The 445,689-nt window shown below is 40.1% G+C and overlaps 3 protein-coding genes and 1 long non-coding RNA gene across 13 annotated transcripts; 3 read left to right on the forward strand and 1 right to left on the reverse strand.

Moving 5' to 3' along the window:
• Positions 1-8,638: 8,638 nt before the first annotated feature.
• CDK1 (cyclin dependent kinase 1) lies at positions 8,639-17,215 on the reverse strand. Of its 3 annotated transcripts, none has more exons than XM_079313106.1 (8): positions 17,117-17,215; positions 16,258-16,308; positions 14,704-14,860; positions 13,527-13,650; positions 12,961-13,131; positions 12,251-12,414; positions 11,962-12,103; positions 8,639-8,979 (listed from the first exon to the last, which is right to left on the reverse strand). In XM_079313106.1, exons 2-8 carry the CDS (start codon positions 16,292-16,294, stop codon positions 8,866-8,868), a joined length of 909 nt encoding a protein of 302 aa, XP_079169232.1. In that variant the 5' UTR covers positions 16,295-16,308; positions 17,117-17,215; the 3' UTR covers positions 8,639-8,865. The 3 variants fall into 3 exon arrangements, with proteins under 3 accessions (XP_079169232.1, XP_079169231.1, XP_079169233.1); XM_079313105.1 differs by lacking the exon at positions 17,117-17,215 and adding an exon at positions 16,816-17,049; XM_079313107.1 differs by lacking the exon at positions 17,117-17,215 and adding an exon at positions 16,820-16,934.
• A 126-nt stretch (positions 17,216-17,341) lies between these two features.
• On the forward strand, positions 17,342-22,387 carry LOC306804876. 2 transcript variants are annotated; one of them, XR_013775018.1, is made up of 3 exons: positions 17,342-17,430; positions 21,048-21,233; positions 22,254-22,387. It is a non-coding gene; the product is annotated as an uncharacterized lncRNA (long non-coding RNA). The 2 variants fall into 2 exon arrangements; XR_013775019.1 differs by having other exon boundaries at positions 21,048-21,220; positions 22,254-22,377.
• A 2,920-nt stretch (positions 22,388-25,307) lies between these two features.
• On the forward strand, positions 25,308-374,124 carry ANK3 (ankyrin 3). Of its 5 annotated transcripts, XM_079313271.1 has the most exons (47): positions 180,039-180,468; positions 235,215-235,316; positions 235,768-235,866; positions 236,243-236,341; positions 239,674-239,772; positions 243,083-243,268; positions 245,053-245,151; positions 254,955-255,053; positions 263,174-263,272; positions 267,871-268,068; positions 269,817-269,915; positions 271,602-271,700; positions 272,971-273,069; positions 275,036-275,233; positions 275,726-275,824; positions 276,545-276,643; positions 280,357-280,554; positions 282,970-283,068; positions 292,401-292,499; positions 292,588-292,686; positions 292,972-293,067; positions 296,061-296,133; positions 296,324-296,386; positions 303,404-303,527; positions 306,498-306,600; positions 311,784-311,890; positions 318,714-318,938; positions 321,992-322,146; positions 329,406-329,617; positions 330,314-330,521; positions 331,053-331,149; positions 332,344-332,572; positions 333,149-333,274; positions 334,013-334,135; positions 334,631-334,657; positions 336,376-336,457; positions 339,733-347,424; positions 348,060-348,134; positions 348,957-349,088; positions 350,090-350,233; positions 353,039-353,711; positions 355,614-355,992; positions 359,677-359,775; positions 367,593-367,676; positions 367,801-367,860; positions 369,670-369,762; positions 372,723-374,124. In XM_079313271.1, the coding sequence occupies exons 1-46, from the start codon at positions 180,355-180,357 to the stop codon at positions 369,736-369,738; spliced, it is 13,839 nt and encodes a 4,612-aa protein (XP_079169397.1). In that variant the 5' UTR covers positions 180,039-180,354; the 3' UTR covers positions 369,739-369,762; positions 372,723-374,124. The 5 variants fall into 5 exon arrangements, with proteins under 5 accessions (XP_079169395.1, XP_079169398.1, XP_079169394.1 ...); XM_079313272.1 differs by lacking the exons at positions 180,039-180,468; positions 334,631-334,657; positions 339,733-347,424 and adding an exon at positions 81,514-82,459; XM_079313268.1 differs by lacking the exons at positions 180,039-180,468; positions 296,324-296,386; positions 334,631-334,657; positions 339,733-347,424 and adding an exon at positions 81,514-82,459.
• Positions 374,125-382,889: 8,765 nt separating this feature from the next.
• Positions 382,890-431,115, forward strand: CCDC6 (coiled-coil domain containing 6). 3 transcript variants are annotated; one of them, XR_013775225.1, is made up of 10 exons: positions 382,890-383,269; positions 402,088-402,237; positions 409,236-409,364; positions 414,283-414,386; positions 416,069-416,229; positions 418,733-418,889; positions 422,167-422,267; positions 426,013-426,137; positions 426,499-426,593; positions 428,419-428,546. XR_013775225.1 is itself a non-coding variant. In XM_079313278.1 (9 exons), exons 1-9 carry the CDS (start codon positions 382,958-382,960, stop codon positions 428,608-428,610), a joined length of 1,431 nt encoding a protein of 476 aa, XP_079169404.1. In that variant the 5' UTR covers positions 382,890-382,957; the 3' UTR covers positions 428,611-431,115. The 3 variants fall into 3 exon arrangements, 2 of the variants coding, with proteins under 2 accessions (XP_079169404.1, XP_079169405.1); XM_079313278.1 differs by lacking the exon at positions 426,499-426,593 and having other exon boundaries at positions 428,419-431,115; XM_079313279.1 differs by lacking the exon at positions 428,419-428,546 and having other exon boundaries at positions 426,499-427,478.
• The last annotated feature ends 14,574 nt before the right edge of the window (positions 431,116-445,689 follow it).

The raw sequence follows: 445,689 nt of genomic DNA on the forward strand, positions 1-445,689 counted from the left end.
CAGCCCCTGCTACTGTGAACAGGGTTTGCTCACTGGGGTAGTGACCTCCTGTCTTGGTTTGAGAAGACAGATGTCTGCTAGGGAAAGCAAGGGCCTCCCTTGAAATGGGGAATGTAAACTGCCATCCCCAAGAAACACACCATGTGCTCAGGAATATTATCCAAATGCTTCTTGAGCTATGTCAGGCTTGGTGCTGTGACCACCACTCTGAAACAAGGAGCCTTTTAAATGAGAGCAGACACACTGATAATCCCATGTAGCCACAGGACATTAAGCTTCTAGTATTGATGTCTCCCTTTGACTCATTTATCTGGTCAGAAAGTCTTATGGGACCAATTTAGATCACATAGCTCATAATTTTATGGCCAGAAATTATTAAAATAATAACAATAAAGTAGTAATAATAAACCACTTACTTTAATGACAAATCTTTATGACAATTCCTTGAGCTTGCATATAACTCCCATAGCCTGAAACTCTTCTGTATGAACTCCACGCTCTTGTTCCACAATCTCAAGGGTAAAATCTGAAAAGCTGACTTGAACTCCTCAATAGGTAAAAGTCTTTCTGGGCCCTTATAAGAGAATTTAGATTTTTTTTTTTCCTTTGGAAGCCAGTTTATTAAAATGGCAAAGTCAGGCACTGTCAAAATCATGGCAAATGCTTTGAGCCTGTAGCTTTGAAATTGTAGGGCCAGACAGTGAAAAACTTCCCGCTGGTCGGGGAGTTTTCTGAATGCTACTTAAATGTTACTTAAAGACTGTTTTTTGGGTGTTTTTTAAACTATGTTTTCTGCAAGAACTAAACTTGTATTACCTCTCATTTGCCATAGTTAACAGCACATATCACCTGGTATAGGCCAGCTGCTTGAGGGTAATGTCATGTCCCAGAATAACCTTTCCATTTGACCATGTCTTTGGTAAATGAAGGAAGCCTGTGAGTTTATTCCTTCTTGTGTGTTCCTCCTCAGTCTTAGCAAGCCACAATTGTAAGGCAGTGGCATGTTAGTTTTGGTTTGTTTGGTTGTTTTTTCCCCAGGAGACCTGATATAACAGAATACTTTCAGTACAGGGCTTAAGAGCCAGACAGCAGGACAATCTTTTTGTAACACAAGGAATGACTGCAGAATAACTAGTGCTGGTTGTGGGCTGGCTACTGAAAACTACTGGAGATGTGCCCTTAACATGCTCTGAGGCTGTTCACAATTTTGGGGGTTTGGTTTTGTTTATCTGGTTGCTGCTGAAGAAGCTTTTCTTCCTCTGGTATTTTAAAGGCATGTGCTGTGACCTGTCACTTGCTAAATTTGTTTGATGTGAAATTTGAGTCTGGCTGTGGAAAAACACACTGCAGGAATGTGTTTATTTTACTCTCTGCTGGAGATAACACTAGTTTCCAGTTTTCTTGAAGTTTCAGCTGAGTGTTGTGTTGTAAATGTAATAATCACATTCAGGAGAATAACTGGCATGTGAGATCTACAAATGGGAGGCCCAAAGCCTGCAATTTTGCTTTAGCTTCTACCATGGAAACAGCCACGTTCACACAAAACTCATTGTGGAAATGGTGCTGGAATCACCAAAGTGCAAATTCCCAGCTCTGTCCATACTCTCTAGACATGAAGGCACATCCTCTGAGCCTGTTGGCTTCATCAGCTGGGAGATGCTCTCCCTATTTCAAAATACCAAATGGATTTTAAGGCCATTTACTCCTATCCTAAAAGAAATCAAGTCAAACAAGCAAAACCATTTTTAATGTTGCCTGGCTGCAGAGAGATTGTCAAACACAATCATTTGCTTTGCAAATGCTCCCTGTTTAAAATAACTGATATATGTATGCAGAGTATTCCTAGTTCATATGACAATATAAAGGTGTTGAGAGCTCATTAAAACACTTGATACTTGTTTAAAGCTTGGAGGAAGGAAAACTTGGATGAGCACTGCTCTTTGTTATCCATAGAATTGTCTTTTTCTAAAGTCAGGGTTATTCCTAACTAGGAAAGCATTACATGAAAAAATTATTTTACATAGATTAATAAAATGATATGCATAATTTTTTCATTGCATCAAACCATAATATCAGAGCTATTTTTTTTATTCTTACTGACATGAGAGCAAATTAAACTCGACCTTATTTCTCTAGCTTTTTCTTCAAGGGGACCAGTCTAGTTTTAATTGTACATGGAAGTAGCCATCTGATGACATCTAGGATACATCTAATAATTTTCTAAGGAAATAAAAAATAAAAGAAAAAAAAAAAAAAGCATTTTTCCTAGATTTCTTTCCTGTAGCTTTTCAGCAAGGAGTGCTGTCTCAAGCTCCCCCAGCACAGGGTCATTCAAGCACTGCAGTGCTTGTTAGTGCCTGTCCTGCAGCTGGCAGTGTGTGTGCATTGCATTGCAAGCCATCCTGAACCTCCTGAGCATGAGGTTTAGCATTCCTGGTGCAAAGAAGCACAGCCTGGCTCATGGTCTGGGTGCTGGAGATGTGCAGGAAGAGTTAACTCACAGTCAGTCACGGGCTGGGGTTTCCAGGAGTTGAACAGTGATGTATGGAGACTCTCAGAGTTAAGTCAATGACAGATTCTGCTAAAGACTTTCTTTTTCTTTGTGCTCAATCTCTGTCTATAAAATTAATGTTACTTATGGAAAAGACTATGTTATGTGTGATTCTTGCTTCTCTTTCAAAATTGCTCCAGTACAGAGCAGCTGCTTTAGTATTTTTCCCTATTTACCAGAACAGGTACTCTGACAGGTTCACATGGCGTAAGAGAGGGACACCTGCTATGTTTTTGCTTTTTTTTCTGATCTTGTACTATGTGCAAAATGCAATTGTACCTAGACCATATTATGAGCACTTGAATGAGAACTGAAGAAGTACTAGTGTGTTTTTACATTGCCAAGAATAGCTATCAAACATTAGCACTTGCATTTCTGCCTCAAGCAGCTCAGTGAACAGAATTATTAGTGTAAACTGATGGTGGTTATTTAGCAGTACATCACTCTGTGCATTGAGAGGAGAGAAGAAAATCCTAATGCTTCATGTACCAGCACTGGGGTGAATTTTACTAGGCATGTGACTGTATAATCCCATGGCCCTAAGAGCAGATCAAGTCATCTAGGAAGTATTTGACATAGTTCTGCTTTTAGCTTTTGCATTTAGGTGAACACATATCAACAAGTAAAAATAAGACCTTATATTTGAAATCAGTGTTGAGGGCCAGATTCTAAACTGCTGTAAATGTTACTCTATTTTTATTATCTCTACTATTATCTACTACCAGAGAATCTAGTCAAGCTTATGAAAGGTACTTAAAAAAATGACAGACTGCAAAATAAAACCACAGGCGCAATTTTGCACACACGTAGCAAATCCAAGATGGAAAATCTGGAGATTAAGCATACCGACCTAAAAAAAAATCCACTGCAAAACTGTCCACTGTGGACAATTGATAGTGATTTGAGAGACTGATTATAAGCCTGTTGTAGTTTAACTATATTGACTGGCACTCCTGTGATAGTTGCTTTATTAAGCATAGTCGTTTTGATCATTAATTTCAGCATGAAACGGTTTTTACAGAGGCTTTTGTGCATTAGCCTAAGTGATTCTTCACTAAAGAGAGAAATCAGTATGTCAGTACGGTACTGGACATCTTTGAAGTTTGCAAAATTTAACTGCCCAGATGTTTCATGAAAGGCTTTCAATTCAGATATTATTTTCAGCCTGGCTGCCTACCAGAAAATAAATACCCTTCAATTTTTCATGGAGCCAAGCGAGTCCGAGAGAGTTATTCTCCTCTTCCCTGCCCCCTGCCTGGTGCCGGTACCGAGGTGCCAGAGTGACACCGCGTGGCCAAGGGAGAGGCAGCACAAACTTTAGGAATAATAAGAAAATTTAACTTGTATCCCAAATACACATCAGGACTTTACATGTCTTGTTGCAGCTCTTCAGAAATAATCTTTGCTACAGTTCCATTATTTTTTTTTTCATATATTTATATATTAAGTCCCAAATACTAAGAAAGAAAAATCAGATTTATTTAATTACTGTTCTAGGGAAAAGTACCAAATTTACACCATGAGATTAAAAAAAAAAAAAAAAAATTACACTTTCCTGAAGTCTTTTAAATGCTGTTTTACTATTCATGATAATATCTTGACAACTTTTAATAAATACTTTTTTCCTTACAGAAACACAAAATAATTCAAGCTTTCATATCCATCTGCCAATTTTATATATTCTACAGTTTTTATTCCTCTTTTTATCCTTTTGCCTGTCACCAAAGGATGCTGAGTAGCTTCTCAGGAATTCAGTATTTTCAGTACACTTCAGGGAGATATTCTGAGGTGGGTGAAGTTAATTAATAGAAATTCTAATTCCTCATCCTCAGATGATATTTTTAAAATCAAAAAAGATCAAGACAAATGTAAGAAAAGAGAGCCCCCACTCCTTTCTTGCAGCCAGTGAGTTAATGGATATTTCAGAAACATATCTGGGTTGTGGGGAGAATAATTGACAGGTCTCATGCACATTTGTAATACAAAATGTTATATGTTCAAATCCCAAATCAAACACAGTTCAGCAAATTACTGTGAAATATTTACACTCCTGTCCCCAGCTTACATGGCAAAGGGTTGAAATGAAGAACAAATACTCAAGGATTGCTCACACTGAGGGAGTTCTGAGGTAACACAAGAAAGGTTGAGATCCTTTGGGGAGCTGCCAAAGATGACCCACCCAGAGGGACATTGGGAGACATGGTCTTTTCCCTGCCTGCCTTTAACTAGTTAAATCCTTCCTGATCTCCACAGGGCTCTGAAAACCTGCCAGACCCCATCAGGAAGCTGTTCACAGCAAGATCCATGAGAGACCCTACAGGGGGAAGGAAAAGGACTGACTTCTCCTTTCATCCCCCCAATGCCACCAACTGGGAGAATTTTGGAGTCCTCTTCTTATATGAAAGAGTCAAGACGGGCTTTAGCTAACCCTCAGGTGTTAGATAACCCTCCTCCTTGTCTTTAGTCTCCACTGGAAGCAAGACATGCAGAGCCAGCCCTTGGCTAAACTGTGATGTTCTGCGTCTAGGGGAATGGCCTTCAAAATCGTCAATTTGTGATGCCTCTTAAGGCAGTAGATGAGATAAAAGAGGAGAAAAATAGCACTGAAGGGTAGTTGGAAATGGCAATGAGCATTGTTAACGATACAGGCATAAAATCTCTCCTTTTTTAAACAAAAACCCCAACCTCTTCTGAAAGACCAACAATTAGCAGGAAAAGTGATAATGTGTTTTGTGCAAAGAAAAGCAGTAGATAGTAGATATAGAGCAAATTCAAAAAGGCTGTCATGGGAAAAACATGTTCCTCAGACCTAATGATCTGGGAAAGTACCCAGATCCCTGGTTTTGGCTCCCAGTGAAACACTGCCTTGCATTTGGCCAGGTATTTTGTGAGTTGTATGCAGGCTTTTTTAAGAATTCAATTAGTTGCCCCTTAAAATAGTTGGAGAAAAATATTTTTTTAAAAATCCACTCCCAGTAGTCTAATCTAAACCCTTCAGAGGTCACCAGGAAGGTTTTAATTAAATTCAAAAAACTGAATATAACTGTTCCTGTAAAGTTACTAATTATTCCACAGGGCATGCTGCCTGTCACTTTAGCATTTGGAGAGACCAGCTCTCACCTCCAGTTTTTCCATTAAATGCAGACAGCCACCTGTACTGGAGATGTATGTTTAAGATCACTCAATTAATCAGTTAGCAGCAGCATCAATAGCCTGCTATTGATTCAAACACAACAAGAATATATTGAAATAGCCAGCTGAAAGTAAAATATGCCCAACAACAGAGAACACCCAGCACCCTGCTGACATTTACACACGAGGAGACAATGCTTTATACAGGAATACAGTGGGAACAAAATCAAAAGCTATTACCTGGAATGAGCCATTGATGCAGCAGATGTAAACCAGAGCAGTTTGTTATGGGAAAAGCAATGGGAAATTCTTAGATTACTCCATAAATTGATGCAGCTTGTCAGAAAAATAAGGCAAGGAGCTTGCTGCAGAATAAATAGTCAGGCTTAATGAAAGTAGGGCCTGTAGATCAATGTTTCTGTATTCCCACTCAGTCTTCACCGACTTGATATAAAATAAAATCAGAGCCAGTGGTAGTGCTGTGCCTTTGTGCAGGTCTGTAGGCACCAAGAAGAAAATAGTGCTGTTCAAAACTGGCTATTCAGAACTAACCCCCGATACCAACATGGGAACACTGGTAAGTTCCCAGTCATTTGCTGCTTTAAAGTAATTTTAAGAGTAGCAAATGCAATCAGACTGAATAGGTGTCTTCTTTCTGACTCCAGCAGGTACATTTCCCATCCCTTCTGGACCAATATAAAACTTAAACCTACCTCACATTTCAGCAGCCCACCAGCACTTGGCAATTTAAACAACACCCAAACCACTGCTAAAACCCCAGTTTTATCTTGTGTAAAATCCCATTCTTGTATACGTGAAACTTTTTCACCAACACTACTTTTTAATGGTATGTAGGACAAGCAAGTGAAGTCAAACACCCAAGTTAAGTTTATCATTTTCAGCTGGGGTTTACTTGTGTTTTAGTAGAAAACAAGATCCTGAGCAGCCATAGTATGAGGCAATACTGATGCAACATTACATTATAGAACTTCATTTTAGACAGGAGCAGATTGCTTTTAAATAAGGTAATTTCATCCCCAGTTTTTACAACATTCAGAAGAAAGCTACTGCAATAGGTAGAAATAAATAGATTTCCTGATTAAATCCAGTGCAGTGCACACCCAATTTTCACTAGAATAAAACTGAGTTTGAGGTGGCCAAAGCTTGAACATCACAAACCTTCCACATGCTAGGTGCAGGCAGCAGGGCAGTTCCCAAGAGTAGATGTTATTTTCCATAAGAGAAGCACTTTGCCTCACTGATAACTTGACCTCATTGATAACAGTGGAGCTGTGACAGTGAGTCAGGTGTCTCAGTATGATATTCAGCACCTGATCTCACCTGAGGTGCAGATAGACAGTATTGTGTTCCCCTGCCTTTCCCCTTTACTAGGAGCACTATAATAGCTCTTTCAGAAGTAGCAATGTCACAGCAGCTGTTACAGTGCCTGGCTAAACAAGAAAGATTGCAGACTTGGAATAAGTTATTGTTTGAAAAGCTCTCCTTGGAAATTTTAGTACTTAAGTTGTTAGTTAAGATAGCTAAAGCATTCCCTGTATCACATTAAACTGAGACAGACATGTTATTCACAGAACAAAAATAAGGCTTTACCAGTATTGCAACAAAATATTTAGTTTGCCCAGAAGTCTTTACGTAGTCTATGCACTAGCTTCTGATTTTTAAGACAGTCACTGGCAGATTCCCCTCGTTTTCTACACCAAGGTAGCCAACTAGCAGCAACCATTACAAATCTCTTGGCCTGTAAAACATGTATCAAGTTACTACATGCAAATAGAGACAAATTAGGTCCCTGCTTTGTCTTGAAATTGCATCCTTTCATTGGTGTAACTAGAAAGGAGTCAGCCATCACAATCTTCTCCCCTACTGCCTTCAGTTAAGTAACTTATCTGTATGATTTCAAAAAAACCTCTCCTCCTCAGTGCTCTGCTATCAAATGACTCCATTATGCCAAGTCTCCAACATTTCTGGAGATTAATGACAGTGGTAGTTTGCAGAGAACAATAGTAACACCCCAAGTGGTATTTATCTCTCACCATACTGCTTGTTTACAAAAGCTAGGTCTAACACTTTCAGCTACTCATGGACATACTAAATATCTGATGAACTAGAAGGATGTCATCATTTCCACTACTTTTAGTGTCCAGATTGAGCACCTGTAGAACAGGGCTTCTACAAACCTCACTCCATGGAGTTTTTCAGTGCTTTCACACATCTGATTTAGAAATCTAAATGCTTTCAATACTACTATTCCCTACTGTGCTGCAAGCCTTGGCCCCTATCAAGCAAGGAAAGGAGCACTATAGTGCCTAGAGCCTATAAAACTTGCACCCCATCCCTACTGGATGGTCTGAAGGCTAAGAATGGAGGTTGCAAGTGGAAGCTAACACACAATCCATTATTAGTACACACCTTTGAACTTTATTTCAATTTTGACAACACTCTCACCTGTTCAGTTAAATGCCAGGGAGTTTTAAAAAGCTTCTGCTTTAATTATGGGAAAGTCTGCAGGCACGTGGCAGCTCAGTTTATGATTACAGTTCCCAGGAGTTCACACACCACCATCTTGGTAAATTCTTGGGCCACCAAAATAACAAAAGCATAGATGCTTTTATTAAAACAAATCATCAAAAATGGAATTCTCAAATAATGACTCACAGGTACATTAAAATCCATTTGGCCACTCCATCCACGCTTTTATTCTTCAGCATTTGTCACAGTTGATGTCCTTTGGCACATCAATTGCCATGCTCAACTAAAATTGTAACTGACATGACACATACAACTCAGAGAATTTCCTGTCATATCAGGAACAACCATTTAGAAGTTTGTGTTGGCAGCTTTTTTAGCCAAGTGGTACCTTTCCAGTGCATTCCAAAGAAAATAACAGTCCATCTGTAGAGCAGCCACGGGCAGGAAATAAGTTCAGTCCTTCACTGGGGTTAAAGCTTTATTTATAGAAAGATGACTGCATTAATTGCAGCAATATTTGCATTGTATATGAACACAGCACTAACAGGTTAATATTTACATTTAGATAACACTTAAACCAAAACAAACAGAATACAGCCAATCTTAAGAGCAAAAAGACAGACATACAAATTGAAGACTTAGGAGTAAAAGTAATCACAATTATTTCATCCTGGATAATTTAGTCCAAAGGTCTATTTCTTAATCAGATTAGCAGGAAGAGTGGATTTATCCAAGTCATCAAAATATGGATGGTTCAAGGCCATTTTGCCAGAAATTCTTTTTGCAGGATCATAAATTAACATTTTCTGAAATAAAAAAGAAACACATTTACTTATTCATGAAATGTGAACTAGAATAATGTTAAATAAATATACATTTAACCATAACAATAATAAAGTAACCATAAAGACATTTTCCCCCTTTGCTCTCCTAGTTGGAAAGATTATTTCCCCTACAAGTCAGTAGAAGTGCATAACATCTTAGAAAATGAAGAATCCCATTTACCCCCCTGTTCAATAACCATGTCCTTGCATGTGCCTGTCCACTGACCTAAATCCAGAACCAGGCACCAAGTACAATAATTGTTTCAGCTTCTTATGGAGGGAAGTGAATAAGCTTTAGGCTTTTGAAGCTCTAAATGGTTACAAGGACAAGTGGTCTTATATTTAGTTTTGTTACTGATACTGAACAAAGTGATGTCAAGTTATTTCTGCTCAGATTGGTGACTTTACAATTAAAATAAGAGAATGCTCACTCAGTTTCAAAATCCAAATTGGATTTTGACAACAAGCAGGTAGAACTGAATAAAACAGTTAAAACTTGAGTCTCCTTGCAATAAAATACTTCAATTGAATACCTCAATATAGGTGATGAGAGCAAAAAGAAGGGTGTCACAAACAACATTAAAATAACCCTCAGAAGTTTCTAAAACAGGAGGAATTTTTTCCCCCTCAGTCATAAAAAAAAAAATCTATAGCTTATATCATACAAGGAATCAAAAAAGGAAGGAAGCATTCAACAGTTTTGTATCAGACCCAAAATGAGCAAAGTCTTTATTTCTCCTTACTAAACAAGAGACCATTTCAAATTCAATTAAATTGGGATTCCACCAGATGCCTCTTCACTGTCTGCACAAGAAATCTTTCAGAACAAAACTTAACCAGTATTACTCTGCCCAGTATTCAGTCTTCACATTTAACTATCTTTACACTTCATTCTACAAGGAGTCTTCCAAGTCAATTTGAACCACTGAATTTGCATTTATATTTCTCTGAATTTCTGCCAAATACAATGCTGCCTCTAGATTTAACCTTGCATGTCCAATTTTACCTTGTGGCAAGTTCTCATTACCTATACCCAGAACAGTGTCCTATAGTTAATTCTGATATCAAATGTTCTCTCAAAATTGATTCAAAGAAGGAAATTTCTCTGAAAAAGGGGTGTTGTGACACTGAGACTACAGTACCACAAGTAAATGCAGGAAATGTCTCTGAGATATCTGGAACATTAGCTTTTTCCTGGCACCTACTGTCCTGATAATTCAAAGACATCAAGTGCTTTGAAATGCTGGCCATAGAAGTCATTTAGCTTCTGAAGTTCTTAAACTCAGAACCTCAATCATGCAATTTGAACTACACATTTTTGTGTTAAGACATTTTCAAAGACAGCTCCTTTACATATTGATTCCACCTGCAATAGTCTATAGAAAAAAATTAAACATTAAAACATTTTCACCAACATACATGCATTTGTGCTCTAGAACAAACTATTCAGTTTTGTTGCCTTTGAAGTTATATTATGGGTTTAAAAGGCTTAAAAGTGCCATAGGAAACTTAAAGGGATTCCAGTCAGGAATAGGAAACTAAAATGTCAACATTGATTAAGGCAGAACTATACAAGACTTTAGAGAATTTAATATGCTTGGAGACTAGAATTATGTTAACACCATGAAGAGCTAATACATTTTTTTTGCCTTTATTAGCAGAAGCCCCAACCATTAGCTTCACACTGTGAAGCCCCACCTAAGCTCAGATAAGCCCTTGACAGGTCTTTTTAATACAGTTGCTTTCAACAATATTCTCTGCCTGTTCCATTGATTTTTAGTTTGTAAATACAGCAAGTAACATTCTATTTCAAACTGATTTAATAAAGATGCTGTCAGGGGTCTTATCTCTGTAAGACAACTGTGCTGCAAGGTTCAGAGCTGTCCAGGACAACTACACGTTCAACAAATGTTCAGGCTGTCAGTGTGAACTGGGGCTCTGTCCTAGAAGAAAAACTCTGAGAAATTGTGATCATTTGAGCTCTTTGGGTAACACTGCTTCATTCAGAGTATTCTGCCATACAACCAAGATGGGTGGTAAACTGCTTTGTGTCTGCTTACAGCCATAAACCAGGCACTGTACAAGGAGGTTCTGAAGTGTCAGCTGGTCTTTAGACAAAGCACCCAACCCACACCCCCAAACATAAGTCTACACTGTACAAATGCAGAACAGCCAAATGGTAACCAAGGTACATTATTACACCTCAGGACATCTAAGAGCACACCTGAGATGTGACCTAGATTAGCCCACAGTGGTTGTACATGATATGGAAGAGCACTAAATGGAAAAGGTTGATGAAGAGCTCTCCAATTAAAAGACTGGTGTGGGAGTTTAACTGCCTGGCCACAGAACTAAAGGAAACTCACACTAGACACAAAAGATACCAATTAAAAGTTAATACAGCCCAGCTAAAAAGATTTAACTCAAAATTTAAGGGCAATTGAGACAGACACTACAGATAGACTTGAACTAAGTTTCTTGTCTCAGTTAATCAATACATTCAGCTGTTTCTATCCCTGCTTGTTCAGTTAAAACTATCGTGAAAGTTTAACCAAGATTAATCCACATGCTACCATAAAATAAACACTTACAACTGGCTCAGCAGTCATACAGGCACAACTGGTGCTGGCAGCAGAAAGGTGACAGCTACTTTATGGGGAGAAGCCTTCACTTAAACCCCTTTGTAGCTCATCCTCACTTTCAAGTTGTAACTGGCTTATTATTATAAAAAAAGCTGAGGCATAATTGCTTCATGTGAAAAATAGTCTGGTATTACTTGTGAAAGGAGTGAATATCACACAAGATGTTCTATAAGAATGAAGGCTCATACCACTGCTGGTAGCTTGAAGATCTCCATATTTTCCTTCTAACCCTGACTAATTAAGTTCAGCTTTGTGTATTCTGGAGTATTTCAAACAGCCCACACCCAGTTTCTTAATCAGCAGTTTAGGACAGACTACTTACAGCCAGCAGATCAAGTCCATCTTTATCCAAGTTTTTGACATGTGTTTCAAGGCTGACAGGTTTCCATTTTGGGAATGTGTTTTTATAGTCTTGAAGGGATTCCACCTCAGGCCATACCTCATTGTTAGGGGTCCCTAAAGCTCTGTGCAAGCATAAGCAAAATATTAGGCAATTTAGTCTGAAATACATTATGTGCTATTACACTTATAATTATACAAAACTGTTGTTTTGTTTTAAACTTGCACAGTGGTGCCACAGAGGTAGCAAGGAAAGGTTCAGCCTTAGATACCTGAAGATTCTGAAGATCTGGTCAATCTCTGAATCCCCATGGAAAAGTGGCTTTTTAGTTGCCAGCTCAGCAAATATGGTCCCTATGCTCCAGATATCTACAGGAGTAGAGTAACGAGCAGATCCCAGCAACACCTCTGGAGACCTGTACCAGAGCGTCACTACCTGTGGAGCAAGGAAAGGTAAAGTTTGTGGAATTTGGTCCTTTAATTGACTGCAAGATAAATGACTCATTTGTTATTAAGCAGCATTCACAGTTCTTTGCTAAAAGTAGCCAGTACTATAATTTTTAGTGAAAGTGTAACACTAGTTTTAAACTTCATTTGTAGACGAAATAACTTCATTGCAGTAGCTTCTACTTCAAGAAAAGCAGCTGCCTGCACGACTTCCTTAAGAGCAGGAATCCTTTGGCAACCAGCCACAAAACCCCTCAAACCCAAATTTTTGCAAAGCAAAAACATCTTTATGAGACAGTGAACAACAAGTGAGTCCATCTGACTGTGAGCGGAATTCATAAAATCCTTTGGAACCTTAGAGTGAAACCACAGTCAAAGAGGTGGAAAACTGTTTTGGAAAACAAAACATAACTTTTTCATAGTTTTGTTAGCTTATGGCTTGAAAAAAATTATTATTTTTATCTGTTTCAGAATCAGTTCTTAGCAGGAAGCAAGTACACACTATCCAAACCACCAAAACTATGCCCCAACTCACTTCATGAGTGTAGACCCGCACTGGAATTCCAAAGGCTCGGGCCAACCCGAAGTCTGCCAGTTTAATCACCCCCTTGTCATCTATCAGGAGATTCTGAGGTTTCAAGTCTCTGTGCAGAACTCTTCTTGAGTGGCAGAAGACAATACCTTGCAAAATTTGGTACAGATAACTCTAGAAAGGATGAGGTGGTAGGAAAGAAAGAAAGGAGTTACCTTTAGTACATGTCAGTGTCCTGCAACACACAAAAGATGTTCCATTCATTAGCTCTCCCCACAGCAGCAGGAAATGGAGATCCAAAGCATGGCAGATATTGAGTTAATATCAATCAAAAAGCTACACAAATTAATTCTGAACATTAGTTTAAGGCAGTTTAATCTCAGTAATTAAAAGATTTTCAAGTGGCATTTGAAAGCAAAACTCACATTCATCTTATTATCTACAGCTGCTTACTTAACCTTTCATTTCTCCTCAAGGAGTTAATTATACTAAAAATAAAAGTTGCTTGTGGCTTAGTAGGTCATCTTTAAATTAAATTCCCTCTTAGGTTTAGATATTGTCCTCATTACCTTAACACGTGAACGCTCCAAATACTGGCCAGATGGAATACTATCCAAGTATTTCTTGAGATCCATGGAAAGGAATTCAAAGACGAGGTACAGTCTTGAATCCTGCATGAGAACATCCTGAAGGCTAAAAATTCAGTATACAATTACTTCCACAGCAAAATGCATGAACTCACATTTCTTCTCTCAACAGGGTTACAAGCTGATATTTCCAGGTTCCTATTATAGAAGTCTAAAAATTCTATAAACAAGAGACTTAGTGAGTTACACTTGATTTTCCAGGCAACAGTGTATCTGAAATAGTGTCAAACTGAGAGAAAAGCCTGAATGCTTCCTCAAACTTTTGTTCTCTCAAGACACAGGAGTCAGAAGAAAAGATACTGTTGCACTTTAAAAAAAGACACGCCTGTGGGTGTTGGTGCCTAGCTTCCTTTTTGAAGCTGGCTTGTCACAGCAGAGCCTGAATTACTAGGAGGGTTTGGGGGAATATTTAATAGGAATCTAATAAACACAGCAGGATTTGCAAACAATTTTACATATCTTCTTCATTCTTATTAGAGTACAGGGGGTTCTAAACCCAAGCATACATACAATGAGACACTACCTGGCTGGAACTTGGCCACTTTTAAGGCACATTAAAGATCAAGTATTTTGCTGCATCAAAGAGCAACATATATGTTATGGGAAAGACAATAGCTGCAATCATTTTTACAAGTTAAGTAGTCACTGATGGAAGTCTCAGTCATAGCTCAGGTGTGCCAGCTAGGACAGCAGCAAAACACATGTAAATTCCTGCTACAGAACAACAGGGAGAAACATCAGAACACTTAAGTCTAATGATCTATTCCAAGGTGGTAAATAAACTTTTGAGACAGCCTGAAGTAACAGCCAGTTTTTATGAGGTATGCTGCCTTCATTCTCACAAAAACCTCTCTGAAAAGAATTTACAGAGATTTCTAAAGTAACAAAAATTTTTTAGATTCGTAGAATGAAAAGAGGCAGCAAAAGGAAGGCTTAATTAGAAAAGTAGCATAAATATGGAATTTAAACTATTTGCTGCAAAGCAGCCACTGTATTAAGCAAAGAGATTCTCACCTCACTAGATGAGTGAAAATAACTTATGATCTGATGGGACCTAGTGCCCCTCCAAGAGTTTAGCTAAATACCACTATATGCATACCAGACTATATTGGGATGATTCAGCTCTTTTAATAAAGAAATTTCTCGGATAGCAGTACTTGGAACACCTTCCTCCTCACTTTCTAGACGTATTTTCTTCATTGCAACCACTTGGCCTGTGATTTTGTGACGACCTTTATACACAACACCATAGGTACCTGAACAAAGAGACAGTGAAACAAATATAGGAAGCACCAGCTTCAGATACAAATTGCAAACATGAGCTACTAACATAGGAAAAGTCCTTACAAATGGAATAGTGGTTTAAATTATGAGCTACTACTTAGCTGTGGAGTTGAACTGAGCAGTATTTCTGCTTGTTTAAAGCATGCCACCCATGAAGTGTAGCATTTTTTAGGATAGGGTACTTAGAAGCCTAAGTGTGAAAGGAAGATGTAGTAACAAAATCAGATACTATTTGAGTTTTAAGTATATTAACTTTCAGGCAAGATCATTATAAAAGGATTATGATTTTGCCATTGATACATCATATTAAAATGGCAAAGGTTTAGCTGCAAATGGAAGCAGTGCTCCTTCTGCAGTCAGATTCAGCCATCCATGGGTGTGAGCTGTAGAAATATCTCTGGCACAATCCTCAGTGAAGGAGAGAGGATAGTGGGTCTCAGCAGAAGCTGAAATCTGAACCAATAGTAAATCTGAAATCAATCCATCTTAATCATCAGTGTTCTCAGAAGTAGAACCCTCAAACCAAGACAGCATAAGCCTTCTCTTTTTACCCTTCTTGAAGCATTAATCCCTCACCTGAAGCCCAAGCTAGTTTATTTCAGAAAGATTCACACACAAATCTTTGGTTGCAAAGCTTTGTTGCAAGAACCAAGCACACCTTTTGCTATTGCCTCAGAGTGTGCAATCTCAGAGCAATGTACTTCGAATTTTCAAGTCTACAATAAGGCTAAAGACTTATGTAGTGTGTTATAAAACACACTGACTTCTACAGTTAACACAGGCTGGATTCCAGTAACAGGGGGCTTGTGACAAACATTGTCACTGAAGCCATTTTCTTAGTGCCTCAATGCAAAGTAACGGTTAAAAATTAATTTCTCCACAGAGCTTTACCATCTTACTTTCCCTTGACACCAGCACTGCCCATATATAATCATAGAGCAGAGCAATCCAAAAATACTATTCCCTAACAGGAGCTTCAAGCAAAACAACACATTGCACAACTTCAGGAGCAACTGGTAAGTTCACAATCAGATAAATGGGGGAGCTTCCTAAACTGTAAGCTGTTTTCAGGACTCGGAACATATTTTTTCTCCCTTTTGTAGGCATGTTACACCATTAGTCATCAAAATGAAGGCAGACACTTTACAACACTGGTAAGTTGTTTTAAAAAGACCATGTCACTTTCAAAAAAGGGGTCAGGCTGAAAGTTTTTACAGATATAGATATAACTACAGAGTAACTAAGCCATGGCTTGTTTAGCCACCGAGTTGAATCTCAGTGGTTCCAGTAACAGAGTGCACAGTGCTTCTGGGACACTTCATAGCTTGGACTGTGGAGCATTTAAAAACTCACTCTTCCCCATACTTACCTTCCCCAATCTTCTCTATTTTTGTGTAATCGTCCATTGCTGTGGTTATCCCTGAAATGGACAGGAAAAAAAGAAACAGAAAATGAGGGTGAATGGTTGCTGTCCTGAACACAGACAAGTCACCGAACCTATGCCAACTCTTTAGAAGTTGTGCCTCACATAATTAAGATGAAATATGAAACACTCAAATGTTCTCATCAACAAAAATACACAATATATTTATTCAGAAATCCAGTTAGAAAAACTGCACCACAAAGTACGAGTGGGCAACAATTCCAAGGAGGAATCTTTACAGAAATCTCGTCTAGGGAACTGAAAAAAGTGCACCCTACTCATATTTTTTTCCTAACTACTCACTCAAAAGGAATAAGCTAGAGACAGGTAGGGGTGCCACTATGTAAAAATCCGGGAACAAGAGGGTGTTAGCCAAGCCGGGCACAGCGGCCCAGAGCGCCAGCGGGTGAGTGCCCCGCGCACCCCGGAGCTGGCACGGCACACGCCCCGCTGCTCCAGCGGCACCGGCTTCATGGGGACAGACACCGAGCAGAGCCGGGTTACCTACGGCTCCGGGAGGCTGCCAGCTCCGGCCAGGGCGGGCAGCGCCCGCTCGCCGCGCAGGCCGCGCTCGGGGCAGCCCAGCCCCTGCCCCGCTGCCGCCGGCCCGAGGCGCTCTCCCGCTCCCTGCCCGGCTCTCCGGGACGCTCCCCGCCGCGGACCGGGAGGGGCCGGGTGGCCGCGCTGTGCCCCCGGGCTGGGGAGCGGGACCCCGCACGGGCTCGGGAGCGCGCATCGCTCTCCGCGGCTGCCCCCGACCCTCACGCGGCCGCGCGCGCCAACGGCCCGGCCGCGCGCCCCTTACCTGCGGAGCCGCTGCGCGCGCGCGCCGCACGAGCCGGAGCCGCCGCCGCCGCACAGGCACGTCCGCAGCGCCGCGCGAGCTGGAGGCGGGGCCGCCGCGCATTCGAACCGGCCGCCGGGCCCTGCCCGCCAATGGCGCCGCGCCGGGCCCGTTCAAAGCGACCAATCAGCGCGCTCCGCGCCAAAGCGAGGCCCAAAGGGCGGCTTTCGGCTCCGCCAGGGAGAAAAAAATAGAGAAATGCTGCGCGGCCGGGCACTGCAAGCTGAGGATACTCCGGATGTCGCAATGGTTCACGGACGACGCAAGTGGAAGCAGTCTGCAGGGCGGGCGGGTCGTTGCGCGCACCCTAAACCGGGGATACGGGGGCGCTGGGACGGCGCCACTGGGCGGACTGGTCACGATCCCAGAACCACGGAATGGGTCGGGCTGCAAGGGTCGCCTGGTCCTATCGCTGCTCATGCAGGGCCGCCCCCGAGCACACGGCACAGGATCGCGTCCAGACGGTTTTGGAGTATCTCTAGCGATCCTCTCCACATCTTCTCTGGACAATCTGTCCCCCAGTGCTCGGTCACCGCACAGTAAAATTCCTCCTCGTGTTCTGCCCAGGAACTCTTGGGCAACTTCCTGCCAATTCCTCTCGTCCATTGCTGGTCCCAAGGAGCAGCGCCCAGTCCCTGCTCTGAGCCTTCCCTGCAAACAGGGATGATGTTCCCTCTCAGGGAGGCACGGGGATGATGTTCCCTCTCAGGGAGGCACGGGGATGATGTTCCCTCTCGGGGAGGCACAGGGATGATGTCCCCTCTCAGGGAGGCACGGGGATGATGTCCCCTCTCAGGACGGCACAGGGATGATGTCCCCTCTCAGGACGGCACAGGGATGATGTCCCCTCTCAGGGAGGCACAGGGATGATGTTCCCTCTCGGGGAGGCACAGGGATGATGTCCCCTCTCAGGGAGGCACGGGGATGATGTTCCCTCTCGGGGAGGCACAGGGATGATGTTCCCTCTCGGGGAGGCACAGGGATGATGTTCCCTCTCAGGGAGGCACAGGGATGATGTTCCCTCTCAGGGAAGCACAGGGATGATGTTCCCTCTCGGGGAGGCACAGGGATGATGTTCCCTCTCAGGGAAGCACGGGGATGATGTTCCCTCTCAGGGAGGCACAGGGATGATGTTCCCTCTCAGGGAAGCACGGGGATGATGTTCCCTCTCAGGGAGGCACAGGGATGATGTCCCCTCTCAGGGAAGCACAGGGATGATGTTCCCTCTCAGGGAGGCACAGGTATGATGTCCCCTCTCAGCTCTCTGCTTCAGCTGAACAGCCCCGGCTCTTTTAACCTTTCCTCCTCGGAGAGATGCTCCAATTGCTTGATCAACTTTGTATCTCTTCACGGGACCCTGGGTCACTGGAATAACACTTGGGGCTGTTGGAACGGTTTGGGGAGTGTGTTTGGACCAGGCTAGGTGTTGGCTGCAGCTTGTCCTTTTAATCAAATCTGTTAAGATTTGGATGCCATGGTAGGCCAGAGCATAAATTCATTGTTCCTGGCTGCTGCTGCTGCAGCCTTGAGAGCTGCCTTTAAGGTAAATGCCTTAATAGAAGGTCATTAGGTAACTTATTTCCCCAGAAGCTGGGACATGTGTCTGTAGGCAAAATAGAGTTCTGCATCCCTCCTCCCAGATTAATAAAATTTAATCGTTGTGCTATCCCAGTTTCTGAAAGAAGGCTTGTGGATGTAATTAGAGAGGTACTTGTGGCCCTGCTCAGCGGGTGCTCTGCCAGCTGCAACATTCCTCCACTGGTGCCTAGGAAAGTGGTACTAAGAGTACATGAGTTAACAAAATCCTGGGAAAATACTACTCTAAACAAATTTTGTTACTGAGAAATCGAAGTGCTAAATAGATCAGGAAAGGTCACGTGTTTCTAGTTTTACAAGATATTCCTGTGCAGGACAGTTCCACTGTGGATTCTGTGGTGCTGCTGACCCACTCTAGCAGCAATTTATCATCAGCACTGACAGTCCTGGACCAACAGCTCCTGTGGAAACCTACAGTCCCTGCAGGGGTGAGACAGGCACCACTTCACACTGCTGATGTTATTGCCTTTTTAAATTACTTCATTGCACTGGTTTACAACATTCTTGAGGACAACAGCTTTGCTGCTTGTCTGAAATGTAAGCAGGGCAGGGTGCTGCAAACAAAAACATGCAGCTTCTCCCTTAAAGCATTTCTTTGGGATGGTGATTCCAGGAGGCAGGACTATTTATTATTTATTATTACTACACTTCCTTCTCATCCCTGCACCGTGGAAAGGCGAGACAGCCCAACTCCTCCCCCTGAATGTGTTTCAGGGATAAAGCCCCTCTATTTTCCCCGCCCTCCTGGAGAATTTTTGCAGCATATCATGCGCATGCTCGCAGGTCTCTGTTTACTTTGAATCCTGTATTCTCACCACTTACTGGGGCTTTGCCTGCCTGGAACAAGGCTTTTGTATATCTGGGAAATTCCGTATGGGAATGTGGCCTTACATCTTGTGCAGTTCATAGGAAAAGAGCCACAGTGACAGAGAATTACTACTCCGTGTGTGTACCAAGTCCGAAGCAGCCAGGACAGTCTGGGCACATCAATGCCTGTGGATCAGCTGCACAGCTCAGACAGAGTATGGAACACATCCCTCAGGCCTGGCTCTGCACCAGCTGCACTATCAATGAATGTGCTCTGCAGCTTTGGGGGAGTCGTTTTCTGATGCCAGCACAGGGCTGGAGCTACTGCTGCTGAACTAGTGCTTTCCTAGGGACCTTAGTGGGTGGCCAAAGTCCAACTTTCCCTTCAGAGGAAAAGAAAACATGTCTTGGAAGTCCCAGATATATGGTAACCTTGGTTAATTTACAGGGGTTGGTGATGGTATAATAATTATTCAGTACTATAAATTATTATAAGATATATTAAAATATAGAGAGATTGTATATAAAATGTACCATGTCTGAAAGTACTGAATACACTGATCCAAATTTGCTTGATAGTGAGGTCTTTTTTTCCTAGCTTTAGTTTAAATATAGACAAGTATTTCTTAGCTGTGCTCAGACTGTCCTTCCTGCTGGACGCTAACTGTTCATTCTCAGAGCACTCGCTGAATTTTCAAACTCTTTGAGAATGTCTTTTTCCATACATCCCATTGTGTCATGGGCTTTGAGTGGGAAAGACCAGGAGGCACCAGAAGGAAAGCTGGTTAGATAGCAGCTCTCTCTTGTGAAGGAACCCTGCCTGTTTTCATATGTTTTTTCTCCATGAGCCAGCTGTACACAGCACTGTGATCTGTTTGAGGTCATTGGTCATCCCTTTGGTCAGCCCTAAGGTCACAAGTTTAGCCTTTTCTCACACCTTCAGAAAGGTCTGAAAGGTGGATGGGTTTGAGATCCATCTGATCACTGTTGTACTCGGAGCCCAGCATCGCTGCTCCTGCCTTTTAGTCAACTCTTGTGTCTCAGGGCCCAGGCTGTGCTGGATTAATCAGGTAGGCGGCTCAGGGACATTATTTTCCTGTGGTCTCTGTATTGGGTGGACTGCTGGCTGTGCCTGTTGCATACAGGTAAAGATATTGTAAAAGAAAGGCCTTATAAAATCAGGCCTTGCTCTGCTGAATTACCAACTAGCCTGTAAATTCCCAGAAGAAAGAATCAAAGAAATGAGAGGCAGTTAACATCACAATCTATTCTAGTAAGAAAAACTAAGTTTTCACCTGCATAAACAATAAATCTATCCCATAGGAATCAATGAAGAAAACATATAAACCACCTAAGAATAGAGAGATTTGATAGACAAGTAGAATGACATTTACTAACCAACAAATTGAGAGGCAAGAAAACCACTAGCCAATTGTAGTTAAACACAAGGTCTGTGAAAACTGTATAAAAATGAGTTATGTTTATAAAGAATTGGCTTTTCCATTAGGAAGAAACTGTCTGCTTTACTGCAGCATGTGCCAACACCTCAGAGCAATAGGGAGCATGGTTGTGTGCAGTAGTTTCCTTCAGGAGCAGCAGAGGCTGCGTTGCCCTCAGCCTGTGGCCCTCTCTTAGAGCTACCTTGATTAGGAGGCTGAGTGAGTAAGTAAGGCATGTAAGTATAAACTCAACATGTGGTTAATTTGTCAAACATTAGTCTGACAGTTACCTTGCGTTTTCCTCCCTCTTGTTGTCTGCATAGATTTATATCCTCAGGATACAAATCACATCTTTCTGGCTGGATAGTGCTTATCTTGTTTGATCATTGCTTTGGACATGGCAGGAGCTAATGATGCTGCTTGAGACAAGTGACACAAGTACATTTGCAGCGACTTTTGTGTTTGAAGGGGTTTACTGTTCTGCTTGAAGGAACAGCAGCAGTGACCCTGCTGAAAACTGAGTCACAGATGGACGCATGTGGGATTACCTAGGACTGCTGCTCCTCTTTACAGCAAAACATGATAAAATGCAGAACTGAGGGAAAACTCCAATGCAAACAGCAAAACAATTTATGTCTACCTCGACAATACAATGTGAATTACATTTTATTTATATAAACGACCAAGAGGCCTGTGTATTCAAACCTCTTTGGCATCCCAGACTTCCACTTGCCTGAACTGCAGTGCTGTTTGTGCAAGGCACGCGGGATCAGACCGACAATGCTGAGCTTGGATTATGGCATTACAGTTGTATTCATGGCTGAGAACCCAGTGTAATGCTCTGAACAACTCGTTCTCTGCTGAGCAGAGGGCAGCTGCAAAAGTCAATATCGTCTTGTGTTTTGTATATTAATCATATTCTCCTCAGCAATAACTTCACTGTAAGGAAGAGAAAAAGTGTGTTCTGTCATTTACATAATGATGGGTCTAAAAAGGTCAACTGGTATGTGAATACTAATGAGAGTGTCTAAAATAGGTTGTGTTCACTGTGCTTAAAAGCAGATAAGTATAAACATTGATTGGCTTCTTTTAACATTTTTTAAAACTCAAAGATTATTTTGTTAACATGACAAATGCAAAAGCACATTAGGGCAGACGTACTACCACTTAGGAATGCAAGATAATATTAGAGGGATAATATCTCTAATGCATATGTCAGATTATACATTTAACCTGTTAAATCTCTTGTTATGCAGGACAGTTCCCACTATCATGAAACATGGAGAACTTCTCTGCTGCTCTCCTTCTGCATTAGCATTTTGATAGGATGCCAGAAAACAAAAAGCTCATCAGAACTGTTTGAAAATGAAAGGATGGAAACTGCTTAAAAAACCCCAATTGTTAATATCTCCCTACAGGATTAATATAAATATTTTAAATGCACTTAAAAAACCTAAATTGATTTTAGGTTCAAATTATTTTAAAGATTTTTTTGTAACATGCACTAAATTGCTTTACCTGAAAATCCCAAATACTGACATGATTGCAATAATGAAAATATCATAAACCATCCCTTCATTTCAAATAAGGAGATATTGTAGAGAGAATAACTCATTATTCATGGGTTTGTACCTTTCTGGAGGAAAATTCAGCTTAAAATCAGGGAAAGTTTTACAGTGAACATGGTGGCACAGGAAGAGGAGTGGGGGGACCTTGTGGGAGGGAGCAGAGGGGGGCACAGAGTCCCCTCTGAGCTTATTGGGGGTGGCTTCCAGGGGCTGAAACCTGTGATTGCTGGGCTGAAATCTTGCCCCAGGTCTGACTTTGGCAAACTCCTTTCCCACAGTAGGGAAAGCTCCACTGCCACTGTAGATTTTCCTTCATCATGGGGGACACAGTGATTTTCATATAAACCTTTACAGAAATACCTACAAATGTCCAACCTGGTTTTTATTTCAATAATTGTAACTAAACGAGAAAGGTGAACAGCATATATGTATCAAATCTGGAGCAGAGGAAAAAAGGTGCTTTTTGCTTCTTTGGAGCATCTGGGCAAAAGGCAGGCTCCACCAAAGTCTTTGGCAAAACTCTCATTAACTTCAGTGTGGCAAAGCTTTCACTCTTAACCACAGGTCAGGTGGCTGATTCTTGATTTTAGTTTTTGCATTTCACTTAGCTTACAATTCTACAATTAAAATGGTAGAACCCAATAGATTGCTTTTTAACTTCTGTTTGGGCACATGAGAGCAAGGGGGGTGCAGTCAAGGTCATGCCTGGGGCTGCCTCAGCCTGGATGCAGGCAAGCAGCAGCTGGAGGGGGCTGGTTTTCAGGTAGATGTGGAGGGCTGGATAGCAGTACATCCCTCCAGGGAACAAAGCACAAATCCCGTTCCCCGAGGCTGTGCACAAATGTCTGCGGCAGCAGTGTAACTTAATCAGCAACATTCCTCACCTGGAGACAGTTACATTAAAATCACTTTCCTGGAATGGCTGTTTCATTTCAGCACATAATATTCTTTTTTTCCAATTTACCTCCGGTTTTATCTGTTTATTCTTTTTCATCTTACAACAACCACCCACTACTACTGTGCTTGATCAGATCAAATGCACTGCAATAGCACATTTAAGTTGCAAACCTCTGTCAGGCAAGCCTGACCTGAAACCTCTCCTGAAGTAAGGGAAGTCAACTTTTCCTTCCCTCCAGGTATAATTTCAGCTGCCAAAAAATAAGAAAAGCTGTACTCTTCCAGGTGAGAGTGTAGATGAGACAAGTGAGGTTTATAAGCCTGTGGAAATACAATATGAATTTACATGTACACATCACACTTGACTTTTTAAAAATATTCTTCCTCCTAGCAATTGTAAGAGTAGATTTAAAAACCGCTTTTCATTTCAAGTAAACTTTTTTTTTCCCCTTAAGGTGTTATTTTCTTTTTCAATCTGCAAATCCCATTTAAATCTCTCCAATGGAGAGATGGAAGACGGCATGCAGTATAGGTGTGGTACATGAGTTGTATGAAAGCAGAGTGTGACCCAGCCAGAGAACTGCTAATTGTCGCTGCCCACCCGTGAATGTGACCAGCCTTGCTTCACACCTGCTTTTAGCCAACAGGGAGCTTGTGATCCTTTTTCCGCCATCTCCTCTGGCTCCCAGTTCTCCAAGTGGGCAGAGGAAATGAGTCACATCCAGAACAAGAGGGATAGAAACTTTCTGGGGAATTACCTTCTCCATGTGAGACACAGCCAAGGTCTTTGGTGAAGTATTTTTATTTGGCTCTGTATACAAAGGAAAAGGTTTACACAAGAGAGGGAGTGACAAGCAATTAGTTACAGAGTATCCAAAGATGTATAAACATCTATAGTCAGTTTATGCAGCTGGGGATGTGTTTTGTAAGTTGCACGTACAGCACTAAGGCCCACGGTAGAACAACTGACCGGATTAAGCTGTTATCACCAATATTTCTAGGTAAATTAGTGCTTAATAGCATTTGTTGTTTCATCACTACAAGTGAGATCTAATTAAAACAGGAAAAGGGGTTGATGCACCAGGACAACTTGTAAGAAGTAATGACAGGATAAAGTAGTTTAAGTCAAAACTAGAGTAATCGTAATTGTTTTTACAATACTTTCACATTTCTGTGCTGTGATAAAAAACATTTTAATAAGATTGATTAAAACAGTTTTTAAACTGAGAAAAAGTACAAGTAATTGCTGGTTTGATCACCGTGGAATCTCAACTGGGAGGTTTGCACAGCCCTCTTCTTGGGCTTGGAGAGGGAGAAAATCAGGACTGACCCCCCCCCCCCCAGGCTCAAGCTATCAGCTAATCATTGTCCAGGTGCAGCTCCCGATGGCCGCTCTCCCGCCGCCGCTCGTGTGCGAGAGGTTTCGCGTTTTCATTGTAGCGAACACACGACACCGGCGGCACTCCTGATGGAATACCAGCGGGAACCGCGGTACGGAATTCACCAGCGCCCAGCGCGAGGGTTGGTTGCCTTTGCAGTTTTGTTTAACAAACTTCGGCTGAGCCTCCCCCGTGTCCCGCGGCGCTCCGCGGGCAGAGCGCAGCCCGCCGTCTCCAGGTGAGCCGCGGTGCAGGTGCGGGCGGCCGGGGGCGCTCCCCGGCCATCCGGAGCCTCCCTGGCAGCGGCCGCTCTCCCGGTTTTCCAGCGGGGCGGACTTCGGGGCGCTGTCCCCGCCTTGTGGCACCTCCGGCGCGGCCGGCCCGAGGCACGGGGCGGGACGGGGCGGCGGCGGTCCCGGAGCCAGGCCGCCGCGGGAGGGGAGCACGGCGGGCCCGGCCTCACCTGCGGGGGCGGCGGCAGGACGGCCCGGCGCTGGCGGGAGCCCGGGACGGCTGCGAGGTGAGGAGCCTGGGAGCGCTGTAACATGGCCTCCTCCTCCTCCTCTTTCCCCTCGCGTCCCGCGGCACCGGGCGGCAGGGACCAGGTGAGCGCTCTGCCCTCGGGCGGGGCGAGCCGGGAGCGCGGGATCGGCTGCTCTTTCTGCTTTTCCTTCTTTCCCTTCCCTCCTCCTCGCTCTCGCGGCGCTCCGGGGCAGCGGGGACCGGCGGAGGGGAGCGGGCTGTCCCCCCGCCCGCCAGGTGCGGGGCCGGAGCCGGGAGCGCCTTTCCCGGCCCCGCCGCGAGGGCCGCGCGGCTCTGCTTCTGCCGGGTCAAGCGACGGCCAAACGCTTCCCAAAATAACACGCGACCCCGCGTTCATGCCCCTCGCCGTGGGAATGTGGCGCTTTGGGGCGCAGGTGTGTGCCTTGCGTGTCTGCCTTGCTTGTTTCACACCTCTGTCATGAGGCAGCGATATGCTTTTGGGACGAAGGCTGAAAGCCCACCCAGGAAAGGGCTGGTGGCTCCCACATCCCTACCTGGCCCTGCCTGCACCCGGCTGCCGTCCCCAGAGTGTGGCTCGCTGTAGGGCACCGTGAGCTCCCATCCCGGCACCTCGGGGCTGTGCAGGGACATTCACATCAAGCCACCTGCAGCGTTGCTGCGGGGCAGATGAAGAGAAGATGCTGGTGCAGGCTTCATTTCACCGTGGCACAAGTGGCCGCAGGAATTGTTTTTCTCCCTGGCCTGCCCTCCTCCGCGTTGGTTAGACCGAGGCCGCAGGTTGGGTCAAGGAGCTTTGCTGCTGTGGTCTGTCTCCCCAGGTATTCGATGTGATCGCTGCTTATTGCGCTCACAAATGCTGCCTTGTGTTGTGAGTGGACTGGTCCCACATTCTTCCTGCTGAACACAAATGACATAATCAATTTTAACCGTGAAGGTTTGTGTTCTCAGGGCAAAGTAAGAGCATATTTTGGTTTGTTACTGGCAAAATGACACTTCTTCCACTAGAAGTGTGTTTAGTGAAAAGGGGTTGGGAAAGCGTGAAAACTGAATTATCTCTCACCTGCCTTTTTTCTATTTTTTTTTTCTTTTTTTTCTCTCTCTTTTTTTTTTTTTTTTTTTTTTTTTTTTTTTTTGGGCTAGATGCCCAGAACTCCTGAAACTAAAACTGAAAACTTTCAAGATTAAAGCTATAATTAATCAAGGCTGAATAAGCTTTATTCTCTGTTCTTTTTTTTTTTTTTTTTCCTGAAGTTGGTATCTTTTGAATCATTAAACTTTCTTGCTTTTAATACCACTTTTTTCTACTACTTGAAGCACTTAACTGGACATGTAAGATGGAATACTATCAGTTTTACTGTAGGTTGTTATGGTTTCTCATGTTTCTTCCTCAAATCTGTGTGGTGTTTGTGCTTTGAAATGGAATGTAAATTAACACCCCAGGAGAATGATCAGCTAGAAATAAATCACTGCTCTGGCAGTCAGGCCCTCCGAGTTCTGGTTGGGCAAGATACTGTTCCCCCTGCCCAGCACCTCTTCTTTTTGTGAGCCCTGTGTTTTGAAAGAGAGTTTCCAGAACAAGAAGACAGCGCTTCTCACTGTGGTGTCAGAGTTCCAGGCATTTTTGCCTCTCAAGAGTTGTCTCAAGGATAAAGAGAGAAAATGTGACCCTGTGTGTTCACAAAGTCGGTAGCTTAAAAACTTATTCTCTGAAAGGTTTGTAACCTATGCTGGGCTGGAAGTGTTGGGTTCTTCAAGAGGTTACTGTTCCCAGTCTCCAAATTGTGCGTGTTACAGTCTTGGGCTTGGAGGAACCTCAGAATCAGTAGAGACTCAGCTTTGTGCTGTGATTGTTCAGTCCATCAAGGGCAGCCTATTTCCCATTGGTTTGAGGAGACTTAGATCAGGCTCTGAACTTTCAGGGTGTCTTTTTGTGCGGTGGGTATGTAAGAGCTCAGATCTTGGGATATTTAATACTCAGTGCTGGAAATGGGGACAAATTGACACAGTGTTGGTTAGTGTGTTCCTTACAAAAATATTTCTGCCGCCATGAATGTATCTCTCGTTTCTGTGGGAATTGAGTAATGCTCATTGCATGATTTTTGTTCCAGATGATATTGTGCTATCATGTGCTGTTACTCTGTTGATGCCTGCCAGAAGATAAGGCTGGGGATTTCTGTTATTGAAAAAACTGCCACCTCTCCCATCTTTTCCAGATCCTGATTTGCTGCTCATGTTCTTTTTGGAGATAATTTCTGTTATAATGCACTTATTTGAAAAATCATGTGAATAATTGTGTATGGCTAAATAGTTTCCTTTTTTTTAAAGGAAAACAAAAATCTAGTTCCAGTTTTTCCTAAGACAATTTCCGGGCTTTGCAAAATTGTTAATGACCTAAGAAAAGAAAATAATTTACTATTCAAAGTTAGTTATAATCCTGCAGTACTTTGCTGTTGATTACTTGGATGGCCCTTTGATTTTTTATTTCACTTCAGTGTTTTCTAAAATGCTTTGTGAAGAAACTTGTGTTTTTAAAACATGATAGGAAGACTAGAATGCACTTTCTTGTTTTAGTTCTTTTGTTTTGACAGCTCTTGGCCTCAACACTGTGAGTACTACTAAGTCAATGTCTAGAAGTTAATTATGCTTGTAGGTCACCTACAGTGCTGTGTTTTATTCTGAAGTGTTTCTATTTGATATATTTAGGGAACTGAAAATTTGGGTATTGTCTACAGCTTGTAGGAAATCTTTGAACCTTAGAAATGAAAAACTTTTGTGCTTTTTGACACTTAGCTTAAAACTGGGGTATTTTGGGGAAGAGAGGAGACGGTGGTCAAGTTGGTATGCAGGGGGAGGAAAAAACCAAATGCAGTTCGAATATGGCATCTATGTTGTTATCATATAAATAATAACAACAATAATTTACTGCTAAAGTGGAAAGTTTATTTCACAGAGTAAGCTTTCAAGTGCGATCTGTGAGACTGCAAGTCTCATAATAACTGCTCTGGAAAACACTAATACATGCAAATGTTATTCAGTCATTGAACACTCTGGGAAAAATGGCAGTTAAGCAGTTAAAAAAAACAGCTAAACAACCCCTCCAAACCCCTCCCTGTGTAGCATACAAATCAGACCACATGAGCCTCAATACAGGCAAATTCCTGTCCCTGCTGTTTACTCTAGTTTTATCCTAAATTTTTATCAGCTTATTTTTTTTTTTCTTCACTCCAGACTCTTGGGGTTCTGTTCTTATGTACTTTATGTACTCTGTTTCCCAAAATTCAGTGCTCTTGACACCATGTAAAAACTATTGACATACTAATCCAGTTGGTGATTACCTTTTAAAAGTTGTTTTTACCCCTCTTTTCTGCCTGGAGTGTGAATATTTCCCATATACATATTTTTTGTGATAAGCTGTTGACATTTGCTCCTGCTGGCATGGCTTTTGGGATGACAAAATAAGACCTGGCAGTAATTCTGTTGCAGTGATTCTGAAAAAAGAATGGTTTTGTAGTCTTTAATCAGGCAAACTTCCATTAGCTCTTCGTGGGGGTTTGACAGCGCCTTGGCCTAAGGAAGACTTTATTTTTTTCTTTTTTTTTTTTTTTTTTTTTTAGCATGGAATGATGTAGAATCAGAGGCATGGGGTAATATTTTATATTTCTATGGATTTTGTGCTGATATATAGTATTAAATAGCTATTTATGGTGCTGACATGCCTAAGAAGGAGAGTTTTGAAGCTTACATTTTCCAAAACAAATCCTTAAAAGTAGTTTTAAACCTTTTTTGTCTTCATATTGATAAACCTAGTTTGGATTCCATTCCTTTCTTCTCTGAAAAAAAATCTTGGAGTTGGTCAAACATGGGAAAGGAAGTGTTCCTTTTTTTGTTTTTTAATCGAGTGAGGAGCTGGGGGAAAAGTAGTAGGAACTGTTACTCCCATATTCAGTAGTTACTAAGTGCCAGAACTTTGCTACTCTTTTGATGAGTTGCATGTGCTTCTTCTAGTTGGTTCTGGTCACTTTTGCTCTCTCAGCTCTTGAATTACATGAGGTGCACATAAAATACATAGAAAGTAATAGTTGCTTGCACTGTGTGTTTCTGCTGCCCTTGTCATGGGGATACAGTCACAGGCTCTGTAACTCTGAGGAGGATGAAGAGGACAGAAAGAAAATTGCTCCAATAAAATATTTATTAGCGTGGTTGTGAAATTCTGAGAAACCTCAATCTGCTTGTGTGAGCCATTGCCTCATTGTTCATGGGATGGTTGTGCACTCCTAGGGCCTTGCCCAGTTTTAGTAGCCTCTTGAGCAGTGCTCACCCTGTTTAGTCTTGGAGCAGTGGCTGTTCTTTCTTCTCTACTACTCTGGGATATCCCAGAAAAATTGATCTACTGTTAGCTACTTTATTATGTTGTAATTTCTTAGCTTAAATGCATTTAAAACTTCAGTTCCCACTGACTCTTTGAAGAGGAAAAGGTACCATACTTCAATCACTTTTTAAAATTCAGGAAGTTGTTCTTTTCCAAGGGCATGCTGAGGTTGATGCCCTTCAAGGGAGAAACTATTCAAACTTTCCATATAATATCTGGAGTATGCATCATGACTTTATCAGGAGGTGTTATTGATCCTATCTGATCATGACTTGGAAAAAGCTAATGAAAGGAGTCCTGCATAGCAAAACTGAGTATTTCCTTTTGCCCTATGTCTTGCTGCTAAAGCAGGGCCTGTCTGAGTTTCAGCAGTGACCTGCTGTTACTACTTTAACAGGCTGTGATGACAGCTCCTTTTAATTGGAGAATCTGAAGCAACAGTCTGCAATGACAGGGGAGTTGATGGCATATAAATGTCATTGAGAGCTGGTTTCTTACCAGAGTCTTCATGAAGACTGGATTTTTAGGTTTTAAAATCTCTACGATATTTTCAGTCTGTTTTGGAAAGTACTTTTAAAGGAATTTTATTAAAAGTAATTTTCAGATGACATGCACAGAACAGGTGCAAGCTGCTTTTATGATCTTAGCATCCTGTTGTTACTAGTACCATATTTTAAGCATGTGTTTATTTTAAAGAAAGCAATATGGATTTTCTAGCTTCCATAACAATTAGTTTGCTCTATTAAAAAGGCAGAAATCAACAAGCTTATGAATGATCACACCCTGGCCTAATAACCAGCAGAAGTTCCTCTGCTTTTATTTCTGTGGAGTCAGAATTTCTGCCTGTTGCTGTATTGAGGGTGCTGATGATGTAGCTTGTGAGGAATTCCTTAGCACTAGGAATACATTCAAGCGACTCTGTTTTTCTTCTGAGTTTAAAATTTAGAAATCTGAAGCAGTCTGTGGTGGGAAACTTCCATGGAAACCTCCATTTTCATAGAAATGAAAATTTCTATGCAAGTAGCTCTAACTTGGTTTTGACCCAGTTTACTAATCTGTAGATTTTTGTTGCATGTGTCTTACTCTTAGAAAGATTATCTGCTTTTCTGTTTCTTGCCCTCTTTTTTTTTCTATTTTTTTTGTTTGTTTTTTGTTGGTTTTTTTTTGTTTGTTTGTTTGTTTTGTTGTTGCTGTTTGTTTGTTTGTTTGTTTGGGTTTTTATTTTTCATCCTATAATTTCAGACTTTTTTTCTCTCCATTTAATAGTTTAGTGCTTCCTTGGCCAACACAGTTGGTTTCTGTTCAGCTTTAGGTCAAAGAAAATTCATCTTGAGGTTGTTGAATTTAGCTGAGCAAAGAACTCCTGGTCACACCACAGAAGGGATCTGACAATGCTGAAAAATGATAATTACTTTTTAGCCTTTTCTCACTGAGGTAATCTGATCTATATGTAAACCCACAGGTGATTTTAAAATCACAAAAGTTAGGGTCCTGGGAGGTGCAGTCTAGCTTATTGAGGAGAGTTAAATTAAGTTATTAAAATCTTCCTTGTTTCTTTACAACTTTCCTCTTCTTTGGGAGCTTTCTGTTTCTGTTGTGGAGGAATCCCAAGAAGCTGATTCCTGCTGCACTTCAGGACTGACCCTTTTCTGGAGGTGTTTTAGGGGCTGATGTGTGCTGCTGGGTGAGGAGGTAAAGAATGATTCATGTGGTGGTGAGGGGAGAGTGTGCAAGGTCGAGTGACGCCACTGTGCTCTTTAAATTGTATCTTTGTGGAATAACAGAACACTGGAAATGAAACAGAAGGGGTGATTCAGCTGGTCTTCTGTTCTGACAATCAGTGCTGCATTCAGGGAGAGCCTAAAGTCATCTAATTATAGGTGTAGGTATTCTATAATATTAAAAAGTAGCATATACTAGCTGTCATGTGATGGGTATTAGGGGAGAGGTTAATTAACTTGGCCAAACAAGGAGTAGTACTGATTTTATCATAATCTTTCAAGGGAGTACTAGAGGAATGAATAGATTTGGTAACTTTCTTAAAACTTAAGAATTATTCATTACTTACTCTGCAGTGACCATAGTGCTGTTCTGTAAAGGCAAGCAGTTTATTGACAATCCTAAAAATAAAGAAGGGAACTCTGTATATGTATTTTTGTATTTTATTCAAACAGATAAATTTCATTCTGCTGTATTTTGGTGGGTTTGGTTTTTGTAGATATCTTAGGCTACTTCTATAAGTCAAGATCAGTAGAGATTAGAGTTGAGGCATAGTAATTGTGTTATTACTCCATATCTTTACTCATATGACTACATTGTGCAACAGCCCAGATACATAAATTGGTATGTGTATCACCCAGAACTGTGAAGCAAGTTGTCTTTAAAGTGTAGTACAATAAAGGTAGAAAAAGATGGAAGGTGCTCTTACCAGTCTCTTACAACAGAGAACATTACATACACTTAGGCTTGCTCTCTTGAAGATCTTGGAGATTTTAGGCATAATAGTTACAAAGAGATTGTGTTCAAATTTAACTGGGCTTTAAATGAGTGGAAGTAATGACTTGTGCCATGGACACTACCCCATTTTGCAGCTGAACAATCTATAAATGTGATTCATTGATTTAAATCTCTAATAGCAGAACCAATTTCCTTTCATATTCTTCTCTGGAATCTGCTTGCTCCTGTTCAAAGAATACTGCAGAGAGAGTACATATGCATTTTTCTGAGAGGGGAAATAACTTCACAGGTCATGGCTTTGCAAATGCATGAGACAGCTGTACTCTGTGTTAGGAGTCTTTGGTGTGAACTAGTCACAGTGAAGAAGGAAAAGGCCAGAGCCTCCTAACCTGCATCTACCTGGTAAACATTTGTCATGTTAAACAGCAGCAGCCAGTGCAGGGGCTCAGCTTTTACAGCTGGGGTCATATGTGGCTCACAAGGCTGATCTTGGGGCTTGCTTGGTCTCAGACCAAGTTTATGTCCCCAGCTGGGAACTCAACCTGTGCCTTCAGCATCTCATTCAGGTGCCTTTGTTCCAAATACTCTTTACACATCAGAGAACTTTCTCTTCCATGTTGTTTGTTTAGTTGGTTTGGGTTGTTGTTGTTTTTTTTTTTTTTTTTTCCCACCTCCCTCCCTTGGTGCATCGAATCTCCTGTTGAGCTCTGTTGACCCTTGCAATCCTCTGCTAAAAAACAAAAAAACCCCAACTAGTTATTTTCTTCCATCCTCCTGTTACCATCTTTGAGTATTTTAATTCAGTAAGGTACTCTTGCTCTTGGAGTTGTTGCTTTGTCCTTCAATTGATACAGGCTAAACTTTGCAGTCTTTAGTAATTTTGGTGGTGTAGCTCACAGCACACTGCTGAGAAGTGTTTTGTTGTGGTAGTTGGGGAGAGAGGGGCTGTAGGGTTGTTGTGGCAGGGAGCAGTGGGGGAGCAGGGCAGGTGCTTAACCACTTGGTTTCACTGCTGCAGAAGGTGTTATGTAAATAGGTTGAGCTTTGCCTCTGATTTCTGTGATGTAATGTTTCATAAATAAGCACTGTGGTGTTGGAAACCAAAGTGTCAGAGGCAGCAAACCAAACACATTCAAAAATAATGGGACAAGTCTGAAGAGTGATATAGCTTTCCAGCAGTCATCCTGCAGGAGCTAATCCTGTGTTCTAGGGAAATTAATTGGAAGCAGCATCTTTCTAGAAGGGAATGAAAAATTGTGGCATGTTCACCTGCACCTGGTTTAGTGGTTGGAAAAGCCTGGGACTAACAATAAGAAGGTCAATAAGTCCCAAATGAGGCTGTTTTTATCAAGTCTTGTGGATAACAGCAATGTTTCAATATCAAGAGAAGATATACAGTCTGCTGTTCTAATTGAATCATAAATCAAGCAGGTCTGAGAAAAAAAGAAAGAGAAGAATGCTGATGCATCAGTCTGTGTCAGCTCAGCATACCTTCCTGTGGGTGGCCTGCATTTCTTTTCATGGGCTCCATCCCTGCAAAGCTGCTTTGTGATCTCAGTCTGATGTGGGTCAAAAGGGGAAAATTGTTAACATTCCTCCTGCCCCTCTCCATCACCATCAGCAGCTCTCAGTAGATACCAGTCCTTTGGGCTCATGTGGGAGAGGACAGTGGAATTCTGTGCAGCTTGTAACTGCTCTTCCAAATATTTCTGTCTGTCTCTTATCTGGGCAATAACCCAGCTTCCAGTTTTGGATGATTATTATGAATTGTGACTGATTTAGTAGTTGCTTTGCTGGTATAAAAGTATTTTAATTTTTTTTTTTTTTTGCATTCATGTGCCCATCAGGATGTTTATGATATAAAAAAGCTAAACAAGCAGCTTTTGTCCAAGAAATCATAATTCTAGGTTCTCTGTTAATGTCCTCTAAGAGCTGTCTTGTCCCTGGTTCATTGTTCATGTGGCTCTTTCTCCCCACTTTAATAATAGTGCTGCATTTTCTTTGATACTAACATAGTGAATTTTGGGTTTACAACATAGAAACAACTGTATTTTTTTTTTGGCTGAATTTAAACTGCTTTCCAAGTGATGTGTGCTTTGTTCTGGAATTGAATTCTACTGGATTGTTATGAGGAGTTTAGAATGGCTTGTTACAGCAATACAAGTAGGTAACAACATGGCTCTGGAGAGATTATGGGATTTTCATTTCGTGTTGCATTTGTTCCAACCATCATAACTCCAATGAAGTGCATGTCTCTTTCTTCCAGTCTTTCTCTTGTCTTTTATGTGTCCATCTTCCTAAAGAACTTGTCTAAGAATATGGTGTCGTCAAACAATATTCCCTTGATCAAACTCTGGAGCAAAGGAAAATACAATACTCAATGTAGTAATCTATAGCTTGAAAAGTGAATGTGCAAAGAACATTAACCTCTCACTGAGTTGAGATATTTCCACTGCTGGAAGGGGATATTCCAAATGTGTAATTACAAAAGTTTAATGTTGGGGAGAAAGAAGTTTAGAAACAGAAACAGTTTCATGTCCCCACTATAGATAATCTGTACTGAAGATGAGTATGTGTAAAAAGATATTCCTAAGCAAGAGCAAGTTTTGCAAAGTTTGTATTTAATGTTTCTTTTATGCCCTGTTTTCCCTACACTAATCACAGTGTACTGTAATGAAAGAGGCTAAAGTATTGTAAATTTATTTAGTCAGCCACATGGTATGTGTAATTGGACTGTGACATTTGCACAACAAAAATTGGTATAATTCAGATTATTCCATCTCTGGGTGCAGTAAGTGGATGGGGCCAGATGAGCAAAACTCACTGGAATATCTAATCAGGAGCAAGTGCTTTTCTTAAAAATGGAAAGAAAACTTTTACAACTGCTAGTTGTAAAAAATTAGTTTAATTTTAAAATAGATCCAGAGATTTGTTTCACTTTAATAACAGTTAAATCAATTAAGAGAAGTAATGGTCTTGGACCCCTGTAGCTTTGTCATCTCCTTATTTTAGTGCCAATTCCAAATGCTGCAGGTGATTGTGGTGGTTCAGCATGATAGTCATGTTAAGGCTTCTACACGAAGGACACTATCTGGAGAACACTTCAATAGTAGTGTCAATAAATGCCTCAAACATTGTTTTTTATTATGTAAAACCCCTTTGTTCTTGTTTATGTAAATTGTTGCTGATGTAAGTGTTGCTGATGTAAGTGTAGCACATCCAGCTACTGTAGTTGCTCAGTGTCCTTGCTAGGGTTTTGGTCAGCTAAAATTATGCACAGTGCTCTTTAGCATAACTTTAAGCACCTTGGAAAGCACTGATAAAAGCTGTGTATTTTTAAGTACTATGTAGAAACAAGTTTGACTTTCCTGGAAATGTATCCATGCATTATATTGAATTTTCTCATAGCAAATACTATTAAAATAGCAATAGCGGAACAGTTAAATATGGTAATTGATGTTCCATAAAGGATGAACAGAAAATGTGTAACTTCAGCTATGTGATCACGTTCAGCAGTTTTGAGTACACCCTCTGCTAGCATTTCTGTCAGGACCAGGTGCTCAATTGCTGGTTTTGTCAAGGTCCATCCCCTATAAATGCTGTCTTCTAAGGCTGTATGGAAGATTTATTGATCACTCTTGCTGTATGTGATGCAGATGTTGCTGTTCTCCCTGTATGTATAAATGTGTTTGTGTGAAGGCAATGAATCTGGAACAGAAAAGTGGTCATTGCAGAACAGCCTCTTATTTAATGAACCATGCCAAACAAAGCTGGGGCTCAAAATCTTGCTGACATGGATAGAAATCCTGAAGTTGATTATGGGTACAGCAGTGGCTCTTAACTGATGTTACACCAATTTATTCAACACCAATTTATTGTTCTTTTTCATAGTGGTTTGGTAGATGATGGTGAAACTTGCAGTGCATGTTCTCTGTTTGAATTAAAGAATGTTTGAAAACTGATTTTGTGATCTACAATTACCTGTCCATAAAAGGCTATAATTAATACTACAGAAGGACTATACAAGAATTTATTTTACTCAGAATCCCCAAGTTTCTAGTGAAACATAATATTTTTGTTCTAGTGGAACAAGCTGTATTCTTACCTTCTCACAACCATTGAATTGCCATCCAAGGGAAAAAAAAACCCCAAAAGCAAAACTCCAAACACCACTGGAAACCAATCTTTCATTTTAGTTCTGAGATCTTGATCATTTTCCCCGTTACAGGGAACACTTGAATCATACTGTGTGTAATCTCTATGCTTTCTGGGACTGCTGGATGCTCTGAAATCTTGTTCTGACTAAGCCAGGGAGACTTCATCCTTAGCATTGATATCAGATTTCCCCCAATGCCTAAATTTTTTTTTTTTTTAAATAAATATAATTTTCTGCTCTTGAAGATGTGCACTAATGCTGCCAATCACTCATCTGAAATTTATTTCTTCTTGTCTGTTTTAACTTGTGATTATTTCTCTTTAGACACTTGTCAACACAAATGTCTGTCATTGCATTTTCGGGTGTTTAGCACTGTGCCCTGTGCAACCCACCAGGCAGCCCAACCTGATGTGAGCATGCAGAATTTAAGATGAAGAAATGCACAGCACATCTCTGGTTGCAGTAAGTGGCTGGAGCCAGGTGTACAAAACTCACTGGAATATCTAATCATGAGCAAATGCTTTTCTTAAAGATGAAAAGGCCACTTTTGCAACTACTATTTGTAAAAAATGAGTTTAATTTGAAAATGGATCCTGATATTTGTTTCATTTTACTACCAGTTAAATGAATTAAGAGCAAAAAAAATTAGGTAGCAGTACATTGCTTAATCTTTTTTAATGTGTATCTTAATGTGGTGTAAGGATATTTTACTCTGTATTCAAACTTGTAGGTTATTCATTATGAAACATTGTAGTTTATTTTTAAATAACAATTGCCATAAACAACAAAGAATGTAAATAACAATTGTTAAATAAATAAAGTGCTGCAATAATTTTACTCATTTCTTTATTCCCTGTCACAGCTTGGGGGGAAAAAAACCCTGCATGAAAACTGATGTTGTCTTGATGCTAGTCAGCAGTAAAACTCCATTTATATGCTTTTCTTTCTTTGGAATGGGTAACTTCGAATAAATGAGTTCCCTGCTCTTCAATTGAGACTCAGTAAAGTACATATTTTTGTTTCATAATCATGTCTATGTGATTAACCAACTAGAAAATTGCATACTCAGAAAAAAATATTAATTAATGATGGTAACATTGTAATAATCTTTCCTAAATTGTAGTAAAATACTTTGAAATGGAAGAAACATGCATTTCATGGCGTATTTTAGGACTAGCAGAAAGTTCTTTAATTTGCACTTGTATAAAAATATTTTTTTTCCTGTGCTTAGGTGAGCAAGTGAAAATAAGTCTTTACATTCAGAACATATATGATGTTTGGGGACTTTTGCTCAGGTTCTTCTTTGGAAATATTTAACTATATAAACTTCAAATATCTTAAGTATTCTTTACCTTCTTGTTGCTTATCTCCTTCAATCCCAACACTTACTGATGAGTATCAGATGTAAACAAATGCTTTTGGCATTTTCCCAGTCCTTTCAGGATCTTTGTAGTTTTGGTAGGAATTATAAACTGTTCAGGACTGTGTTAATTTCAGATTTTCCACTCTCTTAGGACATGAGCATCAGCTGTGTTCTAAACAAATGACTTTAGGGTGTTTAAGGACACAAATTACCCCAGTCAGCAGAAAATGGTTTTCATGGTCACAAGTAGCTCAGGTTCATCCTCTAAAGTTCACTCTGGCATGGCTGTGGAGCTGTCTGGGCTGCTTGTTTCTTATGTTTGCATCATATATTTTTATTTTATTCCCCAGAAGGGTTTTGATGATGACTGTGGTTAGTGCAGGCCTTAATCAGTGCTGAGTTCTGATGCTGCCTGGCCTGAGAGCCCTGTGAACTCAGGTGGTGTCTGTAAATTCCTGTGAACAGGGCTTGTCTTAACACATGCCAATTAGGAAGAGATCAGTTTCAAATCGTCTTGAAAATGGGCATTCTACACTGTTATAGAGGCAGCAACAGGTCTCAAAGCCCAGGGGTTCTGAGGAACAATCTGTGGGCCTCACATAATGCTGATTTCTGAAATTGAAGGCCTGTCATTTAAAGTAGTAGTCAACACGTGCATGAGTTTTAACTTAATGGTCTTCTACTGTAGATATCTTCATTGTGATATGTTCTTGTTGAAATGAGATGTTTTGAGTAGTTTGCATTTTTAATTATGCACAGTACTGGGAATGCCAAATTTTTTCCCCCAAGTAAGCATCTTGCAATGTAAGTCAGTTTCAAATGCCAGTGTCTAGGAAAGGCATGGATTGGACTCAATGCTCTTGAAGGTCTCTTCCAACCTAGTGATTGTGTAATTCTGTGATATTTGGATGTGTTGTCAGCCAGGGAGGAGCACTTCAGTGCTTTGGTGGACTTTGTTTTTGATTGGGAAAGGTTGAGGTTTTAGGGGAGGGAAAGAATATTCTTTTAGTCTTCAAAAACTTGCATTTTTAAAATTGGTGTGATCCTGAAGAACTGTAGGTGCAGCACATGTACACAAGCCAGAAATGTGTATGATTATTAGCTTCACACCTGTATGTGTAACAGCTATACTGAAGCAATAAGGGTTGGAAGAAAGCATCACATTTAGAAAAATGATTTATTTCCTGGTGCTAGTGAAAACCCAGGTCAAAGTAGTCTAAATTAGTAATAGATAGAAAAATGTAGAACAGGCAGAAAATAGGTCTGGCTTCACATTTTTTCTAAATGAGTGGTAAATGTTTTGCTCCTAAAAGCCATATTTGTATATATAAGCACTGACTGCAATGTGTTAGGAATTGCCAAACCTCAAAACTGTTGTAGAGTTTATGTTTATAATGTATCACATGGAAGATGCAGTGAAGTAATTGCGAAACATGACAGCACGGATTTTTTTTCTCTAATCAGGCCTGAGAATATTTGTTCCTCATTCATCCTTCCCTGATCTGTGCCCTTTCAAGTGTACCTTCTTGTAAAGGAACTCTAGAGTTTCCCCATCAAAAAATGAGGTGCTATCTTCAGAGAAAGAGAAGTTGTTCTCTATCATTTTCACAAACACTCAGATTTATTCGAAATGCTAAATACAAGGACCTTCTGCTGTGGTAAGGAGACTTTGAAAAGTGAGGTGAAATGTTTTACCTGCAAACTGTGATGTCAGAGGTATTTTGTTCTGCTACCCCAATGCACTGGATGTACTGGAGGTGAGAAGGATTTACACAGTATTCTGAGAGATGTCTCTAAAAAAACTGAACGAGTAGCTGGTGACAGATGTAGCCAAGGGTTCTGTGTTTGGAAAACCCATTGCAATCCTTAAACGACTTTCACATGGCAAGAAAAAGCTTGTCATGCCCATTGATGTTTAACTATTAATGTTAACTGTGTCTGAAAAAAATGCAAATGGATCTTAATTCTGAGGTGTTTAACTCCCCTGTAAGCGACAGACACAATGGGTGTGATGTAACTGAGGAACCTGCCAGGTAACCACAACCCAAAAGAAGTGAGAAAATCTCACAGCTAGGGGTTGGGATGGAGGCTTGCATCTTTCCTTTTCCCTCTGTCTCAACAGTAAGTTTGAATTTAGGCAACCTGAAGTGAACAAGCAGGGAAAAATATTCTACTGTGTACTGAGGGCCTCCCTGATTTAGGACATGTAGGGTAGCACATGGATCATGTCCTGTGGTGGGATTTCCCTCCTTTCTCTTTGCCCCATGGTTCTGGACATCCCTGGATAAGCAGGTTTTACCTCTTCTCACAAACTGACCTTCTGTATGCATGCCTGAATAATTTAAGATTTTTTCCAACACTTCTTGCCCTTTCACTCTCTTCCTGTAGCATAGTTAGAAGTGCATTTATTTACTCTGGTGTGAGTGAGGAAGTTTCTTCTGTAGTTTGGAGCTTTGTGCAATGGTGGAAATAGAAATGGAGTTATTTTCAGTGTGCAGTAATCTTGTAGAGTATTTCTCCCCAGCTGTGTGCTTTGCTTAAAAAAGTGCTTTTATTCTATGCTATCAGGACAAGAAAAACAAAATGAAAGGTTTCCTTGTATCATCTAAATATTTCTGTAGTGTTACCAAGTAAAAGAACACCAGTAGTGTTGGTATTGGCAACTCTCAGGCATTTTCTTGGTGAATAAATGGATGAGGAAGAACTGTGGAAGGAGAACCTGAAGAAAGACTTGCATGTTTATCTAGTGAATGGAGAGTGTGTGATTGTTTGAGTGATAAAAACAACTCAGCACATTCACTGCTGAATGCCAAATTAAAGAAATGAAAGCTAAATATATTTTAGTCAAGTAACTTGGCAAAGAAGAGGCTATAATCCCTAAATTTTGACATAGGTGGTTGTACTCGATTTGTAGTGTATATCTTGAAGTGAGAGGATAAATGAGGCCTTTTTTCTTTAGACCTGCTGTAGAGTTTTTTAAATTTATTTTTCTTTAAAAGTATTTTTTCCAATCCTGAGAATAAAAGAAAACTGGAAATTGGCTTGCTCCAGAGGCCACTGAATCTGAAAAGTGAAATATTTATAAGTGAAAGTTCTTTGACTCGGATATGGGGAGTATTTTGGCATAAAAACTGCAAAGATGGCAACAGTTGCTTTATCTTAAATTTAAGAATTTGGCCTTATGGTGTTTGACTGTGGATCTTCCCAAATTAGATCTGGTTTGTTTTTCATTACATTTAATCTAATTACAAGCAGTGCTTAGAGTTCCCTCCAAGAGCAGCACAAAAGGGCATTTTGGGAGTCACAAGTGATACAAATGAATACTGTGTGTGTTTTTGTCAAGTCAGGCTCCCAAGAATCAGCTTTTACAGAAGAAAATTATAATAAATGTGCATTTCTGTACTTGTCAACAGTTCCCACCTCCCTGTTATTTTATTTGGGATAATCTGATGCCTTTTAGTCACAAGATTTTGGGGCTCATTCTTTTGAGAAAGTGAGCAGATAGAGAGTTGAGAAGTGTATTCCATACTGGTCAGTTCACAATGGTCATCAGCTGTAGACTGAAACTGTGTCTTGCAGAACTGTGAAGTCCCTGAGGGAGGAGAATAGAACAAGTTTTTTCAGGAGCTGTGTGAACAGCTCTGTACACTGAAGACCTTCTGAGCTAAGAAAATTCTGTAGGCTGTATTTTTCTTTTCAGTTTTATTTGCAGACTAATTTCTTCTAGAGAGTTGGGCTGTATTTTTATATATAAATTAAATTATCATGATTGTTTGCTGATAAAAAAAAAAATCAAGTATGGAATATCAACTGCAGAGCCACAAGCATTTTGCAGAACTCAGTCTTTAGGTAAAACCACAAAAATTAAAGGATAAATGCCTCCTCAGAGAAGTTGCATTTTTAACCTGATTTTGTGATCCAAGTTTACTACTTTGCTTCCTGAATGGCTATTTAGAGTCAGAACTGGATGTTTAATTTTACACTGAAATTAATGAAGTCTGGATGACCTTCTACCTTTCCACTGCAGCGTCCTTCAGTACAAACATTTTTATTTACTCCTTGACAAAAAAGGGAGAATAAAATAATTTCTACCCAAGTTATACTAACATTGTGCTGTTTCTCTTGCTTTTGTCTGTATTTCAGGGCAGTTCCTGGTAATATTTATGCTTTCTATTGGACTGTAGCACCTGATTAATTTTCTTCAGAACAGGCATGTAGTCCTGCACTAGAGCCAGAAATCAGTAGCACTGCTGTTATTGTGAGTCAGAAAGACTCACAGTGCCTGAAAGCCTGTGCAAGATGGAGACAACTCAATTGAAGCTTTAAAACTGAAGCTAAAAAAAAAATCTTGTATGGGTTCACTTGGTAAAAAAAAAGGCCTGTAAATCAGTTGCTGTAAGGAAGCTTGGCTCAGCTAGGTATTTTAGGTGTGAAAAATTCTGTTTTTATTATAAGAATCTTACCATTGGAGAAATGAAAGAAAAGAACTTACCCCTTTTTCCCCCAAAGCATACATACTTCCAAAGGTTTAATAGCTTCAGGATTAGGAAATTGTATATTTCTTTAATTGTATTTGCTGCTATGAGTTTTGTTGGTTATTGAGGATGCATAAAAATTGTTCCATGTGAGCACTATGGAGGTTGTTGAACCAGTGTCAACATTCAGCTAAATCACTGTTCAGCCTTGCAATTGTTTCTTTTGGGGAGGAATTGCAGGTGGGAGGTAAAAAGTTCAGTGTAATTATTTCTCTGCTGTGTTGGAAACAAGCTCTATGCCTATTGTATGCACTTGCCTCTGAAGTATAAACAGTTTATGCTGTTGGAATGTTTTGGGAAAGCAGAGAAGGTATTGGAGGAAGGGTGTGATTTGTAGCTATTTATACTTCTGCTTTTAGTCAAATGGGAATTATTATTTCATTTTCACTTACATTTAATTGATTTAGCTCCAAGATTAGATCAATCTGTACATGGGTCTAGCGTCAGTGCATGGGATTTGATATGAAAAGCACTTTTACCTGCCAAGTGCCTCACAGAGGCTGAAGCTGTACAGGTCTGAAGAGCTTTGGTGGCAACACAGCTCATGTGCAGGGAGGTGGATGAGGGAAAGCTGTGAACCTCCCTGGTGTCTGCTTCCATTCCTGTTGCCTGTGTGCAGCTGATTTGCTGTTTCCCACAGCCCCCTCCAGCTCATCTGGCTGCTGTCATCAGCTAGGTGAGGAAGGCAGAGGCACTTGTGAGAGCTGGAGGAGAGAGGAAGGCACACAGTTGTGAGTTACTGTGACCTGCTGTCCAATTTCTCCTTTTCATAGCCTCTGCTGGTTGGTAAGAACTCCAATAGGAGCTGGCAGCTGCAAGAAGTAAGGCAGAAGTTGTGAGCAGAGCCAAGTATGGGAAGAAGTCCGAGTCCTCACACTGCCCACAGTGGCTCTGCTAACATGTAATCATCTGGGGATAGCTGGCTGAGAAGACAAAGCTCCTAGGCAAATAATTTATATACTTTCATCTGCCAAGTGTGTTACTGTATGACCTATTAAATACACAACTCTGCAACAAGCTGACAGAATGCTTTTGGTGAGAGAATGTACTTTTCATCTGGGTTTTCCTGCACCAATAATCCTTTCTGTCAGTATCTCTCTACTGACTCTCAAGACATTTTGAACTTCTTGGCTGCTTTTGATTAAATTTGACAGAGCAGAAATAGTTCAAAGCTAGTTTTCCACAAGCTTCTTGAAAAGGGGTGTGTAGACAAATTCACATTCCCAGTTCATGCACTGTAGTGTGGGCTTAGCTGCATTACCACACAGCAAAGAATCTAAGCTGGGGTGGGGAGCAGGCAGGGTAAGTTGCAGTGCTTACAAAATGACTTACTTAATTGTGTCACATGCCCATTAAACAGCTTTGCCACCAACCTTTGTTAAAGTTTACTGAAAATGACGTTGAGATCCAGCTTGGAGACTGTTCAAAGATGTGGAACACGATTAAGAAACCAAAGAGGGTTTTTTGTCCCCTTTATTTTATATAGTTAGTAGGACCATGTGCCCAATGGGTATACATTTCTTATCCTTGAAAAAACAGGGTTGTGTCATAGGCAGACACTCCTAAAAAGTTTAAAAAGCAAATCATGGCATCTTCATGGTCTTACCTGTGGAATGGTCTCCCAATAGCTCTGTCACTGTAGGACCTGTGGCAGTTGTGCCTGAGGTCTCCAGATCTCCTTCTCTCAGGAGCTACCAGGTTTTGAAACAAGTGTCTGGGGGTCAGCTCTTGGGGCTTTCTGGTAATTACATTTCCTTTCCTGTTTCTGCCTGCTATTTTTCTTTCTTTCTTTGTGATATTTTGATTACAATATGTGTCTGTTTCTCAAAGAGAAACATAAATTAACCAGAAGAATGTTATGTAACCAAAGTTATTTTCATAAAAAGGCAAGCATTTGTTGTTTTCTGTGTGCAGTTTCAGAAAGGACAAGAGTTTATTCTTGCCTTTTAGGTGTACATTCTTGTTGTAACTTACAAACAACTGGTGGTTAGAGTTTCTGCCTCTGGCAATTTCAGTTTCAGTCACTTATTCAGTCTCCCAGCTGTTTACTTTTTACAAACTGAAATGACTAATTTGCATAAAGGCAGTCCATTGTAGATCTACCTGTAGATCAAAGTCATGCCAAAATTTAGTTACTTGGTTAAATGTTAATTTTAAATTGTATTGGTAGCCTTTTATTGAACAGACTTCTGTACCCATTTTAAGTATTCTTAAAATTCTCATCTAATTATCTAATATTTTAGAAAGTTCATTAACTTTGCCTATAGCCTGAGTTTCAGTCCTCTGTAGATTTACAGACTTGCTAGGCACAATCTTCATTGGAATTACCTTTGTCATCTTTGCAACCACTGGGCAAAAGCTATACAGTGGGAAAAGACAGGGTGGGTATTTTGGATTTTAACTTTTATTTGCAATTTCTGAGTTCAGTCCTAAAAAAAAAATAGTATTATCAACTAGTGCTGAAGCAGTGGACATGGCAGAGAGTCTGCTTTCACTTGAGTCTCAACCTGAGCTCCCTGGGCAAGTGCATAGGGAAGAAGGGTAGTTTTGAATTATTTGTTCTTAAAATAAACATGGTTTTGAAGTTGATATATGAAGGGCATGTAAAGCATTCAGAAAAGAATGAGGAGGAAAAACACTTTCCTTTTACAGTAAGTTATAAATAAGTGATGTATTAAAACTATAGTATTGGATCAGAACACTGTGGTCTGCAGAACTGTGTCTCTGCATAGACAAGAACATGTAAGGATGATGGTTGCAGATAATTAGGCTAATTGCATGCCCTATTTCATAACATGTGTATTCATATATTCATGCTATGTACCATTTAAAAGTCATTAATATGTATGATATGAAAATAAGGAATGATGATTTTTCTGTGCCACCTCTTGGTAGGATCTGAACTGATAGATTTGTAGCCTGCATTTTCTGCTTTGTGTGTTACTCTTAAAATGGAAAATTAATAAATTAATCTTTGCACGTACTCGTGTTTTGTATGTGAAACCTGACCTATCGATTTAGGGATATATTTAGATCTTAGTCTATTTCTTAAATATAACTACTTAGAGAATTGGTTTTTGTTGTTCAAACATGCTGAGGAATTTGATTAGAAAGTTTACTGCATGAATATCAGGTGGTGGTGGTTTCTATGGTGCTCTCAATTCTGATAACAGTTCTTCATGGAACTGAGTCTCTCTTCCAGTTTCCCAAACCTCCAAATGGCAGTGATCCCTCAGTGTCTTGATTATTAGCCTAGAGGTTAACTGTTGTTGTTTTGCAATGTTATTGCAAAACAGAAGTTTGTTGGTTTAGTATAAGAAGGCCCTTAGAATTCTGAAATTAAAAAAATGTCACTTTTCATAACAGTCATGACTGAGCTTAGTCTTGGTATGTTTAATATATGCCAATTCATATACCCAAAACCATATTCCTGTCTTGCAAGGGCAATGAATTGCATCAATTCATATTGTTTTTCAGAGAACTTCATTTTACTCGAAGTAGTACTTAACTAAATTATTTTCCAAATACTCATTTGCTTGCACATCATCAGCACCGATTATATCAGTTCTCTGCAGGAAATTTGTTCATGTGGTGATTGACAGGTTTTTTTTGTTTTTTTTTTCTTCTGGGAAGAAGGACATTATTAAATGCATTGAAACTTCTCAAAAGGCTTTTTCTAGTACAGGAAATTTCTCTTTAGATCCTCCAGGATTCTGCCCACTGAGAAAATATGAAAAAAATATACAACTCAATTAATTAATGGAAAACTTGGGATCTCTAATGCTTGTTAGTAGGAGCAGTACTAATGTCAGTAGTTGGAAAAGGTGACTCTCCTGCTAAGCTTATATTTTCATGCTTCCAACTGTGATTGCACAACACCAACAGCAAGTACAGTGTTCTCTGTGTATAGTGCAGTAGAAAGATGCTTATTTAGTGAACCATGAGACATCAACGCAGAAAACTTTGGGTTTAGACTTCCTAATACTTCAAAATTAGTACTTCAGGGGTCATCACACCAACCTATGGTGGTCTGCACTGAATGATGTTTGTAGTTTAAAGACATACTTGAGAAAATAATTAAGTTGCAGAGCATAGTCTGATACCATGTGACTTAAATATGAGAAGTCTTGGAGAATGGCAACCAACTTTTACCGTAGTAGTGATGTGGAATTGATCCTAAGGTATTAATATTCATTACCTGTCCTTGTGCTTTTAGACCTTCAGCCCACTGTCTGGTATGTGCTGCCTGATCACAGCAGCAAAGCTTACTGCATAATGACCCTGGATGTTGTGTCTTTAATCTTCATGGAAAGCGGTCAGTCCTCTCTAGGTGACCTGACTAAATTAGTAAATTTACTTGTTTAATCAATTTGCCAATGGTGATTTGCCATTGCCTTTATTGGGGATGGGGCGTGGGAGTGGAAGCAACAGAGGTGATCAGAGAGAGTTTCATTTGTAACCTTTTGGTGATGTATCTAAAGGGTATTGACTCTAGTCTTTTGTGCTGTTTTTTGGTTGAAAGATGTTTTCTCAAAACCATGGCAAAGGTCTATGGATAGGCTTGTAAAACTTCTCACGATGACCAAGAGTTTAAAATGGCTTAGCAAGCTCAGAACCCATGTCAAAACCAGAGAACAGGTCTGGGAAACATCCAACAGCTGCTGGATGTGATGGCTCTTGTGCCTTGTGTGGCTTTCCCCTCCAGTAGGAGTATGTGTGGAGCACTGTCTTCTATAAACAAACACCAACGTTTGCAGTTACATTGTTTTGTGTATTAAATCAGAGCTTCCAGGCAGCAGCAGACTTGCAGTGTGTATGTCCTTCCACCCTTCTGCAAATGTGCAGGAAGGCTTGATGCAAACCAAAGTTACAGAATTTCAGCATGCACTTGGGAAAAAGGTTTTGGTCTGTGCTGCAGGCCTGGTGCTTTCTGCAGAGCACAAAGCTTCTTCTTGCACAAAGCAAGACCAGTGAGGGAGGGCACATGTAGCTGGGCTACTCTTTGAGCTTTGTGCTGCCCTGCATTGCCATGTGGGAGAGCAAGATGTGCTTGCCACAATTTGTGTTACAGATTTTTTTACCCCTTAATTATTTTAAAATAATGCTTGGGTAAAGGTGTTGGCTTTTTTTTTTTTTTTTTTTTTTTTTTTTTTTTTTTTTTTTTTTTTTTTTTTTTTTTTCTGTAGATATCTGAATTTTCTTCTTTGAATTACATTGGTAACTCCCCCTTACTTTCACCTCTGTTTCTTTCTATGCCTGCTGTCAGTATCAGAGTATTCTGTTACCACTGTTGTTGCTTAAGTGCTCTCTCTAAATTTTGCTCCATGTACTCAGACCATTTTTGGGAGTGGAGGAAGGAAGGTACTTTAATTTTCTGCATATTTGCTAGAAGCAATCACCCATTCTATCACTCTTCCCAGCAATCATTCTATGGTATTATTTTGCCACGTTTCACTGATTCAGGTCAAGCAGAGTGGCTACAGAGATGTATATCTGTTTCCAGACAAATACTGGAATGCAATCTGGGCACCATGTCCCAGTTATTAATTATACTTATTGCTTTATTTCAAACATTCTAGCATCTTTTTCCTGCAAGACATTCAGCTTTCTGTGAATAGTTTCCTAAGAGATCAAAAAAACCATGCATGACTCATCATTTTTGTCAGTATTTGGTGAATCTGAAGAAAAAAACAGAAACAGGAATGACCAAATTCAAATTTATCCTTCAAGTCCTGACTTCACTTTTTCTCCCTCTATGTGTGACTATTTTACAACTTATTCATAAAGCATATGCAGCATGTGCTACAAACTCCTCCGATTCTTAGTCGTGTTAAAGAAGATCGACCTCTGTGCTTCCCTGCAAGGTTCTGAATTGTAGCTGCCAGTGCAAGCTTCCCACACTCACTCCCTGGAGTCTGTGCCCAAGTGTTACAAATGACACGATGGCATTGCTCTTAGAGTGCTGGGGGACAGTTGTAATTTTGTTAAATATCACTGTATTATGGGATGCTGCACAGCAGACTTTTATCTCTGAATTCTGGCAACGCCAGATGCTCACATCAAAACAAATATCCTGGAATTGGGTGACATATACTAAGAAAAAGCAAAAGAAGCCAGAGTCCTGGAGTTCCTGTAGGTGGGTGGTGTTAGTAATTCTAGTAGAAGTGTTTTAGAAGTAGTGATATCTTGAGATATAAAAGGAAAAGGTCTCATATAAACTTGCATAACCTTTGACTTTTATAATCTATCAGGAAGAGAGGAAACTTCACAGGGTTTTTATTATGTGAAATAACTCTCTCCTTTTCTCCCACCCTTATCAGTCAGTTTAATAAAAGATAACACCTCTTTGGCTTATTGCTGGAGCTTATAGCTACGTAATGGCTCTGAAGCTGATATAGTTGGGAAGCGAATGAAAAGCGTAGGGGAAAACAGAATTCATTGACTGAAAAAGTGAAAACAGTAGGCACCGACATGAACAATAAGCCATTGTCATTGACACACTTGGGCAGAGCTGCTGTATTCCCAACACCTGAGCGCGTCTCAAACAGGAGGAGGCGTTTGCCCCTGCCCGGCTTCTCGGTCCTTTGGGAATAGGAGCTTTCCCGCACCGGGGCGGCTGGAGAGCCCAGCGGCTGCGGGGAGAGCGGCCGCCAGATGGCACCGAGACCCCGCGGGATTGCAGGATCGTGCTCCCATTCCGGACACTTACGTGTTTAAGATCCGTGTCTTGTTTAAACGAGGTCATTTGAAGTGTTATACCAAGTAGTTCAGCGAGGGCATAGTTTTATTCCTAAAAGCTATTGAGCCTCATCAGTGGCTATCACCCAGAGAGAAAATTCCCTTTGGGTAGTGAATTTTTTTTTTTTTTTTTCCCTGTGCATGTGTGTTTGTTTTTTGACCTTGCTCAAAAAAAAGGCGATACTTTTTATACTAGCTGTTTTTTATAGAATATCTTGTCCAAAAAGTAGTGAGGTTGCTGTTCTGGTTTAAAGCTTTGCTCCTGAAGGCTATTCCCATATATAATCTAGAAGTGCTGAGCGGGATAACTCTGTGCTTGGAAAGGTTGTAGCTTTGTGTTATCTCCTATGCTTTCCTTTTGATGCGTTTAAACATGGATTCTTGGTAATGGAATTTACCTGAAATGCAGAGCTAATAGACTTTTTTTGGTGTCCTAATGAATAGATAGATGCTGAGCACATCTGCTCCTTTCCCTCTTTCTTCTGAAAGTTTTTGTGTTGCTCTTGCCTGACTCTTTGGTGGAAGGTGGATACCCTAATCTGCAACGAGGAAAGCACTTCTAAATGCTTTTGCTTTCTTTTTTGCTCCACGGATTGTACTAAATCGGGGCAGTAGGAGCTCTTTGTTCTCTCTGCAGTGTTATGTATGGCTCCCCAGCTTGCCTTTCTCTGGTAATTGATCCTTCCTTTCAGCATTTAATCAGTTTAGCAGGTTCAAGTGCCATCATTCACATTTATGACTGTTCCCTGAAGTAACACATCTATTCAATATCTGTAGTGTGGGGGGGCTGAGGGGGAAAGTGAGAGGTTATTGCAAGCTAAGCATATTAACTGAGAAAAAGGATTTTAAAAAAAACCCCTAAACATTCAGAAAGGTGTTGATTTTTTTTTCTGCAAGGAAGGACAAAGTAAGTAATAGCATAGAAAGGATTAAGAGGATTTAAGGCTCTAATAGCCCAAACTGACTGGACTGGATCTTAATGTGCATTTTTTTAGATAGGACTTATGGTACTTCCCATATTCTTCGGGAAATGAAACCTTTTTAGTTGTCAGTTTTGTAGGGAGGAGTTTATTTGGTTTATTTGGTAAATGGCACCTTGTTGCTATTCTTAACTTACCTTCCTTGCCTGGTTTCCATCACTGGCAGTGCCAGTCCTTCCTGAACAAGGTGGATCCTTGTATGTTTCAGAGTGATGCAGAGATGTCTGCAGCCACAGTGTGCAAGTGCATTCCACATATTAAACACTGGTTTTATTGTGGGCATATCACCACATTTTCTATTGGAAGGAAATAAAGTGCAAATATGCAATCAGGCCTCCAGCCCCAGTTATGCTGAAATTACTGTTTTCTCTTGGGACAGCTTATCCATTGACACAGTATTCATCACTCAGTGCCTATCCCAGCTTTTTAATGTATGTAGGTATTTATTTATTTATTTGTTTATTACTAAGTAGTAATTGCACCTGCTGGCCACAGATCAATTAAATTCTGTATTTTTCTTGGTAGGATATACTGTTGAACTACCTGTCATGTCTCCTGACATAATATACAATAATCCCAGAGAAAGAGGATGTAAAAGAGAGAGAGTGAAAAATAACAGCTTGGGGAAGAAAAAACCCAATCCAACAAATGACAACCCAAATTGTTAATGGAAAAATAGAGTTAGAATATAAAAGTAGCCTTTGTCATGCATGCTCACATAGGTGGTTGTGTAATCTTGAAATTTAATGTGAATGCTTTGCCTGTCTTTGTAATCTGCTCTTCTTAAAACTGGACCTTTGTACTGACAGAAGAAATGCTGGGCTGTGCATTGGGCTCTGTGGTATTTAAAGGAATTAAAATAGTTGAAGATTAATAATTGGGATCAGTCCTGTGCAGATTAGATTCAAGACAACAAATTTTGTAGAGCAGTAATGTGTTTTATTGCAAAAGTAATGCTGAGTTCTGCTCCTCATTGAGAAACTTTGCTGCTTGAAGGAAAACTATGGGCTACGTTTGTTTGTTGAATGTTTTAGTCTACACTGTGTCAGACCACTTAAAAAAGCAGCTTACCTTTTTTCTTTTTTGTTTGTGGCTTAATCTATATTGATTGAAGTTTATAAAACAAAAGTACTCATTTATCCTTTTTTTTTTTTTTTTTTTTTTTGTCTTTGAATGCTGTTTAAAGTGCCATGGCCTGCATTTTGTGTCTCTGTTTAATCTCATACCTTTTCCTCGGGTCTCTCCAGACATGCCAATTAATAGTGAATTGCAATTCACTGAAAATTCTTAATGTGATCATGGCAAATGTTTGCACTAATCTGACAACTCCGAATGTGATGGTCTTAGTTCAATATTGTGTTTGTATAAGTGCATTCAGAACATTGTGGCCTCAGCTAGCAGCATTTGGAAACAGAAGAGGGATTTGTCAGTGGTGAGTCCAGGCTGGTTGTATTGCTACTGAGATATTTCTGTTCTGTAACACTTTGGCCTTAGATGTAGTCATAGAATCATAGGTTAATTTAAGCTGGAAAAGATCCTTTAGACCATCAAGTCCACCACTAAACTGTGTCCTGAAGATGTGTCCCTGTTCACATCTTTTAACTGCCTCCTGGGATCATAATTCCACCACTTCCATGTGTGGGAATCTTCCCACCTTATCTGGTTTTGACATTCCTGCAACAAACTGGCGATTGACTTGTTTGGGTTACAGCTGTAAGAAAATTGTCAGTGATGCAGACCTTGTTTTGTGCCTTCCTGTGGGGCTTCTGAGTGTATTTGAGGTTCCTTCTGGCCTCTTTAGGCTGTCAGTAGGTGAGAGGATGGGTGGCTGTAGCTGATGCACCTGATCTAGGCCAGGAAGTTTGTCTCTTGTGGGGCTGCATCTTCTAGGCCTGAGGAGATCTGCTGAAGGGACAGGGGATTGGGGTTTTGCCACTGGGATAGCATCAGTCAAAAGCAGTGAGAATCTGGCACCTGAGCAGCTCTGAAGCCATGGGACTATTGTGAAATATCTCACAAAAGAACAGTTCTTTATCCCTTATTGCTGACTTCTGCGCTCTGTCACTGAAATGCAGGAATTGGTCTATTTACACCTGGAAGGTGTAAATACATATCACAGATGTTGAGGGAGAGAAGAAAATAAATCTTATGCTTACTAATGCTTTCCTGATTTTTTTTTTTTTTTATAACCTAATGAAACCAAATAATATGATGTGAGAAAAAAATCTTAGAATTTATTTCCTTGGGTTTCTGCACTGCTGGTGTGAGCTGAATCCTGGCTCTTGTGATCCCTGGAACCTAAAATTTTTCTGTCTCTGAATTATCACACAGAGTGTTTTTGGGACAAGCAGCACTGGTTTTCCAGCTGGTGCTGCCTCTTTTTAAAATGATATGAGATTTCTGGCAGGATGCCTGTAAATGTCTTAGACTTTGATAATCTGTATAAAATATCTAGAAAGTGTTCTGAAATTCATGTGTAGAGAGAGCACTTAAGAAAAAGGCACCAGATGTCACTTAATTGATTCTTTTTTTGCTTACAATGTCAACATTTTGTTCTGATGTGCAACTTGCTATAGTGCATCATTTTTCCGTAAACAAATAAATGTAAAACACTGCCCATGGATTGAGTTGCTGGAACGTTCCTATAAAGTAACAGTAATCTCTTGTCAAGAGCCTTTTCTGAAATACCAAGGCAATGCTTTCTGCTGCCTTCACCACACGAGCTGCCATCTGGAGAACAGATCCACGCTCAGTACAGGATTCTGCCCTGGGTAGGAAGCACCTTTTTGGTGGGCTCAGCCCAGACAAAGCATTGTGTGCAGGTAACTGCTCCATCACGAGCTGGCAATAGTGCTCATGTGCAAGGCAATGCACACGTGGGGTGTGTTGACTACAGATATTGCTGTTGTTGTTTGTGGAATTAAACTTCAGCCTCAGCATTGCCTTGAAATAGGATTTTCCATTTATAATGCAGCCACATAATTTTTACACTTTGCGCTATTGCCCCATATGTGGCGTTCTGCAGGGTACCAAAATCTGTCAGATCTCACATAGGAAGCATCCAAGTGTATTTATAGCTTTTGTTATAAATGATCCATGGAATATTTGGTCTGCAGACATCTTGTCTTTGGTTTCCCGTTGCCATGGGCACTCATTAGTATTCCAGGGAGGCCTGGTTGCCATGGCATAGTGTGTAGCTGTACCGTGTTCCCATGGCAACCTCCACATTAGGTACCTTGAGCAGATCTGCTAGCAAATCTGTTTGGGTACATCTAAGATGATCTCAGGGCAGTGTTAATGTTTTAAATGACATTGCCATGCTGTCCCGAGGTGATTCTTGCTGCAGATGTGTTTGGTATGTTAGGTTGTAACTGTTGGGTCAGTATATTGCAGCATAGTGGCAGGCTGCAGGAGGATTGTTTTCAAAAAGCAGCACCGAGGGATAGCTTGACCTCTAAAGAGGTTAAAGCAAAACTGTGGTGTTGAGACTGTTTACATTTTTCACATGGTCCTGCATGTGTCTGGATTTGAGCTTGCAGCTCCTTCCTCAAATGACCTTGAGCAGTAACCACATGCCTGTGTACATCCCTGTGCCTCTGAGAATTGTGCTCTTTGAACATAATTATTTTTTCTTATTGGGGAAGAGAAAGCAAATTACCCTCTAGCCACAGCTTGCTGTGGTTCATTTGGGGACCAAGGTGGTACTGCTGGTGTGGAACAGCACTGCAGGTGGATAGCTAAGGATCAGGGAAGTTTTCTAGCCACTGATGGAGAGAGAATCTGCTCTGGGTGTTGGGAGTTGTTTAGAGAAGTGATAGACAAATTAACATCTGTCAGTTCTTTGCTAATGACAGGCTGTTTACTTGTTTCAAATTCTGTTCTCCATTAGTACATTTTTTGGTTTATGTAATGTACACAGTCAAGAAACTGGTGAAAAATCCTGTGGGTCTTTTAAATGCTCTGAAAAATGTGGACTGCTGTATACTTGGAAGGGGAATATGTCTATGGAGCCTCTTTAAATGGGACAGTTATGGAGATTCCATCAAATTTCTGCTTTCAGTCATAGAAAAATACACAGCTGGATGGGATGTAGAAACCTGTCTAATTTGAAAAATCAAGTATCAAAAACTGACAATGCAGTGTCCTGAAAAGTGGTGATGTGACACATCTGGGAGGATTTTGTTCTGCATTGCCACAGAGCACAAGGCTCCTGCAGCCCTAGAGGGGGCTAATTCTGTCACGGTTCTGATGGTTTCTTTGTTGTGTTTAGCAGATAAAAATGGTGACTTAAATAAAGATCTTAAGGTGAATCAAATTCTTTAAAGATTTAAACACTCAAAACTACTTCATCAAGTCATATTCTTTTTTATCTTGAAGTTGATAGAGTGGGTTTGTACAGATCCCTTGGCCTCTTTCCTAACTGCATCTAGAATTTCAGATGTTTCTTGGAGTCCTTCCTGTAAGTTGTTTCACTTTTTAAATGTCTGTGCTGAAAAAGGCTTTTTTTATACCCTTGCTTAGAGAACACCATGAAATCAAATGTGAATTGATAATCAAATGGCTGAGTTTGTTTCCAAGCAATGCTGTCTTTTAACACACTAAAAGCTGAGAGCCAGGAAGGCCAACACTCTGTGTATTTTTTATGTTTCTTCAGATTGGGTTTGGCTTCTAACTGAGCCAGAAAACATGGCCTGAATCACACCAGTACTCCTGAAATTGCTTTCTCTCAGTACCCTCAAACTTGATTAAGAGCAGCATGCTTTAAGTACTTGGTTAAAAATAAACAAACCACTGTGAGAGGGGAAAATAATGTACTTTTATTTTATAAATACGCTAATCAATTTTTAAAATATCTTCAGCTTGAAGTTCTGTTTGCAGTGGCTTGCAAATCTCTTGTGATAAGCGGCTGCTATCTTTGTGTAGTAACTAATTTGTATGTGGGTGTAGCAGCAGTTAAAACACATGGCTCCTTTGAATCAATGAAGATGGGCATTTGCAATGACCAGGTCAGGCTTTGCTTTTGTCCTGACTGCAATTGATTCTTCATGGAGTCCTTTTTTTTATTCTAGCCAGGTGGTTTTTTTTTTTGTGGGGGGGGAGGTTCTTTTTTGTTGTTGTTGTTGTTTTTTTTTTTTGTTGTTGTTGGTTTTTTTTTGTTTTTTTGATAAACAGGAAAATATTTTAAAACACTGGTTTGTATTAAAAGGCAAGAGTGGGGTATGATTGATCGACACAGTGAAGAGATGTGCTAGCATGAGCAGACATTTAAGCTTCTTTATATTTATATATATGTATATATATCTAGAAATGATTTGATCAGTAAAAACTGATGGGAAGTTCATTTTTACATATTTTCTTTTCTGTCTGTCACTTCCCCCTCTTTTCCCCCTAATGCCTGGCAAAGTAGTTAAAATAAATGAAGAATAGCTGCTGGAAATCAGGAAAGAACACTTTTAAAGGAATTAAGACTGTGGAATAAATCGGCAGAGTTGCACTGGGGTTGTGGGAGTTTTTAACTGGCATTACCTGCCGTAATAATTTTGCTCTACCTAATTGCATGTTGCTGATACTGGGTGTGTGGGGCATTTCTGTGTATTTTTTTCTGTCCTTTATTCCTGATCAGATTAAGAAGAGAGAGGATACAGGAGGAGAGTGACAGCTCAGTCATTCTCATATGTATAGAAACATAAAGCCCAAGAGACACTTGTCTGTAGCCTGCAGATTTGATTTTTTTTGCTTGTAAGATGAAAACACAGCTCAAGCTTAGAGCTTTCCTGAAGAGAGCTTCCACACGTTTTTGTTTTCTGTCAGAAACACCAGAGGCATGCTCAGGCTCTGCCTGTGGGGGCCTTTCCCTGAAGCACTGGAATTAATGTGCAAAAGAAAAAGAGAATCCAAAATATCTGACATGATAACAAGAATGAGTTATGCTTCAACATGCATTCTTGTGCCCTTAACCTAACCTTGAAAGCAGAGCTGATGCTTGGCTACTTGGAGATTTATTATCTGTGGTCTTTTACATAGAAACATAACCATTGTGTAACTGAATAACCTAAGCTATTGCCTGCTAACTTGAAATTGTGAGTTTTGTTTTCTTCTGATGGACTGAAAAAAATATATTGGAAGCAAAAATCAGTCTTGAAATAGTGTTAGTCTGTAGGTGGTTCATGTGCATTTGATTTGAAGTGCTCACTCAGAGCATGAGCAGCTCTTACTGAACGGTCCCATTCTCTACTAGGAGGAATATAACTCTTAAGCACTCATATGAAAAGTTAAGCTTAAGTTACATAACTAACACTTTTTGAATAGTCTCTCATGATGGCTTTAGATGTTGCTGCAGATATCTCTTGTTTGTTGGTGGCAATCAGCTGTAAAGGAATCAGTCAACGCCAAATAAACCTGTTACAAGTACAGTGTGTGAACACATCCTATGCACTGGTTATGCATTTTCAGTATGGGCAAGAGTCTTACAGCTAACTGGATTAATTGTGGCATTTCTTTATCAGTCAAGTTTTAATAGAACTGTAAGTGTTCTGCATGTTGGTGGAATGATAGATCAGTAAGTCTCTCATGGCCTGTTTGGGGACAGCAGAGCCTAGGGTGTGTCTGTCGAGGCTACTGTTGAAGAGAGGGAAGGGGCAGAGTTGTCACTTCCATGACTTGAACCTGGAAGTCTCTAGGTAAGTCATGGATGCAGCTGAAAGTTTTGTAAGCAGGGCAACTGGACAGGAAGAATTGGCATTCAGTTATGGCTTGTTGGTTTGCTAAGCCATTTTCTGGGTTTTAGTTTGGCTTTTCCTAATTTTTTTTTCTTCTTTCTCCACCAGCAATGAATGAATGAACCATAGGCTTTATTCCTCTGATATCTGAATAGATATTCCTGATGATGAAAGTAGAGAGTTAATTGCATGACATTAGACATAGTCTGTTAACGTGCTATGTCAGCTGTTTCTTTCAATATAAATGTAAATTTTGCATGGGTGAGGGGGAAGGGATTTGGTAAAATAAACCTTATGCAATAATACCCATGGAATTTAATATTTGCCATTATTTTTGCTGTCCTAATATTGATGAGACTCTCAGACAAGTGCATTTTGAGTTGAAGTTAATTACTCTTTTCTGAAAAGTATTGGAAATAAATTATGTGGCATGGCATGCCTTTGATTCATTTTCACCATTCTAAAGTCATCAGCTTTTAAAAATAGCAAGTCTGAATGCAGATATCTGGGATATTTATTAAGAACTTTCTGATTAGATATTAATTAGCATGCCAGTAGGTTGCAATGAAATGTTAAACTGGAGGCTGAGCCTGCTTGCAGGTCTGTAACTGAGCAAGCATACAGATTGCCTAATGCACACAGTGCTTCTGTAAAAATTATTAGTACAAAGGAAGGCAGCAGCTTCAATCTTGGAGGAAATTTTTATTTTTTTGGCTAAGTAATTAAATCCAAGCCAAACAACCTAGACAAATTATACAACATTCTAGAAGTATAGTCATATTTTATGTTAAATAAGAAGCATTTTATGTATTTATTATTATGATACTATGAAAAAAGTTGCTTTTTTTCTTCATAATATTTTAATGAGAAAATTCTTTTTGCTGGATGATAATGCCAAATTATCAACAGTCTTAAAGTATTAATCATGTTTTGAAAAGCCTTACTAAAATGCAAGTTAGAATTAGGTATCAACGACTCTGAGTCCTGGCAAGTATATGAGTGTCTCTAGGGGCACTTCAGATAGTTTGGATAGTCTCCCAGTTAAGTACTCCTGAGACAGAAAATGGTTTTCTCTGAATTTGTAGCCTGAACAAACCAAGTTCTCATTTAGTCCTTGCTGGGGTAAGATTAAAATTGTGACTTGCACTGGACTTAACCCATAAATGAATTTCAAAGACTTGGACTTCAGGCTCTGACATCTGTGAAGAGTTCTATTGCATGTATATGGAGGAACAAGCAGGGCACAGAGGAGATCTGTCATTAGTTATCGTGCAGTTATCTAGAGAGAATTCCAAAACCAGGTGATTCATTTTCCTAACTTTGCTCTGTATCTCCAGCAGCAGCAGCATGCTCAGCAGTGGTGGTTGAGTGAGAATACTCTCATTTTGCAGTTGTGGCAGTAGCTGCAGACATGTGGCAGAGGAGCAATGCTTTGAAGCTGGTGTTCAGGACTTCCTGTGCCAAGGGCAGCCTTGGTAGGGTTGGCATCTCCTATTCCAGCCAGTGGAGCTGCGGGATGTGCCTTCCAGGACTGGGGTTTTAACCCTTCTTATGGCAGGTGTAGATGCAGAGATAAACTGGAAACAATGGTAATCTTGCAGCAGTGCTGCTTTAAAGCAGGGCTGAGCTGAATTGTGGGGGTGTTTCTACATCAATAAAGAGTATAATCATGCGAGGGTGGCTTTTGTTGCTGGGGGAACCCTGAAACCTGAAACCTTTTGTCTGGTAGCATGTGCTGTGGTGACTCAGAGCAGTGTGAATGCTGCACTGTGTGGGGCAGCTGACCAGGGTGGACACAAACTCAACATATTTGGGAGCTAGTGCCACATCTTGGGTGGGACAGCCCAAAAGGAAGAGCTTTTGCTGTTACTACATACTCTTTAAGTCTGTTTTTTTATCCAGAAGAACGTAGCCATTTTAAAATGGGAATAAGGACTGTAATATGAAAATGTCCATCTATAGAATTTATGGTATTGGATGTGACCTGCATTCACTTAATATTGTGCAATGCAATCTTTGTGGGAACCTAGAAATAGAAATATGTACATTGCCCCTACTTAATACTTGCAGGGAATTCTTCTTAGCCTAAGCAATGGACAATAATGAAAGGAGGTTGTTCCCTCTGGGAATTGAGCCCTTTGTTCAAAATGTAGTTCAGCAACTGAACTCAAGAAGAATATCCATTAGCAACCAATAATAGCACTTGTATCCCCTTTGCTGGATTCCAGCTATTAAATGGCAAGACATTAAAATGCTACAAAAGCCTGTGTTGAAATGGGACCAGGTACATCATTTCAACATTTAAAATGTACCAGTTCTGAGTGAGAAACAGCTCTTCAGAATTCATCCACCAGCTGAAGGTGCTGCTGCTAACTTAGAGGGAAGTAGTAATCTTCTGTAGAATGTGCAAAGATTTTTAGGAAGAATTGCTAATGTAGCAATGTCTGTTTTCTCTGGCTCCTCATGTTAGTGAGCAATGAGACTAACCTGAGCCCCCATGTGATTTCAGAACAAAGACTTAGGGGTGTGAGAGGGAGTATGTGATAGAAGAGTCCCTGGGGACTCTTAAAACCTCTCCCAGAAATGTTACACTTTTATTATTGTTGAAATGTAAAAACATTGAAATGTAAAACTCAAATGATTGTCTAAAACTTTTCCCCTAGCATGAAAATTCCAGAGTTCTAGCAATGGTACAGTAAAATATTTTGTTTAATTGGAATTGCTGCTCAAATGGATGGATATTTTTCTTGTCTGCATATTAAATAGGTGAAGCCTTACTGTTATCAATTTTGTCTCCTCATTATTGGGTTGGCTAAGCTTTTGTGTGTTATAGTGGGTTACAGTGTAACTGGTACTGTCTGGCATGTGGTGACTGTTCCAGGTAATGAGAAGCATTGGATATTTCAAATTCCTTCTGATCATGGAGCAAGAAACCGGGTAGGCCTTGTCTGGGATGCTTAACCTGGAGCCAAGTTCTTTACAGATGGAAAGTGATTAAATTTCTTTCCTCAAAAATGGTATCCCCTCTACCTGCAGAAGTAGTATAACAGACATCAGTGAAGGAGTTAGGTCAGGCTTAGAGGTTCCTGTCCCTGAGTATCAACCTAAAATCAGAATTTCACAAAGCACCATTCATAACTGTGTGCAACTCTGCATTTAACATTTAATTTAGGCCTGGGTATTACTCAATCGAGTAACCATAGGCATGGACTTGTCCTGGGTCCTCTCTGCTGCCCAGTGCCTCCACAGAGGCCAGGATCTCTACATCTGTGCTCTGTCAAACTGCTTGTCTATTGGACAAGACCCACAAGCAGCTGTGGGAAGAACAGTGTTGTAGTTCTGTCATTTACAGAAGCTTACAGTAGACTAAAAGTAAATGAAGAGAAAATTAATCAAGAAGAGTCCAGCTTACAAAAAATGTCATAATTCAGAGGACTCCTTGTACCTTACAAGTACTTTTATGTTTACAGAAAGTAAAGATGTATTCCCCTTCTCCCCTCACCACAAATCTGCATTTCAAATTCCTCAACTTCTAACTTATCAGAAGAGATTTTCTAGATGTCCATGTGATAATGCTGGGAACCTCAATTATAAAGTTGTTGAAATAACATTTTTTTCCTTAATGCAAATTCTGGGTAGTGTGGAGACTGACATTCATGTGGAGTATAAGAAACACAGTAAAGAGCTGAGTTCTTTTCTTTTTGGCCACAGACACACTGTGATGGTTTGTTCCTCTGACAGCAATGGTCCAAGGATTGATTTACTTGGTTTTGTTGCACTGCAACCCTTGAGTAACCAGAATTTTGTCTAGGGACTCAGACATAGCTACTATAAGCATTTCACTGCTTCTTTGCATATTTTACTGTGCAGCTTCTTGACTGTTAGGCCACTGACATAAGGACTGGATTCTTATACCTCTGTGCCAAGTACAGAGAAAAGCTCCAAGTGCTCACTTCAGAGAGAGGCTTATGCTAACCAGCTAGTTAAATTCCTGATATGTGTTCCCCAGGTGCTGTGGATCAATATTCTCCTTCCTCTGTGCATTCTCTTTATTGTAAGCTTTGCAGTATCCCAGATGACAGAAAGCTGCACAGATTGCACAGATTCCAGCAAACACTGAATACAGGACTTGTGTCTAGTTGGCTGCAGTTTTCTCATGCTTTTAATCATGCAGGTTTCAAAGATATTGCCATTCCTCTTTATACCTTTCCAGTCTTTTGTAGTGTTTCTTCCAGTTCTTTGGAAATCAGTCAGGAGTTCAGTGCTTTTAGCTGGTCTGTAATTTGTTCTCAAATTTAAGGCACTGCTTGGTTTACAAAAAGCTGTAATAACTGCCAAAGCAGCATATGTGAGTGACATGAACAGTATTGTAGTAAGCAGCCAGATACACAACCAGCTTAATTCATCACTCATGATGGGAGAGTGACAGTTTAGCATATGGCCAGTCTCTTCAGATGCTGGTTTATTTCAAATTTATTTAGGACTGTTTAGTTCTTCCATTTGGGAAATAGATAGTTGTAAAGCAATTTCTCCTTAAGCTTTTTGAGTGGACTTTGGTGGTGTTCAGATTCCAAAGTTAGAACTGAATTAAAGCTGCTCCTTGTATGCTGTAGGAGAATGGCAACACATGCATTATTCACTAGGGATTGTAAAGACCTCTTCAGGTACATCAAGGATGGATTGTTGAGTGATCTGTGTAATATTTTGCATAGCTTATAAATTAGAGCCAGGACAGTGTTTATAGAGGCAGAACCTATTGTTTGTTTAGAATTATAGCCAAATAATTGCTGAAAGGGTTTCTTGTTTGTCTTTGTAGTGGGAAAATTTTAATGATTTGTTCAACAATGCTATTTGACTTGTATTTTTTTGCTGATTATTAGTAAAGTATGTTACATTCAGATTTAATCTTGGGATAAAAACTCAAGACATGGTATGAAAAGGTTTCATTTTTCCTTGTTTGGGTTATTGCACATAAGACATTTATTTGCAAAAGGGAATCCCCTGAGCTACTTCTATTTTTATATTCATATGGAGAATTAGTTGATATTTAGATAGATAGTGCTAATCGTCAGTACACTCTGAATTCCCACAATTTCAAAATAATTGCAATGTTCCTGCTGTGACAAAAACAACAGCAAGTGTTGAGCTGAGTTTCTTAAAGGAGTTTTAAGTAACTTGAAGAAGAGTAGTAGAAAATGAGCAGTTCTAGGCAATGTTCTCTCATTTAGACTGTTTCTATAATAAAGCTGGGATTTTTGCTCAGATGATATTCAGTCCAGTCAATCAGTGACAGTAAAACACATCCTTGTTCCAAATAAATTTAGCCACATTGCATGCTTTTTTTTTTTTCACAATGAAAGCAGATATGTGTCTGCAATTTAAAGCTTGGCTAAGTGTTTTGTAGTGTATGTGGAAATTAAACACCTCAAAGTGAGCAGCTATACTGTGAGAATACATAAAATACTATTTAAAAAACCCTAACACAACCAAAAACCCAGAGACAAACTTCAGACAACTCAGAAATTTAAAAAAACCAAACAGCAACCCTTTGCTTTTGGTCTTAGCAGCTGAGCTAATCAAATAATCTCTGTATATTTCAAATACATTTAGGAGAGCAAGTAGAATAATGTTCTTTGCTGGAATCATGTTGGCATTCTTTTTTTATTCTTACATTTCCTTGTGTTTTGAGCCAGAGAGCTGGAACAGATGGACTTCCATAAAAAGCCAGTGCTTCATTAGATTGGCAAGTTCAACTTCCTGCTTTTTCACCTGAGGAACTGAGCAGTTGGATAGTCCTAACTCTTCACATATCCAAGAATGGCTCTGGGGATTGTGTCCTAACTCTATGAGATCTGCTGGGCCTCTTTCCCAAGCCCTGCCAAGAAATTGTTTTTGCAGTCATATCTCCGACTGCTCTCCTTGTTGGAAAGCATTTGGTCAAGCACTGTGGGTGCTCAAATGCAAAGCACAGAGATGCTTAAAAGAAGAGTGTGCTGAAGACCATGGGTCTGTCTCTATACTGTTGTGGATTTTGTTCCCTTTTTTTTTTTTTTCTCTATAGGCTTAATCTTGTAGTTTCTTTGCCTCTCTGTATGTTTTGGCAGAGCTGTTGGGATTTCACACTGCATTTCATTGTGCCTAGCATCTCAATATTTCACAACCTTAATTTTTTTCTTTTCCTTTTTGATGGATTTAATTTTTTGCCCTATGACACTACATAGATCTTCTCAGAAAAACTGTATGAACAGATTTACAGGACATACTGGTTTTAATTTTTTTTCATGTAGGACCCTGGTTTATGCAATATCCCCATGACATAATGAGACATTATCATTCACTGGGATGAGAAACACTCATTGTGACATTAGTCAGCTGTATGGTATATTTGTGCCTTCATATTTTGAATGCTGATGCTCCACACTGTATTTTCTGTAAGGTGTAGTGAGTGCATTGCTGGGATCTTTGCTACAGAGAGCTCATAGCCTTTGGATTGCTCCCCAGTAGTCCCAACTAATGTTGTCTTTGCATTTAAGCACCCTGTTTTTGTACTACTGCAAGAGATTGTTCTGTCTACCATTTTAAACTCTCTTCAATCTAATTTCTTTATTTTTAGATATACCAAAAATTCTTCCCTCTGGAAACCCTAGAAAAACCCTAGGAAACCTTAAAAATCCCACTTTTGCTCATTCCCTGGTTTTCAATGTTTAAACAAACAGTGTTTGTTTTGTTTTTATCCTCAATGTACCATTATAATGCTGAGTTTACCATTGGAAAACACAGAATGCTACACAGTAAAATTTTTGAGGCTGCCTGATCTTTTTTGAATACTTGTAGAGAATGTCTTTATCTACATTTTATACTTTTGTCCTCACTGTTTTGGAGCCTCTTCTCTGTGTTGCTGTTGTGTTCCACATCATAGATGTTGCATTGTTTATGTGAATAAACAAGCAGCAACTCTTCACATGAACCACATGGAAGATACTGTTGTTTAGGAGACCTGGTTTATGTACCTTGGATATAACAAGGACATCCTGACTGAAGACCACCTGCCATACAGTTTGCTTATTCTTAAACAAAAATCCTCTGTCAGTCTGTGCTTACCTGTGGTTGAAAGCAATTTTGTTCCATGTCCGTGCTCAGAAAATAGCAGTCATGCAGTTTTATATCTTAGTGTTCAGCTATGTCCTTATCAGTTGAATGTGCAACTATTCATCACTTTGAAATTAAATTATGTATGCAGACCTTATGCCTGTAGTAGTAATGCATAGCATTGGCATTTGGATAATAATTATTCCCTTTCCCTCCAAAATATCACCTGCAAAATGTGTGAGAAACGTATAGCTGACAAACATGCAACTTCCTCTTATTCCCTTGGGTTTAGTCCAGAAATGTTCTGGTGTACACCACTTTCTCTTATCTTGGGTTTAAATAAGATGAACAAAATCCATATTCCAGGATGTTTTGGATAGGAATGTGTTTGCTACTTCTCTCATTTTCTTTTTTCTCATCTCTTTCTTTGGGTTGTTTTGTTTTTTTCCTTCTGCCTGGGCAGCATTTACCGTAGCAAATTAAAAGACAAGATAGAGGATGATTTACTGTACAGAGAATGAGGTATATTTAATGGTATATTTCTCTTTTTTTGTCCTTCAAGTGGACAGAAGTTATTCCTCCTGGTTGTCACTGTCATCTATGGAAGCACATGTGAGCACTGGGGCTGTGGGAGTCAGATGTTTACAGACTTGTGCTCAGGGGCTTATGCTGACTGCCTATCTCAGCTTTGCCATTGTTCCCCTAGATGTGGAAATTGTTTAACAGAATAAATGCCTCTTGTTGTATTGATACATTTCTTCAATAAAAGCATTTGGCAGCACTGTCTCCTACTTAGATTTGCTGGACCTGGTGATATATTTAAACTATCAAGCAGTGCAACAAACTTCAATGGACAATGCTTCAGTTTTCCATGCTATGTTTTTATTTTGTGTTTTAAGTATGAAGGTTTAGAAGTGCTCTGAATTTTGCTGTTACAAACATTGTATGTGGTCATCCAAGCTATTCTGATTCAGCTGAGAAGGGTGAAGACTAGTCCTGCAGCTGCCACCATCTCAGTAGAAAATAAACATTCTTGATCAGTTCCAAGCAGCTGCACTCAGCTCTCACGCTGACACTGTGACATGAACTGGTACAGAAGTCGCTTGGCAACCCTGTTAGAACTTTAAAAGAGTCATACATTTAAATAAGGCAGGAATATTACAGTGTGAACTGGAGAGGAATTGGAGGGAGTAAATGGCTGAAGCTGGCGCTATTTACCTTTAATCCTTTTTCCATGTTCTAACTGGGACAATCTCAGATCCTTCTGCTGAGCTTAATGCATGTAATGGAGAAGCATGGCTCTTGTTTTTAATCTTCTTGGGGACTGGAAGCCCCTTTGAATGCTCTGGTAATCCAGTTCCCATGAGAGAAAGGAGGGAAGAAAGAGGAAAGCCTTTTTTAAACTTGTTTTGTTGGGTTTTTTTTAATGGGTTTAGATTGTTTTTTTGGTTGGTTTGTTTGTTTGCCAAAGTTTGTTGTATAATTGTTGGATTCTGTGCAACAAAGCTTTTGAATTAAGGAAACCAGCTGAATCTGGCTGTTAGCCTTGCAACTGCTGCAGTGCTGTGAAGTTGTGCTGCTTCTTCCCTGTTGTGTTGTGCTCACATTTAACCTGAAACTGAACCTTGCATTGCCTATACTGAGGGGGGAAAGGAAGGATTTTCCAGCAAACAACCAGAAAAGTTCCTACTTAGCAATAATTTGTCTTCTTTTACTTTCTGCTTATCCCCTTGTAGCACTGACCAGGGGGGACAACTGATTGGTAGACATTTAAGGTGGTAATCTCCAAGTTGTGCTGAGCAGTGATGGACATTTTTCTTCCCAAGTCTTGTGCCCACACTGTCACCATGTATGAGGCCCATGTTTATCCCAAGTTCTGCTGTAATATTCAGTTCCTATTCTTGCTCTCTTGAAGGCTTAGAGTAGAAATTCCTCCAGTATGTGAGTTACCGTGTGTCTTAATAGCTGAAGGAAATAAATACATTTTCCATTAAATTTCACTGACAAAATTTTACCTTAACAAATTAGCTTCAATTTGCTTTTGAGGAAAGTAAAATGGAATAGAAAACATTTTATAAATAAAAAAAAACTTAAAAATATATGAAGATTTCACAAAATTGTGAAAAGAGCTAAAACCATCCTAGTTCTTTATGTTATATATTTTTAAACTGTCAGTCTTTAAAAATATAATTGCTTTCTCTTTGCCTGATGTTAAGGATGTTATTTTTTATTGTTGTTGAGAAGGTTATTTCTTATTGTTACGCCTCTAACTTGTCATGTCTCAATGCAAATTCCAGCATTTTACTTATTTCAAGAACTTTGAACAATCTGATGTTTGAGACAAAGCTTTTTTTTTTTCATTACTTAAATTACATATTTGTGTGGGACGAGAATCAGATGGTAGCATTTTAGAAATGTAGTTCACTTCTTCAGTTTTTTGTGCCAGTTATCTGTCTGGTCAAGGCTGTGATATAAAGGCTGGGAAATTAGGGTTGGCATCTGTACTCCTCTCTGTTTAAAGCTAAATTGAGTTAATAGAAATAGCCAGAAGTAAGGACTGGAAAAAACCAACCCAGACTGCAAGGCTGAGAGCTGGAAGGCAGTGGCATGAGGAGGCATTTGGGTAGTGGTGCACAGCATGGAATGTCCAAAGCCATGGAGAATAAATGAGCCTTGCAGAAATGCTGTGGAATGATTGAGCACTGTTAACCTTTATATGGTGTTTGCTTATCAAGGTATATGCACTGCCAGATCCTGGAATTTGGGAAGTGCAAAAGTTGTTTTGTTGTGTTTGTATGGTTTTTCTAACCTTGAACCTAGCAGTTGTAAGAGGAACTGAGGACCCTTCTGGTGTCTCTGCATGGAAATCTGTTACATTAAAAAACCCCCACCAAAATAATTTTTAGGAAAATACAATGACTTTAAAACCACAGTATTTGTCTTTTACCCTTTTGCCAAAGAACGTGTTATAGCTATGATCTGTGCCTGTAATCTCCAAAAATAATTGAGTTTTATTGTCAGCCAGTGGAAAGAAGAAAAATTCAGTGTCAACATTGGTTCTCCAACTGCTTCTAGCAGTGTGCACTTTATATTGCCATTTTAGCTGTGTTTATCCTTAGCCTTGATGTGCATCAGAGGTCTTTTGTGCTCCTTTATGAAGATAAAAATATAATGCAACTGCAGAGCAAATTAATGGGTTTGGCCTTTTTTGTGCTTATGCTTATTAGAAGTCCCAGAGGACGCTGTTATTAACACACAGGGTATTTGCATGTTCCTGTATTTAAAAGCTACAACCAAGATTTTCAGTTGCAAAATAAACATTTATTTTATAAAGCATGAAGTTCTACTCCAGCACTGCAATCAGTGTAGCTAGAGTAGAGGTAATGCTATGGATTTAATTTGAAATATCTGAGCCTCACTTGATGTAAAAAGGACAATTTTAAAATGTTACAGAATTGTATGTAAATCATATGTGAGAATTGGGACAGATGGAGTAATTAGATGCAATTTGCTAGGTGGTAAAGCAGGGAAATGTTCCACAGTTGTGTGTGTTTAAAAGCATTATCATAAATGTGAGTTCCAATTTAAGTTTTGTCTTCTGTGCAAAGGTGAAAACTCCTCACTATGGGGGAGAAGGAAGGTATTTTTTCAATATTCAGGAGTATAAACCAGTGAGCTAGCATGGCTATTTCTGACAGCTGAATATTGCTTACACTATCCCTTTCAGAACATTTTCATAAATACATAAATACATAAGCCATAAATTGATGGTTCTCAGCAAGACAGGCTGTTCTTTCAAGTTTTAGTTAGATATGCTTTGTCTTACTCCATGCAATCAGACAATCATATAGTAAATAGGAACAAAAATTGCAAAGCCCACTGGTAATTATATACCACAAAAATGTTGTTGTGGTGGCCATTGATAACATCAGCAACCAGCAGAATTCTACAATTTATTTTCTCTTAGTATCAGTGACCTATGGTTTGGGGGGTTTTTTTAGCTTATTTGGCCTCTTGAGATTAAGTGTTTTCTTGGTTGTTTCTTGTTGGTTGTTACTTTCTGTATTTTTGTATGCTCGTTTTTTTGGTTTTTTTTTTTGTTTTGTTTTGTTTTGGTGGTTTTTTTTTTTTTTTTTTTTTTTGGGTTTTTTTTTTTTTTTTTTTTTTTTTTTTTCCCTGTTGGGCTAAAACCCCAACCCAGTAACCATTGTTAGCACTTTCTGCCTTTCTTTCAAACAGATTACCATTTTAAATTTTTCTCCTCTATTACAATAAAAGTTTGTTTGTTTGGTTTTGGTTTTCTTTTTTTTTTTTTTCTTTTTTTTATTTCCAAATGCAGCAATTTCATAAGCAAAGTAGAGGGCAGGAGGTTTATATTCCAACATACTTTCCTGGCTTCTGAAGTAACAGGGCAGAGTGATGCCCCAGCAGAAGATGGCAAAGCTTCTGGGCTTCATTTACATGATCATTTTGCTCCATCTGGGCAACACCTGGGGGAGGAGAGGTAATAAGTGAAACCTCACTCCAAGCAGTGGCTGCTCACAGAAACAGCCCTCAAGGACAGGGAAATCCCTGCACTGTAATAAATCTTGTTTTTAGCAACATCAAGAGATGACCCAAAAGGAGGAAAGAGAACTAGTGAAGGTTGCCTGAAGATCCAGGAGTGCCAGTCATTTTGGGGCAGTCTGGGTTAGACAAGCAGATGACTTTGTACTTCTTATGAATAGAAACTACCCTAAATTCTCACATCCTGCTGACAGCAGAACTGCCTGGCTTCCTTGGAGTGGGAGACAGGGAAGTCTTCTGTCAAAAGCAGAGAGAGAAGCTGTGTAACTTTTATTGCAGTTTTTTTCAGTGGTGTCAGAATTGTGAAAGGATTTCATTCCTTCCTATTATCCCTGGAGACAAGGCTGAGGAACAAGATTGCTGTTAATCTGAAAAGTATGAGAAATTGAAAAATACTGTCCCAGGGAGGTTTAAAAGAGGATGAAGCTTTGGAGCCTGTGAGAAGGAAATTCAAGCAGTAACTCTCTGCAGTGGTAGTTGTGACCAAGAAATGATCTGCCATGGAGGGCAAGAAGGTTCAGCTGCAGAAGGGACTGAACTGGCTAGAAATAGAAATGTCAGAGACACATTGGATCCCTGTATGGGACTAGAAAAATAGGATGGCAACTCTCCTTAATGCATAAAATATAATTGGGTAATCGTACAAAGGGAAAGATGGGATTGTACTTTTAGAGAAATTCCACTGTCTGTGTTCAGCCTGATAACAATCGATTAACCATCTGATAAGCGGTTACAAAAAGTGATCAATGCAGTCCTTTCTGAATTTGTTAAAAATACTGACAACATGAAACAGTTTTTACTAGCAAATTCTTGCAGCTTGAAATGAAATAGTTAAGTAAATTGGAACTGTTTCACTGTTTTAAAGGTGTTGCGTACACTGTATATGCTAAAAACTTTCACTTTTCTCTACACAGATTAGTAACAATGATGTAGCCCTGAAGCATTTATGACCACCCCTGGGGTTTTAGAATCAGGTGGAGTTTATCACATTACTGACTGGTTTTGTAAAGATTTTAAAAATGGGCGTCTTAAGAATAACGCTTCTGGCTAACGGTCACTGGGACTTTCAACGTAAGTTAAACTGCCTTTCTGGCAACAAACTTGTATAAAGGCAAGCTGAAATTGCTGTGAAGCACAAGGCCACAGGTAGATAGTGAAATATGAGCCTTACTGATGCAATTTATGGGAAGCTATTCCTGGCATTGTCTCCTGTTATCTGAACACATTGTGTTTGGTGTTGAAGACACTTCAACAAGCAAGGAGATCCTGTGAGTGTGGCTATATAAACAATATGGAAATGGCATTTGGGTAATGTGTAAGATTTTGTCATGAGGGAAAAACAGAGGGTTGAAAAGGTCCTTTAAGCAGGACTGCTGGTTCATGTGGCACAGCAAAATATCAAGAAAGTGGGAATATTTTTCCTTCTGGTAATGATCCACTGCATTGTTAGGGCTTAACTAGTGAGCTAAGTGAAAAGTAATACTCAAGCAGCATATTTCAAGGTCAATGTCACAAATTCAGAGCTTTCAGTTTTTTCTTGCTGTTCTCCTGCTTAGAATAGAAATATATCTGTAAACCAAACATTTAACTGAAATTTTTGACAGCTTTTTTTTTTTTTTTTTTTTCTAAGATCAAGCTTACTATTGAGGATTTGCTTCTTTTGAGAGCTTCAGATTAATGATAATGAAGTTCAAAGCAGTGAACAGAAATAAGAAAAATAGGGAAATAAATAGAAGGACTTAGTTCATAATTGTTAAAGTAAAAATTGTATCAGTATACCTCCTTTAATGCTCTGTGTCAGTTTCAGTTGTTGATGAATGTAGAGAGGCTTTCTCTTTCTAAGGTGCTTTCACGGCTGTAATAATTCACCTATTTTGAGCTTGAAAAAACTTCTGTGTTGATTTGAAAGACAGGTGTCACCTTGGGTGAAGGCTTGCTGCTGTTCAGGGCCCCAGTGGAAATTGTTTTTCTTGCCAGTAACCAGGTAGAGAGGGGTCACAATCTGGCTGTACTCAGGTACATGCATTCTCCAAAAGCCTATGGCACCCAGGAAAGCTTGTGCTTCCTTCTTGTTGGTCGGTGGAGACACTGTGGTGATCTTGTTGATAACTTCAGTGGGAATCTGATGCCGTCTGTCTTGCCACTTCTCCCAGGAGCTGGATCTCTTGGGCAGGCCCTTTGACTTGGCTTTTTTTGATGGCGAAGCTGGCTTTCAGCAGAATTTGGATGAATTCCTCTCCTTTCTTAAATACTTCCACTGTTTTCATGGGGCAACTGCTGCTGGCTGTGATTGCCCTTGCGGTTCAGCTAGAACCTGGACTGTTGTAATGCTTGTGTGTTCCACTGCTGCACCATTAGACTCTCCTTCTTCAAGGCAGGGGAGAGTTTCTCTTTCTGGGGAGATGTACTCCTTCAGCATCTGGCCCATCTTCTGTATCTCCTTCACCAGAACTGCCACCCAATCCAGGTGGTTTATTTCTGAGGTGGGCTGTGGAGCAGCATCCCTATCTTCTGGAGTAGATATCAGGGTGCTTATCCAAGTCAGGATCCCCTTACCTCTGAATGCTGATAGAATAGGCATATCAGCAACACCAGCCACTGTATGGTATCATTAGCATTTAGAGAAGATTTGAACCCTCCAAAATTTGGAGAGGTAGACCCAAAAATCTGGGTGAAGGAGTGGGAGAACACCCAACCTGATTTCCCCTGCTGTCTCTTCCTCACAGTAGGTACTGTTATTGAAGTAACCCCAGAAACATACGGTTAGTGTGTGATAGCCCTGAATCCATGTGCCCGCCTTCCAGAGGAAGTTAAAAAGCCATTAATTCCTCACTTTATCAACCCACAAAATAAACTGAGTAACAGCCACAATAGCCTTAGTTGTAAGACCCATGTTTAGATAAGGGCCTGCAAATGGGAGAAATATAGTTGTGACCCTGTGCCAACTGAACCAGGGTAAGCTAGACCACATGGTGCTACCTAACAAGGTTTCTAAATTCAGCAACAAAAAATTAGGTGATTCAAGAGCTGTTATTCCTTTTTCACCCTTTTCTCTCGATGGGCTGAGGCCCCACATTGGGCACCAAAATCTGTGTTGGTTTGAGAAGACAGATGTCTGCTAGGAAAAGCAAGGCCCTCCCTTGAAATGGGGAATGTAAACTGCCTCCCTCTGAATTAATGTATATTTGAAATTAAGGGGCTCTCAGGCAAAGATAAGGAGGCGCTATTGGTGGTGTTGAAACCAATGCCAGTGCTCTTACTTATGCCACCATATGGATTACTTTAATCTGTGAATTACAGGTTTTTAACAGTTTAGGCTATAAAGCAGCAAATTATGCTCTCACATGCTTCAGACTACATTGTGACTCTTATTTGCCATGGAAAATTATACTAAATGTGATGGTAAAATGCTCTTTGGAGGTCAGACGAATTGATGTTTCCAAATATTCCGTGTATGAATCTTGTTTGGTATGACTGAGGAGATACAGGTGATGCTTAGCAGCACTCCATACAGAAATGCCATGATAGAAAGCCCTTGGAGAGGTGTAGCAAGGTAAAGATCCTGAGCTGGGGAGAAGGAAAGAGCTTTTCAGCCAGTTGTTTACCTTTTCACTCAGTTTCCTTAAGTTATCTGGGAGCCAGACATTGTATCATACGCTTCTTCAGCAGACCCTTGACTTCCACTGGCACACTGAAGAGCTTAGATGATGCATGTTGTCCTTATGTTAACTTTCCTTTTTTTCTGCAAAAGCCTTCCAAAAACCATCTGTCCTTCCAGAAGATATTTAGACCAGTACAATGGCTGAGACTCCTCATAGGAGTTTAGGACTGGCACTGCAGAAAATTCCCAAGAGGGCTTCATGTCCATAAATAATAGATGATTATCCATAGATAATTGGTGATCACTGAAGTGTGACCATTTCATCACATTTGAGTAAGTGTTTTGTACAGCAAGGTAAAATACAGTTTACAGCCCTAAGGAAGAAGACAGGTTGAGTAAGATTGTAGCAGTGGATTGGTATTTGAGAAAATAAACAGTTTTTAAGTTTAAATTTCTGACCAGAAGGGCTTCCCTTTTACATTTTTGTGCCTTGAGGGGGTGCAAACTTTTCTATATCCACTAAGTGTCTGGTTACTTGGTGTTTGCAGCAGAAATAGCCATGTTTTCTTTAACCCTGAAAACCTGTTGAAGTTTGAGCTTATAATCCCTTAACAGGACAGTAAATTGACAGTGGGGTTGTAAGGTCTGGTATAATGATCTTTTCCTATCTCAAATTTTGGCTAAGGTCCTGTATCCTTTCAGGTATTTCCTAAAAGGAGTGTTGGAATCTTTTCAGAGTCTGCAGAGAGTCTGGAGTCCCAGTACTGAGGATTCGATATTACTTGTGAGTTTTGATTGCTGCCACTTGAATAATACAGTATCACAAAGGGTGCTTTTTTATATAAACCTCATCCTCCTCATCCCAGCTTCTTGGAAACATCTGAGTTGTAACTACTGGAATTTTGTATTCAGGGAACATGCTTTCATTTGTATTTTAATTCTCTGCTATCATTTACAAAGTTCTTTGAATCCTGTGGTGCTGCTCATTTATAGATTTTTAATTCTTCCTCTGCATTAGAGTTACTATGTTTTTCATATTTGTAACAGTAAAGATTAATCTGAATTGAGAAAGAACCTGAATTATTACAAAGAGCTGTTCAGCAACCACAAGGGTTATTTGTTTTGTGTGGATAATGAGAGGAGAGACCTTTCCCCCCAGGGACCATCTTCTGCAATGTCATGCTGCACAATTTCTGCTCTTGCATGGCTCTTCAGCTCTGTCTTCAGCAGATTATTGGAATACTTGAACACGAGCAGTTCTGGGAAAGGGTGTACATTAAAAGCACAGCACACAAACTAATTTCCATCAGCCTGGCAAGAATCCACACCCAGTGTCCTTTTCAAGCTGTGTGGCTGCTGTCACAGCTGCACCACGAGCATGGTGTGAATCATTTCAGTCCTGTAGTAGTAGTAGTAGTCCTGCATCTTCCCTGGTCTCAGAATCTCTTTTGCTTTCCTGCTGCTTTCATTCACTTAAGCAGTTCTGCAGCACTCTGTAAAAGTTGCAGATGTGAAGCTCTAGGCCTTAAGTGCACACTGCATATTGCTTTTGCATGCATAAGATGTACATGCCAGAATGACAAAGGGCATTTTAACATTTTAGCTGCTCAAGTAGAGGCTTCTTTCTCCCACTCGCCTTCCAACTGATAAGAGAAATAGAAAAATATATTTGAGATAAAGAGAACAAGCTGGTTATAGCCATTTTTCACTGACATTTTTCCTTTCAATTTTTTGGATCCCTCCAAAGACTTTTTTGTTCTCCCTCATGCTCAGTTGTAGAGAGCATAATATTGCAGCATAAGTATCTAGCTTTGACCATGAGGCCTGTGCAGGGGTTCCAGACAGCAGTGATTGTCCTTGGCTGGTGTTCTCCTGATGCCCACCCAGCCCCTCAGTAGCAGAGGGGGAGGAACTAAGAGGGAAAAGTTTGTGGATGAAGGTAAAGGCAAGGAGATCACTTGACAATTACCATCATAGGCAAAAAACACAAGTTGGGGAAAATTATTTTCTTGGTAAGACGGAAAATCTGTATTCTTTATGACCAATTTGATTTTTTTAATTGCAGAAACCAGACAAGAATAGAGTCATGAACACCTGCCTCCCAACATATGCTTCACTGATTTTTATGGTAGACTTTATTCCATAGTCTGAGCTTAAGGAAAATGCAGTTTTAGGTGGTGATTGTCCATGGATTAATTTGTTTAAAATTTGTACATTTTAATAGAGAATCTTTTTGTGTAGTTCCAGGTTTGAAAAGATTCTTCAAAGTTCTGTAGACATAGAGGAAGTGAATTTATTGATGGTGTTTGTTTAAATCTTTGTAATATGTGTAAGACACAAAGCTGTACATTATTAAAACATTATAAATCAACAAATTGTAGGAAGAAATTCTTAATTTTGGTTCAGGTCTGTTGAAGCAAATATTTGACAGATCTTGATAGATGGAAGTTGTTTCTTTTGAGCTGTGTGTAAATTAACTTTATAATTTCAATTAAAAGTGTATATTTTTAATTGACAGGACAGACCCAGGGCAGCCTCATATGATTGACTGTTGTTTTTTGAAACAAAATATCATACTTATTTTCCTGTTGGGAAGAGATGAAACTTCAAACTACTTTTACTCTTTACATGAGATTTAAGAAAAAAAAAATCTCACCAAGGCTAAAAACATTTGATGCTATGAGATGTTGAGATTCTCTGGGACATCACACATTATGGGCACAAGGTGAGGGAGAAAGGAAATGTAACAATGTCTCTCTCTTTATATTACTGAGTGATGAGATTTAATGCATTTTGCTGTTTCACCTCTTACACAGTCCCTCCGGTTTAGTCTCTCTTGTGTCTCCATTATCTGTGAATTTATTCCCATCCACATATCTTCTAATGAGAGAAATCTAATCATGGCTGGCATACTGGCTGGAATGTAAATAGGATATGACCCATCATCTGGTGCTCTGTAAAATAATTATGGCCATAATTTCACCTATTTTTGTATGTGTTGTAGCTGAACCAAAAAATCTCTACTGCTTCTATGGTTGGAGATGTTAAAAAACCCCAACAATAAACAAAACCCCCAAACCAATAATTAAGTTTTCATGAAAGCAGCCAAATTTTTTGGCACCTTTTCCTTCCTGAAGCATGGAGCAGGAGAAATATATTGTATGAGAGGCAGGATTGCAAACAACTCGTCTTTTATCCTCCCCTGCCCTCAAATATTTTTTCTTGGTCATGTTTTTGTCAGAATGCAAAATGACCAAAACATGTAAGGAAAATTTATTCTCTGGAGGGCAAAAAATCTAATTCAATAGCTTATATAAGCTTATTTACCTCAGGACTATATTGTAGCATAGCTGTCTATGTGCAAATATAAATAGATTTTTATAGATAATATTGCAATAACTGCTAACAGTGTAAACTGGGGTATCAAATTTGGGGGTTTTGTCTTTAAAAGGCACTTGGGCAGATGACTGTGAAACAGCTCCTATACATGCTTAAAGAACTCTTGGGCCATAATATTCATGAAACTTGAAGTAATTTTTGTTTTATCCCTAAGTGGAAACGTCAGGATTTAATTTTAAGCATTTTTCAGTTAGTGCTGTGACTTAGTGCTTCTCTTGCCCTTTTAAATTGATGTTTACAGCAGATACTTGTGATATTGTGATTTTAATTAAAAGGTAAGAAATGAAGAAATTGTCATCTAACCAAAATGTCAGGAGGACCATTTTTTCTCTGTAATTAGGCAAAAAAGCTGCTAGATAGTTTACTGCGTTATGCTCCAAATGTGCTCCCAAAGTGGAGTTGCTCCAACATTACTTTTTTCCTGCATGTTTAAAAGAACAACTTTTCTTGCTGCTGTGATTTCATCAGTGAAATTTGAAGGAGTGTCTGGCTTAAAAAAATCTTGCAGCCTGGGGCCTTAGAATCAAAGCTAAATTTGGGTTGTTCAGCACTTACTAGTTCAGTGAATTTATGAATAATCTGTCTTGAAGGCTTATACCATTTCCCTGGCTTGTGAAGGCCCTGTCCTTTTCACAGTGCTCATCACAATAAGGAGTGTCCTGGGGAGCAGAGGCTGCACTACACCTCTGTGTGAACTTGCTCCGTGTCCACCTTCCATTGCCCCACATACTTGTCTTAATGGGGTTGGATAAGGCTGGGTTAGAGAGACTCTGGCCACGGATGAGCTGTTGTGAGGCACTGCTGTCTGATAAACACCCTGGCGAAGCCCTGTGATGATGGGAGCCCTGGCCAGCCAGCCTGGTGGCACCAAGGCGAGGTGACACACACCTGCCCCTGGCCATGGACACAGCCTGTGGAAACGAGCCCTGGGTGGTGTCCTCTGGCACCCTGGATGTAAACACGGGGAGACGCTGCGTGCTGGGAAGCACCCTGTGCTGGCAGGACAACTTCCAATCCTGACAAGGTGCTGAAGGAAAGGGACATGGGAATGCCTTGGCTGAGAGATTACTTTGTAGGGTGTGGCTTCTCTGCCCCACACTGTGGTCCTGTGGAAGTTTGTCCAGAATGGGCTGGTCTCACTGCCCTCCTTCCTTGTGCAAGACTTTACTGACAGCAATATATGTGCTTACTATAAAACTTGTGATCTTAGCTTAGCAAAATGGTCTGTTTTTCTAGGCTTACACTTAGAAGAATGCTTCTAAAAACATGGTAAAAAAAAAGAGATTTTGCAAAGCACCACAGGAATGAAATCAAACCAGAATCTTTGACGAAGCATCTCAACTGGTAAATAAGAATTTATAGAGCTTGGATATAAAGTATGTTCTCTATGTAATTGTGTTTTCAAATGCAGTTGGCAGAGTGCTAACTGCTAACAAATTTTGTAGGACTTTTGTGATATGATTCTTTTTCTTTACCTAAATTTTTGGTTAGGTATTCCCTTGTTAATGGACTGCAGTTCTTGAAAATTTCAGCTACTGAAGGACGTTTTAAGGCATGCTGATTTACCCCCTGAAGGGAGAGAGGGAAGGAATTTAATCTCTTAGCTTGCTTTCTCCCTGAGAGTAATTTCCCAACCACTCTGGGCTTCACTCCCAGACTCCCTTCAGTTCTGTCCTCAAGGGATATGTTTGTCCTCGAGGCTCCTAAATTCAGTCAGCTAACATATGTTAAAGTAATTGTGAAGGCAAGACAGCTTGGTTTTGGTTCATGTTAGCATCTCATGTTCATCCCTAGTCTTAATACAAAAGTTCATTTTAAGTTGTTAACCTGAGTTGTTTTGCCATTGCTTGCATTTAATTCTCAGTTAGCTTTTTAAAGGTGAGAATTAATCTTTTATCTAATAGAAGTATCTGCCATCCCAAAGGAGTTGCAGTAACTTCTTTCCTGCTAGCACAGGAGAGTGCAGCTCTCTTGAGAGTTTGGTCAGAGGACTCTTATTTCTTTAATTGATTTCTGCTTCTACCCTGAAATATTGTTCCAGGACTTCCATTTAGAGGAAGGGATCTTAACCTATAGCATGGAATTTTAGGCCAAGACAATCTTCTTGGTTGGTAGTTGAGTCTATAGTGGACTAGAGATTGTGCCAGCAACTGGGTATGGTTGTTAAGTGGTAACCACCACTTTATTCCCATGATCTCAGCCTGAACATAAGTGGGGTTTGGGTTGTTTTTATGTTGATGTGCAATAATGGACTCTTTCACATGTGCTGCTTTGCAAGCAAAAGCAGATTGGTAAATAGGCTGGGTTAAATGTCTAGTGTAAGTTAATGGAGTCAGTAATACCAGAATTTAAATTAAACTGCTGTTTTGTTCAAATTTTGGATTTGAAACAACAATCAAGACTGAGCTGAAAACATTTTTCTTAGCTTTTAATGTTTTCCCAAAGTACTTCCTTTTGTATTTAAAAGGAAAATTGACATTGTAGATTGACTTTTGGTTTCAATTTTGTAGGGAGAAAGAGAAGTAAAGTTACTTAGCCTTCCATACTCTCAGCACAAATTCCATTCCTGTCTTAGTAATACTTGATTTAACCTTGAGTTTTGGCTGCTTATAGTGTAGGATATTGCTCAAGGAAGTACTAAGTGGTCCTGCAAAGTGATCACATCTGCAAAGTGATCCTGCAGTTAATGCTGAATGCCGTAAGTTTTTTGTTAAGTTAAGCTTGTGAGTTTCTACATATATTAGGAGCAAGCTGGCTTTTTGGCTGGCTTGTTTTCTTTGTGCCCATAGTCCTGTAGTTAAGCTTTGGAATTGCTTGGCTGTTTGGATTTGGATGGTGTTTTGGTAAAGCAAGGAGCTACCATAGCCATTCCTTTTAAATCCCACTGAACGCGGTTGCAAAACAGGTTCCCAACAACAAGTTGTGTCCCCCTCGCTTCTCGCATGCAAGTCAGTCTAACTTATAAATAGAACTGTCCTGATAGAAAGAACTTGGCCCATCCTCTTGTCCTCTTATGCGAGTTTTGATTTAAAAATAGAACTGTCCTAGAACTGATATGTATCGAGGAGGTTGAGAAAGTTCACTTCTAGACACTGCTGTGATTAAGCAGCAAGTTACAGGGAGCAGTGCGTGTGTTCTCATCGCTAATCAAAAGATTTCAAAGCACAGTAGCATTAGCTTTGGTTTTCCAAGGAGCTGTGAATTTTCTTAGGGTTGGATTTCCCTAAGAAATTCCTGAAATTTCCCTACAGCATGTTGTTGCTTTGCTGTAGCTTACCAAATCATGCACAAAATACACCAAAATATGTGCACGTCCGCAATGAAGTCAATGTTGTGAACGTTGGAAAGATGAAAATGCTTCTTTGAGCAAGGGCTACCTAGACAGTAGATAGTAGCTGTAATTTGTAATTTATTGAACTGCTGCTTTGATCATAGCATTGCAGCAGTGTTTTTAAGCATATGTTCTTTCTGAATGCCAATGCTTCCTTAGCATATTTTAAGGTAATTCTGCTCTGGTATTTGCTCTTAGTTTTATTTGCTTTTTTCCTTTAAGCTAATTTCTAAAACTTTAAATTTTCCCTATTTTCTGTTGTTTCTTAAAAATACGGAGTTCTTTTAAGTTTAGTTTTTTTTTGCTTGTGACATACTTTAATGTGCATAAGAGACTTTTCTTGGGTGTTTGAAAATCTTAATTTTTCAGGCAGTCTTGTTTGGCGTATCTCCTTCCATTTCAGTTGCCTTAGGCATTTCTAATGCACAGCTTTACACTGAACATGGTGAAAGCCTAGGGATGGAAGAAGGATAATCTGAATAATTTCCATAGTGTAATTTAGAGACGGACTGATGTCAGCAGTCGCTTGATAGTAGTTTTACGATCAAAGTTAATTTGTGGGTCTGCAGAGGAATAAAGTTGAAAGGCTTGATTTTGGAGAAGGAAAAATAATTTATTCTTTCTTCTTTTTTTCCTTCCTAAAAGCCTTTCCTAAGAAATCTGTTGTGTATTTCTATTAAGTACTCATATCTGGTGCTTACCTGCCTCTTCTGCCTCCTTACCCAGAGTATAAGAGACAAATTTTTTGAGATAAGGAGTAAATTAAAACCAAGACCTCATAAAAGTGTCTAAATGTTGACAGATGAATGATTATTTCAAGTGGTAGAAGAGAGATTCATTACATTTCTTTTCAGCAGGGTTGCTATGGTTAGCTGAGCAATATGGGAAGAGAGGAGTGTGAGAGCTTTTCCTACCTCTCTGAGCATCTTGTGACTATAAAATTCTTCTATTGCTTATCTAGATTTTTCCTTCATGTTCTAAATATACCAGAGCTTGGGAGATTACTCATTTTTGTTAAAATGAGAGAGAAAAACATGAAAAATTAAAGGGGTTCTGAAGTAGGGCACTGATAATTCAATATCTTCAGTTCTACCTGAGTTATGGACAGGATGTGATGTGTCGTAAAACCTAAAAACAGTTTCCATCTCATGGACTGGACTTGGAGGTACCCATTGGAATAACGTAAATTCAGTGGGAGCCTGTGATATTCCTCCATTGGGTGCCTGAGATCAGGGAATGATTTGAAAGTGTCAGCATTTGATAGCCAACGAGTTGCTCTGGGAAAGGGCCATTTTTTTCTTTTTTTAATCCTGAGAAAGCATGACTGTTTTTAATATTTTAATTTAAAAAGTAATACAAAATTGCTTTCTATGCATACAATCAGGTAAGCATGCTACAAATTAGAAGCTTTCTTTTAGCTAGCTAGTGTAAGGGATCCAAGCCTGAACTTATTGAGAACGCACTGTTAATTGTACTTGAACTCAACCTTTTTGGACTTAATTCAGAAAACAATGTGTTGTTCAGGCAGATGCACACATAATATTAAATCATCTTGAACAGAGGAGGTTTGCTTTGTGCGTGCATTAAGGATAGGGTGCTACTTTGACTGTTTAAGCATTGTTTTACCCACTGTTAACCAGCAGAGAGCAGTTTAGTTTGTAACATAACATATAGAAAAAGTGCAGTTGGCAAAGGCTGGGGTGCTTTTTCGTTCTCTGAGATGGCCATTAGAAACAAATTGCCTGTGATAATTAAATTCCTGTGTTTGCGTATTATTGACAGTGTTTGTGTTTTGGACCAATATCTTGTCTGTAGTTTTGCATTTCATCATATGTCAGTGACATAAATGAAGATTCAAGGTTAATTTTGAGTAGTGTTTTGACAATGTTTATTTAAATTCTCACTGTATGAGGTGCAGATCCTCAGATCTTCAGCCTTGCCAGGCTGATGTAGGGAATTGACTCCCTGGTTTGGAGCCCCAGAGTCAGGTGATGCCAGTTTGTTTCCAGCCCATGGAGACGGCGAGCTCAAGGACTTGTTGCGAGCACAGAGAAAACAGCTTCCATCTGATGGTGCTGTTGTGGTTGCTCACTGAAATTCATTTGTCGGGAATGATCCAAGGAGAAAGCTTTCAGGCAAATAGCATTATGAATCAGTGCATTACATCTTTTTCTTTTCTTAGTCTGTGGCACGCATGTTGTTTGTCATGAGTGAAATGCTGTTGAAAGGAGGGTGAAGGGTGAGAAGATCTGAAAGAGGCAGGAGGATCCTGATATGAACCTCATCCACCCCCAAAATGCATGTATTAATTGGTCGTTTTCTGTTTAAGGAAAACCTCAACATGCAGATAAACAGCCAAATATCACCCCCTTATCTCCCAGCAAAATAACACCGCAAACCCTCTCATTGCCACTTCTGTCAACATCTGATGTGACTGATTTCACCTCAGAAATGGGCAAATTAGCGTTTTGCTACTTCAAGTCTGCAGAATGAGTACAGAGGATGGGTCTGTTGCAGGATGTGTGATACCTGTTACACCCTCACCTGCCCTGAAGGGGATCCTGAGGGGCGATGCCAGCGTAGGAATCTCTGGATGTGCCTAAAGAGGTGCACAGCCTGAAAGGTGGTAATGACGTAATTCAGACGTGTTGAATGGCTGGTGCCATGGTTGTTGGTAACGTGTGGGTTGTGCGTATGTCTGAATGGGCACAGAGGGGACAGAATTACTGCTCTGAAGTCTCTGCCCCCTCCTGATTTTTATTTTTATTTTTATTTTCCGTGAGACTTGTGGGGAAGAAGCCAAAGCATTCAGCGGAGTAGGTGGCAGCATGTGGAAACATGATCTGTGACTTGCCAGTCATGCACATACATGAGGCACGTAACACTTGTGTGAGCGCTGCCTTTGCAGGGACCCTGCAAATCCTGTCATAGGAACAGGCAAACAAGGGAGGAGCAAGCTCACACAGGCACGAATAGTTGTAAATGTGTGTTTTGCTGAAATGCTGTTGATGCTTTTATGAGATGAATAATTAATATTGCAAAGCTTATTGTTCAGAGTGGCAATTTTCAGGTCCTTTGGACGGGGATATAGATCTGTTGGAAACGTAAACATCTCATCTAGCAATTTCTTCAGCAGCGTGTTGTGCCTTTTATTGTTTGAATCTGCCTGGGAGTGGCTTTAAGATCCAGTAACCTGATCTTTTATCACTCTCGGAGGCTTCCTTTTCTGGTATGCCCTGATGCATTCAACACATGTCGGTATTGTACGCGACCGGCAATCCGAGCGACTGGGGCTCGCCTTCTCTGTCTGCGAGAAACGGCGAAGGATCCGCTGCTGAGCCCTTCTGAGAGCTGCCAGCGTCGGCTGCTAATTGCTGCGTGCTCATCAGCTCCGTCCCAGAGGCTGGCAGCGCTCTGCATGGCCAGGCGAGCCAACGTGGAGATCCTGTCTCGGGAGTAAAGACTGCTTCAGAAAGACTGAGGAAAACGCCTTTGCTTTTCTTTAGAGGGATCGGACTGATGTGAGAACAGCCCATTTCTCACAGGGGAAAGCAGAGCAAGGCTATGAGCGATTCCAGGCTGTGCAGGAGGAGCAGAGGCTGCCTTTAAAAGCAGTTATTCTGTTACTGGTCTGAGAAGCGTCAGCAGATGGACTTTGGTTTCAGGGCTGTGAATACTTGAGTGGCTTTGCATGTTGGAATACAAGCAGTGATCTCTTTTATTCCCCTGTACATTTACCTGCTGAAAAATGAGTGAGGAAGCAAAGGAGAAAAATGCTAAACCGTCTCACAGGAAAAAGAAAGGAAAAAAGGTAACTCCCTGTACAGACAGTCTGCTGTAATGCTGTTTTTGACTCATTTTGTGTTCAACCAATTTGCTTCTGGGTGTGGAATGGCTTTGGTTTGATAATTTGTTTTGAATAAGGATGGTGGTAGAATCAGGATGGTTCTGTTTATGCTAGATGCTGATGGGTGTGTTCTTTGCTGGAATCAGTATTACCATTGCAACTCAGTTGCTTTGCATTATTTTAGTATTCCTGGCTTTAAATATATGTTAGTTAAAGAATTTCAATGTGATTATAGTTTTCATAGTGTATTCAAAACACAGGATTACAGATAAACAGGTATCTGAATGAAGCCTTTTTCAAAGGAGAGACTGATAATCAACATGTGCTCATGTAAATGAATATTATGGACATGGCTAAGAAAAACAAGTTTACAATAAGCATTAATCTTATGGAAGCTATGTTTTTTGCCCTGTGACACTTTGATCAGTTTTATGTATTTTTGGGGCTTGAAAATATTGTGCTCAATTAAATTCTGGAATAAAATTCCAGTTTCAGTGAGGCTAATTTCTCTTAGGGCATAAGCCTTTTGCCTGAAACTGTGCTTAAGAGACATATTTGATTATTACCTTCTATGTTGCAGTTTTTCTGCTTTCCTGATATCCATGTAATTTCTACCTCCCACTTGGAAATGGATGATTTCCATGTGTTTATACTCAAAAAACAGATTGCCAAATCTAGGAAGTACACTTGTTCAGCTTTTTCTAACTTGTTTTAAATATTAACTTGGCATCTTAATTTATAATGTGAATTTCCTTGACTACTGTAGAAAAAGGCATCTGAAAGGTTTATCATTGTTTCAGAGAATATATTCAGACTCCCACCCTTTATTTTCTGAGCATGTTTGTCTTCCTACCATATGAAAGTGTATGACAGCCTCACAGTTAATCGATTTCTTGGTGAAGGATTCAGTACTGATTGTTTAAAAAGCAAATTAAACCATATTCGCCCTTCTATTCTCCCAGAATTTCAAAGAGCAGCTTTGGAAGGAGGCATGGAAAATATAATTGAAATGACTTTTAATGTTAAATTAGAATACCTTCCTGACATATGCTTCTGTCAGGGATGACAGGTTGCCTCAGGTCTAGGAGATACATTTATACCTAAATTTTGGGGTGGGTTTTAAATTTTGACTGTTAATATTTTGCCATGATATAAAAATAATTTTTTTTGGTGTCCAACAATGTAGCTACATTCTTATAGCACACACCACTTTCTATGGCTGAAGCTCATACAGATGATTCACACATTCTAGAGGACCAACCCAACTGCCAACAAGATAGAGCAGCCGAGGGGATTTAGGATTAAACAAATTTTGGAGTCTGATGTGCTGTTCTGGCAATGGCTGGTCACAGTCTGCTTGTATTGTCACCTAGAAAAAGGTGATGCTTCTGTGGGGGCAGCCCGACCCAAATCCCCTCTCTGGTGACTGGAACAGTGTCCTTGGCCTCTGGGGGCTGGGTGGAGGAAACGGTGGGGCAGGTTTACATTTGTGAGCTCCTGCTGTGAGCACGGGAGGCCAAGGGCCCAGCCCAGCGCTCCATGTCTTGTGAGCTCATGGCAAAGACAGCCCTTCTTTGTGAGCCTTCGCCACACGAGCTGCAGCCAGTACCAGGGTGGGACTGCAAACCCTGGCGTTCCAACACGGAGCGGCTGCGGCTTCTTAAACCTGATGGAAGCGGCGTTTCCCTTCACAGGCTGATTTTTCCTTCATGCTGCTGGAATCCTGGAGGCAGCTGGCATGTGCTGTGTTGGGCTGGAGCATGTCCTTCATGGCTAGCTGCACGTTAAGGCTACTGCCATGTCAGTGTTAGGCTTGACCCAGCATGGCCTAATGGAAACTACTCTATTTTAAACAGGCAGCAATCATTTTTCTGGTCTTGGCAGAAATTTGCCCTTCTTTTCACAGTATGTTTGGTGGAAGGTTTTAAATTTATTGTTTTGGTTCAGAAGATGAATCCCTGAATGGTGTACTTGAAGAGCATTACTGAGCTAACCAACAAATGGTATTTGGCTGTAAACTCCTGAGCCAGGTGAAAACTTAACTGGGTCTGTGGTTCCAGTGAGTTATGCCACCTGTCCATCCTAAAGAGGGTATCCTGAAATGGCTATTTCCTGCCTTCCTGTTCTCTTTAGATACTTCCTTTCTTGGCAGCTGTGCTTTCTCCATATTTAGCCTTTCCATCACCTTCTGTCTTGTTTATCTCTAGAGTTGAGTGGTGGCAAGTCTTCTTTCTGCTCTTTGACTGCCATTCATATCCCATTCCCTCTTCATCCACTCTTGGTTTTTCTGTTCTTACACCATTTCTGAAACAAATATGCAGGAGGGGCAGCAAAGAAAAGATCACACCCTTTTCTATAGGTAAAACACAATCAGCAGTGTGTGTTCAATTTTTCCAGAATTATATTATTAGGTTGCGCCTCAAAAATAAGCTTTCATCTGGAAAACAGGGTCTCACTTCTGATCATAAAGACATGCACTAGCTCTGCATTTAAAACAGATTGGCCAAAGGAATAGATTTTCGGCAGCCATGCTGAAAATACCGGTTTTGGTGGGGAGGATAAAGATAAGAAACCACCCAGGAGGTGTCACTGAGATTCGTTATGAAGGATGGACAATTTAGATGAAAGCAGAACAATGCCTTGTTTTAGCACTGTGGTATTCAGTGGGGATACAGCTTTCAAAGGATGATGAAGGTACCACATCAATATTTATTGCTGAGGCTACACTGGACAGGATTAACTCTGATGGAACAGAAAGCCTAATTAGTTTCTCTGCTTTATCCTTCAGGGTTCCTCCCTACCACCAGCCTGTGCCTCTTGTGCCTGAGCTTCAGTTGTCCTGAAATTTCCAGCCACACTTTTACAGTTTCAGTGTTTTGAAACTGTTGAATCCCAAGGCATTATGGAGGGTCTTTATCCTGTATGTTTGTGTTATCACTTTCCAGTACATTTTGGAATCTCAATTATAGGAGAGTACTGAACACAGCTGTCATTAGAAATGTAAGATGTGCTTTGCTTTTTAACAAAGGAGTATTCTTACCTCTTCGCCTTTGAACTGTAAGAATGAAATTAGCCATGAAAATTCCTTGGTCCTCTGAAGCCTTAAATGATAATCAGAAATGCAGGAATTAAAAATTAATTAGACCAGCTCAAAACTTCTGTAGTAAATTTTTTCCCCACACTTCATGTCATGGTTATTTGCTGGGCATCAGTCACTTCTGAGTAGTGGGAAATTTCACATTAAACTCTTGTACCAGAAGCTTTGCTGAAAATGCTTTTTTTTTTTTTTTTGAGAAGTCTTTTGTTCCCTTTCTTCCTCTGCCTCCTCCAAAATCTTTAGAAAGCCTGCACAATTACTGTTCCTGATGTCTCTCAGTGTATATATTGTGTAAGTCAGTGATGGAAACTCCTAAGAGAAATGTGTAAATAGAGTTTCCTCTTAAAAGTACACAGGAGAGAGCTCATGCTGACCTCTTAAGGTCATTCTAATCTATTTATTAATTTACCTGTCTGCCTTGCTTAATTGATCTCTATGGCATGATTTCAGCATTGGGTTCCATTGCTTTCTATCCAGAATGAATGCCTTGTGCAGGGAAGAGCCAGCTGCTTATGCAGCAGGTGAAAAATCAGTGTTTGGGGTCAGGCTGCTTAGGGCAGCCAGCATTGTTTTTTGGACTAATAGGCGGTTTAGCTCAATCCACTTTTCTTGAGCCAACACCCTGGGCTCACTGCATTGGGAACACACTTTGCAATCTCTGCCAGGGACATTTGCTCTGTCCGAACTCCAAGGTTTGACTCAGCAGCATTAGTGGCAGTCTCCAGAGGGGACTCTTCCGTTGTGGCGCACTGCTGAAAATCTGGTCAGCAGTGTGTCTTTGGATGAGATTTCAAGGAGCAGAAATTTCAGTTTGTGTGGGGACAGATCAGAGGCTCCTGGGTGTGATGAGCTATTCCCCACTGCAAGATCAGTAGTGGTCTGGAAGAAGAGCTGTCCATGACTCTGGTGGAAGTGAGTCAGGTCCTTTATAAGCAAAGCCTGTCTCTCCTGAAATAACACTACTGATTTCAGTGGAGCCAATATCAGGGGGCTTGAGCTCTTGACATTTCATCATTATATGGTGGAATGATTCATCTCTGTGTGTACAGTGGCAGTGGATGCTCGGTGCTCGTAATTCAGCACCAGTGAACACCAGCTTTTGTCATGATGAGATGAGCAGTCATGGTCTGTTTCTGATATTTGTGGTGGTGTTACATTTCCTTCAGAGCTGTCTTTTACCACTAGATTTGCTAATGTGGTTGCTTCAGTTCCCATGCACGTTGTTGTTGTCTGGGGAGAGTATTCACTGCTGTTTGCTCCCACAGGAGAAACACTCATTGCTAATGGTAAGGCAAATCTCATGGTAGGCTTTTTTAAATAGTTTTGCAGCTTTTAATTTATTCATAAAATTAAATTATTACATGGAGTGTAAATTGATTTCTGAATTTGGGTTGTTCCTGACAACAAGGAGACTCTATAAGGAAAACATATCTATTCTTGTCTTGGTAAATAAAGTTTATATTATGTTGTTAATTTTAAGTTTCTGTGGGTGAGAAATGGTTCCTATAGATTTAAATTTAATTATATGGTGATAGTCTTAATCCTTAGTATGTCAATACATCCTATGCTGAAAATTGAATTTGGTGCATGATAAATAGATTTGGGTTGGCCTTGTTTGCAAATTTCTACTTGTTCAGCTTTAGCATCCAGTTTATTGATGTTATAGATTTTTAACCTCACATTTTCAGCAGATACACTAAAGAGGAAACAAAGCACAAAGAGCCCCTGAAACTTCTGGAATATACTCATTTGCATGGGTGTATTGCATGAGTCCAAATAGTAAATGCCCAAGAGCAGTGGAATGGAATATTTTTGAATCACTGTGGCTATTCTTAAACCTAAATGTTTCCTGAAATTTTAGGCTTTAAAAGACTTTTCTCTTGAATCAAACACATTTACATTTTCTTGCCATCTTAGTTTTCTGAACTGACACAGGAAAATTAAAATGTATTGATTCCTGTCACTCTGACTGGAATCACTTTGGTACACAGTAATACTTTTGTCTTTTATCATACTGGAACAAATGAAAACATATGTAATGGAAAGTTTAAAATTTTACTGTTTTGAAAGCACCCATTTAAAATAAAAGGGTACTTTGAAAGCACCCTTTTCTCTGGAGAAAATACTCTAATTGACATTATTCAACTTTGGTAGTATTGGTCAGCAGCTCCCAGCCCCTAGGCATATATGGTTCAGAAATTGCAGGGAAAGGTTGTTCTAGTCCATATGAAATGAAACAGCATGATGTGTTATGTTACTCATGTTTTAAACATAATTCACTCAGGATAAGTGACACAACTTGTAACTTGAGTGACAATCCTTCAAATCCTTCCATCTTACTGCTCAATTACTACTCCTGCTGAAAAAAACAAGGATTTTTAAAAACATGCTTCTTTTTTAAGAGAGGAATTTTGCAGGTTGTGAGAGAACATGAAACCTGAGTTAGATTACTGGATCATGTGTCATGAGTTCATCCTACAGTTTTGAGCTTTTCCCAGAAAATTAATGTGGAAATAGTTCTTTCTGGTGGATAAGTCTAACAGGTTGAAGCACACCTGTGGGAAAGTGCTTCAGTTGATTTCTTTATTTTCCTTCTCTTCACCAAATTCTGCCCCTCTTGTTGCAATCTCCCCTTTGTTTCAATGAGTCACATTTCCAGCAGTAGGACCACTCATTTCCCCATGCTGCTTTCTTTCTAAGGGATGTGCTGACTTCTCCCTTTTTTGTTTTTAAATTTCTCTTCCAGCATCTCCTCACTGGGTTTCTGAGCTATTCTTTCCCTTGTAATAGCCTGTCAGTGCATGTCCTCCATCTGGAAGCTGATGGCCTTGAGTCCAATTGTGGGTTGAACCCTCTTTCCTCTCAGCACTTCCCTCATGCTGCACTGCCCATTTATAGTGTGTTTTCCATCTCCAGAATGGAGCTTGTGTGTTTTCACACCTTCTGTCACCCACAGGAGTGGTCCATTTCCTTGGTGGCACTTGCTGGGTGCAGGATGGCAGAGCAGAAGTACAGTGGGGAGTGTTCCAGCATGACTTGGGTCATTGCTGGTGCCTCAGCTGGAGGACTTCCAGTGTCTCCTACTCCACAAGCTGGGCACTTACTGTCCAGGCCAGGTTGTCTTCTTTGCAGTAAATTGTTTTAAGTACAATTAGGTTGCAATTAGATTTGATTACCAAAGTGGGTTTGAGATGCGAGAGGCATGGTGGATCAGCTCCAGTTTCATCCTGCAGTTCTGCAATCATCAGTGTGACAGGGACCAATATGAAAATTTTTATAACAGTCTTTATTAACCCCTCTGTAAACTCCAAATTATTTTGGATCTATGGAGACCTTTCCCAGGTTCTTTAGAACCTGAATGTTCTCTGTTCAGCCTCGTTTTCCCAAACCCCATGACGGATGCAGCCTTGAAATTCAGTAGGTCTTAGTGCCTAGATAGGTCTGGTAGGTGTTGAAGTGCTTATCACAGTTATATAATGGTTGTCACTTAAGCTAAAAATACTTTGATCAATCAGTCAATCACAGATTGAGAAAACTAACTACATTCAAAGGGCATCCCCCTTTGAATTCCTAACAAGAGCCTGTATATCTGCATAACCCTGACTGAGCATGGGCTTGTTCCTCAGCCTCCTCACCTCATTTCCAGCTTGTGGAGGTGGTGTTGGAACCTGCAGCTTTCCTTCACCTCTGGCTGATTCCAGGTAGAGCAGGGGATGGTGCTGTGCTGAGTTCCAGTGTATAGAGCCAACACCCTGCTAAGAGGGTACTACTTCTATCTCCTCTTTTGTTGAAAATAGCAAGGTAGCTTAGTAGGGAAGAGGTAATTATAGGGGTAGGCAATTAAGGGGTTTAAGCTGAAAAAGTAGATGTTGCTGAAGCTCCCTATTAACTTCATATCCTGAAAACAGGACACTGTGCCTGGCAGTTGGATCTTTCCCTTGTCAGAAAGGTTCACCTTCAGGATTTAAATCTTAGTGCTGTATAAAAACTTTTTAATAAATTGGTGCAAGGTACTTATTTCAAGTGATGAAGCTTTTTGGTCAAGCCAATAATGTAATGAATTCTCATTGATCACTCTTCTAAAGACCTCAGACTTGAAGTTTGGAGTATGCATAATAGTAAGGTATTTTTACAGAAACGATAATTGCCACATTGTCTCCCAGTTATTTTCTAACTTGCTAATGGAGGTGCAGCTTGTTGCATCCTATTGGCTGCCAGGTGCTGGCTCAGTTGAAAAGTTGAAAGTATTTGCTGAACACATGGCAACAGGCATGAATTTTCCTATCTTTTCTTTCCCAAACCAGCACAGGGCAAACTTTGTATTTTTCCCTTAGCACAGAAGGTGAGGAATTAATTGGCTAAGTAGGGTAAAACTACATATGTGTATTTTATTTAGCAATTCTTTGTAATGTAAGATACCCCATGTCTTACTGTGCCTAAATTAAATGTATAGCTAAGTATATTTAAGACACTTAAGGTGTTACCATCAGAGACTTATTTCAGGTTTGTGCTCACAAGAGATTGTGTATGCTGAGAATTCTCTATGGCGCATTAGCAATTTGTGAATGTGAACAAGGATTGATTCATCCGAATAATTTTTTAAAGCATCTTGCATTGAGAAAGGGAATAATATAAAGAAATGTGGGGTTTCATATTCACCATTAAATCAGTTTCATGGCTTTGTTTAAAATTGCTATTTGGAAATTATACTTTTCGGGGTAATAATGTCTCTATAACCATTATATATTGCCGAGGTGTGTGTGGCTGCCTAGTTTGATGTAAGTTTATATTTGTGTCAAACAGTTCACTGCAAACTGTGTTCTTCCTCTGGTTTTGGGCATGCCATTCATGGAATAATCTGTAGTGAATAATTTTATCAATTTTAGTCTTAATTAAATAATATGAAAGACAAAAGGTAAAAGGAACACCAACAGTACAGTTTGGCTATCCTCCATGGTATTTTTGTGATGTCCCCTAATGTTTTTTTTGGAAGATCTTTAGTCCATAAGTGGCTCATGCATTTAAACAGGGTCCCATCACTGATTTCTAGTCAGTTTCTAAACTAGAAAGTAAGAATCTTTCTGAAAAGCTCTTGAACATGTTGATAAGATCTTTTTAATCTGAGTGATTCTAATGTGCTGGGAGTTGCTAATTATCTTGGAATTTGTGAGGGGTGAGTGGGAGAATCTGGGAAATGATGAAGGTGGTGGAGGGAAGTGGAAGCAAAAGGTCCATCCATGGTGGCATTTCCTTGGGGAGCAACAGGGAGATGACACTCACCCTCTTCTGTTCACTTCCAGCATTTTCCTTTGGCTGGGGCGGTGCCTGGGCTTTTTTGCCTCCTAGGAGATACAGATATACCAGTTCTGCAGCCTGTGAGAATAAATGGTGTTTGCTAAAGCACTCCAAAACAGGAGGTGCTGTGTGTGATGAGGATGAAATTCATCCTGATGGAGATGGCCCTCTCCAGGCAGAATCTCAGCCAGGTGTGAGGGATGTGAGTGCAGAATGCAGAGCCCTCAGGCAGCGTGCTTGGGTGCACAGGTACTTTCAGATGGGGCTAATGCTGTGAAGGTGATGCACAGGGCTCTTCCCTGATTCCCTGCTCCCCTAAACAGACCTGTAATTTCATTTACTTAATTACTGTTGTGTGTATTTGCTTGGGAGGCAGTATCACTACTAATTAGTAATTAATATTTGCAGTAGAATGCCAGTGTGGAATTATCACAGGGGAAAGCCTTAGCAAATGGAGTGATGTCACTTGTAATAGTTTTCCAGCTGAAAATTTCTTGTCAAAGGTGGTCTGTGTAATTCTGGCAGCTGGTTCCACTCACATTCTATTGACTCTGAAGGACACATCCCAGAGAGGGTTTTTATTTAATAGTCCTTTTATTTTAGAAAACCTAAATATGGGGATGTCAGTCAACCCTAAACCTTGGTGAAATTTAGCTATTTCAGTCATTCAGGCACCATGAATTTAAGCTTGTTTGGTACAGAGTGGTTTCTCAATCACTTTTCTTGTCTAAGTTTAGTTTTCAAGCAAGTTTCATTTAGAGCATTTCTTCCTCTTGATGTATGTTCATTGCATAAATCTTGTACAGGTCCTTCAAAAGAATAAATGAACTGTTTAGTACAAATGACAATGTAAACAATTAACTTCTTTCCTTTTGTTACTACCTATCCTGCACTGTCTCTCTTCTTGTTAGATCCCCTTCCACACCAGTTACATGCAATGTCATGGCATTCCTTGCCACTTGGTAAGAAGCAATTTTCTGTCATTTAGGAACATAAGTTCCTAATAGTTTTGAAATAGTTTTGGAAGGCAAAAATAGGTAAAGGTATTTCTTAGGCGGGCGAAATGAGTAAATGAGCTTTGCTTTTGTAGCTAGAAGAGTCATTCTATCATTCACCATTCAACCCCAACTGAAAATGAAGCTAAATATTATTTCAGAATGCATCCATGGAGCATAAAAGGATATCATTTACCTTTTTTAAAAGAAAGAAGTGTTGTAAGCATAAATGTTAATGATAGTTTTAAGTAACGAAAACCAGGCAGGTAGTGTGTATAGCAAGGAAGATAGAGACCTGAATCCAAGTACAGCTTGAGTTAGGTGATTCAAGCCCACTTATTTTACTGATATTTTAACATGAGAATAAAAGGTATTTTGAGGGGTGCTGCTTATAATATTGTAATCACCTACTAGCATACTATGTGAGAGAAAAGGTTCCCAAGTAGCTATAGCAAACTTGTGTTAAATATGGTTTATAGGGTTTTCACAGTTTTGCTCTTAAAGTAGATTTCAGCAGCCACTTTTTTTTTTTTTTTTTTTTTTTTTAATTTTTAAATATACTGTATGAGACAAATGCTCTAAAAATGTGAAAATTATGAGGAGTTTTAAAAATATATAAAATTTTTGTTATGGAGCCTCATAACTGACTAATGCACTAAATTTAGCAGCTAAACGAGTCAAATGAAAGTATTTGAAGATAACTGCTGGCAGTTAAAATAAAACAAATGAGGATGTTTGTTCATCCACAGGTATAGATGAAACTGTCAGGAATATTGAAGTATCGTATTTGTAGTAAGGGATGTAGGTGATTTGTCTGAAAGCTGAACTTTTGAAAGTGGAATAGTGGCCTGAAACATTCTAATCCATGATGCTATTGAAGAGAAATTGAAGAGAAAATCCAAGGCTGACTTTTAGAGTAGGTCTTAAACAGGAGCATAACTTCTTTTATTGAATTTAGGAGTATAGTTTAACTCAAGAACTGCAACATTTTTTTATCCAGCTCTCAGATGTGCCAGTTCAAGCAGCCACATAAGTGGTGGTGTGCCCAGATTTGTGCTGAGCCTGGTAACACTACAACATTACTTGGCAATTTAATATTCTAAAAAATAAAAAATCAAATTAAATATCTGAAAACAATAAAAATTATCTTTCAGGAGAGAGATTTGAAATTTTCTTTACAAAGTTCCCAACCCCCACGAATAGGAGCCCACGGGTGCTGCCTGGAGACTGTGGAGCAGCCCCAGGGGCTCCACATGAGTGATGCAGGTTCGTTCTGCATTGCCCTCTAGCGTTGCCTTTAAAATAAAAACCAAAAGAACCCAAACAAACCCAAATGCAGCAAAACCAAAAAGTTATTTGCTTCCACCTTAATATGTTTTCTTGCTGCACCAAACCTCCTATTCTTGATGTGATGTCTGTTATGTAACGATTTCAACTGCGTGCTTCTGTTCCCTGTTTTCCCTGTTTACTTGGATGTAAAGTAGGTGTTCACAACTACAAATAATCTACTTGTCCTTTCCAGGCATCTTTAGCCATGGCTTGAATTCCTTATACAGGGATTTCCTGTCTCTCTGTGCCTTCTCCTTTCCTTTGTGACATACACACTCACACAGGTTTAACTGAGAATGGTGTCCTTCCTACTCCTTGTCACGTTTCAGGCTTTTCAATTATGAAAATCTGTAGCTGTGTTAAATGAAAAAATGCCTTTACAATAGAATATTTCATTCTGAGCTGTACAGCTAGCCTTTGGTTTCTGTATCCACTCACAATTCTGCTTTTAGGTATTGACTGCAATAAGATCTTGAAAACAGAATTGAAATGTGGCCACCCATCATTTTGTTTTTCACTTCTCTGCACATACATATGCATTTGTAAATAAGCTCCATTGTGGCAGAACTGACCCTAATGTCAAATTTAGTGCAAAGCAGGCAGGGCCAGTTTGGAGGGACAGTCAGCAGCCCTTTGCAATGACCTTGAGAGGAAGAGCACTCCCGTGGGCTGCAGCATGTCAACTGTTCCCTGCACTGGAAACTCTTAAGTGAGAAGAAAGTAGCACAGATTCTGCCTAATTTCTGGAGTGGGTGTTTTTATCATCAGATTGCAGAGCCTGGTATTTACACCTGATTGTAAACCAGGGCTAAGTATGGCTCATTTTCTGGAAATTACATTTAATGGAAGGAAGCTATCTACTTGATACTCATGGATTGCTTCCAGAGCATACCAGCAAACCTCAGCAGCAGTAAGGAAAAGAAGGTTAGCAATCTAGAAAAGTTGGAATATGAGGCAAGCAAGCTGGCTGCCTTTAAAGAGATCTGCTGCTCTGTTTTTTGGCAGGTCATGCTGTGCAGGAGCGGTGCTTTCCTGACCTGTGAAGCTGCTGGCTGTGACTCCAGCTGCTGTTGAGGGAACTGTGGAAAAGCAGGAATAGGCACTAGCCAGCTACTAGTCCTTGGGTCTTTTGAGGTCTTCATCACTTATTAAAATGACCAAGAATAATTTGGTGGTGGGATGAGGCAGATGGACAAGAGCCATCTGTTCTCATAGTGCTCACCTTGCTTCTTTTGTTATTGCTTTCTCTTCTTTAGGTCTTGCACATACTTCAAGTTCTATAATTTGTTTTATAGTATACTCCAAAATAGAAGGGAAAATCTGCTTGCAAAGAATGTGGCTGAGGAATGGTTAGCATATCTCTTACAGATATTTTTTTCCTCGGTTGTATCTTAAGACACCAATAGATTTCAAATACTGCTGGATCAGTTTACTACATTATAGCATTGTCAGAGGTTTAAAATATATATAAAATGTATTCACAGTTATAGTAATATTGCTTACAGCAACTTTAGGAATAAATTTATATATCACATCCTAGGTGAGAAAAACTCACCTTTCTAATTTACTGTGAGCACACTGAAAAATCAAAATGGCAAGGTTGCCATTGATCCCAATCCAAGTGGTCCTGAAATAGTGTCCTTTTCTCATCTTGTTCAAGTCTCTGTAGGGCACCCTGAAGAGACAGAGAATTTCAGCAAACAGCAGGAGTATGTTGAGTTATTAAAGTCAGCATCACTTTTGTACTCATTTGAGCTTTATTTAGGGTTGGTATGCTTTTTTTTCCTTTTTTCAATCTTGACAGGAATACTGATTTTTACTGAGCAAAGTTCATAGAAACAGAAGTTCATTCTTCTTTCTGAAACAGGAACTAAGGAGGAACATATAATTCGTTTTGTTTGTTCATTTTTTGGAAGTCCTTGTAAGTTTGGAAACAAGAAAAAGGATTTTCATAGGTGCAAAAAAATACTTTGAGGTATTTGTACAGTCAATCTAGTGAGGAGTGCTGGAAATATGAGGGGGGAAAATGCCACAGTGCTTGAATTTAGGCATTTTCCTGTTTTCCAGAATATAATCTCTTTAATTGCAAATCCACACAATAAATACACGATAACACTTTGCCTGTGAGATTGTAAAATAGAGTTCGAGGGCTTTGTCAAATGCAGTTACTGTTTTGTCTTCTGATGTTTGTTACTTGTGCTTGAAGCTATTCCACAGCTGTGAGGGAGAGGACTAGTTCTAAAATAGGAAACAAAATGTTAATCTGTTCAGGGCTAGATTGTAGTGCAAAATGTCAAAAAACCCTATTAGCTGCTGTTTAAGATTTGGAACTCTAAAGGGTTGACAATTGAAAAGTCTGATGAAACAATTTTTCTGAAGGTTACCTTAATACAATGAAGGAAAGCATCCAGATCTGGGCAAAATCCAGGTCTGTAATACAGGTTGTTGATGTGAGCACTGAAATCTTTGCCCCTTACACCTGCCAGCACATTTCCTGTCAAGGCTCCAGAATTAGTTCTGGACTAGTCTTGACTCTTTTTATTTTTTACTCCTGTGGCAAGGATTAATATTGACTAAACTTTTTGTCTAAAGCCAAATTTTTCAGAAGGCAAACTAGGAGCAGAGATTATAGGGTGCTCCAGTTCTCAAGTGTTGAGCACTCAGCAGCTTCACTGAAGAGTGGGAGTTGCTTGTCTGTTCAGCAGTTTTAAAATCAGGCTACTTGTTTGGCCTGACTTAGCCTGTGAGGTTTATTTCAATGCATTACAGCACACTTCTGTGAATGACTATTAACAATGCCATTATGCAATTCTTTGCCATTCATAATGATAGGCATGCTGCAGGGTGCATACTGAGATAAATCCCACAAAAGTAAGAACAGGTTTATAATTAGAGAGGGGGAAGGGGAGAGAAAGTTATTTGAAACATATTTTCGCTTTGTCTATATTTCTGAAAATGTGTGATATGTCCATCTGGAGCTAAGCAATATCTGTGCTTGGTTGGTCGGGAAAAGAATGATGGAATGTTCTGACAAATCCTCTTCTCACAGCAGCTTCTATCCCAGGAGTAGCTCTTCCCTTGGTTGTAGCAGTCATACTCTTATGAACTGAATCTAGATCTCTGTTGCAGTTATGAGCTGGTCATGCACATGATAGAGGCTGAAATCAGTCATAATGTTGGCTTGATTTTTCTCTTTGGAATTTTTAGCAATATTTTAGAAGTATTTCACCACTGTTACGTGAAGTTTTGTAAGTGTTTTATGGTTCATCTCATCACTTGTGTGCATTTCAGCAAAAGGAATAATGCCTCAGAGACCTGGATATTGCATACAAAATATATTTTTAAAAATCTACCTCAAGTATTGTATATCTGAACTGCTCCCTCTTTATAATCATGGTGCTGAATATATAATGAAATGAAGCTGTGAAGAAAAAACCGCAGTTAGTTCTGTGGGCTAATTAGGAGCCACGAATTTAAGTGGCCACTTCATTTTAGGACTGTTCAGAAGTGAGAGGCTTTTTGTATTGCTTTTGCATGTTTCTTAAGTAAATAACTTCCTGATGCTGCATTAGTGACAACTGCATGTTGAGTGTGTGGTTTATACTAGGGGTGATGAGGGCTGTCAGTGTTCAGGAGAGTGCAAGTTCAACCTTTTAGTGCACTGTGGTCTTTACCCCAACATTTGAAGTGATGGCACCTTGTGCTGAGTTAGTTAGAACTGTCACATATAAAAGTGATGCCATGTTGGAATGTTTGAGGAGTTTGCCATTGATTTTGAGGCCAACCCTCGTGTCTAAACTGAAGCCATGAAGAGATGAAAACAATCGCTATAGGATTGAGACTTCTTGAAATTTTATGCAGTCTGATTAATTTTATCCTTGGAAAATGAACACCCTGGTGGGATTTTTAAATAACCTTTGGATTTTTTCATTAAGTTAATGCATATTAATTCATGGCAGAATTAATCATATCTTGATTCATATTGTACACTGCTTGGATTTAGTCACTAATGCAGAAATTGAAGTGGTTCGAAAAAGAAATGTCATCTTATTCACTCAGTATTGTTATACATTTCTTCTAAGGTTAGGTTTCCATATAATGGTAGTATGATGCAAATAAATACATCATTCTTAGTCCTTTATCAAATAATTCAAAGGCAAAATGTGTCTTTATCCCTAACCAGGAACACATGTCTAGCATATTACACCATGAAAAATAAAAGAAATCCTGAGCTATTATTCTGTGATTCAGCAGGAGACATGGGCAATCTGTTCTTGTTTTGCTTCCTTGGAAAAAATCAAAATCAAACATAACACCTCCCCAAAAAGCCTCAGAACAAGGATTGGATGGAGTAGATACCTGGATTTCAAACTTTGGTTCAGAAGGATGTTATTCATGGAAATCACTGGATTGTGAGGAAATTATAGAAGAACTGAGTCCTTATCTACATCTGGTTGCATTGTTGCCTGTACAAAAGCATTACCAAATCCAAACCTCTGGCAGCTGCCATGCTCCCATTGCAGAAGTGTGACTACCATTACAGCAGGGAAATGAATCTAACTGTTCCACAGTTTACAGAATGAGCTTAAATTATTATCTATAATAGATTTATATTTGTGCCACTGAGGCAAAATGAAATATGCTTTGGGTAATGTATATATGATGTATAACCTAACATATAGCATTTTGTGTTTTCTCTTCTAGCTTCAGTGTTAGTACTTGAGGCTTTTGCCATTTTGGGGAGTTTAAAGTTTTATGGGACCTTCACAGTTCACCTAAATTGAACAGAAGCTGTTACAAATCTGTCCTTACAAAAAATCAACATTGAGAAGAATGTTGTCAGTGATTTGGGAAGTGAAAAGAGGGGATTTGGGGCATCTGCCTTGAAAGTGGGTTATCATCTATACCAGACATGTCATTGTCTCTCTGTCATGTATATTTATGGCAATGAAAAGTGGATACATGCTGCTTCCAAACCCAAATTTGCCATTCATTTCCCTTTGTACTCATTCTGAATGGGTATGAACAATTACCAAATCCACCAGGCACACGAGGGCTGGCACTTCATTACTGGTGTTTGCTGCCCTGATGGTGGGGCTATGAGGAAACAAATACTCATAAAAGCAGAGGCAATGTCCTGAGAGGGTACAACATTTCAAGGCAAGCCATACTTGTTTGTAAAGTAAAAATATCTGGAAATAAAAATATATATGTGTGTAAGTTATTAAACAATCACCGTAATTTTACTTTCATTTCCTTTTTATAGTCATGTTCAATGGAAATTAATAGAGGCAGTAAAACTCTTCACAAATATTGTGCTGCAGTATTTATGTACCTTCATGCCTGCACTGTCTGTTAAAAGAGAAAATTCATCCATGAATAAAGAACAGCCACTCACTGTGTGCTGAGAAATCTGTGGGGTTTCCCTTGCAGCTTTTTGGTTCTCAAAACCCCCAGAAAATAGTAGCTTGCTTAGAGCCAGGACCTCCTATGACTTGTAAACATGATATGAGGGTGCATAACAACAGTGAGTTTACACTCAGCTGGTAGCTCATCCGGGGAGGATTTACATTTTTGACTGATCTCCAGCACTTCCGTTGCCTCCTGGGGACAGGGGTGTTTGTCTGAGGCACTGCAGGCTCCAGCCAGAGGTGTTAACCAGACAGCTTAACTCAGTTCCTCTTTCCAGGTGGTATATTTTTAGTATATTCCAATGGTTTGTCAAATAGCTGAATAGAGCTTAGTGAGTTATGCTAGTTTTGGGGAATTATGTGAATCGTGTCCTTGTTTAGAATTGCTGCATACTCATTCTGTCTCATAATGAGTTCTTCATAACTTTTCTTAAATGACTACTTAACTAAGCCCCAGGTGGATTTTAATTTAAAACATTTTGTAAACCTAAGAGGAATTTAAGGACAGGAATCCATTTTGGTTGACTATGATAACTTTGTGTTGATTATTGCTAGAAAATGTATGCATCTCCTCTCTGCTGAACAAATGATTGGCACTGCACTAATTTTAAGTAATTCAAATAATTACAGAAAGCAAATCTATTACGTAGAGTAATTCATTGCCAGGATAAGCATTAGCACTAATGGCTATCTCAGCAAAATCTTGTGTAGCAGACAGCACAAAATGGCAGTGCTGGCAGCCTTTTTTGTGATGAATTATGTTGTGAGAATAAGGTCTGCATGCTCGTGGAGCAGCAAGAAAGGTACATTCCATTTCAGTTGAAATGTAGGAATCAAAGCCCAGGTGTATAAAAAAAAATAAATCTCTAACTGTGGAAGGTATTAGCTGGACCTCAGTAATCCCTTATGCAAATGTGCAGATCTGTGCAGGTAAAGGTGTGGTTGGAGGGGCTTGACATTGGTCTGAGGCCTCAGCATGGGATTTGTAGCATGCAAATGTTCTCATCTCCTAGGAAGTCTGATGGTGAGTCCCAGGGTTTGTTTCCCTCCTGACATGACACCGAGAGGATGAGCCTGAATGATCTTTTCTGTGCTTTGTAGCAGGGGACTGTTTTACAGCTCATCGTGTCTGTTCTCACATTGGCTAACTTTAGTACAGCTAAAGAACTGGAAATGAAAAATGGAGCAGGGTTTTTTTTAGGAATTTGAAGTTTATTAGGGGAATGTACAGATGGAAGCCTGTCCCTTTGACATGGTGGTATCAGCAAAATAATCCATGTGAGCTGCTGGAAAGATGCAAGCTGGAGGGTGTGATTGAATCCTGACCTTCCAGAGTGAGCTTAAAGGAGTATGTTCACCACAGTGTATAAACACAGCAGCTACCATTCTTATCTGCTCAACTTGCTCTATATTGAAAGCTTATCATAAAGCTTGAAAAGAATAATTTAAAAAAAAAAAACAAACTTGTGCTTTCATAGTAATTTATCTGCTTGCTTTGGCTACTGGCTGTTTATTATTTATGTGCATTTCAAATACAAGAACTTTGAGGAAATACTAATTCAGTATAATACCTAAACATAGACAAGTGTTTTTGCTAGAATTAATAGCTACAAAAATAAAGCATCTCATTGCACACAAATACAAAATATATGTGATATGTGATGGAGTGCGAGATCTGTAATGTTCAGAGTAGTATATATCTTGTTTATTAAGATCTCTATAGTGAGAAGGCTTCATTGTGTGAAGAAACCATGTTACAGAACTCTTAGCTTTCTCTCTCCCTTTGCTGTGTACATATATTTTAAAAAGAGGGCATTCCTAGGTTTTGATTATTATTTTTCAGTTGTTTGAAGTCTTTTGCCCAATTACAAACTGTGTGTTACAGAAATGGAGGAAAATGTTCTCAGGTATAAGTGCCCTAGCTAACAGACCCAGACAGTTTGGCTCTCCTGGTTACTATCGTGAGAGCTGGGGAGGATGTGCCTGTAGCACATCAGTCTCTTGTGTTGTTCAGGCAGACTGTTTTTAATTTCCTGGGATTGTTTACGAGCTGCAATATTAATCTATTTGTATCCTCTTTCTGCACTTCCTTTGCTTTGCAGTGTAAGCCCCTTAATATAGATTGACTGGAGGAGAGCAGCTTTGCCCTCCTTGCTGCCTGAGGTGCCCAGTGTGACTGGGGAGTGGGGAGGGATGACCTAATGTGCCACAGGCAGGAAGCAGAGCTGATTAGTCTGCCTCGAGAGATGCCAGTGCAGGGTGTGACTGGGGTGTTATATATCTGCTGAGGAACATTTGCTTCTCTAAAGGAGATGACCACAGAAATATGTATAGGACAAAAAAAAAAAAAAAAAAAAAAATGAGCACATATTCATCCATGTTTGGTTGCCTATTGGTATGAGCACATGATAATTCCTTCCACATAGCATGATAGGGATTCTCTATTCTATTCTGGGCTCCCTAAGTCGAATGACATCTTCCCCCCACCATTTTGAAATGTTTTTCACAAAACAGAATAATCCTCACAACAAATCTCATAAGGAGTCCACCTCAAGACAGTGTTGAAATTATATGCTTAATCCACAATCTGCTGGTTCAGGAGAGAGATTTGAAACTTTTGGCTGGTGACTGAGAAATATGGGGGTTCACATTGCTTCATGGAGAGGAAAATGAGTACTTGTCTTTCCCAAATCCACAAGTAGGATGTGGAGCTGTAAGGCCAAAGGCAGACAAGGCAAGAAGAGCATGTCAGTATGGCATGATGATTATTTTTCCAGCTGAATTACTTGTGAAATTCAAAATGCATCTGTAATCAGGCTGAAACAGCCTTTTCAAAGTTGCTGTACATTGGATAAATAGTTGCATAAATTATTTCTGATGACATGGTGTATATGGCATTATTGCCTCTGTGGAAATAAGCATATTTAGTATTACTGAATTAATGTTATTTAAATCTGATCTTCTGAATGCTTCCATGGTGCTACTTTCTTCATTTTACTTTTTAGCAAGTTCACAAAGGAGCATTTTATTTTAGTTGCCAAATGCAGTAATGATAGCAAAAGCAGCTAACACCAAAGTGAAAAAGAAGAGACTTGGTTATTTGTCAAATAAGAGCTTAAATATCACAATTTGAATGAGCTAGCTTGACATCTTGAGTCTTCTAACACAAATAAGTGTTCGCAGGATTGGACTGTCAGATAGAGGTGATAGGGCACAGAAATGGAAATACTGCAGATTTCCTAGGAGAACAGAAGAAGGAAAAATGACAACAGAACAGAACACAGGAAGGCTAAAGTAGCAGGGCATAGACAGGGTTTGAGAATCAGGGGAATACAGGAGTGACAAGAGGGCTCTGATCAGCAAGAGGAAGCTTAGAGATGATGTGGTAGCAATAAAAACCGTCCAGTTTGCAATCAAAACAGAGAGGCAAAGCAGTGGGCAACACAAACCAAGGTTTCTAAATGATTAACAAATTTTCATCCTGTCTACCTTAATTGAAATAGAGGATGTGCTGGTTACCTTACAGAGTAGTGCACGTCATGCATAGGATTTACTGATTGGCTACCACAGTCTTGTGAAGGGGTAATTGATAAATATCCCTGTACTGCTGCAGCAAAGGGTTTCAATGTGTTTGACTTAACCTGCATTGCCTGACTGAGACTTAGACAGCAACAAATAGCCAGGAGAGCTAAAATCAGTTTTTTCTGCAATTCCTAGTGCTCCACAGTTTTGAGTATTGGCCTCTGTCCTCAAAGCGTTAGATAGTTTTGAGTTGCTGTAGTACTCCTTGTTTTACTGCAAATCACAAATAGAGCTGGGAATAAACCCAAGAAGGATCAATTTGTAGTCTTGTGCTGTAACTTCTGAGCTGATTTCATACGCAATATAACCAACCAGCAGGGATGCTTCATGACTGGCAGCTTGAAAGGTAGTACACAATCTTGTAGGTGATGTATTTCAGAGCTTGCAGTGAAGTTGTTTCCTGCATTGGAGATCTTCGTCCAGCGTTTTTAATGCAGTTTACTGACCTGATGGTAAACTGGTGAAATGTAAAATATTTTACCAAAGTGGTTAGTCTATAATCGGGTTGCAAATGTATACTCTAAAAGTGGTTGATTTGTACTCTAGCAAGATTACAATTGTAGCAGTAGCAAACCCCTTAAAATTTCAATGTCACCATTTCAGTCCAGTGAAGTCTGCAATAAACAGGCTGAGTTCGGTGAGTAGAAGTGTAGCAGAGTGCAAAGAAAGCTGGTCAGGGGGATTTCTGGCTGTTATCTAACTGCAGCAACACAGCGAGGCCAGCCAGGAAGACTTTTCAAGCACTGTGTGTTTCATAGCATGAGCTATCAAAAACTGACACCATCTTGGGATTAGCAGCCAAAAAAAGCTGCTGCATGTGCCCAGGGTGTGTTTGATTATCTTGCTATATCCCTGCTATGGCAGGTTAATATTTGAATTCATCCTGCCTAGTTTTGCCCTTGTTGCCTTCTCTTGTGGGTTCTACCATTTTTAAGACAGTGGCTCTGATGGGATTAAGCCTGGATGTTAGATATCTCTTCTCACTGCCATCTCAAAAATCAGTCTGGAAATGCTAGAGGATGATCTTTTCTGAGGGGAAGAAAAATGAAAAATGTGAAACTCCTCAATTTGTTCAGCACACTTCTTCCGTTTGCATTTTCTCTTTCACTTTCAATGGAAATTTTAAGGGGAAAAATAACATATTTAAAGCAACTTCAGGATAATCTGTGCTCACCTCCTCAGATACATAAGACAACGAGCACATTTTCCTCACGACCAGGGTATGATAGGTCTATTTTGCTGCTGAAAAGTGGCAATGGTTAAAAAACTGATTATTGAGGTAGTTACTCTTAGAGCTCCTTTATTCATGAGTTTGAGTTTATGCAAATAGGGACTTAGAACTGGAAGCTTCTGCATGAAATCACTGATGACAAGTCTTCAATGCTTGTTTTGTCCTTTTTAAGACTCTGCATCATGTATCTGTCATTGGGTTTTATGCTGGCAGTATGGAAGAAGCATAGCTGATGGTAAACATGTTTATTTGATGAGCTGAATCAATGGCATGTATTTAAATTATCACAGATGTGCTAATAAGCATGGATTGCTGTAGATTTTTCAGATTTTATGTATAGCTTTGAAGCTTTTTATGTGACTAATGCATATGTATTTTCTTATTTTAAAGAATTGGGAATATTAATACTGGAAAAAACTTTGTAAATGACTGGCTTTCTCTGGAGATGTGTAAGTATGGAAATGTGGGAGAGGATGGGAAGTAATTTTGTTCTTTCTGACTGATATTTTGTCAGATGCAAAGGCTTCAAAGAAGACCCTTCTCATTGGAAGCAGAATCTGTTGCCCTCTCTTGATATGAAGAGCACTTAGTGTGAAAACTTTCATACTGTGTTGTTCTGCATGCCATGAACTTGATATAGGGAGAAACACACTTGATTAATACTTGGCAGTGTTTATGTATTCATAACAATTTCCCAATTTTCTCATTACTGTGCCTCACTTCTTCTGTTTGTTGCTCTCCAGTGTTGCACACAGTTTCAATGAAGTCTTAATGTAGCACCTCTCTTCCTTTAATGTAAAGGTACTGTTTTTCAGTACAGTAAAGAGAGCTTAAATAGCAGCTTGTCCTCTTTTTCCATTGCCATGTCTCAGAGCATGCCATTCCATCTGAGAGGCAGGCATGTTAGGTGCAGGAAGCTAATCTTAGCCTTCCTGTTTAGGGAAGGGGGCTGCTCTCTCGAGCCACATGTGGCTTCAGAACAGTCTCTGAGTAGCTGGCGAGCCAGAACCCAAAAGCACATGATGCTGTAGGCATGAAGGCTGCTGAGGAACAGGAATTGCCAAGTCTGAGCTGCAGACCTTGCTGAGGCTCTCTGAGACACTGGTGTGAGGTGGGGAGGGCTGACAGGGCAGCTGGTGCTGCCGTGCTCTCAGCAGGAGTGGCTGCCTGCCCAAAGGTGCCTCCTGCTCCTATGTTGTTTATCTTTGGAAGGGCCCAGCTGTTTGCAGCCACTTATTCCATAAGTTGAGCTGGGCAGTGCAGGTAGAATTTCAGAAATATTCAGTGTTAGAGATACACTTCTCTCCCAACTCAGTCCCACTATGTCCCTGTGTGGTCTCTCTGGGTTTGGGCCTCCAGAATGGGAAGAAGATGGGAGGTCCTGTGATATTTAATCAGCAACGTGGTTTTCTGCTGATGTTTCTGACGTGGGTTTGTAGAAGATCAGCTTAACTCACAAATGTTCTCCCTCTGTTGGTTCCACAAGCCACTAGGATTTGGGAATGGGTTTCTCCATCTTTGCTGGGCAGTAGGGTGAGGGCAGATGAGAGATTTGCAGCCACGTAAAAGAAGGGATGTGTTCCTGCCTGAGATGGAAATGAATGCATTTTTGTCTCCACTTTCAGTACTGGGGGGATGACAGGCAGAGAGGGAATGCAGACTTCCAGCTGACTAGCAAATGTTCCTAATATTTGAGAGGAGGAATAATGTCACTTTGTGTTCCAGTTAATTTTCAATCATGTCCAGGCAAAATGAAGGGAGCTCAGAGAGGGTACAACAGTGAAAAAGCAATTGATGACAATCTAGGAAATTGAAAGCTCCAATTCAGTTTTTGTCGCCAGTTAAAGCTGAAGCTGTTTAATTTGAAAAAAAAAAAACCAAAAACATGACTCTGACTTATCACTCCAATTACTTTTGCATTATTTCAGTTGATTCTAAAGCTGAGTGAAAAGGGAGGGGTCGTGGGGTACTGTCTCTGTTTACTGCACAGAAACTCTTAGTTCTCTCACTGTGTTTAAATTAGCAATTACTCTGTAGGGAAGGAATATAATGGTTTAATGCAAGATGTCTTAGGGCTCCTTCAGTCTTTTCCTTTGTCTCTTGTGAGGAGATGAATTGCTCTTTCCTTTGCAGGAGGCATTCAGCCAGCCAAAAACTGCTAATTATTTGTTGTCTTGATTATCTTTTGCATACATGTCACTCACTGGACGGTCATCATGAAATATTGAATGTCAATGCATGATGGTTGTAGGATGCTTTTGGGAGGAAAGGGTGGTGTGCTTATAGTGAGAAACAGTCAAGGAAAGACAGTCTGAAAAATAACTGCCTTCAGTTTCAGCTGCTGTTTTGAGATGCTGAAGCACCTGAGCTGAGAAATTCCTGTGTATTAAAAGTATAATTTTAGGTTGTTTAGTAATAGTAGTAAAGAATCCACAGTTATCCCCAGAGGCCTTTTTTGCTGCATTCTGCATGAAGTAAGGACCTGGACCTTGTCTTCAACCTTTTTACTGTCTAAATGATAGGAAATTGGGGAGCAATTTGTGTTTAAGGAGCACATAACAACCATGATGGTTCCATTTTGTCTCTAAATTTTACTTTTTTTTGTTCTTTTGCACAGAAGGCACAAATTCAGAAGGCCTGTTAGGATGGAGCCAGTAATAATAGTAACAAAAAGAAAACCTGTCTGTGGAGCTCCCAGGAGTCAGGAGGAGCAAATGGCCAACCAGCCACTGGAAGGGCTTGGAGTTCAGCATTAGCTGAGCATGGTAGCCCTGATACTATCCTGGTGTTTTGAAAGACTGAGAGCAGTTCTGTTTCCTCCAGAAGGCTGAGGGTCTTTGAAGGGAATTTGAAGGATGGAGAGGCTCACTGGATATTTTTTTCTCCTGCTCTGTTATGCAGTTTCTAGGCAAATGCAGGATCCTGCTTATCCAGCAGACCTTGACCTGATGTCCAGAGCCCCTGGGGAAGCTCTAACCTCTCTGTCAACAGTGAGGATGGAAATAAATGGGAAATGGAAACTTTGCCCATATTGTCATTGCTGTAGCTTTTCATATGAAATCTTACATTACCCCTAGTTGAATTGCTTTCTGGCTATAAGCTGAAAAGCAAGCTGTTTCACAAGCTGTGATCAGTGAACCAGTAGCTATTAGGAGAATGGAAGTAAGTTCTTAAAGCAGTGACACTTTATTCTTTCCTGTAAATAATTGGAGTTGACTGCTGCAGTGGCATCCTGGTGTTTGTGTTTCTATGCAAGCCTTTTGCCAGGTCTCTGTAGAAGCAGCACAAGCTGGGTTTGGTATAGCCATGCTTCTTGAACATGCTGTAGAATTTCCCAAATAGTCTTTGAAACTTTTGAAAGAGCAGTGTGATGTGGGGGACTGAATCTGTGTGGCTTAATGATTTTTCTCAAGTTTCACTATCTTCTAGTTGTTCTACTCTGAAATAACTCATTTCTTTAGGATTCTATATGTGTGTGTCTGCACAGAGTGGGATAGGCAGCTCTATTCAGTCTGACCTGGCTGTGGAAATTGCAGTGTAGATGTTCTGCAGCTATGTTAGTGAAGTGCTGCACCTGGGAATCTTGTATGACTTTTAACTGTAACTTTCTGTTCCACCACATTTTCTACCACTAGCTTCAAACCATACTTCTGGCAAAACTTTTTGTCAAAGCTGCCTGGTAGGTGAAGGTCATGTGCCCTTTCTTCAGGCAGAGACCACTTGATTAGTGCAGAGCTCTTAACTAACTCACTCAAAAAAATTTGACAGTGTCAGTACCCTGTCATGTGTAGTGTGTCACCTTTTACTAATGGTGCCAATAATATGAATCTCACCTGCAGAATGTTTGTATTGATGAACTTGAGTTGCTTGCTGCTCTTGTATGAAAAACCCCCATGAGTTACAGTCTAAGTAACTTGGAGAAAGAAACTAGATAACCTAGCTGAGAGATTGAAATATGTTCATCTACACAGAACTAATAACAGCAAACTGGTACAAAAAAATCCACAGTGCTTTTCTCACACGTGGGAATGTACATCATAGTTGAAAACAGTGGTTTTCAAACCAGTTTGTTTTTAAAGGACTTTTTTGGCAAAGTTATGGTAAAGGTGCTCCAAGTAACAGAAATTAAAATCCTAGTAAATTGCAGAGCTTCTCCAGAATTGCAATTTTCATTGCTGTATGTTCTGCTTTTATTAATAGTAAAGGTCAGTTCTCTGAAAAACTCTTTAGTAGGTTTGATTTTGGTTTTTTTCCCCACTAATCTTCCCAAACAACTTCCAATGTCCTCATGTAATACTCTTATTAGTTAAGTTCATCAATATTGCATATTATCCTCCTGTGTTTCCTACAGCTCATGAGTCTGGGTAACCATGGCAAAATACAGTCAATAAATGAGTTGCCCTGCTCTGAGTGTGCTGCACAGTTGCCTTTGTGCACTTGACAATAGTACAAAAGCACAAGTGCTTTATTACTTCATAACATCTCAGCAGGATTGTTGATGTGAATAAATGTTCACACCTGAATTCACCTTTTGAAGAACGTGTAGCAGAAGGATTCTTGTAAAGTCAGCTGCAGAGATGTCCAGGTCTAATTTTGCAGGATTCTTAAATTGCTGTCTGCCTGAATTCAGCCTGTATTTTCTGTCTGATGTCTTAGTGTTTGAAATTTCTGAGATAGGTACAGAAACTGCCTGAGCTCCAGCTGGTTTCAGGTATTAGGAATAATATCTGGCAGACATTTCAGTCTCTTCCAGTAAAGCATGCTTAACTTACCTGAAATTCATGAATTCATAGCACACAGAATTAGGTAAAGGCATGGCAATGAAACACTTCCACAGCATGAGGCAGAGAATTTCACTCTGATTTCTTTAGTCAGCTCCATAATTTGTAGTTCGACAGAAGTATGTTTCTTCTAGAAGAGTGACTGATTTTAAAATTCTGAAAGTATGTATTATACTTTCTAATGAGTCTCTTCTACCAAATAGTGCCCTTAAGTGCCATTGGAGGTGGGATTTTTTTGTGTTCTGGCATTACTGTAATTCATTATGATGTGCTTATGTTTGCTGTTTAATGAGGTTGACTTGGTATTTATTGGAATAATTGTGGGATATATTACACTTGTGCATGCCATTTCCATGAGGTGAAATTTGGTATTTCTGGATAAAGTGCCAAGAGTTGACTGGATGCCAAATAAGGTACAGTGCTTCATGCAAAAGAATGTCTCTGTTGTGATGATCTCCTTTTATAAATAAATATTGGATCAAAAGAAATATCTTCTTTTTTTTTCCCCCCAGCTATGGAATTTGCTGGAATTATACCAAAAGCACTAAGGATTATTTTAGTGAAGAAAGCACTATTATAGACCTCTTGTTTTTCTGACAAAACAAGAGAGAAAGCGTAGGAGGGAAAACTTTGACAAATGTGCAAAATTTATTCTTTTCATCAAATTTTGGGCTCTGTTTTCTATCAGCCTTCTCAGGTAAATGTTGCTGTCAGTATGTGCAGCACTTGCCTGTGATTTTTGGAGAGCTCTTGATAATCCTTGGGCTGTGTTTTCAGTCTTTGCCTTTTCAAACTTGTACCTAAGGGTTACATAGTGAGAAGGCATCAGGTTTGCTCAGGAACCTTTTGGAATTCAGGCCATATAGGCAGGAATCATATGGAAAATCTGATTCCAGCCACAGCTTTCTCTTCACTCTTTCTGTTTAATACAACCCTCGCAACTGCCTCCTTTTAAATTTTTTTTTCTCCAGACTTCTGACCTAAAGATACCCAGCCAAGAGCAAAGAGAAGACAGAGATTGTGCGTGGGGGATATCTGTGATATGGTCAGATGATGAATTACTGCTAAAATGCAAATTAATGCTCACTGTGTCAGAGATTTCACTGTGAAATAAGTTTTCTTTTTTCCCAATTTCTCATCGTTTCAGTTTTTCACAATCTTGCATAAACTGAAGTTGGAGCCATTTGCAATTGCTGAAAAATTAAAACTTAAGCACTGCATTGGTTTTGTTTGTACATCTGTTCGTGTGGTGTGCCTTCACAGGATTTTGGGCAGAAAAAGTATTTAATTTTAGCCAAAGAGTAAGGACAGGTGCTTTCCTGCCTTTGTTGCTTACTGTGAATTGGGATGAGTGCATTTTCCTCTAGAAAAACATTTGTTGACATTTTTTTTCCACCCTGCCAATGGAGTAATATATATGGAGCGAGTTTCTGTTTTCAGGAATTATTCAGGCTTTTCTCTGGTTCTCTTCATTTTGGGTTCTTTCTTTTGTTGCTGTTAGGGGTTTTTTTTGTTGGGCATTTTTGAGGATTTTTGCCTTTCCCATGACTACAGCACTCATGTTCTACCCATCCCTCTTCTAGGAGGATAAAGTATCGTGTCAGGTTTCATTAATGGAGTCTTTGAGTATTTTCTTGGCTCTACGTGAACATGTTCATGTATAATTGAAAATAATATATACAGCAGATATATGTTTTAACTACAGCTTATCTTAACTGTTAAGCAGCACAAGACCAGTTAACTGTGGATGGAATTTTTTATTAAAACAGCTGCCTTGATAGTTTTCAGTTTAGTTGCTTGTATCTGATTGCAATACAATGGTTTAGAGATTTTTTTTTTCCTTTTGCTTCCAGCAGTTGTGGTCAGGAGTGACTTATGTGACCCCCAAGTTACTTTGATAAGATGAATAATGTTCATGATCTGTAGATAACCCTGCTTCTTAAAGAATAATGGGTTTTTTTTTCAAGCAAATGCAAGTCTTCCTCTACTGACAGAAATAGTTTCAACAGCTGTCATGGGCCTATTAAAACATTAAAGGTTTGGGGGGCTGTGTCTTGAAGTCTTCTAGACATCTGATTTCTCTCAACAGTCTTTCTTAACAGTGAATTGCAGGACATGGAAAATGGTGTCTGAAAGGTGCAATAGATCCTTTTATAAGTTTTGAAATATAAATGGAGCAGAGGGACACTTTACAATATTCACTTTTGTATAGACTAAACCTTCCCAGATTTTTTTCTTGACGGACTACAGAAGAGTAAAACTAGAATCATACTATGTTGATGTCATAAAATCAGAAGGCATAAACAGAAGGAAACCTAAATTACTTGGTAGAGATCAGATCCCAAATCTACTTAATGAGTCAACAGTTTTGTTGATTTTTATTAAAGCATGTGATGAATTTTATGTGAGAGTCAATGCTTCAAGGCATTTTTACAGCTTGCCCTGCTGGAGGGGCTGCCAGGCTGCTGTGGGGCACAGGGACATGAATTCACTGCTGGTGAGATCAGGATCAGTCTGGAGCTGAAGTGCTGATGCCAACCTCTGTTGACACCTTCCCTGCACACCAGAGAAGCTCATAGTCCTTTTCAGACCATTTGGTTTAGGCACAAGGTGTGAAATTATTGGTTTGCTGATGAGATTCTTACTGTATGTTTAGTGAGCTGATTCCTTTCAGTTTCTTCTTTATTGGATACAAGAGAATTTTATTCATTTTTTAAATAAAGATAACCTTTTAGATGCAGAAAGTAATAGTATCACCTGGAAAACAGAGCTCAGGACAACAGGATTACAGCATTACAGCTGAGAAAACTGATGCATAGTTTGACTGCTTATGTAAAGACTGGGAGCTGATGGTGTTCCCCTAAAGTGTATCTAGTTTTAATTTACTATTGGACTTTTTTTCTTGTTTCAGAGAATATAACATCTGTCTTTGCCAGTATTTTGCCAAAAGTCCCTATTTTCAGAATCCTGAACCCTTTTAGAGAAGGTACTATGCCATTGACAAAATTTTGACTTTTGGGTGCCATACTTAAATGGAACTGGAAGTTGTTCTGGTCCTTCACTGCACGTTGACATGACACCTTGTCATTTGACCAGACTTCTTCATGCTTCCTTTGCATTCTATTAGAAATCTTCCTCACTTACATCCTTCTAACCTCATATCCTGTCCTAGTCTATAGAAATTGTTTGCTGTAGGTTCAAATCCTGTATTTGGTTGTGTCCATACTTGTCCTCATAGATAGCCTCCTATTTTGGTGCTTTTTTTTTTTTTTCTTACCTGTATTCTGACTAGTGCTTTTCTTCTTTCTACTCCTTAAATAATTGTGCTTTCCCAATGCAGTTGCAGCTTTTCTTGCCTTCTTAATATCACTTCACTATAAAATAGTGGATTGCTCCTAAGTGAAGGGGAAAAAAATAATGCCTTCCTACTTCACACTGATCCTCTGCTAACCTTGAGTGTGCTCTGGGAAGTCTTCCTTTTCCTTTCCTTCTTCCATCATCTCTTGGCTTGGCTTTTCAATACTGTGGAGTTCTAAAATCCATCACTATCTGTTCACTTCCACTGATGTAAAGTTGGCTTATGCCATGGCTTTCTTTTGGCTAGGTTTGTTCAAAGCTTATCCCTCTTCTGTCAGCTCTGAGTACTCTATTTCCCTCAGACTTGTGTGTGTTTGGCATGTGTTTTTGTCATGCTGCTCTTTTAATCTCTTTCTTTCTGTATGAACTTAATATTCTGTGTCATGATTTCTAAGACTTTTGATCAGCTCAGATGCCGCTTCCATCCCATTCTCTGCCTTTTCAGATGACGCAGTATCTTTTATTCTGCTTTTCACACCTTTAGCTATTTTAGCATTGGTTGTCTGCATAATTTTCAGCTGATTAGGTTTTGCTTCTTTTCCTCTTAATCTTGCCTGGCTGTGGCTCAGAACAAGGGCCAACTCTTCTGGTGGTTCTCTCATCTCCTTAACAGGACACATGCAGGCAGATGGAAGCATATGACAAGCTTGAGTAATTTTTCACTGTCTTCTTGCTATGGAAAACTGGGCATTGAAAAACAAATAAAAATTCTTGGGTTGTCTCTTGTGGCAAGTCTGCTCATTTATCCTGTGGTAACTTGTCACAGCTGAGGAAATAACCTGAGTCCTTGGTTTTGTAATTCTCTACTAGTAATGAAGCCCTGGAATTGCAACTGTTATTTACAACTTCATTACTAATCTCTTTAATGAATGAGAAATGTTTGTTCATAAATTTCTCCTTGAATTAATGAGTACATTTTATTTTGTCCTTTAGAACATCTTTTGACAATGGTCTATATCTCTGCACATCTGGTTTGTGGTTTTTTTGGTGTTTTTTTTTTTTTTTTGTGTGTGTGTGTTTGTTTTTGTTTTTTTTTAACGTAAACAATGCTCTGGTTTCATCAGTTAGCAGAAATTTGATAGCAAAGAGCAACTTCCCATTCCTAAATATTTGTGGGCTTGTTCAGAAGCACTCGGTCTTAATCACTGGAGAAATGTGCTGTTATTTCTTTGGGTAGCTGCTCTTCTCTCCAGTCCAGACAGACAGACAGAGTAGTTTTCATGGAAAGGGAGGAAATAGCTTCAAGAGATGTTTGTTACTTCATCAGCTGAGTTGCTGCTTGTTCACTAATGAATGTAACTCATTTGCTCACACAAAGATGAGCCTCCAAATACTCAATAATTCCACGTGAGGAACAGTCAAAAGACAGAGTATATCTCAGACTAGATCCTCAGTTTGGCATTAGGATGCAATTTAATTCCAAATACACTGCCTGCCTCTCGCCAGGCTGTGCACCCTGTGTTAGCAGGGGTTGAACGAGATAATCCAATGGATCACTTTGGCTGTGTCTGTGTGACACAATGCGACATTATGCACAAGTATCACAAAGATCTTTGCAAGGTATCTGAGATGCAAGGCCGCTGAAAAGTAGATTGGACTGAGCTTGGGTTTGAGTGATGTCTCTGGGCTGTGTCTGATACTTGGGCCAGCTCACGTATAATCTTTATTTCTATCCTCATCATGTCAACTGCAGATAATGCCTGAACCAGGCATCTTTGTAACTCTAACTAAAAAGATAATACGTTCCAAGTTCTGGTAAAACTCCGTACTTACCTTAAACAAGACATTGTAAGACATGTTTTTTATAGTGAAACCTTGGCAGGCTTGAAAAGCTGCTTCAAGTTTTAAAATTGAACTATACATTGTAAAAACTATTTAATTGTGCCATTTATTACATAGATTTAAAGGCTGTCTTGTTGGAAGGGGACCTCAAGGATCATTTGGTCTAACCTATCTTGAACAAAGCATGTACTTTATGTCTCTATAAAGACATCTATATGCATTTTTTCGGTATTTTCTCTGTTAAGAGATTGCAGGAGGCTTTAAAATTAATTTTGACCTTGATTATGACATCGATATTTGCTAGTGGCATGCAATTTTCTTGCTTTGGTTGTGCTTACTTTGCACAGGGGATTCTATGCATGGTGTTATCTAACACATGTACTCTGTGTTTGAGTAACTCAGGGAATACCTTTTCCTGAAAGCATCCACATTTTACATTTAAATATGTTTTTAAATTAATTTGATTTGTTAGGATTAATCTTAATTCTTTCCTAGAAATTTTTCCTAGGAGACAATTAATTTTACCTGTAAAATATTTTGAAGTTATGTGTTTGTTTCTTACATATTTGTATAAAAAAGCCTGCTATGTAGATAAAAAATAATAATTATTTTGTAATACTAATCTGTTTTTTTGTTAAAGAAAACAACCTTTTTTAAACCAATGAGCTATAAAGAAAAATGCAGAAGAAATTAAAACTTATATTTAATGAGCATGAATGATTAATTGCTATTCTGGAAGTGATGCAGTTAAATAATATATGAAGTAGTTATTCAGAGCAGCTGATAGCAAATTACTCTTTCTAGGTGTTTGTTTGCTATTTATTGTCTTACTATATAAAGTACATAGGTGACCTACATTTTATAAATTTATGCTTGTATTGTAGGCTAAGCAGAAATAAGTAATCATATTAAGTCACTATAATAAATCTTTAAAATAGATGAGAATAAATTCTCCATTTCCCTGATGCTTGAGGAGCCCAAATGAGTACCTTTTATTACTGAGAAATCTGTGTGAACACTGCACTGTTGTTAATTAAGATTTCCCTTGTAAAATGGATCATCTTGGAAACCTTTTGAAAAATCATTTATTCATTTATTTTGTCATAACTGGTGCACAAACCAGGTTGCTATTTCCCCATCTCTGGCTGTAGTATATTAAGAGAGGGAATGCATATTCTTTTGAGCACCCTGCCTTGGTGGGATGGAGATTTTCTTGCTCAGTGAACGTTAGAAGTGCAAGCTGCTTTGAGACTGAGATCGGGAGTGGGGTTTACTGCTTCTATTTGTGGCTCCTTTGAGCAGCCAGTTGCCAAGGAGATCACTGGCAAAACCCCAGCAACTCCCTGTACCACTTTAGCCTATAAAGCAAGCACTGCAACAGATCCAGTGACAATCATTAGACACTTCCTGAGAAAACACCCTGGAGGTTTTAGGAGGGTTTATATTTCCACCACCTGTTTCATTGTCACATCTGCTCTTCAGCAAACAGAAAGGGAAATGTTTATGATCTCTGGATAAATATATTATTCGTTTCTTTTCCCAATATAACCAGTCAATGTCTATTAAAAACATTTCTATATCTATTAAAAAAACCCATTTCTCTGCCTGCCTCGTGTAATCCTTCTTTGTGTCAGAGATAATTAGCAGCTATCTAATAAGATTAGCCAACTAGTGTGATTAGTGAGCTCAAACCCTGTCCTTTTCCTTTTGCAGGTAAGTGAATGTGGCATTCAGCATCCCTATCTACATTATTATCACTTTCTTTGGCTCTTATTTCTGATGCCAGTTTATGGAATGAAAACAATAAAGGCAATTGGAGAATACTGACATGCAGGTACTGTGGATGCTGTTGGAGTGTATATTCTGAGAGAGATGGTAAGTGGGATGTTTTCCATCTTCACCTTCATCATGATAGCATTTTGATTATTTGCTGCTGACATGTAGCAGCAGCCTGTTGTGCTCTTGGAAGCCAGCTCTCTGTGGTGTTGCTGGAAGGAGGAAAAACTGGGAGATGTTTTGTTGGATTGGTGGATTTGTTTTTTTTTCCTGGATCTCAGGGGGTTTGGATGTACTGTCTCTGAAATGTTATTAGCATTTTCCTTTGGGTTTGGATGTTTCAGCTTGGAAACCAGATACCATTTGAGGAGATGTGCCAGGGTGATGTAATTAACCAGGGATGATGAAACTGGAAGGGGAGCGGCACAAGTAGAAATGGACGTTGTGTTCTCTGCTGAAAATGATGGCAGTTTTCAACTGAGCATGTATCAAAAAATATTCTTAGACTGCTCAGAGACTTTGTAATTAAATCTAATTTGAACAAGATAATTGCATTACTTTTTATAAATTGAAAATTAGTCAGGTTTTACAGGTATACTTTAATTGTGCTTCAGGAGATGCAAAATGCCAGGGAGATTTTTGGTGGAATGGAAATGTACCAATGTCAACTGGTGTTTTAAGGAAAAATAAAACCATGAGCTGTTCATCTCAGTGTTAAGGCAGATGGAGTTCCAAGTGAGCTCAGTGTTTTGCTGCATTTGCAGAGAAAGCAATCGTGTATTTTGCTATCTACAGCAGCACCTATTCATAGCCTGAAGTGAATGCCTTTGAGCAGGTCTACTTAAATCCTTATAAACGAGGGCTGTTACCAGCATGCTTTTTAAATGCCACGTTTTACATTAAGTATCTCTGAAAGCAGTATTATTGAGTGCCTCTAAAAGCTGATGTCTCCTTTAAAGATCCCTGTTTTGCTCATAGAATCTGGATTCTGAGGAGTTTATGCTCTCAGAGGGACAAATTACTCCTCCTCCCCTAGGGATAAAAATTCCTAGTTTCTCTGCGTTTCACACTTACAGAGGCCAGTCTGCCCACTTCTGTGATGCTTCCTCCACAGTCTAGTGGCAGTGGCAAATGGGGAGGTTTCCTGGGATCTTTAGGAGGTTAAAAGGAACTCCTGCAATGCTTATACATCCGTGTCTGTCACAATATTGTGTAGCCTCAGCAGTCACAACTGCACAAACCTTAATTTCTACCAATTAACTGAGAAGAAGTTTATCTGTTCAATGAGAATTTTGATGATGGGAAGAGTCAGTGAGTTGTACTGCATGGAGCTGCTCGTTAATTCAGTGTGTTCTGATTAAACAGTTCATTCTGGGAGACAGCCAAAATGATTTCCTTCCCTAAGAGCATAAAACCCTATGAATTCTTTGTGAATGAATTTCATCACTTCTTGTAACATCTTCTGTCATCTTCAACATATGGTAAAATAGTTGAAAACCTGTTTACAACATAAAACTACTTACATAACCATTTTCCAAAGTCATTATGGGAGATAAAATATCAAATACAATATAAAATAGGTCTGTAAAGAAAAAAGTAGAGGAACTAAATACCTGGGTTCATTGTCCCTGAATGTCTTACTGCAATTCTTATGGGGTAATTATTTGTTGATAAGTCTTTCGTTTTAAAGAATGTTTTTTCTATTGTCAATACACATATATGTGAGTATATTTGCATATATAGTCTTTTCTGTACAAATGTGGGTTTTAAGCCATCCCCTGGGATATAAATAAAATCATATTTATAGTTTTGGAATATTTAATCATATCATCTGCATCTGTTGAATAGGTGGTTTACATTATGGGGAATGCTTTGGTAATCGCTATTATAATCTCTCCTTGTTTAAAACCAGAATTATTCACAAAATGCTATAAAATGTTTAGTGCTTTGCTTTTAGTGCATGCACAAGTCATGATTGTGGCAGGATTATGAGAACAGTTAAGACTTAGACATTGATTGTAAAAGTTAATTTTTTCACTTTTGTAAAACTACCTTGATTTTATTTTTCCTGGAGCTTGGATTATTCTCACTTATTTAATATTTTGAGGGTGAGTGAAAGAAATGAGAGGTCCCAAATATAGCTAGGGGCAATTACTCTCCTGTCCTCTCCTGGAATATGTCAGGAAGTTGTGCAGTTGTCCTTTGATGTGTACATCATGTCAAGGGAAGGGTTTGTAATGAAACATGGGATGTGAGGCTGTCAAGTGTGACATCCAGCTGCACATACTTGATGGAGAAAAACAGTTTGAGGGTGTGTGTGGGAATAAAACTAGTTGGCTTCCTCTACAGGAACATGACTGAGGTAGTACTAAAAGGGGGTTAGAAGCAAGTGGAGGCTGTGGTGGGGTCCAGTCTGACAGGGCACCTTTGCCCTTGGGCACCACCAGCAGTGTCTGTTTGGCCAAGCTGATATGGCTGGTTCACAGCTTGCAGAGATTTGTATCTTGGTATTTATATTTCAGTAACTTACACTGGTGACCATCTCTGGCTCACCTGCCCAGCTGTTACATTAGAAATTCAGGTTGTCAGGAGTCTGAATTGCTCTGTTTTTCAAAAAAGGACATGGCAAAGTGGCAAATGCCTAGAACCAGTTTTGATAAATGCATTGAGTATTTTCTGGATGTATTCATTGGTTACCTCAAGAACAGTGTTCATAATTCTGGGAATAAGTCTTCTGATAATCTACTCTGGTCATGGTAATTTAGCATACAGCTCTCCATTATGACTATATATGTAAATGTGCTTGAAATGCATCTCTTTAGTACTAAATATATAATCAAGCAGACTATTTAGATTTTAAATTAGCCTATATTCATCCTCTTTGGCTTGTTTTGTGCTTGCAAGAAGTATTAATTTATTTGCTTAGCATTATTTTTTATTAAGTAATATGAGTTTAGTAGAAGCTAGTGTTTGCATTAAGAATTGTAAACGAGCACTGATTTTTGAGACTCTGCTTGCTCTTCGTCTCTGTCCATTTTCTTTTCTTATGTATGCAAATTTCTATTTGTGAGTTACTGATACCTGTGTATTGGATACCCCTTAACTGTGCATCAGAACTAACTAACTAATTTATTTGGAAATGTGTTTTTAAGGATACTTATATGATAACTTGCACATACACACAGACTTTGCAGTTGTTGGTAGAATAAAACCCTGAGAAGCTGTCATCAATAAAGATATAAAAATTGCAATTGTATCATCTTGATTTGTGGTCGGAATTTTTGGTTGGTTGGTTCCCACCCCCCTCGCAAAAAAATCAAATTTGGCCATTTATATCCAGTTATATCAACTCATAACTAATTTCCAGTGAAAATGGAAAGATTCTTTTGATGGTAGATGCTCTTTTTAATTGTTGTTGAACAACAACACTGTCTGCCTCGGGAATGGAAACTTCACTTGGGTCCCTTGTTTCTTAGCTAAGATTTTTGGTGGTGTAGCTTGTGAATTACTGTGACTGTGTGGTCATGCATGTCCTTTAAGTCTAGGCTGAGATTTTGTGTGACTCATTATTTTTCTCTCTTGCTATTTTCAATTTGGAGCTCCAGAACAAAATTTGCAGTCTGAGAACCAGACCCTGCAGATGCCGATCTTTCAAGGATAAATGAATAAATCAGTAGTTAAATTTCATTCTAGAAAAATAACAACCAGCACTCTCTATGTGTAAATGGCTGGGCTGATTAAGTAATTTGCAAGTGTTCCATTTAGCTGAATTTCACTTTAATCTTTTTTTTGAAAGTGTCTCTGCAGTTGGTTGCTTTATGATTCTTTTCTACTATATTAATGGTATTTCTATATTAAAAATCACCATTATTTATGATCACATCATAGCCACCAGTTTATATCCTTGCTATTTCATTAAAGAAATGCCCATACTAAAAATAGGCACCCTATCCTCTTGTTTTCTGTAGGGTAAAAGCAGGAGGTAGCCAATTCAGGATGTTTTCCAGTAAACTTCTAGCCTTCAGTAAAAATACATCCAAATCCTTGTTTGGGAATTATGTGGGTGTTTGCTAAAGTTGTTGAGGTGGGAAAATCTCAGCTATAAACTTAACATAATGATTATATGACTTGTATATTCTCAGCAACTTGTGTGTGTGTATTCTGCTTATTTGGGTGATAATTATAAAAATAGAAAAGTAGTTTTTTTAAAAAAAAGTACTTTTTTTTAGAGATAGGACTCTTTGGGTGGACCTTTATCTACTCAAGTGGTAAAACCCTTCCAGTCTTACCCTTTGGCCCTCTGAGATTGGGGGCTGGATAAGGTAAGTGCTTTGCTGTGTGGGCTGGGGACTGGGATGAAGTTCAGGGCAAGGCTTGGAAGACACATTAATCTGATTTTTGCCCTTGAGACTCTGTCTTATTTAAGTTTTACCCCCTGAACCTGAGGCACAGTGTTAATGGCTTCCTTGCTGTAAGGACAAGTGGGACTGAAAATGCATTTCAGGACAGGAATTAACACTCAGTCTTTGCTTTTAGCAGGAAAGGCAGTGCATTATCTGTGCTTGTGCTCTGTCATGCTCACTGTTCTGGTCACAGTTCTGTCCCAAGGTGTGCACTCAGGAGGTGCCCTGGTGGATCCCCACAGAGGAAGAGAACCACCCATGTGGCACTGCAGGGCTCCCTCACAGAGCTTTGGAAAATCCTGTCAATTCGTGTTGAATGTGTGAGAGCATTCAGCTCCAGTGCTGGAGACAGTTATGACTCTCACCCTGTTTTTGTGGAATTTTGCCTCACCTTTAACTTTTTAATTCAAGCAGTTCTTGTCTTGCTACCATATCACACCATCCTAACTTTGTGATTTACTTGGTGTAAGACACTGGCAATGGATTGATTTTTAATTAGCACAGTTTTAGGCTGCAGATGGTCTTGTCTTTTCCTCCATCATTTCTGACTGTGACAAGAATTTAATTTTATAATGATAGCATAGCATTTTCCGTGGTGGTGACATAAAACCACAATGATTTTAAATTGAAAAGTGCATTTTCATTTAGGTAATATTGGTAGAAAAGAGCCTCTGTGGCTAACACAGTTTTATATTGATTATACACTGTCTAATCTTGTTTGCAATTAGGTGGAGAAGACATATCCTTACAGATGTTTTATTTTTAGTTTGGCAGTAGTTTATATGTGTTATTGTTATTCCAGTAATATGCTTTAGCTTAGCTAGAAAAATGTAAGTTCAAGCAATTGTTCCTTTAAGGCACTGTTTTCATGACAGCACTAATTCTTAATTTTTGCAGGAAAGTAAGAGCAGCAAAACATGGGAAACAATAGTTATGGAAGAGGCATTACTGTCTTTACTGGCCTCTTACCAAAAGGATGTCCTTTACAAGAAGATGCTGCAAATAGGCTTGTTTGCTATGCTTTTGGACTACTAAAATTAATCTCCTGGTCAGACATTGGGGAGGAAGCCATACTCTAGAGGAAGAAGCCATATGGTGCTCAGACTGATGTGACAGTGTTGTTGCTACTACTAAAGTTGCAATGGATAAGATGTGCAGTGAGGTTTGGAGTGCTGTCATACTGGACAGAAGATTTATGCAAAGCTAGAAGGAACATTGTGTTTTCTGACATTTCCTCAGCTTTGGGAATGAGCTGTAAATACTGTGCAAGGTTCATTCTCAAAGAGGTTCAAATGCAGTGAATGAGGAAATAGCCCTTTTTCAAGAAGGTGCAGTGCAATGAATCTTTACTGAAGGGATCAGTGTTTATGAATGCTGAGGCTTAAATCCTCCCAAAAGAATACTGCTGGGCTTCCCAGGAGTTGAGAAGTTGATTTGTACTTTTCATCTTAAGTTGTAGAGCTTTCCTGTGATGGTGGAAAGGCCACTGAACTTTTAAACCAAACATAGAAAGATGTCTAAGGTTAAAAACCAGGTGGGCAGTGGGTCACAGCAGGAAGTGAGAAGGAAGGCAAGAGTAAACTATTATAATTGCAAAATCTGTAGTTCAGCACCTCACGCTGGAAAATAGGTGCAGCATTTTAACATAAGGTGTAACATTTTTACATACTTTTACATACATTAGGAAAACCAGTCAAAGATTGTTGTATTCAACCTGTTTAGATTTCTCTACAAAGTTGAATGTAGCAGCTGTACATGAGGCTGGTTAAATGGCAACATAATTATTATGCAGTCTTAAATTTCATTTGAAGTTTCAAGTGACAGAGTTCACTACATGGTTTGGTAAACCATTTTGTCAAAGAAATACCCTTGCTGATATAGTTTTACCAGGGATGTATGATCTGAATTGAGACATTAACAAGGTGCATCATTAATGGAAATTATCGAGAGGCTTGTGTTTTATGTGCTTTATTCCTCTGGAAACAAAAGTTTTGTGTGTGTGTGTGTGTGTGTTGGAAAGGTTGCTTTTCAGGGAAAAAGAACAAGGGAAATTTAAGTGCTCACTGCCTCAGAGGTATTATCTTAATCAAATATCTGTTTTTGCTTTAAATATTCAGCTAATTCCTTCCCTGTTTCTATCATGCTGAAGAAGGCAAATTTATTGGCAGGATTTGGCGTTATTATTTTCGTTCTCTAGAGCTTCAGGTCTTCGCTGTGAGTATGAATTCACAAAGAGCTTTTCTCACTCTTAAAAGCAGCCCTCTATTTCAGAATGCAGAATTCCTCCCTCAGAGATGCCATTGTGCTCCATTTGTGCTCAGAAAAGCTGTGAAAAATCTGAGGTAAAAATGGCATATGCAGCTTGCCTTTGAAAAAGCATGGATTCAGAATGGATAGAGGCAGAAATTATTCTCATCCCTCTGTAATAGCTCTTCCAGTACCTGAACAGTACCTGAAGTGGCAGGGATGGGCAGGCATTGCCCCCTTTTCCCCACCTGGGTCTTCCCACTTTGTTCCCAGCTCCTGCCCCTCCCTGCTCCTGCTAGGCTTTTCTCTCCTCTGCCTCTGCTCCCCTGAGGCAGCTCCCATGTTGTCAGGGGTTTGAGGGGCTGAGGGGCCAAGGGGTTGGGATACTGCAGAACCTGCTGGAATCACTTGGAACATCCATCCCCACCAGAGGCAACCCTCACCTCTCCTCATAGAGACTCTCTGCCATCCCTGGGCACAGGTGCTCATCCATCTGGGAGAGGAGCCAGCTCTCTCCTTGCACAGGGCTCTCTGCAGCACTGCCTGGAGTGAGGTTTGTTGGATCTGTGGCTCTGGGTGAGGGCAGCCCCTCGAGCAGGCTTGGGTCAGCAGCTGCTGTCAGGCTCACAGCGAATGCAAGGTGGAGGCAGCACAAACCTGACCTCTGGTTTTTGCTGTGTTTTTGCTGGAGCTTCATTTCAGGTCTGATGGGTGTAACTGAGCATCACAGATCCCTGGCCACTGTGCTGCTGTCCTGGGTGAGCAGTACCCTGAGCTGTGCCACTGGTTGCACATGGTGCCTTCAGCAGCATCTCCCACAGGAGTTATCCCTGCACTTTGCCTGAGAGCAACAGCAGGAGGTTCAGGGGGTGTTTGAGTTTAAAATCAGTACAAGCCTGGTGCAGGCAGTGGATCAAAGATAACTCTATAGCAGTTGAGGAGCTGTCCTAGGATTTTATTCTTCCCTTTGGTATTGCATGATGTTACATTTTAAGCCCATTCAGCTGCGCTTGTCATGACTCTTTTCTTGCTCACACTCTCACAGTTTTGACTGAAAAATATCTGCAGGAGAAAACTCTGCTTGTCAACCAAACTTTGGCAATGTACAGCTGGTCCCTCTTGCATACACACTCCTGGGGTAAGAAGACCCCAAGATTGCTTTCATGCCAGTCAGTACTAAGTTCTAGGCATATATATATTTAATTATCTCCACTATATATGTGTGTATTCCTGTATACGTGTTTCAGCCGTAATTTCAGGTGTTGTATTGCACACAATAGGCTGTGTAGCTGCCTCCCTTTGTCATATTATCTCTGTAACACAAATCTGCTGTGTGTGACTCACCCACTTGTTATTGGCAGAAAGATGGACAAGCTCATTTGCTGTGGAACTGCAAAAACTAAATACAGCCTGAGCTTTGTCTACTGTAATTTCTACCCTTTAGGTGGCTGAGTGGGACATTCCCTTCTTGACCTTAAGGGATATATAGAATACACAAAGCTTTCTGCATTTCTTCTTAATCCTTACTGCTAAGGATGCCAGCACATGTTGCTTTGTGCAGCCTGGCTTTAAGCTATTCTTGTCTGCATCTCTCAGCAAAAACAATCAGTCTAACAGGACAAGTTAATTGGGTCAGGATGATCCACTCTTAAAATTTGCCAGCAGATCAGAGGTAATTTATTTAGCCTATAGAACATAACTCCATGTAATTCCTGGGCTGAGTGGCTTAGACAAAGCACCTTAATTATTGCAGACAAATAAACTGAAAAAGAATCAACAAAGCATATTTGTTTGAGCATATGAATGTGGCCTGTCCAGGTTATTTAATCGAGGCAGTGAAACAGCATTTCACTGATTACCTCCCTTTGAAAGTACAAATTGTTTGGATATAACTTCAGTGTAGGCAATTACGTGCAAACATTTTAACAGGCTATACATTAAAATCCTATTCAGTTTAGTGTTCTTTTTCCCCACAGTGTCCTGGAGTTGTGAGATGGGCTGAATCATATTCTTCATTTAAGTCAGGGTATTCTCTTAGAAATCTGTGCTTTATTTGTAGTTTGATGTGAAAGCAGATATTTCTGTATATATATTTGATTTGTGCTTTGCTGTGATGTGATTTAGGGTTTTTGCTTTCATTGAACACATCCCACTACTCTCAATCCAGTCTGGCAGTTTCAAATGCTGAACTCTGATGCCGTTGTGCCAACAGGAACTGGATGGCTGCAGTTCTTTGCTAGCAAGGCTTGGTCTGAGTGGCTTCGAGGTGTTCTTGCTCTTGGTCCATAAAACCTTTTAACAACCTTTCAGCTTTCTCTTTTGTCACCCTGTGTATTTCTGAGCCCTGAGGTATTTATCACCTTTTGATGCAGTAGAAAAACACCATAGTTCTTAGAAGAAAGAAAAGTGGATTTCTGTATTTCTAGTTGCTCCCTTTAAGTTTATTATGGAGAGTTCTGTATGTAATTTCTATGCTGTATTTCTAATTCCTTAATTCTCTGCAAATTATCCTATAGCTGATTACTTCTGCATGGTGTTGAGAGGGGTGGTTTCTAATGTTTTATTTGTGGGTGTCCAATTTAAAAAGAAGCCCTAGAAAAATGTCGGCAGAGATCTGTAAATCTGAATAATGTAATTATAGAATGATTCTACTGTGTCAAATAGAGCCAAGAAGAAAATCCCTAAATCATTGTTGTGCTGGTTTTCTGTGGTACTCCTTTGAAAAAGAAATTATTGTAACACCTTCCACTTGTATTGTCCTTGGACTGGGTGCTGTACATCCTGATTGGGAGCTATGTATAGCAATGACCTCACCACAAAAATGTAACAACTGCTGTTACTCTGTGTGGCATGGAACGTGTTAACCTCAAGCAAGGAGGAAGGAGATTTATACTTCAATGAAACTTCAGTGAATATGTATAAAAATAAGATGGATTTTCCTAATCTGGCATTTATCTTGGCTACTGAAAGTGGCATTCAGGTACTGTGGGATCACAGGGGGTCAGGACCTTGCCTTGTGTTTAATTTACAGCTGCAGCAGGATAGCTATGCTGACACTGCACTGAGGAATTGCTTCAGCACGCACTCGCTCTGTTTCCTGAGTGCCCAGGTGTTCCTCCAGGCCACACCCAGGAACTAACCCAGCACAGCCCTGCAGGGGGAATAGGATCACAGCACACAGTGCTGTGCTGTTAAACATGCTGGACCAATCGCTATTTTTGGCATTCAAATACTGCTGTTCTTAAATCTTACGCTGCTCCATTCCCAGTTCAGTCATTCTGGATGAGAATGTTATTTCTGAATAAAAAAATTATTCGGAAATAATTTTTCATTATAAAAACCGGACAAAAACTGAGGTCACTCTCTGGCATTATCATGACTCATTCCTGCTTAACATTTTGTTCGTACTGTGGCTATTTTATTTGCAGATTCTGACAAACAAAGTTTGACAAGAAGTAAACCCTGATGTACAACAATGAGTCACAGTTGAAGCACCTGATGCTTTCAAAACATGTCTGAAAACTGCAGTCTTGGGGACTTTACTGATCTAAAGAAGCTTCTGTGATTTATATTTCTGGAGGCCAGTGTTACACTATTGCTATTATTAAATATGATTTGATAAAGGCTCCTGAAGACATGTTTTCAGGGCTGTAATGTTAACTGATGTGCTTTGTAGAAGGGACAGCAGCTTCAAACTACTTCAGTTATAAAGCTGTTTTACTAAAATTTTTACAGGACAAAACTAAAGGCAGTATGCTTATTATAGTGGGATTTTAGAAGTTCTTCTCTCCTCCTCCAGTCAGTAGGATTTGGTTGTGGAGCAGACAGTTCTGCTGGTATTTTTACTGCTCTCCAGTTGCTCTACACTACTGCCTTACAGAAGTTACTTCTTTAGCTAACAGAATGTATTTTTGGGGAGAATCATGTTAAGATATTGTTCTAGATTTAGACATTTTACTCTGCAGTGCATCATGTCAAAGCCTTGGCAGCTGTTCCAGCCCTCCTTGTTGTGTGTATACACCATTGAGACTTGAGCAGCAGCTTCTAACAGGAGTCAGTAAAGAGCCTCTTGTTCTCTACAAAACTAGACCAGCTAATTATTTGACTCATCCCTTAGAGAACTATACCTGAAAGAAAAGTAACATTTGTTTTTACCTTTGTTTCACTTTAGATACCCTTTCTTAGATTTCAGTAGCATAATGCTATTGTTACAATATTAAATACCATTAGTTAGCTTTCAAGAAGTGCAAATATCCCTCTGGCATTTAAGAGAAGTGCTTAAGCTTACAGAGTCCTGGTCTACCACTACCTCAACAAACAGCAACTTTTCTTTCTCCTATGTGATTTCCAGCACAGACTTGTCATAGCAATGTACAGCACGATACAAATAATAATTTTCCTAAATATACAAACTGTAAATATATACAGAGAACATTTTGCAATTTAAGTCTTATCACTGGAGGGTTAAAAAATCCCCACAATGCAAATTAAATTAAAGATATCTCACATCTTTAAGTAGACGGGAGATCCTTGCAGACATTTAAATTGATATTTTCAAAAGTGGAATATGTTCTCTATTAGAGCTAGAGAGAGACTAAGGCAACTGGTAGTGTTTATGAGAAGTTATTGTGAACACTTTGTTCCACATTCTGACATAATCTTAAACATCAAGCCATTTTATGTAGCAATTGCTACATAAATTGTTTCCTGTCCTGATTTCTTTTGTGCAGAAAATGTATGAATAACCATTTGAAATAGGTATGCTAACACTCATATTTATCCTCCCATCTTTATCTGCATCTTTTTTATTAGTAGATATGAATGGCACTGTGTCTGACTTTAGGCTTAGACTATTCATATCTTAATTTAAAAAAATTACAAAGCTTTGTCTCTCACCAAAATCTGCTCAATTAAAGCAAATGCCATAGGCTGAGTGAACCTCACTTTCACAGTGAGATGGAGAAGGAATGTTGTGCAGGAATTGTTACTAGTCCAGTGGATTTCCCTTCCAGCAATGATGACTCCAGTTTAAAACTGAAGTAAGTATCCTTAAAGCACGTGCTTTTTAAAATCAGGTCTAAAATATGGAAATAATTTCTTTTGCAATATTCTTTTTTTGACTTCTTAAAAAAATCTTCTTTTTCTTTAGTAGGCCTAATAAAATAATATATACTTGAATGTTAGTGTAGAAAGAATTCAGGATCTTTTACCAACAGAGGGCCATACAAAAGAATGTAGAAATTAATATTTTGTGAAAATATCACCACATCTAGGGGTGCAACATTGTGCTACAGCCATCATTCCTTTTCTGGAGGTAAAACTCTGAGCTGAAATCTTATCCAAGCCAGCATTTCAGTCTCTGGCTTCTGGAACAGCTTGCCTTTTAGCCCTGCACAAGAACTCTTCTCCTTTGTAAACCATGGCAGTAGGATGGATGTCCTTCAGGGGCTCCCACCAGTGTGTGGGGCACTCACTGATAGGTTTTACTGCTCCTCTCTCTCTTTCTTTGGCAAATAATTCTATCTGTAGACTTTTTCTCTTCATTGAACCCTGCCACCCTGGACCAAACCAGATTCTGGTTTATGTCCATGTATCTCACTGAAACAGCTTTGTTTTAATTGAGTCAAGTTTAGATAAGGTATGAAATTAGTTCCTTTTTCACTCCTAAGAATTCTCCATTCAAAGCAAGGGCTTGCTTTGCTTGCCTGCTGCTGTTGTCTGATCTAGGCATGGGATACTGTGCATATAATAAGAATCCCCTTGAAGCTGAATTGTTTGGATTTAAATCACCAAGTCTTTCAAATACCTTTGACTTGCTCAGCTGCATGTTACTACACTGCTAAATATGTGATATTCATTGTTACCAGGGATCCTGTGGAAGTACACAGCCAACCTGAAACCAGGAGCCAGGGATTCTTCCTGCTATTGGCAGAGTAGTTTATTCTGTGTTTTGTATCCCTCTCATGGTCAGCTGTGTACGTGTCCCTGGCACGTCAATGCCCATAGAGATAGGACTGCCAGTATCTTTCAGATGGCCTGTGAGCACTGGACTGCTTGGTTTGTTTTGGCTTTTTAAATCCTGAGAATCCTATTTTCATGAGAGATCCTTAGAAATGCTGAGAGCTTAATTTGAAGGTAGTGATCTCAGTAGTTAAATTTGAAGGGCTGGTTGGAGCGAGCTGGTAGTGGATCTCCCTGACAAGTGAGGTTTTTACCTTTTACAAAGTCTTATTTCACATTTCTTGGGTACAAACTCTCTAACCTGTGTGTCCTTAGAATGGTAATTGCCACTTATCCATTTCCTCAGGATGTTTCTGCTTTTGGTAAATTAGATTATTTTATTTTAAAGGGAAGAGCCCTACAGAACAAATGCATGGGAAGAATATGACCTGTGTCCCAGGTTTGCAAAATTAAGGCAGCACTGCTTGAGCTAGATAATTGCACTTTTGTTTTTGCAAAATTTGCAGTAGGCTAATCTGGTTTTAATATATCACCTTTTTGTGTGTGTGTGTGTGTTTTTTATTAAGAGTTGGGCCATGAAACAACATAGAGCTTTACTAAATAGCATGAAAGAGAGCAGCATGGTTTTGGTAGAAGAAATACATTAATGTCTTCTTTTAGCATTGTTAGTGGGATTGAGGGTTTTTAGGTGTGGCTTTTTTGTTTGGGTTTTATTTTTTTTATTGTTTTGGGTTTGTGAAGACAAGAGAATGCAGTGTTAAAGCAGTTGGTAAGGTGACAGTAGACTTTTGTTTGATAAATAACTGGCTTCATTTAACATCTGACACTTACTATCAGCATGGCAATTGTTTTTAAAGGTTTTATGTAAGCCTGAGATTCTGATTTTCAGAATAGATTTGAATTAATTTGTGCTTTAGGGATAACAGAAAACTGATTTTTAGATTAAGGAGAGAAAAAAAGAACTCTTTCTTGAAACACCCAGAGTTCTAGTATGTCAAAGGATATACACAGGCAGCAGAAAATAAATGTGCAGATGGGGAGGCCTGAAAAAACATCAAGTACAAATCCTGAATTTATGCACATTTCTGACATTGTTGGATGAAAAACGCTGCTCTTATCTTCTATGGGTAACCATGGCTACTGTGTGATGTGATTTTATTTTTTTCAACATGAAATTATACACAAGTGCAGGAGAGTGGTCTTGTCTCAGCTCGCACCATATGTATTTGGGTGATAAGGATTATAGTCAGTGAATGTGCTTATCAGTGTGGCACATTTGCTTCTTTAAAATAGGTCTCGATTTATGTCTTCATGTCTCCATTAGTCTGCAGAGAGTAAATGGTGCGGGATTTACTCGAGTACTGCTACATGAGGTTTAGGCCTCCTTCTTTTGTGCTAAAATGTGTCTGTTACCTCCTTGAATCTGAGTCACAAACTAATATAATTTGGGGATGGCGAGTTGAAAAGCCACCACAAACCTATATACAAAGTATTATCATTCAAATTTTGTGCTGGTTCAGTGCCATAGTCTTAATTATCAAATGCTTATTCCCTGAAGACTTATGTATGTTTTAGATTAATACTCCTCCCTGCTTGATGTGTTTCTGCTTTCATTCTCATTTTCTGCATCCTCATGAACTTTGAGGAATGCAGGGATGAGGTGGGAATTCCTAACCCCTGAAATCTCTGTAATGGACAAACGCTCTGAAAGTGCCATTTACCGTCCCCTGATCTTTGCAAATAACTAGTTCAGCAGTGGGAATTGTTTGCTTAGAATCATAATCAGGCGGATTAGGGGTGCAACTGCTCAAACTTATGGTAATGTTGCTTTGGCTGCAATTTGAAAACATCTGAATTTATACTTGTGTACTAATACTCTTGCAGTTGTTGCCACTTTGGGGGATTTTATAACAAACAGCAGAAGAAAGGCAAAACATTCTTTGAAATATTGCTAAAAACTTCTTGTAATAAATTTGCTGCTACAGCACAGCAAATGCTCTTTTTAGCTGAGATTTGGCTCCCAAAAGAGGCCTCTAAAATTAAAAAATGAATTATTTGACAAAACTTATCAATGAAATTGATACGGGCAGCATTTTGTAGATCAGACCCAGATAACTAAGTGAAAAATACAAACCACAAGAATTATGAACTGCTGGTGGATTGGGAGAAGCGGAAGGAATAAGAATAGTTTGCTAGTTGAGACGGATTAGTCGGCACGCAATTCACAAGCAGTAAACTGGGAACAGCTTTACAAAATTCAGGAAGCTTTGTGGAAATGTCTTAATATAAAAGAGAATGTTCAAAAAGCCTTATAGAAAAATTGGGACAAAACATGTATTCCTATGTAAATGTATCCAAAAGGCAACTTTTGAACTGTTGTAATCCATAAATGAGAAATAGAGTACAGCTCCCTACTCGGGGTAGAGTAGCTTCTTTAGGCAATTATGTTATCATAAAAAGTTGTAATAAGGATTAAAAATTCAAAAACATGGCTGAGAATGCAAATAAAAATCATGCTAAAGGTCCTGAGAAACTCCAGAGGAAAGCTGTAGACAAAGAAAGTGGGGACAGCATGCACAAAGTATCAGTAGCAGACAGGAATTTCGCAAGATGCTGCAGGATGAGGATGAAATTGCTGCTGCAGGACTTACTTTCTTTATGAAAGTACATGTACAGGGAAAAACAGACAAAGAACGCATTAAAGTTGGAATCTAGGTCCAGCAGGGAAAAAAGAACATAATTGAAGATAGCTCTCAGAGTGCAGTAATTGTAGAAGAAATCATTACACTGAGAAGTGTATTATTTTCAGGAGGCAGCAGCAGTGACTCATGGGGATGAGATAGCATATATGTGACATGAAAGCAGTTCTAAACAGCAAAATTAAATTACTTGTCAAGTTCAGATTAATATCAGATGCAATGACAAGTCAGTGACACACAAGCAAACAGGAAATTGAATGCCAAAAATGTGGAAGGGCATCCATGACTGTGCTGGGCTACAAAGCCTTTCTCAGCACTGGGCAAGAAAAGAAAGCAAAATTGTAAGCAAAATCATGCCAATTAAAAATGTGATGGCTTCCTTCTGCTGAGACAGTGGCAGAGTTCTGGCACAGCAGGGGCACCTCTGAACTGAAAATGGTGTCTTGGGCCTGAAAATTGAGCATAGAGATTCTGCCAGATGGGAGGAGAGAAAAAATGATATTGGAGCCACTGCTTGTGTCCCCGAATGCTGAGGTGGCCAAGTGCTTGTCTACACGTGGCCTGACCCGTCCCTATAGAAGCACTGTGACTCAGAGGCACTTCTGGGAAACATTGTCAGACAGTGACACTGAACACCAAAAACTGGGCAGACAAGTGAACTGGCAAGCAGGAAGCAGGTCTGTGAATTTGAGCATGTTGCAACATCAGTTTGCAATGACTGGTCAAACAGTTAGATAATTACCAACATTGCTCCATACTCTTCCTCAAGAAATCTTCAAAAATCAGAGAAACTGCATTGCAACCAGTCCATCAAACACTCCCTTGGGGATTTTTCTGAGTAATGCTGTAGGGAAAGCTTCATGTGAATAGCAACTGACTTTGATTGCCAAACATGAAAAACTGCTGTTGGCAATGTTCAGGAAACTTTTATGTTTCTGAATGACACCCAAAAGACACTATTTAGATCACACCGTTAATTCCAAATCTAGAAGGAAGTCCTATATGTTAAACAAGTAGATCTTAATTGATTTTAGACAACTTCAGATAGTTACACTTACTAAATCTACCTGCTACAACTAGAAGGGCCGCAGATGAAATATGTGGAAGAGTGGTGAAATATTCTAGTTTGGTGAAAATTATTATGTGGTAATCAGAAAACCAGAGAATGTATGGTGAAAATAAACTTACAAGACTCAGTGAAAGATCTAAAAAAAAACTGTAACACACAAAATTTATATATCCAGAACCACTAGCATGTAGCTGTGTCTTTTTCACAAGGAAACATTTGCTTTTGAAGTAAACCAAAAATAAACCAAAGTGTATACAAGTTATTTAGTGCAACAGAAAGGCAGGACAAATCAGATGGCTCCAACTCAAAGAAAAAGATTCAAGTTGTCATTTTAGAATTTGTAACTTTTATTTATATATGTATAGCAATGATTGATACTTTAAGACTATATAACAGATTATAAAATATGTAAGAAGATTATACTTTTCATGATTAATTTGGCAAATTGAATTAAATATGAGTGAAGGGACAATATAATAGATAGTTTCATAATGGAGGACACAGCAGGATATATATGAGGAGATAAATATGTAGAATCTTGGAAGATGTGGTGTATTCTCTAGGAGAAGACTTTATCCCTAAAGAAAGAAGTATTACCTGGGTGCTCGTTTCTTGTCTAATGCTTCAGTACTGACCACTTGCCTTGCCTGGCTCTGTTTGATCCTAATTTACCTTCAATTTTGGGAAATCCTCCCATATCACATGCTTAGGGCTCTCTTCTTTCCTATCAGGTCTGCTTTGGAAGGCGTGGTGCGTATTTTCTTTTCATTTCTGCTTAAATTGAATTATCTTTTCTTCCTCGCTATGGTTTAGCCCCACCCTGCTTTCTCTCTGTTTTGCAATAGCCTCAGGCTTCTCTCTTGTCCGCCTTTCTAGATGCAAATCCCTTAGCTGTTCTTTTTCCTTCTTTGCAGTATTTGTCTTTTATCTTCTTCCCCTTCTTTATCAAGGTTTATTTCCCAGATGTCTAGTATTCTACATCAGAGTTGTTTTCAGAAATGCACAGCATGTGTTTTATGCCATCTATTTGCCTTTTTCTAGTTTTTTTTATCTGGGGGGCTTTGAGCCTCAGCTTGTAATAGGAGCACTTTCTCTTCTGCAGTGACTGAGTTAGAGAGAATGATTTTCAGGGGCTGATTTTCAGGGTTTAAGAAACTTTGGGGATCAGTACTCTAATTGATTGTGCAAATGAAATAGAAGTTTCGTCTTAATTTGCGTGACAATTTGTTAAAATTTCCTGAGGAAGGGAAAGAGAAGTCAAAAATTTTAGTAATATGGAGATAGGTTGTCATATTGGAATTTTTTTGTGTTCTTTAGCACCAGCTAACCCACCTTCACCTTCCTCATGATGATTCTGGTGGCTCATTAAATCATATATTCCATTTATCTGGCCCAGTCCAACAGCTTTAGGGAAACAGAATGTGTATTTGGGAGGGTTGAGTGTGTGCTAGCAAGCATGCACAACAGTTTAAATGGGAAAGAATACTTGACTGACACAATACTGTCAAGTGAAGACTTACCTTGATCTTTACCTAATATTTTGGCTGTGGAGAAGGTCAGAAAATAAACTTACACAGTCAATGATTAAGCAGTTTCTGGGTATTCTGTCTGTTGAAGCCTACTTGGTAATAGGCTTTAGAGTGTAGAGGAGCTGATGTATGTGGGATATTGTGGGAGGTACTGTTTGACATCTGCCAAGGGAATATTATGCTTTGCCTCTAGGTTTTGTGAATGGCATTCAGGTTCTGGAGGCGGGACTGTGAGATACACTCAGCGATTGCCACTGTTAAACCTGAAGGCTCAGTGTGGGGGAAAGAGGCCATAGCTGAGATTGGCACATCCCCACAGAGGAAAATTGTCTTCTGTAGCTCCGGGTGACTGTGCATTTCTTCCTTACAGCTATCCCAGGCCTTGTTCTGCCTTCAGATGTGCTCAGGCTGGAGTTTCAACACCATTTTAATGAGATTTGGCTACTGTTGAAAGTGGCAGTACTTCCTTTATTCTTCCACTCTCTGGTCCCTCACTCCTGCCTTCCTTATGCTGCTTTCCCTGTTTGAGTTGTTTGGCTTATCAGGAGGGAAATGATCAGGCAGAAAGATTACTTCTCTGCTTAATTTTGAGTTGATCAGTTTATAGTTCTGATCAATTGCACATCTCATGCTGGGATAAAAGGTAGGAAACAAAGACAAAGCCCCTTGTTGGTTTTCTTGGTTTTTTTCCTGTTTTTTAGCGGGGATGTGGGGAATATGGAGGGGAGAATGTTCAGTCAAATTTAGAATACTTACAACATCTTGACATCTGTCGTGGTTTGACTTTGGCTAAATGCCAGGCACTCACAGAAGTCATTCATTTGGTCTCTTTTGTTACAGTTGGGCAGAGGAGAGGGGGGGAAAAATTAATGTAGGGCTCATGAGTTGAGATAAGGAGTGGGAAAAAAAACACTCTATGGGCAAAACAGGTTCAAATTAAAAGTAAATAATAAAGTAAATTTATTATTAACAGAGACAGAGGAGGATAATGAGAAGTAAAATAAACCTTTCAAACACCTCTTTTCCCCTCAGCCCCTCCCTCCTTCTCTCCAGCAGCACAGGGCGTGGGGGTTTTCATCAGTTTGTCACTCGAGATCTTTTTCTGTTTGCTCAGGGAGAGGAGTCTTTTTTCTGCTATGCTGTGGGGTCTCTCCCATGGGCAGGCAGTCATCCCAAAACTGTTGTGGTGTGGGTCACTTGTCCACAGGGTGTAATCTTTTAAGGATAGGCTGCTCTAGTTTGGAAGCAAGGGCTCTCTCTGTCTCTGGAAGCGGGAGTCCTCTCTCTCTATTCAGATCCCCCACTGGATCACAGATTTCTCTGACATCCACCCACTCTGGTGCAAGCACTTTTCCCACAGGCTACAAATGGATCTCTGCATCCTCCATGGATGCATTACAGGGGGACAGTTTGTTTCACCTCACTGTGGGTTGCAGAGGAATCTCGGCTCTGATGCTTGGAGCACCTCCTCCTTCCCTTCTTTCTTTTCCATTGACCTTGGTGCCTCCACCTTTTTTTCTCTCACATGTCCCCACTTTCTCCTCTGATTAGAAGAACTGTGGCTTGTAGGTACCACTGCCAACAAGTTTCACTAATTCAAAGGTTCTTGCAAGATCCTGCAGCTTCTCACAGAAGCTACCCCTGGGGCCTCCCGCTACCAAAAATCAGGCTGTGCCACAAAGTAACACACATAGTTCTTTCTTCTTTCCTGACAGTGAAATCATATGGGTTTCTTTTGGGGTTTTTCCTTTGGAGCTTCCTAAGTGACAACTTAATACCACAAACCACTGCAATCAGTTTGACACGGCTGGTGATGCATGTGATATATTAGACCAGAATTTCTGTTTGCTGCAAAAAGCTTGTTAGAGGTGATAGAGGATTTCTGGGTCTACCCCAATCAAAGGCAGTGGAAGAGCACCAGGATGATTCTTTCTCTTGCAAAAAAGTATAGCTGTTATCAGTGTCTCAGGTAATCAAGTAATTTAGTAGCACCCAACCCAATATAAAATAGTATTAATAATAAAAATGCCTGAAGCTCTTAGATTAAATTGTTTCTACCCTTCACATTTATATATTTTGAATATTAAGATAAGCCACAGCTTTGTACAAGAAATACTACAGGCCAGTAGCTAACAATGGTGCAGTATATACCATTATCTGTGAGTTAAGGTTAGTAAATTTGTTGTCATATGTGACCTGTGGCTTCCATTATGTAGCTATTTAGTTAATGTCACCTGTCTCCAGGAGCTATTTGTGTATGTAAAAGATGTAGCGACTGGAAAATAAGCACTATTTTTAAAATGTGGATACAGATGAATGTATTCATGTAAGAGGAATAAATACAATGTACAATATTTAATGTCTATAAATATATAGTTAATCACATTAATATTCCCTTGCTTCTTTTATCTCCCTGTGGAAAGGACTCTGTGAAACTGGTCCTGCAAATTACTGTTGATCCCATGCAGTGGTAGCACACATGAAATCTTCTTTTTGTTGTTCCTGCATAGGAAGTTGATGTCCTCTTTTAGAGAAGCTGCTGAAAATGCATTTCTATTCTAATCCAGGATAGTCAATTTCTCCCTTTTAAATTTGTAATTTTTATTTTAGCTTGTAGCTTCACTTAATAAATTGCAGAGAAGCAGCATTTGTTAACATACCTAGCCTAAGTCTGTTTAATTGTATTTAAATATTTGCTTCAAAATGGCTAATTTACAAATTGTTTTATAAGTATTTCTGAACTGTGTTTACATTAAAAAAGACTAAAGCAAAAATACATTAAATGGTCCCCTTCTGCCAGTTTGTGATTACTATAAAATTTGAATTTAGAGCCGTTAAGATTTGTTTTTGTGAAAATGTTTTGAGCGTTACTGTTCAAGATTTTTTTTCAAGATGTTGACCTTTCACTAAGCAGGTGTATTCACAGCAAGGTTTCACTTGTGAGGTGACCACCTCACAGGCCATACTATGGAAATTATTTGATCAAGTCATAGTTCAGTAAGCAACTTAGAGAAAGCTAAACTTTAAATCTCATCAGTGCTGGTCTGTCCAGTATTCAGCTGATTGAGCTCAGGACCAGTGCTGTGTGTTCCCCATCATGCTGCTGAGAGAAATCCTCTGTACCGTTGCTTCCATCACTGGTACATGGCCCTGAAAGCTCATTTAAGTGGCCAAGCCAAACCCAGCTTCCTTTACCACTACAAACACAGGTGTTTCATCCTGTTCCTGTTAATGTCTTCTGTGGACACTGCAGGGCCATATGTGACCTGTAAAATGATGCTGGCAAAATTAATGGCTACTGAGAAGAGATTAGAACTTGAACCTGCTTGGTCTTCATGCCTGGAATTTTCCATGACACATCACATGGTGCCTTTAAATGAAGGAACTAGTGGGCACCAAGTTGGATGGGAATATGCTATACCAGGCTGTTGCTGGACATTTGCAGAATTAACAGGTGTATGGGCACTATTTTTGTGATTTACTGCTTTAATCTACTCTCTCCAAGTGGTGAAATGTTCTGCAGTTTGATGTATTTCAGCAGTTGCACAGAGACTGAACAAACAAACCCAGTGTACTGTAGTGGCCTCAAGCATGATTTTTCCTCTGTACCAGCAGCTTTTGGTTAAGCAAAGAAATTTTGAGTGTTGGGTGAAATACAACTAACTTCATGCCTTGTTTAGGAAAATATTAATGTATCTTATGGAAAGAAAATAAAAATAGCTGTTGGTAAGAGGTTTAACAGGGCACGTTTGTATTGTCTTGCACTATGTATTTGTAAGGCTCAGCTTCCTGGTGATTTTTTCTGCTGACTGCATGCCTGTGTTTGGCTTCTTTCTCAAGGAAACCATCTCTTTATATTGCACTTTGTTTTCCAAGATCACGGATGTTTAGACATGAAGACTCAGACTAAACTGAGCTGCTTTTCTGAAACTGGTACATGATTTGCAAAGCTCTCACTGTGAGGTCAGGCTCCAGCTTCTGTCTTCTCCCTGTATCCAAATACTTTTTTCAGGGGACAATCTGTCCTGCTTAGACTGGTAGCATTTCTACTAGTGCTTGGACTACCTGATTTCAGTATGTATAACCTGTGCTGGATAAGGAATCCAAATGGCATAGAAGGTTTTACTCTTTGAGATGTCATCCATTTTTTAAGGTACTATATCATTATGAGAGATGAGAAGTATTGGCAGAGATTCAGTTTAGGGGAAACTCAAGAATTTTTGTAACTCAGATGTGTTATATTGATATCCAAGATAGACAAGGAAATACCATTTGAAGAAAGGATTAGTCCAAATGCTGTAATTAATATTACATAGCTTTGCTAGTATCACAACTACCCAATTAAATATTACTTTAGAACCCAGTTAATTATGTAATGCTGTGATGCAAAGTAGGAGTTAATTGTTTATGTGCTAGATGTAGAATGGAGTTACAAAACAAGAGTAATTACTTCACTGCTATGAAATGGGAAGAGCTTCTCAACCCTGATTTGCTAAGAAACAAAAATTAGCAGAGGCCTCTTGGCAAAGGCAAGTCACTGGAGTGCAGTGTGGTTTTGGTGTACAGTGATGTCTTAGCTCACTTAGCAGAGCAGCATTTAAAGTGTTTCAGGCACAGATTGTTCTGGGAAAAGAGTACATGTCATACTTTTTAACAGAACCAAAACCTGAAGATAAGGTTTTTATAGCAAAGAGGAGGAAGCCTGAGCTAACAAGTCTAATGGTGGAGCTCTGTGCTTTGGCAGATATGTTTCTTGGGAAACACACTTTATATTCCCTGTAGATTTCTCTCCTTTGAAGATTTAAGGGGATGTGCACATCCTACTAATTTCCAAGTACAGCATTTCCACATGAAATGCCTTATGTGAGCAACTCATTATGGGCCTAGGTTCTGCAGAACAGCTGCTACTCTTCTGTGGCTTGGGTTTGGAGAAGATCTAGACTTGAGATGTGATTGAGATGTGAGATTTGCTCTAGACTCATAGGCTTAAGTGCTTCTGCTCGGTTCTAATTCAAAATGTCAGTATTCTTAAAGGGATTGAAAGAACCTGCATGCTTAAGGTGAGCATAGTCTTATCTTGATGTCTCAGTTGTGTTTGCTTTGAGATTTACAGCTGAAGTGTTGTTATTCTGCTAAGTGCTGAATCTCATTAATAGTAATCAAAATGCTGCTGGATATGTCTCATCTAAGTGCATTGCTTCTGTATATAGAGAAATTTGCTGAATATAGATATTGAATAATCCAGTAAAATTAATGGTTACACATGATGCAAAAGTGATCTAGATGCAACTTGATCGGAGAAGTCACTATGAAGATCAAACTTTTTTTCTTGCAGCAAATTCAGGGAAAAGATGCCTTGAACAAAAATAATGGGTCTTCAGGGAAAATGGCCACATGCTTGTTATAACTGATATGTCTGTAAGTGTGCTTTTTTTTGCCTGAAGGCTTCTTTTTGCTAACCAGAAATGTCAGTGAAAATGATGTGAATTGACAAGATGCATCAGTGTATCCTGTAGTTTACTGAGATGATGATTAGGATAATACATCTTCATGTTTCATTGTGAGCCACAATCCAATGAAATCTTATTGGCTGCATTAATGGCAACGGCTGATATGTTTAAAAACTCAGTCTTTCAGAAAACACCTCAATTCTTGTTTAATGTTTCAGTGCCACCAAAGAGCACTGTGGTGTCACCTGTCCTGGCCTAGAGATTTGTATGATAGGCATCTGTGGGCTTGGCTGGGGATAGTTTTGTCTTAGTCCTTGCTGCTGAATTTCTGGTAGCTCCACAAATCTCCCAGGAAATGTAGGTGGGGTCAACCAAGAAGGATTTAGTTGTCCAGGGAGACACCAGGGTTAGTCAGAGGAAGGGCTTTTGCATTGTGGACAGATGCTGATGATGCAGGTTGGCTCTGTATGGGGGTAAGGACTCATGGCAGGATGGCAATTCAGCTGTTTTTGAGTTTGAATTCTGGTCTTAGTGCTTCCACTGCAAAGCAGTGTCTAATTTTAGGGCCATTGCTCAACTTTGGGCTGGGCACAAGGTTAGCACCTGGTGGAGTGGTCAAGCAGTTGGTGCAGCCTTTGGCAAGTGATAAGGGTTTTGAATGCTAAGGTCACTTTCTTGGGAGAAATAAGTATTTTCTTTCCTTTCTTCAGATTACTTTGCTGTAATTCTCTAACCAGGCATGAATAGAGAACCCTTAGTCTTCTAGTGTGACAGCACCTGCTGTTAAATAGGTTCTAGCTTGAAAACAAGTTCACTTCTGGCTCCCACCTTCCTTTCCTGAACTGAAAAGTACAGTCCTGTGGGAAGAGACTGGAATTCTGCTCTGCTTTTTGTCAGAACTTTGTTTTCCTTTCAGCTAGTGTCTTTCAGTGCATTGTAATTTTCACCTGTGAATAGACAAGCTGCTTTTTGCCTAATTAGGATTTTCCTGCCCTTCTTTTCACTTTGCAGATTTGTGTTTTGAAATGTTTGGGCAGCATCCTTTGTAAAGACAACATTTTTGTGAGCTGCTAATACCTTGTACCTGGTGCTGTGTAGTACAGAGTGAGCCTCTGGCATCAGTGTGCAGTGGAAAACATGAGTGTCATGAAATACAGCCAACTTTTGGTTTTCTATCTTAGCATCAACAGCATCCTTACTCAGTTGTAAGGAATGCTTAGTAAATATGCTCTGTCTTTGTGTTGAGAGTAATCAGGTAGGCCAGTAGATCAGTTCTCTGATACCTAGGAGACAAACTGTTTTCTTTGATGTGCAGCTATACACACACGATTAAGCCTCAAAGAGGAATCTTTTAAAAAAAACCAAACCATAAATTCTTCTGAACATAAACACTCACAGAGAAGTATTCTTAACACTCTTTAAACTCTGTAAACATAATGTGCAATTTATTGAACTGGATTTCAGGATATATGGTGATACAAGTAAGTCCAGTGTATTTTTGTAAGCTATGCCAGAAAATAATGCTTAAGTTTAGGTTGTGTTGTACTGTTGCTGTGTAATAAACACATAAACACATCTTGTTGCTAAAGCACTTCGCAGACAACACGAGAAAACCATTTTTGCTCTTCTTCCATGAACCATTAGTTCACAGAAGCAAGCAAAAGGGAAAGATGTAGCATTGTGAGGAGTAAAGAATTAGTTAAAGTGGCTTGATGAGGATATTATCAGACCGTTATATGTAGTATTAAAGAGTTAAGGGTAATTTGGAAAATTGGATGATATATTCTCATGTTTAGAAATAAAGCAACAGAACAAGGAGAGAGAAATCTGTTTGGTTAGAAAGGGAAGGGTTTTGACAAGAGTGGGCCCTTTCTGCCCCCCTGTGGACAGAAAATGTGGAGCCCGGTTTTTCTTATTTTTCTAAACATGAGAGAGGCTGAAATCACTGAAAATGTAAGTTACGTCCACAGATTCTGAACCACAGGCTCTGTAATATCTTAAATATCGTTTGAAATTGCAGTTGGGTGTTTTTATTTTACACAGCATTGGCAAACCTGTGAAATGTGGCTTTGCTTTTCTCAGTGGCCACTGCAAAGCAGCTCTCTCATCAGCCCAATACTGAGGGCAATTCCCTGCCGTGCTCCTTGCAGGCTTGTTCTGGCTGGTAGAACTGTCCCTGGAGGTACAGGTTAAATGCTGGTAAATGCTGTGTTTTCTCTCTTCCTGTTCCTCCTTTTTGTACCTCCCTTTCAAGAATCCCTGGTGATGAATTAACCATGAAGATCGTGGCACAAACAATGCATGAATTATTCTCCAGTGCTGACCACAGATGTTTGCAGCAGCTTCTGCCCAGCACCTGCTGCCTGCACTGGAGGACTGGGGAGGCCAGTGGTCAGCTTCCTTCTTTTGTATGGCTGATTACAGTCCCTGCCTTGTACATGCACATTTTCTTGGCTTTGCTTCTGTGGAATCAGTGCAGAATTTGCCCCAGCCACCTCTAATGCTCCCATACTGCAGCTTGTTTGTTTTACAGAAATGGTGTTTTTCCTCTTTCCCAGATTTCTGCAGGGTGTTTAAGTTGATGTTTGCACATGAAAACTAGAGTCACTCTGAGGAGGTCTCAGCTGTCTGTCTGGCTTTGTGGGCATCATACAAATACGAAGGTGGTGGCTGGACTTGAGGTCTTGAGGTTCAAAAATCTTAAAGCATTGCATATTGTAAACATATTTCTGCTTTGACATATTTCTGCCTTCTCTCCAGACCCCCGCCACAGCAACAGAATTTTCTTTTCTTTGTAATATTGTCCATTCTTATCCAGTCATTGGATTGCTATCCCTTTACAGAGTTGTTTCTCACTGACAGGGGAGTGTTGCTGCAAATTCTGTCCTGACAGATGCCTCTGGTTTTTTTTCTTATAATCATCACAAAATAGAATACTGGTTTTGTGTCTTGCCTGAAAGCAAAGAGACCTTGAATAATAAAACAAAGATGCATCCTGCTCTTGTTCATTGTTTTTCTGAAATGTGGAAGAACTGTGACAAAAATCAGGGAGAGTGAAGCAGGGTTTCTGGGGAAATGTTGCATTTCTTTTCTGATGTAATTCCCATTTGTTTATAAGGGTGTTGAGAATACTGAAGTTTGGGTGGATGCTATTTGAAGTACATATTCTCTCAGCCCAATCTGAATGATGAGAAAATGGTGCTTTTTATGATTATTTCATTTATCTGTATTGATCTACTTAAACTACTGGACTGCATCAGCAGGTGTTAAGGGAAGAGCATTGTTCAATTACCAACGAGGTATGTGCAGTTAAAGCTGTATCCACCTTGTCTCAATTTGTTAAATTTAATGTTTTCAAGCTTGATGATTAGAGCCATTCTTGTAGTTTTGGATAGGTGTTTAATACTTCACCATGATAATTATGTATATTCCCTTAATAAACCAAAGATTGTTCAAATTCTTTCCATGCATTGTTCAAATTTTGACCTCTGCTCTTGCTATATGACAACAAGTGCATCAGAATCTTCTGAAATGTAAGCACTGCTAGCCATTCTTTTTAGTTTTTGCTTTCTGTTTCCTTCTTGTGCATGATCCATTCCTGTGAAGGTAATATGGTAAAGTAGTGAGACAGCCTGTGTGACTGATGCCATTTGTCTTGTGATGGTGACTTATGGCTAATAGGAAGAGAAAGAAAAACTGTAGCTCTCGGCCAATATACAGATAAAAACCGAATTAAAATTAAGTGGGAAAATGTGTTGTGCCAGACTGCATTTCCAGTTCAGCTCTTTTGCAAGTTTTTTTTAATACTTGCAATACAAAGAGGGATGGTGGTGAAAAAGATACTTTTTTTCAATCTGTCCCAGCAAGAATTTACAGTTACAAATGCAGTTTCATTTGTAGCTCTAGCCAGAGCAAAAAATACTGTAGGACACATTTTGCATGGGATGTTCAGATCAGCCAGGAGCACAGGATTTCTTTCCCACAAATAGTTTGGGAACTGGGAAACTGAGGTGGGGAAAAGAAATGCAGCAGCAATTTCAAAATGCAAAAGCAAAGCTCAAAGGGAAATGTCTTTATTCCTCTGGGATCCTGGAGCTTAAGCCCTAGCAGGCAGCCACAGCTGGTGGAACTGGCTTGCAAGCAGCTTGAGGAGGGTTAGCAGACTTTCAGGGTAAAAAAACCCAACCAGGCTTCAAAATGTGTCTAGCACAAAGTATTCCAGCTGGATCAAGAAGTCCCCTCCTCACAGGCAATCAGAACAATAAAAGAACAGACAACCAATGGGTGTGCTCCTGAGATGTTTGCAATTGTTTAATTCCACACAGCTCTCAGGACTGAACAGCATTCTTGTGCAGTGTCTTACTCAAGAAGCTGCATAAGCCAGTGCTCAGGAGAGTTCAGAAGCAGAATGATGAGGTAATAATATATATATCTGATGTATTACTCCAGAGTAGATTTAGGTGTTCAGATGCTGCTGTTGGTACTGGTGGTGTCTAACCCCAAAAGGCTGCTATCCAGCCCACTGAGGGCTGGTGATCAGAGTGCACACTGACACAGCCTCAGCCTCCTTTGGGTTCAACCAGTGAGCACAGACACTGCTCTCCTTCAAATGTCACACTGTCCCAGAATGACTGTCCAATGTGCTTCACTTGTCAAACTGTTGTTCAGGCAGTTATTTATTTATGTGATGCTTTATTCCTGTCCAGACATCAGCAAGTCTGGCAATCATTTCAGATCCTGCAGCTGCTCCTCTCTGGTGAAGAAATCAACAACAGGGATAGTTGAAGCATGCAGTCTGGTGTCTATGCTCTGTGTAGCAAACAGTCATATTATTTATCAAAAGGATTTTTTTTTTTTTTTAATATTACTAAAGGAAAGTTCTATGACTGTTATTATAGAAAAAAAATTAGCTTGCAGAAACGTGTTAGCAGTTGAAATATCTGAGGTGAACAGTGACAGCATCATTTTAAGACAACCTGTGCACATCACCCTTGTTCCCTGTGCTATGTGTTCTGTGACAGTGAGAGCACTTTAGATGTTTTTTTCTGGCTACCTGTAGCTGAAGTCAGCAGGTAGTTCACAGAAACAAAGAAAAATAACGTGGAAGTTATAAAATATTGCTGGAGGATAAAATCTATTTTTGTGAGGTTTTTTTATTTTCCAAACATACCAATTTTTACTGTTCAAAACAAAACCTTTTGTGTGATCAGCATTCAGATTTGACCTTATGTGTAAAGATCCATTAGATAAACATAGAATCCTTTAGATAACCAACTAGGTCTGAAAAATTCAGTTCCTTTTTTTTCAGTATTTCATTCTCATTAATCCCAAGTACAGAAAAGTAATAGGCTTAAAGGGCTTATTTTGAGGCATTTGCAGAGAAACTGAGTTTCTCTAGAAATGGATGGAAGTTCTTGATTCATCTGGTTTGTCTTGCATTATTTTCACAGTTTCTCACCACTCCAATGCAATTGAAGAGCCTACTCTGCAAACAGAGAGGGGTTATAGCAATCCAGATCTTCAATTTTAAGTGCTAAACAGAAAGTCAAAGCCCATGATTGCATTCAGTAATTTTTTTAATAGTTTTTTTCCTTTTCTCAGCTTAGCCCGTGACCTTGCTGTTTGGAAAGGAATGAATAAGTTCAGATGCATTTCTCTGCTGTTTATTAGTTGCCCTTAGGTGCCACACAAATTCTTCTCCCTCCTCTTTCTCATGAATAGGTTCAGAATAGATTTTCTTGTGAACTCCTGCTGTAGGGTTTTATATGCTTAATCTGTTCAGAATCTCTGAAACATCTTCTGGTTGCTATTGTAAGCTTGTGATGTCTTTCTTGAGAGGCAGGAGTGTGAAATGACATTTTTGTTTGAATCCTGCTCAATATAAAGTTGAACATATTTATGGATATAAATATCGAGACAAAATTTGTGAAAATTACCCAAGATGAATGTAGAGGTGCGTTTTCAGCATCTTTCTGTCATTTGTAGTTAAAGATTCCAAAAATGTGCAACTATTACATTGTTTGTGATTGTAGAAATTATTCCCTTCACCCTGGATTTTTTTGATATTTTCTTTGTAATTTCTCATGTTCTGCAAGCTGTCTTGTATTTAATGTTGGCACTGATTTATCCACTCTCCCCTCTTGTTTTCCCCGTGTGTTTTTTTTTAAATTTCGGTTTTTGATTGTGATTGCAGCGACTTACTTTTGGATCAACACATCAAATACTGCAGTTGGAGGTTTTTTTTGCTTTAATCAAGTGATTTATTTTAAGAGGGGGATAGTTTCATTTTAAAAATATAACCTTAAATTTAAATATGTTGTCTTTCAGTTATGCTGGTGGCTGAGGTCCTTATTCATCAACAGTACAGCTTGGAAGGCAGATAAATAGTCTTTGCTCTTGAATGAAGCAAGTGTTAATTCCTTTTGCCACCTGCCCCCACAAACATTTGGCTCCAGCACTACAGCAAATCCCAGGAGGCCACAGGCCAGCCCTTCTGTCTGTGCTCTGAAGGCAGAAAGCATGCCACTAACATCTTGTGAACCTGATGATCGCACTCAGCTTTTTCCTCTCTGATGCTTTAATGAAAAAAAGGAAGTTTTCACTGCAGCCTAGCCAGCCATTAAAAAGAAAGTAAAGCAGCAGAAACTGTTTTTTTCATGTTTTTTGTAGATGAACATGAATCAGTTGAATGACTTGCTTCTTAACAGCACTTGACAATATTTATATTTAACTAACAGTGTATTCCATGTTTCAGTCTACTGAGTTTCTAGTTTTCTTACAATTTATTTTAGCTGTGCTTACTCAAATGCTGATCATTTCTTATTGATCAACTGCTTTCATCTCTACTACTTGGTAGGAATAATTATTAAATTAGCTTGAACATGATAAAAACAGTCGATTTCATCTATTTCTTGGACTGGCTTCCAGATTTTTCTCAGTTCATTTCCTTTTCTCCCTGATGTGTATTTAAAATACATATGTGGCTTATAATGTTAAAAAATGAAATTCTGACAAATTTTACAGACATTTTAGTCCATGATAGTGGCTTCTGTAGCTGCCCCTTTAGCATTTTTGAAAAATTTCAGGTATAATTTGCAAGCCCAGATTACTTCATACACATAAGATTTGAAAATACATTAATATCCAGGACAAGTTAAAAAAAATGTTGATTGGGTTCTCGTTTTGCATTGCCACATACTTTTCTCAGTAGCTTTTTTAGCACAAGCCAATGACAGGTCTGGGGAAAAAAGCCCACAACTAATGGATGTGCCTTAATAAAAAGGTGTTTACAGGTTAGTGAGGCTTGTCATGAAATCTCAGTGGATTGCCAGTTTCCTCAGTTCATAATGTCCTCTTTTCTGAAGAGTTTTATAGATTACATCAAGCATTAAATTCTGCTGGTAAAAACCCAGTTTGCTATTACAGACAACTGCAATAATTCTATATATGAATAATTTGCCCAGAGCTCAAAAAATGTTCTCACTTGACATATTGCCATTAATTATTCTTTATGCATGCTGGGTTTTGTGTGTGTGTATATATATGTATATATATGAAAACAAAATGAAGGTTAGTTTTTCTTCCCTCCCTTCCTTGTTTCCAATGTGTTAGATGCTTTTTAACCTAGTTTTAATTCTATCTAGAAGTAACAGTGAAAGATTATCTTTTTTTCTTTTTATACAGTTCAAACCAAATACCCTGAATGTTGCTGTTTGTTGTAGCTACCTGATGCATCCCCTTAACAGGTTTTCATGCCTTGAGATTGGGCTCAGTATGCTGTAAATATATGCCATATTTAATATATTAAATTTATTTAATGTGTATTTAATTGAATAAATGGTGAAAATAACATGGTTGAGTGCAGCAGTTTGGTGAAGTGGTAAAACAAATGTTAACCAGATTCAGCAACAAACAAAAAAAACCCACTTGCATTTTACCTATCATCATAACAGCAGATTGGTTCTTCTTTCAGAACCTCATAACCAGTACTGAGATTCCTGATTTGGGGAGTCTACTTCAAATTGAAATGGCAATTGAATCTGTTTTTTATTTCCCTTCACTGCCCCAGAATGGCTCAGCATCTTCCTTCTTCCTTCTTCATCCCTGCTCCCTGGGGGTATGTTGCACCCTTTCTGGGTACTGCATCCACAAAGGTTGTGTTCTTAGGGCCTCTCCTCCTTTTTCAGAACTGTTATCATGGAATGGTTTGATTTAACAGGGGCCTTTAAAGTCATCTAGTCCAATCCCCCTGCAATGAGCAGGGACATTTGCAACTAGACCAGGCTGCTCAGACTCCTGTCCTTGAGTGTTTCCAGGGATGGGGCATCCACCACCTCTCTGGACAACCTGCTGGTGTTTCACCACATTCATTGCAAAAAATATGTTCCTTATATCTCGTCAGAATCTGACTTCTTCTGGTTTGAAGCCATCACCTTTTCTTCTACCCCTACAGACCCTTCTAAAAAGCCTTTTTTATAAGCCCTTTTAAAGTGTTGTAAAGCTGCAATATTGTTTACAGTGGATTTTGTTTAAATCTTGTTGAATATGGAGATGATTGGATGGATTAAACTTTTCTGAGATACTTACACCTCATGAACTTTCCCACTTCAGATCCTCCACTCTTCACAGTGTTGTGGATCTGCTGGAAGCTCCACATGTTAGTATGTCTTTGCTGCTGCTAAGTTTGAAGAACTTGCAGCTGGGAGTTCTCCCTTGTTTCTAGCCATGGGGTGCTGTTCAGGCTGCTCAGGTACTCGCTTGCATTCCCAGCAGTGTAAATTTAGATAAATTTAGTTCCTGTTTCATATGTCAGTCACAGCCCTTGCTGACGTTTAGCTGCTCCTGAGCCCCTCTCACTGATTTTCTTACATGATTTAGTCTCAGAAGCCAAACCCTAAACCTAAACCTGGCTGTAGAAGGCTGGGAATAGTGTCTCAGTTCCCAGAGGAGTTGTGTTGGTGAGGGAAATGCCTGTATTTTGAGAGGCAGTTTTGGCTTGACTATGTGTTATCTATGATGTAGCATGTGTGGTCTTTTGTAAGTGCCCTGGACAGTGCTGCTCCTGTATTAAATCTGTCAGCATAATTCCACTGAAAAACGAATGTAAACAGTGGTGTGTATGGCCACTATAGCCTGTTCTTCATTCTCAGAGGGGATGTACCTCTGCCTACTGCTCTGTGACTCCCTGCCTCTCCCTGCCCTGGGGCTGCTCTTCCAGATGTTCATCTGCTAAATATGTCAGCAGAGGTGTCCCTTCTCCTTTTCCTTTCGAGGAAGCGTTTGAAAGCTCCTGCCAAACACAAATTTTGGAGTTCCTTTTACAAATCCTGGTCGGTCCATGACTCCAGCTGCCTGGAGAGCAGTTCCTGCAGTCCTGGGCTGTTGTGCCTGCCCTCAGCACTCAGCTGTGGCCCCCACCCCAAACTTGTCAGTGCTTTGGTTCCCAGGTCATTTGCAGTTCTGCTCTGCTGAAGGGCTGGCTGTGTGGACTTCCCTTGTTTGTTTTTCCAGACAGAAAAATGAGAAGGTAAGCTGCTTAGAGCTCTCTTGAACTGTTAACTGTTCTGATGTTCTCTTCAGTTTTCAGATTCAGGGCTAAAGCCAGGCTGCTGTTAGAACATCATGTCTTTCTGAACACAAAAATAAATGGAAATGGTAGAAAGTTGGTCATACAATGGCTGTCAAAACAAGCCTGCAAACAGCAACAGCCTAATGCTTGTACAGTACCAGGCCTAATGGGCCTGGATAACTTGGACATAGAGTCAAAAGTATTGAAACCAGATGGAGTCTAAACTGACAGTCTCCCTTGCTCTAGAGAAATGCACACTGTCTGCCAGTTTAGTTATTTGGAGAGCTTGAAGGGAAATAATCTCCCTGAATGTAAATTAAAAATGCCTTACATATGTGGCTCAACAAAATAATTGAAAGAGTTGAGTCATACAGGAGCATTTTATTATTCAAAAATTGTATCAACAATTTTGCTTTGAGACACAGCACCCTCTAGTGACAGATGGCAGCTGTACCAGGGGATCAAAGCAGGCTTTGTACTGTGGTGCGGCAGAGGAGAAATAGAGATTTCATGTTACAGAACAGACCACCTTTGATGGAAAAAGAGCATTAGCTATTTTTTTAAGTGTGTTGATGAGCTTCTCAGAGCATTGCTTTTGCTTTTATGGACGGCTTAGCTTGTCACTGGGTGTCAGACCATGAATTGCTATTTACGTTGAATACATTTGATTAGAAAGGAGCTGTCACATTACTTGTCAATGTGTCATGTCATGCTTTTGGTTACTGCTCAAAAGAGCTTACTTCTTGTTAGGAATATCAGTAATAACCCCCTGTATGTTTGAATGATGCAATGTGACAGTGTGTCAAGAGTGCTATAAGCAACAGTGGTTTTTCCTGTAGAGAAACAAGACATGTTTGAGTTATTTGCATGCATTAGAAATGCAGTTTCCTCTCTGAACCTATGCTCTCTGGGAGCCTACTGCTATAATGCTGCTGTAGTGAAGGTTTCACTGGAATGCTCCCAAGAACTCAGTAATTAGTTAAATGCACTTGCTGGTAGGGCTTACAGGGGGAAAGTTGAAATTCATGTGTTGATATACAAGAATATTGTTAAAAATATGCTGCTATACCCAAAGTACTAGACCACTGTTGACTCCATTCAAAGCAGCAAATATTTTGGCATTAGGTGTTTAGATAGAATGTTGGTTTTAGCTGGACTCTTCTCTCCTGTAACTTCTCATGTGATTTTGATTTTTCTTGGAAGCACTACTGACAGTGTGTTGATGTTGCTTTGCTTGTCCCCTGCTGATTTGGTGGTGTCACTTCCTGCCATCTCTGCTCATGACCACTGCCTTTCCTCTGGAAACCTTCCCTCTCCCTCAGCACCCGAGGGCTGATTTTCCTGGGAAATGGGAGCCATGTTTTCATCAGGGAGCGAGGCTTTGTGATTGTCAGATGTCAGGATGTGTTTGCCATATGCATTTCCTGTGGTCTTCCTGCTTTTTATTTGACTGAGTTTGGAAGTAGCCCTTAATTGGCAATGGGACATTTTGTGGTTTTCAACAGAGAGATAATATCACCATAAAAATAACTTGACATGAAAGTTACTTCCTTTTTTGTTGTTGTCTACTAACAAGCTCATTTCTTTTGAGAGATATTAAGTTACTCTTGCTTGTAGCAGTCAAGTGCAAGCAGTTATTTTTTCCTTTCTAAAGACAATATTACATAAAAATTATAAAAATGTATTATTGGATATCTTAACTAAATATTGATATTGTGATATATGCATGGCTAAACTTCCTAAAAGTCCAAGTATTTATTCTCTTAAAGGTATGTTTTAAAAATGTTTCTAAAAGGAAGCCATTGCAAATATGCATCAACTCCAAATATAAATGTCAACCATTTTGTTAGAATGTTGGAACACCAAAGGAGCTGAGCTCTTTGAAAACTGTTAAATGTCTTCATATCTATATTTGCATCTAGTTAATGGTGACAAATGTCTTTGCTCTGGAGCTCATAGAACTAATACCCTCCATTAAGTATGGATGCACAAAGGATACACATGCGAATTTTTATACTTGAAAATTTTCTTTGCTGTAATACAGTTATCAATTTTTCTTTACTGTAATACAATTATCATTAGATAATACTTACTGTCAACTCTGGGGTGGAAGACTTCATTCCCAGTTGAATTTCTACTTATTTAAAATACAGTAAATAAATAAATAAATAAAAATTAAGAAATATTTAAGAGAACTTACTAATTCATCAATTATGTTTTGCAAAAAGCAGGAAATTGCAGATAGCAAATTTTATCAGCGCTTTAAAAAAATGTCTAAGCAAGAAAAGTATTGGTGTTTTGGTTTTTTTAGAGTCATAGAATAGTTAGGGTTGGAAGGGACTTCTGGAGATAATCCAGTCCAACCTACCTGAGCAGGTGACACAGGAGTGTATCCAGGTGGTTTTGGAATGTCCCAGAGAGGAAGACTTCACAATCTTCCTGGGCAACCTGTTCCAGTGCTCTGCCAATCTCAGTGGAAAGACGTTCTTCCTCATGTTGAGGTGGAACTTCTTGTGGTTTTGTTTATGGGCATTTCTACATAAAATATTTTCATGGAAGGGATATTTCTTCTTAATAAAGGAATCTTATTGTCAAGAAAATTCCAAGGCTCCCCGCTATATGGGACATGTTGGAATTGCTCTGTCAGTATGAAAGGGATTAAATTAACTACTGAGATGAATGTATTCTACTTCAGTTAATTGTTTCTGTTGTTCAAGGGCATTTCTATTAACAGCTCAGTGGAACAGCATCAAAATCTGAAATCAGATCAAGACACTGGTTCAAATCCTGAACTAAAATTCACATGTAATTTTTTCATTAGATACAAGTTTAAATTCTAGCCATGTTTCCCACCATCTCTGCAGCTAAATCAAATTTAGTGACTCCCAGCTTCTGAAATTAGAAGAGGCTTCTCTTGGGCGTTCTCACATTGGTCACTGCCAGTAACACAGTTTGCTAAAGGGCAGGCCATCACTTCCACTGCAGTAACTCATGTCATGGATAGTTCAGGGTGCCCTTAAGCAACCCTCATTTTATAAATTCAGAAACCATTTCAAAAGCAGGAGTGTTGTTAACTCTGCATTAATGACTGAGCCATGGAAGCTGCTTTCAAAGGAGGGTATTTTTTAACCTCCCACATCCGTGATAGAAACCCCCATAAGAGTGTGGGTTTATGAAATGTCATGAAATATTCACAGTCAGTATTGCTGTAAATATGGGCAAGAGCAAACTTGGGCTTTGGGATTGGCTTGTCCTGCTGTGCTGATTCACAGAACAGATCCAGGACATCCAGCAGCAGTGAAGGCTCCCATGGGCTGCCCAGCATTTCTCTTCCCCTACTAACACATAGGCCCTTTTTGGATCAGGTATAAAACTGCCAACAAGAACTGTAATTTTATTTCAGTTTGGGTCAAAACCAGGCTGACTAGATCGATCAGGCACTTTCTGTTGTCTTCATGTGTGTGATTTTTGAGTCTGTAGAGCAGGTTATCTTTTCCAGTCTTTATCTGTAAGTGCTGCAGACACTGGTTCATTAAGAGCTGAATTTGAGCTCCTCCCACACCCCCTCCTTTAATATCTTTACTGTATGTTGATTACCATTGTTTTGTCTGGCTTAAGTAAGGTTTTGGAGTGAAGCTGTACGTTTTCCCCCAAGTAACAACATTGATAACTCAAGTATTTTTAAAATTTCCTCTTCCACAAAATTTAAACAACTGAAGCATCTTCTAACTTGCAGCAGAATTGATTCTTTTGGTGGTGGTTGAAAAACCAACAGGGTAGTACAAAATTCTGATCTGTGATTTCGATCTGGTCTTCAGCACTGATTGGTGCCCAGCACATCACTAAAAGCTGAAAGCCAAACTTGAGTGCTAGCCTTTGTAGCAGAAATGGTGACTCCCATAAATATCATCTGCAGCAGTACCTTAGTGACAGCTGGGGACCCTTGTAAATATTTGATCAGTTGTAGGACTTAGAAAAGCTCTTCTCACACAGAGAGGTGATGTTACACCTCCCCCTCACACCTTTCTGTTCAGGGACTCCTAACCCAAATTTGCTCTCTTTGAAGTGATTTGTTGTGACTTAAGGAAATCTGTCTGAAGGCTGTAGGAAACTGGTACTACTGCAACAGGTGATGGGATTTTTGAGGGAGAACGTTTTGGGTTGGTTTTTGTTTTGTTTTTAGTGTATGCACCAATCCTGGGTGCTCTTGGAGCTATAGGTTATCCTCATCACCAGCTTTATAAAATTTGCAATGAAAGGTCTGTTGTACTTTATTGATTAATGTGAGTTATGTAGGTCAACAGTTTGAAGGTTTTTCTTGTTTTTAAGTTCAGTATGTTCTCTTCCCCTGAAACAGGGCTTGGCAGAAAGGGAGGCATGATTGTGGCCATGGGTTTCAGGGAACAATGTGATTGTGGCAAGTAGGATGAGGGAGCACTGGCAATGGACTTTTTAGAAATAAAATAAGAGGGAAGCCAGAGAATTTATTAAAAATTGTCAGCAGTCTCAACAGTGATACTTGGAATGGCTAGAGAGTTCTTGATTTGGGAATTATCATGAAGGAATAAAGGATTAGGGTATCATCTTTATACTGGGAAAAGAAATAGCATTGTCTCTGTTCTATGTGATACTGGTTGTTAAGGCTACTGAGTTGGGAGCAGGTTGTTGGTAGTGAATATAACCAGGCAATGGACCAAAAAGTCTGATGTAGGTTTGTTCTTTATATACTTATTTCATTATACTGAGTTAAATTCTTAGATCGTGTCATTCTTCACAGTTTAAAATTTGTTAGCATATTTCTGGATGCTCACAAGAAATATCTTATGAGAGAGAGATGCAGAAGAATGAATCATCATGGAGGTTTGACTGTATTGCAGAGAAGCAACACCCACAATAAAGAGTTTCAGAAGGCAATTTATCATATATATATATGTGTTTACACACACACAACATTTATATGCATACACACATGTAAATAATGTCTGAAAATGCATTTTCATAAATATAACATGTATGCATTCACATGTTTATACAAAAGAATTTGTGGTAAAACTTTGCTCACTTAACCAACCTAGGCAAACTCCCAACACTGGCATTGAGTACCAGGCTATGGTTTTATTCTTCAGGCCTCAAAGTGCAGCTGCATCTACAGAGGAAACTCCCACACCGGTGCAGGTGAGAGCCTGCAATCGTGCAGCAGAGAATTGGAGCCAGCACTGTATTTAACTTTATCTTCTGCAGCTGCTCGTGTAAGCTTGCAGTTTTGCTGAGAGCCTTCTCCCAGGAAAGGCTGGTGACACCACACATTGGTGCTAAGCTGTCAAAAAGAAGTTTGATACAATCTGCCAAGCCCTAAGAAATCAAAGAACCCTTCCTCGTTCTATGTAATATTTACCCACTGCTTTTTTGGGGCTCTTTTCACAGATTAGTGTACAGACTCTGAATGTGAACTGGTTATATATATAAAACTCCACTTACTGTTTTTCCTAGGTAGTCCACAAGATGGTAGTGCACCAAAGCCATGTATTTGTATATCATGCTGCATAAAAATTTTATTTAAAACCCATGTCAGTGCACTGGCAATTCAACACAAAAAAAAAAAAAAATAGATTGTGGGTTCAGCTAGTTAAAGTAATATACTTTGAAAGTAGATATGCTAGAATTTATCTGGGTAACTCCTATTAATACTTGTCATGCAGTTTAAATACATCAACTCAAAAGGCTCTGTGCATCTCTGATATGGATTTCTATTCTATGCCTTTGGGAGAAAAGCTTACAGTTAAAAATTAAGCTTCAGGCACTTGATAGGACTTTGAGTAGTTACTGCCTCATTTCACTTTTTTTGCTCTTGCACACTCTGTGTGTCAACTTTGATCAGTAAATATTAGTGTTGATAATATTTTTTCCTTTATTTATATTAATGTTCATCAAAAGTATTAATTTTCAAAATATTAATAAAATTCCCTTTGAGAATGGGTATGTAAAATGTCATAGGGAATAACTTTGCTAATTTCTGTTGACTTCAGCTTCCACTTGTTGGGGAAACCCTATTGATCACTCCATGTACTTACAACTTAATTACCTATATACTGTTGTTCTGGGGTGGAAGGAATTGATACATGTAAACTCCTCTGCTTTCTCTTGTTCTTCTACACTTATTCCCTTGACTCAGCTGATTCTGGCTTCCTCATGTGATTCCTCTGAAGTTAACCAACATTTTTTATTGGTGCTACAGTTCTGTCCCATGCTGGGTTCTTGCTGCTGTAATTGTGATGCACTGGTTTACTGATCCTGGTGCAGCTCTCCTGACAGATCCATTCATGTGTTACTGGCTGATGATTATGCTTTAGATTATCACTAGAAGGAACAAGCCAAATTCTTTTCTTCACCTGTAACTCTTTGCTCTTCAGGAAAACGTGGTTTGATCCTTGAGACTGTTTACAGGTGGAGAAGGAGTCCTATGGTACCAGGAATGGTGATGTAGAGAATAATTCCTGCATTAGAAATTATTCTAAAGGTTACAGGTGCTCTCACACTTGCAGCATCTCTGTCCCTTTTTGGGCCTCCACTAGGTCTAAGGGGCATTGAATTCTGTCTAACCCAGATATGGAGAAAGGAATCCCATCTTATGGGTGGCTGGAGTTGCTTTCTCCAGCAGCTTTGATTCAGGGAGAAGCACAGCAGTGGGTGATGTTGGTGTGAATGGTCCCTGCTCTCAGCTTCCAGGCTGCCAGCTCCAAGGCTGAGCTGTCAAATCCAGTTGTCCTACAGCAGCAGGTCCTGCTGAGCCTTGCAAGACTTCCCCTCTGGGGTTCTCACAGGCACTGCCTCCCTCTCAGCAACTTGCATTTATCTCAATTCCTCCAAGCAGCTGAGCTTGCAGTTGTCCCCTGCAAGAAGAGGGTGATTTGTACGAGTTGGACAGGGATACATGTGCTGTAGGGAAACTTTTCCTCACCCTTTCCTTGAGCTGTGTGGGAGCAGCAAGAGGGTGTGCTCCACAGGCCATTCAATGGCAGAAAGGTTTTAGGTATTTGAAGTGCTGCAGTGGCAGGTTTGGGGAGATGAAGCCTTAGTGATCCCAAAGCCTGTGGACATGCTGCTGAAACAATGTAATGATTGCACATATTACTAGGTGAAGAAGAATACTGATTTGTAGACCTGCCAGAATGTTCATAATTTTAAGGGAAAATGAGAAGATTGCTGATGAATAACATCAGCAGTGAGGCAGTAAAGCTGGTTAATAAATACCAGTTTTTGTTTCTCTAAATAGGTGATAGGTGGATTAAATATCAACTTTGGTTGTGGATTGGGTTAGTGTCAGGTGTCAGATACTGTGTAAGCTTACTTACATTTCTTTTTCATTTGTTAGATGTTTTTCACTTTGACAAATCTATTAAACCACATGTTTGGCTACAGCATTTGCCTGCCAACTCTAGTTTTAAAGTAAAATAATTTTTTCCAGCAATTGAAGCATAAAATAGTCTTTAATGAAAATAGCAACAGACACTTAACTCTAGCCCTTCCAGCCAGATGTCACAATAATGTGAACCATCAAAGTGAAAAGTCATTTTTCACAGGTATCTTAAAATCTGTATTGACAGAAGGTAATTGGTATGATGTAATTTCACCATATCCTTTGTACATCTTTTTGAAGACTCTGGTAAAACCAGCTTGGTTTTGTTGTGATCTTTTTTATGAGCTTTTCCCTTAAAGAGGGTGGCATTCCTTACTTTTGGTTAATTTACAGTGCCAATTTTGTTAATGTTGTTTTTCAGTGAGTATGCCCCTGAGGCATATTTTGACATGCTTGACTCCCTTTGCTGCCTCTTCTTGCATGGCCTTGACTGTTTGCCTATGGCTTCATCTGTGCCAGGTATGACACAACCCTTTGCAGTTGCCAGTGTGAACAGCATGTCCTAAAAGCAGCATGATCCAAAAGGGGAAGAAATGTTCTGCTTGGGTCAGGTTTTGAGTGGCTTTGTTGAAATACAGTCTCTGCTCTTGCAATGGTTTTGCAGAAGCATTCAGTCTATTCTTGACAGAAGACTTTTTTTTTTGGAGACCTTTGCCTCACATTTATTCATTTACTTAATTTAAGATGCCCGGTGCTTGCCTTCTGATCCTAGGAGCTGTATTTTTATCTGCATGGTGAACAGGTGACCTGAAAATTCAAATGCTCCATGGAATTGGGTGAAGTCATCCTTTCCCATTATCATATGCATATAAGATAGTGGTAGTCACTATGTAGGGCTGCCTACATTTGTTAAGATGTCTTCTGCCTGGACTGTACTGTGCTATAATGTTATCCCCTGCCAAAAAGAAGATGATAAATGATGCTTTGGGTTATTCACAACTTCCTTGAGAAAGATTTAAAATATGAGTAAAGCGTGAAACTGTTGCTCATCTAAGTTGGGTGGATTTTTTTTAATAATAACAAAGCAAAAAACCCAACCAAATATATTGCCTTGAAATTTGGGCTGGAGAGAACTGGGTTTATTCACTTATTGCTACAGTGCTCTTTTATGAAAAGTTTGAAATCCCGTGATGAAAAGAAATTTATTTCTTTCTTTAATGAGGCCAATAAATCCTGAATTTGATTTATTAATTCCAAATACAGTGCTGAAGTTTGCCCTGTTTTGTGATCCATGATGGCTGAAGTTGGGCTTGTGGGAAGGATTCATACTGGAGAAGGCTGAAGTGAAGCACTGGGTTTCAACAGATTGGAGTGGAATTGCAAGGTTCTCTTTTGCACTTGAGGGAAGACCTAAGGTGTAGCCTCAGCAGTAATCTACTCAGTTGTGCTGTGCTATGTTTTTCCAATAATGAGTCTTAGCCCACTTCTGTTTTCACACTTGTTTTTTGTTGATTTGGGTTTTTTAAATTGGTTTTGGTGTCAGGTAACTTTTGCAATTATGAAAAGACAAGCCTCAAACCTCAAGAGAATGGCTGGTCATTAAAATAAAACTGCAGCACCTTACCAGAAGTCTCTGGAAGAAGTACGATTTTATGCTCAGTCATCCAGAAATCAGATCACTGTGAAGCAAGGAGAGTATTCATGGAATAGGGGCCAAAATGTATCACTTTACCTTTGTAAATGCTTAAATCCCCTCCCATCCAGATGTGTTGCACCCTGCCTCCTCTTTCAGCTGATCATGGGGAAAAGCTTTGAAACTTTAAGTTGACTTTCCAGCTGGGTTGTATTTAACTGATGGTTTTAACAATACAGGCAAATTTCAGCCCCTTACTGGGATGTTGCCAGACCCCTGGATGGGGGAATATCTTGCTGCTCTTGCCTCTGCCAAGCTATTAGCTCCTGTTATGTCATTTCCAGAAACTCTAACTCAGTTGTCTCCTGAAATAAATGAGCATTCATTTGTCCATTGCTCACCCTTTCTTCTGTAATGCCATTTGCAAATGGCTTTCTTAACTTGGTGGCATTTCTGGGAACATGCTTTTAGGCTTGCCTTGCTTTACTTTGTGCCCATCACTCAGCTATTACTTTATTTGCCTCGGTAGAACAACTCCTGATTTGTGCACCCATAGAGTAAGATCAGAATTGTGTCTGCTCTCCATAAAAGCATTTAAGGACTTCCAGTGATTGCAAATCCTTTGTGAAGTTTGCTACTGAGAAATACATTGTACTCTGTGGGAAAAGATGAAAACCAGTCAGTTAAATCAGAATTAAGTCAGTTAAATCAGATAAAGCAGATGAAGTGTAAACATACATAACTCTTCTTTCCTGATGGGCAAACTGGGGAAGATTAGCACCTGTCTTCCCTCATCTGATACATTTCAGTATTTGAACAGAACCTTGGTGTTCTGGATTTCTTTACTTCTTTGTTTAGTAACAACTGTTTAGAATATTTCCTTGATTTGTCTGCTCACAGTCGAGTAGTATGATCAAAAAGGTGGGTAAATAACTCTGGGAATAGTTTGGAAGAAAACAAAATGAAGTTATATTCCTTTGTTGACTCTTGAATTGAGAGGAGCTTCTGTTCCTCCACTATCCCACATCCTACTTACTAAAAGAATGTAAAATGAGAACAGGTCTAAAGGAAAGCAAAATAATCACTTCTTCTGTGAGGAATAGACCTGTACATCTTGAAGAGGAATGAATAAAGGGGAATACAATAAAATCATAATAAATATAAATTTTTTAAAAAATTATACCTGACATCGAGAAAATGAGCAGGAATGAACCATTGGTGTTTTCGTACAGTTTAAAGGAAATAACATTTCCATGTACAAGGTGCAGATAAACTGTGAAGCTTTTTTGCTATATGAGAGTGAATGCAGAAAGTGTCTGTGCTTCCAGCAGCAGTTCCTGCTTCCAGCCTTATCATCTGCTTATTTCTGTATAGTCACATCTGTCATTTTGGAGCCACCAGGTGTCAGTTCATGCAACCCTTGATAACCACAGGCCTTGAAAGTGGTTCCCAGACACCTGAGCCAAAGCCCTGCATCAACATCAGGCTTCCTTTCCCTGCAGAGTACTGGAGGCTGCCATCCCTTCTGGACAAATGGAGAGTAAAAAAGGAATACCTGCTTTCTTATGCCCATGATGGTCCTTCTCAGTTTTTCCTGCAAGATTCCCATGGGATCCTAGAGAAGCTTTTCTTTATAACCTCTGGTCCTAATCTTAGACCTGCCAGGTGGCAGCAAGTATACTCAGGTTTGTCTTTTCTGGCCTACTGGTCTTGCTGGATCCTCTCCAGTAAAACCAAAATCCCACCCCAGCCTCAAACCCCAAATTTTTTGCCTTTATTGTAGTTTATACACGTCAGGTTAGGTAGAAATGGACCAAATGTAATTTTCAGAGAGGTTGAATTCTGTTTCAAATCCTGGACATAGTGTGGTCTCTTGGCCAAACCTTTGTGAAGGGGAGGACACACTAGGTACAGGCATGTAGATGGAATTTAAACGTGAACATGGCTCCTGTTTCCTTTCTTGCAAAGGAATTTTGGTCAAAAGTGCTACCTATCTATTTCTTGCTCTCCCTGGATTTAAGGGTTTAGTTTATGCACAAAAAGCATAGCCCAGGCCTCAAAAGTTGCTGCTCATCTAAACAATTTGTTGTGAAAGGATATAAAGCTAATTTCTTTTTTGTTATTGGTAATGTTAATTGTCCAAATTTTTCAATAGTTCTCCAAAACCCAAATTCTTTTAGTCACCAGATTTTTGCCTAAGGTTTATAAAAACTGGCCAGAGCAGCATTTCGCATGTAAAATACTTTGTAGTACAAAGTATTTTGGAGCTTTGGAAATTAAGGTTCTGCAGAATTTTAGGTTTATGCTATCGGTCAGATTGCTGTGGTAATAAACTGTACCCTCATTAAACTGTACCCTCATTCTATAGTTTTAAAAACAGCTAAATTCAATAATCTTATTATAGTTTGGTGGCTACTGACCACATCTGGGTCTATGAGTCTGATGTTTTCCTCAGCAGACTTGATAACAAAGGTGAAGAACGTATTTGATTTGTGCTTGGAGCTTAAAAAAGGGAGAAGAAATTAAAACTTAACCAGTACCCCACTATGAAGCTTTAAAGATTCTTCAAATAGAATACCTTTTCAAAATGGGGTCTTCCTTCCTTCCCTTCCCTTCCCTTCCCTTCCCTTCCCTTCCCTTCCCTTCCCTTCCCTTCCCTTCCCTTCCTTCCTTCCCTTCCCTTCCCTTCCTTCCTTCCTTCCCTTCCCTTCCCTTCCCTTCCCTTCCCTTCCCTTCCCTTCCCTTCCCTTCCCTTCCCTTCCCTTCCCTTCCCTTCCCTTCCCTTCCCTTCCCTTCCCTTCCCTTCCCTTCCCTTCCCTTCCCTTCCCTTCCCTTCCCTTCCCTTCCCTTCCCTTCCCTTCCCTTCCCTTCCCTTCCCTTCCCTCCCTCCCTCTTCTTTTATTAAATACAAGCTGCAATTGGAACTTCTTTAAATGGTTTTATATGTCAAAGCATCAAGAAGCAATATGGAAAGTTATTATTATTTTCCTCTTGTGGGTCAGGCAGAGGGAGATGTCTTGCTGGATCTGGTTGATAAATCCTTGCTTTGTTTCACTTAATTTGTTACACTTTTTGCTGATGTACTTTAAGGCAGTAATTATCTCTGTTTCCTCAACTTCAGTTCATGGACAGCAGTAGAATATGGAGGGAGTGCCCTGTGTAGGTAGGCTTAATTTTTCTTACCAGGTTCTTTGTATTATCTGGTAATATTGACTGATCAGTAAATAGGGTTTTTTCATGTACAAGACAGATTGCATTATTATGAATCTCCATAGGTTTTGACTTTGAAATCCCCTTTGAGCCTTTGCAGTTTTGTCATCATGTAAGTTTTTTTCAATTTTTAAAAGCCTCGAGTACTAGAAGTTGTCCCACTAAGAGAATAAAGATCTGTCTAATAATCTGCCAACTGAAGGAGAGCATTGATGGCTTCAGCCTTACTCATTGAGATTTTTTCTAGATGCCTTGAAGATTACCCAAGCATGAAATTGAAAATTCATCTTCCTGCTTACCTACTACTGGGCTAATTAATTTTAAGTAAAATTTAAAAAGAGCAGAAAACTGTTATACCACAAACTCTCTCTGATGTTGCTGTCATTGTGCTTTGTGATGGGGAGATATTGAAGTACAGAGAAAAAGCTGGTTTTCCTGCCTTTTATAACAAAATATCTACAGCTTTCCACAGTGCTTCTGCTTTTCATTTTGGGTGTGTGTGTGCCATTGAACTCTAGTTTCCTGAGGAAATGTAAGACTATGCAATCATAAAAGGTTTTTTGAGAGCCAGAGGACAAGATGCTTTGGTGGTTTAGTGTTGTGGGCAAGGATCTTGAGGCATGGTGAGAGTGGAGACACCAGCACCAGGGAAGGGTTGGAAAGGGCTGACTGGAGCTGTGGCAGGAGCCTGACAGAAAGAGTGGGGACATAAAGCTGTTGTGTAATGAGCACTGTAGAAACAGTCATCCACAGGAGAATGGAAAATCAGACTTTATCAGCCCTGTTTTTCAGGGAGCAGCTTGTTTAAATTTGAGACTTTAAGTGGGATTTTGGACAGTTTACCTGTGGTACAGATGGAATAAATTCACAAGCACATTGGCCTTAGTATGCCATTCATGGCGCAATGATTTAGTTTTTCTTAGGAATAAAAGTGTGTCCTTCAGAGAGGTTTCTATTAATATCTTTTATGTCCTGGCAGGCCAGCCCCTACTCCAGGCAGCACGACAGCAAACTGCCAGAGAGCTTTTCTTTTTCCCATGTGCAGCAGTAGCCAGGCTTTTTTAGGGAGGTTGGGCTGTCCCAGTGCTGGCTCCAGCAGCATTCCAGGAACTGTGCACGCTGGTGCTGTGGCAGCTGTTCTGCACTGAGGCTAGGGCTGTCAAGATCTGTAAAAGCTAACTTTTGTGGAATTTTGGAGGCTGATGCTGGGTATCCTGTGCTTAAAACAGGTGGGAATGAGACTGGAGGAGTCTGTAGGGTGGAAATCCAGCTGGAAACAGTCCACAGCCTTCCCTGACACTAGTTTGTACTGATCATAGATCTTGGCTGGCACTTTTAAGTTGTTGGAAGCGCTCCTCTCTCCCTTGACCTATCCTTGTGTGTGCACTCAGTCACTTCACCACCAAAGGTATTAATATCTTACTAAGGCAAATAGAGAGAGATGCTTCAGTTCTGTAGGTGGGCTGCTTGTAATACCTTTGTCATGGGGGCAGAAGTTTCTGCCTTTTCCAGAAGAGACAGTGACAGGGCACAGAGAACACACTGCAGCAAGGGTGCTCTTTCTCCTGTCCATCAGGAATGGGAATCTCTCATCTGATGTTCTCTTTTATATCTTGGGTTTTTCCATGCGTGTTGTTGATGGTTCCATCACTGATGAATGTTCCTTTCCTTTTTGCTTGAGTTCACATGCTTAACCAGACCTGTGGCTGGTGCTAATTTTCACTGCTTTGTTAACTCAGAGAAAACAATTTAACTGTGCTCAAAAACAGATGGCGCCAGGACTCCTGTAAGAGAGGAGGGAAGGGAAGGTGGTGGCAAAAGGCACGTTTTATGCCCTGGTCTCAGTGCAAAAAAGGCTATAACTTGCTACCTTTGTGAAGCAGAAATTAAATTCTCCCCCCCTCTCTCTGCATCAAAAAAAATTCCATTAATAGATTTGTCAATCATTAGATGTATACACTGAAGCAAACCAGGCACCATTATTACCACTACTACTATAATGACTGAAATATATAAATCCATCTTCCACACTCTTTACATTGATACAAAACCCAGAGTTCAGAGTTTTTGCAATGAGGGTGAGAGATTGTAGGCACGAATATTTGTCTCTGTGTAGTTGATATCTGTGTGCCTTCTTCTTTATTTGTGGGGTTGTCAACGTGTTTTCTCATTTCACCTTCTTTGCTGGAATCCACCTGGGTCCTGTACCTGTAGAAACACAAGCAAACTCTTTTTCCCAGGTTGTTAGAGGAAATAGACCTTCAATTTGTCCCATTTCTGGATTTCTAATTAAAACTAAGGGATTTTCCTTTAATTTTGCATGTGTACTATTAGAAAAATGCTTTAAAATTGGGGGTTCAGATTCTGTAAAAGAACTGTTAAAAAAATTGTAAACATATAAGACTTTGCTTAATCACATCTATGATGTAGCCTGTGATGCATCTCCTTTTTGTTGATTTCATAAACAGTACACATGAATCTCATCACAAGTACGAAAGGAACAATACAAAATGATATATGTAGTGAAACCAGAATAATAATAATAATACTTCAGATAATTCAGGTACAACAATCAAGAATATCTCAAATTATAGACTCACATTTATGAAATTAGGCAATCGGCAATCTTTGAAACACTCTGTCGTCACCCCAGAGCCTGCAAACACCTGACAAGCCTCGATTGTGAGCAATTAGATGATCATCTATGGATAATGAACATCAAATTCACCCTAAAATTAGGTTCAGCTGTCATATTGGTAGGGTCAAATTGCCAACTCAAAGTTCCTCCAATATCATTTTGATGCAGAAAACACCTGGGTCTCTTGACAGTTTCCCATCCAGGTAGAGCTAATGCTTGGCCAAAGCCCAAACTCTAATTGGAAGGGAATTCCCTAACATATTTTTAAGAACAAAACTCTTAAGAACAGAAGCCACGATGAAAGGTCTTGGGGTGAAAAAGTAATCAAACCCATTTAACAATTGGTTCCCTCCAAAGTTTTCCTTAGGATAGAGATGCTTTGAACATGGCAAGCTGCTGGAGTGCTTCTGTAATAACAACTGGGAAGAACCACAAGACTAGCAGTTTAGAGAACGCTTTCAACAAAACTCAGATATCTTTTCTCAGAACTCTGAAAAATACTTAAAATTGTGAGACAGCAGTGGGTTGGGTCATAGTTAACCTGCTGAAACAAGAGAAGGGACTAAAGACCTAGAAAAACAAGTGCAGGGACCTGCTAGAGAGCAAAAAAGGAAGGATCCTGAAATGGCACGTGTCTTTTAGATAATTACACAAAGAGGTGTTAAAGCATGTAAGAAGCCAGCTATAAATACAGTAATAACTGTATTTATAATGCCTATTATAAAATCTGTGAATTCCCATCGTATAATCAATATATCACAGGAATCATCTTAGGAAGTTGAGATAACACTTTTCTAAACAGTCGTGTACTTATGACCAACAACAAATGAATAAGGTAATGATATCTAATGAATAAAACCTATTATAAAGCCAGTGAAGTTTTATATAATAATTATCTCTGATCTTAAATCTTATCTCTATTATGTGTAAAGTTCAAAGCTTACTTGCAAACACTACTTTTTAAAACCTCCCTCTGAATCACAATTGCCACACCTGCACAGATTATCCCTGTATCCTCCAACACCTCAGAAAATAGCATTTGACACTCGATCAAAGTTTGCTTTGAATGGAAACAAAGGAATGTTAAAATTTACAACTTAACTGATTATTTTCATACATTCTTGCTATGTTACCCATATGTAGGAAGACATCACATTCACCACATTCATTTACAGCTTTAAATCTTTTTAGCAACAGTCCTGTCAAAAATTACAATTTCCATCTATATCTGTCTTGGAGCAACATTAACTTGCATGTTTCCCTCTCCTGCATCTGGAGCGCTACCCCAGTGGCTTTATATTTTCTGGGGATTCTGAACAAAATTTGCTTATATGTCCAGGCTTTCCACATCTATGGAATGTTTTGTGCATGACTCTTGTTTGCATTGCAACCATGGAATCATTCTTTTGGGGGGTCACATTAATAGAAGGAAGGGTTTTTATAAGTCTTTGGTCTGCCACTTTGCTGTAAGCTACAAAAGTTTTTTCAAGCCTCTCTCCTATGCATTTGCTTGTATCATTGTGTTATGCTGTGGAGTACCTGTCTTGCTGCAAGCATGAGGTGCATCTCCTGCCAAATGTGCTGTTGTAAGAGCAGCATTCTGACCTCCAGCATGGTTTCCAACAATTCCCATGAGCTATTATGACACGTACACAACATTTACTTTTATTATTACATCTAAACTCTTAGCTTATTCTATACAATTACATTACTACACTATAAAACCCTTCACCATCTTATCCAATACAGTATCTTACTTACTTAAGGCATATTCTTACTTATAACTATAGAAACATATGTTTATAATTTTTCTGCTTAATGTCTGTGCACTTTTATTTTTACATCAATCCAAGCTTCTTCCAAGGCTGTAAATCAAACCCTTCAATATCTGTGGAAGTTTCTATCTTTCCATTTCCTACATTAAATGGAGAAAATGAGCTACAGAACATAAAATTGTATCTCAATTTCTTATTTATCAGGTCTATACTGCTAGTTTTTGTTACTGCTGGTAACTCTGCTATTTGTTTTGAATTAATGGCAGAATGGGAGATGTCTTCATAACAATTCAAGTTCTTGTGTATGCTTTTCTGTCTGCAAAGGAAATCTATAGGTTTAGTGGCTTGAAACAAAGACATAAAAAACCCCAAGATTACACCTTGCTAGCATTAACAGCCAAGGGTTGGAGCTGCAGAGTAGGATTTTGTTCAAATGCAAAGAGCAAGTGTGGCTTGTGGGTGTGAGAGTACCAGCAGCATTTTGGATCTTTGAGTGCACTGGTGAGATCATGGTTACCATAAAGGCTATTATCATGATGAGACAATTATTCAGCCTACGCAGTGGGAGCCTGTGAGAACTGGCTGATTCTGATTAGAGCTTCTCTTTTTTTTTTTCTTTTTTTTTTTTTTTCTTTTTTTTTTTTTTTCTGAATAGTATGTAAGTTGTTCATTTGCTGTTCACAAACACAGTTCTTGTGATGCAATCCAAAATTTGATTTTGATTATCACTGTGTCTGTAGCCTCTGCCAAACCACACAGCTATTCAAACTGCATTTGTACGGATGTGGCCTGTATAACTTGAATCTTTGTTAGTCTGTCTTTATGCAGCTTGTGAATACCTTTCAGAATATACACTGTAACTGTAGGGATTTTTCCTAGTAAAGAAATGTTATTCCTATTCCCATATCTTTGCCTGAGAGCTCCTTAATTTCAAAATTATAATAATTTGGAGGGAGGAGTTTTACATTGTCCATTTCAAGAGAGGCTCCTGCCTTTCTTAACAAACACCTGTCTTTCAAACCAAGACAATCTTTAGAAGAGATGCATTATCAATTATTCTGATTTCTTTAAATAGCTATAATTTTATGTAGTGGTTTTGCAAGTTAATTTCAAAAATGTGTCCAATTCCCTAAAGAATCCATATAAAGTCTTGATTTTGTGTGTGCTGTAAAACAGAGCATCTTAATGTATAAGGGAAAATGGTGTCTAGGACTCCATATGTTTATAAAATACTTTGGATTGGGCTGGAATAGACCTTCAAGATCTACTCTGACTCTTCTTCATGGCAGGCACTGGTATGAGGCTGATGGGTTCCTTGTAGTTGCCTGGGTCTTCCTTTCAGAAAATGAAGGTTATGCTTCCCCTTTTTCCAGTCAGTGAGAACTTCACCAGCATACCACAAATTCTTGAATATGGTAGATAATGGCTTAGGAAATTCAGCTGCCATTTCACTCAGGACTCGCAGTTGCATCTCCTCAGGTCCCATGGACTTGTGCACCTTCAAGCTCCCCAGATGGTCTCAGACCATCTTCTGTAATGGGCAGTGCCTCATTCTCCCAGTCCCTGCCTTTGCCTCCTGGGACTGGTGAGTGCAGCTGGAGCATCTGTTGGTGAAGGCTGAGGCAAAAACCTGGTCAAGTACCTCAGTCTTCTCCATACCCTGTGTAACCTGGTATCTTGTTTCCCTCCAGGGAAGGGCCCACATTTTCCTAAGTCTTCCTTTTATCATACCTGTAGGTGCTTTTCCCATTGCATTTGATGTTCCTGGCTGGGCTTAATTCTATCAGGGCTTTAAATTTCCAAACTTGATCCCTGACTGCTTGAACAATATTTCAGTATCCTTCCCAAGCCACCTGTCCTTGCTTCCATTCTCTCTGGGTTTTATTTTTTTTTTTTAGTTAATCCAGGAACTCCTTGCTCATCCACTCAGACATCCTGGTGATTTTGCCTGGCTTCCTGTTGTTAGGATGCATTTCTTCTGAGCTTGGAGGAGGTGATTCTTAAATATAAACCAGCTTTCCTGGGTCCTTCTTTCCTGTGGAGGCTTTATCCCACAGTACTCTACCAGGCAGATCCCTAAAGAGGCCAAAGCCTGCTCTCCTCAAGGCCAGGGTAGCAAGCTTGCTGTGCTCATCCTCACTGGCCTAAGGATCTTCAACTGCATTTTCTTTAGAATTCATTGATGTGCCTGCAATTTAGAGCAGACTTCTCAGCATATTCTATAGTTCTATATAGTTTATTGTGTTTGATTCTTCTTAAGTTTCAGACTTATAGAATAAAAATAGATTTTTAAAATTCTATTTTTGATAGAGAAATACTTTTTAAAGACTTTCAAACTCTCCAGAATAATTCAAACACATCATTGTTCTCTTTTGATTTGGATCTTCATTTGGAGCTCTGTTCTGATAATGTGAGACAACTAATGGTCATAGATTTTTACATTAAGAAAATATATTTCTAACTGTCTACCTTACTAAAGTATGCAACACTGAAATCAATAAAATAGTTTTGTACTGTCTCAGTAAGGGAACAGATTTTGGAAGCTGGAATAGCTCTTCTTACGGTGCTCATAGGATGGTCACAAACAGCACAATTGCAAGAACTGCCAAGTGGATCCTAATATGTATTTTACCAAGGGAAGTTATAAAGTTTCCATTCTGATCTCTTGCACCGTGTTGCAGAGTTTCCTTAGTGTTAAAAGTTCTCATAGTATCTCACCCAAATCTGGTTGCTGCAATGGAAACTTTCTACTCCTATTACTCTCCATAGTAATGTTGGAGTAGGGGCTGTTTTCTTCTGCATTTTGTCAGGTTTTGATTGACTCCAGGACTGTTGCCATGTTCCATCAGCCATCTTTTCTTCAGGCAAAAGGAGGATATGTTTTACAGACTTCTGATTGCTCTTGTTGTTTCCCAAATATTCATATCTTCCTGGCAGCAGAATAACAGAAGTCAGTCATAGTATATCTGTAGCTTTGCAAATATTAAGTAGAGGAGAAAGGTGATTTCACAGTGCAGGCTTTACCTTCTGCACACTCTGCTGCTTGTCTGCTGTCCTGTGTTGAACCTGCAAGGTTTTATACCCTGCAGACAATGCTGAAGAACAGTCCTTACTTGTTCTCTAGCCTGTGAAAATTTTATTTCCTTCATATTTTCACTGAAATTCATCTGTTTTGATTGTTTCCCCTCCCCCCCCCCCCCCCCCCCCCGGTCTTACCATTTTGGTCTAAAGTTTCACTCTTTAACATTCACATGCTCCTTTTAGTTTCACATTTGCAAGGGTAGTAAACTTTTCTTATTGCCCAAATCATTAATAAAACATTGGGTAGAAACAGATCCAGGACAAACTCTTGCAGAACATGAATCCTTTTTGACAATGAATGTTAATATCTTGTTCCTTAGTTCAGTTACCAGATCCCTCTTGGATTAATCTAACAATCTTTTCATCAACACCATGCTCCTTACCTTGCTTATGAGAATGTCAGGTACAAGTATTGCTTTTCTCCAGTCTTCAATGTCTGTCACCTTCCCATCAAATAAAATTATTTTTATATAGTTTCCTCATGACAAATCCAAATTGATTGCAGTTCATCCCAATAACTTCCAGATGGTGACAGATTCAGATAGAGGAGATCTCTAGGACACTGAAAGTTTAACCAGACCAGTGTACAATTTTAATATCTCCTGTGTTTTTGAGATTTCTTTCCTCACCCTGTTCTTTCAAGTTTAGTACTAATTTGGTCTTTAACAGTTCTATCCTGCATGCTTTGCAGGAAGTTTCAAAAAAAAACCCCCTCAAAATCAAACTCAGAGTGGCTGGAATTTTATCTTAAGCCTATGTAATTCCCATGTCCTAGCATGAACTGCATGGAGTTATCATTGTTATATATCCTTGCTGGTAGCACCCATTTCAGTAGCCTTGGAGCTGTTCTGAGCAACAGTTCTTCTATGTTTTCTTCTCTTCTGCTCTGTGAAGTATTGATTATTTAAAGTTTAGATTCATTAAACATTTTAGTCAGAATTTATTCTATCTTTAAAAGGGGAAAAATCTCTGAACAGAATTTCCCTGTAACATTCCTCCTTCTCAGCAGCTCCACAAGCTAGTTTAAAATAAAACAAATCACAGGAACAGAAATTTTAAGAGTTCTAAAGAATTGAAAAAGAGTGATCTTTAGTTTTTATGTAGGTATTCCTCCAATCATCTGGATTTGCCTATTTTGGGGGAAAGAATGAAAAGTCAGGAGGGCGAGACAGGCAAATGAGCAAGGTTCAGTGCTGGCTGGTACTTGTCTTTGCTATGGAATGCACATCCAAAGCTATTTATTACTAACCACAGATTCAGGGAAGCATTCAAGGTTGTTTTCTGAAGAAGAGTGATTTCAAAGTTAAAGCAATAAATTCTTCACATCTCCAGCTGACAACTTTTTCCTAGAAATTTAGTGCCTGAAATAGGACACAGTGTTCCAGATGAGACCCAAGCAAAGCTGTGTAGGAGAGAAAGATTTCTTTCCTTTGTCTTCCAGGCTGTTACTTTTGTGTTTACATCCCTGGTGTATAAACTTGTGTTGATGTATGTTGTTTGCCATGCAATGCAAACTAAACAACTTCCCCTCCAACTTCTTCCTCTGCTGTTTGCAGTCACCCCCTCTAAAGCAGAAGGGATGCATTCCCTCCCACCTCCTGTGGAGTGTGTGTTCATCTTGCAGCCAGATCTGGACAGGAAATGCCACATTCTCTTCTTCTGAACAGGCTACTAACATTAGGCCATTAAAATTGGGCTTTCAGGCATCACATCAATGCCTTTAATCTGTGATAATAATCATTATTATACAGGTAAGTGGGTTTTTTTCATATGCCCACTTGCTCTTGTTAGGCTAAGAAAGAACTCAGCCTCATGTGAATATTAATAGCTTTATGTGAAATTTATGAAGAAACAAAACATTTCTGACTTTTTTAGTGGCAGTGATTTTTATATTTTTTAAATGAATCTTTCATAGTTACCTTTCTTGCTGCAAGGGTTTCTTCCAGCAGGATTTTAGTATCAAAGTACTAATAGCTGGACTTTTTTGTTTGGTTTGGGATTATTTAGGTTTTGGTTGGGGTTTTCATTTCTTTTGAGGTAAAATATACATCTATGTTTCTAAAATTACCTTGAGGTGTTTTTTTATAATACTGATTGTTATTTTAAGGAAACTGAGAATTTTCATATACAATTGTTTTAAGTATAAATGTGTAGATTTTAGGACTGGTAGGTGAATTTACTTAACAGAAAGTGAGAAAAATGTCACCTGAAAAACATGCATTTAATACCCTTCTGCATCTTGTTATTGACTGCTAATGATTCTGCTTTTTTGCATTTTTTTCCTATAAAAGTCAACTTACTGCTGCATGGAGAGTTCAGAACACTTAAAGCACTAAAATCTCACTCAGATAACATGTTGGGATTTTAATGATTCCGTGACTTAATTATGGAGACAGTCCTTTGGGAATGAGGCAAAGATGGTCTTTTCAACATAGGAAAAGGAATTATGAATAATTAAAGAATCTAATTAAATGAATTTCTTATGCTGGAGTAGGTTAGAGGTTTCTTTTTTGCTTTTATATTTTCGTTTCAAATGTTTCCTTAAAGGTTAAGAAATTGTGTGTATACTGGCAGGGACTAATGTCTTCACTGAAAATTCTGCACTTAGTTCAGCTAAAGTGGGAAGTCTGCAATGAAAGTCAGAGTGAGTAATTATGTCCTCTGTACTTGCTGAGGTAGCCTTGGTCCAGCACTCAAATGTGGCAGTGAACAGGGAGAAACTGCCTTGTGAGCTCACATGTACCTGTTCTCCTTGTCTTAGGAATAGTTAGTAGCATATTTCTTTATATATCCAAGTAGTTCAGGGAAATTAAAAAGGAAAAAACCACCTACCCTACAAACAAGGAAAGGAGCCGTTTTTCTTCCTTTCTCATAATTTCTGCATTTTTGCACCACAGAAGTTAAACATAAAAGTTATACAGCTGGAAATCTTGGGGCAACTGGGAAATGCTGACAACTTCAAAGAGTCTTTCTTGTGACCTTTGCAGATGGGTCCTTTGTTACACTTGCTCAGCAACTTTTTATTTCAAAATAAAACAAGTAAACTGCTCATAATATTCCAAGCTTGGCAACAGAAAATATGCAGGCACTAGGTCACTCAGTGCAGCTCTCTACTGTTGACAGTGGATGGGGGCAATAATCCATTTCAGAAGGTGATAAAGTGCTGCCTTTGTCCAAAGTTAAAAGTACTTTTCCTTTTGGGGCTGTGTTGTGAAAGGTTAAATGATGTTTTCGTGATGACAGTATTTTGCTAAAGCAGAGAGGAAGAGGCCTGCTACCCCTGGGTACATACTGTGCAATCATTTACAGAAAGGCTGATTTGGTCAAAATTCCTTTTAGCCTGAAGTATATGTTTCTGACTCAAACCTAACAAAAATCAAAGAATATTAATTAAAGGGTATTGGAAAGTGACCTACTAACTACAGGCAAAGGTGTTGCATCTCTTTGTGACTGATGCCATCCCACTCTGTTTGGTAGCTTCATTTGCTTAAGCACATTCACTTCCTGGCACTTTTGCAGGTTCTGCAATGGTTTTTAATAAAAGCTTTTTGTGTAGCTTTTATTATTATGAGACAGCTACTGCTCCAAAAAAGAGACAGCAGGCGGGGGGGACTTGATGCTGAGAAACTTGAAATACCACAAAGACATTTTCTGCTGCTGTTTTGGGTTATTTTTAAACCACTCTGAGACAGGGAGTTTTCCATCTGAGATGAGCAGGGAATAACTTGTGTCTGTTTGGGGACTGGATGACCTGGCAGAGGAGCTTCTGTGAGCCACCTCCTTGGTAACTGCTTTCCTTATATTGGAGGAAACCCCAGCTTGGGCTCGGTGTTCAGTGGATGTGTGAGCATATTGCTTTCATGTATTACAGCAGAAGTAAACAGATGCAGCAGTGATTAATTGACCTCTCAGGGTGAAGTTTGTAGCTGAATCATAAAATTCTGATGAATGGCATTTTGCATTTCTTTTTTCAAAGCTCCCCAGGATGGAATTGATCCTCCTATCATGTCACAGACAGCGTTCAAGTTCTGCATGTGGGAGTGCAAAACTGATGCCAAACCTGCTTTTTGCACTTATTCTTATATATATATATATATATAGGGGTAGCTTTTCCTGTCTCTGTTGGTGCCATTTGTAGACACATCTAACAAAATTTCCAGATCAAAACTCAGTTTGGTGCCCTGTGGCAGCATTCCACTGACCTCCTGGTTGCCCTACTGTGGCTGGCAGTAGCTAGTGGGCATGGTGAACTAGGCAGAGAGAAATGATGAAAGTAGGAATCTGAGGGAAGTTAATATTCTGAATAGACAGTTTCAGAACACCATTGAGTAGTTCCAAGTGAGGGTTGAAAACTGTCACTGTGATCTAGTGTCAGTTTGGGATATAAGATGTGTGAACCCAGTTTAATGCCATTTCCTAGTGATCTACTGATACTCTGCATGGGAGTTTCAATCCAGACTGTAGTGTGGTGTTTAAATTTCAGGCAAAAAAAGGAGAAAAAAATTTTTTTAAAAGTGCATGCTTGTTGCACATTCAGTGGTTCCAAGTAAATATAGGGTTTAGCAATATTATTCTTGGCAGAAAACAAATGGGAAGAAAGTTTTTGGTGTGTTTGCTCCACAACAATTTAGTGGTTTGTAGGGGTTTGTAAAGATTTCCTGAAATTTTTGTCTTTACATGTATGTTTCACAAAGATGCACAGACTTTTCTCATTGGTGTAACAATGTGTCAATATGGAAAATCAGACCTAGATTGGCCTTTGTCAGGTTCAAAGGAGGCTCCCAGGTCCTGGCAGAGAAAAATTTTAGGAAGTCCTTACAAACCACTACATTCCACCCCTTGACTTTGTGAAACACATCCAAAAATTATTATCAACATTTTATTAAACGTACAACTTCTACTTAAAACAATAAGAACTACTAAATTAAATGGAGGGAAAAATTTCTTACACCTACCTCCACCCCGAGGCATTTCACCATAATTACACCATATATTTTCTCTCATCAGTCTACTTAACCTGATGACTTAATACATGCTTTGCCTATTTTCCTCCTAATTAATCTTTATCTCATAGCTTTCATCAATTGCCTGCATTCTCCACCAAAAGATGCCACAGTTTTGGTTCAACCAGGTGGAAACACCAATTCGTGAAGTGGTTTTGGTTTGCCAATTCGAGATTTCCTGGTCAACACATCAATTTATGTTGAGGATTTAGTGCTGGCCAAATTGACAGTGCACCTAGTAGAATTATTTACTCATTTCCTGCTAAGATCCTAGTGCAGCCCAATGTGGCTGCTGAAATGACTCTAGCTCCTGGCCACAGCCAGGGAAAATCACATAACCATCTGCAGGCAAGATTTAACTCTCTCACTGACCAGAATGAGACTTGCAGACACTTTGTTCTCCCTGCTGAGTGAAAGAAAAGGACCAAGATGATGATACACACAGAAACAGCGTGAAAACACTGAGGGCAGACAAAAGGAAGAGTAACGTCCCAGACAAGAGACAGATGAGTGTCATGGACTGAAATTTCTCTTTTTTGAGCTATGGAAAAGTGACTCTTGTTTCCCTATAGAGGATTATAGGGTGGGTGAATGTTTTTTATGAGCAGAGGCATTGGTGCTAGAGTAAGCAGATATTGGAGTGGCTATGATCCTGTAAGTTTTAATAGAGAGGAGATGAAAATCTCTTCTGGCCCCCAGGGAAGAAGAAAGACCTGTTTTCAAAGATGAAGAGAGTTTTTGTTTCAACTGTTATAATTCTTAAAGTGTGCCCCATAAATTGATATGATTCTCAATAATAGTGGGAAAAGGAAGGAATTTTTACAGTGATAATAATTCCATTCTCCTGGGTGGCAGTGGGAAAGAAAAGAAGTTTTGGGGGGAGGAGAAGTATTCTAAAAGTTTTTTTCTGAGTTTTATGCTTTTTTTTCATATAGTTTCTAGTAATAAAGTTTTTCTTTGTACCATTTAAAGTTGAGCCTTCCTCCTAATCCTATCTCACAGCAGGAAATTAGTAAATCATTCTAGTGGCTGCAATTTGGCCAATGCTTAATCAATGACATAAATTGATACGTTGGTCAGGAAATCTCAAATTGGCAAAATTGGCAAACCAAAGCCACTATGCATGGTTATATATATTTTTGTTATCAGTGTTCCTTGCATTGGGTACATTTCCTGGGCTGCTTGGCAGTTCCATCCACAACCCCTACAAAATCTATCTTGCAATTAGTGTGCCTCTATAAATAAGATACACCAGTACCTTTTCCTTAGCTGATTATGAGTCAGAGATGAAACTCTTTACACCATCTTTGCAGAAGAGTTAATTTGTCACTGTGAGATACCTTTCTTTGTGTAGGTCTCAAACAAAATCACCCTGTTTTTATAGTCAGGGTTGTTCATCTCCAGTCCTGGGTGCTCTTCAGCCCTCTGAAATTCTTTCTCCTCTGCTGATGCATGATCACATTGTGTCCCTCTCCCAGCCATGCATGCCTGGTGCCCTGGGACAGCTGAAGATTTATTTCTCCATTTCCCCTGCACCAGAAGCCATGGGCTGAGTGAACCTTATCTCAGCTTTTGAACTGTCCAGATTTAGAGAGCAAGTCTTAAGGGCAAACAAAAGCCTGTGTGGTAATACTGAACAAGTCTAGGCCACAGTGACATGTCTGAACAAGTCCAGGCCTTGGTCTGTATTGTGTGCACCCACCAAAATATATTTAGCTGTTTCTCTCCATATTTTGCTGTATATTTTGCTGTTTCTTTACACTCTTAGTTATTTTTCTTTATATTTCTTGGTTTAGACCAATGTTTATAACAAGTGCACAAGATGAACCGTTTTAAAGTGTTTTTTCTGTAACTTAAGACCCTTCAAGGCCACTAAAACATAAATTGTGATAAATCAAGAAAGAAGAAGCTAAGAAACAGAATACTGAAATTAAAAGACCCAAGATAAAAGTAAGCAACAAAGTTCTAAACAGCGACTGATCATCATACCTGAAGGGCAAAAAGCACATAAACCACACAGAAGCACCAATCAAGAAATGTGTGATCATGTGGACAATAGTCTTAAAATGTATAATTAGAGCTAAAAAGTAAACAATAAATCAGCTTCTACTCAATCATATTTATTTGTTATCCAAAAGTCCTGTTCTCCCCCAAACCTGTACTAGTTTTCTTTAAAAGTCATGCCTCCAGCTTGAAGTTAAAATTCACCAACATGTCAGCCATGCTCACACTATGAGTAAGCTGGACCACAGGAGGTGTAATTTCATCAAAATGTGTCATCCTCGGACAGAGAAATAGTAATTTTGCACTTCATTCTACGAGCTCAGAAGCAGCTGCTGCTTTGATCTTGTTTCAGCTCAGAAGGCAGGTGATGTGTCTGGAGAGGGCTTAGTGAAAAGCACATTCCATGATTTTGTTTTCTGTGTGGGTGTTTCAGAGAGCGTTTAAGGGGTTTGGGGATGTTTGGTTCAGTTTTAGTTTTTGTTGTTGTGATTGTTTAGGTGTGTGTTTTTCTTTGATTGTTTTTGTTTTTACAATTGTTATCATTTTTGCTTAAATTTCCAACAGGAAATTTAAGAAGTGTCATTTGAGAAGTAGTAAGCCTCTGGTCTTTATCACTACATCCCTGATTTTGTGTCATTTCCAAAGTACTTTCCAGCTCTTGTGCCCTAGAGAAGTTAAGTTAAACTAAGTTAAATTTTCTGTTAAGAAACAAAAAAATTATTAATTACAATTCCAAATTTTATACTGTAAATTCAAAGAAGGTAAGGGGTTAGAAGGTAAGGGTTTAGTAAAGTGGTACATAAAATGCAATTTAAGTATTTTCCTGCTCTTTAGATTAGTGCATGCATTCCTTTCTGTCATCTCTCCCCAGTTTCCTTGGGATTGTTATTGCCAAAATAGAATTCTGCCAGAAGAAGTAGGTGATGAGAGAAACTCAATGCAACAACATAGAAGAGCCAAACAAACCTTAACATTTCTTATTTTCCATTAATTTGCTACTTACTGGCCTTGATCTTCTGCATGTTTGGAGATCAGTTCATCCTATCCTGGACATCAAATGTGTGAACAGGAGATAAAAAGTAAAACTAGATTCTAAATAAGTTTTTAGTCCTGTTTGGTTTTGTTTATTTGATCTTGAGACACAAGGCCTGCTAGTCTAACTAATAAGGAAATGGATCTTAAAAGACTAATTAGAGAGTTTTGTATGGTGAACCCATTTTCACAAATAATTTGTTTTATTCTTTCAAATTTCTTCTGCCTAGTTTTCTCCCCAAATGTTATTTTCATGAATTTTTTTTATATTTCTAGTAAGTCTTGTTTTTCTTTTTTTCCCCCTTTCATTTCCAATGCTTTACTCGGCATAATCCAAAGCAGGGCAGTAGTGGAAAACTCAGAAATTAAGAATTTAAGAACAACCTAATAAGAATTTGGTTTACTTCTCTCCATGTGTTTTCCTTTCCTTTTCTCTCTGCTATTTCTAGTCCACCTATAGTGGTCTTTTTGTCTTTGGGAAAATGTAACATACTTTGTTTACCAGTAAAATTTGTCATAATGACCTTCTAGCACTGTGTGTGATCAGAAGCCTGTTTTGATCCATAGTGATCTGAGAAGTGTAAATATTGAATGTTTCTGTGGTGTTCCATCTTACCTTAAACCCCTCAGATTTTCATAAATATATTTTTTGGCATTTTCTCAGTAAGCCAATATTTTATTGAGTGCCTTTTTCATTTTTAATGCTGTATCATTTGTTTAAAAATCTGTAAACTGATAGTACTATCTTTGCTCTCTATGCTTCTGACCAGTTGATGAATTAACACAAGTAATTAGATTGTGAACACCTATGAATTTTTGTGTTTCTTCCCAAATCCATCTCAATGTTATATGCTAATGCTGTTTTGCAGTCTCTTGAATCTAGTTTTAACAGTGGTACTAACATCTTAAGCTAAACCAAATGATACACTTTCAAGTTAATAGCATCACTTCCAGCTATTATTATGACTTTGTGAGTAGATGAAGCTAAGTAGACATTATCCTTGTGCTAACAGAAACTGCAAATTTCCCATTGTTTAAGTAAGATACAATTTATCATTCTTTATCAGGACCCTATGGATGGTGCTGAAACACTCATTGGCATTTCATTAACTTTGTAATTAAGGGTGAAATCAAATAGCTTAATTATTTTACTGAAGTCACAAAAGAAGCACTTGATGAAGATTTCCAGTGCCCAATTCCCTTGAAGTGAGTTATGACATATCTGGCATGAAAACTTTCACACTTTTCCAGCTTTCATCTGGCAGTGCCCTATCACCTTGCAGTGAATGGTGCCAGCTCACCAAAAGCAGGAGTTATACATACACAGTTGCTTTTCCACAGGAGTCTGAATCTTTTACTCACACTTTTCTTGTACCTCCTTTTCTATTGGACACTATCCCAGCCTACAAGCTATACAAAATCTTCCTAGTTAATATCTCTCCAACTATAAGGGATCTTTTCTTTTTCTTATGTTGATTTTTTTTTTCTAATCATAGCTAAAAAATAATTTCTCAGTACCGTAGCTTGAAAAGGCATTTTCTGTTTCTGAAATCTAATTCTGGAGGAGTTTGGACTCTGTAGTTCAAGCAGGGATTGTAATCCACATAATAAAAACATCTGCATGTTATGTCCAACTGATTAATTAGCTGAAAAGATCCTTGGGATGAAGCATTCTTGGCTGACAGATAAAATCCTCCAATTTATGCATATCTCAAGGGATTGGGTGAGTTCATGTATTATCCTAATTTCTTAGCATTTATTCTCATTAATAAAAGCTTGGGCTGATTCTACCTGCATAGAATGCAACCTGTGCATAAGGTGGCATTTGAGCGTTAAAGCTGAATATGTGCATGTTATTCTCTGTGCTAGCATTTTTAAAAGTATGCTTCAAGTATTTTAAACACTAACACTTAATAATGCATTGTTTGTATTTTCATTTAATGAGGTTATTTAGGCATAAATTACAGGCTTGTATGGTTAAAAGGCTTATAGGATGTCACAGGATTAACCAGCAAGTGGTGAATGACAGCAGCATTCACTTCAGCTATGGCTGGAATAAAGTTGGTTTCCTAAGGCAAAGACTGATGAGCCTTTCAAATACAGATGGAAATGTGCTGGGAATAAGAGGGATCCAAGTCTATTGAATTTTGTTGAATCCATTTTCAGTTCTAGTTCTGCTTTATTTTTTGAGCACTTCCATGATAACTGCGTTCTGTCAGACACGGGAACTAATGTCAACTTTATTTTATAGAGAAAGATCTGAGCTTCCAAGAGGAAAACTGCCAAGGTCATGCAGGCAGCTTGTAGGCTAGAAAGTAAAGCTTTGGGTGCTTTTGCTTTGCCTTTTTTTTTTTTTTTTTTTTTTTTTTTTTTTTTTTTTTTTTTAATAGGCACAATTTCCCAGGGAATCTTGAGGTCACCGTCCTTCTTGAGGTGCCTTCTTCAGCCCCCATAGATCAGCAGTATGGCCAGCTCCTTTCTCTGGTAGGGCTCCTGTTCTAGAGCAGTCTCCTCACTGCTGCCCTGGGCTTCCTTGAAGAGCTGGGCCAAAATCCAGGTGCCTCCCTGAGCATGGCCTTTGACAGCTTGCAGTGGTGCCTTGCAGTTCAAAGCATGCTCTGAGCATCCTTGGGCTGTACTCTTTTGAAATGTGTTTATTCAAGTATCCATAGAACATAGAGAAGTGGGAGGTTACTGCTTCTGGTTCAAAACCAGGCATTGCCCAAGTGCAGCATTCCTCTTCCAAAGGCAGCATTAAATGAGGCTTCAGAAATCTTCCAGTTGTGGAGGGGGAATATGGGGAGTCACATGGTGGTGGATAGGTGCAGGAGCTTTGCTTGCACACAGAAACTGTGGTTTTACAGCATCAGAAAAAAAAATCCCTAAGGTCACACAACTGTGGCCTCCATCCTTAAACATTTCTTGAAAATTACTCCAAAATAAACAACTTTTTAAACCTGTTTTGTTAGTTTGTGAACAGGAGACAAACAGTGCAGTATGTGCTGCCCTTTGGGCAATATACAATGTGTTCAAAGTAGTTTCTGTTTTGTAGATTTAAAAGGTTATTTTTATTTTAGCCATATTATGTGAAAACTAAAGCATGTCGCTTGCTGGGCCTTAGAAACCAGAATTCAAAAAATGTCTCTCAAATTCAGGGGAAGAATACTTACTAATGTGTGAGACAGCTCTGGATTTTTTGTTGCCCTGAGAAGATTCAGACTGATTTGGCTTATTGCACTTCAAATTTAAATTTAACTTAATTTTTACAACAAAATCTGTTTTTTTCTTTCTGGAAAGAAATGCTAGTACTATGTAAAACACACTGGTTTCACTTGGAGAGACTTTTGGGCTTTATCTGAAAGAAGTCAGACTGCCTTAAAACACTGATCTTTATTACAGTGAAGCATGTTGCTAGGAGTACTGGGAAAGGTTAAAAAACATCAGTCTTGAGGCAAGCTGCTGATTGTTCATATTTGTGCAGAAAAAATATGGTTCCTTATTTACTAGATGCTTGCTCTGTGTTCATCCTAGTAAAAGATCCTCCTGCAGGCCTTAATACTGCTACTTTACCTCCCATAATGAATATTCAAAAGCTGCAGTCATTGAGGACTCAGGTGGCAAAAATAGTAAGATGATTGAAGCAAGCCTTGACATAAAAGCCTAAAAGTACATTTTCAACTACATGGAAATAGTGCTGTTTTCCATTTCTGACCACGTAAACGACCAGTGCTAGAAAATCTCCCATGAATTAAATGCCTGTTTCACACAGCACTGTGATTGCATCTTTCTTTCTGTATGATGTGTTGTAATAAGTATGTTTAAAAAAAAAAAGGAAAAAAAAATACAACAGGGCTTTCTGTAATCCTCTCTCACAAAATGTATTGGAATTGAAAAATCATTATAAAGGACACACTGTTAAGATATGGCAATGCATGCATTGTTTTCTACATAATGCAGTCAGAGTCTCCATGGTAAAAAGAAATTTTTATTTTATTTTTTTTGTCACTATCAGCAGTTAACCTAAAGTAGGAGCTGCTCCATTTCATTGTAGGTTAAATGGCTTACTATACAAAACTAGCTGAGAGACGAACAACGCTAACACTGCATTTTTTTCATAGGTTTTAAAAACATGCTTGAAGATCAGTGAAGAAAAAACAGTGCAGCATATGTTATTGTTCTGGATTTTTTTTTAATAGAAAGCGCTCCTTTTCAGCATTCCCCCTTCAGTGGAGTCACTTAGACACTTCCAGCTGGTGGCAGGGGATACAGCCATAATACAGCTTTCTCTGTCCCAGCTGTCTTTTTCATTACGTTAAATGCATTACGATGGCTGCACTGTTTTACGAAGGTTCAGGTGCAGAAAGGTATAGGAAGAAATCTGCAACTATATGTTTTTGTAGTGACTGCAAGCTTCTGCGAGATCTCTGAATCCTGAATGTGTTCCTGGCTCTGGTCACAGATCTCCTTCCAATCACTGGAACATTTGCTGTAAGGGCTGGCTAAAGGTGCCCGAGGAAATCACCTTTTACAAGGGAGCATTGTTGTAAAGGATTTTTAATGCATTATGGCTCACGCAGCATCACAGTTAAAGAAAAACAGGGATTTAGAAATAAATGCTGAGGAAGAAACTGAGAAAAAAAGAAAACACAGGAAAAGATCCCGGGATCGGAAGAAAAAGGTATCTAGATCTGTGCCAAATTCTGAACAGGAATTCTTTTGTTTTAATTTTCTTACCTTGCAATTGAAGTATTAAAAGCTTGTTCTTTCCTGTAACTTGGTAGCTGTTGGAGTAATTTGTTAACATTGTGAAATATCATTTGTAACCACGGCTGTGGGGTTTGCAAAGCAATTGAATGTTTAATTAGATATTAGTTGATTGCAGTGATGATGCAGAAGGTGGGCATTCATTTCCCACTTATGTTACTGTGATATGCAAACTGTCTGTGAGTTGAAAATAGTTTGTAACCATCATGTGAGGTTTAATGCTGAGCTTTCTCGTAGGTTTAACAGCAAAGCATAGCATGATAGTTTTGCCTTACATGCAGGCACTTAAAAGGGATGTGTGTAGAAGCAGCTATTTTTTCTTTGTGTTCAGACCATGTCACATGTTTGGCTTCGGAAACATCCATTTTTAGGATAATGTTACAGAAATAATGTGTTTCAGTGTTTCTATTTTTTCTTAACGGTGAGGTGTTTTACAGAATTGAGCTGTAACACTCTGCTATTAGCAACTTTCTTTTGTTAGGAAAATACGTGGCTGAGATTACAGAGCCTGGTTTTTCTCTGCTGTAGATTTGGCTTAGCTGCAGAAAACCCTTCAGCAAACTAGGATCTGAAAAATTCAGTAGGTACTGCATTGCTCATTGTTCAGGTCAGGAGCCTCCGTGTGATTCCAGGCTTACTGTTTCTCTCTGAGGTATAAAGCAAAATAGTTACAGTTTGTAGCATAATGACAGATAAAGAGGCCAGCTACTTTGGCAGCTCTGGGGATGTCCCTATGAATGACACCCTGTGCTCTGATCCATAGAAATAAGGCCCTGCCATGATTTTTTGTCTTTGGCTGTATTTTATGATAATTTTTTTCAAGAACATATCAAGGAGCCAGTTGCCTTTGCAGAAACCTGGGCATGTAGTATTTCTGTGTGCCTTTGTGAAATCCCCCTAAGGGGGGGACTGGATAATCTTCATATGCTCAGAGAAGCGGTGCATGTGCTTCCTAAACGACATGCAGATTTCCTCTAACATATGTGCATCTTTTGGTTGGGTGAGAGTCAGCATTTTCCTGCCCTTTTCTCTTTTTTCTCTGCCATGGCAGTACTATACATAATGAAAAGCACTGAGAAACCCACTGCCTTCTGTTCTAGTGAGCACGTTAGGAGACCTAACATGCTGCAGTACATTTGCTGCAGCCATCTACACTGTGGGTAGTTTTTCCTCTGTGAATGTATAGACCTTCTGAATCATCTTCCAGGATAAAGGACAGTATGAAGATAAGTTTCTGCCTTTGAGGTGAATTTTGAGGTGCTGCTGTTTGAAACCAGCCTTTAATAGTAATATTTTTCTTGGCTGCTGTTTAGGTTATGTGCAGATTTGTAATGTTGCTGTCAGGATGGGTTTCCCCCCAGGTGAAAATGGCCATAGCAGTAAGGAATTAATTATAGGAGCTGTCCCCTCAGCCCATATTTACCTATGGCTTGTGAGCTGAACTATATAGTCTCTCAGCTGAATCTACTCATGCTGCAGGAAGCCCACGTTGTACTTGATGTGCTCAAGTTTAACAATAGCATGCCCAACCAGATTCATGCACTTTCTTTGTGTAAGGGAGCTTCCTCACAGCTCAGAATTAGAACAATATAGGAGGGATATGGCAGTGAGAGGCTCTTGATTCAGTGAGGTGAGACAATTGCTTTCTGGACAAAAATGCTTTATTGTTTATACAACACTGCTGTAGAGAAGCAATCTCTTAGCAACCAGAGTGGCACATGGATAAATATCTGCCTATTAATCTCAAATATATGGGTTTCTTTCAGTGTTTTATTTCTGCACCTTATGAAAGAGAGAAAATTGAGACCTTTTGCTCCACCAAACGCTTTTTGGGGGTTCCTCCCCCTCCCCCCCTCCCTCCCCCCCGCTCCGACCCCATTGTGTCATACTGGAATTTGGTTGTTTATTCCAGTTTCTTTCTGGATTTCCATAGAACTCTGTATATTCAGGACAGGTAGAGGCCTTCTCTAGTAGGAGAATGGAACAAAACCCAGCAATTACTTCAATTAACTCTCATACATTGGGCATCATTCTCATATCAAAAACATGATTTTGTTATCCAGTACATCGGGCGTAGGAAGTCAAATAATTGTGGTTTGCCATTTTGTGCTTTCCTGACTATTTAAAACATTTTCCCCCCAAATTTTCCACTATGAGTAGTGAGTCACTTCTTGTTCCTCTGCACCACCCACAAGCAAGCAGTACTCGGGAATTTTTTTGTTGATCACATGATACTGCACAAAGCTTACCCTTTGCTTAAGCAGTATGCAGAAATATCCCTTGGAGTCTTCCAATCACATTGAAACAACAAAGAATGCTAATGTTTCTGGATAATTTATACAGTAAAGAGCCCAAGGCAACCAATGGGTAGAAAGTAAGGCTGGTGGGACCAGCCAGTGTCTTAGTCTTGTATGATACTAGCAACAGTCATGCTAATTTATGTTTCTGTTTAGTTGGAGGGTGGCAATCTGAGGGTAATATTTCACTGCTTTTGACTGGTTAAGCAATTTACAGTGTAATGACATTCCTGTGAAGGCTTCCTTTTAAGACTTGTATGAGAGAAATTATCTTTTTAGAAACACACAAAACAAAAACCTGTGTTATGTCCCATCCCATTTAATTTCAAGGTGAGATATTCTCAAATTGCTGTGCTTAGCTCTGTAGAGAGGCTGTGTTTCTGTGCCCCACCACACTCTTTCAGTTTGCCTGCATTCAGGACATTCCAGGCCTTTGGTGAAGGTCCTGAAATGTTCAGAGCTTAAATCAGGCAAGAGAAAGGGATAGGGCCAGCAGATGAAGGGTCTGCATTATGTGGGTTTCCCATTTACTCTGTTCAAGTTTGTATTACAGTTCTGCCTCTGGATGGTTATGCATTGTCCTACACTGAAAATAGTTTGAGTACATTCAAGGGCAGACCTGAGCCTTTAATGGTATCACAGAACAAACCAAACCACTCTTAAAAATAAGTGATTGATAGGATAACTTGCTTGATAGTTGCCAGTGCAGATCTGTCATGCATAGTTTGGTTTGTGAATTGCTTATCCTGTAATAATGTCTGAACAGAAATTGGTTGCTTAGTCAGTGCCTTTCCTAAAATAAAGGTGAAATCTCTGAAGGGTTTTTGTGTTCTCTTTTCAGTATATATATCAGAAAAGAAGGACAGGTCTTGGCACACAGTCAATTATTTATGTTTTATACAATATTTAGTAGGACTGAAGCGATTTCCATTTGTGTGTGTGCTCAGGAGCACTTGTGTTCTTTGGGAACACAGAATAATTTGATCCTAATGCAAAGCCTGGCTGCTGCTGTCCCTGAGCTGTTAAAGGCTGTTGCTGTCACAGCCTCTGCTGCTGCAAACTTGTGGGCAGCAGGAAAAGTAATTGATGTCAGTGTCACAAATCCTGCTAATTTCATCATAAGGCTCACGGTGTTTGAAGGTTTTACTTAATTCTCAGGTATGCTGGAAAAATTTGCCTTGCAGTTTCCTAAGGAAATAAATGGAAATGCTGTGTCAGGAATGATCAGCCTGTAGGTGTTGCAGCTGCTCATTGTGGCTTTGAGGAGCTTGTGCATCTTCTGGGCTGGGCTCTGCTGCCTGCTCCAAGGGCCTGTCAGAGATATCTTGGGCTGCCCAGCATAGCAGAGCTGGGAACACCTCCCAGGGGCAGTGGGACCCCAGGAGGGCATTATCATATCCTCACTGGGAGACTCCCACTTTTTCCTTTCCCCTCAGCTCTTTTGGGGCTGGCAAATGTTTTGCAGATCTCGGACATGTGAAGGTTTTAGTACCAATGTCAATTTTCTTATGCAAACAAGTCTACCAGTTACCATGTAAAGATTTAAACTCAGATAATAAGTGAACATCCCCATCCCTCTTTTTTTTAAAGTGATTTCATTATTTTTAAACAAATCTCGATTAGAGATCTGTTTCATGGCCTCTGAACAGTTGAACTTGAGTGTTGTAGAATTTAGATAGGTTGAGTACAAGTGATTGTTCTTTCACTCATTTGTGTTAAAGCCCAAAGCAGGCAGATGTTGCTCTAACATCTGGGAACATGACTTAGGGTAAGTGAAAAGATTGTGTAGATTAAGGGTCTGAAAGAAAAATTGATAAGTCAGTGGTCTTTTCTGAGTGTGAGGAAAATTTCAGTCATATCCTTGATTTTGGACATGATACTCTGTCAGAGGCAAATCTAATGAAATAGAAAAGTATTTCTGGTAGATGTTTAGGGGCACTGGTGGATGGGATATCTACTAACAATGCTGAATTCTTACCAGCATGGAGCTTGGTGGTGAAAGAGTGTTTCTATTCAGCTGGAAAAACAATTCCTTCTTTGAAGATGACCCCTAAAGGAATGAAACTACTACTCCATTGTATTGTTTGGGAACACTCCAGCATCATTTGAAGTGGGCACTGCTCAGCATTACTTTATTGTTTATAAACCCCCCAAATAATTTGCACTGTTGCTATTTTATTTAGCCAGGTTTAGAACATTTACCTTTTCCTTTTCACCTTCTTGATGCCCTGGGGTTGTGCTGTCACAAGTAATGGCCATTAGTCACTATGCAAGTGTCAGTTTGGGTTATAACCTGTGTTGTGCCAAATGCTCCCAGCTTGTGGTGGGAGGGGATGGGATGGGCTGGAGGAGGGAGGACCAACCATGGGCAGCCTCATTGTTAGAGGAAGGTGGCTCCATGACTGGATTTACAGCTGGACTCTCAGGCAGTGTAAATCAATACTGTTGCTACTGCCTGGTTTTAACACAGTCTTTTATCCTTCTGGTTCTTCCACTCAGGCTGGGTTGGGTTTTTTGGTGGGCTTTGTGGTTTTTTTTATTTGAGAGCTGAGGGAAGGGGAAAACGGGATGCTCTTGAAAGCAAAAGAAAATTCAAAGATGCTTAATGAACAGTGATTTAAGAAGAAAAAAACCTTATATTATTATGAGTGCATGAATATTTAACCCTATGCCAAAAGTCAAAACTGTTGATTTCAAGCTCTTAACTTGCCTGAATTGATGGCTTCGGTGTAAGTGATAAGTATATTTTGATTCTACTCCCTTTGGGTGTTTACTAAATACTTGTTACCTTGAGCTAAAATACTTGTCTACTACTGAAACTGAGTACCTGCTAAAATTGAGTGTTAGACTCAGACCTAGTTAGACTGGAACAGGGAACTGGGAGGAGGAGGTGGGTTGAGAACTAGGATCTTGGTGGATGTGATGGAGCATGTGTGGATGGAGGAAAGAAATAGAGAAAAAATAAAGTGTGAGTTGTAAGTTGTATTAAAAATAAAAATTGCAGAAGGTCTGATGTATTGCCACAGTGATTTGCCTGAAGTTCAGACAATTAAAGGCTGGATTTGCTGCTATTCAGAAGTCTGTTCAGCTGTTTAGGCCAATGTTAGAGTCGAATCAGGGATTTTCTGGCTGAGGAGTGGGACTAGCACAGAGCTGCCTTCTGAGGGCAGAGCACAGGCTCCCCAGGCTTTGATGGGCTCCAGTGCTCCTGTCCCATTGGAAACTTCTTGGGCCTTTTAGCACAACTGATCCCTTCCTGTTGGACTGGGATGTGCTGGGGGGCACTTCAGGTGATGAGCTCAACAGAGAGGGCACAGCTGCCCCATGTTATTCCTCACTGCAGTTACCTAACCCAGGCTATGCCCCTGTACTTTAAAGCCAAAACTGCAGGTGCCCTTAGAGGATAATTCAGTGTGTGTGAGGCAAGTTAAAGGAATGCCCTTGTTTTCAAGGTACTGAGTATTCTCCAGCCTTGCAGCTTCTGCACATCAGGCTCTGATATCTCTGGTGGATTTTTGGGCTCACATAACACTTCAAAAAACCATTTTTCTTGTGTCTGTTGCCTGGTGTGATATTTTTATGGAGTTCTGCTTGGTTGGCCAGTGCTCTACAGGGTGAATAATTACTGACCACCACGGAAGAGATCAGCTTGTCTTTTTAATTTTTACAGACATCACTATCTAGTAAATTGGAAGGGAAATTCAACATGATATTTCATTAGTATTTATTCAAGGAAGAGTAATGTGGAAGGGAGAACTAGATTGATGTAAGAAGATTGTCCTCTTAATTGAAAAGAAAATTCACTCTGGGATGTATTTTATTTTTTTTAAGAATCATAATTTTGCCAATAAGCCGAAAGCTATGACAATTTAGTAATATGAATTTGCTGCATAAAAGATTTATTGCACTGAGATTTGCAAAAGCAGTTGCCTTTGTATTGTGTACCAGAACTAAAATTTTGTTTTGCCTTTTTAGTTGCAGAAAGACACAAGACATGTTGTACTTCATAGTTGCCTTCATCTGAAAACTTTAGACAACTTCTTATGATTTTGTTTTAAAACCTGAATTATGTATTTTACCTAATGTTTTGTTTGTTCAACAGTGATCTATTCACAGTTTTCAGTGGATTTCAGCTGTATGCTGTGACATCACAGTTTATTTATCAATTTTAAATCTCAGTTTGAAAATTCATTTCAGTGTCTTTTATTTTTTCATTGAAAAATCATTCAGAATTACAAAAGTACAAGATAGAAGGGTCCACTTATGTTTCTGATACCCTAGTCTGTATTTATCCATTTGAAATTAATGGAATTTCATGAAAGGAGTTACATCTTGATAAAAATAGTGGTAACCATGTCCTCTGTTGGCACACTAATTGCTAATGAGTGCACATGGGAAATGGAGGTCTGTACCTTAACAGGTATCCACTGCCCTGCCATGGCAAGTTGCCCAGACACAAGGTCTCAATTTATTACATGGGTGCTATGAGACATTTCATAGAGCCTGCTGGAGCTACCTTAGCATCATCTCTACCAGTGGCATTAAGCCTGATGTCTCTGGTCACCCCATCTCTATCAGGAGCTGTATTTATTGTATTTCTAACCCAAGCCATTCTGTGATTCTATGAGTTGCATTCATGTATACCACACTCATTTGTAATACCCCTATAAGTACAAATGCACAGATGGGATAAGAGTATAGTATGTCAACTGTTTGTATTTTTGAAAGCAGTGAAGTATATATGCTTTTTCTATTAAATCCTGTCAAGTCAGCTCTGAGCTACAGGCCTGTCCTTAGCCCTCTGGCTGCTGCCTCTTGAATTAGATGCTCTTAAGTATCCAGGCTCTGCTGGAGAAAGAGAGGATAGTCAGAGGAGACAGGTAGTTGAATTGTGAGTGCCAGGAAAGGATTTCCTGGAGCTGCTGAAGTGGCTGTTTTTGAGTTACTGTGTTTCCAAAGCAGATCCTTGAACTCTGGTAGACTATGGGCGACTAGTAACTGATACAAATCCAAGTTTTGCATGGTTCCCTAACAGTGAGGAGAAACCACAGGTTATAACACAAGCACCCCTCTGCGCTAATGATGATCTCATCTGTCGAGCTGGGGATGGTGATCTGGTACACAGCTGCTTGTGTGGCATCCTTGTGCTCTCATCAGCCTGAGTACCAATCCTGCTGCCCTCTACAAGCACAGTATTTACACACAGCAAAACATCTGTAATGCATGGCATGGGTTTGTGTGTGTGCAGGGCGAGGCTGGTGAGGGAGATGGGGGATCAGGGGCTTGGACCCCACCTGTGTGTTTTGCAGCAGTGGATCCATAGCCCTGAGTCAGGCATCTCCAGAGTGTCCCTGCTTCCCACAGTGTCTCCTTCTGTGTTAGGGACCCACTCACCCTGGGAGAGGTGGTGTGTTGCTGCAAGGGGTTTAATTCCAGAGGAAGTGTGTTCCTTTTATAGTGGCTTCAGGAAAGACTGGCTCATCCCAACACTAGAGCTGTTGGCCAGGCTCAGTCCTTAGGGAGAAGCTGTCCACAAAGTTGTTAACGGTTTTCAGAAGTGCTGTGGCTGTGTATGAATATTTTGTTTCTTCATATGTGTAATTTATAGTGGGATTCTGTTCCATTGATGTCATTGATTCCTAAAGGGATTATAAATCCTGTTTTTAATGAATGGACAATTTGAAAAGAACAAGTTGTTAAATCAAAAAAGTTTAATGGTCCTTTAAAACTTGTTTATTTTCCTTCAAGATTCTTCAAATTAAAGTATCACCAACAATTTCTGCGTCACATTCTGAATTCACAAAGCTCAGAACAATTCACAAGTGGGTGTTAACATCTAACCTTTCAGTTAGAGCACCCTGATTTATTCTAAAGAGCTTTCCTTAAAGGCAGTGTATTAAAGAGAAATCATGTGACATTATCCTGCATGTACCCTCTAATAAAGGCTACATTTACCTGCTCTGTTTGCTCTTGTTAGAAGCTACAGTAACAGAACTCATTTTCTGTTCAGTGCATTGGTTCATTTTCTGGTGAATTGTAAATGTCAGGATGCAGAATAACTCCATCATTGAGTTCCTTTAGTTAAACAAGATTTTCACAGTTAGCTGGGCGTTGTCCTTCGCTGTGTTCTTTCCAGATGGGTGAACATGAGGACATGGTCCCTGGCGTTCTCTGGGAACTCATAGGAAGCAGCATCGCGCAATATCCATTAGATAGGTGTTCCTTCTGCTCCCAACATAAATTTATGAAACATTTTACTAACAGAAGGTAAAGGTGGAACTGAGGCACTGAGTGTAGTTAGCTACAGTCACTTTTCCAGTGACTTATAAATACAGGCATTCACAGCTTTAGATGAAATTCCTTCATAGGTTGAATAATTTTATTTTCTCCAACACAGCTTTTTTTATTTCTCCCATAATTGCATTACCACTTCTTCTGGACCCTACTAGGGTATCTCTGAAATTGCAACCATTTCCCTTTCATTAATCACTGGTTTAATGGTGAGCCTTTGCAACCATCCCAAGACCTGGATATACCATTGGCCCATGAGGAAATAGAGGTATCTGAGTGCTCTCAGCAACCTGTTCTCCTGCTCCCCTGAATTTGTATGTATCTGGCAATCACCTCTGGTGCTGAGGCCAATGTTTTCATGCTCAGATTATAGGAAGAATGAATGCAGATATTATTCACAGATAGACTCTGGCTAGACCCTGAGTCTCAGGTGACAAAGCCAAGCCAGGGTGTTCGCTATGCCCGAGGGGATAGAGCTCCCCAGAGGAGAGAGATTGGACTGTGTACCTCATGGTGCAGCAAGTCAGAAAAGAGGCTCAATCTATGTGTGAGTAAATGCAGCATTTTCCTGAAGTGCTGAGGAAGCCTTTCTCAAAACAGGCCTTTTATTTTTTTTTGGCCAGGCAGTAGCAGACAGTATGTTCTGAAGGGTGGCTATGGACGGCTTCTCCAACACAAGAAAATTTCTCCAAAATTATGAATAGTTAAAACATTGCATAGTGAAATATTGCTGAGAAGTGGGTGGCAAAAGTTTCTTCTATTACATTTTTACCATCTAAGCAGAAAAAACATCTTCAAGGAGAATTGGTGAACACACTGTATACCTGCAGTCCTAGTTTTTCTTGCCACTTGATTTAATATGAAACCACCACCACTTTGAAGCTGCTAAACATCAAAATTCTGATAACTAAAGACTGCTGTTTTTCTACCAGTCTGAAAAGATTAAAAAGATGTTGAGAGGAAAACATGTCTCATGACAGTGAATGCACAATCAAAGTTTCTAAGTAGGGCAGCCTGAGGAGCAGCCAACGCTTTTTAACAGTTATGGGAAAGTGTATGTTTTTTGATGTTCCTATCTGATATCTTTCTGTATACCTTTTTTGTACTATCAGACTGTCTGTTTATGCTCAAAGAAGGCTTAATAAATGTTTTGCACACTCAGCACACACTGCCCACATGAAAAAAGAAGAGTATGCAAGCTTCCAAGTCATCTAAGCAACAAAAAAAGAATAGGGGGTTCACCATTGACTCTTCCAGTTTGATCTTAAACAGTTTATTTAATTGCTGGGGTTTGTGTCCATAAAATATCTCCATGTTTTTGTTGTGCATTTTAAGGATCTCTTTTCAAATGTCAAGCACTGGCTATTTTTCTGTTCTTGATATAGAATGTATTTTGCATACAGTTCATGGCTACAAAGTAATGCCTATGCAGGGTTAGGAGTTTTTTAATGACCTCAGAGATGCTGAGTGCTGTCCTGCTGTGTGACCTATTGGCTATGTGTACAGCTCTCCGGAACATTTTTGCTGGTGTCTTACCATAATTCTGGAGGAGAAATATATTTTTAATGAATTTTGTGCTTTTTGAAAAGCTTTTGGTGGAGAGGAAACATGCATGGTAGCAGTTCTAATTATGGTTTTCTTGGTATTCAGTATAAATATCCAATTTACTGGCTTTTAGATTAATTTTTTTATATTATACCAAGTCTTTGATTAAAGACTGTTTTAGAAGGACTGATCATAATAGGTAAGTTGCAAATAGAAACCCATATTGTTTATGAAACTTTTTTAAAGCTCTTTAGAATTTTTTGTTTCCCATCCAATATACAGCGAAGATATCCAACTCCTGGTTTTAGAAGTGCATGAGTTTAATCTAAAACAGCCAAATGTGGTGTATTCTATAATATTCTGTGTATCATCTTGTTGGCCTACATTCTTGTTATCCTTGAAGCTAAACTCACTGAATTGTGGTCAAGTCAGAGGTCCAATTAGCAGAACCACTGAACATATGCAATAAATTCAGCTTGAAAGGCCACATGCACAATCTGCCTTGGGTTGGAAAGCCAAGAGATGCTGTGACCAAACAAGGTCCGCAGGGAAGCTGTTCAGAATTGTAGCCCTTTGTTCCCAACAGCAAAACTGCCCCTTTCTCCTTGTTTACTACCAAATGCAAATGAACAAGCAGGGCTGGTGAACTTTTAAAGCTAGTCAATTTGAAAGAGAAAAAAGGAATGAAATTGTTAGAAAGAGCCCTGATGTTGAAATGGGAGCAGCGTTTGGATGGGAAGAACAGTGCAGAAAGGGGAGGAATGACTGAGGCAGCTGATCCAGAAGGTTGGGTTTATTTTGGCTGTAACTAGGTGCTGGAAGATGAACTCTTGATTCTGAGGAGCTCCTTATTAAGTCACAATGTTTTCTAAATGCCAAGTCAGTAGATGAAACCTGGGAGAGAAGGGAGCAGAATAAGAAGGACAAAGTCTGCAAGAATTCATCCTCTGCTGGGGCCTGGGCTCCCAACCCTGCTGAGTTCAGGGAGGGCTGCAGTTCCTCTCAGGACAGTGCCAGCAGGCTCCCTGGGCAGCAGAGGTGACCCTTGGCTGATAGCATGGCCAAGGGGACTCTCTCTTGCATGAGAGCATCCTCTGCACTGCAAGTGAGCAAGCAGGGAGCTTCCTGCAGGACGGCTGCTCTAGTGCTGGGGGATTGTGGTGGTGCTTGTGAACCCCTCCTGCTCAGGCAGAGCTGCTGCCTTGGCTGGGGAAGGGGTTCAGGCCTCAAGGTAGGCAAAATGACAAAAAGCCCTCTAGCTGTGTATAATAGCTGTGAAATATAATTGTTTGGAGGACATCCAAGCAATTGCATGTGATTAAGTCCTTGAAAAGATAATATCTTTTACCTGGTTGCATGAATTTATACAGGGGATATAGAGGATAGTGCTTTGTCAAGGTCCACATACAAAGAATTAGCCACATATTAATCAGGGCTTGTCAGATTTAAGATATATCTGGTACAATGTTGAACAATTAATGTACACCCACAAAATATCAATTGTTCTCTGAAATTGTAGTCTGCTAACCAGAATATATCCTTTTTAATTCTTAAAGTTTAGGGGCAAAAATGGAATTCAGCTTAATGTCTTTCTGTGTGTTTCTTTTTCATTTGCAGTAAAATTTTCTCACATTTTCTTGACAAGTCAAAATCTCTGTCCTGGTTTTTGCAAGATATGCTCTCTGTGCCTTCCTTCTTTCCTAGAAAATAGTTGTCCAAATGAGCTGTCTGAGAAAGGAGCAAAGGTCATATCCCAAAAAGGAAAATAAAGTCACAAGTTATATTTGTATTCAAACTTAACAATATCATAAGGAAAGATTAAGGAAATACACAAAAATGAAAAATTAAACCTGAGGGGAAGCAGGAGGAGATTGGGCAATGCTAGCCAGCAAAATCCCTGCCAGAGCTTCTGGAGGCTTCTGACTGGAACTTTACAATACACTGGGTCCTCCTTTTCATTCAGTTTTGTCTTAGGTTATTCAACATAGCATTTTTTAAATAAACATGTGTGCTTAGCAATGGTAGTTGATTTTGTTAATATCAGTTATTTTATCATTTATTGTACAGATGACTATTCCATCCTCTGCCTCTTGGATAGTTTTGTTAATGCAAACAAAAATTGAATATATGAATCCTTATTAACAGGGGGTTCCCAGGAACCAGTTTTATTTTGGAGGTAGCCAGTTGCTGGGATTCAATAAATATCATTGTCTGTAGTTCTTACATTTGACAGTTACAGATTAGGGCTGCATAGCTTTAGGGAGCATTTTCTAGCAGTAAAATTTGGGTTTCGCATGTAGTGACCTTGTTTTGAGTACATCCTGCTGTTTGGTGAAGAGACATTGATGGCTGCTCAGTGGTGGCAGGAGAGGACAAGGTCAGAGGTAACTTGGGGGTTGTATTAACCAGCCTCAGGATGACCAGATGCACGTGCTGCAAATGGCAGACCCAGAACATTTAGTAGCAGAGCAGTAACAATGATGCAGGATTTTGGACTCCCCTCTGAAATGAGAAAAGGATGACTTGTTTTCTGGAGGATTCTCTGCTGGCACTGGATATGGGGAGCAAGCCTGGTCCTTCTGCCTTGCACTCTTCACATACTGCTGATATTTTAGAGAAAGATTTTCTTCACTTCAGCATCATTTTAAAGGATGCTTCAGGTCTCCTTTATCTAGTTACATTGTACTTGGAATTTTCAAAAACCTTAGAGCCACGAGCCAGGGTATTATTGCCTTTGCTGAATGATGCAAAGGCAATGGGAGTGCACATGGGAGTCCACCACTGGCAACATGGCCTCCAAAATGAGGGAAATTCACCTATCTCATCACAAAAGGTTTCCCTCTAGAAAGCCTTTGCATTAGAGCAAGGAAAACTTCTCTTTGTTTTTAAAACCCTCTAGCTGCTGAAGATGTGCATGCTATTGCAGTTGAAATGCATGGGAGAAAATGATGCTGTGTACTAGGCATAGCTTTTGGGGTTCAGAAAAAAGTATTTTGCAGCTAGATAGATTGATCAGCTTTATGTATTTAGTTGATAGCAAAGAAAAGCTTTGGCCAGCTTCTGGTTTTGAAATATTTAGTTTTTAACTTCTACTTTCAGGCAGAAAAGCATCTGATGGAAAGGTATGGTGCTGTTTCTCAGAGCTCACAAATGACTAAGCAAAGTGCATTATATCTTTGCTTTTGTTGTCATGGGTCTGGTTAGTCAAAATGCAAAATATTTATCTCTAATCCAGCCAAGTTCCTAAGCCTGCACTCAAGCCTATTTGCAATTGAGGTGAGTACAGAGGGAGCACTGTGTGCTTAAAGCTGAGCCCAGTCTGGAGTGATGTTTGATTACCTCATCAGAAGAGTTTCCAGGAGGAAAGGTCCATCCTGAAAAGCTCTGGGTTATCCCAGTTCTCGAGGATGTGTGTGAACACCTGAGAGCTGGAGTTGACATAATTTGAATAGTAGATGGAGATCTGATTAGTTCAAAACTTGGTATTTCAAAGACATTATTTTCTTCATAGATGCTTTTTGAAAATTGGTGTTATCAATATTTGTACACTGGTGGTCAAACATTGTGAGAAAACCCTGAAGACAAGAACAGTGATAAGTCCATTACATATGGCATGGAAGGCCACCTAGCACTAAGTCACAGTTGAAATTTTCATTCTTATTATTGATGTAATCATGCTTATTAAGCAGCTAGTTAACTTGTTGTATGGGCAGTGTTACAGAGGTATTAATCCTATATGTAGAATGTAAGTATATAAATTCTCCTTTGTGCACTTTTTTGTATGCCACAAATAGCTGTAAATTTGGAAGATGCTGGCCAATGCCTAGCATTCAGGCCAATTTTTTCAGCTCAGAGATTTTTAATTTGAAAAATATTGAGTTTAATATGCTCAAAGTCACAAATTTAGGCTCAAGAAAGCATTTAAGTCAGTAACAAGATGAACACATTTTGGAAAAGGGTAAAGAAACAAATATCAAACTAAACAACCCATAAAATGCTGATTAAATTCTGCAAATTAAAAATTCCATCACTTGAAAGCTTTGTTGAACCAAAGGACTTTTTGTTTGTTAGTTTTTTGTTTTGAAATTTTTTTGCAAGTGTTTTTGGAAGCTGAAAATTTTGATTGCAATATGTCATTTAAATTCAGAAAAGGATTGCTAAAATAATTTCTGTGTTATCTGATGGGGGGTTTTTTCCCAGAATTTTTTTTTTTTATTGCTGTGAGCAAAGGGGGCCTTTTCAATCACTCACACTGCTCTCTTTGTGACAGTCCTTCAAATAGATCATGACCTGATAGTGAAATAAGTCTTGTGAAAAGTATTAAGGATCAGCTTACCCTAAGTCTGCAAGTGAAATGAAACCTGAGCCCAAGGTGGTTGCATTAAGCATGTGCTGTCATTCTTCTCACATCTGTGTTCTGGAGACTCAAATAAGCAGTAAAATAGTTAAGTATCAGTGATATTTAGAAGAGTGTGTTCTTAGTGACATCGCACAAGTAGAGCTCATCTTGTAAAGCAAAGGAAATTAATTTTCTTAAGTGTTTTCACAAATCCAGGGGTGAAACATGAACATCTCCATTATCATTAATACAGGCATTTCACACTGTGTGCTCTTCTAGCACTGTTCCATTCAGCACTCACTAATTACAAGCACTAAAGTCTGGGCTGCCTGCTGAACTGGGGTGAATTATGCATCTGCAGGTTCAAGGTCCTTCACCTTCCCAGCCCCTGAGGGGAAGGCTTTGTGCAGAGGTAGATGTCAAGGGGAGGCCAAGGACCAGAGAAAAACACATCAGTGTTGTAGGCATGTCAATTTTCATTTGTGTTTCCCTTTTTTGAAGATAATACACGGGTTTTTTTTGTGTTTTGAAACCTTTTAGAAACTGATTGAGGTCAATAGAATCAAACTTAAGATGGTGAAGAAGACTGTTTAAAATCATGGCTATTATATATTTTAATTTTCTCTGCTGGAGTGTACCCCAAAACATTCATTATGTTGAGGGTATAATCTCTCAACAAATGACATGGTGGAATTAATGAACAATTAACTGTGATCATACATTATAAACAGAGCTGATTAGAATCCACACATGCCTGGGTTTTAGAAAGACTCTTTTTTGACTCTGCTTTGTGTTGCTGAGATAGGACCACACAGCTCTCATTTCTTATTCATTGTGTGAGCATAACATCATTTCCTCTGAGGTAAGGCTACATCTCTTAGTTTTCATGGCAACCAGACAAAGAATTAATTTAATCTTCAGCTTTCTATGTGTGGGGACAGTAGGGGAGAGGAAAATAATGTGTTTTCCTCAAATCCATTTGTCTAGTATGCTTAAGTTATTGACTTCCTCCTATAACTGGGAGACCATTCTCCAATATCCCATGTGAGATAAATCAGAATATTACTAAGCTGGAAGAAAGGGCATAGCTGTCCCCAGTAGCTGCAGCTGCATAGTGGTGTCTGCAGCACGGAATGCAGTAAATGTGCTGTGTAATTTACTGTCTTCATTAAGTCAGACAAGAGTAAGAGGTACAGTATAAACTCCATGTGAATTCACAGTGGCCTCCATGCATAGTATTTACACTTCTTTCTCCTCATTTTATTTAATTTCCACATGTATGTGTTTAATAAACAAATGCCATTATAAATTAGGATGCTTTCAAAACAATAATGTCAGATACTGTGATTGTGAGTATTTTCAACCTTCAAGAGAAAGTGCTTCTAGCATTTTAAGGTAGAAGCAGGCCCTGAGCTTTCCTAATGTCATTGGGGACAGGCGAGGATTTGTTTCAGGAGCTGCAGTGCAGCACCAGGCAATGACTGGACTTACAGCTTGATGATTTTGCATGACACAAAATACTGGCTTCCCTCTTATCACCTCACTGCTCTGATCATCCTGAAAAGTGAGACGAAAGGAATGGCCCAATGTATACTGACCTTCATTGTAACAGCAGAAACCCTTCATTATTTCATCACAATACATGAAAACCTCAAGGGCAATGCATTTGAAACTAGGAAATTCCATTTGCAGGAAGCAGGCATACAAAATTTCCATTACATAAAGAGAGATGGAGTTTTACATGTGTACTCTCTGTGTATTTGTGCTTCTCAAAATATGTATACTTGAGGGTTGCTTAAACAATAACTTACAGAAGAGTTCTTTAGTCAGAGACCATTTTATTTGAATAATTTGTTTTCAAGTAATAAAAAGTTGTTTTTGAAGTAGGAACGTGCCAATCAGGTATGGGGCTCTGTAAGTGGGGGAATGGTTGGTATGAATTAAACAATGACATGTTCAAATGGTACTTTTCATATGCCTAGCATGCTTATTGTGTGTTCTCTGCCAGTAGCATTCTGTGCTTGTAGGGGCTACCTGCCAAGCAGTAAATAACTGGTCTGGAGGGCTTTTAGCAAAATTATCAGGATTCTGGGGCTGCTCATGTTGATGACATGGACTGTTGGCAGTACAGGCTTTAGTCTCTCTCTTTTTGCAGAGGTAAACGTGGGGTGTGTGAAATCTGTCTGTACTTTGTGCAGGCATTCAGCAGTTCTGGGGCTGTGCATGCAGTGGCTTCGACCAAAGACTGCTAATGAGTGTAAATTGGCCCCAGCACCTTGGGGGACTGTGGTCCCGTTTGAAGGTCACAGAGCTCAGTCCCCAGCTGGACATCACAAAGGGAACACTGCAGAATCCTGGCTGCAGATCAGCTGCAGAGAGCTATAGGTGTGCCTGGCTCACTGTGTTCAGGTGAGAGGGAGGAAATGTAACAGGTTTGAGGTGGAGGTCTAGGGGAGAGCAAGACTATACATATGTAGACACTGCTGAAAGCCTAGGCACATTTTAGCCAGGCCTTTTTTAGGTTGTGAAACCTTTTGAGCTCTAGCCAGGATTTTTCCCAAGCTAGAGACTCTTTCTCTACTGTAAACACAAGAGAAAGAATCATAACAGAGATGAACACCTGCAAGGTCCGTGGGAAAGCCAGGGAGAAGAGGTGCCTCCTTCTCTGACCAATGATGTGTCTGTATTTTGTTTTGCACAAACTGCCTTATTTAAGGCAATGGCTTCCTTCAATAGATTGCTCTTTTTTGCTCTTTCCTGCACCAAGCAAGAGAGTGTCTTGTTGCTGTTTTTTCTCACCACTCCATAATCCTTCTCACGACAGCATACATACAGTAGGTAGCAGCTTTGTCCTTCTCAGTTCTTTCAGCTCTCCACAGGCTGGAGAAGAGCAGCTCCCTAGGCCTGGAATATCCCCTCCCACCTGCTTGGTTTTAGAGCTGCTCAACTGTTGGCTGCCCTGCCTTGAGCAGATTTACAGTTTCCGACAGTGGTGGTCGATGTTAAAACTTGCTATTAGAAAGGGGTTTTTTTTACCTTCAATAGGAGGGACAGTGGGATTTCGTTCTCCCATCTCACAGCATAAGGGAGTTTCAAGGCAGTGAAATTTGAGAGTTTAGCACCCAAGAATGGAAGGTTTATCCTAGTTGGTGTCTGGAGTCCCAGAATTTTATGGTTTGGCTGTGCTTTGCTTTTAGCTTTGGAGTTCACTACTGTTCCCTTGTTACTGTGGTAGATTATGCGGGTGTCAGAACTTTAAAGTCCAATCATCTTTGTTTCTCCAAACTCAACTGCAATTTTGGCCCCAAAAGTAATGGTGAAAGAGCACTGCAAGTTTTCAAAATCTGACCCTAAAAATCACGTTGTTGTCAAATCTCTGAGCTTTAACATTAAAATATTTAAATTTCCTCTTAAGAGGAAACTGAAGAAGAGCTGGTTGGTGAAGCTTTTGCTGCACATGAATCATGAGCCACAGCATCAGTAACAAGTGTGTGTGCTAAGGTACAAATGTAATGCCTGGGAGGGAGCAAAGGCAGGTGTCATCCACCTATTCCCTGGCTGGATGGGGAGTGCTGACTAACCAGGAGGTTTGAGATCCAGGGAAAGCTACAGACCTTGTAGATGTAACTTCTCCCAACCTTACTGAGAAGTGCAGTAGGGCTGAATCTTAGGACTTAGTCTTTCATGGAAAATGAAGTGAATGCTACCGGAGGCTGACTTTTATCAATACTTTCCACTTTCCTTGTGGAAAGTTGGGTACCTTTCTATGTAAGAGTTGGCCATATGTTGAACAAGTCCTCTTGGAATGCCTTTCCAAATGCCAGAAAATGTTCTGCTGTGGCAAATTGACAGGTAGACTAATGCTATTACCCATTAATGATGTTTTAACATAAGCAGAGATTTGAAGGAGGAGGGTCTTAGGTGTCTTAACAGTGGTACAAGAAAATAAATAGTCACCAGCAGTGGTTTAAAATTTCCCCCCTAACTCAGGTAACTTTTATTAAAGAAGAGAGTTTAGACTTAATTTGTTTTTATGTTGTGCCTTATATGTGTGTTGATCTGTTTGTTTGAAAGGAGTGCTCTGTTAATGTCAACAAAATTCAGCTCTGTTAATGGTTGGTCTCTCATCTCTTTTGGTTCAGATGTAAATAGTTCCATGATGTATAAAACCTCCAAGGAACAGACCCTAGTGAGGTTTATCCCATTTAATATTTCAAGGAGGAAAAGTTAAGAGATTTCCTTTACACCTAGCAGCAAGCATACACATGGCAAGGAAGATGCAGAATAACTGAACTCAGAGATTTCTTGTCATTATTTAGAATCAATTGGAATGTGTGATTTCTTTGAATACATATATTTTGCTTATAGAAGAAGTGTATTAGTTGCTTGAAGACAGAAGTCTGTGTATGAAAAAGAATCAATACATATAATTTCAGTTGCATCCTCTTTTGGTACTGAAAGTTAACATTTCTCCAAGGGAACAAGTGATTCCAGGGTTCCTCAAAGAAGAAAATTGTGTAGGTGGGGTTTTCTTGCAGTATCATAAGAAAGCACCCTTCAAATGGAAGCTTTTGAGTGTATATATAGCATAGCAGTAAAAGCAGACACATTCCTGTGGGTGAGCAAATATAAACTCCTAAAGACTACAGAAACTGAAAATGAAAGCCGCAAATTAATCTAGAAACCTTTCTGCTCCACTCCAAATCTGGCCCCAGGTCTTCACAGTAATTAAAGAATGATTTCTGGGTTCTTTTGCTTTGGTTTTTTTGTTAGTTTATTCATTTTGGAATGAAAGAGGAAGATTTTGAATTGCTGTCTGACATGCATGGCACAGATAGCGTTATTTGTTGCCTGTGGCTTCTCAGGAGACTGAGCAGAAAGTAGGAATAAGTAGCACATCTTGGGAGACCACTTTGGCTGCAGAATTTTTGTGGAATTCAGCACATTGCCGATGTTGTGGCTGTTCATGATTTTGATTGTTTGGCTTGGGGTTTTTTTTAAACTAAATTAGTGGAACTTTTTGCAGGGTGGAGTCTCACTTTTCTCCTTTATGTTAGTGCAATATTCAGTTCTCAATGTCTCAATAGGCATGGGAAGTCTAAGGCAAACCCTAATATTTATACTCCTTTTGAGGGTTGGCATTAGTTTTTTAAAAATGGTATTTTTCATGAACATATGTCCATTATAATTTGTCTGAGTTTACATGAATGTGTGTGTACACACACTGAAGTTACTGGACACCCTCTATAGTTACTGCAAAATGCCAATGAAATGACATGGCCACTGTGACACAGAAAGAGTATTAAATATTTTTCAGCACTAGATTATATTTCCCAGGATTTTTTTTGCAGTGATATCTGCCCTGATAGAATGAATAGATCATCAATGCCTTAGTAAACATAAACTGCAGCCTGCAGCTTTATTTTTCCATCACTTAACAATTGACAATGCATTCAGTATTCCATCCCAGCTGATCATGAGATAAAGTGTGACTAAGAAGTAGATCATCTGGTGGATGGTCCAGTGTTTGGTAGGACACAAAGGGCTCCTCTCTCTCCTCCAGCTTGCCCGTGCAGCTCCTCCTGCAGTCAGCGAGAGCTGTGCGTGCCTGTTTGAGGCACGTTGCTGTAGCTGAAACACTCGCCCATTTCATCACTGACATTTGCTAAGCAATAGGGACATTCCAGCCAAGCACAGCCACCTCTTCACTGCTTGTACACTCAGCTGGTTGCCATGTTAGATTTAGTGGTTGAGCCTGTCCTTCAGATTTTTGGGAGTCCTTACGTGGGGTGTCTGTGCATCATTCATGATTTCCAAGATGACTGAGGATGGTATTAGACATATACATTAACTATCCAAAAAGGGTTTTCTTCTTTTTGTGATGTGACTGCGGTGTTGTGGACACGTAAGGCTTACAACTGATGAAAGTTCAACTTGCACTGTTCACACCAAACCTTTGTTGGAAGGCCCATCCCTGGGTGGCCAGCAGGTACTACAGCTCCCATGTTCAGGTGTTGCTAGAACCACTAGATGTGACCTCTGAACAGAGCTTCATTCTGTTTTTGAATGTCTGTGGGCACAGGAGAAGGGACCTGAGCCTATCAGATCTCTTCCATGCTTCTTTCACCTACAAAATTCCAGAACTGAGATTAATTTGGACTAATGTCAGGGGGCTGAGAAGCTTCCTTTGGAAGATTCCTGCTGCCAAATGTTTAATTGCTTTTTCATGGCTGGAAATATCCTTTAGCAGTAATTATTCAAGCCTTGTGTGCTTTTGAATTGTGGCTTTTGCCCTTGTCACTAAAGGGCAATGTGGAAGGGCAGTGGAGATGACAGTGACATGTCACAGCCTCTGTGCTAGGCAGGGCTGACCCCTGTTGGCCTCTTGGTTTAAATGTTCCTCTGTATCCCAGTGGCTGGGAGCTGAAGAGCTTTGCATTTTCCTAGTGCCTGGCAAGGGACCAGAGACCTGTGGCTCACAGGCCAGACACAGCTCAGAGCTCCTGTGGACATTGTGTTGTGGGTGCCCAGGCTGATGAAGACATTTGGAAATACTCAGCCCTCTGCAAAGAGTCAGTTCCCCACATGTGAGTGGGAATTTGTTGCAGCTCTTTTCCTGGCCAACACTTTAGTAAAAAAATGCATTGGGACTGCATCTACTGCTGTCCTAGAATTGCCTGTGTGTCCAGAACTTGACTGTCTCCACATTAATTATTCACTCAAGTTTTCTATCTGTACTGTAGCCTGTATCTCTTTGGCCTTTTATCTGGGCAGACTCTTGTGTTCCTAAAAGAATAACAGAGTTAAGGTGGAGAGCCATGCTTGAAGCACAGCAGCATGTAAAGAGTTGAGATGGCTTGCACAGAAGAGTTTCTTCAGGTCCAACCTGTCAGAGCCAAAGGTGAAGATAGGTTTATTTGCAGAAGACTGCACAGTCTGTGATTGTGAGCTTAGTGCAAGTGTTGACGTGAACTCAGTTTAGAAGTAGAAATCAGGGACAGAGTACTCAGTTATGAAACTTTTGCATCTTTTATCTTATATGTCATTCATGTACAGATGCATCTTCATTGTGTTTTTTGTTCAGCATTATCTTTTTAATGTCTATAAAAGTTGATCATAACTGGGAAAACTTATTTAAACATATGAGCTTAGTACAACCAACTATACCTTTGCATTCCCAGATCTGTTCAGTTATCATCCAGTGGGCTTTTTTGCACTTTCCTCAGTGGGTGATTCTCAATTCAAGCTGTTATGGCTGATGGAGCCTTAGCCTTCTGTCTGGAGCCATAAGAGGCTGTGTGGTGTTTGGCATGTACAGCCTGAAAATGGCTGCTTTGGTATACAGCACGTGGATGTAAGAAATTACTGACAAAATGGGGTTAGGGTTTTCATATCCTGAGGGACTAAAGTGTACCCATACAGATCCAGCTACACCAGGGGTACCAGTGGCAAGGGGGGCAGTGGCAGCATGGCAGGCTCAGAAAGCTTCAGTTGCTAGTACATGCAAAAACTGTAAATGGTCTTTTTCCACAAAAGCTAAGCTTTGGCACTCATACATGTGAATTCTAAATCAATCTGATTGATCTACCTCGTAAGTGTGATTCCAGTATGTTCTCTATTCTTATAAAACAACCCCTGATAGCACTGAAGTGAATAATTCTATATTTGGCAATTAGTTGTGAACTGCAGATCTCATAAACACAGCAGATGCATTTCCTGGATGGCAGCCATTAGTGCATCTGGGGATTTATTTACTAGTTACTGAAAATACTGGACTGGAAGGGAAAAAGAAAAGGTGCTGCCTCTTCTTCCTAATTTTCACTTTATTTCTGAGGTGCTTCACAGCATTCCTTCCTCATATTTGTCATGTTAGAAACAACCCTTGACATGTCTCAAATATCTAGTTGTCTTTCAAAGTAATAGCCTTGTAGGATGTGCTGCCAGCCCCGCTTTTTGGAGATTTGTATCTGAAACCATTTAGGGTAGCAACCTCTTAATTTCTTTGAAGAAAAAGAAATCCTTGCAAAGAATTCTTAGCTGGTTATTCTTACTGTGCTGAGCATGACTAAAAGTTAGAGATAATTTTTTGTGTAGTTGAGAAGTTAAATTAGATCTTCAGTTGGATGCATGAAGATTTTCTGTGATCTACATGAACATAAAACCTGAGGGCTGTAAAAGAGCCAGGCACAATTCCCATGTGCCTTTAATATACCTGCTCTCCTGGGCTGGTGAAGGCCTCAGCTCACCTGGCAGGCACCAGCAAATTACGAGGCCCCCTGAAATTTTGTGAAGGGTAAAAAAAAATTAGCTCTGGGATATAATGGAACCCAGCTGATTTTTGCTGCTTTGCAAATGTAAGTGTGCAATTATTCCTGATTTCAAAAATAAGTAGTAATAAAATGGGGAGAAACACGTGCTTTATGCTCATCTTGAGGATTTTTTTTGCCTCAATGAAAATATGTTACTTTATCCAGATTTCTTTTGGTTTCTTTTGCCCAAAACTTGTCTCAGTACGGGTTGCATTTGATACTCTCTTGCTTCTGCCTATTCTCATTCCTCCTGTCTTCCACTGTTTCTTTTTTTCTTCCTTAATGGCTTTCTTCTGAGAAGATTTCCAGTTGTAATGAGGACAGAGCAAAAGGATGGCATTTGGATTTGTGGGGTTTTTTTGCCTCCCTGCCTGAGGTGAAAAGAGGGATGATTTCAGGCCATTAAACATGCAATAAAGCATGAATATCTTTGGGCTTAGAATTTCCTCTTGCTGAAATTTATAGAGATTTAATTTTAATATGGACTTAGTCTAGGAAAGAGCATGTTCTTTATAAAATAGAGTATTTTGCTCCATGTGTTAGTATTTCAGTTGTATGTCTTTATGGCATTGGAATTGAATCCCTCTGACTTCCTCAGGAGGCAATGCCAGAGACAGGGTTTACAATATCCACTTCTGTTCATGGAGTATATTAATCTTTAAAGGGAAAGCAAATACCGGGGTAATTTCTTAAGCTGTACAAAATCTTATTCCCTCTACACACTTGCTGTATGTTGTATCTTATATGTAAAGTACAACAGTTAGTCATATAGTAAAATACATGCTAAGTCAAATGCTCATAGAAAAGCACTTGTAATAGGCTTATGAGAGCATACCTGTTTTTGTGGTGGGCTGTCACACTTGGTATGTCATTGACACTTTCCATATTGAGGGGAGACCAAAAGAAGATGTTTAGCAGGGGACTGAAAGCTTAGAAGCACAGGTAAAAACATTCCACGTCTGTACTGATTGCTTTTATCTTTGATGTAGTTGTGAGCTTTAGTGTCATCACCAGTTGAATATTTTTGAAGATGCTTTTGGCATAATTTTGTTTTTAAAACAATACTATTTTTAAGAAATCTGTAATTGCCCCTCTAAACAGCTAAACTACAAAGGTTCTACTGGTCATAATAGACTTTGTAATTTTGAATATGAGTTCATTTCCAGTCTTCAAAAATGTCTTGAGGCTTGTTAATCTACAGAGTGGCTGTGAATGTAATTTGTGATAATTTTCCACTGCTGTTTCTTTCCAAGAAATATCTTAAGTTTTCTAAGGAACTGTTAGGGTTTGATGCAAGACAGCAGACATAGCAGTCACATATAGCTCTTGGGTACACACTTCTCTATTACCTTTTGTACAAGAAAACAGCATTGAGATTAAACCTTTCAAAGTGAACCTAAAAATAGATTGTTTTAAAATAAATGGGGGGTGGAAGTGGACTCAAAAAAAGACCCCCTTTCTCTGCCAGTGGGTCTTTAGGCATTTCTGGTAACACTGCTTATATATCAGCTTCCACGTGAGCCCCTAAGCTTGAGGGAGGCACTCAGAGAGGATACTGCAGAATACTTTACTGAACGTTTTTAGTAGCAAAGTGTGTGCAGTGTGTGCACCTTAGGGCATTTTGTAAGGTAGGAGTCTGCTGTTAAGGCTCATCTTTGAGTGCTGGCTCTGCGTCTGTCAAAACTAGGCTTTTCCTTGTCGCATGAACTCCCTCCTTTCATTTCATTGCAGTCTCACAAATCAAAGTCGCAAGGCCAGGTCTGCAAAGAGTCCATAGTGGAATCTTCTACTGATGCCTCCCTGCCATTACCCAGAACTCACACTGAGTCTATAGGTTAATGGCTCTCACTCACTCACTCATCTGTGGCCCATTAGAGACCCACGGAGTATTTGCTACTGAGGTGATCTTTGCCTTTTGTTGCTGCTTTAAATGAATATAAGTGGAAAATATACCTGCTACAGAGTGAGCTGGGTCATATGCAGGAAGGTAAGGAATATCTGAGCAATAAAAGGAAAGAGGGTCCACAAGATTGTTTCAAGTGAGAGATTGCCATTGTATGATGGTGAGCTTGAAAATGATGGATTGCACAAGGGGTGAAGGCAACTCGCACAATTCCCAGTGTTGGAAGCCAGGCCTTGGTGAAAGCTGTGCTCGGCCCCAGACACGTGGGCTGTGGAAATGCAGACCTGGCAGCACAAGTGGTTCCCTTGCCAGGCTCCCAACCTGCTGCCTGTGCTGTGTGCAGCAGCACTATTGATCCTTCCCACCTGTGCGGGGAGCGGGAGCTGCGGGACACAGGTGGGACAGCACGTGTATTGGAATCCCTCGGTCCATAGTGGCTCTTTGGAAGTCACTTGCCTCCGTTGATGCTGGGCTTGAGCAGTCTCCCTCAGGTCAGTAGGTCCTGCCTACAAATGTGGGTCATTTGGCAGCTCTTCCTTACTGCTGGTGTCACTGGGGATAACGCAGTGACATCAGTAAAATGGCTGCCATCAGCAGGACGCCAGAACTGTCAGCTGTAATTAAAGTCTTTGGCCTAAATAATCCCTTCCGGATTCAGGCACAGAGGGACTTTCTGCTTTCCCCTGTCCCTGCTGAAGTGAGTGTCAGCCCCCAGAAAAACACAGCTTCGTACTCCCAGTTTGGCAAATGTTTATGGATTGCAGCCCACATGAACAAGGTGCGTCCTTGGCTCTGGGGGGAATCAGTTTAGCTAGGCAAGGCCTTGGTGGGATAATCCTTGGATCTGGCAGTTTTCTTTATGGAGCTCACAGAACATACAGGGACTTTGAAGTGGATTGCCTCCCATCTGAAGAAGAAGTGAACCAGGTGGGCAGTGTGGACTCACACTTTGATAGCAGTGGTCCTTTCTGCATGGTGCAGTCTCCATCAGATGAAAATGTCAGTAACAAAAGCAGACAGTAGAGCTTGTGCACACAAGAAACCATATCAGCCTGATATCTGTCCATTTCTGGGCCCTAAAAAAAGGGTGGCTTGGTTTTAAGCTAGGAATTTTTATGTGTGTTTTGGATTTTTTGTCATTTGGTGGTTGGGTTTTGGGTAGTTTTTTAGTATGATTTTTGTTTAGAGTCTTGGTATAGACAAGTTGGCCTCAAAAGTGCTCTGACTGGTTGAATCAATCTTTTCAGAGGCGCTAGAGATATGGTCATAGCTGTAAATCACAAAAAACCCCAAACCAAAAAAATCAACAACAACAAAAAAATAGACTAAAACCCCAAAACCAAAGCAAAAATCAAGCAAGCAAACAACCCCCCCTAAACCTCCACACATCTTTTCTGTGGGCAAATGATCCTCTTGGCTACTTTGAGCTCTATTTGGGCAGTTTGTATCCCACCTAAATCTCTGATCCTGGTGTTTACTGTGGCTGGCTCTGGGCATACAGCCTCTTCTGCCTTTTGTGTAGTCACTGAGAAGTGACCTCAGTCTGAAGTCATGTTGCTTCTACCCCTCACACAATACAAACTTTAGCATGGGAAGAAAGGCTGTTTTCCTTTGTTCTTGCCCAGTTGCTCACCAGTCGAAAGGGATCTCTTCAGCCAGCTGGAGGTAAAAGTGCCTTTTCCTCAGGGAAGCTTTGTGAGGAAGTGCCACTGCAGAAATGAGAAACTGGGTCCTGGCAGCTCGCTGGTGTCTGCAGGTGGTGGCTCTGGCAGCTGCTGTGCTGCTCTCTGGAGAAGGCTCTCTGAATATCAGTCTCCAGAGATGCTTTGTCAAAACCTGGTTTATGCTATTAGCTTGATTTTGATCAGCATATTCCTCTTGCCAAAGCTGTGAGAAGACGAAAAGTTCTTGGTGAAAAAATGTTTTGTAATTGCATGTAGTTTTATGTCTATTGATTGTGTGTTACATGAATTTTGCTGAAAGATCTCCATCAATGAATTCCTCTAAAAGCTAATATAATACTGAAAATATTGCCAAGCAAAGATAATCCAATTAGGCAGATGCACATAGCTGAGTTTCTAAATTATTGATACTGTCTTAAAATGGGCTGCCTTGTAGTGCAGTAAAAGCTGCAATGTAGGTGATATATTTAGCTATAGCCACATTGTGATATCACTGTGCAGTACTTTTTTTTAAAGGTACACTGAAGATATTTTTAAAGAGCCATGGGGTTTTTACAGAGCACATAGAGAAGAATATGTTTAACATCTGGGATGTTAATAGGACTTATGCCTGCACCTGTCCGTTGTTTATCCTCAGAGAGACTGCTCCCGTATTTAAAGCTGAGCATTTGCATGGTGTTATTGGCAAAACTCAGGCCAAATTCCCAATATTCCATATTGCAGTTGGCCAAAGGGAGTTCCAGTTTCAACTCTGCATTTGCTGAAAGGAAGTGGTTTTTTTTCTACTGTGTTTTTTAAAATAAATAAATGAATAAAATAAGCCCCCAGCAAAACTCTAGAGGAGTCAGGGAAGTTGAGTGTCGCTGGTGCTTGTCCACAAGCTGAGCAGTAGAGGGCTGCAGCTCTGCTCACTCCCTGTGGCGTGTGGGGTGCTGCACAAGTCTGTTAGGCAGAATGATCCAAAACTACTCAGAGCTTTAGTTTTTTAAAGCTTTCAAACACAACAAACGGGCAACAGCTGTGGCACAATGTTGTTATGTTTCGAGGGAAGATAAGGAACAACTAAAGAAGAGCGCTCTGCACTAATCCAATCTAGAGACAATATTAAAGCTGTGGATCACGGTAGCAAAGCCTGTGTCCAAAAGCAAAGGGACAAAATGTCCTCCACAGACAGATTAAAGAAGTGTTATTGATTACTGTCTCTCTTATCAAGCGTCTGGGACACTAATCAGCATCTCAGTTATGCATTTTAGTAACGAAGGAGAGCAATGATTCAGTGGTTGGGAAGGGAGCAGGATTAAGTGGAAAGGAAGGAGAATCATTATGATATGTGCTCAGCTGCTGTCCACAATGGAACATTAAAAGCCATTATGATTGATTTTCTGTTTTCTAAAGGGGCTATATGAAATATTACTCCAACAGAATATCCTATTTAAACTTACCCTGGATGAGTTTACTATTTCCCGTATGTTTTTGTTGAAAACAGCTTGCAAAGGCTCACATACTCCCTGAGTAAAGGCTTTGTGCCAATGCAGGAATTAACCCATTAGTCATTTAACAGTTAAAAGCAACTGTTAAATGCAATGTGTAAATTACACATTGAGAGATTTCAGTTCAGCACTTGTTATTTGCTGCTGTAAAATATAAATGGAGAGAAAGCTGGGTACTTGCTCAGATCAGATGTCCATGACATGCATACAAAAGCTGACTGTATTTGTACTAATTAAATAAAATATCTACATAAATACAAGCTGGATTTTGCACTTTCTGCAGACTATGTCTGAAGAAAGCAAACGTCTCTTATTAAGATGTATTTCACTCTGCAGTTCTTGAGACCTCATTAATAAAACTGTCCCAAAAGAAGAAGGAACACTATTTTTGCATTTAATCCTCACAGGTTTTCCATATTCTCCCTTGGCCTCTATATATTACATAGCTTTAAAGGTGTCTTTCAAAAACTATTGAGTACATTGTTCCCTATTGCTAAAAAATCTAAGCCATTTAGGGTTAGTATCTAGTTTACTGCCTAATTGTTGTAACCAAAATTGCACAGCCATGATTTCTGGCAATACTGGATATAGTCAAGATAGGCTGAGTGCCTGACAAGTTGAAAAAGCAGTGCAAAATGTTAGTCAAACTGGGGCTATTTGCATTAATTTTGCAGGCATACCTGAGACTGAGTGTTCAGTGGCATTGACCTGTTGCTATTACTTGCATCTTTCCTTTGTGGTTTTTATCATTATCTATTATCTTGTATTTTTAATGAAAAAACCCATATTTATTTTAATTTAAAGAATCCTGAAGGGCTTTGTGAACTTAATAAGTCAGATGTTTTTGTAGATCAAATACGTTTCTGTGTGTGAAAAGTAAGAGGGGAAAATAGTATTGTAAGAAACCTCTAATGTTGGCTTTGAAAACACAGCAAATGCAGGCAGGAGCTGAGGTCAGATGAAGGCTACTAATGTAGGGAGTTGCCACTGCTCTGGGAGCTGGACAAGGGAGAACTTAATTCCCTGAGCTGAAATTTTGCCATGCCATCCATTTACCTCTACGTTTGCAGAAGGTGCACTGGGATCTTTGGAGGCTGTACACTTCAAAGGGGTAGTGTGCTTCATTCAAACTCTGAGTGGCAATAAATTAGTGAACTATAGCAGAGTAAAGGCATGGGGGAGCTTTTTCCTGTAAGTTTATGCAGTTGTACAGGTGTGTGAGCATTGGAACAAACTGCCCAGGGAAGTGGTGGAGTCAGCATCCTTGGAGGGGTTTAAAGATGTGCAGATGTGGCACTTAGGGGCATGGTTTAGGGAGGGCTTGGCCATGCTGGGTTAATGGTTGGGCTTGATGATCCAAGATCCTTTCCAACCCAAATGGTTCTAAGATAAAGTGAGAGCCATGTACTCTGTGTGGCCATGTCCAGTGAGTTTTTCCAAATAAATACACACTTAACTCCCAAATCTTGCTGATGTTTTCTTCTAGAACTCCCCACTCTTTGTTTTTTCATCATTTTTTCACAGTCCAGTGATGTTTTCCAGATATCATAGCACTCTCATACAGATTTACATGATGGGTTGAATTAAAAAGGAGGACACCACCAGGAGTAGCACATCCACCATCACTATTGTCACAAGCTGCTGCCTGCCTCTTTTGCTTCTTTTGTAAGCTTTTTAAAGGATTATTTTAATTTTATATGCATATGTTAAGATTTAAAGCACTAAAGTAGTGAATAACAAAAATACAGGAGACTAGTTATTTACATTCCATATGTATCTCTACTAACAATCTTAATAATAAGGACAAGAATAATGGACATTTATTTGGGTCATACATACTGATGGGGTATTAGATGTGTGGATGGTGCTTATTTGCCACTAATTTTTTTAGGAAATATGATTAATGTCAGTAATGACATGATTTTCCATCTTGGAGCAGTCTGTCAGGGCTCTCAGGAGGGTTCATTTTAGTTTAATATTCATAGATGAACTAGCCCTTATAGAAGAGCTTTTATGCTTTTCTTAAATTTACATTTCAAATAATTCCATGGAATTGTGTGGAAGCAAGAGGATTGCCTGCTGAATGCTAATGGATGCAATAATATTAATAGTAATAATATCATTAGTAGTGGTAAGGAAATACGTAAATCACAGAAATTTGCGTGTGCCTTATTCTATTAAGTCCTGTAGCTGTGTATTTTTCCTTAATTTACAATTGTTCTGAAGATAGAAAGCCCTTCCATCCAGTCTGTGCATTGGCATCCTCTATAGCCCAAACACCAGTTATCCCCAGGTGAAGGTAAACATTATGCAACCACAGTGCAGGTTCATTTTACCAGAATAATATTTTACTAAGTGCTGGATCTGAGCTTTTGTGATGAGCACCTTCTTCTAGGGAGGAATATGTTTGCTCTGTAAATCAGAAATGACAGTTTATAACAGTGCTGAGAGACAGGGAAGGGAAGAGAGGGAAATGGAGCTGAACTATTCATTATGGAGGGACTGCAGTTTTTCATTACAGCCCCAGGAATCCTGATCTACAGTTCTTTGGCAATAATGTCAGCTCTTCTGCACATAGGGCTTTGTATGAAGGGGACAAGATTGTCTTAATGCTTTGGGTTGGAGAAGAGCTTATTTTTGTTTTTACTGTAGGTCTGGAAGTGGTGAGAGAAACAGTTTTATTCTTGTTTGTTCTTTGTGTCACGTTCAGGTGGCATTCCCAGTCAGCTCACGAGAGGAATATATAAACCATTATTTTTACTCAACTGCAGTCTTTGTAGTTTCACAAGATGGTGCTTACAATCCAAATCAAAATGGAAGTATTTCTCCTCCTCTGCTGTTAAATCTGAAATGAGATCCATTGTTACTGTAGAGACTACTTGCATGATCCAAACTGCACATTTGTTAGAATGAATTATCTCTGATTGAATTTGAAGCACTAGTACTAAACAATGTTAGTAAGGTACAGTTTCTGATGTGTTCTTTTACCCTTTTCATGATTTTATCACTTTAATTTATACAATCAAATAATTTATGATGCCTGGTGTGGGAGTCTTTGTATCGGGGTGGACGATCCTCAGGCACTCTGTATAAGCTGGTGTTATAGCTGCAGTTTATTGTAAGGGCATTTATTGTGGGTATACAGAGTCCTGCTAAAGGCTGCCAGCCACAGCCCAGAGCAGGACGGAGAGAGAGTGGGGGTAAGAGAAAGAAGTAAGAGAATAAGAGGGTGAGGGGGTAAGAGAGTGAGGTAAGAGAGGGGTGGAAGCATAAGAGCAAGAGAGTGATTTCCCATTTACAATACAATAAGTATTCTTCTGTGATGAATATTCTAATATATATTAACCAATTTAACACAAGATACAAATTCTATAGCATTTACATACCGCCTATAAGAGTTATTACATTACCATAGTGTATTATACTTTAAACTCTAAAAACTACTCTTTGGACCCTAGCAGGGTCTTCTCTGACCTTTGGAGCTGCTCTCCAGCAGAGGACATTGTTCTATCAAGAGGGGATTACTTTCAGCTGGCCATTCTATTGTCTTCTAGTTATTTGGTAACTGAGGTTTGGTATCTCAAAGATGGCTTTCATTTCAATCTTGCTTATGGTTTCTATATTCTCAGAATCTAAGCATTCTTATTTGTAAGGTTTTCCTGGTTCATCCTTCCCAACAGCCTCGTAATTAAAAATGAGATTCCTTAATAAATTATGTGGGAGCTGGGTCAAATTTTGTATTCAGATTCAGAAGTGCTTTGTCCTAACTTTGAGCAGGAGTGGTACATGTGCAAATCTAAGCAGTCTTTCATTATTAATGGAAAAAAATATGTGATTTACTTCGTGTTTGTACTGCTTGGAGTCTCAGGAGCATGTTACTTACATTTTCCTCTTTGCTAAAGCCAGTAAAATCCAGTTGATGAGGTCCATGGCTCCCTTTTGTTTTCCATTCAGGATCACACCATTCTGTATAGTATTCAGCAGCTGTCTGCATGTTCAAATGTGTTGAACTGGGGTATGTTTTTATGAGTATCTAAAAAACACAAATTCTCTGTGTGTGTTTGCGTGCGTGCATGCAGAGTATTGCTTATCTGAACATGGAAACGAGTCTTGAAAAGATCTCTCACATTTCCTACCATTGCAAAAACATAGGTGATCTGTTGGAGAGATTACTTTAGCCAAAGTGGATCAGTGATACATTTGTAATGTGCTTTAGAAGTCTTCTATAAAGTATATTAAATCTTGGCTCATCTGACATGGCCTCAGAGTAGAGTTCATTAGCCACTGGCCTGGGGAGAAAAGTTGGGAAAAGTAAAAAACTTATGGAATCTGGGATTATTCACAGAAGGTATAGATACAGGATCAATGATTTGTCTGGCAGTTCATGAGAGATAATTACATTTTCAGTTAGCAAATCCAGCATGCTATTTGGATGCATTTTGGAGAAGGCTCTGGGCTGCAATGTAAATAGTGAATATTAAATTAATGTTAAATATCAATGGCTGCTGGGGGGAAGAGAATTAGAAAGTGTTATTTGTGAAGTTTTAATTGTTCATCTCTTCAGAAATGTTCATCTGTTCAGAAATGAAAGGGCTTTATGTAAAAAGAGAAAGCTCTTGTCTGTGCAGGGTGCAAGATGTCCTCCTCCCTCTGATGGCTCCTCTTGAATCCGCAGTATAGTGAGCCAGGGATGCTGCTCAGTGAGGCACCAGCTCCCCTGGATGCATCTCTATAGAGTTTTTGTTTTACTAAGGCTAATAGTAATTGAGGAAAAATGCCAACTTATTGGGTTGTTAATTTAAGTTAAATAGGATTTTCATCAATCAAAAACAGCACAGCTGTAACGGTATAATATCTGTAAAATAAATAGATTTACAATGGAGGATAGCATTCAGCACCCTGAAAATAGTAGCTGCTGCCTCCTGCATTATGCAGTGTGAGCACTAGCTAGTTTGTCCTGCCAAGGGACTGCTTTTTCATGAAGCATCATGGAGGTAATACAGAAATAAGAAATACTACTGCTATACAGTAATTTTAGAAGCCCTGGGAAAGCTATTTAACATCAGATTAAAAAAACCAACATAACATTCACAGAGAGAAAGGAAACGTGAGACCTAGCTACAATAATAGCTACAGGCTTAAAGGTTCTCCCAAGGAAAAAGATGCAGTGCTAACTGAGCAAGTTAGGAAGAAAAAGATTATGGCCATGTGTGCTGTTTTAATTGACTGCATTATTCATGCAGTCATTCCAAGGTGTATTTCTCGATCTGCTCAAAATGTTTTATGTGAAATCAGGTGACAGAAGCTTAATGTACCTATTTCACTTATGTAGCACTGAGAAAAAATCCAGTATTATTCTCACCTCATGTAGTTTGCAATGCATTTGGATAAGTACAGCATGACTACCAGATATGATGGAGTGTGATGCACAGGGGATAAAGCAGTGCAAAAAGAGCTATAGAGCTCCTTTATGAAGATCTTTCATGGTTGAGGCTCTTGTATTCCTCTATGCAGATAGGAAAAGGAACCCTACATTTCTGAACTAGAACTGCTTTACTGTAAATTAAAGGGTTTGTTTATAGCTTGAAATACCTGCTGTGTAGCTGGAAAGTATTGTACTACACCCCAGTATAACCCAGGGTCGAATTCCTGTGCACCTGGAAAGCCCAGCCTAACTTTAGCAGTTATGCATTCTGCAGTGTCCTCTTGCCCTCCCATCCTTAATTCCTGGGGATCCATATGAGGATTCATGCAGTCTCTGAAAGCTGCCATTTTCTCTTTCTTTGTAGTTCTAATGCAACTGGATAAAGCATCTGTCTTACTGCAGCCAGCCTCTCATGTGTGTGACACACACAGAATCAGTAGCAGCGCTCTAGGACAGCATTAATATTTAGCCAAGCTGCCAGCACTCCAGTGAGAGCTGAGAGATGTTTTTATGCATCTGTGCTGACAAATAGAAGTCCTGTTTGGAATGCAGTTTGCACAGCTGTCCTCATTCCCCAGCAGCATGTCAGAAATTATCTTGATGAGATCATTTTTTAAAAATTCATTTTACTCATTTTCCTCTGTTTTAGGGAAATTCCTACATAATCCCAATGCAGAAGAATATTTACTCCTTCCTGGTCTAAGACATTTTGAGGTTATTACATCTGAATGCTCCCAGTGTTCTTGGAAAGCTCTGTGCAGAGTGTTAGCTCTGTTGCAAAAACCAAGTTGAGGCAATATGAGTCCAGTGTTACTACCCTACCTAATATTTGGGAGGGAAAGGTTTTGGAAGTTGTGTTTGCTCCACAGACATTTCAGTGTAGAATTTCTGAGAGATAGTTTTGTGCCAGATCAGAACACTGAACCTGTAAGAAGCTGAAAATTCAGTGGGTTTATATGAATTGCTTTATAAATTGTCCATGCCTTGATTCTATGCCTTTGGAGAGCTCAGAGTGAAGGTTCAGTAAGAGGAAATAATTTGAGATTTTGCTGTGACTGTGTTTAAGGGCAACAGTTTAACTTCAGAATGTGGAAATCCCAGTGCTTTCCCTTTGATTCACACTTTCTTTGAAAATAATAGTGCCTTAGGAAAGGAAGTTAATAGGGAGGAACCTATTGACCAGAGAATTTAACTGGAGAATAAAACTAGATTTTAGTCATTCTGCACAAGAAATACAGGTTAATTTTTAAACCTATGAATGGTTACTCTTCAACAATCTTTTGGATATTGGTGACTAGTTTGCATCTTAGCAATTGGGCTGTGTTAATACTGAAACGGGATAATTTTGAGTGATGCTGAAATCAACCACACGTACATTCACTTAATTTTCTTTGGATTCATTGCACTCTAATATCTCTGGTTTGCATCTTTGTAATGATTATTAGAAATTTTAAACTTGCATTCTTCCTGGAAAGTCCTTCCAAAGTGTAATTTGAAGATATTTTAAAGTACTTTGAAATGCTGACTGATTAAGGGTGAGAGGTACATCAGTTCTGACAGAATCCTGGAAAACAGCACTGGGGCCCTGTGAGAGCAGCAAGTTCTCCCTTGCAGTGTCTGTGGGCAGGGCTCAGGTAGATTTTACCTGCCCAGAGACTTGTGTTCAGTGGCATCTCCCACAGTGACTGACCCAGGGTGTGGCTTGTTTGCACAGGGGCTCTCATGCCCCAATAAGTCACAGAATTATTGGAAATAGGAGTAGGTGTGGTTTCAAGAACTCTCTTTGTCTACCTTAATCCAAAGTTAGCTTTGTTCTCTTCAGACCAATTTCTTATTTTTATTCTATTTTTTTAGTCCAACTTTAATTAATGTTAAATTTATAACATATTATAAATCTGGGCAAGCTATTCTCCCCTTAGTCTTCTCATGAAAGTGTTACCTTGTGTCTACAAACATTTTTACAGTGTAATAATTTGTCCATAGTCTGTTCATTGGAGTTACAGCCTAAATTATGTTCAAAAGCCTTAGTGATAATATTGCTCCACTGAATTGTCTCCATTGTATTTGGGAATGGACTCATGGGATTGGTTATAGTTAGTTTAGTGTTTCTATTTTTCTTTTTACTGAATACTGCCCTACTCCATCTAGAAATGAAACTTAGCCACTAAATGAGAGCTGTGCTCAGTTGTACTCAATTCCCAGGGCATTGGACACCTTTATGTGCCTGTGCTGAGTGAATATACTCATCTATTGTTACTGTATTTCTTTTTTAACAAAGCTTTCTTCTGTTTTCATTTGAATTGTTCCTTTAAAAGGTGCTTGAGGAATGAACAAAATCAAGGTGCATAGTCAAATATCTTAATTGTCATTGGGGGTTTTTGGTCAAGTTCTTGTAGACAGTCAATTGTCAGTGTCCCAAAAACTGCTGCTTTTGGAACATATTACATGATAGTAGTTTCTTTTCCTGTGCAGAAGTCATGTCTGAACATTTTGAAGCCATCTGGCAGTTTGGTGGCTTTGTATCACGGTTATGTTCTGAATAAACCTGAAAGACAACAGCGAGAGGGAGTGTTTGGAAGGGCTAATTTGCCAGCAGTTTCTGGTGCTTAACTCAACTTCACGATGAAATACTTTGCTGTTGTCACCATGAATCTTAATGATTAATTCTTTGCTTCTGGCAGTCATGGAATATTGAAAATTGCTAGAAATACGATCCAGACTAAGAGTGAGCCTGAGCCAACTTCTTGTCACATGGATGGCATATACAAATGGATGGTATATTTTATATAAGATTCCTTTAACACTTTCAACTGGTTTTTCTTTTATATTCTTAGAAAATGGATAAGTTATTTCTGAACTGTGCATTGTTTTCCCATGCTTTGGTGAAATAATAGAATTTGTGTGTTATTTTATGTGCCTATCTATTCACACCTTTATGGAGACCAATCAACATAAATTTCACAAGTGCACCAGTATTGTATGCTGTTAACAAAAGAAGTTCTATATTTAGTGAAAATGCTGAGGTCTACTGTTCATATCCAAGGAATCTCTACTTTCTGGAATCCTATGCATCAGTGAGGTATGTCAGAGAAGAAGCAATGCAGCTGTTGCCCTCAATTTGTACAAAATCCCAGTTTTCAGTATGACTTGGAACAAGATGCATGGCATGTAACAAGCCATCTGATTAATCAGCAGAGAAATTGCAAACATCAGCAATGTTTCAAGATGATACAGGAAGATCTGATACCGTGTCTCCTTGTGCTTTCCATATATAGATCTTTGCCCTTGCTCTTCTCCTCATCTCCATGAGAGTTCGTGTGAGGTTTGTAGTTTGACTCAACACAGGGCCTGGAGTCTCTGCTTTTTGTTTTTTTTGCCTTCCTAATTGGCTTTTACTGGTTATTTTTCAAGCATGATAGTGTCAAGTCAATTTGCTCAGGAGTCAATCATGTGACATCACGATGCTTATGTAAACACTTCTTCCAGTTTGCAGCTTTATTACCTCAGTATTTTCCAAAGGTGCTGTCCAGAGCAAATCAATGACATGGATGTCTCTAGGGTGATCAGTGGGAGGGAAAGAAATCTTAATAAAGCCAAGGGGCTTTTTGTTGGCTTCACTGAAACTGCTTCTCTCAGGGCTTACAGAATGATATCATGAAGCTCTGCTGCTCTCTTTAGTTCTTTATGATCTGAAAAGTGTAGAGTGGTCTTGACAACAAGAAGTTGCCTTGACAAGTATTATCTTAACCTCTATTTTCACACATTCGTGAAAATAGAAGTTAAGATAATACTTATCAAGACGATTGTGGGATTTCTGTGGCAGTGGTTTTACAAATCACACTTCTCCACAATACAGGTAGAAGATGCTTCTCCATGTTGAATCATTGTATTGATGGGGAAGAGAAATTGCTGAAATCTCAATGGTGGAAGCCATGATTGACTTATGGTCCTTTTTTTTGGGTTTACCTATGAATTTATTCCAGTTGGTCACAGTTTTTCCTATTCCCAAGGAACAGGGTTATGTTTTAGTCCCAGGATCACTGGAAGTTAAAGGAGTTTTAGAATTTTGGCATGAAATACGCAGCTAATGGGTGCAAATGAAACAAAAAAAGAGCTCTTTCAGAAAGCTGGAGTTGATGAGGGCAGACTGGAAGCATATAATCGACTCTGGTATCTTCAGGGAACAATACAGGGTTAAAAAAAGGAACTTGGAGCGGATCTGTGCATCAGATGCTGTGGGCATACCACTCATACCTTGCATGTATCGTTTATTTTAGTCCCTCATCCCAAGAGCCCTGTGCCTTGCTGTTGAAAACACAGGCATGCTCTGGGGAGTGCTGAGAGTGAGGCAATGGGAGCTGCTACAGATCCTGGCACAGTAAACACTGCAGTCCCTCAGTGTGTCATCCACAGGCTTCTTGAATATTTGTAAGGGGATGAATTTCATAGGTTTCAAGCAGGGCTGGCTTTGAGGTGTGCTGTTTGGAAGGGTTTGGAGACTTCTGAAAAATTACTGCAGGCTGTCCTTTAAAAGTGATTGCATTTCAGTCTTTGGGGTTTGATCTTAGGTGCTGCTGAACAAGAATAGGATGAGACCACAGGCTTCCTGTTCACTCATTTGGAAAGCCTTTAAAGGGAAATTCTGACTATCTTCTAGCAGAAGTTATGGAATTTGCTGGTTTTAACTTTGTATGATAGCTGATCTCCTTGTCAAAGTAAAGAAAAAACGTTAACTGAAGGATTTACAGATTTGGTAGATACTTTCTATTCAAGAGCAACAGACTACACTGGAACATATGGCAGACTTTTTTTGGAAAAAAGTATTGTGCTTGGTGACTTCAATTTATTTAATATTTGGAGTATTGTTTTCCTATCCTCATTTTGTGGTTTCGGTTTTTTTTGTTTTGATTTTTTTTTTTTTTTTTTTTTTTAATTATTGAAGGAGGACATATGCTTCTGACCATAGAATTCTAATTCTGTGGATGTTTTAGCAGATGATCTGAGCTGGCATAATTTAAATGCCAGTATAGCAAACTTAATATTTCTGTGATGGATGGTGGTTGAACAGACATTAATTAAAAAAAAAAAAAAAAGTCATGCACAATTCACACAGATCCTTTTGGCATTTTGTAACTCTGAATTTTGTTCCTGTGGATGCACATTCTGTGTGCCCACAATTTCAACAGTTAAAGTATATATGAGTAAATGCAATGTAAATGTAAACAAATTTTATCTTGATAGTAGCTTTTTTAAAGCCTGTTCACACGCTTGAACTCTTGTTCAAATCTCTCATCTGGGGCACACATTATTTTAATGACTAGAAAATAATTTTATGTGAACAAATATTTCAGATACTACCATTGGTTTCTCTGATACAAGAAGTTTTTAAAACTAAGGGCCCTTTGTAGGTATTAGTTGCACACACACATCTGTACTGATACTATGTGCAACCATTTGCTCTGTGAAAAGGGTTTCTGAAATACCACAGGGATATAAATCCCCTGCACTGGTGGGCTTCAGCTGACTCTTCATCTTTCTGAACTGTCTGAAATGTCATCCACTACAGTTTCAGAAAAAGAAAAAATTCTCCTTGCAGAATCTGGGCCAGTAACTCCAGGTGATGGTTTAAACAGTTTCAGCTCACCTTTCCCTTTCTTGGAGAGGTATTTATATTGTTTTGCATCTCATGTCAAACCATGGTTTTCTTTCTGCTGAACTCTGCCATGTGCTGCTTTGTTTGCAAGTCATTTTCAAGCCAGTAATCATAAGCACTCCATCTGGTTGGGGAGCAGCATAGTGTTAATGTAAAAGGACATTTCCACTATTCTGTTTAAAAGAATTCTCCATCTGTACCAAATCTGCCATTTTAATGAGATTTTAAAGGGGTTTTGTTGCTTTTTTTCTTTTTCAGAGAGGGGAGGAGATTGATTGTTGAAATGGTTTTTTTCCTCTCATATCTACTAATTACATGATTGTATCCGAGGCCCTTTATCTTTCCTAAGCTAAGAATTACTACAGGAATTTGCAGATCATGTAATTCAGGATGCAAAGCAGTAAAAGGATCTTGGAAATTTTACCCAAAATCTGTCAGTAATTGATATTGCCATTAGTATTGAGCCTTTCTGTTATTATCCTTCATTAATAACATGCATATGAGAAATCATACTGAATGCTCTAAAACAGATTCACAAGGTTAAAAAGAAAATACAGTGTCGCTATGATTTATGGCAGTCAGTAATCAGAGCTGAATTGATGGATGTGAATGTGCTGAGATGATTTCTTTGTGCTGGCAGATTTTAATTTTTCTTTGTGCTTTTCTTTTGTAATTCTGATCGTTGCTCTTTTAAAATTAATGGGGAGAAAATTGGACAACTGCTCTTGTGGGAATGTCACAGCCTAAGCCAGGCCAGTTTTGTGGAGGTTAATAGGCAGGGGCCTGGGTCAGTCATCCACTGGTGTCATCACACTGATGTGAACACCAAAGGGCGAGAGCCAGAGGCTGGCTGGCAAAGTAGGCATAGCAGAATAAGGAGCAGGCAGTGTGTGGGGAGAGCAGAGTCAGGGGAGCCCCTGGAGGGAGCAGGCTGGCACCCAGACCACGCTGGCACTGGCCAGGGCCATGGGCTTCCTGAGGAACAGGGGGCACAGCCCGCCAGCCAAACAGCAGAGACTGTGTGCAATCCTTGTCCCTAAAAATGCTGTTTCTCCACTGCCAACTTGGCTTTGGGATTGCCAGTTCTGTGTCAGCAGCTCGTGCCAGGAGGCTGCAGTCCAGGGGCGTGGGGCACCACCCCACAGTGGCCTTGGTCTTCTGCAGGGACTTGTGACTTTCTGTAAAGCTGCCCAATTTAATCCTTTCACTTACAAAAGAGACCTATTTGGCAAGTTTTAAATGTCATGTGTTGAGTCCTATTGCAGAAATTATCATATTTCCTCTCTCCTTGTTCTCAAGAATGTTTTCAAAGGCAGAAGACAGGTATTTAGGTACCTGGGCTTTATTCTGAGCCAACTTCTCTTCAGTTAGAAACAAAAATTGAGACACTGGATAGTAACCCTGTGACCTAGGCTTTTTATAACTGGGGTGTTTGTATTTACTGTTTTGAAGTTACAGTTCTCATCCCTCAAAACTAATATTAATGTAAAATCAAAATTCAGTTTTAGAAATTGAATATTCAGGACACTTTGTTCTGTATGGTGGCTTGCAGTAGGAGCATTGCTGAGGTAGCTGTGGGGCAGTGATTGAAATCTCTGCTACAGGGAGCTCTGTGCTGATATGTCAGTGAGGTAAATTCATTTAAACTGGCTTGGTCATCTTTCTGTACTTAAATTGAGGTAGGAGGTTCCTCCACCCTGCAGAGAGCTGTTGGCTTCTTTGCATTTAGTCAGTGCCAGAAGTGGGTCTTACAAATCCTATAATGCCATCAGCAAAAATGTGCAGGAACACAGGGTAATTGTTAATAGGATGCATCACCAGGGACATTTATGAAGTATTTTCAAGCCAGATCCACCTGAGTGCGTGGCTGGTGTTGTGAATTCAGAGATGTTTACACAGATAATTGGCAACAAGTTTGGTGTTTAAACTCCAGAGTGCAGAGCTCCTACTGGTGGCTGCACTCCAGTTGATGCAAACATCAATACATTTCTGGAAAATGGAAATTTAAATTATCCAAACATGCAGCTTATTTCCTTTCATCAACATGTCTTGAATAAGACATTAGGCCTATATTGTCTGACCAAAATATTAGGCCATAATTATTTTCCTCCTCTTCCCCTTTGCTGTTCTTCTGTGCCAGTGAATGTTTCCAGCTCACAGGCGTGAGGTGAGATGTGTAACAGGCAAGTGCAGTGCGTGCTGGGCAAGAGCTGGTGGTGAATCTAAGGGATTTCAATATTCCCTTTCTCAGAAGGTGGGCATTCTTTAAAGCCACTCCTAATGTAAGTAACTGTAGGGAAGCACAAAGAAAATTCCTGTTGCTGATTATGGCTTCCATCAAAAAGGAAGAAGTCTGCTTTATTAAAATCAGGAACCTCTCTCTGGGCTTCCCTCTGAAGCAAAATTATTTTGCCCTGGCATTGCTTTTAGTCTCTCTAGTTGAGGAACTTGAAGTACGTAGAGAACAGCCTTTTAGTTCAGGAAAATAGCCTCTAGAACCAGCGACACAAACCTATCATAATTAGTCATCAGAAAATCTGAATAAATATAAAATTACCATGGAGTGGGAGGCAGGCATATGTGGTATTCAAAACACATGGAGTGTAAAATGATGTTATTGTTGCCTTTAGAAATAGTTCAAAGTAGTCTGCATTAGAAAGAGCTGATAAGCAGAATGACAAAAGCTTGTTTCATGAGTGATTCCAAGCAGCAGTGGTTTTCTGATCAGCTGATGCTGCAGCTATTTTGGGTATTCCACAGATCATGATTACATACACGGGGAATGATTGGAGGCAGCAAATATGGTAAGTGAGCCAGGAATCCTGGGACACGCTCTGTTACTAACTTAATAGTCATCTAATCACTTGTCCTTTGCCATTTAAATTGCCAAGGGAAGTGTAACAAGTGACCGTGCTTAGTTCCTTTAAAAAAAAAAACAAAAAAACCACACTTCCTGAGGCTGCTATTTTTAGCAATGGTGCAGTGTCCAAAGTGTTAACTAATTGAGTCATCAGGTTTCATATCTGGCCACAGAAAATGGCAGTGGAAGAGGGAGAATGCTTTCCAGAACAAGTAAGCATTTGTGGATTCTGAAATGAGTGAAATCTGCATATCGAGTTTCTTGTATTAGTGTTTTAAGTCTTTGGTTGTTGGAGGCAAAGCTGAATATAGGAAGAGGTGTGTTTTGGATAGTTTGGTGTGTGTTGTTTTCTGATGGCTGGATTAGGCTGAGGTAGAAGTCAAATAGAATATTGCAATTATTTGTTCTCTCTGTCTTGCCAGTGGCTAATTTGTGTTCAAAAGACTGTAGAAGACTGATTAAAATTGCACAAATATTTTGTAACATCTGTCATTAGGGCTTTAAGTAACACAGATATTTGTAACAATTGAAGTCTTTTAGCCAATCTTGTATATTTAGAAAAAAACCGTTTCAAATCTGTGCTTTCAAGGTGTATCAAATAACACGCCTCTTCTACTGCCAATCCACAGGTCAATTAAACTTCCAGAGGAGCTAGCTGTAGTGCTAGTAGTGTGCTGGTAGTGACCTGTAAGGAGGCACCCATATCACTCTTATTCCAAGAGAGAGTCCCAGTGACCTTCAAGGTGCTCCCTGTGGGATTTAAAAGTTCCTCAGGTGAGGAAGCTGCTGTGAAAGGACATCTCTGTTCTCTGTGAACTAGGTTCAGAGCAGCTTCAATAGTTTGGATTATTCACATCAGTTAAAAACCACAAAGCCAAAACAGTTGTCTAGGCTACTGTACTGCAGAATTAAAAAAACAGGTTCCCAGGAAAGTGGATTTGTGTTTTTAGTAGTGATGAGTGCCAAGCTTTGTGAAAATTAGCGGCAATATTTTTTTAGTTAGAGATATTACTAATGCCAGAACACAGCCATTTACTAGCTAATTTCCATGTTAGTAACAGCTTTGTGCTCTGAACAAAATACTGCAGTGAGTTCTTTTAAATGTGTATGCTGCTGTTTACTCATTGTCAGCACAGGACTGGATGTTGTGCTCTGCTAAAAAGCATCTTTGAAAACTTTGGTTATTTTCTAATGAAGATGTTATTTTCACAAGCTTATTTCCACCAGTAATTTCAAAACTATGAAAACGTTTTCTGGGGATATTTATTTTTTTTTTTTGTGAAGAAGTTTTTTTGTAAGTGAAGCTGTTGTTATTCAGATATGTTGTGGTACTTGATTGAACTCCCTATTGTTCAGCCCTGAGACTGTGTATTTACTCTCTCGTGTATTTTTTAGCACAATAGTATCCATTTTCATGGCGATAAACATCTTTGCTGATGCTTTATATGTGCCTGAGCAGCACAGAACCTGACAGGCACAGTCCCTCCAGTTTCTGTGCAACAGTTGGGAGAGCGGAGCGAGCCGCAGGTCGCGCTGCCCTCGGCCCTGGCATTGGCAATGTGCTGGTCTGCAGGATGCTCTGCCCCTCTGTGTTGCACCAGAATGGTATTTACTCTTGCTTTACAGGGGTTTGTTACAAGCTGTATAGAAACTGCTATTTCTGTTCATTTAATGCGTTGTCTGGGGAAGGTATGGCAGCATTTGAAATGGAGTTTAGCAGTGGAGAAGGGGCGACTATATATGTGCTCAGTAAGGTTTTCCTTGCTGATGTTTATGGTAAGTTTTGTTTTCATTCTTTACATAAATCTTACATAGGCTGCCCTGCAGATTTGAGATGCAAGAGAGAAACAAGCTCTACCTCACTGCATTTTTATGCTGTAGATTTGCTGATCAGGAGTGATACTTTAACACTGTACAGTAATGGCCCATTCCATCATCAAATGCTGGGGGAGATTCTGTATAGGGCTGGTATGGTTGGTTGTAGCTTATTTCTGTAATAAACTGATCTTCACTTTAATGGTAGCACTAAAAACAAGTTCTAAATCTGTGTTTGCTAGATATAGTAGGAGTAAAGTATTTTTGACCAGTTTGAAAAGTTTTAATTTATTAGTATTATATTATTGTATTTGTTTAAACTGTTACATGTTTTTCAAACATACTTCATTCTGATGCTAAGAGGAAGTGGTGATTTTTGGATTAAAATAAATTAACAGATGTGGTTAAGGTGAGGTAAAGTATGAAAATAGTTCTGCTGTTTGTATTTTTGTTAAAAAAATTGAACTCTCTCCTGAGATTTAAATTTTGTGATAGTGGTTCTGCAGAATCCTGACTTTCTAATGCCCAATGGCTTTGAAAGGCAGCAAAATACTAGTTCAGTTCTGTAATTGAAAAGTCACTGTGTGAAAATGGCATCATCTGACCTGCAGTGATTTATCTGTATATTTGGTCATTTTCTCTCAGAATGGAACTGAGCTCCGTTTTCTTTATCCCCGTTTTGATCTCAAAAATCCCATACAGCTAAGGTTGTTCTCATTGTCACTGTTTTCAACTTGTTTGTATCTGTAAATGCTGCTCCCGCCCTTGCCCCAGCAGTGATTTAGATCCCTCCTTCTGCTTTAGAACAAAATTTTGTATTTAAAGTTAGGACAGGACTTAAGAGTTCTAAACTAGAGTTTAAAATTTAGATAACAGATGCAGATCTGATTTTTGCTCACTGATTTTGGTGCTTGGGCTGGAAAAAACTTTCCCATCAGAATCTGAGCTCATCCTCATTCCAGAACACGTGGAGTAAGGAACAAAACAGTTGTAAACTAATTTACGTTTGCTGTGCAGCCCACTGAATACATTTCATCCCCAAATGCTATGACAGAACTTTCCATGCCATTGCACAGATTCACAGCAGTGAATGCCAGGGTTTAACCATGGCAGAGGAGGGGAAAGAGAGTGCAGGAAGGTGTGGAGGCTGGTGGGTCTCCCATGGGCAGCCCCACAGTGCCCAGCCCCACAGCTCCGTGCTGGCCACATCCCCTGGCACATCACACCTGGGAGAAAGGGGCACGTTCTCCTCTGTGTTTCCAGCAGGAGCAGCAGCACTGTGTGTGGCACCTGCTCTGGCTTGCTCTCCATTCCTTTGTGGTTTACTGAGGTGTGTTGGGTTACAAAATGGGCCTGGAGTTACCGGGTCAAATCCACTACAGCAGACTGAAATGGAAAGCAAGCTATGGCAGGTTGTGGTCAGCAGGGAATTGCAGCTCCTGTAGAAGGATGTGGCTAAGCCAGAACAGCCTGAAGTATTCCCTGATGGTTTTCCCCAGTAGGTCTCATGCATCTCCAGGCCAAGATTAAAATTGTTTCCAGGCAGGTTGCTCAGCTCCTGCATTGAAGGACTGTTAACTCTCGTGTGTGAAATTGCCCTGGTAGGTATTTTTCCTCCTGAACCACCAAATTACCTCAGTCAGTGTTTAGCTCTAGGAGGATGTTTGAATCTTTTACTTTAGTTTCTTGGTTTCATTGATCCTTTGCCATTGTGCCAGGGTCTATTTCACAGCAGATCTACAAAGAGGTGTCAGGACAGCTGGTTCTGTTACAAGCTCTCCTCAGGTGAACTGCTGTGACAGACCTTATGTGGTAACTCTAACTGGTCCTGCAGAACTAACTGATAAAAAGTTTATGACTCTTCTGCAAATCTTACTCCATGAGTCCTCTTAGTACTCAGAAGTTCTTTAGACAATTTTCACTAACCCTTCAGGTTCTCTGTCTGTCCCATCAGTCATGTGAAGTTCTCCAGACAGAAACTTTTCAACCAGATGGTCAGGTGTATAAAAGGAAGAGGTTCTTTACTCCTGAAAGGGGTCATAATCCCTGCTATGGAAACCTATGCATTGGCACTCATAAACTGATACAGGTTTGTAATTCTTGTAAGAATCCTAAACTATATGCCCCCTTCATCCCCCCAAAAAATTAAACCTCTAGTAGGTACCCATTCAAATGCCTTTTAAGCATAAAAAGGTGTAAATTGTAATTTTATGTGGGGTTTGCAAAGCTTGCAGTGTAAGTTGGTGTGTGTCTGCATGTACTTTTGCCACCTCTGAAATGGTTTTACCAGTTATCATCAAACAACTTTTAAGTTTAATGATATAATTTCAAAGTTCCAAGGCAGACTCAATTTGGTTTTAAATGAGAGTTGAATTCATAAGCCAGCATTAAGTGGAAACTTATGAATTCCTGGTAGTGGAAGCTCTTAATATGTTGCTTGTCTATAGTTTCTATAGCTTATTTGCTATGGTATTTTCATGGAAAATTTATGTGCATGACACTTCCCTTGACATGAGTTTTCTCCATGTTATAACCACTAACTTCACACATCTGATTGAAGCATTATTTACATAATACTTCTATAGTCAATAAAACCCTTTCCCCCTAAAATCCATGGTATTATCTCATTTAGGTTTACATGATCTTCCCCCCATCTCCCAAAATTAAAGACAAATAAAACCAGTTTACAAAATGTTTTGGCAAGAGTTGAACTCTTTTCCTCTCCTTTTTGGGTTCTGTTTCTAAAATAAGATGCTCAAAGAGAAGAGGAGGTGGACTGACTGATGTTATTCATGCAGTGATCTGAAGAAAGTGACTTTAGCATGGAATTGGCTTTAAAGTTGGGCCTGAGATGTGCTGAAATTATCTCCTTGCTCTTTGGATAGTTAGTTTCTGAGAAAAAAATAGCAGGGAAGAGATCAATGGCATCTCATCTAACTTGACATATAAGAGAGTTATTATCTTCAGGTGAATATAAACATGAGAAGAAACCCTCGAAGCACATCCAGCCCCTTCTCCGGCTCTTTGTGGTTGTGGTAGCAGTTATGAAAGCTGGTGATTTATTTTTCACTTGTATGATAGGAAAACTTAAAAGAGAGAGAGAGAGATGAGTCATTATGGGATCAGGAGTTTCTTCCCAGAATTTGTAATAAACTTCTAGCTGCTGAGATCTTCAGCCTAGAGAATGAATCTTGAATTTGAAATGCCCAAATCTTTTGCCTTTTAGTGCATCAGATCCTTTTCATTACTTTTGCATGTGAGTTGGTCACAAAGGACCTGGTTCTTACCCTGATTGTCACTTCTAACAGAGTAGAGCAATTCACTGGTGAAACCAGGGATTGTACCAGTCTTAGGGTCTTGGACAGAATGTGTCCCAATTCACCTTGTCATTCATCTTTTCATCCAGTGCAGTCTGATAGCTGAGAAGTCACTGTTAAAGACCTATATAGTAATTTTATACACTTCTTTGTTGTTTTCTCATTGAAATTATTCTTGTAATTTATTGTTCTTGCATATTTAGAAAGATTGTGTGTTGTTTTGCAGATGTACATTGATTTTTGTAGTCCTCAGTCTTCCTTTTGGTGTTACTAATTTAAACATTCATAGCAGTAATTGTTTTCATAAATTCTTCAGGTGAAGCTGGCACATCAAACCTGTACTTCAAAATCTCAAAACCTTGTCAGTGCAAACTGGCAAAACATATGAAAACAGTGTAGACCCTCAACTCCTCTCTGAAGTTTGTCCCTGTGGACAGATCTCAGTTCAGATGGTTTTGGTTGGATTGTCAGATCATAATTTTGTATAGAATTGCAGTTAAGTTATTCTGTATTTGTTGAGTATCTATGTTGGCAAGTAAAAAATGTGGAGATGGCATCTTTAGGGGCGTTTTCAACGTGGATGTTATGTTCAACATATCATAGGTATTATATGTGGATGCTAGGCAAGAATTTGACATAATTCAGTGTCTTTTGCGCCTTGGAAATCACAACCTTCTTTGCTATTTGTAGAAAATCAAAAGAATAACAACTGGTTTTTTCCTTTCCTTCTCTCACTTGAGCTTTCTGAAGGAGCAGGCATTCAGGCATTTAAAGACAAGGCAGGATTAGTGGTGTCACAAGTCACAGGATGGAGTGGAGAAGGCTGCATGCACAAAGTCTAAGCAGTGAGCTGCATCACAGCTTCACAGCAGGTGTTTGTCACTTTGAGCAACCAACACACTCTAGACCTCTCTGCTGTTAAGGGCAGTCACAAACACCCTCTTTCCTGGAAGCTGTGAAATGTTCTTGGGTGTACCAGCCTTGACATCTCAGGCTCTGCATCCTTTGGAACCACCTTCCCCTCCAAGTGGTCCATTTTTCATGGGAACAGGGCTCATATTCAGCTTTTTGCCCAGACAGTCCTCAAGAAGGCTCCAAGGGGTCTTGAAAATGGTTTATACTAAACTTGCACTTTGTCTTGTAGTCTAATAAAGAAAGGGGTTTGTTTGCATGAATGTTTTCCTAGTCAAAGATTTCTAGAAGGAAGGACCTGCATTTAAAGTGCATTTTCTGCTTTTGTTTTGAACTTCTTAGATTTGTGATTTTTCTGGAAACATTACATTTTTCTCTGCAAACATGATAAGATTGACCACTGTACAGGGATTGAGTCCTTGAAAATGCAGTTGCTTATTGTGCAGATTCACATGCAATATTTTGCAGAAATACAAGAAGTTTAGCTCCAGTAGTGTGACCAAGAAGAAATTTTCACACAGCCTAATACCTAATAGTGTGGGTTTTAACCTGTGGAAAACATACTGCAGCTGGAATAGAGCCCTTTATGGGGACATTGCAAATAGCATCATATCTTTGGCTGCTTTATCATGCACAATACAGTAATATGATCAAAGAAAGTTGATGATTAAACTGAATAGGGCAAACAATTAGAGGGACTAGTTTGGTTTTTGATTAGTAATTATATTGTTTCTCTTTTTTGCAATCATATTGAAAGCAGCTGGCCTTCCCTAACCAAAAAGATGTATCCTCTGAATTGTCAGGCACCAGGAGTGGAGCTTTCCCTGTTGCCCTGAGGTTGTGTTTAGGGCTGTGATCTCAAAAGCATGTCTCTGAAGGGTAATTAACAGCACAGATAGCAGTTGGCCCCAGGCTGGTACACCCTTATCAGAAGAAAACACATATGGTAGTATGGTATGTAAAGCATTAGTACTTGTTTGCACAGAGAACATCATTCATCTGGTACAGTCAGCCCCCTTTCTAATAAAGAAAAATTTTAATAGTGACATAGTTAAAAGGTAGCAGAGACATACAAGGGACTAGAGCTCCCCATGGCAGTCATGTAGCTGGTTTATTTCACGTGGTTCAGACACTGCTGTTAATTTACCACTGTCATTTATTTGGAATGAAAATTTGTTGCTTATCAAGTGAGGGTAACACATTTGCATGAAAGACAATTCTAAAATAGCATAGGAGCAAAATCTAAGAAATGCCAAGGTCCTCCCATTTCCAGTGTCATGCTTAGTGCCCATCAGAGTTAAGCCTTCCTGCAAAAAAATTGCCAATAGCTGCAATAAGCCCACCCTTATCAAAATAAGCAAAAATGTTATCATACATTTCCTCAGGTCACCTCATGCTGCTGCAAAGACTCTCATTGTTGAGCACATTTCCAAATGGAAGTAACATAAGTTCATCCCTTAAAAAGAGGTCATTGCCTCTCCCCACAACAAATGTTGGGCATGGTTAGCATCTTTTTGTTGGGACTCAAGCCAGAATGCATCCTGCTCTGGCACAATGGGAACCTACTGGGGGTTTCCCTTCACAACAGCTACTGTTAAAGATGGAGTGAAAAACAAAACCCTGCTCCAATGTGAAAAAAAGACTGGATTTTTAATCTGAAAAAGAGGCCACTGTAAGCAGAACACAAAGGAAAGAGAGATGAACATAATAAAATACCAGCAGTATGGGAGAAGGCCTGTCCATGTTAAAAATAACAGCTTTGCACTTTTGAGGATTGACTCAATAATATGTATTCTCTGTTTTCTTAAGGGGCCCTTTCTAGTCCCATGAAAAAACTGGCCAGACCCTGGACTGACAGCCTATGAAAAAAGTGCTGATAATAGTTTTTTATCTTTAGCCATGATAAATAATCTCTTACTTCTCTGGAAACACTTAAAGAAAAAGAGTGAATATGTATTTGCTAGCATGAGTCAGCATCAGCATTTTCTGGAGGCTTCAGGTAACTTAGGAGTTAGTGACTTAGGAGTTAGTCTTTACTGTAATAGAAATATTTTTAGTTCATGCAGTTTTTCCTCAAAGTGGGGGAACAGTTCTCAGGTCCCTGAGTACCACAGACTCTTCATCTTGTGGCAGGACTAGGGGAAGGTAAAGAAGGACTGGCAAATGGAGTGCTGCTGCCAGCACAGCTTATTCAGCCTCAGCCCTTTCCTGAGATGTCCCTGGGATGAATGCTGAAAATGAGCTCCAGACTAGAAAATGTGTTGTGTGCTACAGGCAGCCTGCAGTCTGCAAGCTCATCAGCCTGCTGTACATTAGAGAAGGGATATTTTTATAGTGTCATACGTTAAAGGGAAATACACGAATCTAAAAGAAATACATATTGCATTAAACCTGCCTTCAGTAGCCAGTTGAGTGCATTTGCACATTTCTTAAAACTAGAAACAGTCCCTTTTTCATCCAAGAAAGTATGGGAAGAACCATCTGTGAAGAAGCTTGATATTATGCATTCACCATTACTAGTACTCCCATAAATCCACTGTTTATTAAATATTCTCTGAATAGCCATTTCAGATCTAAATGCTGCACACAGGATCTGAAGTTTGTCTCTCCAAGAATTAAAACACTTGTAAAAATCTTGATTTTAATTTTAATCTGTATGTATAGTTTGAAAGGTAGCAGCCACATGAAGCCCAAGAGTGAGCAGGGAAAGGCTTCAGGGGCATAGCCTGACAACAGAGATCCAGTGCAAATGCATGGGAAGGGCTGCAATCTTTGTGGCTGACTGCAAGAACATCTGGGATTCAGGGTGTTTTGATGTGTCCTATGCCTGTTGTTCAAGAATCAAAAGCCAATATTCATCTTCATTTCATATTGGGATTGATTACAAAAAAAAAAAAAACAAAAAACAAAAACAACAACAAAACAAAAAAAAAAAAAAAAAAAAAAAAAAAAAAAAAAAAAAAAAAAGGACAGGGATCTGAACTGGCTGCAAGCATTCAGAATGCTTCTCAGGAATACTGAGGTTTAATTAGTGAAGAATAAATATCTGGCGGGAGAATGTCCTGATGTCCTGTGGACAGAGTTTCTGTCTATTCTGTCTGTGTGGGGTTCTTATTTTCAGATGCCAGCTAGTGTGGAAGGTGGAAATGGGAAATGGGCATATGGAGAAGAATTGCCCACAGAGAGAAGCACATGGGCAATGGTTGGAAACCCAAAATCCTTTTCCCTCTACTGTGGTTTTTAATGCATTACATATAGCAGGTCCTTTATCAGTTTATGACATGGACTTCCAGGAAAGATGGCAATCCTGATAAGTAATTATTAATGTTATTATTACACTTCTTTGATCTTTAAAATTCTCCACTGATTTGAGCCTAGGCTCTGGTACTGTTTCTGTCTGTAATACTGAGGTAATTTACAGGCTGTAGCAGGGACTCCAAGAGGCTCTTTTTTAAACAAAACAGTGCCAATTGCAAATAACATTTTTCTACTCTGTTTAGGTACTAAAAAAAACACAAATAAACTTAGGCTTTAATACAAATGCAAAGTTGGGAAATTTTGGGTTCAGAAATGTAGAAGTTTTGGATTGATGTTTTTGATTTTGGATGGAGAATATTAATTTTTTTCTTATGATTTTGGAAGTGACATGTCTTAACATACATATTCAAGACATTTTGCAAGGCAGAAAAAACTTGAAAGTCTCTCCTTTCTCTGATCAGATCTGAAGTAGTGCCTTATAGGAGAATGTGGAAGTAATGTTATAGGGGAATTGGAAGCTGGCAATACTACTTTTAGAGAGGCTGAAACTGCTTTTGGTTTCCAACAAGGTTGTCCCTGTTTCCTCTCTAATATTAGTGCTTGTTTCTGCTTATGGCAGAGGAGGAAATGGATGGAGAGACTCCCAGAAATCCTGTTGAGCTTCTTGCACAATTATATACCCTCAGTCTGTTATTCCTCTCTGCAAATCTCAAAGCTCTTGTGCATGGTGGGTGAGCCAACCCCATCTGAGGGCTTGGAAGCATCAGCCGAGAGTAGAAAAAAAAGGTTTTCCCCTTTCTCAGAGCACCCTGTGTGCTAAGGCAGCTCGTGCACTTTCACACATGGGCTCACATCACATTCAGGTAACTGGAAACCAGTAAGGTGGAAACTGGAAGTGCCAACTCAGACCAGCTGAACCAGGGAGGGTTTGGGTTATTCCCAGCACTCTGTCTTTAACAGCTTCTCTGGTGCTTCCCAGTTGCTGGTGTCATGCCTGCACATGCTGGTGCTGCTTTTCCTGCACAGTGCCCTCGTGCTGGGAGCCTGTCTGAGCGTCCAGGCTGACAGATGAGCTGAATGCTGGGCCTGCCCCACTGTTTGGATGGCAGCCTGGCTGCTGGTATCAGTGGTGTGTCTGGACACTTTTAGCTGGTTCTGGAGTGAGTTCTGAGGGGTGGCTAGCAAAGGAGGACATGCTGTTAGCCTGAAGGATTGGTGCATCACCTAGCAGCACCTGAGATAGTTCGGTTTGAGATATTTTTATATGGCCTTAGGCTAGGACTTGTGACCTGAACTTTATCCTTCCTCCTGTTAGCGAGTGCTTCCAAGAGAGATTGAGTCTTCTGAACCCTTAAGTCCAAAAGTCATGGCCAAGTCTGTAAAAGACACAGGCATTATTCTTCCTCCACAGTGAAACTGCAGTTAGCAATTAATGTGATTATCAACTATTTATCGTTCCTTCTGCCTCTCCCCCTCCATTTTGTTTGAGCAAATAGATCAGAACGTGTCTGCAGACAAGCAATGTTCCTTGTCTGGCATGGATTAATGCGACTGGCGGAATCTGATTTTCCAGAGTGAGCGGCTCTGGCGCATCCCTTCCCCACCCAGGAGCAGCTGTAAACAGCTGATGTTAATTCTGGTTCCCCTGCTGACTGTGCCAAACAGAGATGCCATTACCCTCTGACAAAAAGGCTCCCGCTCTATTGAGTCCTCGCTCATACCTTTAGTAATGCTGATAAAATGCTGACCTGTTTTTTTACCCCAGTGACTGCTGTTGCTAAGCACTGAGAATATGACCTGTCTCCTGTAATAATCTGCAATGCACAACTCAGATGATCTCCCAAATGAAAGCAGCTCTCAAGGCAGCTTTTCTTCCCCATGGTCTTTACAGTTGTTCTGTAAAGTAAAAGACCTTTGCAAAGTACTGTGTACTTCACAGTGTAGCAGCACCTTGTTTTTTGAGAAAGCCTAACTGAACACCAGTATTAGGAGGTTGTTCTGTTGGAAGGACATTGCAGAAGCTGGTTTGTAATGATCAGCGTGGCATGCTTGGGAATGAATGATAAAGAGCATGGAAGGCTGTAAGCTGCTGACTTATCACTGCAAAGCAGAATGCAAAGTGTGCAAAACACGGGAGAAAATGAGGAGTTCATAAGTAATGGTTTTCTCCTTAAAAGGGAGAGCTTGTTTTATTGGAAGTACCGGTAATATGGTTTTGTAGCTGGTATGGGTACAAGGAGAAAAGCAGATTTCTTACCCACTTACCATTTTGCTGTCATCATGCCCAAGATTGCTTCATCCTGCATGTAAAGGTGACTTCTGATGGGCTTGGAGCAATGCTTGAACACAACGTCCAGCTTACAGTGGCTGTGTTGACTGGAGAGGAGAAAACTCTAGAGCAAATCCAGAAATTTGGGATTAAAAAAAATTATTTGAGCAAAGATGAGTAACTTTGGTGCCAGGGTGTTTTGTATTTCTCTTAGCACTAACTGCCTTTATTGTTTAGTCTAAAGATAGTTGTTGCATTCTTTCCAAATGTTAAAACTTCTCAATGCACTGATAGCTGCAATGATGTAAGCCTGGGATGAAGTGATGCTGAGAGGGAAAGAACCCAGACAATTCCTGCTTTACCAGCCTAGAAGAGAACACAAAAATATATTGACTGCCCAAGATGCCAGGGAAAGCTGTGGCACAGATAAAATCAAAGATTGTGTGATTTGTCCCTCTTGAAAGCTAACCCAGTTCATCGCATTTGCTCCAAGGCAGGATCAGCATTATCTAAACTGTCCTCTGTGGATATTTGCATAACTTCTTAAAACCCTCTGGGGATGAGACTTGGTCTCAGTGACTCTGTCATGACTTAACCAACATTTCTGCTGTCCTTACGTTCAAGTTGAAGTCATCATAAAGTAAATTTGCATAGCTATCTTTAATGCAAGGTCTGAAAAAAAGGAAAATGCAGTTTATATAATGGCCCTAGAGATTTCTGGCTGAATATGAACAGGCATCGTCAATAAAATGTGCCCTAAAATTAAGGAGAATGGAGAAAATAAACAAAAATGTTAGCAGACATGACATTTTAAAATGTCTTAATTTGTAGAACTATGGGTTTTTTAGTTCTACCAACCCAGTCCTTCAAGGTGCTTGAATTTTTGAGTATTTTGAATTTATTTTTTTTTTTTAAATCTCTCAAATTTGTTCTCACAGTACTGCTTGAGTCTTTTCAGCTCGGATATTGGAAGTGGTGTGGCACCTTTGAAAGGGAAGCATGGTTTCCCTGCAGCCCAGCTTCCCCAGGGCTGTGTGCCACACTAGGTGCCAGATGTGTCCCTGGCTGCTGGCCTTGCGTGTGAGACAGTGCTCCATAATTCATGTTCACGTGTGAAGTCAAGCCTTGTGCTGCCTGCTCGGGGTTTGACCCACATTTGATAGTGTTTTGGGAATCTTTCATGTCTACTTAAGCTGATGTACAATATGCTGTATCATTAATAATTTCTTTGTCACCGAAATGTGTTTTTATACTGTGCCATAATTTCTAATGGGACTTCTCCTTTTTTTTTGCAGTCTGACACAAACGCAAGTTACCTGAGAGCAGCTCGAGCTGGCAACTTGGAAAAGGCTCTTGACTACTTAAAAAATGGAGTGGACATCAACATTTCAAATCAGGTTGAAGAATATTTTGGTCAAATTTTCTGGATAAATACCTTCTGTGCTGTTTTTCAGATTTCTCATTATATTAGCACTTCATGTCAAAGATAACTTGCATGTTTTTTGATGAACTGTGTTTACCATACCTTATCCAATTAATATTTTATTCTTTTTAAACCCTTTACCCAGACACCATTTCACATGCACTCGGAGAATGTGCTACCTTATCTTTCATTCCATTTGTATTGCATTAGATCATGGAACAGCACACAGAATTCAAGATCCCAGAGCCAGTATATCTTCATTTATTTCTTACTCTGTCCTTATAATGTAGTTCTTGTAAAGTTTGCCTAAGTGTGGTTTTTCTAATAACAGTAATAATTTGTTTCCTCATATGTTTGGTAAGCTAGAAAACACTTAGTAATCCTTCTAATTGCTTTTCTTTTTCCCCTCCCTTTCTTTAAATCAGAATGGGTTGAATGCTCTCCATCTCGCTTCCAAAGAAGGGCACGTAGAAGTTGTCTCTGAGCTGATCCAGCGAGGTGCCAGTGTGGATGCAGCCACAAAGGTCAGTCAGGCCTATCTGGCTGTTCCCGTGCTCACACTGCTGGCCCTGGGCATGAAGTGTTGGCCAAGTGATTACAGGCTTCTGCAGCAGTAATTGCCCATTTTCCACTGCTGGGGTGTCACAATAATTGTTTAATAGACACAATGATAGTAGATGATAGTAAATGTCACAGATTGCTAGGGAGGAGATTTACTGAACAAACTATAGATTCCTGTTTTGGTTTCTGTCCATTACATGTCTTCTAGAATAACACACCCATTAGAAGCATTCAGCAAGAAAGACTATATTCTGAAGTGGAAGATGTTGTTGATTGAATTGTTATATATTCAAGCTCAAGTTTTGTACTCTTTTCAAATGTCACTGTCTCTAATTCCAGAAAGGAAACACAGCATTGCACATAGCATCCCTCGCTGGACAAGCAGAAGTTGTCAAAGTATTGGTTACAAATCGGGCCAATGTCAATGCACAATCTCAGGTAAAGCCATATGTCCCTGTTTGCTACTACCAACAGCTTTGCTGACATTTAAATTGTTCTTCTCACATATTAGCAAATGTATCTGGTAGATCTTACTGTGTTAATGTTGGCTCTTGAAAACAGGGTTGATAGTCAGTGCGATCAACCTCAGATCTGCCCTATGAGCTGCTACATGTTAGAGTTGGAAGAGACACCAGTAGAACAGGAGAGTGGGAGAGAACATGTTCAAAGGGATCCTTTTCATATAATTCACTGTCTCAGGCTTGGTTGAGCCCATTCCCTTTCCTTGTACAAGGAGGTACTGCAGGGACATGCAGAGTTTGTAGGTTTGGTTCAAGTCCTTTGAATAAATGTTTAGGTCAAATATAGAGAATTTGAAATGAGAGAAAATAGGGCTGGTGCTACAAAAGAAGCAATAAAACAAAACAGAAAAACTCTGGCTCAAAAAATGCATAAACTACAGATTGTTGAAAGCCATGTGGCTTTGCCAGTGGTGTCCTGCATACAACCCCATTCCTGCTCTCCCTGCTCAGAGGCTGGCAGGCAGTGTCAGAGAAGAGACAGTCTTTTAATCTGGCCCAAAATTACAATTTTTCTGAGTGATAAAGGTGTGGGCATGAAAATAAATGGTTTTTTAAAAAAATACATTTTAAAGAAGGAGGGTGGGGTTTTTTATTGGTCTTTCAAATAATAAGAACAAAATACTTAACAGGATCTATTTTGAAAATGTCAGTTATTTGTGGTCTATATTTCATGGTTTTTTTCACCTGAACAAAATAAATAAGCAACTCAATTCTTCTTTTGTACACTCTTATACTAGCTTGATACAGCACTATTTGGTTCCAGGAATCATATAACTTAAATTTAAAGAGAAAAACAATAATATAAAATATTTTTAGGTAAAATCTCCCATGGCTATTATGAAGTAAAGCAAAGCAGAAATATTTGCTATAGTTTTCCTGTTAAAGAAATTAAGATGGGATTGACAGGATCTTTTCTGCTTGTGTTTGAGAACTTGTGTATTCAGCCCTGAAACTAAAAATAATCTGAGATTGTAAACATCTTATATAACTGCATTGTCCATACACCCTAAGGTTTTGCCACATGTTACTCTTACTTTGCTAACATACCAGAATTAAAGATTTATTTCTCCCCCACACCATTATGGAGGCCTTTGATGTCTTTACTTGGAACACCCATGCAACACATCTATTGGCCATTCCACATCAATACCAGGCAGTGGGACATCCCAGCTGGGATTCAGCTTTTGAGGAGGTCCCTGGTGCTTTCTGTTATCAAATTGCCCTGGAGCAGCTTGGTCTGTGGTACTGAATTTCACTTGAGATTTGCCTCCTCTTTCCTTGAAGGTAACAATCTTACATGCTGACAGTCACAGTGTTAGGCCTTCTTTAACCAAATCATCCTCTCTGTAAAAAAAATAACCTTAAATTTGTGCTGGGGCTGAATTTTACACCTCTTCTTAGGGTTGTTTATTGCTATTCAAGACAATATGTTTTTTTCAGACTTGTGGCTGTCTGGCAATTCCAGCCCCTTTTTAAAGAGAGAAGCTAATGCAAAGTATGGAGTGGAAAGTTATTTAAAACCTTACAAAAAATTAACATAGGAGAAAAGGTTCTGCTTTGCCTCCAAAGGCCAATAATATTTGGTTTTGAGAATTTTTGCATATTAATTATTTCATGAAATTAACAATTAGGTAGTGTTTCCTGCTTCCTTTCTAATTGCAAACGTTTGGAGCTAAAAAATTAATGTTTGTTTCCAGCTGGGTTAGTAAATAGATATAGAATATGCCATGAAATGCTAGGGACAAATACCAGACTGCTGTTCACTGGTGACATATGAGATACCTTAGCAAGTGCTTCCCGGCTTCTCTGTTTTTTAATTAAGTCAAATGTTGGTTGTATGGTAACTGAACTGTTGAACCTCTGTTCTGGAGAGTGCATTTAACACATTTCTAACTTTGGGCTTGGGCTCTGTGAGCCTCTCAGCAACTGCTTTGTGCTTTCCTGAATAGAGACCAAAATACCAAAATCCTGGAGCAGCAGCCAGCCCTGCTGCCTGTGCAGGCCTTGAAAACATGTGGCCTCACAGCTGCTTGGTGCCCTGCTGGTGGTAAAGTTCCTCTTGGATCAAACATGTGTTTCCTCTCCTCCTGTCCTTTGTTGTGACCCCCTCTTTGTGGCTGCTGCCACGAGCTTGGCCTCAGGTGCCCTGTGCTCTCCTGTCCTGTGCTGGACGTGTGCCCTGCCCCTCTGCCCCAGGACAGTCAGGTGTCTCTCAGCTGTTCCACTGTGGCTGCTACAGCCCAGACCAGTTTCACTGCCAGAGATCTGAGGCTGTGGTGTCCCTCTGCATCTCTCCAGAGCCCAAAATGTTGATGTTTTTCCTTTGATGTAACCATATGGCCACACTCCTCTCTGCTCATCTGTTTTCAGCCCCATTGGTTTTCTGCAAGAACTAGGTCAGTGTCCTGAGTAACTGTAACAGAGATTTCAGAAATTCTTAGAACTAAAGGTAAAAAATACATTGCCTTAATATTAATTTAAAAAAAAAATCAATTTCTGACAGGCTGTGATCTGTTTATGGTAAAGGCAAAGACAAAAGCATTGACTGTAAGAGAAAGGCATCCACCAGAGAACGAGTTAAGCTCTGCAGCCTCTAATACTTGTATTGCACTGATTATAATCAGTCACTAAGCATAATTTGAGAGATACTCTAATGTGGTTGGAGACACTGATAAACCTCTGTCTCAAACTGCTGAGAGCCAATGATCCTCACATCTCCTGGTGCCTGAAATATGAAGTAGCTCAGTGTCCACAAGCAGACTGAGCTCAGAAGGCAGCTCTTTGAGGAGATGGAAGGCAGAAGTAGCTGGCACAAGTGAAAGAGAAGTCATAGCTAATGGAAAGAAGAAAAAAAATGTAGATCACTCTGAAGAGTCACTGCTCTTGCTTTCACCACACACTTATATTGTATTTCTGTTTTTGCATTTCCAATGCTGTGGGTGTATTTATCAGGAATCGTAACTCATTGCCACCAAATCATCGTCCAGGCTGATTTTTAGTTCAGCTTCACAACAGATGTGAAATGAATTGTTCTTGCTTAGCTGTGGGAATTGTTTCTGGTCAGCTGAAAGATTTTCTGTGTCCTTTACTCTTCTCCCACCTTCACTTAAGCCAATGTAGATCATGCCATTAATTTATGTGTGAGCAAACAGTTTTTTTCACTTTTCATCTAATATTCCCTCATTTGGCAGATATGTTTAATGTGTAAAATGTTTGTGGGGTGTTTACACTCTTGTTTTCATATTTCAGAATGGCTTCACTCCATTATATATGGCAGCCCAAGAAAACCACCTGGAGGTTGTTAAGTTTCTTCTTGACAATGGTGCCAGTCAAAGCCTTGCCACAGAGGTAAAAGTTTGAATTTGACACTTTATGAACAAAGCAAAATATGTTTCAGCAGTCATTTCTGCCAGCTTATATCAAACTAGTCTTTCAAATACAATCTTAAAGACTAATAAAAAGCTGTCTCTGTGAAGTATGCTAATGAATAGAGTTACAGGCTTTTCATCAATTTAAACTATCTCTTGCCATTTCTAAAATTAAAAAAAAAAATTCTTTAACTAGAGACAGTTCTAAATATAGATGTGTACTTAGTCATAACTGCTAATCTTTCAGGTTAAGTGCTCACACAGGCAAGCTGTGTGTATAATATAAAAGTTCTCTGTGCTTTTATTAAAAATAGTGAACAATGTTCACCTGTGCTTTGGAGCAGCCCTGGGATATCAGAGAAAACCCAGGGTTACTTGGGCTTGGGGCATTTCCTGAACTGCTGTTTTTCCATATTGGTGCCCTCTCTGTGGCACCCAGTTACCCCACCTGGTGATTCAGGGAGAATTTCAAGCTGACAGAAAGACCCATCCTTGAAGGTGTTCTGTGATATTTCTAGAAGAACCTTTATATTTCTTTCTTTAAAAAGCAATTTTAACTCAAATGCAAAATTAATTCTCACTCAAATAAGACAACCTGTGAGGAAAATGAATGACAAATATCTTAATAGTTGTAAATGAGAAAGGTATTGAATCTGGTGAATTTTTGGTTGTCTTATTACCAAGATTTTGCTACCAAAATATAGAAAGGTACTTCAGTATGTGGTGTCTTTCATATTTATTGAATTCTAATTGCTCTACCAGTACTGTTTCCATGAAGGAAATTATGCCCATTTGAAAAAGGCCAAGTTTTTTAACAATATGAATTGCACAATTAGTTTATTGCCCCTATACCTCATAGTATCAATGCATAATGGTGCAGAAAGGAAATCTTATTCCTTGTTCTGCTGTGAAAAATTAATCACTAATGGATAAAAACAGTGTTTCCAGAACCACTAGAAGTTAATTATAACTAAAAGTGTGCATCAAAACCATTTCTGGAAATACTCAAGGATATGAAAGTCGAGAAATACAAAAAGAAAATACTTTACATCTGGAAAATTCATTGAAAATTAGTTTTCAGAGCACTAATTTCTATTTCTTTGTAGAAACTTGGAAGGATAGAAGACAGGGAACTCCTAGAGATGTACAATAGGTTCTGAATTCTGAAAATACTCTTGCCACAGTATGGTTTTTCTGAAAAGAGATTTTAAAAAAAAATTTGAATGTGATGTTATTTTTTGTTTGGTACTGTTTTTCCCTTGAGCATTGTATGTCAGTTTAGGTTGAGCTTTTTTCTATCTCAGCTTGATGATAAGGTGCAATCTAATTTTATCCATGGAGAATTCATTTGAAGATAGCAAACTAAAAAAGTGGCACCTTTATTGCCTTCCTTGTTGGAGATAGTTGCTTATGGGCTCTTTCTTATTTTCTCTTGGTCCAAGTTTTCTTATAAATCTGATTTCTCTTTATCATTCTAAGTGCAGAAACTTTTTGTAACTAAAGGGTTGCCACTTATCTAAGTATCCTTTAAAAGTAATTACTTAATCAGGGTGTTTTAATCTAATTAAAGGAAAATAGTCAGTTCTGTTTCCCTCCAAGAAAAGATGTTGTGGGTGTTTACACCATTTTTCTATGAAGTGGCTGAATTTTCTGATGTGTAAATAGAGAGGAAGCCAAGGTCTCCAGGGTTCTCCAGGCAAGAGCCCCCATTTCTGCAATGCAGTACAGCAATATTGCCAGAGCCCTCTCATGGGGACACCCAGGAAGGTTTTTTGTCTTTCAGAGCTGCAGAGCATCTTTCACAGCCCATGCTCCTGTGGCTGTTTCACCCCAGGACTGCAGCCCAGTGCCCTGCCCTTGCTACTAGAGCATGGGGAGATGCAGGCAGCAGGGACACCTGGTTAAATGAGCATGAAACTCCTCATGGGCTGGGGAGGTTGTGGTGGAAATTGTTTGTTAGGACCAAAGAATTTCTATGATTTTCTTGGATTTTCTTCCCCTCAAAAATTTTGAGAAAACTCTCTTTTTCAAGACCCCTCCTGTTTCTCATCCTAGATTGACGTGTTTTCTGTTTTGAAGCTAGAGAGAGAAATTCCATATCAAAAACATTATTTTTCATTCTAAAAGTTAAAAAGTTAACACTTCAACTCTGCACTGTTGACATAAAGTGAGGATCTACCTTTTTCTCTGTCACTGCTGCACTTTCATTTCACAGTTACAGAGTTTCATGATGATAGCAGTAGTTGAAAAGTGAAAGAATGTGTTTGCTTGCTAAGCTGCAATGAGGCTTTGTGATACAGGCTTTGGATATATTCCTCAGGAGACAAACTGAATAAATAAATGTCCCAAGTAGTTTGCCTTTGTGATTTTTTGAATGATTTATGGGTATTATCTTGGCAAGCCTACATGTACTCCTGGGTTGCAATGACAGATTTTTGGGATGGAGCAGAATGTAAATGTCAACTTTTTAATTCTTTAGTTTTCTAAGAATCTATAGGGTAGAATCAAAATTAAAACACAAAGTTATAAATCCCTGTCTGTACTTTTTTTGTGCTTGAAGAATCTGCTCTAAAAGCTGTTAAATTAAAACCTTCTGTTTTTCAGGTTTTTTACTCTCCACCAATTTGATTATTAGCAAATCTGAAAGGAAATAACTTCTTTTTCTAAGACAATTTTCTATCAAACTATATCAATTTTTATAAAGGGAAATTGTAGTAGAACATCACTACATTAGGAGAATGTGGTATTCTTGATCAATTATATTTTAAATCTATATATAAAATATGTTAGAGGATAGAGCTAATTTTTTTTTTTTGTTTGTTTGTTTGGTTTGTTTAGTTGTTTGGGTCTTTTAAAAATAATAATAAAAATGTAGATTATAATCTGTAAGGAATGGCTGATCATTTACTATGAGACATCATTAGCAGTTGTAATTTTAATTTTCTGGCTTTTTATACCTTTTTATATAATTAAGCACTTACATAAGTATCTGTATAATTATCTGTAAATTTGTGAGTAATTTCAAGATTTTTTTTCCTCGAGTCTCAGTCATTTGTGTCTCATAATTTTTTGTTGTATCTGCCAGAAAGGTGCTTTGAGTATTCAGAACTTTGCTCACCAGCCCTTTATTCCAGTCTCAAGGTCATTGCAGGGTACTTTTAACTTGCACCATGTTGCACTTGGTTGAATTTGGACCAGATCCGTTCATAGTGCCGTGATCTCTTGGCTTCCCCTTCCCGCTCTGTGGGAGGCGTGGAACGCGCGCTGACGGTGCCCGTTGTGTGTTGCAGGATGGTTTCACACCTTTGGCAGTAGCTTTGCAGCAAGGCCATGACCAGGTGGTTTCCCTGCTGCTGGAAAATGACACGAAGGGGAAAGTGCGCCTTCCTGCCCTTCACATCGCGGCTCGCAAGGACGACACGAAGGCAGCGGCTCTGCTCCTGCAGAATGACCACAATGCCGACGTGGAGTCAAAGGTCAGTTGGGAAAAGCAAGAAGCTTTGATGCTATCAGGTGCTGACACATCCAGGGGAGATCTCCCTCCATGTGAACTGTTTTGCTGCAGTTACACAGAACTTTCTCCTCTAACATCTGATAAAGAGAAACATTTGATTTGCCTCCTTTGCCTCTTTCTCCCCCATTCCCTTTCTGTTTAAATCAGGGTTAATTTCTCTTGTAGAAACCTTGCAAATGGAAAATAATAAGCAAAATATTATTTTAATTATTCTCTTGGAAATGAAAACCACTCCCGAAAGCAGTGGCGAGCTGTAGGTACTGTACAGTTGTCATTTGATCAGTCGTGCAATTGCTACTTGGAGAACTTTGGTAAACGTGTAACAATTAGCACTCAAAGTACTCGCTCATTCGGCTTCCACCCTGTGGAGCTTCCCGTGTGTGCCGGGCGTGCTGCCACCCGAGCTGCCATGCCACACAGCCATCATGAAGCTTTCCGCATCCATGTCACCAGTGGTGGACTAACCGTTCATTTTTTCCCCCTTTTTGCTTCCAAATGTGTTAACCTAGATGATGGTGAATAGAACAACAGAGGTATATATAAATATATATATGCATCATCACTTCTCCATGACTTAGTGCTGCTGCATCATTTCTCCCTCCTGTCTGCATCGCATATTATAGGATAGACACCTGCTTTAGACTAAATGAAGTAGCATGTGCTAGAGAAGACTGTAGTTTAGAGACCAGGGCTTTCTGCAGCTGAAACTAGGGTTTAAAAGTAAGAGTGAAGCATTCTTGGGAAATATCTGCCATCATAAAAGGGCCATATTACATGAGATGGAGTTTTCAGGGGTTCTCATGGAGCATATGTTTATCAGATGTTTTAAGAGCTGCAGACAACCCTGACATGTTGTGCATCCAGGTCTGATTCTAGGCTTCTGCATGACACTTACCTTGATGGTGTCAGCAAATAGAATGATCTGAGAGTGGTTTTAGAGCTGCAAAACTCCCAAAGCAAGGCAGTGGCAGCTAGCATGGCTTGCTAACAATTTAGAAATGCATCTAGTTCCCATAAGGTTTCATACTTTGCAGGACTGATGGAATTGCTGCATGTTTTAGCATTATTTTAATAGGTGGTAAAACTACTTAAATATGAAAATCAGTTGCTGAAGTAATTTTATCAGTAAGACATCTTTTAATTAGGGTGATAACTCTTGGTGTCTGAGCGTAACCCAGTGTGATTGCCCACAGTGGGAGACTGATCTTTATGGTGCTAACCCTTGGAAAAAAAACCCTATATTAATAATTTAAAATGGTCTTTGATGTTATTTTCATTTGCATCTACTTTGCATTTATAAAAATCAGTTAGCAAATATCATTAAACGTCTTGTATTTGAACTTCTGCAAAGAATCTCTAAGAGATTTAACTTGCAAGATTGACATATTACCAATAACTGTATATTTCTAGTTGGATGCTAATTTCTTATAAAAGTCAGATCATTGCTTTAATATTCAAATGTTTTGGTGCTGATTTCCTGGAATAACTGAAAGTTTTATTCTACTTCTTTTCTTCTAGAATAATTATGTTAATTTTTTTTCCCTCCTGCATAGCAATGTGATTTTATTTGGACTGTCTTAGATACTATAAATGAACATCAGTGAGTGAAAACTAGTACAGAGTTGGAGTGGTGACTTGCAGCAGGCTCCTATTACTAGCTTTTGTCAGTGATGTGCCATGAATTGTGGAGTACTAGTGTGATATGTTTTAAAAAGTATCTATTGGTTGTGTTTTGTTTTTTTGCAGAGTGGGTTCACTCCCCTCCACATAGCTGCTCACTATGGTAACATCAATGTAGCCACGCTGCTGTTAAATCGGGGTGCTGCCGTGGACTTCACTGCAAGGGTAAGTTTTGTCAGCTATGCTGAATTTGCTTTGTCACCACATGGCAACACCTTTGGCACAGAGGTGTGAGAAGCACATCATTCTTACCAGCCAAGGGGCCTGACCTGGCTCAGCTGGTTCTGTTACCATCTGGCGTAAGGGGCTTTCCCTGGGCTCAAGACCTCACCTCCCAAACTTCTGTTTTCATCAAAAGGAGCTGCTGTTTTCATGGTTCCAGCCTTGCAAAAGGTGGGCTGGGATCCAGTGACACAAATGCTTCCACCTGTAGCTGTAACATATGGCAGGAGTGACGTCTCCCTGCTAAATTCTCCTCACTGAGCAGTTGCTTCCAGAGAACATCAGGTGTAGTGGTGAATAAAGCATCCGTGCTTTCACTGCATGCACGAGAGCCAGGTGATTCATAAAGGAAATCTGAAAAACTGGAAGAGTAGGAAATGAAACGAGACCTTGAAGTCCATAATGTACACAGAAGAAAGACAGGAAACAATAAAGAGAAGTTAGAGTTGGAAGAGCAGGGGAAAAACCCAAACATATATGGATAGGGATACAGCAGGAAGGATGGGGTACAATATGAAGAGCAAGGAAAGATGGTGGTGCCAGGCATGAGACCAAATAAATAAATAAACCCCAAAATAAAACAAACTGAGATTGTGCAAGGCTTTGGCTCACCAAACCTTACCCAAACAAAGACAGGGAAGGGATGTGGTAGTGATCCAGAACAGTAGGAAGATAAAATTAAGGGAACAAGAGGCATTCAAAGTGAAAGTGAATTATGATATAAGAGAAAATAGGCATAAACTGGCCATGAATAAGTGTTGTCTAGAAACTGAGATATTTCCTATTAAATCTTGGTAATTAATTTTATTTAATTAACAATTGCTTAATAATGAACATTAAATATAACTAATGAGATTCTGGAACAATCTTTCAATTAAATTAGAAAAAAGTAAAAAAAATGTAAATTCAAGATTATATTTATGAGGGAAATTATGTCACATGGATAATCCAGCAGCTCCTCTTCTGAAATTTTGATCTTGTGTTATGTTTATTATTTTTGCAAGAGGAAAAGTACTGTTTAGAGCATTTGCACAAAAGGAAAAGTGAATTTACAGTATTCTACTTTAGATAGTTTGTATAGCTAAAAAAAAATGCTTCTGTGTTAAGGCACATATTTACATGCAGCAAAGTTTTATGACAAACATTGCAAACCCATTGCTTTGCTTTCACTGATAACACTGACCTCTGGTTTCCAAGTCCTTTAACTGACCCAATTAGAGCATTAAGGCATTTCATACCATCCTAAGCTTTGTCATTGTGTATTTGATAAGCCTTAACCACAGAAGCAAGGAAGACAAATGGGGTCTTGGGTCAACTCTTTCCCACTCAGAAACAAGATTAGGGATTAGCAATGCTACTACATTAGCAATTAGCAGCATTTAGTACCAGTGCACTGAATACCATCTGCCTATGCTTCTTTGGATAAAATAATAAGTCTTAGACTTCATCAGCTCTGTTTTGGATTAAGTGCACTTTTGGAGAGCACATACAGAGTAATAAGGCCATTCTTGCCTCCTCTTCAAGATCTGAACATTCTAAATTCTGCCTCCATTAGTTGTCATCATCAGAGGGAGATGAAGTTCTGGGATAGCTGGGGAAGTGCAGATGCAGTGACATCAGCCTGAAGAGCAGTGGGCTGAGGCTGTGACTCAGGGAGCACTGAACGTTGTTTGTGCTTGTGATACAGGGAGGGGGCATCCAGAGAGAGAGAGCTCATCTCCACTCCATGGCAGTTGCAAATCTAGATAAAGTTGTTGTGACAGAAAGAATTGCAGCATAAATAACAGTAATATGGAGTTGAATTTTGTTCTTTAGTGCTTTTCACTGCAGGGGAAGTAAGTGCTGCACAGAAGGATGGATTAGGTTCTGGCAGAGCAGTGGATTTGTGGGCTAAACAGAGCACATGCAATTATCAGCACCAAGTAGTGCAGCCCTTGCTTGATCCTTGATTACCCATGACCCACAGGTACAGCCTGCTCATTGCCACCTCTTGTTTTAATTTGTCTAAATGCTATCCACACTCTGCTGTCTTCTCTCTGCAGGAAAGGCCCTTATTTGAGTTGCTGACAATGTGAGATGAACAACAGAGCAAAGATATGAAGGGCTGTAACCCAATTAAAAATTACCATATGTACTGTAGCTTTCAGAAGTGCAAAGAGCAAACTTTTAACATGGGGTGTCAAATGCATGTTATGCATTTTTCCTTTGTTCTTATTAAATACATAGAAGTTAACATTACTTGTCTATCTCTCAGTTTATGTTCAAACTCTTCAGAAGTGTACAAATTCTGGGGAGAGGTTTGAACAAGAGGAGAAGATTATGGTAACAAAAAAGGCTTGTGTGACCAGGGTAAGGTGAAGACAAATGTGTGAGGGCAGGACAAATAGCCTTCTGCCACCATCAGTGTAGTCAGGGTGGGGAGAGGTGGAGGAATGTGAATGAATGTGTAGGATGAAGGCAGAACTCTTAGGCCAAGGGCAAGTGAAATGAAGAGCTGGTGAAAAGATGTAAGAAAAAGCAGGGCAGGCCTGTGGCAAAGATCTCCTCAGCTGCTGTTTTCAGCATGTTTCCAAGAGGCCTGAGGGAAGAAAAAGGTTCCAGCAGCGAAGGCAAGGAAAGAGATGAGCTTGCTGATGGCTCTCAATGTGTGGCAGTGGTGCTGTTCTGTAAGTAAGTGATGTCCCCGGTGACATTCAGTAGCAGCTGCTCCCTCAGCCCCACCGGTACACACCTGCCTGCCTCTCAGCTGTCACATATTCCCTTGGTCCCTTATTTCACTGCAACTAGGAGACAGGCACAGCTCCAGGAGCTCCTGCAGGTGTCACAGTGCCTGCCAGCCTGTGTACCTGCTGACTGTAGAGGCTGGGAGGTTGGAAATGCACCTACTTTTACAGGTTTGTACTCCTGCAGCTGAGTGACCGATGTCATGTCAGCTCTTCCCCTGAGCTGCATTAGCACTTCTGTGTCTGCTTTCTTCTCTTGCCTTGCTGCAAGTGCAGGGAAGGTGGCACAGCAAACTCTCCATTGGGATGGATGGAAATAATTTCAATAAACCAGCTTGTGATGCTCTTTATTCCACCTATAAACAGGGAGGCAGCTCTGGGAGCCATCCTAACCTCATTCCAGGTGAAACAAAATTTCCTTATTCAGCTGGATGTTTGCCAAACATTTTGCAACAAAGGAAAAGCAATCATTCCAAATTGCTTGACTTCTTGGGCTCAAACTCAGCAGAAAACCTGTCACAATTACTGGCAAGGTGTGCATTGCAGAGTAACAGGCATTTTATGACTACTCATTATCCTTTTCCTGTAGTACATTACCATGTGTCCCGCTTCTCCAAAATACTTAAAATACCTCATTGTGTCACCATATTTCCCTCTTGTTTAACTGGAAGACAATCACACAGAAACTAAAGAAGTGGAAGAGGAGAATAAAGGGCAACAGGGTGAATTTGGCCTCCTTTCGTAGCCAGATGAACACTTTAAAGTATTCTCTACTTGGGCTTTGAAGGATTGCAGCAGCTCCAGGCACCATTCTCTTAACAGACAATGCTAAGGAGAGGTATGATGAATCCTAGTTACAAACTGAAAGGTAGATACTTTTAAGTTAATCTATTTTATCAATTTTTTCAACAGGAAAAACTAATTCCTGTCATTTTATTGTTTATCAGTCACTTGTGCCTTTAAATCAAACTATATCAGGTGTCTTACCTAGAGTTTTAATTATTTTGAAGGTGTTTTGAATATACTGGGAAAAAGTTGAATGTACTGGTGAAAGTTGTCTTTTGGGGGTTCACACAGTCTCCAGATAGCATCCTTCTGAGATGATCTTCCAGTGGAAAGATCTGCTTAGCTCAGGTAAGGAAATGCCTTTGAAGCTCCACCTGTCTCTGAGGAAAGCAGTGGTTAGAAAGGAAGGAAAGAAGGATAAAATTCTCTTCATTTTCCAGAGCAAAAGCTGAAAGAAAACTCTGTGACCCCCACATCCACTCTGTACTTGAGCAAGACAGAAGATGGAAGTAGTCAGGGAGTCCTCTATGTGAAGGTGACCTCTCCCTGTATCTTTCTTGCCAAGGCAAATAGGAGCTCATCACTGTGCCACAAAACTGCATCCAGCCCTGGGATAAGCCTTCCTGATACACAGCACTCCTTGTGCTAGAGATCTCAGTTCCACTGGGAGTGGGCTTTGCTTGTGGAAAGTTTGCTTACTGGAAGGTTAGGAAAGGCTTTGGTAATTTTGAGAGTGGTGTGAGGACAACATGCATTAATGATGACCCTGAGGCTGAGAAGCAGAACACCATTAGCCCATCAAAAAGAGCAGGCAATGTCTAAGTGACAGGGGCATAAAAGAAAAGCATCTTTTTTTTCCCCCAGTGGTAGTTTGCCATAAGAGCCCCTTTCTATAGAATTCCTTCTTTTCTTCTAGGATTCATTTTATACATTTCTACCCTGAAGAAAGTTAAGTATATAAGCACACAAGAACTAAAATAGCACAATATAAGACTTACTAGAATTAAGGAGTGGGGGGAAAAAAGCTGGGAAATTGTGCACTGTTGAGGGTTTCCTGGAAAGCATCTGGTTGTGCATTTTTATCTTTAATTTCTATAACATCTATACAAGCTTCAGTGATCCCAGTAACTGCTACTAGAATGTAAGACTTTTCTCTGCAGGAATTCTGCTGTGTTGTAGCTCTAGTTTTGAACTGAAAAATACAGAGGAGGATATTGGGTGTTTTAACATACATGTTGGTGTTGGTGCATAGTTGTATATGAGATTATTCAAATGCACACCACAATCTTCCCATACCTCCAGAGTCTGGTAATAGTGGTAATAAAAATGCAGTGTTGCTGCTGACAATCCCAGTATGCAAAAACCACCATTATGCTCTTTCTTTAATAACCTCTAATGCTGGAGAGATTTTCCAGACTGTATAAGAAATTTCTGTTATAGCAGTATGTGTGTTTTCACCTTCTGTCTTACACATTCTGTGTCAATATTAAGCTCTTCCTAGAGTTTGCTCTCAGTTGAGGATTGAGAAGAATTATCTTACTAAATTCCGAGTTAATCTGAACATTTTGGTAAAAAACTCTTCTGGTTTGTTTTAAATCAAGGAAGTGAAATTTGAAATCAGACAAGCGTAATTTTTCTGATGAAAACTGCCCTCCACTGAGAGGCTGGGAGGAGAGCTCAGAGGTGGAAGTAAGTTCTTTCATTGGCAGCAGGAAGAAATACCAAGTCCATGTGACTGGCAATGAGTCTTCATAGTCCTGATGTGATCAGCTGCTCAGTCAGAGTTTAAATTAATGCAGCATATGACTAGGAAAGGTTTTTGCTTTGTTTTGTGCCTTGCTTTAAAGGTGCATTTCAGAGCCCAATGTGAAGCTGTAAGTTGAGACATTTACTTTTCTCAGTTATTATTAGCATCCTTATGTTTGTAAGACTCCAGCTGTGATGGTAGAAAGAGGCAATCTCATAGGACAGCATAGCACATGAGAAACCCAGGGGGAGTTCCTGGTTTTCTAAATGCTTTTAAATGTAACCATATAAAATCTACTTTGCACACTGACAATTTTAACCCTTCTTTTTTCATGACTTTCTAACCATTTGTATTGCTAATTTGTAGTAAAACGAACAATTCTGATTGCTGTGGTGAACTGTGATGAATAATGCTGTGTGTCAGAGGGCAGCTGATCTTATTTCAGCTGGGAAATGTTAGGTGGCTCATTTCTCAACACAAGATAGCTCAGAAGTTTTTGTCTTTTCTTGTGAAGCTATAGATAGAGAGCTGCAGCTGGAAAGGCTTAGTGTTCCCTCTGATCAGGCACAAGCAAAGGCCACTGACTGTAAAAGCAGGTCACTCCTCACCCATCATATTTGTGGGTGTTATGTAGCTCTGGAGGAAGGCACAAGCCCTGTGTGTGGGGGTGGTGGGCTGCAGCAGGCAGTGGATGGAGACAAAGGGAGAACCACCACCCACAGTGTTTTGAAGTGTAGAAAAGGTTGCATTCACCTAATCCATGGCATTTTGAGCTAGGTATGGCCTCAGAGTACTTCAGGTCATGTGCCCCAGGAAATCTGCCAAGGAGGAGAGGGAAGGCTGTGTTCTAGTTGATAATCCTGTGAGCATTTTTTGTGTAGTTTTAGCTTACACTTCTCACAAGTGATGCTTCATATTCCCTGTAGAATTTATTAACTCACAAATTGGACCTCAATGTCAAGGGGTCTACCTGAGACATTACCCAGCCTTGGATATTTCAACAGCAAGGGCAAGCAGCACTCCAGCAGAAATTCTAAATCTGAACCACATCTTTTAATGGCAAATTTTGGAAAGCATTTCACCTTTATTACTGTGGGAAAACATCTTCAAAAATTTCCTGATTTACTATTCTATCTTAAGAACAAAGGGAGAAATTTATAGAAGATCAAACGGATAAAAATAGACTGAAAAGACAGCAGATGCTGTTGATAAACTGAAGAATTCAGAACCTTACTTTTGGTGGCTATTTTGTTTGCTGATACAACAGTTTTAGTGTTAATAAGCAAAACCAAATTTGCACGTATTATGAAGCTTTTTTTTTAATCTCTTGTTTCTTGTGACAAGTACAAGTAACTCCATTTGGAGTTCCTTGCTTTAGGTTTTGTCAGCAGAAAAATTAATGATGGTGTTGTCTGATGTTTTTTCACTTCTCAGTTCACCTTCTTAACTGTGAAATGAGAGATGGGGAAGGACAGGACCATACATATGAAACTTCTGGTTGTGGTTCTTTAAGGCTTGGTCCAACACCGTATTGAGCAAAGACAAGTTTCTTGGCTTGAACATCAGTGTGCAATTATTCAAGTATTCACATTCTTTGCTACCAGTAAAAGCTTAAATAGCTAAACAGCAAAATTAAATTCTGAATAAAGACTTGCCCTCTCTGTCTTTTTCCTCTTCTTTTCCTCACAATGCTTTTCTGAGATGTTAAGGGTGACAAAAGTTAAAAGTGTTTTTAATCCCTTGTCTCGTGATTTTTTAAATAAACTATCTGATCAGGTTAGTAAAGTACAAAAAAACTGCGAACTCCTTCCAATGGAATGGGTGCTCTTTGCTAGAAAAGAGGAGCTGTTTGGTCGTCCATAAGGACAAATACTGCACTGTACATATGGAGTTTTATTTGCTTGATTTCTCCTGCTTCATTAATTATTTCAGGGAAACTGTGTGTAGTGTGTAACAAACTTTTCTGGAGCAATCCCATCCTTTTGCCCTCCATCTCTTTGTAATGTGAACTTGCTGCCTATTTTCAACCAAAAGTAACTCTAGGTTTCAAGTTGCTAAAGCCATTAAATTTATGTTTTTTGTAAAGACAGGTGATCACATAGAGTTAGGATGGATTGCAAGCTCTCAAGCTCAGTCCTTATTCAGTGCTGCAGAATTTTCCCACATTTCCAGCCAGAACGATCGCCCCTGTCAGAAGCTGGGAGAGAAATATGCTGTCCTAATAGCTTTGGTAGCAATCCAGAAATATTAATGTCTTTTAAACAGGACTTGGTTTTGAACATGAAAGTGGATATTTTTAATTTTTTCACCTGTTGCAAGCAAACAGTGTGACCTAACCATTAATTGCTAAGTGAAAGTCATTCCTTTTAGTTTTGAGCTGTGCATTTGCCAGCACTTATCTATCTATTCTAGAATCAATTCTCCTTCATTTATGGCAACAGGAGCTTTGACTGGCAAATAATTAGATCCAAAGTGTACATTCTTATGGGGTTATGCCCTCCCCTGTGCTGAACTAAATTCAGCTTAGTGTAGAGAAGAATGAGAACCAGACTTCTAGTAGGTATTTGTCTTGCATTTTGTAATGCTGTCCCTTTCTCCTCCATTTTTTTCTTGATGCTTGGAAAATGCTTTTCTTCTTGTCTGTGTATGAGGCAGTAAATTATTACTACTAAATTGTTTTGATGCATTAACAGAGCACTAGGATCTATTAGGCTGAGTTAACCTCTTTACCCCTTAATATTAACAGGTAGAAAAAGGTGTTCGTTAATCTAAATCACCTGCAGTACTCTTTATGTGAAGACACAGAAGTTATTTCCTTTACCTTTTTTTTTTTTGTCAGGAAAATAGAATTCATCTGTCTGTCCTTCTGACCTCAGAAACATCTTTCCTCCTGGGAAGAGAGGAAAAGCAGAAAGTATCTCCACATAATTGTTTCTCTCTTTTTTTTTTTTTTTGATGTCCTCTTTGTGATTGGTAAAGTAATGTGGTGACCCCATATTATATCCAGTCAAATAGAATAAACTCCTTTTTTCAAAACCAACTCACGGAAAATTTAACTGATCACATAATTTTACGTCCCTGAAAGGACTAGACATGCTGCACTTTCTGTTTAATATGCTAAGCATTTTCTTGCTTTACTTTGCTTTTTAAAGGAATGAGAAGCTACCCTATCAGAGTCATCACTTTGATACCCTAATGATCATTAATATTGTAGAATGAATCTCTGTCATTTAACCTTGCTAACATGCATTTTACCTCTGTGATAATATTAATTAATACTTTCTAGTAGCTGTGAGTTTGCTTCATAGTGAAAGTTTGTGTAAATGAAAATGTAGCAACTGCATGAGGTATTTGGTGTTACGATTAGGCTGTGAGTCAGCTTGTCACATCTGAGAGGGGATCTTTGCTCGGTGCTGTTCTCTGTCACTCCACTCACCTGCAGTTCTGAGGAGCACTGCTGAACGCTCTGTTAGCTAGGTCAGACACCAGTCCCCCTCCCCAGCTGCTCAGGGTGCATTTCTGATTCAGTCAGCCACAGGACACGCTCACTGCATGTGCTGCTTTCTGCTGGGTCCCACGGCCACTGGTTTCATGCAGCCAGCTCTTTGTGCTGCCCTGAACACACAGAACACATCCTTTACAATTCTCTTTGCCTGCATACACTAGCTGCGTGCTCTGTTTAGACCCTTTTTATTTTCACTTGGCTCCATATGATCAGATATATACAGGACACAGCCTTCATACGCCATGAGATAAAGGATTCATCAGGGCATGAAGAGACGTCCTGGCTGCATCTTGTTAAAGAAGCGCCTGTGCACACACACACACACACACACATTGGTTATGTAACTGTCCTCAATGTGCAGCATCCCTGCCTCTGTGGCCTGCCAGGCAGCACTCAGGGAAGCACACACACTTCTCTGCAGCCCCTCTTCAGTGTTACATCCATTAGAGGAACAAATTGAATAGGCAAAATTAACGGTGGAACTGAAATGAAGATGCTGGCCAGGCTTTCAGAGTTGGCTGATAATGTTCAGAAATAAGCGATGTTGGCCTCTCATAATTTTTTGAATGAGATCTACAGATAAAATAGTTTTGTTTATTTTTCTATGGCTCCTACAAGGCCAGTGAAGTTGAGGTATGAAGCCTTATCACTACAGGCTCAGTAACAGCCACAGCTGGATTAAATTGCTAGGATTCAGTAAAATTGCGTAAGTTGAACTCTTAAGCCAATGTTGTGAGCTAAGGCATAATCATGTCATCTTATAACTCCAGCAACAATTTGGCCTTTGTTTTCACCATGTATATGTTGAGATATCAGGCCAGTAATTTACATGTGTGGTTGAACACAGCTTCCCTTTGCTTTCAGGGAATCAGACTGTGTTATGCTTTAGCAAATTGGGCATAATTCCTTCTGCGAGCAAACCAAAAATGGAGTTCATGAAAGACAGGCATATGCATATTTATTTTCATGTTTTTTTCTTCCACAGAATGATATCACGCCATTGCACGTTGCATCAAAAAGGGGAAACGCAAATATGGTCAAACTCCTGCTTGATCGAGGAGCTAAAATTGATGCCAAAACAAGGGTAAGCTTAAGTGTGAGTGCTGCAAGTGACTGTGTGGAATTATTGCCTCTGACCTGTGTCTTGCTGTAGAGCTTAAATCATTCATCTTCCCAGTAGGCTGCTACAGCTACACTGCGCTTCTTTTTTATGAAATGAGTGCAGTAGGATATTAACATTTTACATCTCTTATAGCAAGTGTGTGAAACATCAAGGAGGGCAAAGTTCAGAGCCAACTATTTTCCATGTTCCCTTTCCAGTTTTTAATTAGGAGCTGCTTTTATCTACTTGGGAGTAGAGGTGAATCTACAGGAACATGCTAAAAGATGAGAATTCAAGTCAGATATTTCAGAATTTGAATGCTAGCAGGGTAACTTTGAGCTGCAGTGTGTTTTTGCCTTTCACCATCCACAGGCTGATGAGCCTCCTGCAGCTCAGGCTCTGTGAGGGGTGCTTGGCTGCTGCCTGGGATTTGTCAATACATCCTTGTGCTGGGCACAAGGATGGTTTCCATCAGGCTGACTCCTAACTCACTGCCCTGAGTGACTTAGAAACACAGTGCATGTGGTTATGTCTAACTGACATAGATAAAACCCAACCAAACCAGAGATATTTTATTTACTTACACAGCAGAAAAAGAAAAAGAAAGAAGAAAAAAAAAAAAAAAGGAAAAAAAAGAAAAAGGTCAAATGTTTGGAAGTACACCTGGAACTAGTGGTGCTGTGGGCTGTCAGGGCAGTCTTTGCAACACACTCCTGTGTGTGCAAGGTAGCTCTCAAGAGCTGTCCCAGTAACTTTTTGACAATTACAATTTTCTTGAAATATTAATTTATCACCTCTACCTTTTCCCTTTTGAATTAGTCTGTTTTAGTTCTACTGTTCGGCATCATTCTAAACAAAAGAAATTAATAACCTAAGAATATTTTTTTCTATAGCTGCTCCTGTATTCACAGGTTTTTGTTTGGTTACTGTAGTCTCTGAGATTTCCTGCAGTGCTTGTTAGGCACATTGCTGTTTTTTTCCTCTGTTGGATTCAGAAACTGGGTCAATTTATTTTGTCATCTCTTCATTCTCTCCACATGTTCTTTCTTGTTGCTTCCATTTTACCTTTAGCAGCTGATGATTTATTTCTAGAATGTTTCCGTTTTTTCTAGTTGGGCAAAGAGATGGAAGAGATGACTTTTCATGGGTGATGTGGACAGTGGGTATAGTTTCTGGGCTGAAATTCCAGCCTCCTCTGTGCTACATCAGGGTGCTGTAAGGGGTGTGATTCTACCTTGTGGTGGGAAGGACCCATTGGTGGTGTAACAGATGTGCAGTTGGTCAGAGCAGGGAGAAAAGGACTTGCTGGGGGATTAGGTTGCCTCTGCAAGTATTTGCATGGTCCGCTGCAGTCCAAATCATTAGGGACAAGTACTTTAAGTACTTAGAGTCAAGTTAGTTCTTTTAGTTAGGAAAATGCATGCTCTGCTTAATTTCCTATATCACAAGCTGCAGGTCAGACACTGGGATAATTTATGTAACTAAAAATACAGGCTGGGACGGAAACAGGATCTAGGAAGAGGGCAGAAGCTCCTGAGTCTGGCACAGCTTCCCGGTGAGGCAAAAGGCAGTGATGACGGTGGTTCACACAGTGCTGGTTTGCTTTTTCTGGCTCCCCCAGAAAACACCCCAGATGGCTGTATGGGGAAACAGCTTCCCCAAACACCCACCCAGTCCAGAAGTCAGAAGGGATTTGCATAACTTGTGCTGCTTGTGCTGTCCAGGTGTCACTCCAGGCTGGCAGTCGGAGCGAGTCACTCCGGCTTCTGGCAGCTGGAACGAGTGGGAGCCATGGGAGCTGTGGGAGCCGTGGGAGGTGTGGGAGCTGTGGGGGCTGTGAAGCTGTGGGAGATGTGGGGGATGTGGGAGCTGTGAAGCTGTGGGAGATGTGGGGGATGTGGGAGCTGTGAAGCTGTGGGAGATGTGGGGGATGTGGGAGCTGTGAAGCTGTGGGAGCCATGGGAGCTGTGGGAGCTGTGGGAGATGTGGGAGCTGTGGAAGCTGTGGGAGATGTGGGGGCTGTGAAGCTGTGGGAGCTGTGAAGCTGTGGGAGCTGTGAAGCTGTGGGGGATGTGGGAGCTGTGAAGCTGTGGGAGCCGTGGGAGCTGTGGGAGCTGTGAAGCTGTGGGAGCCGTGGGAGCTGTGGGAGCTGTGGGAGATGTGGGAGCTGTGGAAGCTGTGGGAGATGTGGGGGCTGTGAAGCTGTGGGAGCTGTGAAGCTGTGGGAGCTGTGAAGCTGTGGGGGATGTGGGAGCTGTGAAGCTGTGGGAGCCGTGGGAGCTGTGGAAGCTGTGGGAGTCGTGGGAGCTGTGGGAGCCGTGGGAGCTGTGGAAGCTGTGGGAGTCGTGGGAGCTGTGAAGCTGTGGGAGATGTGGGAGCTGTAAAGCTGTGGGAGCTGTGAAGCTGTGGGAGCTGTGAGCTGTGAAGCTGTGGGAGATGTGGGAGCTGTGAAGCTGTGGGAGCCGTGGGAGCTGTGGGAGATGTGGGAGCTGTGAAGCTGTGGGAGATGTGGGAGCTATGAAGCTGTGGGAGATGTGGGAGCTGTGAAGCTGTGGGAGCTGTGAGCTGTGGAGCTGTGAAGCTGTGGGAGCCGTGGGAGCTGTGGAGCTGTGGGAGATGTGGGAGCTGTGGGAGCTGTGGGAGCAGTGGAGCTGTGGGAGCTGTGGAGCTGTGGGAGCCGTGGGAGATGTGGGAGATGTGGGGGATCTGCTCCCAGCGGGACTGACTCATCCTGGCAGCCTTTGGGGCCAGACTCTCACACAGCTGCGGGTGGGCAAAGGGAACAGCACCAGCGGGGCTCAGAACCAGAAGCAAGAGAAGACTGGAGGGAGATGATAAAAGGGTGTTGTTTCAGGAGTGCCTGCCTGGTTCTCATATTCAATTGCAAAGATTAATTGCTCTGAGCTGGCACAACACATGTTCCTGCTAAATCTCTCCTGTTGTTCCAACCTGACCCAATGTTGTTTTCCAAGGCTGAACAACTGAGATATGTCAACTTTGCAGATATTACCTTTTTTTTTATTATTTTTTAAGCACCATATTTCTTTTCAGTGTCCCAGATATAGAATGGCCCTACAAAAATTCAGGATGACAAAAGCTCTGGTCATATCCTTTACAGCAGCATCACCACTGTTGAATTCATTGAAAGGCAAAGAGCAGCTGAGGCTGTCTTTTCTGATACATGTTATCAGCTGGATGCCCAGGCAGAGCCCAGCCTTGGGTGTTCTGTGAGGGGCAGGTGCTGAATGTGCACACAGCTTGATAACAGGTGGGATTTAAATGTGAAAAAAAGTGAGTCTCCCAGAAAAGTATTTATAAATGTGACACCTCTCTCTTTTTTTCCTATTTTTTAATGAGATAAACAGAATTTTTGTGTGTAAGGGATAAGCAGATTGGTTTTTTGTTTTTGTAGTATAGTTTTTTTTGTCTTGGACATTATGATATGACATAATTCAAAGATTGGTTATGGAAGAAAAAATACTTCCTTAAAGGTAAACAGCAAAGATTCTCTGTCCTTATGAAAGGACAAAAAAATCTTGAAATTGCTGGTTTCTATTGTTCAGGGAGATAAATTCTTGGGCCTTTGTTTCTCCTGTTTCATGTCTGTATTTCACCTTTAAATGTGAATGCAGAACATACTGTTTTGTGTTGTTGACCAAACACTAACAGAGACAGGATTTGCTGCTCTGACTCTTAGATGGGACAGATTTAGCCATTCAGCTGGTATTTTGTATTCTGTTGCTGCAATCCATTCTCTGTATGGGATACTGGAATACTCTCCACATAATGCTTATTTTTATTGTTCACAAAAAGAACAATTTTATAGATAAATTAACAAAAAGCCTTTGCTAAGTAATAAGTTGAGGTAGTAATTTCTTTTTCTTAGTCATTTACATGAGCATTTGTTGCTGACAGATGGTCCAGTAAACTGTAGTGCTGCACAAAAGGTTAACATGGAGGGCTGAATCCATATCCTATTTAAATTGTTATAAAAGTAATCCAGGAGCTCCCACTTTCTCTGTATCCATTAGGACTGGGATTTGATGAGCACCATTACACCTGCACACTGTAGTTGTGAGTTGAGAGACACATCCCAAAAATTATGTTAAAACTATTTTGAGACTCAGATATGCCTTTTTTTTCCATTTTAGTTCATGCTATGTTACATTGTTTATTTTAACCAGCTGTTCATCTTTCCTTTGTTGTCTTTTTCGTGCATGAGGTGTCCAGCAACATTTGGGGCTGAGTACAGAATTCTTAAGGGTACTCCTCAAGAAGTATGTACTGCCAGGGAAGCTTTAATCATTCTGGTTTTCAGTTAAGATTCTGGGCAAAGGCAGTTAATACTCATGTAACATGTTTACTGAATTTTGCCCTAGTTATGTTTTTCCTGTCTTCCAGAAAAGACTTTAAAAGTAAAATTCAATTAGAGAGGTTGATTAAATTAGCTAGATTTGCTTTGGCTGCCTAATACTGTATATGCCAAAGTGAATTTGTGTCTGAGGCAGGCAGCAAGCAAGTTTTAGCCTGGATTAACAATAAGTGTTTATAATCTCCATTCTCTTGATTTTGCAGCTAAATAACAGGCCCAGCACTCATATCTGCATGAAAACATGTGGGATACAATCTTTGAAGATGCATCAGATCATGCATAAGCTGCTCCAGAAAAGTCATGTTTATTAGGATATGAAATAACTACAATGACACTACCTTGGCACTCTGAGTGTGCTTTGCACATGCAGGGAGAGAGAGCAAACCTTGTTTGTTGCCCTACTGCCCAGAAGGGGCAGTTTGCAGTAGTGCCAATGGAGTGAAGATTTCAGGAGACCTGGAGCACAGAGGGGCTGTGGGATAGAGCCCAGCTAGGCTGAGTGTGCATGGAGAGTCACTCAGCAGCGCTGGGCAGATAGATAAACCCTGGAGGCTGCAGTAATTGCTCTCCTGGGAGTGTGTGCTGTTACCTCTGGCTCAGGGGACAGGAGTGCCTGGTGCTCCTGCCAAGGCTGTGGGCAGGCTCCAGGAGTTGGCTCGAACTCTGGCAAGCTCTTGCTGAATATCTACATCACATTTAAGTTTTTACTGAGTATTGTGCTTGGTTTCATCACTCTTGAACTGGGTTACAAGCTGATGCTCACTGATGTGAGAGCTGTGGTACTGAGGCTATTGTGGCTTTGGGAGTCAGCCCACAGGATGCCATGATGCAAGGGGAATATTGGGTGAGCACTGACTGGGAAGAGGTAGCTGGGGAGTACAAGGAGACTGCTCTGTGCTGACCCCATGCTGCTCAGGGCTCCCTTAAAGACATGCATGGTGGTGAGGAAACACACTGCAGCAGGAAGGCTCTGTCTCAGGACAGGTGTGACTCCAGTGTAACAAGAGCTACACAGGTACCTGAGTGTAACAGAGACCAGAAACAATGCTTAGGTCTTTTGTGTGTGTGTGTGTCTGTTTGTGTGTGTGTGTGTGTGTTTAAAATAAAAGCTAAAGCAGGCAGCAGCCCCAGAAATGGGCATGCAATGCTAATGAGAAGCTTGTGCCTAATCATAACTCCTCCTATTGTCCTCTTGGCTTTGCTGAAGCTACTCTCAGGCTCTCTGGAGGGATAGATAATACAGATGATATGATTTATCATGTCAGTGCATACTTACAGAGTCCTTAATCTGCAGATTATTGTCATAATTGTTTGTAATGGTTTTTCTGAGCCATTGCAGACTATCATATTAAGGCAAGTTTGCTTCCTAATACATGTAATATATTTTATGCTTCACATAGTATAGTCTATGTGAACAGTAAATAAGCAACTAGAAAGTCTCCTGACAAAGTCAGTGAGTCTTACTGAACTCAGAGCAGTCTGTTTTAATCTCTTTTTAAAAGTCTTTGTGATCTTCATTTCAGATTGCCTCTGCGCATTTCTTTACCAGCTCTGAGTGTCATGTAGCAATAATGTCTTTAGAAATTATAAAAAAAAAAAAAAAAGAAAAAAAGAAAAATCTATGCAACTAAATTATCTGTATTGGAGTGTATTTGCTCTTTGTGGTGGGGGACCTGACATCATATGAACAATAACTATGGATCAGCCATCCATGGCAAGCATCCGTGTGCATTGTCTTGTGTCTCATGTGATGCATCTGGTAGTAGTGACTGATGTGTGGCCCAGAATGAGGTTCAAGCTGGCCAAGCATGACTGGCTGCTCCTCCTGAGCCACAGAAACCTTGTCAGGCAGAAATACCCACAGAGGGGCAGCACACTATGCTCTGGAAGCACTGGAAGGGTCTCGACTGGTACCAAAATATGATCGAATGTGTTTCATTTCTTTGCGAGCATGGTATGTACTAACCATGGTATGTTGGTGAAATGACTTGGGGAGATATGAAGTCTGGAAAATGGTCTCTTTGGTGCCCTGATCTCCTTGAGTATCTATCTTTGATGTACCTGCAGAATGTGATAATTATAGGAAGTAAAAAGAGTGAACAATCTAATGTACATGATGATCTTCAGCTCTTGCCTACAGGTCTGTAGCTACCCAGCCTTGCTGGGTTTGATTTTCCTTCCCATACAAGTTTTCCCTTTTTTGTAGGTGATATTTTCGTATCAAATGTTTGTGTTTTCTCAGTACATGATTTACCCTCACCCATGGAAACTACTGGTAGAAAAAATATGCATTACCTATTTAAACACTTGTGAAGCTATAGCAAAACATTTACAACTCAGCTGAAAAATACATCAGCTGAAACCTGCATCATTTGCAGGTTTTGGTATCTTTTCTCTTTGTCTTTACTTAAACGTTTTGAACAATAAATCTTAAATTTGTGTAGTATCATTTTAACAAGACGCACTTTCCAGTATTTTATGGGCTGAAATAGCAGGAAGAAGCAGAAAATGCAATAAAATTGAGAGGTGTCAGTAAGAACATTGTGGGCCAAGCTGCATTCATCTGGTGGGAACAAATGACTCCCTGAGTGAAGGGAGTTAAGTCTCAACCAAAATATTTTCTCCATCTATGTCAAAAATACATGCCTTACTTTTAATGCAAGAATATGCACAATGAGAACCATACAAGTTTTAAATGAGAATAGCAGGAAAAGTTTGTCATGACAATTCCTACCTGTTATCTTTCATAGGTTTATTAGGAGCAGGAGAATGTTAGGCTCTCTGAACCATCTCCTTCCTCTTCCTGGCTGCCCTCTACATTTTGCAGGGCTTAACCTGGTATTCCAGTAGAGTGTAGTTTAGGAATTACTGAGGAAAAATATTATAATTGCACGTAAAAAGTATGACTGAGGAGGTACCTTAATAATATTTGTTATCATGCAGAAAGGGAGGGTGGGAGTGTATGTGTGTGAAGAGAGTGTGAGAAGGAACTTTAGATAATCCCTTATATAAAAATGATGTGACATATGTATTCTAGACAATACCACATATATGTTTTAAGAGTAGTGGAAGACATCAGAGAAAAGCCCCTTTCGTTGTGACTTGTAAATGGAGATCCAAACTTTCTGAAAACTATGACATCATTATTTGCAACAAGCAATAGGATGTTGACTATTACTAACAAACTATTCTAAAAGAGGTATAGACAGTATGCCTTGACTCTAGGCCAGTCATTTAGCTGGAGTCTTCACAAGACAGAAGTGAATCCAACATACTTCCATTACCTGGGATTAAGATGGTTTTCTCATCTGCTGTACTCTTGTCAAAATCAGTGTAATAAAAGAGTCTGAGGAGAATTATTTTTTCCTCTCAGGCTAACTGACTATCCACCAACTTTGATGCATACTGACAAATGAGAGACCCAGTTTTCTCCCAAGGCAAACACACAAAAAGCACCTGAAGTGCAATCTCATCTTTTTTTTGCATGTGCAGAGAGGGCTGGAAGAAGCCCATTGCATGAACACCAATGTGATATGACTACTTACATGTTCAGAAAATCAGAGCCTGAATGTGCTCTGTTGGTTTGAACAAACAGGTTCAGGTGTTCATCTGTGGAAGAGCAGCGCCTTGCAGGAATTAATGAGCCTCCTAGGATGTCACAGGTCCCTACAAAAGCGTGCAAGATTTTAGCATGTCTGACACTAATCAGTTATAACTCTGTATCCCACAGGATGGGCTGACCCCCCTCCACTGTGGAGCAAGAAGTGGCCATGAACAGGTTGTAGAAATGCTGCTGGATCGTGGTGCCCCTATTCTTTCCAAAACCAAGGTAACTGATACTCTTTCCTGCTGGGATAATCCTTGGGATTTTTTTCTTTTTCCTAAGGTAATTCTGTATATCTCATATGTTTAAGGGTTTGGCAATAACTTTCCTATTTCTTAGTTATTTAAAGTAACTGTGTGGGAGCTCTCCAAAGTGAATGCCGTATGTAGAGCACGTCTGCATATGAAAATGTGTTAAATCGAGATATGCAAGAAAAGATTTCTGTGCCAACCAAAAAGGCTTGTGTGGTAACCCTATCCTTTGGAATTTCAGTAGCTGAAGATCTCTGTGTCTATCCTGGAATAAATACACAGTGATTACAATAAATCTTCAGCTTGAACCAATTTACCCTAAGGCTAGAGAAGAGACAAGAGATAAAAATAGAGCAATGTCCCTTTGCAGAGACAGCTCTTATTTCCTAAGGACTTAGCCTGATTATCAGTTCTCCACTTTCTGTCTCTCTACAGTTTATCATGCAAAATTCTTCCTGATAATTTCAATTTCACCTATGCCAGGGTGCACAGATTGCTTTAGACCCAAGGGCTGGCATTAAAGGAAGCACTTCCCAGAACTCTCCTGGCAGCAGACTCTGCTGTGCTGTTACTGCTGATTTCAAATCTCAGAGCAGCAGCCTGCTTTTCACCACTGCAATCCATGACTTCCCCATTCAGGGATGACATTTGGGCTATGCAGTTTGTTGAGGTTCTTTCCAAAGATAACTTTCACTACATGGTGGTTTGTTTTTTTTCTTAGTCTGTAACCAATGTGTTTCAGCAACATTTCTGTTCCATTGTTATTTCTTTTCTCTCTCTGTCATCCTGTCCTATTCTGTCTCAGCACCCTTCTATATTCTGCTTTTCTCCTCCCTCCTTTTTGCCCCCTTTACTGGAATATATTTAGCATTTGTTTGGGGAGGTTGGTACCAGCTTTCCTCTGCTCAGTGAGTCACTGGCAAGAGCTGTCATGGGTAATCTGACAGACAGTTTTCACCCATCCTCTGCATGTGGAATTTCCATGGACTTCCACAGCCCTAGCTCACAAACTCCATGAGTGGGGGAGAGCCACAAGGGGCTGTCTGGAAGCCCTTGTGCCACATCTGCCACTCATGGAGCCTGGAGCTCATACTCCAGGGAGAAAGGCTCTTCCTCCCTCTTGGAGAGCTCTTTTTATTACTTAAAGGGAAAAAAAAACCCAAACCACCACCAAAACACCACAAAACCCCCAACCGATCAAAAAACCACACTGCAACAAACCAAATCAAAGAACACCCACATAAACATCCACCCTATTTCTTTACTACCACCATTGTAAATGAAAACCTCTCCTAAGGAACTACTTTCTGTTGCGTGAATGTTGTATTTTCAGGTGTTACCTCAAAACTTAAGCTGCTTTCAAGACTGTAGGTTTTGAAGTTGTTGCTGCTTCTGAGCAGGCTCACACAGCCTGGCCAAGAGTTCACTAGACAAAATCAGGCAGATTACATGGGATAGTGGGTATGAAATTGCCTAAGGCTGAGAGAAAGGCTGGATGTTGATCTGCAGAGGCTTATATAAACAACTTTTGCAAAATAAGAGCCTCCTCTGGAAGAGGGAAAGTTGTTACATGTTAAAAAGTGAACAGAAGAAAGTACAGAACTTCCTGCATTTCCTTCTGATATGTTAATTCTGCCATTTTCAGAAGGTAAGATAGTAAGTAGCTGTACCTCTGAATGGCATAAATGAATTCATTCATTTGGCACTAAAGTGCAGTACTGTCCTCTGCAAAAATCAGCATCTCCATTCTCTTCAAATTAAGTCATATATTATTGGAAATAGGACACATCTTTGAAAGAATTTGAACTTCACAGAGTCTTCTCATGTTACATAAAACTCTTTCAGAATAATAACCAGGTGGCAGTTTGGTAACTATTTCCTGCTAGAGATGGTTTAGTCTAGTGCTGACCCCTTTTTGCACTGGAAGAAACTTAGATTTATTTTCAGGCAAGGTGATGACCTAATGGATTATATGGGGGTTTCTACAGGCAAAATGGAAAAGGAATTCAGGTCCTGAACATGCCAATGATTTTGGATGTAAGAAATTACAACCCTGTCAAGAAATGTCCATATTTTTAAATTACTGGTTTTCCAGACTTCTTTGGCTCTTCATATTTTATCTTTTTTTTTTTTTTTTCTTGCCCCAGGGTTAATGGCTCTAGGGTGAGAAAAAAATCTTTCTCAGATTAAAGCTCTTTGACACAGCTACAAAATAGGCTTGGTAATTTTATGTTTACCTAATCAGACAGTTGATACTTTGTTTCATCTCTATGATCCTATTTTGTTTTAAGGTTTTTCTATTTTATTTTATTTTATTTTATTTTATTTTATTGTTATTTTTTATTTTTATTATTTTTATTTTGGTTTAAGGTTTTTTTTTTTGGGTGTTTTAAGATATGGTGTGACCTTATGGTCCTTAATGGTCAATGTCTTGGACTAATCTTGATCTTCCCCTTTTAATAGTTTCTTGGCAATCTTTAAAAAAACAGTAAGGTAAGAGTATTTATGAAGTGGCTCCATCCTAAAGCACCAGATCATTTCTTAGGGTCATTGTTAGTCTGTCTCTCACAAGAAGGATGTGGGCCTGGAGTACATTATTACATGTAACATTTTTATTTTGAATGTGGCATTGAAATATTAACTGACTTGTGTAAGGTTATAGAGTATCATCAACTGCAACATAATTCAGCCTGGTTTAGTGTATAACAAAATAAAGTTTTCCAGTTTATTTTGTCTTCATCAACTTCTTTAGCATCCAGTCTTGTCTCTAGCTTTTCTGTGTGAGGTCTATCTAGCTGCTGCACTTTTCTTGTCCATTTCAAATTTTGATCAAGTATTTTGCTGATTTTTCAAATTGGCTCTGTTTCTTCCTTTCTTTCCCATCCATGTCAGTCTTTTTGGTACAAGTCTCTCCTTAAGGGAGTCACATGTCAACTTCCCATTCTCTTACTGCATTAATAAGCATGTTTTATTGGTTGTTATTGTGAAGAATGACACTTTTCACCCAAAGAATCTTTCTTATAATAACGGAAAAGGATGGTATTTAAAGTTTCATTATATTTTACTCTCACCTAAAAAGCATCATCAGTTATAAACTGTTACCAGGAGGACTTGGTGACCAAGAGAAATTAATCTTTTTTCTTCTACTGTAAACTACACTAGAAGACAGTGCAAATATTTAAAATGCCCTACTAGTATCAATCTTTCATGCAGATAATTGCTGTAGTAGCCTTTGGGAATGGGAGAGAGGCTTATCCAAGCCAACATAAATCACAAGTGAGATTCCAATGAGGTAATCTTACTTGAAAGATATTACAGTGCCCAAGAATATGTGTCTCAACACTGCAAGTAAACTGCTCTCCAGTTCTGACAGCATGCGCCTGTTTGCTTTCACCTTCCTGTTTCCGCCTCAACTTAAAATATTGTTTCTTGCTATTTCAGCCTTTCTTTGGAGTGGTTGTTAGGGCTGTTATGGCTGTGGGAAGGGTGAGGGGAGGGTCTGTTCAGAGAGGTCTCGGCCGGTTTTGCCGCGGTTCTTTGCCTTTGCTGGCTGCGGTCACAGGAGGGCACTGCGTCTGTGAGCAGAGGTTTGTGTTTCACGGTGCAGACACAGTGTACTGGCAGTCACAGCTTATAAACTACTGTGTGCTGCTACAAGAATAGCTTCTGCACTCAAAACTAATTTTGGCATTAGAAGAATCGAGTTAAAAAAAACCTTATAGCTGGAAGAAGGAGCTATGTACCACTGCTAACAAAGCCTCTTTCATTCTGGCATATATTTTTAATCTTTCATCAAGAAAAAGTGTCAGTGCTTTCAGTTTTTGAGAATTTTCCCTCACGGTTTTACTCTGGAAATAATATATTTTGGCAGCTTGTTCACTATTTTAAACACTTCAAAAATAATTCACTGGTACATGAGTCTCAGGTGTTTCACTGGTGGAACAGCTTTACCACTGCTGTTGGTAGGTCGCAGCATGGAGGTTTTATTCAGAGATTTTTAGCCCAGTTGAAACTTTCAGTGCTGTACCAATGTGGACTGGGAAGAGTGGTCTCCAGAGTTGGGTAATGTGGTATAAGCATGTGAATGTCCCAAATTCAGGAAATCACAGATGGAGGGATAAAGGAAGGCTGTAGTGTTCACTGAGTGATGCTTTGACCTGTGCTGTCATGCCTGGTTTACGCAGGCCACATGTAGAGTGGCAGGTATAATTCATCTTTAAAAACCAGCAAATTCCCTGGCTGGGGTGTTAAAAGTCACAGAGTGCTGTTCCTCATGTAACTCATGTAAATTGAGCAGCTTGTCTGAGCCATACTGGTGGAAAGACATTTAGATCATCACTGGTATGTTATGACTGTTTTTCAGCGTTGGGCTGCCTACAAACTCTAGCCAAACAAGCTCCAGAATCTGGAGTCAGAGCCCCCATCCTTACACCAAACATGTTAAGTTTATTTTGGGTGCTCTCTGAGCTTGTGAAATGCTTCATACAACAAACACTCCCAAGAACAACACGGAGGAGTTTCCTTTCTCTGAGCATCCTCTAACCCATCTGTGCTGGGTCTCTCTGTTGGCAGAATGGTTTGTCTCCATTGCACATGGCAACACAAGGGGATCATCTAAACTGTGTTCAGCTCCTGATTCAGCACAACGTGCCTGTAGACGACGTCACCAATGACTACCTGACTGCGCTGCATGTTGCTGCCCACTGTGGCCACTACAAAGTCGCCAAGGTTCTCTTGGACAAGAAAGCCAATCCTAATGCCAAAGCACTGGTGAGTACAGCAGGGCACTGTTCACAGCTGAACATTCCTGCAAAGCTGTGCTGAGACTTACTGGCAGTTATTTTCTGCCTGTGGATGGCTGACTGAGAGGATGAGCTGTTATTGCCGCAGCCCAGGAACAAATGCTCCAAGTTCAAAGTGTTAATAATGTATCCTGCAATCAGAGAAAACCTCTGCTTGCAGACAGTCAGCAGTGATTTATTAATTTTTAGTGTAACTAGAGCTCTTTTGCTTCCTTTTAGCTTTTTGCAATTATGAATAGGTGAAACAGCTGCAGACATAACTGCTGTAGTTTTTGGTATGGAGAGAATCCTCATTTTCCAAGTGTTTGTACAGAGAAAATAATCAGTGACGTTTGAAACTAAGGGAATTTTTATAAGTTCTCAGTGATGTGAAACAGTAAAAGAAAGGAATGAGTTACATAATGAGTGTTTGTGGTATTCTATGTCAATGGAGTCATATGCCTTTCTACTTTAGAAACAACTTCAGCAGCAAAATACATTAGTGTAGTTAAACTGCATACAAACAGAATACATTAATGCCTTTTGTTCAAATTGCAATCGCAATCCATTCTGTTTAAAATGTCTCTTTGATTTGTTCTTCAAAACTGTTCCAAACGAATTTACATTCTGACATGAATTGGGTTGATTGGTTTCAAAGCCTCATGCTAACTCATTCAATTCCTGCAATGTTATGTGAACTCCTGAAACCCTCACAAGTCAGGTGGGATTGACTCTCTTAAACACAGAACAGGCTCCACAGATTTCCTTCTCTCAGTCCCTGTGCTTTTTGAGTGTGATCAACCTGTATTCAGGTGTCTGTGGTCAAGCTATTACAATATATGAAACACACCTGAGCTTGCCCTGGACATTGTCCACTGCCAAGGAGAGGGTTGAAAGCTGCTACACTGGAACAGACAATGACATGGACCTCACATCATGAAAACATACAATATTCTTTGCCATATGGCAGGTAAAAAATATAATTTTGATCAGATCTGAGGGCCTAGCTCTGCCAGTTGTTTTCAGAATGTTCTGCAAAGGCTCTTTTGTACCCAGCAGCATCAGCATTCAGTGCTCTGATGTTACTGTACCAGTCATGGGTGCTCTGGACAGCCTATTTTCATTACTTACTTTTTTTCTGTGGTATTGTCTCACACTAAATAAGATGGTAGTTCTAATGTTCACTCCATTGCACACATCTTTTTTAAAGGAAGGGGTGAAATACTTGCAGTTGCAGTAAGCTGAATGGTAATGAATGGGGAAAAAAACAACCAAACAAAAAAGTAGTAAAAATAGCTTAGAAGTTGTAAATTCCAGAGCCTGTAATAGGTAAAGTGTTTTTTTTTTTTACCAGCAGTTCTAAAAGGTTGAAAGAAAATCAACCAAAAAAACCCACCCCAAATTCCCCAAAAACTCCAGCAGAAAACCATAGCCAGTTAAAAGTGAATATGGTAATCAAAAAAGAATGGTTTGATAGTTTTTCCTGAATTAAGACTTCTATAAATAAATTAATTATAGGAATGGGCAATATATTTAATAATTAAAACTGGATATATGAAATAGATCTTTATCTTCTTATAAGTTTTTGCTTTATATTACATGAAAAATGTAGTAATGCCAAAATAAATTGGAGAGTTGTTCCTTTAAAATGGAAAAAAATCTTCTATGTGAATTCCATACTCAGTTCTACTTTTTAATGACAAAGGCATCAAAACATGTGTTCTTTCTCATTTCCAGAATGGTTTCACACCTCTTCACATTGCCTGCAAGAAAAACAGAATGAAAGTAATGGAACTTCTTCTAAAGCACGGTGCATCAATTCAAGCTGTAACTGAGGTAAGAAATGGTCTTTCCATGCTTGTCTTTGCTTTCCCTACAAAATTCATTGTAACTGTTTTGATTAATATTTCAATATTTCTGAAAGATCATGGACCAATTAAGTCAATAATTATTGTCAATTAGATATTATAATAAAACTGAACAATAAATTCAGTTGCCCTAATGAATCACAAACTACTGATATATGTTGGGATTACAGTGAGAATAACAAGTGAAATGTAACAAATAAACTTTCCAAAATCTACCATTTTTGCTATTTTTTCCTGCAATTTAAGGCACTGAGGATGAAATTTGCTCTGTTACAGACATTGAGGAGAAGACTATGCTTCACTTAAGTCATGTTTTAAAAGGTGGTTTAATTCAGACCTTGTTTTGGCTTTCCACAGAGAAGTTATATTCTCCCACCATCGGGAGACATCACAAATCAGCTAGACAGAAATCAATATGTTGTCACTTCAGTCAGCATGAGATAGTCTGCACCCAGTTCTTGGAACAATTCTGAGATTAATTAGGTACCTGTGGGAATTTTAATCCCTATGTATGTATATTGTACCAAGTTAGGAGAGGAGGAAAGATCACATATATGAATGTGTGACCACTGTGGCATGAGCCATGTTAGAAAATGACAGGAAATTCCAAGGGTTAAACAAGGTGCAATGGGAAATAGTTCATCTCCACAAGAGGGAGTTTGATTTAATGTCTGTGGGGTTGTTCTAACTACTCAGCAGCAAACCATACAGATCCCTTCCTGGCTTGCTTTAGGGAGAAGAGTCTGCCTTGGCTACAGTTCATATAGCTCCACACTAGTGTTTAAAAACTTTTAAAAGCGTTTACTAAATTGTTTAAAACAGATAAAAGAATTAACACACTCAGCCAGTTATTCTGCCTTCCTGCTCATATTTGCTGTTCTGCATGAGAAAGAAAGATAAGTGTTTTCCTCACTTCTACCCTCTGGGACTTGTATATATAATCTGCCTAAATCATGGGGATTTCCAGAGATTCACTGGGCCTTCTCCTTTTCTTGGTAGCAAAACCAAGCAAACCCTTCTGAAAACTCTGGCTGACTGTTGGTACAGCTCTGCAGAAGCATCTGTGAGAAGGCTTTAGGGTGATTCTTCATGGGGAAATGTTAACTACTGATCAAATTTTTAAAACTAAATCCTTAAGGTCATGCCTTGCTGAATGACTACTCCCTTTTTCTCCCCTCTACTTCTCTCTCTCTTTCTCTACAGTTGGTCTTTCATATCCTGTGTAAGAGCAGTGGTGCAGATTCATGATGGTGATCTTTTTTGCATAAGCTGAATGTTTCAGAAAGCCTTGCTTTTGTAACAGGAATGCTTTGTGGGGTTTTTTTTCCCTGTTTATTTAGCAGAAAGACATTTAGCAAAAAAGATATTTAGCAAAAGCCTAATCTTAATCTTGCTTAGCTATGGTTGACTTTGTTGACGAAGAACTAGTGAATTCCTAGACCATTTATATGTTTGCTCATGAACCACACTCATAGGTGTTTCCAATTCTGTGTGCCCTTTCATTTAAACAAATATATGTGGTTTTAAGAAGATAAAACCCTCTCAAAAGAGCAAGCAGCTGGGTTTATTCGCTTTAGAAAAATGTTTTCCTCATAGCATTCTGGTAAAGGCATATGGAAGTAGGTATTTAAATGGACTCTGCTCTGTTTTTCAGTCGGGCCTAACTCCAATCCATGTTGCTGCCTTCATGGGACATGTAAATATTGTATCACAACTAATGCATCATGGAGCATCCCCCAACACTACCAATGTGGTGAGTCACAGGTTTCCTTTCAGCCAGGCAGGACTGGGAATGTGTGCTAATATCTGAAAGCAGTGCTGGGACCAAGTGCCCAATTCTGCTGTCCACCTTCCACCTCCATAGCACCTGTGGCTCATGCTGGAGTCACAGGAAAGTGCAGCCTGCTGACTCCTGCTTGGGAGATGCTTGGCAGGTTGGGGAGATTTCCAAAGAGGCTGACCCTAAGTAGGCTGTAATCTCTTGATTTTCTGAAGTAAAGAACGAGAACATACTGTAGCTTCTCAGATGTAATTTTTGAGATCTGTGCTTGACTGTTGAGCAATCTTTTCCCAAGACCTGGGGGGGCCTGCCATTTAAGGAAAACTCAACAGATTGCAGCAGATTGTGGGGACATATTGCCTGTGTCCATCCAGCCATCTGAGCTCCCTCTTCTGCTGGCTGTGTGCTGTGTGCCCCAAGGCTCCTGGGGCATGTGTAAAAACTGAACTTGTTCTTAGATGGGTGTTTGAAAGCTGGGAAGTGGAAGAGAAGCAGAAGTTTGTTGATCCTCTTCAACAGTTTGGCCTTCTTTTCACTTTTCAAACACAGGTGCAGTTAGAAGACAATGTTTTGTAAAAGTCTTCACCTGCTAATTCTATTAAATTACATAAAAATGCAACACCTTTTCAACTTTTGTTAATGTTCAGGCATTTATACCTAAAGACATATTGATACCCAAAAATATGTTGAAACTACTTTCCCTCCTGAATTGTTCTGTTTTTCTTGGATTTGACTTTCATTAAGTCCATGAAGCTTTTGATGAATGCACTCAGTAATGATTTTTTTTCCCTTCTTGTTCAATTGCCTCAGTGCTTGTCAGATAATAGATGATAGTAGAGGCATAAGGTATTACAGAAGGAAAGCCAAATATATGTGTGCCTGAATATACAAAATTTGAAATACATTTTTTACTAAATTCAGCCCTACTTAAAAGGACAACATTTTTAACATTGCCAATAAAATGCTAGCAGTATAAAAATTTTACTGTCTCTTTTCAGCAAAAAATAATGACAAAGGCACTATTGAGTTGGGAAACTGACCCTGCAATAAATTGGTTTGCAGCACACAGTGACAGGTCAAATATTGATTTAATCTTGCATCTTACAGACAGCTACAGCAGAGTTTTCTAGTGGAGATCACTCTGAACTGGGTCGCTGGTGTTCCTGTGTTTATGAAACATGCTGGTGTTTGTCCTTCCTGCAGAGTGTTTTTTAATTCTGCTCTGTTTTTCTGCTGCGTGCAGAGAGGAGAGACGGCGCTGCACATGGCATCCAGGGCTGGCCAGACAGAGGTCGTCCGACACCTGGTGCAGAACGGAGCCCAGGTGGAGGCAAAAGCCAAGGTGAGGACATGGCCCAGGTGTAGCATACCTGGATGTTGGACATACTGAGCAAAGCAAAGATTCACATTCATCTTGAGTGTGGCCTTCAGAATGAGGAAGAGGTGAAGCCAAACCTTTGTGATGCCCACTGATAGTTTGTTATGTTCCCTCTCACTGTAGCCACGAGTGATCCATCTCTAAGAGAGAGCAGATGTCTGGTTGATACCATCCCAGCTTTTAATGTAAATTATCATGTGTTTGAAGGGTTTTGTTTGGAATTGGGACTTAAGGAGGGAGAGGAAGTCCTCAAATATGATTTTATTTCAGCAGAACTGGAAACCCCTGGCTTCTGGTGTCTCCTGTCATGTCCCTAAAGCAACAGCCTGGATGTATTCAAAAATAGATAGACTTTAAAGAACATCACTTAAAGGAAGGAGACACAGTGAAAGTATATATTAGAGGGCTTCAAAGAAGGAACAGATCCTATAGAAACAATTGCAGTTGAGGAAGGTAAGGGTGGAGGAAAACAAAACAGTCAAGAGGCATGAAGGAACATGCAAAATTATGGAAATCAAAGAGTTCCAGGAAACAGGCAGGGCAAGGAGATAAATGGGTGCAATAAATAGCAGTCTAAATAGGTAAACTCAGGAAATTTTTTCCCCAAATGGTCATAAAATGGAAAAAACAAAAAAAAAAAAAAAACAAACCCAACCCAAAAACAAACAAACCAAAACAAATAAGCAAAAAGAACTAAACCAAACCTGAAGTATTTTTCCTTGTGAAATTATCTGTGAATTGGGTCATAAGTAAGTTTGCTGTTAAGATTATCTACTTATAAGGAACTCTGACTAAATATTTATAGCTGATGCATCATATCTGCAAGGAGCCCGACAGTAGAACTGATTTATGTGGTTTGTAAATCTCCAAAGACAGTCTTGAAAGTGAGCAGCTCCTGCTCAGAAGCAGTCATGCAAATATTTTCTGAGTAAATTCACAGAATTATTTAATTTGTGCAAACTGCCATTGCCTGTGATCAGTTTGTTATTATAAATAACAACAAAATCCAAACAGTAGATTATACACCAATGCTAACATCAGCTGTGAGAAATTTGTGGGAAACAGGCACAAACTGGAATAATTTAAGAACCACAAAGATGCTCCCCCAGTCAGAGGAGAACTGCCCTGCAGAGGAGCAACATTTATATCCTGGCATGCTCCCATCCTAAACCCAGAGGTGTAAAATTGATCTTGTAGGGCAGAAGTCTCCCTTGAAGAGAACAGCCCAGAACTACAGGACATGGGGTAGAAGTGCTTGAAAGGTAGGAAATTCAGCAGGAGAAAATGGGGAGAGAAATATGCTTGGCCAGACTGTTGTGATAGTGTGCTTAATGCAAAGATTGTACAACAGAGAAGGAGGAGAACAAAAATACAAAAACAAATAATGAAGTGATAAGAAATTATCTCTTAAATGCTCAGAACAAGGTCACAACACCCTAATATTTTCATTGAAGGAAAAGAAATAAATCATGTGATTAATGAACAGTGAAACACCTATACTTAAAACTATTCAGATTATTGTCTTCTGAATGAGAAGTAGAAAGTGACAATTAATTTCCACATCATGCTCTATCATCAGTTACATCTATGGAAAAGTTAACTGCAAAGTGCCAAACAATTGTTAGAGTTGATTTTGTTCTAAGCCTGTTTGTCTGCAAAGCAAAGTGAGGGAAATCCAGATAAGGAAGAAAATTGGATGGATTTTTATGGATTATGTCACTGTCTGGAGTATTTTGTGATGCACTAATAAAGAGCAAGATATCTTTATGATATGACACAGAGAAAGCCAGTGTACAACATTCTAGCTAGGACCTCAGTAGAATTTCTCATCTGCAATTTTGAACAGTGACAGAACGTGGGCAAATATTTTGTGTCCCAAAGTGAGGCACAGTTTTGTCACGCAGGCCTGTGTTGTTCCCTCTGTGTTTAGGATGACCAAACGCCGCTGCACATTTCTGCCCGCCTGGGAAAAGCAGACATTGTGCAGCAGCTGCTGCAGCAGGGAGCATCTCCCAATGCAGCCACCACGTCAGGCTACACACCCCTGCACCTTTCTGCTCGGGAAGGGCATGAAGATGTAGCTTCTGTTCTTTTGGATCATGGTGCATCTCTGTCTATCATCACCAAGGTAAGCCAGCTGCAGGAGTGACAGCTCAAATGATGGAACATACCTCTAGCAAGGGCTGCTTGTGAACTGAATGTTGCAAGAGTCATATACATGTCAGTGTGTGAGCTACATTTTATTAAAAGGATGCAAGCTTCACGCTTGTACCTCAGGACCTGATGTATAACACATCCTAGTGAGCAGACATGCATTTTCTTGGAGTGGAATGAATGCAGGGCAGGAATTCCAGGTGGGTGTTGACAGGCATGCCCTTGGGTCTTTAGTAGAGTGAAGAAAGGAACCAACTCTTCCTTTGTTTAACATAGATGGAGCTTTGCCTTGCAAGGGGAAGGATCTCCAGACCCCACAGGGCAGTTGGGAATCTGCAGACTTGCTGCCTGTACTCAGGACTACTTAAAGGGATGGATGGAAGCAGCTGCATCCTTGCAGATCAGAGACAAACCTTGCCCTGAGAAAGAGTGCCTGGGGTTGCTATACTATTTCTTTCTCTTACAGAAAGGATTTACTCCACTACATGTGGCTGCAAAGTACGGAAAAATTGAGGTAGCCAACCTCCTGCTTCAGAAGAATGCATCCCCTGATGCTTCTGGAAAGGTAGGACAGAATAAGCTACTGCCATTTGCCCAGCAAATATCTCAAACCAGATAATATTTTATTAATATCCTCCTACCTACTTACCATCATACTATTATCCACAGCCTGGGTTTAGCTGGTTTCATGTGGTATTCCAATTCCTGCTGGGGCTGCCAAGAGCCAGCAAACTCTCCATAAAGTGACTTTTATTGTCATTGATTGACAACAAAGTGATGTGCTCTGTGTTCACATCCAGAGGAATGGAGGCAAACCATTCCCCTGTGTTCCTACCCAGACTGTTTACAGTCCTTATCAGAATATTTGGGTAGCTGTCTCTGCTTCCCCAGGTCTCATGACTGAGGTGGAAGTCAAAGGCCAATCAGACCCCAAGCTTTTTAAACCAGCCCAGCACGGATTTTTACAGATCCAAGGGGAAGTCTACTTATTCACTGCAGTAAAAGGAAAACATTTGCCAAGGGTGTGACTTCCTTACCCCAGGGTCAGCACAGACATGTGCTTCTCAGTTCATCTTCCCTGGGAAAAGTGAATGGGGCTTTCACAGCTCGGGAAGGATTTCCAAATTTGTTTAATTTTTTGATTTTAAAAGTTCCCAGAGACTCTGGATGCATGAACGAGTAAAAAATGTGGTTTTTCACCTAACCTACTGGAATTTTCCAAACTCCTAAGTTTCCCCTGGAGAGAGTCTGTAACAGCACTTGTTTGTTCTGCATGTGTTTTTAGAGCGGTTTAACACCACTGCATGTAGCTGCACACTACGATAATCAAAAAGTGGCGCTCCTCCTCTTGGACCAGGGAGCTTCACCTCACGCCTCTGCCAAGGTACAAGTACTGGCCACTCTGGGGGACCAATACCCAGGCTTTTTATGTCACTTTTTTCCCTCTCTACCCCAGTTCTTTCTAGGCTGTGTATGTTTGCAGTTACAGGAGGCTCAGTGAGCCTTGTTTGCTAATGTTTCACATTCACATAAAGCTGCTAGAATAATCCTGCAGGTGAATAAAACAGCAATTCAAAAAAGCAAATAAAGATGCAGAAGCACTTTAAATCATCAGTTTCAGTCTCAGAAAATACTGAGCCTTGCTTTCATTTGTCCAGTCTCTCCAGTAACTTCTCCAAGCTAGTCAACTTTGTGTCATTGCATTTTAAGATCTGTGCAGGGCAAGCTTGGGTTCAAAGCCCAACTATACAGGGGTACTTCTGTTTGTGCCACAGGATGACATCTGAGGTGAGATAAGTTTCTCAGCACAATATATGTAATTATTCATGTGCTTCACAATACTTCTACCCCAGTGTAAATGGACTGGCAAGAAATAAAACTAGTCACAGCCCTGCTTTAATTGTAATTTACTGTAGGCAAGACAATACCTAGTGTAAGGTTTCAGAGGATATGAAAGAATAAATATGTAAATTTATTCTGGAAGTGCATAGAACAAAGAGAATTTAGAGAAGCTTAAACTATTTCTTTTGTGGATCCCAGTTTTAAGTATGGGATGGATAAATACTATAATCAATCAAAGTACAATTTATATTTGAACAGGAACATTAGGTAAAGCAGGGTGGAAATATATGCAGGTTAAAGCAGGTTAAATGCAGTGTAAATGCCTCATTTGAAACAACCCAGATAATTTCCTTAAATCACTGCAAAAAAAGAAAATAAAGAAAAAAACAAAACAACAACCCTGTGGAGAAAGGACAGCTAGTGGAAAAGCCAGCATTGCAGTTAGATGGGCAGCACACCTTGATTGCCTTCCTCTCACATGTGCCTGAGTGCAGCCATAGCACTGGAGGCCTCCTGCATGGCTGAAGGAGAGGATGGAGTGTGCCATGCATGGTAGGTCCCAGAGTCTGCAGTGCAAGGGGGGTAGTTAAATAAACACGGACTGCCAGCAGCAATGGCGCAGTTTAAAATCAATGCTGTCGATAGTGGCAATCTGCCAGAGCTGTGCCCCAGGGGGGAACTGGAGTGATCTCTGATCTTTCACTACTGCAGCACAGCACTCTTAAATACCACGGGAGAGGGGGGAAAAAAGGGCCTTCTGAAGAGGATGAGAAGGCACTGACCCAGTTTTTACTGAAAGAAGCTGCCAGTGGGAGCTGTGCATCCTGTAGGGGCAGGGATTGCAGCAGCCCCTGCCAAGGGCTTAGGATGTCCAAACCAAGGTGGAAGCCCTATAGACTGTGGTACAGCATTGCACAAACTCATGTGTCAGGTCATCTTAGCTTCCCCATCGGTAACAGAACAGTTCTGCAGCTGCCACTTCAGGCCTCCAAGTGCCAGCTGTAAGTGTGCCTAGAAGAAAGCATTTGTTAGTGTTCTGCAGCAAGTGAGCCACAGCAGCAGTGAGCAGAGCGTCAATACTAAATAAAATTCACCATAACATGTTTGTTGCTTCGGGCACCCACTGTGCACTCATCTGAAAGATGATGTTGGTAACAGCAGATGATTTCCTGTACCTTTTGTAAATGTGGTCCAGTAAATAAATGTTATGTCATATCTCATCACTGGCTCCAGTTAGTTTCATCAGAAGTTGCCTTTCCTGTGACACCACTATCTTTAACACTGATCTTAAGAGTGTCTCATTAACCAAGCCCAGCAAAATTTGCCTTGAAGAGTGATAAGTGACAGGGTATGGGAAATGAGCATGTCAGAGTACAGTGCAGTGGTACAGTTGTTCTGATGAACCATTCTTCTCTTTTATAAGCAAAAATTGTGCCTAATTGCACACGTGGCTTATCCCTAATTCACGTTTGGCATCCACTTTACAATGACTTTCTTCCTCGCCACTCCATCCCCAAAGTCTTAGTTTTCCTCTGTCTCTTCATCTTTAACCATTTTCCCTTTTTCCACTCCTTTCCATGGCAGCCAGAATAATCCAGTACCCTTCCTTCTAAACTTGTCTGTTCCTCTCTCCATCTATGCACAATGACAGAGTGCTGCCCTTATGAGGAGAAGATGCAGACTGGGACTGAGCTGAATTTCACCTTTTATTTTTCAGCTCTCTTTTTGCCTTCTCTTTGCAACCTGCTGCTGTACATTCTACTGAAAGCAATATATATATATATATATGCCCATTTCTGAGGAAAAGGCTTAGAAACTGCATTTGTTGTTTTATATAATGTCATATGAGCTCCATTTAAAGGAGTTTGTTTTAGCAGATATGCAGGATTTAGCATGTAGTATTTAGGATTTATTAGATGCTCGTGTGGCAGTGGTTGTTTTATATGGCAGTATCATGCAGGAAGGGAGAGGATTATGTTTGTTTTTCCTGAAGCACTTTATCTTCAAAGTGAAAATTCAGTGGCCATGTGCTTCCTTTATTGATTGTGGCACAGTGTTTCCTGAGTGTTATTTTCAGATACCTTAGTATCCAAGATCTGAACTGAATCTGAATTGAATTTTGAAGGTTACAGAACCTTTTCCACATGCTGTGCATCTCTTGCTGCCAGCTTCCTACTAAAGCTCTCTTGGAATAATTTGTGAGTCCCCATGTATTTCTTATTTGCTGATACCTGCACTGCTCTGCATCTCTTGTGACCTCCCTTCCTTTTCAGACCAGCCCTGCTGCTCTGTGGGAGCAGGGAGGAGCCCAGACAGGTGAATGCTTTGTGCATTTAGGGAGATTTTATTGGGCTGGGTAATCTGAGATGCAAAAATACAAAATGGTTTATTCAGCTTGAGTCTCATCCTCCCTGCCCCCACCTTATCCCTTATTCACATGCAAATGTGTGCACATTTGTCATTTGCTTGAAAATGAGTGCCAATACATTTCTGAAAGACAGGAGGCTCTTGACTAAACAGTCATTGCAATCTGTACGAAAAACTGGTCATACCTTCATCAGAGTTTTGGTATTTGTGTGCTGATCAGTTATTCTTTTTATGCGTTTATCTATTTTCTGCCTGTCTTTTTTTAGAGTTACAAAATTGTGTCCTGAAATAGACACTGCATTTGTACTTTTAGTGGTGGGCTCCCTGGGTGCACATATTGGAAGGAATAAAAAGATAAGGAATGCATGACTCTAGAGTTGTATGCTTCAGTTTTCCCTTGATCTGGAAAAAAGCCAGCTTGTCAGTAAGGTTTAGGGTAAATGCTGCAAGAAAGGCCATATTTCACGTACATAATGTTTTTAATTCACACTGGGAAATGGGAAAAAACCCCAAACAATAACAGCTGTTCTGAGTTATGAACACACATCCTGCTCTTCTGTTTGTTAAAGATTTTATGTACGTTTAAGGAAAAGGAGCAAATATCTGTGAAACAATACTCAAACTCCTGTTTCTATGGATTGTCCTTTCCTGAAAAGGTATTTTTTTTACCAAATCTGAAAATTAACTTCAGAATCCTCTTCTTTGTAGCAGTACTTAAAAAAAATTTTAAAAAAAGATTGCTTAAAGGTGAGATACATTGGTTGCTACAGCCTGTTAACATTGTGTTTGACAGAATTTTTAGAACTAATAGCATAATCATTGACAGAGTTGGATAGGTACAGAAAGGTGATTTATCACCTTGTTCAATGAAGTGCTCTCTGTTGGCAGAATGGTTACACACCCCTGCACATAGCTGCCAAGAAGAACCAGATGGACATAGCGACCACGCTGCTGGAGTACGGTGCCGATGCCAACGCCGTCACCAGGCAGGGCATCGCCCCTGTGCACCTCGCCTCCCAGGACGGCCACGTGGACATGGTGTCACTGCTGCTCTCTAGAAATGCCAATGTCAACCTCAGCAACAAGGTGAGTCTTCCCCCTGCCTGGGGCTAAGGCTCTGTGAAAATCTGATGAGAACGAGAGGGCTCGCCAATTAAATTTTGCCCACTGGGATCCTGCGCATGCTGAAAACCACTGCAGGTGTTTCAACACACATCATCATCTCTCCTAGCAGGGAGCAGCATGCCATGTCACACTGAATGAACTGTGCCTTGTAGTGCCCAGAGTTTGGTGATAACACATTTATTAATCCAGCATTAATTTTTGCTAGTCTGCCAAAACATGGCCAGAGAGAAAATACCTTCTTCCCCATAGGGGCTACTGGGGCTGGCACCTGTCATTTGTCAGCTCCTAAGAATGTGCCTGCCCATTTTTCAATTGTTACATGTGTACTTGTAACTTTTGCTATTCTTTTTTTTCTTTTGTATTTGTAATTATTTTAGCACTATAATATTTTCTAAAAAAAAATGTAACATGTTCCAGAGAATGGTAGCAAATATTATCACCTAATGGTAACAGCGGGCTTGTTCAGGGATGGTGACTTTTTAAATGGGATCATAACAGAAACTTTGAGATTTTGTTCCTTAATATAAGTGATTCTTCCTCCTTAGTGTAGTTTCCGTAGCCCACAGTGACTTTTGGTGTAATTTCTCCTGGTGGCAAGAAAGGAAAGTTGATATATTTTAGTTTACATATGAATTCATAGACTATCAAGTCTGCATTATAGCAATGTTTCTAGCACATGTGCAGCCTTAATTCTTTAAATGCTCTACTAGACATTGTTATTTCACATTGTCAAGTGCAGTTTTAGTATGGATTTGTGTGGCTAGGCACAGAGGCAATAGAATTTTTTTTTCATGGAGAATATTTCTTATTCTCAGCAGGTAGGAAGAGTCAGTATCTTCTGAGGCAGTGGGTGTTCCTGCACAGGGTTCCTGTGTTTTCCTGCTTCTAACTTTCCAATTTGATAATTTGTCCTTCAGAAAGCTTCTCTTGCAGATGTGTTGTGGTTTTTTTCCCCCACAAATCTCAATTGTGTGTGGGTTTATGCACTCCATTATGCAGTGCAGGATGGACTTTGTATCCCCACAGGGAAACTTGCAGTGTGCATGTTCTGCATCCATTGGCTATCCCATTTTGCTGCTGAGGCTAGTACAGGGAGCATGATTGAAGATTGATTCAGTGCCACCAGAGGTTAATTACCTGCAGCATCCTTCAGTCTGTTCAGTTGTAATCTCCAGTTTCTCATTGTGCTGATAACACCACCTTTGGGGATTAATTCCCCTCCATACTCTCCCAGGGATGCACATTTCCTCAGAACACAGCACCTCTACACTCAAAGCCAAACATTTGAAGCTCACTGACTTCTGAGTTTTACAGTGGGAGTAAAAAGAACATTTATTTCTTCAGAAAAAAACAGAATGGTTTGGAACTGCATATTCAGAGCCCTCACACTGAATACTATTAAATCTTTTTAGAAGGTTTGGCCATTAATATCCAGGCTCCATTAGGTAATTTATAGTTGGTTACTGTCACATATTCATGTAAGGAGACCCACCTAAGCTGTGTTGCCATCAGGATTGCATCTTTCAGTGAAATGCAGTGCAACACTCTCAAGACAACTGGCCTTGGTAGGGAGTGCACCGTGGATGTGGATTTGGGTTCACAGGTAGGAACCTTAGTGAGTGTTCCTGCCTGATGTGACAGCTGCTACCACTTGCTCTTCTGTCTGGTGCTAAAGGCATTAGGAACAGGAGAGAAAATTAACCATAATTTTCAAGTGAAGGATATTCTTTCTCATCTCTAAAACATCTCAGCAGATTCTCTCTCCTTCCCATTTTATCTTCTATGCCTTTTGTGTGGCAGAAAGTTGCAGATTTTTCTGAGGTTTTAAGGATATTTAGATCTCAAGTTTTAAATCAGAAAATTACTATCAGTATGCATTTTCTATCAAGTCTGCTTACTCCCTGAGCAGAGAGAAATGGGTCTGATCTCAGAGAAATGCAGTTTTATATTTTTGGTTTCATATCTGAAAATTATCAAGTAGAGGAGTGAAAGGTAAGGAAGGATAAAACTGAGTGAATGTAAAAAACTTGTAGAAGTGTAAACAATGATTCAACACTACTTTTAAAGTCTGACTTATAATAAGGAAGTAAATAAGGAGACAAAAAATAGTATGTGATTTTTTTCTTGAATTGCTCTAATTTTCTATCCCACCTGTAACCCTGCATGTAGAAATGTTCCCTCTTAAAGAAACATAATCTTCCTGGTTTATCAACTGTGGGATCAAGAGTGTGGTTACAAAGCACCTTGTACAGTGAAAGTGGAATGTGTATCTTCTTTAAATTTAGTAGGATTTTGAGTCTTACTGATAGCTGAATTTTCATTTTAGTAGTCACATGCATCCTCTGGAGATCGTTAGCTGTTGTTTTTGATTTACAGAGTGGACTGACGCCCCTCCACCTGGCTGCCCAAGAGGACAGGGTCAATGTAGCAGAGGTTCTGGTTAACCAGGGAGCTACTGTTGATGCTCAGACAAAGGTATGAACACCACTGTCACATGAAATATTTCCTTTCAGGGAGGCATGAGCCTCTAGACAGGACTAGAAATTTATTTCAGGGTGAAACTGAAATAGCAGGAGAAACATTCTTGTATTAAATTATTGCGGAATATATTCTGAAAACTGAAGATACATAAACTCGTGTGTTTAATGTCAAGCTCAGCCTTTGAGCAGTAAGCTTATTTCTCACCAAATATTTTGATCAATATAGGTTTAGATTGTATCCTATTATTGTGCTTCACTGAAGGTAAGTGGGATTGATCTAGTTTTTGAGTAAGGAAATGGTTATCTAATATGAAAGACATATATGCAATGATGGTCTATTTCAAATTTACTTGCCTGAAAATGGTTTTGCCTATATATCTGGACTCCTAAATATGAGACCTGCATTTTCAAGGTGCTTGGGGGTGGCTTTTGAGACCCCCAGTGATGACACCTTTATGCTCCCTAATGGTGTACAGTGCTCAGAATTTAATTATAATGATCTCAGTGTTGATTGCACTTACATTCCTCATGTGTTGTTTAGATCTTGGAGGCATTCCTTTAGCTGGGCAGGAAATCAGTTGAGATCAAATTCTTGGACTGTAGCAGATCAAATCAGCTAAATGAACCAGGTCTCACAATCTGACCTGCACTCCACAGTTCTCTACTAGGTGTATTTCACGAGTTAGGTGCTGTGCTTGAATCCCAGGAATGTCCAGGTGTGTCAGAGTGTCCAGCACTATTATCATATTACACTGACAGCTCAGAAAGGGCAGAGTCCATCATCATGTCTGGCTGCAGCTCAGCTGATTATAATCTGTGGCAGAGGGAAAAATTCTTGTTATCTGATTTTTCTACAGTGTAATTCCAACTGTACCAGCTACTGATTTCAATAACATTATCCTGTGATAAATCTGAAATAGTTTTGCTAAAATCCCAGGAGCTTCTCCAGGTTTATACTTGGGTAATAGATCCTCAGTCTGTATTTTAAAGATGAACCAGTCAGGGTTCCTATCTGCCAGATCACCCAGTAGCAGATGAGATCTGCCCTGGTTCATTCTTTGCACCATTTCCTCAGATGGATGTGGTTGCCTTCCTAGAGATAGTTATTACCTGCTTTTGGTTTCAGTAGCAGGACATTGCAGAGCATGTTATTTTAACTTGGTCAGAGCTGAATCGCATCCCAAGCCATACAACTTGTCTGAGTGTTTGCCTTTGCCCCTCTGTGCAGTGCTCTTGTCTGTCCCACAAATAGCAAGCAGCCTAAGGAGACATTTATACTGACAGGTGCAGGCAGACACACGTGTTTGCTTTGCTGGCTCTCCAGTGACCAAACAGGATCCCATTCTGGGCTGCATGGCCTTTTAGTCACATTAGGGTGGTGGAAACATCTGAGGTACTGTCACAGCTGAGAGGCATGTCTGCCGGGTCCCAGGGACAGCCTGGTGCTCTGTACTCAGTTTCAGGTCTGGCAATGTGGTGGAGCAGGCAAGTGACTCTGTAGAGACACGTGGAAAAGGGCCTTGAGTTTATCATTTAGGGGCTTCCTCTGCGTGGATCTGAATTTCTTAATTGCATCTCTAAAAATTGATCTAGTCATTAGGTAAAATAGAGGTAAAATAAAGTCATATTTTACTGCATGCAACATGAATCTTGTAATCAGTAATAGTCATATGACTTTAAAGAAGAAAGAAGCAAATACCTTGTTGTTCACCCTCATTCCTCAGTTATATGTGTAACTAGTGTGAATAAAGAATAGTTTCCCAGTACATTCTTGTTTCCATGGGACTAATTGTTAGGAAGCAGCTCAGGGACTCCTGAGTCAGGTGAAGTCATGTTGTATTTAAGCAGGACTACTTTGGGGTTTAAGAAGTCACCTGTCTGGGGAAATTCTCCATCCTGTAGACTTCTCTGGGGAAGAACACCTGCAACAGTTTGTCCTCCTGTCCACCCTACTAGTTAGTCCCCCCTGCTGTAGGGCACTGTTTGCTCCTTGGAAAGAGTGCCCACATGCCTTGCAGGATTCTATTAGAGTGGAATGAGCTTTATGCTTATGCACTGGCATGAGCTTGTTGCTTTTCCACTGGCTTCTGCAGGGTCCCATCTGCTTGGGTTTGTGCAGCAGTGAGCCCTCAAGGCTCCACAGAGTCAGCCAGCCACATGGAGGTTGTCTGCCAGATATCTGCTCTCTGCTGCCTGTGATATATGAGAAGTGCCAATGCAGTACTGGGTGTTCTATCAGGGAATAGTTTCTGGATAAACCAATGATCACCCTGAGTTCCTAAGGAGAAAACTGGAAAACCTTGAAGTTCTTACAATGAAGGAAAAATATCACGCTACAAGAAAGGCCATACTTTGACCTCATGTTCATACAGGTGAAGGTTAGATGATTGGCTTGTAAAACAGCAGCTCTGTAGTTACAAGCTCTCCCATTTAGATGGATTAACTGTACATACTGCCTCTAAAACCAGAGGCAATGGGGGACAAGATAAGCAACAGCTGAGTTGGCTTCAGAGGCACTGTTGCTATGCTTGCATGTTTGCACAATCCTGCCCAGCATGTCCAGTTCAGATTCATTCCTTTGGACACACAGCAGCAGAGACGTGGCCATCCGTGCCTTGAAAGGCAGTGAAGCAGCACAGCTCAGAGTGACATTATATTGGGGATCTCTGCTACCAGCAGTGTCACCACTAATCTTCTGTTTTCTTCCCTCCATTCCACATCCATGTGCTTTTCTTACGTCAGTTTTTGGGGCATGGGTGACTATTCTGTAGCGCTTTTTTGGTGTGTTTTATTTATTTATTTTCCCTTCTTGTCATGTTTCTCATTTTCCCAGGATAAGCAAGCATAGGTTATGTCACTCCAGCACAGTACCTGTCAACAGGGGGAGAACACTCCATATCATTTAACTTAATATCACTAGGTCATTGGACTCTTGAGTAGGGACCAATGAACTATCATCTTCCTTGTCTGGTACGTGTTCTTTAGTAATCATTTATATATAACTTACCCTCCCCGTGAAAATCTCTAGAGTCTGAAATTCTGACACATGGGAATTCTGACCCTGCTCACATTCTGAGTTCTGCACACACTTTGGGGAGTTTTCAGGTGGTTAAAGAAGAAGATGGGGCAGAAACATATTTTGCATCTTGAAGCTGTAGCAGGGAAGAAAAAAAAAATCCAGTATTGCAGAAAATCACTTGTACAGGGGATTAGTCTGTATGATTAGAGTCAGTTCTGGCTATATAACTTATGAGCATTTTCAAAATTGCTCTCAAAAGTGAACAATTGAGTCTGCGGGTCTCTCTTGTGGTTTCTCTCCCAAGAAGTTTTTTTTTTTTTGACCTTTGTAATAGAAAAAAGCATTAAAAGAAGAATAGCTGCTGGTTATGAAGTCCATTTATTAATAGTGCTGTGGGATCCTTCTGGTTTTGCTGCATCATTTAACTGAATAGCCTCTAATCTCAGAGCTGCAGGAGTCTAAATCAACGCTGAAGTGTAGAACAACACTGGTGTAGCAGGCCAGAACTAGTGCCTGAGAGGCTCCTACCACTTGAAAATGAGATTTTGTTATGTGGTTTAAACTCAGCCACATTAGAAAATACACTTCAGTTGGTAAAGTTTAAGTTGCTTCAAAACTCCTCACATTTAGAGAGCTTTAATAATTTGGTATTCACAGAAGGTGTATTAGTGTCCTGCAGCAAAGGCAGCAGTTCTTGTCTATTCTGGCATTGCATTTGTTTGCATCAATTTAGGCATGCTAAAAAGTTTTTGGTGCTGAAAATGTGCTGTGCAGTATCATGCTTAATGCAAGGCATGCTCATCCCTTCACAATGACATTGGGAGTTGAAAATCAGTCTGAAGCCATGGCTGAGCAGATATCCTTTCTCTGGTGGTCATGCTGGGTGTAAAAAGCTGTCCCGGTACATGTGATATTGCTTTTGTTTTAGGGCTTTTGTGCTGGCACTTGGCATGAGAAAATATTGTTTCATGGCTCAGCAGGTCTCCACATGTCATTTTTCCACTGTTTATCCCGTTGGATAGTGTAGTTGTAAGATACAGCAGTACTGTGATGGACTGGGAAAGGAAGACTGAGAGAAAAGTGCTGGTTCAGTCAAGGATGAAAAGCAGGGTTTGGAGCTTTTATTTCAGTGCAGGTCTTTTTAGTCAATCACTACACTGCCCTTGGTGTTGGGCCTCCCCTGGGGGAATTGATGGTCTCTTGGTCCCTGGCTGATGACTGCCTCAAAAACAAAGCCAGTATTAACTGTCTTTTGTTTCTAAAACTGTAGTTTTGGTAAGGAGATAATAGTGGCTGAGAGGTCATGATGTTCTTTTGCAGGTTGAGCTGGGATTTTTCTTTCAGATTTATTCAGGTCTGCCTGCTTTGTTCTGACAGGAGCCCCACTGCAGCCTGAGTTCATAACAGCAATCCAGCTTTTCTATTAGAATATCTAATTTTCAGATGCAGGAAGAGATAAGGAGGCAGGGAGGGAGGGAAGTGCTATTGAGAAAAGTCGCTTTCATACAGAAAAAAGCCTTCAGTATATTTCATGGTGCATTATCTGTCTCTCCTTGGCTCTTTGTATGTGCTCAGTTGTTACCCAGATGTCTTTGTGGAAATCTCCAGCCTAATAATGTGCAATAATGAACCTTTGCAAGGTACTGCAACATGTTAGGTCCTGATTCAGCAAAGCAGGGAAGTGCCTGTGTGTGTACACGTAGGTTTGCCTGTTTCATTCAGTCAGGCCTTTGTGATCTTTGGATCCAAAGCAATTTCTAGTCCTATAAACAACAGTACTGTAGCTTCATTGTCTGACATTTACAGCAGAAAAACAAAAACTGAGCAGCTTGAGAGTCAGCATGACTAGAAAGATGCAGTAATTCAAGCTGTTAAGATTTATGGTTATTGCCAGTGGAGGATATTAAAGTAATTCACTGACATGATATACAAGACTTGTGATAATTCCCTTCAAAAGTAAAAATAGAAGGGCAAGAGAATAAGGGATTCTTTATGTGTTCCATTGGAAATTAAAAGTTCAGTATTTCTGAATTTCTTTTTTCTTGGCATTTATTCTTGTAGCTTTTGATAAACCCTTCCCAGCTGCTAACTCCCCTGCTGCTGCTCATTCTTTAAAACAGCCAGAAGGTGATGTCTGTTAGACCTGTATTAAACAAAAGCCCTGGTTTTCTTGGAAGTAACTTTTTTCAATATTAGGCTGCCTTCTAAATCCCTTAGTGCTTTGCCAGTAATTATAACTAAGCCTGAACTGCTGTGCAGAAATTTGTATAATTGTGACCTGGGTTTTATTGTTTTGTTTTTGCTTTTGAGGTGGTTTATTTTTTTTCCTTAGTGAGGTTTTTGTTGTTTGGGGGTTTTGTTTATTTGCGTGTGGGTGGATTAATTATTACCTTTTGAAGCAAAATATTTTAGCCTCCTGGGCACCTTTCTATAAAGAATGAAAGTAAGATTGTCAAGTAGCCTTGAGAATTTTTATTGTTAATTCAATTGTGTAATTGCAGAATCTGCTAGTTGGAGTGTTTCAGAAAAGTCAGTAGAACACCTTTGTTTACGGGGATCTTGGGATACAATTGTTGTGCCTTCCTGAGCTAGGAGGAGTTGAATGCCGGAATCTGAGCTCTAACTGGGAAGTTTTCAGGCACTGAAAGTTGTGTTGCTAGCCAGTTTTACCTTGCCCAGTGCCCTGGCTCCCCACCCTGCTGGCTGGGAGCAGAAGATGTCCCGAGGTGCCAGCTGTGACCGCCATGTCACATCTCTGTCCCTCTGCTGTCAGTGGCTGGCTGCTGCCATGCCAAACAGGACCTGACACGAGGTGACCACGGGCTATGGCACACTTGAAAGAAAGCTCCCAGGACCCTGCAAGGACCTCGGGCAGGGGACTGGTGTTTTGCCACCAGGTGCCCACACGGCTGCTGGGGACACATGCGGGGTCTGTGGCAGGAGCTGCCTTTCAGTGCACATCCCTCCAGCTGCCACACACGACCAGGCCAGCAGCACCAGAGCTTCAGAGGAAGCCTCCTTCAGATTCAGCTGAACTGTGACCCTGGAAATGTCATAATTTCCACCATTAATTGGGAGGAAAAGGGGGAAACGCTTTCACTTAGTCTCTGATTTAAACATCAGACTGGTCAGGGGTGACAAATAGCATCAATAATTGCTCCTCAGCCAGTTTTGAAGATACCACATGTAAGTCTCTATGTATACCATTTCTAGAAGGAAACTGTTTTTACACTGCAGTAAATGTGGGGGGGGTTGATATCTCCTTTTTCAGTATTCATTGTTGCAGGCTGGAGAGGAGCCTTTACAGATCACTTCAAAGGGAAAGCTGAGATCAGCTGGTCTTTGCTCTCAGATATGCTCCAGATTTTAATGTTCTAGGGTTATTAGCAGGGGGTTCTTGGCAGGTGGTCCTTGACTTTGGATTTAATCTCTCCAGTTGGTTTTATGCTGATTTTTATTTTTTTTGGTTTTGACCTTGCAGGTCATGCTAAGAGGCCTGTATTTTGAAGGGGGAGAGGGGAATTCAGATTTTGTAGGAGGAGGTTTCACAGCTTTATTTTTTTTTAACTTTTTTGAACTTGGCCATCCTTTAATCTGAGTTTATCTTTGGCTCATGTAGAGGCAGGGGCTGTAGAAATTGTGTTTGAGGTACCTGACTGTGAGTCATCATTCTGCTGAAGAATCAAGACTCTGGAGAGGCAGGGAGCCCTGTCAGAGTCAGGCTCCAGGTACTCCTAGGAACAGGAAGTTATTTGGCCAAACCTAAACTAACAATATCTATGAGGTCCATGTGCTCAGTTCATGATTACAATTAAGCTACTGCTCCAGTTCTTACCATTGTGGGCTATTATTCTGTGCAGGAAAAGTTCCATTTAGCATCTGAGCCAATGTTCACATAAGACAGCAGAAAGTTTCATTCTGCTGATGCCAATGGAATTCCAATTCAGTGCTGTTTCTGGCACTGATTAACTCATCCTAGTTTATCAAAGTTAGTAGTTTCTTTAGATGGCAAAGGGTGTATCATTAACTAGAAATTAATGACTCATCCTGTTGCAGTAATTATGTTGAGACAGACATGATTTGAGTCATCACCAGTCCTTTATTTAAAAACTTTTCATGCTTTCTTTCAGGCAACTCTGACTCCTTCCCCCATAGGCAGCTTTGCACAGTACTGACTCCTTTTCTCACAGGCAGCTACACACAGCACTGACTCCTTCTCTCCTCTCTGCAAGTTTCCTTCTTCATGACACTTGTCTGTCCCTCACACAACATCTTCTTACCTTATCTGTCCCTTGCATGACCACATGTCCCTTACCCCCTCCCAGCACAGCCAGCAGACTCTGAGGCTCCGACTGCAACCCTCAACTTGCTAATCCACTCTTTTATAACACCCAACCTCATTGGGCAGGCAAGGCTGTTTCTACTCCTTGGTAATCAGTACAGCTATAATTCATTGGGAAAGATTGCCTCCTGCACTGTGCTTACAACCTATCTTCCCACATCATCCTAATTTAAAGTAACTGTCACATCTTCCAGCATGTACTAATACAACTGAAATTAGGTAACCTTGTGTGAAGTAGTATCACAGGTAAATTGACATAAAAATGGTATGTATAAACCAATGGACACTTGAGACTTCCTTCTAGTGAAAATAGCTCACATCAGAGGTTTTCTCTTTCTCCTGAGTAGCTTTGACTTGATGATTTCAACGTGTGAAGTACTGGCTCCTGAACTGCAGGTTGACCTTGGACTTGTTTCCTTGCTGTTTTTGGCCAAGTTGTCTTACCTGAGCACACTTTACTGACAAGGATGTTAAAATGCAGGATGACAGGCTGCAGATTTGAGCTGTGTTATTCTGCCTTTTGGGCATCAGGTTTTTTATTTTCAGAGCAGGAAACCAAAGGAATTTTTTCACCTTAAAACACTGATAGGAGCAGCAGGTGCCTGGTCAGTATAAGACCATCTTTCAGTGTTTCTACCCAGGAGGCTGAATTATGGATCTTGTTCCAGATAATTTATGGGTAAGAACTAGGAAAGGCCAAGGCATGGTGTGAGTCTGTTGCAGACCACCCAACCAGGATGAAGAGCCAGATGAAACATTCTCTAAGCAGATGGAAGAAATCTCACAATCCATGGCCCTTGTTCTCCTGGAGGGCTTCAACTTATCAGGTGTCTGCTGGAAGTACAACACAGCAGAGAGGGAAGAGTTTAGGAGGTTCCTGGAGTGTGTGGAAGAGAACTTCCCAACACAGCTGGTGAGGGAGTCAGCCAGGGAAGGCTCCTGCGGGACCTGTGTCTGTAACAGAGTAGGATTGGGGTGAGCTGATGGCCAGAGGCTGTCTTGGGCACAGTGCTCCCAAAATGGTAGTTCTTATTTCTTGGAGAAGAAAGAAGGGAGGTCAGCAGAACTGCCACCTTCCAAAGGCAGATTTTGACCAGTTTAGGAGACTGGCTGAGAGAATCCCTTGGAAGCCAGTCCTGAGGGGGTAAGAAATCCAGCAATGCTAGATGTGCCTCAAGAAGGAAATCTCAAAGGTGTGGAAGCAGGCCATCCCTGTGTGCCAAAAGATGAGCTGGCAGGGAAGAAGACTGACCTGGCCAAACAGAAACCTTTGGCTGGAACTCAGGGAAAAAAAAAGGGAGAGATTATGACCTTTGTAAGAAGGAGCAGACCACTCAGGAGGACTACAAGGATGTTGTGAAGTTATGCAGGATGAAAATTAGAAGGGATTAGAAGTCCAGCTAGAATTTAATCTGTCTACCGCTGTAAAAGACAAAAAAAAACATTTCTATGTATACAGTAGCAAAGAAAGGAGGGCTGAGAATCTCTTGCCTTTATTGGATGTGGGGGGACATGTTGCCAAAGGATGAGGAAAACGCTGAGAACGTTAACGAGGTCTTTGCCTAAATCTGTATTAGTAAAACCAGTTGTTGCCCAGGTACCCAGACCCCCTGAGCTGGAAGAGAGGGATGGGGAGCAGAAAGAAGTTCCCATAATCCAAGAGGAAATGGTCACAACCTGCTACACCACCTAGAGGCACACACACATCTGTGGGTTCAGATGGGTCCACCTGAAGGCACTGAGAGCTGGTGGAAGTACTCACTGAGCACTTTAATTGACTTTCATGAGAAGAGTGGTTTTCTTCCAAGGCTGGAGGATTTTTCACTTAGTCCAAAGAAATAAAGTTTAATGGGATTTTTCCTGTTTCATGCCTTTTTGCTTTTTTGTTTGTTTTGATTTCTTTTTAACCAGGGCACATGCGGGATATGCACTAACTGCACTTACTAACTACTCCTGTTCATTCTAGATGGGATACACTCCTTTGCACGTCGGCTGCCACTACGGAAACATAAAAATTGTGAACTTCCTCCTGCAACACTCTGCAAAAGTGAACGCCAAAACGAAGGTAAGTGTGAGGCCCGTGCCCGCGCCCCGGGGCCGCGCCGCGGTGCGCCGCGCCGCCGCAGCCTCGCCCTTGTCTCCCTGTGCCGCAGAACGGGTACACGCCGCTGCACCAGGCAGCGCAGCAGGGGCACACCCACATCATCAACGTCCTGCTCCAGCACGGCGCCGCGCCCAACGAGCTCACCCTGGTAAGTGCCGGCCTCCAAATGCCTGCGGTGCCAAGGGAAAAGGGCAGGGCAGCCTGTTCCCATCACCCCACATCCTCTCTACCATCATCTCTCCCACAACGGCAACAATCGGAAAACTTTCATCCCATTTCATCCCGTTTATATATCCTACTACCCCAATACTTATTTCCGTCAGAAAATGTAAACATTTTTTCTTTTATTTTACATTCTTCTGGAATTAACCAGCAGCTCCTACACTTCCCCTTGCTAACTTTCAACTTCTGTTACTAATGTTTCAATTGCTAGAATGGAAACACTGCCCTCGCCATTGCTAAGCGACTTGGCTACATTTCAGTTGTTGACACACTGAAGGTGGTGACAGAAGAGACCATGACTACAATTGTAAGTACAGTCCAGTTTGGTAGGGAATGAAAGAATTTTTTCCAAAGCCAGACTATATTTTTTCCAAATATGACTATAACTAAACTTTATTTAGTTACATGACTACGGAGATTCCAGTCACCTATTTCTTTTTGGCAATATAAAGTCGACACTATGTGAAAGGTGAGCTGTCTATTTTCAAGGTCGTAGACACTATGAGGATGCACACAGGAAGAGCATCAGTTGAGCAGGAAACAGTCAGTGCAAAGGACTGGTCTTAACTGGTCTTTCTCCACACAATGTTCGTCCACACATCTTGTTGCTTAGGGAACAATTTTGCAGCTGAAAAGATGTTTCTACAGGCTTGTGTAAACAGAAGCTGCTTCCCTTCTTTGAGAGCATTTCCCTATGTTTAATGGCTTGAATTTGACCTAAGAGAACTGATGCCAATATAAAAAGATGGTTGGAATTTACTTAAAAATGGCTCATCATTGTGTGGTTTCTGGCCCCTTCCATGGGATGGTGAAAGGCTGTATTCTGCAAGCAGCCACAAACAACCCCTGTAACCCCAAATATCCATTCCCTGATGTGGATGTGAACTCCAGCTTGTCTGTCGTGCCTCTCAGGAAGCATTAGCCAGGAGACATTGAAGGGACTAGCAGTGGTCAAATATTACCTGCTGTCAGAAAAATTCACAGAATCCGAAATATTTCTCAGAAGGATCTTTTGTTCATTAATGTTTTGCCAAATTGCTCTCTGAAGAAAACAGTTTTCTGAGGCGAGGTGCCTCCATGCATTACCCTAGTAAAAAAGCCCAAATTGGGTCTGAAGAACATAAATTCAGAATATTGGTTCCAAATTTGCTTTTCCCTTTCAGCAACTATTTTTCTGATTAAAAGGATAAAATGCACATGTATGTGTTTTTAGACATATCAGGGCTGGAAAACAGTTACCGTGTGCGTTCCATGTTTTGTCATCACCCCTTTGTGTGGTCTATCTGTGCAAGCAGGTGGCTGCAATATGATGAGCTTTTGGGATAGGAGTTACAGATTTTAGTTCTGTTTACTGCATGTACCTTTTCTTCCTATGAGTTTCCTGGCTGTGGTTTCAGTAGTTTACAGAAAATCCACCACACAAAAGATAAACTTCAGAACAATAAGATATAAAGGAATATGCTAGAAAGTAATAGTGATTTTTTTTTTTCCTTACATATTTTCTCTGTTTTCTCCGGAACAAATTCCTCTTTAGAAAGATTCCAAAGCATTTTTCCACACAGAAAAATTTAGTAGAAAAACTATACAGGATAGCAAAACTTGAATGACTACCTACTATTCAATTAGGTAGCTACAGGAAAACCACACGTTTAGGCTAAAACCTCTCAGTATCACAAGGTTGTTCTTGGCTTTTAGAACCTGGGGGGGCATTGTGCTGCATAGTGACCCTTTATTTTCTGTAGATGAAGAATAGAGAGAGATGGTGGGTCAGACAGAGATGGCATGCCAGGCTCTGAATTGTGCTGGAGGAAATATTAGATACTGAAAGACTTATACAACCTCAAATACCTGCTCTCAAGAGAAGCCAGAAATAATTTTCATTAAAATCCGAATATGCTACTTATCAATGTGAAATTTTGAGACCTTCGAAGTCTAGACGTGTAATGTAATTTACAACTGAGGGTCTTAAAAATCAATTTTGACTGCAGAGACTTGTATTTTGAGGCTTGTGGCTGAGCAACTCCATAGGCTAAATTTAAAGACATCAGGGATGAATATAGCTAATTTTACTATAACTTATCCTCAAGCACCAATAAAAGAAAAAATCCAGTAGTACCTGGAAAAAAGTCCAGTGATTTTGGTGGCTTAACGATATGTTTAAAAGCTTTTCAAATAATTCCCACAAAATGAATTGCATGAGGCTTTTTGTAGGTTTTGTACTGTTTAAGCATGGAGGAGCTTTTCTGCCTATATCAAGTGATGGCACAAGCCTAAGAAACATCAAAAACCAAGCAAGTATTCATAAGGCCAGAGAAAAACTGAAATATTTTAAAATAAGTGAAAATGGAAAGAATATTTTGCACTCCTGAACTTTATATTATTTCTCATTTGCATATGAAGCATGAGAAGTAATGATGGTTAAACAATCTAAAACCCCCATAAAGATGGGAGTGGATTTTTGGTTTGGTATGGTTTTCTTTTGTTTTTAATTCCATTGCACTCCTTGAATGGTATCTCTGCAGAAGCTCGTCTCACCCAAGTCTCTACCAGTGGTTGTTGTGTTTCACCCCAGCTGGAAAGTAAAAAGTGCATGTGTATGTCATTCATGAGATACAGGTATTCCAGGAACAGATTCCAGGTGCATTCAGAACTTATTTTTTCTGCTTTTATTTTTCTTTATATTGGTCTTTGAGTCTGAATCAATATAAATATGGGAATGAAAATCATGCAAATGCTTCTGAGTGTCTTTCATGCACAAAGCCCTTCAGGGGTATCATTTAGCCTGCATGTGGTTACAATTGTTCTTATTTGTGGGAAAAACACACAATTCATGCTGAAGCACCTCTGAAAAAAAAAAATCACATAGTTTCAGCCCCTCCCAAGAATTCTTCTGATGTCAAAGAAGAAATAATTTCCTCAGAAAGTTTGGTCTTATTAGAGATGACATATTCCTTGCTCAACATTTAGATGACTACCTAGAGTTGTTTTTAAACTCCCTTTAATGAAGTTCATTTCAGTATATGTGATTCTCCTTTTGATATCATCTAAGCTTTCCACTCATGCTTTTTCTCTACAGCAATATGAACATGATTTAAAAACCAAATACAATATTGCCTGTTTCTGCAGTCTTTTTAATGTATAGTACATCTTTAAAATAGAAAATTAATAAGAAGCTAAAAAATTAACTCGTGTTTTTCTAACTGCAGATTGAAATCTTATATTGCATTTAATTTTAAAAATACCTAGAATTTTAAGAAAAAATTATGTCTGCACTTCAAAATTACTTTTCTTCTATTACAGACTGTTACAGAAAAGCACAAAATGAACGTACCCGAAACCATGAATGAAGTTCTTGATATGTCTGATGATGAAGGTATTAAAAATTTTTTAAAGAAATTTTTCACTCTGTGGTTGTAAGAAATGTCTGTTTAAAAATCCCAAGACTAACACACATTATTAGTTGTATATGGTCATTGCACATTTGTTATTGTTGTACATTGATTTTGTTGACACATTGATAGTATGTGCTTTTTTTAATTATTTTGTTTATTTAAATCATGCAGTTCGTAAAGCCAATGCCCCTGAAATACTCAGTGATGCTGAATATTTGTCAGATGTTGAAGAAGGTATTTGTGCATTTTTGTATTGCACTGATATTTAACTTAAGCCTCTTCCTTTTATTTCATCTGTCTGAAAACTAATCCTTTCAGATAATTTTCTTATTATCTCACTAACAATAACTTCTGCTTTACAATTAAGAGTGCTTTCAAAAATTCTTTGAGCTATTACTGATAATCTTCTAATCTTTTTTCTGAATTTCTTACAATTTTTTGATCAAATTTTCTTGACTTTCTTAGAATAATCATTTTGCTGCTGCTTCTATAAATGAATAGCTGTTTTATTGTTTTAACTGAAAAATTAAATACTGGACAAGAGGATAAAATAGCAAAACACCTTAGAAAAAAATGGCTGATAGTGGAAGTCAATGGCAGAAAGAATGTAGTTATTGTATTTTTTAAAACAAGTGACTGTGTTAAATTTTCTTGTTTTTCTTTTGTCAATCTCTCTTTCTTCATCCCTAATGATGTATTTACTTTTAAATTTCATAGCATCCAAGCAGCAAGGTGCAAAAGATATTTCAGTTCTTTGTGTGCAGCTCTTGTTTAATTCATGCATTGAGGCTTTTGGTTTGTCTCCCATCTGTCATTGTGTCCCAGTGCTGCAGTTCCAAATGGATCATGTTCTTACCATACATACGTGTTTTCCAAACAGCTCTCCTAGGCCATTGTCCTGCTCAAAATGCTGCATTGTTTCAACTGACAGGAACACTGATGCATAATAGTGTGAGCTAACAGGGCAGGAACTTGCTGTGTCCCACTGCACAGTGAGGGACAGATGATAAACACCTGGGGAGCTTGGGTGCTGGAACTAAAGATGTAAATTGTAATGTAGGGGGTCATTTTTAAAGCCAAATCTATGGAGGGTTTTTCTAGTCACTGTCTCTCAGTATAAAAAGGCCAAACCAACAATTAGGAATGCAGGTAATACAATTGATTCCTTGCATATTGCAGACTGTATTCTGTTCCTGTGTTGTTGCCAGGGGAGCTGAGAGACTCATTTGTACATAAACAGTCCTGCTCCGCATCCTGGTGTCCTTGAGAGAGAGATTTGATGGATGGACAACTCTGTGGCCAAGGAATTGGCTGGATGGGGCACTCAGAGTTTTATTCAAAGACTCAATGTCCAAGTGGAGACCAGTGCTTTGTGTCATTCCTCAGGGGCTGGTATTAGAACTGGTGCCATTTCACATCTTTGTTAGCAGTGTGGACAGTGGGATCAGGGCACCCTCAGCAGGTCTGCTGATGACACCCAGCTGTGTGGTGTAGTTGACACCCGGGAGGGATCTGTCCAGAGGGACCTGGACAGGTGGGACTGTGTAAGACTCAGGATGTTCATCAAGGTCAAGTGCAAGGTTCTGCATCAAGATCAGGGCAATCCCAAGCATAAATACAGGCCAGGTGGAGAATGGATTGTGAACAGCCCTGAGGAGAAGGACTTGAGGCTGCTGGTGAAAGAGAAGCTCAACGTGACCTGGCAATGTGCACTTGTGGCCCAGAAATATCCAGTCAATATACATTAGAAAGAATGTCTTCACTATGAGAGTGGTGAGGAACTGGAACAGGTTTCCCAGCAAAGATGTGGATGCTCCATCCCTGATAGTGTTCAAGGCCAGGCTGGATGTGGCTTTGAGCAACCTGGTCTAGTGGAAGGTGTCCCTGCCCATGAGTTGGAACAAGATGATCTTTAAGGTCCCTTACAACCAAACCATTCTATGATACTGTGATGACAGGGTCTTCTTCAAACCCAGCACTGGAAGGGAGCTCACAAATCAGATAACAAGGTGTTTTGCAAGGCTCATGATGAATTACAGGCTTTGAGGTGATAACCACTGGTCTGTGTCTCTTCCCTGACTTGCATATCTGTGAAGACAACTCAGTGACACCCATCCTCACAACTCCTCAGTGTTAGTGGGATTTATATACAATGCATCCGCTTACACCACTCAAAACAAATCTGTTCAAGATGGTAAGGCACTCTGACAAATCTCAGAGCCAAGGAGTTGATTTCCAAGTGGGAGAAAGGCACAAATTTAGCAAACAAATCCAAGCTCTCTCTTGCTTGGCTCGTGTTCATCTCATCAGCCAAAACTCAGTGAGACAGACTTGTTGAATGGCTTCTCAATGAGCCACAACCCTCAAGGTTTCTCTCACAAGAGAAATTGAAGACTTGGAAAGCAGAGACTCAGAGCTTGGGGACAAATGTCAGGAAACCATTTCCTTGTGTTTTATGTCTTGCTGTGCCCACTAAATAAGTATTTACATGGGAATTGTGTAATTTCATTTCCCTGCTGAGGACAGATTAGTTTGGAGTCAAACTAGTTGAGAAGAGAGATTTTTTTATTCTTTTTCCTAGACTATTCTGGCAAATCTGCCTAATGAGGTTAAGTGTTGGGAAATTGCTACACCACAAAAAAGAAATGGTATTTTTTTGAAAGATGTATGTATAATTTTGTAGGGAAAAAAAAATGAGGGCTCACCTTCATATGCAGCAGAGAGTTTGTAGAAGAGCAATTTTAACACACACTGAGTGCTTTTATTTTTAAAGAGATTGCAAGTCTTATAAATGTGAAACCTGAGACTGGGAGAACTGGGTCTTTCACCATCTCCTGCTGGGAGCTGGTTCCCCGTGTAGCTGGGGGTCCCAGCCCTGTGCCCATGGCCATGGGGCTGAGGGGAGCAGGGCTCAGCTGTGGTGAAGCTCAACTCCAGCTGTCTGCAGGAGGCCTGGAAGGAATCCCCTCCTCTGCAGCACATGCTCATCCTCTCAGCATCCCTCTGGACAGCTGCAGGAGCTTTTAGCTGGTGCATGGAGCTGGAGCCCTGCTGTGCCTGCCACAACCCTGCTGTGAGCCCTGTCACTACAGCCCTCCCTAAAGCTGCTGCTGCTGTCCCAGAGGGGAAGGGACAGCAAGCCATGGGAGCTGATACAAAGAGGAGCCAGACTGGGAGCAGTGAAGGGCAAAAAGAGTGCAGTCCATAAACCCAATCTGGTGTGCAGAGTTCAGCTATTATCAAAAAAAACCAACTACTCTTGAGCTTTTAATTTTATTTATTTTTGGCCTACAGTTGATAACAAACTTCTGGGTGTAAACCAGGACACTGTTTTAAACCGATTTAATGGAGATGCCTACCCCAGTAAGAATAAGTATCATGCTAATCAATCCCTGTAAGATTAGAGAGACATCCTAACAGAACATGAATGCACACTGCCTGATCCCTGAGTAGGTGCTAAGATACAACAGTTTAAGTGCAGTTAAGACAGGTCAGAACATCACTGTGCTCGAAAATCTGTTATTGGTCATTTAGGGAGGGGTTGATTTATTATATTTTTAAGCTCAGTTTTCAGAGTTTCTTTGGCTTCATGGAATTTCACATGTTCATAATGGTTTCAGTAGTTTGGTATTGGCTTTTCTCCATACTTTGTGAAACCAAAACCTTGGCTACAACTTGAAACATCCTCCTTTTCCCTGTGGCTCTGTCTTCTGCCATCAAGACAGCTCTGGACAGGCTGTGATGAAGGAGTGGCAAAATCCTCAGGTATCTTTAGCAAAGCCAAATTACAAATGCTCATCTGGATCCCAGCCTATGATTAAATTTTGTCTGGGACTTTTCCCAAGCCACATGATGCCTTCTCTCCTGCTGCCAGAGAGCCTGTATTTCTTACTGGCCTCTAAAACGAACACCTACCCAGTGCTCCTGCAATTCCCAGCTGTATGAGACATGCTGGAGAACCAGAAAAACAGGGAAAACTTGGCATGAGAAAGGTGGTAAGAGGTAAGAAAAAGATTCTTGGGGAGAAAAGAGTAAAAACAGTAGAACCTTCTATCCCAGAAAACAAAACCAAACAAATTGCATGAGGGATATGCTAGAACATGTAATGGGTGTCAGAGTGAGCAGCAATGCCTGCTGCTCTCCACGAGTCTAAAAATAGGGGGCATCAGTGAAACCAGCAAGAGGCAGATCCAGCTTGAAAGGGCTGCTCCTCCTGCAGGAGGTGGTTCACTTTTATGACTCCTTGTACAGGTCCTTGGTGTGGGGAGCATAAAAAATTTACATGAATTCAAAGTGCAACTGAAAAGAAATTAAAAGGAAAAAAAAAAAAAACTGTTCATGACTATACAAACCTCTTTCAGGTTTAGAAAATATGTGTTAAAGTCAGTGCCAACCAAAAAAGTGTCCTGGAGTACTTCTGCTGGTCCATGTTCCCATACTCTCTTGTGTAATGCAGCTGCTGTTGGAGACAGGGTGCACTAGAACTGATGGACCCTTGCTTTGACTTACTGCCGCTGTTTTTCCCTGGACTTTGAGCTGTTTCCTCTACTTGTGATAGCTGTGTTTACCCACGGTTAGCAGGGACATCACCTTTCTTCGACATGTAGCCTATTAGGCAGCAAAGCAGTGCAGTATCGTTTGGTGTTTATTCATTGGTCCCTCATTGTTGGGCATTTATTTATTGTTTTTGTTCAGAGATGAGTTTTGTCTTCACTGTTCTGAGAGACCCTCTCTCTGCAGAAATTCCGTGTGCCGTGAGCAAACACTGTGCTCACTGTTACCTGAAGCGCAGAGGATTAGGCTGCAGCACCTAATTAAACAGAGTGGGATTGCTAAAACGTGCTCCAGCCTCCCACGATCACAAAACAATGTCTGGAATTCTTTGAAATTACCACTCCTAGATGCAGCTTTTTCCTTGATGAGAGCATTTCATCAGAGTAATCCTGGCCCAGCTGGATTAGCTGCAGAGCAGGATAACATCTAGCGCGTTTTTACAGCTCGGCTGAATGGGGGCTTTTTTATCATTCTCCTTGCCTTTGACAAACGATGCTCTTAAAGAAAATGCCTCCTCTGCTCTTCACAGGGGCGTAACGCTTTTCTTCAGGTATTGTAAGGGCAAAAGTTTCCAAATTTCGCGGCCCAGCTGGTGCTTGCTGAAAGTCGCCCATCTCTCGCCCTCCCCCGGGCCGCTTGCTCGGCTCCCGGGTTTCGGTGCCGGACCGAGGGCGGGCAGGGGGCCGGGCTGTGCCGGGGCCGGGCTCCCCCAGCCCGGGGCGGCGGGAGGGGGCGCGGGGGAGGCACCGGCCCCGGTCCCGGCCGGGCGGGGGCGGAGGCAGCGCCTTCCCCGCGTTCCCTGCTCAGCCCCGGCATCGAGTTACAGAAAAACTACACCCTCGCAGCACCCCTATTTACATACAAATAACTGGAGTGCCTGCATTTATGTCACCATTCAAGAGGCTTGCCAAGGGAGGCTGTAATCCAATCAGCAGAAGCTTTAAAAGGATGTCTGCAGAGTGATTAAAAAGGGATTTTTACTTTTTTTTTTTTTTTAACTTACTATTTTTCGTTTTGTTTCATATTTACAAAGAACTTTAATCTGAGTTGAGAGGACAAAGATGCACATGTCCTAAAATACACGCGAAGAGATCAAGATGTTAAGAAGATCTCAGTTGTTGTGTGGAAAGCGAATATGACCCACAGGGATTAGTTTGCTTGTGCTGGTTTGGAGATTAAGTCTAAATCACTGCTTAAGGACTAATAGGACTAATAGGAATTCTTGGAAACACCAGGGGAAAAAAAAATCTTATAGACCAGGCTGGTGAAAATGGCTTTCCAAAACAGTAAGACTTTTTAAAGTTTCACTTGATGTATGATGTTTCTGTTTCGGGTTTTTGAATGCTTTCTGGTGTATTGTGAAAGTTTTAGCTTTTTAACTGCTGCTTAAAATACTGGCTGTTGCTGGGCTGGAGGAGAAAGTTGGTCTGTTTGTTTGCCGTTTGCAAAGCAGTAGCTGAAGGGGTATTTTTAGACTTGATTGTTAGTTTAAAACCAGAGCTCGCCTGTGGTTTCCTGAGTTTAGTGAATGGAAACTAGTCTAAAGTCCTTGAATGAAAGCGGGAAACGTGTGTCTGGGCTTGGGAATCACTTACCTTCGGGAACGCGCTGTTGTTAAACTTCTCTGTAGTGCAATTTAAACTTAACACACCTAAAATGCGTTCACAACAAAGGAGGAGAGTGAATATCGGCAAGCCGTGAGTTTACGGAGAGCGCTCTCTGCTCCTTGCTGTTGAGGGAACGGGGCGGGGGTGGGGGGAAATCCAGCAACCGCAAAAGGCATATTTTGGACTTGCTCTGTCAATGCAGGAATGTAGGTTTGCATGATGTAATGGCATGCAAATGTTCCCCGCTGGGCAGCTGCTCCGTTAACCCTTCGTGGCGCCTGCCCGCCTCTCCCAACATCTAACTTTCCTTCCTGTTGGGTTTTTTGGATAAAACAGCTAAGGGTGCCCTTGAGTGCGGATGGCCGGGTCCCACGTGTCCCGGCCGTGCCCGGCTCCCGGCTTTGTTCGGGATGGGGCTGCACCGCCCCCGGCCCCGCTCCGCGGGCTTCGGGAAGCGCTTGCCTTCGGGAATAAACCTGCCGGTGGGGAGCGGTTCATTAACAAAAACATACAAAAAATACCCCGTCTCACAGTCAGGCTTCCAAAGGGTACTGAGAAATACCCAGTGTGGAAGGCGGGCCTCTTCCTTCCCTCACCCCGATTCAAGCTTGCAGCGCTTTTCAGGACTGGTGGGCAAACACGCTGTCTCTCACAGCCAGGGGTTGGGTTGGTTTTGCTGATTGGTTTGTTGTTTTGTTGGGGTTTTTTTCCCTCACACGGAACGATCCAACTTTGTCAGCTCGGGCTGTTTTTCTATAAGGAAAGCAAAAGTGAGTGCAATGATGCAAAGTACAGAAGAACTCTTTAGCTTGCCGGAACGATTGGGCAAAAGTCATCCCTCGTATAACTTTATTGGGTTTACGTCACGGTGGAATTTTGCTTCTTTCGTTTGTCCCCCAATAAAATTATTTTCTCTGGCACATTCCGAGGGTGGATAATTAACATACAACGTGGAAAGAGCCTTAGGGAAAGTGGGGGTGACGGGATTGATTCCTTATTGGCGAGCAGAGAAGGGCGTTATGACTTGCTAAGCACACAAACATCTGCCATACGTGTAGCTCTGATTCCAGCCTGGCTTTTGTACTGGCAGGTGAGGATGCAATGACAGGCGATACAGACAAATACCTCGGACCCCAGGATCTGAAAGAGCTGGGAGATGATTCCCTGCCTGCTGAAGGATACATGGGCTTCAGCCTGGGAGCCCGCTCCGCCAGGTACTGTGTTTGCTGTTTCTTGTGTTCATGTGTCACCACAGGTACAAGTTTTTACAAACCAACCATGCTCTTCCACGTAGCACTGGAGTCTGTTTTGAAGTGGAGGGGGTGTACTTCCTTTGAAGCATATGCTCATTGCAATTTTATTTCATTCTTTATTCATGTTGGCTTCTTATGGCAATGATACAGAAAACTTAACTATTCACTTTTTCTGGTCTCTGTTCATGCCCTGAACATCTCCAAGTTGCCTCTGCTGGTGGTTTGGAGCTGGTCTAGAAACTGGTCTAGAGCAGTCAGCAAAGCCAGGTTCCTTTTGACTACTACTGGTCAGACTGATATTCCCAGTAGAGAGCTCCTTAATTGGTGCGTTTCGCTGAAGAATGTAAATACCAGAAAAACTGAATGACAAATCATTTTGCTATTTGGTGGTTTTGTTTCTTTAGATGTGCTAGTGAGTAATCCAACCAAGGAAGACAACATTAAAAAAATTGCTCCCCCCCCCACCAAAAAATAAAAACAGGAAAATAATCCCCCCCCCCAAAAAAAAAACCCAAAAAAAACCCCCAAAAAGCCAGGTTTCCACTAAATTTGTTGCAGGATTTATTTTGACACCGAATGGATTATGTGTTACAAAAAACAGGCCAAATTTCTGTGAACCTTATAAAACGTTGTAAAATTAATATGTTGCCTGACTAATGTTAATTTCAATGCAGGTATTTTCAGATCAACATTTTAGATTTTGCTTTTAAAGGTTACTAAAGCCTTCAGTGTGTGTTGCTCAAAACAGTTAAAGCTGTGTGAGCAGAGATTACTTCCATAGTTGTGGATTTGCAGTGTAGTTACTGACAGTTGAATTGTACTGAAGCTAATAATTAAACCTCATAAGCTGGATCCCTGAGGGCTTTTTCCTATGCTGTAGTTTAAAGATCTGTTTTAAAAAGTGAGTTCATTGTCTAACAGCAAATGGCAACTCCCATAAGGTAAAGCTTAGATGTCTACCCTTCAGTCTTGTTTGTTATGGTCACATTAGAAATACAAACATGCAGTGGAAATTTGCTCTTTAGTAGTCCCCAGCCATGTTGTGCTTGATTTACAATTTTTAGGGAAGTTAATAAGTGTTTATGAGATAATACATTCATGAGAGATGCCAAAATGCTTTAAATAGTCCATTAGCCAGAAAATCTGCAAATTACATCTGAAGGGAGAATCTCGTGTCATAGTGAACTGAATTAACAAAGTTGACATGCTGCTTTCAAATGCAGTGTGAGCAGGATGATCACACAGCCCTGTCACTGTGATCAGGGCTGGAGCAGGGCAGTGGCAATGTAGAGGGAACATGCTCTGTGTGCAGAGCCCAGCACTGATTTACCTGACACCTTTCACTCCTTACAGCTCTCTTCTTGCACAGACTGCTCCCTGTGCAGGTGGGAGAGCAGATTCCACAGTCACGATCTGTTAGGGAGATCTGAGGTTCAACCCCATGTTATCTTTTCTTTGAGAGAAATCTAATATTCCCATGCTTCTGGTTTTAGCAGTGCCATTACTATTTGTTGCTGCGTAGCTCATTTTTTGTGTTGCTCATGTTATGCTCAGAGGAGACAAATACAGTGTTTTTTTCTGTGAAGTATTTCATTTAGCAAAAAAAAAAAGTATTCTGTGGATGCATCTTACTGATGATTCTGAGTGTAACATTAAGAAAAGAACACATTAAATATATAAGCCATCCAGCCATAACATCTTGCTTTTCCTGTCTGATTCTTTGCTTTCTATTTCTCCTGTTTCTTTTCCAATGTAAATTGCTTTAGTCCAAAAGTCAGGTAAGACAGCATGGCATCGTGTTACATCTCTCTCATCTTTCTGCTGCTGCCATTGCTTATCTTCATTTTCTTCAGCATTAGAAAATGACATGCTTTTATTTTGGGGAGCAGGGGGTGGGTTTGGCCTTAGAGAATATCCCTCTGTTATAACAAATATAACTTAAATTCTTTATGCCCTTTATCATGTAAAAGTCTGCTTAACATATGCCTACAGTGTGTAATTATGATCCCAGTTCTGCTTCCAGCACATGAAGGAACATGTGCTAAGGGATTAGAGAAATTCAATTAGCAACTACTAAATGCATGAAATGCGTAGAGTTTTGAGTGTGAAAAGTGTTGCTAGTTCAAAAGTGTAATATGTTGGTGGATGTTGCTTTGTATTAATTCACGTTTTTTAGTACTTTATTTCTTGTCACGTAGCGAGCATGTCTAGGCCTGCAGCATGTTTTTAGCACATACCATAATGTACCTTCCAGGGTTAAATGTAAAACACTCCTATATTGGTTAGATTGCAACACATTAAGAGTGATCATAGTTATTTCTAAACAATTTAACATGCACAAAATAATTCCCAAAACATCGGAATCTCTACTTAGTTGTCATTAAGCAAATTTATTATCCTTTCATTTCAAACTTATTATCCTTTCCTTTCTAGCTACAGGGATAACTGTGGCATTTGGAACAATGTCAGAAGTGGTTCAGCCACAAAGAGAATGACATCACATAAAACTTGCTCTTAGTTAAACCTGCTTCAGCAACCTGAGCTGTGTGGGCAGGCATTGTGACCTACCCACAGCTCCCCTGGGACCTGCCCTCGTGGGTTGCCTTCAGGATTAGGGCTTGGAGATATTTATCAAGGTTCATCTAAATACTTGAATACACTTTTCTAGATTTATTCTAAAACCACAACATTACTGCCAAAGCAGTAAGCATCTGTTGAGATTTTGCTTATGCATATTGTAGGGAAGGGAATATTTAATTTGAAGTCAACTACTTTTCATTCTATTTTCCTCTTTCTACTTATTTCACAGATTATGTATATTTTGCCATTTTATGCTATCCCTGGAAGTTGCATGTATTAATTTTTTTATTTTTATTTTCTGTTCACCTCATTGTCACCTGCACTTTCTATGATAAATGGTAAATACAACAGCCTCCGCTCCTTCAGTTCGGATAGGTCCTACACGCTGAACAGGAGCTCCTATGCCCGGGACAGCATGATGATTGAAGAGCTGCTGGTGCCAGCAAAGGATCAGGTACGTGCTGTGTCTCTGCCATTCAGTAGTTGTGCTTTATATTTGCAGGGCATTGCAGCGTGGAGGCCTCAGCTGTGCCTCCAGAGGCTATGGATGCTCCCTTAGCTGGTGAAAAGGGCCAAAGAAAGGAGCTGTGAACAAGAGATGGTGGGGTTACCGTTTTCTGGGTTTGATCCTGCAAGAGACAGGTGGTGGGGTCCCAAAGCAAAAGAGTCTTTAAGGGCCAGTTAGGTCTCTGAGTGTGGGGTTGGTTATCAGCTGAGGTCACTGGGTGCTCCTGTGAGCCTCCTGTTACGTGTGTCTTTGGAGTGTTTTGATAAGCTGGGAGTTTTACACTGAGCAACCTTTGTACTGCATAGACTGGGAATTACTTTGCCTGTTCTGTCCACATGGAGGGGACTCCAACAGCTGTCCTTGTTTTTTCACTCTTGGGAAGAATTTGACCTTATAAAGATGAAGCTATTGTAGATTCTTCAGTTTATATATCTTCCAAACACTTGTGCAATGACTAATTCAACAAAAGCAGCATCTTTTGACCTGATGAGAGCGTGGGAAAGTCTTTCCAAAAGCTGGGCATGATTGAGTACTGTATGCTTTGTTTGTGAGCTCCTCAGCATTTTCCTTGGTAGACTTGCTTCAGATTTCCAAATCAAACTGAATTACTCAAGAGTTTCTTGATACACAGAAGTCAAAGATATGCTAGGAAGCTGGTTAAAAATTCACATAAAAATCCTTACTTGGAAAGGACTGTGGAGTGTAACTGTTGTTTATGTTCTGAAAGCGCATAAGGTGGATTGTAATGAAACAGATTTTCTGCTGCTGTTTTCACGGAGCATTCCTGCGTTGGGGGTTATTGATCTCAGAGGATAGTTTCATGAGGAAAAGGGTCCACAGAGCAGGACTTGTACATTTTAAATGTTGATTGAATTAGTCTGTAAATTCTGGTGTGGTGTAAGCTATCCAGTTTTACTACAGCTTTTACACACGGTTCTGGTAGCATTATGAGAATGGTGGAAATCGGATTCTGTTTTGCAACAGAATGTTTATTATTAGATTGTTGCTTTTAAGTGAAATACTATAAACCTCCAATAACTTTAATTTGCAACAGCCACCTAAGGAGAGTTTCCAAAGCTTGCATAGCAGTGATTTTGTGGTTTTGTTTGATTTGAAGTCATAAAACAAAATCTGCAACTACTGGCACTGGGGAACAAGAAATTCTATGTCAGGGCTGAGCACCTAAAGCTGTTTTGATGCTTTTTTATACTAAGACTTCATAAAGCATTCTTGACACGATGGAAATTTCAGAGGAGAGGAAGACTTTTCAGCCTGAGAATATATTGTGTTGTTTTATGATTCTAGCTATGTTTGTGATTCCCATTGAAGTAGATGGCATGAATTTAGCAGCTAGGGTGCATCTTATCATCTTATCACATAACAAGACTTAAGACCAGGTCTATGCTTAACAACTCTAAAAGAATGTGGTAGTGGGAAAAAATGTCAGTGCTGTCTTGAGAGGTTAGTAAAACCATGATTCTGTGCAAAACAGACATGAAAGCAATGAACTATCTTCATGAGAAAGGGAGACCAGCTAAAACTTTCTGCCATGGCTTCTCCAAACCTCCATGTCCTGACAAAAATATATCCATCCTCTGGGATTTCTGTGGCTTTCTTCCTAGCCCAGCCCTAGCTTTTGGCTGAAGCAGAAGTGCATTTGGGAGATGGAGAATATCCCTGCCCCTCTTTCTCATCCCTCTGTACATTAATGGGCTCCTAGATAATCTCTACTATGGCAGTAGAAAGGATGGGGGGAAGCACCAGTTTTTGTTCCACCAACAAGATTCACGGGAATAAAGATCTTTGTGATTTGATATTCCAAAAGTCTATCTGGGAACTGAAAGGACTTAAGGCTATTTTGGGAATCACACTGATTTGAAAGAGAGTGATGTCTGTATATGCCATTTTCTCTCATTTTGTACAGCTTAGACCTGTCTGGAGTTCATGGCAGCAGCAAAGTCAATTATTGGGAATTAATTCTATCACATCAGTATGTTAAAAGAGTAAGGAGCATTTGCCAACCTCTTGGTCTGGTTAAGACAGAAGATCCCATAGCTGCCTCTCCTCAGGATTCCTGGTAGACTTGGGAGTCTGGAAAGAGTCAAATGAGGAAGATTTGAAACCATTCCTTATCAAACCTCAACTGCCAGCATAACACATGGAGTGTTAGAGAAGAGTTTCTAAAAATTCTTTGGAAGTCACTGTATTCTTCATTGTTTATATTTGGTGGTTTATGGCTGACCCTGTTCACAGGGAAATCTGAATCCAGGCCACGCTGTGCCTCATAACCTGGCTGGAGCAAAGTTAAGATTTCTGTGTCCTGGCGTGTTACCTTGGATGCAGCAACTCAGACTAAATCCAAATGACTTCTCCATGGAATAGTTTACATCAACCTCTGAATTGAATCAGCCAAAGGCAGGATGACTTGGGCTGTCCATTAAATAGTAGCTTGCTGAATCACTTCAGTCTGGATAAATTCATCTGGGAGGAGGCATAATTTTTTCTGTTTGCTGAACTCTGATATTACACAGCCTGGATATTCAGTTATGCAACCAGCAGGATCTTTGCCAGCAGAACCCTCGATATTTTTATACACACATTTGCATTTGAGGCTGCCACACCCTTTAGCAATGCATATTTAATCTCCCTCAGTCTGGGGAGGGGATGCTGGGATCTGACCAAACACAGAATGGATCCTATGATTTGATGGCACTGACAATGTACAGTCTTCTGGACTGCTTATATTGCAATTTACACAGGTTGGTTTTTGGGGGGGCTTTTTGGGGTTTTTTTTTTGCCTTCATAGAAAATTCAGCACCTCAGCCTGAAAAATGAGATTCTCAGATGTGTGCTGTGTCCAGCTATCAGCTTTTGCTACTCTGTTTCTCCACCAAAATTATTAGCTGCAGAATTTGGGCTTGTGCTTGCTTTAAACATGTCCAGAATTTTTTGTTTGCACTTGGTCAGAAAGGAATGCTTCTAAAAAACCCAGTGACCTGGTGTACAGACCATGTCTCAGGACAAGGAGCTGGACTGAGGAACCCCACCTATGTGTGTAGGCAAACCTAGGGCACATCCATGGGTGTGGGAGCACCTCTGTCTAGCACAGATCCTTTGGGAGTGATGGCATTTCATTGGAATTTATATGGCTCTGTGTTTAGCTTTCTATATCCCACTGCTAAGGGAACATAAGCATTTTTCATGTGTTGCAGGAAACCTGACCCCACATTTATTTGTTGATGTGTGTCCTGGTGCATGCCTGGGCCTCAGTGCAGTGACACTGCAGCTTAGCAGTCCTGCCAAGGACAAACACCAAATTGTATCGTTCCTTTGGGCCCATTTCTTACGTTTCTTTGCTTTGTCCTATTTTTGATGATAAAGTTTATCACCGAGCAAAATAATGAATTTATTTTTGTTTATCTAAATTTTTGCAATGCCTGAGACAACCTGTCTGAATCCCTAGTATCTTATTGAAAAGACTAAGAAAACTGTCTTCATTAAACTAAATTACAACACATATTTCAAATGGTGCTAGCTAAGTCCACTTTGGTTTCTTAAGTGTAATTGTTTTGACAGCATTCATTTTATCTTTTATGTCTGATGGTGTATTTTGCTGTTTATCATATGCAGATTTGCCCTCTATTGTTGTCTATGCTTGAACCATCAGGCCTCAAGTACATCTCTTACAGCACAAAGTTTAATAAAATATCCCTAATAGAAGTGTTGAGCTAGGGAAGGGAGGAGGCATCGAGCCAGGAGTGATGGAGCAAAGCTGCACTCTGCAGGGATTTCTGTCAATGGGCAATAAATTACAGTGTCCATAGTTTTTGGAAGGAAACCTGGGATCCTCATTTCCAATGAAAGAAATGTGCTGGTTTTTTTGGAAACCACAGAGAGATGGAAGTATTGCACGTTCCAGCCAGCAGCACAACAACTATCTGCCTGCTTATCTTGAGAAAGCTTCTCAAGAGAAGTATTTTTGTGTGTTTATGACTGAATTTTACAGATTTACTTCTAATGCTGATATTTCTATTCAAAATAATTAATTTGCACAATCAGTATGTGTCAGTATATAAAAAAACCCAGGTGGAAATAATAAGATTTTAGAAGTGTGTGCTTGGCTCTGGTTTGACTTGAACCCATTGAATTTGATCTGAAAACAGCCCATGAGGTTTCAGTCCAAAAAGGCTGCTCTTTCTAGCAGCATTTGCCTCTAAGCAGCAAACAACCTACTTACAGGAAACATTGACATTTTTAACACCATCTTGGATGAAGATTGTGTGTGTTGCTTCTTGATTTACTTGTATTGGTGTAACTTATGATGGTGCTTCTTAAACTGGGGAGAAGCTTTCATATCACCCTGGAAATAGGGGAAAACAGTATTCGAAGTTTAGTTGGTTTAATTTCCTAAGACAAGGGAAACAAAGGAAAACAAGTATTTTGCTGGAATAGCTTTGCTGTCCAATGAGAGGATTTATAGTGTAAGGGATCTTGTGAGGCACAGGATGCATGAATGTCCATGTGTGTGGGCAGCAGGAGAAACAAGTCACACCTCAGTATCTGTCCGAGGGGGGAGTTAATTATAGCCTCACAGGGTTAAAGCTATTTCTGTCCAGATGAGTAGGGGCAGTGGCACTCCACAAAACAGTGCCCATGTTGCTTGTGTATAAAGACAAACCAAGCCCCTCCTGCATTCACAGCCTCAGTGAAACTCCCAGAGAAGTTATTCACAGGTTCTGCTTGAATAAGGATCTATCCAATGGCACCCTCTGAGGGGTAGTGTTATGCTGCCTGTCTATGTCGTGTGTGACTGCAGTACAAATGGTAATTTATTTTTCAAATTTTTTTAACCTGGTGCATAAAAGTAAGTAAAGACTGGGGAGAGATATTTTTGAAACTGAAGGAAGTGCAAACAGTGGGCAAAAAAAGTGTTTGAAGAGATAAGAGTTGGTGTGTGTATTTCATGTTTCTGTTACAGGATTTCCAATAATTTAACCCTGGAGGTATCATCACTGTTAAGTGGAAAGGATCAGATCTAAATTTAATATAATTATGTTAACAAACATGTATTTAAGACAAGTGTTTGTAATGTTAATTTTAAATTTCAATTTATCTGTTTTATTTTTAAGCACCTGACGTTTCAAAGGGAGTTTGATTCTGATTCTCTCAGGCACTATAGCTGGGCTGCAGACACCTTGGACAATGTTAACCTTGTTTCGAGTCCCATCCATTCTGGGTAGGTCATTTAACAGTTTTCCTTTATCTTTAGATGTGGAACTGTATTGTTAGCTGCAGAATACAGCCTGCTGTAATGGCAGATAACATGTCTGTTCCTGCTCCACTTGAAGCCAGTGGCAAAATTCACACTGACTTCAAGGAGAGTGCTTAATAACAGGAGTCGGTCTAAATTCTTGCATATCAAACCAAAAACTTGCTTCTACACTTAACTTTCTGAATGCCTAAACACAGTAATCCCACAGGCTTCTCTTTAAGGGTCCTGTTTTGCTTTTTCTGTTGCTTATGCTTTGCTTTAAGTGTCATAAATGATTTTGTTTGCATTGTGTTAAATTATTTGGAATACGAAATCAGAGATGGAATGTTTTGCTTTCTGTTCTTTCATAGAGGAAAAATGGAGGGTTTCAATTTGGTCTCTTATTTTATTTATACTTGTAGCTCCTGCCTAGTCTCCAATATCTGTAGTTTGATTTTAGTGGTGCTATTTGTTTACTTATGAGTCATCACTGTAATTTAGGTGCTTTTGAACAGTGCCACACACACTTGATTTAAATGCAGTAGTAGTGATGTCTGAATGCATATTGTAAAAATTTGCAAATGAATGTGTAAGTAATCTCTGCATATTATTTGTCTAGTGTAAATATTTGTTGTTTAGTTTTTGAGATCAGGACATAAAATGTCATATCCTTTTTAATTGGCTTCCCCACTTCGTGACTAATTGCATTCTTATCATAAAATGAGTGTGGCACATATTAAAATATTTCATTTCCCATACAGCCAGCCCCACAAATCTAAAGCTACAGTCCCACAATACACACACATCTGCACCTGCTGAACAGATCTATACAACAGTGAATTTTTAGATAAAACACTGACCAAAAAATGGTCAGTGCTAGCATTAAAATGTCAAGAATTGCAGTATGAAGAGCCGAAGACTGTTGGTTATGATGGAATGGTGCATTGGCAAAGGACCTGAGAGAGCTGGCTGCCCAACCTTTTTCTTTGCTTAGTTTAAAATGTAGCCAAGCCATTCCTGAAATACCTTTAATGTCCTAATAATCACTAAAAATAAGAGATTCTATAGGCTCCCTGCCTCAGGAATCCACTATCTTTTATTATTTCTTCCCCTAATAATCAGTTTAACATTTCATTGCTGCAGACTAAGCCTGTTTCTTACCCATAGTGGATGTCCATGGTGGACGTGGAGAACAATATCTTCTGGTCTCTTAACAATTGTTTTCTATGTCAGAAGACATGTAATCCTGTCTTTTAGACTAAAGTGTCCCAGACCCTCCTAGGTGGTTCTTCCTGCATTTCAGCACATTCCTGCTGCTCTGCCCCAGCTCTCCCCTCTTTGATGGGAGCTTGTTTGCAAGCCAGGATCGCCATCTCTTTGATCTGACACGTAGCACACTTAAGCAATCCCACAATGAGAGTTATCCTTTTGGTAATTTCAGTTTCTAATGGTGAATGTTTGTGATCTGCTAGAATTTCTTGGCTGTCTTTTGAAATCCTGAAGTCTGGTTAATTTTTGCTGGTGTTTGTGTTTAAGTGTTTGGTTTCTCCCCTCTCTTTTCATTTGTCTCTACGGTATTTCAGTTTGTTGGTTCCAGCCCCTTTTTCAATTTTTTAGCAAGACAGCTTTTAATTCAGATCCTGTTTTCCAAAGACTTCTCAAATGTTTTTTTCTGTTTTGAAATCTTGAAGATATTTAGCCTAGTACCTGTGCCAGGACAGCACAGTGAAACATGCCCTTGAAGTTCCCTTCCAGTGTAACAGGAAGGCATTGATGGTATCTCTTTTGAGGTAACTTCTCAGATGATCCTGCACTTACCTTATCTGTACTGTGCCTCCATTGCTTGCTGAGGTACCAAGGCAGTACTTTCACACATCAAAGAAGGAATTTAAGTTCATTTGGCATGAATTGCTCTTGCCACTTACATTTTTGGTTCGTTTTTATTTTGAGACTGGTGGTAGACAAGGTGTTATATCTTGATTAATTACCTTAATCCTTTAGACCTTTATAGAATGATTATTAAATAATTTATTCCTGAATATTTCCTGGTAATTTGGGTTAGACTAATTGGTCTAAAATTTTCTGGTTTCTTTTCATCCTGATAGAAGATAGGTCTGATGTTTTCATCCTGTCAGTTCTCTGGGACAATACTTGTCTGCCCTTAGGTCTTCAAAATGTTCACCAGTGGTTCCACCCTCCAAAATACATATTCTGTGGATATGGGAGCTTTCATATAAGATCTGCTCCCTTGGTACATGGCCCCTCTCTAATGCAGAGGTAGTCTAAGCTGCTTCCCAGAGGGGAGCAAACTGGGGCTGTGTGGCAGGGGGAGGACAGATATCCTCCAAACAGGTATAGCTCTCAAAATGGGCATAAACCAAAATATTCTCCAAACATGTAGGGCTTTTCTGACCCATTCCATTTCTTATTTGACACAGAAAGTCCATTGGTACTCTGAGGATTTAGTTCATTTTGTCAGGGGGAAAAAAAGTCTCGTTGTTTATTTACTTTTCAGTTGTGGCCCCATATTATAATATGATCCTATTTGATTTTCCTGGTTATATTCACCTAGAGGCAATCAACAGATGTTCCCTTCTCATCTTCCAGTACCTCAGCACATCTAATATGTAGAGGATCATGACTTTTCACGTGTCTTCTGCCAGTCTTTTCCTAAACAGCAAATCCTTTTCTGCTTCTTTGGGATGCTTCATCCCCATCTTTGTCCCCAGTTGTGTCTGTGGCAGGGGACAGGAGCTGTCAGCCCTGGTGATGTGGTGGCCCTGTGGCCAGGCTCTGACCCCACTGCTCCTGCTGTGTCAGGAGCACCACTGCTTGGGTCACTCTTTTCCCCATTTGCCCCTTGTTAGAAGAAAGCATCTATATTTGTTCTTATTTGTTAACCCAGGCAGAGGGGGAATTTTGGGAACAGGGTGTGGAGATCCAGCAATCAGTATCAGTGAAAGGAGAAGAAAGTAGAAGTTGTTGGCAGGGATTTCAACTCTTCTGGTTTTTCCTTTTTTCAAGCCAAGAGAATGTTTTATGTTTTTCTTCTTGAGTTCAGATAAGTTGTTTTGCCAGCATATATTTTGAACAGGGTCCATTGTAAGCAGTACATTGAAATGCATCATGAATCTTGAGGCCTCTGGAAGGGTAGAGACCCTCACCAAAATGACCTTCAGCTGTCAGATGTGAGCTTAGTCCTGCAGCTTTCCCAGAGTAAAATGTTGGTGTTCTCTCTTAGTGTTGTCTTTAACTCCTTAATTTTCTTAGCTGAAAAGAAGAAATGAATGTGCCACACTGCCTTCCAGTATTGAAAACTCAGAAATACTGTATCCAGTCTTGCAAAGTGGGATAAATCAGATCATTATAGTTTACTGTATTTTAAATTATATTATCTATATGTAGTTTAAATTATATTAACAATATGTAGTTTACTTCAACCTGCTGTACACACAGAATTCATTTTTGACAACAGTGTAATGAATGACATGGATTGATACTCCTTTCAAGCATCCTGCCACACATATGTCTATACATAATGCTTTGGAAAATAAACTACTTTAGGAAAGTGCAAGAACTGGTTTTCCAAGGCACACAGGAGCACGTTTTTGGAATTCAATGAAGAAGTTGTGTTGTAATAAATTTTCTGCTGACTAAGTAAGCAGCAAATTTTCTCCTTGTACTTCTGCAGTTTCCAGAGAACTTAGAGTTGTGCTGACTAATTAAATGAACCCTCCCTTTCAGATTTTTTCCACGTGTAGCATATTTTGTGAAGCAAAAGCCAAATAATTTCTAAAGCTGGCATTCAAACATGTTGCTTTTATTATTTTTCTGATTGTTACTTTTTCTTTGCACTTATTATTGATATTTTCTGTTGCTTGCCTCTAATTATCTTACATTAATTTTCCCATTTGCTTTCTAAATTATTTTGCAGCTATTCCTCTCCACTCCCTCAGTATGATTCAAGGTGATAACTCTGTGCTTTCTGTGAATCCTCATTTTATTTTGTTTTCCTAAACTTTTTTTCCCACAGAGTGTGTGTAGATGTTTGTAGTGCATCCAACCACATCCTCATCCCTTCCATGTATTCCAGTAGAAATGCTCATTAGCCTTTAGCGTTGTGTTTTAGTGTAGTTTCCATTATTAGTGCAACATTAATTTAGGTAAGCATCAGCTACTAATGTTTTTAGATAGAAAGTGCATGAAATACTGCTTGGAATTGTTTTTATTGTTTTAAACGGTAAGTTACTAATCGGAAATAAACAAGGAAATAATTCATTAGTAAGCTGCTGACAATGATAATATGCACAAAGGCTGGTCTGCTGCAGGCTTTGTCTGCACTGGAGGCTGCAGTGTGGTGCAGACACCAAGGCTGGAAGGGGCTGGCTCCTGCTTTGGGGCACAGGCTCATTCCAGTGTTATTTACCCTTGCTGGGAGCAGTGTGCAGTAGCAGTGCCAAGCTCCTGGTTGCCAAGGCTGAACTGACCTTAAAATCTACAACCTAAACATCCTGACTAACTCAGGGACTGATTTTTGTAGGTACTTAGTTTTAACTTTTACTGATATATATATATATTTTTAATTATGCATTTAAGACAGTAGATTTAGATGCTTAGAGATTTTTGGCAATTCACTCTTACAGACTATTAATAGTATGGGTACATTTAAATAGTTTGGGTACAGAAGACAGCTTTGAGTGTAAGTTTGGGCATTTTTTCCCAAGATGAGAGCCTCCTTTTCATTATGAATCCTGAGGTGGCTTGACAAACCAGTAACCATCTACATGATAGGCAGCTCTCCAGAACATTGCTTTGTGCTGGGCCATCAGACCAAGCCTATCCTTGTCAAGCTCCCCAGAAGGCTCCTCCATGGTGCACTGGCCAGCTGTGCCTCCCTGGAGCTGCTGGAACTTCAGCCCTGGGGGTGCTCCAGCCAGGCATCCCTCCACCCCACAAACTTCCAGTCTGAAATGGCCCCAACTCCTCTGCAGACAGCAACCATGCACATTTTTAAAAGGGCAGCTAAGCATCCATAAATACTAAGATTATAATCACTTATGGAACATATAATTTAAAGTTTGAGCATACTGATTTTGACACAGGTCTAATAATTATGGAAAGTGTTTGTTTAGCCAAGATCCTGTCTTGCTGAACCAATTCCTCTTGTGAGGAGCTGGGATACCCTAGTGGCAACGTTTGGATTTATTGGAGTGTACAGTGCATTTAGCTAGGAGAGAAACACGAATGTGGATACAGTTTTTCTGTATGAAAACTACTGTGAAATATCATGCCTCAGTATTGTAAAGTGTCTGGCGCATGAGAAATTATAAATTTGGGCCAAGGTCATCTCAGAGAGCAGTTTTACCTCCCCATCTTTACTGATGGATTTTAATTTGAAGAAAGGCAATGTAGCAACTTCTTGATCTGGAATTCTGCTGGATAACATTTCTGTTGCACTTCCTATGTTTATAGCTTATGTCCCTACTCACTTCTCTCCTGCAGACTACTAAATACCAAATGTTGATTTTTCTGCTGCTTTAGTGCAGATTTTTCCCACCCATGCTGGTCAGACTTCTGAATACAGTTTACTTGCAGCCCTGGCCAGTGCCTGTCAGCTGCTGCTGTTGATATCCTGCTGATCTCAAAAGGAACTGTGTTGCACAAATTCCCAGTCACACTTCAGAGCACCTAGGGTTTTTTTTTTCAAGAACCATCCCAATCCCCTGGATTATTGGCTGATACCCCTAGTTCACTTTACTGTCAGGAACCAGGAAATTGAATGGATTCACCTGTTAGTCATGTGAAGGTTTAGTTCTTAAAAGCTGGAAGATTTGGCAACAGCCTTGAAAATAGTGAAGCCACATGACAGATGTGTCAGCTATGTCAGTGTCTATCATACAGAAGGAGCAAACAAAAATCTGTACTGGCTTCAAGGCTGAGCTTGTGACTTGTGTCCCTCTTGATACCAGCCTGTTATTGCATCTTCTGCCTCAAGATATTGTAATATTAATTGTTAATTTTAATTATTCCCTTGTAAATAGAAAGCATTTTATTAAAAAATACACCACTGATAATTTACAATTATAATTTCTTACTCCCTTATTAAAAAATGGAAAATTATGCATTAGAATGACACAAGTGCAATTTTTCTTTAATATCTTTTTTTTTTTTTTTTGCTAATGAATCTAATCTTCAAAGAGAAGTAATGTCATGATTTCCTTCAGGGAACCAACAGCCTAAAGGAAGTTATGTACTTGGTAGTCATCACTTACCTTCCCCATCAGTGGAAGCCCTTAGTAGCCTGGACTGACTGTCACCCACGGTGCTGGCACTTACTCTGGCAGCCATCAGGAATATTTGCAAATGAGACAGAGGGGAGGTTTTAAAGACTGAGGGTCCTAAAATAACAAGCATTTTTGATTCTCATTTTTCTACACTGTCTGGTTGCTTTATGCATGTGAGGCTAATTACTCTCATTTGTGGACAGCAGAGCTAATAGCAACAAAGAGATGTTTTAAAATTCTAACAAACTACTACTAATACAATATTTGTATACACTTTTAATCCAAATTGCTCAGTAGGTCATGGTCATTTCACCATGATGCTGCTAGAGCTTTAGCAATTCCTGCTTTTGATAACCAGTAGTTAACATGCAAATACAAATTTTAAAAGAATCTTCATGTTCTTTTTAGTTTAGCTGGGATCGGGATGACTTTTCTTACCTTTTAAAGTCTACGTCTGCTGAATTTTGCTTATCTCCTGCTTGTTTTGTGATGGCTTTCACTGATGCTTTTTCTCCTTTGTGCAGTTTCCTGGTCAGTTTTATGGTGGATGCACGGGGGGGTTCGATGAGGGGCAGCCGGCACCATGGCATGAGGATAATCATCCCGCCACGGAAGTGCACGGCGCCCACGCGCATCACCTGCCGCCTGGTAAAGAGGCACAAACTGGCCAGCCCGCCACCCATGGTTGAAGGAGAAGGATTGGCAAGTCGGCTTGTAGAAATGGGGCCAGCAGGGGCACAGTTTTTAGGGTGAGTTGTTCTGAGAGTGTGATTGCTTATGCTCATGTCGCACCTTTCATTCCCTTTACCCTGTGGATCTCTAATTAGTTAAACATTGACTCCACTTCATCTGAGCACGTAACACAAGCTACTTAACTTAAAACATTAAAAAATGCCAATCTGCATTCCTTCTGGAAAGAACCCTTGCATTTTAAGGAGAGTTTTGCCCCTTTGATGAGATGAAGGTAAGGAAAGCCATGGGAAGGCCAGGTTCCACCCCCATCTACTCATGCAACCTTGCCTCAGAAGTCAGGAGGAGTCACACACTAAAAACCTGGAGCAGGTTTTGACCCTCTTGCTTGTAGAGTATTTAGAGAAACAGCACTATCACAAAGAATTGTCCTCCAGACACCCACAGGGACCCAGATACTGAGCTCTGTTCCTGACATGCACGGCTCCCTCTGGAGTTGCTGGGAGCTGCTTGTCTCCGTCCTGTGGAACAAAACCACTTGGAGTGACGGTGGAGCACCTACTGTAGAATGGTGGTACAAGTAGTACCAGTGCTAGGAACTGACTATTTTTAAAGCTTAAAATAGGGGAAACAATCCACTATGATGTGGCCTTTTTTTCCCTAATTATAAATTTTGTTCATTACTGTGAGTGGCACCCTGGTGTAAACTGCTGATTCTGTTGGGAATGACAGCTTGTTCCTAATTTCCCCTTCTCATTTCTCTTCCTGCTGCATGGATGTTATTCAGTAAACTGCACCTTCCTAAAAGTCCTCCCCCTCTAAATGAGGGTGAGAGCATGGTTAGCCGAATCCTGCAGCTTGGTCCACAAGGAACAAAATTTATTGGGTAGGATATGTACGGAAAAGATACAGAATGTCTACAGTTTTTTCTTTTGTTTCCAATTTTTTGTTATTCCCATTATTTTTTTTTTAAGTTTCCTAAAACTTTCAGTTGATTTGTGTCACTGAAAGAAAATCATAGTGGCTTGATTTAATATAGCTCTGCTACTACCTTGTGCTTATAGGCATGTAAAATTCACTGCCAGCATTCTGCTTTCATAACTTCTGTGCTTTTGTAATTTTTTAAATTTGAAGTGTTTCTACTGCATTAAATACATTTTAATACACAGTGGCAGTCCTTTAAGTTCAACCCTGTGGTAGAGAAGGTATTTACAGGCCTCAGGTGAGACTCTTTTGAGAAGAGCATTTATAAAATGTGATCACGTGAAGTCCATTATTTATGAAAGATTATTCTGAAAAAAATGTTATCAAGTGAATGAATTGATTCAGCAAGATTGGAGAAATGCTAATCTTTTCAACCTGCAAGGGGCATCTTGTTAAAATAAATTTACAAAGCCAAGTATGCTACCCAAAGGGACTGCAGAGTATAAACATGTTTCTGTATGTTTTTGACTGTTGTTTTCAAACCGTATTGTGAAATTTATTGCGTTAGGTTTTCAAAATATTGGTGAGTGTTTGGTGTTCCAAACCTGTTCAATACCTTCTCACTGAGTATTCTCGTTAAATGTCATGCACAAAATTGTGTAGTTTCTAAATATTTACAGAGACAGTATCTGAAATATTAGCCTGCAAAGATTGTACTACAGTGTTAGTTTTCAGCTTGTGCTCTTTTTGAGCTAGACCGTAAATATCTTAAGCAATATATTTGAATTTTTTATATTTTCTCGCTGTGCACAATGGGAGAGAGCAGCTACATTCCTGGTTTTTTATTAAAGGACTTGAGACTTGAAAAATAGACCGGGTGTTCCTAAAAGCATCTAAAATATATTAATTAAACTCTTTTTATCGTTTATATGGGGGGAAAAAAGACTAACTCTTCTCCCTGGGAATTTAATGTTCAAGCTGGGCTTCAAGCTAGTTTGTTTTTCCCCATGATGGCTGTTGTGATTTCATGCCCAAGTGATGGATTGGTTAATGCACCCAACACCTGGCAGATGTACAGTAACACAGAAATGCTGCACACTTCTCCCATCATGTGACACTGCTTTTAACCAAGTTGTTACAAAGCAGTTAAGCCCTTTACAACCTCTGTAGGAAAATAATGATACTGTCTATTTCAATGTCTTAAAGCTGCATAATCCATAAATGTTCACTTACTGTGTGATTTCAGTCGGTTTGTCTTAGCATACTTTAAAATGCATATCCTGCCTGTGAAGTGTTTGGCAACAGTGTCTGTTTTGTTGAGGAATGGCACATGAAGTGAATGGTGGTTTCTGTCAGTTGTTCATACAAATTGTTTGGTAATGCACTTGCAGTCCTCTGTTGAAGGCACATTGTCTGGTGACACAGGTGTATTATTAACCACCTTCTCATTCCCTTTGCTTCCCCTTGAAATGTTTGACAGTAACTAATATAAATGTGGTCATGATGTTGTTCAACCCAGAGAAATCCATTCTGAAAGGATCTAAGGATTCCCCAGTGATGTTTGCCGTGCAGAGGCTGCAGCTGTGATGCTGAGCATGAGAACCAGAAAGTGGAGCTAAAGAAAAAGTCTCTTATTTCACAGGAGCTGCATCAACAAAGAGCTAGGGAGAACTCTGAAAACTTTGGGACTTAGTTTGAAGTTCAAAATCTACATAAATGTGTGGTTCCTGTTACAGTCAGTGGCTGTTGCATGCACTGGGATAGCCAGACTGCTTCTGAACTGACTTTGTCCCTTCAAACTCTCCGAGCCAAATCTGAACTTTTGACTACGCTAATGCCAGTTAAAAGTCAGCAGTGCCGTGTGTGCTGGAGGCAGGTTGGATCACCTACACCCTGGGATAAATGAGCAAGGAGAACTCTCCTTCTTAAAAGTTGTCACTATTTTTTTCATGGAGGAATAGATTTCAAGAGATTTGCACTAAGAACAAGCTATATATTGATATTTTCAATTTATCCATTAATATAGTTTGAATGACAAAGGATTGTGCAGCTTTGGCAATTTTAAAAACATTTTTACTGTAACTGTGTTAACTATTTAAAATGACTGTAGTTTTCTAAAGGACCCATAGGAAATTAAGGGCAGTGAGGAAATATAGAGTTAAAAATGACATGATTCCTTTTTCTCTAGCCCTGTCATAGTGGAAATCCCACATTTTGGATCAATGCGAGGCAAGGAAAGAGAACTGATCGTGCTCCGAAGTGAGAATGGTGAAACATGGAAAGAGCACCAGTATGACAGCAAACACGAAGACTTAACTGAAATACTGAATGGCATGGATGAAGGTAAATCTTTTCTCAAAACTTGAGCTAGCCTTGCCTTTGTGAAGGCTTGCTAACTTGGGCTGACTAAAGCAAACTCAAATAAAACAGTGCAGGGGATGTCTGATTTCAGGGAATACATTATGTGTTCCATTTTAAACTGATGGAAAGAGTGCAAGGAGAAATTGTTCTGCAGTGGCCTGGGGACATCCCGAAATGAGTGGTGAATTTTGGTCTGAAGTCTTACCAAGTTTAAGCAGAGTTTGCACAGTTGCTTTCCAGCATGAGTTTGAGAATAGCACCCACTGGAGGTTCAGGTGTCTGTGCTGCTCAGGCAGGGCCATGGTAAGGTCATTCCAAGCCAACAATGAAGTGCAAATATCAGCTATATGGGGCCTCCCTGCAGATGCAGAGCTCGGCCCCATAGAGCATCTTGTTTCAAATGGCATTGTTAGACACTGCCTCCCACAAGTACACAACCTGCTTTCCTGATGCCCATCTGGGAAGTCTGGCTCCCTTGTTTTGCTTGAACATTGCTGTTGGTGTGAGTCCCTCAAGATGAGGGGACCCAGCTGTACATACCCATCAGAAGATGCTGTCACAGATGGTCCCTGAAGACAAATCATGGGCAAAGCCAGGCTGTGGGGCTGCAGTGATTTCTTGGTACCACTGCTTTCTTTTCTTAGCAGGCATTTTTCAATACGTGTGCTGATAAACCATTGCTTGAGCTCTTTGCATCTGAATGTGAATGGAAGAGTTTGTGGTGTGAACTTGGTTTTCTGTAAGGGTTTATCCACAGGATTTTCCCTAGATAAGCTACAGAAAGTTGTAGTGTGATAGAGCAAAAGCTGCAAGGAAGTTCTTTCATTATCAGCAGAAGCATGTGAAGGAAATGATGAGGCTGTGGATGGCAGCTCTGAGAGGTGTCTGTGGGGGAGCTCTGCCTTTGATTTCAGCCTCTCCTTGTTTGATGAGGGCAGCCTTAAGCACAATGCATGCCTTGGGAACATGGAGAGTTGTGCTGTAGTGAGGGTCTCCCTGGGCATCTGAAGTACTGCATTCTTAGCAATTTCCTGATCTTCTGGGAATGGGGACAACAGGAAAGACTTCACTTTGAAGTATTTAAACTGCACCTGGGCTTGTACAAACTTAAAGCAACAGCAAAGATCTGCTTGTTTTGTGATGATCTATTGTAGCTATTTATTTCAAAATAAATGTAATAGAACCAAACAGATAGGAGGGCAGAAACACTGCAAATGTTTTGTCAGTGGGTTTGGAAAAATAGAATAAACCCCATCACTGAAGGGTACCTAAAAGCAGTGGAACAGGCAAGAGATGGACAGGGTCCAGGATGGTATGGCCTGGGAAATTATGACTGCTGCAGGATTGAATGCAGTAGTTGCAGCCTCTGAACAAAGAAAAATCTCACCACTGGCCCTCCTTCTCTGCACACTGGCATGAGATCAGAAGTGATGATTTGGTATTTGAGTGAAGTAGTGGTGCCTTGGCAAGGTGAGGTAATCAGCACCCATCAGCACCTTATTTGCTTCGTATGCTTTTCGAACTGAGATTAGTTTGATTTGGGGATGGGAAATCTGGGCAAAGAAATATTGTCCTGAAGTGCTGCAGCTTGCAACACTTATGAAGAGTTCACATATGGATAAATTGACAATTTACAGAGATGAGCTCAATAAAGAAAAACACTTTGAGAGAGGTGGGCATGAAGGCCTCAGTACTTAGAGTCTAAAATATAAAACTTCACAATGTGGAGCCAGTGGACAACTTTCTGATCTTACTGAGGGTTTCAGGTGGCTCTTTCCTTCTGGGGAACTGCTGTTTGAGGTTATAGTTTGAGGTATAAGTGCAGCCAAGTAATCATACAAAGTATAATGGAAATTATTCTATTACAGTGAAAATATTTGACACCTTAAAGACCAAACCTCAGGAGTGGCTTTTACAAATCCAGGCAATCGTTTGTGAGAGGAAAATGAGAAAAAATACTGCAGAAACATCCTTCTCTAGCTAGAAAAGCAAAATAAAAAATAAAAACCCACCCTGCATTAAAATAGTGCAAGGATTTTGACAAAATTCTGCTCTAGTTAAACGGCACCTTTTCAATGTAAAAGGTCTTCCAAACAATGACCAAAAAATTACAAATTTGTAGACTTGAGTGGGTTGGGGTTTTTTTCATCTGAACTTTTGCTGGTTTGTTACAAAATACCAGAGTCAGACTTGGCTCTGGGGGAATATCTTGCATCTCAGAAGACATAACTTTGGAAGAGGTTTTATTCCAAGCATGAACTCTGGAGGCAGAAGCAAGCTTTAATTTAAATAAAAAGCAGCCACATAGTCATTTAGAGAAATTTAGTCTGTCTTTGCAAGAAAACTCATCTGCATGATCATCTCCAAGTGCCACAGGAGTGCCCATTTTCTGGCAGAAGCAGCTGCTCTGCTCTCTGTCAAAGCTGCTGTGATCACAGGTGTAGTGAAGGAGGGCAATCAGACCTTTATTCGCAGGTCCTTAATCGGCCGAGTTTTAACGGTGCTGTTTGCTCCTTGTTTTGCTGTTCCTGTTTTGCTCTCCCCCTTAGCTAACAGGGATGAGAGCAAGGACATCCTGGCTCTCCGTGGGGATTGCTGAAAACCTCCTTTGTACTGGAAGCAGCTCCATCTGCTGGGAAACCTCATTTTAGACCCGAAATAATACCAAGCAGGAGGCACCGCTCCAGGGCTAATGCAGGATTAAATAACAGCAGAACTTCTGGGCTGTTATCATGAGAGAACAATGAACTATGATGTAAAGAGCCCTGTTTTTCTTAGGTGCAGTCAGGTTTCTGCTTAAATAGGTTTTATTTTAAGGATAGTACTGTACTTAGGCAAATACAGTGCTGAGGGAATACAGGGAATTTGGCATTTTTAGGAGTAGGAGAAGTGTGGCTCCAAACACAAGGGCAGCAATTCACAGCTCTTGGCCATATTACATTTATTTATACTTGAATCAAATAAAATATATATATATATTAAATTTCTTTTTTTTTGAAGAAGAAGAAGCAGCTCTCTGTCTTGTAATTGGTAAATACATTACATTTTCAGATGGGCTTCTTCTATATCCAACTTCTGTTAGCTTATAACATTCCTGCACCCTTTAGAGGTACCTGTGGGCACAAATGCATTCTTTGGGGTACCTAATCTTTTAAAAGTCATTTGCAAACTAGTGAGTGAGCCAAGAAATGCAAATGTTTGTGGCTGCAGTATGGTTGCAGCTGCACAGTGTGGTTTCTGATGGGAAGCAAGAGATTTTACGTAACTGAATTGACAAATCAAACCAGAGTGTGAGCTTGTTTATGCTTGAAGTTTAAAGTACAATCATAAATCACTCGGCAGTGATTTTGCCACGTTTCCAAGAAGTTTTTAACTATTGCTGTTAAACTGTATTTTGTGAACAGGAAGATAAAAGACTACACAAAAATAGACATAAAGGATATTGCCTTATTTGAGGGTGAAACATCCCTGTGGCACTCTGAGTGTCTAGTTATGTGTGTGAAACACTCAGGCTAGGAGGTTACCAGCATCTTCCTGCCCTCAGTTTCTCCTTGCCCCTTGCCATGTGCTTTTTCTGCCTCCATCCCTCTCCTGTATTTTCCTCTGTGTGGAAGCTGCTTCCTGCATGCCATGCTTTTAGTGCAGCAATTCCTTAATGGGCACATATCTGTATGGGGAGAACTGGGATCCTGTGTTCACCCCATGCTGTGGTCTGGTACAGGTGAGATTTGCTTTTTTCAATGCTAGCAAAATTCTTTTGAGGTCCTGGCAAGGGAAGCCAGATACACACAAAGACACCTTGAAGCCCATGAAACAGCTAGGTGTTCTGTCACTTTATTTCTAGTCAGAAGATTCTTGCTGTGTGTTACCTTATCTGAAGGTAAAAGAAGAAAGGTATTAGATGTGGATGAACTTGATCCACAGCTGCCTCTCACCAGGGACAGCTGGTGTGATTGCTTTCCTTGACCTGATACAGCCTGTGTAAGAGCCCTCACTGAACTTGGAGGACGTGGCTGGTTTCCCTTCTCCTGTCCTGGAGCCTTAATGTTCATGTGGCAGCATGCACCAAAGGGTGGGGACTTCTTTTCCTCTCTCCTTCCCCTCTCTCCATCTCCTCTGTCCTGTGGAAGTGGCAGGAGAAGATTTCTGCACACATCATATTCACAATACCTTTCTCTTGACTCACTAAAGCTGAATGGCTGTAAGAGTTGGGCTGATAGCACAAGCCTGGGGGAGAGTGACATTGGGAGATCCTTCCCAATTTTGTCACTAACCTTTCTGCTTTGTCTCTCCATGCTTCACTATCCCTGTCTGTATGATGGGGTGCACAGCATACTTCTCTGTGGCTAAAACCCCCTTCCCTCCAAAACCCAACCATCTAACCAAAAAATGCTTCAAGCTTTATAATTGAAATGCTTTGCCCAGGAATGGAGGGTCAGCAGCTGAGGAAAATAGTAATGATGATATCTCCATCTGTAAAATGCATGAGGTGGGTTTGGGAAATGTGACCTTTCCCAGGACTAGTTTTCTCTGTTTCATTAACTCTGTCATGCTAACACTGCATTTCTCAGGGCAGTGAGAGAGATGGTTTGATTGCTCATCTTTTTTTTTTTTTTTTTCTTCTGTTAGAGGACAACTTCATATAGAAGTTTACATATGTATTATCCAAACACAACCTCCCTATATATAGTTCAACTCCTCTCCATGCCTGACTGTTGCTCTGTCACTCTTTATCTTCTCATCTTCCTCCTCTGAAGGAGAGTGCCTGCCAGGTTCAAAGGACTTTGAAATGTTCTTGTACAAATCACTATTTTTCTACTTCAGGAGAATTGTAATTATCCTTCACCTCTGTGAACATTTTACATTGGGTTCTTTCTCTAGCAACAAACAGGAGATGATTAGGATTTACCAGTCAAGATTATACCTGTCTGGGAGTTTAGAAATCCAGTTTGTCTCCTGCACAAGCTATTGCTTCCAGAGGCTGCAGGCAGAGTGCCTAATTCATTAGAGGGCTTCAGATATCAATCTCTGAGTCAAAGTAAATGGAAGCTGACATTATGGTAAGAAATTATCCACTCCTGGTAGGAACATATGATCTACAGCAACACTGTGTGATTAATCCAAACTATCTGCTGAATGTTTTAAAATGGAAAACTGACATTTTACTGAATTTGCATTCTAATTCTTTTGGAACTGTAATTGAGCTTGCTTGTTTAGAGGAGGAAAATGTCTCAGTCACAAAGTATTTTACAAGTATTTTTTGTCTGAGTATAATTTCTGGTGTTCCTGCTTTCTCTTGCTGGATCTGATAAAAATGTCATATTTTGAGGAACAAACTTTATTTAGAAATTCCTTTTTTAAGGAGGAAAATAAGAGCTGAAATTTGTGGAGTGCTCCAGTGAAATCCTATTACAAGAGATATAATGACCAGGTGCAAGAAGTTACAAAGATAAGTGAATGACAGTTACAAAATTATCTCCACTTGTGTATGGTGTTTATATCACAGGGATTCCACCAATGCATTTGGGGCACTAGTGCAAACATAGATATATACATACATATATAAACACATATAGTTGCAAAAGTTACTATATTTTTGTTATGTAACAGAGTTTTTCCCAGTGCACATATAGGGGAAACTGTGTCATGTGCTTAATTATTTAATAGGGATGGGTACTGTATGCACATTTCTGAGCTCTGGTGACCCTACAAACTGAGAATGTAGCTGAGAGCACTAATGGTTGATGACCTGACTCTGTTTCAGTTGGATCTAAGGATGCACTAAGGTTCTCTAGGAACTGAGGGGTGCACTGCTATTATTTTGGGGCAGATAACCAAATGGTTGGAATCCTGGTGTGGCAGGGAAGCTTGCTCTTGGTTCAGTGACAGTGCTGGGAAATGGCTCTGTCACTTCCACAGTTTCTTGGAGCGCTCTGGGTCTGGTCAGTATTTTTGGATGCCAGTTTGAGCAATAACTGTCTCAAGTGGCCAAGCTCTGGGTTGCACACCTGACCTTTAGGGAGATAGATCATGAAGTGTCTGTGATTCACAAAATGACTAGATTGGAAGAGACCTTCAAGAGCATTGAGTCCAACCCATGCCCTAACACCTCAACTAAACCATGGCACCAGTGCCACATCCAATCTTTTTAAACACATCCAGGGATGGTGACTCCACCACCTCCCTGGGCAGACAATTCCAGTACTTTATCATTCTTTCTGTAAAAAACTTTTTCCTAATATCCAGCCTATATCTCCCTTGGTGCAGCTTAAGACTGTATCCTCTCATTTTGTCAGATGTTGCCTGGAAAAAGAGACCAATCCCCACCTGACCACAACCACCTTTCAGGAAGTTGTGAGAGTGATAAGGTCACCTCTAAGTCTCCTCTTCTCCAGGCTAAACAAGCCCAGCTCCCTCAGCTGTTCCTCACAGGGTTTGTGTTCCAAGCCCCTCAGTGCCTCTGTGCCCTCCTTTGGACACGTTCATGTGTCTCAAGGTCCTTCCTAAACTGGGGGGCAGAACTGGACACAGCACTCAAGCTGTGGCCTCAGCAGTGCTGAGTACAGGAGAAGAATGACCTCCCAGGTCCAGCTGGCCACACTGTTCCCGACACAGGCCAGGTGCCCTTGGCCACCAGGGCACACTGCTGGCTCATGTCCAGTGGGCTGCTGACCAGTACCCCAGGTCCCTTCTGCCTGGGCACTGTGCAGACACACTGTCCCCAGCCTATAATGCTGAAGGGGTTATTGTGGCCAAAATGCAGGACTTGGCACTAGCACTTGTTAAACTTCATCTTGTTGGACTCTGATCTCCTGAGGTTTTCTTTATGTCAAAACTATATGGGGGAATGGAGCCATGCACAGAAAGATCAGATATAAATGAGAGCTTGACTATCTCCTTCAGCGCCTTTTGGATTCCTGTGCTGTGACAAACCTGCCATTCTGTGGCAGCTGCTACTGCAGACTGTCACACCTGACTACTTAGGTGTCCTAGCAAGTCTTTTTGTCTCTTTCTGTTGGCTGTCATTGTCAAGATTTATACAAAAGTTCACAGAAAAAACAAGGCTTGAGCATTGATAGCACTGAGTGGCTTTTATTTTACTCCTGTAGTATATAAATAACGATAAATCTCCCAACCTTCTTAGGCATTTTAAGGCTTACTCAAAGCCCCACACTCACAGAGGAGTGTGGGATGAACCTGGGCAGGGATGCCTGAACATTTTACCTGTCTTGTGCCCCCAGAGCTGGACAGTGTGGAGGAGCTGGAGAAGAAGCGGATCTGCAGGATCGTCACCAAGGATTTCCCCCAGTACTTCGCAGTGGTTTCCAGGATCAAGCAGGAGAGTAACCAAATTGGCCCCGAGGGTGGGGTACTGAGCAGCACCACAGTGCCACGTGTCCAGGCCTCCTTCCCTGAGGGGGCTCTGACCAAGAGAATCCGTGTGGGGCTCCAGGTAAAGATGCTTTAGTGCAGCATTTCTGAGTGCACTTGTCTTGATGTACGAGACTGGGATTTTAAAAAAAATTAAAAAAAAATTAAAGGGTAAATGGATGCAAACTCCCATTACCATGTCTGTCACTTTTTACTGTAGCAAATGTGAAGTTTGCCTATAAGTCTTCTATAACTTCATGCATTCTTTGTGATTTTAACCCAAACAAGTATTTCTTTCTAATAATCACAGGAAGCACTGAGTAGAGAGGTCAGTTGGAGTGCAGTGCTCCTCAAGAGCACAAATCTGTGTTTGGCAGAGATGGAAGAATTGTCTATCACCCCCAGGAGACAGTGTCTAGTCTTCAGTTCTCAAGTGCAAAATAGGCCTGATTTTGCATTTTGAAATTGTATGTGATGTCACTAATCACTGTAAATTAAGAACAAAACCAAACATGCTCTGAAGAGCTCTCAGCAAATGGTGCAGAGAACCTTTGGAGATTTATAGTTTAGCTCTACCATTTAGCGATTAGGAAATCAGAAGTTGTTGATTAAAACTAAACATTAATTTCATTAATAATCACCCTTGAGAAGGCTTCCTGGGGGGGGAAATAAATTAGAAAGAAAACAGAAAGAAAATAGAATTATCATTTAGAAAATAATTCTACATGTCTATAAGCAATTTGTAGCTCCAGTTTAAGTATGTTCCCTATGTTGACAGGCTCAACCAGTTCCAGAAGAGATTGTCAAAAAAATCCTTGGAAACAAAGCAACATTCAGTCCCATTGTCACTGTGGAGCCAAGAAGAAGAAAATTCCATAAGCCAATAACCATGACAATTCCTGTGCCACCTCCGTCAGGAGAAGGAGTAACCAATGGGTACAAAGGAGACATGACCCCCAGCCTTCGACTCCTATGTAGCATTACAGGTTAGAGAAAATCCTGCTCTTTGCAAAGGTTTCTGTGGCAGCAGCTCTGTGCTCACTCTCACAACTCCTGCTTTCCAGTAAGGGAGCCTTGATGTGCTGGACCATTGGTGTTCAGATCAGCTCTCCTGAGCAAAGTGAGCTGAGGTTATTTCCAAGGCTCCCACTGATTCACTGAGCTTTATATCTGGTCCCATGCCATTGTAAAAGAACTCTCCCAACATATGTTAAATACTATTCTCCATTTAGCCAGTATGAAGAATTTCAGTCTTGGCTTTTAACATGCTTGCCAGTAAGAGTAGCTTGCAGTAGTAATTTTGTCCTAGCTGATACTGGGGTGGGGTGTGGAGCTGCTGTTGACTTGTAGGTATGTTCTTTGCTCACATCATTGTCTTTTTTTGTGAGACACGTAATGCCACATACAGCAGGGAGCTCAGCTGTTGGAGGACTGTAATGTCTGGGTTTTCTTTCTGTGTGTGGAGATAGAGATGTTCATTGTGCAGTCTGTGATCTCCCTGGTGTGTGTTTGTGCAGGAGGCACTTCGCCTGCGCAGTGGGAGGATATCACGGGCACCACTCCGCTGACATTTTCCAACGACTGTGTCTCCTTCACCACCAATGTTTCTGCCAGGTATGGGAACAGACCCTGCCAACTGCACCTCAGGAGTGGCTTCCCTTGATCAGCACTGTGCATGGTTGTGAGGTTGTTGGTTTTCTGGAAGCCTTCCACAAGGCTGATGAAGCAGTGATGGCCCAGATGCTGCTTTGTCACTGCCTATCAGCACCCCACACATCCAGGGCTGCACACAAAGCTCTGGCCTGGCTGTGATGGGGTCTCCTGGCAGGCAAACAGCCTGTTCCTCTGAAGGCTGCCATGCCACAAAGGGCTTCAGTTTTTCTGTAAATGGCACCAGAAAGAAGAAGCTTAAAATGTTTATCCCATTAAAAAAAAAAAGCGAGGATTCATAAAAATGTGTTTGCTTTAAAATTGAAAGATGTTTCATTTCTGGCTATGGGCTTTTTAGTTGAAAATTATATTAAACTGCTCTCACAAAAATATCATTTGCAAAAAAATGATGAGCTGGAATTAATCTTGGTGGACTTCACGGACTTCTGTGCTGATTGGAGACATTTAACAGCATCTGTACAAATCACATATGCTAGTGGAGAAAATTCATGGTATAGCAGGTAGAGAGTTTATCATTCAGTAAATTGCATTGCAGCTATAAAAACCTTTTGGAAAGTGAATTGCTGGAAAACGAAATAGATCGGGGCTGAAATATTGTGGGAAAGATTGATGCAAAGTATAAATTATTTATAATTTTTATCACACTTGTCTTCAACCTCTTAATCATAAGATGAAAAAAATTACAATGTAACACCTGTCTCTGGGAAACCACCAGGGTCATGTTTGGTTCAGCCCAAATGGAAGATGTGATTTTGCTGTGTATGTTATAAAGGTATTTGTTTTAGCAAATCAAATGTATAGTGAAGCATCAGCACATTACAATATACATTGTGTGTGGTGGCAAGAAATTAGATTTCCCTGCTTAGGCTTCAAATGAGCCTTCAGATAAATAGTTTTGAGAGACACAAGTGTAAAAAGGGTCAGATAAGTATGTCAGCACTTCATTGCCAGATATTCCCATTTCTGGATGGTTAAGCCTGTACTGAGAGTAGAAGGAACATAACAACTCTGGCAATTCTGCAAGGACACTACACATGCAAAATGACCAAGGATACAGGACATAGTTTCTCTTTAAGGATTAAGCAATGTTGGAACATAATGAAAAGTTGATTTAATGGTTTACTTTTTCCCACTCAGATTTTGGCTTGCAGACTGCCACCAAGTACTAGAGACTGTTGGGCTGGCAACACAGCTTTACAGAGAATTAATATGTGTTCCTTACATGGCAAAGTTTGTAATATTTGCCAAAATGAATGACCCTGTGGAATCCAATTTGCGCTGCTTCTGCATGACTGATGACAAAGTGGACAAAACTTTGGAGCAACAAGAGAACTTTGAGGAAGTTGCAAGAAGCAAAGATATTGAGGTACATTCCTTGCAGCTGGATTCCTCTGTGTAGGTGGGCAGTGTGTTTTCCAAGTAGCAACAGCTGCTGCAAAAGCCACGACAAGCCTGTTAAATAAAGGTTCACAGGCTGTGCCATGAAACTTCTCAAAAGAAGAACAAAATGGGGCAAGCCTGGAGGAGCATGAGGACCTGTGGATGTCCCAGTGCAGTCTGCAGTGGGGTTTGCACTCACTGCTGTCAAGTAGTCCTGGTTGGGCTTTGCAGACAGAAGGAATTCCTTCTCATTGGCCCTGCAGACACATAGTCATGAGTAGGACTGGCTTATGGTGAAATCATAGTCATTAACTTACTATTTCCTGAAGAAAATTACACACTCTTACTTTGGAAAAGACAGGTGGCTTGTGGTTTTCCAAACTGCCTCTACTCATAATACCTTGCCATAATGCAAGGTAGTGATATTCTAATTTGTTGTTGAATGTAACCAAGTGGGGACTTGTGTTAAACTCAGGAACTATGTTGGGGAAATCATGATGCTTATATACATTAATCTACTATTAAAAGAGGTTTTATTGACTTTTATTTCTTGCTTTGATAGGTTCTTGAAGGAAAACCTATTTATGTTGATTGCTATGGAAATCTGGCCCCTTTGACTAAAGGAGGACAGCAGCTTGTTTTTAATTTTTATGCTTTCAAAGAAAATAGACTGCCATTCTCTATCAAGGTAAAAGAAAAATGAATAAAATAAATGATCCTGCTGCTTTCCTCCCTTCCCACACTCCTTCCTTTTTTCAGCTCTGTAGGACTAACTTGCCACTGGGATGTAAGTATAGTTTTTTAATATGTGAATAATATGGATAGGGTGCTCTGCTTGAAGCCATAGCAGAGCTGCTGGCAGGTCTGCGAACAGAATACTCGTGATATGGATTCACAACCTTTTACTAAAACCATATATCAAATTGGAGCCCCAGCATGTTTACCAGCAGATCACAGTTTCTGAGGGATTAAGCAAAGGAGATGCATTCAATAACATACTGTGCTGGAGAGCAGCCTTCAGGTGCCTGTTCATCTCTAAATGGCCAGGAATGGATGCTCATTTTCCTTAGCCTTGTCACAGCTGCCCTGCTGAAAAGGTTGTAAAGCATTTTGGTAAACACCAGCAAAACATGGCAGAATAAAATGAAATGCGCAGACAGTACCTGCCAGTAATATCCCAGTGTGAAACTCTCAGGTTGGACTTGCTCAATGCCTTGTCTTGCATGGATTTGCCATCAGGGAGCTTCAGGCTGACCTAAGTCTTTCACAGCAACACATTTTCTCCTTCAGCACCTCAGGCTGAGCTCCAGCCTTTACACATTGGAAGGTACTTTGTAGAAAGAAATTCTGAGAATCATTCCAGAAACCTCCTCCAGGACTCTGAATTACTACATATTACTGTGCTGAAGCAAAATTTCTTTTCTAGGTGAGAGACACCAGCCAGGAGCCCTGTGGTCGATTATCATTTTTGAAAGAACCAAAGACTACAAAAGGACTGCCACAGACAGCTGTTTGCAACTTGAATATCACTCTGCCAGCACACAAAAAGGTATTTGTTTGGAAAGTAAACATCTTTCTTAGGGTTGGATTGGATTTATTTTTGTTCCTTTCGTTTTTGTGTCTTTTTTTTTTTTAATTTCCTGCTAGTCATAAAGAAACCCTGTGAACTGTCAGTAATGAGAATGCTTTGGAATATGATAAAGGCTTTTAAAATGTATGTTTTATTGATTTCTTGTTTGTAGAACGCTTTTGAAGTCTCTTGTTACTGTGGTGTCCAGTTCCTATAATTTTTACGATTCTGTTTACAGCTCATGCTTCAGCCTGCAAGTCATAAATTTATGCTTTCAGTAATGTCACGTGTTTATTTGCATTGGATGTAAAGTTTTGGTTTTTTTCTTTTGTGTTGACATTTTGGATTTGCTTTGCCTTATAAATCAGCTTGCATTTTGTGCTCCCAATTTGGTCCTTTTCATATCCTGATATTCTTTTCCCTGCTGTCCATTATAATATTCCTTGTCTCTGCAATGCATCTTGGGACCAAAAGGAAACAGAGTCAGATCAAGATGATGAGGTAATATAAACACTGTCTTCTGTTTTTATTTCCTTCAGATTTAGTGAAGCAAAGTAGTATGTTATAGAAAAATAAAAACAAACAACTATTTTTAACCCTGTTGTTGAAATGATTCCTACAGAAAAATAGCCATATCCTCAATTTCTGATAGGCTGTTGTAAAACAGTAGAACTGCAAAAATATGGAAAACCCTGTGATTATAAATTGTGAAATTAAACCAAGCACTGAATAAAAGCAGTCTAAAATTTAACTGATTTTCTTCTGAAAAAGGAAATATTTATGAATATCAGGCCAAGTCAAATCAAGAAGAGTTTAGTGGATAATATTTTACCTCTTGGAGTAACACTGACACTGCTTTGGTAGCTTGTATTTCTGATAATATGTGGCCTCTGTGCTGGGGCCACAGTAGTGGCCTTTAACATCTTACCTTTGTAAATAAACTGGATTCTTTCAAAAAAAGTAAACCAGCCAAGAGCAGTTTCTAAATATTGTGTTCAAATCTATTTTCAAATAAACCTCAGATGTTTGCAGATTAAAAATCCACTGTTTCATGGAAAGCACTGTAGACTGTCAGAAAATTGAGTGGGTTTTACTCATTAGAGGTAGTTAGAGATGAGATCATCTTATAAAAGAAATTACATAGATGTTTCAAATTTACCTAGCAGCTATTTCTTTTTTTCTTTCCCTGGTGGAAAATAAATAGCAGTTGTCACCTGCTGCTTAGAGTAGCTAAAAAAAAACCCCAAACAGTGCAACCCAAAACACTCCTTAAATGTTAAAAAATAATAATAGCAAAACCATCACTTTATCTCCACAGAATTTGTTCCCAGTGAGCTATTATACAGCTATAATAATAGTTTTCTTTCTAAAAAAACTGTATTTTTAGCCACATGTTCAAGTGAGTTGATCTCTGAAGGACTATTATTATTTAAGACACCACACTAGCCACTATGCTTCTGAGTGCAGCAACTTATGAAGCAATTTATTAGTTAAGAAGAGTAGTCTGCTTTCTAATCCACATCTTTGCATTTTGTGCATATTAAAAAATCCCCTCCCATGCCTTTTTTTGTCCTTAATGTATTCACTTTAAAGCCAGTTGTACATTGTGGTGTGTGTGCTTTCGGGACAAACTAATCCGGGGGAAATACTCAATCGGTATAAGTTGCACTCTTATTAATGTTTTGTCTCTACCTGTAGTCTTTTGTGTTGACCTCCTGTTTTTAGCCAAAGGTGGTTTATTTTACAGAGAATGGACAATATGACACCATTTCTAGTAGTGTGAAGCAGGTTATTAAGTGATAATGTGATAAGACTGTATTGAGATACTTTAAGACAGGATAATGAGCTGTTCCTGCTGTCTAAGCTCTCCTGCCTCATAATCAGAGGAGAGCACACTCTTAGGGTTGCAGTCCCTTCCCTGCTTGCTCTGGAAGGGTGGTCACTCACAGCAGGCTCCTGTGCAGCCACGCTCCCTGCTCGGCAGTGCCTGACACTCATCCCACACGGCACCCAGGAACAAAGGCTGGCTCTGCCCCCTCCCTGCCTGCTCGCCCACATTCGGCTTCAGCATGCCATCCTGAAGCTGAATGGAAGCATCCATTCTCCCTTGTGGGGTTGTGTGCCGTGGAAAGTGGCCCATCCTGCTGAGGTTTGAGGACTGGTCTGTTCAGTCAGGGCAGTGATTCCCAAGCCCTAAATCCCTCTGTGTTTTATTGCAGACAGAGAAAGCTGACCGGCGCCAGAACTTCGTCTCCCTTGCTTTACGTAAGCGCTACAGCTATCTGACTGAGCCTGGAATGAGTGAGTTGCTCTTACCAAACTACTAAACCACATAGATGTGATTGTTTGTAAGAAGAGACATTTTTTCTATAAACGTTGTATTTGGTGTCACTCTGGAGAAAAAAATAAAAAAAGGGCGTAAAGGAAAAAAAAACCCTGTCTAAAACAAAACTCTTGGATGGTCTGGGAACTCTTGTGTTGTGAGAGCTTGAAGAATCCTGACTGGCAAATTACGTGTGTTAGTTAAGTAAAAATATAATAGTTTTTAAAAATGAAGTTCCAGAGTAGGAGGGTTGTAAATTGCTGTCAAAAAGAGTCTCTTCCTCTCCCCTTGGAAACATTAGAGAAAGGTGCTGTAGAATGGAATGTTACACAAAAATTCAGAAAGCCACTCAGATAAGCGCTTAAATGTTTAGATGCTTAGCCAAAGTAGACTCTCTCATATTTTATATTTTCCCTCTTCTTTCTCCTCCCCTTCCATTTTTCCTCTGTTCCCCACAGATGCTTTTTATTCCCTGGCACCACACATTGCTTCCTCTTAAGCATGTGTTCCCCTTGAACAGACCTGTGGCATTCCTTTCCTTCCCAGTTAAATACAATAATGTATTTGGCTTAGCTTTTCTTCCTCACTTCTCCTCTCTGAAGTCAACTGCTGTTGTTCCCCATTTCCAGGCTTTTTCTTTGCTTTTTTTTTCCCCCTTTTCACTTCTCAGTTGCTACCCTGCTACAGACCCTTTGATATAATTCCATGAAATTCATAGACAAACTTCATCGGGTCTTGGGAGTTCCCACTGGATGGCTGCTGTTTAATTATCCTGTAAGATCTGTGGCTTCTTTGGATGAGATGTGCTCCAGAATATATTACACTTCTCAGGCTGGGAAGAAGACTCCAAGCATATAACATCTGAAGAAGCTATCAGATCTGCTGAGGCATCTTGATGGACTGTTAAGGTATTGTCACAGGCTTGATGGTAACTGAGAGAGAAAGAAAATTAAACTGCTGGAAAGAAGGCTGATGGCTGTACATATCACTCACAATAAAATTTTCATCCCTCACTGAGGGGAGAAAAGAATCTTACTCTTTCACCAAAGGTCCATTAAGTCTCATTTGCAAAAATTTTCAGCTTTTTTTATCTCTTTAATTGCAAAAAGAAGCACAGAAGCAGCATCTTAAATATCTCTGAATCTGTGATTTGACAGGCAAAAGAGAAGTTAGGAGGGCAGCCTGTGGGTTTGCTTGCCTCACTAGTCAGTTGTGACAGACCAGCTCGTCATGGTGCAGTGGGATTCCTGTAAAGACACATCTTAACACTAACTGCTGAACAAGTTATTAGTTCTTTTCAGAATCATTTTGGGATTTGTTTTTGAACTCACGACTGTATGAGCTTTTGGTGAATGTTAGCAGCTACTGCTAATTAAATCTTCATAATAAATAATTTTATTTAAGACGTGTTCATAATAGTTCATTTAATGAAGTATATTTTGAGGGGTTTTTTTCAGATGGGGAGAAAGAAGTATATTTCCACTTAAAAATATCGTAGTAAGGAAAAGTGGGCATTTCTTGATTTAGTGTTTGCCAGTCAGGTCTAGTACTCAAGCTCTCTTCAACATAAATGTTCTTATGAGGTATCACCAGCCATCCACACTGACTTCTGGGCTTTGATTGGCTTCTATAAGACCAGCACATTTCTCCTTGCAGGATACGAACCTGTGGTGCACTGAATAATTACTATTTTATAGGAGTGTGTGTGCTTTAGCAGCTTAGTGTTAGCTTTGTAAGAGCTTCTTTTGCTGTGAGTTACTGTCTATAAGACAGATCAAGCAGGTTTGACAAATTATTAGCGTAACTTCAGAGAAAGGTATGTTGAATAAGTTCTTTGGATATTTTAGCTCCATTTCTAATTCCAACTTCAAAGAAAAAAAATTCCTCAAAATTGCTTTCAATGTCAACTCTCTGAATGTTATTGCTGTATCAGAGGATATGTTTGTGCAATGGGATTCCCAGAAATATTTTCTGACATGACTGCCTCCTGTGATGAAAAAGTGGTTGATGATGATTCTGTTCAAAATGCCTATGAATAAGCTGAGAGTTCTGGAGGATGATAATATTTAACAGGTTTGTCCTTGCCAGGAATTTATTTCATAATCTATTTTTCCTTGACTGCTTTTCTAATGTTACCTTTTGAGAACTGTAAAGTTGAACAGGTCTGTCTTTGAGCCGATACAAGAAATCTCCTCAAAAGGTACCAAGACACTACATCTTGTAGAAAAAGTGTACTCTTCTTTTAATGACCTCTTGTGAAATGATTTTGTAAGGTTTCCGTATTTGTGCTTAATACACCATACAAAATGTATTAATCTGTGTGCTTGTTCTGACATGACATTTGTGCATGAATAAAGTTGCTTTGCCTGCTCACGACTATCATGCATCATACTTGCCATATTTCATTTGTGACATATGCTTCTTAAAATCATTTCATGAAAAGTTTTAGTTTAATTTTTACCAGACAAAGGGAATATTGCATGAGAAACAAATGCATATGTTCCTTTCTTTCTTTTTTCTTTTTATTTGGTTTTTTTAAAAATATTGACTTAGAAAAGCTCTTGCTCTTATTGGCTTTGTGAGTGTGAAGCATATCCGAATTGTGCATGGAAGATATAGATTTGAATTTATTCCAGTTGCTTCACAGTTTGCACATCAATTGCCTGTCACTTAAAGGAATTTTGGTTTCTGCATGAAGTAGTTCTGAAGTGGTTTAAAAAAGATTTTAGATACATAATGTCATTTTACACAAGTTTATATTTTTGTATAGGTTCAAATCTGAACAGAACAACAATAGAAATTATTAAATGGGTAATTCTAATAGTTGCACAAAGCAGAGACATACCTAAACAGGCAAAATAAAGATGATATGAGTATTTCAGAAGTAGCACATCAGAAAGTCAATAGGAAGTAAGAGAAGAAATTTTGATGTGGCATTATTTTTACCATATGGATTCCTTTTGTGTGTTTTCTGTTCTCCATTGTTTGCAGATTTGGTTGCTATGTGCTTTCTGTCTTTCATTTCATGTTGCTTTTTGGTTTGGACCAGTTATCAGTATGTGGCTAGTTCCTGATTTTTTTCTTTCCCTTTTTCTTAAATCTTCTTTTGCCTTCTTCATCCCAACTCATGCAAACAATTGTACTTGCTTTTTGTAATATTACAACGTTTACTGACCAATTTTCCTCTCTGGTCTCTCTGTTTTTCAACCATTTTTGTTGATTTTTATGTTTGATTTTAATTTAACAATTTAAGAAACAGTTGAACGGAGTGCAGGAGCAACAAGATCCCTACCTGCTACTTACTCATACAAGCCATTCTTTTCAACACGGCCATATCAGTCATGGACAACAGCTCCAATTACAGTGCCTGGGCAAACCAAATCAGGCTTTACTTCCTTATCAAGCTCTTCCTCTAACACTCCTACAGCTTCCCCATTAAAATCAATATGGTCTGTTTCTTCTACTTCTCCAATCAAATCCACGTTAGGAGCTTCTACCACATCTTCAGTTAAATCTGTTAGTGATGTAGCATCTCCGATTAGATCGTTTCGGACAATCTCTTCACCAATAAAAACTGTGGTCTCGCAGCCTCCCTACAACATGCAGGTTACTTCAGGCTCTTTCATCAGAGCTCCCGCAGTCACAGAAGCTGCCAGTCTCAAAGGGCTGGCCTCCACTACCACATTCCCCTCTCGGACATCTCCAGTGACTACAGCAGGGTCTCTCTTGGAGAGATCATCCATAACCATGACGCCTCCAGCATCCCCCAAATCCAACATTAACATGTACTCTTCGAGCTTGCCGCTTAAATCGGTCATCACATCAGCATCTTCACTTTTATCGTCCCCTCTAAAGTCAGTGGTGTCACCTGCTAAGTCAGCAGTTGATGCCGTTTCATCCACTAAAGTCATGATGGCCTCGTCACTCTCGTCGCCAGCAAAACATGTAGCTGGGCACACAGATGTACCATTGCTTAATGGGTCTGTGTCACCTCTGAAATACCCGTCTCCTGTCAACTTAATAAATGGATCCAAAGCTGCAGGTGTTTTTCAAGACAAGATCTCTGCAGCTGCACATTCTGCAACTTGTGCTGCTAACGCAGTTGCTGACTCGGCTGAGAGAGTGTTTTCAACAGCTACAACAATGTCATTTTCTCCACTCAGGTCATTTGTGTCTTCAGCACCATCAGCTTACCAGTCAATGAGAACTCCTCCTGCAGGTGCTTTGTACACAGCCCTTGGGTCAATATCTGCAACTACCTCATCAGTAACTTCATCAACAATAACAGTGCCAGTATATTCTGTAGTCAATGTTTTGTCTGAACCAGCATTAAAGAAGCTCCCAGAGTCGTCTTCACTTACAAAATCAGCTGCTGCATTACTGTCACCTATTAAAACATTGACTACAGAGGCACGCACCCAGCCTACCTTTACTCGAACTTCATCTCCAATAAAATCATCCTTGTTTTTAGCACCCTCTGCTCTCAAATTGTCCACACCATCTTCCTTATCCTCCAGTCAGGAGATACTGAAAGATGTTGCTGAAATGAAAGAGGATCTGATAAGGATGACTGCGATATTGCAGACAGATGTCACAGAGGACAAGCCGTTCCAACCTGACATACCAAAAGAGGGTAGAATTGATGATGAAGAGCCCTTTAAAATTGTTGAGAAAGTAAAAGAGGACTTAGTAAAAGTTAGTGAGATTCTGAAAAAGGATGTGTGTTTAGAAAGTAAAGGGTCGGCTAAAGTATCCAAAAGTGATCAAGGACACCTGTCTGAGGATGACTGGGTAGAGTTCAGTACAGAGGAGATTGATGAAGCGAGACAGCAAGCTTTGACAAGCCCTCCTATATCTGTTCCAGAGAAGGTCCAAATTAAAACAAAAACCATGTCGGAAAAGGATTATAGCTTGTCAAAAGTTATTGATTACTTAGCAAATGATATCGGTAGCAGTTCATTAACAAACATAAAGTACAAGTTTGAAGAGGGGAAAAAAGAAGGTGAAGAGAGACAAAAGCGCATTTTAAAACCAGCCATCGCTTTGCAGGAACATAAACTTAAAATGCCTCCAGCCTCCATGAGGCCTTCAACATCGGAAAAGGAGTTATGTAAAATTGCAGACTCCTTTTTTGGAACAGACACTATTTTAGAGTCTCCAGATGACTTTTCTCAACATGATCAAGATAAAAGTCCCTTGTCTGACAGTGGCTTTGAAACGAGGAGCGAAAAGACGCCTTCTGCCCCACAAAGTGCTGAAAGCACAGGGCCAAAACCACTTTTCCATGATGTGCCCATCCCTCCTGTCATTACAGAAACAAGAACTGAAGTAGTTCACGTCATCCGCAGCTATGAACCATCGTCGGAAGATATTCCAGAGCAGAAGGCAGAGGAGCTACCGGCCTCAAAACCTGCCCCTGCATTTATGGAGCTGGAGCAAAAACCTTCTGGGTCCATTAAAGAGAAGGTTAAAGCTTTTCAGATGAAAGCCAGTGGCAGTGAGGAAGACGACCATAAGTGTGTCCTTAGTAAAGGTGTCCGAGTAAAAGAAGAAACTCATATCACTACAACTACTAGGATGGTTTATCATAAACCTCCATGCACGGAAAGCACCTCTGAAAGAATTGAGGAAACAATGTCTGTCCATGACATAATGAAAGCCTTTCAGTCTGGACGTGACCCTTCTAAAGAACTGGCAGGTCTGTTTGAACATAAATCATCTGTAACATCCGATGTTAGCAAGTCTGCTGAAACTTCACCACAACATGCAGAGAAGGACAGCAAAATGAAACCCAAACTGGAGCGAATAATAGAGGTCCATATTGAACAAGGTAATCAGGCTGAACCTACTGAAGTCATTATTAGAGAAACAAAAAAGCATCCAGAAAAAGAAATGTATGTATATCAGAAAGACTTACCTCGGGGAGATATTAACTTAAAAGAGTTGGAAAAACATGATGCTTTTCCTTGTTCAGACGAACAAGGTCAGCAAGAAGAAGAGGAGCTCACAGCCGAAGAGTCACTTCCTTCTTATCTGGAATCCTCTAGAGTTAACACTCCCGTGTCCCAGGAAGAAGACAGTCGCCCTAGTTCTGCTCAACTCATGTCTGATGACTCTTACAAAACACTGAAGCTTTTGAGTCAGCACTCAATAGAATACCATGATGATGAGTTGTCAGAACTAAGAGGGGAGTCTTACAGGTTTGCTGAGAAAATGCTTCTTTCAGAAAAGCTAGATGTGTCTCATTCTGATACTGAGGAGTCAGTTACTGACCATGCTCTACCCCTTAGTGCAGAGTTGCAGGGGACTGATAAACGATGCAGAGAAAAAGTAGCTACTGCCCCCAAAAAAGAGATTCTCTCCAAAATCTATAAAGATGTATCTGAAAATGGTGTAGGTAAAATGTCTAAGGAGGATCATTATGATAAAGTGACAGTGTTACACTACACTGGAGATGTTAGTAGTCACAAACATGCAATGTGGATGCGCTTTACTGAGGACAGATTAGACAGAGGTAGAGAAAAGTTGATATATGAAGACAGGGTGGACAGGACTGTTAAAGAGGCAGAAGAAAAACTGACTGAAGTATCCCAGTTTTTTCGGGATAAAACAGAGAAGTTGAATGATGAGCTACAGTCTCCAGAGAAAAAGCAGCATAAAAAAAATGGCAAGGAAATACATTCTAGCCAGAGCTCTGCCAGCAGCAGCCCTGAGAAAGTTCTGCTCTCTGAATTGCCATCGTCCGGGGATGAATGGAGTAAGGTGAAGCAGTATGCTCATGATGGGAAGTGCTTTCCCAAGGTGGATGAAAGAAAAGCATCCAGTTTGCCCAGCAGTCCTGAAAAAAGAATATACGTGCAACCTGCAGAGGACTCTAAACAAACTATGGAACACAAAGGAAATGCTCAGCAGAGTGGAGGACCTGAGACTGGATTTCAGCTGAAGCAATCAAAGCTCAGTTCCATTAGGCTTAAATTCGAGCAAGGTATAAGTCCCAGAAGTAAGGACATAACTCAAGAAGAAAAAAAGCTGGATGGTCAGTCCAAAATTCCAGTAAAAAAATTGCAAGAAAGTAAGTTACCAGTGTACCAGTCCTATTCAAGAGAGAAACACGCAAAGCAAATAGAGGTCATTGATGGGAGCACAGCTTTACAGAAAGAGGTGAAAATACAGGAAGACCTTGTTCCAGGTAAAGGGAAAGCTGTGGAAGACTTCCGTGCTTCAGACACACAAAAACAAAGAACTGAGATGAGGAAAGGCGTGCCAGAATGCATTTCAGAACCACGGGCGAAGGACCTAGCATATGGCTCAGATGCAACAATGAAGGGACACTGGGACAAAAAAATCTATAGGACGTGGGAAAGTCCTGGAACTCCTAACCATAAAACACAGAAGGAAAAGCTTTCACATGTGCTGGTTCCAGATACAGTAAAAGAAAATCATGTTGATCATGCTGAATCTAAAACTGACAAAAAAAGTGAATTTATCACTGTCACAGAGCACAAAGTGGCCTCAAATGGAATTCATTCAGAAGAAGTCAAGGAACTGACTGTAAAATCCCCCTCAAAAAGGGTTTTATATAGAGAATTTGTTGTCAGGGAGGGGGAACGTAATGGTGAAGTGGCTGATAAAATATCCAAAAGGAAAGAAGAAATTGCTGTGTCCCATATTCCAGTCAGAATTGTTGAGGAGAAGAGAGCCATGCTTGATGGTGTCTATGAACTTTCAGCTAAAGTATCCCAATCAGCTGTGATTCAGGAGAAAGTTGAAAGACAGATTGATTATGTGGAAGATGAAAAGATAAAGCATTCAGAAATCAGAAAAGTTACCAAGCAGCAGAGCTCAATAGGTCTAAGTCCTCCTGCTGAGGAAACAGAGCTATCCCCTAGCAAATCACCAGATTCTTTAGAATGTAGCCCAGGAAAGGAATTTCCTTCAAGTGACGTAGTTGACCCCAGTGCCAGTGATTACATGGATAAAGTTGCACCGCTAGTAAGCACTGATGGAGTAAAAGAAATTAAGACCTTACCTGTTTATGTCAGCTTTGTCCAAGTAGGAAAGCAATATGAGAAAGAGGTGCAACAAGGAAGTGTTAAAAAAATTGTCAGTCAGGAAAGTAAGACAGTACAAGAGACAAGGGGGACATTTTACACAGCTAGACAGCAAAAACAACTTCCTTCTCCACAAGGTAGTCCAGAAGATGACACACTAGAACAAGTGTCCTTTATAGACAGCTCTGGTAAAAGCCCTTTAACACCAGAAACACCGAGTTCAGAGGAAGTGAGTTACGAGTTTACATCTAAAACACCTGACTCACTAATAGCTTATATCCCAGGCAAGCCCAGCCCGATACCTGAGGTATCTGAGGAGTCAGAGGAGGAAGCAGAGGCTAAGTCAACATCTGTGAAACAGGCAGAGGTTGAGGAACCAAAGATTGACAAAACATTACCGCATCTTATAAATAAGGACTCTAACAAAAGACCCAAAGGTAACAGAGTTGCCTATATTGAATTCCCGCCTCCTCCACCACTGGATGCAGATCAAGGGGAGTCAGAGAAAAAGTCTCATTATTCCACTGAGAGTGAAATGGAGATGACCGAAGTGAACTTGCAAGATGAACATGACAAGTGCCAGCTGGCTGAACCTCTCATCAGAGTACAGCCACCTTCTCCTGTGCCACCAGGAGCAGATGTCAGTGACTCCAGTGATGATGAATCCCTCTATCAACCTGTTCCACTTAAAAAGTATACGTTCAAACTGAAAGAGCTGGAAGATGACCAGAAAGAAACCTCAAAACCCAGAGCCCCTGAAAAGATTGAGAAACAGAAAGAGTTAGGACACCCCACTTCTGGGAAACCTAATGAGTTTGACACTGGGCTTGATTCACCCCAGAATGATGTAGTGCCAAATGGGAGTAACAATGACCAGTCTGTCACAGAGTGTTCCATAGCAACCACTGCAGAATTCTCCCATGATACCGATGCAACAGAGATTGACTCTCTTGACGGTTATGATTTGCAAGATGAAGATGATGGTTTAACTGAGAGTGATTCTAAACTTGCAGGTCCGGCAGTTGAAACCAAAAAGGACGTATGGACTACAGAAGGCATTCTAAAGCAGACTGATCGCTGCTTTAGCCAGAGTAAGCTTGAAGTCATTGAGGAGGAAGGCAAGGTAGGCCCTGAAGAAGACAAGACACCTTCAAAAGGTCCATCTTCTGACAAAGCTGGAGATAAGAGCGATAAGAAGTCAGGGGCGCAGTTTTTCTCTTTGGAAGGCAGACACCCTGACAGGACTGTATTTCCTGACTCATATTTCAGTTACAAAGTAGACGAAGAATTTGCAACACCTTTCAAAACTGTGGCCACCAAGAGTCTAGATTTTGACCCGTGGTCCAATAACCGAGGTGACGATGAAGTGTTTGAGACTAAATCGAGGGATGATGAGGCTAAGCCATTTGGTCTGGCAGTGGAAGACAGATCTCAAGCAACAACACCTGACACAACACCAGCCAGAACTCCAACAGATGAGAGTACGCCAACTAGCGAGCCCAACCCCTTCCCATTTCATGAGGGGAAGATGTTTGAGATGACTCGCAGTGGTGCAATTGACATGAGCAAGAGGGATTTTGTTGAAGAAAGACTCCAATTTTTTCAGATTGGTGAGCATACTTCTGAAGGGAAGTCAGGGGACAAGGGGGAAGGGGATAAAAGTACAGTCACTGCCATCACACAGCCACAGGCAGGGGACAGCACTGTAGAAACAAACCTAGAGAGACCGGTAGAAACAACAGCAGTTGAAACTAAGCCCGGCATCCAGGCCAGTGGAGATTGCATGGAGCAAACACTTGGTAGTAACTCACTGGAGAAATCATCGGCAGCAGTAAACGCTTCCAAAGTTGATCCCAAATTGCGCACACCAATTAAAATGGGAATTTCTGCTTCCACCATGACTCTGAAGAAAGATGGCCCTGGCGAAGTGACAGATAAGATAGAAGCTGTGATGCCAAATGGTGAGGGATTAGAAAATGAAACTGTAGCAGTGATTGCGAGTTCAGCTTCTAGCCAGACGAGCTGTAGGCAAACAGAAAACACTGATTTTCCAAAAGATAATTTTAATAACAACAACAATTTGGATTCATCTGCTGTCCCTACAGATGATATTACCTGTAATGTATTGCTAAAAGAACATTTGGAACCGAAATGTTCCCTCCAGAAAGCTAATCAAGCGAAAAGCCCTTCAGGAAAAGGTACAGGGACAACACAAGGACACAGAGTAAGAGATAAGCAAAAACCACATGGAGAGCAGCAAAAGTCAACACAGTTGGTAGGAGCTAGAGGAAAATCAAAGCTTCCTGTAAAGGCCAGCTCAGTAAAACAAGTCCTTTCACAAAATACTCACCAAAGCAATACAGGGAGTAAAGTGAAAGAGGCTAGTAAGCCTGACAAAGCAAAGCAAAATAATTCTTCTCCCTGTCTAGAAGCAAGGTCTAGGATTCCTGTAAAAAACACACATAGGAGTAATCTAGCTAGAAGACCTCCAGCCCTGCCAAAACAAGAGCAGGTAGAGAAAGAAAAGCCAAAACAACTTCCTTCTAAATTACCAGTAAAGGTAAGATCTACCTCCGTCACCATGACAACAGTTAAAGTAAAGAAAAATCAGCTTAGGGAGGTATGTAAACATTCTATTGAATATTTTAAGGGAATTAGTGGTGAGACATTAAAGCTTGTGGATCGTCTTTCTGATGAAGAGAAAAAGATGCAGTCAGAGGTCTCTGATGATGAAGAAGACAGTACATCAAGGAACACATCCTTATCAGAAGCTACTCAAGTTTACCAGCCTTCCATTACACCGAAGTCTGCTAGAGACATGAGAACAGAGGCAGCATCTATAAAATCAAAGATTGAAAAGGCCGACAGTGAGAGGAGGAGGAGTAAGAGGACTGGTGAGAATGAAGGCAGTCAGGTTTCTGGAGCTCTCATGGCTCACCTCGTGGAGATCAAGCCTAGTTTGTAAAACTTTCAACTTGTTGATCCTAGTGCATGAACTGTTGTGATTGCCTGTGGAGTGATTTAACTGTAGTTTTCATTCTGTCATTGTCATCCGTATGTGCTGTCTTATTCTCTTTTTTCTTCCTTCAAACAAATTCTGTACTGTAGAAAGCTAGTGAAGCATGCCAAAGACATTCATGTAACTCAGAAATTCATGTAACTCAGAAACTGAAAGATGTCTTTTGTGACAGTATATTTGTTCTGTCAAATTAGAGAAAATAGACAATAATCTGGCCTTGGTGGTTTTCACCAGTAATTGATCAACTTGTCTACAGTCTTAACAGCTAGATTGTCAGCATGTTTGGTTTCATTACACGACATCATGTAGTTTTACATTTTGGCTTTACACAGGTGAAAATCCAAAAGCTGTGAAAAAATTTTGGTTTGTAGGTTATGAGGTCACACAACCATTCTAGTAAACAATATAAGCACTGTCAGTCAATTAAAGCTATTTTTTATAATAAACTATTATCCGGTATTGTGGTTTTTCTGTGCAAAACCTTTTTAATTGAGAAATTGTAAATCACAGGTCCACAGAGTCCATGTGAACGGACAGATATAAGGATGGCAATTGTAGCTGATCACCTAGGACTTAGCTGGACAGGTAAGCTTTTCTGCTTTAATATTGAAATCAGTCTTTGCTATTGCATTCTTAGGTATTCTTTTACCAAAAGACGCAGCAAAACTGCATCAGGCTCTCCCAAATTCACAGCCAGGCCAGCTTCCCAAAGCGTCCAGTGTATTGCTGGGCAAAGATACCTATTAGGAAATTATTCCTTTATCTTTCAATAAATCAAAGAGGAACTCAGAGAAAATAGCTAAATGGCTTTTCTGTCAAGATGTTCTCCCAAGGAGCTGAGAGGCTCTACCTGGCTGGGCTCAGGGCTGCCTCTGGGGTATTTGCTGTCCCTGGACAGCAGTTTCCCCCAAACCCTTGTTGCAGGGAGCCCAGCAACCAGGCAAGTTGGTGCTGGAAGCCCTGCCCACCTGTAACCCCCTGTGTTGGTGGGCAGAGCTGCTCTTCCTGGGCTCACAGCTGCAGCAGCCAGCTCTGCCAGGGCTCAGATGATGACAGCACCGGTGCTGAGCTGCACAGGGTGCTCCCAGGGGGAAATAAACAGAATTTATAAATTAGCAGTGATGGCACAATCTCCGGGGAGGGCTTTTTCATCGTGTTTAAGTGCCTTACTGAGTATAAGTGTGATGATTGCTCCCAGAGATGATTGAAATTCAAAATTATGTCTTAGGAAACTGTATGGGGATACAATGTCACATTCATAAGTTTATGTCAGGCAGTTTTGTTGATACCTCTGTGACCTATGAAAGTTAGTATTTTTAAGCTTGACAAGACAGTTGAGGGATTTGTGCTTGCTTTGGTCTTTTTGGGTTTGTCTTCTTTTCTCGCTTGCTTTTTTTGTCTTTATAGAACTGGCAAGAGAACTGAATTTTTCTGTGGATGAAATAAATCAAATCCGAGTAGAAAACCCAAATTCTCTTATTGCACAAAGCTTCATGTTATTAAAAAAATGGGTTACCAGAGATGGGAAAAATGCTACAAGTAAGTTCAAGTAGTTGCTTTTGTTTTTTATGAGTTATAGCCCATTTCATCTGTTGCCAAGTTGAAGAAAACATTATGAATGTTCTTCACAAACCATCAATGAGAAATGAAGTTTCAGTTACATTTTTACCAGGAGTGAGAAATATGTCATACTTATTCAATATATATGCAGAAGGAAATGATCTCTTATCCACATCCATAACTGATGGGACAAGTAATGAACTCCAGTAAACAAAATAATAGGGAAAACTTTCCAATAGCAAGGAATGTGAAACACAAAAATGGCTGCCTGGAAAATTCAGGTAGCCTCACAGTATTGCAGGTCATAGGAAAATACTAAAATTCTTCCTATGAGAAGTGATGGAGACATTGATTCTGTGCTGATAATTATGGATTTATCTGTACATTTCACTTGAATTGCTCAAACTGAAAGAGAGGGTTGATTTTTGTATGGCATCAGTGGTGCTCATTACCCTTCTCTGATCCACAAACTCCTACACATCATTTGAGTCTCCTCTGATCTCTTTCACAGTAAAAGTAATTTCCAGTATTGCTGTGTTCTCACAACAGGATTATTGTAAATGAGATTTCATTATCTGCTGCATGAGTAGCCTTATACCCATTATTACCTGACTGCCTGTTCTGTTGTTCCTCAAAACAGAATGATAAAAGGATTTTTACACTCCCTTTACGCTCCAGTAAAAGTATATTTTGTATCAGTAGTGAGTAAATACGTTCTTTAGGACCTTATTCTTTGTACCTTTTGTGTTGTAATGTAATTATACTTGGAGAAAGTGTAGACTCTTAATAGATGTGTACCTTGAATAAGTAGGCAGCTGAGTGACTGCTCAGACAAATGCTGAGGTTTGCTAGAACCAAAGGCATAGGGACAAGGCAGCAATTTGTAAGTAATGCAATGTGAATGTGACTGAGAAAAATGATCACACAGTTCTGCAATGCTGAACCTTTTTCTGATGTGTGTTTTTTTTTTTTTTTTCCAGCTGATGCCTTAACTTCTGTATTGACAAAAATTAATCGAATAGATATCGTGACCCTGTTGGAAGGACCAATATTTGATTATGGAAATATTTCAGGCACCAGAAGTTTTGCAGATGAAAATAACGTATTTCATGATCCCATTGATGGTAATTGAATTCTGTAGTAATTTTTAGTTCAGTGACATGTCCAGTAATACAATAATATTGTATAAACTAGACTCTAAAGAAAGATTGTAAGTTATACAGGAACAATAATTTCAAATGTGTTCCTAAAGTATGATATTATATACTCATAAAATATCCCTCAGCTGATAGGAACCTATGACTGGATTCTGCCCCTGCACAGGACAGCCTCAAGAATCAGACCCTATACCTCAGAGCCTTGTGCAAACACATCTTGAACTCTGGCAGGCTTGGTGCTGTGACTTCTCTGTTCCAGTGCTTGGCCACCTTCTGGGTGAAAAACCTCTTCCTATATCCAGCCTAAACCTCCCCTGGCAGAGCTCCATGCTGACTCATGTTCAATTCCCATCGACCAGGGCCCCCCAGACCTTTCTCACACGGCTGCTCTCCAGCCTCTCATTCTCCAGCCTGTACACACAGCCAGGGTTGCCCTATGCCAGGTGCAGAATCCAGCACTTGGCTTTGTTAAACTTATATGGTTGGTGATTGCCCAGCCCTCCCTGCCTGGGAAGTGTCCACAGCTGGGCCCATTTTCCTATCACCAGCAAACTCCCTTAGTGCACCTTCAAGTCCTGCATCCAAGTAATTTATGGGAATATGTAGGTTGCTCATTAATATCTCAAACAATAAGCACAGAGTCCCACAAAGATGTGTGTCTAGTAAACACTGGTTTCCACCAGCCTCAGTGTCAGTTGACATGACCAAGCTTTTCTCCTGCAACAGTTGTCCCTTGAGGCTTGCCCATGACTATTTTTTATGCACTTGGTATTTAATGCTTGACAATTTACCTGGAAACATGTGTATTCTTTGGCTTCCTGTCTAGATATGTAGTGATATTTTCTACAAGGAAAAATCTTAAAGGAAGAACAAGGGAAAGAAAGTGCATTGTATTTGCATGGGATAAATTAATGTGCAATTTACTACCAAGCTTCTTTGAGACCTGTGAACGTCGATTGCTTTATGATTTTCACTTGGACCATTTCTCCAATGGCAGTAGAAAAATAAGGAAATGTTCTATTAGTGCATGAGGGAATATCTTTTTTAGTCTGCTAATGGGTAAAGTTGTGTAATAATTTACACATGGAAGCTGTATCAAAGCAGAACTGGGCAGGTTAAATTTGAGTCAGATTAAAAGCAAAAAATGAAATTCTCCTTGTAAAACAAAATTTCCATAGAAGTACTTATTATTTATCAGTATGTTGGAGATACTAAATGTTGACTTTTTCTTGTTTCAAATGTTAGATATGAGGCACTGGATTGTTACTTTGATTTTATTCTCTTGTATTATAAATAGCTCCTCAAATAAGATTTTTATTTTTTTTTGTAAGTAACATTTCCTTTGGTTTTTGTAATTTGTTCAATTATGTTTTGGCTTTGTATTTTAGTAAGATTTCTTTTGTTCTTCAGAGCATATGAGCTCAGTGTACCTCCATTATTGGGCAGCACTGCTGGTCATTGAATCATTGCACTACAGAAAATGTTTTCTGTTGACATTTTAAGAAAGTTGCTCTTGAAATGTTGCTTGAGCCTTTTAATAGTAGCATCAATATTTTATGAAAAAAGCGCTTCTTTGCAGTTGCTTTCTGTCTCTCCTCTTCTCTGAGCCTTCCTCAAGCTTTCTTTCCTCACCAAGACCAGACCACCTTTGCCTTCCTTTTGGCTGGTTCAGGAAACAACCCCCCAAGCCCTGTTGATGCTCCTCCCCTTGCAGGCAGCACAATGTCCAGTTAACCCCACAGCATGTGTTTTTCCCTTCCTTAGGTTGTCCAATGCAAACTTAAGGTTTTGTTGCCATTTTTTGTGTGTATATTCAGTTTAATCCTTTTGTATGTTTTATTTTTTTTTTTAATGTTTTCATCAATTTTTCTTTTCTCTTTATTTGATCAGTGTATCTGATTGTACCAATGTCACCAAGATCACCTCAATCTTCAAGATCACCAAAATCTCCTTACTCACCACAGTCCTCTCACCCGTATAACTTCACTGTACCTGAAATATTCATATAGCTCTCCCTTGATGTATTTTTGTTCTTTTATCCCTTTGTTAACTTCCTTGCTTTAGTTTTTTGTTTTTTTTTATCCTGCTGTGTATTTAGATCTACTATCTTTTAGTGACCTCATTCGGATCCATTTCTGTTCTTCATTCTTTAGCTAGTCCATTCTTGTACTCTGTGGTTAAATTGGAGGTATATGTTAGTAAAACTGTATTTCTGGTATGGTGTATTTTTTTTATAAAAGCATATTAAAAATTTGGACCTGTTTTAGAAAGAATACTTACTGACAAAAATGTGGCTGTCCTATGTTATGATCTACTGCTGTCTTTAAAATCTGTTAATTAAACTTCTAAATTTAAAAAAATAAATAAATAAAAACTTGGAAATAAAGATTTGCACAATATGGCTGCAAGAGATTGTCTTGTATGTAAAGGGACAACCACCCTTGTCCACATTTGATTTATTGCATGCCCATAAGACAATCTGCTATAGCTCAAAAATGTTTAAAATAACTGCACAAGCAATTGCTGACTTTACAGACTATTAAAAAAATAGTCAGAAGTACTGGCTTCACTGTAATGTTCACTGGCAGTACTCTTTCTTTGTTCCATCTCTTTAGGAAAAAGTAACAAAATCTATCAGAACTGCATTGGTTCTTATACACCTGAACCTCCTCATATGTTTCATGCTTTATGTAACCCATGAATCATTTGGCATTTGCTTATTTGTCGCTCCATGCTTCATCCCAGTCAGTCCAAATGTGCTGTCTTCCTTAGGTTATCCCTCCATTCAAGTGGAACTGGAAACTCCCACTGGGTTGCGCTTCGTGCCGCCCACCCCTTTCCACCAGGATGATTTCCTTAGCGACACCTCTAGCCTAGAGTCACCCCTTAGAACTCCCAGTAGACTGAGTGACGTGTTAGTGACCTCCCAGGGACTCGTAGATGGTACAGCAGCAGCACCGCCAGTGGTGACTGAAGAGGACACTTCACTGGATGACAGCAAAGTTGATTGCTCAGTGCCTAGAGAAGGAACACCTAAAGATATTTCCATAGGCGAGAGCCAGTTGGAGGAAGTGGACCTTAAAGATTTTCCGCGGTATCTCGGTAGTTATGGCGGGATATCCAGAGATGCTAAACAAAGGCAGAGCGAAGAGACTAGTGAAAGAGGAGTGAGGACTGAACAGCCTGAGAGAGAAAAGTCTGGTACTGATGAGGAGATGACGGCAGAAAAGTTTAAGTCTCTGTTTGAGGACATTCATCTGGAAGAAGGAGCTGAGTCTGAGGAGATGACGGAAGGAAGAGTGTGGTCATTTCTTAAAGGTGTTCAACAAGCAGAACGCGAAATGTCTTCAATTGCAGGTTGGCAGCCTGACTCCTCCAGCGCCTCGGAGGCACCGGCGGCAGCACGCAGGACAGGCGGCAGCCTGCTGGAGCGCCTGGACGACAGGTGAGCACCCCGTGCCTTCCCACGCTGCCCCCGCCACCAGCAGCACTGCAGAGGCTGCTCTTCCTCCTGGGAGAACGTGGCTATGCACTCCTGCATACATTTAAAAGAAAAAATCGATTTGGCCTCAGATATATTTGTCTTTAAAAATTTATCGAGTTTGTTTATTTATCAAGTTTCATTCTCAATATAGGCATTTGAGAAGTATTTCCTATTATCTTGAGCAGGTAATACTTTTTTTCACATTCTCTATCTTGTGTATTTCTGTTTATAATCTCAGTGGTGCATAGATATAGCTGGAATCAATATCTGAAACCAGGACACTACATTACTGTTATTTTTGAGCACCTTTATGGCAGTCATCCTTTCCATTTGCATCTCTTTGTCTTCCCTCAGATAATTTTTGCTTTTTCCATAAGCCAATTTTTGAATTGTCACTTTTCATAACTCTTACTTCAAGCGTGTTGTGTCATTTTATTAATTTACTAGACTTTTTAAAAGATGAGTTAGGAGGCACAAGAAGGTGAGAATGGTGATACCAAAGCCATCTAGTCCTGTATGTTGTCTCCCAGCAGTGACTGCAGAGGAAGGAGAATGGATGTATGTGCTGTTTTCACTCTGCACTCTCCCAAGCTCCCCTTGTCTTTGCCATAATAAATGACCTGCTGAGAGGGATGCTATCTATATATTTATCCTCAGTGCATTTCTCTTGCAAGAGCTTTTGCAGCCTGCCCTTGTACCTCCTTAAGCTTTGAGCATTGACAATATGTGTTGTCCTGTTCAGCCCTCCTGGCAAGGGTTTGTTGTGTTCACTAATTGGAGGAGCCAGGTCTGCAGGAGCTATAAATCAGCATAGAATGATTATCTGCACAGTGATCATCTGTCTGTCAGCAGTTTACATTCTTTGAGTCTTTGACTCAGGATGTTTTAAGGTTGAAGGTTGCATTAGATACTCTCTTATCAAATCCAGTGGGAATTTGGTCATTGATTTCAGCAAATTCATTGTCTTTCAATACTGTAAAGCACTTGAACTACTACTGATGTGATTCCTGTAATTAAGCAAGTGTTGTTATTCTGCATTTTATATTGTGTTAAATTAGTAAAATTCATCACTTCTGGAAGTAAAAGAGCTTCCTTAAGAAGAAACCAATTTCTAGAGAGATTAATTCACTTTGCTATCTTCTATAAGAGTTTTGCCAGCAAACAGCTGGCATATTTTCCTATGTCAGCATTACACAGTCATAGTGTTTAAAAGAAAGTGAGCAAAAATACCAAGGAAAGGAAAACTCTTTATTAGAAGTGCAGGTGGAAACAATCTATAGGTAATCTGAAGCAAAATTCTGACCAGCTTTCTATCTTTTAGTTTCTTTCCTTGCCTTTGGCTCTACATATTATTGAGATTCTGCAGTATCTAAGGACTTATTTGCTGATAACCATATTTTTTAAAAGGCAAGACCTATCTAGATTGCAGATATTGTACTTTGGGGGAAAAATAACTGGTAATTGCATAGTAAAGATATTTTCATCACCTGTTTGATTAGAGAATAGTTTAAAAATTAGTGCCTCGAGGCTTTAGCTCATGATTATATAAGAGAACTGGTAGGTTTTGTGTATTTTTTTTTCTCTTTTTCTTCCCCTCCACCAAGTAGAAGGAGATTAGCATAAAACATTTGGCCTTTTTTCTGGTGTCCACAGTATTTTCATTGTTTCTGAAATGATGTCGTGATGCAGAAGGCAAGGTTATTCAATAGATAGATGTCTGCAAGTGGAGTCTAAAATGTTACTTTTCTCTGTGTGAAATGTATGGGCTCAGACTGAAGGCTCAGTAAGAGGCTTGGTGCTTTGCCCTTGTGCCTGTGATTTAAGCCCTGAACAGCTGTCTATTCCTTTCTCTTTTTCTTGTAGTTCGGACCAATGTCGGGATTCTGTTACCTCATATGTCAAAGGAGAAGCAGGGAAGCCAGAAACAAATGGAAGCCTATCTGAGTCCACATCAGAGACAAAAACCAAATCCTACATCCAGGAAGCTTTAAATGATGTGGGAAAACACAGTGACAAAGAAGCCCTGAAAACAAAGTCTCAGATCTCAACTGTTACTGATGAGCAAACATTATCATCAACAGCGTATCAGAAATCTTTGGAAGAGACCAGCAAGCCAACAACAGAAGGCAGCAAAACATCTGTGCCTGTCAGTGTGAAGAAGATGGGCTGGAGTACTTCTGAGGATGGCAAGCCAAGAACAGGCATCCAAGAGGAGGAGGGAGCAGTAATGTCTGAACAGAAGGTACAGTATGTCCTGTAATAATTAAAAGTGTGAGGAGACCTTGTTGCTTGACATATTGGCTGGCAAATTTTTTTGTATGACTTGTAGTGTTGTTTGTGTCAGGATTAGGTTTGGTTTTTTGGGTTGGGTTTTTTTTTTTTTTTCTTTTTTTTAATCCTTCTCTATGCCTTTTCAGTTTATTACTGAACTGGGGAAAATGGCAGCTACTGGAAATTTTTATTTGTGTTGTGAATAGAAAGGGGTGGAGTCAGGATAGCCAGGGGAGCCAAGAAGAGCTGCCTAATCCCTTTCCTGCCTGGCCCTGAGCCCTGGAAGAGGTTAGAGCAGTTTCTGGGAGCCCAGCCCCACATCACTGGGGAACAGCCCCTTCCCTGCCATGACATACCACCAATGCAAACACTGCCAAACAGCTCAGCTGTCCTCCATCTGTTTCCACTAAGATGTTGTCACTGGTTTCCCACTCTTCCTGTGACACTAAAGCAAATTGTAGGAGCAAAGAAATATAGGGACCCTTCAGGCTCTGTCCTGCTCTTTGTCCCTAAAACTTCCTTGACTTTTTTACTCTGGTAATTTTCAGAAAAACAAATTTTGGGTGATATTTAATCTCCTCCTTATATTTTTGGGGTTTTTATGTTGTTTTTTTTTTTTTTCATGGCCTTGCTTATCCCAACTTCAGAGTCCGTCCAGCCAAGACAAATCAAAAATGCTGCCAGGGACTCCCCTTCCTTTCTACCTTGCCTGATTCTTACACCCTTAACTGCAGAACCCCAGTTATAAGTTGCTTTATGAAAATTAAGATTTTGATAACTTTCTCAGTTGCTTCTATTTATTTACCAGAAACTCAGAAGGAAAGTTGACTCAAAAAATGGCTTGTAGCCCAGTAGCTACGTGCACCTCACACCCCAGCATTGGGAGGATCACCACAGAATAGACCTCAGGGCCAGCAGGGAACCAGGCTGGAAAGGGGAATTGCAAAATTTCTTCTACACTCCTCTTTCTGCTGAGACTGTCTTTTCTTGGGTGCAATACAGGAGGATGTTATAACTTTTGGAAGCAAAATATTTCAGTAGAATTGTTTCTACATTATATAGATTTTTTTTTAATTGCAGTATAATAAAAATGCTGGCTGTGGTGGGCTGCAGTAAATCATTCAAGTTTAAATTAGTTCATTTTAACCTATTCTTTCGATTATACAACCAAGAATTCTTTTATTAGATGATAATGTAATCAGTTTCAGCAGTTATGAAGCATATGATTGTTATTATCTTGTTATTAGTTGGTGACACAGTAAGATCTTTCCTAAAGTTTGCTAATTACTGGGATACCTAATGATGTTAAGTAAGAGCCTTCACCTCTTCAAAGGCAGTTAAAGGCAGATGGCAGTATTTCTCAGTGTTTGCAGGCTTTGGGGCAGACCTCAGGCTGGTGGTGCCATGCTCTGATTGAATGCAGGAGTGAGTGTAGATGCATTCTGTAGCGAGCTGAGGGTGTACTGGCATGCTGCATTTCCCCCTCTGCATTCCCAGCAGTGGGAGGAGAAGCTGTCACCCACTTTCATGTGCTCTTTACTGTTGGATATCCCATCTGGATTAAGAACAATAAGCAAGTGCTTGCTTAGGCCTGCTCTCTGCACTATTTTGCTTTATTGGTAAAGGCTGATAATCTTATCCATTAAATAACAAGTCTTTTTATAGGCATGATCTTTGAATAAACTGGTATAAAAAAATAATGTCATTTCAAAATGTGGTTCTCTCACAAAGCCTGAATGGGTAAGAAACTAGCATCTGTTAGAATGACAAGACGTGCTTCTATTATCTTGTTGATATTTCTTCAGTAATGTCTTCTAATCTAATTTGAATTCAATAAGTTTAATTGCTAATGCAGTCCAATTCATGGTTAGATGTTTCATGTGCTGTCATGAAAACAGAAAGAAAATTTCAACTGCAGTCTTTCTGCAAGGCATTCTTCAGAAATGCTCTATAAAGAGAAAAGTATGGAAGAAACAGATTTACTTCTGTGGAGAGAAAGTGAGAACAAGCTAAAACTACTTGGCAAAGTAAGATATTTTTATCTGTGATCCATTTGGAAAGAACCAGGAAGCAATAGTCATACACCTGCAGGAGAAGGGCTGCAGCAGTGTTTTGGCACAGAGTTTGCACCAGGAGATAAACTCACACCGTTGATAGTGGTATGATGCCTGGTGACGTGGATGAAGCAAATCCTTGGCCTCATCCCAAGTCCACATAAACATTCACAAAAGCATTGCAGTAATTGTGTAGGTTGTATAATTCTCTACAAATGCTCAAGCATCAGTTTCCAGTGATCTTTCTAAATGAGAAGAACGTAATGCATTTGCCATGTTATTCCAAAAAGGATTGTGTCCAGCACATGGTCAAGGTGACTCTCAGTGTCAGAATTCCATCACAAATAAGCCACTTAAAGCTGTTTATTAAAAATAACTCTTCCTCTAAATCTTCCGTGCCCTCTGGAAATATTCTGCTTTCTTGTTACTTCTTCAGGAGAGGATTGTTTTATAATTTTTTATATCTATATTTGACTAGTGCCAGAGGACTGCAGATGAATTCTTTCATCCTGTCCTAAATGTTTTTTGTTATATAGTTCTTTTTCTCCTCCACCCACTTATGCCCACTCTTATTTTGCACATAATTTCTGAGAATTGCTTCTTGTTTAAGACATCTTGGGCCAGATTCAGAAAGAGAAATACACAGTTCACAATATCCATTATCCATGATTTTAAAAGAAGTTTTGGGGCTGTCTTTAAATAAAACATCGAGGAAATTTTCAAATTTCTCTCTTCAGGAAAGGGTTGGTTCAGCCAAATATCAAGGCAGAAGGGTCTCTGCCCTATGTCTGTCACATACAGAGGTGGGAAGCCCTTTGTCAGGCACTTGCACACAGAGCTGGTCAGCCTTAAATCTGAGCTCCTTGGGTTTTGGAGGGGAAAACACAGGGCTGGCAGAGGGTGCCAGGACAGAGTAGACACGTGTTTGTCCCTGTGATACTTGTCAGCACCAGGCTGAGACCAGCACTGGGCCTTGCCCCCTGAACCGAGCTTAAAACCTCCCTTCTTGAGAAAATGCAGAATGATTGTGCTTCATGCTGCAGTTTTGCCACTCATAAAAGCAGACAAATACTGAGCAGGAAAGCCATTCACATGGAGTTCTTCATAAGGCCTTTTTTGTAACACTCTATATGGAGGTGCTCCGCTGAATCTTGCACTGTGGCTTCTTTTTTTTTATTAGCAAATTCACTTCCCATTCCTTGTGAATCCATAAAACTTGTTTGAAAGAATAATTTTAGGAGAAAACAATTCATTATATATTCATTCAACAAGGTTTAGGGTTTTTTTACATAAAATTTAAAAGAATTACGTAAGATTTTGAAATTCCACAGGTTAGATGCATTCCAAATACCATTTTCTGAGACTTGAGAGCTGCTGAGGCATTCCATATCTGGTGTAATTATCAGGTTACAGCATGCCAAGGAGCAAAAAATGCCTCCTCCCATCATGTACTTTAGCTGTGAAACTGTGGGTCATTATGTGCCTAACAGTGACAGGGAAAACACTGTCCATGATAACCTCTGTTTTCTTCTCCTAGTCCTGATCAGCATGTTCTGTCTTGCAAACGTGCTGTTCAAATGTACTAAAACTGCATTTATTAGGAATGTAGTGACAGTGACAGTGAGATTGAGAGTGATTCAAGCTCAGAGGAAGAGCAGAGAATTACTACAAGAGTTTACCGACGGCGGTTGATTCTGAAGGTATTTTGTGATTTGCCTTTTTGAGGCGACGTTGGCATGAATGGGTTTGGTCTGCTGTGTCAGAATGTCAGTTTTGGCATACTGGAGCCCCTGTGGCAGTGTGCTTTCCATTGCCAGTATGGATTTATAACCCAGTGCTAGGTCGCCTTTCCTTGCTTTAACACAGATTTATGGGTGTCTTCTGTTGGAAAAAAACTGTGCTGCATGGAGTGCTGTTCCTTCACTGCCACTGTTGTGCATGGCATCTTAAAGACTGCAGCTAGATGTAGCATGTTGGTCTCCTGTAGAGCAAATATGAACCACCAAGAAAGATGGGTAACAATCTTTCCTTTTTTTTTTTTTTTTTTTTTTCCCCCCGCTGTCATTAAAAAATTCCAAGTTATGAGTTCAACATTTGGAATATATGGGTGGGATGTAGGAAAGTATGAGGCACGTACTCTGGTTGAAATTTGTGGTCCTAATTGCTTAATGTGTTCTGGAAAACTTTCTGACTACAGTAGATTATTTTGAATCTACCAAAGTTCATAAAAGTCATTGCATTGCCTTCAGTAGACTCTATTTAGTATATTTATTTGCTGATGGCCTTTACTTACAGCACAATATACTATATATAGTGATAAAAATGGTATAACCATAGAAATAACTGTATTTGCCCTTATAATATTTTTTGTGTGGTCATACAGTATGACATTATTTTCCTGCAGCATAGAGTATGGGAAAATAATTCTCTGTCATAAACCATTATGTAATTCCTCAATAACTTACAGGATTTATTAGATTCTTATTAGAAAATAATGTAGTCAAGCCCTGAAAAAAGCCAGCAGGGCACCTTAGTGCTATTACAGCACTAGTACAGTTTGCCTAAGTCGTAATTGCTACTTTAGGATTAAATTGTGACATTTCAATTGCAGATATCTATATCACTGTTGCTGGCATGCTTTGTGGAGAGGAGTCTGTACACCACAAAAGGCACTGCACCTTTTCTGTAATGTGGGTGGCAGATAGGCTGCTCTGCACAGCTGCCAAACAGTTCAAGGTGCAGAAGCTTTTGAAATAGGAAGAGTAACTTTTCTGGTTGCCTTCACTGTTAATTCCTTCATTGTGCCTCTGTTCAGGACAAGAAGGGAATGGCAAAACTGAACTCAGCAGAAATGAATGTTTTGTCTGATCCCCCACCTCCCCCAGCAGAACCTGCTGCCTTCCCTGGAAGGGAATAACCTGTCAAGGTATAACCTTCCTCAGTAAGTCCCCCTGCAGAAAAGCTGTCACTGCTCAGGCTTAGGAATGTGGTCTCTGTTTTGAAATGGGGCAGGCAGCCTGTGGGCCATCACAGCCCCTGCAATGCTGCAGGAGCCACTGGTAACACACAAAGTGTAAGTGTGCTGCAGATTCAAAGACTGCATAGTTGGCCTGTGCATAAGGGCCCCCACCCAGTTTATGTCTGAACTATTTTGGGGTCTTCTGGTTTGCAGTCAGGAAACGTTGGAGTAGAAAAGAGGAAAGCATGTCAAAGGCAGCTTTCTCTTGCTCTCTCTCTCTTACAGCCCCTGTGTTTAGAGAAAGGCACAGAAAATTGGTTTGAAACACGGTAGTGTAATTTGGGGTAGAACTTTTAACAGAGCCATGGTAAAGCAGCAGATTTAGTGTTGGAATTTGCAGCTAGTGCAGATCCAGTGAGAAGGGTGTGCATGGCAAGTGGAGGCGGCTGAGCCTGTGCTGTTGGGAACGTGCCTGATGTCAGCTGGATTAGAGCTGTACCTGTCTCTTGATTAGAAAATACATGTGATTCTTTGGTTATTTTCTGATCACTTATAGCTTCTTTTTTTATCTCCCACTCTGCATCTTAAGACAAGCTCAAAAGAGAACAAGAGGAAGTTGGAGAGCAACAATCATCAAGCCTTTTAGAGAAAGAATTTGACAGTGGAAGCAGAACCATTTTGGTCATGTAAAGTTCATGAAATGGTGATATGAAATGGAAAAATCAAGATTCAACTGTGTTAGGGACCTGGACTTTTTTGTGCACATTTCTGAGAGCAGATGTTCACTTTGAGTGAACTGAAATCACTGTGAGAGCAGGCACAAGCTGAGGTTCAGCTCCTCTTCAGGGAAGATGTCTCAGGATGTTGTGTTCAGAGGTCTGGAGCAATGCTGGCAGCCTATGGAGGGAAAATAACTCACACTGCTGCCTCAGTGCCTGGAAAAGTGGGTGCTGTGCCTGACCCCACAGCCAGCTTATGTCCAGCAGCAGTGGGCAGGGAATGAGGGTGTGCTTGGAGCCTCCACTGAGCAGCACTGCATGTGGGAACTGTGTTGTTTTACTGCAGCCTTTATTAATAGGATTATAGAATGGCTTGGGTTGGAAGGGACATTAAAGATTGTCCAATTCTAACCCTGTGCCATGGGTAGGGACACCTACCAGTAGACCAGGATGCTCAGAGCCCCATGCAGCCTGACCTTGAACATTACATGGATGGGTCATCCACAGCTTCTCTGGGCAACCTGTGGCAGTGTCTCACCATCCTCACAGTAAAGAATTATTTCCTAATTCTAATTGCTCTTCCTAGTATTCATTACTGCCTGCATGTTACATTTAAAGCAGCAGAGGTACTCACACAGCCTGCAGGCATACGGTTTGCTGGCACCAAAACCTTGAGGATAAATTGAGTCTTGTGGAAAAAAGGCTTTGCCATGTGCCTCCACAGGTACAGTCAGAGCTGAATTGCTTCATTACCTTTGCTCTTCTTTCCCAACTTGTTTTTCCTTTCCGTGGCATTCTGCAGTATTGCTAACACTACTGCTTCTGTTTAACTCTACCTTAGTTCTCTGTCCTGGCCCAAATATGGGGAAAGACTTTTCTCTCCCACGGAGGTGTTTTCCCAGCAGTCCAAGAGCTGAGTCCTGTCAAGTGCTCAGTACTGTAGAGCACATTCCCATGGGATTTTGCACTTCAGAGGGCTGAGCCCATAAAAACCAGACAAGCAAGGACTGATGCCCATTTCCACATGTAATAGGATCATATTCTAACCTCAAGGTAGTGCAGATGTTTTTGTTTTTCTTCCTTTCCCCTCTTGTGTTCACATGGTGGATTGATGGGATCAGGCATTGCAAAAGAAATGGGTTTATGGTAGTGCAGGAATGTGAGCAATTAGCACACAAGGGGAAAATAAAAGTGCTTGCCACAATGTGGACATTCAAAGCCTGATCCAAAGCTCCTGTTATTCAGCCATGACAGGAACCAGTGTCCAATTTTTCATGCTTTTTCAGAGGTTGTTAAATCTTTCATGGATACAAATTTTTGGCTAAATCTGATTTAGTAAGATTCTTGCCAAAAGGTTTATGGTAGAATGTAATGGAAAATGAAATATATTTCTAAGCAGTGGTTATTCAAATCTGATGTAATTTAGTATCTTGTACTTTTGCTATTTCTTGCCAATTTTTATTGAAGATTTGTCCCTTTCCATGCATTTTGCCCGTGAAATGCACCATTACTGATCGTGGAGGGTTTGGTTCAGCCTGCACAGGAGAAGTGGCCTGAGCAGCAGTTATTCAAAGCTAGAGCCAGCAGCAGCATGGTCTTGCTATTCAGGGGAAGCTTATTTATGGAAAATGAAATGCTGCCGTCCTGTAGGTGATAAGAATTAAGTGCCTGTGCTCTGTGTGAGGAAAATGGGCAGCATTTCCTTTTGTGTATTCAGCTGGGCTCAGAATCTCCACTGCAGTCTCTGGCTGGCTGGGAGAGCTGCAGGTAAGTGCCCTCTCCCTGTCCTGCCCCATGAGAGTTGGAGCTGCTGACCTCATGGATAACATGGAGTGAATCAAACCCAGACTACCAGTGCTGTTCTGAGGTGTGTTCGTCACGTTCTCCTCCATTCCACAAGCACCAGACCTATGCCCCAGCTCCCAGTAGTGGACTATACTCAGTCCCATTTGTAGCACCATTTGCTCTCAGGTCTCCCTACCTTGCCTGTTCTTTTGTTGGGATTTTTCTCCCCCTCCCGTGGCTTTAGCAATACACCTGCAAACAAGCAACTACAGCATGTAACAGACAGAGAGTTTTGGCATCTGATTCACAAGGTCTCCCTGAGTAGGCAGAACTCACTAATGAAAATGACCTTAATGAAAGATGTTTGTTTCTCCTGCCACTACCACAGAGACTCGAGACCCCAAGGAGACTGAGGCACAGCTGCTGTTCATGCATTACAATAATGTGATCTCGAGACTGAAGGGATTATGTCCTGATGCTGGCTGAGGCCAGTGAAGGAAGAGGTCTGAGCACTCTGTGCAGCTTCTGTTCCCATTGCGACATTGCCTCTAGTCTTAGACAAAATTAAATATTTAGGATCTTTCCATCTTGCTTATTTCCGCCTGCTTTTAAATTCCTTTTTATCCGTGTGAGTTAGATGCATCCAGCTGCACCTTTTTTTCTCCACTGTTAGAACAACACTAGATGTATAGGAGGAATAAAAGGGACTATTATCCCTCTAGTAACAAAACAAACATGAAAGAAAACCAGAGCTCTGACAAATCTACAGTGAACTTTGGCACAACACTGCAGCACTGACTGTATAAGTCCATTTATCTGAAGGTCTCTGGGAACACCCATAATCTGCAAATAACTGTTAAGAAAACCAGTGGAGCTGGCAGAAGATTTTGAAGAAACTGCTCTTTGCTTTTCCTGCCCTGGAGAGCAACAGAGAGAGGATACCAGCTGGTTTTGGCAGGACTACACTCCAGCGAGCAGGGTGACATTAAAGCACTTTGCTTTGCAAAGCTTCCTGGCATGTTCTGGGGCTGAGGCTTGCAGACTGCAGCCTTTGTATGCTTTAGTCCCAGGGATATAACTGGGCTTCCAGTAATCACGGTATTAAGCTTTTCCCTGCCTTTCTAAAGCTTTTGGACAGTGATTTTGACTGGTCAAGGGTAAAATGAAGCCCACATAAGTATGATGCAGCGGAAAGAATTTTATTCTTTAGCTGTGATGCAGATGCACCAGCTTAGTGTTTCAAAACAGCTTTTGTTGACAAAGGTCATCTAATGTGCCATTCTAACCCAGGGCTGGTTTGAGCTGTTACAACTAAAACTGCCAGTGGGTAGGTTTTTTTCTCCTAGCAAACATCCATCTTTATAACTGCATAGGATTAGAAAAGTCAGTAAATCAGATCTACCTCCTGCCAGTTGTGATCCCTCCTGCAATTTGTTTAACTACCCACCAGCAAGAGAATTATGAAAGCTGGATTTCATGTGCACTGACTGCTGAGTATTTGCAGCATTTATCCTTAAATTGTGCTTAAAGGAGCATGTAGCTAATTAAAACCCAAGATTCACCACACTTTTAAAACTGCATTTTCTTTCAGGAGACATCTTTCAGTGCAGCAGTACACTTTTCATTTCCGTTGAAGCTGAACGCAGTAATTCTCACTAGGTTGTTTTAAGGGATAACCTTGCTCATCGCTGCAGTAAGGAGTCAAAGAACCAGTACATCAAAGCGGTGTTGGTGTGCCAAGAAGTCTGGTGACCTTGCTGCTGGCGGTGTCGTTTTATTTCTGGTTTTCATGGATTTTATTGTAGTGGCTTTGGAGATCTTACTCATGAGGGGGAGCCTTTCCATACCTCTGTGCTCTGTGGGATGTCTGTGCCAGGGTTCCGTCCTGCCCTTTGGGGTACTGTATGGAGCCCACTGAGGAGTCTCTGAACCCACACATGGAAGGCCAGGAAAGAAACTGTGCAGCTGGTTCCCCATCTGGTCTGCATCTGATTAAAGTGTGAAGTGTCCAGAATCATCTTTCCCCCTCCCATCTCTTTGTGAGTAGGAAACCCCACAGGTTTCGGTTCCCAAACCCTGTCCCCAGTCTCTGCCCCTGCCCCGCAGCAGTCCCGTCCCTTTCTCATTTCTGCCGCCTCGCTCGTGGGAAAGGAAGCTGCCGCTGGGGCCCCGCTCCCCGCAGGGACCAGCCTCGCACTTCCCTCCTCCTGCACAGAGCCTGCTGCACTGTTAGGCAGGTGTGTCACTTCTCCTTCTGGGGAATGAGTGTTTCAGGCTCCATCTGAAGGCTTCAGGAGCTGTTTGTTCTGCTCTGCTTTTGTAGGGGCGTTCCCTGGCCCGGGCACCTCAGCTAGATGTGTCTGAGGCACAGGACCTCATCCATATGTCCCGATGCAGTGGAATCCACCTGGCAGTGGAACCTGGCCTTCTCTTGGCAATGCTTCCTGGAACACCAAAGTTCAGCAAGTTTGCTAACAGTTTCTGAGAGTCTAGGGAAAAAGATGTGTAAAAGGTCTGAAACGGTTCCATTGCTTAATTATCAAGTGGTGACTTCAGTACAGCTTTCAATGGAAACCAATGTACGTGTGAAGAACAGCAAATATAGCCAGGGGCTCTGCTCTGCAGTACTCCACCCTGGTTCCTGACTGCTGTCATTCTCCCCAGATGGGGAAAATGGAAAGCCTTGGCTAGAAAAGACTTATGGTTTATAAACAAAAGAAGGTTTGTTTTGCTTAGAGATTAGAAATAGCCTACAATACCAATGTTATAATGTGAACCTTGAAAAAGCTGCTGTACATCTTGAAAAAGCTGTGTTAGTAGGGGAAACAGTTCTTAAAAATTGCACAGGGCATCACTATGTTTGTCTATTATAAAGGAGCACCAGGAGCTTATGTAGACCACTATGTAGCATGCAGACCATAGTAAATAGAAACTATATTTCCCCTGTGCTGTTCAGTACATCACTGTAATAGTCTCCTTTCAAATACTATTTTGTAATTAATATTGTTATAATGTATTTTATACAGTGTTTTCTTTCTGCTTCCTCTCTCTAGTATTAATTTTTTCCATAGTGGGTTGAGGATGAGGGGAGAAGAAAAGCTTTAAGGATTTTTTTGTTTGTCAGGGTTATTAATTTACAAATCAAAATTTTTCATATGTAGGCCAGCTACATTATCATTATGTTTGCCTTACTTATATGAAATATATAAGCACAGACAATGGATATTTTTGAAGCATCAAAAGTAGTTCTTGCTTCAGCACCCACATTTGGAAATATGACTGTGTGAGATAAAGTTAACAAAGTTCTTTTGGAGCATAAGTTCATGACTACCAGCTAGGCTCAGATGCTAAAGTAATGTCATTTATTTATGATTTTAGCAATAATTCCTTTAAGTGGAATTAAGTCACTGGCATAGCAGCTAGGAAACTGCTTTTACATTTATTTACACTGGTCCTATAAATTGCCGGTACAACAAGAAGTGATGGCTGGAGTGCTGCTGATCTCAGTAAGTCATGGACCGGGCTGCTGAGGCTCCTCAGCATGGTGGCACCGTGCCAGGCAAAGTGTCACATAAGGTAACTTCCTTCGTTGCACAAGTGCTAAGAAGTCCTGTCTGCCTTCTGTGTTTGTGTTTAAGGCCTTGTGTTTAGCAAGCTATAGGCAGACCTGTCTGTTAGGTCCCAGATTTCTGCTGTGTTAGACCATGTTTCTGCATGTGCCGGGCACTGAGAAGCTGAGAAAAGCTAAGGATATCTCATAGGGCTCAGACTGACCACTCTGCTTTGTTGCCCAGAGAGCTTCCTGACATGCATTAGTTAATAAGAGCAGGGTGCTAGAAGCTCCCTACAGGCTTTAAGGAAATGTTTTGTAGAATAAATGCACAGGTATCAGCCTTGTTAAAAGAACGAGGCCTTCATACAGTTAATGTGACATAAAGCAAACTGTTACATAAAGTCGAAGCTAGCATGTGCTTGTTGCTTGGATTGGTGTGGAAATATGTGTGGGTTTGACAGAATATAGGCTCTATTGCTAATCTTATAACACATTCTTTAGGGTGAGGAAGCAAAAAACATTCCTGGTGAATCTGTAACAGAGGAGCAGTTTACCGACGAAGAAGGCAACGTCATCACAAGAAAAGTAATCATGAATTACATCACTGCTCTGAGTCTTTGCATTCAAGTAACTTCTTTTAACATACTTTCTCCCTTTAGAATCTAGGAGAAAAAAAAAATCGATACTTTTCGTGTATTGCTTCCCACAGATCACCCGGAAGGTAGTAAGACGTGTTGTTATCCCCCACGAGAGGAAAGTTGGTGAAATGGTAATGCAACGGGGACTACAAGGAAATAACAGTAGGCGCAGAGGGTTGTGTTGACTGCTAGAAAGTGCTGCTAAAGGGCTGGAGGTTTGCATTTAACAAGAAGCCTTGGCAAAAAGTGCGGTGCTTGCAGTTATTGGCAAGTTGTGCGTTGGGATCATGGGCCAGGCGGCGTCAAGAGGGCCTGGCCCAATTCTGTCAGCATGGGGCATCATGGTCTGTTTCTGTAAAACAGGCAGAGGGTCCAAGCCATGGGTTTGGGGCTGGTTTGTGCCTCAAGCTGAGCCGTGTCTGTGTGTTTGGTTAAGCTCTTGCAGAATCTGTGCCTTACAGCTGTGGGTGGATTGTGTGGCCCTTGCACCAGACCAAGGGAATGAGCTGCAGTTTGATCCCAGCAGCCTCTCACTCACCTTGGAGTGATACCCCTGGTGCTGGTGACTGAGGGTTTGCAGGATGCAGGTCAACAGGAACATACCCAAGCAATGGCATCCTTTACAAGCAGGCGCCAAGGCAGGATTTTGTCCCTTGTGTTCAAAATTGGAAGCCTTCTGCAGGCCTGGACTGTGCCCAGCTTTATCACCCTGATAGTGGGATGAGTAGGACTATTGTGTGCCAGCACACCTCAGCCCCTCTTGGAAAGGGCTTCAGTGACGGGGCAGGAATGGGCAAGCTGTGCCTCAGCTATCATCTGTCCCAAGGAGGCCTTGGGGGAATGGATATCACCTCTGGAAACAAATGGCTTCAGAGGAGCTCGTGCCTTCTTCCCCAGCACATGGCCTCCAACATCTCTGCTGGCGTAAAACTGTCATTGGGGGCTAATGAAATTCTTGTCTGAGTGAAAACAGATTCAGAAAGGAAGATAACAAATACCCTGTATTTTCTGACCAAAAAAAAAAAAAAAAAAAAAAAAAAAAAAAAAAAAAGCAACAGCTGGGGGCACCTAAGTCACAGAAGAGAATGGAAACAAACTTGTTTCCATTCTGTCTTTCCTAGTTGTTTATGAAGAAAAAGAATCCTGCCCAGCAAGGGGTAAACATTTTCAATTTCCTGCACCAGATTAGATTAGTTGAAAACTACAAATAGTTACAAATACATCAATGCAGATCACCTGGGGGGTAAATTCTGCCCATAGCCACACATAAACAGATGCCTTTCTCTGATGTGAGTGAGGCTTGTGATTACTGGAGAATTTATTTTTAGATGATTATTGAGTTACTTTTAATGAGCAAAGATGAACTTTATTTTGGGATATGATATTTTAAAGACGCTGAAACCTGCACTGCTTGCCACTGTCATTGGTTTTACTTCTGTGCTGCTTCAGTGGTGGTTTTTGCTGGCTTTCTTCCTCCTCCCTTTATTCCGTTACTAACCTGCTCACTTTAAAGCACAGACGTTGTGAAACATCATAAGAGCAGCCCCAGCCTCTGCTGGGGAAATGCCCACCAATTCAGCTGACCCAGGAGGACGGCTGGGAAAGGGGATTTTTCCCTGTCAGTGGCACCAGCTCCCTCTGCAATTGGCAGCAGGGGCTCTGCCAAGGACTGACTGCCAGCTGGGCACTCCAAGCCAGGGGTCAGGCTGAAATTGTAGAGCTGTGTTTTCTACTTGAAGATGATATTTCAGACCTGTGCTTTTGCAGCTCAGCAGAGTGGATAAATAGATTGTGTGTATCTTTGAAATGAAGTGTTAATGTGATTTAACTGCTTTTTACTTATCCTGTTACAGCAAAATCTGTATCCTGTTTTGGAAACTGGTTTACAATTACATGTGCTCTCTGCAGACTGTGTTAATGTTTGTACTTTTCCTTTAAAGCAGGGAGAAGCTTATAAGGTTAAGACAAAGAAAGAAGTCAGACATGTGGAGAAGAAAAGTTACTCATGAAAGCTGAAAGCCGACCACTGACCGGTCAGTGTGATCAATTTTCTTCCCTTGTTAAAGGCTTTTTTGCCAGCATGGGGAACAGCACCTGGGATGCACAAAGGCTTGCCTCTGCTACTCTAACTTTGCTTTCCAGCTGCAGATCTGAGTAGCTGGCCCTTGATCTTGCAAGCAGAAAATGACCTTGTGTTCACATATAGAAATTAAGCTTTATTTCTTGGAAAATAAAGCAAAGCAATACTTGGGCATGTGCAAGATTTCTGGGAATTTTACAGTGTCTAGCATTTACAATCCATAGAACTGTTTTCAGAACCCCTGAAAACTTAAACACAAAGAGTAAAGGAGCTGCACACAAACCTAGGAGTGAAATGCTTCTTCCACTGTCAGACGTGTGATTTGATGGCAGTTATGCAAGTCAAAGTCCTCGTGAGTGAAGTGTCTCAATATTTGCCAACAAATAATCCCTACCAACTGTTTCTTGTGAATTTTATTGATCCAGCAGTTCTTAATGGTTGTAGCAAGCCAGCAGCTGATGGTATAAGGGCTTCCCAAGCTAAACCCAAATGCACAGACCAAGACACCCTTTCAGGAGACTCTGTAAAGATGTGATGGAGCACCCTGAAGCCAGAGGCTGCTTTGTCTCACTGACATAGCTACAGTCACACAGTGATGTGCCCGTAAATATGGGAGGAGCCTGTCTGTGTCAAACAAGGCTGGAGCCATGGCTCCAAGCCTGTAAGTTTACCATGGACATGTCTTTTTTCTGCTCAGAACTTCTCTTAGCTTTGTTTGGTTTCAGGAATTGGACAGAGGAAGAGTTTATGAAGTGCAAGACTATGTATTATCCTTTTTCTGTACATATGGTGTAGAATTGACTGTAAGATTTAAGAACAGAATAAAAGGGACCTGGCAAATAGACCAAATAGTGAGGAAAAGAGCAGACAGAAGCAGAGTCTTTCTTGAGTCACCAGTCCCTTCTAACTGATGCAATGTAAGTTAGCACCTGCAGGTGCTCTGTGCCTGTGAGTGGAGCCATTTAGACAAACAGCACTCAGTGTGTAGGATCTAGTTGAGGGCTTTATGGCATCAAGCCCCAAGCAGCAAGCTCTGTGAGACTGGTGTGATTTCAGTATCTGGAAATCACCTACTGCATTCACCTGAATTCCTGCTTTTACTGAGAGTCCTCCTGTGTGTACTAATAGAATAATACAGCTTCACGTGGCTTGGTGCTCAACATACTCATAAAATATTTATTGTTAGGAAAAGGGAGGTGATTCTTTTGACACAGATTTCTCTTTTATGGAGTTCAGGGATATGGGAGTAAAGCAAGCCAAAGCAATGGCACTGTTTGTGTGAAATTGTGTCCCAGGTTGAGTCCCATGCTGTTTCATTGTCAATCTGCAGGGGCAAAGCAGCAGAAATGTGTAAATTCAGGCATTGAAGGCTAGATGGGACATTGAACCCCATAAACAGTGCAGCCCTTGTCTAATACATGAAACAGAGTGTGACCTTCAGGAAGCCAGAGTCTGAGTTCCTCAGAACCAGATTTGCTCCCATGGATGCTGATGCATTTCTCCTGTGATTTTAAGTAAGCAAGTCTTCCATGCCAGAGTCTCTGAGGAACTCGGAGAGTCTGCCTTAGTTAATGAACCTTTGCTCCGGGGGGACCTTTGTCCTCTAAGATGAATCTCTGTGCTCCAAACTTTGATATGATAAGCACTACCAAATGTGCACTAAATAATTGTGAGTCTGGTCAAGAGTTCATTGAAAACATTTCATTTGGATGCAGAAGTGGATGTATTTGCACAGGCAGGGGATTTTATAGAAAAACTGTTTGTTTTGTAATCACAAAAGACAAAAAAATCCTATTGGGCAGGCAGAGGTGGTTCTTTTCTTTGGAGTGTTTGAAAAAATCACAATGTTAGCTAGTTTTTGCTGGGGAAATGTCCCTGTCACCATTGCAGATAAGCCCACTGTGAAGCATAGGTTGAAAGGAGAAGCCAAGAACTCTTGCATGCAGTTCCACAGGACAGCACGGTGTGAGCTGGCATGACTGCAGCAATGGGAACAGCAGGACAGATTTATGACAACTGTAGATGTGGGCAAGGACAGATTGCTTTAACCTAGAAGGAGACTGCAAGCACTCCTGGGGAATGCATGTGGACCTGTGACCTGATTAGCAGACAGGCATGTCTGTGCCAGCCTGAGTCCTGCCGGTGCCGTGCTCCCGAGCAGGCTGCCCTGTGCCCGGGTGCCGGAGAGCTGTGGGGCTTCCAGCTCCTGCTGGTTGGTGTGTTTGCATTTCTTCTTCCTGCCCTCTCTGCTGTGAGGCATTGCTGTACAGCAAATGTCACAAATTTGCTGTGCTCATGTGCATGGCTCTGGTTTGAGGGGTGAGAGAGCGCGAGCTGAACCGTCTCTCCTCGGTGCCGCTCATGCAAGCCAGGCTGGAGGGAGATGGATGGAGCCGCTCCTTGTCCTTCTTTGTTCTTCACCAAGACTCCTAAAGGCTGGGTTCTGCATTCCTGCCTCTGCCAGTCATGTTTCCCGAGCAACTGGCAGAGGTGGATGTGCAAGGAGAGCAGGTTTTCCATTACTGTGGGGTGCTTACAAACCATGAAGAAAAACGTGCTGTGGAAGCAGAAGCTCTTTCCATCTGGAGATAATGCTGTTCCTTCCACAACAAAGGAACCTATTCCTTGTTATTACTGGATTAGATGAGCCAGTGCCATGTTCGGGGTGATGAAATGCAGTGTGCTACAAACAGATCTGTAAATCAGTTTGTGAGCAGCATGGACATCTGCAGCTCCATTTTGCCCCTCATGCTAGAGCTCAGCTAATGTTATTGCCTACTTAGAAACTGTTTGATTTAGCCTATTGCAGAATTCTATCATGCCAGTTACATTTCTGTTTAGTCAGAGAAAGGCATGAAACTGGTTCTAACAAGGTATTTCTGAAATGATTTGTTCTCTGTTTTCTCTCCACAGTGTGCTTTTACTGCCAGTATTCTAGAGGGACACTCACAGAAGAAAAATCAACAGGAATTAAACATCCACCTATAAAAGTGTGTGTGTGTTTGCTGCTTCCCCACATTAACCGCATGGTTTTTATGCAAAAAGAAAAAAACAAACAAAAAAAAAATCCCGAACAAAAAAATTAATTTAGCATGAGCCAATTTACAGAGCATGGAAATTCACGTTCATTCACAGGATTGGAGGGTGCGCAGTTACAATGCAGTGTATATACAAGATGCCATGCTGTTAACAGCTTCTCTCAAGCAGTTTGATGTCATCTCAAAAGAAATAAATTCCTGTGGCCAGAGAGGATGTGCAAGACAAAATGGTTAAACCACGGAAAGACACTAAAAATACTAAAATCCACAACAGCTCGCCTTATTTTTCTTGGACCCAAACTGTCAGGGTATAAAACACTATTTGTTTCTTTTTTAAACATCAATAGTTTTGCTGTAAATAAATAACACTGTATAAATTCTAACAAAATAGAATAAATGTTGATAAGGCACTGCCTTTTTGATCACAAACAGAATATTGCAAATGCATTGAACAGGCTAGGTGTCTCAAATGGCTGCACCTACAGGGATATTCTGGGTGTATCTTCACAGATTCTTGTATATTAGCAATTATAATGTTTGTATATGCAAAATCGCTAGCTTGATTTTAAAAAAATCTTTAAAATCTGCTGCAAATTTAAATGATTCCCAAAATGAGGAATTCTGTAGTTCTGTGAAAATTTTTCTTCAGAGTACTAATATTTTGATGCATGTGTTTCACCTTATTTTGATTAAATCTTTTCCAGTTTTGCAAACACTATACCGCAACATGAAAAATAAGATTTTATCTGTAAACACAAAGCCCTTCATCTAATATTTGTTGCTGTTGCCAATTTTTCAATGAAATTACCTAAGACCCATAACATATACAGTAGTTGCATTATGGGGAGGGGGGTGCTATCTGTTCTTGCTTTATAATGGGGGTAATGCTTGCAGCTTTAGAAGTGGGTTGGTGCTCCAAGGAGCACAAGTTTGGGATATTTTTAAATGAACTGAAGAGAAATTATTAGCTAATAGACTGGCAGCACGCTGTAAAATTATTACTGTATTGTGTACTGGCTATAAGATGTAGAATCTTTCAGTAAGCCAATCATCTGTAATCATCCTAGCAGTGTAATATTAGGTTGTTAAGGCTGCTGTGTTTTAAAGGGCATTTTTATTTGGTTTTTGGTGAAATACTTTAATTTGTTGATTATATTCATATGGAAACAGCATTCATTGATAATAGCTCTAATTACATATGTATGAAAACAACAAACACTGGATGATCTAGTTGATTATTTAAGCATAAAATAAATTGTGTTAAAACTCTTGGATAATGTGTATTTGGCAGTGTTCTTGTACCCTACAGATACGAGGCTTCACCAGCAGTTATCTGCCTCTGGCTTTCAGCTGCTTTTCCTGTTTCTTTTGTCTGATCCACCTTTTCATCTTCCCAGTGTGACAGGCAGGCACTTGGCAGGCTCTCCCCAGGTCAGGGCAGCAGGAGGAAAACACAGCAGCCAGCAGCACATGCCCAGCAAAGCTAAGGAAAGCCACTCCCTGGGTTGGAGATGTGGGGAAAGGGCTTTGCAACAGGGTTACAGCAGCCCTTTCTCCAACACGTGAGCTCTCGACCTCCTGTAAATTCTTTTGCCCTGTCAAGAACCAGGAAAAGCACTACCAAAAGCAATTTTCTGATCAGTATCAGATCAGTAAGAGACACACAGTTCATGAGGACATTAAATGTACATCCCCTGTGTATTGCATGCACTTCCTGAAAATTATGGGTGATAGACCACTGTATAGAGAATGTGGCCAAAACAGAAGTTTGTAGACAGCATCAGAACACACTGCTCTGAACTTCAGGCTTCTGCTCAAGTGCAGTAAATGCAGTTTATTGCTCAGGGACCAGTTTTGCCTGGCTTTTTTAAGGGCACATGAAGATGAGGTATTTCACCCCAGCTTTGGCACCACAGGAAGCACCTCTGCTGCAGATCCACCTCAGTCTGCTTGCTGTTACCTGGTGATCCCTACAGGACTTGATCTTCAACTGGGGTCAGTCAGCAAAGCTCTTCTGACTGTGAAGAACAGCACTTGGAGAATGGAACAGGTTGGTTTGTCAATGTGTCTGAGTTGCTACAGCCACTGGCTTTTGAAGCAGTGACAGTAAATGAAGCTTTCATCATTTAAGCAGCCAGATTGTGTTGCATTGTATGTTTTACCTAGGTCAGAATACTGCTGTACAATGCGGGTGGTTCAAGTCCTTATGCCAAAGTTCCGAGGACAAATGCCACTTAGAGCACTGCATCTTGCAGATCTCCCCATACAGATGCCTCTCACCCCTTGAGTATCCAGCTGAATGAGAAAGAGTATTTTCAGTAAATGCTGTGAGACCAGCTGAATGAGAATGTTTTCAGTAAATGCTGTGAGATGTATAGTATATATCATGATTTTACAGTAAAGTAAAGGTTGTGGTGACAATCAGCAGGAAGGCAGGAGCTGTACTGTAGGAGAGCCTCACTTCAATCTCTAACAGCAGCCAAAAGGCAGTGTTTGGTTTGACTCATCTCTTCCTCTGCCTGGGTCCCTGTTAGTGCCTGGTGTTGGTGTGGAGGAAAGCTGTGACTGTACCTGGAATGGCAGCTCTGGCAGGCAGGAGTGCTCTTTGTGTAGGCAGAGAAGCGAGGCTGCTTGTGCAGGTAGCAGAGGTGTGTAGGTGAGTCTCGACACTCTCCTGCCCTTGCTGGGATTTCCGTGGCAGCTCCGAGCTTGGGGAGCAGCTCTGGACTGTGAGAGCACACAGTGACTGTGAGTAGCTGCCAGCTCCTCTGGGGGCTCCGAGGGTGCTCCTGCAGCCCTGCCATGGGGTTCCTGAGTGGGCTGTGAGCACTGAACGTGCCCAGCAGGACAAACCCCACCACTGGCAGCTCCCAGTGCCCAGCTGCAGCTGCACGGGCACCTGCATCACAGTTTGCCTTCCCCCTTACAGAGAGAACAGGAGCTCTACAGCTACATTCACTGAGTTTAAAATTTCATATTAAATGCTGCACAAACAGGATTTTCTGGGTGTTGGTTTTGTTTTGCACTGAGTGGTTCCAACAGTAGCTCAGGAAACTTGGGAAAAACAAGGTTGAAGTGTAAATGGCCATTTGAGAAGGAAAACAGAAATCTTGCCAGAACTAGCAAACAGAACAGACAGCTCTGGAGTGAGTGAGAACCCTATCTAAATGTGCACTTTTGTAGTCTTTTTTTTTTCTTTCATGTTTTCCTCCGTGAGAATATTCCCCTTAGAGGCAAAATTGTAAGTCATGGGACTCAGATTGCACATATTAAAATAAATTTGATTGCTAAATACATCATTACTTTCATCCTTTGATATTTTATTTAGCACTAATTAATAATGCTGCAAAATATCCTACCGTCCATTTTCCATTTCTGAAAGAATATCAATTATATTTTATTTGTGGCCAATAATAATGTCAGAAATTCTAAGAGCTCCCACAATATTGAGCTGACATTAGTGGGATTAGCAGTCACTTGTAGGATTGCAGCACCCTGCTAATTAATGCTAGTTTCCTAGGGCGCTGTTTGTCACAGGCTTTGTCTGTAGCACGCAGTGTGCAGGAAGTCGAGGTGCTCTACTGGGGAGGCCACTGCAGCCTGGGATGTGAGACACATGCTCCCAAAACCTCTCCAGGCCCTCTAGAGAAGGAGTTTATAACTGCAGCGTTGTTGAGCAGGACCAAGTCGATAAAATTCGATGAAACTCCATGAAGTCCATCAATGGCAATTTTATCAAGTTTCCATACAAACTTGGCCTGGAGGAGCTGTGCCAGCCCTACACGTCTGGAGGGCTCTGCAGGGGCAGCACCATGGCATTGGGGGATCCCTCCTGCCCCTGCCAGCCCTCTCCCTAGGGAGGGGTGCAATCCAGGGGGCTGGGACTTGCCTGGCTGAGGCTCATGCAGGGATGCTGGGCAGGGTATTGGCAAGGGGCTTCATTGTTGTCCTAGCCACATGCATGATGTATGAAAAAGCTGCTGACGATCCATTGCATCCTTGGCCTTGAGGACTCCTATTTGGGAGTTGCCAAGGGACAGGAGAAAGGGGGAAAAGCAAACAGGACCTCTGATTTCAGGGTAGATCCTACCAATCTGCTGCTGGAGGAGGAGCTCCTGGCTCAGCTTGCCTCTAACCCACAAGTGAGCAAGGGAGGGAAAACGGGCTCTCATACTGCACAAGAAAATATTCTTGTTCGGTTGAAAGTACAGCAGTTTTCTGATGGAAATTTGGACCCTTTAGACTCAGCCTGCTTCAAAATGCTTGATGTAAAAGTAGTCCGTTCCTGGGGGAGGAAAAGGTTATTGAAGGATAGAAAAATGAGGTACTCAAGGAAAATTGATGCATATGCCACATTTTTCATAACTGCTGATGCTAAAAACAGCATACAAATTGTGCATGTCTTTATTTATTTGACCCTAAGTCGTGGAGGATGGTGAAGATTTGTCATAAAAGTTTTGTTGGTACTTTTCCCACCACGCTGATGTTCAATTATTGAGAGCTATTTGGGCTATAAAACAGCAAAGTACAGCAATCCCCTGTTCACCAACTTCCTTGGAAGGTTTCCAGGGGCTGGATATCATTATGACATGGCCAGACCAAAAGAACCAACCTAGCATGAGCTCTGAAAAACAATTCCCTGGGGAGAACAGGGATACAAAGGCAAAGCCCCAGAGCTGAAGATGCATTAGCTGCTGGTTGGCTACTACACAGCGCATTTTCATAGTCAGGTACTCTATCCTACTAAGAGACTTCTTTCCTAATACAGATTTCTGATTTAATAATTGCTGGTCAGAAAAGCAAAGCAGCATGACATTATTTTCATCTGAATTGCTTGTTAGAAAACATGTTTTAACTTGCATCAGTAAATGCCTTAATCCACAATAGTAGTGATTTGGGTTTCTTCTGCTCTTACAAACATTTTTCAAACCAAGCTTTCTCCCCTTGTACAATCTCTCCACATATGCACTCCATTTTCCCCTTTTAGTGTTCCCTTTTATACAGGTCACATTCTTTTAAATGCTGCTTCAGTTTATTTTCCTAGCAGTAGTTTTCATTAATTGCATTTTTTTGCAACTTCGTCTTTCCATTCCCTCTTCCCAACCCTCAGCTCCCCATTTCAATTGGGTACTCTGAGTACTATGCAGACTATTTTTTTCCTTGGGTTAATTTACTTTAGTTGGCCTTTTCCTCTTCAGTCTATAACTACTGAATATTTTAATGAAATTGTATTCTTACAGAAGGTCTTCCAGCTGATTGATGGACCTCTGGAATTACATTAAGGATTACATTAAATTTCTGAACATACTTCCTCTATCCTCTCACACCTAGAAATGCATTTTATACGATATTTCTACTGTTAATGTGAGTTTAAGGAACACTATTTCTAATTGCCCATTACCTTCTATAATGATAGTTTCTGTGAATAAATCCCTGTTTTCTTATTTCTTCTTCTAGATTGGTCTGCTCTCCTACTATAATGGTGTTGGTGACATTTTCATATTCTTTATTTTAACAAACACCTTTCCTTTCTGCCTTACAGTTCTGCATTTATTTTTTATGCAATAAAAAGACACTGAGGCAAGGAGGGTGAGGACCTTGTCCTGCAGGTGCTGTGGTGGTGCAGGTGGTTGTGGTGGCTTTTCCTGTGGTGCCTGGCCTCTTGCTGCCTGCAGTGGGGACCAGACCAGTGGCATCTGAGCAGACCTGTCAGTGGGGCAGCCTCTGCTGTACATGTCTTCAGAAGGGGGTTTTATTTATTTTGCATATACCACATGCTTATACTTTTTAATTGGTTTGGTTAACACCCTACAGATGTAAAAAGCATGTGATTTTTAATTTTGGGGGAGTCCTAATTAGGATAACATTTTCTCTCCCTGTTTATTCTATTAATTAGGAGTACTTGGCTGTAATTGTAATTAAATATACAGGTGCTATTTTTTAAATGACTGAAATGCTGTTGCAACAAGAAGGATGCCATCTCAGACCTAAACATCCAGGGCCCTTGAGTTTTCCTCCCACTCATCCACTGACTCAGTGCTTGTCATTGGGCAAGTAACTCAGCTTCCTACCTCCCTTTCTTGCCTTCCAGGGCTATTGTGTGAATTAATTAGATAATGTTTCAGCATGGCTTTGAACTAGAGAGAGCTACAGAAGTGCCAAGTTATAATACACTGTTATGAAAGTCAGCGTGCTGGCTGGGACTGAGACCTCTGCTGCCAGCCCAGCAGAGAGGGACAGCAAAAGTGGCTGGGGGAAAGCTCCCCTCTTGCCCCAAGATCCCTCATCTCTATAGCTGCTGTCTGCACCACTCTGGGAATGCTGTGCTGAAGGCAGCACCAGCAGCTGCCTGCTGTGATCCCAGGGATGCAGCCCCTGGCTGAGCCAATCCAGCCCAGTTGCTGCATTGAGGATGTTGCCTGCATCCCCCGTCTGTTTTCAGGCTAATTTTGGTGTCTGAGTGAGCACAGGACACATCCTCTGGAAAATTATAGTGCTCCAAATCAGCAAAGCACTTAAGATTAACATTGATAGGCCTGAAGAGTGGCTTAAGGTTAAGCACGCTGTGGGGCTCGCTGGGTAAGATTAGCCTGGAGCAGATGTGTGTTTTGCTGATTCAGGCTTTCAAAATATTCAGGCCTTGATTCAGCAAGACACTCAAATGTGAGCAGCCTTGCTGAAAGCACTGGAGATAATAGGCTGATCAAAGCTGGGCAGACGGAGGGAGAAAGAACATTTAGGAATAAACCTTAATGCTAGTTTAGAAATTAGTTTGATTTGAGGAGCACATGTGCACAAACTGGCTTCCCACCTTCCACCTGTGCTGTGGAGGGCATGCATGAAATAACATTTTCTCATGGCCCAGGGGTGTCCACCCAGCTTCCCAAATACCAGCAGACCCAGCAGCTGCCAGGGTGGTGCTGAGGGTTGCTTGGTGGCTTTATTACATTCTAATGTCAATGCCAGGATCAGTATGGAGGTAATGGGATGCAGGAGTGTGCCTCAGTTTCCACAGGGCTGGGTAGGGGATGCAGGACCTTTTCTAGCCTGAAAAGCCCTGAATTGATGTCTCCTAATGGGGTTGAGAAAGAGCTGTTGGTCTCTGCCGGTGCTGGATGGGGACTCCCTCTTGTCCCTCCCTCCTTTCTGAGCTATGTTTGGGGCAGTGTCATGTGCTAGGGACAGACACACGGACAGAGATCAGAGAAAACAGTTCCCAAAGCTCAGAACTTTACTGCTTTTCTTGTGATTAAGAGACCAAAAATAAAACGACCTGCACTTCTATTCCCAGGCAGGCGAAAAGAATAATTACTTTACACAGGTGGAATTCCTTCCTATATTATACCCATTAAAAGGAGTAAAATTTGAAATTTACTATGGCACGGAACAAAAAGGTAGTGCAGTTAGAAATAATGAAATCCTTACTTGCCACTAATGGAAGAATTACTGTTGTTAAAAGACCCCTTCATAAATAATTGAGAAAGCAATTATACAGTCTTGGTGACTAATTTATCCAGGAGCAATACAGACCATGTTTTGCCTTAGAATGCATGGCATATATTCTCTGGTATAGCTCGCTGCTGCTCTGCAAAGAAATACTAAAAAAATAAAAACAAAACAAGAAGGAAAGAAACTAATGCACCAACTAATCAGGAAATACATTATCGGTAATGAGAGATGAGTGTCCATATATCTTAATTGAAAGCAGCTCTGCTGGTTTGCGGAGGGCTGCACAAACATGCCGGCTGGTCTGAGGAGAGGCAGGGCTGGCAGCCGAGCCCCGGGCGGGTGGGGGTCCCTGCTCCTGCCGGATGTGGGGGTCCCTGTTCCTGCCAGCTGTGGGGTCCCTGCTCCTGCTGGATGTGGGCTCCCTGCTCCTGCCGGCTGTGGGGGTCCCTGCTCCTGCCGGCTGTGGGCTCCCTGCTCCTGCCGGCTGTGGGGTCCCTGCTCCTGCTGGCTGTGGGGGTCCCTGCTCCTGCCGGCTGTGTGCTCCCTGCTCCTGCTGGATGTGGGGTCTCTGCTCCTGCCGGCTGTGGGCTCCCTGCTCCTGCTGGCTGTGGGCTCCCTGCTCCTGCTGGCTGTGGGGGTCCCTGCTCCTGCCGGCTGTGGGCTCCCTGCTCCTGCCGGCTGTGGGGTCCCTGCTCCTGCTGGCTGTGGGGTCCCTGCTCCTGCTGGATGTGGGGTCCCTGCTCCTGCCGGCTGTGGGGTCCCTGCTCCTGCTGGCTGTGGAGTCCCTGCTCCTGCTGGATGTGGGCTCCCTGCTCCTGCTGGATGTGGGCTCCCTGCTCCTGCTGGATGTGGGCTCCCTGCTCCTGCTGGATGTGTGCTCCCTGCTCCTGCTGGCTGTGTGCTCCCTGCTCCTGCTGGCTGTGGAGTCCCTGCTCCTGCTGGCTGTGGAGTCCCTGCTCCTGCTGGCTGTGGGGGTCCCTGCTCCTGCTGGCCGTGCCCGACCTGAGGGGCTGCGAGCGGCCCAGGGAGGGGCCGGGGCTGGGGGCACAGCCCGGCAGCGCCGTGAGCACCGTTTTAGTACAAAAATTCTCAAACAAAACAAGGTGTGGGGCTGTTTGCATCGTGTGTAGCGAACCCCCGGGCTCCCCCACAGGCTTTTCCGCACGGGTTTTGCGGTACGGTGAGATGGACCCCGCAAACGGGCTGTCCCGAGTGTAACCGGGCACGGCCCGACCGGGCACATCCCCATACCGGTTTGTGTGGAACAGAGACCCTCCGGGCACATCCCGGCTCCAGGATTCATCGTGAGAGAGGCCTCCCGGCACATCCCTCGGTCCCGGTTTCTCTGCGTCCGGGATCCCCTCTCCTGGCTCATTCCGGTCCTGGGCTCGGAGTGTACCGGATCTCCTCTCACGGCACATTTCGGTCCCGGTCCCGGTGTGTACCGGATCTCAGCTCCATGCAAATCCCGGTCCCGGTGTGTCCCGGATCCCAGCACATTCCGGTCCTGGTATGTCCCGGCTCTGGGCACATCCCGGTCCCGGCGTGTCCCGGCTCCCGGCACATCCCGGTCCCGCTGTGTCCCGGCTCCCAGCTCCGGGCACATCCCGGTCCCGGTGTGTCCCGGCTCCGGGCACATCCCGATCCCGGTGTGTCCCAGCTCCGGGCACATCCCGGTCCCTGTGTGTCCCGGCTCCGGGCCCATCCCGATCCCGGTGTGTCCCGGCTCCCGGCACATCCCGGTCCCGCTGTGTCCCGGCTCCCAGCTCCGGGCACATCCCGGTCCCGGTGTGTCCCGGCTCCGGGCACATCCCGATCCCGGTGTGTCCCAGCTCCGGGCACATCCCGGTCCCTGTGTGTCCCGGCTCCGGGCCCATCCCGATCCCGGTGTGTCCCGGCTCCCGGCACATCCCGGTCCCGGTGTGTCCCGGCTCCCAGCTCCGGGCACATCCCGATCCCGGTGTGTCCCAGCTCCGGGCACATCCCGGTCCCTGTGTGTCCCGGCTCCGGGCCCATCCCGATCCCGGTGTGTCCCGGTTTCCGGCACATCCCGGTCCCGCTGTGTCCCGGCTCCCAGCTCCGGGCACATCCCGGTCCCTGTGTGTCCCGGCTCCGGGCACATCGCGGTCCCGGTGTGTCCCGGCTCCGGGCCCATCCCGATCCCGGTGTGTCCCGGCTCCCGGCACATCCCGGTCCCTGTGTGTCCCGGCTCCGGGCACATCCCGGTCCCTGTGTGTCCCGGCTCCGGGCCCATCCCGATCCCGGTGTGTCCCGGTTTCCGGCACATCCCGGTCCCGCTGTGTCCCGGCTCCCAGCTCCGGGCACATCCCGGTCCCTGTGTGTCCCGGCTCCGGGCACATCGCGGTCCCGGTGTGTCCCGGCTCCGGGCCCATCCCGATCCCGGTGTGTCCCGGCTCCCGGCACATCCCGGTCCCTGTGTGTCCCGGCTCCGGGCACATCGCGGTCCCGGTGTGTCCCGGCTCCGGGCCCATCCCGATCCCGGTGTGTCCCGGCTCCCGGCACATCCCGGTCCCGGCCGGCGCGGTGCCGGCGCGGGCCGCCAGGCGGCGCTGTGGGCGGGCGCGCGGCCGGTCTCGGCGCCGGCGCGCGGCGGGCGCCGCCCCCTGCTCGGGCGGCGGCGGCGGCGGCGCGCGCGGGGCGATGGCGGACAGCGCCAGCGAGAGCGACACCGACGGCGGCGGCGGCAGCGGCGGCACCGCGGGGCCGCTGTCGGCGGGGGGCCCGGGCGCGGGGCCCGGCTGCGGCGCGGCGGGCGGCAGCGGCGGCTCCTCGGGGGGCGGCAAGGCGGGCGGGATCGTCATCTCGCCGTTCCGGCTGGAGGAGCTGACGAACCGCCTGGCCTCGCTGCAGCAGGAGAACAAGGTGCTGAAGATCGAGCTGGAGACCTACAAGCTCAAGTGCAAGGCGCTGCAGGAGGAGAACCGCGACCTGCGCAAGGCCAGCGTCACCATCGTGAGTGCGGGCGGCGCCGCGCCGGGCCCGGCGGGCGGGGAGCGGGGGTGTCCCCGCCGCGGGGTGTCCGCGCAGGGCGGGCCCGGGCCCGGCCCCGGCCGCGGCCTCCCCGGCTGCCTCCCGGCTCGCCGGTGCGCGGCACCTCGGCGGGCCCGGCTGTCACCGCGGCCCGGCCTGGGGTGCGGGGGACGCGCGCAGGTGGGGCCACCCCGCGCCCTTCGCGCCCCCTCCGGCACCCGGCGGGCACCGGCAGCCGAACCGGCGAGGAGCCGCGGCGGTTCGGCCGCCCGGAGCCGCGTGGCCGCCCGGCTCCCCGCCGGCCCGCCCTGCCCGGTGTCCGAGCGGCGGCGGCTCGGGGAGGGGCCGGGCAGGGGAAGGACCATGCTCTGTGTTCCCCTCAAGTTTCTCAAAGTAGAGATTTCCTTGGAGTTTAAGTAATCTGCGGAGATTACGGATTATCTCTTCAGTTTTCACCTCTTCTTCACTGTGCGGAAGGGGCGAGCTGCAGGAATAGGGTCTTGGTCATGAGGAAGTGTCTGGTTTGTTTGTAATGTTTTGTTTAGCTGTGGTATTTGAAGTTGTTTGAAAACTCACTTAAATAAGACTTTTAAAAATAATGCAAGTACAGCAGTACTGTCCCGGTAGGAGCTCAGCTCCTGGTTTATGCGCAATGTGAGGATAATTTGGAGTTTAACACCATTTTATGTGATGTTGTTAGGTAGGAATCCTCAGTAAAGTGCATATCAAAATACTGTGGGAAAACTGTTCTGTTGTTCTCTATGAGATTGGGACTAGCTAGGACTTTAAATTCGAGGGATTTCTGCTGATTCAGTGGCTCAGGGGATTGTTTAGGCGTTGTAATGGTCATGGCCTTCCTGCAGAGTAGGTAACTTGCTGAAGACCAGTTGAAGGTAACTCTGATACTGTTCCAAACATCCTTGCCAGAGCAGGTGGAGATGTTTTAGGAGAGTCCAGTCCCACCTGCATGCGTGCACTCTCATGTCATCTGATTTTTCACAGTGGGTGCTTCACTGTGAGCACAATGTCTGTTTTATTGATACTGAGCTTTTCCGTTGTCAATACATCTAGCCAAGAAATGGAGCTTGCCTAGGCATACCTCTCATCTGCTCCTAGTAGTAAGCATTCAGCGTCTAGCAGGATGTGGGCCGGAAGAGAGCATGAAATACAATACAGAAGTAATTTATTCAAGGATGACAAATATAGTGCTAGTCGGGGAAATGTGTGCTTTGTTAATGCTTTACGAGAAGAGAATGTGCCTTAATTAGGTAGCGGCAGAGTGCCTTCTAATGTTGAAAGGGGCTAAGGCGCCTTGTCAGTCAGACATTTTCTCTCTGCCTATTAGAAAGACACAGCATCTTTCTGAACCCCTGGTAGGTGTATTGTTTGTAAACAACTTGGAAAAAATGCTTGTGTGCATTTAAGTTCTGGCACTGTCTTTAGGGACTGATCATCTTACATTTTTATCAGGTTTTAATTTATGAAAGGGAGGTATTTCTTTAAATTTGAAGCTCTGTCTGTTTTTGACATCTTGGATAGAGAGAGGAGAGATGTTAGAGTTCAATGGCAACCTGTATGCTGTCTGGAAAACCGACATCTTTGGCTGATGCTGTGGCTTTGGTATGCTAAACTGTGTGCACAACTGAGTAAACCACTTCTAATTCAGCAAGCGGCGAAATAATGAATGCAGAACATAACTTTTTTTTCAGGCCACTGAGACCTTGTGCTGTGGTTTACGTAGTCCATAATATAAACACATTTACAGTCTGAATACTTTGTTATGTGGCTCTAGTATGCAGGTGACTGAAGATGAACTTTATTGGAATGTTGAAATATGTGTCATTTGCATATAAAAGTCATAGGAATAGAAAAATTTCTGATTGTCTCCACTGCGATTCTAAACCTTTGTCAATTTGCTCCTCTACCCACAAGCTCCAGCTCCTCACAGTGTTGCTGTGCTGACAGACGGGCACTGTGTATCTTTCCTGTTGTGGGCATTGTAATGACACAAATCAGCTTTGATTTTTATCAAGTGTTGAGGACAAGCTGTGAAGCACAAATGGAACTGACAGGTAGCCAAAATAGCAGGTGAATGACTAAACCTGTGTGCTGTAGGTGAAGGTGACTCCTTGAACCACACAGCTCTTCATCTGCAAATGCTTGACTGATCCTGTTTGATCTTTTTTTTGCAAGGCCACAGAGACTTTTTGCATTCTGCTGCTCCCACCATTGTCTGTAATGATTTTGAATATTTTCCTTTTAAGGTTGGCCAGTTGAAAGGTGATGGTCTTCCACCTTCCTCTTGTGTCTGTGCTGGTGTAAGTGTTAATGTGACATTTCTTTGGGTTTGCAGTATTGTTGGTGTCAGCGTGGATATAGTCAGTGTAGGAATTACCTAAATGGCTTGCCACACAGGATCTTATTGTTCTCTTTGTAGTTAACCCTCGTGTCATAGTGTTGAAAATAAAATGTTAAGTGTTAATGAAGCATACATTAAGTAGTTGCACTTGGAAAACTCACTGAGAAAAGATGTTGGCTTGGCAGGCATGTGTGCTCACTAACTTCGTATGTACTCTCATCTGAAACATGTGAAAACAAATGCTGCTTTCAAGCTGAAATTGGTAAAGCCAGCTTGGACTAAGTCTATGCCCAAAAATATGTGTGAGCTGTACTTCCTCCAGTAGCCTGAAATGCAAATGAAGTTATGCTGCTGTTCATATGCAAGACTGTGAAAGTAAGTAGATATATGTAATAACTTTATCTCCCCTGCTATTATTGGTAATGAAGGTGAGAGAGGGAGCAAAGCAGGGGGAAAGCCGGGGATGTTTCAGGTGTTCTCTGGCAGTGCAAGAGCATTACATCAGAAGATGCAGTTTTAGATCAGATATTAAGAAGAATGACTAAGATCACTTGAGCCATTTGCAGAGGGTTAATTTATATGTATTTTGCAATCTCAGTTGTATGATCTCATGATGTATTTCTGCAAGGTCTTTTTTAAGAAATGGAATGGCTGGTGCTAGGTTGGGAAAAAACAGGCGCCTGAAGATCTGAGATGCTGTGTGTTTGAGATGAGAAGCAGTGAGTTTTGATTATAGTGCTGCACTACCACAAGTGGATTTCCTGTGTGAATTTCCTTAGTTTTTTGGTGAAAAGGTCTGCCAAAGAGATGTCGTATTTAATGGGCTAAGCCTGGGACAGCACGACTTCTCTAGTTAAATGAGAGTACTTTCAAACCTGGGTGATGGGGTGACTGCTTTTCAAAAGAATGAATTGCTGTGTGTAACAAAAGCTGAAATACTTCAGTTGGGTGTAGGTATGTCTTGGTCAGGAAGGTTTTTTTTAAGTTGGTAGAATTTGGATTTTTAGCTCTTGGGTTTTTTTTGTTTTTTTTTTTCTACTCTTCAGTATTTAATGTAACCAAGCATCCTGTTTCAGTGAAAGCCATGTAACCTGTAGATGATACTGGAAGCATTTTGGTTTTCTTTGTTACTGTTTTGGACTGCAGGCCTCATACAAACAGAATGCTTCTGAGAACAAGAAGAGTTTTAGTCCCTGGCTGCTACATACTTTCTCTGGGATGTTAGATTTGGTAATTTAACTCATGTAAATTGGCCTGCTATAGTCAGACATCTTCTGTGGAATTACAAAATTAAAATATAATAAGCCTTATTCTGTTATTTAGCTTTTTTAACTGAGATGAAGATGAGTATTTAAGAAGCATTAATTGTCCCACTCCAAAATGCCTGATGTAGCAGTTTTAATACATTCTAACCTTTTACAAGAACATTTCTCTTTAATTTTTCCCTGATTTTGCTTTGTAGGGATGAGAATTATCCTAGAAATCCCGATGTGTGGTGCTGTGTGGATCCCCAGTAGGATCATCAATTCAGATGAGCCAGTCTGATCCAAAGTGCTGATGGCATGTGCTGGCTTTTGTGAGCTTGCCATGAGTTATCACTGTCTGGTAGTGCCTGTTTGCAGCACTTGCTGCCAGGGAACACTGGGACATGGGACTGCTGCAGGTTGGGAGAGGCAATATTTTACTGTGAGACCTCTGCTACCCTTGTTTCTGTAGCTAAACCTGCACTCTGCACCTTGGCTCCCAGCTTAACTCTTCTCATTCCCTGAATGCTGGCAGAGGGCACTTGCATTTCTTGGCTTTTCAGCCTCCTCTGTGATACTGTGGAGCTGTGTGAACAGCCTCCCACCTGTTGGGAGGAACAATACAAAAAAAAAGCCTTACTCGGCTCCTATTTCCTCACCCCCTAGTTAAATCCTTAAGAAAGTTGTTGCTTTCAATAACAGCTGTCTCCTGAAAGCAAAGAGGCTTTTTGAGGCTTGCAGATCAGAAAAATCCTGTGTGCTGTTGTGACCTGTTACAGTTTTCCCAATAACAACAGATTTGGATGCTGGGAATAATTATAATTTTGCATTTTGTTCTCAATTAAGTGTGCAGAGGGATTTGTGTGTGTTCATTAGATCTACTGTTGTGAGTCTTCATGGAAAATGTCAGCCTAGACACATACTTTGGGAAAGTGAATGGGTGTGCTGTACTGAAAAAAAAGCTCCTGCAAAAATACTTCTTTTCTGGAGTTTGTACCAGAATTTCAAGGCAGAACACCTGTTCCAATACAGAATGTGTCTATTAATAGTAGAAGAAAAAGGGCAGGATAGTCTATCTGAACTAAAATAGGAACCTTTAAAAAGTGCTGATAAAGGCATGGGGATTAGTAAAAAAAAAATAAATTAGTAGCAGAGAGAGGTAAAAAGCAAACAAAGCAAAAATGTTAATATTTTACAAAATGTATCTGTGAATCTGTTATTTACTCTGGATTTTAAAGTTGGTCTTGCTTGTGTGAAAAATACTGTCAATTCTGTGATGTCTTTTATAGGTGTAAGAAACCTGCTTAGGGCTTTTGTATCCTGCTGTCATTTATCACTCTAGTTTGCAGCTGGACTAAGCTGAAAGTAGCTAAAAAATAAATTGTTTTAGAAATGCTTTGCTTTCCTGCTCTTTAGAGTAAAGACAGCATCGTTGCTAAGATTATCAAATTTGCGCACCATGAAAGCCCATCCAAAATTTTACGGGTGTGTTTTTTCCAAGAGCAGGCATGTCGGAAAGTACTGTCCTGTATTTCAGTTTCACATTCGCCTCAGTTTCTCAAGAAGTTTCTGTTGAACTTCTAGAAATGTCTGTAAAGGAAAAAGGAAGTTTAGTAGTGCCCTTTTGGTGTTGGCTGCCTTGGCCCTTAGGGTAGCACGGTCAGAGCAGTGCTACTTCTGCTGCATGGCTGGTGAAGCAGCAGTAGGAAGGTGCAGTAGAGTGTGCTTCCCTTTGGAGGTTACACACAGCCACTTACATATCCAATTCCCAGGGAAAAACATCATCCATGTGCTATTAACACAATGTCACCAGGGTGTGTTGTAGGCCTTCCTGAATGCTGTTTAAAATACAAACAAACAAAAAAACAAACCCAGAGAAAAAGTCAATGTTTCTGAACTTCATTCAAATATTAATCAACAGGAATGCTTGAACTTTAATGGAATTTGGGGCTTCAGAGGTTTACTTAATCATCTGCTTTAATTTTGGTCATGTGGTGTTGTGAGTTCTTCCCACACTAAGCCTTATAACTAACTTTGAATTTGTCTTTGGGAGGGGTATCCAGCTTCAATTTGAAGACTCTTGAAGATGAAGAATCACTGTGCTTGTAAAAGCTCCAGTGTCCTGCCTCCTGTTCTTCCCATCAGTTTCATCAAGGCTGAGTTATTGGTTCCTGCTGTGCCTTTTGGCTGGGTTAATGAGTATTCTGGATCCTCTGCTTTCTCCTCATGAAGATACAGGCTGTAACAGGCAACTTTCGTTTACATTGACAAACTAAACTTAAGCTCCCAGGCTCTGAGATGCTGAAATCCAAAGTGTCGAATTAATATAATTAATATTGATGCACTGGTCTAGTCTAAACATCCTTTCCTGCTTCAGATTTGCACAAATGTTTCTGATAGCTTAATTTGGAACTTCACTTATTTTATGGGTTTTTTTTCATGCAGTGTCATCAGTTGTTTTTAATGAGCTTGCTGCTGTGTGCTTTGGCTAATTTGGCAGAAATAAAGTTGCACACCTATGCCTTGTTCAGGTCCAATTTGTACTGAATTGTCCAGTAGCACTTCATTTAGTGCAGAGAATTAATTGTGCAGGGAATATTTTAAACAACATCCTGCTTAGTACATGTTGGTGAAATGGAATTTCCCACTGATGAGTATTTTTGAGGTCAGTCAGCTACTCTGGAAATCCTGGTGTATACTTTACAACCATTTAAAAATAATGTTTGGCACATATTACTAAATGAAAAACTCATATGGATACCTTATACACACCCTACACCTTTGTGGTTATCTTTATTACAAATAGTCCTTGGCTGAAAGATGAATTTTTGCTTATCTGCCACAACTTGTTCTTGAAAACCATGCTGAATGACCTGTTTAAGTTTCTGTCCTTTATACAGTAAATTAGTTTGTTTGCCAATGGGTTGATACCAAACTCTGATAACCACCTAGTTTTGCTTGCCTTTAAATGTTATTCAACAACTATACGTTTTTATCAGTTACTTTATGTGATGTTCCCATATTTAATAATGGTGGAATGTCTTCAGTCAGTAGGCCTACTGGCATATTGCTCTGAATTACTTTGGGGATGAAAGGGAAATAAGAACTGAAATTGTAGAGTACTTTTGGGAATTTTTAATAATGCAAAGTTCTTGGTATTTCTGTAGGCTTGCTATTCTGCATGGGAAGTATTTTTACTTCTTAAATGAACTTTCTTATTGAGCTTGTGTCATGAATTCTGTATCCGAACTGGTTTGTAATCGGCTCTTATTTTAAGAATGCTCTTTATTGTCAGGTTTGAACATTTACTGAGACTAAGGGCCATTCTATTTTGTGTATCTCCAGTGACTTAAAAGCATTTTGAAGGAGAGGTTGTTTTGTTTTTTACTGCATTTTACACCTAACAAAAGGTTTGCTTATAACTGAAGAAAAAATAGTCATATATGCTCCTGCTGTATATCTGCCAGATATTTTTAAGCTTCTTTTTAGTCACTTGCCCAAATGACTATTGAGTTTTGCATTATTCACATCAGCTGATTTAGTAATCAGTATTGAGGTTTTTGGTGCTTCTAGTGCTGTTGCTGATCCCAGTATTAGAAAGCTAGTATAGACAAGATTTTAGAATAGTTTTTAAATCCTGTATTTCATTTTAGTTGTGGTTTTGACTTTAATGGAGTTTGAATTTGAATATTGATTTCAAAGGTTGAAGGAAAATTATTTAACTTTTTTGAACTCTTTCTTTTTCCAGGGTAGGTATGTGGTGGTCTATGTTTTTTGGGTTTTTTTTGCAGTTGTTAATTTTGTTTACTTGTTCTTAATGCTTATTTCTTCCTACTGCTGATACTGACTTTAATGTTGAAGCTGTTGTTTTCCAAGTTCTTGGTTTTAAGGGTTAGTATACACAGAGTGTATTTTCAGCTACAGTCTCTCAGTGCTGAAGCTTCTTGTAGTAATTGAGCAGATAATACTGATCTGTATTGAGCAAGCTTATGCATCTGCTGGAGACTTCACAAAAGATTTGCTTTTGCTACATCTCATAAAGCATGCTTGGGTGGGATTCCAGGTGGGGGCTGGAAGCCATTGAAGCCATTGGTGACTCTATGGCAGCTGCAAGCAAGATGATCAGGCAGCTGGACTTGTGGGGTGCTGCAAGAGAATGGAATGCCAGTGTCTCACAAACAGACCTTGTAATGTGATTGAAATGTGCCAGTGCTGTCCTTCACAGGAATGAAAATTGTCAGCAGCGGACATCTGATGTATCCCATCATAGCCTTGTAAAAAGAGTAAGAGAAACAGTTGCTTTGCTGCTCCTTTTTGGGGGGAAGTTGCTGAATTTAGCAGGAGAGCAAGAGGTGAATCCTTTCTGTCTTCCTCTTAAAGGAAAAAAAAAAAAACAAAACCGCAAAATGAGGAAGAATAGGCTCAAAATGTACAAATTGAATTATGCACAGGATTTGAGATTCAAACAGAGTGAATGGAAATGAGACAGAAACATGCTCTAAAAGAGAGGCAAAAATTACAATATAAAGCAAGCTTCCCTGGATGTGTAACAGAAAACATTCTTGTGATGTCTTGCTTCCAATGCAGCAGCCTGGGGATGTCCTGAAGGGAACATCTCCAGTTCCTCTTCTTCAGTCAGGTCATTCTGTCTGGCTGAAGATGTGTCTTGACCTTTAATTAGGTATTCTGTTAGTGTCCTATTTCAATGTATGGGTTGGAGAACAAAGTGAAAATGACAGCAAGACAGTTGAGGTGAAGTATTCCACAGTAAAAGCGTGTCTTAAGTAGGGAACTCCAAATTACAGATGTGCAGGTTTCACATCTCTTTCTGTGGGGTGCATGATAAAAGCTGAAGCAATTTTTACAGAAATATTGAAACAATTTCTAATCCTGGCACTTGAGTAGTAATTATTTTAACTATTCAGGTAAAATGCAGGCATTGTAGGCTAATTGGTGCCTATGGGGACAATCCTTTCAGCTACTGAGAGTCCTCTATCCCTTTGTGCATTCCTTTTAGCAGTTTTTTCCTGGAAAATAAGTGTTTCCTCAGCTAATAGTCTAAATGATGGAGAAACTCTTTGGATACGGCTTCTCTTCCTCTCTCAGCTCTGAATTTTACTTAATTTGAAATTTCTAATATTACACACAATCTGGTCTCAGTTTGGGAAGGGCTTAGTGAGGTAGATGAGCATCTGTTCAGCCCTGTTGTAGATGGAAACAGCCTAGCAGTGTTTCAGCTGTCTGTAAAGTTTCCTCAGATGCTTTTAATTCTTTAAACTGCCTAAAATGTGATGCTTCTGCTTATTACTGTAAAGCTAAGGCCTTTCTAGTTCACTTGGTGGTGGTGGTGCTAATCATACTTAAAACTCCTACCACATATATAAATAATTCCCACAGTGATATCCTTTGGTCCTGAGAGAAAGTATAAATATTTCTTAACAAGTCAGACATGGTACAACCCAGCAATGTTTAGGATGCTGCAATATAAAGTTAAGCTTCTTTCTGTAACTTACAGTTTAAATTCTACTTTCACCAGGTGGTGGGATTTCCACTTGGTTTTACTTCATTTTCAAATAAACAGCAAAAGCCACTACTATAAAATTTGCAAAATGTAAGGTTTTAACCACCTCTTTTGTAAGAGCTTTAAAGGGTATGTGTTTTTCACATCTGTTAAAAATGAACAGTGGACATTTTGTCATGGTTAGTGTTGCCTGAAATTATTAGCTAGGCAAAACCTCTGTCCTCACAGGCCCTAGAAGCCTGGTTGGGTCAAGAAGAGGGACACTCCCAAAGTCTGTTTCAGAGAAGGGTAATTCTGAAATATCCAGATCAGAGAAACTAGATCTGAAAAACAAATCCCTTTTCTCTGAATATTGGTATATGTAGCTGGAATGTCCTTGCTCTGTGAATGGAAAGGTAGGTAAGCATTTCCTAAAACTTCCTGTGTGTTAGACTTACTTCTCCAGTTCTGTATGGGATGAATTTTCAACTCCACATCCTGCAAATGTCTGTTTGTAGGGGCCAGAGACACAGAATACAAAGGCAAAGCATGTATTTTTTTGTATTCCTCTTCATACTTTCGTACACTACATTGATAAATTTGTTTCTTACCTTGAAAGCCTGGAAAGATATTGCTCTTTGGAATACTGTGGTAGGTATTGTAAGGTATCCAAACTTTAGAGAAGGAAAAAAAAAACCCCAACAAAAAACTACTCACAGACTCCTAGGAGGGGTAAGTAAAAAGATTTATTTTTCTATAATGGAGCTCAAGCTAATGTCCCTTAACAGTGGGTTGCTCACTGTTGTGTTCACTTTGTGAATATGTTAGTTTGGTTTAAGAAAAGGTATGATTATAAATAATGACAGTTTCATCTCCTGCTTTTGTTAATCACTGTGAAAGTGTTTCTCTGGAAAGTCAGTGTCTGTAAGAGGTTATTTGTGTTGAGTGGCTAAGGACACCTTGCTACAGCGGGGAAAAATACTGCTATCTCTAATGATTACCTAAGCTGTGTTTAAATTTGTCATATAAAACCAACAAACAAAAACCCAACAACAAGTCCCATTTCCTACTTCTCCACCACCAAATAAAAAGGGTTTAAGGGGTTTAAAGAAAATTAAGAAATTACATGGTGAAGATTCTACAGTTTGAAAAGATCCATAAATGGATCTTTATCTGGTGGTCTTTATCCCTAGTTTTAAAAAACTTAAAGGAGGACAGGTTGCTTGATATAGATATACCAGAGGTTATACACACTTGGAACAAGGATCCACAAGTGCTGAAAGTCACTTTTACCTAGAAGGGAACAATGATGAATGCACAGGTACTTGGTGCTCAGGACCCAGTGGAAGTGAGAAAATTTGCAGTCTTCTGCCTGGGAACAGGGACAGTTGCTGCTAATTCCCTGTGGTATGCTGGTGACACAGCATGGCACATACCATGCAGCAGAGTCTGGTACCTGCTATCTCAACAACCTGGGTATAACAGAATTACACTTCAACTCTTATTTATGTAGTCTGATGAAGACAAACATGTTTGTCATATTTACATGCTTGCCATGAGTTACCTGGACTACATGAAGTACAGTAGGATTTTCGTGAAGGTTATTTGTGGGGAGTGACTGTTAAATCTCTACTCACTGCTTTCATTTGTGCCCTTTTGCCTTTGAGTAGAGAAACAGTTGTGGCTGCAGAGCTGCTTGTAACAGGAGTTTGCTGTGGTTGCATTTTGAGCAGAAGTTTATTATTTTAGAACATAACTCAGTGCCTGTTAGCACCCACATACCACTGAACAGAAGCTGGGTATTAAGTTAGTCACCTAATAGTCCACTCGTATTCTGCTAAATCTTTTGCTGTTCCTGCTCTGAAATTTTGGGAGTGTGCAGTTTTGAGTTTCCTAATTGGTCAGTCCAGCAAAGTGAACTAGTTAATGTGTGGTTATATTGAGTGTAAATGTTGATTTATCAGTGGGCAGAAAATAGACTAAAAATAATTTAAAATATATTAATTAAAGAAGTGTTTATGTATTAGACATCTGATATCAGAATAATTTGTACTGGCGTGCTACATTCCTTGTAGGTTGTAGTACTAATGGTGATGTTGTTTAGAATTAACTTGTTATTAGTTTCTAAGTAGCGTAACAACCAGATTTCGTTATATTTGAGCATTGTAGATGCAGGTTGAACAAACTACATTTTAAAATGGATGGTTATTCCAGTGATCATACAGGCAGTGGAAAATTACTAATACACACCACCTCCAGCAAAACAGTATATGCTATGAGATTAGCTATGAACAATACGATCTTTTTTCTATCTTTCACATTGGCAAGTATCTGCATTTGAAAATTCAGACAAACTAAACATAAAACTGCAAATCATTTTATTAAGTGTACATGTGCATCTTTGGGATGTTTGTCAGCATTTTTTATATTGAGGCTGAGCAAAAGCAAAACCTGTTCCACATGCTTCTGTTTTCCATTTGTTTTACACTATTTATTAACTAGCAAACTATTTCCAGTACAAAAAATCCAGTAGTGAAACAGTTCAACTAGAAGTCAAAGAGTGAAGTAAAAATTTCCTTCTAGTAGTCATCAGTAAAGGGTTAATAGAGAGAGGTATTTCAAACTTTGGTTCAGAGTTTGATATGACAGTGTAGCTGTATTTTCCATATTGGCTGTCTTTGTTAATCTTTGACTGGGTACAAACTAGCAAAAATGGGGAAGTTCCTGCAAAACTCATCATCTGGAGATGTGTTGTCCAAGCCCTGTGCTGGGAATGGTCCCTTGCCTGCGCTGGGCTGATGAGGGAATTGTTTCAATGGACCCCATTTTTGGTGCCTTCCTGGCTGTGTTTGCATGTGCAGTCATTACAGCCCTTCTGAGGAACATTTAATGTGCATTTTGAAGCAGTGTTTGCTTGTATGCAGTGAATTTGAGGACTTGGAGGCAGTGGGTTTGTTTGTGCTTATATACGTTATACTTTACACATGCACTGGAAATCAGTGCTGCTGAAAATGCAGCAAGTGTAGGAAATGTGTAGTGCCTGTGCAGCCATGGGACAGAGGAAGGGTCTATGAAATAGAACCATTTGGAAAGGTCTGCAGGCTAGATTTAATTTTCCTGCTGGGTCATTCCTGCCTTGGCCTGTGACTTCTCTTGGCTCGGGTTACAGCTCATTTGCTGGAAGCAGAGACTCCAGCCCTGATAAGTGTCTGGGAGCTTGTTCTACATGATGATGTTTAAGTGAATGAAAAGTAAGAGCTATAAAGCATATGTCTAATGAATAGTCAGATTCTTAAGTTGCCATGTTGTGTGTTCAGAGTAGGAAGTGCTTAATGTGTGCCTGTATAACCCTGCTACTTTTTCCTTTATGAGCTTTATTACCGTATAATCTTCAGTTACATTAAGACTTGCATAGTGTGGTCATGGTTAAACTGCTCAGTAAAAGTTATTGATATATTTTTCTAGGCCCTATCTTGACATTTTGTTGGTCACAGAAAATGTGACTTTTTCTCATGATGCATTTTTATTAGCTACTTAATGCCAGTATTTTGATATGATAAAAACTCTTTAATGGACTATGTTATTTTATTTTTGTGTTTTGAAGAAAGCTGTTTATTTTTTTTTTTAATTATGTAAGTAAATTCAGGAATTGGTTGCATTAATTATGAAATTCATATAGCTTGTTACACTTAGTTTGTAATTAGCCAAATGCATGCATTTTATAAATATTTGCGCTTGTCAAATGAGCTTGTTTTCATAACTTCCTTATTTTGTTTTTACCACGTGTGTTTCAGTTGTGCAAGACTTTCAGGTCAACATCAAAATGCAGAAAAAGAAGTGTGTACAATGGGATTGCATACCATCAAACAATTTATTTCATTGCTGATGCTAAGAGATTTTTTTAGCATGAAAGATTATCAGTCACTTTTATGTTTAGGAAACTGGTCAGTTCTGAGGGCTTTTTTCAAGTGTTCTTCCCAAACCACAAGACGTGTGCACCTGAATTTTTGAGAGAAGGTCCCACAAACCTGCATGAGCGATGTTGAGCTGAAAACACTTGATTGTGGTTAAAACTGACTTGGGAGAAAAATGTATTTCTTGTGTTGTTTGAATCAGCTCATTTCTCTAGTCAGTCTGCATCTATTGTGGATTTGTGTGGCCATATGTTAGATCACTTGGTAGTTATGGATGGAAGAACTTGCTGTGCCTGGAGCTGGTGGCACAAGTGCTGTGACAGAGGTGTTTTGGCATGTCTGGCTAAAACTGAAATGACCTTTTAAAAAGGAGGGAGGTGGGGAATGAAGGGGACAGAGAATTTCCACCTATAAATGGAGATTAAAAGGAACTGTATTTTATTACTTTAAATGGTAGCTTTTCATAAAGGTATTCCTTTATTATTGCAGTAATAAATTGTGTTATTATAATAACAAACATGTATTTTTTGTCTCTTGCAGCAGAGCTCATCTACTGAATAGCTGTAATATAATAGGACTTGTTCTTTGAAGCAATTCTGCTTCACTGGCTTTAGTGTTACACAATAGATAATGTTTAGAATAGTTGAAGTTCTCAAGATGAGAATCAATAATATATTTATTTTTTCCTTTGTGTATTTGGAATGTAATTTTTGGTAAGCCTGTAAGTTTGTTATTTTTCTAGGGGGGGGTTGGAGGGTGATGTCTTTTTATTTGTTTGTTTATTTTTAGAAGCCAAAAAAAATGCTTTCTTCCTACACTGCCAGGTCTGTGTTTAAAAAAAAAAAAAAAAGTCAGCCCAGCAGCTTGGGGTCTTGAAGGAAGTATTCAAAAATGTTACTGCTTGTTTGGGGCTTCTAGGAGATAGTGTATGCCCAAAGATAAAAATGCATGGTTCTTTATATTGCTCTCCAACTCCTGAAAACTCATCCTAAAGAAGGGAAAAGAATAAAAAGAAAAAGGTAGTTTTGTGTCAGAACTGAGGAAACTACCCTGGGGGTTTGTCATAGGTTAGACAGGAAATCCTAGTACAAATTGACACTAGAACCTGAATTCCAGCTCACCACTTCAACCACAAGAGCATTCGCTCTTTTCTTTCAGACAGGCCACCCAGCTGAAAGAAATACCTTTCCTTGGATGAGGGGAAAGCTGTCCCCACATCATTACTGGAACTTGGGTGGGAATTCCTTGTCCTTCAGCCCTTGCAGCCAGGAATGTGCTGCTGGGTAGTTGCTGCCTCTGGCAGCAGTGGGAGTTCTCTGAGTTGCTGTTGACTTCTGTTCTTGTAGTGCTTCATGTTTCTCCATGTCTGTAAGGCACATTGCATGCACTGTGGTTGTTGCAGATGCAGCTGTAAGGTTTGTAAGAAAAAAATAGCTGCACTGTAGAAGTTTCTCCTGTAAGGGAACAATATCAGTGTAACATGTGCAGCGGCTGAGATCATCTCTTCCCGAAGCTGTCCCAACCCTTTCAGTCTATATTGAGTTGCAAAGATTGAGTTTCTTGTGTCAGATTAAACTGCTCTTCAGCTCCATCTACAGGGTTACATTGTCCACAGGGCCCTGTCAGCAGGAACTGAAAAGTTGGATGGAAGGTAAAGAGGTCATGGTGCCTCTTGACATAAAGATAGAAGACCTTTAAGGGTGGATTAGATCAAAACAATGCTTGGTAGGCTGTTTCCAGCAAGATCCTCCGAAATCTTGTGTCACCTGTGCCCTGGATGCTGCTGGGGACAGGTGATGCAGGCTGGGCATGCTTGGCATCTGCCTTGCAGGTGGTCGACTGCCTGGAGCAGTTTATGAAATGTTTACTATGGAAATTGTCCAAAATGACACCTAATACTAAAATGCACGAACATATTCATGTCAGGTCACTGATAATGTGCTGATACTGACTGCAGAGTAGGTATTAATTGGGTTGTTGAACTTGCTTGCTGTGCAGTGTCAGGAAGTCTTGTGAGACTTTTAGACAAGCTAGTGGTAGGAAGGGATTTTTTAAGAGGTTTATTTTGGTTTTTTTTTTTCTTTTTTGTGACTGTGATGCATCATCAGAAGTACTGGATTTTGCTGCTTCATCTAATACAGTGCCACTAGAGCAGTGTGGTCAGTGTATGGTGCAGTGATATAGAAAAAGGGCATCCCACCAGAAACAGAAGCTCCTGCCTGTGAACCAAGAGGACAGAGAGAAATTCAGTAGTATGAACCTGGTCTGCTAAAGGGGTATTCACAAGAACTGAGAGAAAGAAAATATTTTAAGGGCAAACCTTCCAGTTTATGGTAGTATATGCAGCACATGGAAAAAGAACTTCAGTACAGCTCACTTCCTAATATGATACTTGCTTATTATGTAAAGTTTAGGAAAATGTTTCTTAGTTCTTTTAAAATTACTTGGAATATAAGTTCACAAGGACAGATTTTTATATTTCATGTATCAGCTCTACTAGTGATCAGGATTTCACAAGCTTCTGCAATAAAAATAGTAGGATTTTCTTCTTCAAACATGTAAGAGGTTTTTTGTGGTTTATATGCCTGAGGTGCTTTTTATCTCACTTCACAGGAAATCAAGAATTAAGAGTAACATGATAGCTCTTGTATTTATGGTCTTGACCACAGTAAGTAGAGATTTTCCTTAGTGGATGCATCCATGGAATGCTCCAAATTAGCTGTGCTTGGAGTTTTGAGACATGGGAGACAGGCAGATCTGTCTGTTGTTGTGCAGAAAATCTGTGGTGAAAGTAGATTGCTTGTTTCAGGTTTCCAGAGATTGACTGATCAGGTGTTATCATTTTGTATCACTCAGTGCCTTAGCAATTTATTTTGTAATATGGTACACAGAACAGAGTAAATGGCTGTGTTAGTATTTTTGCATGTTGACTATGATATGGGTAATAGAGGAAAACCAAGAACTCTGTTTCCTTGTGAAAGACCTTGCATTTCTGGTTTCTGTATACAGTTTTTGTTTTTTTTTTTTTTTTTTTGCTGATGATATCAAGCCTCTTTTCAAATACAGATACTTACAGAAAGACAGGTTATCGCTTTGAAAAAACAGTGTATTCACATCTGGAAAAAATCAGTTTGATTATCGGCTAAATGAGAACAGATTTCAAGATTTTAGGCAATACTTAGGTAAACATGAACTATTCCTTGTGATAATTTAGCTATCGCCAATTAATGACTAACAAGATAAAGGTCAAGTTTCAGTATTAAATTGAGAAGAAATATGGTAATGAATTGTGTGCTTTTTACCTAGTATAAATAACTGTCTGCGTGCTGCGGGCACAGGGTGATGGCAGGGCGGGGCTGCTCACGCTTGTTCCTGCTGCCAGCGTGCTGCTTGTGTGCCGTGCCAGCTGGGGCAGCAGATGCAGGAAAGGAAGACGGGAGGAGGAAGGGAAAGGCTTAATTTCTGGGTGTCTCCTCAGCCTGTGCTGGCCTGCTGCCTGGCCTCATGAGCTCCCGTGTGGGCACAAAGGAGAGGCATTGGCCGGGACAGGGACCTTGGCAGCCTGAGCACCATCGTTAATGTGACACCAGGATCTGGCAAACTCCTGTGCAGGCCCGGTGCTATAATAATGGGATTTTAGAGTTTTTGATAGTGCAAAGCATGAGCAGAACAAATCTGTACAACTTACAAATGAATAGAAATCAAAGCAAAAACACCCTCATTCTTTTGTTTTTCAGAACCAAGTGCTTTCTAATTTAATTTTAGGTAGACTTGGTCTGCGTTACTGTCTTCTGTTAGCTTGGTCTGTATTACTGTCTTCAGTTGTCTGAACTATTGAAAAACAGACACAAGTAGAAATCCTATGTAGCGAAGGCAGTGGAGGAGTTGATTTTGGAACAGTGTGCATGAATTTTAATGATTTGTGGACAATGAGCACTTGCAATTTGACTTGTTTACTCTGTTCTGCAATGTCTCTGAAGACAAGATGGTTAGTAGCTCTAAGTAAATCCACCTTTAGAAGCTGATAGATGGTGTTATTCAGATCAGTTAGATTCCAGGAGTTTCAATCTCTTGAGATTGGGCTGACAATGTAACATTTCTTCAGACCTCCTTGACAACTCTCTATTTTCTTGATGTGACAGGTAATAATACCCCTGTTAAACATGCTGGAGTAGCTGTTCTCTGCTGTGGAGCTACAGTACATTAGAGAGGTGTTGTGCTGGACCTAAGCTGCCAAGCCAGCAAACTCTGCCTGACCTGGCTTTTTCTTTTCTTTCTTTTTTATTTTTTTGGTTTTTTCGGGTTGAGTTTGTCCCAGCTCCAGGGAGAAGGGAGCTGATGGCAGATAAATACTAAGAAAGGGCCATGAAAAGAAAGAAGTAGAGATGGGAGAAGGCACAAGAAAGCAGAGACAAATTTGTGAAGAGAAGGATTTGATGGAAGGAGGACTCAACTGAAAAGTTTCCATACCAGTGCTGTAGATTTTATTATAGTGCTTATACTATGAGGAAAATTTGTAATTGTGCTATTGTTTCACTAATTTGAAAGACAGTTATGATCTTTAATTAACTTTTCTCCTAGACATTGGAGGTGTCTAAGTAATTGGCACTTGGACCACTAGGGAATGCATCATTCCAGTTAAAAGATCACTGGTGTAATTAAATCTTTCAAGCATTTTCCAGTTTACAAGAAGTATAAAGAGATTGTTATTTTGGCACATTTTGAGCAGAAAATTATGGAAGATAACCTTTTGGTTCTTAAATTTTCCTCTCTCTATGTTTACTGAAATAAAGCTTGCAGAATGTTTGTGTAAGCTATAAGCTGGTGTAATTTTATTAGAATCAGGGCCAATCACATATGTGCAGTTCAAGTAATGGATTTCATTGCAGGTAGTAAAACCACTCCTAACACTTTCTTGCCTTATTGGTTAAATGCAGTATTGCTGTCATTCAGTTCTAGGCTTTGAACTGTGGCATTAAGAGTTGGCTCTAGCAGTTTGTAGCTGTGATCATTTGTTTGCCCATATGAAATACCCTTCATGGCCTTTCAGAGCAGGCTTTCAAAAGATCACTTTTATGTTCCATTTATCAACTTTATGCTTAAAAAACATGCAAACATCTGAACTGTTGGGAATACAAGAGAGCAGTGTCCCAGGCTGGCTTTCTTGTGGATCAGTGCAGTGTGCTAGCAGTAAGCTGAAATGGAAATTGTCACCTCTAGTAATTCTGCATGGGGAATATTTCCAGAGTAGCTTGTGTAAAGCTACCCCAAGGCATTTTTGTGAGTTGCTGTTGTACATAGTGGAGTAGCAGTTGTGAGGAGTATCATATCTGTTTTTCTGGTGGTGGGGTAGAAATTCTTGTGTTGCCTGCAGCTCTACATTTTGGGGTGAAAGGAAAGGAGGATTTGATCCTGGAATGCAGAGCTCAGTCTAATGCATCTGAAAAGGAGGCACAGTGGTGCATACAGCAGTCTGAGCTGTGCTAGTAATGGAGAACATTTAGACAGGAATTCCTTTTCAGGCATAGAGTGGGTAAAAATAGGTGTCTGAATCTGTAATGCTTTTATGAAGTTTGGGCAGTTTGTGCGTTTGGTTGGGAGGAGGCTACTTTAAAGCACTGGTGCAACTTCTCAAGTTAAAAGGTTGAAAAAAATAGAGGTGCTATAATGTTATAAAAGGCAGGCCTCAGGATGATAGGCATGTAAAGGGGAATGGAATGATTGCAGCTTTTTTGAAAGGAAACTTGCTCATTTTTTCTGAAAACTATGTCTTTGTTTCACAGCAAGCAAGGGCAGAGCAAGAAGAGGAATTCATCAGTAATACTCTATTTAAGAAGATTCAAGCTCTGCAGAAAGAAAAAGAAACACTTGCAGTAAACTATGAAAAGGAAGAGGAATTTCTCACTAACGAGCTCTCAAGAAAACTGATGCAGGTAATTGGTGCCCTTACATTTCTCCCAGAAGCCTCAGGACTGACTGTTGTCTGAACTTTTGTGTTCATGTGACTGCACTCTGGGCAAAGCAGTTAGGTTGGAAAGCTGACACTTGATAAAAGAAAGTACAAGAAGTGTAGTGAGTGACTTTTTTTTTTTTTAATGTTGCTTTAAAATTTGTATCTGTGAACTCAGCTTTGAGAACCTGAAAGTTTGTATACTGATGCAAAAAATGGGGGTAGTTTACAGTAAATGTCAGCTGTCTTCCAGACAGGAGTTACTGATTGATTAAAAATGTTAGTGAAACATGCTTGGTTTTATGGAGTATTTGATACTTACCATGAAATATTAAAGTTTATATACAAGAATGTGCAGTGATGCTGAAAGGAAACTTTTTTTATAAGTTTGTCCATACTGTAACAAAACTGTCCTTTCTGTTGAAGTAAAACACATCAGCTTGATGGTAAAAGCAAAAAGTTGAAGATGCTGGGACTATTTGTGGCAGAGATACTTCTTTCCATTATCCAAGTTGCTGATTTTCAAAAAGTGGTTAAGTATTTGTTGGAAGTGTTCTACATGGTTACTCTGTTCTCACAGTCTTGCCTAAATACCTGCTTTTGGCCACTGTAGGATGCAGTAAGTTAGGGGAGTGTTTAATGTGATCTGCCTTTTTTCATGCCATTAGTTCTAAGCTTTGTCATGAAAAACGAAGCACTTTAAAAGAAGCTAATTTGTATGTTGCAAGCATTGCTGTGTTCTGCAGCTGGAGAATGAAGGCATGTTTTGCCCTGCAGTTAGGAAATGCAGTGTTTGGAAACACCACTGGAGCTGATCCCATCTGGTGCTTTTGTTGCTGGAAACTGGCCCTTCTCTCACTTTGTCTCTTTGGTGTCTATTATCACACAGGAAGCTCAGTAGCAAGATGAAATACCCCTTACTTGGTATTGCTATTTCCCCTTGCTGTTCTTGAGGACTGACAAGAACATTTCTGAGTAAGACACATACTTGGTTTCTAAGCCATATATTTTCATTAGAAACAGAGAAGCAGATGGCAGTAGAATATGGATATCAACTGCTCTTTTCTAATGGAAGTGAGATGTGGATATCACTATAGAAAAGGCTTTCCACTGAAGTCACTTGCAGTAAAGGGAGAAATGGTACATTGAACATGTTTTTTAATTGAAAGGGAGATGTAAAAATCTGTTAGAGAACCAGGTTATGTGGGACTGTGCTATACATTATAAGGGGAAACTAAAACTTACTTTGAAAGTAAAAACATGAATTACACCTAATTTGTTTGAAGGGTTTTGAAGTCATATAATGACCTTGCATACAAATTTGTGCCACAAAGTTCTTCAGCAAGTAAATTGTTGTATCAAGTGATTGCTTCAAATATGCCTAGCCTTCTCCCTAGAATTCAAGAGATTGTTTTAACAGTTTTTTTTGAACTATCTTTAGCTTTCTTAAATTGCTAAAATTATACAAAATAGGTTCACACATTGCAAAGAGAAATATAAACTTCTTATCAACCAAAAAGTAAAATTATTTTTATTCTTCTTTGCTATGGACTTTAAGAAACTATCATTTGAGTGTTGCCCCAAAATAAAGAAAAAGGTAACGCTCTACTGTTCTCAGAATGGCCAAGGAGGTGCTTGGCTAGTTGTTATGTATGAAAAAAATGGAAAGGTGTTGTACTGTTTGTCTTTTGGCAACCTTAAATGGGTGCAACTTAATTCTCATTGGTGAGGGAAAGATGCAGAGAAGCATCTGAAACAGAATGCAGACATAAACCTGGAGTTATTCTCATCTGTCATACAGCATCTGGAGAAAATCCTCAGTTGTGGATTCAGCATCATTCCATAAATATTACTCAGCTTTCAGCAGGCAAGCTGTAGGCTTCTGCTGTAAGAAGAAGCTTCATAGCCATAACTACAAGAGTTCAGAGGTAAAATTCTGACCATTATCTGCAGCCTAAGATTTCATTCCATGTGGCCTTGCTTTGAGCCTCATTTAGCCTTGGATAAAAAAGGTTATATCAAGCAGAAGTTTTTAAAATATGGCAATTCTTAAATGAACCTGTGTTCCAAATTGTTCAACTTGAAGCTGTGTAATTTCTCTGGGCACCATTAGGTAGCAATTTCCGAAAGTAAATTGTGAATTTGTCCTCTCTGACTAATAACCCGGGTAACTTGAAAAAGAGAACAGCCATCAACATCCTGGTGGTTGTGTTGGTTGTTTGCCTGTGAAGGGTGAGTGGCATGGAATTTCTTGCTTAGAGGTTCACCTGAAAACTTTGGTGCACAGAGGAGATAAGGATTATATCAGTGCTCCTCCACAAAGCCAGAGCTGAAACTTTGTGGCTTGTATGTGGGCACCAGTGGTGTTTCTGTTCATGGCATATGCTGCAAATGTTATTAAACCTTCCCTTATGGTGGTCAGTAGGTTCTGTTTTCCATACTTCTGGATTACCTTTCATACCTTTACAGTGGCTCAAGACTTGCAGTACTGGTGGAGGACTTGTTTTAAAGCAGTTTAATATTAAAACTATTATTCTGTTTGTGTGTGTGCTGAATGAAGATCTCATTTCATGGCTTGATTAAGTCTTTGATGTGATAAAATTGCTGTGAAATACAAAACCAAAGTATTAATATATTCTCCTGAGCATCAGTAATGTGGTTGGCAGCTTATAGATGATACAGAAGAAATAGTCCCCTCCAGTAAAGAGCTTACCTGTAGAATTAGGGAATATTTAAATATTAATGTATGTTCCCATGAAAATAATTTTTCATCTCTTCAGAGATCATGGACTTAGTAAATTGACACTAGAAAACCAATGAGTTGCAGGCAATTTTTTTAAGCAGCAATGAACTGAAAATAATACCTGGAAGTTTATCTGTTTTCTGCAGGTTTTGATTCTTCAGTGATGAATGTTGGAAAATGTATCCATGTAGACAAGCAGATGAAAAATTGGAGAAACTCCTGATACTATAAAAAACCTCATTTTTTAGAAAAGAGGGCATTATTGGCACACATTGCATGGGCAGTTTAGAGTTTATTACAATACATTTTCTGTAACTGGATAGTCTTCCCATTATATGTATTATATGTAGGGCTTACATTCCTGGCTAATGTTTTTTAGACCAGGAAGGTAAGAAATGATAATTTCCTTTTTTTTACATTTCCTGAGATTTGTGAGTGCCAATACTTAAAATTACTCACTAGAGTGTAGCAATTGTCTTTATTAGGAGAATAATGAACTCATAAGTGCCTACTTCCATTTTTGGCATCTTTGCTCTGGAGGGAATTCTAACTAAATTAGATGCAGTCTTTGGATAATGACTTAACCAGGAATACAGTAGTCTTCAGTTGGTTGCTCCACTCTTCTTTGGAATTAACTCTTAATCTCTGGGTGTGCCAGGCAGTTTTGGTCTGACCTGGTACTCGATTTACAGCAATCATGCTGTCAGACATTGTACATCAAATGCCTTCCTGCCTTTTGGATGAGTAAGGGAAAAAATTGCATATGAATCTGTTTTGTCTAAAACTTTCTATTTTGGAACTGAGGAGAGGTGCTTCTGCTAAACTGCATGTGCTTTGCACTTTCTCAATTTTTCAAGTTTTGTGCCTGTTTCAAAATTACTGCCATGTTACTCTGTTGAAAGGCACTTAGCAGAGAGACATTTTTCACAGTGCCTGTGTGTTTGTTCCTTTGTTTGTCACAATTATAGGGGCTTATGCCTCTCATTCAGCCTGGCATCTGGAATGAGCTCCCTGAATGTTAAAACATTTTAAATGTAGGAGCTGCCTGCCAGAGCTGCAGTGTTCCTTCTAACAGCCAGCAAGAATCCCCCAGTTCAGCACTGTGTGCATTGCTGTTATAAAACACAGGCTGACATCAAGCTTGCAATATTGGAAGAAATCAATTTGGAAACCTTCAACTATATGCCAGACTGAGTCTAAACAGACATGGTAGCACATAAAAGGTGTTTCCACTGAAATAATGCTGTCTTTCTGGTGCCATGCCATTGCTTAGTAGTGTTGTTTTCTGACTGCCTCTGCAAACCAAATGAATGAATATACAATTTTATGAGAGATTTCCTTTGTTTTTGCATAATTATTAATTTTCTAGGTTGAGTGTTGCAGTAATGAAGGAGCACATGCATCTCAACAGAGATCTTACAGTAAACAAAAGACTTTTATCACATGCATCCCTGATAAAAGTTCTTGTAAGCCTTATATACATTTGCTGTATTTTCCTGTACTTCATGTAATTCTCTTTTTGCTTACCTGACGGGGTCTCTGGAAAGCTTGGAAAATTTTTTTATGGCATCCTCAATCCTCAGTCATTATAGAATGGTAGCAGTATTTTGCAGAGTATCAGGAGAAGCATTTTGATGCAGGCTCTGTTCCTGCAGAGGTGGACATGGATGTATTGAGTTACTGTTTTGAAACTGAAAGTAGTAAATCTTGAAAATTTAGCATTTGTGAAACAAGGTTTCTCCAAAGAAGAATTCATTTTTAATATTGCTTAATCTTGAAGAGTCAGTTACTTTAAATTGTGCACCAGTTCCTTTCAAAATCAAATTCAGATTTTTTTCAACACCCTTGTATTTTTGGAGGTGCAAATTGGTCCAACTAGCTGTCCTTGAAGTAAGATGTTACAACATAGCAAGGTAACAGCATGTGTAGTCAGGCAAGTTAAGTAATTGGATGTCTGTACAGAAATGTTTCTTATGTAAGTCTGATTCTTGACAATTTTTAAAAAAATTGTAAGTCTGTAAACGTACGCTATTAGCCTTCCTGCTCTCGAAAATACCACATGTCAGCTCAAGGATGCTAATGGGATTGTACAGAATAAACAGCCAGCTCATCCATCAATTATTTGATCAACATCTGGACAGAAAGAAGAGGCAAACTGCTGATACAAAATTGTTAATAAATAGGACTTTCAGGATGCAGTGAAGGGAGAAGCAGACAGCTTTTGAGGGCCTGGAATACCTAAAAATAGGCTGTACAAGGTCATAGTCTGGGGGATAAATGAGGGTTCGTTTTGTAAGGGAGAACTCCTTGCATTGGCTCCATTACTTCATCAAAACACTTCCCTCTATCTCAGAAGTAAGCCAGTACAGTAAGGAAGGAAGGTAAATGTGGTCCTGCATTGTATGAGGACACTTGTTCCTGCAGAGAGAGTATTGCTGCCATTGTTTAGAACTTAAGTGAAGGAGTCACACACTCCTGCTAAGCTTTGTGTTTGATAGCCCCATTCTCACTTCAAACTAGTCACTGTCTCTGTTGCACCAAACCCATCTCTAATCTTGTGTAGTTTAAAATTCTCCTTCAGTTTTCATATGTAATTCAAGATCTTTAAGACATTGGCATCAAGGTGACACTTTCTAACACATTTTTCCTTCTCTTTAGCTGGCAGGTGTATCTGTAGACCATTGTTACTGTAATTGCATCTAGTGAAAAACAGTTGGAAAAAACTCTTTTACTAAGTAAAAGAAACACTATCTATTTGTATTGTGCCAGAGGATATTTTCTCATTGTTTGCAATTCTATTCTTCAGAATTAAGGTTTTATCAAAATTGAATTTTGATTGTTTTGATTTGTCTTTATGATCAAAGGAAATAAAAGGGAAAAGTTACTTTACCCTATATGAGTGACAGACACCACTCATATATTTTGTGGGTGTTAGTAATATTTTCCTCCCTATTTGTGAAATGAAGCAAATATTTTCTATTCCAAGAGTTTGCTATTCTGGTATTTGTTTTAAATTGTGAAAAATCAAATCTCAGTACTGACAAACCCTGAAGACACAAACGGCAAACCTTTCCCATATGTGTATTACCAAGTAGTTGCTGTCTGCCTGGTACTCTTCTTCCATGAGCCTTTTGCCTTGTCTCTGCCAGGCTGCACTTCACAGACCATTTTATCTCTAAATAGGAGCAAAAGGAGCTGAATTAACAAAGGAGCAATTTTAACTTGTTTCAAAATCAAAGTATTACTTCACTGTGGCTATTCAGCAGTCTTGGTTTGTGTCCGTGACTGCGAGGTGTCTCTCCATTTCCCCAGGTTTTCCTCATACATTTAAACACCTTGATCTTACAGAATATTACATGTTAGCCAGAAGAACTGGGATAGAAAAAATAAGCAGGTGGAAAAAGGTGCTTGCAATTTCAGAACACAATGTAATTACACCATTGTCTGTTGATAACATTTGCTTTCCCTGAGTCAGGTTCACGTGTTTCTACCATGATGCCAGTCACACTGTTTTATCCACAGGAAGACTTAACACCCTGTCTCAGAGGGGCTCTACTCCAAACCATACTTGATGTTAGAATGAGGAGGGTTTGTGTTTCCATCTGCTTCAGAGCCTTGAGAGTTAAATTCTTCTTTTCCATTAGACATATTAAATGAAAAAAAACCCCTTTGGTATTAAGAAAATACATAGCATTGATTTGAAATAACCAGTATTTTTATGTTATCAAGACAGTATGATTTTGATAGCATCGAAAAATAAATTAGAAATTTTTTTGTTGTTTGTAAACTCATTGCACAGCAATTTCATTAGTATGACTAGTCACGGTTTTCAGCTTTCAGCTGTCTGGAGAAGGAAGTGCTAAGACCTGCATTTTGTGCTTTGGTGCTCTTGAGATAATGCATTTAGTTGAAATTAATGCTTTTGTGAACATTATGATAGATTTTTTCTTTTGGAAGTACCTATAATGCATTATATATAGCATATAAAATAACCTATTTTGATTTGACGTAATTCAACAGTTGGAAATGTACTTTTCTCTGCTTTGCAAATATGCAGCACAGTTAAAAATGTTCCTGTTGGAAGGGCTGTTGGATGGGTTGTGCATTATAAGTTTTTTGAGAAGCATCAGCAGAGAATTTAATGTGCAGGAGGAATAAATGTTTAAATAAATGTATAACAGGTGCCTAAGGTCATGCTTTTGTTTGTTTAAAATATTATATGTCTCCTAATTTTTTAGCTGCAGCATGAGAAAGCTGAACTGGAGCAGCATTTAGAACAGGAACAAGAATTTCAAGTGAACAAACTGATGAAGAAGATTAAAAAACTGGAAAATGATACCATTTCGAAGCAGCTCACCCTGGAGCAGGTAACTCTTTCATTGCAGCATTATATGACTGAGAAAAAAAAGAAGTCCTTCTTTTGTCTTAGATTTGACTTAATGTTTTAAGTGTGTAAAAAACTGGGTAGTATTGAGAATATATAAAAGCTATAGAAAAGTTACAATTTATTGTGAGAAACTTGGAATAGTTTTTTTATGACCATTTTATCTATTAGTAGTTTTTGTGTGGGCTTTCATGTCTGGTGGAGAGCATGACATGCTTTTGCCAGTGACTTTTGCAAATGCAGCTTTTTTGTAAATAATGCTGCTTGTTGCTGTTCATCAGCTTCCACTCGTGCTGCTGTGAGAAAAAGGCTGTCAACTCGGATGGTGTTAAGCACTAAATGATGCTTGTGGTCTAGCTGTGCTCTAGGTCAGCTTTTGGTGGCATCTTGGATAGCACAGCCCTGGAACTGAGAGTTGTCAGCTGTGTGTATTCTTCAGAAGCCTTGAAGTTTGACAGCTCCCTTTCTCCCTAGACAGTCATGAAGATTGCAGAGATAAAGCACCACTTGTTTGGCTGTGTTTCAGCGGGGTGTTTAGACATTGGGAGTGCTCTTACGTCTGATTTTAGGCATCTGCATCAAGGCATCTCATTGTTGTTGGTAGGAGACCTTTTGACTTAAAAGCCAAACTGATGAAACCTGTAGGCTGTTAGAGGACTCCTGATTTTCTGTCATGTGCAGGTCCAGTAATTCAGGTGGTGTAATAGTGTGTTATCTGTGCTTTCTTCTGCCGTGGAACTGTTTTGTTGCTGGTAATCTGAAATGTTACTAGTTTTGTATGATTCTTCTTTTTCTGTTGATATGGATAAATTAGTTAATGGTTACCTAAATGTTCAAGTGAATTCTCTTGATTCTCATGGTAATTGTCTATACAGAGGGACATATGGAACAAACTGAAAAATTAAAAGGTAGTTGCCAACAAATCCTTACCCAGTATGGAAATTAGCATGAGGTTGAAATAACTCTCTTAGCCACAAGGTGGCGGTGGCGGCTGCCACTTAATCAAAATGCAAAGTAAGCTGAACATACTAAGCTGTTGTTGTCTTTGAAATGTTAGCATGAGCCATGGCTGAAATCTTCCTGCTATTATTTTTATTCTGGACAGACAGACTTGTGATATCATAAAATTTGAAACTTCTTGCTACATCTGAATGTCAGTGATACACTGTTCAAAAAGCATAGATGCACAAAGGTCTTTAGTATCTGGCTTTGAAAACTTTGTTTGTGAGTATGTTAATTTTGCCTGTCAGTCTTGCTTAGAAATTCCATGTGAATTTACATGCAGTTCACATATGCCTTTGTTTTTTCTCAGAGTAAGGTAGAGTAAATGTCAGGTTACTTAGAGCTTCAGCACACTTTCTTTCCTCACACAAATTAAAAGTGCTGATTGTGCTAATTAACCAGCTGAAGCAGCAGCCTTGGGGCACGTGCTGTACCTAGCAAGAGGCAATCCAAAGTTGTGGGGAGAGTCATTTTGCCTTTATTGCACACAGAGGGAATTAAAGAGCAGGGATTGACACGATCTGCAATGCCACCTTCAGAACACCTGTTAAACAGGGCTTGGAAGGTGAACTCCAGCAATGCTTTCAGCTGGGCTGCATTGAGATCTGTCACTAATCAGTGAGCAGATAGTTAAAACATATGTTCACTCAAGTGTTATTTTTAAAATAGAGAACGTGGATTATCTATGCTTTGTGTCCTTTCTGCTTCGCTTTTTTTTCATCTCAACTGCTTATACTGCAGGTGATCATTAGGTAGCTGATTTGTGGTTGCATAGAATATTATTCCTTAAAAATTAAATTCCTTAAATTGGATCTTAAGGTTCAAATGTGACCTGAAATAATTTTTTAAGTCAGCTTGAAGTCAGCAGAGCATTTTTCTCTGAAGGCAAATAGTGAAGAAATTTACAGCATGTGACTATTTCATTAACTGAATGGCTCAGTTAAAACAAGCAATAATGTTCTGTGTTACAGTTCAGTGGTTTAATAGGAAATAAATAGCTGTCAGGATTGCCCCACAGAGGCCAAGTATGTGTAGTCTTGCTGTTACTATTTTTAATTGCTTTTCTATTTCATACAGTGTAGTGAGAAACTAGAATTGATGCAGTTAGGAGATGAGAAATAACTAAATTGCCAATAATCATCTCCTATGTCTGCTTTGAAAGGAGAAGAATATGTGATGGTAAAATCATTGTGAAAGACTTTCTTGGAAAGCAGCAGAGAATTAAAGCTGCAAAGGGCAAGGTAGAGATGAAAAGCAGAGAGTAAATTTTGGCATAGTGAGCATAGGCAGAGATGAGCATATTCAATTCTGATTGATTTGGAAGACATCCATTTCAGGAGGGAGCAGTTGTGCTTGTTAATAAGTTGGCAAAAGAGTTGACAAAGCAATAATACAAGAATACACATACAATGGATATTTTAGCTGCATTTTGAAGCAAAGTAAGTGTATGTAAGAGAGAGAAAGAAGAAACACAAGTGGGTGTGAGGAAGGTTAAAAAGAATTATACTCTAAAGGGAAGGTTGAGGTCTGAAAAGCAAGCAATACTGCCTTGTTTCCTTGTTTTAATGGTCAAAATTAACTGATGTTTGGTTAGAATGTGGCTCTGAAACCCTGTTGAGTGACACTAGTATTGACAGAGCTGCTGGCTTAGTCCTGAGCAAAATCCCATCCTGCTTATTTTATTTCAGAATACTAACACATTTCTAAAAAATTCATTGACTGGAGTACATTTCAAAGTACATCTGCAACTGTCGAGTGCCAAGCCAAATACACCAATTCTTTGAATTCACAACTCTGAACAGGATGCTGCAGTTTCTTCTGCTGTAGGTGCCATTCAAGGTTTTCTTCCTCCAAGCTTTAAAATCCTAACACTGGAAGAAACTGGTACAACACTCATGACCAGGAAAGGAAGATCTTTGTTTCCACTATGTTTTCATATTGCTGGAAATGCGAAGTTCTGGATCTGTTTCACCTGGGTTCTTTAGTGTTTTGTCAGAGCAGCTTTAGGGCACAATGCAAGGCTTATTTGTGTATTGTTGCTAATGGTTTGACTTTGCCATTGTGCATGCTTACCTACAAGCAGATTTATAATTAATGGACTTCACTGCCTTTGTGATAGTTGCTATAATACTAAATGTCATCTTAGATTTTTCAAATCCAGGCTTATAAATAATTTACACTGTCTTTAGATTCCAATGTGGTCTTCTTCCTACCATTAAAAGATAGGAATTTCTTTTCACCTGTAAGTTCTCGTGGGTTTGTTTGTTGCTAGATCAAAACATAGGTGTAAAAAGACTAAAAGTAGGTGAGTCTAAGCCATGCTGAATTGAAATGATGCAAAAACCATTGCTGCAGAGGTCATACCTGCATTCACACTTTTTTCATTGTATGATTATCTAGATAGATGTGCAATGTAATGGAGATCTGGGTTTTGCTAATGTAGAAGCATAGTGTGCAGATTCCAGGACGTCTTCCAAAGTCTCTTACCTTTGGGCATTCCCAGCCCCAAGCATTGGCCAGACTGGCTGAGGAACTCCTGGCACTGAGACTTTGCTTTCCTACCACTCCATCTCCAGCTGTGTGGGGAACAAAGTTGGTCAGGATCCAAACTCTCATCCTCATGGGGAGGCTGAAGCATGTTGTTTCTGACTTCTCTTTTACTGAGATATAGGTTCACTGAGCTGTTAATGTACATCTGGAAACTCAGACATGGAAAGATTTGCTAGACAGTGTTTCTCTTTCCAAGTATGTTCCCTATTACTCATCGTCTGCTTCTGCTCACAGTAACTAATTCCTCTACCCTTTAAAGGAGAAAGTTGTACATTCATTAAACTTGCACTGCTACCTAAAGTGTGTAAGTTTATATTTTGTTTGGGCTTCTCAGCATTAATTTAGCGGTCAGCACTAATAGTTTACAGATTTAGTTGCTCCATTGCACTTCAACCAGTGATGTAATAAATGGAAATCGCTTAATTCTGTTTTCAGTCTTTCCATTTTCCAATGTGACATTATTTGCCTGGTAGAAAAGTGGTGTTAACTAAGGCTTGGCTTGGAAAAATGTTTCAGTGTTATTTTTCATCTGCAAAGGTGTTAATCTGTTGGCAAATATTTCGTTATTGACAACTTTTTGAGTTCAACTATATTGCTACAAAGTAAGATCAGCTGTGCTTCGTAGTATTCTCCTGTCTTAATAATACTTGCATTGTACTTCTACTATTAAACACTAATAATAGGTTTCTTCATGTTGGGTCTACGTTATATCTTCTTTTATTAATGTTAGAGTAGAAGGTTCTACATTATATCTTTTAACTTGTAGTAGAATCAAGAATGCTTGTTCACACAGTAAGTGTACATGATTAATGTCAAGTTAAGTTTTTAATTTTATAATGCTAGTAAGGATTGATACAGTAACACTTAAGGCAATTCACGTAAATTTTCTTTTGCTATTTTTGTTATGTGCTTTATCTAACACTAGGCGCACAAGGCAAGCATGGCTTTTCTTCCATTTGGGAATAAACAGTGATTCTCCCACTAAAAACATCTAAAACTTTTCAAAAGAATGAACATTGCTGTAGTGAACAGTAAATTCAGTTTGAATTTCATAATGTCTTTAAATAGGTTTGTAATGTCATCAGTGCCTGCATGTCCAGGGTTCATGCTCCTGCTTATTGACCAAAGACAAGTTCTCTGAGAAGAACTTGTGTTAAGGGGATAACAACTGTGCAACTACTTAATCTCTTGATTTTTCCAGTGCATTTTACCTGAATTGTGTCTCTTCTTCCCCTTCTCCGTGCTCCTGTAAAACATTACGTAAAATGGAGTTGTTGGAGCTTTCCTGATGACAATTCCTTGCAAAAAATACATGCCCTTCATTTTCATTAATTGTTTTTGCTCTCCAGCTAAGACGTGAGAAGATTGACCTTGAAAATACTTTGGAACAGGAACAAGAAGCACTAGTGAATCGTCTCTGGAAGAGGATGGATAAGCTTGAAGCAGAAAAACGGTTTGTCTTGTTACAGTGCACTTGTTACTATGGGAGAGGTTTTTAATGCATCATGTTCTGGATTTAATTAATTAATTAATTAATTTCTCTCTCACAAAAGTTGTCTAATCTGTGAAAACCTGGAAGAGGAAGCAGTTGTAAAGTTCCTTGTTTGCATAATGCCACATCATTTATTGCTAAAAATAGATAAAACTAACCTGTGTAAGAAGTTACCTGGGAAAACTTGAAGGAATTTATTTTTTTAAACTGCTCATAGCCTCTTTTTAAAGCTTCTGGTTTGTGATCAGCTTTAAATTAACAGTATTTTACTGTGTTATATCACGAGCTCGTGGGTTTTTTTCCCCCTCTGCTTCAAGAAAATTTCAGCTTTTTCTCAGTGATGTGCCTCATGTCATTGAGACATTCCAGTGCTTCTTTAGTAGAAGTTAAGATTCTTTATATTATTGGAAAAGCTAAAGTTAAATATATAAATGAAAGCAACCATCTCTTAAGTGTTATAATAACAAAAACTTAGTTTGGGGAGGAAGTCGGAGAGGATAATGAATAGTAATTATTAATACCTTAGTTTTTATGTGGTTATTTTTACATTAACGTGACCCTCTGAATCTTGGCTGGGGCCTCAGAAAACACCTGAACCTGAATAAACTGCAGGTTTTGTAGTTTTATTTTACAGAGCCCTGCTGTGTGGAAGGTGCTCTGAAGAGCTACATGTGATATTCAGCAATGGTAAATCCATAGCAGGATGAGCCTTTGGTAGGATTTTTGTATATCTTGGATTCAAAGCCTTCTTTAAGGCAAACCATTTCTGGTTTGGTTTACTCAGTCTCTGCCCTTCTCTGTGAGGAGCTGTGCTGGAGTCAGACCTGCCCTAGTACTTTGCATGATTCACATGAATACTGCACCTGCAAAAGGTTGTGTTTGCTTAGTGCTGTCCCTGCTCTTTAGGGTCGAGTTGGATCTGGCCTATCAACATATTTCTTCTAAAGTTTCATGCTTTCAGGGTGGAAAATACTCCTATGTTACCTCCAAAAATCATAATTTAGAACCTTTGATATCTACCATGTGCTTATTTCATTATGGAAGTTCATTACTGCTGAGTTTAGCATCAGTTATTTGAAGTGTTTGAAACCTTGATTATATGGAACACCTTAATACCTTTCTGTTGGGAAATGTTTTTTAAAAAAGGGAGTCTATTTTACTGTCCTTCAGAAAGTATCTGTGAAAATGTCACTATTCTTTTGATAGTGATGAAATGCAGAAAAGCCTGTGTTACTCATCATTAAGCTTTACTATGTGTCCTTCCTCCAAGAACATAAATTTTATACCATAAATAGTTACCTCAGTTTTGTCCTCAAATGCTACTTACTACACAATGTTTTTGCGAAGAATTAATTTAATCTCTTCTAAGTTTTTACATTTGTTTTTCCTGAACTATATGTTGTAATATTTTGGAATGTCAAGGTCTGAATATGTTAGAAAATTCTTCTGTACTAGGAAAACAAATTTTGCCTTTTTTATTTTGAGTTAAAAACAAAACTATAACTCCTCCCCAATTTATCTCTCCTGAAACAGTAGTTAAAATAAATCCTACATACCTGTCAGAATTCTTGCAGTGGCTTTCTGGGAAATACAAGAGGTTTTCACAAGAGTGGAAAATAAAGTTTGCACTATTTTTCATACAGAATTTTGCAGGAGAAATTAGACCAGCCAGTGTCTGCTCCACCATCACCCAGAGACATATCAATGGAGATAGACTCTCCAGAAAATATGATGAGACATATCAGGTTTTTGAAGAATGAAGTGGAGAGGTTAAAGAAACAACTGAGAGCTGCACAGTTACAGCGTGAGTAAATGAGTAAATTTGTTTAAAATCTTCTGAAGTTTTTGCATTGTAAGTTTTTTATATTTACTTTCTTGAGTTTGAATTTAAGATAGAAGTGGGAAAAAATGGGGCAGGTTATGATTACAGCATCTTCATAATTGCTGTGTTATTGCTTGTTAAAATGTATTTTATACTGTAGCTTAGGATATTCTTTGGGTTTACTAAAAGGATGTCTAAAAAAATAAAAAAATAATCCTTGACTATTTTGTGCCAGAAAACAATATGTCTATCTTTTTTCCAGAAACTTAGCAGTATTTCAGCATGCAAATTTTTCAAAATGTATTAATGGCCTACTTTATAGGAGTTGTGTTGCAAATTAAGAATTACTCAAAAGAATTAACAGCTAGCGAAATAAAGGTTAGCTGTATATAAGAATTTCACTTGTTAATGATTGTGACAACCTGAGGCAGCTGTTGCCCAGTATAGCAGCATTAATTTGCTGTGTCCTTTCCTATGTAAGATGGCTTTGAAACTTACAAAGCTGTGTGGCAGTCATCCCATTCCTGTTGTGCAGGGCTGGGGCCCCTTGTCCATCAGTGGCACCTGCACTTTGCCCTGCCTTCCCAGGAAGGGGCTGTGCACTGAGCACGTGGGCTCAGCTGCCAGGAGGCTGCTGGCACCTTCCCTGGGGCTTTGCAGTGCCAGTCCTTCATTCCTTCCTGCTCAATCTAAAACTCCTCTCTGAGAGTCAGCACTTCTGCCTGGTGTCGAGTCAGTAGCATTGCAGTGCACTTGGTAAGTGAATAGATGTCTTACCACATGGCCAGAAAATACTGGGCAAATGCAGAAGTCAGTGTCATCCCCCTCTGCCAGCCAGGCTAATGGGAATATTTCAGCCTCTGTTTAGAGAAGGAGCTTGCTAGAGGCAGCAGCCTTGCTTCAAGAGAGAGGTGATGGATCAAGAGTGCTCTTTTGCAGAGACCTTGTGCACAGGTTTTGGCATTAATCATTTGTGGCTGTTAAAAGAAGATAAGGACTGCTAATCTTTGTACTTGCAATTCTGCACTGCAGCCTTCACTTACTAAAGTTCAGAACAAGAGCAAGGCCTTAGATTAAAAGTACTCTGTGGAAATCCAGCCTAATTAATTTCATTTCAGGTACCCTCTGTTTTTAAGTGGTTTCTTTTTGAACTACTGTGATTTAGAGTAATGAATTGAAAGCATTAATGTCAAATTCACATTGAAAATAAGAGCTAGGTTTAAAAGGACTCTCTCCCTTTGTGAAAAGGTTAAACAGAACCACAGTATAAATAGCAGAGCTGGTAAGAATTGTGGCTGTGCCAGCCTGCAAGCAGAAGATGAAACTGAAATGCAGTTTTTAGATTGGTGTTTGTAATGGTCATTAGAGAACCTCTAATATTCTTCTTAAGTACTTAATGAAATCTGCTTATGGAATGTCATAGCATTTTTTATTTCTGAAACACTTCTAGGAACTGGTTTGGTATGACAGTAGTGTACAAGAAGCTACACTGTTATATTTAAAAGTGTATTTCCACAGGAGAGAGAGAAATCACATGTTGTTAATAGTTTGGGAACAGGTTTCTAAGAAAAATATTCTTTACCTTGAAGAATGCTACATAAGAGTGATGACAAAGCATAATGAATTGTTTTGTGTTTTCTTAATGTCAGGGATTTAACTGTAAGCTTGCTCAAACATTAAAAAATCTCACAAAATACACTATGTGTCATAAATCTTCATCATATATTCCATTTTATTTAAGTAGTCTGTCACAAAGCTTTGTAACTTTTCATAATTTGGCTTTATCACTGTGATACCAGACCATTTGGGTGATGCTTGCTGAACTTGTTTAGAACTGATGACAAATAGCCCTTTAATGTAAAGAGTAAGCCTCTTGTTGGCTTCTAAGGTTAAAATTGAATACAATTTTAATATTAGTATTTTAATACTAGTTCATGTTCTGTTGGACAGTTTCTGTGATAAGATGTATAATTGAAAGAGTGTTGTAGAATATATATCATGTAGCAATTTTAATACAAGTTTGAATTTGGAATTTCAGAACTTACATGTGCTTTGTCTTCCAAAATGAAAATATACCTTTAAAATAATTTCTTCACTGTGTTGCAGGAAAATCTTTGTTAATGTGGAATAGCATTGTTTTTATGGAGCAGGAATATTTTTAATGGTTTTAGTAATGTTTTCTTAATAAAATTTTTCTTTTCAAATTTATTTTAATAAGTACTTTTGGTTTATGGTGATGGGTTTTGTTTGTTTTTCTTATGTTTTATTTTCAAACTTGTTGTCAAGCAATTGTTTTATTTTAGTAAGTAGCTACTGTTCTGAATTAGGCTTTGAACTAATGACTAAGAGGTGAAAATTTTCAGTGATCTATCCTGAGCATTTTTACACCTTCATATTGAAGTGTTGGATTAAAATCAGGCACAACATACTTGTCTGCCTGAGAAGTTGAATTTTAATCAACTTTTAACAAAATGATGAATTTCAGATTCAGAGAAGATGGCACAATACTTAGAAGAGGAGCGACACATGAGAGAAGAAAACTTGAGACTTCAAAGAAAATTACAGAGGGAAATGGAACGCAGGGAAGCTCTCTGCAGACAACTTTCAGAAAGTGAATCCAGCTTAGAAATGGATGATGAAAGGTTTGTATTCTTTTGGCCATCCAGGTGTGTTGGACTTACTTATCAGTATTTGTACTACTTTTTTAATACTATAGAATAATTTTAGAAGTAATTTGTATATGGGTGTAGTATGCATATCGAATTTCAGCATAGTCCAGGAATTGTATCATAGTTGTACAGAAACTACATTAGTTTTAACAGTGAGGAATAAAATGTTTATATCTGAAAATTGTTTAGGAGTTTGGTAATATATATTGAAATAAATACAGCTGTGGAGTTGAGAATCAGGATAATTCGATCACACCAGCTTTGTTTAGCCCCTAACTTGGTAACTGCAAGTAATTCTGTGAGGTAGGGACATCATCTTTTCTTGGGCCTGATTTGTCATTTGCAGAAAGTAAAATATGTTAAGCCAAATACAAAGGGATACTGTGTAAAATCTTTGAGAGAGGAACCATTTAGAGAACTTAGGTTGTCCTTGATGTCTAAATCATAATATCTTTGAATTTTTTCTCTATTGCAAGCTGCTTTGCTTGCCCTGACCTTACAGATAGTCCTGAATTTTTCATGGTTTAAATTGTGCCTTTTAGTGTTTTATCATGTCATAGAAATATGACAGTGTTGCATCTTAGAGGTGGATTTTAAGTACATTTTAAATAAAACATTCTTATTTTTTACCAAATGTTCATTATTTGGTTGTATTGTTGTATATTATTTTGGATTTATGGTGGTCCTTTAGAATAAATTAAAAAGTTACTCTGTGCTGCATATTTTTTCTGATACTGAGAGATTTCTGTTTCCTCTTGGGTCCTTAATATATATGTTGTAAAATGTAATTTACCAGAAGCAAAGTACCAGATATTTTGTTGTAAGGAGCACCTTAAAAGCTCAAGGCAGTGCATTCATTCTAATGGCATTCATTCAAGGCTACTTGACCTGTATTGCATTAGCATCTGATATTAAGACACAGCAAATGCTGTATAAATTAAATTAGAAATAGTAAATTCTGAGGTTAGAATTTTTTCTTATTAGACTTACCTTTTCTTCCCCTATTTACAGTGCAATGGAAGTACAGTCAAAATTGAAATCTGTGAGAATTACATGTATTAATCCAAAATTGTAGAGTATCCTAATTTTTTATCACCAACTTGTAAGTAGTGGTAACCAGGAAATTGCAGGAAAATTTGATTGACTATTCTGTACTTCTAAGAAATTGTCAAGTTTGATTTTTTTTTTGGTACTACAAAGGCCTGACAGAATAATTCAAAGTATTTGCAGTGTAAGTAATAGAAAGCAAGGTGAAGGACAAAGCAGGCATTAGTAGTTAGCCTGAGAAGGAACTATGTGCAGTAATGATTTTAAAATGTCAATTTTTGTCAGCTTACATCTTCCTAATAATGATGGTGGTGATGGATCAGCTATCCATTTCTTTCAGTTGCATTCTGTTAGCTGATGATAATGATTGCTTGTAGTTGAGGGTAGATGAAGATGCTTTCCTGAATATAAAAGACACAACTCTCCCAAAGCCTCTTTCTCCAGAACAGCAATAGCTTTGTCTTAATGCTCCATCCTACTTGGAGTAGCAGGGTTACCCCTGAAACCAGTGTGCATGCTAATGGGGTGCTGCTGTTCCACATCACCTAAGCCAGGTAGTGGGATGACTTAGAGGAAACGTTTGTGTAGAATACAAGGGGATTAAATCAGAGATGCTGCCTTGCTGGAACCCACACACTGGTCTGCATTGGAACTTACTGTGTGTTGCAGAAGTATCTTAGTTCAGTTCCACTATCTTGCCACTGGTAAATCTTTTAAAACCTTGTCTATTTAATTAGTTTGTTAGCTTTCTGTTGTTCTCTATTGCAGCTACCTTTATTACCTATAAAGGTATACATATGTATTACCTATAAATGTATACAAAGGTTATAAAGGTAACTTTATTACCTGGTCTACCCAAATTTAAACCAACTTTGGTATCACTATGGTGTACTGCCTGTGCCTGTGGACTGTTAGCTCTGAATATCCTGATTAAAAACCAGGAAGATGCAGTATCAAAATATGTTTCAAATATGAATATCCTGATTAAAAACCAGGAAGATGCAGTATCAAAATATGTTTTAAATAGTGTATGGACAGACCTCAAAGTAGTCATTGTGAGTTCCATCAAATAGGAATAATTTTAATGCTGTTCTGTGTTACTGGATTTTTTATTATCATGGGGAAATAAATGCAGCTACTAAGAATTTCTGAGAATACACTGGCAGAAGAGGAGACAAGTAAGAGTCAAAGGGCTGTTACATAGCAGTTTTGGCCTACTGCTCTGCTGTGTCCAGTAAAGAAACAGCTGAATCTAATAATATAAACCCATGTGCACTGACTTGCAACCACATGGAGAAGGTGAGCAGGGGACATCTAAATCTAGATAGTGACTGAAAAATCTAAGTGGAGAGTGCCTGTTCAACCCAACCTGAGACTACCAGCCTAGTGCTATGGGAAAAAAACAAAAGAACATAAAATCTCTTGAGATAAAAACAAGTGGCAGGTAGGAGCAATTGGTATTATTTTTATCCTTTTATATACACCACTTGATATCTCTGAAGAAGCTTCACTGTAATCAGTGAATGAAGGACAAATAAATATCACTAAAATTATTATAGATGGGAGAAAATGCCTTGCCTCAGGTCCTGATCTGTTCAGTTAATCATAGTGAAGTGTGGGAAGTATCTTGAAACACCCTGGAAGTACCTTTAGTGAGATGGTCCTGGGTTGAATGTGTCTCTCTTCCAATGGCAGAAGACATGATGAGCAAATGTTTAAATGTTGGGACCAGAGGGATTCAAGTAGGACACAGGACATGTTTTTAATGCTCTGGCTGATCAGCTGTTGGAACAAATTATTAGTACTTTAATGATTTCTTCACCCTTTTTCATGATTTCAGATTAGTGCTGAATGCCTTTCTGGAAGATACACTCCAGCCAACCAAGCTTTTGAGTTCAATGTAGAAATGATGTGTGAAGTACAAGAATGTAGAATGGGTCAGATTAGATGACATGGTTTACATCTCTGACCTTAATATATACTATTTAATCCTATACAACTTGTATGGTTTTAACTGCAAATGCCTAAGATAAGTTCAGCTGTTTCCATGGAAAATTAAGCCAGTGTCAGCAATGACAAGAGTTCCTGTCATGACTTCCTAATGTGATTCTTATGGGAATTGAAAAAAAATCACAGTGAAACATTTAAAACATGGCACATTTTAAAAGTTTTGATCTAATTATTCTTTGCCTTTTTTTGTTAGATATTTTAATGAGATGTCTGCACAAGGATTAAGACCTCGCACTGTGTCCAGTCCTATCCCTTATACACCCTCACCAAGTTCTAGCAGACCTATATCACCTGGTAAATATTTAACCCAGTTTCTAAAATTATTGTATGCATCACATAGTAACGTACCCTATTAATATATTTAGGTCAGCAGCTTTTCAAAGCTAGTTTGGAGAAAAAAAATCCTGCATCATAAATGCAAGAATAGTTTTGCCTTAGGTGTCTTCTAGTGCAGCATGTTCTTGGATGGTGACCAGATATTCTGTATTTCAGATCTGTGGACAGATATTGAAGATCAGTTAAGTAGCTATCACTTGAACTTTATTTCCTTTTTGCTCTTTTTTCTCTCTTGCTGTCTTTTTTTTCCCCCTTCCCCAAACAAGTTGCGCAACAGGACACAATTCAAATGGATTTCTAGAGTCTGATGAAGAACTAGTAATGACTGATATTGTACTCTGAACCAAAACTTCTCTAAGAAGTTTAATCTTGAACATGTTGGAAAAAATCAATTTCCATTTCTCTTCAGTAGAGAAATGGCTTCTGTGCTTTTGATATTTTCTATTATTTAACAGTAACTATAAAATTAATAATTCCTGTCCCACATACTTTGTATAACAAAGGCAAACAAACCTTTTCTAAGTTTCTAATTACTGAATATATTTTAAGTCAATTGAAATGCATTTGTGTTACTAACACATTTATTGACTTGAATTTAAAATCCCTTTAAATTTCACTTGGACATTCATTACAAGTTGTTGGCAGTGGGTGTAACATGGTGCTCACAAACACTTTGTACATGAAGAAGTGAATTGTGCATGCCTTGCTTTCCCATGTTCACCTCTAGAACCTGCCAGGCAGATGAGATGTGCTCTATGTTGACATAAGGTGGGAATGAGACATTTTATTACACTGGTCTGCTAGAACATATAAAATGTCTTTAGATCCTTTAATTTTCAAGGTTGACTGTGGTTTTTCAAAGGACTATAAATAGTTTTCATCCAGGTGTTGCATGTGCGAAAACCAGCTATGGCCGTAAGCCATGTCATGGTGTTAGAGATGAGCAGTATGACTGAGTTTTCAGAAGGTTCTTGCATTTCTGAAATGAGCCAAATTACTTGACTTCCAATGTTTTGCAAGGTGTGTTACCAAGAAAATGATACACATTTTCTTATCCCTTTCCTGTAACTGGGTGTACAGAAGTGTAGTTGTGCCAGCAGTTGCTCTGGAGTAACGCCTGGGTGTTCATCATTCTCTGTGTGCAGCCTTTATTAACAGTACAGTATCCAAGTGCAGGTTGGATCTGCAGTCACACAGGGGTTATACCTCTGTGTGGGACAGATTACCTGCTAACTTACAGGCTTGCATCTTGCATTACTTAGCAATGCACCCTGTTTAGGTGCTGATGTGTTAGTGCAGGAGAACTCTTGTCAGTTTATTCCTACACTGAGACTGAAGTATATTCCTTGTTCCCTGTGGATTTGACTTGCCATCAGTAGTTGGTACCCAGAGTAAGGATTTAATCCTACAGACAAGGGATGCTGAAACACACTCTGAAGCACAGCTGAAAAGATCATTTCTAACAGAGTTTGAGTTTGGAAATTTTGGTGTGGTAGATGTTCCAGGCTAGCTCGTCTGCACAGGCAGCTACATTAATCTCGTTTTCATCTTATAAATTATTGTCAGCAGTTGGAAAGTTTCAGACTTCAGAAAAATAGAAACAGCAGTTTGTTAGAGAATTAATGAGATCAGTAGAGAATTTGGTAGAGCTGTCGGGGATAAATTAATGCAGTAATGGATTAAAACAAACGTTTTTTGAGGGTATTTTGTATCTTAAGTAGTACAGTAAGATGATGTCAAAAGTATCAGCAAAGAATAATAAAACAGCTGTATGTTGCATCAGTTATTTGTATGACTTGGCATATTTCATTCGGGAAATGAGGTGCCTTGAATATGTGGAAGCAGAATCTGCAACCAGTTAGAAATACTATAATTTCATGTGGATAATTGGTTTAATAGATTGGTTTCTAGCTTCTGAATCCCAGAGTCTTTTGTGCCTGTATGGCTTGGTACACTACTTTGGAAGACTCTTTGAAGGTGAGATACTCCTGAGATTTCTAGCACAGTTATCTGTGCTAGAATTCTTCCAGGACTTTGAAGACAGTGTAATTACTGCTACTCCTAGGCAGCTGGGGATTCATAGTTCTAATTACCTGTTAGTCTTCAGTGTAGCTAAACTGTTCTGTGCTTTGTTGCTAGGCTAGGTCGATGTTTGGGGCTGCAGAGATGAGCTGTCCTATGTGCCCTGCTCTGGTTTTGCTTCTTTGGCTGCCATGTAAAAGTGCATTTGCCAAGCTTGTGGAGCTGGATTATTCCAAAGCGGCTCAAAATTGCCGTGTTACAAAGGTGGCTCTGTTTTGCCTGTTATTTCTAGGCTCTTACCTCTGACTGGCTGCCTTGTCACCTCCCTGAACATGGACTTGTTTCTATCCTTGTGCTCTTACAAAAGCACTAAAATGTAACGTGCTCTACATATAATGAGATCATGTAGTCAAAAGGCAGATGAATTTTGTTGTTACTCTGACACTGTAGTGGCAGGGATTCCATGGGAATAACTCCTAATTTGCACCAGACATATATTGACGATGTAACAGAATCAAACAGAATTGAAGGAAGCAAAGGGAGTCTGTTTATGTGGCTTCATTAGTGATCTGAGGCTTGTTCTGTTTTCTCCTTGAGTTCTTATCTCATCTCTTGTAGACAGAAACACAGGTGCGTGCAGACAGGGATGATACTGGGTGTTGCTGCAGGGACATTGTTCTGTATTGGTTCAGTGTTGAAGTGTGAAAACTGTTAAATCCAGTGTGGTGTTCTAAAAGTCTAATAGGCCTTCAGAAATGTTTTTCAGTCATTATTCTCCAAAACAGTTGCTTGAATCTAATCGTAAACAGCTGAGGAAAGTCCTGTCTTATTCCTTATGATATTTTTGCAGAAAGCAGAAAGGAGCAAAAGGTTTTGGAAAATGTGCTCTTTTGAGAAACTCAAAATGTTCAGAACACTTTAAGGTGTGAACTTGAAGCATTTGGCAGTTGCTGTTTCTGTTTTCCTTGGTTTGATAGAGCTATACAGAAACTGCAGTTTTATAATTGAGTTTTTACAGAAAGGAAATACTTGGATGAAAAAATCAGATATTTGCAGCTTTTAATATTTGGCTTTTCTTAATGTAGATAAAACAAGTTGTAATCTTAAATGTTAGCTGCTAGCCTAGTCCAACTAGTGACATTTCCCAGCATGTTTTAATTTCCCAGCCCCAAAGGTCTTTAAAATGCTGAGGCACAACAGGAGGAAGCCTCAGTGCAGATCTGGTATGCCTTGGAGGAGCCACCTACATCCACTTTTTTTGTTAAACCTCATTGTGACCCAGTCCTAGATGGCATCTCCAGGTACAACCTGTCTGCTTCTTCAGACTGGATGTAGTTCAGGGAGCCATTTCCTCTGTGGAGAAATGGAATGCTGAAGGGTGATACTTAATGGACTAGAACTAAGCTACTATGGGAGTCTTACACCATTTATCTTAAGTGAAAAGTTATGTTTAACACTGTATAATGTATGTTTGAAACATTTGATAATATGTTACAGGAAAAGAAAATAAATTTGCATCACATTTCAGTACAATTAGTATTTTTTAAATGTCTAATCTGCAGCACTTAACCAGTTTTTAGACTATCACTGATTCAGAACCAAAAAATTTAAAAAACCCGTCACACTTTAGTTTTTAATATCAAACAAGAATGTTGATGTTACCTTGTTTTAACAATTTTAGGTCTGTCATATGCAAGTCACACAGTTGGTTTCACACCACCAACTTCACTGACTAGAGCTGGAATGTCTTACTACAATTCCCCAGGCCTTCATGTGCAACATATGGGACCATCCCATGGTATTACAGTAAGTATTTAAAGTAGTAAATACTTGTTAAATACTTGTTACTAATATAGTTTGGTTTCTGGAAGTTGTGATTGATTATCCTCAAGCTTTTTTACAAAACATTTTTGTAAATGTTTGTTTTTGTCTCCTTACTCCAAGACATCTATTGCTGCTTTCTTCAACCCTGATTTTCCTCTTCACCCCTCAGAAACTGATTCTTTTTGGAGAACCTTGTTTTCTGCAAAAGAATAGGATATATTATCATCTTAAGGACAGTAATAGGTATCATCTTATGGATCAGCAGGCAGGGTGTGAAAAGTGATGTTCTAAGCTACTAAGTCTACCCCAGGAAGTAAAAACATTGCTTTCATTTTTCTCCTAGTCTCCACCATCTGACGGATGAGTCATCTGAGGTTGCTTCAAGCTCAGGTTTTCTTCAGGATGACACACAATGCTACCATCATGTCACTGTAACAGGCAGTTAACTCTTATTTTCTATTGTCATTGACAAAGAAGAAAGTTAATATAAACATTTGTTAGGGCAATTTCTCGTATCTTGCAACTGAATTTATTTCCTTTTTACCTGCAATGTTTGATGCATTTCCGCTTCATCGTGTTTCTTCTAAATATTTGTGGAGTTTAATGAGCAAACAAAGCCTAAATATTAACCATATGGCAAAATACCTTATGGTGGTTGTATCAAGACTATTTTGATTTTTCTCAACAGGTATGGTAGTATGTAAATATTCCTCAAGGTTTATGCTTATACTTGTTATTCTCAGATATAAAAACGTATTTTAATAGAATTTTTAGTAACTTGCTAAAATATGGCTGCTTCTGTTTTGAGGTGGGTGTGCAAAGGTAATTGGGGTGGGTGGGAATACTACAATGGTAGTAGAACAGAAAGGAAGCTGGAGCTCAGCAGGAAAGTGGAATTCTGGTTGGGGCTCAGCCCGTGGCTGTGTATCTGACATGAGTTAGTCACAGGAAGTTCTGTACAATTCTGGAAAACATGGAAACTAATTTTATAAATGAGTTTGTCAAGGAACTTGCTCTTTTCAGTCTCTGAAATACTACTTTTTCTGAAACTATAAATTAATTGAGTCACTGAAAAAGATCATCTTGAGTACAAAATACTAATTGTTCAGAGAAAGGTGTCAACAAGCAGCTCATGGCTTTGTCTCAATACTGATACCAGTTCCCCCTTATATTACATGTTTGCAAATGCAGTAAATGATGTTAAGTGTTTCACAGGTATCAGTCAGTTTTCAAGTACCTCTTATGTTTCACATATAACTTGAATCTATTGTACATAGTCGTGCAGAAAAATAGATACAATATATTTGATTTGACTAAACTGCAGTTTCATTCTTGACTCTTCATTTTTGATTTCCATGATGGAATAAATTTGACTTTACTGGTAGTACATTTGGTATAGAATTGTAATGATGCTTTTCCCCAGAGCTGACCACCTGTGGTTGATTAGTAATTATGGGTAGGTGGTTTGTCATGCCGTGAGGTTGTTGATTAATGCTAACCAGATTGGTAAGTAATGAGCCTTTTTGTTTCAAAAGTGCAGAAGTTAGTTTTGTGCATATAATGCATTTTTGCATTGCTAACATTAAAGATCATCCTCCCCCTCCTGCCCCTCAGTCTGTAAAGATGAAATGGGGTTTAAATCTTTCTGTTTAAATGTACCAGTTGAAAATATATGGTTTCTGTCAAAGGTTGTCTCTAACAGCTGCTTCACTCCTGCAGCTCAAAGGGTAGTAGCATTTTTTTGTTCTCAAAAAAAAAAATGTTTTTTTCTCCAGTGTGTGGTGTAAGAGTCTTTCTGAGAGCTAGAAATTCTGGGCAGACTCTGATACTCAAAACTTTCCCACCCATGCTCAAGTACCACATATGGTAGCTCATGTGCCAGCAGCATGAATTTAATGGTTCATTCAGCACCACTGGTTAGGCAGGCACAGCTGGGAGGTTCTGTGCCTGCAGCATCTCATTTCTTTGTAGGTTGCTGGTCATCATGGGTAAACATATCTGCAGGACATGTCTTGTGCTCATTTCCTGCAAGCTGACAGGAAGGAATGCATGTTCTCTTTGATGTCAAGAGTACTTCCCGTTTCCTTTGCTACTCCATTTCAGAGGAACGTTTATTTTCTGTAGAAGTTGTATTGTGACTCCTGCAATGTTTTGAATTGTTCAGACTTCTTGTGATTTTCTTTTTCCTTTGCCAAAATTAGAGGATTTGCACCTAACGTTGTTCAGGAGTGTGTTAAACATAATTTCAATATTTGTTCTACAGAGGCCTTCACCACGAAGAAGTAACAGCCCTGACAAATTTAAACGTCCCACTCCTCCTCCTTCTCCAAACACGCAGACCCCAGTGCAGCCACCTCCGCCACCACCTCCTCCACCTGTGCAACCTCCGGGCCAGCCCACAGCATCGCAGGCAGCCAATTTTCAACATTCAGTGCATCCCTCCTCTCAGCCTTAGTGCATGTGCTCAGCAGTCTCTATGTCAGAAGTGGACTCATAACACGGAGCAGTTTACTAAAAGCCAAAGGCTTACTTGGCATATTTGGATTTGACTTATTTGCACTGAGGTTATATAGGCTTCACTGTTAATTGTGTTGTAAACGTTTGTATAAAATGCAGCCAGTGTTGTGGGTCTACAACACTAACTAAACAAAGTTTTCCATCAGTGTTTACTTGAACTACATGTATGTCCATTCTCTGGCTGGAACATTTGCTACTCTGTTTGGTAATACGGCATTATGTCGTTTTGCTTGGCTCCAAAGCTTCATTTTCCTTGCTTTTAGGTTTGTAAAATTAAAGGGATACCTTTTTATATTTTTTCATGACAATTTGCAGAAAATGAAAGGCATGATGGGCTACGTGATAAATTCTGAAATATTACAGTGTTTACCAAGCTTATGGAAGATCACTATGTTTCAGTCATTTAAAATATCAGCTTCTAGTGCAAAAGTGAGTCAGACACCCTAATCAGTGCCCAAGACACAAACTCTCTGGTATTACATAGCAAATAAGCTTAATTCACAGAGGACACATCCATATTTCTCCTGTTTAAAAGCACCTCAAACGTATGGTACAGTCAGAGCTTTACACTGAGGGAACTGGCTTGTTGGAGTCTGTGGAATGTACAATTTGTGGACCTTAAGATTTGATGATGTCACTTGACATTTCTGTTAACCTGTAAGCTGCCCATACCATGTGCCCTGTCACAGTGACTGTTGGGAAGTGTGGTCCTGCCCACAGGTTACTGAGAGCTGATTCAAGTGTGTGCTCTTGGATTTTTTTGCTGCAGAAGGCGATGTGATTGTAGAAAACAACTGATGCTAATTTCTTTCTTGTTAAAATACATTCTTTGTGATTCCCCTGAAGCAAAGTTTGAACAGGTATTTTAAATGTTCAGAAATCTGTTAGAAAATGAGATGAGCATAGAGGAATATATTGGCATAACAGCCAAAACTTTGTATTGCTTGGTAGAAACAGAGTACAAGAAAGTAGCACAACATGGCACTAATGAATGCTTATTTAGCAGCCTAAGCCGGTACAATGTATAAAGAAATGTATTCTGAATACATTCTTTCCATTCATTAGCACAAATAAATTGGTTTCACTTTGCAGTGGAACAAAGTGTCACTTCTTGATATTGACATCCTACTCGGTTATATTTTTCCTGAGGTTCCTGTTGAGTACTGGGGTTTATATATTATTGATGATTTTAAATGGTTTACCTCATATATATGGATATGTGGGCCATGGAAAATGACAAGAGAATGTTTATTTTATGAGAATATGTATCTGGCTATAATCAGAGCAGAACATGAGTAATTTATCTTTTGTTTACAAAAGTTTGTTTGACATGCCTAATGCTTTATTAAGGACATTTTTAAGAAGGAAATACAGCATTCTGGTAGTATACTAATACTTGTACATATTTTGTCATGTTTGCCGCTCACCTATTCAGTCAGAATTGCAAACTGAAAATCTTTATGAAAATAGTGCTCTAAATCGAAGTCGTAAGTTAAAATAATGTTGTAAAATGTTCTGCTTAAGGCAAAATTAGAATTTCTTCACTGTAGCTTTGTAGTTTCAGCTCTGAGAGAATTTAGAGAAATGCATATATAGTCTATTACACTTCTTAAACCAATATGGGATCAAGTGCATTATCAAATTACATTACATTAATTATGGTAGTGACTCTCCAATTGATTTGTAAGAATGTGGCAGACCTAAAATTTGACCACTGCTTCCATCTGAAAATAACTGACCATAGCAGATGCTCAGTTTTCCATAGAGGAAACTCAGCTCTGAGAATTATAATTAAATAAGAGCTCCTGAATCTGTGATAGGATCGCATGGGAGACAGTGACAGGTAGTCTGAGGTTGGGGCTGAGGTCAAGACAGGATCAGCTTAGTTTGTCACTTGTCCTTTTGTAAACATAAGACAAAGAAAAAAATATTCTTTACTAAGTAGGATTCCAGCTCAAGTATCCCGGAATTTGAAACGGTGCCCTCCTTTCTGAAGTGCTTTGAGATCTTTGGAGGTACGGCTCTGTGGAGGGCAATCTCATGGTGGTGGTAGCACAAATGTGGGTGGAAAGGGAAGAGCCTTTGATGGTGTTTTAAGATCTCAAAATGGAAACTTACCTAGAATAATTTACATTTGAAGCATATTCCAAAACTGAATTTTTGTAACACAAGTTCAGCTGCTGTTATAAAGTGTCTTAGTGAACTCTCCTTACTGTTCCAGTGGGACTGTTACCAGAAGAAAGTAAAGAACTGACAAATGTATACTAAACCTTGAAAGTGTAAAAAGGCACTAAATTGGCCTTATTGAACTAAGAAAGTTGAACAAACATTTGCTTGCAATCAGAAGTGTTAAGCTCTATTTGTAGACTTTTTGAATAAGATGAGAAATTGTGCACAACCATCTCCTAATAAATGTAAATGGATTTTCAGTTTTTGTTGTGAATTATAGTCCTGAATTATGATTCTGCAGCTGTGATTTTATCAGATCAATAGCCTGGAGAAACTCACTTGACAGTGAGGTCGAGCTCACTATGAGGGCTTTGTTTCTCTCAGAAGCACCTGGGTGGTTTTCTGACATCCTTTTCATCCCTAATGCCTCTCAGTTGCACATTGCATTGTCACTAGTTGTGTAAGGCCACAGAAGCAATTTTTAGCTGTGTAGAGCGTTTTGTGAGCATACCCCTTGACAGCTAAAGATTAAAAAAAAATAAAATCTACTTTTCAGCTATTTCAGAAGTGCTCTCCTCTCTGACGATCAAGCAGCTTTCATTTTGTATTTTCTCTCAAGGGAACTGTCTTGGACATTGGAATGCAGCTGATACTCTGTAGAGAATTAAGAGTTTATTTTGTCCATGATTTGTTCCACAGAAGTTCTTTGGAAGAAGAGATGGGACTGTTTGGAGGTAGTCTTCCAGCTAAAAGCCAGATAAGACTGTTTTAATTACATGTACTCTTCTGAGAGCATATTCCCAAGGGCAGAAAGTACATCAGAGTTTTTCCAGAAAGTGTTAGTGCTTTTCTATTGGCAATTGCTGTACTGGAGCTGAGCAGAGCAGGATTCCTTTCCTGTTGAAATATTTTCATTCAGGAATCCAGCTGCCTGGGTGGAATCCCTGTGCAATTCAATCAAAAGAAAAGTGCAGACCTGGAAGCAATGAAAGTGAGAAAGCTTCCTGGGACCTGTGCAAGTTGCACTGCTTAGAGTATATGGACTCTGTATATTGTTAAATAAATGGAAACACTTCATGGAGACAAAAGAGCCTTAAATAATTTGTCAAGTCAAAGAAACGGAGTCTTTCATCCTCAGTATCAATTATTGCTTGCTAAGAGGATGCAGCCAGGGACTTTGAGTTTTAAAGTGTTTTTTCTGATCCTAATGCTTAGTTTTACAAGCAGTACAAATTCTAATGCTGTTCAACTCTTTCTGATGTTTCCTTTTTTTCAGTCATGGCAGTGTATTTCTTTTTCATCCTTGGGAGCCTACAGAGCATGGACTATGCAGAGCATATTTCTCCAGTTCAAGCCATCTCATAAGAAACCAGAAGGTTTATGAGTGTAAGCTATAAAACTGTAATACATGCATATGTTACAACAACCTCCTTGAGAGGAAAGATCTCTCCTCTTGCAGAGAGAGCAAACAGAGCCCCTAAATACCAAATGAACTGTATGCATAGAGACAATCTGGTTTCCTCAGTTCCCTGAGGACCTGAATTCCTTTTCCAGCCTTTTTTTTTTTTTTTTTTTAATTTGGATCAAGGTTCTTAAAATTTTAAATTATTTTAAATTTCATGTCTCACTATAATAAGTACTCAGGATACCTTCGTGTTAATTTTGAGTAAAACTCTTATTTCCAGTACAAGCAGAGTTTGAGTCAATGCCACCTTATAGACAGGAGGAAGTCACTGAATATTCTAGAGCGTGGCCTTTACGATGCAGTTGAAGTGGGAATGTGTGCTCATATAATGATTTATTTTTCTAAGCAGCTGATTTTGGATTTTAGGTGTGTTCTGAAGAGGAGATAAACTGTGGAGTTTGGTGCTGCATTGCAGACAGCTGCTGCTGCTTTAGGGAGAAGAGTGTGCCTGTTCCACTAGTTGGGCTCCAAAGAAAAGTACTACCTCATCTTTCAGTTGGGATGATGTGGCCACAGGGTCAGCAGAAATGTTGTAGCTGTGTTAGATTTTATTCTGCATGTATTGCCTGGCTGGGAGTCTTTCCTCTTTGGAATGGGGCTCCAGAGGTTATAAAGCTTTTGTAGAGAAGGAGTGAAGAGTTAGGACAGATGGCTGAGGATTGAGTTTGTGAAAATTGTGTCCCTGTAGTAAATTGCTGCTCAGAGTCCTCTTTGTCTAGGCCTTGGGATTGCCTGTATTAAAACTGTTTTGTGGGGGGGTATTTTTTTTTTTTAATTGTTATTTCCTTTGAAAAAAATGCTGTGTTGTAGTTCTTTAAGTTTACAGCTTTGGTATCTAATTGAAAAACAACAATACAAAAAAAAATTTCACAAAAAGCAATTCCCCTTTCCACAGAAATATTGGAAGTAGTCTTCTGTGTGCAAAGGTGGGTTTTCTCAAAACTTAATGCTGTGTCTATAAATGGAGATATTGTGTTCTAGTGGTAAAACCTGAGCTGTCCAAGGCACTTTAGTTTGTGATTGCTGACTTTTGTTTTGGCAGGTGTTTCAGATGAAATCTAAGCCTCCTGTGGAGGAAGAAAAAAAATCACCTGACAGCTGTAGACTGTTCCTTTCCTGCAGAAATACAGCAATTTCCTCAAATGCAAGTGGAACAAGCATCCTTGAGCTTTTCTGAAGCTTATATTCAATTTCAGTACCTTGATGATTGCTCTTGTATATTTAGAGAATCAATGAAGCCTCATTATAGATTGGTTGGATGTCTAGCTGGTTGTTCCTATGTTTTTCTGATCCTAGTGAAGGAAGCCTGTTTGAATTTTGATCAAACAATGGCCAAAGTGCAGATTTGTGAGCATGAATCCAGGTGATGACTTAAAGAGAATTACATTGTGTTGGTGTGGATCAGAGCTTATTGTAAGAACCTCCTATATGAAGAAGTTGGATTTTTTTAGCAGGTTACATTTTATTCCTGTTCTAGCTGTATTATTGCTTTTTTGTATATCTCAAGGTGTTTACATATACCTGTAATTGTTACAATGTGTCTGTAATCAAGTTCATCTGTGCCTTCATGCAGACTTCCAATAAACACTTGATTTTTTTTGTATTTACTTGTATGGATACTGGGTGAATGTATATTTCTTTCTCTGTCACCCTGTCATCACTGGGAAAAAGAGGAAGAAAAATGAGAGCTAGAGGTCAGAGAAAAGTTAGTGTTTGTCTTTGTTTTTGCAGTCTTTGATTCTGGTTGGGTCATTCTTTGTGTTAAATGTCTTGAGTGTGTAACCTGGGGAATAACTTACTAACATAATAAAGTTTGCATAGGAGTTGCTCCTTATTTTGCATTAGGTGAATATTCAAAGTACAGTACATGCTTGACTCCATCAGTTTTGCTTCTGTCTTGGAAGAACATAGCTATATTTCTTGAGTTATTGTTGTAGGGAAATTCCAGAGTACCTTTTTGAATTAAACATGTCTGCTTCTCACAGCTGCCTTCTTTGGGAGCTCAGGGTTGTTTTTTCTTTGGCCACAGCAAAAGCTGCAGTATTTTTTGTCTTAGTTGACCTCTTTACCTTGAGGATACTTTTCCTTGGGAGGGTGGAATGGAACAGGAAAATAATTGAGTTTCATCTTTTTACCAGTTCATAGGAACAGAGATGCATATTTGTACAAACTAACAGAAAAACATCCTACTTATTCTGAGTCAAAAGCTGTACATGGCAGGTCAGCTATTTGTCTAATCTTATATTAACTGTGAGGAGAGAAGGCAAAAAATGTTTCCTTGTCTGTGCTAAGGGGTGTGCTGTATATTCTGTAGCTCTAAAAAAGAGTGCTTTTGCTGTTCCTTTGTAGTTGTAAAGGTCATGATATCAAGTGCTTTCTTCTAGCTTTTCTTGATTGTCTTGTAATCACACCTGATTGTTCAATTAAGTCATTCTATTAGTAATGGATTCAGTTATTTTCTAATGGAGATCTGTCTTAAGAATCTACCATAATATTTACTGTTTTGATATATTTTCTTACTAAAACCTAAATCAGTTATTTTACTTAAAGATTTTAGAGCATGAGCCAGTTGTAAACTTCAGATTGTATATATTTGTGTAAATTCCATGAGTACTTTGTTGTGCCATCCCTTTTGATGTTTCTGATTTTATCACACTTTTTTATTGTGTGTGTTTATTCATCAACTTAGCACAGAAGCACCTGTGGCATACTCAGTAGTTTGTCTAAGCATTGCTTACTGTGTCTGGCTGTTTTGCCAAGATTCTGAGTTTAGATCTGAAAGTCTCTGAGGTACTTAAACTTATGCTTATCCTGTGTTCAGTGTCTTGAGTGTTGCTAAACTTGTTGGTTGAACTGGCTTGTGTCTGTGTTGTTCAGCTGCTGCTCCAGCCTCTGTGTGACTGCTGCTCTGCTCAAGTTAGCACAGGCCTCTGCCTGCAATGGGAAGTGTGCTCTTCCATTCTGACCAGTAAAATCCTTGTATTCTGATGGCTTCAAATTCCTGGGCGCCAGTCCATGGGTGTATTTCAGCAAATGATAACCTGGCTGATCCGTGTTACTCTACTCTTGGAACACAGGCAGTGTTTCTTAAAAGGCCTTTATTCTCCTCATGCCCCTGCTGCAAATGTGGAGCAAGAAGTTCTGCCTGTCCCTGACAGCCACAGCTGATAGGTCTGTGGACTGGGGGAATGAGCTGATGCTCTCTTTGTGCATGTTCTTTGTTTTCTGACATGTGTCTGAACGGAAATGAGCCACTTGAGCACTTTAAAAATAGCAGAGAAAGGAAAGATGATGCATCTTGCTGTTTCAAGTTCAGGTTGCCTCGTCCAGGCAGTCACCCCTTTTTATGGTTCTTTTTTATTTCTCCCAGTGCTTGTACCCCTTTATAAAAGAAAGCAAGTTCCCAGCATTACAAGAGTTAATGTAGAAATCCTGATATACTGCTGAGTGTGAGAGAAATAATGGTGCATTGCACAGCAAGCAATTTTAATAAGCCTAATCCTTCCAGAATGTAAAGGTGCTGGCTTGGATATCAGTGTGTTTCACATGCTTCTGAAAGTATTCAAGGTACACAGCACAGCCATCCTACAGAAGCAAGAGGAGGCTGAGGTCAGTCCTGTATTTCCCAGATGGAGACTGAAGGTATGTATAAAGACTCTTAGTTCACCTAGATTTAGGAAACAGTAAATACAATTGCAAAGTGTGAGGTGGCAGCCTTGAGGCTTTTGAGCCTCAGAGCTGTTGATGAGAGTCATCTCTGTTCTAAATTCTATGTATCAGTGAAAATGCTCAACACCATGTCCCATGCTATTTTCTTTAAACCTTGAACATAGCCTGGCATGTGAATTTAATGAAACCAGAACAGTGATCTGTGGGACTCTCAAAAATCTGCGGTGTGACCATCTGGCATTTTTGGAGCTGAGCTTAAGAAGTATACACTGCTATCTCCTTCCTCCCTCAGTCCCTATAGGCACTGGCTTCCCTCCTGTCACTGAAGGGCCCCTTGATCTGGTGTGAAAAAGCAGTGTTTGCCATGCTGGATCTGGGTGCATTTTGACAGTGCTGAATGAAACAGGGTGTAGTTTTGTAGTGAATTTTAATGCTATTTTGGCTGTCAACAGCAAATATTAAATGTAGAAGAAGTCAAAAAGAAATGCTTCTTTCTGCCTTCAGATGGGAATTTTAGATCTGCTGTGACTTTTTTTTTTCCACACTTCCTAAAACTCAACCTGTTTTTTCTGTACCTCTTTGACACTGCTACCTACTCCGGTGTATTTTCTAGCAGGGGAAAGAATTGAGGCAAATAACATGAAGCTGTTTTGCAGTTCAGCTGTGATTGGTACCTGACTTTCTTTGGAATATGCAGATGGCTCATCTACATCACCAAATTAGACAAATTGTTTTGGATCACTTGTATGTGAATTTTTGCAGTTGTTTTGATATGAAAAACATTGCATGGTTTGTGGAAAGTGTGGAAAGTGTTCATGGAAGGGATGTGAACGTGGTGAGTATCCTAGAGGGGAGGCCATGCCAGGAGCAGGGCTCAAGTTGCTTCGTCTGTTCAGGCTGGAGAGGAGGAGACTGAGCAGAGACCTCAGTGCAGTCACAGCTCCCTGGTGAGGGGGAGAGGAGGGGCAGGCACTGATCTCTGCTCTGTGGTGACAGGGACAGGACCCAGGGGAATGGCCTGAAGTTGTGTCAGGAGAGGCTGAGGTTGCATATCAGGAAAAGGTTCTTCCCCCAGAAGGTGTCTGGGCACTGGAACAGCTCCTAGGGCAGTGGTTAGAGCTCCAAGGATGACAGAGCTCAAGGAGCATTTGGACAGCAGTCTTGGGCACGTGGTGTGATTTCTTGTGCAGGGCCAAGAGGTGGACTTAATGATCCTTGTGAGTCCATTCCAACTCAGAATATCCCATTATTCTAATTTTTTTTTTTTTTTTTAATAACTGCCCTCTGGGTGTTCTTCCCTTTTTCAGGGTACCTGCCTGCCCTGGGGCAGTGGCACCATGCTCAGTTGCCCTCAGGGTGGATCCAAAGCTGTGGGATCTGTGTGGGGAGCAGTGTAACAGAACCTTCCTCCATCCATCCTCATAGCTGAGAAGGGATAAGGTGGAAACTGGAGCAGACTTGGCAATAGAGAAATAAAAGTTCCTAAATATGATGAAATCCCCAGCTGCAATGGTATATATTTGCAAAATCTGTATTTCCACAGAAACTGTAGCTGGAAATGAGCTTCTGTGGATGAATGATTAAAGTGATTAGGGCTTTTAAACTTAATATACTTTGGGATGCTTTTGGTCATCAGGACATAGTTCTGTATAATTTTAACATTGTTTAGTCACTTTTCCTGCACATAGATTTTTATACAGCACATTTGGAAACCGGTAAGGGTCAAAAGTTTTATTAAAATTATTTTCTTGGGTTTTGTTTTAACAAGTGTTAGCTATTTAGACATACCAAGTGAATTAAATCTGTTAAAATTACTGCATTCCTGACACTATTAAGGAATTCTAGGAATAGTCTGGCTGTTGTCTTGAATATTAATTTCATACATTTTTATGCTGTTAGTTTCTGAAGGTAATTGAGAGGCTTCAAATTAACTCTTTCATATTTTGAAAAGACATTCAGTTTCTTTTAAAAAATTAGTCTGGACTGAAGCATACCACACTATTATATATATATATATATATAGACATCATGTGATGAAATTATTGTCTGAATTAAGAGGGAAACCTATATTTTTAGATTAAACATTCCAAGAACTTTCCAGAGATGCTCCTAGGAATGCTATGCTCTTGTTCTAGCAGCCTCCCTGAATTAAGAGAGAATTTATAGCAAGAGCAATTAGTGTGAATAAAGCTTGCAGGATAAAGCTTTGGCTTCTTTTTTATGGTGTATTTTAAGAACCCACCTAACTGAAATGGTGGCTCTTTGCATTAAAATTTATGTTAACTATAATTCCAGCTCAGATCTTTCCCCTAGATCCTTGGGAGCACATAGTCTTTTTTCAGCAATAACCTTGCTAAGCTTGTCTGGAGCATAATTTTATTTTTTTTCTAGAGATTTTTTTTCCCCCTAGGGATATCTCCATGCATGTGCAAATGGGGTTAGATATACCATTAATGTCATACCAGTTGTTTCAAATAGTGAGATTAATCATTATGGCAATACATGAAGACAGTTTGGGTGCACCAGAGAGATAACAAGGGTGAAGAGAACACAAAGTGAGCAGAGTACATGTCTTTGCATGGCCTAGGGTGAGGGGGAAGTTCAGCTTATTTTCTAACAGAAAAGGAGCCAGATTGAAGTACTTCTGCTGCAGTTAAAGAGCTTGGTTTTTCCAAATACTTGCACTTTACTCAGTCATTACAGAACTCTCATCCTGATGCTGAAGCTATTTCTCAGATTCATGTTTCTGTTAATCGTAAAAAGATTTTGTTTTCCCAGATAACTTCTTGGAAGACATCTTTAAATAAAGGCAGTTTCTTCCCCCTAAAGTACTAATATTTAATTGGAGTCAGGATGCCTCATAATAAAAAAAGCTTGCTCAAGCTTTGATAAATATTTCCAAGGTCAAGCCATAAAATGTTGAATAAACTACACTGTTGGAACTGGTTGTGACCAAGATAGTCTTTCAGGCTAAAAAATTCACATCTTGAATAGTTTATACTGGCATGAAAATATATTTAATCTTCTTGCCTTCATTATTTAATATGGGTGTTTCATTGGGGTGGTTGGGGATTTTTTGGTGAGTTTAGGTTGTTTGGGGTTATTTATTAACATGCTGCCAGTTTTATTTGCTTACTACTTGCTTCTCTTACAAATCTTGTTCTTTGGTCCATACTGCATTTTATATCATAACATCTGTCCTTTAGCAGTGCAGAACTGCATTTTACAGTTTTAACTTTAACAGGAGGTACAAACCTCCTGTAATTTACAGATTATAATGAACTTGAGAAGGTTCTACTGTCATCTGCTGCTGACAGTACAACTTCAAAACTCACACATGCTTTTCAGCTATTTCCTTTCTTCGAAATTTTTGGTTTAAAACGTGTTCTAAAAAAAAACCAAAACAATAAGAGCTCATAATGTTTCTTTTTTTAACAGCATTGTTACTTGCATTTATGAATTGTCACCTGATCTTACTTAAAACTTATATTGCAAGGGATCTGTTATGATATAATTCAGCAAACATCAGTCAATCTTTGGTAAGTTTTCCAAAACACTTGGATTTGTTGAGGCTGAAATTAGCACGTACCTAGACATTGTGGGTCAGCTGTTGTTCTGGTTCCCATGGCTTAAATATCTACAATGAAGTTGTTTGGGACTTAGAAGGGCAGAAATGAGGACTGAATTTTGTTGCAAATTCCAAATGGATGAGTGGGCTGTGAAATTAGCTATGACATCTACACCTTTTTGAAAATGCCACAGTGAATGCTTCCTCCAAGCCTCAGGTCTCAGAGCTCAATGAAAGGCACAGCAACCCTATTCCCCACAGGGGCAGAAGGAGCCAGGGAACTGGTTTGCTGGCAGTTATGCTCTCATACTAAAGTTGCTCACATGGTGCTCAGGCTGCACTTTCTTCTTCCACAGCAAATCCCCAAAAATAGAACAGACACTGAAAGCATGACACTTGCTACAGCTTTCCAGTCCAAGTTGGCCTAAGGCTGAGGTGGGGGAAGCCTCAACAAAGAGCAAGGATTCAGCAAAGACTTTTTTTGTTTGTTTTTCTCCTCCCAAGTGCTCTGCTCAGAGGCAGGGTTCCTGGCTGGTCCACTCCTGTTTCCAGAGCAGTTACATAACTACTGCACGACTTCAAAGACAGGTTAGCGGAAGCCATTAAGGATGTTTTCCATCTCTGGACTGTAGAAACTTAAGGTGGTTTGTCAGACTAAAGAAGAAAACTTCCCTTGGAGGACAATAATTATCTTCTGCAAATGCAGCTTTAATTCATTGTTGACATATTTAAATTTGCAATTAATCTTTAAAAATTGATTTTACTCCAACTCTGTTAACTAGGGTACATCTCCTCTAAGATTATTCTCCTTAGTGGTAGATACATAAAATAATATTTAAGAAAAAACATTTTTGCAACTTGAAGCAGTGGCATTTCCTATGAAAACCTTAACCTGATGTTTAAGATGTCATCTTATTGCATATGAAGTCTGTGTCAATTGGATTCTTGGTCAATCTAAAGTGACTTCATTTAATGACCATATGGGGAGACAGAAGAAGAGAAAACAGCAATACTAAAATGGAAGAGGAAATTCAAGTGTCAGTTTGAACAAATATTAACTGTAGAGGAATGCTTTGTGTGTTAAAACTAAATTGAAAGTCCACGTAGAGATATTTACAACAAACTTTCTCCAGTGTTCCAACTGTTCCTGGAATACACAGGTAAGTACAGAAGGTTCTAATTCATTCAAATTAATGCTTTACTTTGCCTCAGACTCTTAAATAATTGTAATATCCTTGCAGATCCTATGCCTCGTTTTTGGAGGTAATGCCTCTTTTTTAGGTCATGGAGGGACTTTCCAAGTAATCCACATGAGTCAGTGAGAGAAAAACCTTTCTTTGAGGCAGGCTCATTCCTAAAAGAAGAGTTTGAAAAGCTCACTCCAAGCCCTGCCTTAATCTTCCAAAAATCACACCCTATTGCTAAGCCTTTTCCTTTGGTCTCATGTCACTCACTGACTTGTGCAATCCTACAGATCAAGGCAGGAGTGCTTCCTTTCAGGAAGTACCCTGGATTCCTGCTGAAAGTGGTCAGTATTTTGTCTTTAATACATGAGTATTAGAAAACCAAACCAACCACCTATAACAACAGTAGCTTCTCCAAATCCTTGTGAATCCAAGGAGAGGCTTTTACTCTCTATATTAAAGGTGGTAAGTGGGCTAATTGCTAATCAAAAAGCAAAAACTTTTCAGGTTCAGCTGTTGTAAAGGGCAAGAGGATCAAAGCATCCCCTAGCCAGAAACTGTCCAAATGAGTTCAGCACAAGCATGCTACAAGATTTCTAAAGCAGACCTGTCTGTGCTCACTAGAGTGAGTCACTTGCAAGTTCTCCAGTGACATTGTCTGAATGCCATCTAAATCAGTCACTTAGGACTCTATTTATGTCTGGGTTTTCTAAGATTGAAATCACTGAGCTGGTGGTTCACCCTCTCTCTTCTGCTCTTGCTGTCATGTTTTTTCTTTTTTTTAGACCTGGAGAAAAGGAGGCTCAGGGAAGACCTCATTGCTCTGAACTTCCTGAAAGGAGACTGTAGCCAGATAGAGGTCAGCCTCTTCTTCCATGCATCCAGGAACGGGAGAGGACATAGACTCGAGCTGTATCAGGGCAGATCCAGCTTGGATATCAGGAGGAATTTCTACACTGAAAGGATGGTTAAACATTGGAACCTTGGTCTTCCCAGGGATGTGGTAGAGTTGCGATCCATGGAAGTGCTCAGAAAATGACTGGATGTGGCACTTAGTGCTGTGGTTTAGTTGGCATGGTTGTGTTTGGTGAAAGCTTGGGTTCAGTTGTGGAAGTCTTTTCCAGCCTTTATGATTTCATGATTTGAAGATGGGATTACATGGACTGAAACACCCTGGTAAGAATTTGCCATTTGCTGTCTTGCTCAGATGTGTGATGCCCAGACTTTTTCATCCACTGTTTCTGAGCCCAGGAATTCTGTTGGTTAAAGGAAACCAGTACACAATAAATGCACTTTGCAGAAGAGGTGTGTTCTCCTTGCCTTATACATCTTTTCAGCCTGTTGTACCAGGAAATCTTATGAGCATCTCTTGTGAAATAAGGGTAACACCAACTGTCCAAGGCTTAAATGCTGTAAAGAAACTCTTTCTGCCTTGTTCAAATGTTGAATTAATGTTGCTAAATATTGACAGCAGTAATGAAGAGCTGTTCATCCTAATGACCATGATGCTCCCACGAGCAGGATAAATCTGGTGCCTGACTTGTGCTCAGCAGCAGATGCTCTGTAAGACTGTTAAAATGCCATGGCCATGTAGTGTAAAGAGTGTTATTTGTGACAAGACTCTTGAGTCTTCCTCTAATAGGGAAAAAACCACAGAGAATAGCAATCAAAGTAAATCCCAATGCTCCCAAAATGGTCGAGGAGTTCTGTAGGGCCTGGTGCATGACCTGCTGTGTAGATATGTGCCATTAGAACTGTCAGGTGAGAATAAGGAACCTTCCTTGTCCTGTTTTCAGGTCAGGGATGTAACACAGATTTACCTACTGGACATTTGGTTTTCTAATTTTTCTAGTTGTTCCATTACTTGCTGTAATGATTATTGGACAAGCTGGAATACTTCACTTTGTAGTAGATTGCAAGAGTTTTGAAGATAGATCTTGTTCCATAAGGCAGTTGATGGAGGCTGTATGTCAGGGTTAGGTTCAGCTATTACCCTGAGGTTTGGAACCATCCCAAATGCTAACCCTGTACAACTCTGCCTCTGGATCAGCACAGGAGCACAGCATTGATATTTGGGCTGCAAACTTACTGTAATGCAGCATTCCAAGTCTTTCTTCTGGCAATCTTTGCTGTAAGCTCTTTAAATAGCAGAACCCAAAATCCAAAGACAGTTTAGCATAGTTAAACATTTATGTCTGGTTTACAGTAAAGTTACAGAGGAGTTCCCAAGTTGTTTCAGTGAAGACACAGTCTTTTGTGTTTATACTTTTTTGGTAAGGAAGCTCCAATAATTAGTAAACAGACAGTGGTTTCCAGTTCTCTTCAAAGTCACTGGGGAGATGATTCACATAAACTTGGAGAGAGTATCACATTGCAGTGGTAGAATACACTGGATATATTTACATTGTAGTTGTCAGGGCAAGCAGGTTTTCAGATAATTTATTGATGGTAAGTTGTCCAAGCTCTTTGCAAGTGCAGGAGTTTCCCAGACCTTGAGACAGAGGGTCCAGCACAGCACAATGTTTATGCTGCAGAATAAAAGGATTGACAGCTCAGAGAGAGAGCAAGTATTAACATGGGGAGGGCAGGAATAAGCAGGAAACCACAGTAGGAAAGCCAGGATTTCTGAGTGGCAAAACAGTGCCCCATACCTGCCCACACAGGCTGTTTCCTGAACTGTCACATGTGAGCCATTGAAGAGGCCCAAGGAATGTGTCTGCACAGCCTCTTCTTGCCTGTTCTTTGCAAACTATGGTAAGTAAAAGAGCTGAGCCTGAAAGCTGCAGCCCCTTGGTGCTCTTGCTTCTCATCTTGAGAGCTTAGATGGCAAAAGTGTGATGCCAACAGCTGGAGATAAGCTTTTCTTGGTTAATGGGTCTCTTTGGATGCAGAAAACCACTTACAAACTATTTTTTCAGGAACTGGTTATGATTGAGTGTTATTGTGGACCTGAGTTTGGATGCAAAGCTTGTCTGTCATTGCTGAGTAACTGCATGTGCACGAAATGCAGACTAAGGGTGTTTACAGTGGACAAATCTATATTTAGACAAGCCCTGGATGTCAGCTTGACATAAGCTTAAAATAACATTCTCCCTTTGTGGAATCTTGCTTTCCCTTTAGTCTCTCCACTCACCAAGTTTGTCTTGGTAGTCAAAATTAAAGGACATGTGTTTTTTTGGGGCTCTTTACAGACGTTTGGAGAGATTAATTGTGAACTGTTTTAGCATGTGCTGTATTGCCAACAGATGAATGCATGAGCATAACCAGAGAAATGGAGTGTAATTTGGGATCGTGGTCTCAGCCTGTGAGGACCCAACACTAGGCTAAGGACTGCATTAAAACTAATGCTACATCTGAAGTGGCAGGACTGTATTATACTGACTCAGAAAAAACTGACAGTATTTGCATTGAAAGGAGATAGCAATGAGATGAGTTTAGGTTTCTGGCTGTTTCGTACTGCTACATTCCTTTCCATTTAATTGATGGAAAATAAATGCCTTGCTTGATACTTTAATGTAGTTAAACAGGAGAGGGAAAAACTAACTCGGGTCTATAAATGAACTTAGTACTCAAGCAAGATCAAAAGATGTCTGTGTACTCTGCAGAGTCTCACAGGAATGCATTGTGCTGCTTCCTGCCCTGGTAAATGTGTGCCATTAAACTTAAGTACCCCCTGTTGGCAAGAAACAGATTAATTTTCTGCAGGGAGTAAGCAAACACTACTTCTGGGGAGCCATCTCCAGGACTGATGCTCTGCCTGGTGACCACCTCAACAGGAATACTTGCCTTTGATTTGTTGAGATTGCAAATGTGGGCCAAACTTCAGATGACTTCAGCTCCAGTCTTTACAAAGATAAAGCTACCCATGGGGGAGAGAGCTGAGGATTTCTGAAGCATTTGGCTGTCACAGTAGTGAATGGTTTGAGTCCCACTGGAGCATCAGCAGCATGTGATGTTGGTAACAGCTCCCTCCTTGCCATGTGCTCAACAGCGAGAAGCTGGAGTCAATTCTGTGTTAAACAAATAAGTTGTCATTTTCTTAGATGTTCTTTAATGCCTTTCAGCCACCTCACTGTGCCACTGATCTGATTACTGCAGCCTTCACTGGAGTTTGCGGTGTTCTGAGATTTGCCTTGGTCCTGATCACAATGCTTTTCAACAGTACTAAGGATCCAGTTCACTATTTTTTATCTATCCACTGCCAAAAGTGAAAATATATTTAACCATTTTGGATCATATTCTTCCAGTGGTCACTCTAGCCCATTAAAGCATGAAGCTGATACAAAATAGAACTCAGAAAAGAGATCTGATATTCCAGATTAAGAACAAAAAAGCAGAGATAGCATAAACCAGTTTGCCTCCCTCTTGTTAAACAAGCACTTTATGTGCCCTAAATACAATGGCTCAGAAAGGGGTGTGACAGGAGGAAAAGGAAAAGACAAGTTACTGCGTTATTTTCTGGAAAAGGGATTTATTTATATGTTGTAATTTCTTTAATTTAGTGATACTTTTGCTGTCATCTGGTAACCATACGTACTCTTATATCCAAGATTTGCTGTCATTATGAGACAGCTCTGACTCTTGCCTTTCTCTGTAAGGAATCTTCTGATCTCTAAAGAAGATGTAATCTTTTTCCTAAAACAGTGAGTGCATTCTTGAGCTGTGCCAGTATGATAATGCACCATCTTAAATGGGGATTAGCTTCAATGTGAGGGGCATGTGACAGGATCAGGAAAGGGAAGTTGGGGTTGAACAACAGAAAATTTGTATCTCAGTAAAAATAGCATTTATGGTTTGCACTGGCATTAATCTTTGTGAATTTATGGCAAACCTGAAGGTCATGAGGGACCTATACCATAATAAAAATATACTGCTAGATATTTCCTGAAAGAAAATAGAACTGATAAATCCCTTTGCTTAGAGATACAGGGGTAATTTTATTTCCATTTTACACTCTTAGCA

Source organism: Erithacus rubecula, assembly GCF_903797595.1.
Source record: "Erithacus rubecula genome assembly, chromosome: 9".
NCBI lineage: Eukaryota > Metazoa > Chordata > Aves > Passeriformes > Muscicapidae > Erithacus > Erithacus rubecula.

Excerpts from the sequence above, each read along its gene's own strand:
- CDK1 (XM_079313105.1), bottom strand. The coding sequence starts at position 17,047 with ATGCGCGCTCCCGAGCCCGTGCGGGGTCCCGCTCCCCAGCCCGGGGGC. Across the intron at positions 16,309-16,815 it reads GCAGCCTCCCGGAGCCGTAG|GGATAACCACAGCAATGGAC; the intron begins GTAACCCGGCTC and ends TGTCCATTTCAG. Across the intron at positions 14,861-16,257 it reads AATAGAGAAGATTGGGGAAG|GTACCTATGGTGTTGTGTAT; the intron begins GTAAGTATGGGG and ends CTCTTTGTTCAG.
- ANK3 (XM_079313271.1), top strand. The coding sequence starts at position 180,355 with ATGGCTCACGCAGCATCACAGTTAAAGAAAAACAGGGATTTAGAAATA. Across the intron at positions 243,269-245,052 it reads ATGCCGACGTGGAGTCAAAG|AGTGGGTTCACTCCCCTCCA; the intron begins GTCAGTTGGGAA and ends GTTTTTTTGCAG. Across the intron at positions 306,601-311,783 it reads TGGTGCCAGCAAAGGATCAG|CACCTGACGTTTCAAAGGGA; the intron begins GTACGTGCTGTG and ends TTTATTTTTAAG.
- CCDC6 (XM_079313278.1), top strand. The coding sequence starts at position 382,958 with ATGGCGGACAGCGCCAGCGAGAGCGACACCGACGGCGGCGGCGGCAGC. Across the intron at positions 383,270-402,087 it reads GCAAGGCCAGCGTCACCATC|CAAGCAAGGGCAGAGCAAGA; the intron begins GTGAGTGCGGGC and ends TTTGTTTCACAG. Across the intron at positions 402,238-409,235 it reads TCTCAAGAAAACTGATGCAG|CTGCAGCATGAGAAAGCTGA; the intron begins GTAATTGGTGCC and ends CTAATTTTTTAG.